General features: G+C 37.9%; 5 protein-coding genes across 5 annotated transcripts in view; 2 read left to right on the top strand and 3 right to left on the bottom strand.

Moving 5' to 3' along the window:
- Positions 1 to 77,496, bottom strand: part of LOC150089126 (DNA repair protein RAD51 homolog 3-like) — a 98,177-nt gene extending 20,681 nt beyond the window's left edge. Inside the window, exons 1-5 of the mRNA XM_090390340.1 lie at positions 77,373 to 77,496; positions 75,031 to 75,277; positions 56,738 to 56,904; positions 42,158 to 42,291; positions 13,089 to 13,223 (exon numbers count right to left, since the gene is read on the bottom strand). Coding sequence (XP_090246466.1) covers positions 13,089 to 13,223; positions 42,158 to 42,291; positions 56,738 to 56,904; positions 75,031 to 75,277; positions 77,373 to 77,496 — 807 coding nt within the window. The remainder of the gene's footprint in view (positions 1 to 13,088; positions 13,224 to 42,157; positions 42,292 to 56,737; positions 56,905 to 75,030; positions 75,278 to 77,372) is intronic.
- A 9,848-nt stretch (positions 77,497 to 87,344) lies between these two features.
- Positions 87,345 to 167,616, top strand: LOC150089125 (dynein regulatory complex subunit 10-like). The gene is made up of 7 exons (XM_090388392.1): positions 87,345 to 87,437; positions 88,684 to 89,242; positions 104,973 to 105,157; positions 131,950 to 132,038; positions 146,263 to 146,407; positions 152,114 to 152,188; positions 167,332 to 167,616. The coding sequence occupies exons 1-7, from the start codon at positions 87,345 to 87,347 to the stop codon at positions 167,614 to 167,616; spliced, it is 1,431 nt and encodes a 476-aa protein (XP_090244518.1).
- A 46,743-nt stretch (positions 167,617 to 214,359) lies between these two features.
- Positions 214,360 to 429,132, bottom strand: vib (phosphatidylinositol transfer protein vib). Its single transcript, XM_090390339.1, has 11 exons — positions 428,800 to 429,132; positions 359,964 to 359,994; positions 324,030 to 324,193; positions 314,655 to 314,746; positions 302,388 to 302,395; positions 288,402 to 288,479; positions 259,436 to 259,516; positions 259,230 to 259,307; positions 234,475 to 234,570; positions 224,670 to 224,792; positions 214,360 to 215,225 (listed from the first exon to the last, which is right to left on the bottom strand). Exons 1-11 carry the CDS (start codon positions 428,814 to 428,816, stop codon positions 215,181 to 215,183), a joined length of 813 nt encoding a protein of 270 aa, XP_090246465.1. The 5' UTR covers positions 428,817 to 429,132; the 3' UTR covers positions 214,360 to 215,180.
- Positions 429,133 to 460,184: 31,052 nt separating this feature from the next.
- On the bottom strand, positions 460,185 to 491,774 carry Snap29 (Synaptosomal-associated protein 29kDa). Its single transcript, XM_090390338.1, has 4 exons — positions 491,386 to 491,774; positions 481,221 to 481,322; positions 471,255 to 471,570; positions 460,185 to 460,394 (listed from the first exon to the last, which is right to left on the bottom strand). Exons 1-4 carry the CDS (start codon positions 491,653 to 491,655, stop codon positions 460,228 to 460,230), a joined length of 855 nt encoding a protein of 284 aa, XP_090246464.1. The 5' UTR covers positions 491,656 to 491,774; the 3' UTR covers positions 460,185 to 460,227.
- A 31,862-nt stretch (positions 491,775 to 523,636) lies between these two features.
- On the top strand, positions 523,637 to 555,939 carry LOC150089122 (uncharacterized). Its single transcript, XM_090390337.1, has 4 exons — positions 523,637 to 523,743; positions 546,617 to 546,751; positions 550,288 to 550,421; positions 555,589 to 555,939. The coding sequence occupies exons 2-4, from the start codon at positions 546,617 to 546,619 to the stop codon at positions 555,623 to 555,625; spliced, it is 306 nt and encodes a 101-aa protein (XP_090246463.1). The 5' UTR covers positions 523,637 to 523,743; the 3' UTR covers positions 555,626 to 555,939.
- The last annotated feature ends 20,777 nt before the right edge of the window (positions 555,940 to 576,716 follow it).

Below are 576,716 nucleotides of genomic sequence, written 5' to 3'. Positions count from 1 at the left end.
CCAATGTCGCGTATGATTTGGTCATCAACATTATAGTGGTTCTTTAGAGATTTAAGGGATACACTGTTTTCAAACTTTTGAATAATTTCAAGTTTTTGTTTAATTGAAATCACAACTCTTATGTTTGCCCATCATTTTCACAATTTCTAAACAAAAAAAAAAAAAAAATCCGACATCCCTGACATACATAACGAAACAAAATTTGTCCCTTTGCGGTGCAATGTAACAGAACAATCAATGCAACGCACTAAAACAAACTAAACATTTGGTCTCTCTCTCTCTCTCTCTCTTTCTTTTTTTTTTTTTTTTTGAGCAGCAGGGGTTGCAAGATAATAGGTTCACTAATCTCCCAATGACGACTTATAATGCCGCTTCTTGTTGTTTATTTACTTACAACTTGCAAAACATCTGTTTATACCTATTCTATTTATTACTTGAATTTTACTGGTTGATTTTTTTTTTTTTTTTAATTTGGAATCTTGAAGTGTCCTGGTTAATCCGATCCCGGTAAATCGAGGGTCTGCTGTATTAACTATCATACTCTAATATCTAGTACATATATTAAGTAACAATATTCTGTAAGCTATGCCCTGATAGTGGGTGTCCAATATGCAAAGTAACATGGTTCAAAATTTTCTGCTAGCAGTTATCATTAGGTAAAGTGAGTGAAACAGGATGCTCTGAAAGAATAATATAGCACTAGTAAACATTTAATATACACTAAAATAGTAAAGCATTAGAGTGGAAGCTGAATTATTATAAGAGGTGAACAGGAGTGAGAATGTCACAAAAAAAAATTTTTAGATAACAGAAACTCAAATTCTTAACTTTTCCATAAGGGTCTGAAATTTATTTATTAATGTTTTTTTTTGGTAGTTGTTGGCGCATAGGCTTCTGTGGCCATAATGCACCTCCCAAAGTTTTTGCAGTACTTTGATCCAAGCCCAAGGCGGAAATCGAACCCGTGACCTTTGGGTTAACAGGCAGGCACTTTACCCACCCGGCTAGCTCGGTCGGATATTAATGTTGTTTAGCATTAGCACTTCAGTTTTTAACATTTTCCAACTGATCAATGGAACCTGAAAGTGACATGACTCATCAGCAAACACTGTCACATTAACATTCTGAAACCAGGGCTATAGTTGTGCAAAATCTCTCACTTCCAAAGTAGTTCAAAAGAACAGAATGAGGGAGGAACAGGCTGTTACAGTATGAATTGTTGAAAAACAGTTCATATTGTCCAGACTGTTTTCCCCTTCTCCTCTTTTTTGGTACAGGCCTTAGTAAATGTTTTAAAAATTCAGATCCTGTTGTATTGTATATCTGGTGCAGTGCCAAAGCAAGGCAGTAATATGTGAATAATTGTCACCACCAACCTGGATACTCTAGCATTTAATTTTTTAAATTGATCCATTTAATGATTAGAAGTGATACTAGCCATCAGCATGGATTTGTTAAAGGGTGATTGTGTTTGACCAATCTGACTGAATACTATGACACAGAAACAAAGGAAATGGATGCAAAAAAATAATTTTTATATTATATACTTAGATTTCAGAAAAACTTTTGATACTATTCCACCTAAAAGACTACTATATAAATTGGAGCAATGTGGCATTAGGGGGCAAGTTACTGCTATGAATAAAGGGATGGATGATTGAGAGAAGTGGGAGAATGGTTATCAATGGGAACAGTCTTCTTGGACTAATGTTATTAGTAAAGCATTCCAAGGATTCAGTGCTGAGCCCATTGTTGCTTTCATTTGATTGGATACTATGTGGTCACAAAGGAACTGGATGCAAAAAATAATTTTGATATCATATATTTGGATCTTAGAAAGGCTTTTGTTACTGTTGCACATGGAAGACTGCTGCACAAATTGGAGCAGTGTGGCATTGGAGGCAAATTGCTGCTATGGATAAAGGGATGGTTGAGTGGGAGAAGACAGAGTGGTAATCAATGGACACTGCTCTTCGCGAACTAATGTTATTAGTGGAGTCCCCCAGCGTTGGGTCCATTGTTATTTTCTGTATTTATTAATGATATTGATGATGGTATATCAGGCTTAACGTCTAAGTTTGCAGACGATACGAAGGTTGGCAGGGTTGTTAATGACACTAATGACAGTACGCTGCTGCAACAGGATCTAGAAATGTTGAACAGATGGGCTGAGAGGTGGCAACTGACGTTTAACATTGATAAATGTAAAGTACTGGATATGGGAAACAGTAACCCCAGAGTAACATATCAATTGTGTGGTAATACACTGACTGAATTGTGAGGAGAATGAAAAGGACCTTCAGATATGAAGTTTTCTGAGCAGTGCAGACAGTCTGCAAGAGTAGCTCATGGAGTCTTGCCAATGATATACAGAAATTTTTCTAGCAGGGATAAGGAAGTGATTATCCCCTTGTATAAGGCAATGGTCAGGCCATACCTTGAGTACTGTATACAGGTCTGGAGGCCTCATTTTAAGAAGGATGTAGAGCTGCTGGAATGAGTACAGAGAAGGGCAACAAGATTAGTGAATGGAACAAAGGGTTGCTCTTATGAAGAAAGGCTTAAGTTTTACAAATTACAGTGTCTGGAGACTCAGCACCTGCGAGGTGATCTGATTGAGGTGTATAAGGCCTTGAATGGTTTGAATATGCTAAATGCCGATGGGATTCTTCCTCTTGCTCAGAATAATTGCCTGAGAGGGAATAAATTCAAATTGAGGAAAGACAGTTGTAGGATAGATGTGCGGAAGTCTGCCTTTAGCCAGTGGGTGGTTGATTGCTGGAACAAACTTCCATCTGTCATTGTAGAAGTTGATGGCTTAAATAGATTCAAGGCAGAACTAGACAAACATTTGGAACAAATGGATGGGTGAAATGAGAAGGTTTTTTTTTTTTTTTTTTTTGCTGATGCTATACAAGCTTGTTTTCTTGCATCATATGCCTTTACTAATGCTAATATCATTTTTAGCTTTGTTACCATGTTATAGTGAAATTATTTCAACAATCAAATCAGAATTGGAATAAAAAAAGCAAAATATTATGAAAAAGTCATTTTTACTTCTTTTTATTGATGAAGATCATGGTAATTAATGATATCAGTTACCACTACCCTCCAGATCTATTTATGTATCACCTAATTTAATTTCATTAATTTCTGGATCTGAATTCCAGACAATTTTAGCTTAGAAAAGCAAAAATTGGATAATGGGGCAGAAATCATCTTCTCCCCTTCCTCTTCCCATTTTAAAATCTATTTTCATGGTGCCATCTATTATGGTTACTAGATTTGTAACATACTTTGGAACAACCTTGAAAAATGTATATATACATATATACTCCTCCAGGTCCACACATGCAAAATGTATATATATATATACACTCAGTGATCCTGAATCGTGACCACATACCTAATACAGTGCTGGGCTACTATTTGCATGGACAACAGCCACTATTTGCCTATTCACTGACTCCACTAAATGTTTGTAGGGATCTGCAGCCATGCTGCCTACAAGGCTTTCCACAGTGCTGGGGAACGTGATGGTTGAGTGTCCATAAGCCTCACTTCCTATTCCAAAACATTCCACAGGTGTTTAATTGGATTGAGTTCAGGCAACTTTGGAGACCAATCAAGATGGGCAATATCTTCACTGTGTTCCTCAACCCATTCGTGCACAATGCGGGTAGGATGACATGGTGCATTATCGTCTTGTAAGAGCCTATTTCTGTCTGGGATAAAATGCAACAAGGCAGGGTGCACGTGGTCTCCTATGAGCTGCCCGTAGACCTCACCAGTGAAATGTTGGTCCATGTGCACCAGTCCAAATTCTTGCCAGTGAAACATATTAAGCAACCACTGCCATCTGCCTGCGACCTATGCAGCATAATCCATTATGAACGGGGTGGTCTCAATTCAGTGATCGCTGAGTGTACATATATACACTGGTGTGCAAAACTTAAGGACCAACACTATTTCTAAAGATTACAACCACAAAATCTTTACTTAAGGTACTCTTTACTGATGGGAGTAGATTCAGTTTCAGCAGCGATTCTGGGCGTCAGCTAAACTAGTGAGAGGTTGGCACATGCTATCACCCCGCAAACATCACTGAAAGGGATTGATATGGCAGTTGAGGTGTTCTCGTCTGGGGAGGTGTTATCTTGGATGGACATACACAACTCCAGATACTGGAAGGCGGTACTGTAACTGGTGCATGCTACTGTACTTAGGTAATCTTTCCCCACGTGTGTCTGTTCCAAGATGCCATTGGAATCGAGTTCATGTTTATGGATGATAACACCACACCCCATCGCACTGCAGCTGTTGATATGCTTTTGGAAAGTGAGGACATTGTTCGTATGGATTGGCCTGCCTGTTCCACCGATCTAAATCCTATCTAACACATATGGGACGCTTTGGGGAGACACCTAGTGGCATGTCCACACCCACCAGTAAATGTTCACCAGCTGAAGATGGCACTGACAGCGGAATGGACGATGTTACTGCAAGGACTTATCAACAACATTGTTCTAAGTATGGACACGCAGTGCAAAGCCTGCATCAACATTAGGGAGGGGTGGCCATATCTCCTACTGAGGACCACCTCTTCCCTTTGTTCCATCTTTGGCAGTGATGCATCTGTATCATGGCAGCCAGTGCTATGTTGCCATTTTTGAATAAAGTCCCTCTGTACCATTTTGTTTCCTTTCATTTCTGTACCTCATGAGGTTCCTTTGGTATGATTTTCCATATCCAGGCCACTCCTATGAGAAACTACAGGTGAAAACCTGACAAGTCTTTAAATTTTGCACACTGGTGTGCAAAATTTAAAGACCCGTCATTAGCATTAGTAGAGGCATTTGATGCAAGAAAGCAAGCTTATGCAGCATCAGCCAAAAAAAAAAAAAAAAAACCCACTTCCACTTCACCCCTCTGTTCGTTCAAAACACCTGTCCAGCTGAGCCTTAAATTTATTTAGGCTATCAACCTCCACCACAAGGGATGGAAGTCTGTTCCACCAACCAACCACCCGCTGGCTAAAGGCAAATTTCCGCACGTCTATCCTACATCTGTCTTTCCTCAATTTGAATTTATGCCCTCTCAGGTGATTTTTCTGAGCTAGAGGAAGAATCCCATCAGCATTGAGCATGCTTAAACCATTCAAGGCTTTATACACCTCTATCAGATCACCTCGCTGGTGCCTAGTCTCCAGACACTGTAATTTGCAAAACTTAAGCCTCTCTTCGTAAGAGCACCCCTTTGTTCCATTCACTAATCTTGTTGCCCTTCTCTGTACTCGTTCCAGCAGCTCTACATTCTTCTTGAAATGAGGCCTCCAGACCTGTATACAGTACTCTAGGTGTGGCCTGACCATTGCCTTATACAATGGAATAATCACCTCCTTATCCCTGCTGGAAAAATTCCTGTATATCATTGACAATACTCCATGAGTTACTCTTGCAGCCCGTCTGCACTGCTCAGAGAACTTCATATCTGCCTGCACAACCACCCCCAAGTCCCTTTCATTCTCTACCATTGTCAGTGTAGTACCACAGAGTTGATACGTTGCTCTGGGGTTGCTGTTTCCCATGTGTAGTACTTTACATTTGTCAATGTTAAACTTCATTTGCCACCTCTCAGCCCATCTGCTCAACCTTTCCAGATCCTGTTGCATGCAGCAGCATAGTGTCAGTAGTGTCCTTGACAACCCTGCCAACCTTTGTATCGTCTGCAAACTTGGACATTAAGCTTGATATACCATCATCAATATCATTTATAAATACAGAAAACAGTAATGGACCCAACACTGAGCCCTGAGGGACTCCACTAATAACATTAGTCCATGATGAGCAGTGTCCATTGATTACCACTCTCTGTCTTCTCCCCCTCAACCACCCCTTTATCCATAGCAGCAATTTGCCTCCAATGTCACACTGCTCCAATTTGTGTAGCAGTCTTCCATGTGCAACAGTATCAAAAGCCTTTCTAAGATCCAAGTATATAATATCAAAGTTATTCTCTGCATCCAGTTCTTTTGTGACTGCATCATAGTATCCAATCAAGTTGGTCAGGCAAGACTTCCCCTTAACAAAACCATGCTGTGTCTGAGCTATAACTGAAGTTTTGTCTAAATGATCCTGCAGTGCTTCTTTAACCAGTGCCTCCATTAATTTTCCTGGAACAGAAGTTAAGCTCACAGGTCTATAATTACTTGTGTCAGCCTTTGATCCCCCTTTGTGAATTGGGGTCACATTTGCACATTTCCAGTCTATGGGTACCTCCCCTGAGTCCAAGGAAGCTCTCATAATTATGGCTAAGGGTTTGCTTACTTCCTTTGCTGCCTCCTTTAATATAACTGGATAGATCCCATCCACTCCGGGTGCCTTTCTTGTGTTTATCTTCAACAGTTTCTCCTCCACTTTACTCCCAGTTATTTCAAGATTCTGTAGCTTACTGCTAGAGTTGAATACACCCCTGGCATTCCCCTCGCTAAATAACTCCTCATGTGTGAATGTCGATGCAAAATATTCATTTAGTTTGTTAGCTACCTGAGCAGGATCATCAACAGTTGACCCATCAATATCAAGTGGACCAATCTGATTCATCCCCTTCCTTCTAGAGTTTACATAAGTAAAGAACTCTTTGCTGTTTTTCTTTGCATCCCTTGCCAAGGATTTCTCGTAATCTGCCTTCGCCTGCCTAACCTCCTTTGTAACTTGGTTGCATATCAACTTGTATCTATCATAGGCTTCTGTGTCATGTGTTAATTTGTAAGTATCCCATGCATTTTTCTTCTCTGCCATATGCCTCATTAGTTCATCTGACATCCATTTTGGCCTAAACCTTGAACAATATTTCTTAGTTGGTATGTAAATCCTAGTAGCTTCCAAGATAAGTTCTTTGAATGCTTCCCATTTTGAATTTGCTGTTGGTAACATCATCAGTTGGTCCCACTGTATAGAATTTAAATACTGTCTCAGTCCATCGAAGTCGCCTTTACGGAAGCAATAACCCTTCCCTTTACCCCTAATGGTAGTTACCTCTTTGAGTAAATCCCACTTCAGCACACTGTGATCACTGCCACCTAGTGGTTCATTTATCTGCAGATTCTTAATGCATGAAGAATCACTGCTGATAATCAAATCAAGAGTATTACTCCCTCTAGTTGCCTCCCGAACATGCTGATGTAGAAAACAATCATCCAATAAATCCACAAAAGCCCTGCTAGTGTGTGAGTAACCAGCCCCCAAATTCCAGTCAATATCTGGGAAATTAAAATCTCCCATTATAAGACTCTCTGATTTACTGGCCCACTCTATTTCCCTGTACAGTTCCTTATTATACTCATCAGAGTCATTAGGCCTATAGCACACTCCTACTCTCAATTTTGATCTCCCAATGCTTATGTCACACCAAACTGACTCAACACTGCACTGTCCAGCGATGTCGACTGGCTTCACTTCCTTGGGTTTTATGTGTTTCTTAACTAATAGCATAACCCCTCCCCCCTTCCTATCCTGTCTATCCTTTCTGTAGACGTTGTACTCCCCAAATTGCAGTTCTGCATCCCTTATATCTGTGTGACACCACGTCTCTGATATCCCAACAATATCTGCCTTTGATGTTTTGAGCAATACCTCAAATTCATCAAATTTATTTACTAAACTCCTAGCATTGGTGTACACGCAAGTATACCTGCACCTGTTTCTATTCTTAGCTACCCTAACACAACCCATGTGTTTACTTGTACCGCAATGGCTCCCAGCAGTCTCTGAAATACCATGCATCTTGTTTTTCAGGCTTCTGCTCATTCTAATAGAAGCAGTGCAAGAATCTCTTTCACCTCTGCCAGTGGCTACTGTCAATCTATTGGTCTTATATATATATATATACATGCATATACTCCTCATGGTCCACACAAGTAAAATGTACATACATACATATATATATATGTATGTTTGTATGTACTGGCTGCCATGATACAGTGATGCATCTGCATCATTGCAGCCAGTGCTATGTTGCCATTTTTGAATAAAGTCCCTCTGTACCATTTTGTTTCCTTCATCATTTCTGTACCTCATGAGGTTCCTTTGGTATGATTTTCCATATCCAGGCCACTCCTATGAGAAACTACAGGTGAAAACCTGACAAGTCTTTAAATTTTGCACACTGGTGTGCAAAATTTAAAGACCAGTCATATATATATATATACATGCATATACTCCTCATGGTCCACACAAGTAAAATGTACATACATACATATATATATATATGTATGTTTTAAGATTAAAAAGACTAGAATAGGAAATGAGTTACCAAATGGGAATTGGAGCTACGGAAAACACAGAAAGATATAGGAAAAATAAAAAGTACTTAATATTGAAAAACTTCTGATTTGAACTTCTTCAACAAGGGTCAACCAAGAAAGACAGCAAGAAGTGGGCCTCTGTTTCATGGCTGATCCGAAAGAGGCAGAAAGCAGAGAGGAAAGTTAAAATCAAAAAGGAAGGTGGAAATCAAGTATAACTTACTGAATCCGAAGTGTATGCAGCCAGAGGAAACTACCCGAATTGTAGGGGTATGAAGCTATACAATTATATTTATAGTTGCTGTATACCACGACGACCCCACACCTTCAGAATGTGTGAAATGTCGAAATTCAGAGACAATAAAATTAATATGACATCCCAAGATAGAAAGAAAAATAACAGACTTACAAAGTAGTGGAAATTAGTTGCTAAACTTTGTGTAGGTGAGAATGTTAGGGCAGTAAAATAGTATCTCGATATTCTGTTTGGTAAACTAATGAAAATACAAGAAAATAAAAATAGGGGAGTAGGAAAGCAAAAAGAATATGGAATAAAGAGGGAAATGGTTGAGCTCAGGCAGTCCAGGGTTGCTTATCCTGTTCCTATAGTAGGACACTGAACATAGTTCTGGGAGTGTACTTCATGTGTTTAAGTCAGTTATGTAGAAGATAGAATTAAATAAAAATAATAAAATTAAAATTATATAAAGTTTATACTCCTTGGTAGTCAATCGGTGGGTACAAGTTTTCTAGACTGTAAGACATCAAAGAGGCTAGGAGTATAATGTACAATATGCACAAGCTTGTGATAATATTATGGATATTAACAAAGTGGTAATCAGTTTCTTATGCTTGATGATAAGGAGTGCTTTATTGAAATGGTAATAAAGATAGGCAGGTGGAAATTGGTTGTCAAGAAGCTTATGATATAGATTTCTGATGTTATGAATTATCAAATTGTTGCTATTGCATATAGTGGCTATCCTGAAGCATTGTGACAGAATGATGTTAACATGTACCCTATTTGAAATATTAGAGTGCCAGTGGGTATAATTAACTACATTAAAGTTGAAAGTATCACTTTTATTATACATATATAAATGGTTGTATGTGAGTCTTTAATGTCAATATCCAAATCTAAGTAGTTAGCAGTATGGTTATTGCTGTTAGTTCTGGAGGATATGTGTGTGCAAAATCTTGTAGGAAATTAGGAGAATTTCCCACAAATAAGTCATCTATATATCTAAGCATACAGAGTTTTGGTGGTAGTGAAGTTTCAGGCCAGTATAAATAGGGATTGGCAATGACAAAACTGGCAGGATTACTCATAGGCATTCCCACGGTTTGTTGGTAGACAGTATTACCATCAAAAATGAAGTTGTTGGAAATAAGGTTGACTAAATTGTTCCAATATCCTGGATGGCAATTAATTATATATTTGTATTTATTGTACAGGTTATTTAAGACAGATTTCAAGTTGCTTTGATAATACTGATAAATAGACTGTGGAAGTCAAAAATTTGTATGTGTGATATCTTGCATTTACTTAAGGCATCTACTAATACAGGTAAATTGTTGGTAATAATCCTACTGTCAGGTAGGATATTAATTATGGGTTTGAGTAAGTTCAGGGCCTTACCTGGTTTATAGGCATAGCTGTTTTTACATGAAGTAATAAATCTGAAGTTTATCGGGTTCCTATGAAACTTGGGTATGAAATATATGTAAGGAAATTTATAATTATTAATATTAAGCTTTAATTTATTATTGAAGGCTATTAACTTTTTACAGGCCTGTGAGTTTCACTTGAATTAATTTCTGTATTTAAGGTATGGAAGTAAAAGAATTTGCATATGAAAGCATAGTTGTTGGAAGCTTTGTCAACTGGAGTAATAATAAACTGGTTATGCACATAATACCAGTCGTGGGTGGAGAACCATATTAGATTGGAGGAATATATTTATTAATTAAATCTGCAAACACTGTGTTTATCCACATTTGGTAAATTTCTATAGGTGTATTGTGTTTATAAGCTAGAATGAAGCAGTAACTGAGAAGGTCCTGATATAATTATTTATTTATTATTATTTTTTTAATATTGTAGTTAGACTGACTTTTGTACATAAACTGAATTTATACCCATATGAAATAATTTTTCTAAGCTCAGGATAAGGTATGACCTCTAAGTTACCATTATGTTCCATAATGGGCATTAACATAGGGCTGTAGATTTTTCTGGTGGCATATACAACCGATGCTAACAGGGTTAAATTTGGTAAATGTTCGTAGCTAAGGATTTGTAATTGTAGGCTATGAGACTGAAGGGTTTTGCATATCTGCACTTGGCTTTGATGTGAATATTTTGGCTGTTGGGAGGTCATTATATGAGTAAACACTTAATATTGTAGATGATGGCAATATGAAATTTTAGTATGATGGTAGATTGCTCCTTATTTATTGTCTTGTTTAGGGATTTTAGCTTAAATTTACAAATATCGTTTAACAGGTGGGATAAGCGTTTTGATTTGAATTCAAATTTATGGATGAACTTATATAGTGCATTTAGTACGCTATGTTTAGTGTTAAACAGTAGGTCATGTATCGGCTGTAACTATGTGTAATTGCTGTCCCATTCTGCTATGGTCTGAGCAAAATTGCCTAATTTGTGATTACAGAGTTTCATCTTGTTCTTAGGTTCCTGTGCTTCTTATTGGACCTGGGTTTGCTAATACCATTGACCATTTGAAACTTATCATAAATGCAGACATCTTCTATACTGTTGTTGATGATTTTGTGGTTGAATTTACTGTTTAGGCTATAAGGATTTTTTTTTTTTTTTTTTATGAAAACCCCAAACACGAGAGATATTAGAACCTATAGTACTTAGTACCGTGCATGGGTTGTACATGTTGGCACTAATGATATTAAGAGTAGGAGACCGGCAGAATTACATAAAAAAGTGCAGGTCACTGTTGAAAAAAAGCCGTGAATTAGGGTTTGAAATTGCCTGCAATTCTGCTCAGACATGATAGGAGGGAGTATATGATGAAAGCCTTGTGGATCAATTCGGCCCTGGAAAGATCGTGCAATGCTCAAGGGGTAGAATTTTTTTCAGCCTGGTCTGTACTTGTTAACAGGAGAGACTGCTTCTACAGGGATGGGATACACTTAAATAGAAAGGGTGCAAGAATATTTACTGATGCTATCGAGGCAGTGTTAGGTGGCTCGGAAAATTGCTAGCATGAGGGGGGTACAAGGACTAATTCCAAGTAAACAATAACTGTTCACTTCCAAAACTGTTGAAATAAAACTCTGTCTATATTTAGGACGGTACTGAAATATTCAGCCATTAACCATGAACAAAAAATGCTCAACAGTTATTTTGGTGAGGGATCCATCAGATCCCATGCAACCAGTGCATGGCTAACTGGCACTGGGTTGTCAGGTGAGGCATAATATCAACAGGCAGTACCAACTCTGTGGTATTACACCAACAGTGGTAGAGAATGAAAAGGACCTGAGGGTAATTGCACAGGTAGATATGAAGTTTTCTGAGCAGTGCAGACGGTCTGCAAGAGTAGCTCATGGTGTCTTGTCAATGGTATACAGGAATTTTTCCAGCAGGGATAAGGAGGCGATTATCCCCTTGTATAAGGCAATGGTCAGGTCACACCTTGAGTACTGTATACAGGTCTGGAGGCCTCATTTTAAGAAGGATGTAGAGCTGTTGGAACGAGTACAGAGAATGGAACGAAGGGTTGCTCTTACGAAGAAAGGCTTAAGTTTTGCAGATTAGTCTGGAGACTAGGCACTTGCAAGGTGATCTGATTGAGTGTATAAAGTCTTGAATGGTTTGAGCATACTCATTGCTGATGGAATTTTTCCTCTTGCTCTAAATAATCGCCTGAGAGGGCATAAATTCAAATTGAGGAAAGACAGTTGTATAGTTGTGCGGAAGTTTGCCTTTAACCAGCGGGTAGTTGATTGGTGGAACAGACTTCCATCTTTTGTCGTGGAAGTTGATAGTCTAAATAAATTTAAGGCTGTGCTGGATAGGTATTTGGAACTTGGATAGGGAGGGGTGAAATGGGAGCATTTTTTTTTTTTTTTGGCTGATGCTGCAAAAGCTTGCTTTCTTGCATCATATGCCTCTACTAATGCTAATAATGGGTGCTAACATACCAATCAACAAAACACCATTCAAAACAGCCATCTGTGCACATTACAAATAGCATTAGCAGAGGCATATGATGCAAGAAAGCAAGTCTATTGCATCAGCCAAAAAAAAAAAAAAAAAAAAAAAAAAAGCATTGTTTCTCCAAATAAGAAGGCATTTAATGTGTGATCCAATGAGAAAATTCCTATCTGTAGCCCAATATGAGAACTCAATGTCATACATAAAAAAAGTTTAAACATATGCCTGTATAAAAATAAGTCACGCAAGCAAATTATGACTCGTATTGGTTTATAACTTTACTAAGCCTAAACAGAAATTTTGATTTCTAGAGATGAAATTTTAGTTTTGTTACAGCTTTCCTATTTAATCGTTCTTACTTATAATTTTAAAGTGAGATTGTATAAAGACATACAAGATAAGGTATTATCAGATATAAAACTTACATCCAACATGGCCATATTTGCAGTTACAGCTACCACTACTATATGTCCGTTTTTACGCCAAGCAAGGGTAAATATTTGTATGGGGCAGAGGAAAGCAGTATTTCACAAAATTGGCCTTATTCATAAATATAGTAACATAAACAAAAATTTATTATGTACTTACTGCCAAATTATATTTGGTTGCAACATGAACAAAAGATCGCCTTAGGTCACTAAGGAGTCTTGTACGGAGACTAAAATTTTCGTCAAAGCCATAACGAAAATGGAATGCAATACTATCCACAATGACAAGACGTACCTGAAAGAGTGAGTCAACTTTTAGAAATAAATTTTAATGTAAAGCACAAGAAAAATTACAATTTTCATGCACTGTAATTTTTTCAATTAAATTTAATGGTGTGTGTGTGTGTGTGTTGTGAGAGAGAGAGAATAATAACAACCTCATATACTTTCTAGACCTTGCTGCAATAGTCAACAGGCCATTTGTCCAGACAAATGCTCTACAGCCGATACAGACATGTGGTCTATAACCAGACTGTATCACATAAAATGAAAAATATTTTCTCTAGCCAGATTGCAGACCTCTTAGATCTATGTCTACAATTTGGCTTTAGGAGGACTATACCTGCTGAATTCATTGGTGAAAAGCCTACCCAAGTAAGCGGTATATGTAACAGCAGCCAAATGGGGGGGGGGGATGAAACATTATTGAAGTGATGTGGCAATGGTGCCAAAATAAAACCACAGTATCCAGGTATTTATTGGAGGTTTTCTTTTTTTCTTTCTTTTTTTTTTTTTTTAATGTAAACCCAAAACACGAGAGGTATTAGAACCTATAGTACTTAGTACCATGCTTGGGTTGGAGGTTGAGAAGACGAAAGATGATATTTGTTGACATTGGACTTGAACTTCTGCAGACTGTAATTTTCAGGAAAAAAGTACGACGGAAGGTTGGTCCAGAAAACGGCAGTTGAATGAATAAATGAAGAAGATGAAAAGTTGGTTCTGTGAGTTTGAAGTTGGACAGAAAATGGATGTTGGCTGGTGGCAGCACGAGTTCGGACTATTTTGAAAGAGAGAGCGGGAATTATAGAAGCCAATTCAGAAGAACAGTGCCCATGGAAGTATCTGTAGAAGAGGCATGCAGCAGAAACAGTACGTCTATGAGACAGCGAGTGGAGAGACTCTGTAAGAGATGAATCATTAATTAATCTAACTGCCCTCTTCTGAACGGAATCAAGAAGCCTGAGAGAGGTTTTGGGGGCATGTGGGAACCATATCCCACAGTAAGGCGGATTTGCAATTTGTACAGAGTGAACAGCTGTTTGAAAGAAAAGAAATGCTGAGAGCGAAAGAAAAAACCAAGTTTTTTAGATGCAGAGGAAGCAATATTTCTAATGTGTGCTTGTGCCAAGAGAGATTAGAAGTCAGGGTAATCCCCAGAAGAGATATATCATTTTGCCTAGAAATCGGAGTGTCACCAAAGATAAGCATAGGAGCAGAAGAATCCTTTTTGCGAGATATAAGATAAGACTGAGTTTTAGAAGGATTGAAATCAACTAAGTTGTCTTTGCCCCACTGGAGAATTACATGAAGATCGGCATGTAAGGAATTAGTAGCAAATTTTCGAGAACTTGAAGCTGATTGAGCAGGACAAAGGTTTCTGAAAATGGAAAGTGGAATGCAATGTGCTATAATCGGCAAAACTAGGATTTCTAGGATAAACTAGGATAGGATTTCCAGTCAATGGAAGAAGGTCATTAATATACAAGAGGAAAAGATTGGGGGAAAGAACTGAACCTTGGGGGACACCAGCATTAGTGGAGAAGTTAGAAGACAGAGAGCCATCTACCATCACCCTCAGTGAGCGATCAGAGAGAAAACTGGATAACCAATTACAAAAAATAGTTGGCAAACCATAAGATGGAAGCTTGTTTAGAAGACCTTTATGCCAAACACGGTCGAAAGCCTTTGAGATGTCAAGAGCAACTACTTGTGTTTCAACAAACTTTTCCATTGAATTAGTCCATAAATGTGCAGAGAAATAGAGAAGGTCAGTAAATTAGAGCATCTTATAATGGGGGATTTTAATTTCCCAGATATTGACTGGAATTTGTGGGTTGGTCACTCACACACTAGAAAGGCTTTTGTGGATTTATTGGATGACCGTTTTCTACATCAGCATGTTTGGCAGGCAACTAGAGGAAGTAATACTCTTGATCTGATTATCAGTAGTGATTCTTTATGCATCAAGAATCTGCACATAAAGGAACCACTAGGTGGCAGTGATCACAGTGTGCTGAAGTAGGATTTACTCAAAGTGGTAACTACCATCAAGGGTAAAGGAAGGGTATTTGCTTTCGTAAAGGTGACTACAGTGGTCTGAGACAGTATTTAAATCCTATACAGAGCCAACTGATGATCTTACCAACAGGAAATTCAAAATGGGAAGCATTTAAAGAATTAATCTTGGAAGCTACTAGGCTTTTCATACCAACAAAGAAATATTGTTCAAGATTTAGGCCTAATGGATGTCAGATGAACTAATTAGACATGTGACAGAGAAGAAAATGCATGGGATACATATAAATTAACATGTGATACAGAAGCCTATGGATAGATATAATAAGCTGGTTTGTAACCAAGTTACAAAGGAGGTTAGGCAGGCGAAGGCAGATTACGAGAAATGTTTGGCAAAGGATGCAAAGAAAAACAGTAAAGAGTTCTTTACTTACGTAAAATCTAGAAGAAAGGGGATGAATCAGATTGGTCCACTTCATATCGATGATTCAACTGTTGATGATCCTGCTCAGTTAGCTAACAAACTAAATGAATATTTTGCATCGACATTTACACGAGGAGTTATTCAGGGAGGGGAATGCCAGAGGTGTATTCAACTCTGGTAGTAAGCTAGAGAATCTTGTAATAAATGAGAGTAAAGTGGAGGAGAATTTGTTGAATATAAACACAAGAAAGGCACCCTGGGGTGGATGGAATCTAACCAGTTATATTAAGGGAGGCGGCAAAGGAAGTAAGCAAAACCCTAGCCATAATCATGAGAGCTTCCCTGGACTCAGGGGAGGTACCCATGGACTGGAGGTGTGCAAATGTGACCCCAATCCACAAAGGAGGATCAAAGGGAGACACAGGTAATCACAGACCTGTTGGTGTAACTTCTGTTCCAGGGAAATTAATGGAGGCACTGGTTAAAGAAGCATTGCAGGATCATCTAGACAAGACTTCAGTTATAGCTCGGACACAGCATGGGTTTGTTAAGGGGATGTCTGGTCTGACTAATTTGATTGAATACTATGATGTAGTCACAAAGGAACTGGATGCAAAGAACAACTTTGATATCATATATTTGGATCTTAGAAAAGCCTTTGATACTGTTGCACATTGAAGACTGCTGCACAAATTGGAGCAGTGTGGCACTGGAGACAAATTGCTGCTATGGATAAAGGGATGATTGAGTGGGAGAAGACAGAGAGTGGTATGGACACTAATCTTCATGGACTAATGGGCACTGCTCTTCATGGCCTAATGTTATTAGTGGAGTTCCTTAGGGTTCAGTGTTGGGTCCATTGTTTTCTGTATTTATAAATGATATTGATGATGGTATATCAGGCTTAATGTCCACGTTTGCAGACGATACGAAGGTTGGTAGGGTTGTTAATGACACTAATGACAGTACACTTCTGCAACAGGATTTAGAAAAGCTGAGCAGATGGGCTGAGAAGTGGCAAATGAAGTGTAACATTGACAAATGTAAAGTACTACATATGGGAAGTAGTAATCCCGGAGTAACGTATCAACTCTGTGGTACCACACTGACAGTGGTAGAGAATGAAAAGGATCTGGGGGTATTGTGCAGGCAGATATGAAGTTTTCAGAGCAGTGCAGACGGTCTGCAAGAGTAGTTCATGGTGTCTTGTCAATGATATACAGGAATTTTTCTAGCAGGGATAAGGAGGTGATTATCTCCTTGTATAAAGCAATGGTCAGGCCACACTTTGAGTACTGTATACAGGTCTGGAGGCCTCATTTTAAGGATGTAGAGTTGTTGGAACGAGTACAGAGAAGGGCAACAAGATTAGTGAATGGAACAAAGGGTTGCTCTTATGATGAAAGTCTTAAGTTTTGCAAATTACAGTGTCTGGAGACTAGACACCTGAGAGGTGATCTGATTGAGTTGTATAAAGCCTTGAATGGTTTGAACATGCTCAATGGTGATGGGATTCTTCCTCTTGTTCAGAATAATCACCTGAGAGGGCATAAATTGAAATTGAGGAAAGACAGTTTTAGGATAGATGTGCGGAAGTTTGCCTTTAGCCAGTGGGTGGTTGATTGCCGGAACAAACTTCCATCAGTTGTTGTAGAAGTTGATAGCTTAAATCGATTCAAGGCAGAACTTGACAAACATTTGGAGCGAATGGATGGCTGAAATAAGGATATTTTTTTTTTTTTTTGGCTAATGCTATATAAGCTTGCTTTCTTGCATCACGTGCCTTTGCTAATGCTAAATGCTAAGGCTAATGGGTAACATAAGCCAGAATATCGTCAGTGGATCGACACTGACGAAAGATTTCTAGGTAGTTTAAGAGGTGGCGGTTAATTGATTTCTCCATTACTTTAGAAAGAGTAATTGCAATGGGATGATAACTGGATGGGAGGGATTTATTACCCTTTTTTAGGAACTGGCTGAATATGAGCAAATTTCCAAGCAGAAGGAAAAACACCTTTAGAATAAGAAAGCAAAAAAAGGTGGCAAAGACCAGGAGTAAGTTCAGGAGCATAGGTTTTGAGAACAAGTGGAGAAATACCATCGGGGACTTGGAGCTTTCTTAGCATCAAGATTCGTCAAAATCCTTCTGTCATCCTTTTGATGGAAGACCATAGGAGTCATTGAATGGAGTGTGTCGGGAATGGTAGGAGGTGTTTTACCAAGATCGGTTAATACACGAGTTGGAGGAAAAATGGGATGCTAGCAAGTCAGCTTTATCCTTGGCTGAAGTGACAACAGAACCATCTGGTTTGGACAGAGGTGGGAGCATAGATGGGCAAAAGTTGCAGCCAATAGCTTAGGCAAGAGACCAGAATGCTTGGCTACCATTAGGGCAAGAAGCAAGTTTTCTCTTCTTAGCCTGTTCAAACCTTAGCTTGGACTGATTAATAACTGCTTTACAATTGTTGCGAGCTTTGGTGTAGGCAGAAAACGAAACTGAAGAATTAGAAACAAGCCAATTACGATATGCAATGTTCTTCTTTTGAACGGCCATAGCACATTTATTGGAAAACCAATGTTTAGATAAAGGACGAGATTTTAATGTGGAGTGTGGGATAAAGGATTCCATTCCTGCAACAATAATTTCACTGACACGATGTGAGCAAACGTTGACATCATAAGTTTTGAAACAATAATCCAACCAAGGAAATGAAGAAACGAAATCTCGCAGGTCATCCCATTTTGCGTTCTTGTAATGCCATACAATACGAGGTTGAGAATAGCTATGAGATAAAAGTTCCATTGGAGAAGAGACAATCACCAAGCTGTGATCTGAGGTGCCTAAAGGACCTCTCATTTCGACCATGTACTTAGAGGAGTTGTTTGTGAGAAAAAGATCAAGCACGTTGTCTGTATGGTTAGGATTGTCCGGTATTCTTGTAGGTAAATGAACAATCTGTACGAAGTCATTAGTAATTGCAAAAGCCTCAGCATCTCGACCAGCTGGGTCAGTGTGACTAGAAAATAAAAGCCAGCTGGAGTTGTGAACATTAAATTCACCAAGGAAAATTACCTCACTGTTAGGAAAGTTGGACTTGTTGTTGTTGTTGTTTGGTTTTTAGGAGCATTAGCAACTAAGGCCATATTGCTCCGGAATATGCGGTGGTCATTCCCTGACCTTTCCGCATCCTCCATATTTGGTGGTGACGGGCTCGAACCCCGGTCTAATCAAGAAGCGTGTGGTACGCACTGCTGCTCCTTCCCACCTGGCTACGGAGACGCCGAAAGTTGGACTGGAGAAAGTCAAGTTGCAAAGAGAGAAAGTCAAACAGCTCCAAGTGATTAGTGGAGATGGGAGAACGGTAGAGACAACAGATGAATTTGACACAATGAGGTAGAGAGATTTTAAGCCAGAGAAGATCGAAAAGAGGAGATTCCAAATTACCAAGTCTCTGACAGGGAATATCGGAAAGGACATATGCACAACTACTACCTTTGAGGTGAAATGAATCGTACAGCCAATAATTTAGGCAACTGAGATGAGCAGTAGTTGAATCAACTGATAACTGAGATTCTGTCAGAAAAAGTACATGGGGTTTGGCAGACTGCAAGTGGAAATGGACATCGTTGAGGTTAGAATTCAGACCACATATATTCGTGAAACGAATTAGGAAGTGTTTTGGAGGTTTAGATCTTTTCGCAGATAAGCTTACTCTATTAGTTTGACAATTCACGGTGTATTCAATAGCAGGAAAAAGTGGGTGGGACATGCTGTATGAAGTTATTTGTTATTTGGTTTTTTTTTAAGAGCATTAGCAACTAAGGCCATATTGCTCCGGGATATGCGGTGGTCATTCCCTGACCTTTCCGCATCCTCCGTATTTAGTGGTGATGGGCTCGAACCCCGGTCTAATCAAGAAGCATGTGCTACGCACTGCTGCTCCTTCCCACCTCCTACGGAGGCGCCCTGTACAAAGTAATGAATTTTTTGGATATGGCGTTCACGTGGTAAGAATATACCCAGGTCCTTGACATAACGTGGCCTCGACAATGCCCCCCGCATACACACTACTCGGACTTCCTCCAGTCACTATCTGGCAGAGTAGAGGTAGCAAGATTATACATTAGCTGATCCAGAAGCCTCCTAGAGAGGTGCCTCCGTAGCCAGGTGGGAAGGAGCAGCAGTGCGTAGCACACGCTTCTTGATTAGACCGGGGTTCGAGCCTGTCACCACCAAATACGGAGGATGCGGAAAGGTCAGGGAATGACCACGGCATTTCTCGGAGCAATATGGCCTTAGTTGCTAATGCTCCTAAAAACCAAATAACAACAACAACAACCTCCTAGAGAGTTACCAATAGGTTCGGTCCAGTGTACTAACTAGTGGCCAGCCTGCGAACACCATTTTAGAGCTGTACTCTCGAAACGTAAGGAAGATTGGATCTTGCCACGATGTTCATCATGACCTCAAAAGTCATGAATCATACTGCATGATGGAAGAGATGGGGAAGGGTTGACCGGAACTTAGCTCTGGAGACTAAACATGGGTTCCACCACTTCAAGCCTCCAATAAGCAAAGTGGTGGTATTGCACCGGCTGATGAGAGTCAGCTACCACATAATACTGCCTGGTAACATAGAGGGGTGGCATTCCTCCATGTGGTGTGGGTGCTGCACCTCAACCCCTGCTTATGTTGGTTCACACCTGGGTGATCATCCATCATGTGCTTGAGCATGGAGGTTATACCCATGATTACTAACAATCCCACCATCGTGAAGGTGCAAGCAGAGGATTTGGCTAACTTCCAGATCCAGACTTCATCCAGACACACATCCAGACTTCAACGAAATTGGGTCCACTTGAACTGAGTGTCACCCGAATATCAGTTCCATCAGCGTAGCAAGTACAGCTCGTCTGGCATATCTGACAGAATGTCTGTGACAATCCCAAGGGTGGAGGGTGGTGCACATGTGATATTAGATATACCAAACACAGTCTTTTCAGCAGTAAAACCTCCAACAGGACTTGTCTGATGGCAATGAAATTTCAGCTTTTAAAGCAAATCCTAACTTATGGTTGTTCAATTGAAACCACAGAATAAAAATATTTTAGATTAGGCAGTATTATTTGTCTAATCTAAAATATGAAAATATAATACAAGAGATATACATTCTAGAATCTAAAATTGTTTGTTAACCACCTATAGTTTAGCAATACAGAGAATAATTTAAAAAGGATAATACCAGATAAGTTAACAAACACAGAACTTATAAAACAGTTATAAGCACCCAAGTTACTTCATATAACATCATCAGTAGAACTGCACTTAGTTGGAATGTCATAAATACATATACAGGGTCAGCATTAGCAACATGATGTAAGGAAACAACAGCAACCCCCGGGGGGGGGAATCCCCAGTAAATCACTGTTAAACCTTAGTAGTTGTTTTTCAGCCTACCTGCTTTAGCTTATCTAGATACCCTAAGTAGTATCATTAAACAACTTTATCATCAGCAAACGTAAAACAAAAGGATTTACTGAAATCTAAGTAAACAATGTTAAAATTATTCTTTGCATGTAGTACTTGGTGACAACTTGATAATAGCTAATCAGATTGGTGAGGCATGAGCTCTCTTTAACAAACTCATGTTGCGACTGCCATATGGCTCCATTACTATCAAGATTGGAGAGGTGCAGAGGTCTCTTCTATTCACGATGGAGATTAAATGGCAAAGTGAGTAATTACAGACTTGTAAGTTTGACATTTGTCCCAGGAAAAAAAATAATAATGAAGTCAACGGTTAAAGAATTAATGCACAACCACCTTGACAGGAATGGAAATTACAACATGAATTTATTGGATGATAGACACATCTACAACCAAGCTGGTTAGCTACTGGGATTCCAGTAACAAAAGAACTGGATGCAAAAAATAATTTTGACATCATATACTTAGATTTCAGCAAAGCTTAAGATAACATTTCATACGAAAGGCTGCTGTTCATACCGGAGGTTGTATTATGGACAAATACTGCTATGGATGAAGGGATGGTTCAGTGGAAAAGATGGAGTATGGTTATCAGTAAGAACTGCTCTTCTTGGACTAATGTTATTAGTGGAATCCCCAGTGTTCATGCTGGGCCTGCTGTTTTAAATATTTATTAGATGAATACACATCAAGTTTATTGTATAAGTTTGCAGGTGATACAGAGGTTGGAAGAATGATTAATGACAGGAATCAACCCAGAAAAATTAGGCATGTGAGCTGGGAAGAGAAACTTGAGGTTTAAACACTGATAAATGCAATAAACACAGCAGAAAAGAAACCTAGTGGTAACTGTATAGTGTAACATGAAGTTCTCTGAACAGTGCAGACAGGTGGCTAGGACAGCTCATGGGGTACTGTAATAACATATAAGTATTTTACCAAGAGGGCCAAAAAAGTCATTATTCTATTGTATAAGACAATGGTCAGGCTACATCTTGAGCACTGCACACAATCTGGAAGCTTAATTTTAAGGAGGATGTACATCTCTTGGAACAGGTGCAAAGAAGAGCCATGAGATTAGTCAAATACATAAAAAAGTAGTGTTAGAATACAAGATTTCAGTTCTGCAAAATGCAGTGCTTGGAAACTAGGCACCTGAGCAGAGGTCAAAACAAGTCAAAAAAGACAATCTCTGTCAAATCGGGAGAGATGGCAGGTATGCATTCCAATCACATGACACACGGGGTAAAGGGAAGGGTTTTTGCTTTCATAAGGGTAACTATAGTGGTCTAAGAGATTTTTTAAGTTCTATAGAGTGGGACCAACTGATGATGTTACCAACAGAAAATTCTGAATTGGAAGCATTCAAGGAAGTAATCTTGGAAGCTACTAGGCTATGACAGATATAAAGTAGTCTGTAATCAAGTCACAAAGAAGGTTAGGCAAACGAAGGCAGATTATGAGAAATCTTTGTCATTGGATGCAAAGAAAAACAGCAAAGAATTCTTTACTTATATAAACTCTAAAAGGAAGGGGATGAATCAGATTGCTCCACTTGATATCAATGGTTTGTCTGCAGATGATCATTCTCAGATAGCTGCCAAACTAAATGAGTGTTTTGCATCTACATTCACACATGAGGAGTCATTCAAGGAGGAGAGAGCCAGATGTTTATCAAACTCTAAAAGGGAGTTAAATGACTTTGTAATAACTGAGAGTAAAGTGGAGGAGAAATTGTAAAGTTAAACATAAGGAAGGCACCTGGGTGGATGGGATCTATCCAGTTATATTAAAGGTGGCAGCAAAGAAATTAAGCAAACACTTAGCCATAATTATGAGAGCACCCTTGAACTCAGGGAAGTCCCCACAGACTGGAGATGTGCAAATGTATCTCCAATTCACAAAGGGGGCATCAAAGGGTGACGTGAGTAATTACAAGCCTGTTAGTTTGACTTCTGTTCCAGGGAAAATAATGGAGTCACTGGTTAAAGAAGCATTGCAGGATTATCTAGACAAGATGGCAGTAATAATTTAGACACAGCATGGGTTCTTAAGGGGAACTCTTGTTTGTTATTTGGTTTTTAGGAGCATTAGCAACTAAGGCCATATTGCTCCGGGGTATGCGGTGGTCGTTCCCTGATCTTTCTGCATCCTTCGTATTTGGTGGTCAGGGAACTCTTGTCTGACCAATCTGGTTGGATACTATGTGGTCACAAAGGAACTGGATGCAAAAAATAATTTTGATATCATATATTTGGATTTCAGGAAAGCTTTTTTTTTTTTTTTTTTGTTAGTTGTTGGTGCATTGGCTTCTGTGGCCATAGTACACCTCCCAAAGTTTTTGCATTTTACTCTGATCCAAGTCCGTGGCGGGATTCGAACCCGCGACCTTTGGGTTGCCAGGCAGGCACTTTACCCATTAAGCTAGCCCAGTCGGCAAGCTTTCGATACTGTTGCACATGGAAGACTACTGTACAAATTGGAGCAGTATGAAATTAAGAGCAAGTTGCTACAATGGATAAAAGGATTGTTCAGTGGGAAAAGAGAGAGAGTGGTAATCAATGGATACTGCTCTTCGTGGACTAATGTTATTAGTGGTGACCCCAGGGCTCGGTGTTGGGCTCGTGGTTTTGTATATTTATCAATGATACTGATGAAGGTATATCAAGCTTAATGGCCAAGTATGCAGATGATACAAAGGTTGGGAGGATTGTTAATAACAGTAATGACAGTATGCTGCTGCAACAGGATCTGGATAAGTTGGGCAGATGGGCTGAGAAGTGGCAACTGAAGTTTAACATTGACAAGTGCAAAGTACTACATATGGGTAGAAGTAACCCCAGAGAAATGTACTAACTGGGTGGTGTTACACTCAGGGTAGTGGAGAATGAGAGAGAGACCTGGGGGGGGTAACTGTGCAGTCAGATATAAAGTTTTATGAGCGGTGCAGACAGGCTGCCAGAGTAGATCAAGGAGTCTTGTCAATGATATAGAGGAATTTTGCGAGCAGGAATAAGGAAGTGATTATCCTCTTGTATAAGGCAATGGTCAAGCCACACCTTGAATACTGTGTACAGGTATGGAAGCCTCATTTTATGAAAGATTTAGAGTTACTAGAACGAGTACAGAGAAGGGCAACAAGACTGCTGAGGGGAACAAAGGAGTGCTCTTACGAAGAAAGGCTTAAGTTCTGCAAATTGCAGCATCTGGAGACTAGGCACCTGCGAGGTGATCAGATTGAGGTGTATAGGGCCTTGAATGGATTGAGCAGGCTGAATGTTGATGGGATTCTTCCTCTTGCTCAGATTACAAACTTGAGGGGGCATAAACTGAAATTGAGAAAAGACAGTTGTCGAATAGATGTGCAGAAATTTTCCTTTAGCCAGCAGGTAGTTGATTGCTGGAACAAACTTCCATCTGTTGTTGTGGAAGTTGATAGCTTAAATAAATTCAAGGCAGAACTAGACAAACATCTGGAATGAATGGATGGGTGAAATGGGAAGGTTTTTTTTTTTTTTTTTGGCTGATGCTGTATAAGCTTGCTTTTTTGCATCATATGCATCTACTAATGCCAATGCTAATATGCTTCATAAAAAACAAAATTAGGGGATATAGGAAGCCAGGGAAGAAAACTGACATTGCAGAGGAAACCATTAACAACATAAGATATATGGAGGCCAAAAATTATCCCGTTTCTGAATAAAGGGTTATGCAACTCTTGTCGAAATGGAAAAACGGATAAGTCCAATTACTGTATCAATATAACAATGACTTGCAAGGCTGTCCCGAACAAAAATCCATAGTGAATAGTTATATTTCTGGTGTCTGATTTTGTATGCCTATGTTGAATACAGCCATGAATACCTTTATTACTGGAGCATCATCACACATGAAGTGTTAGGTGGGTCGGAAAACTGCTAGCTTGGGGGGAGACAAAGACCAATAGATTGACAGTAGCCACTGGCAGAGGTGAAAGAGATTCTTGCACTGCTTCTATTAGAATGAGCAGAAGCCTGAAAAACAAGATGCATGGTATTTCAGAGACTGCTGGGGGCCATTGCGGTACAAGTAAACACATGGGTTGTGTTAGGGTAGCTAAGAATAGAAACAGGTGCAGGTATACTTGCGTGTACACCAATGCTAGGAGTTTAGTAAATAAATTTGATGAATTTGAGGTATTGCTCAAAACATCGAAGGCAGATATTGTTGGGATATCAGAGACGTGGTGTCACACAGATATAAGGGATGCAGAACTGCAATTTGGGGAGTACAACGTCTACAGAAAGGATAGACAGGATAGGAAGGGGGGGAGGGGTTATGCTATTAGTTAAGAAACACATAAAAACCAAGGAAGTGAAGCCAGTCGACATCGCTGGACAGTGCAGTGTGGAGTCAGTTTGGTGTGACATAAACATTGGGAGATCAAAATTGAGAGTAGGAGTGTGCTATAGGCCTAATGACTCTGATGAGTATAATAAGGAACTGTACAGGGAAATAGAGTGGGCCAGTAAATCAGAGTGTCTTATAATGGGAGATTTTAATTTCCCAGATATTGACTGAAATTTGGGGGCTGGTTACTCACACACTAGCAGGGCTTTTGTGGATTTATTGGATGATTGTTTTCTACATCAGCATGTTCGGGAGGCAACTAGAGGGAGTAATACTCTTGATTTGATTATCAGCAGTGATTCTTCATGCATTAAGAATCTGCAGATAAATGAACCACTAGGTGGCAGTGATCACAGTGTGCTGAAGTGGGATTTACTCAAAGAGGTAACTACCATCAAGGGTAAAGGGAAGGGTTATTGCTTCCGTAAAGGCGACTACGATGGACTGAGACAGTATTTAAATTCTATACAGTGGGACCAACTGATGATGTTACAAACAGCAAATTCAAAATGGGAAGCATTCAAAGAACTTATCTTGGAAGCTACTAGGCTTTACATACCAACTAAGAAATATTGTTCAAGGTTTAGGCCAAAATGGATGTCAGATGAACTAATGAGGCATATGGCAGAGAAGAAAAATACATGGGATACATACAAATTAACACATGACACAGAAGCCTATGATAGATACAAGTTGATATGCAACCAAGTTACAAAGGAGGTTAGGCAGGCGAAGGCAGATTACGAGAAATCCTTGGCAAGGGATGCAAAGAAAAACAGCAAAGAGTTCTTTACTTATGTAAACTCTAGAAGGAAGGGGATGAATCAGATTGGTCCACTTGATATTGATGGGTCAACTGTTGATGATCCTGCTCAGGTAGCTAACAAACTAAATGAATATTTTGCATCGACATTCACACATGAGGAGTTATTCAGTGAGGGGAATGCCAGAGGTGTATTCAACTCTAGCAGTAAGCTACAGAATCTTGAAATAACTGGGAGTAAAGTGGAGGAGAAACTGTTGAAGATAAACACAAGAAAGGCACCCGGGGTGGATGGGATCTATCCAGTTATATTAAAGGAGGCAGCAAAGGAAGTAAGCAAACCCTTAGCCATAATTATGAGAGCTTCCTTGGACTCAGGGGAGGTACCCATAGACTGGAAATGTGCAAATGTGACCCCAATTCACAAAGGAGGATCAAAGGCTGACACAAGTAATAATAGACCTGTGAGCTTAACTTCTGTTCCAGGAAAATTAATGGAGGCACTGGTTAAAGAAGCACTGCAGGATCATTTAGACAAGACTTCAGTTATAGCTCAGACACAGCATGGTTTTGTAAAGGGGAAGTCTTGCCTGACCAACTTGATTGGATACTATGATGCAGTCACAAAAGAACTGGATGCAGGGAATAACTTTGATATTATATACTTGGATCTTAGAAAGGCTTTTGATACTGTTGCACATGGAAGACTGCTACACAAATTGGAGCAGTGTGACATTGGAGGTAAATTGCTGCTATGGATAAAGGGGTGGTTGAGGGGGAGAAGACAGAGAGTGGTAATCAATGGACACTGCTCATCGTGGACTGATGTTATTAGTGGAGTCCCTCAGGGCTCAGTGTTGGGTCCATTATTGTTTTCTGTATTTATAAATGATATTGATGATGGTATATCGGGCTTAATGTCCAAGTTTGCAGACGATACAAAGGTTGGCAGGGTTGTCAAGGACACTACTGACACTATGCTGCTGCAACAGGATCTGGAAAGGTTGAGCAGATGGGCTGAGAGGTGGCAAATGAAGTTTAACATTGACAAATGTAAAGTACTACACATGGGAAACAGCAACCCCAGAGCAACGTATCAACTCTGTGGTACTACACTGACAGTGGTAGAGAATGAAAGGGACTTGGGGGTGGTTGTGCAGGCAGATATGAAGTTCTCTGAGCAGTGCAGACGGGCTGCAAGAGTAGCTCATGGAGTATTGTCAATGATATACAGGAATTTTTCTAGCAGGGATAAGGAGGTGATTATTCCATTGTATAAGGCGATGGTCAGGCCACACCTAGAGTACTGTATACAGGTCTGGAGGCCTCATCTCAAGAAGGATGTAGAGCTGCTGGAACGAGTACAGAGAAGGGCAACAAGATTAGTGAATGGAACAAAGGGGTGCTCTTACGAAGAAAGGCTTAAGTTTTGCAAATTACAGTGTCTGGAGACTAGGCACCAGCGAGGTGATCTGATAGAGGTGTATAAAGCCTTGAATGGTTTAAGCATGCTCAATGCTGATGGGATTCTTCCTCTAGCTCAGAAAAATCACCTGAGAGGGCATAAATTCAAATTGAGGAAAGACAGATGTAGGATAGACGTGCGGAAATTTGCCTTTAGCCAGCGGGTGGTTGGTTGGTGGAACAGACTTCCATCCCTTGTGGTGGAGGTTGATAGCCTAAATAAGTTTAAGGCTCAGCTGGACAGGTATTTTGAACGATCAGAGGGGTGAAGTGGAAGTGGGGTTTTTTTTTTTTTTTGGCTGATGCTGCATAAGCTTGCTTTCTTGCATCAAATGCCTCTACTAATGCTAATGATTTCGATTATTATTATTCACCCTTTTGAAGCTGTTTTCGAAACACCTCACGCTTAACAGGTTAAGTTATTATTTTTATGAGACTTAATGAGACTTAAATTTTAAGCTAGATTTAAACAAAACACTGCATATCAAAATTTTGACGCGACACTCAATAACTCATTTGCCATTTCATTTCGATGCGATATTGTCAATTTAAGGAACACTTAAAATTTAAATTACATTGGTGCAACCGGCCATTTTAATCAATTTAAGCATTAAGCTTCATATACCTACTTAAATGAATGCTGCTGTTATTGTTTTCCAAAGAGAATTTTGACTGTCATTCTGCACCACAGAATGTAATTTGTATGTAATGAGTGAGGGAGAGTTAACGCAATGCACAATGTCAAAGAAATCCTCCTTCTGCTTGTCATTTACTAATATTTGACAGCATCTTATCCACCGTTCTGAAAGGCTGCTTTTGATCTATATGGTATCAACATCTTAGCCATTGAGCACCATGGTAAGGATCCAGGAAAGCCTGAGCCACACAAGATAATCTAGGCAAGAACATCAACTCACAATGGGGGAAGGCTAACTTCCTTCCCCCACTCTAAAATATCAATAGCCTTGAGAGTTCATCTTCCAATTATAACCGCCACTAGAAAGGACCCCACCCCTACTATAAAGATCAGCAAACAAGCATGCAACAGCTCCAGAATCAACATGAGAAACAGCCTATCTGTTCTCGTTTGTTTGTTTGTCATTTGGTTTTTATGAGCATTAGCAACTAAGGCCATATTGCTCCAGGGATATGCGTTGGTCATTCCCTGACATTTCCGCACCCTCCGTATTTGGTGGTCACGGGCTCAAACCCCAGTCTAATCAAGAAGTGTGTGTGCTGCGCACTGCTGCTCCTGTCTACCTGGCTATGGAGGTGCCATCTGTTCTTGTACTGGCAGGCCTACAAAGATCAGCACGCTAGAAGCTGGGCAATTACCTCCATTAAAAATACAACCAATCATAGCTATAATTTAGCTAGTTCAAATAAGATCTGCAGATCACGAATATGGCTGCCTTACCGTTCGGACGTGCTGTACGCTGCTCCACAAAATTGTGTTTGGAATATGTGTTTTAAATTAAGCCAGTTATCCAAATTGTGTACTCAAGAGATAATATTCATCAGTGGATCATAGCGGTGAGATTTGTTTCTCTTTTTATTGGGTTATTTAGTACATTTCAACTCGTTTTCAATTCAACGCTGGTAACAATGTGTCAGCTCACCATGGCAGCATTGTTCTAGTGCTGGAGAGGGTGGCAAACTACATATTTCTCTGTCACTGCGGTTGAAGTGTACTCTTGACCGGGGAGGGTGACCCTGTGTGTTTCTAAACAAGGCACTGATCATGTCCCAACAGTTCTGTGACCTAGATAATGATATCACCACTGAAGAGTTAGTCCAAGAAATCTACAGGAAAAATCTCAATGAATTGCAACAGGACGGAATGCCAGAGCAGCACATCACACCGAGGTTCAAGACCAGGGCCAGGACTGGGAGTGCTGTCAACTGGGTCCTGGAGCTGTCCACAGTTGCCTGGAAATCCATAAAGCAACAGAAAAGGGTATATGTAAATTGGGGCAGTCACCACTACAGGGAGTATGTGGCTGTCCCCAAATGCTTCAGATGTCGTTTTGGCCACACAACACACACACCTGCAGGCAAACGCTCTCCACATGTGTCCACTGTGCCAAAGATGGCCACGAATATAAAGACTGTCCAAACTAAGCTGAAGCCCCGGTCTGCATCAACTGCAAGTCCCTGAAGCTGCCACATGACCATTCTATAAGGGATAGCGCCTGCCCAACATACAATAAAGCAAGGAGTACACAACAGCTACGGATAAATTATGGGGAGTAATCCAAAACAATACAATCACTTTGGGATAAAAATTGCACAACATAATGCACAGCGTTCTAAGGCAGTTGCTGCTCAGCTAGTTAAGAAATCTAATGAAAAAAACTTGGACGTGCTCATACACCAGGAGCCGTATACACATAATAAAGGAGTGAGAGGTTATCCCCTAAAGTTCAAGATTATCCAGGTGGAAGGAGACACTCCTTGGGTGGCTGTCGTTGTTTGTAACCCAGACCTCATGGTTACAAAAATAACCGACCTTTGCACAAACCGGGCAGTATGTGCCCACACTGCCTCATCACTGGGAGAATTTTACGTCTCTTCGGTATATGGCAGACCGGGAGAGGACATTCTCCCCATCACAACGTATCTGCAAACCCTACAGCGCCAGCTTCTGAGTGCCAAAATTATTATTGGAATGGATGCAAATTGCAGATCCCCGGCCTGGCATAGTGAGATGCCAGATAGGAGAGGTACACACAATGGACAGCGACTGGAGGAGTGCATAGCAAGCAGTAACTTTACTATCCTGAACCTACCAAATCAACTTCCCACGTTTTCAAGTAAAATGTGGGAAGCAAACATTGATCTTACCCTTGCAAGCCACACAATAGCAGGACACCTCACCCCCTGAGAGCTACAGGACCATTGGACCACATCTGATCATAGGGTTATAACCCTCAGTCTGCACCGAACCCTAATTCCAAGACAGATCGTCAGATTTTTCTCGCCAAGGTATGCCATTCCCAAAGCCGACTGGGATCTCTTCCAACAGATGCTGATGATGGGAGCAGAAAACATCTCAACTGAAGGCCAAAACTTAAATGACCTCCAGCAGCAGGTGACATAGCCATAAAAAAGAAACACCAGGCCCCCCCAGAGCTGTTCCCTGGTGGTTACCAGAACTAACTAACCTCAGAAACAGAGCAAACAGAGCCCGAAAAGCATTCCAACGAGCACGCAGAACCTGGCCACAGGCGGAGGTGGACGAGCTAAGGCAGAGGTATCGCGAGGCAAGAAATAACTACACGGCCAAGATTAAGGAGAAGAAAAAAGAAACATGGGAAACTCTGGTCAGTGCAAATGGCAATGCTGACCCATGGGGAATTGTTTATAGAGTTGTCACTAACAAGCTCCCAAGAGGGGAAGTGGTTACAGACACCGAAACTGCACCAGGAAGTTATACCAGAACCTGGAAATCATCAATTGACAACATATTAGACCACATCTTCCTACCTCAAACTGAATCCCAGACTGAGGAACAGAGAAAACTCTATGAAGAAAACTCCTCTTATTGTACCACGGCAGTTGAGCCCCCCCTTTACAATCATGGAGCTGAGCATAGAAGCAGCAAACATTAAAAACAGGAAAGCCCCTGGTGACGACAGGATTGAACCAGAGATGCTCAAAAAGGCAGTAGAGAAGATAGCAGACATCATTCTAAATCTCTTCAATCGCTGTCTTTCAGAAGGCTATTACCCTAATAAGTGGAAAACAGCAAGAATAAGACTTATACTTAAGAATCCAACCAAACCCCAGGATAAGCCAACATCGTACAGACCCATAGCTTTGCTTTCTACCTTGAGCAAACTTTTTGAGCGGCTTCTATACCATAGATTAGAGACTCACTTCCAGGAAGCGAACATGATGTCGCTGAACCAGTTCGGCTTCAGAAGAGGACGCTCAGCGGCAGATGCTTTGGAAAACATAATTGAGGCAGCAAAAAACTGCGACATGAAGTATTTTCTCCTCATATCAATAGACTTTGCTGGCGCTTTTGATTCTCTCTGGTGGTCCGGAATCCTGGCCAGACTTCGGTGCGCCCAAATTCCAGGCAACCTGTTCTGCTGCCTTAGATCATACTTGGATGACAGAAGGATTACAGTGACTGCTCCCTTTGCCACTCTCTCCAGGCAGGTCCACAGAGGCTGCCCCCAGGGATCAGTTCTGGGGCCCCTTCTGTGGACTCTTGTTCTGGATGAGTTCCTCAATATGGAAATCCCTAATATAAGAACGCAGGCATACGCCGATGATCTTATACTGATGCTGCAGGCTAATAGCAAGACACAACTGGAGACCCATGCAAATCAGGCCATTTATGTTCTGCAAAAATGGGCAAATGGGAACCTACTGAACATCTCACCGGAAAAAACCCATTCAATACTCCTCAAGGGCTCCCTTGATCCCAGGAGGCCTCCCCAGATCAAGATAAATGGAACAACCATTAAACTCCAAACAGAAGTCACGTATCTTGGTGTTATCTTCGATAGACACCTCAACTTCACACCGCATCTTAGTTACCTCAGAGTAAAATTCAGGAAATATTCCGGCCTATTCGCGAAAGTTACACACAGAGACTGGGGTCTGAAGAAGAGGGCGCTCGCCATCCTCTACAAGGCATGCTTCATCCCGGCACTGGCTTATGCAGCGGGAGCTTGGTACGCTAAGGCAAGCACTGCTGTTAACAGAAGGAAATTGGAAGCCATCCATCGAATAATTCTCCTCACAACAACCAGAGCATGCTGCACGGTGAGCACCCACGCTCTCCAGGTCCTTTCGGGATGTCTCTCTCTGGACTTGGAGATTGTCGGCCATGGGCTGCTGCACCAACACGCCAAAGGAAGGGTAATCACACATTTGGGATACACTACGGACCCAACACTGACTAGACCACAGGAAAAATGATGTCTTACAGACCACATGAGAACAGTGTGGCAGAATCGGTTGAATGACTCCACTAAAGGCCGCATAACTAGAAGCTTCACACTAGACATTGGACGTATTTACCCTATTTCCCCGACATGGTACTCTCTTGGACTTCATACCACTTACCTGCTGACAGGGCATGGCTCCTTCAGGAAGAAGCTACATGATTTTGGAATCTCGGACATAGCGCAGTGTAGATGCGGACAAGAAGAAACTTGGGAGCACCTGCTCTATGAATGTAATATATATGAAGACCTCCGTGGCCTGCTGTTTACCAAACTGCGCTCCATCCTTAGAAATCAGGAGGACATAGTGCTGCAGGAAGAAGAAAACTATAAGGCTTTCACGCTTTTCACTCAAAATCTCTTCGCAAGGCAAAGAGCACTTCCACCACCCTGAAACAAACTTCAGACTTTGGACCACCGATGGACAGAAAGAACACAACTGGCCATTGTCAACCAGCTGAGTGACTACAGGACTTGAACACAAGTGGTGGGGACAACCTCCAGCAACTGAAAGACAACTGAGTCCTAACTGGATGTGACCAAACACTGGGATCTAGATGTAGTTTGCCTGTCACGTGCAGGTGACGCATCCTGGCCTCTGCCGAGACTAAGTCCACCACCTGGAGAGTCAAAGTGAACGACTTGGATTGCAGCCTTGCTGCCAACTAGCCAAATGGGGACCCAGATCCGACACCTTTCCGGGACTGCTTTATCTCCTTTTCCCGGTGGTGGGGGAACCCCTGTCTCCTCCTCTCCCTGCAAAACCCACTTTCCCTCTGGTGTAGCATGGGCATGCCCACTGAACATTTGGGGGCCACGTTCTCTATCGGTCCCTTTCTTCTTTTTCTACCCTCCAGCCTTCCTTCTCCCCACCCAAATCTGTCTACCTTCACAGCGCACAGCCCCACATGCCAAAATTGTAACTACACCAAAATTGCTTGCCCGACCCTTTTCGGCTAAAAATAAAACTCATCCAGCATACAATCCATTCTCACTCTTAAGGCAAATCTCTATGACCAAACAAAGCACCAACAGTGATTAAAGCAATGTCTTTTTTTTTATTTTTTTTTTTTATAGCACCTAGCCATTGAAATCTGAGGAAAGTAAGTGGCAGGACCTGCCAGAGTACTGATTCCTTACTGGTAACACCTGGCTAGCCTCCACGTGGCGTGGTATGGGCAACATCGGGTCCCATCAGGGGCCCGATGGCCAATAAGCCAGATGAACAATGGGCACAACAAACTACACTATACACGATCCACACACTTTAAATCTCTGGCTTGACAGGGTATTGTCACTCGATACAGAGAACACCGCGGAGATGGGAGAAATCCCAGGAGCCGCAATACCCTCAACATACCAAATACCAAAATAAGATCTGCAAATTATGTAAATACAACATAACCAATCACAGGACAGATACAAGCCATCACACATTCCACTGTTTTCAACAGTGTAGTGAATGGCTATAATGGGAATATCAGTCCAGAAGCATATGGCAACAGGTATACGTTTTCATAACTTTTTAGTCCCATTTTTAGCAATAAAAAAAAAGGTCTTAAAACACACTGAAATATATGGCCATCTAAATTTCAAAATTGTGAGATGGAAACTGAAAAGAAAAGGGGGGGAGCATATTTCCAAATTATATAATATAAACTAATTAGTGCTGTTAGCAGATTATCATATTAAACCTGTTTATTTATTTTTCTTTTTTTCAAGGTGTATCAACAAATGATGGTGTTGTATTGATGATGGTATATCAGGCTTAATGTCCAAGTTTGCAGACGATACGAAGGTCAGCAGGGTTGTTAATGACACTAATGACAGTATGCTGCTGCAACAGGATATAGAAAAGTTCAGTAGATGAGCTGAGAGGTGGCAACTGAAGTTTAACATTGACAAATGTAAACTACTGCACATGGGAAGCAGTAACCCCAGAGTAACAAATCAACTGTGTGGTACTACACTAACAGTGCTAGAGAGTGAAAAGGACCTGGGGGTAATTGTGCAGGCAGATATGAAGTTTTCTGAGCAGTACAGATTGTCTGCAAGAGTAGCTCATGGTGTCTTGTCAATGATATACAGGAATTTTTCTAACAGGAATAAAGAGGTGATTATCCTCTTGTATAAGGCAATGGTCAGGCCACACCTTGAGTACTGTATACAGGTCTGGAGGCATCATTTTAAGAAGAATGTAGAGCTGTTGGAAAGAGTACATAAAAGGGCAAGATTAGTGAATGGAACAAAGGGTTGCTCTTACGAAGAAAGGCTTAAGTTTTGCAAATTACAGCATCTAGAAACTAGGCACCTGAGAGGTGATCTGATTGAGGTGTATAAAGCCTTGAATGGTTTGAGCATGCTCAATGCTGATGGGATTTTTCCTCTTGCTCATAATAATTGCCTGAGAGGGCATAAATTCAAATTGAGGAAAGGCAGTTGTAGGATATATGTGCGGAAGCTTGCCTTTAGCCAGCGGGTGGTTGATTGCTGGAACAAACTTCCATCTGTCGTTGTAGAAGTTGATAGCTTAAACAGATTCAAGGCAGAACCAGACAAACATTTGGAGTGAGTGGATGGGTGAAATGAGAAGGTGTGTGTATGTATGTGTGTGTGTGTGTGTGTGTGTGTGTTTTTGCTTTCTTGCATCATGTGCCCTTGCTAATGCCAATGCTAAATGCATAAAGTACCTATTGTCTTCACTGTTTCTGTCCACCTCTCTGCATATAACAAATTAATTCCTAGCACATAGAGTTCATTAAATTTGACATTTAGGTTCTTTAGAAAGATTTCAGAGCCATCCCAAATTTCATTAAAACTGGACCAATAGAAATTCAGAATTCCCCCACTCCTAAAAATTCAAGTAATCTTTATACATAAATGTAAACAGACGTTTGGGTATTAATTAACAAGGTAAAGCCATATAGACACCAAATTTTCAGGGTGCATTCTGTTAATCCCTGGGAAGGTTTTAGGATTGATTCTGATTCAACAGCTCCTGCCTCCACCACCCAGCTTCCTCCTGAAAAATTTTAAACTGTGTTAGATGTTCAAGTATTATTCAAGAAGGAAAAGTCAGATTGGCAATAAAGTTTGAGTGTCTTTTATTAGTCCCTACAAAGGTTTGAGGTACAATTCCAATTTATTAGATTAATCCATAGTAGTTAGTAGAAGTGGTTAGCAGATTAATCCATATCCCCTGCCCCAATCAAAACTATTACAATATTCTGAAACTCATGACTGTCAAGTATGTCATGAACATCATGTGGTGAGATCGTAGTCAACATTTGAGTACAGTACAGATGGTTTTAGGCATTTCATTTGATAATCCAAGAAGACTGAAATGCAATGTAATGCATGCATGCATGCATGAAAAAAGCAATTACCTAATTGCTTTTTTCATACATAGTATTGTTAGTTATCTTAATAGTATTCTTGTGCATATGAATAACATGCTCTTCAATATTCATCAAAAATTAAGCATTAATTTCTCATGAATTAAGAAATAATAGCTTATTAGCATTAGTAGAGGCACATGATGCAAGAAAGCAAGCTTATATAGCATCAGCAAAAAAAAAAAAAAAAAAACCTCCTTCCCATTTCACTGATCCATTCATTCCAAATATTTGTCTAGTTCTGCCTTGAATTTATTTAAGCTATCAACTTCCACAACAACAGATGGAAGTTTGTTTCAGCAATCAACTACCTGCTGGCTAAAGGCAAACTTCTACACATCAATTCTACAACTGTCTTTCCTCGGTTTGAATCTATGCCCCCTCAAGTTTGTAATCTGAGCAAGAGGAAGAATCCCATCAGCACCTGCTCAATCCATTCAAGGCCTTATACACCTCAATCAGATCGCCTCACAGGTGCCTAGTCTCCAGAAGTTGCAATTTGCAGAACCTAAGCCTTCTTCATATGGTGAGATTGTAGTAAACATTTGAGTACAGTATACGTGGTTTTGGGCATTTTATTTGATAATCCAACAAGACTGAAATGCAATGTTATAAGTATACTATTAAAATTATTAGAAAAAAGATATATAGAGATTTTATAAGAATATTTATTAGAAGGAACATTAAATAAATAAAATAAATGTAGGAAAAGGGCCTCCTGTTATAAACTGCTATTTTACAAGTGGGATCTAGCCTCAATCTGCACATAGCAACAAGCAAACCTGGTTTGCAACTGATTGTATTGATCTTGTAATGTGGAGGTGCATCATCAGGAGTTGCCTTGGTATTGCACTACTCTAAATAAAAAGAATTGCTCAATGGAAAAGTGTATTAGTATACTGATTTTTTTTATTTATTATTTTTTTTAATTTAAAATGTATGCCATTAGACTGCTGGTTTCAACTCTGCTTGGTGTATTATTGGTAGGTAGGCACTGTGAAGACCTGAACAACCCAGTGATGGGATATATCTACAACACGTGAGATGCCAGCTGGTGCAGCAAGTAAAATAATACTACAAATTATAAAGTATTATTTTTCATGTAGGGCATAGTCTCGTTCTGTACATAGCAATGCACAAACTATGTTTGCTAATGTACGGATACTTTGCCATGATTGCCTTTGTGCTGCATTGCTCCAATGGAAAACCATATCGTTATTTATTTAAAGTCTATACTACTATCCAGACCACCAACTTCAACTCCGTTTGGAATTTCATCGGCTGGATGACAGGCACCAAATTATATCTTGTCACTGAGTTGTTCAGGTCTTCACAGTGGCTACATACCCATTAATGAAACTCCCAGCAGAATCAAAATGAGAAGTCTGAATAGTAACATACACTTTAAATAAATAGCAATATATTTCTCTATTGGAGCAGTTCTTTCATAGCAATCCCAGATCTCCTTACCGCAACTAGAACCACAGACAAAGAACACCAATATGCCGATCCCTGTGCTCGTCAATCCTAGACACCACCCCGCTGAATCGAGTAGTGCCATGTCAGAGACCACCCGTCCGCATCAAAGTACCTAGAGTACCTGCCTGCACCATCTTTTATCAGAATGTGCGTAGTGTTAGGAACAAGCTTGACACTATGGAGCAAATTCTGCTCCCCGGATATTTTAACCTGCTCGCCATCACCGAAACCTGGCTCAATGATGATCAAGAGTTCCTAGAGGCAGCTGCCCCAGCTGATTATGGGGTCGTATTCACATCTCGGATTGCATGCAAGGGTGGAGGCGTCGCAATATTTTACAAGAAATCCGCTTTCAAGCTATTGGATAATAAATCCAGTAACTCCCCCAATTATGAAGCAATCCTCATTACGTTAGGCTACAACTTCGTGATGTTTGACACCTGTGTGGTGTATATACCCCCAATGCCTTCCCAGCAAATCATCCTTGAAGTTTCCAACTGGTTAATCAATCAGCTGCATCCCACAGCTTCTCACTTAGTTTGTGGTGATTTCAATTTACCTCCTCAGCTATCTAATCTGAAAAAGGATCTTCTGGCTCACTTGAGATGTGATGACCTACAACTTATTAATGAAGCTCCAACCAGGGGGAATAACCTCTTAGATCTAGTTCTAGCCTCTATCCCTTGCACCCTTGATTACATTGCAGAAACGTCATTTGACTCTGATCATGTCCCAATACATGTGACTGCATATCTGCCAGCCCCCAAATTAGAAGCCAGAAGGACAACAAAAAAGGTTGACATCATTAGCCCCAACTTACTTGATGCAGATAAGTGCATCAGAGCTGCCTCTCTCATTCCCTGGGTGGCCTTAGAGACTTGTGACCCAGAACTAGCTGTGAACATTCTCACAAACTGGATCAACATGGTTGCCAAATATGCTGCCTCTAAAAAAATCAGCATCAGTCCATATACAAGACTTTGGTGGAATTCTGAACTCAAAATGAGTGTCCAGCTAAAGCAACAGCTCCATCGCACATGGAAACAGTGGTAAAATGTCAATGATCGTATCGTTTATTCAAGGGCACGGGCTCAATTTAATCACCTGAAATCTGAGGCAATCAAATTATACGTTAACCGTGATCTGGCTAAAAGAAAATTTCCATACAAGAAAGTAAACCTTCATTTTCCTTTGCAACTCGATCCTGAATTGTGGCTCGATTTCATCACAAGATTAAACCGTAATCCTATGCCAAACTCAGATCGGGCTCTACTAACAGAGCCCACCCAGCAAGAAGTGTTGAACATCATTCAGATCACAAAACAACAGCTGATCGTAGCCATCAATTCTCTACCTGCCTCGTCAACCACCGGTGATGATGGAGTTCCCCAATTCATGCTCAAATGCCTAAGTCCGTACATTATTCAGCCACTTTTAATTATCTCCAACCAGTTACTCTCGAACCAGATTTTCCCACAGCAGTGGAAAAATCATCAAACCTTTAGCCAAAGTTCAGTCGCCATCGAAACCTAAATACTTCCGACCCATCTCTAACTCCTCCAGCCTGCTGAAGCTCCTGGAAAGAAGGCCTTACTTCCCATCCTCACTAAGCAGATCTTGCCCAGTAATCCAGCCCAAATTCACTACTCGCTTCCAAACAGATCAACGATCACCAATCTGCTAGCGACCATGAATTAGCTGCTATCAATTAGCTTTGATATTATATACTTGGATCTTAGAAAGGCTTTTGATACTGTTGCACATGAAAGACTGCTACACAAATTGGAGCAGTGTGACATTGGAGGCAAATTGCTGCTATGGATAAAGGGGTGGTTGAGGGGGAGAAGACAGAGAGTGGTAATCAATGGACACTGCTCATCGTGGACTAATGTTATTAGTGGAGTCCCTCAGGGCTCAGTGTTGGGTCCATTATTGTTTTCTGTATTTATAAATGATACTGATGATGGTATATCAAGTTTAATGTCCAAGTTTGCAGACGATACAAAGGTAGGCAGGATTGTCAAGGACACTACTGACACTATGCTGCTGCAACAGGATCTGGAAAGGTTGAGCAGATGGGCTGAAAGGTGGCAAATGAAGTTTAACATTGACAAATGTAAAGTACTACACATGGGGAAACAGCAACCCCAGAGCAACGTATCAACTCTGTTGTACTACACTGACAGTGGTAGAGAATGAAAGGGACTCGGGGGTGGTTGTGCATTTTTTTTTTTTTTTTTTTTTTTTAGTTAGTTGTTGGCGCATCGGCTTCTGTGGCCATAATGCACCTCCCAAAGTTTTTGCAGTACTGTGATCCAAGCCCGAGGCGGGATTCGAACCCGCGACCTTTGGGTTGCCAGGCAGGCACTTTACCCACCCGGCTAGCCCGGTCGGCTATTCCCTTGTATAAGGCAATGGTCAGGACACACCTAGAGTACTGTATACAGGTCTGGAGGCCTCATTTCAAGAAGGATGTAGAGCTGCTGGAACGAGTACAGAGAAGGGCAACAAGATTAGTGAATGGAACAAAGGGGTGCTCTTACGAAGAAAGGCTTAAGTTTTGCAAATTACAGTGTCTGGAGACTAGGCACCAGCGAGGTGATCTGATAGAGGTGTATAAAGCCTTGAATGGTTTGAGCTTGCTCAATGCTGATGGGATTCTTCCTCTAGCTCAAAATAATCACCTGAGAGGGCATAAATTCAAATTGAGGAAAGACAGATGTAGGATAGACGTGCGGAAATTTGCCTTTAGCCAGCGGGTGGTTGGTTGGTGGAACAGACTTCCATCCCTTGTCGTGGAGGTTGATAGCCTAAATAGGTTTAAGGCTCAGTTGGACAGGTATTTTGAATGAACAGAGGGGTGAAGTGGAAGTGGGGTTTTTTTTTTTTTTTTTTTGGCTGATGCTGCATAAGCTTGCTTTCTTGCATCAAATGCTTCTACTAATGCTAATGCTAATGCTAATGAATACTATCTTGTCAGCATTCGAGAAAAGGCAAGAACTAGCTGTTACTTACTTAGACATTGAGGTTGCATTTGATGCCGTCCAAGTAAACCAACTACTCACTCTCCTGGAATGCTACTTCCAGATCACAGGGAACCTACTATGCTTTCTCTCCTCTCTTCTACATAACAGAGTTATAAAGCTTCATACAGGAGATTGCACCCTTACTAGATCAGTCACCGCAGGAGTCCCACAAGGAGAGGTCCTTTCGGGCCTTCTGTTTTCATCTATTATCTTCCCACTGGTTGCACATTCTCGATGTCTACTGAGCTATGCAGATGATATCAAGATACTCACTCCCATCATCCCCGGTAAAGATCTAGATCTGGTAAAATCGGAAATTAACAACACTCTCACTGCAGCCACATCTTACCTCTGCCAGTTTGGGCTCAAGATCAATCCTGCTAAGTCCAAATTCACGGTGTATTCATTGAAGCAAACTCCTTCTCTCCAGCTTTCGGTCGGCAACATCCTCATCCCAATTGTGTCCAGCCATCGTGATCTGGGCGTCGTATTCGACTCCAAACTTCGATTCAACGCCCACATAGACATGCTCCTCACATGTGCTTCAAGACTCCGGTGGATAGCAAAACAGCATCTCCTTCATATCACAGATAAAAAGACAGCTGTGAGGTACATAAGAACAGTTACCTTTCCACCTTTACTCTATGCTGCTGAAATTTAGGGCGTCAGCGGCACTGTCAATAAATAAAACAACTGTTTGCTGCAGAATTCTGGCTCCTAAAGTGGGCCAACAGAAAGCACAACCTTCCAGCTCTGATTCGCACCACGCAGCTTGCCGACTCTCTCGAGTTTCCACGGCTTCCCACCTTAGTCGACGACCAATGCTTCCTAGCAACAGTCAAGACGATAACAGGCATAATTGCAACACATTCATTATGAGATACATGTGGCTGGAGGATTCCCCCCTACTGCCCTTAGGGCCAATCCCGAGCTCTATTTGCATTCAGCACAACTCCATCTCTCGGATCGGTTCCTCCCTCAGCAAATGCTCAAGCAAACCCAGGCACTTGACACCGACCTGAACAAATTCGCTGTTGACCGTACTTACCGGAAAAAAATTATGACTAGTAGGACTAATCAGCAATGACTGATGTGTACCTTGCATCTGTTCCTGTCTGACTGAGCTGGTGCTCTTATCTCGATGTTAAGCCAGCTCAATCAGACTTAACTCTCGTAAGGAGTTCTCTCCTTTGTATTAAAATATGTTTTCGTTTGTAAAATTACCTTTTTTTGTAAATAATTGTTTCGATTTTCCCGGAAGTTTAAGGAGGCTGTAAACCCCTGGCTTTATGGCTGTAAAGGGCAATAAAGATTATCTCTCTCTCTCTCTCTCTCTCTCTCTCTCTCTCTCTCTCTCTCTCTCTCTCTCTCTCTCTCGCTTTTTATTTAGATTATTGCAATGCAAAGATAAACCTCTGGTGAAGTGCCTCCACAATATGAGATCAATGTAATAATCAGAAAACCTAGTTTGCTCACTGCTACACACAGAATGAGGCCATTCCCTATTAGTACAAGTGCTCAAATATATACACAACTATATACCTTTGGATGAGTATTCAGGAAATCCTTCAGTATATTGATAATAGCAAGAAGTTGTATATAATCTTGGCAACGTAAGTAATGGATTCTACTCAGCAATTTCTCTACAGAGCATATATCTGAAATATGCTTTATTCCTGAAAATAAAATGTTGCAAAACTAATTAAAAAAAAGATAATTTTTAGACATATAGATTGCACTGCACACATGCCGCTGTGCAAGCCTAAATTTATCTCATTAATTTTATTAATTTATTTAATAAAGCAATATTTTAATATGTTTACCACTTCTTTGTAGTTATGTGCTCTGTTATTTCCAAGAAAATTGTGCATAACACTTTTAAAGACATCCTATGCAGCTTTTTCATTTGCAGTTACCAAAGCAAATATCATTCATGAATCCTATTATTTGAGGTCCTAGGAACATGCTCTCTTTAATTCTGGCATAATTAAGTTTTTCACAACACAAAGTTTTATAAGTAATGGTGGCGACAACATCTTATTCTGGATCCCAATGTTTTGGATTTCACAAGTGTACGCTTAAGGAAGATGTTATGCATAATCTTTTTTTTCTTCTTCCTTAAAAGTATATTTCAGCTAATATTTAAACTACAGAATGGCAATCCCTGTGATGCCCATTTCATTTACAAAGTGAGTAGTAGAATTATGTGTAGCATGAATGCATATGCATCAACATGGGCATAATTTTCAGGATGGCACAAATACTATACGGCATTCTTTGTATTTTATACACTTCAAAAGGCATTCTTTAACTAGCACTGTATGAGCAAAAGGAATAGATAGTAACATATTACCAATGCAAAGCAAGGCTGCCTTCAGACTTAGCTTGGGGCATCAACTAAATCCCCACTCCTCTGTGCTATGTTCAAAACCAAGAGCCTTGAATGGCCATCATTGCAGTAAGTTTGATGTAATAGTAGTAGTGGCATGTGATGCAAGAAAGCAAGCATATGAGCTTATGCAGCATCAGCCAAAAAAAAAAAAACAAAAAAAACTACAAAACAATCTCCTCTATATATTTGTCCAGTTCCTCCTTAAATTTATTTAACCTATCATCTTCCACAATGACAGATGGAAGTTTGTTTCAGCAATTAACCACCCGCTGGCTAAAGGCAAATTTTCCCACATCTATTCTACATCTGTCCTTCCTCGATTTCAATTTATGCCCCCTTAGGTTCATAATCTGAACAAGTGGAAGAATCCCATTGGAATTCAGTGTGCTCAACCCACTCAAGGCATTATACACTTCAATCATATCACCTCGCAGGTGCCTAGTCTCCAGCTGCTGCAATTTGCAGAACTTAAGCCTCTCTTGGTAAGAGGATCCCTTCATTCCCCTCACCAATCTTGTTGCCCTTCTCTGTACACGCTCAAGCAAATCTACATCCTTTCTAAAATGAGGCCTCCAGACCTGTACACAGTACTCAAGGTGTGGCCATTGCCTTATACAGAGGGACAATCACCTCCTTTTCCCTGCTAACAAAATTCCTATATATCATTAACAACGCCCCATGACCTGCCCTGGCAGCCTGTCTGCATTGTTCAGAAAACTTCATATCTAACTGCCCAATTACTCCCAGGTCTTTTTCATTTTCTACCTCCTTAAGCAAATCTACATCCTTCCTAAAATGAGGCCTCCAGACCTGTACGCAGTACTCAAGGCGCAGTACCACACAGTTGGTATGTTTCTTTGGGGTTATTTCTACCCATATGCAGTACTTTGCATTTTTCAATGTTAAACTTCACTTGCCACCTCTCAGCCCATCTGCCCAAATTTTCTAGATCCTGTTGCAGTAACACACTGTCATTAACAACCCTGCCCTTTGTATCATCTGCAAACTTCGATACTAAGCTTGATATACCTTCATCAATATCACTGATAAATATATAAAACAACAGTGCACCCAACACAGAACTCTGTGGGACTCCACTAATAACATTACTCCACGAAGAGCAGCACCCACTGATTACCACCCTCTGTCTTCTCCCACACAACCATCCTTTTATCAATTGTAGCAACTTAACCTTAATACCATTCTGCTCCAATTTGTACAGTAGTCTTCCATGAGCAACAGTGTCAAAAGCTTTCCTGAAATCCAAGTATATGATATCAAAATTATTTTATGCATCCAGTTCCTTTATAAACACATCATTATAACCAATCATGTTTGTCAGACAAGACTTTCCCTTAACAAATCCATGCTGTGTCTGAATTATTGCTGCAGTTCTTGTCTAGATGATCCTGCAATGCATCTTTAACCAGTGACTCCATTATTTTACACGGAACAGAAGTTAAATTAACTGGTCTGTAATTACTCGTGTCACCCTTCTATCCCCCTTTGTGAATTGGGGACACATTTGCAAATCTCCAGTCCGTGGGGACCTCCCCTGAGTCCGAGGATGCTCTCATAATTATGGCTAAGGGTTTGCTTACTTCCTTTGCCACCACCTTTAATATAACTGGATAGATCCCATCCACCCCAGGTGCCTTTCTTATGTTTAACTTCAACAATTTTTCCCCCACTTTATTCTCAGTTATTACAAAATCATTATCACCTCAGAGGGCATAAATTCAAATTGAGGAAGGACAGATGTCGGATAGATGTGCGGAAATTTGCCTTTGGCCAGCGGGTGGATGGTTGGTAGAACCAACTTCCATCACTTGTTGTTGAAGTTGATAGCCTAAACAAATTTAAAGCTCAACTGGACAGGTATTTCGAACGAACGGAGGGGTGAAATGGGAGTGGTTTTTTTTTTTTGCTGATGCTGAATAAGCTTGCTTTCTTGCATCATATGCCTCTACTAATGCTAATGCTAATTAAGCACCCTGTTACAATTTGATAACCTTAATAACTCCATGTGTGTGAACGTAGATGCAAAATACTCATTCAGTTTGTTTGCTATCTGAGCAGGATCATCAGCAGTCGAACCATTGATATCAAGTGGACCAATCAGATTATCCCCTTCCTTTTAAGTTTATATAAGTAAAGAAATCCTTGCTGTTTTCCTTAGCATCCTTTGCCAAAGATTTCTTGTAATCTGCCTTCGCCTGCCTAACCTCCTTTCTGACTTGATTACAGGCTAGCTTATACAGCGTGATTCACTACCAGTGGACAAACTTGGAGGAGGTGCAGGGGGCACAAAGACGAATCGGAACCACACAGCACTGCAGGGCCCGAAATGCATTCATCACGCGGCAGAGAATGCTGAACGGGAGGTCGCGTGAACAGCGATCCCGCTGGAAGTCAGCATTTGCGAACCGTTTCTGTTGAAGAAACCAAGTAGCAAAAGTCCTCTGGAGTGAATAATCTGCAGGCTCCAATGATTGGACGCGTTGCAGATGGTATGAACTCATTTGGTTTGTTGACAGTATCCTCCATACAGTGGATTGGGAAATAACCAATCGTTGGCCTATCGCTCGAGTACTCGTACTGCCTTCTGCAAGACGTAGGAGATTCTCCTCATTGTCTGGCGTCCTCATCGTTCGCTCTCGATTCATGGTACCTCTCATGAAACAACCAGTCTCCCGTAACCTTCTGTGCACACGTGCGAAAATCGTATGATGAGGAGCACGCCTGTGGGGGAAATGTTCCTGGTACAAGCGCAGAGCGGCGCCCCCGTTACAGTCCGCAACTCCATACGCGAGGTGCATGTCGGCCAGTTCAACTTCTGAATACTCGTCCATCCTACGGCCTCGGGAACCAGTTCACAAATGCTGACTTCCAGCGGGATCGCTGTTCACGCGACCTCCCATTCAACGTCCTCCACCGCACGACGAAGGCATCCCGGACCCTGCAATGCCATGCGACTCCAATTCGTCTCCGTGCCCCCCACACCTCCTGCAAGTTCGTCGCACTGGTAGTGAATTACCCTGTATATATCATAGGCTTCTGTGTCGTCTGATAATTTATATGCATCCCATGCATTTTTCTTCTCTGCCACGAGTCCAATAGTTCATTTGACAATCATTTAGGCCTAAACCTTGAATAATATTTCTTAATAGGTATGAAACGTTTAGTAGCTTCCACTATTAATTCCTTGAATGCTTCCCACTTAGAATTTGCTGTTAGTAACATCATCAGTTGGTCCCACTGTACAGAATTTAAAAACTGTCTGAGACCACTATAGTCACCTTTACAGAAGCAAAAACCCCTTCCTTTATCACTGATGGTAATTATATCTTTAAGTAAATCCCACATCAGTACACTGTGATTACTGCCACCTAGTGGTTCCTTTATCTGCAAATTCTTAATACACAAATGATCACTGCTGATAACCAGATCATGATTATTGCCCTCTCTAGTTGCCTCTCAAACATGCTGCTGCAGAAAACAATCATCCAATAAATCCACAACTTACTAGTGTGCGAGTGACCAACCCATAAGTTCCAGTCTGTATCTGGGAAGTTAAAATCCCCCATTATAAGACATTCTGATTTATTAGCCGACTATTTCTCTGTACAATTGTTCATTGTACCCATTTGAGTCATTAGGCCTATAACACACTCCTACTCTTATTTTTGATTTCGCAGTGCTTATGCCACACTAAACTGACTCAACAGTGCACTGTTCATCTATATCAACTGGATGCACTTCTTTTGATTTTATGTTTTTCTTAATTAACAGCATAACACCTCCTCCCTTCCTATCCTGTCTATGCTTTCTGTACACACTGTACTCCCCAAATTCCAGTTCTGCCTTCCTTATTTCTGTGTGACACCACGTCTCTGCCATCCGAATAATATCCGTCTTTGATGTCTTGACCAACACTTCAAATTCATCAAATGTATTTACTATATTTCTAGCATTGGTATACATGTAAGTATACATGTACCTATTCTTATTATTAGTTACCCTAACACATCCCATATACCTACCTGTTTCACGATGACCGCCTTCAGTCCCCGAAACCCCCAACACCCCTCGCTTCATGCTGCTGCTTATTCTAATAGAAGTAGTGCAAGAATCACCTTCACCTCTGCCTGCAGCTACCTTTAACCTTTTAGTCTGTGAATCCCCCCAAGCTAGCAGTTTTCCGACCCACCTAACACTGCCTCGATAGCATCAGCAAATATTCTTGCACTCTTTCTATTTAAATGTATCCCATCCCTGTAGAAGCAGTCTCTCCTGTTAACAAGCACAGACGAGACTGAAAAAAATTTTACCCCTTGAGCCGTGCACATTTCCTCCAGGGCTGAATTGATCAACAAGGCTTTCATCATGTACTCCCTTCTATCGTGTCTGGGCAGAATTGCAGACACTTTCAAATTTAACCCTAATTCACGACTTTTTTGCAACATTGACATGTTCTTGTTAAGTAAATCTGCAGATCTCCTATGCTTAATGTCACTGGTGCCAACGTGTAGAACAATATCACCCTTTGTGCCCTTAAAAGATGATATATGCTTTACATCATCAACCTTTGCCCCTGGTCCTATTCCATCTATCCTTTTTACACAATATATTTAGAGTCACTTATGATAATTAACTCCTGTGGGACCAGCGCATTCTGCCTTGGAGGTTGCCGCTGTGTTGCCTGATGCCCAGGAGTGAGCTCTGGTGTTGAGTTGGGCAGCTGAGAGCTTGTTGGGTCCCTCATATTAATTTCTTTGAGGGCATCTACCTTACACCTCAAGCTCTCATAGATGCCCATCAGAACGCTGAGCCGACGCCTAATTTCTGGACACTTTCTCTGCACCTGGCACACACACAAAGACATCCTCCTTGGCTAGATCATGTTCTGTTCAAGAGAGTTCGCAAACATTTCACAAGTTGCACATTTTTTTAGGCTGTGATGTGTTGGAGAATCGCCCCCCTCAGTTCTCCCCCGAGTCACAGCACTCCTGCCACTTTGTGCCCGTTGCTTTTCTGCTGTAGTCTGGGGCATGGTATTTTAAATTAATAAGATTAATAAATTTAATTAATTAATTGTCAATACTACACCATCTAATAGAATATATGCATCTCTTATTGCAGTAGATTCCAACCTTACAAATGGATTTCTAGGAGCTCTGACAAATGTTTTAACAAACCCAGGCCTATAATGAGATCCTTTAATTATGCACATGTGATTAAAAGTGGTTGGTCTTAAATGTGTACAACGTGGTACATTTCATAATTACGCATAGAACAGGCAAGTATAGAAATCACAACAATGGTGTAGATCAGGATAAATAATACTACTTTGGTGGTTCTTTGGATCTTTATATTTTGGTCAAGCAGAAATAACAGTCTGAAATGTGACCTCTCAGTTCTTGCCAAATTATGGGAATAGCAAAGGCTTCAGCAGAATGAGAACCACTTAACCATTTCATAAGGTTAAGGTCTACACAATCCATACACTCCAATTTATGGACTGCTGGCCGTATTTTGCAATTTATCTTTCTGGTCGCTCACTGTAGGTGATAGTATAGTGGCAAATGATGGAAGAAAGCAAGCTTATAAAGCTTCAGCAAAAAAAAAAAAAAAAAAAAAAACATATCACCCATCATCCCCTCCAATAATTTGTCTAGTTCTTCCTTGATTTATTCAAATTATCCACTTCAATAACAACAGATGGAAGCTTGTTCCAAAAAATCAATTACCTGCTGACCGAAGACAAACTTCTGCACATCTATCTTGCAACCATTCTTCCTCAATTAGAATTTATGTTCCCCACATATGTAGCCTGAGAAGAATGCCAACAGCACTGAGCTTGCTCAATCCAAACAAAGCCTTAAATCTTCAATCAGATCACTTCGCAAGTGCCTAGTCTCCAGATGATGCAATTTGCAGAATTGATGCCATCCTTTTAAGACCACCCTTTTGTTCCCTTCACCAACCTTGCTGCTCTACTCTGCACCCATTCCAACAGAGCTACATCCTTCTCTAAAATGAGGCCTCCAGACCTGTATGCAGTACCCAAGATGCAGTCTAATCACTGTCTTGTACAATGGAATAATCACCTCCTTATTAGTAGATGGCTCTTTGTCTTCTAACTTGAGTCTGGGTACGAGAGTAGCCTGTGCGGACGGAGCTCTTTGACGCTCTTGGAACAGAGAAGTTTTTCCTGATTTATTTTCTGATTTTATTAGCTTAAATTGTCATATTAACGTATTTCTAGAGTAGCTTTATATTTCTACTGTAGAAATACGTCTAGTTATTTCTAGTTACGATACTTAGTTTAAAGTTTAACTTAGACAGAGATTTTGTAGGTATTACTTAGTATCGGTAACGGTATCAAATCCACATGTTACAAATTGAACGAGAGGTCTTTTTTTTTTAACCAAATTTAGTCGATTTATTAACCAATTGTTATATTAAATTATCTTCTATAAGTAGATTATAGACCTAGTCAGGATCCTTAGTTTATTCTAAATTGAGATAGCGAGATTTGGAAGCTAATCAATACTTACGAGTCCGTAGAAGTACCGTTCGTGAATTCCCGCCGTTTTACACGATAGCATAACCTTAGTGTAGTATAGTGCATAATATAATATTGTCAATTAAATTGTACTTTTAACTCTATATATATATATGTTTTTTTTGTTTTTGTTATTTGGTTTTTAGGAGCATTAGCAACTAAGGCCATATTGCTCCGTGAACATGCGGTGGTCATTTCTGACCTTTCCGCATCCTCCGTATTTGGTGGTGACGGGCTCGAACCCCGGTCTAATCAAGAAGCATGTGCTATGCACTGCTGCTCCTTCCCACCTGGCTACGGAGGCGCCTATATATATATATATATATAACGACTTAATCGTAACAAATAATTAATACATAACTATAGTGATACACGTGATACGGAAGTTATATAAAGAGAACTCGTAGAAAACACTAGATACCGAAAAAATAAATATAGCGTTATAACTGTTTTGGGATATAACTTAAGGATTTAATTTTGTTTTGAAATTTTATTGAATTAAATCGGAATCATGACGCAGACCAGAGCAGCAAAGCAAAAGGCTCAAGCTAATGGGAGTGCTGTGGTTCAGGGGAGAACTGAGGGGGGCAGTTGCCCTCTGAATCACAGTCTTTTAAAATGCACTGTTTGCTTGATGTTTGCAGAGCAGTCGGGTACGGGACATGATACTGCCAAGGGGGATGTCTTTGTGTGTGCACGATGTAAGGAGTGCAAGGAAATCAGGCGACAACTCAGCATTGTTATGGGCCTTTATGAGAGCTTGAAGGACAGGGTGGATGCCCTCGAAGGAAATAAATTGAGGGGCCCATCAAGCTCTCAGCCGTCCACATCAACGCCAGAGCTTCCACTTCGTCATCAGGCAACACAGAGGCAGTCCCCTAGGCAGAATGCGCTGGTCCCACAGGAACTAGTAGTTGTTGGTGACTCTATTGTCAGGGAAGCGGGGAACATGCTTTGCAAAAAGGATAGGTGGAATAGGACCAGGGTATGTCTGCCAGGGGCAAAGGTTGATGATGTTGTAGAGCGGATATCATCTCTTAAGGGCACAAAAGGTGATATAGTTGACACGCTGGCACTAATGATATTAAGAGTAGGAGACCGGCGGAATTACTTAGCAAGTACAGGTCACTGTTGAAAAAAAGCCGTGAATTAGGGTTGAATTTGAAAGTGTCGGCAATTCTGCCCAGACACGATAGGAGGGAGTATATGATGAGAGCCTTGTCAATCAATTAGGCCCTGGAGGGATTGTGCAAGGCTCAAGGGGTAGAATTTTTTTCAGCCTGGACTGTACTTGTTAACAGGAGAGATTGCTTCTACAGGGATGAGATACAGTTAAATAGAAAGGGTGCAAGAATTTTTGCTGATGCTGTCGAGGCAGAGTTAGGTGGGTCGGAAAACTGCTAGTTGGGAGGGATACAAGGACTAATAGATTAACAGTAGTCACTGGCAGAGGTGGAAGTGATTCTTTCACTGCTTCTATTGAAATGAGCAGAAGCCTGAAAAACAAGATGCAGGACATTTCAGAGACTGCTGGGAGTCATTGCGGTACAAGTAAACACGTGGGTTGTGTTAGGGTAGCCAAGAATAGAAACAGGTGCATGTATACCTGCGTGTACACCAATGCTAGGAGTTTGGTAAATAAATTTGATGAATTTGAGGTATTGCTCAAAACATCAAAGGCAGATATTGTTGGGATATCAGAGACGTGGTGTCACACAGATATAAGGAATGCGGAACTGGAATTTGGGGAATACAATGTGTATAGAAAGGATAGACAGGACAGGAGGGGAGGAGGGGTTATGCTATTAGTTAAGAAACACATAAAGTCCAGGGAAGTGAAGCCAGTCGACATCGATGGACAGGGCAGTGTCGAGTCAGTTTGGTGTGACATAAGCATAGAGAAATCAAAATTGAGAGTAGGAGTGTGCTATAGGCCTAATGACTCTGATGAGTATAATAAGATATTGTACAGGGAAATAGAGTGGGCCAGTAAATCAGAGAGTCTTATAATGGGGGATTTTAATTTCCCAGATATTGAGTGGAATTTGTGGGTTGGTCACTCGCACACTAGCAAGGCTTTTGTGGATTTATTGGATGACTGTTTTCTACATCAGCATGTTCGTGAGGCAACAAGAGGGAGCAATACTCTTGATCTGATTATCAGCAGTGATTCTTCATGCATTAAGAATCTGCAGATAAATGAACCACTAGGTGGCAGTGATCACAGCGTGTTGAAGTGGGATTTACTCAAGGAGGTAACTACCATCAGAGGTAAAGGGAAGGGTTTTTGTTTTCGTAAAGGCGACTATGATGGTCTGAGACAGTATTTAAATTCTATACAGTGGGACCAACTGATGATGTTACCAACAGCAAACTCAAAATGGGAAGCATTCAAGGAACTAATCTTGGAGGCTACCAGGCTTTACATACCAACTAAGAAATATTGTTCAAGGTTTAGGCCTAAATGTTTGTCAGATGAACTAATGAGACATGTGGCAGAGAAGAAAAATGCATGGGATACATACAAATTAATGGGTGACATGGAAGCCTATGATAGATATAAGTTAGTCTGTAACCAAGTCACAAAGGAGATTAGGCAGGCAAAGGCAGACTACGAAAAATCCTTGGCAAAGGATGCAAAGAAAAACAGAAAAGAGTTCTTTACCTATTTAAACTCAAGAAGGAAAGGGATGAATCAGATTGGTCCACTGGATATTGATGGTTTAACAGTTGAGGATCCTGCTCAGGTGGCTAACAATCTAAACGAGTATTTTGCATCTACATTCACGCATGAGGAGTTATTCAGGAAGGAGAATGATGTAGGTAAAGTAAACATTGGCAGTGAGCTAGATTATTTTCTAATAACTGAGAGGAAAGTGGAGGAGAAATTGCTGAGGATAAACATAAAAAAGGCACCAGGGGTAGATGGGATCTATCCAGTTATATTAAAGGAGGCAGCAAAGGAAGTAAGCAAACCCCTAGCCATAATTATGAGAGCTTCTTTGGACGTAGGGGAGGTACCCATAGACTGGAGATGTGCAAATGTAACCCCAATTCACAAATGAGGATCAAAGGCCGACACAAGTAATTATAGACCTGTTAGTTTAACTTCTGTTCCAGGTAAATTAATGGAGGTTAAAGAAGCACTGCAGGATCATCTAGACAAGAATTCAGTTATAGCTCAGACGCAGCATGGTTTTGTTAAGGGCTGGTCTTCCCTGACCAATTTGATTGGATACTATGATGTAGTCACAAAAGAACTGGATGCAGGGAATAACTTTTATATTATATATTTGGATCTTAGAAAGGCTTTTGATACTGTTGCACATGAAGACTGCGGCACAAATTGGAGCAGTGTGGCATTGGAGGCAAATTGCTGCTATGGATAAGGGGATGGTTGAGTGGCAGAAGACAGAGAGTGGTAATCAATGGACACTGCTCAATGTGGACTAATGTTATTAGTGGAGTTCCTCAGGGTTCAGTGTTGGGTCCGTTGTTGTTTTCGGTGTTTATGAATGATATTGATGATGGGATATCAAGTTTAATGTCCAAGTTTGCAGATGATACAAAGGTTGGCAGGGTTGCTAAGGACACCACTGACGCTATGCTGCTGCAACAGGATCTGGAAAGGTTGAACAGATGGGCTGAGAGGTGGCAAATGAAGTTTAACATTGACAAATGTAAAGTACTACATATGGGAAACAGTAACCCCAGAGCAACGTATCAACTCTGCGGTACTACACTGACAGTGGTGGAGAATGAAAAGGACCTGGGGGTAATTGTGCAGGCAGATATGAAGTTCTCTGAGCAGTGCAGACGAGCTGCAAGAGTAGCTCATGGTGTCTTGTCAATGACATACAGGAATTTTTCCAGCAGGGATAAGGAGGTGATTATTCCCTTGTATAAGGCAATGGTTAGGCCACATCTTGAGTACTGTATACAGGTCTGGAGGCCTCATTTCAAGAAGGATGTAGAGCTGCTGAAACAGGTACAGAGAAGGGCAACAAGATTAGTGAATGGAACAAAGGGTTGCTCTTATGAAGAAAGGCTTAAGTTTTGCAAATTACAGAGTCTGGAGACTTGGCACCGGCGAGGTGATCTGATAGAGGTGTATAAGGCTTTGAATGGTTTGAGCATGCTCAATGCCAATGGGACTCTTCATCTTGCTCAGAATAATCAGCTCAGAGGGCATAAATTCAAATTGAGGAAGGACGGATGTCGGATAGATGTGCGGAAATTTGCCTTTGGCCAGCAGGTGGTTGGTTGGTGGAACAGACTTCCATCACTTGTTGTTGAAGTTGATAGCCTAAACAAATTTAAGGCTCAACTGGACAGGTATTTCGAGCGAACGGAGGGGTGAAATGGGAGTGGTGTGTTTTTTTTGTTTTTTTTTTGGCTGATGCTGAATAAGCTTGCTTTCTTGCATCATATGCCTCTACTAATGCTAATGCTAATGCTGACTTCTCTACTAATGATAAATTAGTAGTGTTTCCCAAAGAACTGAACTTTGGGAAACAGTACTAATGCTAGTGTTTCCCAAAGTTCAGTTCTTTCTCCCACTCTTTTCCTCTTATATATTAATGACTTCCTATGGATAGGATTTCCTGCTGACTGGAAATCGTGTTCATAGTTTTGGCAATTACAGCACACTATATTCCACTTTCCAATTGGAGAAAGCAGGTTTATGGTTATGATCCAGAAAAAAACAGTAGCAGTCCTCCTACTGGAAAAGCTCATCTCCACATCCAAAAAAAGGCAAGGTAGGTCAGATCAAATGTCAAGAGCATGCTCATTGTTTTCTTCAACAATAAGGGAATTGTTCAGCTGGAGTACCTTGTGCCTGGCCAAACTATAAATCACCAGTTTTACATTGGGGTCCTAAGCCATTTGAGGAAGGATGTCGGGTGAAAAGTTCAGACAAATGGCACACTCAGGATTGGCACCTGCATCATGACAATGTTTCAGTCTCACACCCTCCTTATGTAGCCTCCCGGCACTTCTTACTGTTCCCAAAATGAAAATCCAATTAAAAAGATGAAGATTCAAATACATCATGGAGAATTACAGAAAGCATTGGACCACATCACAAAATGGGAATTCCAGAGATGCTTCAAACAGTGGAAGAGGCTCTGGATCAACGTACAAACTCTGGAGGGGAGAATGCCAACATGTGACTAATGTAACTGTAAATTAATTTTATTGCTCCAGCCCAGAAACTTTTAGCTTGTGCCTCACATATAAATTATTTAGATCTTAATATTTCACAATAAAAGACATTATAGACTTGTATTATAAATTATCAAAATGAAAAGGCAAAATATATTTAATTTTACTAGCCCAAAATATGTAATAAAGTCTCACACTCTTGTCAGTGACTGGGGAATTCAACGGAATATACACTCTTGCCTAAAAGTTTGGAATCACAGTATATGATAAGTTTTTATTATTTTTTTGAAATTAGCTATGACAATATGTTTAATATAAAAATACAATGCGCTACAAAGTATTTTAAGATTTTTTTATTAAGCATTGAAAAATCCACAGCAAAAATATTGAAATGATTAATATTAGCAACTATACTGATTTTTCATCAAAATATCCTCCACAAGATTTTATCACTACATTACACAGAGATGGCATTCTGGCAATTATTTTTATAATAGTGTCTTGACTAACATTATTTCAAGTGATCTGCATGCTTTCCCATAATTATTGTGAAGATGGGCAGACTTCATAGACTTGACAGTCTCAATGATCCCATCAAAGCTTTATTGGGTTTGAGGCAGCTGGGATAGCCATACCATAATTTGCAATGTTTAGTTGCTAGAAAGTCTCTGCACAGCTTAAAGCCATGCTTGGGGTTATTGTCTTGTTGTAACATAAAATTTCTTCCACAAAGTTGAAGTCCAGAGGATTGTATCACATTCAAGAATGTTTTTATAGCCTTCTTTCCTTAAAATTCCTTCTTTTCTTAAAATTTCCTTAATTTCTGATGACAATGTTACCCACTCCAGAAAACAGAAGCAACCCTAGATTATGATGGAATCACCACTGGCCTTGCCTGTAGGCACTAAACAATGTGGCACCGTTTTTCATTCAGCTGGTTGTCTCACAAACTATGCTTGGATCCAAAAATTTCAAATTTGGATTCATTTGTCCACAATACATTTTTCCACCCTTCAATTGTCCAGTGTTGGTAGCTCTCATCCCAAGCCAACTGTTTCTTTTGAATTTCCAGTTTTAGTAAGGGTTTTCAGATTACTTTATGACCATGAAGTCCTGCTTGTTTAAGACAAAGTTTTACAGTGGATGTACACAGGAGTTTCTCTGTTCCTATTGAACTCTCAGCTCAGCTTTCGGGTGCAGTAAGTCATCAATTCCATTTAGAAATCAGTGCTATGGTCTTATCTTGTGCATCTGTTGTAATGCATGGTCATCCCGAGTGGTTTGTCTTTTAAACTGCCAGTCTCCTTGAATGGTAGTTTGTACTTCTTAAATGAAACACCTAGTTTTTTGCCAATACTGTACTTCTCATGTAATAATTTTATTTATACAGAGTTATAATAGCACTTCTTTTTCAACACTTAGTTCCTTATGTCTTGCCATGTTTATCTCAAAACACAAAACTTACACCAAACACTCTTTCTGAATGATGGGTGCTTGATTTTATAAGTTACAGCTAATACTCCTCAATTTATATTATTGCACTCTAGAATCATCTATAACATTCTAACATATTCAGGAATCTTCTACAGTGTTCTACCACATTCAGGAGTCTTCTACATCTTTCTGGAATATTCTAGAAATTTCTTGAATATTTTTTGATTTTTGATTTTTATATATAACAGAAAAAAAAAAGTTAATAAAAATTGATAAACAAGATAGTCCTATGTTAATAAAAACTTTGAAAATTAAGAAAAATGAAACCTGATTCGAAACTTTTGGTGGTGGGTGTAGATACTCTAACACAATGAGAGTTGACAACAGTTATGGAGACTTCCTCTGATGAACTTATTACCAACTTCTCCTGCTTTCTAATGTATTTAATCTAAGAACTCACTGAGTTTAAAATCTCATCTAGTCACACTGAAATATAATTGAAAGCTGTAGTTCCAAAAGAACTCAAAGTGATTACAGTTTATGGAAAAAGTGACCAATGTACCATTTTCAGAGAGGTCTGGAGTCTTATGGCAGAAACGTTCCACTGTAGCTGTGGCAATTTCAATTAGTCTCTCTACCAGGAAACCACCTTCAGTGTCAATAAAGACAGCTTCTCCTTCTACTCCACCAAGCAAGCGAGGAAGTTGAACATCTATACATAACTGGAGGCTATGATCACAACAAAAACAAATTCTTTTAAATTTTTAGTAGAAAAGTTTTTAAATGAATTTTTTTTTTTTTTTTTTTTAAAGAATGAAAACTAAATTATTTATATCAAAGATTCTCAACCTTTTTTTGAGTATCACATACATACCAACTTTTGGATACTGTAAGCTGGAAAACATTTAACCTGATGGTGGTGGTGGTGGCAGGTCTCCTGATGCCTCTCAAAAATAATGCTCTTACATCATCCCTTAATGAATAAAAATCTGAAATTTTTTTCTAGTGTCCTAAATACAGACCAACTTTTCAGTCCAATATTTATGCAATGATTTTTTGACAGTTTCTGAACTGTTAAAAATTGCAAGGGTCTGTTGGTTGACATGTCAAGGTGTTTATAACTATTTGGCTTTATGCTTTAAGAGTGGCACTGGACCAGACAGTCACTGACAATGTGTTTGTCTGTTAGTTCAAGATGACTTGCTTTCACTCTTCCCACCAGTTCTATAAATATTTGCAGCCTTTCATGAGTTGTTTTAGAAAGATTTATTCTTTTCACATAACAAAAATGAGAAATTGAAACAGTATCCACTCAAGATGCCTGCTCTTCTGCAAGTACCTAGATATGTACAAATTTTTGAATTATATATTTATTTATAGGTCAATGTTATTTGCCTTCTTAATAGTTTTATAAATGTCTACAGTTGTACAAGAGTGCAGCGGTATATGTTTTTGAAATATTTATTGTTTTGGCATGTGAAAGATGATAACACACAATGTGGTATTCGTTTCAGTAGTCGACTACTTGAAGCTAAGAATACATGTAATTTTCAAATTTTGAAATAAATCTGAAAATGAAGTAATTCATAGTATCAAATGAATATACAGGCAGTCCTTGCTTTGCACGGTAGTGCGAGACAGTAAAAATGACCATGCAAACTGAAACCATGCAAATGCAAAGTGATCTTAATAATCAATGGGAAAAATTACGATTGTTCTGTGACCTTTAAAAATTTTTTGTCAAAACATTAAAAACTCTCTTACTGTCGGTTATAAATGTATAGGGAAATGAAAAAAATAGTAAAATTAATATTTATTTAGTACACTGTAATTTAAAACATCAGCAACACTGAAAATTAAAGTGTTTTATTTCTTTGTAAACTTATCAAGAGTAGTTTGAACAGTGCATGCCTTCTTCTCACCATATAACTTACGATACAGAGCAAGCATCTTTTCTATGCCTTGGTGAATTGTCATACTCCTTTCTAAGTTTGGATCAGCTTCCAATATTTTATCCTTTGCACTTTCAATGTCGTGAAATTTCTCCGAGAGTTCCTTTAATGTGAAGTTTTTTTGCCGGCATCACTTCCTCTGGGACATCTTCATCCTTTTCGCCACAACCACTTTCCTCATTTATGTTGATAAGTTGGCCTTCACTAAGCTCCTCTGGCTGCATATATCCTAGAGTCTCTCGAACGGCAGCAGTGTTTGGTGGCAAAAAGCAAATTTTCACATTTTCATTCAAGTACTTAAAGAATCGGGGTGACCTGGAGGATTATCCAACAGTAGTAGTAGTGCTTTAAAAGTTAAATTATTTTGCCTACAGTATCCCTCTACTGCTGAACAAAAATACGATTGAAACCAATCTTGAAACAACATTATTGTAACCCATGACCCTTCATTTGCACACCAAATGACTGGTAACTTTTTTTATTACTGACAGCGGCATTACTGGGGAGCTCCATATCAATCAGGTCTGGAGGCCTCACTTTAGGAAGGATGTAGAGTTGCTAGAACGAGTACAGAGAAGGGCAACAAGATTAGTGTGAGGAACAAAGGGGTGTGCTTATGAAGAAAGGCTTAAGTTCTGCAAATTGTAGTGCCTGGAGAGTAGGCACCTGCGAGGCAATCTGATTGGGGTGTATAAGGCCTTGAATGGTTTGAGCAGGCTCAATGCTGATGGGATACTTCCACTTGCTCAGATTAAGAACCTGAAGGGGCATAGATTCAAACTGAAGAAAGACAGTTGTAGAATAGATGTGTGGAAGTTTGCCTTTATCAAGCGGGTAGTTGATTGCTGGAACAGACTTCCATCTGTTGTTGTGGAAGTTGATAGCTTAAATAAATGTAAGGCTAAACTAGACAAACATTTCGAGTGACCAGATGGGTGAAATAGAAGGCTTATTTTTTGACTGATGTTGTATAAGCTTGCTTTCTTGCATCATATGCCTCAACTAATGCTAATAAAAAGAAAAAGTTAAATTGTGGTATGCACTTTTTTATTTTTGAGGAAGAGAGCCAGAATATGCTTTCGTTAACAATTCACAAATTTGGTGTCTGCACTACAGTGATGGCACCATGATTCACCACTCTTACAATTCAATTCAGCAGATGCTCATGTACTTCTTGTGATAATATCATATATGGGCAACTCCCGTATAACACAGTACTTCTACAACACGGTTTCGCTCTAACACGACTGATAAATTGCGGCAATCCTCGCACAACACGGTACTTCTACAACGAGGTTTCACTCTAACATGGTTTGAGAATTGCTGGAAATCTCACATAACACGGTATTTTTGAGCTTTTGTGCTGGGAAAACCCTGCTATTATGTTAGATGTAATTTCCAACATTTCCATTCTTTTTTGTGAATCCTTGTTGTTGACTCGCTAGTTGTTATCGCCTTCGTGATATTTTTCTAAAGCACATTTCTGGAGGTCAGTACCATAAAACGATAAAAACAATTTTCAGTTTCTGGTTTATTGGTCTTTTCCGTTAGTATAATCAATTATAAAAACAGGTAGTAAACTTGATCTCCTTGTATTTGCTATAGTACTGATAGCTGGAATTCTGTGGGTTTTCACACTATAATGGTGAAATATGTTTCCCCTTCCATGAAATATTCAATCATATAAAAAACATAAATAAATTTTCAGAAACTCTACTCCGTATCTCACTTGTGCATATTGTGTTTGCTGCAACTTGTGCAGGGCTGTGTTCTTTGTTATTAATTGCTAATCATTTTTACTGTTTTAAATTTTACAAAAAAAAAAAAAGTCTATTACAGTACGTATTAATTAAGCTATGTATGTAAGCGTAAATTTATTTTTATTTTGCTAACTGGAAAATATTCTTTTTTTCACTTATCATTTTAAGCGGGGGTCCACTGAATTTTGTTGAGAGATCCCTGTGCTATTTAACTTGTGCTTGTTTGAGACCATAAAAAAATAATTGTTATTTCGAAAAGTGCAGATTGTGACTTTTAAAGAGAGCAGAAGGTACATGAAATCTAGATGCTGCAAAAGAGATGGTGCTTAGCAGCAATGAAGAGGAAGAAAATTAAATGAATGTACATTATCTGACATATAAGTATCACAGTTTGTATGGTAAGATGTTTGTTCAGTTATTACTATTTAAGTTACTACTACTATAAAAATAAAGTTAAAATATTAAGTTATTACTACTATAAAAATTAAGTTATTACTACTATAAAAATTAAGTTTCCGATAGTTATAAAAAAAAAAAGGGGGCATTTTTGTTAGCTTTTGGAACGTAACCCCCCCCTTTTTGTGGTTCTTAGTCCTGTATAATACGGTTTCGCATTACACGAGATTTTGTAGGAACCAAACTACCGTGTTATATGAGGGTTACCAGTGTTTCACGCACAAATCCACGTGAAATGGGTACCGTTCCTCACTCGAAAAATCTACTCTTCAGATGGTTAACATATGGTGATAAATGTCCATTGTTTGTTCATGCTCTGTAAAAAATTGCATTCTGCTGTTGTTATTTATTTGGTTTTTTAGGAGCATTAGCAACTAAGGCCATATTTCTCCGGGGATATGCAGTGGTCATTTCCTGACCTTTCCGCATCCTCTGTATTTGGTGGTCACAGGCTCGAACCCCGGTCTGATCAAGAAGCGTGTGCTACTCACTGCTGTTCCTGCCCACCTGGCTACGGAGGCGCTTTTGCATTTTGCACTCTGGACACATTTTCATGTAAATCACAGCCCCCAAACTCCTATTCCTGACTCCTGCTGTATACCTGACATCTATACCAGTCCTACAGTGTTATCTGTTCTGCAGGTGCAGTCATTTCTTCCATGCATATCCCATCTATTTATTGCAAAAACACTGGTTCATCTGAACAACCCTTACAGGACTAACAGAAGAAACACAACTTTCTTTTACCATCAATATTTATTTTTGTAACAGTGAATATGAATTTTTTACACATAGAGGACACGGTGAATTACTTATCTATATTCAAGACTATTAAAACATTGATGCACAATATTGCTTTTGCTTTCTCCTCAAAAGCAATTTTAGTCACTTTGAAGACTATTTTCTGGATAAACCTTTAAACATATAACTTTTTGCAACTTATTTTTTCTTCAACATATACTGTCATACTATATTACGACCATGGAGATTTTGGCTACATGCAATAATCTCAAAAAAAAATATGCAAATTGAAGAGTTCACATTGTGTTCTGCAAAGTGCTATAAAGCACTATTAATCCAATTAGTGGCCAAAATAAGTTCAATGGCAATGGAGAAACAGACAGAATCATATGGACTTCCAAACAGATATGACTATCAGTGCATTTAACAGGTGCTAATAGTAGCAATGAGTTTTCAAAGAATAATGTCATCAAGTCTAACAAATGGAAAAATCCTGGAAACATCCATGAACAATGAACATCTGAACTGTGGCCAGAAAGGTAAGGTGATGGAGCAAAGTGCTGAATGTCGAGTAGATTATCAAGTTTTACTAGCATTGAAAAATTATGCAAAGAAGCAAGCTTGGAAAAAAAAAAAATACACAAAAAAGTAACATAATAAATACTTCCCACACCACCTGTCCATTGCCTCAAATAATTTCTCCATTTCTTCCCTAAATTTGTTCAAACTACCCACAATGCAATGTTGGAAGTTTGTTCCAACAAATAACTAAACTCTGGCTGAATACACAATTTACCATATATCTATCCTACAATCAGCCTTCCTAACTTAAATTTATGCTCTGTGATGTGTGTTGTCTAGGCAAGAGTAAAGATGCAAATGAATTTAGCTTATTCAAATCCATCAAAGTCTTAAACACCTCGACAGATCTCCTCATAGGTGCCTAGTTTCCAGGTGCTACTACAGTGGCAGACAAAAAAAAAACTGCATCACCTTAAAAAAAGCAACATTTGTAGCACATAAGATATTGTTTGATTACAGTCATTTTGTTTGTCACAAAGCAAAAGTTGCATCAGACAACGTTTCTATTGTATCAGACAATTCTTCTATTGCATCAGACAGTAATTGCATCAGCCATTTCTATAAATACGGCGTTGGAATGGTATACATGCTCATTACCATCTTGTTTTGCGGAGGTGTAAGCATGGCTCCGTATGTTCAGTTGACACCAAGAAAAAAAGTGTAGCTGTTGCTCTGTCGCAGGAAGGACTTTTTATGCGCACAATCGCTGACAAAATAGTCTGCCACCAGTTAACAGTATCCCAGGTGCTGAAATTAAAGTGTGAAACCAGTGATGTGAAGAGAAGTCCTGGATCAGGCCGTAAGAGAGTAACTACACCTTCACAAGATCAATATTTGAAACAGGTATGCCTTCATAATCACTATGCTAGTGCTCCTGACCTAAAACTGGACTTTGAGATGGCCTCTGGTGTTGAAACAAGTGCACAAACTATCCAAAGATGGCTTTCGGAATGTGGTCTGCATGCCTATCGGTGCAAGAAGAAGCCTTTATTGACCCAACAAATGAGAAAGAAGCAACTTGCTTGGGCTAAAATGCATGTTTCATGGACAAAAGAGCAATGGGACACCGTCATCTTTTCTGACGAATCAAAATTCAACCTGCATAGCTCCGACAGAAAGCGATATATCAGAAGATGAAAATCTGAGGCATACCATCCTGACTGCATAACACCAATTGTAAAGTTCTCCGCCAGTCAGATGGTCTGGGGATGCATAACAAGCAAAGGGGTGGGGCGAATTATTAACAGAATGGTGAATGCAGAAACCTACACTGCTATTGTCGAGGAGTGCCTGAAACCCATTATTAGGGATCACCACACAGACGTCCAAAACTGCATTTTTCAACTGGACTCAGCACCTTGCCACACAGCTATTTTGATTTAATGATGAGTTTGTCTTGTCTTGCAAGGCTTAAAACATATTTACACCAATGTTTTCCCTCGTTTTTTTCCCTTAAAGTGCAGTCATACCTCAGAAATGACTGGCATTACAGTGTGGACTGGCGGTCAACAGTCCACATTTGAACCCTATTGAAAATTGCTGGTATATGATGTCGTCAGAAGGAGCCAACAAGTAAGATTCACTAGTGTGGTACCACAAATTGGACAACCGTATATCCAGAAGTTGATTAACTCTATACCAGATCGTTGCAAGGCTGTAATTGCAGCTCGAGGAGGAACAACAAAATATTGAGGACTTATTTTGCTGGTTTACAGTACATAATACTATTACATTAACTTGTCATTTCAGTCTGTACACGTAAATGTAATAAAATGTACGTGTGGTTGTCATGATTGCCATTTGCATGATTTTTCATATTTTCATTAATTATGCATTTTACCCTTTGGGAAGATATTTACGGCATATCATTAAGTATATCAGGTGGAGTCTTTTTATTTGATTTCATTCACAGAGATATATATCCCATCTAACAAATGCGTTTCAAACATTTCTGCAACCCACAATGCAGCACAACACATTATTTGCAAAATTCACAAGTGATGTAGCTTTTTTGTCTGCCACTGTATGTGCTGAAATGAAGTCTTTCCTGGTAATAGTACCCTTTTGTTCCCCTTCACTAATTGCTCATTCTTTTCTCTCCATCCATTCTAACAGATTTGCATCCTTCCTAAAACGAGGCTTCCAGATGGGTAGGCAGTACTCAAGATGTGGCCTAACCACTGCCTTATATAATGGGATAATCACCTCCTTGTTCCTGCTGGCAAATGATGGAAAAATTAACATCTGAATTTAATGCAGGAACATCACAAAGCATCAGCAGCTGCATCGTGCAAAAATACCAGAATACAAACCCCATGTAGAATGCATTAAAAGAGCTTCATGGAAATCATTGATTTCTGATAAAAACCAAAAAATATGGCTGCATTGATGCAATGAACACAAAGGATGGGTGCACGAGGAATTGAGGCAAGTTGTGTGATCTGACAAGTGTCCCCCAAATTTCACTTTTCAGCACTGATGGAAGTCACATGAAACATTAAAACAACCATAGAGTGAACTGGTACTAGAGGCTGCTGGAAGAGGACATGTAATGGCGTAAGACATGTTTCCATGATATGCAACTGATTGCATGATTCCAATGGAGGGCACCAGAGTATATTGTTGTTGTTGTTATTTGGTTTTTAGGAGCATTAGCAACTAAGGCCATATTGCTCCAGGGATATGCAGTGGTCATTCCCTGACCTTTCTGCATCCTCCGTATTTGGTGGTCATGGGCTTGAACCCCGGTCTAATCAAGAAGCGTGTGCTACACACTGCTGCTCCTGGCCCACCTGGCTATGGAGGCGCCACGAGAGTATATATCTGAAGAGGATTATGGATCAGATTAAATACTGCATGTTTACTCCTGCATACAGTGGTATTTTCAAGATGACAATTCAACCATCCACCATGACAAATATGCGAAAGAGTGAGTTGAGGAACACAATGAAGACTTCAAGCATCTGCTCTTATCAGCACAATCCTCAGATTTCAAACCCATTAGGCATCTGTGAGATGAACAAGAAAGGTTATGTTTTCCAGTACAATCATCTGCAAACAACAATCAAGAACTGAGGACTGTTCTGTTACATAAATGGTCCAATATATCTTGTGTCATTTTTCAATACCTTGTTGACATCAAGCCACATCATGTCAGAGCAGCAATTTGGTTCAACAGCAACCTGATATGTTATTAGCTCATGGTCCTAATAAAATAGTTAGGCAGTATAATTCCCATGAATTCTGATTTATAAGGAAATCAGCCTAAAACAATGATAATTAACCAGTGGTAAACAATATACCCTGGGTATATTGTTTACCACTGAAATATTAACTTTTTCAGTGAGACTTTTATTTTACAATGCAGTCTGTCAGTATGTCCAACTAAATTTAAAACCTTACCAATTGCATCTACAGTATTAAAATCTTATGGATTGCTGGATCTCTTCCCCTGAAACAAAACAAATCATAACACATATGGGAAGAGAGCAGCAATGATTTGCAAGGAATAGTTACAATCAAATCAGGTTCTCACAAAGCACTACACTCTTGAATTACAAAATAAACTCAAGTATTTATCTAAATTATATTTTAGGTGTTCCCAAGTGACTGAAAAGGGGTTCCAAAGACAACACAAGTCTGAAGCGTGAAGTTTCAATTTTTTTTTTTTTATGTGAACCCCAAACACGAGAGGTATTAGAACCTATAGTACTTAGTACCGTGCTTGGGTTGGAGGTTGAGAAGACGAAAGAAGATATTTGTTGACATTGGACTTGAACTTCTGTAGATTGTAATTTTCAGGAAATACGTATGAAGGAAGGTTGTTCCAGAAAACGGCAGTTGAATGAATAAATGAGGAAGATGAAAAGTTGGTTCTGTGGGTTTGAAGTTGGACAGTAAATGGATGTTGGCTGGTGGCAGCACGTGTTCGGACTGTTTTGAAAGAGAGAGCGGGAATTATAGAAGCCAATTCAGAAGAACAGTGCCCATGGAAATATCTGTAGAAGAGGCATGCAGCAGAAACAGTACGTCTATGAGAAAGCGAGTGGAGAGACTCTGTTAGAGATGAATCATTAATTAACCTAACTGCCCTCTTCTGAATGGAATCAAGAAGCCTGAGAGAGGTTTTGGGGGCACCACCCCAAATGTGGGAACAATATTCCATGGCAGGGCGGATTTGCGATTTATACAGAGTGAGCAGCTGTTTGGAAGAAAAGTAACGCCGAGAGCGAAAGAGAAAACCAAGTTTTTTAGATGCAGAGGAAGCAATATTTGTAATGTGCTTGTGCCAAGAGAGATTAGAAGTCAGGGTAATCCCCAAAAGAGATACAGTGGTACCTTGGTTTGCGAGCATAATTCGTTCCGGAAACGTGCTCGTAATCCAAAGCACTCGTATATCAAAGCGAATTTCCCCATAAGAAATAATGGAAACCCAGATGATTTGTTCCAAAACTCAAAAATATTCATATACTGTAAAAATGATTAATACAAAATACATACCTTTTTATATTTTTAATATTTAAATTTAATATACATAAAGCAATCGAATTTATTAATTATTGGGTAGGACGACTTTCACTGTCTCTAACGGAATCACTGCTATCTGTTGATTTTTTCTTTTTGTGCGACTTTAACAAGGAATCTTTCCAATGACACTTGCTTTTGCCTCCTTTTGAGGATTTCACGGAAATCACATTCATCGCTCGCCCTATTACAAAACGAGGAGGCACGCTTGATACACATAAACAAAGCTGCGCGCGTGTAGCAACTGAATAAACAACACCATAAAGGCAGAGATACACTATTAACACCTCACATTTTACTAAAGCACATTTCTAGGGGTTACTACCATAAAACAATAAAAACAATTTCCAGTTGCGTTCCTGCTAGTGGAATCTGTTATAAACTGGTAGTAAACTCGATCTAATTGCATTTGCAGTTATACCGATAGCTGGAATTGTTGGTTTTTACGTTATTATGGTGAAATGTGTTTCCCCTTCACTGATATAAAAAACCATAAATACATTTTCAAAATCTTCTCTTCATTCCTATCGGGTTGCGTTCGGTTGGGGTGATTCTGCGTTCGACTGCCATTTCTTGTAAACACAAAGGCTAATTGTGCATAAGCGAATTCGGTTCGTGTTATATAAGATAACGTTCCCCTATTTATAAATCGTGTATGATCGAATTCGTGTAGTTTAAACACGTGTTATACGAGGACTGACTGTACTCGTATTGCAAGACCTCGCTCGTTTATCAAGTTAAAATTTATTAAAAATTTTTGCTCGTCTTGCAAAACACTCGCATACCAAGTTACTCGTAATCCAAGGTACCACTGTATATCCTTTTGCCTAGAAATTGGAGTGTCACTAAAGATAAGCATAGGAGCAGAAGAATCCTTTTTGCGAGATATAAGACAAGACTGAGTTTTAGAAGGGTTGAAATCAACTAAGTTGTCTTTGCCCCACTGGAGAATTACCTGAAGATCGGCATTTAAGGAATTGGTAGCAGATTTTCGAGAAGTTGAAGCTGATTGAGCAGGGCAAGGTTTCTCAAAATGGAAAGTTGAATGCAATGTGCTATCATCGGCAAAACTATGGATAGGATTTCCAGTCAATGGAAGAAGGTCATTGATATACAAGAGGAAAAGAGTGGGGGAAAGAACTGAACCTTGGGGGACACCGGCATTAGTGGAGAAGTTAGAAGACAGAGAGCCATCTACCATCACCCTCAGTGAGCGATCAGAGAGAAAACTGGATAACCAATTACTAAAAACAGTTGGCAAACCATAAGATGGAAGCTTGTTTAGAAGACCTTTATGCCAAACACGATCGAAAGCCTTTGAGATGTCAAGAGCAACTGCTTGTGTTTCACCGAACCTTTCCATTGAAGTAGTCCATAAATGGGTAACATAAGCCAGAATATCACCAGTGGATCGACACCGACGGAATCCATACTGGCGATCGTTGATCAGACGGAAGGTTTCTAGGTAGTTTAAGAGTTGGCGGTTAATTGATTTCTCCATTACTTTAGAAAGAGTAGAAGTAATTGCAATGGGACGATAATTGGATGGGAGGGATTTGTCACCCTTTTTAGGAACTGGCTGGATATGAGCAAATTTCCAAGCAGAAGGAAAAACACCTTTGGAATAAGAAAGTGAAAAAAGGCGGCAAAGAATAGGAGTAAGTTCAGGAGCACAGATTTTGAGAACAAGTGGAGAAATACCATCAGGACCTGGAGCTTTCTTAGCATCAAGATTCATCAAAATCCTTCTGATATCCTTTTGACGGAAGACCACAGGAGGCATTGAATGGACCGTGTTGGGAATGGTGGGAGGTGTTTTACCAAGTTCATTAATACATGAGCTGGTAGAAAAATGGGATGCTAGCAGGTCAGCTTTATCCTTGGCTGAAGTGACAACAGAACCATCTGGTTTGGACAGAGGTGGAAGCAGAGATGGGCAAAAGTTGCGGCCAATAGCTTTGGCAAGAGGCCAGAATGCTCGGCTACCATTAGGGCAAGAAGCAAGTTTTCTACTCTTAGCCTGTTCAAACTCTAGTTTGGACTGATTAATAACTGCTTTACAATTGTTGCGAGCTTTGGTGTAGGCAGAAAATGAAACTGAAGAATTAGAAACAAGCCAATTACGATATGCAACATTCTTCTCTTGAACAGCCTTAGCACATTTATTGGAAAACCAAGGTTTAGATAAAGGACGAGATTTTAAAGTGGAGTGTGGGATAAAGGATTCCATTCCTGCAAGAATAATTTCACTGACACGATCTGAGCAAACGTTGACATCAGGAGTTTTGAAACAGTAATCCGACCAAGGAAAAGAAGAAAAGAAGTCTCGCAGGTCATCCCATTTTGCATTCTTGTAATGCCAAACAATACGAGGTTGGGAATAGCCATGAGATAAAGGTTCCATTGGAGAAGAGACAATCACCAAGTTGTGATCTGAAGTGCCTAAAGGACCTCTCACTTCGACCGTGTACTTAGAAGGGTTGTTTGTGAGAAAAAGATCAAGCGTATTGGCTGCATGATTCGGATTGTCCGGTATTCTTGTAGGTAAATGAACAATCTGTGCTAGGTCATTAGTAATTGCAAAAGCCTCAGCATCTCGACCTGCTGGGTCGGTGTGACTAGAAAACGGAAGCCAGCTGGAGTTGTGAACATTAAAATCACCAAGGAAAATTACCTCACTGTTAGGAAAGTTGGACTGGAGAAAGTCAAGTTGCAACGAGAGGAAGTCAAAGAGCTTCAAGTGATTAGTGGAGTTGGGAGAACGGTAGAGACAACAGATGAATTTGACACAATGAGGTAGAGAGATTTTAAGCCAGAGAAGATCAAAGAGAGGAGATTCCAAATTGCCAAGTCTCTGACAGGGAATATCAGAACGGACATATGCACAAGTACCACCTTTGAGGCGAAAGGAATCATACAGCGAATAATTTGGGCATCTGAGATGAACAGTAGTTGAATCAACCGATAACTGAGATTCTGTCAGAAAAAGTACATGGGGTTTGGCAGACTGCAAGTGGAAATGGACATCGTTGAGATTAGAATTGAGACCACGTATATTTGTGAAATGAATTAGGAAATCCTTGGGAGGTTTAGATCTTTTCGCAGATAAGCTTGTTCTATTAGTTTGACAATTCATGGTGTATTCAATAGTAAGAAAAAGTGGGTGGGACATGCTGTATGAAGTAATGAAATTTTTGGATATGGCGTACATGTGGGAAGAATATACCCAGATCCTTGACATAACGTGGCCTCGACAATGCTCACCACATACACACTACTCGGACTCCCTCCAGTCACTATCTGGCAGAGTAGAGGTAGCAAGATTATACACTAGCTGATCCGGAAGCCTCCTAGAAAGTTACCAATAGGTTCGGTCCGGTGTACTAACTAGCGGCCGGCCTGCGAAAACCGTTTTAGAGCTGTACCCTCGAAATGTAAGGAATATTGGATCTCGCCACAACGTTCATCATAACCTCAAAAGTCATCAATCATACTGCATGATGGAAGAGATAGGGAAGGGTTGACCGGAACTTAGCTCTAGAGACTAAACATGGGTTCCACCACTTCAAGCCTCCAATAAGCAAAGTGGTGGTATTTCACCGGTTGATGAGAGTCATCTACCACCTAGTACTGCCTGGTAACATAGAGGGGCGGCATTCCTCCATGTGGTGTGGGCGCCACACCTCGACCCCTGCTTACGTTGGTTCACACCTGGGTGGTCACCCACCATGTGCTTGTGCATGGAGGTTATACCCAGGATTACTAACAGTCCCACCATCGTGAAGGTGCAAGCAGAGGATTTGGTTGTCACAGACCGTCCGGACTTCGCCGAAATTGGGTCCACTTGACTTGAGTGTCACCCGAATATCAGTTCCATCAGCGTTTTAGACTCCCAGGTAGCAAGTACAGCTTGTCTGGCATATCTGAGAGAATGTCTGTGACAACCTCAAGGACCATTGGCATGAGCAAAAGTAGTTGCAAAATTAAATTTGATTAAAGAAAACTTAAGCTATTCTTTAACAAATATATATATATAAATAAATAAACTATGCTGATCAAAGGACAGATTCTGAAAATTTACAAGTTTTTACTACGAATAAGGTGACTACCATCTTAAAATCAAACATACCTAAAGCAAATATGTCTGACATATAATAAATGAACCTTAAATAATACATTGACAATATACACAAATCATTAGAATAGTTTGATTTGGTTTTCTTATTTCTTTAGTTTTAAATGGCATCCACTTTAAATTAGATTTCCAAGTATTTTAGGGTGGCCACAAGCAAAAATTTTAATCCTTTTAGTTTTTCCAACATTGAGAGAAAATACACTGCTTTATGATTTAATATGGAAAGCTCTTACTTTTTATAAAGTAAGAGCTTTCCAGATTTTTCTTTAATAACTTTTATCCAAGAGGATAAAATTTAGGAAAGAAATTTTCCTCCATAACCACATTAAATAATTTTCAAAAAGCTATAATTAAACAACTCTAATTCTGTGAAATTCTAAGAATTTAGAGCACTTGTTTGAGATAAATAAGTCAACATTGGAAGCAGTACTTGTTCCTTCAGAGTGAAAACAAATCATTATCATTAAGATAATCTTCAGTAAACCTTTACCAGAAAAACTGAATCAGTACTTTTAACTTAAATCCATATTCTAATTTCCCACTTCTCCTCTATCCAAATATTGCTGTCAAGAAAACAAATGACCTCACACATCTGTGCACAACAGCAGTAAGAAAACAAAACTTGGTTATGTTAATATAATATTCAGCGTGGAGCAAAACTAATGAAACTTATAAAGTTATTCACTTCTTTACCATCATAAACATGAATTAGTTGGCACACTTTGGCCATAGATGCTGATGCGCCAAATAAATCCCCAGTCAACGCACCAACCAACCATGAATTAGTTAATAATAATGCATGAGTATATATAAAGAAAATATAGAGGAGATTAGCTAAATTATTCCTTTTTTTTTAACAATAATACACATGCTTTATAAATGCATTTGTTTTTAAAAGAAAATTAACATTAGTTGTAATTAACATCTGCATACTTCAGAGACTATATTTCTTCCTTCCTTTTTAACAAGTTTGAAGCTGTCTTTATGACAATGACATAAATAGCCTTTTACATAAGTAAAAATAAATATGTGCAAGTGTCCTTGAAAATGTTTTGAAGGGTCCATGAATAAATACTTATAAATCACTTATAAATTTTATTCATTAGTTTACTACTATAGCATAAAGGATAAGTGAAATCCTTCTGCCACAGAATAATTAATGTTTTGAAGGACACGAAAGAAAAAATACATCATGATACATAAAGAAAAATAAATCATTGCTGTTTCCTAATATACAACTGATTTCATTTCAACTTGAATTTATAAGAGACACACAGAACATTTTTTGCAGTGCAATTTTTAACTTGGCAAAAATTTATTTAAAAAAGGCTAAAAATTGATAAGTGTTTTCATATCTTGTTTAATACATTATTTTTGTTTCCCTAATCTCTATTTTGTAAAATAAATACACTATAATAGTTCAATTTTATAAAACTTCTGAGGTTACATATAGTTACAGCAAATGTTTTAGAAAACAATTTGACTCCTGTGTCATTAGCAAATAGAAAATTATTATAAAATTTCAAGAGGCACTTACTTGTTGCTGCTGAGGTTAACATAAAGAAAGAAGGAAATTATGATTAAGAATCATGGGTCTCTGAAGCCCTACAACAAAGAAAGCAGGTCTATATCATTAACTAATTGAACAGCTTGACAAGAGAAGGCCTAAGGATCATAGTGGTATTAGTAGTGGCAAATGATGCAAAGAATCAAGCACATACACTATCAACAAAAAAAAAATTCATCTACATCCCTCTAGCAATTTTTCTATTAATATTTCCTTAAATTTATTCTAACTACTTACTTTGACAACACCAGATAGAAGTTTGTTCCGACAATCAATATTATTCTACAGCTGAAAGCACTTTTTGCACAAATAAATAAAATAAAATAAAAAAGTGTGTGTGTGTACCCACATGCATGAAAGCCTTATGAGAGTGAAAACATCTTTGACAAAAATCAGAACTGTTTCAAAATCAGACTGAAGTTATGAATGATGTCACGTTTTATATTCACACCTGCTACTTACTCTACTGAATTGCCTGAGTTAGCGTCATTTAGGAAGTAGTGGGATGAGGTTATGCTCATGCCCACTACTTCTTAAATGACGGAATGACTACTTCCTAAATGATGTAAATGTTCGTTCAACTTAAATTGTTTATCGGTTTTACTTTAGTCTGAAATAACAATGTAACATTTTATGCTCATGCCCACTACTTACTCTACCGAATCAATGTTAGTGACTGCATTAGCATCATTTAGGAAGTGACGCAATTTGCATGATTTCTGTTTCACATTTTCGCCAACGGGCCAAACACTGCCTGTCAGACAGAAATTTAGATGTTTTCACATCAAAAATCAACGTTAGTGACTGCATTAGCAGAATTTGGGAAGTGAAGTAATTTGCATCATTTCCACGTCGCATTTTTGTGACCAACTGGTTTTACTTCAGTCCTAAATTTAGTAGATACCACTAAACGTTTTCACATCAAAAATACTCTTCACTGTACAAGAAAAATTGAACAAAAATTGAATTGAAGTAATGTTTACAAGCCCATCATGGCCAGACACAGGCTGTAAGGTTGATTAATAATAAATAAAACATACAAATAGAGTAACAGTCAAGAATTATACAATATGAAAGTGTAAACAATTTTTGAAGAGTTTTTTTATCCTGTAACCATCCTTTGTTTCAATTTAAATTTATGTCCCCTTTTGTGTGTTGTCTTAGAAAGGGTAAGAATTCATCAGCATTTAGCTTACTCCATCCATTTAAAACTTTAGATCACTTCAATCATGTCTCCTCACAAGTGCCTAGTTTCCAGGCACTTGATTTACAGAGCACAAGTCTTTCTTGGTGACAGTATTCTTTTCTACTCATGGTTAATCTGGTTGCTCTTCTCTGCACCCTTATAACAACTTTAACATCCTTCCTAAAATGAGGCTTTCAAACTTGTTTGCAGCACACCAGATTAAGACTAAACACTGATAACAAGATAATCACCACCTTGTCACTGCTAGAAAAATTCCTGCATGACACTGACAAAAAGCCACGTGTTGTCTTGGGAGCCTGCCTGCACAACTCAGAGTGTATCATGTCTATTATTAGGTCTTTTTTTGCACTCCACTACGTTGAGTCTGGTACCATCAACTGGCAATACCAAGCATTTATAAATGTAAAACCTTAAAGGGCAGTCAGTCCATCTGCCTAATTTTTTTGTCTTCTTCAGTAGTATGCCTATTATTAACCACCCTCCCATCCCTCATATCATCTACAAAGTCAGAAAATAAGCATTATGTCTTCATCAGTATTGTTAATAAATATTGAAAATAATAAAGGGCCTGCACTGAATCCTGAGAGATTCCGCTAATTACTGTTATAATGTCATGAAGAACAGTGGCCATAAAAAATTAACTCTGTTTCCTGGTGCTCAACAAACCCTTTATCCATGGCAGCAATCTTCTAAAGCAACAATGCTCCAGTTTGTACAGTAGCCTTTTATGCAAAAAGGTGTCAAAAGCTTTACTGAAATCAAAGTATATTATGTCAAAATTATCTTTTACATCCTATTTAATTGTTACAGAATTATAATAGCTAATTATATTGGTCAGACACGATCTCATTTTTGCATTAGTAGTGGCAAATGATGCAAGAAAGCAAGCTTATACAGCATTATCAAAAAAAAAAAAAAAGCCTAAGATGCAGAAAAGAAACATTTTTCTAGATCCAGAAAATTTAAGCTGACAACAGTCTTGATTTGCCAAAGAGTGCTAACAGCGATGTAGTGCTTGACTAAAAGAAGGAAGTTAAATGGCTCATAGTCAGCACTGAAGCTCAACTTGTGTGAAAGATCTTCTAGGGTATTGTTACCTGTTATTAAAATAGTCAAGTTGGTTGGCTCCTCTTTTTAGGGAAGAGTTTTGTAGGCACAGGCCAGCTGCATTCAGGTTATCTGAGAGGGGGCACTGTACACTTTCGTGCTGTTGACTGAGGTTTAAGTCTCTGCACACATCAGTAGGGATGCATTACATTGACAGTTATTGATTATTCTATTTGTAACTTTCTAAACTCTATCCTGTCTGCAGGTGGTGTCAGTAGGTAAACAGCACACATCTGAAGAATTACCAACACATCAGTTTTGGTAACCAAAACTCTATCCTTCAAAAGTCTATGCTCTGACAAAATTGTCAGTGAGTGGTTTTCTAATTGTTTCAAGTTTGATATATTCTTAAAGCTGGATATGAACTGAATTACAATATTTATGGAATATTAAAGGGTACACAATTCTAACTGAGAAAATTGACCTAGTTAAAGTGTGTACTAGAATTATGTTTTTGGCTAATGACAAAAAGTTACTCAAAACCTTTTAGTTCATGATATCACTATGTGTTTCTAAATCATTTTGTTATCACTAGCAGGTTCAGGTTCTTTGGTAACAGCCTTTCTTAAAAAAAATCCTCAAGGCAGCAAAGCAACATTTTTCTGGATCCAGAAAATTTGATAGTAATATTTTTCATTACCTCGAACAATCACCTAAAATTGTATCAGTTTAAAACAAATATTAGCGCCAGCATTTCTATTAAGGAACTTGTATCACACTGCTCTATACCTTTTTAATATGATCAAAAAGGTAGCTAATTTATCTCAATAATAAATATATAAAAAGGTGGCATAATGGGGGTGGAAGAACTAATTTTCACTCACCACATCTGTGTTTTTCCAATTCCAGGAACTCCACATAGCTCTGTTACTCTTGTTAACGGTATTCCTCCTCCTAAAACTTCATCCAAATTTTGACAGAAGGTAACAATGGAAGGAATTAGTTGCTCTTTCTGAAGCATTTCAAATGCATTGACTGCAAGTGACAATATATTAAAATCATTTTTTTCTGTGCTGTGTGGAAATATTAACTCCAAAAGTTCTGTTGCTTCTTCCAAAGTTATGTCAGTATCTGAAATAAGCATCATTGCAAATGGTCATTATATATTTTAATTAACTATACAAGGAAAAAAAAAATCAAATATACAATAACAAAAAAAAAAAAAAATCACAAGTACCTGCTTATGGATTTTTGGGAAGAAGGAAAAGTAACTTCTGTTTAAATCATGCTAAAGTTTAACACACCAGTTGTGACATAGAATTCTAAACATGAGTAGTATTGGATGGGAAATTATCCTGAGAGAGGGAGAGAGGTAGAAGGGAATCACCAATCATAAAGGCATTAATTTTTTTCTTCTTCTTTAATTTCATAATCTAAATGGTGTGAAATGCTGATTTTCATTTAATTTTGTCAGCAGCTGTTACAATTGAGTGAAGTCTTCTGTTGGGAACTAGACAACGTAACTACTTCTATGAATTTCCTCATCATTTAGCACAATCTATTTTGGGGAGGTCTTGATCTTAAGCTTTTTAAAAGGCAATATCCCCAAAGTACAAACAAGGTATCAATTCTGGTAAAAAAAAATTATTAACAAAATAAAATCTTTCACTTGCAGTATTACATTGGCTTTTTCTTGTTATTGTGGTCATTATGTTCTATTCACAGAATTGAGAGATTGTGAGTAAACAATATCAGACTCCAAGCACGTGACTACTTTGGTGTAGGTTGTTGTATTAACAGTGCTTAGTTTACAACTGAATGCATTTTCCACTTGTGTAATAAATATATATTTTATTCCAGCTACTCTTATCACAATTTATATATGTATGTTTAAATTAAATGATTTATGCAAAAGAAAGTTTTTTATGAAACCTCAAACATGAAGGGTATTAGAACCTACAGTACTTGGTACTGTGCATGGGTTGCAGGTTAAGAAGTCAGAAGAAACTTCTTGACATTACAACTGAATTTCTGTAGATTATAATTTTCAGGAAATACACATGAAGGAAGGTTTTTCCGGAGAGCAGAAGTAGAAAGGAAAACAAGGAAAAGTTGGTTCTGCGAGTTTGGAGTTGGACAATAAATGGATGCTAACTAACTACTGCACATGTACAGACTAGTATGGAAGAATGACAGATGCCAATTCAAAAGAAGTGACCATGAAAGTATTTATAGAAAAGATGTGTCAGAAACTGAATGTCTATGAGACAGAGTGGGGAGACATCACAAGATATGGGTTATCAATTGGCCTCACTGGCAGCTTTAAATAGAGTCTAGAATATCGATAGAGGTTTTGGGGGCACTACTCCAGATATTATTATTAGCCATATGGTGCAAGGAAGCCTGAGGCTTATGCTGCACCAGCCAAAAAAAAATTCCTGAGTTACCCTGTGTGTGTGTGTGTGTGTGTGTGAGAGAGAGAGAGTGAGTGTGTCAGAAGTAGAAGGGAATCACCAATAAAGAGAAGAATGATGATATCCAGCTCAGGACCCAAGGTGTGCCAAGCCCAAACTCACCAGATGTGAGCCCCTGGGGTTAATGTAAAAAAAAAAAAAAAAAAGGAAGATTTGAGATTTATACAGATAAGTAGTTGTTCAGAATTAAAATAATGCTGAAAGTGAAAAGACGAACAGGCTCTACAAAAAAAAAAAAAAAAAAAAATTTCATTTTCAAGGGTTCTCTCTATTTTCCCTACTTAATCAAATACTCATAATACGTAATTGAAATTCCCTGCTCTGGAATTACCAACCTGTTTTTATTATTGATAATATTGAAAACTTATTAATTTTCGAATTCTCCGAAATGACGTATGTAATTTCGGAGAATTCGAGAATTAATAAGTTCAAGGAACCCCGTCAATGTATGTTTTTAACTTGTATTGTTTTCCTGGGCTCACTGAGTAATCTGACAGTACACGTGTGCTCTCGGATTAAACTCGCTTTTCACGAAATTACAATTTGGAGACATTTTCTGGAATGTTAACTCCACAAATGGCAGAATTATACTGTATACATTTTGCATGACTCAAATGAGGGTATCACAAAAATTTATGCTTTTAGTTGATGGTAAACACATTACATTAAAAATCTACAAATTTTTCACTATGTATTATATAATCAGGCAACAAGTTTGACTAATTAATAAATAAAATCTTAAATTTTTATACCTTGCTTAAGTTCCAAAGGTGTAAAATGTGTTAGGTCATCAACTAACAGTATTTTTGCATTATATAACTTAAATCGTACATGAGGTGGAATTCTAAAAGTAAGCAAACTACGATACTCATCCATGTTTATTATTCCCGCCACACAAATTTTCTAACTGTCACCTGTTGGAAATATGCTTCTTTTTTTTTTTTAATATAATTTTATTTCCTTTACTATTTTTTAAAAGTACCTTTAAAAAATAGTACACGTATCTTTTTATAATTTTTATAGTACATTTGATGATTATATTTTAATCATCAAATTGCAATAAGTTTTCGCACAAAAATATTATTTTTCATGAAATAAATGTGACCATGGTGACAACAGTAAAGCAATTGCTGCTATTATTGTTGTCGATTGAAAGTTTGTTCTTCTCTTCAACTATAAGCTTTTAAACTTTAAATTTATAACTAAAACTTACAAACTTTAAATCCGTGCAGTGTTTTCTAACCACACAATGAAATATAAAGGTAAGCCGCATTTTATTAAGCCAAAAATAAGTAGTTTGTGTGTGTGCTCCGCGGTAGCATAGTGGTTATAATCAGTGATAATCCTCGTCGTGTGGAAAAAGTATGCGTTTGAGCAAGAACGGTATCGGTAACTCATAACCTGAAAAACTGGTTTGTGTATCAGATTGCAACAAATTCAAATAGGGGCTCGAGCAGCGAAAGGTATATCAATTTTCTTTGAAAAGAAAATTAATTTTCATTAGGGAAAAACTTTAATTTGCCCCGTGGTTCAAGTCAAGAAAGGTGAAAACCAATTAGGGACAACAAAAGGTTGCATACCGGAGTTGGATTTTTATTACCATATGGTGCAAGGAAGCCTAAGGCTTATGCTGCACCAGCCAAAAAATAAAAATAAAAAAAATTCTGTATTACCGAGAGAGAAGTAGAAGGGAATCACCAAGATTTCTAGATGAAAAAATCGCAGCTGACATAAAAAAAATAATAATAAAATAAAAGGGAACTACAGTTAGGGAAGAAAAAAAACACATAATAGACAATGCCTTAATAATTCTTTAACCTTAATAAAACTTTAACATCTATCAATTCTTTAACTAAACTTAAAAAAAAAAAAAAAAAAAAACTTCTTCCTTCTGCGTTTTCTTTTCATTTTTCTCTTTTTTTCATCTATTTATTTTTCCTTTATTTGTCTAATTTTAATTTTTCTGCCGCTCATGGGGCTACAAGAGTGTGGGGCTTGATTGGGTCCATTCATATGGTGCACAACAATGCCCCCTGCCTAAGGCAGGTCTTGGGTGGGGTGCATTGTTGTGCACTACAAACCAGCTGCCTTTCTTTTGAAATTGCAGCCTCACCTAGGAAACATGCTTTAATAGGCTTTGAAGCACTTGTACATAGCACACAGCATTGACACTCTCCCCTTCAGATATAAATTCCTTGTGATCACACCCTTTGTCAAAAACATGGTCAGCATCATCTTGATCCTGGACTTTTGTAAATGAAAACTTTTTGGGCTTTGGTGACAGAGGCGGATTTAACGGCGGGCGCACCGGGCGCGTGCCCTGGGCCCCGACTTCTGAAGGGCCCACGCAAAACCCCAACAAATTAGTTGAACATATTAGTTCAAAACTTTGTGATATTATTATGCTATTATTAATTATATATATATTATATTCAAATTTTATTGGAAATAAAACATTAATAGTACATAATATTTTTTATTTATTTAAAAAAATGGTTAAATGTATTTTTATTTTCCCTGTCTCTCTCTCTTTTTTTTTTTTTTTATAAGGGACCCAATATTTTCTTCTGCGCCCGGGGCCTCAACCGACCTTAATCCGCTCCTGTTTGGTGACGATTTTGAAGTCCACTGCATGCTCTGATTCTTCATCTCTGGGTTGTACTGAAACATCTAACACTAATCTCCAATGGCAATACAGTTGAGGAAATTAAGACTGTCCTGATAAGTCTGGGTGAAGTCTTTGTATAATGGCACTCTGTTACTTCTGTTTATCTCTGAGGCTGTGTAGCACAAATTTTGTGCAGACCTTGATGAATCATCTCCTTATTCATATCCAGCTCATCACCCATCATTCTGAGAGTCAAACAATGATCCCTTGCCACAATTTCCTGAATTTATACAATCCTGTACTTATTTTGAGAGATTGATGGACACCCACTTCTTGGGTCATTGTGAACATCCTCACGTCAGTCTTTGAACTGTTTATGCTATTGAAACACACCGGTACCAGAATAAACAGTTTTTAACATTTTAGGTTTCTGTTGCAGATTTTTACAGTTTAAAGCAAAATTCGATATTGTGACATTGAATGTTAATTCTGCTAATGAAACTGGTTGTTACTTGCAACCTCTCAGCCTACTGGCAATCTTGAGAAACCACCATCTCAAATACTCACATAAGTGTGCACATGAATAAATGGGTGGCCAACTGCAAGTGGACTGAGTAGAGAGCAAAATAGCTAAGAGCAGTACCTTTAATTTTAGAATGAAAGAATAGTTATGCGTTACAAGGTTTACTTTTGTATGAAATTCTCTATATATGTTCTTGTTTATGCTTCGGCATGACCACCAGTCAGAGGAGTTTACGATAAATCATGAATTCAATCGTATTTAACAGTCACAGGCTTGAACCACAGTTTCCACTCAAAAGCACATGCTATAGCACACTCTCGCTCCTGACCACTTGGCTCTGTGTTTATGGAATTGAGATATGTATTATAACAGTTCAAGAATTGCTGGATTGAACTTTTGATGAAAAGTCAACTGACTGAAGTTTAAAACATACAGATCTTATAAAGGATTCTAATAATGGAAATTAATAAAGCTTCACTCATCATGGTGGTAAGAAGGACTGGAAGATTACCTGTGCATAATTGGAAACAAGGTAGAAGGAATCTTTTATTCTTTTAACCTATTTTTTGTTTTATGCTGCTATGTAAAGATTATTTAAAGAATGGAACAGAGAATTTATTGGTTGCATTAGCCATCATATACTCGATGTGTTAATTAGAATATCAAGAACTCTAACATATACTCGCTGTCTCTATGATAAACCCCATGGGCTCACATCTAGTGAGTCATCATGGGCTCTCACCCAGGGTCCTGAGCTGGATATCATCATTCTCTCTTTTGGTGATTCTCTCTCACACACACACAGGGTAGCTCGGAAATTTTTTTTTTTTGGCTGGTGCAGCATAAGCCTCAGGCTTCCTTGCACCATATGGCTAATAATAATAAAAGAAATGGGTTGTTACACTGTCTGTGTCATTATCTGAAGCCCACAGCTATCTAAAGTTTTTTAGTTGTTCTAGCTATCAGAGTAAGAACACGTTAGAATAGAATCACAGTTTTAGAAGTTATATTTGTTTGACTGTTATATTTGACAAACTTGTACTCTTTATTTATGCCTTTATTTATTTGTTTAGATTTCACTTGAGAGCAAAGAGTCAATATACAGTCTTCTTAGGAGACTGGACCTGTGTTTAATATTGGCGAAACCATAGACTTGCTTGGGAAGGGACATTACAAAAAAAAAATACCTTTTCTTAATTGCTAAGTTAAAAGGGGTGCAGTGGTATTTGTTCCTAAGTAATTTCTGATTGTAAGTCTCTTCTTACTAGTGACTTAAGTTTAGTGAAAACAGATAAGTGGGGAGAGATGACAATTTCATTAATGTCATCCAAAATTTTTAAACTTGTGTGAAATACAGTAAACTTTATATAATTCAGTACTTTACAATCCAGAGTTTTGTTTTTTTTTTTAATCTAGCACATTTTACAGAAAAATGAACATTTTAAAAGAAATGTCATCTTTTTGCCTGTTCAGAATCAGAATCCATTGCGTTCTTAATATTTCTGAATTTTAAATTAGATAGGAAGGGAGGAGATGTTATGCTGTTAATTAAGAAAAACATTAAATCAAAAGAAGTGCATCTAGTTGATATAGATGGAACAGTGCACCGTTGAGTCAGTTTGGTGTGACATAAGCACTGCAAAAGCAAAAATAAGAGTAGGAGTGTGTTATAGGCCAAATGACTCGAATGGGTACAATGAACAATTGTACAGAGAAATAGAGTGGGCTAGTAAATCATAATGTCTTATAATGGGGAATTTTAACTTCCCAGATATTGACTGGAATTTGTGGGTTGGTCACTCACACTACTAAGACTTTTGTGGATTTATTGGATGATTGTTTTCTGCAGCAGCATGTTCGAGAGGCAACCAGAGAGGGTAATACTCTTGATCTGGTTATCAGCAGTGATCATTCGTGTATTAAGAATTTGCAGATAAAGGAACCACTAGGTGGCAGTGATCACAGTGTACTGATGTGGGATTTACTTAAAGATATAATTACCATCAGGGGGTAAAGTAAAGGGTTTTTCCTTCTGTAAAGGTGAGTACAGTGGTCTCAGACAGTTTTTAAATTCTGTACAGTGGGATCAACTGACAATGTTACCAGCAGTAAATTCTAAGTGGGAAGCATTCAAGGAATTAATAGTGGAAGCTACTAAACGTTTCATACCTATTAAGAAATATTGTTCAATGTTTAGGCCTAAATGGTTATCAAATGAACTAATGAGACTCGTGACAGAGAATAAAAATGCGTGGGATGCATATAAATTAGCAAGCAACTCAGAAGCCTATGGCAGATATAAGCTAGTCTGTAATCAAGTCACAAAGGAGGTTAGGCAGGCGAAGGCAGATTACGAGAAATCTTTGGCAAAAGATGCTAAGAAAAACAGCAAGGATTTCTTTACTTATATAAACTCTAAAAGGAAGAGGATGAATCTGATTGGTCCACTTGATATCGATGGTTCGACTGTTGATGATCCTGCTCAGATAGCAAACAAACTGAATGAGTATTTTGCATCTACATTCACACATGAGGAATTATTAAGGTTTGAAAATGGCAGAAGGTTATCAAATTGTAGCAGGATACTTAATGATTTTGTAATAACTGAGAGCAAAGCGGAGGAGAAATTGTTGAAGTTAAACATAAGAAAGGCACCTGGGGTGGATGGGATCTATCCAGTTATATTAAAGGAGGTGGCAAAGCAACTAAGCAAACCATCAGCCATAATTATGAGAGCATCCTTGGACTCAGGGGAGGTCCCCACAGACTAGAGATGTGCAAATGTATCCCCAATTCACAAAGGGGGGGGATCGAAGGGTGACACAAGTAATTACAGACCAGTTAGTTTAACTTCTGTTCCGGGTAAGATAATGGAGTCACTGGTTAAAGATGCATTGCAGAATCATCTAGACAAGACTGCAGCAATAATTCAGACATAGCATGGGTTTGTTAAGGGAAAGTCTTGTCTGACAAATTTGATAGGATATAATGATGTGGTTACCAAGGAACTGGATGCAAAAAATAATTTTGATATCATATATTTGGATTTCAGGAAAGCTTTTGACACTGTTGCGCATGGAAGACTATTGTACAAATTGGAGCAGAATGGTATTAAGAGTAAGTTGCTACAATGGATAAAAGGATGGTTGAGTGGGAGAAGACAGGGTGGTAATTAATGGGTGCTGCTCTTCGTGGACTAATGTTATTAGTGGAGTCCCACAGGGTTTAGTGTTGGGTTCTCTGTTGTTTTATATATTTATCAATGATATTGATGAAGGTATATCAGGCTTAGTGTCGAAGTTTGCAGATGATACAAAGGTTGGCAGGGTTGTTAATGACAGTAATGGCAGTGTGCTATTGCAACAGGATCTAGATAATTTGGGCAGATTAGCTAAGAAGTGGCAACTGAAGTTTAACCTTGACAAATGCAAAGTACTGCATATGGGTAGAAGTAACCCCAGAGAAACGTACCAACTGTGTGGTACTACACTTAAGTTGGCAGAAAATGAAAAAGACCTGGGAGTAATTGTGCAGTCAGATATGAAGTTTTCTGAGCAATGCAGACAGGCTGCCAGGGCAGGTCATGGGGTTTTGTCAATGATATATAGGAATTTTGCTAGCAGGGAAAAGGAGGTGATTGTCCCTCTGTATAAGGCAATGGTCATGAGCACTGCGTACAGGTCTGGAGGCCTCATTTTAGGAAGGATGTAGATTTGCTTGAGCGTATACAGAGAAGGGCAACAAGATTGGTGAGGGGAATGAAGGGATCCTCTTACCAGGAGAGACTTAAGTTCTGCAAATTGCAGTGGCTGGAGACTAGGCACCTGCACGGTGATCTGATTGAGGTGTATAAGTCCTTGAATGGTTTGAGCACGATGAATTCTAATGGGATCCTTCCCCTTGTTCAGATTACGAACCTGAGGGGGCATAAATTGAAATTAAGAAAAGACAGATGTAGAATAGATGTGCGGAAATTTGCCTTTAGCCAGTGGGTGGTTAATTGCTGGAAGAAACTTCCGTCTGTCGTTGTGGAAGTTGATAGGTTAAATAAATTTAAGGAGGAGCTGGACAGGCATTTGGATGGAATGGTGTGATTTTTTTTTTTTTTTTTTTTTTTTGGCTGATGCTGCATAAGCTCATACACTTGCTTTCTTACATCACATGCCACTACTACTACTACTACTACTACCATCATATGATTTAAACTATAGATATTGCAATGAACTTAATTCTCACAGCAGAACTTGCCTTTATAAACTTGCCTTTGTAATGAGCCGCCCTGATATTGCACTATTTTGAAACAGTTGGCTGTTCCAAAATGGTAATCGATCATATCTTTAAATGGCTAGACTGCTGTGAAAGCCCATTTATCTACTAATTGCCCCCATCATTAGTAGTAAGTGGTGTCAATATGTAAAGAAGTTTTTCAATGTGAGCTGCTGTGTGGTATATGAAATTAGAGTTTTCAGAGTTGTAATATAGTTAAAGCTACCTTGTTTCATTTAGAGACCATCTGCTATCTGATGATGGACCAGCTAGTTCTGGAACAGGATGTCATAGCAGTGGCCAATTAATCATTTTGGTGAGGCTATCTGTTTGAAATAGTACAATAACAGGACAACTCATTACAAAGGCAAGTTTGTTCTGCTGTGAGAACTAAGACCATTGCATTAACAATGAAGCTTAAATCCTACTTTTTGCAAAAACAGATCAAAGGATAAGGTAGGCCTGCAAACATCTTATGATTTCTCTGAGGCCACATAGTTTAAGCTATATTTAAATAATATAGCTTAAATTCATTGAATAAGAGAAAACACAAAAGTTCTAAATGAACTTTTGTGTTTTCTCTTATTCAATGAATTTCATAACTTAGCATGACCTGCCCTTATAAATTACATGTGGTTGATCATACAGGTGCTTGTGTAAGCTGGCAAACAGTTTCATGTCACAGCTGAGAGGTTGAAAAATGCCCTCTGGGTATGGCTGGGAAAATGTGTTTTGTTAAATATATGGTTAACAGCAACTTACTGATGTGCACAAACAATAGATTTTTTTCACAAAGTGAATGTTTTTTTGCTTCCATAACTAGTCATATAGCTCACCAAGTACATGACTTAAGTGGAGAGAAAAAGAATAGGCTGCTCAATGTCACTCATTTTGCTTTCCACTCCGCATTAATAGTATGGAAGAAAAGTTCAAGTAAGTTATCTTGACCACCTTTTGCTGACTTTTCCTATACTAGAAGCTAGTTATAATTGCAGAAAAAAATGAAGCTTAGTGATTGTTTTTTAGTATGTGCAAGAGATTTATTGAATTTCTCGACAATACATTATTAAAAGCAAAATGTCATGTAAACTGATAAAGATTGCCTCATAATAATTATTTCTTAAGAAGAATACTTTTTTTTTCTTATTGCAAAGGTATTTTTCTCATGGAGCATATCCATGATATTCTGACATTTGTTGTGGCATTTGACATTCTGCCATTGTGTGTATTGTCAATTGTTCACATTTAACAAATTGAACTGTTGTTTACATTTTAACCAATAGTACTATATTTTATTCAGTATAAACATTTACAGATGTAAATATGTTCAGTTGTTGGTGTTAATATTCATTGAAATGCCTCTCCAAAACTGTTTCATGCCAGGTATACCTCTCTAAAATCCAGATAATTTTAAAATCTGGCACTTGTCAATCCATGTGGATGATAGATTTTTTTAAAAAGTTTATTATTATTATTATTATTATAGCTATATGGTGCAAGGAAGCCTGAGCCTTATGCTGCACCAGCCAAAAAATAAAAATTCCCGAGTTACCTTGAGAGAGAGAGAGAAGTAGAAAGGAATCACCAAGAAAGAGAAGAATGATAATATCCAGCTCAGGACCCTGGGTGTGCCAAGCCTATACTCACCAGATGTGAGCCCCCTGGGGTTAATCGTACATACAAGGAAATGTACCACTTGTACCAGTTCTATTGCTAAAAGTGGTAACTTTAGCAAAGAAGCAAAACTGGATAAGTCACTTTTTGGCAATGGGGTGTGAATGATAGATTTTTTTTTGACAGATGCAGAAAAAGTCCATTTCCTTACATCATTTAGCTATTCTAATACTAATACTAACTTTACTCATAAAACATTTAATATACAGGGTGGATATAGAGTTCTTGTGCAACTTTAAACTTTAACTTTGGATGTACCATTGATATATTCATCCCAGGGGCTCACATCTGGTGAGTTTGGGCTTGGCACACCCAGGATCCTGAGCTGGATATCATCATCCTTCTCTTTCTTGGTGATTCCCTTCTACTTCTCTCTCTCCCTCTCTCAGGGTAACTCGGGAATTTTTTTTTTTTTTTTTGGCTGGTGCAGCATAAGTCTCAGGCTTCCTTGCACCATATAGCTAATAATAATAATAATAATAATAATAATAATAATAATAATAATAAGCACATTGTAAATGGCATATAAAAGCTGAAATTTTAAAGTTTTAGAACAATACAGTTTGATTTTTTAACCTTCAACACAACCACCATCATTTGTGACACATTTTTCAAACTGATTTTCCAACTCATTGAAGACATTCCTATATAATGTATGACTTCCGGAGGGTGCACCAGACTGATTTTTGGGAAGTCTCTTTCATGTTGCCAGACTTCTTGAGGTTTCTCTCTTCTCCAAATGTGGCAATTGTGGTGGTTGACTTTGCCACTAACATGGAAAGTAGAAAACAACTCTTCAAGAAAGTCATGGGAATTGTCCATTTTTGATTTCACCTGTTGACAGAAATCCAATCTCACTTAGTGATCCTGACTTTAAGCGTGACCTCCCAGATCGTGGTTTGTCATTCACTGACCCAGTTTCTCTAAACTTTTTCATCCAACTGTTAATTGCGTTCCTATGTGATGCATCTCTCCTGTAATGAGCAGTGAATCTTCTTCTCACAGCTGTTATGGACTTCAATTCTGTGAGCCATAACACACAGTTGACCTTTTCTTCTACTGTGGGCATTTTCAATCAGTTGAAGGATCTGAAAAGAAATAAAAATTAACTAACCCAAAATTAACAACAGTAATACATAAAAAAACTTTAAGAATTCACCTTTTATATGCCATTTACAGTGTGCTTCTATCATTTGTATATCCAAAGCTATTAAAGTTTAAAGTTGCAAAGGACTTTATAACCACTCTGCATTTATATTATATATATATATATAAAATTTAGTGGAGTGCCCAATTGTTATACCTTTCTTGAGGCTGTCACTTATGCCCCAATACAAAACTATAGAATAGTAACTATGTTATTTAATTCAGAGATTAGACAGGACAGGAATCTGTGATTTAGCCATAAATACATTAAAGGAAATGCAAACTGGCATGAAAGAGTGAATTGATTTTGACCCCTAAAATTGGTGATAATGTTAAGAGAAACTATAGGAATAAATGATTAAATTCTCAAATGAATACAATAAGTTTTATTTCTCAATTGAATACAAAAAAATAAGTTTTATTTGAGATATCATTGAAGAATGTTTATATTCTTGAAAATTAATATTGGGTGTTGACATCTACATTCTTGAATACAAGTGCTGATACATGCATTCAGTTGAAGAGGTGTTGAATGTCATCTTGCAGTACATCATTCCATGCCTGTTCCGCTTGAACTCATTTGAGGAACTTAAAGTGAAGGTTTGAGGCCAAGTGCCTTCCAATTTTGTCCCAGACTTGTTCTGGAGCGCGGTCATATTGTTTTTCAAAATGTCACTGATGGCTCCCCCCACCATCATTAGTAGTTTGCAATGTCTCTCCCCTTATACAGTCTGCTCCCCCCCCTTCAAGCATCTTCTGATCCTCATTCAACCTCCATCACCCCCATTGAAGCCAAAACAGCTCTCATCACTAAATACTACTGAATACCATTCCAGCCTCCAATCAACCATTGCACAATACCGCTGAAGGTATTCACAACAATCATTAGGAGTGAGAGGGAAAACAGTTCTGTGGAATTTGAGATCACAGCCCCTCCTCCACCAAATGTTTGTGAACAATGCACAGGGTTACATGAAGTACAACCAGGCTCCTAATATGGGGAGAAATGGTTGGCATGTTCACCAGAGACAGTTGTTGGATATGTTGTTATTTGGTTTTTAGGAGCATTAGCAACTAAGGCCATATTGCTCTGGAGATATGCGGTGGTCATCCTCTGTATTTGGTGGTCATGGGCTCGAACCCCGGTCTAATCAAGAAGCATGTGCTATGCACTGCTGCCCCTGCCCACTTGGCTACGGAGATGCCTGTTGGATATGGTGGTCTTGCATGTTGTTGGTGTTTCTGGAAGGTCCCAAGCCTTCCTTCCTTCTCATTCTGTCCAATGTTGATGAAATGTAAGCCTGTAAAAGTTTACTCAAGCACTCTCCAAATCATTCAGCAATATTGGCAGAAGACATACCAATCTCTCATAGGCCAACTGTCTATCCTCTCTTGAAGTCCTTCAGTTGGCCACATGGAGCAAGTTGTTTTCTTCTCTGCATTATTCTTAACAATACAATAAATTTTAATCAAAATCTTGGGAAAATTTTATAATATTTTTAATGTAAAAAACAGTAATTTCCACTCTAGAATTTGTTGACAATGTTATTTCTCTTAATACTGAATAAATTTCATTGAAAATTTGATAATTTATTCTGATAATCCCTCTTAATATTATTACCAACTTTGGTCAAAATTGGATCACTCTTTTATGGTATTCCAGTTCCTATTTCCTTTAGTGTAGTAACACCATTTTTATGAAAAAATGAAAATCAAACAACATATTTTTAATGTTTAATATCTAAAGGTTCAAGTCTATGGTAAAGTTTAATTTAACTTTATATGTTTTTATATTTAAAATTTATGTTTAAAACAATTAACAGTTAATATCTTTTAAAATTTTTAGATATCGAGTAGTGAACAAGAGAAAAATCAGAATGAAAAGAATATTTGCAAAGGCAAATTTTACGTAGCTGAAATGAATTCATATAAAACTTCAGATGAAATAGAGGTGGAGGCCACTTCTTATACGAAAAGTAGCCAGAATAACAAAAGTGATGATTTGGAAAATTTATTTCAATTAAATGGGGAAATAAAAAGCCAAATGAAAGTTTCTCAGAAGCTAAAAAATAGATTAAGTGTAGAAGCTGAAAGGGTATTTCGAGCCTTGGAAGATGCAGTTAGAAAAGTCCATATTATCTCTACTATTTTTTATCTTTATAAATATCTTGATAAAATTGGAACAGAACTACCAGATTCTGTAAGAGAAGCAGTTGATGATTATTCCAAATTTTCTCAAGTGACAGAAGACATTGGCCATGAGGAGATCTGTGATGTTATTATTCTTCCATCAAGCAGATGGGGAGGAAACCAGATAGACTGTAAAAGTTTACTCAAGCACTGGGCCAATATAAAGTGGAATTTTTCATTTGGTGACATTTTGGATGATGGAAATGATTTGAAGGGTAATTTATACATTTAGCTGTTATTTGTGCATGAAATAGCTGATTTATATTACATTCATAACATATCATATTATGATCTCTAATTAAAGGAAAAGAGTGAACATTTACATTACTATAATCTTAGCCCTGTGTTAGTCATGTGGGGTTGATTCAACTCTGACAGTGTTTTAGCAACTTTTGCTTTATATACTTTATCCACAAAGCTGAAACTCCTGTTACTTGTGGAAAATGTTTTCTTTGAATTCTCCACAAAAAATTCCAGAAATGTCTAAGAAAATTCCAGAAATAATAAATAAATAAATTATCTGTTTATACTCCGGAATGACCAAACGGTCAGAGGAGTTCACAAGATAGACAGAATACAAGAAACAGCACCGTATTCAGCATTCAAGTCACGGGCTTGAACCCCGGTCACTCAAGGCACGTGTACTTTTGCACCTGTGCGCCTGACCGCTAGGCTACGGTGGCCTTATTAGGAAAATTCATGACTGACTTCTTCATTCTCCCCATATTGGTTACAGAACAAGGTGCACAATGTTGATTGACATATGTCATGAAGAGATAATGATATTAATTTCATTTTACTGCCATCCATTTCCCTCCAATTGGTAATAATACTCTCTGGCTTTGTGACATTGATGTATCATCTGAAATTAAACTGTTTACTTTTGCACAATGAGCACTCCTCTTACTTGACAAGCTCTCTTCTAATCAAAGTGTACATTGAAGCATGCAGTTTTTAAATTTGAATTCTCTTGCCAACAGGTCTAAAGGGAGTTTAATTTTCAAAAATTAACTGAAAATATGTGTTTTTAATATAGAACATGAATATTTCACAGTTATATTCATAAAATATTGAAAATACAGGTGGTATTTTCAAATTTTCTCATTCACAGAGGAATTTCAAATTTTCCTGTGACTGTTGATGGGTTAAAACTCCATTCTCTCCATATTGGTTACAGAACAAGGCACACAAATGTTTCTAATTGTGATCTTTACTTACTTAATTCACTCAAATAATAAACATAAACAAAGTTATCACAAATGGCTTTTGTGATTGAAAAAAGGGGCCAGAACGCCAAAAATGTTTGAGTGCCTTACTCTGTACCCTATTTTCATTTAATCATAATAGTGTTTTTTTTATATTTTCATCTTTATATTTCCATATATTTTCATCTTTTAAGGAAATGATTATAAGGTTAATTATCAGTGCTTGGTCATCAGAAGCAGTTTCACATAGTGGCTATACTATTTCCTATTTAGAAAATCTTAGGACCACCCTTGTTCATCATGTAGTATTATCACTCAAAAATAATACATAATTTAGTTTGCTTAGTTGTGCATATTTAATAACACTTTCACACTTAATCCTACAGTTATCCAGTATATATAATCTAAAATCTTGGAGTTGCTCAGTGAAATTTGATGAATCCTCAGAGGTCATCTTGTCCTTTAGTGTGGTGGAAGGGAATGATTAATCTTTTTGTAAGTACATACATTGATTAACGTTTTTCACGTGTGGCACTCCAGTGAATATACATTGGGCTGTGTTTTGAAGGTCATTTCAAACTGCATGTCTATTAATGTATAAATTAACTTGAAATTTTACCACTGTGTGTTGCTGTCTGTTATCTATGTTTCCAACTAGTTGTAGACAGTTTATAATAGATGGCTGCATGAAAAATCTTTGAAATTTGGAAGAACTGATATTGGTTAATATGAATTCTTTGATTTGAAGAACTGAGATGAACCAATCATTCATCCCTTTTCTCAGAATGGCATCATGTCTCAGTTAACCGTATATTATCAACATTAGTTAACCTGACCAAAAAGCTCAAATTTGTTTGTATTGCTTACAGTACTCATGATATTATATATATATTATCTATATAATATTGTTGTAGATACACCACAGTTTACCCATAAATTAAACTATGTTTGTAGTATAAAGGCATTCTTTTTTAATTGTATCTCATATTGTGGCTACCTTCACAATGAGATACCAGGTATTGCACTACTTTGAATAAGTAACGTTTCTCCAATAATAACAGTAGAGAAGACTACTGTTATTTATTCTCAGTGGATACCACTACCCAGACGGCACCGTTTCAAAGCTGTTGGCCTATCATCGATGGGTGGGCAGGTAGCCTGATAATGCAAACATGCCATCACAGTTGTGAAGTGGTTCCACAATATGAGAGATGCCAAATGATGTATAGAATGATACAGTATTTGAAGATTAAATGTGCAAGGCATAATATGATATGGGTTTAAATTAACTATATAATATCGGTGTAGATACACCAGTTTACCCATAAATTAAACTATGAAGGCATCGTTTTTTAATTGTATCTCATTACACTATGTACTTAGTTTAATTTATGGGTAAACTATGGTGTATCATTCTGTACACCATTTGACATCACTCATATTGTGGAACCACTTCACAACTGTGATAGGCCAACGTGACAACTGTGAAAGTTAGCTTCACAACCACTTCACAACTGTGAAAGGCCAACGTGACAACTGTGAAAGTTAGCTTCACAACCACTTCACAACTGTGAAAGGCCAACGGCTTTGAAACGGTGCCGTCTGGGTGGTGGTATCCACTGAGAATAAATAACAGTAGTCTTCTCTAATAGCGAAGCGTTACTTATTATTATTATTATTAGCCATACGGTGCAAGGAAGCCTGAGGCTTATGCTGCACCAGCCAAAAATTTCCCTATTACCCTGAGAGAGAGAGAGAGAGAGCGAGAAAGGAATCATGAAGAAAGAGAAGAATGATGATATCCAGCTCAGGACCTTGGGTGTGCCAAGCCCATACTCACCAGAGGTGAGCCCCTGGGAATTATTCCAAGTATAGCCACTCCCTGACTTATGTATTGGTTGCGTTCCACAGAACTCTATACATAAGCCAGAATTTCCCTAAATGCTTATGCAGGACTCGCAAATTGATTGAAGCAAAAAAGAAATGTTCGATGAACATGTAAATAGATTTATTTATTCAATTTTTTTATCTCATTCACAGGAAAAATTACAAAAGTGTACAGAATGACAAAAATTTCCAAATTACAAAAAGAGAGAGGAGACAGGCATAACGTCAAGTTTTACCTTTCAAGCATTGTTGCCAGAATTAACTCTCCAGCTGATAAGTACACAACTGCGGAAGTTGAGGATTGTGGAGATTTAGAAGGGATTTTTTCTAACACAGCACAAAATTTCTCTGCAACTGCAGAATTGGCACTTGTGACTTCACTGCATACTTTAATGTTTTGGAAACCAGTGCGATGCTTGAACCTATAAAACCACCCATTGCTTGCCACGAACTTGGCTTAGGGTTCGCCATACTTATCACTAATATCTTCATAAATACTTTTTGCTTTTGCTTGAATGGCCATTGGACTCAGGAGCACTTGCTTCTGAATCTGATTTTCCATCCATATTATTAATAGTTTTCCATCTTCAATGTAGCACCTGAATGCTGTTTAGTGATCACTGTTAATCTTAAATGCATTGATCCTTTAACATGTTCTTTTATACGTGCACTGTCCCTTAAAATAGTATTCACTGTTGAAGCAGTGAGATCTAATTCCGTGCAATAGATGACAAACTTTGTCCTGCTTCGCACTTCTTAATTAGTCATTTTCATTTCTAAATCAATTTTTCTTTGTTTCCTAGCACTGCCAGCACTTGCACTTTCCGTTAGTACCTTTCCCTTCACCATTGTAATAAATAAATAGGAATGAAGAGAAGATTCTGAAAATTATTTATGTTTTTATATATGATTGAAGATTTCAATGACGGTGAACTCATTTCACCATAATACCGTAACGTAAAAACCCACAGAATTCCAGTTATCGGTATTATTGCAAATGCAATAAGATCAAGTTTACTACCCATTTATAACAGATTGTGCTAACAGAAGAGCCCAATAAACCGGAAAATGCAAATTGCTTTTGTTTTATAGTAGTGACCTCTAGAAATGTGTTTTAGAAAAATATCACAAAGGCGTTCAAAATTGATTCTTATAACAAAACATATGATAACGATGAAAGTATAGTGCAATTTCCATTATAAAAATGACCTTTTAGAGAGATAAATAATTTAGCTTAGTTATATATCAAAAATTTCAACTTCTGAGGTCTTGGAACAAAATACCAAATGTTAATGTTTCGCGATGTTTTCACGATACCTCCATTTATTCCTACGGGATGCAAAATACGTTTCCATGATTTTTTTAAGTTTGCACGGGCTGGCAAAAACTTATGTAAAGTCGAATTTACGTAAGTCGAGTATTACCTAAGCTGGGGAGAGGCTATATTGCAATACCTGGTATCTCATTGTGAAGGTAGTCACAGTATGAGATACAGTTAAAAATGATGCCTTCATACTACCTACGTAGTTTAATTTATGGGTAAACTATGGTGTATCTACACCGATATTATATAGTTAATTTAAACCCTTATCATATTATGCCTTGTGCATTTAATATTCAAATACCGTATATATATATATATATATATATATTATGTACATAATTACCATACAGCAGGTTAAATTTTATATTTTTATTAAATTATAGTTTCAGTCTTTTTTTTGTGTGTGTGTATATATGGTATTTCTTGTTTCTTTTTTTTGTGTATATGGTATATCAAGCACTTGTGCGCAATGCTTTTGAAGGGAGTTCAAATGTAACCTTAGTTCATGCCGCTAACTTTTCTGGTAATGTCTGTACTCCCTCCTCTCTGGTTAGTGGTTTCCTCGAATCCTTAACCTCTTACCTGACATAAAAAAGATCCGTGCACTTTCTCTATTAAAATAAATTTCAAATTTTTTAACCCAGAATCAGGCATGCAAAAATTCAAAATTTCTCAGTGCATGCAAAATTTAAAAATCAGCAAGAGATAATTCAAAAGTGTAAATTTTTTTGATCCTGTCTATATTTGCAATCTTTTCTGAACACAAATGGGAAAAATCCATGTTCTGTGTATTTTTAATTAATTTTTGAAAATTGAAACTCCCTTTAGACTTGTTGGCAAGTGAATGTAAATTTAAAAACTGCACACTTCAATGTATGCATGATTAGACGATAGCTTGTCAGTAACAGGAGTGTTTGCTGCATGAAAGAGCACATGCATCAATGTCATGAAGTCGGAGAGCATTTCCGATTGGAGAAAAGCACGTGGTAGTAAAGAGAGTGTGCGATCAATAACTCAACGTGAAATATGTCATTCAGCACATGCATATAATTAGGTTTAACTTAATCATGAATTTTTCCTAACTGCAATAATTCACAGACATTTATGGAATTTTCTGTGAAGAATTCAAAGAAAACATTTTCATTTACAGGTATTAGGTGTTTCAGCTGTGCGTACAGGATTTTTTTTTTTTTTTTTTGTTAGTTGTTGGCACATCGGCTTCTGTGGCCATAATGCACCTCCAAAAGTTTTTGCATTTTACTCTGATCCAAGCCCGAGGCGGGATTTGGACCCACGACCTTTGGGTTGCCAGCCAGCCACTTTATCCACCTGGTTAGCCTGGTCGGCACGTACAGGGTAAATGAAGCACAAATTGCTGAAATATTGTTGAGGCTGTGAGATTCTGAGTTAAAAAAAATTTATTGTGCAAACTAGGGTAGGCAAAGCTGTGAAAAATTTTGTGCCATTAGCCAAGTAGATTCTATCAGTTGTTCTGGGTGATTCAAAATTTGTGCAACCCAAAATGAAAGAGCTAATTTTTCTTATTGTGATAACCGTATAATTGTTACAGAATTTCATTACTGACAACATCATACACCTTTACACATAGAACAGTAGTTGTTAGTTCATAATAGTCATCAGCCATTTTCAGTCCACTGCAGGATGAAGGCCTCTCCACCAACTTTCCAGTTCCTTCTGTTTTGTTCACTGGCCATCCATTTACTACTCACAAACATGAATTTCATCTGTCCATCTCTGTTGTCTTCCAGGTTTTCTTCTAGCTCCTCTTGGGTACCATTCTATTATTTTCTTAGTCCATCTGTCATCATGTCTTCGAGCTGTGTCCTGCCCAAAACCATTTTAGTTCTTCAGTTTTGATAAGAATGTCTTTACTTGAGTTTGCTGCCTAATCCATGTGTTTCTCTTCTTATCTAACAGTCTGATTCCCAATATAATTCGTTCCATTCTTCACTGTGTAGTTCTCAGCTTCTCTTCCATTCTTTTGGTTGGTGCCCAAGTTTCACTTCCATAAGTCATGGTGGGGAGTATACATTGGTTCATTATTTTACGTTTCAGACAAATTGGGATATTGCTCCTCAGTATGTGACTATATTTCCTGAATGCTATCCATCCAAAATTTATTCTTCTCTTGACTTCCAGCCATTTATGATTATTACAGCTATTGACTTGTCCCAGATAAGTATATGACTCCACTTTTCAATTACTGCTCCTTCAATCATTATGTCCCTTTCTGTGGCATGCTTGTTCATCATTACTTTTGTTTTAGCCATATTCATCTTTAGTCCAAAATCCTTACTAACTGTGCATAACTGATTAAGATTTTCCTCTAATTCTTTGGGATCGTGGCTTATGACCACAATGTCACTGCAAATCGTAAATGGTTTAGGTACTCTCCATTCACATTGACTCCTTTCTGCGACCAGTCTAATCTTCTGAAAGCTTCCTCAAGGGCAGCAGTAAACAGCTTAGGAGATATTGTGTCTCCTTGTCGAACTCCTTTCTCAATTTTAAATTTACTACTGTCGTCCAGTCTAATAAAGGAGGTAGCATTCTCATATATTTTATTCAAAATCATAATATATGGGGTATCTATGCCTTGTCTTTCCAGTGCTCGAAACATTGCCTTATGCTGTATGGAGTCAAATGCCTTTTCATAATCTACAAGTGCCAGGCATAATGGTGTTTTATATTTATTTGCTTTCTCCATTAGCTGTGACATTACGTGAAGATGATCCATAGTTGAGAATCCTGTCCTAAAGCCAGCTTGCTCTTTCGGTTGATTCTCATCAAGTATTCTTTCTAATCTGTTAGTAATGACTCTTGTGAACAACTTGCAGATGTAGGATAACAAGTTAATTGGTCTATAATTTCCAATTTCTGATTTATCTCCTTTCTTTTGTAGCAAAACTATGATTGCATTATTCCACTCCTTAGGTGTCACACCTTTTCTAATGCATTTTGTGAAGAGTCTTGCCAGTTTTTGTCATGTCTCTTCCTCCCAATTTTAACAACTCTACAGTAACTTCATCTTCCCCTGGGGCTTTCTGATTCTTCATTTTCTTCAACACATGTTCTACCTCATCAGGAAGGATATCAGGTATGTTGTATGTGTTAGTAATTTGCGATCCATCTTTCTCACCGCTGGCATCATTCCCTCGCTCCTTGTATAACTCTTTATAGTAGTCTTCTGCTATTTGAATTATGCCTTCTCTGCTATTTAAAAGTATACCATCACTATTCTTCAGTTTCAGTATCATTTGTCTTCCTGTATTACTGCTCATGGCTGCTGATTTAAATCCTTTTTTTTTCCCTTAATGCTCGTTCTACTTTTCTTGTGTTAAATTTTCTTATGTCCTCTCTGAGTCTCTTTCTAATAGCTTTGCATAACTCAGTATACTCAATTTTCTTCTTGTCAGTGTTTTTCTTGCTCTTCATTTGTTGTCTTCGGTTCATCATGACAAGTGTTTCTTGACTAATTTTTTCTTCTTTGGATTTCTTTTTACCTATAGGTTTCTTGGGCTTTATCACTTTCAGAAAGTTGTAATATTCCTCGTTGATATTTTGGTCCTGAGCAGTCTATAGAAGCTCAAACCTGTTCTTTAGTTCCAGTACATACTGCTTTTTCTCCTCCTCTGTTATATCAAAGACCTTTGTATTATTTACTCGAGTCAGTTTTTTACCTTTCTTATCTTACATCTATATCAAGTGTGCATCTTACCATTCTGTGATCACTTCCAACATTTACCTTATTCAGCACGGTAACATCATTCACAATATATCTTCTGTTAGTGAGGATGAAGTCGATTTCATTAGTTGTTAATCCATTTGGACTCTTCCATGTCCACTTTCTGTTCACCTTTTCTTGAAAAAAGTGTTCATTACTGACATTCCTCGAGATTCTGCAAATTCCACAAATCTTTCACCTCTTTCATTTCTTTCACCAATTCCAAAATTTTCTATGGTTCCCCTTTCTGCATTGTTTTGTCTCTTTCCAACCTTAGCATTGAAGTCCCCCATAATGATAGTGTAGTGAGTTTTCTGTTCATCTAGAAGACTTTCAATTTCAGTGTACATTTCTTCAACCTCTTCATCATCGTGGCTCGACGTTGGTGCATAAGTCATTATAAGCTTTAGCTTATACCTCTTAGAAATCCTGAGTAGTAGTCTTGACACCCTTGGTGATGTACCTTTGAATTCCAAAATGTTGTTTTTTATATCTTTATGGACCAGAAAGCCAACTCCACCTTCACTCCTTTCACTGTTTCCATTGGTGTACAGCAGATTTCCACTTGATAAACTTATAAGTGATTCATTTCTTCTTCTTGTTTCAGCCAAACCGGTGATATTCCAATTCACATTTTCTAATTCCTTTTCCAGCTCTAATATCCTGTCTTCACCGATGAGCGATCTTACGTTGTAACAGGCCAAGTTTCTTAAACTTTTTTAGTCACAGAACACTTTTCATCTCACAACATATTCACAGAACACTTAAATGCAAGTTTAGTGGGAGCCAAAGAACTGTTGCTAATATTTTATTACATATGATGCACTGTGCCCCAGGAGCATCTTTATTTCCAACACAAGACCTTGAATGGGTTGAGCACGCTGAATTCTGATGGGATTCTTCCACTTATTCAGATTATGAACCTAAGGGAGCATAAATTCAAATTGAGGAAAGACAGATGTAGAATAGATGTGCGGAAATTTGCCTATAGTCAGTGGGTGGTTAAATCCTGGAATAAACTTCCATCTGTCGATCTGTTGTTGTGGAAATTGATAGGTTAAATAAATTTAAGGAGTAACTGGACAAACATTTAGAGGGAATTGTTTTGTAAATTTTTTTTTTTTTTTTGGCTGATGCTACATAAGCTTATACACTTGCTTTCTTGCATCACATGCTACTACTACATGTAAAGCCGAAATTCAAATAACTGTCATCATACTTTCGTTTTGGTCTTTTATTAGTTGGTTTCTGTTTTTTCACTTCGAATTTTTTGGGAACAAGAGGCTGCAATTGTTCATCCCCACTTTGAAGTTGACAATATTGTGTTCATTTTCATCGACTACATTTACAATTACTAAAAGTACTTTGCTTCTTGTTTTAAAGTTCCTTTTTTAAACCACAAATCCATGGTCACATATTTTAATAATAATATTTCGAAATACTAATAATTATCAAAAAAAAATTTATACAAGGAAGTGAGTTTAGTTATGATATCGGTTCGCTTCCTCTTCTCCTTCAACCCGTGTACTCCAGGCTAAATTTCATATGAATGGCATACTAGATCACCACATTGCTACTTTTTTGTAGATGTCACATTACCTCTACGCATACTTCTCTATGAAAAGCCTGGGAAAATAGTATTCCGTGGTCTATTTGATTATTAGTCTATTCCGGTATATTAATAACTGAAAAAAAATTATGTCAAATATTATAATGATACAAAAGTGGTGTATACTACAAATATGCAAAATTTCTTTATTTTATTTTTTTAAATTATTAATTATGATTTTTCGCGGAACACTTGTTCACATCTCATGGAACACTAGTGTCCTGCAGAACACAGTTTGAGAAACGCTGCATTAGGATGTGTCCCTCAAGTGCAGTAATTAAGGTGTGTTTTGTGCTCATAGATAGATATGATAAGCACCATGGTTCCATTGATGTTGGCTCGAAACATAAATTATCCGAGACAGGGTAAGCACAGGATGTGAAGTAACTGTTTATAATAATGGTGGGTGCTTACCCTGTTGAAACCATGATGGGTGGTTTGTGAGATGAATGACATGCCGTCATGCAGATGTTTGTGGGCTGACCTGATGAAAAACATTGCTCTTTGGAAACGGTCATGGGCTTTTCAATGATTAGTCTGATGGTGAAAAGTTCTGGCTCCTGTTTACACACCTATGGGTTACCTGGTGAATGAATGGCTGTGATCCTGCTTTGGTTGGTGTACAACAGATGTACTAGGATACTGTTTTGTGGCACTTTAGATAGAAGATCGGAAGTTGTTTGTGACTGGGGAATATCTCGTACAGTGATATGCAACTTCCATGAACTGAAGAACAACTATGAAATTGATCTCAATGTTGCGGTAGGAGCAGCACTTAGGGACCAGACTTCAGTTTGAATTTGCGATTCATCACCAAGACTGCCTCTTGTGATGGCACCAGTTAAAAAGTGAATCTTTGCTTTGCTTCTTGAAGATGTTGGTTCAGACTAGTCTACTACTGAGCTGCATATTCCTTAGTAGTTAATGAAAGGATGCTATAACCCCTGTTCATTCCATTACTGCATAGACTTGTATATGGATTGTGTTCCATTTCCTGAGCAGTGCTATTCTTGATTACAGATTCACCATTGCTATGTGATGGGTACATTAGCTGCATATGTTGTTGTGGGAACAAAGTTCTTGGCTTATCCTGATTGTAATTTTGTAGTGAATGCCAAGTTGACTTTCTGTGGTGAGGCGAAGCAGTTAAATATATCCTTGTGAGAAAGACTTATCCTCTAATCAAAACCAGCAGACTCATGATCAGTTCTAGTGTGACATAGCTGTTTCATTGATATATGAACTAATGAACTGACATATCCTCAAAATTGGGGGTATTATAGTGATGCTGTGTATTATGTTATTAGTATGGCAGATGATTGATGCTGTTTTGGTATTATCCATATGCTGGCAGATGATCCCTGGCCATTTCCATGTGCTTGGTTTCAAACCTATGGGTTGCGTACATACCTAACCAATGGGTTAGGTGTGTAACCATGTGCCTGGTTACACACCTTAATTACCTACACAGTGGTGAGCTATAGTGGGCTCGCGAGAGCCCATTGTTATTTTTTTGAAAATTTGCGAGCCCATTGTTGAGACGATCATTTATTTTACAAAACTAATCCTGAATCCAATTATTGAGTATTCAGAGCCGAAACTACGATGGGGCGAGCGGGGCCCCATTCCCAGCATTTTAATGGCGCAATCGATCGGTTATGTATTTTAAAATTGCTTCATTTTGATTTAATTACAGTTGGACCTCTGTTTAATGAACTTCTTTATAGTGAATTTTTTTGAATTTCCCCTTGGTAATTACATTTAAAATAGTTTCTGTTGAACGAAGAAAATTTCCATGTAACAAACGGATTAAGAGAGACAACTGTGTATGCATCGTTCTCACCTCTGGCCTTTAGACAATTTAGGTAATTGGAAAGTGCGAATTAAGGGTGAAAGGGATTACCGTTTCACAATGTTAGTGGTGTCTGTAAAGCCTATGTAGTCACATACTGAGAAGTCGCTCTAGTCACTATGCACCCCTTTACTCCAACAAATGGGCATATGTTTTTCGGAGAAGTGAGTGATCCATTCCTTCCAGTAAATTTTTTCCTGTCTATATTTACATGGTCACAGTAGCTGAATATCCATGTGATTCTGACATTTTGCACTGTATTCAAAGAACTAGTGAGAGTAGTAGTATTGAAGCAACTAAGATATTATATAAACTTTACTAAGATGAAATGTTGGCAGATTTTGAAACTTTGTCAAGCCTTTTACTATGTAGAAAATGTTCTAAAATATAATGCATACAGGCAGTGATTAAAAAAAAAAAAAAAGTACAACCAATCTCCAAAAAATAGCGCAAATTAAGGATGATTGCTAAACAAAACTATAAAGATCGGTTGTGTGTTTGGGCCACGATGAGTAGCTTGTACCTTGCGGATGGCAATTGTGGGTTGGAGGAATTATCCCGCTTTGTGCAAACATTTTGAATCAGAAGTTAAATATTCCGGATTATTAAATCGACTTTTAAATTTGGAATTTCTTAACCATTTAGCGCTAATGATCGCCATCCTGCAGGAGCTCTCTTACCTTTCAGAAGCATTACAGAATCACAATGTTTTAAAAGCATACAAATCAATTATTTGAACTATCAATGCTATTGCTAATTTGAAAAATTCTGAAGGAAATTATGAAGCTAAAATTGAGAGCATGTTGAAGTGGAAAGAATTTGAAGGAATCAAAATTGAAAGTAAAAAAATTAAATTACCTCGTGACAAGTTATTAAATGCATTGTTTTATCCTTAAAGGATAAGTTATTAATGCAACAGGGTGATTTTAAATTAAATAAAGAAAATAATGATACCATTGAAAGAAAATTTAAACATATGCTACCTGAAATCGTGGAATATGAAAGAATATGTCTTGGTGGCAAGACGGTGAAAACCGAATAAGAAATTTAAGTTTTCTGATAAAATATGAAATAAAAATGAATGATTTTAGAGATTTTGTCGAAGACAGTTTATCTTTAAAATCGAGTGGAATTACCTTTTCAATTAAGAAAGCCAGAAAATATCTTTGAAACCATTGCGATTAGCAGCTGAAGCTGAGTGAGCTTTCAGCGTAATGAATAATATTGTGACAATTAAACATGTTGCAGATTATGATGACCATACATCTAAACGGTTATGTTGTTATTTGGTTTTTTTAGGAGCATTAGCAACTAAGGCCATATTGCTCCGGGGATATGCGGTGGTCATTTCCTGACCTTTCCGCATCCTCTGTATTTGGTGGTCACGGGCTCGAACCCCAGTCTAATCAAGAAGCGTATGCTACGCACTGCTGCTCCTGCCCACCTGGCTATGGATGCGCCCCATCTAAATGGAAAACCATTGCTTCAATTTGATCCAGATCGTTACGTCAAATCATCAAAAACAAATATTAATAAAGAAGTAAATTCTATATGGCAATTTTTAGAATAAATTTTTCTTGAATATTTGTGAAATAATTTTTTTTTCATGTAATCTGTGATTTTTTGTGTACTTTTTCTAGAAAGTTTGTTTTTTTATGTAATATTTGTTTTTATATTGTAGAATGTTTTGTGATAGTTTTTATGTTATTTGTGATATGGGAAATATTTCATGTTATTTTTTATTTGCAATATTAAAATTTTATCATGAAAAAAATTTATCCATAATATATTTCCCTAGTTGTTAAAAAAAAGACGAATAAAAAAGTTGTGCATGTGCTTAGCACACATAGATGGTTTATACGAAACATCCTTTGCATTTCTTTTAGGAATTTTGATTTGTATATATCGATTACGAAATAAAAGAGCTTTTTTATTGTAAATATTTTATTGATCATTCACAGATTTTCATAATTTCTGGAAGACAAGATATAATGAATTTGTGATAACTAAAGTAAGAGATGTATACTTGTGAGTGCAACGTATCAAAATATCTCTGTAAAATAGCACTGATTGATGTACCGATCAGTTGCTTCAACTTGTAGTTGAAGCAACATATGCAGCTGTTAGGGGAACCTAACAATGGAATGTAATGACAAAAGAAATTGTTGACAAATATTTGTATTGTTGCAATCATACTTACTGCAGTAGTAACTTCAGGAAGCATGATTGTGATATCATACTATTCAAAAATTCTAAAAAGTTAGAACTCCAGACACTGTCATATCCAGTTATCATCATAAGGCAAGGCATGACGACCAGGTTTTTTAATTTTTTTTTTTTTAGATAGACCTAGGAACGTTTTACACATTCACTTATATGCATGGTTAAGGGGGTAATAAGCCGCATCTGTCCATCCCCTAAATCTGCCCCTGACTCGAGATATCATACCGGTCACGAAAAATGCATCACACACTCTAATCACACTACTAGTAGTGCGAGCTTGGGTAGTGCCTCTAGCGGAAGCCACGGATGACGTCACTTCTGTGACCGATCAAATTTACTCGGTAGAAAGTCGGAAAAACTGCGAGCCCATTGTTAAAATATTCACAGCTCACCACTCTGCCTGTACAGTATTGTGATAAATGGTGGGGTTGCCAGAAAAGCTGGCTGGGACTGCCTTCTTTAATAAATAAGTTTTTCATGCCAGCATAGATTCTCTATAGTGTGAGTTAGTTGGAAGCAAAGGTATAATGAGAGTGGGAATAAGCTACAGACCAGATGATTAAGAAGAATGTGATGAGAGAGTCTCTACATGTAGATGGAATGGGCGAGCAAGGGTGAACATCTTATTATGGGTGATTGTAATTTGTCCCTGATTGATTGGAATAAGTGGGAGGGAAACTCACCATGGGGAACAAAATTTTTAAACTAGATGATTATTATTTGTACCAGCATGTTAGAGAAAATACTAAGGGTAAGAATAATCTAGATCTTATCATTACTCATGAATCAGGTGACATCAAAAGGCTTATAGTAGAGGAACCATTGACAGATAGTGATCATGCATTCATTAGTTGGAAGATGAAGAAAGATGTTGTAGGTAAAGGAATGGATTTTAATTTCAAAAAAAAGGGGACTATAACAACAGTTTAAGATGCTACATAGTGTTTATTAATTGGGCAGATTTCAGAGGGAAGGCAAATATTTTTGAATTATGAAATACCTTTAAAGCAATAATCATAGAAGCCACGAAAGCATATATACCATTAAGAAAATATAGTACAAGGAGTATGCCGAGATGGATGAATACAGAGCTGGCTAGAGTAAAAAAAAGATAGCATGGGAAAGTTATGGAGCCACAACAGTTTCAAGTTGAACTGTAATTGTACCACAGATAAGGTTAGAGGCCAAGACTGAGTATGAGAAAGCACTGGCTAATAGAGCAAAGAATAGGAACGGAGTTTTTCATATATGTGTGAATACAAAGAAGAAGAAAACAAATCAGATTGGATCCTTGTGTACTGGGTGTGGGAAAGTCTTAGATAACCCAGTAATGTTGCTGATGAATTGAATAAGTACATTGCATTGATCTTTATTGATTAAAGACCCTTTGTGGTGGGGAGAGGCTGTGCGAGTGAAGGTGGAAAGCATGAAATTATCAATATTAAAGTTTAAGATTATTTATTAGAAAAACTTTTGAGGCTAAAAGCAAGTAAAACTCCTGGAATTGATGGCATATTTTTGTAATTTTGAGGGAGGTGGCTAGAGAGTGCATTGACCCATTGAGGTTAATTATGAGGACATCATTAGACTTGGGAAAGCTTCCTTTGGATTGGAGAAGTGCCAACGTATTGCCAGTACATAAAGGAGGTTTCAGGAGGAAAAATGGAAATGGCTTGACAAATAAAGTTTTCATCATCAAAATCCATCCAATCGGAGTTGAGTTATTACATGTGGAGAGATAAACAAAGAAATATAATTGCTGGATTTCTATTGGTACAATTTTAATGAAATTTGGGATGGCTCAATAAATCTTTCTAAAAGAGCCAAATAAAAAAAAATATGAAAATTCATCCACTAGGAGCCAAGTTATTACATGTATGGATGGGCAGGTGGGTGGGCGGACATGGTGAAGACAATAGGCATATATGGTAATGCGCCTGAAAACCATACATGAAAACTTGACAACAAAACAAATGTTATAGATAAGATACTGATACCTGTTATGTAGATAAGATCCTTTCTAAGCTCATCCATTTATATTTAGCAAAAGATTTTCAATATATTCATTGCCTTAACTGAAATTTTCTGTTTTTATAACAGTAGTGGTCACAGAACTTCGTCATTTTCTGTATCAGATATTGAACAGATTAGTTCAAACACCGATACAAATTACAGAAGAAGAAAGGAAATTGATGAAACTAACAGCAGAAATTGCCAAGAATACTACATCTGTTGTTGATCTACAGGATACACTCCGATCACTCATGAAGGAAAGAAATGAACAGGTAAGTGATACAGCATACATGGCCTTTGTATGTAAAGGCTATGTAAGTCAGAACTTGTAATTTGGCCTCACTTAAGTTACTAGTTCCAAATTCCTTGAACCAGGACCAATTCCAGGAATTTTCCTGTTTCATGCAGAATTTGGGAGGCTACCCATTTTCAAGAAGAGAAAATCTTCTGTACAATTCTACTTCAAAATATACATCAGTGGTGGCAACTTTTAAATCCCACACATCTCACACTTACAAATGCATACTTCAACTTTTAATTTTTCATCTTATGGTTCTCCATGACAGTATAGTGGTTTTTGCACACTCCTGGCTACAGAGGTACCCCAAGGGGCACCTCCGTAGCCAGGTGGGCAAGAGCAGTAGTGCATAGCACACACTTCTTGATTAGACTGGGGTTCGAGCCTGTGACCATCAAATACAGAGGATGCGGAAAGGTCAGGGAATGACCACCGCATATCCCCGGTGCAATATGGCCTTAGTTGCTAATGCTCCTAAAAACCAAAATAACAAACAAACAAACAAACAAACCCCAAGGTGTTTTTCATTTTCCACCACCCTGAGTGTAGTACCACACAGTTCATAAGTTACTGCTACCTAATGTTTATCTGTTATGTATGTACATTGTACATACATACATACTTAAAATGTTTGCTTTATATAAAGTTACAGTTTAGCATTAGCATTAGTAAAGGCATATTATGATGCAAGAATGCAAGCTTATATAGCATCAGCCAGAAAATTGCAAGCTTATATAGCATCAGCCAGAAAATTGCAAGCTTATATAGCATCAGCCATAAAATTGCAAGCTTATATAGCATCAGCCAAAAAATTGCAAGCTTATATAGCATCAGCCATTTCACCCATCCATTCGCTTCAAATGTTTGTCTGGTTCTACCTTGAACTTATTTAGGTTGTTGACCTCCACTACAACAGATGGCAGTTTGTTCCAGCAATCAACCACCCTCTGGCTAAAGGCAAATTTCTGTACATCTATTCTACAATTATCTTTCCTCAATTTGAATTTATGTCCCCTCAGGTGAGTGATCTGAGCATGAGAAAGAATCCCATCAAGGCCTAATACACCTCAGTTACATCACCTTGCAATTGACTAGTCTCCATAAGCTGCAATTTGTAGAACTTAAGCCTTTCTTGGTAACAGCAACCCTTTGTTCCACTCACCAATCTCATTTCCCTTCTCTGCACTCGTTCCAGCAGCTCTACATCCTTCCTAAAATGAGGCCTCCAGACCTGTATGCAGTACCCAAGATATGGCCTGACCATTGCCTTATATAAGGAGATAATAAAAAAATAAAAAGTTCTTGTTTATACTCTGGCACGACCACCAGGTCAGTGGAGTTTACAATAACTCAATCAATACCAATGTAAATCGTATTTAGCAGTCATAGGCTTGAACCCAGGTCCACTGAAAGAGCGTGTGCTACTACACTCGTGCTCTTGACCACTTGGCCATGCCAGGCCTAATCACCTCCATATCAATGATAGAAAAATTCCTATATATCATTGACAAGACACCATGAGTTACTCTTGCAGCCTGTCTGCACGGCTCAGAAAACTTCATATCTGACTGGACATTTACCCTAAGGTCCTTTTCATTCTCCACTACTCTGAGTGTAGTACCACCCAGTTGATACATTACTCTGGGGTTACTGCTACCCATATGCAGTACTTTACACTTGTCAATGTTAAACTTTAGTTGCCACCTCTCAACCCATCTGCTCAACTTTTCCAGATCTTGTTGCAGTAGTGTACTAAGTTACTAACGAGTACTATCCATCGTTACTGTCATTAACAACACTGCCAATATTTGTATCATCTGAAAACTTAGACATTAACCCTTATATATCTTCATCAATATCATTGATAAATACAGAAAACAACAATGGGCCCAACACCAGAACCTGGGGGACTCCACTAATAAACATTAAAAACATTAGTCCAGGAAGAGCATTGTCCATTGATTGCCACTCTCTGTCTTCTCCCATCCAACCATCCTTTTATCCATTGTAGCAACTTGCCCTTAATGCCATACTGCTCCAATTTGTACAGTAATCTTCCATGTGCAACAGTATCAAAAGTTTTCCTAAAATTGAAGTATATGATATCAAAGTTATTTTTTGCACCCAGTTCCTTTGTGACCATATCATAGTATCCAATCAAATTTGTCAGACAAGACTTCCTCTTAACACTCCCATGCTGTGTCTGAATTATAACTGCAGTCTTGACTAGATGATCCTGCATTACTTCCATAATCAGTGACTCCATTATTTTCCTTGGAACAGAAGTTAAACTAACAGGTCTGTAATTACTAGTGTCACTCTTTGATCCCCCTTTGTGAATTGGGGGACACATTTGCTCATCTCCAATCCACGTGGAAGGTCCACGTGGTTTGCTCATCTCCAATCCACGTGGACCTTCCCTGAGTCCACGGAAGTTTCCATAATTATGGCTAAGAGTTTGCTTACTTCCTTTGCTGCTTTTTTATTATAATTGGATAGATTCCATCCGCCCCAGGTGCTTTTCTTATGTTCAGTTTCAACAACAATTTCTCCTCCACTTGCTCTCAGTTATTACAAAATCATTTAGCTCCCTGCTAGAATTTGATAAGCTCCTGGCCTCCACTTCCTACAGACTTCCTCATGTGTAAATGTAGATGCAAAATACTCCAGTTTGTCAGCTACCTCAGCAGGTTCATCAACAATCAAACCGTCGATGTCAAGTGGACCAATCCGATTCATCCCATTCCTTCTAGAGTTTACATAAGTAATAAAGTTTTTACTGTTTTTCTTTGCATCGTTTGCCAAAGATTCCTTGTAATCTGCCTTTCCTTACGTAACATCCTTTGTGACTTGATTACAGACTATATTATATCTACCATAGGCATCTGTGTCCCCTGATAACTTATATGCATCCCATGCATTTTTTTTCTCCAGCACAAGTCTCATTAGGCGCCTCCGTAGCCAGGTGGGAAGGAGCAGCAGTGTGTAGCACACGCTTCTTGATTAGACCGGGGTTCGAGCCCGTCACCACCAAATATGGAGAATGCGGAAAGGTCATGGAATGACCACCGTATATCCCGGAGCAATATGGCCTTAGTTGCTAATGCTCCTAAAAACCAAATAACAAACAAGTCTCATTAGTTAATCTGACATCCATTTAGCCCTAAACCCAGGATCCTGAGCTGGATATCATCATCCTTCTCTTTCTTGGTGATTCCCTTCTACTTCTCTCTCTGTCTCTCTCTCTCTCTCTCTCTCTAAGGGTAACTCGAGGAATTTTTTTTTTTTGGCTGGTGCAGCATAAGCCTCAGGCTTCTTTGCACCATATAGCTAATAATAATAATAATAATAATAATAATAAACATTGAACAGTATTTCTTAGTTGGTATGAAAAGCCTAGTAGTTTCCAAGATTAATTCCTTGAATGCTTCCCATTTAAAATTGGCCATTGGTAACATCATCAGTTCGTCCCACTGTATTGAGGTGCCTCCGTAGCCAGGTGGGAAGGAGCAGCAGTGCGTAGCACACGCTTCTTGATTAGACTGGGGTTCGAGCCTGTCACCACCAAATACAGAGGATGCGTAAAGGTCAGGGAATGACCACCACATATCCCGGAGCAATATGGCCTTAGTTGCTAATGCTCCTAAAAAAAAAAAAAAAAAAAAAAAAAACCACTGTATAGAATTTAAAAAATCTTTGAAACCACTGTAGTCACCTTTACAAAGGAAACAAAAACCTTCCCTTTACCCCTGATGGTAGTTACATCTTTAAGTAAATCCCACATCAGTACACTGTGATCACTGCCACCTAGTAGTTCCTTTATCTGCAGATTCTTAATTAATGCATGAAGCTTCACTGCTGATAATCAGATCAAGAATATTACTCCCCTGGTTGCCTCTCGAACATGCTGCTGTAGAAAACAATCATTGAATAAATCAACAAAAGTCTTGCTAGTGATTTTGGATAGCATACCCTTATTTGGTGGCTATTTACCACACCCATGTTCTCCTCTTTTGTTAATTTCTTCAGTGGAAAATATTGCATATGAAAAGTATCTTTCTGAACTTTTATTTTTAATCAACTGGAGGTGCGGCACTGCAGCACTTCCAGCTATTTAAATCTAGATATACAGTGAACGGAGTTATATGAAATTTTGTGAAGAATAATGCATTGCAATGAATATTTTTATTAACAGGACCCGCATATAGTATGTGCATATATTAGTAGGTGGTAGATGACTTTCATCAACCGGTGAAATACCACCACTTTGCTTATTGGAGGCTTGAAGTGGTGAAACCCATGTTTAGTCTCTAGAGCAAAGTTTCCGGCATCCCCCTCCCCCCATACTTCTCCTTCAACCCATGCACGGTACTAAGTACTATAGGTTTTGATACCTTTCGTGTTGGGGGTTTCATAAAAAAAAAATGTGCATCCTCTATTTCCAGTAATCATTTCAATAATAAATGAATAAAAACATGAAATTGTTTCCAACTTTGAAGTTTAATTAACCGTAGGCCTCACTGTGCCCCAGGCAGAGACACATTTTGCATTCCAGTGAATATCTGGTAGTTGGTTGCCATTGGCAACCAGCATATTGGCTACTTGCCAATGTACATTTTTTATAAGTGAAACGAAAGTCACTGTAAAGCACGAAGTGCAGATTTCATCGTTGCCCATGATGGGTGTGTAGCCACAATGTCGGTGTCTTTTTGTTATTTGCCCGAATTCCCATTAAGTAACTAAATAATATCAGTGTTAAGTCAGTACTCAACATTAAATAGTGTAATTATGTGATTACAGCTTTTTTTTAATTTTTTTTTTTTTTTATGTGAACCCCAAACACGAGAGGTATTAGAAACTATAGTACTTAGTACCATGCTTGGGTTGGAGGTTGAGAAGACGAAAGAAGATATTTGTTGACATTGGACTTGAACTTCTGTAGATTGTAATTTTCAGGAAATACGTATGAAGGAAGGTTGTTTCAGAAAACGGCAGTTGAATGAATAAATGAGGAAGATGAAAAGTTGGTTCTGTGGGTTTGAAGTTGGACAGTAAATGGATGTTGGCTTGTGGAGGCACATGTTCGGACTGTTTTGAAAGAGAGAGCGGGAATTATAGAAGCCAATTCAGAAGAACATTGCCCATGGAAGTATCTGTAGAAGAGGCATGCAGCAGAAACAGTACGTCTATGAGAAATCGAGTGGAGAGACTCTGTTAGAGATGAATCATTAATTAACCTAACTGCCCTCTTCTGAATGGAATCAAGAAGCCTGAGAGAGGTTTTGGGGGCACCACCCCAGATGTGGGAACAATATTCCATGGCAGAGCAGATTTGCGATTTATACAGAGTGAGCAGCTGTTTGGAAGAAAAGTAACGCTGAGAGCGAAAGAGAAAACCAAGTTTTTTAGATGCAGAGGAAGCAATATTTGTAATGTGCTTGTGCCAAGAGAGATTAGAAGTCAGGGTAATCCCCAAAAGAGATATATCATTTTGCCTAGAAATCGGAGTGTCACTAAAGATAAGCATAGGAGCAGAAGAATCCTTTTTGCAAGATATAAGACAAGATTGAGTTTTAGAAGGGTTGAAATCAACTAAGTTGTCTTTGCCCCACTGGAGAATTACCTGAAGATCGGCATTTAAGGAATTGGCAGCAGATTTTCGAGAACTTGAAGCTGATTGAGCTGGACAAGGTTTCTCAAAATGGAAAGTTGAATGCAATGTGCTATCATCGGCAAAACTATGGATAGGATTTCCAGTCAATGGAAGAAGGTCATCAATATACAAGAGGAAAAGAGTGGGGGAAAGAACTGAACCTTGGTGGACACCGGCATTAGTGGAGAAGTTAGAAGACAGAGAGCCATCACCCCTCAGTGAGCGATCAGAGAGAAAACTGGATAAGCAATTACTAAAAACAGTTGGCAAACCATAAGATGGAACCTTGTTTAGAAGACCATTATGCCAAACAAGATCAAAAGCCTTTGAGTTGTCAAGAGCAACTATTTGTGTTTCACCGAACCTTTCCATTGAATTAGTCCATAAATGGGTAACATAAGCCAGAATATCACCAGTGGATCGACACTGACGGAATCCATACTGGCGATCGTTGATCATACAGAAGGTTTCTAGGTAGTTTAAGAGTTGGCGGTTAATTGATTTCTCCATTACTTTAGAAAGAGTAGAAGTAATTGCAATGGGACGATAATTGGATGGGAGGGATTTGTCACCCTTTTTCGGAACTGGCTGGATATCAGCAAATTTCCAAGCAGAAAGAAAAACGCCTTTGGAATAAGAAAGTGAAAAAAGGCTGCAAAGAATAGGAGTAAGTTCAGGAGCACAGGTTTTGAGAACAAGTGGAGAAATACCATCAGGACCTGGAGCTTTCTTAGCATCAAGATTCACCAAAATCCTTCTGATATCCTTTTGACGGAAGACCACAGGAGGCATTGAATGGAGCGTATTGGGAATGGTGGGAAGTGTTTTCCCAAGATCATTAATACCTGAGCTGGAAGAAAAATGGGATGCTAGCAGGTCAGCTTTATCCTTGGCTGAAGTGACAACAGAACCATCTGGTTTGGACAGAGGTGGGAGCAGAGATGGGCAAAAGTTGCGGCCAATAGCTTTGGCAAGAGACCAGAATGCTCGGCTACCATTAGGGCAAGAAGCAAGTTTTCTACTCTTAGCCTGTTCAAACTCTAGTTTGGACTGATTAATAACTGCTTTACAATTGTTGCGAGCTTTGTGTAGGCAGAAAATGACACTGAAGAATTAGAAACAAGCTAATTATGATATGCAACATTCTTCTCTTGAACAGCCTTAGCACATTTATTGGAAAACCAAGGTTTAGATAAAGGACGAGATTTTAAAGTGGAGTGTGGGATAAAGGATTCCATTCCTGCAACAATAATTTCACTGACACGATCTGAGCAAATGTTGACATCAGAAGTTTTGAAACAGTAATCCGACCAAGGAAAAGAAGTCTCGCAGGTCATCCCATTTTGCATTCTTGTAATGCCAAACAACACGAGGTTGGGAATAGCTATGAGATAAAGGTTCCATTGGAGAAGAGACAATCACCAATTTGTGATCTGAAGTGCCGAAAGGAGCTTTCACTTCGGCCGTGTACTTAGAAGGGTTGTTTGTGAGAAAAAGATCAAGCATATTGGCTGTATGATTAGGATTGTCCGGTATTCTTGTAGGTAAATGAACAATCTGTGCTAGGTCATTAGTAATTTCAAAAGCCTCAGAATCTCGACCTGCTGGGTCGGTGTGACTAGAAAATGGAAGCCAGCTGGAGTTGTGAGCATTAAAATCACCAAGGAAAATTACCTCACTGTTAGGAAAGTTGGACTGGAGAAAGTCAAGTTGCAAAGAGAGGAAGTCAAAGAACTCCAAGTGATTAGTGGAGTTGGGAGAACGGTAGAGACAACAGATGAATTTGACACAATGAGGTAGAGAGATTTTAAGCCAGAGAAGATCAAAGAGAGGAGATTCGAAATTGCCAAGTCTCTGACAGGGAATATCAGAACGGACATATGCACAAGTAGTACCTTTGAGGCAAAAGGAATCATACAGCGAATAATTTGGGCATCTGAGATGAGCAGTAGTTGAATCAACCGATAACTGAAATTTGGCAGACTGCAAGTGGAAATGGACATCGTTGAGATTAGAATTGAGACCACGTATATTTGTGAAATGAATTAGGAAGTGCTTGGGAGGTTTAGATCTTTTCGCAGATAAGCTTGCTTTATTAGTTTGACAATTCATGGTGTATTCAATGGTAAGAAAAAGTAGGTGGGACATGCTGTGTGAAGTAATGAAATTTTTGGATATGGCGTACACGTGGTAAGAATATACCCAGATCCTTGACATAACGTGGCCTCGACAATGCTCCCCGCATACACACCACTCGGACTCCCTCCAGCCACTATCTGGCAGAGTAGAGGTAGCAAGATTATACACTAGCTGATCTGGAAGCCTCCTAGAGAGTTACCAATAGGTTTGGTCCAGTGTACTAACTAGCGGCTGGCCTGCGAACACCGTTTTAGAGCTGTATCTCCCCACGACGTTCATCCTAACCTCAAAAGTCCTCAATCATACTGCATGATGGAAGAGATAGGGAAGGGTTGACCGGAATTAGCTCTAGAGACTAAACATGGGTTCCACCACTTCAAGCCTCCAATAAGCAAAGTGGTGGTATTTCACCGGTTGATGAGAGTCATCTACCACCTAGTACTGCCTGGTAACATAGAAGGTCGGCATTCCTTCGTGTGGTGTGGGCGCCACACCTCGACCCCTGCTTACGTTGGTTCACACCTGGGTGGTCACCCACCATGTACTTGTGCATGGAGGTTATACCCAGGATTGCAAGCAGAGGATTTGGCTGTCACAGACCGTCCGGACTTCGCCGAAATTGGGTCCACTTGACTTGAGTGTCACCCGAATATCAGTTCCATCAGCGTTTTAGACTCCCAGGTAGCAAGTACAGCTTGTCTGGTATATCTGAGAGAATGTCTGTGACAACCTCAAGGACCAAATTGCAAATTGAGCTTGAACTTGTTAAGTTGAAGTTATATTATGAGGTGATGTGTAAGTAAAACATTATTTCTACAACACATGATTTTGTGAAATTTGATTTGATCATAGCCTCCATTCGTCCCCATTAAGTAAATCGCGTGACAGTGAATAAACTTCAGCAACTTAGTTTTTCACAATTCTCACTCCAAGAAAAAAAAAATTCGATTAAAAAAGAAGGCTGCCCCACACCAAAGATTCAAATTTCTCAGGCGGGGAATAAGTAATAATAAGAAATATATTTCTCAGTTTTAAAACTGAATTTTACCAAAGGAAAAGTTGGCTTTGTCGTTGTGAAGTTAAAAATGCATTGTTTTGTTTTCCTTGTTTACTGTTCGGAGGTGACTTAACGTGGACAAAAAGTAGCTTTACAAACATAAACAGAATAAAAGAAAAAACTCTAAAACACGAGAGTTCGAAGAAACATATTAATAATGTGATTTCACTATTGCTTTTAGGAAGCGTAAATATTAAAGAACAGCTTAGTGAGGCCTACAGACTTCCAATCTGCAAACATAGAAAAGTTACCAAGAATTGTGAGGTATTATCTAAAATAATACACTGCATTAAATTTTGTGGACAGTTTGGAATTCCTTTACATGGACATGGCTAAAAAGACGATTCTAAAAATCCAGGAGTATTCAGAGGATTAATAAATTTCACCTGTACATTAGATTCCAATTTAAAGAACCATTTAGAAAGTAATTCAGCATTTAAAGGCATTTCAAAAACTATTCAGAATGATATTCTTGACTGTTTGCTGCAAATATACCGGGATGAAATAAAAAGAGAAATTAAAGAGGCTTCATTCGTCGCTGTCATGGCTGATGACACAAAAGATGTTTCAGAACATATACAAATGGTAATTGTTCTGAGATATGAACTGAATGGAGGCATTTTTGAGCATTTTTAGGATTTTTTCACTTCGGAAAACCAAACGGTAGACGGAATATCGAAGTGCATTCTCGATCAGTTAGACATAATCCTTGAAGGAAAAACTCAAAAACTGGTTGTTCAGACATTTGATGGCGCAAATGTGATGAAAGGCAGGAAAGGGGGAGTTCAGGCAAAAATAAAAGAAGTGTACAAAAACACATTTTATTCACTGCTATGCACACCATCTGAATCTGATGATGAGAAATGCAGCAAGTAGTACCCGATTTTCAAGAATATTCTTTTCGAACCTCATGGCGATACCAACATTTTTCTCAAGATCACCACAGTGTCTCTCTCTTCTCAGAAAGCATATGGACAGCCGTGTTGCCCGACCTTCCCCTAAAAGATGGAACTTCAGTATACACACCGTGAACAGCGTTCATGGAACTGGATGAAAATTTTGAAACCTTAAAAAGTGCATGGAGGAACTAAAAGCGACAGCAAACGCAGATAAGATGATTTCAAAAGCAACTGGAATTTTGCACATCTTGAATAATGAAAAATTCGAGTTCTGGTTAGAACTTTTCCATTAGATAATGCCTCAGGTGGAAGTTATTTATAATCAAATGCAATCTTGAGAAATTGAGGCAGTTAAAATACATGAATATGTAGGAATCTTTAAGAATGTCATTCTAAAAATCAGGAATTCAATATACTGTGAAAATCCTTCAAAAACACTCATGATTGAAGCGAAGAAAGTATGCAACTATATAAGTGTTGACATAGGTCAGAGATATTCTTTTACAAAGCAATTAATTGCTGCTAAATTGTTTAACAAGGAGAACTTTGTTATTTTTCGTTTGAAAATGCCAATGGAAGAGGCATATCTCATGATTGAAAGAGAAAACTTCTTACAGAATTACAAGTTTTCTATAACATGATCTACACAATTATTGCAAATTAATTAATTAAAGTTTTCAGACATGATCTACACAATTATTGCAAATTAACTGACTTGCTGAAATTTATCTCAGAAAATAATCTAGCTGAAGTTTTTGGTGAACTTACAAAACTCATAAAAGTTCTTTTGACCATTCCGATAACTACTTCAGAGCCCGAATGCTGCCATTCGACATTAAAAAGAATAAAAACAATTTTAAGGAGCACTATGAATCAGGAAAGGCTAAATGCTTTCAATAGAGAAAAGCTTGGTCAACAGTGCACCAAACTTGAATGAAAAAGTTATTAATCTATTTTCAACAAATAAAAACTGAAGAATAGATTTTGTTTTTAAATAAAAGTTCAAGTCCGTTAATGGTAAATGTCTAGTTAATGTTTTGTAGTATTTTTAACTTGCTTATTATTACTGTATAATATCGGTGTTTAGATACACCATAGATAACTCTTAAGAAACTACAAAGTAGTTGTGGTAGACATCATTTGCTTTTTCTCATATTGTGCTCTGCCTTCACGACGAGTTGCCATGATATTGCACTACTTCGAATAAGTAACGCTTCACTAATAGAGAAGACTGTTGTTACTTATTCTCAGTTGAGTACCACCACCCAGACAGCGCTGTTTCATGGCTATTGGCCAATCATCAGTGAGTGGGCAGGTACCCTGGTATTGCAGACATGACGACCCAGTTGTGAAGTTAATCACACAATATGAGAGATGCCAAGAGGTGTCGATGTCAATATTTAAAATAAATAAATGCTCAAGGCATAATACTTTAAGAGTTTGGTATCTATATAATATCGGTGTTTAGATACACCATAGATAACTCTTAAGAAACTACAAAGTAGTCGTGGTAGGCATCATTTGCTTTTTCTCATATTGTGCTCTGCCTTCACAACGAGTTGCCATGATATTGCACTACTTCGAATAAGTAACGCTTCACTAATAGAGAAGACTGTTGTTACTTATTCTCAGTTGAGTACCACCACCCAGACAGCGCTGTTTCATGGTTATTGGCCAATCATCAGTGAGTGGGCAGGTACCCTGGTATTGCAAACATGACGACCCAGTTGTGAAGTTAATCACACAATATGAGAGATGCCAAGAGGTGTCGATGTCAATATTTAAAATAAATAAATGCTCAAGGCATAGTACTTTAAGAGTTTGGTATCTATATAATATCGGTGTTTAGATACACCATAGATAACTCTTAAGAAACTACAAAGTAGTTGTGGTAGGCATCATTTGCTTTTTCTCATATTGTGCTCTGCCTTCACGACAGCGCTGTTTCATAGCCATGAAACAGCGCTGTCTGGGTGGTGGTACTCAACTGAGAATAAGTAACAACAGTCTTCTCTATTAGTGAAGCGTTACTTATTCGAAGTAGTGCAATATCATGGCAACTCGTCGTGAAGGCAGAGCACAATATGAGAAAAAGCAAATGATGCCTACCACGACTACTTTGTAGTTTCTTAAGAGTTATCTATGGTGTATCTAAACACCGATATTATATAGATACCAAACTCTTAAAGTATTATGCCTTGAGCATTTATTTATTTTAAATATTGACATCGACACCTCTTGGCATCTCTCATATTGTGTGATTAACTTCACAACTGGGTCGTCATGTCTGCAATACCAGGGTACCTGCCCACTCACTGATGATTGGCCAATAGCCATGAAACAGCGCTGTCTGGGTGGTGGTACTCAACTGAGAATAAGTAACAACAGTCTTCTCTATTAGTGAAGCGTTACTTATTCAAAGTAGTGCAATATCATGGCAACTCGTCGTGAAGGCAGAGCACAATATGAGAAAAAGCAAATGATGCCTACCACAACTACTTTGTAGTTTCTTAAGCGTTATCTATGGTGTATCTAAACACCGATATTATATAGATACCAAACTCTTAAAGTATTATGCCTTGAGCATTTATTTATTTTAAATATTATTACTGTATATGTCTACATGTCTTATAACCAAGGAAATTTAATGTAACTTTAAGGTTCAGCGCCTCCAAACATCAGAGTCACAAGCTGCCACTGGTCATTTCTCAATTAATCAAGAAATGTAAATTAAAAATGTGTAATTAAGAGCTAATTTCCCATAAGAAAGGAGTGGTAGAGTTGCATTTAAGGGCCAATCTAAGGCAGGATTGAAACACCGAAATGACAGACAATTATAGATATTTATTTATGGAAAACAAATGTCAAGTATCAAAAATTATTTTTATATAGTAAGTGTTTTTAAATATACACCTAATTCTGTTTTTACACGAACCTTTTTTACACGAATTTGATTTAACACGAATTCAAAATAAATATTTCATTCTCTTTTTACACGAGTCATTTTGATTTAACACGATTTCTATGAATTTTTTTTTGCCTAAATTGTAAGAATTTTTTTTTTTATTTGTGGCATATTAGTATCATTTCGATATTACACGCACCAATACATTGGATAACAGCTAGTGCATGCGTTTTGAAACGCGTGCTTTTGCTTACCAATGTGTACGTCTAGGTATCTATGAATCATCAACGTTTTTATTGAATTTGGTGCACATCTACGGTATTCATGCATTGTATCTTCAGCAGACATGTAGTAGTAAGCTCTATTTCAAAGTGAAAGAATCTTTAGTGAAATTTGTGCACATATAAATTTATTAATTTTGCCAATAGTCAATAAATTGTAAGTTTACAAATTTTTCATACCTTTTTTTATTAATTATAACTGAGATATTTTTCGGTAGCCCTTATATAATGTCGAATAATTCGTCTATTACCAAAATGAAAAGGAAAGCGATTTCTTTGGAACTTAAAATTCAAATTTTAGATCGTCTTGCAACTGGACAAGTGGCTACGTCTCTAGGAAAGCATTTTGGTGTACATGAAGCTACCGTAAGAACTATTAAGAAAAATGAAGCTGCAATTAGGAAGTCGGTATGTTCTGGAACAAAAGTAAGTGTTAATTCATCATCATATACAAGAGATACATATTGTCAAGGAAAAAATGGAAAAGGCTCTGGTAATATGGATAGAAGATCAGTCACAAAAAAGAGTACCAGTAGATGGAAATGCCATCAAGCAAACATCACTAAGAATTTACAGACAGATTAAAGAAAAGGAGCCAAGCATTTCATCTCAGTTAAACGGAAAGTATGAATTTTCTGCGAGTACAGGTTGGATGACAGGGTTTCTTAAAAGGAATGCTCTTCATAATATAAAAATTAAAGGTGAAACTGCATCTGCAGATGAATCGGCTGCTAAAGTATTCCCGCAGGAACTTGCAAACATTATTGAAAATGGAGGATACACTCCTGATCAAGTGTGGAATGCAGATGAAACTGGTTTCTTCTGGAAACGAATGCAACAGAACGTATGTAGCCAAATCGCAGAAAACTGCCGGTGGTTTTAAGGTAGCTAAGGATCGCGTGACATTATTTTCCTCCAACGCTTCAGGAGATCGTATGTTGAAACCACTGCTGGTAAATCTAGCCCTAAACCCACGTTCAATGAAAGGTGTAGATATCAATAAACTGCCTGTTCACTGGATGGCAAACAAGAAGGCCTGGGTGACCACTACTATTTTTACAGAATGGTTCAACAAATGTTTCGTCCCAGAAGTCAGACGTTATATGAATTTGAAAGGTCTCGAATTTAAAGTTCTTCTGATTCTTGACAGTGCACCCGGCCATCCTGTCTTGGAACACCCAAACGTACAAATTTTATTTCTGCCACCTAATACTACATCTTTGATACAACCGCTAGACCAAGGTATAATTGCGACAATTAAAACATACTACGTAAAACGAACATTCCAACACGTTTTGGACAAACTGAATGATGAAACACTAACAATCATTGATGTGTGGAAGAAATTCTCAATTATGGATTGTATCAATCAAGTTGGATTAGCGTTAACTGAATTAAAACCAGCAACTTTAAATGCGTGTTGGAAAGCGGTTTGGCGACAATGTGCAAAAAGCAAAGATCCCATCATCCCTAATACGACCGAATTTCCCAACATCATTACAATGGCACACAAAATTGGTGGAGAAGGATTCGATGATCTATCGTTTGAAGATATTAATGAATTGTTAAGCGAAGATGAATATTAGAGGTTGTCCTTGGGACTCCTTATCCCACAGAACGTAGTGATAATGAAGAAAATGATCCTGTTCTAAATGCAGATTTAATAAAAGATGGTCTGGAACTGGCCAGAAAATTAGGTAATCATTTTGTCAAAAATGACCCTAATGAGGAACGCGCTGGGAAGTTTCAACGTGAACTGAAGTTGTTGATAGCCTCTTACAGAGAATTATATAATGGCCTAACCAAAACACGAACACAACGATTAATAACTGAATTCGTTCGTAAAACCGGTGAAACATCAGCACCAGAGGAGACTCGTGCTGATTTTGCTCAAGAGATCACAGAAAGAATTTCATTAATAGAGGAAGAAGACGATGTCTACAACGTTTCTAGTGATGGCAGTGATATTCCAGTCGTACGCAAACATATGCGCCGTTTATTATCAGAAAGTGAAAATGAATAAAATCTTATGTGTAAAACAGATTTTTTTTGTTCATGAAGAATTTTTTTTCATTTCATATGCATACAAATTTATTTTAATACATTTTAATTACATATTATTACATGTGTATTTTGTTTAAATAAAATAATAAGCTTAAAACAAATATTTTTATGTGTTTTTTTTTAATTATTTTTACTGATTTTTTTAGATCCGGAACCAATCTTCTTTTCTTCCATAAATACAATGTCTTTTTTTACACGAATTTTTTTTACACGTATTTTTCAGGAACGTATCTATCGTGTAAAAACAGAATTAGGTGTATATTGATAGCATGGAGAAAAATTATAGTGCAACATTGCATAGGTAATTTAGCCACTTTTTTTTTTTTTTTTTTTATTTAATACTGGATTTTATGGTTGTTTTTATTTCATACTATTTTTTTTTTTTTTTTTTGTTTGTTTTCCTCAGTACAGCAATTTTATATTTTATTATTGCAATAGAGAATATAAAGTTACAATTTAATATTAAAAAAAAAAAAAATCCAACTTTTGATGGAAATTAGTAAACTGACCTAATCTAACCTCAGGCCTAATCTCTCATAAATCTGAGCATATATTGTGGAGCAAAATGTGGGATTGAGATTTGTTGATCGAGTAGACTGGTTAAATTATTGAATATACTAGAAAGGACAGGAGTGAATTGAGAGGAGAAGAATGATTAGTAGATTATACTGGAGACAAGTTATAGTTAGGACAGGACAAGGTGACACCGAAAGTAGAGATAGGAAGAGATGTAAGACAGGAGTGTTGTCTGTACCCAGCTTTGTTTAATATATATGTAGAAGAAATAGTTAATGAAGCAGTTGATAAAGGAAATGTGGATGAGGGGCAAAGTATAGGGTAAAGATGGGCGGTTGTGATAAGTTTGTGTTGTGAATGAATTCTGAGAAGACAAAGGTTACAAGAGTGTGATGAGAAAAGTATGAATTAAATATTAGTATAATGAGTGTGTATAGGTATTTGGGAAACCTAATGGAGAAAGAAGCAAATAAATAAGAAGAGTAATAGGTAAAAAGGCATTTGAGAAGAGAAGAGTAAAATAATGTGGGAGATTAATAATTGGTTTCAAGAAAAGAATGATACAATGTTTTTTATGGAGTGTGGTACTTTATGGAAAGGAGGCATGCACATTGAGAATGGAAGACATCAGTACATTGGAAAGTTTTGAGATGAGTTAGTACAGAGGAGGATAGAAAAGATAAGGTGGGTCCATAAAGTGAGAAATGAAGAAGTTCTAAGAAAAATGGGTGAGAAGTGATATTTGACTGAAATAATCAGAGGGTGGAAGAGAAATTGGATTGGACATGTGTTTTGTAGGGTAAAGGATTGATGAAGGATGTGATAGAGGCAAACGATGAGGTGAAGAAGTGCAGTGGGAGATTGAGGAAAACTATGATAAATGAATTGAGAGAAGATAGTATGGTGAGATGAAAAGGAGGGCTAAGGACAGGGAAATATGGAGAAGTGGTTTTGTGGTATTTGTTTGGACTTGCTCTTGGCAGAACACTGATGACAGTGATCACTAACAGAACCTAATGAACTGTTCTAGCAGCTTGAGTGCAGTGCTCAGAAAAATTCATGTCAGACTGTGCAGTTATTTTAAAATGTGTTTTTCTTCATCAGTTGCCTTAAGTTTGGTGCTACTCAATTGTGGTTTTTTTTTTTTTTTTGTTTATCCATGTTAAACCTCAATTTCCATTTTCAGCACATTTCTTAGTTTGTGGAGATCCTCTTGAAGTGATATCCTGTTTAATGTTATTGCCCACCAAACTAGACATAAAACTTGAAATATTTACATCAATATCATTAATAAATATTGAAAACAGTGAGAAAACGTAGACACAAAACTTGAAATATCTTTATTGATATCATTAACAAATATTGAAAACAGTGAGAAAACTTAGACATAAAACTTGAAATATCTACATCAATATAATTAATAAATATTAAAAACTGAGGAGCCCACCAACAAAACCTCTGGTTTGTTGTTGGGCCAGTAATGTTAATTAAGGTACCAGAGGGTAACCTAATTAACATTAGTCCACAGAGTAGTGGTCATTTATAACTACTCCCTATTTCCCACCACTTGACCATCCATAGTAGTAACTTATCCCTGATGCTACATTGCATCTGATTAATAGCTAATCTTATTTGCTAGCCATTGATCTTAAAAAATTCATTCCATGGTTGCCTTATAGCTCCATGCCTATTTGAGATGATCTGCATTACTATTTTATTGATTCCATTTTTACTATAGTATAGAAATTTTGACTTAAAATTATTCAAGCATACCCTTTCAACAAGATATGAGATTTCAACATATGCAAGACTTGAACTTGCATGTGTCTCAATCGAAGAAGTTCTCTTGGATTCATGTCCAGAAATTGATGGATAAAATAGTACATTTATGAATGTAAGGATATTACTGCAAATAAGAAAATGGTGCCGACCGGGCTAGCCAAATTGGTAAAGTGCCTGCCTGGCAACCCAAAGGTCGTGGGTTCGAATCCCGCTTCGTGCTTGGATCAGAGTAAAATGCAAAAATTTTGGGAGGTGCATTATGGCCACAGAAGCCGATGCGCCAACTACTAACAAAAAAAAAAATAAAGAAAATGGCTTTTTTTTTTTTTTTTGTGATTATCAGACATACAAGGCATATATTTTTTGCAAATTTTTTCCTTAATTTTTTTTTTTTTTTTCAAAATTATGATTCAATATTTAACATTAATCATGCACTAACATTTGTCTAAAATGATGATAAAAATGTTATTTTTTAGGCCTATCAGCAAACTTAGGCATATATTTTTTCCAACATTTAGATTTTGATTTTATTTTTGACAATAATTAAGTTCTAATATTTGGCTAGAAAGTCAAAGAAAGGCTAGAAAGCTGTAATCAAAAACCTAGCATTGCTGATAATATAATATCCCAGAGTTCAATCAATATGCTAACAGAATCAAGCAGTTGTTAATTTTACAGCATTGTTTTACTACCCATAACCATTACGGTATAGCACTTTTCTTTTTGAACTCTTATATGCATACCATTTGATGTTTATATGCATCAGAAGCAGTGAAAGTGTTAACTAATCTGGTTTACTATTTTAACTGTTGAGCTAGATGTATTAAATTTAAACATTGTTTATTTGGATTTCAGCAAAACACTTGACTCAGTCCCTCGTGAGATGTTACTGTACAAGCTGGAACATGTTGGGATCACACGTAAGCTTCTAAGATGGACCACAGAGAGCAGGAGGCAGAGAGTTATGATTATTGGTTACTCTTCAAATTGATCTAGTGTTAGAAGTTGGGGGTTTACAAGGATTAATTTTAGGACCACAGTTGTTTCTCATTTTCAAATTCATCAAATTTATTTACTATACTCCTAGCATTGGTGTACATGCAAGTTTACATACACCTATTCTTACTGTTAGTTACCCTAACACAACCCATGTATTTACTTGTTCAATGATGACTCCCAGCAGCCCTTGAAATCCCCAGTACCTCGCTTTACAGGCTGCTGCTCATTCTAATAGAAGCAGTGCAAGAATCACTTTCACCTCTGCCCATGGCTACCGTTAATTTATTATTCTGTGAATCCCTCCAGGCTAGCAGTTTTCCAACCCACCTAACACTGTCTTGATAGCATCAGCAAATATTCTTGCACCCTTTCTATTTAAGTGTGTCCCATCCCTGTAGAAACAATTAAATGTGGTATTGTTGAAATTTGCTATTTTGGAACAAAAAAAATTTGTTCTCACCAAGCACATGCACAAAAAATTATTTGCTATCATGTTCAAACAGTTAAAATAAAAAAAATTAATGCTACCTATGGACCATTTCTAGTATAACAAATCGTATACGAGGGGCATTCAAAAAATAACTTACGCCTGCCACCATCTCTTGATATAATTGTGCAACAAATATGGTGCCTGCGTGGAATGGAACTCATATTGTGCGCCCCCTGGTAGGTGAGTTTCGTTGACTTAGCAGTAACAGTTGTGTAGGAGCAAGCGTTCATAATGGCACGTCAGCTAGAATGTTACTCCAAGTTCGAGGTACGCGGAACAGTACAATTTTTGTGGGCAAAACATCTGAATTGTTCTGAGATTCATTGTGAAAACGCGGCGGTGTTTGGAGAAAATGCAATTTCGCATCCAGCCATAGTGAAGTGGTGCCAGCAGTTTGAACATAGTCGCACAGAATTGACAGATGCTGATCGAAAAGGAAGGCCAACGTCAACGACTGCAGGTTGATGAAATGATTCACAATAATCGAAGACTGACAGTCGCAGAAATGGCAAAGGAGTTGGATATTTTGATAGGCAGTGTTCATTCCATCGTCCGTGAACATCTTGACTATAGCAAATTGTGTGCACAATGGGTTCTTCGTTCACTGACAGATGAAGCAAGGTCAAGGTTTTTGTCTTCCCTAGCCTTCCCTCAATGCTATTCTGTGGAAGGCCATAACTTCTTATGGTGCATCATCACTGGCGATGAAACTTGGGTGCACTATTTTACCCTAGAAATGAAGAGAGCTTCTATGGAATGGAAACACACAACATCGCTTGTACAGAAGAAATTCAAAGTTGCACCATCAACAGGAAAGGTAATGGCCACTTTTTCAATGAAGGAGTTCTTTACACGGAATTTATGGCAAAAGGCACAACAATTAATGCTGCCTCATACTGCCAAACATTACGGTCTTTGCGAACAGCCATGAAAAACAAGAGGCCTGGAAAGTTAAGCAAAGGTGTTGTTCTCATTCAGGACAACAGCACGCCAGGCAGTTTCCACTCTTTGGTCATTCAGCCACCATCGAACTGCTGTTTGCACTTGCTCCAAAGTTTTGGATGGGAGATATGGCGATATCCGGCGTACAGTCCCAATATTTCACCTTGTGACTGTCACATCTTCGGCAAGCTGAAAGAACATCTAGGGGACAATGATTTGCAAACGATGAGCAGGTGCAAACAGCAGTTCGATGGTGGCTGAATGACCAAAGAGTGGATTTCTATCATCGGGGAATTGAATGCTCAGTCACGCATTCCAAGAAGTGTTTACACCAACTCGGTGACTATGTGGAAAAGTAGTGCAAGGTATGTGCTTTCTATTGAATAATGTTACTTACCTCAATAAATGTCTCTTGGGCTACAATGGTCAAGTGTAACTTATTTTTTGAATTACCCTCGTATATATGCAAGGTGTAACATCACGCCCACCCTGTATTACTAAGAAGTAAACTCAAAGATAAAATTCAGCCACATGATAGTTAAAGCTTATCGTTCTTCATAACTACATTTCTCTCTCTTAATTGTTTTATCAAAGTATATGCTTAATTGTTATTTAAATTTATTTAATCTGGTATCAAGGACTCCCTGATTTGTAAATATAATAATAATGATAAGGGGCGCGATGGCCCAGTAGTTATGGCACTAGACTACCAGCCTGATGGACCTGTGTTCGAGTCCTGCTTCGGCAGAAGCAAACACGTGTCCATCACACTGGGAGAACAGTATAATAATAATAGTAACAAAATTAAAATAATAATAAAAACATCATGAAAGTTGCTTTAGCAGACCTACCTTTGAAGGTAGGTCCACTGAGGTTGAAGTTATGGCTAAGGCAGATAGTGGTGCTATCCGGTCAGTGGCGGATTACCCATTAAGGCAATGAGGTACATGCCTAGGGGCCCCAGGCTTTGGGGGGGCAGGCTTTGGGGTGCCCCAAGCCAAGACATTTTCCTATAGTGTTCTAAAATAGATTAATGTTTTCAGTAAACATCATAAAAATCTTGATTAATTTAAGCAAAAATTTAAGCAAAAAATTCAAAAGTACAAAATTTCATTTATTTGCCACCTAACTTTTTATTTTTTATTCTTTTTTTATTATTATTATTTTTTGGGGGGCCCCCAAACATAATTTGCCTAGGGGCCCCAACTATCCTTAATCTGCCACTGCATTCGGTGTCACCCCCGAGGACTAACACTAACACATAAGCTGAAGCTAAACAAGTCCACCTCCATAGATGGATGATGTCGAAGAGAAATAATAATCATACTGCATTGAGTGTGGTGCAGATTAAAGTAACTTGCATTCAGTCCTTAGGCAGAGGGGTTGGTTCGAAAAGTTGGAGAGAGTCTCCTGAGGAAGACAGCGGAGCAGAAATAATAATCATACTGCATTGAGTGTGGTGCAGATTAAAGTAACTTGCATTCAGTCCTTAGGCAGAGGGGTTGGTTCGAAAAGTTGGAGAGAGTCTCCTGAGGAAGACAGCGGAGCAAGTGGTGCTGTCCCCTGTATAGCTAACACAAGAGAAGGGCAAGCCCAACCACCTACACTTGTGACCACCCAGAAAGGAAGAAAACACCAATGCAGTGGAGCATCGAAATGAATATGTACATCATGCAAGCATACTACAAAATGACCAAATTAGAGACCAATATGACAATGTACAGGTCGAGACTGCATACCAATTGTTTGGAACAATTCCCAGATATTCAGGTTAGCGAACCAGAGAAGGACCATCATCACGAAGAACCTGATAGCTCCTGCAATCTTGGAAAATATCAAGTACGATGTGAGCAATCAACTACAAAGAACAAAGAATATGGATAACATGGAACCAATAGAGGAAGAGCAATAAGAAATACAACCCAGAGCAGCTGAAGTGGAAAGAGATGAGGTCGTGATATCCAGAATATAAGACGAGTGGAAGAAGGTCCGAACAGAATTCAAAGGAATGAACCCCACAAAGACCCACATGATACCAAAGCAGAGACCCAGTAGAATCCTGTGGAGAGTCAGAGCCACATTACCTTTGCAACAGCGGTGCAACACTTTAGGCCATCCACACAGGTGTATACTGTGCTGCAATAGCAATAACAATAGCAAATGGAAGAGTAATGAGAGACTAGCAGGAGAAAAATTGAAAGAAAGAAGGAACTGCCAGTTTGAGAAAGAAGACTTCAGCAGAAGATAGAAGAATTAAGAGTCAAGATAGGCCAATTCACTCAGTACCAACGAGATAATAGGAGTAAGGAATTGATTGGAAAAGTGAAGAGCATTTTCAAGAGAGACAGTGTTCACAGCAAATGCAAGACTAAAAATGAGAGAATAGGAGAAAACTTGGACACACTGAAGCAGAACCTCCTTGGACTCAGCAAGAGGCTACACAATACAAAGAGAACTCCCAGAGAAAAATAAACAACCGAATCTTCAATGAAGACCAAAGAGCCCTCTACAGGAGACTCGGAGTAGATGGGAAAGACAGAAACAGACCACCCGAGCAGGAGACAATCAAGGAGTTCTGAGACAATATGGGGAAGTGATGAGAGAGAGTGGGAGATTTGGGAGGATGAAGTAAAACAGTCAATCAGGAACTCCCACAACTGGAAAACCCCAGGAATAGGTAATGTCCACAACTACTGGTACAAGCAGCTCACCTGCACACACACAAGCACCTAGCAGTTCACCTGAATGATAAGGCACCCGGAGACAATCTCAACGTTTCTCACTCAAAGAATCACATATCTGATACAAGAAACAAGAAATGTGACTTGTTATTTGTTTTTTAGGAGCATTAGCAACTAAGGCCATATTGCTCCGGGGATATGCGGTGGTCATTCCCTGACCTTTCTGCAGCCTCCGTATTTGGTGGGCACGGGCTCGAACCCCGGTCTAATCAAGAAGCGTGTGCTACGCGCTGCTGCTCCTGCCCACCTGGCTACGGAGGCGCCAGAAATGTGACAAATATAGGCCAATCACCTGCCTCCCAATGATCTACAAGATCCTGACCAGCTGCATAATGATGCAGCGATGAGCAAAGGATGCAAGGTGCAATTAACCATAGATGCTGCGGTTATAGATCAAGCCTACAAAAGCGTCGCAACCTGTACACAGCCGGCCTACATCGATTACTGCAAGGACTGCATCGATTACTACATTTGACTCCTTACCTTATAGCTGGCTAATAGAGATGCTGAAAATCTACAAAGTTAACTGACAGTGGCAAAATTCCTAGAAGCAACCATGGCGAAATGGAGTACTACTACTACCATTAAGGTTGAGAACATCACAACCAGACTGATCCCATCAGTAGAGGAATCTTTCAGGGAGATGCCCTGAGCCCACTCTGGTTCTGTCTAGCACTCAACCTGCTGTCCACCATGCTCAACAGCAGCAAGTATGGATATAACCTCAAAGAAGGAAGGAAAAATCTGTATACCCTCACCCATTTGATGTACCTAAATGACATCAAGCTCTATGCAGCAACCGAGAAGCGACTCCAGCAACTACTTTGGATCACCGAAGAATTAAGCAATAATATCAGGATGGAATTTGGTCTAGACAAATGCAAGACCCAAGATTGCATCAGGGGAAATTAGCTGGCTGAAACTACCAGCTGCAGACTGGTAAAGAGATTGAAGCCACGACAGAGGGAGAGACCTACAAATACCTGGGGATGGTCTAGGCTCAGCATTTAGAGCACAAGGAAATCAAGGCCTGCCTGACCGAAAAATACCATCAGAGGGTCAGAAGCCTGCTCAAAGCAAAGCAGAATGGAGGGAACACCGTTAAAGCCATAAACACCTATGCAGTCCCAGTGCTAACATACTCCTTCAGGACCATAGATTGGGCTAACACCAAGCTGGAGAATATCATGAGAAAGATGAGGACAATGATGACCAAGAGCCGCCAACATCACCCAAAGTCAGCCCTGGAGAGACTGAGAATAGCTGAAAAAGAGGGAAGAAAGGGGCCTGATGGATCACATCGAGTAATGGAAAACAGCGATAGCTAACCTGAAGGATTACTTCCAGAAAAATACAGCTGCACTCTACCAGGCCATAAGGAAGACAGACAAGCAGCATACCACACTCAACCTAAGCGAGCAGCCCCTTCTGCCCAGATGGCACAAATGAAGCTAGAAAGATGGGCAAAGAAGACACTCCATGGTAGACACTACAATGATCTCCATCAAGATCACATAGATAAAATAGCTTCCAATGCCTGGCTCAACAAGCGGGCTGCTTTTCGTCGAGACTGAAGGATTCATGCGTGCCATCCTAGACCCAGGTAATCAACATCAGAAACTATAGAAAATACATCACCAAGGAGCCTGATGATGCCACCTGGCCTCCAACAATCCAACACATTACTGCAGGATGCAAGGTGATCACCCAGACTGAGTACACTCTTAAACAGGATAATACATCTGAAGCCAGCAAGAAAATACCACTTCATCAAAGAAACCATATTACAAGTATGATCCCCAGGCAGTACTAGAGACCCCAACCCACAAACTGTACTGGGGCCGCACCATAATCCAGACAAGACAATCCCTCACAAAAGACCAGACATAACCCTTTTGACAAGAAGGAAAAGGCTACTTATCTGATTGACATAGCGGTGCCCAACACTGAAAATCTCCAGAAAACCCACGAGAAAAATATCAGGAAGTACACGAACCTAAGACAGGAGATCAAAGAGATGTTGCATATGCAGCAAGTAACAACCATCCCAATCACCACGTCAACCACCGGTATGGTGCCACAGACCCTACATAACAGCCTAGCAGCAGTAGATCTCCCAGAGAACACCTACAAGGAACTCCAGAAAGTCATAATCCTGAACACCTGTATAATAGTCAGAGTTTTTTGACCAACAGTAACACCAGACATAACAACTACCCTGTGTACTTGGTAGCAGTACCTGTCATAGAGTGGAACCCCCCCCCCCCAATCAGAGAGAAATAATATAAGAGCAACAACAATAATAATAATAACTAGGGGTTTTGCCCCCTGCTCACTGTGCTCTCTTCTTTTGATAAAACAAAATAAAATACTTACAGAAGCTTTTGACTCTGTGTGTGTCTCTTCCTCAGCTATGAATACATAAATACGTTACTATATCTATATAATATCAGTGTAGATATGCCATAGACAACTCTTAAAGAAGAACTACGATTGCAGTGTGAAACGTATCATTTCGTCTGCATCTCATATTGTGCTCATCCTTCACGAGTTACCATATATTGCACTATCTCAAATAAGTAACGCTTCACTAATAGAGAAGACTATTGTCACTTATTCTCAGTGGGCACCACCCAGACGGCACCATTTCAAAGCTAGTTGGCTCTTCATTGGTGGGTGCCTTTCACGCTACGATCGTAGTTTTTTCTTTAAAAGTTGTCTATGGTGTATCTACACCGATATTATATAGATATAGAATCTTAAACTCTTAAAATATTATGCCTTGTTGCATTTAGTTTATTTAAATAAATACGTTATATATGGAAATCAAGAATGGTTCTGCGTGGTCATGTTAGATAAACATAGCGCATGACCATGCTTAAACAGAAGTTTGTTTTACCACAGTAGAACAAGCTTCTGTTACATATTTTTGTATTTGTTATGTATTACCACGTAACCCACATCTCTCTTCTCCCATTGGCTGAATAAATATCATTAGGAGTAAAATTATTTTAATATATAGAAAGATAATAATAATAATTATTATTGTTACTCTTATATTATTTCCTGATTGGGGGTTCCACCTCATGACAGGTATTGCTACCATGTACACAGGGTGGCTGTTGTTATGTCTGGTGTTACTGTTGGTCGAGGAACTCTCTGACTAATCTACAGGTGTTCAGGATTGCGACTTTCTGGAGTTCCTTGTAGGTGTTCGCTGGGAGACCTATTGCTGCTAGGCTGTTATGTAGAGTCTTTAGCACCATACCTGTGGAAATATTTATAATAATAATAATAATTATTATTATTATTATTTCTCTGAAACAAATGCATCATATCATAGTAATATGCCAGGGATTCCTCAGAAAAAAATTACAATTAGTCACTTATAGATGTAAAAGTTAAATTCAATTTTAAATTATAATCTTTATCTATAAAGTACTCCAGTCCCATTTATAAACTATAATGTGTCTTGAAAAACTGTGCGCTATGCAAATAACTATTTTCCTTGTGTGCGTAATAAAAATGGGGCAGAGAAAGGGTGACAGACCTAATGTCTGAAACCTGAAAAGCTTTGCTTATTAGGTGAGAATCTGAGTAGAGAAAAACAAAAGATGATCATTATGCAAAAAACTGGAAACATTATTTGAACAGTTGTAATAAATTAAACTTTGAGCATTATGTACTTTAAAAATCTTTATTTATAGATATATAAAAAATTCTGTTTTCACTTCATGCATGTGTTTGCAGTGTCTTCTTCATGGACAACCTAAATTTCCATATGGAATTTCCCTGATTCCTTCCAAATCAGTCAAAATGTATCATGCAATTATCCTTCATTCACAGTTCACACTCAATGAATCAACTTCTTCTTCATCATTCATTTTCGCTACATCTATTAACAGGACAGATTTAGTGAGAATATGAATTAAATTTACAGAAACTGACGTCTACAAGTTGCTTCTTGTTTCTCAGCTTATCCAGAGTACTAGAGTACCATAGATTTTAATATCATGTTTCATGTTGTCATAAAAAAAAAAAAAATCCTTATTTTCTATGGGTGCTTAGTTAAAATACTAATAAATGTAAAGTTTTATTAAATGTTTATAACAAGTTCTTTCATACTGGAAAGCAAACTCCCTACATCCCCATTGATAAATGAGGTAGTTGTTTTCTCCTCGTAAAACAACTTGCAAGTATAGTACAATGAATAGTTTGGTGGTGCAATGTCTAGATGATCTTGTGTAATTAATCCTTTACACGTTATAATTTTAAATAACTAACTGACTTTGTATTAGGTAAATAGCAGACAGAAAGTTATCCAGGAGTTAAAAGATGATATTACAAGAATAGAATGGTTGGCAGCTGATACAATTGAATCTACTGTGTAAGTAAAAGTTATATTATTATAGTTAAAAAACCAGTGAGATATTCTTTGTCACCTCTTTTCTATCTGAATGATATCTTCACTTTCATTGTTATCTTAAATATTTTTATCAGATTATTATTATAAAACAAAACACAAACTTTCATTTTCAAGCACAGTTGTAAAAGAGTTAAAAAAGAGCAAAAGGAAAGATAACAGAAAAAATATGAGGGGGGGTCAAAAATTTGTATTCACCCAGTAGTTATGATAGAAAGATGAAGATTTTTTTTTTGTTTTGTTTGATCTCTTGAAATCTCTATAGCAACCACACAAATTTTGGTTTTGATCTGACAGTTCATTTTTTTCTTTGCAGCAGCGAAGTAAAGTGAAATACAGATCAGTGATTCAGTTTCCTCTTTCTGCAAGGGAAAACTCCCAAAACGATCCGTGAAGAAACTGTCGCTGTTTATGGAGGAGACTGTCCAGGTTACAGTGTTGTTGCACGTTGGTATAAACAATTCAAATGTGGAAGAACCTCAGTGCATGATGAAGAAATCCCAGGAAACCCAGACTGCTGTAACAGAAGAGAGTGTTGCAAAAATTGAGGCATTCATCCTGGAAGGTCTCTGTATCAGCATCAAACTACTAGCTGCAGAGTTCCAAATTAGTGTAGGGATCTGTGGAGACCATCATCCATCAACAGTTGCATATGAGTAAAATGTCTGCTAAATGGGTTCCCAAACTTCTGACCCCTTATCAGAAGAAGGAGAAGAAAAAGTCACAATGTGATCATGAAATGTTGGCAATGTGTCAGGAAAAGCAAGATGAGTTTTTTTTATCATGGCCAGTCACCATGGATGAAACTTGGATCCATCACTATGATCATGAAACTAAACAAATGTCAAAACAATGCAAGCATGCAGAATCACCACCCCCAAAAAGGCAAAAGTGCAGTCAAGTGCTAGCAAGGTGATGCTGTCAGTTTTTTGGGATCAACATGGTGTAATACAGTCAGTCCTCGTATAGCATGATAGTTGTGTTCCTAGAAACCTTCGTGCAATGCAAAATCGTGCAATATAAACAACAGACCCTATGGGAAAAATAGGGTTAGGTGCCGACCACCCAAGATTGAACACACATTTGTAACCAAAACATTACCAAACACAATAAATAATCGTAATAAAATAGTTACATATTTTATTACAACTATTACGTAATAAAATGTTGCTAATGCCTTTGCTTCTATCGTAAGCAAACTTGTTTTTTGTTTGATTTTCTATCCAAACAGATGACAGCCGTTCCATCTCTTCCAATTCTTTGTGTCTTAATCTAATGAATTTTAATTACACTTTGAGTTGTTCCTGCTATGAAAGTTGTTTTTATTTTCTCTGCATTCTTTGTAATTCTCGGCGTTTTAGCATTAGCATTAGTAGAGGCATTTGATGCAAGAAAGCAAGCTTATGCAGCATCAGCCAAAAAAAAAAAAAAAAAAAACCCACTTCCACTTCACCCCTCTGTTCGTTCAAAACATGCTACAGGCCTCATTTAGGCCTGTAGCACGTGCAATATCACATGGTCTTCCATTTCGCTCAAAGTGTTTCACAATTTCATATTTTTTCTCTATCGACAGAAGTGGACTGGCCATAAGCCTTACTGGGGAAACCCCGGAGGCCAGTGTGATTTTGGCCATAAACCATAGTATGAGGCCACTATAAATTTTCCCGGGTAAGAATTTTTGACCCAGTCCCATTGCTTTTCTTTTTCTCTCTGAATCTGTAGTGTCATCACAAGGACGCTTCCTTTTCACACCTTTTAAGTATTTTACTAATTTTTAGAGAATAAAGCACAATTACAAAACGAGGAGGCAAGCTTGATACACATAAACAAAGCTGTGCGCGTGTAGCAACTGAATAAACAACACCGTAAAGGCAGAGATACACTATTAACACCTCACATTTTACTAAAGCACATTTCTAGGGGTTACTACCATAAAACAATAAAAACAATTTCCAGTTGCGTTTCTGCTAGTGGAATCTGTTATAAACTGGTAGTAAACTCGATCTAATTGCATTTGCGATTATACCAATAGCTGGAATTGTGTTGGTTTTTACGTTATTATGGTGAAATGTGTTTCCCCTTCACTGATGTAAAACACAAATACATTTTCAGAATCTTCTCTTCATTCCTATCATGCTGCGTTCGGTTGGGGTGATTCTGCGTTCGACTGCCATTTCTTGTAAACACAAAGGCGAATCGTGCATAAGCAAATTCGGTTCGTGTTAGATAAGATATCGTTCCCCTATTTATAAATCGTGTATGATCGAATTCATGTAGTGTGAACACGTGTTATACGAGGACTGACTGTACTAACAGATTACCTTCAACAGGGCTGTACTGTGATGGCAAAATATTATTCCAACCTCCTCATAAAGCTACATCATGCTATAAAAAAAAAATGGGGAAAGCTGTCAAAAGGTGTGCACCTGCTCCGCAATAATGTTCTTGCACATTCTTCACATGCTGCATGAGGTATGCCCATGAATGTGGGTTTGAAATATTGCTGCATCCTGCTTATTCCCCCCGACCTTGCTCCCTCAGAATTTTTTCTCTTTCCTGCTGTGAAGTCCTTTCTTTGTGGAAAAACTTTGCTGCTGCTGCTGATGAGGAGGAGGTGATTTTTGCTCTCAAGTCATGGTTTGAAGGACAGTCAGAGGACTTCTACAAACTGGTGGCAAAAATGTGTCATTTTGTCTGGTGACTATGTTGAAAAAGTGTAATATGTGGTGCTTGTTTTACCCTTCTATCACAACTACTTCTGGGCAATACCATTTTTTGAACCACCCAACCTCGTACACAAAAATCAGCAAAATTTAGAGTAACATTTAACCTTCCATTGGCCTTATAAATAAAAAATTACTCCAGCAATTGCCTTGGGATATACACTTGACTGCAGTTTTTACACCTTTCTAGCTTTTTTTTTTTTTTTTTTTCAAAAGCTAGGCATAGTGTAAAACGATGCACTTTTCAATTCCATCCATTATTTTAACAGTGTAAAGGGATACAATTGTGAAAAATCTATAGTTATTTTGAAATTGCCACAATGCAATAGTGTGAAATGCAGTAGAATATCAAACAATTTAATTAATAGGTAAGAGAACAGCAAAGGCTCAATACGTTCTACGTTATAAGTAAATTGGTTTAGAAATGGAAGAATTACCCCTGTGATGTCTTGTAGAACACTTCGGTGCTTGAATAACTATACAAATCGATTACATGTATTCCACTCCCTCGTAGATAAGATCAGTGATCCAATGTACCATGGAATCAGAGACCCATGGACCCCAAAATACGTCGAATCACCACCCCAATCCTTGAGCAAGAGAATACAATACATCCGTATTTTAAAAACAATTTAAATGCTTTGAGACCAAATAAATACATAGTGGCTCCATACTGTTAATACTTTAAAAACTAATATTAAACAAAAAACAATAAGAATCCTCTAAAATTAAGAGACTAAAGAATTTTGTTACTTTCCTGAAGTGGACGGGGCTTTTCAACCAGAGTCATGATCACAGGAAAGTGAAACCGTGCGTATTGCGAGGGAATTTTATAGCATGGAGATTAGTTGCAATCCTGGTGGATGTGCATGAAGGACCATGAATCTGAGATGGGGTAGAGGCGACATACATTGACTGAATTTTTATGTAATTTAAGTTCAAGTGTCTCAGAAATTAATAGTTTGGTGTAATCATGTTGGATACTGAGAATTTTTGCTTCGTTGAATAGAAAGGTGTGGCCTTCATTGATCGCATGGAATGTGAGTTCTGAAGCTGAGGAGCGGGATGAGAGGACAGATGTTGAATATTGTCTCCATCTCGTATTGAGTGTATGAGTGGATCCCTGGTATGAGGAGTTGCAATCCTTGCAATCCTTGCAAGATACACTGTAGACTAAGTAATTTAATTGGAATATGGAAGAGGATTGGACTTGGGATTGGTCCCATCGTTTCATACAAACATTCTACATTCTCAGCGTTAGCTTCCCACATATATAATATAGTCAGACCATTCAGAAAAACCATAAAATTTGGAATAAAAAACTACGAATCGCTATTTAACATCCTAAAAGATAGAACAATTAAAGATAATGAGAACCTATTTTCCCTAGATGTCACCACTTTATACACCAACGTGAACATTGCATACACCCTGGACATTGTCTGGGACATGCTAAACAAATATCTCCCCCCCCCCCCAGTTACTGCTATATTCGAGCTGATAAAACTTTTAATTGAAACCAGTTATATCAAACAGTCTTCAAACAGTTTTTGGCCTACCCATGGGGTTAAATCGAAGTGGTGTACTTGCAGAAATATACCTTACCAATATCGAAACAATACATTTAACTCCCTTTCTTCCACAGATCACCTATTATGGTAGATATCTGGACGATATACTTTGCATCACAGATGCGGAGACCATACAGGACATCCTACAAAACTTAAATAATATCCATGCAAGATTAAGCTACACTCTAGAATCTGAAAATACTGAAACAAAATCATTACATTTTTTAAATTTCACCCTCACACGGGTTGTGAACAAAATTCAATTCAGCATATACAGAAAGGCCACCAACACTGGAATGCTTCTTCATTACAACAGCTGCCACCCCTTCACCTATAAAAGATCCATCATCTTTAATCAGTTTGTTAATGCCTACAAGATGGAAACTCAATTTTAATTCTCATGCTACTCAGAGAGATGCCAACTCATGATAATTACTGTTGTAATAACTAGCATATTAGAGAGCTAACAAGAGAAAGCAATATTCTTCATATTAGTAATGATTAATAATGTATTAAGAATCTTCGAGTAAAGGAACCTTAAGGTTGCACTGATCATAGTGTATTGATTTTGGATTTGTTCAGAGAAATACTGTCAAGAGAAAAGGGAAGGAGTTTTGTTTCTGCAAAGGTGATTATAATGGCCTCAAACATCTTTTAAAGCCTTTTTGCTGGGATCAAATTGTTATTAAAAAATGTAAATGCCAAATGGCAAGTGTTCAGAGAGGTAATCATAAAAGCCATTAGATATTTTTTACCAACTAAGGGATAGGATGAAAACTTAGACCAAAATGGATGTCAGGTGAACTGATGAGCTTAGTGGTCAGAGAAGAAATATGCATGAGGTGATTATAAATTATCATATCATGGTGAGTAAGTACAAACTAGTGTGTACTCAAATTATTCAGAGGTTAGATAGGCTAAGGCAGTATATGAAAAGTCTTTTTTGGCTAAGAGTGTAAAATGGAAAAGAATTCTTTGCTTTATGCAAACACTAGAGGGGATAGGGATGAACCACATCAGTTCATTGTATATGGCATAACTATTGATGATCTTGTTCAGGTTGCTGACAAACTGAATAAATATTTTGTGTGTAAATAAATATACCTAACTTTAACTGGGAGCCAAATGATTTGGTGATAACCTGATAGAGAAATTGTTGAAACTGAAAGTAAATAAGTCATGTGGTGCTGTCTCACCTTGTGCAAGGCAATAGACAGAAAACAGAACCCATTCAAGGTGTTCCTGCTTGCAACCATCCGTTGCCAATGATGCCTAAAGTTTACATCTGAATGGCATCATTGGACCATTGACAACTGGAAAAAATATGCCTTTTCTGATGAGTCACATTTCCTGTTCTGCCATAGAGACAGTAGATGGAGGATATGGTGACAAACTGTGGAGAGGAATCACTCTGATGCCGTGGTTCAACAGAAACTGGCAGGTGGTGGCAGTGTTTTGGTATGGGGAATGTTTTTCTGGAATCTCTTGAAGCCCTCATATTCCTAGACCACACTTTGAATGGTAACTTTTTTTTCCAGATGGCACAGGTGTGTTCCAGCATGATAATGTGCCCTGTGCTGTTATCATTCAAGAGTGGTTCCAGGAACAATGAAAATGACGTCCATGTGTTACCTTGGATGGTGAATTTGCTGGATATGAATCCCATAGAACATCTCTGGGATTATGTAGATTGACAGATCCAACATTTGGATCCCCCCACCATGGACCATTGCAGATCTATAGGAAGCAATCCTAGCAATATAGTAAAGCATACACAAGTATACCTTCTGCAATATTCAGAGGCTTTATAGAATCCAAGTCAATTGAATTGAAAAAAGAATTGTTGAGCCATTCCAAATTTCTTTAACATCAGAAAAATATGAATCCAGAAATTATTTCTTTTTTTCATATATATCAGTATCATATTAGCCATCCACATGACATTAGATATTGTGTTTGTTGCCATGCACTGATTGAAGGAATGAATGTGCAGTATGGCAGATGCACAGAAACAAAATGTTTTCAGTTCACCCATAAAAGTTGTTGCTTTCTAAAAACATAACGCATGAATTATTATTACCTGTTTGTTTATTAATATGTTCAGTGCCACCTATATTTGAAAGAATCGTGTGCTATAGGTGCTTGCAACAATTAGCTGGTTGAAGTGGAGGCTTGCAGTTGTAGCTGCAATACTTGGGAATGCTCTGAGCACCAACGTTTGTCAGCTAGGAGGATGGTTGCCTCAGTGATGGGGTTGATGTGACATCCTCTATTCTGGTTAAAGGAACCGCTACAACACGAGATGTGAAGAGATTCCAACCAGACATGGTGATAGTAGTGGTGGGATCAGTCAATAATCTCGACATCACGCCGTGGACAGATGTTTTGCTGGCTAGACCAGAAGTGCTCAGCAATTGCTGAGTGATCCACGTCTGGCGAACGTTTGTTTGTTTGTTATTTGATTTTCAGGAGCATTAGCAACTAAGGCCATATTGCTCCGTGATATGCGGTGGTCATTCCCTTGACCTTTCCGCATCCTCCGTATTTGGTGGTGACGGGCTCGAACCCCGGTCTAATCAAGAAGCGTGTGCTACGCACTGCTGCTCCTTCCCACCTGGCTACGGAGGCGCCGTCTGACGAACGTATGACTTTCTCGTGCTCAGAGACCCGATTACTGAGTCTTCTGCCAGTTTCCCCAACATAGCAGCGAATGCTATCACGGCAGGAAATATGGTACAATGATCTACTCTGCAGTAGGGAAGGGGAACTGGTGTCTTAACCCTCGAAACGAGGGACGACTGCAACTTTCTTCCTGGAAGTTGTAAACACTTTATCCCATGAACCTGTAAGACCCTAGAAATTTGTTGTAACAGGTTCGGGTAGTACAGGATAAATGCAGTCGAGGTGGGGGCATCACTGCGTGGGGCCCTGCGGTTGGCAATGTGGTCACGGGACTGTGGGTTGCATCTATCCAGGGCACTGGTAGGGTATCTGCACTTTGCCAGATCTGCCTTAACCTTAGTAATCTCAGTGTGCTTCTCATCCTCAGAACTGGAGTGGGTCCAGGCACAGGTTAGTAGGGCTTAGCAGTGCCAAGAAGATGGCTGCGTGCATGGGCTGACTGGTAGTTGGTGAATTGGCCAGCACACTTCGGCTTGCGGAAGACTGAAGTCTTTAAACATCAACTCTCATGCCAGACAAGGGTATACAAGAAAGAAAAGGCATTGCCCGACTCCAGTTCAGTGGTAAATTGAATGAAGGGCGACAGAGAGTTGAGGTGACGTAAGAGCCGGTCTCCCAACTCCTGAAGAATGACCATGAACACATTGTTCACATAGCAGCACCAAAAGGCTATGGGATCTGGCAAACCCACAACTCTCCAGCTCCTCCATTGTAATGTTTTCCGTGACTGAACTAACCGATGAACCCATGGCTTTACTGTGTATTTGCCGGTAAATAGACTCACCAGATATAGCGGCACCACCACCACCACCAGTCAAGCACAATATAAGTGCAGTGCAAATGTCGTCAGCAGTTACAGAAGATCTGCTGCGCAGGATCTGGTTATTGTCTAGAAGCTCCTTTACACATGTGATGGCTAGTTGGACTGGGTTTGAAGTGAAGAGAGACGCCACATCAAATGAGGCCATCACCTGATCGTCTGACTGTTAACTCAGTCCAAGAATTCCCCACTGTTTGAAATGGTATGGGCAGTCTTGCTCACCAGGGGCGAGGAGTAGACCGGAAATGAACTTGGATAGTTCATATGTCGGGGAACCACAACAGGAGATGATAGTTCGCAAAGGTAGAACTATGGAATTTGGCACCTGGAACCATGTAGGTGCCAATGTACGGACTCGGTGATCTTTCCCGATTGAAACCAGCTGTAGATAAGGCCGTTCACTTTGGACTCCCATCGCTCGAATTCTGATGGGGGGGGAGCACGGCTTCCTAGATGGTGGTGTCTTGTAGAGGTGATAGGGCTTTCGGGCCCTACTAATCTGGTGGGCAAGACTGCCTATCCCATTTCAAATAGTGGGGAATTCTTGGACTGAGTTAACAGTCTATCCATTTCAAATGATCAGGTGATGGCCTTGTTTGATGTGGTATCTCTTTTCACTTCAATCCCAGTCCAACTAGCCATCACATGTGCAAAGAAGCTTCTAGACAATGACCAGACCCTGAGCAGTAGAGATCTTTACTGCTGACGACATTTGCACCACCCTTAGATTGTGCCTGATCGGTGGTGCCATTATGTTTGGTGAGTCCATTTACCGCCAAATACATGGTAGAGCCATGAGTTCATCGGTTAGTTCAGTCAGCAAACATTACAGTGGAGGAGCTGAAGAGTCGCATGTTTGTGAGTTTGCCAGATCCCATAGCCTTTTGGTACCACTACGTTGATGATGTGTTCGTGGTCATTCCTCGGGAGTCGGGAGACTGGCTCTTAGTCCACTTCAACTCTCTGTCACCCTTCATTCAATTCACCATTGAACCGCAGTCGGACAATGCCCTTCCTTTCTTGGATACCCTTGTCTGGCATGAGAGTTCGCATTTAAAGACTTCAGTCTTCCACAAGCCGATGTGTGCTGGCCAATTCACCAACTACTGGTCAGCACATGCATACAGCCACAGCGTGAGCCCTACTAACCCATGCCTGGACAGTTCTGAGGATAAGAGGCACACTGAGATTATTAAGATTAAGGCAGATCTGGCAAAGTGCGGATACCCTACCAGTGCCCTGGATAGATGCAACCTACAGGCCTGTGACCATGTTGCTAACCACAGGGCCCCATGCAGTGATGACCCCACCACATTTATCCTGTACTACCCGAACCTGTTACAACAAATTTTAGGGTCTTACAGGTTAATGGGATAAAGTGTTTACAACTTCCATGAAGAAAGTGTGGTCCCTTGTTTCGAGGGTTAAGACATCAGTTCCCCCCCCACCACAGAGTGGATTAGCGTACTTTATTTCCTGCCGTGATTGCACTCGCTGCTACGTTGGGGAAACTGGCAGAAGACTCAGTAATTGGGTCTCTGAGCATGAGAAAGCCATACGTTCGGCAGACGTGGATCACTCAGCGATTGCTGAGCACTTCTGGTCTAGTCAGCACACATCGATCCATGCTGCGACATTGAGATCATTGACCGATCCCACCACTACCGTCACCGTGTCTAGTTGGAATCGCTCCACATTGCAGCGGTTCCTTTAACTGGAACAGAGGATGTCGCAACAACCTCATCACTGAGGCAACCATCCTCCTAGCCGACAAACATTGGTGCTCAGAGCATTCCCAAGTATTACAACTACAACCACAAGCCTCCACTTCAACCAGTAATTGTTGCAAGCACCTGTAGCATGCAATTTTCACCACACATGACCACTATGGCACACACATGATATTCTGTATTTTTACAATAACGGTCACAGTCACAACTGAAGAAGGACGTGTCCCGTCCAAAAGCTTTCGTGTTTATTACTTTTGCTTTTTGTTCCTAACCTAGTTTATTAAATTAATTTTAACTAAACTTGTTTGTTTAATCTGTTTTTTCCCAGTGGCATAACATTGTCACTTTTCTGTGTACTATACAAATAAAATATCTTATTATTAAAAAGAAAAGTTTTTAACCTAACTGAGCATTTTTAGTGATTGCTGCACTCCATTTTTAGAAAATGGATTGCAGCACTTTATTTTGCAAGTTTTTAAATAAAAAAAATAAAAAAATTTCCCTCAACTGCATCATATTTTTAAAAAATTGCAACACAGTAGCAAATAGTATTTGTTTTTATTTATCACAAAGAAATAAAAATAGATCAGTGAGAACCATTTATATTTTGGGCTAAAAAATGTAATTCTGTGAAACCACAATTTTCAGCACCATTTGTGGTGCTTCTACTCCTCTTTTGTGGATTATTATTATAGTTGAGGAGATTTTTGGTATCAACTATGAATGTGGAATGTAAAGTGTGACAGCAACAGCATATAATAATTTGTATAACTCCCAACAGATGTGGTAATATTATTGACTGTCCAGTGTGTGTGTGTGTGTGTGTGTGTGTGTGTGTGTGTGTGTGTGTGTGTGTGTGTGCGTGTGCGTGTGCGTGTGCGTGCGTGCGTGCGTGCGTGCGTGCGTGCGTGCGTGCGTGCGTGCGTGCGTGCGTGCGTGCGTGCGTGCGTGCGTGCGTGCGTGCGTGCGTGTGCAGAAAACTTCTAAAATGACTGTTTTACTATACATTGTAACAAAACACGAGTGGGTTTTGTGACTATAGCTACTTGGACAGTGTGGATGAGTTTCATGTATTAGGGGAAACTCCATGATTGTCACAATTGTGTTGAATCAAGGCTTAGGAATCCAAATTCCATTGCATAATAGAAGGTGAATGGTATTAATTTCAGATGAGAAGATGCAGCAGACACTCCTATTCAGGCTTGGTTGTGTCCTGCCACGTAGCTTGAGAGTTAATGGAATGTATTAGATAAATTGCAACCTGCATTGTGCCAGAACAACATGAACCATTGGAACAAAGTATAATTTACCTTCAGGACACCATCATTATTCCCCAGATCTGTCCCTATGTGATCACTTTTGTTCAGCTGCATGAAGGAGCCAGTAAGGTGACCAAAGTGAATCTGCAGGTGTCACTAGCATGTCTGTCAGAGGATTATTATGCTGTTTGAGCAAGATAATTACAGCACTCTGATTGTCTATCTCATCACTAAGAGAAGTGCATCAATCTTGAGTAATTACATTGAGTACAGATGGATGCAAGTTGTGATGCCATATAGTTTCTCTTGAATTATTTGTCTCTAGTATGTATAGAAAGCTTCTGAAATTACCTCATATATTAAATTTTTTTTTCTATGATAATTTTATATAGTAGTTATTATGTTATTGTTATTTGGTTTTTTTTAGGAGCATTAGCAACTAAGGCCATATGCTCCGGGGATATGCGGTCATTCCCTGACCTTTCCGCATCCTCCCTATTTGGTGGGCACGGGCTCGAACCGGTCTAATCAAGAAGTGTGTGCTACGCACTGCTGCTCCTGCCCACCTGGCTACAGAGGCGCCTATAGTAGTTATAATTAGGTTAATATTGTCTATTGGTTATAACATTTTGCCAATCAAAATTATTTTAAATGGGATTTATTTGTATCCTATAACTTTTATTTAGCATTACCATTCTTTATACTTCAAAATGCAGCCTTCTGAGACAAACTGCCTGGAGACATACTATATTCTTTGCAAATGAATGAAAGTGATGATGTAGTGCAGTAAAAATTTACCTTCACTGGTAGCGGATGGATAGTGTCACTTCTCATTGTTATAAAGAGTGGGAAAGGCCCAGGTTGAATCTTGTTATTAGCTAAAGTTGGGAAATACTTCCTTTCAGGATGGGATGAACTTTAATGGTTAATTAAAGCAATAGCCAACATAATCAGTCTCAAGTGAGAGTTATGTGGGATTTGTATTTTCCTCCAGAAACTCAGGCTTTTCAAGAAAGAAAAATTAAGCAGCAGAGCCGGAACTAGAATGGGGCACCAGCCCCAGGTGCAGCATTTTAAGGGTGCATTAGACCAGTTATATTTTAAAATTGCATCATTTTTGATTTAATTACAGTCAGACCTGTGTTTAACAAACTTCTTTATAGCGAATTTTTTGAATTCCTTTTGGTAATTACATTTAAAAGTTTCTGTAGAATGAAGAAAATTTCCATATAATGTACAGATTACGAGAGACTTAACTTTATATGCTTTGTTTCACCTCTGGCCTTTATGCAATTTAAGCAATTAGAAAGCACGCGTTCCATAATGTGAGTGGAACATAAAGCGTATGCAGCCACCTATCCCACATACTGAGAAGTCGTGCTAGTCAACTGTTTTCTATAGCCAGTAAAAAGATTAAGGCGTATTCCCGACACAGATAATAGCTTCTGGTCAACTTGTGTTCTTTGCTTAAAATAAAAATTTTATTAAAAGAAACACTGCATTATCTTTGCATGTGCTACTTATGATTCCAGAAGATTTTGTGAGAATTTTACAAATTTCAAAAATAGCAGAGAAACTCCAATTACAAATTTCTATAAAGTATGGCCCGTTTTGTGATGTCACACCTCTGAGCTTTTTGGTTTGTCCTCCAGTACTAAACACTGGAGGACAAACAAAATTTTTCACATATCAGTTCACATTTCAAATATTTGTTGAAATATTTTTCAAATATTTCAACAAATATTTGAAAAATCATGTTTTATCAATTTTGCAGGATATAAAATCTGTAATATAAAATCTTTACAACTTCTCCAATTCATTCATGAGTATTTTTTGTCTAAGAGAATCTTATCTAAATATCACTATGAATTTTTCTTACCCTGCCTGTAACAATAGCATCTCGTGAAAAATCCTTTAAAGTGAGAAAAATTCAATTAAAATAATACACCTTCATTGTATATTTTTAGTTTATGTTATAATGTTAAAAGTACTATATTTTGCAATATTTTGTTTCTATGATTTTATTTAGATATATAAACAAACTATCTGGTTTTCTAATTTCTTTGTAGTTTATATAGAATTAAATTCTCTGTATATATAAACAAATATTTGTAAGTTTTTTTCTTTGATATTTTTGTTTTGTTATATTCATTGTATTATTTAAATTATTTTATTAATAAATATATGCAAATCGTGGACCGTTGCAATGGTAATTTTTATAAATTCATAAATTTTTCAGAGGCTTAGCAAGGGGGGTGCAGAGGGAGAAATTTTCCCTGGGCACTGAGCTTTAGGGGTGCAAACTGAAGGAATTATCTATCACAATCAAGGGTGCCAGGAAGACATGTTGCCCCCCGGGTGTTAACGACCCTAGCTATGCCACTGAAAGATTGACTACCTGCATATAATGGGGGCATACTTATGACATTTTTGTCCCAGGCGGAGGATTGCCTAGTTCTGGCTGTGTTAAGCAGGAATATGTGCAATTTATAGGCACTGTATACATTATAGCATTAGCATTAGCATTAGTAGAGGCATACGATGCAAGAAAGCAAGCATCAGCCAAAAAAAAAAAAATGCAGGTAATGCAGCATCAGCCAAAAAAAAAAAAAACCCTCCCATTTCACCCCTCCATTCGTTCCAAATGACACTCTCAGCCTTAAATTTATTTAGGCTATTAGCTTCCACAACAAAAGATGGAAGCCTGTTCCACCAATTAACTACCTGCTGGCTAAAGGCAAATTTCTGCACATCTATTCTACAACTATCTTTCTTCAATTTGAAACTGTGCCCCCTCAGGTTCTTAGTCTGAGCAAGAGGAAGAATCCCATCAGCATTCAGCTTGCTCAACCCATTCAAGGCCTTATACACCTCAAGCAGATCACCTCACAGGTGCCTACTCTCCAGGCACTGCATTTGCAGAACTTAAGCCTTTCTTGGTAAGAGCACCCCTTTGTTCTCCCTCACCAATCTTGTTGCCCTTCTTTGTACTTGTTCTAGCAACTCTACATCCTTCCTAAAATGAGGCTTCCAGACCTGTACACAGTACTCTAGGTGTGGCCTGACCATTGCCTTGTAATATACTGACACCTCAGAACCTTAGTTGTTACATTACATATTCACAACAATCCAACCAAGCTTTAAAATTGTATTCTATTTAATTATAGAGATGTATTCTTCTACATGGAAAATATGGTGGTGCAATGACACTCTGAAAATGGAAAATTGTTTGCAATAGGGTTGAACACCACTGGCTAGGATGATATTTATAAATTTTCTCAAATTTATAAATATCATTTATATTTATTTATAAATAAATATAAATTTAATTATATTTATGAAAAAATTTATAAATATAATTAAAAAAAATTAAAGAAGCGTAAAGCTGTGTTTTTTAATTCAGTGATGCTACCACAAGAGAAAGAGATGAAAACATGAAGATCTGTGATATTCATGTGGTCCAGCTGCAGGCAGAAATTGATATGATGCAGCAGCAGTTAAAGCAACTACAGGAAGAACATTGCGCACGTGAATTATCATTTAGAGAGGTAATGGTAAAACTTCTTTTTTACTATAACTAATGCTTTTCTGAGAAAAGTGTAAAACTACATTAACAAATTATATTTACATATTACCTTTTTATTATCTCTCTTCGTTTAATTTATTTTAATTAGATAACCATAGAATGGAAGGTGCACTTTCTTTTCTTAGAAAAATTTTTAAAGCCCATAACTTAGTTTTTAAATTTATAAACCCCATAAGTTATTAGAATCTCATAACCACTATGTATGTGGTAAAACTTTCCACCAACTAAGCGGATTACTATGAGGTGAGTGCTGAAAAATTAAACTAAGCTATACCTACGATCTAGTCATTACATCACAGCACATAAGGACTCCTTAAAATATCAAGAGCCTGTTTAATATGGATAAATGAGTTCAGTGTGTGTGTGTGTGTGTGCACGTGCCATTTATAAATATACAGCAGGATCATCCAACTGTAAGCACCAAAAGTTTTTTTGTCCTTTTTTTTTTTTAACAAAATGTAAAAAATTTGGATAACCATAAAGGTGATATTGTGGATATAAATTAGAAAGCTTATCACCAAGAATAAAATTTACAAATTACAATTTAATTTAATTAAATTAATTAAGAAATAAACACTAAAATGTAATTTTTTAAAGAAATACCTACTAAATTACATAAATCAATCATGCAAAAATGCTAGACTCAGTTTATCTTGGAAATACTGCTTAAAATGAAAACCAACGTCTCTGGAAATCTATGACATTATTAACATGTAAATAAATCTCTCTTTTATCTCTCTTCATTTAATTTATTTTAATTAGACAACCATAGAATGGAAAGGTGCACTTTCCTTTCTTAGAAAAATTTTTAAAGCCCATAACTTAGTTTTTAAATTTATAAATCCTGTAAGTTATTAGAATCTCATAACCACTATGTTGGTGGTAAAACTTTCCACCAACTAAGCGGATTACTATGAGGTGAGTGCTGAAAAATTAAGCTAAGCTATACCTACGATCTAGCCATATTAAATAGGTTAAAACACTCATTCATCTACTGCCATGACATAATACTCAAAACAACTTGTAAAACCAGTGTAAGTCAACCAAAAGTGATAATGTGTTTTATTCTATTACATGATCTCGTAATTGAAAACTATTTAAATTCCAATTAATATCAGATACTCATTTCCTCGATAATACCTTGTAGGGCTGGATGTAGTCCCAGGGTACTAGGCATGTTACACACAATGCATGATCAAGCTTCTACACTAACAAAAAAATAAATTGCAGTGTCCATTGTTAACTGTTGCACTGGATTATGAAAACACTTATTCAAGAATAGTTGTGGTAATAGTATTAGTAGTGGGAAGTGATACAAGCTTATACAGCATCAGCCAAAAAAAAAAAAAAATCCCACATCACCTTTCCATCCCCTCTAATAGTTTGTCTTGTTCTTCCTTGAATTTATTCAAACTACCCACTTCTACAGCAACAAATGGAATTATATTCCAATAATCAACAACCTACTGGCTGAAGACAAAGTCCCACACATATATCCTTCCTCAATTTGAATTTATGCCCCCCCCTCGTGTGTAGTCTGAGAAAGAGAAGGAAGCCATCAGCATTCAGCTTGCTCAATCCATTCAAAGCCTTAAACACCTCAATCAAATAATCTCACAAGGCCTAGTTGCCTGACATTGCAATTTGCAGAGCTGAAGCCTTTCTTAAGATCACCTTATGTTTTTTGAAGAAATTTTTTGTTTTCCTCACCAATCTCTTTGCCCTTCTCTCTATCCGTTTCAACATATCCACACCCTTCCTAAAATGAGGCCTCCAGACCTGTATGCAGTACTCGAGATGTGGCTAAACCATTGCCTTATACAATGGGATAATCACATCATTATCCCTGCTTTAAAATTTCCTGTATATAATTAACAAAACCCCATGAGCTGGCCTGGCAGCCTATCTGCACCATTCAGAGAACGTCATATCTGACTGCACAGTTGCCCTCAGGTCATTTTTATTTTCCATTAACCTGAGTGTATTACCATATAGTATGTTAATCTGGAATTACTGCTACCTATACACAGTACCTTGCATTTGTCAATGTTAAACTTCATTTATCAGTCCATTGGCCTAATTTTTCTAGATCTTGTTGCAGTAGCATACTGTCATTATTGTCATTAACCACCTTGCCAACCTTTGTATCATCTGCAAACTTAGACATTAAGCCTGATACACACCTTCTTCAATATCATTAAAAATATAGAAAACAACAATAGGCCAAGCACTAAACCCTGGAAAACATCACTAATAACAGTAGTCCACTGAGAACAGTGTCCAATAATAACCACTCAACCATTCCTTTATCCATAGCAATAACTTGCCCTTAATGCCACACTGTTCCAGTTTGTATAGCAGTCTTCCATGTGCAACAGTATCAAAAGCTTTCCTGAAATACAGCAGGCCCCCATTATAATGCGGTTTGCTTTACACTGATTCGCTATAATGCAGTTCTTATATTATAACCCGTATCTGACTATAACGCTGTCACAGATTACTATAACGCTCTTTTACAGATTGCATTTTTGGCATATTTAACGAAATCGTTTCATTTGATGGAGTCGATAGCTTGAAAATGAATAGCAAAACAGCATTAAAACGTTTCCCATGCCGACTTGAGAAATTTTCCCATGCTCAGTGAAATTTTCTCACACGCTAATTTAATTGCAGTACAGTGACTTGTTATGTAGTTCTGAGATCAACATTTTAAAAAATGATCAAGTATATTGCTTATAATATTTGCATTGTAACATTGTATCGTAATTAATGCAACCAATGCAGTTACATTTTCGAAGAGTTAATAATGGCGATAAGAATGAAAAAGCAACAACGTCTGGATGCAGTACGAAGACTATAAATGTAAGAAAAAGACTGAATTTGAAAATGAAATGTTTTGAAGCGAATCGATTCTAGTCAACGACAAGTGGATGTGTGCCATAATTTAGGACTTGCAAGTTTAACTGTAAGAACAATTATAAAAAAATAAAGAATTAATTTTAGCAGCGGGAAAGATAGCTGTTCCACTGCCACTGCAAGCAACTAGGGCTAGGCCGGCTATTAGGATTGAAATGGAAAGACTAACTAATTTTATTGAAGATAATATCCAGTGCAGAATTCAGTTAAGTTAAATATTATTAAAAAAAAGAGAGAGAAAGAGATTAGTCAATATGATGACCTGAAGAAAACTCACCTAAAAAAAAAAAAAAAAAATGTGTAACCATTTAAAACTGGTAAGGGCTGGTTGAATAGATTTAAAATCTAGGGAGAAGCCGCAAGTGCAGATCAAGGAGCTGAAACTTTCAAAAAAGAACTTGTTAAAATTATTGAAGAGGGGTATTACGTGTTATACTTCTCAACAAGTTTATAACAAGTTTATAACTTTTTTTAGGCATTCATATTGAAAGAAGAAAAAAACATACCAGGTTTCAAAGTGGCGAAGGATCGGGTAACTTTATTGTTGGGTGGTAACGCTGCGGGGGATTTAAAATTAATACCCCTTTTAGTTTATTTGGAAGAGGGCCAAAGTTCAACCCAAAATTGACACATTTTTCATTTTCATCAATTAAATTAAATCAATTAAATTCATGATTTTAATTGGAATTTTAAGTTTAATTTTGATATGTAAGTAGTTACCACATAATTATATATGTATGTAATGCAGAATATTTTATATGTACAAATATTTGAATATTAAATATTTTGACCGACATTTGTGCATCTTTTCACTACCGTTTATTATTGATTAGGAAATATCCTACGGCACCGACCGCAACTTACAAATACATATGTTACCTTATGGAAAAGCGGTGCTCGCTTAGCTCAGATTTACTTAGCGCTCTGTTTTTTCAGAACGAATTATCAGTGTTAAGCGGGGGGTCACCTGTATACATATATGATATGAAAATTGTTTTTTAATGCAGTTCCTTTGTTACTGTATCATGGTATCCAGTCACATTGAGTAGACAAGATTGCCCCTTAACAAATCCGTGCTGTGGCTGCTGCGTACAGTGCTATCCTGTCTCTATGGTTCTGCATTACTTCTTTAACCAGTGACCCATTATTTTCCCTGGAATAGAGGTTAAGCTAACAGATCTGTAATTACTCATGTCACCTTTTGATTCCTCCTTTGTGAATTGAGGATACATTTTCACAATTCCAGTCTTGAGGGACTGCCCCTGAATCCAAAAATGCTCTCATAATTATGGATAAGGGTTTACTTACCTAATATGTAATAGTGTGAAAAATGCCATGGTTTTATCTCAGTTTTGCCATAAACTCCTTAATAATATCCAAAGATCTTACAATTTTTAATCTATCGTGTTGAAAACTGGTGCCAGATTTGAGTTGATAAAGAAAAATCCTTTGGCTATAGCAGGATGTATTATATTGACTTCAAGGGTTTACTTGGAAGAAGAGAGTTGATCTGCAAAGCAGAATAGTGCATTAAATTGTTGCTTTTCACTTCATAAGATAATAGTCTAACAAAGTAGGTAAATTATTTTTTTTTATTGCTGGTGCTCTATAAGTTTGTTTCCTTACATCATTTTGTCACTATTAATACTGATATTATTAAAAAGAGATGGCTGAACAGTTGGCAATAACAGGCTATCCTTGTCGTCTGATTAATTTGTGGGCTGTAGGCTTTCCTTTGACAGTGGATGAATATTTGGTGGATATTTAATGCTATCTAGAAAGAATTGCTAAACATAAAGGGTTCAGTTTGGTTTGACAACATTCACATTTCCAAAAACAATTGCCTGACATTATATTTGCCAGACTATGCCTACCAGACAGATACCATTTTATATTATCCACCATCAATATTTCCACAATTGTACATTTGCTCCTTTCCACTGATTATATCTTCCCACTTGCTTATTTTCACTAATTAACTTGGTTTTTTGTGCTTAAAAATATCTACGTCTTTCATCAGTATCAGATGCTATCTGATACGATGAAAAATGAAAAAAAAAAAAAAAAAAAGCCTCCAAACGGGAAGAAGGATCCTGTGTGTGTGTGTCAGGAGGATAATATCCATTAGCCTCCTGAAATGTTAAAATCAAATGGGAAAAACTGGAAGGTCAGATTGGTGTTGGAGGCCAAAGAGCGATTTTAAGCAGACAAATATGATCAATCCAATTCCTAAAACTGGGAAGAAATACAGGAGGAGAGAAGTATGAAGTTACTTTCAAGGAATTATTTTTTTTTTTCTGCTTAAGCAAAAATAAGACATGCTTCAGCTCATAATCCCACTGAATTGTGGAACAGAGAGAGGAGTCACACTAATCTGGATTTGGCATTAATATCTATACAGCATAGCTATTTGGAGGGTAACTTTTCAACAAGGTCAAGAGGATGTTCTTGAAGAAAATACCAGAGAAAGAAAGTAGACTTAGGATAATCAAAAATTCAGATAGCTAAAAGGGAGAAAGTTGTGATCAACCAGCTTAGAAATAAAATCAAAATAGAGAAGGATTGTGAATTTTTGGAATGAGCAAGACAATAGCAGTACAGATCTTTTATTCCCACCCAAAATGATTATAACCAGTATCCCCGAACAGGTAGGTACACAATTACACGAGACGAATTGAGAATGTACACTTCTAATTTTTTTATGTGTTTTATAGATTTGAATTACCTCAACAATTGCATTTTTACTCTAAAGCAGCAAAGACAGGAAGTTAAGGATGAAGTTCTAGAGTTGATTTCTAAATATGACAGAGAAATGGGGACAAGACAAGTAAGTATTCACAGATATTTTGACTTTAATATTTAATTATAAATATTAAAAGCAACCAACTGAGCAACTAGCTGTTGTTCTTAATATCTTTGCTGTTATAACTAAGCTCAATCTGCAAAGGCCAAAAATCAATTTTTGTTACTGAAGTGACTATAGTGTCTCTAAGACAGAAATTAAATGTATAAAAGCATAGATTTCTTAAAACACCTCTGTTCTTATTTACCATTTTTGCAAACAGTATATAATATTAAAAATTTTGGCCTTCAGTAACCTGTTATTTATACAGATTTAAGAGTAAGTAACAGACAGAGCTACAAGGCTCAATAAGTTCTACGTTGTATGTAAATTAGTAATAAAATGAGGGAAAAATACCTCTATGTTGTCTGCAGAATGCTTCCAAGCACCACTCTCCAAATTTAAAATGAATATAAAACTAATTTAAATGAATAAAAATTTGACAAATTTTTCTTACATCCAAAGAAACATTAATGATCCGACCCATCCGGAATCAAGGTAATGGAACTCCAGCCAACCCCAAACTACTAACAAATAACTAGGAGCGAAAGAAGACAGTTTGTAAATTTATAAAACTGAGTGAAATGATTACAAAAATGATATAAACAATTTTAAATTAAAATTTCTTTACTTCCTATAATTTAAAATTTACTTGTGTTTCTTAAGCTGACAGGGCTTTTTGACACTAGTCATGATCACAGTATAGAAATGCGAAATGTGTGCAAACCAGAAATTATAGCATAGGGATTAGTTGTTCTCATTGTGCATGCATATAAAAGATCACAAATTTGAGATAGGATAGGGGCAACGGACATTAATTTAGTTTTGGTGTAGTTTGATTTAAAGAGTCTCAGCAATTAGTAACTTCGTATAATTGTGTTGAACGCTAAGTCCTTTAGCTTCGTTGAATAAAAACTTACTAATGACCCATTTTATATAGTCGTCGTTATTTGGTTTTTAGGAACATTAGCAACTAAGGCCATATTGCTCTGGAGATTGCGGTGATCATTCCCTGATCTTTCCACATCCTCCGTATTTGGTCACAGGCTTGAACCCTGGTCTAATCAAGAAGCGTGTGCTATGCACTGCTGCTCCTGCCCACCTGGCTACAGAGGCGCCATTTTATATAGTCTTTACCCTTCTCTTTTGTAACAATGTATACAGAATGCATATTGTGCGACCTTCATTAACAGCATGAAATGCTAATTCCAAAGCAGAAGAACAGGCAGCCCAAACAGATGCCGAGTGTTGCTTAACCCTCAAATCGAGCGTATAATGTGTGGAAACTTGATAAGATGAATTGCAATCTTTGCAAGAAATGTTGTAAGCCAAATTGTTTATTTGGAACTTAAAGGTGGATTGAAGTGAGCAATTATTTAGCTCTGTAAGAAGTTTTCTCATGGGTCTGGCTACAATTTTGAATTCTGTATCTTTAAAAGTCTGTTTAAATTGTTTGTACCATTGTACAAACCAAATCTTTGAAACTTTATAAATTAATAATTTTTCTATAGCAGCAGTTATTTTAATATTGACAGCAGTTAGATGGGCTTCCACACCTAGAGCCAGGTTTAGCATTAGCATTAGCATTACTAGAGGCATTTGATGCAAGAAAGCAAGCTTATGCAGCACCAGCCAAAAAAAAAAAATTAAATAAAAAAATAAAGTAAAATAAATAAATAAAAAATAACCACTTCCACTTCACCCATCTGTTCGTTCGAAATACCTGTCCAGCTGAGCCTTAAACTTATTTAGGCTATCAACTTCCACGACAAGAGATGGAAGTCTGTTCCACCTACCAACCACCCGCTGGCTAAAGGCAAATTTCCGCACATCTGTCCTACATCTGTCTTTCCTCAATTTGAATTTATGCCCTCTCAGGTGATTATTCTGAGCAAGAGGAAGAATCCCATCAGCATTGAGCATGCTCAAACCATTCAAGGCTTTGTACACCTCTATCAGATCACCTCGCTGGTGCCTAGTCTCCAGACACTGTAATTCGCAAAACTTAAGCCTTTCTTCGTAAGAGCACCCCTTTGTTCCATTCACTGATCTTGTCACCCTTCTCTGTACTCGTTCCAGCAGCTCTACATCCTTCTTGAAATGAGGCCTCCAGGCCTGTATACAGTACTCTTGGTGTGGCCTGACCATCGCCTTATACAATGGAATAATCACCTCCTTATCCCTGCTGGAAAAATTCCTGTATATCATTGACAATACTCCATGAGCTACTCTTGCAGCCCGTCTGCACTGCTCAGAGAACTTCATATCTGCCTGCACAACCATCCCCAGGTCCCTTTCATTCTCCACCACTGTCAGTGTAGTACCACGGAGTTGATACGTTGCTCTGGGGTTGCTGTTTCCCATATGTAGCACTTTACATTTGTCAATGTTAAACTTCATTTGCCACCTCTCAGCCCATCCGCTCAACCTATCCAGATCCTGTTGCAGCAGCATAGTGTCAGTAGTGTCCTTGACAACCCTGCCAACCTTCGTATCGTCTGCAAACTTGGACATTAAGCTTGATATACCATCATCAATATCATTTATAAATACAGAAAACAATAAAGGACCCAATACTGAACCCTGAGGGACTCCACTAATAACATTGTCCACGATGAGCAGTGTCCATTAATTACCACTCTCTGTCTTCTCCCCCTCAACCACCCCTTTATCCATAGCAGCAATTTGCCTCCAATGCCACACTGCTCCAATTTGTGCAGCAGTCTTCCATGTGCAACAGTATCAAAAGCCTTTCTAAGATCCAAGTATATAATATCAAAGTTATTCCCTGCATCCAGTTCTTTTGTGACTGCATCATCAAATTGGTCAGGCAAGACTTCCCCTTAACAAAACCATGCTGTGTCCGAGCTATAACTGAAGTCTTGTCTAGATGATCCTGCAGTGCTTCTTTAACCAGTGCCACCATTAATTTTCCGGGAACAGAAGTTAAACTCACAGGTCTATAATTACTTGTGCCAGCCTTTGATCCCCCTTTGTGAATTGGGGTCACATTTGCATATCTCCAGTCCATGGGTACCTCCCCTGAGTCCAAGGAAGCTCTCATAATTATGGCTAAGGGTTTGCTTACTTCCTTTGCTGCCTCCTTTAATATAACTGGATAGATCCCATCCACCCCAGGTGCCTTTCTTGTGTTTATCTTCAACAATTTCTCCTCCACTTTACTCTCAGTTATTACAAGATTCTCTAGATTACTGCTAGAGTTGAATACACCTCTGGCATTTCCCTCGCTGAATAACTCCTCATGTGTGAATGTCGATGCAAAATATTCATTTAGTTTGTTAGCTACCTGAGCAGGGTCATCAACAGTTGACCCATCGATATCAAGTGGACCAATCTGATTCATCCCCTTCCTTCTAGAGTTTACATAAGTAAAGAACTCTTTGCTGTTTTTCTTCGCATCCCTTGCCAAGGATCTCTCGTAATCTGGCTAACCTCCTTTGTAACTTGGTTACAGATCAACTTGTATCTATCATAGGCTTCTGTGTCACATGTTAATTTGTATGTATCCCATGCATTTTTCTTCTCTGCCATATGCCTCATTAGTTCATCTGACATCCATTTAGGCCTAACAGTTGACATCAACAGCCTAACAGCCTAACATCAACAGTTGACCCATCGATATCAAGTGGACCAATCTGATTCATCCCCTTCCTTCTAGAGTTTACATAAGTAAAGAACTCTTTGCTGTTGAACCTTGAACAATATTTCTTAGTTGGTATGTAAAGCCTAGTAGCTTCCAAGATAAGTTCTTTGAATGCTTCCCATTTTGAATTTGCTGTTGGTAACATCATCAGTTGATCCCACTGTATAGAATTTAAATACTGTCTCAGTCCATCGTAGTCGCATTTACGAAAGCAATACCCCTTCCCTTTACCCCTAATGGTAGTTACCTCTTTAACTCCCACTTCAGAACACTGTGATCACTGCCACTTAGTGGTTCATTTATCTGCAGATTCTTAATGCATGAAGAATCACTACTGATAATCAAATCAAGAGTATTACTCCCTCTAGTTGCCTCCCGAACATGCTGATGTAGAAAACAATCATCCAATAAATCCACAAAAGCCTTGCTAGTGTGTGAGTGACCAGCCCCCAAATTCCAGTCAATATCTGGGAAATTAAAATCGCCCATTATAAGACTTTCTGATTTACTGGCCCACTCTATTTCTCTGTACAATTTCTTATTATAATCATCAGAGTCATTAGGCCTATAGCACACTCCTACTCTCAATTTTGATCTCCCAATGCTTATGTCACACCAAACTGACTCGACACTGCACTGTCCAGCGATGTCGATTGGCTTCACTTCCTTGGATTTTATGTGTTTCTTAACTAATAGCATAACCCCTCCTCCCTTCCTATCCTGTCTATCCTTTCTGTAGATGTTGTACTCCCCAAATTCCAGTTCTGCATTACTTATATCTGTGTGACACCACGTCTCTGATATCCCAACAATATCTGCCTTTGATGTTTTGAGCAATACCTCAAATTCATCAAATTTATTTACTAAACTCCTAGCATTGGTGTACACGCAAGTATACATGCACCTGTTCTTTTTCTTAGCTACCCTAACACAACCCATGTGTTTACTTGTACCCCAATGACCCCCAGCAGTCTCTGAAATATCCTGCATCTTATTTTCCAGGCTGCTGCTCATTCCAATAGAAGCAGTGCAAGAATCACTTTCACCTCTGCCAGTGGCTACTGTTAATCTATTAGTCCTTGTATCCCCCCAATCTAGCAGTTTTCTGATCCACCTAACACTGCCTCGATAGCATCAGCAAACATTCTTGCACCCTTTCTATTTAAGTGTATCCCATCCGTGTAGAAGCAGTCTCTCCTGTTAACAAGTACAGACCAGGCTGAAACAAATTCTACCCCTTGAGCCTTGCACAATCTTTCCAGGGCTGAATTGATCGACAGGGCTCTCATCATATACTCCCTCCTATCGTGTCTGGGCAGAATTGCAGACACTTTCAAATTCAATCCTAATTCACGGCTTTTTTTTATCAGTGACCTGTACTTGTTAAGTAATTCCGCCGGTCTCCTACTCTTAATATCATTAGTGCCAACATGTACAACTATAATCACCTTTTGTGCCCTTCAAAATTTAGGTGCAGATGATGCAAGAAATCACTGGTGGTGACAAATTTTGGATTGATGGCCAACTTTGGATGAGATTTTGAAGGAATGAACATTAGAGAATTGAAGCAAAATCAAAAAATGTATGATTTAAAAATGCCTTGTTCCTTTGACAGGAAACGTACTAATGACCCATTTTGTATAGTCCTTACCCTTCTCTTTTGTAAATAACAATGTTTACAGAATGCATATTGTGTTAATCATATGTATTTAGTATGTTGACCATCCTTTGCATTTATTTAGATTGTCACTGTTATGATGACACTAGCACGTTACTGACTTCAAAATCAAGAGGGGTTGCAATATAATAACAGCCTTTTTGCAAAAGTGATAATTGTTATTCTGCAAAAAAGTATAAACTAATGAGAAGAAAGTACACAGTTACATGGGCATACACAGGCAATCCTTAAATCCATTTAGGTCTAAAACTTGAACACCATCTCTAAAAGATGAGTAGCTTCTGTGATTTCTTCCCTGAATGCTTCCTATTTTGTAGTGGTAACGTCATCAGTTGGTTCCACTGAAGGGAATTTTAAAATTATCTACAACCACTATAATCTCCTTTATGAAAGCAAAATCCCCTCCCTTTTCAACAATGCACGGAAATCTTAGAGTGAAATTGCACATAACAGTGTAGTAGTTACAAGCAACCTTACAAGGTTAACAATGTTCATAGCAGCCACAAATACAGATTGATTTTACCTGTTTGTTTGACTGGTATGGTTTTGGAATGATAACTTTATAATATTTTGCATTTGACTATAAATTTCAAACTTTCTAATTTTGTAGCTGCAGATGACTTGGTCCCAACAAAGTTGTCATCCTCTCTTCCCTTTTAAAGACTTTTAACACTCCCATTGTATAGTAGCATGCAGGTTAAATCAGTTAAGACCTATAGTTACAGTGTTTCTAAACAGAGTTGGTATTAAACTGAATGGAGCACCAGTGGTCTCCAACTGATATCCCCAACATATTGTCACTTTAGGTGAGTGCCCTTAATGCTTGCCCTGCCTATACTGAATAACAAAAATTTTATTCAAGAAAAACCAAATATTGTAAAAAGCCCAGCTAAATGCATAAATGATTATTTTTTAAGTTTTAAAAATTATGATGATTTATATTTTTCATGCCATACTGATTTGTAATTTACTTCCATTCATTTTATCAGACCTGCAGTTATAAGTAGGAAACAATTTTTATTTCCTTTCCATAGTCAGAAGTGGGGGGGGGGGAATTGCACCCTGTCTGAGATCAACTAACTATAACTCCGTTAGTGAATGGAAGAATTTTCTTTCACACAATGACAGAACTTGAATTTAGGCCTCTCCAAAAGGAGCATTAATTGATGAAACCAATTATATTTGTCAAGGTGGATAATATACTTTTTTTTTTTTAAATAACTTTCAATTGTAATAATAATACTAACTTTTGTATTAAAACTAGTGGCCTGACATAGCCAAATGGTCAGAAGCCTGATTAGACTGGGGTTCGAGCCCGTAACCACCAAATACGGAGGATGCAGAAGGTCAGGGAATGACCACCGCTTATTCCCAGCCGGGATAAAGGGTGAGGGTTGGCATCAGGAAGGGCATCCAGCCGTAAAAATTTCATGCCAAAACAGTAAAAATGCTGCCCTCATATATATAATGGGAAAAAGGCGAGGACAAAAAAAAAATTTAAATATTAACTGTGGTAAATAATTTAATATTTTTTTTATAAAACATACCATATTTTATAATGTGAAAAAATTGTTTTAGCAGAATGTATATACAATACTTTACAATTTACAATCACATCTAAACCTAGAAAAAGTCCTGAGCTTCACAATGTGGACTAGATGATTTCTCTCATGGGTAAGGAAAGGTCACAAATGAATGCCCTATTACCCATTAATTTTCATTTCCACTGAATAGTAAACATTATTGTTCATTAACTATCTCTTGTTAGTTCAAAAAAAAAAAAAAAAGTACATTATCTTCCTTTGACAAATAATTGGTTTCAATATCTGAAAAAAGGCCTAAATACCCAAGATTCATGCTAAAACTATAATACTGCATCACTGGGAAACCAGGAAATAAAATAAAATATAAACGATTGGGTTAAAATAGTTTAATGACTAATTAGAACAAAAATAAAAATAAATATACACACAAGAGCTTTCAGACAGATGTCATCCTTCCTCAGTTGTGATAGTTAACCATTATTGTAAAAATACAGAACATCATGTATTTGCCATGGTGGTCATGTGTGGTGAGAATTGCGTGCTACAGGTGCTTGCAACAATTAGCTGGTTGAAGTGGAAGCTTGTGGTTGTAATTCATGGGAATGCTCTGAGCGCCAACGTTTGTCCACTAAGAGGATCGTTGCCTCAGTTATGGGGTTGATATGACAACCTCCATTCCTGTTGAAGGAACTGCTACAACACGAGATGTGGAGCGATTCCAATAAGACACGGCGACAGTAGGGCGGATCGGTCAATGATCTGGACGTCGTGGTGTGGATTGATGTTGTGCTGGGTTGACCAGAAGTGCTCAGCAATCACTGAGTGATCCACATCTGCCAAACGGATGCCTTTCTCATTCTCAGAGACTCGATTACTGAGCCTTCTGCCGGTTTCCCCAATGTAGCAGCCAGTGCAATCACGGCAGGAAGTACCATACGCCAATCCACTTTGTTGTAGGGGGAACTGGTGTTTTAACCCTTGAGAGAAGTGTTCGCAACTTTCTCCCTAGAAGTTGTAAACACTGTATCCCATGAACCAGTAGGCCCCTACAAATTTGTTGCGACAGGTTCAGGTAGTATGGGATAAATGCGGTCGTGGTGGAGCCATCACTGCATGGAGCTCTGCGGTTGACGTCACAAACTCTCACGTTGCCATGGTAGTTGGTAAACTGGCCAGCACACATCGGCTTGTGAAAGACTGAAGTCTTTAAAAGCGAACCCTCGTGTTGGACAAGAGTGTCTAAGAAATGAAGGGCATTGCCCGACTCGTCCAGCTCCTCCATTGTGTTGTCCATGACTGAACTAACCGTGGAAGTTAAGTCACAACAAACATCACAATGGAGCTGGAAGGTCATGCATTTATGGGTTTGTCAGATCCCATAGCCTTTTGGTGCTGGTATGTGGATGATGTGTTCATGGTCATTCTTCGGGAGTCAGGAGACTGGCTCCTACACCACCTCAACTCTCTGTCACCTTTCATTCAATTCACCATCGAACTGGAGTCGGGCAGTGCCCTTCCTTTCTTAGACACTTTTGTCCAACGTGAGAGTTTGCGATTAAAGACTTCAGTCTTTCACAAGCCGATGTGTGCTGGCCAGTTTACCAACTACCGGTCAGCACGTGCGCCCAACCATCTTCTTGGCATGGCGCAAGCCATGCCAAGAAGATGGTTGGGTCCATGCCTGGATACACTCCAGTTCTGGGAATGATAGGCACACTGAGGTTACTAAGGTTAAGGCAGATCTGGCAAAGTGCAGATACCCTACCAGTGCCCTGGATAGGTGTGACCTGCAGGCCCATGACTGTGTTGCCAACTGCATTGCTCCACACAGGGATGACCTCACCACAACTGCATTTGTCCCATACAACCCAAACCTGTTGCACAAATTTCTAGGGTCCTACTGGTTCATGGGATAAAGTATTTACAACTTCAAGGGAGAAAGTTGCGAACCCTCGTCTCGAGGGTAAAAACACCAGTCCCCCCCCCACACACAACAAAGTAGATTGGTGTACCATATTTCCTGCCATGATTGCACTGACTGCTACATTGGGGAAACTGTCAGAAGACTCAGTAATCGAGTCTCTAAGCACGAGAAAGCCATCCATTTGGCAGACGTGGATCACTCAGCTATTGCTGATCACTTCAGGTCAACCCAGCATGACATCGACCCATGCCGCAACGTCCAGATCATTGACCGATCCTGCAACTATCATCAGCATGTCTTATGGGAATCACTCCACATCTCGTGTCTTATGGGAATCACTCCATATACTCCCTCCTATCGTGTCTGGGCAGAATTGCAGACACTTTCAAATTCAACCCTAATTCACCGCTTTTTTTCAACAGTGACCTGTACTTGTTAAGTAATTCCGCCGGTCTCCTACTCTTAATATCATTAGTGCCAACGTGTACAACTATATCACCTTTTGTGCCCTTAAAAGATGATATCCGCTCTACAACATTATCAACCTTTGCCCCTGGCAGACATACCCTGGTCCTGTTCCAACAGGACCAGGGTATGTCTGCCAGGTAATGATCGACATCCTGCAGGAGCACTCTAACTTTTCAGAAGCTTTACAAAATCACAATGTTAAAGTATATAAATTAATTATTAGAACTATCAATGCTATTGCTAATTTGAAAAATTCTGAAGGAAATTATGAAGCTATAATTGAGAGCATGTTGAAGTGGAAAGAATTTGAAGGAATCAAAATCGAAAGTAAAAAAATTACGTCTTGACAAGTTATTACATTCATTGTTTTATCCTTAAAGGATAAGTTATTAATGCAACAGGGTGATTTTAAATTAAATAAAGAAAATAGCGATACCATTGAAAGAAATTTTAAACATATGCTACCCGAAATCGTGAATATGAAAGAACTTTCGTCTCGGTGGCAAGACGGTGAAAACCGAATATGAAATTTAAGTTTTCTGATAAAATATGAAATAAAAATTAATAATTTTAGAGATTTTGTCAAAGACAGTTTATCTTTAAAATCGAGTGAAATTCCCTTTTCAATTAAGAAAGCCAGAAAATATCTTTGAAACCATTGCAATTAGCAGTACTGAAGCTGAGTTCAGCTTTCAGCGTAATGAATAATATTGTGACATTTGAACACATTGCAGATTATGATGACCATACATCTAAAGGAAAACCATTGCTTCAATTTTATCCGGATCGTTAAGTCTGTAATCGTTGCTCAGCTATTGATCAAAGCAGAAGATCGACAAATATTAATGAAGTTAATTATTAACAAATATTAATAAATTTTATATGGCAATTTTTATAATAAATTTTTCTTTAATATTTGTAAAATAATTTTTTTTCATGTAATCTGTGATTTTTTTGTGTACTTTTTTTAGAAATTTTTTTTGTTTTTTATGTAATATTTGTTTTTATATTGTGGAATGTTTTGTGATAGTTTTTTATGTAATATTTGTTTTTATATTGTGGAATGTTTTGTGATAGTTTTTATGTTATTTGTGATATGGTAAATATTTCATGTTATTTTTTATTTGCAATATTAAAATTTTATCATGAAAAAAAATGTATCCATTATATTTCCCTAATTGTTTAAAAAAAGACGAATAAAAAAGTTGCGTGTGTGTGCTGAGCACACGTGGTAGATAGTTTATGCGAAACATCTTTCGTTTTGGGTATTTTGATTTGTATATATCGATCACAAAATAAAAGAGCTTTTTTATTGTAAATATTTTATTAATCATTCACAGATTTTCATAATTTCTGGAAGACACGATACAATGGATTTATGATAATTAAAGTAAGAGATGTATACTTGCTGTTGTTGTTATTTGTTTTTTAGGAGCATTATCAACTATGGCCATATTGCTCCGGGGATATGCGGTGGTTGTTCCCTGACCTTTCCGCATCCTCCGTATTTGGTGGCTCACAGGCTCGAACCCTGGTCTAATCAAGAAGCATGTGCTATGCACTGCTGCTCCTGCCCACCTAGCTACGGAGGCACCCCATGTATACTTGCATGTGCAACATATCTAAATATCTAAACAGCACCAATTGGTGTACCGATCTTGTAGTTGAAGCGGCGACATATGCAGCTGTTAGAGGAATCTAACAATGGAATGTAACGAAAATGCGAGACAAAAAAGAAATTGTTGACAAATATGTGTATTGTTGCAATCATACTTACTGCAGTAGTAACTTTAGGAAGCATGATTGTGATGTCATACTATTCAAAAATTCTAAAAAGTTAGAACTTTGACACTGTCGTATCCAGTTATCATCATAAGGTGAGGCATAATGACCAGGTTTTTAAGTTTTTTTTTTTTTAAGATAGACCTAGTAACGTTTTACACATTCACTTATATGCATGGTTAAGGGGGTAATAAGCCACATCTGTCCATCCCTCTAAATCTTCCCCTGACTCCAGATATCATAATGGTCACACGCTCTAATCACACTACTAGTAGTGTGAGCGTGTGAAGCGCTTCTAGTGGAAGTCGCGGATGATGTCACTTCCGTGAACGATCAAATTTACTCGGTAGAAAGTTGGAAAAACTGTGAGCTCATTGTTAAAATATTCACAACTCACCACTGCCCATAACTGAGGCAACCATCCTCTAAGCTAACAAACATTGGTGCTCGGAGCATTCCCGAGTATTACAACTACAACCACTAGCCTCCACTTGAACCAGGTAATTGTTGCAAGCATCTGTAGCACGCGATTCTCACCATGCATGACCACCGTGGCACGCACATGATGTTCTGTATTTAACAATAAGGGTTAACTATCACAACTGAGGAAGGATGACATCAGTCTGAAAGCATTTGTGTGTATATTTATTTTTATTCTAATGAGTCATGAAATGATTTTAACCCAACCATTTATATTTTATTTTATTTCCTGGTTTCCCAGTGATGCAGTATTATCCTTTTAATTGGTTTCAGTTCCATCAAAAGGCACACAATCCTGATATGAATGAATTGCATGCATTAGGAAAATAGGAATGTTAATTTTTGAAAGAAAGAAAGAATCTAATGTTTTATTCAATGCAAAATTTTAAGTTGATTAAAAATGCTTCAGTTAATAAGCCATAGCTTATTAACTGGGTTAAATTCATGAATAAGCCTTTCTGAAATATTATTCCTGAAGAATTATTTTCTTTATAGTTGATTAACACCTTTAGATAAAAAAAATGAAATTTTTGGTTTCAATTTTTCAGAAAAAAAAGTTGTAGAAAATTATATTAATTATTTATTGTTATTATTATTTTTGCATGGTGATTGGGAGGGGAAGAAGACCCTAAGTGATGCTTCAAAAGCACAAATTTGATGACCCTAGGTCATCAAATTTGTGCTTTTGGCATCAAATTTCTTTCAAAATAAGGGAGGAGGGGGTGAAGAAATTTATTATTTTATTTCAACCATATCCACACTAATTCTTTGCTACCTCAAATATTTTCCATTTTTATCAAATCCAAGTCTTGCCATCCTACCTAAACAGAATGAGACAGTTAGAGATAGTCTTGTAACTGTACAACACATGACCTTGGACAACACATGATAGTCTTGATTTGAATTCCTTCTTGACAGAAGGAGGAGCCCTATGGACATATGGCCAAGTTAATTGGTCTCCAGAAAAATCTCCATGGTTTAACTCCCACAAACTCATGATTTTCATCCCACAAAACAGGCAACCTGACTGTAGAATACATTGCAATTTACAGACACCATATACCCTCGTGACTAGTTGCATTGGAAGGGGGAAAGTGTGAAACAAATAGTCTCATAAATGCCAGAGAAAATAAAACATCTTTAAATGTATAATTAATAAAAATTTATTTTATATTTCAGTAAAATCATGAAAGATTTGAAGTCCATTACTAACTGTAAGTCTTCTATAGGCTACCTATACAATTAGGCCTGATGAAAGTCTGAAATATGGAATCCAGAAATGTCACCAATTATTTAGTAATTTATTGTGTGGGAATTTAACTTAATGTTTAACTTAATCAAATTCACTTATAACAAAAAATTCATTTGGTTTAATTAGTGTTATCAACGAAGGAGTTTATTTATGCATGGGTAATGCATACACATTTCTACTACCAAGGTAATGTTAATGCATCATTTTAATCATATCTCATATTGTGAATACCTTCACAATGAGTTGCCATGGTATTGTACTACCTCGAATAAGTAACGCTTCACCTATGGAGAAGAGTATTGTTACGTATTCTCGGTGGATACCACCACCAAGATGACACTGTTTGAAAAATGGTATGGGATAAAACACTTTGTTATCCACATATTGTTCCTATTAGACTTAGGAAAGCAAAAAGGTAAGAAAGCGATAGTAGGAGAGGAAGAAGAAGAATTGCCGTTGAAAGAGGAAAGGGACAGTTACTCCTCACACTCATGCACTGAATTAAACCACTCATAAATCCCCTGAATAGGCAATGCTTCCTCATTAGGGAAGATTGTTGTTACCTATTCAAGGTAATGAGGGGGCCCCATCAAGACCCCCCAGTGGCACTGTTTTGAAGCTTATTGGCTTCTCATTGGTGGATGGGCAGGTAACCCATTGTTGCAATAGTGACAACCCAGTAATGAAGTATAACTCCACAATATGAGAGATGTGTGATGGTGTGTATAATTTAATCTAAAAGATATTTCTTGGCTAAAAGCCTAAAAGTATGAAGGAGATTGTTTATGCATGGGGAATGCACACACACATAATTTCTACTAAAAAGTAGTTGTTGAGCATTTTAGCAAATTCTTTGCTAAAATCCAAATAAACTGTTGAAATTATTCCCTAAATCCAGCTCATTAAAAACTGTGTCTAAATAGCATACTAAATTACTTAAACTTGATTTACTCCTAACAAAGCCATGTTGTATCCTTCAGAATTCCATATCTATCTAAATATCTATGGATTGCACTCTTAATTACTCCTCTAAGATTTTTCCTACCACTGAAGTCAGACTAACTGGTCTGTAGTTACCAACTTTACTCTTAGAACCACTTTTATGTATTGGCGATACATTGGCACTTCTCCAATCCAAAGATGCCCTCATAATTAAACGCAATGGTTCGATACACCTTGTGCTCTCCCTCAAAATTACAGGGTATGTGCCATCAACTCCGGGAGCCTTATTCACCTTTATGTCCAAAACTTTTTCTAATAAACAATCATCTGTAATTATGACATCACTAATTTCATATGGCTCAGCCTTACTTGCACACCTTCTTCTCAGCATAAAGGGCGTTTTGTCAGTAAAGACAGATGCAAAGTACCTGTTCAATTCATCTGTAACATCAACTAGCTTGTCTAAGACTTTCCCACACCCAGTGCACAGGGGTCCAGTCTGATTTGCATTTGTCTTCCTTCATGAAGACAAATGAAATTATTCACATACGTGAAGAATTTCTTGTCCCCATTCTTTACTCTCTTAGCCAATGCTTTCTCATATGCAGTCTTGGCCTCCCTGACCTTATTTGTGCTACTATTACAAATCAACTTGTACCTGTTGTAGGCTTTGGTACTTTTTCATCACTCTGTAACTGTCCCATGCTATTTGGGACAGTCACAGAGTGATTTTTCTGCTCTATTTGACCAGCCAGCTCTGCAGTGATCCATTTCGGAATTTCCTCCTGCAGTATTTTCTTAAAGGTATGTATGCATTCATGGTTTCTGTGATTTTTGTTTAAAAGTATTCCATAATTCAGTTGTATTCGCCATCCCTCGGCAATCCACCCAGTTCACATATGCCATAACGTGCCTTAAACTGTCAAAGTCCTCTTTTTTATAATAAACCCGTGACTTTACCTACTGCAACATCTTTCCTCATCTTCCAACTGACAATTGCAAGATCACTTTCTGACAATGATTCTTGTTCTTTAAGCCCTGTGATGTCATTCAAATCATTAATAATGATGAGGTCAAGATTATTCTCAACCCTAGTACTTTCTCTAACATGCCGGTACAAATAATAATCATCTAGTTTATTTAAAAAAAGTTTTTTCTCATTTTGCGTTTCCCTTTTCCCTTCCACTTATTCCAATTAGTCTAGGTCAGATATCTAGGAAAGGAAGTATCCTCCATGTCCATTATCATAAAATATTTACTTTTTAGTTACTTTCACGTTGACAGTAAATATTCCACCATTTGTTTATATCTTAAGTTTACATTCAAAAGTAGTATGCAAGCAGTAGTATGCTTACATACTACTTTTGAACAGCATATATTTTTGGTGATTTCAGGATCTTTTTGATACGCTTGAAGAAGAATTTGAAAGTGAAAAAATAGATGCTCAGAATTTAGAAGATAAGGTTGATGGTCTTAAAGATACATATGATATAATTATGGAAGAAAAGCGAATAGCTCAGGAAGAGCAGGAAAGGCTTCAGGCAGAGTTAGACAGACAAATACAAGCAGCTACCATTATTCAAGCACATATTAGAGGATATATTACACGAAAACTATTAAAGGAAGGAAGTAAAAAAGGAAAAGGCAAGAAAGGGAAGAAAGGAAAAAAGAAAAAGTAATCTTTGGTGCTAAGATTAGAATTTTTGCCCATGTAAATTGAGCACAAATTCTAATCATAGTGCTAAAGATTACTTTTTTTCTTTTAAAATGTTCCAAAACAAATGTCCTTTTTTTAATATATATATATATATATATAAAATTACTATATTTTGTAAAGCAGTATAACATCTGTTGTAAAATAATATATAATATATATTGAAATAAATATTGTATGAATATTTATTTCAATCAGTTTATATTTGCAATAATAAAAAATATTTATTTCCTTAAATTTTATGATAATTTTTTAGACATTTCCTGTGGTACTACATAGTGACAATTCAGCTGAGATCTAAATTTAGAATATTTTAGGCAGACTTTTTTTTTTCACAACTCTGCATATATTGCCTGTTAGCTACTACTTTTTCTGTAGGGCATGGCTAGAAACTTTTAGGAATAGCTATGGCAAGGTGCTGCTGTTGCAGCCAATGACAAAGCTGCTGGTGCATTATTGCTATTTTTGTTTTTTTAGTGCATTACCAGCTAAGACCGTTTGCACTGTTTGCATTATGTCTATACAAGTCTGTGTTCATAGGCCAATTTGCATGTTGTATGCTGAAAAACCTGGAATAACTCACATGGAAAATATGAATAACTTCCCCTTTGCTGGAGATTGTTTAACTGTAGTCCTAATTGAGGAAGCCTTCAAAAATTCCTCCAGTCTAAAGTCCAGCCTCTTCAAACAAGAGACAGATGTTAAAATCACTATACTGTCTATGGCATGCTTCATTTATTGTTATAATAGTGATGAGTTGTTGTGCATTTATTGTGTGTTTCCCAATAAATTGAATTAAAGTAATGGTTTTTTCCTTCAGAAATGTTAAAAATGTATAGAAAAATTTTTCAAACAACCCTTAAACCTGAAATTTCTGATTAAATTGAGGAAAACTCATGTCGAAAGTTATGAATTGTTACAAGATGTTCACAGGGTGTTTGCAACGTTGAAGGGACATGTCTTAAAGTGACCCAAAGAGTTTTTTGAAGGAAGAGAAAAAAATCCATAGAAACATCTGTTACAAACAACTACTTGTAAGAAAAGAAAGTGTCCATGACAGTTCTTGATCCACTCATTATGGTGAAAATGCTTGAAAATATTCAAAAAGTGGAGTAATTTGTTTGTACTGATTCAGGAATGACTAGTAAAATGATTAGAGATGGATAAAGAAAGTGCTCCTTTTGGACAAAGTCCAAGCAGAACAAACTTTCTGAATAGCATCATCATAAGGGTTGAAACATGGATATTTCAGCATGATGCAAGGACAAAGATGCAATGCAAGATAATGGATTCTCCAGAACAAAAAAAAAAAAAAAAAAACATCAAGCAAGGATGAACAAACTGAAATTCAAGACCATGCTCATCATTTTCTTTGATAAAAAATATTTTGTCCACTCATAATTCATTTCCTGAGGATAAAATATTATTCAAGTCCTTAAGGAAAAAGATATGAATATGGAAAATGCATTAATTGTAGTTAAACAGGCAAGTGTCAATCATGATATCTGGTGTGTGTGTGTGTGTCAGATTATTGGTGAGGTAATTTCAAAACAGAAAAATGAATCTTTCAGATGGAATACCCCCCACCCCATAACTTTGCTGCATATGAGTTCTTTCCATTCCTAAATATCAAAATTTCACAGTTTCACTGAAAGGTACACATTTTGGGCCATTTAGAAGAAGAGCGTTATGATTAATAATAAATGAGTTCCAGAAATGCTTCCAGTCATCATGGCAGAAGTGAATGGCTTTATGTATTATGAACTTTAAAAAGAACAAAAGAAAATAATTAAGTTTAATTTTTACTTAACATTTTTTTTTTTTTTTTTTTTGTGTTAGTTATTGGCGCATCAGCTTCTATGGCCATATTGCACCTCCCAAAGTTTTTGCATTTTTACTATGATCCAAGCCCGAGGCGGGAATCGAACCCACGACCTTTGGGTTGCCAGGCAGGCACTTTACGTGTGTGTGTGTGTGTGCACGCACACACTAGCACTGCCCTCACTTGAATGGATATTGAAGTTGTGGTACCAATTGAACAATATGGCCCTCATTTTATGAAACTTATTTGAAATATATCTCTACTGACTTATCATTATCATTATTCTAATCTCTTAGTGAAATACAGCTAATTGGCTCAGATGTGTAAGAGGTCTGGTGTTTGATTGTACACTGGCCACATTTAAGTATGTTTATATTCCATAATTTTTGCATTTAACAAATATTTGGTATGTTACTTTTTTTTTTTATAAGATATTTGTATAAAATACCAAAAACATTAAAAAGACTATTAACCATGCTAAGGATGTTAGTAATGAAAAAGTTATGCAAGGAAGTAAAGTGTAAGAATATGGGTGTGAAACACCTGAAATCCAGCAACCTTGGGACTTGGATTTTGTCAGTTTTTTGATAATAAATCTAACTGAGCATATGTTAAAATTCAAGCACAGATAAAAGGGAGAACACATCAACAGCATAGCCATCTACATTTTGATATATATATATATATATATATATTTTTTTTTTTTTTTTCTATATGATTAACTTATTTTTATTAAATACATTATTTTATTCTTTTATCCCTTAGGTTGATCGAAATTTGGAAATGAGAAACTTGGCACCACGAAGTTACCAAAGTGATTTTGTAGATCACTTTGGCAATATTGCATTTAAAATAAAATAAAAAGGAGAAAATAAACAAAAATACACGGGATATTTTTTTACAAGATGATTTTTTACACGTTTTAGAACAAAAGTAAAGGCTTTTAGTCCCCCCATTTCACAATTGATACTAAACACTTTTACACTGTTTTAGTGGGTGGGAAAAGTTTTCTGCAACTATTAAAACACCTTCAATTGCCTTGGAAAAAAAAAAACCTTCAGAAAAGAAATGTTATGATATGTTTCATTTAGAATGTGAAATCTAGATAATTATCTTTGGCCTATAAGGTGTCAGTTCACCTGGAAAACTTGAGAGAGAAGATAAGCCAGTTTTCAGAGTTTCACAGTTTTCTGAGTGATAGATAGGTATATCTATATTGTATATTGTTGGCAATTTGTACTTTTGAACATCAGTGGAAACTGCAAATGAAATTCTCCATAGCTGTGTTTGGATACCCTTAATACAGCACATGCATGTCTGTTTTACTTACTAAAATATTAAACAGCTATATGACGTATAATTAGTGTAATGAACATGGCCATCAAAAACACATGGAAAAAACTTGTCATGAGCCATCAGGCAAATTTTGTTCTGTGGATTTTTGATTTACAAGGCACATATTTGTGGCAAATTTTACCCTAGTGTTTTTAGTGTTAATGAAGGTGCAATTTTTCAACAAAAAAAAAAAAAAAAAAAAATTTGGTAAATTGTGAATTTGGCAGCCAGGCAGACTTCTATCATGAGTAAGGTCATGATAGAAGTATAGCATGTATACTTAACAGCAGTTGAAAGTGTTGGTCAACAAAAAAATAAATGCATAAGATATCAAGCTACTAGTTGATGTTTCTAAAGCATTAAGTTAAATATTGTATAATTTTATGTTAATATATTCAAAACTGGACAACTAATTCATCAGGGCTATTTAAAAACAAGTTTTATGTCAAATTGAAGCAGCCCAGTTTTACAGGTAAAAAAAAAAAAAAAAAACACCCTTTTTTTTTTTTTTTTTTTTTTTATATATATTGAGTATTGAGTATTTGTACTTTCCAGATAGTCAGCCATGGCTATCTGGAGTAGCAATTTTCCTGTGTGACAGGATGAAACCACCCAAGTTTCTGGGAGGGATCCTTACGAGCAATCTGACTGTTATTGGCACCTCCATAGCCAGATGGGAAGGAGCAGCAGTGCATAGCACACACTTCTTGATTAGACCGGGGTTCGAGCCCATTACCACCAAATACGGAGGATGTGGAAAGGTCAGGGAATGACCACCGCGTATTCCCAGAGCAATATGGCCTTAGTTGCTAATGCTCCTAAAGCCAAATAACAACAACAACTGACTGTTATTGAAAATCACAATATTTCCAGTTTCAGAGAGAATATCCAGAGAAAAGCTTGCCAAGAGCTACCCCACAAATTTTGTTCTGTGAGTTTTTTTTATTTACAGGTCAATGTAAGCAATAGTCCAGAGATAATACACTCTCTCATTTCAAAAGCAGTAAAGATTTAATTAATATTAAGGCGCCTCCGTAGCCAGGTGGGAAGGAGCAGCAGTGCGTAGCACACGCTTCTTGATTAGACCAGGGTTCAAGCCCGTCACCACCAAATACGGAGGATGCGGAAAGGTCAGGGAATGACCACCGCATATCCCCGGAGCAATATGGCCTTAGTTGCTAATGCTCCTAAAAACCAAATAACAAACAATTAATATTAATAAAAATTAATATCAATAAAGATTACTTTTCAAAGCAGATAAATTCACAGAATGTCATTAAAAGTCCGAGTTATTCCATTTGTAAGTGGTTTTCCCACCACTCATTTGGAGAGGTTATAGTTTGATGCTCATCTATGACGAGGAATTTCTAAAATCCTCTTAAATTGGGGCTGTAGCTAGCCAATCTCGGGTGTAATGTTTTTCCCTGTGAGTTATTTGGGTTTTTCAGTCTAAATTGCTGATGTGCTTAACCCCCCCCCCCCATTTCTTTTAAATCTCTACTGGAATTAAATATAACAATGGATATACAGGTGTGTCATGCAAAGATTTGCCACTTGAATATGGTTGCCAAATCACTTTCAAATGTACTTGTTTGAGGTAGAAGTAATCTCATGTAACTGAAGTGGTTGTGTGTGTGTGTTTGTCTTCGTAAACATTTCATTCCAGACTAGATCATGGTTTGTACCTCTGGCAATCTACTTCTACTGATCTCTCCCTGTTCATTCAAAGACACGTACAGAGGTCTGTATAGTCAGAATTTCCTGGAAATTATGGCTTCACAAAAATTATTTTTGTACACTTTAGAGGTAAAGCAGTTAGGCTGTTGGGTTTGTGACATGACTGTGTGATGAAAGCATTTGCCAGTGAATTTATTTAACTGTTCCCTACACTACCACAAGTTAAGGTTTAGTTGCTTCAAGAGCCACCTGATTCTTTTAGACAAAGCCCCCCCCTCTTCGAAAGTTTTTAGAGAGCGATTATGTCTCTTTCACCTACTCATAATCCTATTCTGTGCATATCTACTATTGTCCTTTATTGTTATCTTTCTTGGGTTACCATTATGCTATCCATCACAACAGTGAAGCACACGTATTAGTATTAGCCATGTGGTATTTCCTTATGCCTCAGGTAATCACAGATAGTGCCCATAAGTTTCTGTATCAATTCACCAATGGCTGGGTTGCTGCCTCTACAATAACATTAACTCACACACATGAGAACAAAAGTTTTCTTTTCAATTTATCAGGTTTTTTCACTATTTGTGCCTGGTTACCCACTAATGAGAAACAGCTTAGCCACTAATGGATAATAGCACACATCTCAAATAAATAACTATGTACTTCTCTTTGAGAAGCAGTCCACTTTATTTGATGTGTGAGTGCACGACTGAGACAACTTATGGTTAATTGCTTTGCAACAAAAGATTGATGCATTTTGTAGCATACTTGATTAAGTCATAGTCATAGCTATGTACAACTGACACTTACCACTCAATGTAGTAAATAATACTTAACAAAATTAAATTAGAGCCCACAATAAATTTCCAAAAAAATCATGTAAATAGGGATTTTGTCTGCGAGAACCCCATTTCATCAGAACAAAAAAAAAAGTGGATACAGCATTTTAATAACCTCTAAACCTTGCCTTGAGAGCTAGGTTGCTATTTTAATCTCAATCACAAAGTAAAACTTTTGAAAAAAAAATTTAAAACTTTCTTAGCAAACTAAGAAAAAAAGTTTTTGAAATAAACCAGTAACCAATCCCCTCTCCAAGATAGCATCCTCTTGATGAAATCTTAAAGCTGAACAGTGAAACTAGGTAATGTATTAGAACAGTTATGAGTAAAATTAAATAAGCGTGTAATAATTTTTATTTATTAATATTTATTTTATAATATTTTATTTATTATACAGTAAACCCTTGATTTTATGGAAAATGGAGGAAAAGGTGTCCATTATTTCCAAATGTCAGAAGAACTTTGCATATATACACCGATGAGCCAAAACAATATGACCAGCGAGTCGTTATGCAAATTAAAGCAGCTGCAGGTGAACAACAGCATGTGCACGGGTCGAGACATGGTTTAAAAAACACCTGATACTGAGCTCCGTTAATCAGTGTTACTCTTGTTCTTCAGATGGGAAAGACAGCGGACTTAAGCGAGTTTGACAAAGGCCAAATTGTAATGGCCAGACGACTGGGTTAGAGCATATCCAAAAAGCCGTGGTTAGTACCCACCAAAAGTGGTCCGAGAAAGGAAAACCCACGATCCGCCGGCAAGGTGTTGGATGACCACGGCTCATTGATTCTTGAGGTGAGTGAAGGCTCTCCCAGACGGTACGTGGCAACAGAAGGGCAACTGTGGTGCAACTCGCCGGTAATTGGAATGCTGGTGACAGGAGTAATGTGTCACAACACACAGTACATCGAACCTTGCTGAAAATGGAGCTGCAGGCCGCTCTGAGTGCCCATGCTAACCATGGTTCACCAGGACAGCACCTACAATGGGCACACAAGCATTGAAACTGGACCTTGAGTGGTTGGAAGAAGGTTGTCTGGTCCGACAAATCACATTTCCTGTTGCACCATGTGGATGGCCGGGTACGTGTGCGTCGTTTGCCTGGGGAAGTGATGGCCCCTGGATGCACTGTGGGACAAAAACAAGCCGGTGGCACGGTGTGCTGCTTTGGGCAATGTTCTGCTGGGATACTCTGGGTCCAGTCATCCATGTGCCGGGCACTCTGATGTCTACCACCTACCCAAACATCATTGCTGACCACCTACCCAAACATCATTGAAGACTTTGCCTTTCATGGCAAAGTCTTCCCCTCTGTTGGTACCGTTTTTCAGCAGGATAATGCGCCATGCCACACCATCCGGATTGTTCAAGACTGGTTCGTGGAATAGGAGGAAGACTGCCAGGTATTGCCTGGCTTCCAAATTCCCCAGACATCAATCCCATCGAGCATCTGTGGTTTGTGTTGGAACAACAACTCCAATCTGCGGCATCTCAACCACGGACCTTACAGGAGTTAAAAGGATCTGCTGGTTACGTGTTGTTACCAGATACCACAAGACACATTTAAAAATTTGGTAGCATCCATGCCTCGCTGGATACGAGCTGTTTTGGCTGCACATGGAGGACCAACATCACATTTGATAGGTGGTCATAATGTTTTGGCTCATTGGTGTATGTGTATTAGAAGACTGAAATAAAGTTAACAATACAGAAACATGCTTTTATTTAACTTTTACTTTATTGTGTGTAGTTAGAAGAAGATAATTTCCCACGACTATAGCAGTGCCTGTAAAAACTTTATGCAGAGTCAGAGCTAAGAAGCAAAGTGAAAATAATGGTGAATCTTCAGAGTCAGACTCCTTAAACTTAGCCTTACTTTTTTACATCTGACACAGTTTGCTTTATCATGTCATATTTCTCACTGATGTGGAAAATTCAAACTGTTAATTTTTTCCACAACAGTCAGATGATTAAAGAGAAATGATAATTATGAAAGTGACGAGGATGAAGATTAAAGAGAAGGAGAAAGCTCATGCTTTCTCTCTTTTTTATCAGTTTTCTTAAGGGTAATAATAATAGTGTGAGGTAATAACAGGACAAAGATGAGCACTAGACAGAGTTTCCAGTTTTCCTCTATCTCATGAGCACACTCAGAATACACTCTGGTGCCAGTCAAATTTTTTTGCCCACTAATCTAAAGTCCGTAAAATTGAGAATTTATTGTATTACTTTTTTCCACAAAAACCAGGGAATGCAAATAGAGGGAAACATCTAAGGAATAGCAGAAGATTGGACCTCATGAGTAACATGTTTTAGATCATTAGATTAAATTATTGTCTAAAGTGCCACAAGGAGAGAGTTTGGCATAGTTAAAGACAGAATCCGACTTCTGCCTGTTGTTTTTTTTTTTTTTTTCCTAAACTAATTTTCCTTTTTTGATTTACAGATTATTCCCATAATTTTCTGTGCAATGTTAATAATGATCTGTATTCTTTTCTATGCAATAGACACTGTTGTTACAACAAGCCTGAATGAGCTTTACATCTGGTTATCAAAACATTTTTATGGCATTTTAGTATAATTTAGAAGTCTAATTGTGAACTTCTGTTTAAATGAGTTCATTTGTATCCACGATTTGAGAGTTCTTAGATTTGTAGGGAGATATTAATCTGTATATATTAGCATTGGTGCTTTGGTTGGTCAAGGAAGCCAAGCTTGCTTGACCAGCCAAAGGAAAGGGTAGAACTATGTTTATCCTTCCAGTGAGTATCAATCCAGCTGGCCCTTGAATTTCCCCAAGCTGTCAGCATCAACTACCCAGAGAGACACCTTATTCCAGTAATTGTTAACTTCCTAATGGAAAACTTGTTACAATCCAGTCTCCAGCTCTTACTGTTTAGCTTGAATTAGGCTCTTCATTTTCTAGTTTTTAGGCATTCTAAAAACTAGTGCCTAAAAACTTTCTCTCTCTCTTTTGTTTTAGCCTATTTTCTAGTATCATTAACTACTATGAAAATTTCATCTTCATGTGGCTTTCCCCCTCTGAGTTATCAAAAGCTGAAGCCAACTCACACAAGGAGAGACTTTTGAGCATGTTGGCGGCAACACTTGATAACTTTTTCTTTTCTCAATCTCACTGGATGTGCTGCCTTGCCTCTGGACCTTTTTCAAGCAGAATTTTTTTTTTTAGGTGTGCTCTCCCACCAGGAGACGCCGTACTCTATTAGTGCAGACTCACATCACAATACAGCAGGATTATAATCTCTGTCTCTATAAGCAGTTGTTTGATAAATCCTCAACAAGATACCATAAGTCCTTTTTTGCTGCCTCTCTGCACTGCATGCAGAACTTCATATCTGCTTATAGTGTAACTTTCAAATCCCTCTGTTGCTTTTATTCATTCCCTCCAAGTAGTGAGACATGATGTAGGTTAACCCTAGATTGGTAGCATGAGTAATCTTACTCACATGGTTCTTAGAAACTATCCTCATCTCTTTCCATTACGTCATCCCCCCCCACTCCCAATTTATTCCTTCAGTGGTTAGTCAGTCATGAAATGTGACAGGTGGCAGGCGTTCATTAATTTGTTAATATAAAGCAAAAAGATAGGGAGTAAATTTTACATATCATTATCTGGGCATCACATTAGAGGGTACATAATTTTTTAGTATTGCTACCAAGGTATGTAAAATCTCATTCATAACTAAATGACTATTCCTTGTTCATACTATTTTTTTTTTCATAAAATCCTACTGGGAAGATATTTTAGAGAACTTCTCCAATGGACCAGGAAAGGTGCACTAACCTGCAGGATATTCTTTGGATCCTAGCTGAACTTGAGTCTGATTTTGAGGATGAAGATGTCATAGAAGCAGCTTCATCAGTATCATCAGATGATACTGATCTGCTGATCCAGATTATATATGCCTTTATTTGATGAAGACAACGTAAATCATAGTCTTGTTGAGCAAACAAGAGCTATTGAATGTGAACCTCTGAAAGAGAACAGAAAAAAAGCAAATGTATCTTCAGCCTCTAACAGGCCTTTACCTACTCCTGTGCCTTCGACGTCATCATATCACCTACAACATTGCATTCTACGAATTTGGTGCTAAAGGTGAATGAAAAACATTTAGTCGGGAAAAACTGATTCATCTGAGATACAAAACTGGAATCCAGAAACAGTATTCATATTCAACCTGGAACAACTGCTATTGCAAGAACAGCATGAGAGCCAATAGAAGAAAAAAATAGTGTAAAATTGATCATTTAAGTTTTAAATGAATTTAATTTTGTTATTTACAAAGGTTCTTTACATTACTCACCAGTTTTAAATTAAAATCTCTAAATAAAACTTAAGATTTTCTTAGGATTTTACCATGGGAGTAAAAATTACTCCACGCTACCAGTAACACAACACAAAATAACGCTACCAGTCTTGGGATAATCAAACTCTAGAAACACTATAATTATGATCTTCAGGAGTTTAGATACAATTATGATTAAAAATATAATGATAAATTTATGCAGTTTAAATATAATATGTATTTAATTGTGCAAATGGCATGGAACCATTTTTAAACACTTGCTTATCCATGACCTACATAGAAATACTAGCCATGGAAGCTGACTTTACTAAAATTATAAGAAATTTTAAAAAATAAAAAATGTTAGTATTCTGTTAATTGGGTGCATTTCTTATATACACTCAAAATATATCTAATATTTTCAGCATCTCTATGACACTCTTAAAAATGAGTATGTGAGAGAAGATATCCATGGCAATCATCTAGAGGAAAAAGTTAACAATCTTAAAGGTATCTATGATGTAATAATGGAAAACAAAAGGAAAGCTCAAGAAGAAAGAGAGAGGATGCAGGCAGATATGGACAGAAAAATTCAAGCTTGTATTGTCATCCAAGCTTATTGGAGAGGTTTTGTTGCCAGAAGAGTAGTAATGGGAACAGCAAAGGGTAAAGGAAAAAAGAACAAACAGAAAAATAGGAAAAAAAGAAAATAATAATTTAACTTACACAGAAGAATATATCACATACAATTACTAATATAGAAAATGCATCCCCCTCACCAAATCAGAAGTATTTTAATTAATTTTAGTTTTAGGATGAAAGTTTGAGATTAGAATTAGTATTATTAGTTGCAAATGATACAAAAAAGCAACTTATAGAGCATCAGTCATAAAAAAATTCTCATTTCACCTTTCCATCCCCTCCAATAGTTTGTCTAGTTCTTCCTTGAATTTATTCAAACTATCCACTTCATAACCACAGATGAAAGTTTGTTCCAGCAATCAACCACCCATTGGCTGAAGGTAAACTTCCGCACATCTATTCTGTAAATCATCCTTTTCAATTTTAATTTGTGCCCCCTCATGCGTGTGGTCTGAGCAAGAGGAAGAATCCCATCAGCATTCAGAGCCTTAAACACCTCAGTCAGATCACCTTGCAGGTGCCTAGCCTCCAGACTGCAATTTGCAGAACTGAAAACTTTCTTAGTAAGAGCACACCTTTGTTGTCCTCACCAATCATATTGTCCTTCTCTGTTCCCATTTCAGCAGCTCTATGTCCTATCTAAAGTGAGGATTCTGGACCTGTATGCAGTACTCAAGTTGTGGTCTTACACAATGGAATAATCACCTCTTTATACCTGCTAGCAAACTTCCTTATGTATCATTGACAAAACCCCCATGAGCTGTCCTGGCAGCCTGTCTGCACTGTCCGGGAGAACCTTATATCTGACTACAATTACCCCAGATCTCTTTCATTTTCTACTTGGATGGTGGAAAATGAAAGTAGTACCACAGATGTTATGTTAATCTAGGGCTCACAATAATAGTTAAAATCTTAATACCTGTATTTCAGTATTTTTAATTTATGAAACTGGGATACCGGTATTCCAAAAAAAACATTTTTCGCTATAAATTTTGATGACAATTAGGTGCAATAAAGTAAGGAAAAAACAAGTAATTACTCGAATTCACGTTTTAAATCAAACTTTTATTACAATAATAAATATTCTAGCAAAAATTATTAAACATACAGTTATTCTAAAAACAAAAAAATAAGCATCAATAGTGTTATCGTTTAAACTGGATATAATTTTGATACTTATTTAATTAGTGGCAGAAAACGTCCTTTTAGATTCTGTGCTGATTGGTGCTTTGTACTGAGATAGTCATAGATGAGTTGCAGTTTAAACCCCCCCCCTCCCTTATTCTCTCATCTTCAAAAAATCTTATTTCCTTTTTATCAAAAATAAAAAATATTTCCCTTTTGGCTTTTTATGGCACTATATCCATATTAACGAAAGAAAGGGACTGATGATGAAAGGGCTTGGTGATGAAACCAAATCTAAGTTGTGGGGGGTTATTTATTTATTAATTTTATTTCCCTGTACCTTAGTATCGTTGTCAGTGGCCATTGTTTTGATTTTCGTACAGCAGTTCCCCTCAATTACTAAGCCCCACAAGCTACCTGACTGCGTTAAAAAATGAGAATTTCCAGGAGCTGAGGGATATTCCTCCCCCCACGAGAATATATATTATATGTGAGCTATCAGTTTCTCAAGAACAATGACACAAATATAAAACAAAAGTCATTTATCATACAAATCTACTTACAATACATAACTGGCATTCATTTACATCTAATCTATTCATTTTTCTCATTTAATCTGTTAATACATGCTATCATTTCCATAAAATTTCTCTCAATTAACAATCTCAACTCTCTCTCTCTCTCTCTCTCTCTCTCTCTCTCCAGCTTCAAACACTAAACTAACCCCCAGGGGCTCAGGTGAGTATGGGCTTGGCACACCCAGGGTCCTGAGCTGGATATCATCATTCTTCTCTTTCTTGGTGATTCCCTTCTACTTCTCTCTGTCAGGGTAATCCAATTTTTTTTTTTTTTTTTTGGCTAGTGCAGCATAAGCCTCAGGCTTCCTTGCACCATATGGCTAATAATAATAATAATAATTCAATCTTAATCACTTCCTCATATTTCTCTTAATCAGCAATATCAATTGTCTTCACAACAGCAATCCATAAGTCGCTAACTTAATACTAACAATTCCATGTAATTTTTCTTAATTTAGCAATATCAATTTTCTTTACACTTCAACCAATAAGCCAACTCAATACTGAATATTTCCTTATTTCTTGTGTTTCTTCAACTTCAACCTTACTCTAAAGTAATCTCCCGCTTTATCTAAGTACCATTTCCAAAACAACACAGTTCAGAGGACTTACCTTTCTTCTCCCAGAACTGGACCCGAACTAAATCCAGAACTACCACTGGAAGTCTGCAACTCCTCCGAACAACAACAACTACCACAAACCCCTCTTTTGGCATGAGCACCATATTTATTTCCTTATTTATTTATTGAATTGATTGCAAGTTACAATCGCCCCTTGTACTACTTTTTTATATGCAAGCAAGCTTATGTGCAAACCACAGAGGGGTTTGCACACATTTACATATCTCCCCCATATAATTTAAACCTGACCCAATCACGGTGTTATTGTTTAAACTCACTCTTCTTCCTTTTGTGGGAAAAACAGAATATTTTTCCCATACAACGAAAGCTTTCATCTTTTACCTCAAGATCACCTGTTCACAATACCTTTGAACTGCTCCATACCGACACCCTTTCCCAAAATGCACTAAGTGTCGCATCCTCAAGTAGCGGTGTAATAGAGGCATTAAACTATTGTTCAGAAGCTTTTAATTTTAACCCTTCCACACCATTGTTTACCATATTCCTTAATTGCCCTACCAGGCCTACTGCCACTAATGGAAATATTGCTGTAATGATGTTTTCGTTATTCCTTAAGTGCTTTACTTCCACACACACTATACTTACTAAGAGAAATATATTTGTAAGATTTTATGTTTTACAGTTTCATGACATTTTCAGGTTTCTGTTGCATTTGTACTGTGTATAACAATCCCTCATTTGCAAATTCAGCAGTATTAATGATTTATTGTTGTCGATTTTATAACCTTTATGTGAATAAATCATGGATAATTTTTTTTTTAAATTAGTACAGAAAAACCAGTATTTTTGTATCAGTACCAGGATTTTAATACTGGAAAAAAATTACCGGGATCCCGGTCATTTTTTTCGGGATCCCGGAATTTTGGTATTATAAGCCCTACTGCTACCCATATGCAGAATCTTACATTTGTCAATGTTAAACTTCAATTGCCATTTCTCAGACCAACTGCCTAATTTTTCTAGATCTTTTTACAGATATATACCTTTTCAGAATGGTTACACTTGTGTACCATTTAAATGGTACATGATACTTAAAATGAAAGTACTTCAACTCTATAAAGCATAGAAATTATCTATTACTAATAAATATTTATTCCTAATAGGGTCTAAAAGTCAAACATTTTGTAGATGTTTTCTCCTCTGCTTCCACGACAATTGTATTCCTCCAGTTTGGTCTTTTTTTGTTTTTTTATGATGATGCAAGAATTAAAATTGTCTGCCAGACTATATCAGGCATAATTAAATGAAGCAAAAGTACTCAAATTTTATGTTAATTTAAAATTTATAAGTTAATATTTATATGATAAGATATTTTTTACTCGAACCAGATGCCACTGAAAATTAAATTTCCTAACCAAGTATGATACAGTATACCAGCTTGCTGCTGTGATGTTATTTCCAGTGATTCTATGGGGTTTCTTTAAGTGGAAGGGTATTAATTATACTTGGTGTAGGAAACTTTCTTACAATATTTTGCACCAATAAACTGCAGATTTGCATATATATGTTTCATGAAGTGTCTTTTAATTTAATATTATAGTATAATACTCACATAATGCCTTTCTTCCCATGTTTAAACAATTTATTTGAATTTATGTTATATACAAACATAAGGAACAAAATCCAGAATCCTAACTATGGTCGTCCCTGAGGTTTGGTCACAAACATGCTTCCAGGTATAACAGTCTGTGGCTTGCTACTGTAAGTCTAAAATGCTGATCAAGTTGATGTTCAGGCCCCATTTGGAGTCAGATGGACCAAAATTCGGTGAAGCCTGGTTCTGCAACAACCACATCCTCTGTTTGCACCTTTATCAAAGGTGCAAGCAGAGGATCCGCAGGTTCTTTTAATTTTACACTATCCTGAATGTAGTACCACACAGTTGGTACATTAATCTGAGATTACTGTTTCCATTTGCTACTTTGCATTTGTCAAAGTTAAACTGCAATTTCTTAGCCCATCTGCCTAATTTTTCTAGATTTGTTGCAGTAGCACACCCTGATTACTCTCATAATTATGGCTAAGAATTTTCTTACCTCCTTTGTTGCCTCCCCTAATATAATTGGATAGATCTCACCCACCCTAAGTGCATTTTTTATTTAGCTTCAACAATTTCTCTTCCATTTTCCTCTCAGTTATCACAAAATCACTTAGCTCCCTGTTAGAGTTTGATAAACTTCTGACATCCCCTTCCCTAAAGGGTTCCTCTTGTGTGAATGTAGATAAAAAAAAGCCTATTCAGTTTGTCAGCAACCTGAGCATTATCTCTGAGATGACTTTACTAGATAACTGTCATCATCTCCTAAAGAACTACATTTCTTTTTGGAGGCTTGACATAGTAAAACTCATATTTAGTCTCAGAGCTAAAGCTCTGGCAACCCTCATCTCTTCCATCGTGTAGCATGATTGATGTCTCTTGCTTATGTCAGGCATCACAGCAAGATTCGTTATTCCTTACATTTTGATGGTGCTCTAAAATGATATTCTATTCACAAGCCTGATGCTAGTCCACCAGGCTAGACTTAATGGTAATGCTGTAGGAGGCATCCGAACCAACTAGTATATAATCTATTCTGCCAGATAGTGACTGGAGGGAGTCAGAGTAGTGTGTACTTTGGGGAGGGGGGGCATTGTCAAGGGTCCATTATGTCAAGGAACTAAGTATATTCTCGCTGTGTGTACACCAAAGCCAAAAATTTCATTAATCCATACATGTTATCCCCAACCAATTTTAATTTATCTACTGAAATTATCATTGATTAGTCACACTGATAAAATGAACTTACCTGTAGAAAGATCCAAATTTCCTAAAAACTTCATTCATTTCACAAATATACATGGTCTCAATTCCAATCTCAGTGGTGCCTATATTCAACTCCAATCTGCCGAGCCCCCAATTATTTTTACTAACACTCTCAATTACCTGTTCTCTAACGTCTTTGATTTATTTTACTTCAAAGTTAGTAATTCTGAATTTGACCACTCTGATATTCCTTGTTCCAAATTAGAGACTTAGTAATTTGGAACACCTCTTCTTTGATCTCGTTTGGCTTAAAATCTTTCTGCCCCATTTGTCATTTATCTTGCCTCTATCATTTTCCCAACTCCATTGATCAATCTGAATTTTTTGACTTCCTTTCTTTGAGACTCAATTTTCTCATCTAATTTTCTTAATAACAAAGCGATTTTAATGTTCACCACTCAAGTTGCTTGCACCTTCACGATGTTGGGACTGTTAGTAATCCTGGGTATAACCCCCATGTGAAAGCACACTGTGGGTGACCACCCAGGTGTGAATCAACAAAAGCAGGGGTCGAGGTGTAGCACCCACACCACACGGAGGAAAGCTGCCCCTCTGTGTTACCAGGCAATAAATACTAGGCGGTAGATGACTCTTATTAACCAGTGCAATACCATCACTTTGCTTATTGGAGGCTTGAAGTGGTGGTTGTTGTTGTTGTTTGAGAGCAATTGGCACAAGAGCAGCTTAGGCTATAATGCACCTAGTTTGAAGTGATGGAATCCATGTTTAGTCTCCAGAGCTAAGTTCCGGTCAACCCTTCCCTATCTCTTCCATCATGCACTATGATTGATGTCTTTTGAGGTTATGATGAACACCATAGCGAGATCCAAACTTCCTTACATTTCAATGGTACAGCTCTAAAACAGTGTTCGCAGGTCGGCTACTAGTTAGTACACCGGGCCAAACCTATTGGTAACTCTCTAGGACAGGGGTCGGCAACCTGCGGCTCTTTGAGCATGTAACTGTGGCTCTTTAACTTTTAGCCTACATGAAGCAAAGTTTGAAATGGAGTTAGAGGACTTAAAAATCAAGGACATCTGGAGTGCAAGACTAAAATGCCTTAAAACTGACATTGAGGATTTGGAGAGGCAAAAGGCTGCCCTTGCAATTATACATAAATGGATACCGATAGATGAGTTGAAAAAGCAAGACCAAATTGTGTTCGATGTGTGGTGTATCTTACCAGACATGTATATAAATTTGAAAATTGCATTTGGACTTATCATAGTTTTTGGTTCAACGAATTTCTGCAGGCAAATATTTTCGAACAGGAACTTTATTAAAAAAAAAATCAAGAAACCGTCTGAACAATACAAGTCTCTCAGCATGCTTAAAGATGAAAATTACAGCATACTTCTCTGATGTTGAGAGACTCGCTCAAGAGGTTCAGCAGCAAAGTCACATTAATTAGAAATATTATTAATAAATAATATTTCAAAATATATTTTTTTTTTATTAAACACCTTTCCACTCTATTCAATTTCTTTAAAAAATCTCCCCCCCCCCCACTCCCAGTTTGAGCTGAAGTACAGCTCTATGGATTCTCTCTCTTTTTTAATAAGATCAAAAATGGCTCTTCACTCAAAAAAGGTTGCTGACTCCTGCTCTAGGAGGCTTCTGGATCGGCTAGTGTATAATCATGCTACCTCTACTCTGCCAGATAATGACTGGAGGGAGTTCGAGTAGTGTGTATGCGGGGGGGGGGGGATTGTTGAGAATATACCCAGATCCTTGACGTTATGTCAAGAATCTGGGTATATTCTGACCATGTGTATGCCATGTCCAAAAATTTCATTACTTCCTATAGCATGTCCCCCCCCCACACTTTTTCTTACTACTGAATATACCATGAATTGTCAAACTAATAGAGCAAACTTATCTGCAAAAAGATCTAAAGCTTGCAAACATTTCCTAGTTCATTTTACAAATATACATGGTCTCAGTCCTAATCTCAATGATGTCCATTTCCAACTATAGTCTGCCAAACCCCATGTACTTTTCCTGACAGAATCTCAGTTATCAGTTGATTCAACCACTTGTCATCTCAGCTGCCCAAATTATTTGCTGTATGATTCCTTTCACCTCAAAGGTGGTACTTGTGCATATGTCCTTTTCGATATTCTCTGTCAGAGACTTGGTAACTTGGAATCTCCTCTTTTTGATCTTCTCTGGCTTAAAATCTCACCTCATTCTGTCAAATTCATCTGTTGTCTCTACCATTCTCCCAACTTCACTAATCACTTGGAACTCTTTGACTTCCTCTCTTTGCAACTTGACTTTCTCCAGTCAAACTTTCCTGACGGTGAGGTAATTTTCCTTGGTGATTTTAATGTTCCCAACTCAGGAGGCTTTCGTTTTCTAGTCACACCGACCCAACTGGTCGGTGTGACTAATGACCTCGCACAGACTGTTCATTTACCTACCAGAATACAGGACAATCCTAACCATACAGCCAACACGCTTGATCTTTTTTTCACAAACAACCCTTCTAAGTACACAATCGAAGTGAATGGTCCTTTAGGCACTTCAAATCACAACCTTGTGATTGTCTCTTCTTGAATGAAGCCTTTATGTGTAGTATATTTTTTATTATTATTTAATATTTGCAACATATGTATATGTTACAAACAAATCTGTATATTTATACATAAATATAAATATACAGATTATGCATATTTATGAATGTTATAATAAGAGAATATGAGAAAACAAAATATTTATTATTTAACATCTAAATACTAATAGTTCACAAAAACCACATTACTGACAATAATCAGTTTCATAATATGAAAATCACCAATTAAAATTTGCAAAAAAAAAAAAAAAAAAAAAAATTATACAAATTATAATCAAACATGCAAGTACTGTATTGTAATAATCTTATTCTTTGCTTTTTTCTTTGCATGTGTATCAATCACTTCATTTATTAATTTTTCCGATAACTCATTCGGCCCTCTAAACTTATCTTCATGCAATCTTTCAATATTACAGTACAGATGCATATCAGTGGCGGCTCATGACTCTGATATATGGAGGTGCTGCTTCTTAAAGTTACATTAAATTGCTTGGTTATAAGACATGTAGACATAGATGGTAATAATAATAATAAGCAGGTTAAAAATACTACAAAACATTAACTGGACAAGTACCATTAAGTACTTGGGTAATCTCGAAATTGTATTTAAAAATAAAATCCATTCTTTGCTTTTCATTTTTTGAAAATAGATTAATAACTTTTTTCATTCAAGTTTGGTGCACTGTTCAAATTGGCACTGCTCGCTCTGCAGTTCCTTTGACTCGTTTTATCAGCTCTAAAATTGCGTATTGGGAACCTGCCAGCTAAGCATTGACTCAACCACTGGGCCTAAATGTGAACTGCATAGCGCACAGTTCCACCTACAGTTAAACTTCAAAGTTGAAAACGATCTCGTCTTTTTATTTGTTTATTATTGAAATAATTATTGGAAATAGAGGATGAGTATACTATATGCGGGACCTGTTAATAAAAATATTCATTGCATTGCATTGTTCTTCATAAAATTTCATCTGCAGTTCCTACCAACGAGCCACCCCTGATGCATATATAATAAAAATGTATTGTTTATAGGCTGCGACCAAACCATCTTGTTTGCGGTATATAAAGGAAGAATTAGCCACAAGTAGACCCTTGTTGTGAAAAAAAAAACAAAGGGAATGTGAAAACCATAAAGCAAAACTGCTGACGATTGAGTTAATGGCAGCAGACTCCCCTGAAAGCTGCGGGACTCTATAATTACAATTACAATAGCATCTGTCAGGAACCAATTCAGGCGAACCTATTCACGGCCTGCAATCTTGTTTGCAATATACAAACAAAGAATTAGTCACAAGTAGACCGTTTGTGTGAAACACTATCAAGAGATGGTTCGTGTGAAAATAAAAGAAACCTGAAAACCATAAAACGAAAATGCGGACACTTAAAATAGTGGCTTTTAGGTTCAATTTGTGCAGCCAGAAATATTGCCCATTTAATTATTTTGAAAATTTCATGTCTTGAAGTTTAGTGATTTATTTTCTCCGTGTACCACCTAGCAAGTACCACATTAGTTGATTTGATTTTTCATGTTATGTTTATTTGACATAAATTTATTGAATTCGTGATTTATAAAATAAAAATTACTATTTTTTCACCGGGGAGAATTTTATTCCACTGGGGGTGAAACTCACCCCCCCCTCAGATTCAACACTATCTCTTTTCCTCGGTCGGGTTACCGTTTCAAAACTTCTGATGTTAACATTTGCTCTGATCATGTCAGTGAAATTATTCTTGTAGGAATGGAATCCTTTATTCCACACTCCACTTTAAAATCTCATCCTTTATCTAAACTTTGGTTTTCCAATAAATGTGCTAAGGCTGTTCAAGAGAAGAATGCTGAATATCGCGATTGGCTTGTTTCTAATTCTTCAGTTTCATTTTCTGCCTACACCAAAGCTCGCAACAATTGTAAAGCAGTTATTAATCAGTCCAAAATATATTTTGAACAGGCTAAGAGTAGAAAACTTGCTTCTTGCCCTAATGGTAACCAAGAATTCTGGTCTGTTGCCAAAGCTATTGGCCACAACTTTTGCCCATCTCTGTCAAAACCAGATGGTTCTGTCGTCTCTTCAACCAAGGATAAAGATGACCTGCTAGCATCCCATTTTTCTTCCAACTCATGTATTAGATCTTGGTAAAACACCTCCCACAATTCCAAACATGCTCAATTCAATGCATCCTGTGGTCTTCCGTCAAAAGAATGTCAGGATTTTGACAAATCTTGATGCTAAGAAAGCTCCAGGTCCTGATGGTATTTCTCCACTTTTTCTCAAAACCTGTGCTCCTGAACTTACTCCTGTTCTTTACCACCTTTTTTCACTTTCTTATTCCAAAGGTGTTTTTCCTTCTACTTGGAAATTTGCTCATATCTAGCCAGTTCCTAAAGAGGATGACAAATCCCTTCCATCCAATTATCGTCCCATTGCAATTACTTCTACACTTTCTAAAGTAATGGAGAATCAATTAACCGCCAACTCTACCCGGAAACTTTCTGTCTGATCAACGATCGCCAGTATGGATTCCATCAGTTTTAAACTACTGGTGAAATTCTGGCTTATGTTACCCATTTATGGACAAATTCAATGGAAAAGTTTGATGAAACACAAGCAGTTGCTCTTGACATCTCAAAGGCTTTTGATCATGTTTGGCATAAAGGTCTTTTAAACAAACTTCCATCTTATGGTTTGCCAACTGTTTTTTATAATTGGTTATCCAGTTTTCTCTCTGATCGCTCACTGTTGTTATTTGGTTTTTAGGAGCATTAGCAACTAAGGCCATATTGCTCCGGGGATATGCGATGGTCATTTCCTGACCTTTCTGCATCCTCCGTATTTGGTGGTCACGGGCTCGAACCCCAGTCTAATCAAGAAGCATGTGCTACGCACTGCCACTCCTGCCCACCTGGGATCGCTCACTGAGGGTGATGGTAGATGGCTCTGTCTTCTAACTTCTCCACTAATGCTGGTGTCCCCCAAGGTTTAGTTCTTTGCCCCCATTCTTTTCCTTCTGTATATTAATGACCTTCCATTGACCGAAAATCCTATCCATAATTTTGGTGATGATAGCACATTGCATTCCAGTTTGAGAAACCTCACCCTGCTCAATCAGCTTCAACTTCTCAAATATTCGTTACCAATTCCTTAAATGTCGATCTCCAGGTAATTCCCAGTGGAGCAAAACAACTTATTTGATTTCAATCCTTCTAAAACTCAGTCCTGTCTTAAATCTCACAAAAAGGCTTCTTCAGCTCCTATTCTTATCTTTGGTGACACTCCAATTTCTAGGCAAGATAATATATCTCTTTTGGGGATTACCCTGACTTCTAATCTCTCTTGGTACAAACACATTACAAATATTGCTTCCTCTACATCTAAAAAACTTGGTTTTCTTCTTCGCTCTCGCTGTTACTTTTCTTTCAAATAGCTGTTCACTCTGTACAAATCGCAGATCCGCCCTACCATGGAATATTGTTCTTACATCTGGGGCAGCGCCCCAAAAACCTCTCTCAGGTTTCTTTATTTTATTCAGAAGAGTGCAGTTAGGTTAATTAATGACTCATCTCTAACAGAGTCTCTCCATTCTCTGTCTCATAGACATACTGTTTCTGCTGCATGCCTTTTCTACAGATACTTCCATGGGCACTGTTCTTCTGAATTGGCTTCTATAATTCCTGCTCTCTCTTTCAAAACAGTCTGAATGCGTGCTGCCACCAGCCTACGTCCATTTACTGTCCAAATTCAAACTCACAGAACCAACTTTTCATCTTCCTCGTTTATTCATTCAACTGCTGTTTTCTGGAACAACCTTCCTTCATACGTATTTCCTGAAAATTACAGTCTACAGAAGTTAATGTCAACAAATATCTTCTTTCATCATCTTCTCAACCTCCAACCCATGCATGGTACTAAGTACTATAGGTTCTAATACCTCTTGTGTTTGGGGTTTTCATAATAAAAAAAAAAGTTTATTTGTTTTTCAGTTAGAAAGAACCAGCTGGTCGAGATACAAAGGCTTTGGAACTGCTAATGATCTCACACAGTATGTTCATTTATTAATAAGAATACCAGACAATCCTAGTCATACACCCAACATCCTTGATCTCTTTCTCATTAAACACCTTTCAAAGTATGTGGTCAATGTTAGTAGGCTTTAGGTAGGGCTCATAATACTAGTCAAAACCTTAATATCGGCATTTTTAATTAATGAAACTGGTATTCCAAAAATAAACATTTTTCTAAATAAATTTTGATGACAATTACATGCAATAAATTAAGGAAAAAACAAATAAATACTTGAAATCATGTTTTAAATCAAACTTTTATTACAATAATAAATATTCTGACAAAAAATTATTAAAAATACAAAAACAAATTCTAAAAACAAAAAAATAGATACATATCGATAATGCATATTTTAGTCATGCTTAAGTATATCCACATTATCTGTCTAAATAAAGTGAGCTCTTAAGAAACATAAGCAATCAATAGTGTTATCATTTAAACTGGATCTAATTTTGGTACATATTTGATTAGCAGCAGAAAATACCCATTTGAATTCTATGCTGGATGATGCTGTTGTAGATGAGTTGGAGGTTTACCCCCCCCTTATTCCCTCATCTTAAAAAATCTTATATCCTTTTTAACCATTTTCTAGGCTTTAAGCTTTTTTAGCAGGACCAGTTAAAAGTCTTTCATTAATTGCCAACTCAAGTTTATATTTTAATGACTGGATCTCATTAGAATCAGGAAATTTCTTTTCGGAAAGAATTTGCAGAACACTGATATTCTCTTCCATGTTGGTCATCTAATGCTAAATTCTGTTAATCATTTTCTGAAGGAAATTCTTATTTTGTCTTATGAAGTGAAGTATAATTTTAACTATAGCATCTTTACCGAGTCTTGGAAATAATTTTCTATCATCTTGTCTTCTGCTTTGCAAATACTGAGAACTGAGAAATTTGTATGCCTCTGTGAAATACAGAGTTTCAATGCAATGTGCAGTTCTCTAGCTATTTCAGAATTTTGATTGCCAAGGGTTTGCATCATAAATTTTATGGCAGCATCTGCAGTGAAAAGATTTGCTTCTTTGCGGCATAGCACAGCTACTGCTAACTTTATAGGCATTAATGTAGATATAGCTGCAAATAATAAATTAAATTCATCCTCAGAGAAATGAATACTTGAATCTAAATCAATTAAAGCTTTCTGCACACAATATCTCAACTCAAAAAATCTTTCAAGCATGGACAGTAAACTGTTCCTAGTCTTTGAATCTAATTGCAAGACAAATTCTTTGCCAAATTCTGCTGCAATATACTTTTATAATACAATAATAAAACAAAAATCTCTGAAATTATTCATTAACATGCAATATTTACTTTTTCTTTTGTGTGCAACAAAGGGTATAGTAAACCAGACCTGAGTTTCATGACATTTTTCAGGTTTCTGTTACATTAGTATTGTTATACACAATACAAATGTAATGATTATTTTTTAAATTAGTACCAAAAAACCTGTATTTTTTTATCGATACCGGTATTTGAATACCAGAAAAAAATGGATCCTGTTATTGCAACCCCTACCCTCTAGGCACTTCATACATACCACATCTTCATCATCTCTTCTTCGGTGGTGCCTTTCTCTCTCTCCCATGGTCATTCTCAATTCGGTTTTACACAAATGTGAAATGGGATGATCTGTGATTTCTACTCCTCTTTTCCTTGGTTCATTTATGGTTTTAAATATTCTTATCCTGGTGTTTGCTTAGTTTATGTCAGTGAAATTATTCCTGTAGGGCAATGAAACCCTTTATCTTGCATTTCACCCTAAAATCTCATCCCCTATCTAAACTTTGGTTTTCCACCAACTGCTCAGGCTGTTAAAGATAAGAATGTAACATATTGCAACTGGCTTGCAATACAAAGTTTTCAGCAATTGTAGAACAATTATTAATCAGTCCAAACTTGATTTTGAACAGGCTACAAATAGAAAATTTGCTTCTTGTCCAAATGGTAGTCAAGCATTCTGATTTCTTGTCAAAGCTTTGGCCACAACTTTTGGCTATCAATACTTCCACCTCTGTTAAAATCTTATGGTTTTGTTGCATCCTCAGGTAAAGACAATACTTACTAAGTTAGCTTTGTTTTTTCTTTCCAGTGCTGTCTAATAATTGTTAATGGTTTCTAACAGTTTACAACTGTTAGAAACCATTAACAATGTCTTTTTTTTTTGAAAGGTTCATTTAGCATTAGCAGAGGCATATGATGCAAGAAAGCAAGCTTATGCAGCATCAGCCAAAAAAAAAAAAAAAAAAAAAAATGCTCCCATTTCACCCCTCCATTCGTTCCAAATACCTGTCCAGCTCAGCCTTAAATTTATTTAGGCTATCAACTCCCACAACAAAGGATGGAAGTCTGTTCCACCAACCAACTACCCACTGGCTAAAGGCAAACTTCCGCACATCTATCCTACATCTGTCTTTCCTTAATTTGAATTTATGCCCTCTCAGGTGATTCTGAGCAAGAGGAAGAATCCCATCAGCATTGAGCATGCTCAAACCATTCAAGGCTTTATACACCTCAATCAGATCACCTCGCAGGTGCCTAGTCTCCAGACACCGTAATTTGCAAAATTTAAGCCTTTCTTCGTAAGAGCAACCCTTTGTTCCATTCACTAATCTTGTTGCCCTTCTCTGTACTCGTTCCAACAGCTCTACTCTACATCCTTCTTAAATTTGAAATAATTATTTTTCAATAATAAACATGGAAAGCAATAATTACTGGAGACAGAGAGTTAACATGTGTAATATTCAAATATGTGCTTCACAGCATGCCAGATTTGAAATAAATTTTTAAAAAATTTGAAAATTAAGTGAATAATAGGCCTTTAATATATGAATTAAAAAAAAAAAACTATGCATATAATAAGCACTATATACACATTCACACGTTTAATAGTTCATCATCTTTCAGCTTTCTATTTTATGCATACCCAAGCAGAATTCAAAAAACCCATTAACTTCTTCCAGAAATTAAAAAGAAAGTTTACACCTGTCAGGTATAGAGGCACCACATTTGTAATAATTAGACACTACACTGCAGGATTAACCATTTCTTCTTTATATATACTGAGTAGTTCAATTAAAAGGCACTAGGGTTTACCTTGCTTATTTTTAGGTGTAGGCTATTTGCTGCCTGGTTTTATTTTGTCAGACTTGGGCTAAAATTATTGAATTTAATGTTAAAATTGGACTAAGTATTTCTGAATTAAAATTTTTCTCAATATGAAAAAAAAAAAAAAAAAATCTTTTTTTCTCAATGGTAGAGTTATGTGCTCTTAAAATATCATCCAATATACTTTTTAAACAAACATTTTATTTTAAGAGAGAGAAAAAAAAAGTGTGAAGAAAAGCAACACAAATTGCTATCATATCAGAGAAGCTCTTTTGCTCTTACACAGCTAGATGCATGTGAAAAACAAACCACACACACGCACACAACCATTGTTTAGACTGGAAGATTTAAAGGTGATATCCAATTTTAATAAATTTAAAAATTCCAGCCCAAATATGTGAAAGAAAAATTCTCAGATATCAAGTAGCCAAAATCTGAAAATAAGCAAAATAGGCTCGAGTGTCTTTTAATTGAAACATCCTTGTTACTTGTTGTCCTGAATATAATCTGCTAATCATTCTTCTGTCCTTCCAATTCACACCTATAAATCTATAATTTAATGCAATATCCCTGATTAAAAACCTTCTCCAAACCTGTAAAACATACATTCCAGATGTCTTTATATCAACATTTTCATCTCATCTCTCCTCCCATCCGATTAAACATCTGTAGGATGAAGTGGAAACAAGCTGTCCACAGCAGGGATATAGCACCATCTTGTGTGAGGAAACTGCCAGGTATGATCGTCTGCAATTCCCCCCCTTCTAATTCATAATACCAAAATATATTATTAATATACAGTGATACCTCTCATAGCACTGATAATTGGTACCGAAACTGTTCCATGTTATGTGAAACCGTGCTGATTGAGGTATAATTATAATGGGTTTTAATTGAATTTCCCAGATATTGACTGGAATTTGGGGGCTGGTCACTCACACAGTAGCAAGGCTTTTGTGGATTTATTGGATGATTGTTTTCTACATCAGCATGTTCGGGAGGCAACTAGAGGGAGTAATACTCTTGATTTGATTATCAGTAGTGATTCTTCATGCATTAAGAATCTGCAGATAAATGAACCACTTGGTGGCAGTGATCACAGTGTGCTGAAGTGGGAGTTACTCAAAGAGGTAACTACCATTAGGGGTAAAGGGAAGGGGTATTGCTTTCGTAAAGGCGACTACAATGGACTGAGACAGTATTTAAATTCTATACAGTGGGATCAACTGATGATATTGCCAACAGCAAATTCAAAATGGGAAGCATTCAAAGAACTTATCGTGGAAGCTACTAGGCTTTACATACCAACTAAGAAATATTGTTCAAGGTTTAGGCCTAAATGGTTGTCAGATGAACTAATGAGGCATATGGCAGAGAAGAAAAATGCATGGGATACATACAAATTAACACGTGACACGGATGCCTATGATAGATACAAGTTGATCTGTAACCAAGTTACAAAGGAGGTTAGGCAGGCGAAGGCAGATTACGAGAGATCCTTGGCAAGGGATGCGAAGAAAAACAGCAAAGAGTTCTTTACTTATGTAAACTCTAGAAGGAAGGGGATGAATCAGATTGGTCCACTTGAGATCGATGGGTCAACTGTTGATGACCCTGCTCGGGTAGCTAACAAACTAAATGAATATTTTGCATCGACATTCACACATGAGGAGTTATTCAGCGAGGGGAATGCCAGAGGTGTATTCAACTCTAGCAGTAAGCTAGAGAATCTTGTAATAACTGAGAGCAAAGTGGAGGAGAAATTGTTGAAGATAAACACAAGAAAGGCACCTGGGGTGGATGGGATCTATCCAGTTATATTAAAGGAGGCAGCAAAGGAGGTAAGCAAACCCTTAGCCATAATTATGAGAGCTTCCTTGGACTCAGGGGAGGTACCCATTGACTGGAGATGTGCAAATGTGACCCCAATTCACAAAGGGGGATCAAAGGCTGACACAAGTAATTATAGACCTGTGAGTTTAACTTCTGTTCCCGGAAAATTAATGGAGGCACTGGTGAAAGAAGCACTGCAGGATCATCTAGACAAGACTTCAGTTATAGCTAGGACACAGCATGGTTTTGTTAAGGGGAAGTCTTGCCTGACCAATTTGATTGGATACTATGATGCAGTCACAAAAGAACTGGATGCAGGGAATAACTTTGATATTATATACTTGGATCTTAGAAAGGCTTTTGATACTGTTGCACATGGAAGACTGCTGCACAAATTGGAGCAGTGTGGCATTGGAGGCAAGTTGCTGCTATGGATAAAGGGGTGGTTGAGGGGGAGAAGACAGAGAGTGGTAATCAATGGACACTGCTCATCGTGGACTAATGTTATTAGTGGAGTCCCTCAGGGTTCAGTATTGGGGCCTTTATTGTTTTCTGTATTTATAAATGATATTGATGATGGTATATCAGGCTTAATGTCCAAGTTTGCAGACGATACGAAGGTTGGCAGGGTTGTCAAGGACACTACTGACACTATGCTGCTGCAACAGGATTTGGAAAGGTTGAGCAGATGGGCTTCGAGGTGGCAAATGAAGTTTAACATTGACAAATGTAAAGTACTACATATGGGAAACAGCAACCCCAGAGCAACGTATCAACTCTGTGGTACTACACTGACAGTGGTAGAGAATGAAAGGGACCTGGGGGTGGTGGTGCAGGCAGATATGAAGTTCTCTGAGCAGTGCAGACGAGCTGCAAGAGTAGCTCATGGTGTATTGTCAATGATATATAGGAATTTTTCTAGCAGGGATAAGGAGGTGATTATTCCCTTGTATAAGGCAATGGTCAGGCCACACCTAGAGTACTGTATACAGGCCTGGAGGCCTCATTTCAGGAAGGATGTAGAGCTGCTGGAACGAGTACAGAGAAGGGCAACTAGATTGGTGAATGGGACAAAGGGGTTCTCTTACGAAGAAAGGCTTAAGTTTTGCAAATTACAGTGTCTGGAAACTAGGCACCAGCGGGGTGATCTGATAGAGGTGTACAAAGCCTTGAATGGTTTGAGCATGCTCAATGCTGATGGGATTCTTCCTCTAGCTCAGAAAAATCACCTGAGAGGGCATAAATTCAAATTGAGGAAAGACAGATGTAGGATAGATGTGCGGAAATTTGCCTTTAGCCAGCGGGTGGTTGGTGGGTGGAACAGACTTCCATCCCTTGTCGTGGAAGTTGATAGCCTAAATAAGTTTAAGGCTCAGCTGGACAGGTATTTCGAACGAACAGAGGGGTGAAGTGGAAGTGGTTATTTTTATTTATTTATGTTACTTTTTTTTTTTTTTTTTTTTTTTTTTGGCTGATGCTGCATAAGCTTGCTTTCTTGCATCAAATGCCTCTACTAATGCTAATGCTAATGCTAATGCTAATGAATGTGTACCAGAGAAACAGTCTATAAACAAATTATAATAAATCTATAAACAATTTGCAGTTGATAGGCAATTAAAAGGATTTTAAATTAAAAATATTGCAAAAATTTTATTAAAGGTAACATCATTAGAAATGAGAAAAAAGCTTTGTTTATTTAGGTATTTCAACAATAATAGTGAAGTTGTCTCTTCTTTTTCTCGATGTACAAGTTTTTGAAGCATCAAAACCCACCTTGTAAAATTTGCCATATCTTGATGCTACATTCAACATCCGGATCTTCATTCATAATCGCCTTGCAGGCCATGTCAACTCTCCCCGAAAAACTTTCTCCAATTCTTCTGTTGAAAAATTTTTTGGCACGACTTCAGTGTTATCCACTTCAGAATTGTTTTCCTCTTCTTCATATGCAGTTTGCTTGTCAATTTCAAGGAGTTGCATCATCTAAGTCATTTGCATGCGAGTCAATGCAGTCACATACATTGGCAGTGTCAAAAAGTTTAAAATCCCAAGTCTCTTCCGATCTTCACAATGTCTTTTGGAATTGTCTGAATTCGTAATTCAAAACCAGTGAAATAATTTGCCAAATGGGGCAAAACATGCTGCCAAACAGAATGCATGTTTCTAGCCAAGATGCAAATATATTTTGGATCATATTTAAAGGGATAAAAAATAAATTGTGAAATGAAAAGCTATCGTGTTGTCTTGTCAGGATGAATTAAGAATACTGAACACTGTTTCACTTTGCCAGTGACTGCCTAAGGGAAGCTATTGGCACATGCATTGTGAGACAATAGAGTTGGCACTGCAGCATATATGTATGCGTTCCTAGGCTACAACAGTGTAGTATATATGTAGGGTACTTGTCTAGGCCTATTGAATGAGTTTTAATATGTACAGTAAATTTTTGACTTAAACTTAATTGAAAACCATGTTATAGTGAAACCCGTGCTAGGCGAGGTATTGCTGTATATAGTAAATATCTATATTCCTGTATGTTATAATCACATGTTTGCAATGAAACTGCACCCCACATCTTAAGGCTGATTTTGTAACAAACTGAATGAAGAAAGCAATAAGACTAGCCTTCAAATAAAAAATGTTGTGACATGTTGAATACAGAGCATTAAGTTTTCATGCTACATTATAGAGTTCTATCATATGAGGATATGGTGGTCATGAGAAAGAAGAGCCACAAACTTTCCTACAGTAAACATAGTACTTGGGATATACTGGTGATGGTGTGAGGGGGTTGGGTCATGTATATTTGAGTGTGCACTAGCTACGTTTTTGTTTATTATAATATACATCATTCATTACTGAAACTGACTCCACCTATAAAGAATGGTCAGATTTACCTTAAAATTTGAATGCTGGCTGACTCTTGCGATATCAAAATTGTGCCAGATGTCTGAAGGCATTCCAGTCAGCCTAATCAAACTTCCGCTGAGATATCCTTGATGGTTGACATCTTTTTTCAGTCAGAAGAGATATCACAAGGAAGTGATCACTCCCATAGGGATTTCCTTGAATCTCCCATGTAAACAAAGGGAGAAAAGCAGAGCAGATAGAGAGAAAAAACATATGAGTAGGCATACGGAGAAAGGTGTCCATTCCCACATTTAGGAGAGGGAAAGAGAGACAGAGACTTGTTATTTTCAAGCATGTCCTCTATTTTATGCACCCCTCATATTAGTATTTGAACTATGCCACAGGGTTATGTCCATTAAGGTATCTCTCTCCTAATAAGAGAATAGGAGCAGACAACTCTGCACTAAATTCATCAAGGTGTGTCTGGGCAATGTTGATCCCAGTGGCAAATATATTGAACAACTTGGTAGAAGGAATAATGTGATTAGGGAGAGAATTCAGGTTGAAAAACTCCAGGACAGGATTGAAAGGTCCCGTTTGAAGTGGTTCAGACATGTAAAGAGGATAAACGAGAGGCATTTGTGAAGAATAATGTTTGATTTACAATTAAGGGACAAAAGGCCAAGAATGAGATGGCAAGACACGATAAAGACCGATATCATTAAGAAACTGGAGTGAAATCAATGTCGGAGAGAAGTACACGGACAGGGCACGGTGGCAAGGCTTCATACGTCGACCTGTGGAATAGCAGAACGATGATGAAGCACCGGTTATAGTGACAATCTGCTATAAACAGGTAGTTACTACAGCTTTAACAGAAGAAGAAATTACCCAGTCTGTAACTGATAATTTCGCCAGGGAGGACAAAAATAAATATGAACCCAAACAAATTTCAGTTACAGAATGGCAAACTCTTAAAGCTGTAGCCATCCTGAGGAGCATTGGAAGGAACTGGTGCATAAACTGTTATGCAATATTGAAAAATCTGTAGACTTTGTAGTGACAATTTAAAGCAATCTAAAATAAGTGACTATTTAAAGCAATCTAAAATAAGTGACTATTTAAAGCAATCTAAAATAAGTGACTATTTAAAATTATAATCATATTACAGTGTTTAATTAATATGTATATTAATTAATCTTTGTACATAAGTATGAATTTATTTTTATTTTGCTAACCTGTAGATAATATGCTTCTGATTTTCATGCATCGTTTAATTGGTAATAAAGTGTAAATTTGTGCTTTATCTCTTTATTTTTATAGCTTGTGGATAATATTCATTGATTTCCGCTTTTTCGAATCAAAATTCAATTTGCAGACGTGATCACTATAATCGGTGCTTACTATATTTGTTTTTGCCACTGCACATTGAATATGCATTATAAACTGTTCTTTCTCTGACTGAACTGTCACAAATGAAAAATGCAATACAATGTTCAAATTAAAAGTTTACTTTAATATGCAACTTGGATATAAATCACTATGTAAATACAAATATACATAAGATTAAAATCATAAAATCTAGTAAGTTTTCAACAATTGTATGTTGCTTTTATGTTCATAAAGACAACACACAGTACACTATATGCAGCAAGCTATTAAACCTGGTGGAGAGCTGATTTGGCAATAGGTGTGCACAACTGGCAAGGAGAAACTACCAAAATGACTGCCACGGTGTACCTGTTCTCCCTTTACTTCTCTACCTCCCCCCCCTTCTTTCTAAACCTCGGGAAATCTCAAGCAGTTAAATTTTCCAATTAGGGTCTGCCATCTGTACAATGTTTTCAAATCGTTTCATTAAATGTCAGCCTAAATCTTGGTTCACATTCTGAAGAATTAATTTGTTTTGTAGCGAAATAATTGAAGTGAACCTTGAAAATAACTTCATTTATAACAGCTCTGACTAGAATGTTGCATATCTTTTTGAATAACCGTTATATTGAAAGCTCATTGCACATGTGAAAGATCTGCCTGCACGATCAATTCAGAAGCTTTGTGGCTTCTGAACTGATCCTGCAGGCAGATCTATTATGAAACTGAGGAATCTCATCAGGGATTCTCTTTTCTTACCAGAGGAAATAAAATAATGAACAAAATTCATTACCTTTAGTTCCAATAAACAAGCCAACCATTTCAAACAAGCTCTGCTAAAACAATAATGTGCTTACTAAGTCAGCATGCAGCTTTATTTGTGAAGTCTATATTTTTTCTTTAAATAAAACAGCATTTTATTTCATTTCCTAACTACAGCTCCGTGAATACAACAAAACATTTGCTTCACTGAAACTAAATTGCCATGCATTAATGTCCTGATGCAAGCTTCTTAAAACATATTAACCACCATGTGCGACACTTACTGATAACAGCCTTTTTTATTTTCTCATGTAACTATCATGTGTGTGATAAACATGTACTAGCAGTTTTTGGTTGTGCACAAAAAGATAATTACCTGAAACTGTATCACTTTTTTTTTTTTTTTTTTCTTTGGCTAAGGGCCAAAACAGACAAAGGAACTCTCCTTGGGCTACAAGAAGAGTTCCTTACTCATTAATTATGCATGTTTTGAAACAGAATTTAATTTTCAATGTTTATATATACAGTTTAATTTTTTTTTTTTTTTTTTTTAATTTAATATACAAGTCCAACAACTGTTTCTTAACAATATCAACCTTTTTATTTGGTTATGATATTAACTGCAGAGTATAATACATAGGAATTCCAATATTGCTAAAAAATAGATATCTTCAAAAGTCAATGTGAAACTGTACTCTGTGACATGCAACAGTTTAAACCCAGGAGACATATAACACTAAGGGCTGCCCACTGCATTACCTGTATTCACAAGTATAACTTGTTTTTAAGATAGGTTTGTGTTTTACAACACAGACAGACAAATAATTCATTAATTCTTTCAGCAAACAATATGAATATGAGTTAACATGGCATTGACAATTAAATAAATGAGAGTAACACAATTGAGTAGGGTATTTATTCCATTCTGAGGTCCTGCTGATATGGAAAGACATCATCATCATCAGCCATTTTCAATCCACTGCAGGATGAAGGCCTCTCCAGCAACTTTCCAGTTGCTTCTGTTTTGAGCACTGGACATCCATTTACTACCCACAAACTCATGAATTTCATCTATCCATCTCCGCCTTTGTCTTCCAGGTTTTCTTCTAGCTCCTCTTGGATACCATTCTGTTATTTTCTTAGTCCATCTGTCATCATGTCTTCGAGCTATGTGTCCTGCCCAAGACCATTTTAGTTCTTTAGTTTTGATAAGAATGTCCTTTACTTGAGTTTGTTGCCTAATCCATGTGTTTCTCTTCTTATCTAACAGTCTTATTCCCAATATGATTCGTTCCATTCTTCGCTGTGTGGTTCTCAGCTTCTCTTCCATTCTTTTGGTGAGTGCCCAAGTTTCACTTCCATAAGTCATGGTGGGGAGTATACATTGGTCCATTATTTTACTTTCAGACAAACTGGGATATTGCTCTTCAGTATGTGACTATATTTCCTGAATGCTATCCATCCAAAATTTATTCTTCTCTTGACTTCCAGCCATTTATCATTATTACAGCTAATAACTTGTCCCAGATAAGTATATGACTCCACCTTTTCAATTACTGCTCCTTCAATCATTATGTCTCTTTCTGTGGCATACTTGTTCATCATTACTTTTGTTTTAGCCATATTCATCTTTAGTCCAAAATCCTTACTAGCTGTGCATAACTGATTAAGATTTTCCTCTAATTCTTTGGGATCATGGCTTATGACCACAATGTCATCTGCAAATCGCAAATGGTTTAGGTACTCTCCGTTCACATTGACTCCTTTCTGCGACCAGTCTAATCTTCTGAAAGCTTCCTCAAGGGCAGCAGTAAACAGCTTAGGAGATATTGTGTCTCCTTGTCGAACTCCTTTCTCAATTTTAAATTTCCTACTGTCTTTGTCTAGTCTAATAAAGGAGGTAGCACTATCGTATATTTTATTCAAAATCATAATATATGGGGTATCAATGCCTTGTCTTTCCAGTGCCCGAAACATTGCCTTATGCTGTATGGAGTCAAATGCCTTTTCATAATCCACAAATGCCAGGCATAATGGTGTTTTATATTCATTTGCTTTCTCCATTAGCTGTGATATTACATGAAGGTGATCCATAGTTGAGAATCCTGTCCTAAAGCCAGCTTGCTCTTTCGGTTGATTCTCATCCAGTATTTTTTCTAATCTGTTAGTAATGACCCTTGTGAACAACTTGTAGATGTGGGATAACAAGCTAATTGGTCTATAATTTCCAATTTCTGATTTATCTCCTTTCTTATGCAGCAAAACTATGATTGCATTATTCCACTGCTTAGGCGTCACACCTTTTCTAATGCACTTTGTGAAGAGCCTTGCCAGTTTTTGTGTTATGTCTCTTCCTCCCAATTTTAACAACTCTACAGTAACTTCATCTTCCCCCGGGGCTTTCTGATTCTTCGTTTTCTTCAATGCATGTTCTACCTCATCAGGAAGAAAATTGGGTATGTCGTATGTGTTGCTACTTTGCAATCCATCTTCCCCACTGCTGGCATCATTCCCCTGCTCCTTGTATAATTCTCTATAGTAGTCTTCTGCTATTTGAATTATGCCTTCTCTGCTGTTTATAAGTACACCATCGCTATTCTTCAGTTTCAGTATCATTTGTCTTTCTGTATTACTGCTCATGGCTGCTGATTTAAATCCTTTGTTTTCCCTTAATGCTTGTTCTACTTTTCTTGTGTTAAATCTTCTTATGTCCTCTCTGAGTCTCTTTCTAATGGCTTTGCATAACTCAGTATACTCAATTTTCTCCCTGTCAGTGTTTTTCTTGCTTTTCATTTGTCGTCTTCGGTTCATCATGACAAGTGTTTCTTGACTAATTTTTTCTTCTTTGGATTTTTTTTTCCCTATAGGTTTCTTGGGCTTTATCACTTTCAAAAAGTTGTAATATTCCTCGTCGATATCTTGGTCCTCAGCAGTCTGCAGAAGCTCATACTTGTTCTTAAGTTCCAGTACATACTGCTTTTTCTCCTCTTCTGTTATCTCAAAGACCTTTGTATTATTTACTCGAGTCAGTTTTTTCCTTTCCTTTCCTACATCTATATCAAGTGTACATCTTACCATTCTGTGATCACTTCCAACATTTACCTTATTCAGGACGGTGACATCATTCACAATATATCTTCTATTAGTGAGGATGAAGTCGATTTCATTAGTAGTTAATCCATTTGGACTCTTCCATGTCCACTTTCTGTTCACCCTTTTCTTGAAAAAAGTGTTCATTACTGACAGTCCTTGAGATTCTGCAAATTCCACAAGTCTTTCACCTCTTTCATTTCTTTCACCAATTCCAAAATTTCCTATAGTTCCCCTTTCTGTGCTGTTTTGTCTTTTTCCAACCTTAGCATTGAAGTCTCCCATAATAATAGTGTAGTGGGTTTTCTGCTCATCTAGAAGACTCTCAGTTTCAGTGTACATTTCTTCAACCTCTTCATCATCATGGCTCGATGTTGGTGCATAAATCATTATAATCTTTAGCTTGTATCTCTTAGAAATCTTTGGTATTAGTCTTGACACTCTTGGTGATGTACTTTTGAATTCCAAAATGTTGTTTTTAAAATCTTTATGGACCAGAAACCCAATTCCACCTTCACTCCTTTCACTGTTTCCATTGGTGTACAGCAGATTTCCACTTGATAAACTTATAAGTGATTCATTTCTTCTTCTTGTTTCAGCCAAACCGATGATATTCCAATTCACAATTTTCCAGCTCTAATATCCTGTCTTCACCGATGAGTGTTCTTACGTTATAACAGGCCAAGTTCAGTTTCCGTGCATGGCAGCCTGGCCGTACCCAGAGATTCTTAGCACCCTCTGCTTCCACTCTAATCCTCTCGCTGCCGTAAGAGGGAGAGTGAAAGCTGCTGGGGACTGAGGGCCATTTGTTTCGTCGTGCTTTCATATTGCTGGAGGGGTTGGTCTTTTCCTCTTCATGCTGACCAGGCATCTTGAAGAGAACCACTCTACACGTTCGTTGCCACCTAAGTGACGTAACAGGGCTTACCATCGAGAAGGTGTGCATGAGTGGATTTTAGGGAGGCAGGCCAACCGGACTTCTCCTAAATCTTCTGTAATAGAGAGATATTGGATCCATCAGTGTTTTAGGCTGAGTGTCTGATAACACACAGGATACCTGTTCCCCTCTAAGCCCCTTTTATGATTTTAATCTCTCTATGTTTTATGTTTAGATTTTTACAGCAATTTATGTTTTAGTTGAGTATTAAAATAATACTTTTGAGCTAAACTAATTAAAGAACACTTTAAAATATAAATTTTAATTTCAACATCATATTTTTTGTAAGTGATGGTTCTAACATAAAAAAAAAAAGTTTACAGTGTATACTCTTCTCTTAGAAAATCTCTCCTTAGAGTTCTCCAACAGATCAGATAGGGTAATCATCTTCAAACATGCTTAAAAAAAAAAAAGCCAGCCTGATATTTGCCATTTGTAAGATCTACAAACTAGGAAGATAATACAGCAACCCTCCTTTTAATAAACTCTGGAAATAAAAACACCATTGAATCTGACTTCTTTGTGCATGATACCTGGTGACAGAATTACTTCAGTCTGCTGGTATTTTCCATCCATTAAAATATTTTCAGAATAAAGCAAATTCAACTCACAACTAATGAGAACGTGGACCTTGCTCCACAACTGGTATGTGCAATAAAATATAATATTAAATAAATAAATAAATTTTCTGTTTATACTCCGGCACGACAACCAAGTCAGTAGAGTTTACAATAAATTGTCAATACAAATATTTATCTTATTTAGTAGTCATGGGCTTGAACCCCGGTCCACTCAAGGAACGCATGCTATGCACTCTCGCTCCTGATTACATTCATAGTACACCACATTTTTCATAAAAAGCTAGCAAATGCAACAAGTATGTATATTTCTTTAGTTACTTTAAACAACAGGATTCATCATTTTCCTCACTGTTCCAACCTAAGGTCAGGTGAGTAAAAGACTTCCATCTTTTATTTTTTTTTTTATCTTCCCAGATCTTGTCTTCTATCATTCTCTCCCACTCAGTTCCCACATCTTCTCTAATCTGATCTCTCCCTCTCAGGCTCTTCTTTTCCATTTTAATCTCAAACATTCTTCTTGGTAATCTGTCCACGTTCATTCTCTTCATGGCCCAAACCATTGCAAATGTGATGTAATCATCCTCTGCCTCAGACTTTCTACTCCCAAATTCATTCTTATGTCAATATTTCTTATTTTATCTCTTCTAGTTTTAGCTAGCATAGTCCTTAGCACCTTCTTTTGGTTATTAATGCATTGGCCAAGATTTTTGCAGCTGCAGCGAACGCTAAGTTTTTATATACAGTAATACCCCGACTTACGCTACCCTGACTTACGCGGTTCTTGATTTTTTCGTTTGGCAACGCTGCCGCCCACTATCTTCAAGGTCGTTTTTCATATGTTATCGATACACGGTGCGACGGCGGAGTATGAGAGCGAAAGATGAACAAAATTCAACTTTGCTGCTTTTATGTTTTTTATATCACTGAAGGGAAAAAACACATTTCACCATAATAACGTAAAAACCAACACAATTCCAGCTATCGGTATAATCGCAAATGCAATTAGATCGAGTTTACTACCAGTTTATAACAGATTTCACTAGCAGAAACGCAACTGGATTTTTATTGTTTTATGGTAGTAACCCCTAGAAATGTGAGGTGTTAATAGTGTATCTCTGCCTTTATGGTGTTGTTTATTCAGTTGCTACATGCGCGCAGCTTTGTTTATGCATATCAAGCGTGCCTCCTCGTTTTGTAATTGTGCTTTATTTCCTAAAAATGAGTAAAATACTTAATTAAAAGGTGTGAAAAGGAAGCGTCCTGGTGAAGACACTGCAGATTCAGAGAGAAAAAGAAAAGCAATTATCGATAAACAGAGGCGGACTGGATCAAAAATTCTTACCCGGGAAAATTTATAGTGGCCTCATACTATGGTTTATGGCCAAAATCACACTGGCCCACCGGGGTTTCCCCGGTAAGGCTTATGGCCAGTTCGCCTCTGTCGATAGAGAAAAAATATAAAATTGTGAAACGCTTTGAGTGAAATGAAAGACCATGTGATATTGCACGTGCTACAGGCCTAAATGAAGCAACGGCGAAAAGCACATGACAATTGCAAACTTGACAGGTTGAAAATTGAAAAGGGCTCAATTGTAAAGGGCTTAAAAATTTTAGAAAACAGACTCCAACGAAGAATGCGTTATAGCTACAAAGCAAGGAATAAAAAAATTATTAGCTTGCTACGAAGAAATCCTGCGTGAAAAAAAGGCGCTGTGTCGTCAGACGAATTTGTTAGATTTTATGAAGCCATCGACATCGAAATAACTTTTTAACGTAAGTCATTTGTTTTTTTAATACATATTTCGTATTAATATGTATAAAGAACTGCAATTTTATTAATATTTTTCTTCTAAACTAGTGTTTTTGTTAGTCCTTGGTCCCAATTAAGCAAAATTTATATGTATTTATATGCAAAGTTGTACCCCGACTTACGCGAATTCGACTTACGCGATTTTCGTCGGACCCACCTATCGCGTAACTTCGGGGTATTACTGTATATTTAGTCATTTTATTGACTTAATTGTTATACTAAATTTTCTACAAGTAGCTTTATAGTCCTAGTCAAGCTCCTTGGTTTATTCGAATTTAGATAGCGATTTTGAAAGTTAATACTTAGTGTCCGTAGATCTTACAACCATTGTTATACGATATGGAATAGCGTAATGTAAATCCCGAACTTCATAGCGTAAGTTTTAATGTAAAACTAAATAGCGAAATATGTAGCACTGTATTAGAAATCTGTTAGATCAGTATAGCATTATCATTAATCAGTAAAATTTATTATACTTATTAAATTTGTCCTAGAACAGGACATGATCTAGCCAAGGAGGATGTCTTTGTGTGTGTGTGTGTGTGTTAGGTGCAGAGACTGTGAAGAAATTAAGCACCAACTCAGCATTCTGAGGGGCGTCTATGATAATTTGAGGTGTAGGGTATATGCCCTCGAATAAATTAACACGAGGGGCCCATCAAGCTCTCAGCTGCCCAACTCAACACCAGAGCTCACTCCTGTGCATCAGGTAACACAAAGGCAGAATGTGCTGGTCCCACAGGAACTAGTTGTTGTCGGTGACTCCATTGTCAGGGAAACAGGAAATATATTGTGCAAAAAAGGATAGGTGCAACAGGACCGGTATGTCTGCCAGGAGCAAAAGTTGACGTCGTACAGCAGATATCTTTTAAGGGCACAAAAGTTGATATTGTTGTACATGTTGGCTTGTTTGTTTATTATTTGGTTTTTAGGAGCATTAGCAACTAAGGCCATATTGCTCCGGGATATGCAGTGGTCATTCCCTGACCTTTCCACATCCTCCGTACACGTTGGCACTAACGGCCCTAAGAGTAAGAGATCTACAGATTTACTTAACAAGTACAGGTCAATACTGAAAAAGTCACGAGTTAGGGTTAAATTTGAAAGCGTCTGCAATTCTGTCCAGATATGATAGGAGGGAGTATATGATCAGAGCCTTGTCAATCAATTCGGCCCTGGAGAGATTGTGCAAGGCTCATGGGGTAGAATTTATTTCAGCATGGGCTGTGCTTACTAACAGGAGAGAATGCTTCTACAGGGATGGAATACACTTAAATAGAAAGGGTGTAAAGATATTTGGTGATGCTATAGAGGCAGTGTTAGGTGGGTCGGAAAACTGCTAGCTTGGGGGGGGGGATTCACAGATTAAAAGTAGCCGAAGGCAGAGGCAAAAGTGATTCTTGCACTGCTTCTGTTGTAATGAGCAGCAGCCTAGAGAGCAAGTTGCTGGCAATTTCAAGAGCTGCTGGGAATCATCATGCAAGAAAATACATGGGATGTGTTAAGGTAACTAAGAGTAAGAATAGGTGCATGTATTCTTGCATGTACACCAATGCTAGGAGTTTAGTAAATAAATTTGATGAATTTGAAGTGCTGGTCAAGACATCAAAAGCAGATATTGTTGGAATATCAGGGACATGGTGCCACACGGATATAAGCAGTGCAATTGGCTGATTTTTTTGGCTGATGCTGCATAAGCCTGCTTTCTTGCATCATATGCCTCTACTAATGCTAATTGGAATTTGGGGAGTACAATATGTACAGAAGGGATAGACAGGGGAGGAAGAGTTATGCTGTTAGTTAAGAAACACAAAATCTAAGGAGGGGCATCCAGTTGACATGGGACAATGCATTAGATTTTGTGTTTCTTAACTAACAGCATATGAGGGGGACCATCTATTTGGTGTTACATAAACACGGGGAAAGGAAAAATGAGAGTAGGAGTGTGTTATAGGCCTAATGACTCTGATGACTACAACGAACAATTGTACAGAGAAATAGTGGGCCAGTAAATCAGAATGTCTTGTAACATGTGGGATTTTAACTTTCCAGATATTGATTGGAACTTGTGCTTTGGTCACTCGCACACTAGCAAGACTCTTGTGGTTTATTGGAGGATTGTTTTCTACAGCAACACGTTCAAGGGGCAACCAGAGGGAGTAATACTCTTGATCTGATTATCAGCAGCAATTATTTATGCATTAAGAATTTGCAGATAAAGGAACCAATAGGTGGCAGTGATCACAGTGTACTGATGAGGGATTTACTTAAAGATGTAACCTTCATGGGTAAAGGGAAGGGTTTTTGCTTTCGTAAAGGTGACTACAGTGGTCTCGGACAGTTTTTAAATTCTATACAATGGCATCAACTAATGATGTTACCAACGGTGAATTCTAAATGGGAAGCCTTCAGGTACTTAATCTTGGAGGCTACTAGGCTTTTCATTCCAACTAAGAAATACTGTTCAAGGTTCAGGTCTAAATGGATGTCAGATGAATTAATGAGGTTTGTGGCAGAGAATAAAAAAGCAGGGGATGCATATAAATTATCAGATGACAGAAGCCTATGGCAGATATAAGCTAATCTGTAATCAAGTCACAAAGGAGATTAGGCATGCAAAGGCAGATTATGAGAAAACTTTGGCAAAGGATGCAAAGAAAAACAGCAGAGAGTTCTTTACTTCTGTAAACTCTAAAAGGAAGGGAATTAATCACGATTAGTCCACTTAACATAGATGGTTTGACTACTGATGAAGCAGCTGATAAACTGAATGAGTATTTTGCATCTACATTCACGTATGTAGTTATTCAAGGAGGGAAATGCCAGAAGTTGTTTGTTATTTAGTTTTTAGGAGCATTAGAAAGTAAGGCCATATTGCTCCGGGGATATGTGGTGGTCATTCCCTGACCTTTCCGCATCCTCCATATTTGGTGGTTACGGGCTCGAACCCCGGTCTAATCAAGAAGCATGTGCTATGCACTGCTGCTTCTGCCCATGCCAGAAGTTTATCAAACTCTAAACAGGGAGGGAGCTAAGTGATTTTGTAATAACTGAGAGCAAAGTGGAGGAGAAACTGTTGAAGTTAAACCTAAAAAAGGCACCTGGGGCAGATGGAATCTATCCAGTTATATTGAAGGAGGCAGTGACGGAAGTTAGCAAAGTCTTAGTCATAATTATGAGAGCATCCTTAGATTCAGTGGAGGTCCCCATGGACTGGAGATGTGCAAGTGTATCGCAATTCACAAAGGGGATTCCAAACAGTGACACAAATAATTATAGGCCTGTTAGTTTAACTACTGTTCCAGGGGAAAATAAGTCACTGGTTAAAGACGTGATCCCCAGACAAGACTACAGTAATAGTTCAGACACAGACTTTGTCTGACCAATTTGTTGGATACTACGATGTGGTCACAAAGGAACTGGATGCAAAAAATAATTTTGATATCATATACTTGGATTTTAGGAAAGCTTTTGATACTGTTGCACACAGGAAGCTGTATAAATTGGAGCAGTATTGCATTAAGGGCAAGTTGCTGCAATGGATGAAGTGTCCATTTATTACCATGCAGAGAGTGGTAATAAATGGACACTGCTTTACGGGATTAATGTTATTAGTGGAGTCCCCGAGGGTTCAGTGCTGAGCCCATTGTTGTTTTGTTTATTTATCAATGATATTGATGAAGGTATATCAGGCTTAATGTCCAAGTTTGCTGATGATAAAAAGGTTGGCAGGATATAATGATAGTAAAAACACTTTGCTACTGCAACAGGATCTAGAAAAGTTAGGCAGATGGTCTGAGAAGTGGCAACTGAAGTTTAACATTGACAAATGCAAAGTACTGCATATGTGTAGCAGTAACCCAGAGAAACATACCAACTGTATGGTGTTACACTCAGGGAGGTGGAGAATGAAAAAGACCTGGGGGTAATTGTGCAGTCAGATATGAAGTTCTCTGAGCAGGGTAGACATGGTGCCAGAGCAGGTCATGGAGTTTTGTCAATGATATATAGGAATTTTGATAGTAGAGACAAGGCAATTATCCCTTTGTATAAGGCAATGGCCAGGCTACACCATGAGTACTGTATACAGGTCTGGAGGCCTCATTTTAAGAAGGATGTAGAGTTGCTAGAACAGTACAAGGAAGGGTAACAAGATTGGTGAGAGGAACAAATGGGTGCATTACAAAGAAAGGCTTAATTTCTGCAAGTTGTAGCATCTGGAGACCAGGCACCTGCAAAGTGATCTGATTGAGGCGTATAAGGCCTTGAATGGTTTGATCAGGCTCAATGCTGACCGGATACTTCCACTTGCTCAGACTAAGAACCTGAGAGGGCATAGATTCAAATTGAGGAAAGACAGTTGTAGAATATATGTGCAGAAGTTTGCCTTTAGCCAGCAGGTAGTTGATTGCTGAAACAGACTTGCATCTGTTGTTGTGGAAGTTAATAGCTTAAATAAATTTAAGGCTGAACTAGACAAACATTTGGAGTGACTGGATGGGTGAAATGGGAAGGTTTTTTTGGCTGATGCCGTATAAGCTTGCTTTCTTGCATTATATACCAATTTCCATTTCTTGGATTCTGCTAGAATCCTTTTTATGCATCCTCCATGTCTCAGCAGCATAAGTCAAAATAGGAACAAATATGCTCTATTTATCAGCTTTTTATACTTCACTGGAACTTCCCTAGCCCATAAAGGCTATTAACATTACAGAAGACAAGATCATCTGCAAATACCACTGTTCCACCATCCACCACTGTAAGGAGACATTGTCCATGACAATAATAGAAAGTAGTGGTGACAATACACTACCCTGCCAGAATCCATTGGACAATGAAAATCAATCTGAATCCCTGAATTTTGTCGTCACACAACTTTTACTTTATATACATATTTTTAATCATCACTACCTCCTCCCTATCTGTTACTATATTCTCCAAACTTGCCCACACTTTTCCTCTTTGCACACTATCATATGCCTTTTAAAGGTCTAAGAATACCTGAAAAAGGCTCTCAGCAAACTCCCAGTGTCTTTTTAGCAATTCTCGTAAGGTAAATATCAAGTCAATCATTGACCTTCCTCTTCTAAATCCATACTATTATTCTTTCATTCTCTCTTCTATTTTATTCCTCAATCTTGTCTCAAGTATTCGCTCAAAGATTTTAGCACAGTGGCATAGTAGGGCGATTCCCCTATAGCTGTTTCATTCTCTCTTCTGGACCCTTTCTTAAAAATAGGTATGATTCCCCTTCTTCAATCAGCTGGTATTCTTTTCTCTTTCCAAACCAGGCAGATAATACTGTATGGCCATTTTAGTATAATATTACCTGCAGCCCTAATAACTTCCACTCATCTTTTCATTGCTTGGTTGAGCAGATGGGCTGAGAGGTGGCAAATGAAGTTTAACATTGATAAATGTAAAGGACTACACATGGGAAACAGCAACCCCAGAGCAACGTATCAACTCTGTGGTACTACACTGACAGTGGTAGAGAATGAAAGGGACTTGGGGGTGGTTGTGCAGGCAGATATGAAGTTCTCTGAGCAGTGCAGACGGGCTGCAAGAGTAGCTCATGGAGTATTGTCAATGATATACAGGAATTTTTCCAGCAGGGATAAGGAGGTGATTATTCCATTGTATAAGGCGATGGTCAGGCCACACCTAGAGTACTGTATACAGGTCTGGAGACCTCATTTCAAGAAGGATGTAGAGCTGCTGGAACGAGTACAGAGAAGGGCAACAAGATTAGTGAATGGAACAAAGGGGTGCTCTTACGAAGAAAGGCTTAAGTTTTGCAAATTACAGTGTCTGGAGACTAGGCACCAGCGAGGTGATCTGATAGAGGTGTATAAAGCCTTGAATGGTTTAAGCATGCTCAATGCTGATGGGATTCTTCCTCTAGCTCAGAAAAATCACCTGAGAGGGCATAAATTCAAATTGAGGAAAGACAGATGTAGGATAGACGTGCGGAAATTTGCCTTTAGCCAGCGGGTGGTTGGTTGGTGGAACAGACTTCCATCCCTTGTGGTGGAGGTTGATAGCCTAAATAAGTTTAAGGCTCAGCTGGACAGGTATTTTGAATGAACAGAGGGGTGAAGTGGAAGTGGGGGTTTTTTTTTTTTTTTTTTTGGCTGATGCTGCATAAGCTTGCTTTCTTGCATCAAATGCCTCTACTAATGCTAATGCTTCTTTTACTTCATCAAGATCACCTTTGGGCTCTCCTTTCCCACTGTGGATTCTGCTCTTCCTACACCATCTTCCTTCCCATTGGCCTTAGCTTTAAGCAGGGTTGCAAAACAGTCCTGCCACTGTTTCCTGATTTCCTTCTCATCCGTGACTAATTTTCCACTTGGATCGACTAGGAACCCAGGTTCTTTGTTGTTCATTTTCTTATTCCTCAACACTCCATATATCATCTTTCCATTTATATTAATATCCTCCTCTAATTTGTGTGTAAACCCCATCCAACTTTTGTCCTTTTCTTCTTTTACAATTCTCTTTGCTTCTTTTTTCTTCTCATTGTATATCTCTTTGTCCTCTTCCAATTTTGATTTCATAAATTTCCTAAACACAATTTTTCAGTTTCACTGCCCTTTTAACTTTGTTATTCCCCAAGTGTGTGTGTGTGTGTGTCTTTTCTTTCCGATTCCTCCAGTTCTCCCACACACACACAAATTTTTCCAATTCCTCGTTGGCACCTTCTGTCATTTTACTTGGTACTATCTCTTTAACCCTTCTCTTCAAACTTCTCTCTTGATTCTGCAGTTTTCAAATCCAAAACAACATGAATCTCCCACCCCATATATTCTGCCAAAGCATGGTCTAACTGTATTTCTCAAACTATCACTCTTGCAGTGGAAGTGTGAAGTTACATGGTAATTAGTGCAAATATGATTTTTCGCTCAAAAACTGAAGAACCCAAATGAGCCCCCCCCCTTTTGTTTTACAAAAATGTCAGGGCATAGATTAAAGAGTAAGAATGCAAATAAATATAAATGTACAATATGTAGTTTAACTAAAAATTTCTATAATAAAGCTTTTATTCTATCATGATAAAGGTCAGCGATTTTGTTTTGACGTAAATTATTAAACTTATTTGATGACACTTTCTAGAAACACCATATCCTGTGTGAATTGATTTGAAGACAGTTTTGTATATTATAATCTTCCAAATTGAATTGTTTTTTACTGTGTATGTGTGTTCTCATTTAATATAAATACTTCATCTGTAGATAAAATTCAATACTAGATGTAATGAAAATATTTTTATTGTAATGTAAGAACTAGTGACCAGAAACTAATTCATTTTTAATCAAGGAACAAAAATAACAGCAAATATGTAATCAAATAAAAAAAAAACTATTTTAAATTATACTAATTTATTGCCTAGTTAAGTGTAATTTATTCAAAATATTTGACATATGTAGTTCTTATCAACCCGTTTTTTTTTTATTTATTATTCTTTTTTTTTTTTTCAATTTATGACTAGTCATTCTGACATGTATTCAACAGGATATACTCACTTTACTTACAATGATTAAGTAATAATGAAGACAACATGCTTTAAAATCTAAACAACTTGCTTATTTTCATTTTCTATACATGAACTGTACTCTTTGGTAAACCTAATAACTTGCCAATAAAACATTATCTCTGTATGTGCTTTAAATGATTCTTCTAATTGTTAACAGTACAGTAAAGACATACCAAAATATTTATTACAGTTCAAAGTAAAATTGCAATCTATGAAGAGTTGCATTTGTAGAAAACTAATATCAAGTACACAATTTCGTTTAAATTAAGAGAACAGCATTCCGAATAATTATTAAAGGAGGAAAGAAATTCTCAAAACTGAAAAATTTTCAGTCACCTGGGCAATTTTTTTTTGTACAATTAACAGAACTTAATACACAAATATCCACAATTATCGTCTAGTAAATCAAGCAGATAACATCAGCTAAGGTATATTTTTATTTGCTAACTACAGAACATAGAAAAATTAGTTAACTAGCTCCATGATCATCATATTTCATGATAACAATGCGACTTCTATTACAATCATACACAACTTATCACTGGCATGGAATGCATGTCTCAGCATTTACTGCCACTTTGGACCAATGTGAAATTGGCTGCAACAATTAGTGTAAATAATAAAATAATTTCAAAAGAATTTCGTTCCCATAGAGAACACACAATTAAAACATGGGAAAAAAAATATAACAACCATGCTGCACCTCATTTTTGCTCATTAATACAGATTATATAGCTTATGTTAACACAACTATTAAAAAAAAATGAGAGAGAGAAAAAATAATGTCCAACAGTTTTACATGGTAGGTTCACCCATTTATCACAGAAGTGAAACTACCTTCATATATATTTATAGTTATAATTCTGAGCCCCAGGTTGTTGGCCAGCAGTTGCACTCTGGGTTGAAAAAGGAATGTGTTCCATCATGCACAACTAAACTACGCAAACAACAGGATAAATGTAAAATGGCCAAACCAAGGTGGATCAACTACCATGAGAACTGGTTACTAACAAGTCCAGCCTTGATTCACCCACAACAATCATAAGACATGCAATCAGGCAACAGCTGGTGCTTACACAGCTATGAAAGTAAGCTACCATGTTGAAGCACAGAGCTACCAGTTTCTGTCACATACATGCATTTCTTACATTGGGTTTACTTAATTTACCATTAATTTACTGATTGTGAGGAGTATGACAGGAGCACAAGATATGACTGAAGTAGTGTCCTAGAGGTATGGTCATTCATCTCCACGAGTTCCCCGAACAGTGCCTTGATGACGTTGCTGTAAGAGGAACAAAAAAAAGGGGGGACTCATTTCTTATACACATACATATATATAAAAATAAAAAACCCTAAGCAAGTGCCTACCCAAACAGCTAAGTGATCACTCAATTCTTTAAGGCCCCATTTTTAAAAGCTTCAGTATGGTCATTTATATTCATCACTTTTTTCTTGATCAATAATACTACAAGTGAAATAAAACAATTATTCCATTAGAGAAGTAATTAAAATAAAAAGTAACCTAAGTGGTGTTGCACAGCAGTTTTCATACCACATTCTTGAAACATAATCCAATTAATGATACTTTTTTTTTTTTTTTTTTTTTTTTATATTCAATAATACATTATGATTAAAGAGGTCTGTGCACTCTGGATTCATTATTAATTTGAATTACTGTGGCACAGAGCGAAAGAGACAGAACAAGTTATAAGTTTAATAAGTATGTATTTCCTTTATTAAACTTATAATTTGTTCTGTCTCCGTTTCGCTCTGTACCACAGTAATTTGATATTAATAATACATTAATAAGGCCCATCTTGTTTTTTGACAGGGAGTACACAAAAGGCTGTCAAATTTCGCTGAAGACTAGAAGGAGAGTGAATGACCATAACCAGGCTGTTTCTTCAAGTGGATTTATAACTTTCAAAAATATTGCCTGAAAAAAAAAAAAAATGACAACTAATGCAAACATATGGGATAGAGAATATTAAAGGACATTCGGGTTGAAAAAGACCTGTGGGGTTACAATACAATTAAGCACAAAGTCTGCCATGCAGTGTTAACAGTCAGCCAGGAAGAAGGTTCGCAGTATCTATCAATGATGAGGCTGCCAGATACATACTGTTAAAAAAGGAGGATTGAGTCAAAAATAATGAGGGTCACACACATTTTAAAAATTCTTTAACATAGATCACAACATTTATAATTGTAATTGGTAAATGTAAATTGTAAATGCAGGAGTAACACAAAAATTTACAATTAACACAAGAGTTAATTGTAAATTTTTTTTTTGTTTACAGTTACTTGAATTTTAACTATCCCCCACCATTTAAAACATTATGAACACTGCAAATAGAAACAGAAAATGAAAATGTTTTATTCAACCCATTACAGTTTATTTAATGTCACTATTTTTAAACATGAAATACTATTTCCCCTTATCCAAAGAAATAAAATAGTTCAGATATAACTTAATTCACTTTCAGTCCTCCAACTTCATGTTTCTCATCAATAAATACAGCAGTTTTGGATTTCAGCACTGCACTGCATTGCACTCCTCTCTCTCAAACTAATTGATTTTTAAGAATAATTTTCAAAAGTTAATGGGCGACGATATTTTGGCCTCCCATTCAGCCTAATGACTATACCCACAAAAAAGAAATGTCATGTGGAAAGACAATTATACAGAGCAAGCTCTGAGTTCCCACACTCACCATCCTATTAGGAACAAGTTCTCAATGGTTGGAATACCTTGTATAGAAATTTCAGAGTGAAGGGACTTTTCTACCATTATATCTGCTTTTCAATCATATTGTAAGGCCCACTATAACTTTCAGTGTAATATATGGAAGGGAGCCATCAATCTGGTAGGAGGCATTAATCAGCTTAGAAGGTGTAGACTGCAAAGATCAGAAACTGTCAACCTTGTTGGGGGAAGCCCTGAAGGGGATGAGTAAAATGAATGGCAAAGGTATATTCTCACTGGTAAGAAAGACAAGTTGTGGAGTGACAAAAAAATCTTAGCAACAGTTTGCTAAGTTTTCTTGATTATGTGCTGCCAGCCAATTTTATATTCCATAAATTAGACTGGCAGTTGTTTTGGTGATCTTTATGCTATGTTTCTTTCCGTCTGTGGCTTCTTTACCATACGTTATTTTAGCGGCATCTTGGCTAGCTTTCTTCCATTTAATGGTTTAACTGTATATTTTTACTCTTTGTTCTTGGGCTTTTATACAATTGGTGTTCAGATGGCAGGCAGATTTTGCATTTGTAATAGAAATGTGTAAACTCTACAGGCTTAAGTGGCGTCTTTGTTACATTTGAGTTAAGATTTTGTTGTTACATTACTGGCTTTTAAGTTCTGCCAACTTCTAAGGTGTTATACTGAGATCAGGGATTGGTTTTTTGCAACATTATATTCTACTGATATTTTATTTTAGCTTACTGCTCATATTCTGCCACTTTCGTTTGATTTTTTATTAATGCAACTAGCAAGCATATAACTTATTATTTTACGCTGACCTTGTGCATCACTATGTTTCTAGAGTAACAGGTTATGGTACAGATCGCAGTTCTTAGATTTATGTTCTTACCAGGTTATCCCTCCATTCTTTCTAGAAACATTTTTGTAATTTAGATTTCTTCTGGTTTCATGTGTTAGACTGATTAAGGCAACAGAATTCATAACTTTTTTGCTTGCTAGTATCTGTGCCTGTTTACTGTAATACCAGGACCCAATCTTCTGGATCAGTCAGCTATATGATCCTGTTTAGTCTTGCCATTACTGTTCTTTAACATACTTTCTACTGTTTGATTCTTATTTTATGCTTTTCAATCTTAGAGCAATTTGAGGGAAGGCAAGGTGCTATTGCTGTCCCCTCTTTTTTGCCTAATTTAGCATCTGCTGCCTCCCGCCTTCTACCTCAGCTGTATCTGATTCACAGAAAGCCATTATAATCTATTGTTTTCAAGGCCATCCTTGAATATGTTTGTTCACGATACTGGCCTTGTGTTTATGAAAAAGACCTGTGGGGGTCTTTTTCATAAACACAAGTTTAGTGGCCTAATTTTTAAATATGAAATTAATTGATGCATCTGTGCAAATAACCAACTGACATTGTAAATCAGGATATTATAAACAATGCATTAGCATCTGAATATCTGAACTCAAACCAAAGATTTTTTACTTGGGGAAAAATTAAATTTACTTGGAGTGGGGTCCAATACCGATAAATATGCTCCACTTCACTTTCACTCTCCAGTTTCAGAAGCCCCCCCCCCCCCCCCACACACATGTCCATTAGGAATCAGTTTCACTGTATAATCGCTGGTAAAGCAACAACTGCATTTACAATTTCTGGTTAAACTTCTAGTTATTCAGTCAGTTGCAAACAATGAAAATATTTCAGAAGTGATCATATATTATTTTCTTTCCAATAATATCTTCTTGCTGCAGTGACAAACAGGACAGTTAACAGTGAAATACAAGCTGAAAGCTTGTATTTCATTATAATTTGAATTTTTCCACAGGAAGCAAGTTCTTTCTTTCGACATTGATCCTACTGAAATAGGAAACTTGCTTCCTGTTTCAAAAGGATTAATTTCAGCTTCATTGATTTTAGATTCATACTTTATAATTTTTAGGTTTTTTTTTTTTTTGGCCACACTGTTGTTTCCTCATACTAAATTTCTAGCATTTGAAAAAATCTTTTCACAGGAGTTACCTAATAAGGTAAATATCATAGAATTTAGTGAAAATGCTTCTGGAACTGCTCCAAGTGCAGGAAACATTGCTTGTAAACACTTCGATACATGAATTTAAATAAAAGTTCCTGCAGTGTTTTGTACTTAACCTTTTGCAACAAGTCAAATAAGTTGAAGGTCACTATTTGATCCTCTATTGTATGTTTCTGTATCATAATACTGATTCACACCAAAGAGGTTTTAAGGAAGAAGCCCTCTTAACCAACCAATAACACAGCTTAACCAATATTCTCCCTTCCCTCTTTAAAAGATACTTTCTGCAATGTGCCTGTTGGCACTGGTCCAGTATGCTTGTAGTTAGTGTAGTACACCATACCCATCTGTTGAGTCATATGCTTCCTGAGAGGTCAGTTCTGTGTTTGTAAAATTATCTGTTATTGTAATTTAATTAAATTTAATTAAATATTTCATAAATGAATGCAGTATGGGTGGAAAAGAAAGTTGTTTCTATGAATACTAAGTTGGATGCTCCAGAAAGACTCAAAAAAAGTGAGTCTTCAAAAAAAATGCTGCTGAATAGGTGCAAACAGGACAACTATAAAAGTTTACACAAAAAAAAAAAAAAAAAAATTTGCATTCAGTTTATTTTGCCAGAAACTCAGAATTATTCAAAAAATATATATTTTTTTATTTATTCATGAATGTGTACCTGCCTGTGTAAAGAAACATTTGAAGAAAATAAATTTTCCTAAAAAGGCTATTTTTTCTGGATAATGCCCCTTCACATCCCAGTTGTGAGGAATTCAGAGAAGGGGACATGTTTTTATTACAAAATGTAATATCCTTGATCCAGCCTATAGATCAAGGGGTTCTAGAATTTCTAAAAAGATGATATAGATGAAAATTTTTTGATATAGATGAAAATCTTTTGAGTTCAATTTTGGAAAAAATAGAAGATACAAATATAGGTCTCATACAATTTTTAAAAGTTATTGATGTCAGTGATGTATTTACAATATAATAATAGCATAGAACAAAATTCCAAGTTCATCGTATTTTGGAGAAAACTTTAGCCCAAGGTTGACAATGCCATCAAAAGTCCTGAACTCAGATTTCAGGCAAATTGAAGGGTCTGAAGATTTACAGCAAGAAAACACACAATGGATTCAACAATGTTTTCCAACAAAGTGTCACTGATTTTTTTTTTTTTTTTTTTTTATGAAAATATAGAATGCAGAAGTCAAAGCACATCATGACAGATTGAATCAAATCCAGGGCCAAAATTTTTCATGCATCCACCAAAAACATTTTAGATGCAGCTTTACATTATGTAACAACAAGCTAATTCACAATCAATGTCATTTTTATAATAATAATAATAATAATAATAAAAAAAAAAGTGGAGGAACTATGCTGAAAAATTTCACATTTAATCTAAAGAGATGAAATATTATTCATTTCATGTAAATGAATGAATGTAAATAAGAATTTTCAGTTTTTAAATTTTAAGTGAAAATAAAATTTTAAATTATATGTATCTTTTTTTTTTTTTTTATGATTCCCTACTTTAACTGACCAACTACCAGTCCTGATCATAGATGAAAAGGCTTCTACCATACTAGCTATTTCACAAAAATATTACCATTAACCATATTTAGCTGTAATATGAAATCACACCACAGTAAACTGAACTGTGTGTACTACTGTACTTCTGCTTTAACTGCTCCACTACAGTCAGGTCTCATTCAAAAATCCTAAAGCAATTTTTTGGACCAGTGAATAGTCTGTCCAGCTACACCCATTTAAAAAGAAAAAAAAAATCCCATCAACTGTCGAACACAAACAATTAACTTAAAACGGGAGTGAGGAAAAGAGAGAGAAATTCATTTAGAAAACTGGTTTCAACAGCTTTTTTTTTTTTTTTTTTGTTCAAGCGTTCAGCAGATTTTAAGACAGCAAAACACTTTTCACCCCTTTACATCATTATCATTAAAGGAAGTACAGCTAAGAGTTACTATATGCTAATTACTACAATACAAATGGCATTATTTCTTAGAGCAACTGAAGCTCACAATTAGTAAAATATCAAGTACAAGTTGAAAATTTGATTTTAAGCCATGGCTTAAAAAAAAAAAAAAAAAAATGTTTAACCACTTTAACTTAAAATATGGACCAAGGATTATCTATACAGTTCATAAGTAAGCACAACAGTAGCCTGATGGTATCCAGATGATACAACAAAATACAGTAATATCCATGTAGCCTCTACATTACAAATGCCTTTGATCATATACTGGCAACCAAAGTACATACAGGTGCATTTATTTTTATACATACTACATTCAATGAATGAGGATTTTAATCACTTAATCTGGAAAGTAAAATTCAATTCTAACAGTTTGTATATTTATTAGTACCCACAACTATGTAATCTTAAATTTTTAATTTTTGCTGATTTACATAATCTGTTGGAAACTGTATCTGTACCTGTTCTGTCCAACTTTTTCCAAAGTCTAGTTCTGACATTTTTACAGGATGGCTGAAAAGTCATCATATAGCTCATTTATGTTTTAATATATTTCCATATAGAGATTAAGAAGTACTTACACAAACATCTCACATGCTCAGTGTCAACAGTACAAAAACCATGCTAAACCTGAACATTAGGTCGTGCCATACCAGCTCATACTCAATAATAGAGAGGATTTGTAGTCACAGAGACACCTGTTTTCCTACTAGAAACTTCTCCTGCTGCCATGTCTAGCATAAAGATTGTTTTTGAAGTAAATTTGTAGCATATATTGTGTTCCAGGCAAAAGGAAACCCATATTTTGAATAATCAACTGTATGTGACGTGGGAAGGTATGACTGCAAGCCACATTATATTTCTTCAACAAGCCTACCAATGCAGCAACATACAGTAATGTCCTTGTTTATACTCCGACACGACTACTAAGTTAGAGGAGTTTACAAATAACTTAGAATTCAATCGTATTTAGTAATCACACAGGCTTGAACTGTGATCCATTCTTGCTTCTGACCACTTAGCTACATCAGGCATAAAATATATATTGCAAATGTGATCTATATCACGATGTGTAGTGCAGCATAATGGCATGTTGGTACCCATGATACAGTATGGCATGTTATTATTTAAATAAGAGGAGCCTGCCCTCCCTCGCTCTTCTTTTTTTCTTTTTTTAATGAAAACCTCAAGCATGAGACGTGACGTTGGTTGAAAGTTGAGAAGATGATACTTGTTGACATTATTATAATTTTTGGGAAATATGGAGGGAGGTTGTTCCAGAAAATTAAAGTTGAAGGAAAAAATGAGGAAGAAGAAAAGTCGGGTCAGTGAGTTTGAAATTGGACAGTAAAAGGATGCTGACTGGTTGTGTCATTTATTCGGGCCAATTTGAAAGAGAGAGTGGGAAATATAGAAGCCAATTCAGACAAACAGTGCCCATGGAAGTATCTACAGAAAAGGCATACAGCAGACTTGAAAGACTTTGTTAGTGATAGGTCATTAATTAACCTAATGACCTCCTTTGAATGGAATATAGAAGCCTGAGAGACGTTTTGGGGCACTGCCCCAGATGTGGAAACAATATTCCATGGTAGGGTGGATTTGCAATTTGTTCAGAGTGAGCAGCTGTTTGGAAGAAAAGTAATGCAGAGAGTGAAAAAGAAAATCCAGTTTTTTTAGATACAGAGGAAGCAACATTTGTGATGTTGCTTATGTCAAGAGAGAGAACGTAAAAGTCATGATAATTTCTAATAGAGAAATGTGATCTCATCTGGAAATTTGAAGGTCATTCACAACATAAGAATAGGGGCAGAAGAAACCTTTTATGAGATATAAGACAGGACTGACTTATAGAATGACAGAAATCAACTCAGTTATCTTTTCCCCACTGGAGAATCACCTGGAGATTGGCATTTAAGGAAATGGTAGTGGATATTTGAGAATTTGGAAATGCTTGTTTCCAATTTCTCACACTGAAAGGTGGAATCAGCAAAATAGTGGATAGCATTTTCGGTCAATGGAAGAAGGTCATTAATATACATGAGAAAAAGAGTGGGTGAAAGAACTGAACTTTGGGGAAGACCTCCATTAGTGGAGAAGTTAGAAGGCAGAGAGCCCTCTACCATCATCCACAGTGAGCAGTCAGAGAAAACTGAATACCTAATTACAAAAAACAGTTGGCAAACCACAAGATGGAAACTCATTTAGGAGACCTTTATGCCAAACACAATCAAAAGGCTTTGAAATGTCAAGAGCAATTGTTTGAGTTTCACCAAACTTTTCTATTGAATTTGTACATAGATGGGTAACATAAGCCAGTATATCACCAGTGGATCATCAGCGATGGAATCCATACTAGCTATCACTGATTAGATGAAAAGTTGAGATAGTTTAAGAGTGGGCTGTTCATAGATTTCTCCATTACTTTAGAAATTAATGGAGAAATATATTATCACTTCATTTACTTCTACTCTTTCTAAAGGGTAGAAAGAAATGCAGTGATTTTTCTACTTCTACTCTTTAGAAAGAGTAGAAGTAAATGAATTGGGATGATAATCGAATGGAAGAGATTTATCACCTTTTTTAGGAACTGGCTGGATATGAACAAATTTCCAAGCAGAATAGAAAACACCGGTGAAATAAGAAAGTGAAAAACGCTATATAAAACAGGGGTAAGCTCAGGAGCACAGGTTTTGAGAACAAGTAGAGAAATACCATCAGGACTTAGTGCTTCCTTGGCATAACAACTGATCAAAATTCTTCTGACATCCTTGACAGATGACCGCAGGAGGCATTGAATGGGGTGTAGTGGGGATGGTAGGAGGTGGTTTACCAAGATCATCCATACTCAAGTTAAAAGAAAAGTAGGATTCTAGCAGATCAGCTTTATCTTTAGCTGAGGTGGCAATAGAACCATCTGGTTTTGACAGAGGTGGGAAAGAGAATGGCAAAAGCTGCAGCCAATAGCTTTGGCATGAGACCAGAATGCTCAACTACCATTTAGACACAAAACAAGTTTACTACCTTTAAGCTTGTTCAAAATCTAGTTTGGACTGATTAATAACTGCTTTAAAATAGTTGCTTTCTCTCATGTAGGCAAAAAATGAATCTGGAGATTTGGATGCAAGCCAATTGCGATATGCAGCATTCTTATCTTGAATAGCCTTAGCACATTTATTGGAAAACAAGGTTTAGCTAAAGGACGAGATTTTAAGGGGGAGTGCAGAATAAAGGATATCATCCCTACAAGAATAATTTCACTGACACAATCTGAGCAAATGATATCAGAAGATTTGTTGATCTGTGAGATTTCTTTTCTGACTAAGGAAAAGAAATCTCACAGATCATCCCGTTTTGCATCCTTGTAATGCCAAATGACATGAGGTTGAGAATGGCCACGAGAGAGAGAGAAAGGCTCCACTGCAGAAGAGACCATTACCAAGTTGTGATCTGAAGTGCCTAGAGGACCACTCACCTCGACCATGTGCTTAAACAGGTGTTTGTGAGAAAAAGTTCAAGGGTCTTGGTATTCTTGTAGGTAAAAATCGCTTATCATCCCATGATTTACTGCACCTCAATAAGTATTCACTGAGAATAAAAGTTGCTGGATAAGATATATAAAACACCAACATTTAGCTATAATAAGCTTATTTTTTTTCTCAGCAATTCTTAATTAAAGAAAAAAAAAACTGCAATCAATATCACCTTTTACGTAACATTATCTAGACAAAATCAGACCATATTATGAAGCAACCACAGATAATAGGAAAATGTCACAAAGAGACCAGATGATGCATCCAATTCTGATTAGACAATACAGTACTGACACACACGTGTTGTATTCATAGGTAAGGCAAGTGTGGTAACTTTACAGCCTGTATAAGAACCCAAAAACTATTAGTAGTAACAACACTTTTAACAAAGTTTAAATATAAATAAAATGTTACTGGAATAACATTTTGTTACAATAGTAAATACTTTCATATGTATACTAACCTCATCTAGTTCCCTTTTTGTTTTATCTTCTATTTCCCTGATGTCTTTCATTGTCATACCATGCCACCGATCAAGCCAACAAAACACTTGTCGATGAAAGTTCAAAAATATACGCCGCTCTGTCTGTGAAATAGTATTTAAGTTTTAATTACTTGTTAAAATAAAGAGCCTTATTGAATATCTTTTAGAAAAAAAATTTTCAAGCAGGAAGAATGTCTATTAATTTACAATTTTTTAAAACTATATTATGACTCATACAAATCTTGCCTTACTCTTCAATTGCAATATCAAAATTAAAAAACTTAAAAGTAATTATTTTTTATGACTGTTAAACAACATGCTTATCTAGTCTTGAAGTAAATAATGTGACAGTCTATTTTGAGCAACAAAATAAAGACAAATTAAAAATTTTATTTACAAGGTGCGATCAAAAAGTTCAGGGGCTATTACATCTTGAAACTGCAGCGCCGTATCATTTCCAATTAGGATGAAGGGAGGGGCTGCTGATTTCTGAAGCATACAGCAAAAGTGATGTCTTCCTGCAGAGGTGTAACAGAGGTTTGTGGGTTTAAACATAAAGGCTGAACTAGTGCAATTCTTAAAGACCTAGTGAAATTCTCAGCAAATGGCATCTGACACTTTCGTTGCTAACAAACCTTTTTGACCTGGGATTGAAAACCACAGGATTGAGTGAATCTGTAATGAAAAGGCCGAGATATTTTTGGGCTTTCTTCTCACTAGGACTGAATTAATCAGTCTCTGGTGAAGGTTGCTTGACAAAAATATCCAGTTTTTCTTCTGTCAAATTGGAAGAAAAAGTTCTAAAAGTTGGATGGTTCCCCTCCAAGTGGATTAAAAATCTGAAACCACATATTTGCACGTGAAAGCAGTGAACATATTAATCACTATAAAGTACTATTTCTCATGGAATTGCATACTGGAGATCCATAGTTTAAACACAACCTGATCAGAGCTCCATAAAGATGAAGCAATGAGGTTATGTCAATCACAACATGGGAGGGACAGATATCAGGGTACATTTAGTTTCCCATCTAGTATCATGTCTAGAAACCAAACAGTGTGGACAACAGGAGTCTGTACATTAGGGATCTGGAAATCAGGATGGAGTAAACATAGTTTTCAGAAATGAATGATGGTTAATTTCTGTTCAGCTAGCGGTAGCCATTGTGTAAGGTACAGGATTCTATTCTGTCTATATTCAGTTTGGAGCTGTCCTTTGATATCACTCATGCTCTCTGACTGACATGAAATGGTTAGGTTGTCTGCATGCATATAAACTTAAATGGTTTTTGGAAGGTTTTGTCATGCTGAACCCTGTGAAATATCTTCCCCCCCCCCCCCCACTGAATCTGAGATGTCAATAGCACGTTGGTATGAAGTGTTAAGAAGTTCTGTATTATATGAGGAAGATGGGCCCCCTTGTCAGTCTTAATCAATGCATGTCCTTAACGATAACCATTATGCCAAACTTTCTGAGTATCTATGTTGGCCATAAGTAAATGCTGTCTCATGACAAAGACACTGAAGATGTTGGATTCTATTTTGGGAAATAGATCTAGTATAGACCTATTTGATATGAGAATATCAAATAGGTATATTAATAGGTTATCATAACAATTCAAATCAATAGAAATGACATTGTGACAGAAAAAACCCTCAAAATCAAAAAGGGCATGGAAAAGTGTTAAGTAATGCAAGTCACATTTCAGAATACATGAAAAAAAAATAAATAAATAATATACAGGGTGTCTCAAAAATATACGGCATAACTTCAGGAATGAGTTCCTCATATGTAGACAATAAAAATATTTTATATCAACATAGTTCCGGAAATGCTTGGTTTCCGAGTTTTGAAGGTCTGTCTATGATACTTAACTGTTCACATCACCTTATAGTAATTGTTCAAAATGTCCACCTTCTGCCTGAATACAGGCCTCACATCAACGTCTCATGGACTCGCGAAGATGATGCTAAATTCCTGGCATGTTTCATATTGTCTCACAACCTGCCACAATTTGATTGCAGAGAGTTTCCACATCAGCTACCGGAGTCGAATACACCAATGACTTTAAATGGCCCCCACTAGAAGAAATATACTGGGTTTAAATCAGTTGAGCATGGGTCAGGCAGTTGTTCCACCTCTACCTATCCACCGACCAGACCAGGCAGAAGGAAACCTTCGATTCAGGTAATTGCAGGCTAGGTGGCTGAAATGTGCACGAGGGTCATCGTGCATGAAGTGTGCTTGTTGATGAATGATCAGTGGCATGTCGTCCAAGAAATCAGGCATGTTGTTTTCCAGAAAGTTTCTGTACACCTGTCCTGTGAGTTTGTTTGGAAGTACATGGAGCCCAAATAACTTATCACCAAAAACAACCACCCAGATGTTGGGGCTGAACCAACAAAATAACTTATCACCAAAAACAACTGCCCAGATGTTGGTGATGTGATGGAAGAATTGTATGTGGGTTTTCCTCAGCCCATACATGCTGATTGTGAATGTTTTGGATTCCGTCTCGTGTGAACTGTGCTTCATCTGTGAATATCACTAAGGCAGGAAAGTGAGTTGTACCACACTGCGGCAAGAACCACTGGCAGAACATTACTCGCGCAGAGTAATCTGCTGGTGACAAGGCCTGTACCCGTTGCAAGATGGTAAGGATACAGTTGGTGTTCTCGCAACACTCTCCAAGTAGTCCAACGTTGAACAGCCAGTTTCATTGCTATTCTGCGTGTGCTGATTCCAGGAGTGGCATGTACAACATCCAAAATCTCCACCTCTACTTCAGGAGTCATAGATCTTGGTCATCCTCTGTCGGCAGCACGAGGTGTAAAGGTCCCATGTTCACAAAGGCGGCGATGGATACCTTCAAACGTTTTCCTGTCTGGACATCTTTGTTCTGGGAATCTTTCATGGTACAAACTACAAGCCTCCAGAGCATTGCAGTTTGTACCATGAAAGATACAAACTACAAGCCTCCAGAGCACTGCCATCTGCCAAACCGTACATAAAGTGCATATCTGCTTGCTCCCTATTTGAGTACATGGTCAGAATGGAAAACCACCAGATTCTGTCAGTACCTTGATGTCATTTATGACATTCCTTGCGATACGAGTGAAAAGGATTTCTTGGTGGATCTTTATGAAAGAAATTTGTCAAATCATAATCTTTCCTTCACTGATTTCTCCAAAGAAACTAGAGTTCGCCTCAAAATCACGGCAAAAAATAAGGGCAATTTGCATTGAGTGTTGGAGGTTTCTCCCACAATTAGGTTGTTTTTTTATTGGTATGAATAATCGTGTGTACATCGGTTGGATGGGCACGCTATTAAAGACTTTTATATAACCCTACGGTGCTTTAAATGTCTGCAGGATGGACACTCAACCCGGACCTGTAGACAGACTGAACATACTTGTGGTCTCTGTGGTCTTTCTGGCCATCAGGCCTCTTCATGCCCAAACCCTAATTCTCCTGCTCCTTGCCCAAATTGCAGGGCCAGAAAGAAGGAACACAATCATTCTTTTAGAGATCAGAAATGCCCTGTCTTTTTGTCTGCTGTTGATGCTGTCAGGCTGAGGACTAATTATGCTCTTAACTGATATATTGTTTAACTGTAAACATGACATTTTAATGTCTTGAATGTTCTAGTTTCTTAAATAATGTTTTTCTTTGCTTTGGCCTTGCAGTGTATTTATTAAATTGTTATTATATGTATATGGCCTTTTCGGTCCCATTTTAAGTTTTTGATTTTTAAAGTTTTACTTTATTAATTGTATTAGACAAGAGCTCTAATTTAGCTTTAATCCTTGTAAACAATTATAGAGACTTGGTTATAGCCACGAGGGACCTGGTTAAAGCCATTTGATTGTTTACACTTGTTTCCAGGTAAGGTCCCTGGAGATTTTATGACAACCGTTTTGTTTGTTGATTTTAAATTTACCTTTCCTTAGCTGTATAAGACAAAAGTTTCTACTTTGCCTTAACCCTTGTAAATAATCATAGAGACTTGGTTATAGCCATATGGGACTTGGTTGAAGCCAAATGAATTATTTACTTCAGTTTCTTGGGAATGTTCCTGGTAATTATATGATTACTCTACTGTTTAACCAATATAACCCATCTTTTGTTGGGTTATATTTAGTATTTTAGAGATTATTAATGTAATTTTATGTGTAACATTCCCAGATATGTATTTATGTTTTTAATTTACTTTGCAGTAATCTATTTAATTCTATTCTAGTGTTCAGGTTTTCCTACATTTTCATTAAACGGTAAATTGAAAATGTAGTTGTTTACAAATCATTTTGTAAGGATATACAGATTTTGTATACAGATTTTAGTCTCTCTGAATTTTCCTCGTCTACTGAGTTTTAATTTCTTTTTCTCTCATGATTTTTCTTAACCTAATTCAACTAGTACCTTGTGCTCTTTGTTTAATTTTCGTTTTCTTTTGATTCTGATGTATTTTCTGAGCAATTCTGCTGGGAAATATTTCTTCTCCTGGTTGAATTGCTTTTTGTGCCTCAGCCTTTTGGTTTAATTATTTTGCCGTAATTTTATTATAAATTTTCCCTTAATACATTTAAATCATTACTCGTGAATTTTCTTATGGGTCTCAAATGTGGGTCTATGCATTTTTAACAACATTTTTGTCCTTTCATGTCATGGCTTTGCTGTGATTCCATTTTTTGTTTTAATATGTATATACTTTATGGTCTTGCTTGGCTTTTCTCGTTTAAGTTACTTCCTCTGTTAGGAAGATTCCCTCTTGACCAAAATTTATTGGATTATGTCACTTTAAACTTGATTTTTCTTTAAATCTCTCTTTAAATAATTTTCTCCCTTTGTTTTCTTCATCTCTCTTTTGGGCGGCGAATAGGCTCGCCTCCCAATTAAAATGTATTATGTCTTGATTATTTGCTCTCTCTTTTGGACTCTCTTGTACAAGTCCTATCTCTCTGTCTTTCCCTTACTTAATTTTTCTTTAACTTTCCTGTAATAATTTTTCCTTGAGGTTCTTAGAACCTCATTTAGCATTACGCTAGACTCCCTGGAGTGCCTCCTCGTGGCTAAGGACGGGAATCAGGATACAAGATATATTTGTTCTTGCCTCCTGGCTGCAAAGTCTCCAGGTGCCGGCAAACAACACACAACAAAACACACATTTACACTTGCATACACATTTTTACACACATTCGCCGGCTTTAAAACCTACAGAGAAATCAGCGGTATATAGGGGGAACCCCCGGAGGCCACAATCAATACATGAATACCTTGAAGTACCTTGTGATGAAGGAAATCACCTGCGGGAGATAAGACATTCCAGTTAATAACTCGGGAACCAAGCATTTCCGGAACTATGTTGATATAAAATATTTTTATTGTCTACATAAGAGGAACTCATTCCTGAAGTTATGCCATATATTTTTGAGACACCCTGTATATACAGTCAAATCTACCTCCTATATTTTTGAGACACCCTGTATATACAGTCAAACTTGGTTATAACGAGCATTAAGGGACTAACAAATTTTCCTCGTTATAACCATTACTCACTACATACCAGTGATGAGTTAAATCTACCTCCTATTCTTTTTTAATTCTCAATAACTTGATAAAAAGATAGATTCAAAAAACAAAAGAAATATTAGAGAGAAAAAAAATAATAAGTACAGTAAGACCCTCATATCCGCGGGGGATACGTTCCAAGACATACCATGGATAGCTGAAACCGCGGATATAAGCAAACACCTGCTGACCCCATATATAACGTGATTTTTTTGTACATACATACGTATAATAAAGTTTAATTGAAAAATTAAACACACAGTAAGACATTACTAACATTAGAATACGGTATTTAAGGATGGTATTTAAGGATGTGTCATTGAACCTGGTATTTAAGGATGTGTCATTTAAGTCTCACTATTACTGAGGAAGGAGGAAGACACCTCCGAAAGCTCTAGTGTTTTTTATCGTCTTTTTATCGCTTTTATATTTATATTTTAATGCATTTTAACTTATTTACTTATTTTACTTTTGTTATAGTTTAGTTTTTTGTAAATGATTAAAAGTTTTTTGTAAATATTATTTTACAGTCTTTTCTATCATTTCATTTTATTTTATTTCATTATTCAACCAGTCATAAACGGTTGGTGTGTGTGTTTAAAATTGGTATTAGAATACGGTAATAATAAAGTACAGCAACCAGGATTGGATTAACTGGAACATTCAAGACTCCAAATTATTTAAAAAAAAAAAAAAAATCATAAAATTCAAGTAATATAACTATAACTAGAATAGGTATAAACAGATATTTTGCAAGTCATAAATAAGCGACAAGAACTGGTGTTATAAGTCATCATTGGGAGATTAGTGTACCTTCAACCTCGACATCCCGAGGTTGAAGTTCCTGATCGTTGAAAAGAGGCTGGTCTTCACAGCCAAACTCATCTCAGGCCAAATATCATCTCCAAATATTTGGAATGCTTGCTCTTGGAGGATTCCACAGCCAAGCTTAAGGTCGGTACCAGCACTTGTGGCTCACCACAACAGGCTTGTACTCACTGAAAGATTTCTGCCCAAGCAGATGCTCGCTGCCCTCAACCGTGTGGACGCCGACATCGACACCATAATAAGTAAAAAGAAGGACAGACACAACTTTATCAAAGCTCTTGAAACCTGAATCACTGCCAAGTTGTATTTGTTTTTCTTTATTTGTGTTCAGCTCCTTGTTTTTATGATGTATTTGTATTTCTTTTTGCATTTGTAATCTGTATTTTGTAGCCTTTTGTATGTGTTCGCTATATTTTGTAGCCTTTTGTATGTGTTCGCTATATTTTGTAGCCATTTGAATTTGTACTTATGTTATCTATATGTGAACCCCTGGCGCTCGTCGCCGTGATGGGATATTGTGCTGTAATTCTACTTCACAATAAAGATTTATTTATTTATTTATTATCTTGCAACCCCCACTGTCTTCACACCTACCGCTCAAAAAAAAAAAAAAAAAAAGAGAGAGAGAGAGAGACCAAATGTTTAGTTTGATTTAGTGCGTTGCGTCGATTGTTGTATTCCGTTGCACCGCAAAAGGACAAATTTTGTTTTGTTATTTATGTCAGGAATATCTGAATTTTTTTTTCTTTTTTTCTTTTATATATACTAACTTTTTTTTTTTTTTTTTCTTGTTTAGAAATCACGAAAATGACACAAGAATTTACTTTCAAATTAACAAAAACTTGAAATTAATCAAAATTTTGAAAACAGTGCATACGTTAAATCTCTAAAGAACCATTGTAATGTTGGTGACCAATCCATATGCGACATTGTAAAAATTAAAGGGAAGCATCGTACTGGACACGTGAGTAGTACGTGTTAAGATTTTTCGTTTTTTTCTGTGGTTAACTGCAGTAACTGAATCAGTGGATACGGAGGCACAACGGTATATACCTACATATTAGTATTAATATGCTTGTATAAACTACAATACACTTAATACTAAACACAATTTGTCTGTAATTTTAAAACCATACACTTAATACTAAACACAATTTATTTCTCCATAAATATTGTCAGCACTGATTTTGGTTCACTTTCACTTGTCATCATATCGTCATCACAATCATCATCTTTGTTAAGCACAGCATCTACAATGTCACTTTCTCTCTGTAGGAAGACCACTAGTTAACAAGTTGTCATTGACTCATACAAATTCATCGATGTTATATGTATTAAAACCTACAAAGTTGTTAGGTAGCAACCATTTGGATAATGGCAAGTTGTTTTCTTCATTCCCATCATCTTCATCTATGATTGACATTTCATTTGAATTTAATTTCGATTTCTTGAAGCAATTCGATACGATATGGTTGTCAAAGTAACGTTGTTCCACACATCACTCAATAAATTTATAGCATCCAATATCGATATAGACTCGTTAGGTTTCTGTTCTCTTTGACTGATCAGATGTAGAACTAGAAATCTTTTATAAAATCCTTTCAAACTCTTGATTATACTTATATTCATTGGTTGTAAAATTGATGTCGCATTGAGAGGCAGAAACACTAGCTTAATGTTGGACAAATTTTGAATCTGGGGATGTGCAGGACAGTTATCAACTAACAATAAAATATTTTTCTTCTTTTTGAACAGCTCCTTATTCCAATCATTTATGTATTGCTGAAAAATATATCCGAAGTCATCCAAGATTTCTTGTTTGCAGTGTAATCCACAGGAAGTTTCCTTATGATTTTGAAACCAAGGTTTTAATGATTTTCCGATAGCAAACAGTTTGTTTTATCACTTCCTGTCATATTTGCACATACAATCACCACATCAAGCAAGTCTTTGATATTTTTCTACTAACACATTTTTCCCCTTTGAATTTAAATTTATTGTCGAGGTGTCAAATTATAAAAAGTTCTGTTTTGTTGGCATTATAGATGTCTTTAGTCATTGAAATCTTTCCTGATTTCTGCCCAAACACAGTCAATCCATTCATTTGCCATTATTGGATCTGCAGAACAAGACTCTCCACAAATTTTTGCATAAACGATGTTATGTCGGCTTTTAAATCGATCCAGCCAACCATTATTACATGCAAAATCATCATGTCCAAATTGGTTAGCAAATTTTTCCACTTGAGCTTGTTGTTTGTTTGTTATTTGGCTTTTAGGAGCATTAGCAACTAAGGCCATATTGCTCCAGGGATATGCGGTGGTCATTCCCTGACTTTTCCGCATCCTCCGTATTTGGTGGTCACAAAAGGCTCAAACCCCAGTCTAATCAAGAAGTGTGTGCTACGCACTGCTGCTCCAGCCCACCTGGCTATGGAGGCACATTCCGCTTGAGCCTTCAACATCGGACCATCTATTGAAAATCCAGCGCTTCTTTGTGTAACGAACTATTGAAGCAATGCTTCATCGACATCTGTAACCTCACACTTTCTAAATTTTTTTTCCTTCGGTTATGTTCTTTTCCAGTGCCGATATGTAAACATGTTTATTCTTCCACAATGTCGATACTGTTGAAGAGGACAAAGAAAACCTTTTACACACTTCACCATTTTTTGTACCACGTCCTAACTCACAAATAATTTCGACTTTTTTGCGAATCAAGAGACACTTTCTTTTGTTAGCAGACATGTTTCCGAAGGAAGGGTTCATTTCTAACTGATTTTAATTTAAAATGACTGTAAAGTGATCTGCATTACAAAGTTCTTAGAAGTCCTGTTTCCAAAATTCTTAAAAGTCCCCAAATAAATTTATGATTCAGTGAATACAAGACAATCTGTAAATAGGGTAATGCAACAAGCGGAATGCCAGTGCACTACTGTATAGTCCCTATCCCCGAAAGAACAAGGTCATAAGCCGGCTGATAATCCAATGCGGGTGGTCATAAAAGATAAGTCACCCTTTTCATTTTTGTCTATTCCAAGAATTGGGTTTTTTTGACTACTGGAGTTAAGAATGTTTGCATAGTTACCAAAATGTTTACACTATATCTGTTTACACTGTATACATGTGTCATAACAGTGAGCATAAATTATGGGAATATGCATAAATTAAAACCATTGTAGCTTTTTGCTTGTTACAGCCATGATCTCATTATTTCTGTGCTCATTATAACCAAGTTCGACTGTATGTATAATAAATATATAAAAACATTCCTGATAATTTAATAATACTGCATAATAAATCTTTACAACCTAACTTAGTGCATGTTATTGCTGTGTATTTTCACAGTGATAACACCCACACTGAAAAGAAACACAAAGTTTATTACCTTTTGTATGAAGGATTCAACTCTGTTTTGTAAACCAAACCACTTGAATTCCACAGTCACTAACTTATATGCACACATAACTGGATTTACTTCTTTCTATATAAAGAAAGAAAAAAGAAAAAAAAAAGCATTACCAGTGAATAATTTCTTTAACATTCCAGATCACAAAAAAATGAGCACCACTACCTACATTCTAATCAGTAAAATACCTATATTATTTTAACCTCAAGCAATGAACTTCACAAAAGCATAATTAAAACAATCTGGCTCTGGGCAGTATCACTGGTTCCATGAACTTTTCAAAATGATATCAAGTTTTGAAAATAAATAACAATTATATACAGAAAACCGCACATTCTTCGGTACATAAATTTTTATATACATAATTTGGCGAAGGTAAGGAAAGCCAACACGAGAACCACAGGGAAACTTCAGTAAACTTATACCAGGCAAACTGCTTTCCCACTACTGCAGTTTCTTCCTGCATTCTCGGTAAACAGATGTTGCGTGTTATCGGTAGTGGCAGTAGAATAATGATGTACTGATTAGTTATTTCTCATTATTAAAAGCAGATTACTGAAGTTCATGAATGTAATGCCTTTGCGGCTGAATTTACTTACGGGCACATCCCCCCAGACTGCCTCAGTTTTTGGATGTTTATTTCCCCTTCCTGCTGTTTTAAAATAGGAAAGACTTCTACAGATAGTGCATGTTATCGATAGTGGCAGTAAAAGTCGTTTCCCTGTCGGGGTAAAACAGCGTGAAGGGGGGATAAACACCCTAAGTCTGTAGGGTGTACCCATAAGTAAATTTCAGCCCACTCAAACTCCAATAATCTGCTTATAATAATGAGAAAAAACTAATCAATACATCATTATCGACTTCTACTGCCACTACTGATAACACGCATCATATGTTTACCAAGAATGCAGGTAGAAACTATGGTAGCGGGAAACGAGTTTGCCTCGTATAAGTTTACTGAAGTTTCCTGTCGTTCTCGTGTTGGATTTCTTTACCTTAGCCCATAATTCTTTTAGCAAATAAAAGTGTTAAAATTCAAACTAGTAGTAATCTTAATGATGAATACTTTTGGGCAAGTCTCACTATCTCCCTTCCCCCATAAAAATGAAATGCGATAAATGTCCATTTCCACATTAAGACTGCAGCATCTATTCACTTTTCAAGCATGATTGTATCATTCCACCATAATAATAACCTAATCTCCTCTTGCCATTTGATGTACAGTCCTTTATTCTTTTCACTAATCTCATGTTTTGCATTCAGTTTGTGTTCATTTCAATTTAGTCATTTCACTATTCTACTGTTGCTGTTAATTTATTTCTATGTTCAAATATTTAGATTTCATTACCTGTTCTCTATTTTTAATTCTAATTCAACTTTTATAGAAACCTTAGATACAGTAAAATTTTTACTATATTTATTAATGTGTGTGTGATAATAAAATAACACTATTATACCATGTGAAAATTTTTAACAAATAAGTTTTATTAAACTTATAATATAAGCTCAATACGACACTTATTTGTAACAAATCAGTATAGTATATTATTGAGCTTGTACAGTGCATTCCGGTTATTTGGGCCACCGGTTAATCGGGGCAGCCGTTTATTTGGGGCAAATCTTAAAAAACAGAAACCAATTGAGAAAATAGCCAGGGTTTACTTCGCTTAATTGGGACAAAATGCCGTTTAATCGGGGCAGGAGACCTCAGTACTGGAGATTACCCTGCGATTGTCTCCGACCGTACCAAGTAGTTCGGTCGGATTTCTGGAGGTCACACCCATAAAACAATAAAAACAATTAGCAGCCACCTGTTTATTGGGCTTTTCTGTTAGTGCAATCTATCATAAACGGATAGTAAACTCGATCTTATTGAATTTGCGATAATACCGACAGCTGGAATTCTGTGGGTTATTATGGTGAAATGTGTTTACACTTCCATGGAATCTTCAATCATATAAAAAAAATAATTTTCAGAATCTTCTCTTCATTTCTATTTTTAAAGCTTTGTAACTCGTTACTCCGTTCTCACTTGCAGCGCATATCATGTTACTTGCAATTTGTGTGTGCCGTGTTTTTTGTTATTGATTGCTTATCTTTTTACTGTTTTAAATTTTAACCACCACCCACAAATGTCAGTGAACAGAAATGTCAACTAGTTTAGTTAGTATGTACATATTACAGTGCATATTAATTATTCCGATTTTCACGTATATTCTTCCGAATTTCACGTATCATTTAATTTTTTAATTGGTAAGGTAATAAAGAGTAAATTTGTGCTTAATATCCTATTTTCGCTAATTAGAATCGCTGTTTAATAGAATTAAAATTCAATTCACAAACGTGATCACAATGACCGGCGCTTACTACATATCGTATAGTGAACGGTACTTTACTATGGCGAGTTCGTCGTAACGTGATTTGATTGTACGGTGAACTAATTGTAAAGGGGGGGGGGTACGTTGTATTTTTAACTATTTACGTGAAACTTCGGATAATTGGGGCAGCCGCTTAATCGGGCCAAAATGCACTAGTCCCGATGTGTCCCAAATAACCGGAATCGACTGTATTATATGAGTTTAAAAGATGATCTGCTCTACAATATCATCAACTTTTGCCCCTGGCAGACATACTCTGGTTCTGTTCCACATATCCTTTTTGCATAATATATTCCTGTTTCCCTGACAATAGAGTCACTAACAACAACTAGTTCCTGTGGGACCAGCGGATTCTGCCTTGGGGACTGCCGCTGTGTTGAATGATGTTCAAGTGGGCAGCTGAGAGCTTGATGGGCCCTCAATTTAAATCTTTCGAGGGCATCTACCCTATTCTTTAAGCTCTCGTATAGGCCCATAACAATGCTGAGTTGCCGCCTGATTTCCTCACACTCCTTACATTGGGCACACACACACACAAAGACATTCCCCTTGACAATATCATGTCTTGTTAGCTCCACAAACATTAAACAAGCAGTACATTCAGAGGTAACTCCCCCCCCCCTAATTCTTCCCTGAGCCACAGCACTCCTACTACCTTGAGCGTTTTGCTTTGCTGCTCCGAGGCATGATTTCGATTCAATTTCAATACAATTAAAAATATCGCACTAAAATATTACGCTAAACGTATCTCAATACAGTAATAACACTATATATGTATATTTCAGTATCGAGTTTTACCTCCTACTGAGTTAACATTAAATGAATTTCGTATCTCCTATCAAGTTTAAGTTATATGCATTAAGTTATAACGTGACATTTGTAAAATCTAAGTGTTATGTATTAAGTTAAAATGTTACATTTTTAAATTCTATGTAGTTATAACAGATAATAAATTTAACTATCTATTGCTACCTACATGGTTCGAACTCTCACACTAGCTATTTGCGATATTATATCTATGCTAAATCACTGATTCTAAAAGTTCTACGAATATTACTGTTGTATGTTACGGCTACTGCTAATACTGATTACACTGCTACCAGTTATATAGAAACTTCTAGTATCTGCTATATCGATAAGAAAACAACGGCGGCAGAATTCGAAAGCTACTATCAATACAATGACGGCAGAAGTCGACTGTGGTTTTTTATGCAATTACAAGGCCGAGTAATGAATAAACACACCAAATTAATCAGAAAACCACAAAAAAATATATTATACTACTAAATTTAAATCAAAATTTGTATAAAAATAATAATTTCAAATCAATAAATAAGAATCCACTTAGCAGCTTTGAACATATGTGGCTCCCACTAGCCTCGTCAACAGACTCCGAAAATATGATGTAAAATTTCAATGTGCTGCAGTAGCACACCTAAACCAAGTACTTGAGCAAGGACAGCACTGCATTCTTCCAGCTGTGCCCAGCTGAGTATGCAGATGCATTTAACTTGAGGACTGACAAGAAAGGAGAAGGAATCACTATTTGTTCAAGCACCAACTTTACACGTCATTAAAATCATCAAGAGCAATTTGCCTTGCTACAAAAGCACATCATCACTGCAAAAACAGGCACAACTACCATTGTATATATTTTATATATATATAGTGTGTGTGTGTGTGTGTGTGCGTGCGTGCATGATAGTGTCCGCTGTCAAATAATGACCTAAAATTTTGTTCCAGGTAGTTTATGAGTAAGAAAGCAGCTTATATCATAAGAAAGCAGACAAGCAAGATGTCATACAGAATAAATTACACTTTAAAGTTTGGGCCCATTGTAATTACCTAAACTAACTAGCAATAACAAAATTTCTTTAACTCACATTTACAGAAAATGTCAAAGACCCTACAAAAAAAAAACCATTACATAACAAGGTTCTCTGAACATAGCAGCCTCAATCACCTAAGCTCATCATGTTGCACAATAATATCCTCTGTTCATATATTATATAAAGGCAACAGTTACTAGGATATATGAACTCTCTGTCACCCACTAGCACTGCTGGGATGATGGCATACTATAATTTATGCCAAGCCCATATGTCCTCCAACATTATAAAAAAAAAAATAACAATAATAATAATAAAACTCCTTTTTCCCAATGAGTGGCATCCTGCTGAATAAGTTCTTACCAGTTCTCACCTCCAATCTGTTTAGATAAGAAATCTCTCCACCCAACTCTGCTACCATATCCCAAAGTGCTCCAACTATTACCAACCTGCTCTTCATCATACAAAGTATTTTGTCAGATTATGAAGGAAGAGAGGAACTTGAAATCACCATGATACAGAAATGGCCCTTGATAAAGTTCATACGCCTATACTCCACTTATTAGATTTGCACTATAACATCAGTGGCAACATTCTTAGATTTATAAGATCTCTCCCTTTGAAACCATATAATCCAGCTCCAAAATTTTGAAGGAAGTGCAAGCTAGAAGTAACATATCCCATGGCAGAGTTTTATCAGGCAGAGTTTGTTGATTACCGTCATTATTGCACCTCTGGTGAAAAACAGCCAACATACCTTAAGCTACACTGATGATTTTATAATTCTCACCCAATCACTCATAATGCAAATCTTGCCCAGGTAAATGATATTAGCTATCAACTTATTGCAGATTTTCAGCTAATTGGTATTCCCTTGAACTTTATTACAGCCATTCTTTCAGAAACGTAAATATCCAACTGTATTTTCTTTTGAATTTTTGTGAATCGAAATTCCAGCACAATTTTTACCATGTTTATCTTTGTGATTGTTTTAAAAATATTCCCTTTTTTTCTTTGTTTCTGAAAATCTGTATTTTATATTTCTTCAATCCTTCTGCTATGTTTTCTTTAGCATTAATGAAGCTGACATTCCAACATTGTATTTTTATCTCTTTTTTTTAATTTATTTATTTATTTTTTACTTTTCCATTTTCCTGTCCATATCAAATTGTCCATACAGCTGTTCTTCTGAATACATCTGTGAGTACTTTCAATTTTACATCTTTGAAGTGGGATACTCAATCTTCATCTTTGATAGTGATAACATAAATGAAGAAAAAGTCACCAACAACAGTTATTTACCCAGTGTTTGTGTATGCAGTAACATTTTCAAGATACATAATTATGCATCTCCATTTACAGTGTGACAATCAATGCAGCACTGAAGGAGAAATGGGACAAAATATACCTTGAACACTGTTTTGTTCCTAAGTTGTGAGGAAATCTCTCTAGGCTACTTTCAGTTCAATGAACACAATATGAACGGATATGTATCTTGCAGTGAAATTGCTCTAAATATTTCATAGTTTATCTGCATGTCCAGCAACCTCTAAATTTTTGAAAACAGAATATATCATACTTTGTCACGAGAAAGCAGATTTTTTTTTTTAAATCTAAACCTTGAAATTAAGTCTCACTGAAAAACATACATTTTTATATTAAGAAAAATGGACCGTCTACAAAGTACAGTATGCTTTCAAAAATTGGTACCCTCACCCACACTATTTTTCTTACTTAGATTGACCATTACACATCACCAGCTCATGATCACTGCTTCAGACTTTGTTCTCCTCAGAACTGTTGGTAAAAGCTTAGTTTGTTTATAAAAGAGAACCTGCTGTCTACACTTGGTTAACAACACTATTTCCAAAGTTTCATCACAAAGATCAACTGAGGGTTTACTTTTTGTGATCCCACTTGATATTCAATCAATATATTCAATATTCAATTAGGTGGGATCACAAGTTATCTGAAGCCATGCCAAACATGGCTTCAGATAAACTTGCTGTATTTCAAATTTTCTCCTGCACTTGTCAGTTCTCCAACCAAAAGACAGTACATCAATTCTTCCTTCTTTCATAATCACTTTTAGTAAGTTCACATATTGACAAATTAATACTCAAAACATCTGTTGCTTCATGTTTCTTTATCTTGGATGTTACTGAGAGGTGCTGGAAACTTGTACACAAAAAATTTGAATGTGAAAATATTTACCAACTGCTGATCTAACACTTTTACATATAACAAGGAGTAACTGAATGTTTCACTGAAGAACTATATTCAGCTTCTCAAATATAGGCATAACACTTAAAAGAAGAAGAAAATGTTTTGAGCCAGAAGAAAGGAACACATACTTTATACACGTGAGGATAACTGTCTACAGTTATCAGCTTGCTTGGACTGTCTAAGTTTTTCTTGCATCAGAAATTTGTTTCGGAAGTTCTTTTCCACAAGGAGTTCATTAACTTGTCTTTTTAGACATGTTTACAAACACGCACATAATATACAGGACGTCCATAAATTGACCACATTACAAATTATTATATAACAGGAACCAAGGAGATATTGCTGAACAGTTTTTTTTTCAGTGGAAAGGACACTCAAAAAGTTGATGAGTTTCCACATTGGCACCATTTGTAGCACATAGGATGTCCAAACAGTTTACAATTTCTTGCGAAGTGTTTTCTAGTATTTGAGGCATCACGGAAAAAACTGCATCAGTGATTCACTCCCAAAGTTCATCCAGATTTGCAACAGGTGTACAATACATCCAATCCTTCACATAACCCCCCCCCCCAAAAAAAGTCCAGTGAAGTTATATCCAATGAGCGAGGGGACTAGAGAATTGGTCCTTCTCATCAAAACCATCGGCCTGGAAAATACTCATTGAGGAAGGGTGCCATCTTGCTGAAACAATGTTCAGTTGATGTTCTGCCATCCATGGAATCACAAAATGCTCCAACATGTCCAAGTAGCTGTTATTGTTTATGTTTCAGCAAAGAAAAATGGACCAATCATCTGGTTACAGGAAAGGGTGTACCACAAATTTGGGGATTCCACTCATGCTCACCAAAGACATGAGAGGTTTCACTACACCAGATCTTGCAGTTGTGGCAGTTTACCTTACCAGACAGGTGGACTCGTCACTAAAGAAAACTTTGTTCAGAAGGTCATTGTCATCTTCAATTTGATTGAACATATCTACAGAAAACATTCTCCAACATAGCAGATCATCCCATTTCAATGCTTGCACAAGCTGAATTTTGTATGCATAAAGTTTCAGGTGGTGGCAAATCTGTGAATGGTATCTCGGGACATTTCTAGTTCTCTGCTAGCATGACAGATAGATTTCCTTTGGCTGCATGTAAAACTTTCACTGACCCACACCCTTCTTATGAAGAACGCTGCCATTGCCCGGTCGCTCTGCTGAGAGGATTGGTAAAAGTACATAATTTTTTTTATTTGTTTTTTTTATTTGTTTTTTTTTTTTTTTTTTAGGAGCATTAGCAACTAAGGCCATATTGCTCCGGGATATGCGGTGGTCATTCCCTGACCTTTCCGCATCCTCCGTATTTGGTGGTGACGGGCTCAAACCCCGGTCTAATCAAGAAGCGTGTACTACGCACTGCTGCTCCTTCCCACCTGGCTACTGAGGCGCCTGTAAAGGTACATAAAAGACTCCTGACAGTGCAAATAATGAATCATGTACGGGGTAACTATGTTTTATCTGACGACCAATACAGTTTCACTGCAGGCAGAGGAACAGATGATGCTTTACAGCAGCTAGTCAATTGTGCAGTAGTACACAGCTAAATATAATTTGGGCATTTTCATCGATTTTTCCAGGGCATTTGACACAATCGGTTGGAACAGTGTGTTGTTATGCAATAAGCAAAATGAAAAAACAATTACAATCTATTATAAAGGACTATTTCACAAACAGAATACTAACTTTCAAGTCTTCCTGTGACAATTACAAGAAATGTAGTAAAAGGTTACCCTCAGGGATGTAGTAAATGTAGTAAAATTACTACAAGAAATGTAGTAAAAGGTTACCCTCTTTTCTATGCAGTTTGCAATGGTGCAAACTACATACAGTGACAGTGTCCACAGCAAAAAGTAACACTGTTACTGAAAGGATGTCTGTCAGTGACTGGGAACCAGGTGGTTTTTTTAGGTGGAGCTCATCTCCAGTCTGTGAAAACAATAAAATACTTAGGAATCATAATTAATAGGCAGTTACACTTATTTTCCTATATTACATAGCAGATAAGATCCAGAAATTTGTTGGAATGATTGCATGAATAACGAGGAAGGACTGAGGAATAAAAGGAAGAACACTGAATTTGTTCTATGATTGCATCTTTTTGCCAATTGTTAGTTATGGTGTACATGTATGGTTATACTGCAGGTTGCAAAAGCAAATGTCAGGAAGCTGTTTGCAATAAACCGTGCAATGTTATTGAAGCTAAGTGCAGCCTGCAGAATTGTTTCAAACATGCACTGCAGGTTGTGACTGAATAGCTGCCTCTAGACCTACATTTGGTTTAAGTGAATATGTTTTCACTTAAGGCATAAGAGTACCATCCAGGCATTTATCAATTGAAACTGATTGTGCTGGGGTGCATACAAAGAAGAGAAGAACCATATTTGGACTCTCTTGGTTGGTCAATAGCAGGAGAGATGGAAGATAGTACTAAGGGTTGCATTACAAATAAATTCCTTCTGCATGTAAATATTAATGGTAAATCTTGGCCTAGATGGTTTAGTCCAATTTATATGCTACCTTCTTGACAGGATAAAGATTATTTTTTGCAAAGTTACACAAGGTAGGTATTGTGGACCATTCTGTTTGCATCTGTGGGAAAGATGAAACTTGGGAACATATATTATAACTGTTATGAGTACCCCAATCTTAGGGAGGAATTAATAGCAGGGTCACCAATTCTACATGGGTTTAATACTGGAGGCGAACAACTTCTGGTAGGAACAAAGACAGATTTCAAATCCTTCCAAGAGTTTTCTGTCTGGGGATTTCGAAGACTTAATCTTGTTACAATCACAAGAGCAAGGAAATTAATTGTTGCACCGTGTAATGAGGTCTTTCTTGTGAATGACTGGAAAGCAACCAGGATGACTGATCATTAGAACGAATTTCAACAGGGCAGGCAGGATGTGCAGTACCCTTCTAATTATAGGTGAGAGTTTACCATGTGGGAGCAATGATGCCCAAATCATTTCAGAGAGAAAGATAACTTGGAGGGTTCTTGTGCAGATGAACTTTGGACATTGTTGCCTACTTTGAATGGATGTATTTCATTCTCTGCATGATACTATGAATTGTATCTGTAATAATGTATTATAAACATATGATAAGGTTGTCCAAATTTGGAAGGGACCACCTGGTAAAAAAAAAGAAAAAGAAAAGAAAGTGCACACACACTGGCTTTTAATCTGTGGTCTTGCAGGCTGTGCATCAGAACAGATTAATATTTATTAGCAGAGTAGACGTAGGATATGGGTACTGTTCTGATTACTGGTGGGAGTCTGCTCTGCTCTACCTTCCTCAACTCCCAATGTCTGCTACTCACCTAGTTGCATCTCCTCTGTTGAGTTGTGCTGCCAAGAGTTTCAGCTTGGACTATATTCTGATTTAGTGATCACATATACTAGGACTGCTGATGAGGGGTGAACTTCATTTGGTTTATCTGGATTTGCTACTAACAGTGTTTGCAGTCTGAAGTGTGCTTCATGTGTAGAGCACATCTTTGGTAAACCTATCACTTCTTTTGAACTTCAATGAATTAAGTCTGCTAACGTGGCTTCTTCTTTCTGGTGACATCTTTGCTAAGTCTGATTTTCATCAATCAACATCCATTTTTTATTTTTTTATTTTTTGTTTATTTTTTTTTTTTTTAAGGAGCATTAGCAACTAAGGCCATACTGATCCAGGGATATGCGGTGGTCATTCCCTGACCTTTCCGCATCTTCCGTATTTGGTGGTTCCATTTTTTATAATTGATGGTATTTTAGTGAGCTTCCTATCTAATGGGATTGTAGTGCCGAATGTCTTTTACTGGCCTAGACCTATGTTTTAAATATGTGTATTTATGTATATTGTACAAGTGGATTCATGTATCCATGTCTCTAAGTATGGTAGTGTATGATACGGTGGGGATGCCGGTTTTTAGCAGGGTATAATAAATAAATATTTATTTATTTATTTATTATACTAAATAAATATAATAGTATAATAAATAAATTTTTAAAAAATTCCCCTAAACTGTTCTACCCATCACTTAATGAACTTGCCTGAAGGTATCCCACCACCATATTTCTGGCAGTACAGCCTTTGCACTGTAACTACACATTTAAACTTGGCAAAACACAATACACATATTTTTTGTTGTACCATTGCCATTTTAATGGTTACTGTGAGGGGCAATTGTTATCAACACTAGCAACATCTACATGATGCTATATAAAACTCTGAGTGGTTCTTTTAATGACAAACATTATTCATATATCAGCTCTAGTTTACACTGAATAATCGTTTGTAATGCAGGCAATAATTTACAGATATCCTGTATGTATAATACATAATGGGTGCTTATACAAACTGCTGGCGCATGTTTAGCAGGTAGATCAGAGACTAAAACTGCTGATTTGTTTAATGTATTCAGAGCAACTGTATTGAAAGTGGTATCTGCATTTGCCAAGTAAGGAAACACAAAATTTGATAAGAAATTGTGGCAGAAAATCAGAGCTGACTGAAAGAGACAGCCAGACACAGATAAGGCCTGTAACCCAAAAAACATAAAACTACTGCATCAAAAATAAGTGCAGAACTTAATGTGAGTCTCAGCAATCCAATTTCTAACAAAACAGTTTGGCAAGAATGTCATAACTCTGAAATTTATAGCAGCACTGCTATTGCCAAGCTACTTATTGTCAGAAAAAGGATTGGAAACATGCCATATTTTCAGGAAATATCATCATTCACACTTCTTCCAATATTAGGAAGAGTTTAAGTTTGGTGACTGCCAAAGGAAGTGCATCATTCTGACTTGTCTTATGCCAACTGTCAAACAGCAAGGAGGAGGGATCAATGATGGTTTGGGCAACAATATCTTCATATTCTTTAGGTCCTCTCATCATCTGGAATGGGCAAATTACTGCCATTTGATTACTTTGATATTCTGAGCGACCAGGTTCATTCCATGGTGCAAACATTGTTTCCCACAAATGATGCCATACTTCAAGATGGCAATGCTCTAATACACACAGCCAGTTATGTGCAATCTTTGAGGAGGAGCATGTAACTGAGATTAGGTATCTCCCATAGCCTTCACAATCACCATACTTAAATGCTATCAAGCCACTGTGGGCATACTGAGAAGCAGATTTCCTCCACTTGCATCACTCAAGGTGCTTGAAATGTTCCTCCATAAAGAATGCACCAGTATTTCTCTTAAGATGGTTCAAAATTTATTTGAATCTATTCCACGTAGAATGCAAGCTGTTTAAAAAGCAAAGGGAGGCCCAATACCATATCTATGCATATCTAACAATTATTACAGGTGTTTCCACTAGTTTGTCTGCCCCCGATATGTAATATATATACAGGGTGTCTCAAAAATTTTGGTACAAACGTTTAGGGGAGGTAGGTAACGTCTAAAGGAATGTGAATCGCATAGGAACCCATAACTGGAAACGTCACTGTAAGTCGGTACACGGCGCTGTTCATCAGTTCGCGAGAGGGAAAATTTCTGGTTTACTCATTCAAGGAGTAGTCGCCACACGAAGAGCATGCATCGATACACGAACTGTGAGCTGGCAGACATGCACCTAGTGTATGGATTAGCAGAGGGCCCACACGGTGTGCACCCCCAAGCGGCACAACATCGCTTCGCAATAAATGTGTGGGCAGGTATGGTCAGTGACTGCTTAGTCGGCCCATACCTGTTACACCATCCTGCATGAACTCTGCTAAATACCGAATCTTTCTTGAACAAGTTCTACCAGGGTTACTTGACGATGTTCCAGCAAATGTGAGACACAACATTTGGTTTCAACATGACAGTGCGCCTGCCCATTATGGAAGGTGTATCGTGATCATTTGAACAGGCGTTTTAGGCGTCGATGGACTGGTCGTGGTGGACCCATTGCCTGGCCCCCACCCTCACCTGATTTATCGAGCCTTGATTTCTTTCTGTGGGGGGGGCCCTCAAATCTATCGTGTATGAATCGCCTGTGGAGACGGAAATGGATCTCGTGGCGAGACTCGTCTGCGCTGCTGCTACTCAAAGAAACTCCAGGTGTGTTTGACCGTGTCTGCCAATCCATGCTGCGTCAGTGTCACATATACATCACGTCTCACGGTGGAACCTTCGAGTATCTGTCGTAACATCATGAAATGCATCTATCTTATACTCCATTGTTAATATTATGTCAAATAAATGTTTGCCACTAATTACTGTCTTGTGTCATTTCTGCTTCTCGTGCCTCTGCTACTACTTTCCCGTGACGTTTCCGGTCATGGGTTCCTATGCAATTCACATTCCTTTAGATGTTACCTACCTCCCCTAAACGTTTGTACCAATATTTTTGAGACACCCTGTATATATATGCTCAAGTGTGTGTGTGTGTGTGTGTGTGTGTGTGTGTGTGTGTGTGTGTGTGTGTGTGTGTGTGTGTGTGTGTGTGTAATATATAACAGGTGCATATGATACATATACACTCAGTGATCACTGAACTGTCGCCACCTGATCCGTAACAGACTATATCACACAGCTTGCAGTACAAAAAGCCAAATATCTTCGTAAGAACGAGCAATGGCAATCTGCATCTGGTCCTGCAAGCCAAAGTGATAAAGTAGCAGTCATGGGATGTGGTAACAATATCATTGAGTTTCAAAAGAGCAATTGTGGGAGCTTGTGCATCGGGTGCTTCCATATCAGAAATAGCACATCTTGTTGGTTGCTCACAACCCAGTGTGGTTAAGTGTACAAAGAATGCTGTTGAATGGTCAAACCTCCCACTAACAGAATTGTAAAGGATTACACAGGGTGGATGTTCGTGGTGAGTGAAAGGTGCAGCGCACTGTCCAACAGTTGACATTGCAATACAATATGGGGAATGCAAGAATAATATCCCAAATAACGTGCCATCTGCTGTGCATTTCCACCGATCCATAGCAGACAACCCAAGAGATAACCTCTCATCATCAGTGATCATCGTCAATGGTAAATGGTAAAAGTGGTATCAACAACATGCTGGTTGGGCATTGGAGGATTGGAAATGAGTGTGCTGGTCGAATGAATCCAAATACCTGGTGCAACACACAGAAAGATGCCGTCATGTATGGTGTAAGCAACATGAGTCCATAAACCCATTGTGCATGGTGCCCACTATCCAGGGAGTTGCTGGGGGTTGCCAGTTGCCTGCTGATGTTTACCAGCAGCTCTTAAGAGAGCATGTGCACCCTGCCATGTTTCATTTTTTTGGACAGAAAGGAGATCTTCCAAGATGATGATGCGCAATATCATCGTGCCCACACTATGCGCAAGTGGTTTGAGGAACACAGTGAAGAACTGGTGAGCCATATATTATTGATGCCATAAAATTACATTTAAAGGCAGTTTTGCAGCAATGGAAATGCGTCCCCATCAGTTCCTCTCCTTCATGCCATTGGCTTGAAAAAAAACATGAAATATGTTTAAGATCCTTAGTGCAATAAAATACCATGACTTTTCTAGGAATGCCTGTGGTGATCTTAAGATTACTGAACTGCACACTAGTCTATAGGGAGGCTACATAAACTACTGTTGTTTTCTATGCAAGTGGGATAGTCATGCAACAGAAAAACCATTATATTGTACAGCAGTAAGAAAAGAGGGAGAAATTTTTACCTGGGAGAAGAAATATAAAATATGTTCCACTGGTTGAACCAAAAAAATGTTCTTCTTCCACCTCTGTATGTAAATATTCGATTAATGAAGAATTTTGTTAAGGCTCAGGATAAAGAAGGAAGTGGATTCTGACACCTAAAGGAAGTGATTCCCAATTTAACAGATGCAAAACTGAAAGAAGGAATTTTCATTGGGCCTCAAATAAAGGAATTCCTCAAAGATGATGTATTTTAACCAAAACTCAAACTACTAGTTCAGTATCCTGTAGTTTATTTAAAGCAGCTGTGTGTGGATTTTTTGGAAGAAGGAATTTCTAGTATCAAGTTTACTGCAATGTTATAAAGGTATGGGTTTCTGAATGTCTTTGAAAATTAATTTTCTTCATTCCTATTTCAGTTTTTGACTCAAAATTTGGGATATGTAAGTGGTGAACAAGGGACACGCTTTCATCAAGACATATCCACAATGGAAAAGTGGTACCAAGGTTGCTGGAATCCTGCCATGATGAGAATATTACTGCTAGTTTTTAAGATAGAAAGCAAAATGGACTATAAGAAAAGTTGTTTGAGTGAAAACATTTCTAAGGAAATAGAATGCATGTAATATACTATACGATACATGCATTCTATAGACGTGATAGAGACACGATTTTGGTATTCTTGTAATCAACAGATCAATTTTCTTTAGAATCTGCAACTTTTGCTCCAGAGGTATAAAAAAAAAAATATTTTGTTGCCCACTCTTATTAGAGGGGATGGACAGGCAATGTGGAAAAATTTTTTTTGGTTGATACTGTATAAGCTTGCTTCCTTGCTTTACTTGTCACTATTGGATACTAATTATGAAGAACATGGCCTGGTTCTGGTCATTTATCAAACTTCCTAACTTTAAATTATCAGCTCTTCGACATCTCCCTTGTCAGTGTTATTAAGGAAATTCAGAAACAGGAAAGACTCCAGCACTGATCCCTGAGAGACTCCACTTGCTACAGTGGTGTGGTACATGCTATAAAATGTCTATTTATTTATGCCCTCTGTCTGCTACCATTTTAGCCAGTATCCTGAAGGAGCTTATCAGTAACCACAATTTACTGAAAGGTATATAATAGCTTTTCATGCGGAACTGTATCAAAAACTATACTATTCAAGGAAAATAATGTTCAAGCTTTTTCTTGCATCCAACTATTATAATCAAAGGGCTCTGTTGAGGATGGGCATGGTTAATCTAGACTGGAAATAGAAATAGAAATAGGCAGAGTAATAAAACAAGAGTGGTATTTCTTCTAAACACTGTTCAATACCCACTGAGTGAAAGTACACCACTATCATCAAAGGGGATGATTGCTATATCAAAGACAATGTAACCCATCCATATTAAGCTAGATAAAGCAGGTAGTAAGAAACTGAGTTGGGGAGGGAGGAATGGATGGTGTTTGTTTGTTTGTTATTTGGTTTTTAGGGGCATTAGCAACTAAGGCCATATTGCTCCGGGATATGCGGTGGTCATTTCCTGACCTTTCCGCATCCTCCATATTTGGTGGTGACGGCTCGAACCCCGGTCTAATCATGAAGTGTGTGTTATGCACTGCTGCTCCTTCCCACCTGGCTACGGAGATGGTGTGTGTGTGTGTGTGTGTGTGTGTGTGTGTGTGTGTGTGTGTGTGTGTGTGTGTGTGTGTGTGTTATAAGGAACCATATCAGGCAATAATCCAGTGGGCTGCTTCAAAATGAACCCATAGACCTCTATGGGATCCTTTTGTTAATGTGTTCATATTATGGGAATACAGGCAAGAAGAATTACTTAAAGAATATCTGAACAGTGTCAACAGACTATTAAGTTTAAGCTTGAAAGTGAGGTTAATGAGAGCTTACCACTTGCCTTTCTTAGATATCCTAGTCACTGTGTTCAAGCATGGAGACTTCATCTAAAAAAAGACATCAAGCTTCTTGAAATGGTTCAAAGATGGTAACTCGCCTGGTGAAATCAGCAAAAGGTCATCCATATGAGGAAAGACTTCCAATATGTGGGTTGCACAGCTTGGAAACTAGGCACCTTCGAGGAGACTTGATTGAGGTGTTCAAGGCAAAATTTTCATGGTTATAAATGATTCTAGAACTAGGGGCCATAAATTCAAGTTACATGGGAAGATGTTTAGACTGGATTGAAGAAAATTTTATTTTAGCCAGCAAGTTATAAATTTGGAATAAGTTACCAAGATGGGTGGTAGAGGCTGACAGTTTTGGGAAATTCAAAGGTTGTCTATTTCCTTTTCTTTTATTATTTATTTTATTTAAATTTTTTATTATTATAATTTTACTTTTTTTTCTTCTTTCTTTCTTTTTTCTTTGGCTGGTGCAGCATAAGCTTCCATTACCAATTTAAATCAAAAGGGACTATGAAGCTCAACAAGTCCTACTATAATAATCTTAAACTGTAAGAGGAAACCTCATACCTTTTAGTAGGACTGTTAATCTCTCAACACTCAATCACGAATGATTATAATATGAACCCACCCCACGTGCATAGTCATAAATAAATCAAATTAAAATAGCTATTAATTAAAATCATCGTGTCTTCAATTCTCATATCATGAAAAGTGAATCGGAAAAAATTACAGAAAGACAGCGGCCACCAACCAATATCACAAATATAATTTCTTTATTATGAAGTTATAAAACAATTTAAAGTTTAAATTGTATGTGAATTAATGGATATTTATTTGTTTCGTGGTTTTTAGGTTTTTGCAACAATTGTTTTTCAATTCTCATGGTGCCATGTGATGTTGGTTGGTTTTTTGGGAGTTGGTGGCTGCTGTCTTTCCGTAATTCTTTCCGATTCAGTTGGCATGATATGAGAATTGAAGACATGATGATTTTAATTAATAGCTATTTTAATTTGATTTATTTATGATTATGCGAGTGGGGTAGGTTCATATTATAATCATTCGCGATTGAGTGTTGAGAGATTAACAGTCCTACTGAAAGGTATGAAGTTTCCTCTTATAATTTAAGATAAGCTTCCATGTACCTTATGGCCATTACTAATACTAAGATATTACCCATCTTGATTGGCCTCCAAATTTGCCTGACCTCAATCCAACTGAACACCTTTGGGATATTTTGGAATAGGAAGTGAGGTATATGGACACATAACCATCATCCATTCCAACACTGTGGAAAGCCACGCTGTCTTCCAAGACTTCAAACATCAGCATTATGGAGGCATAATAGCACATAAGCTGCTAAGGCTATAATGTGCCTATTCTCTTATTATATTAAAACATGAATTGTGCAAATGGTGGTCCAACATGTTAAAAGGCATGTAGTCATAATTCAATGATCACTGAATATATAAACATAAACATCTATTGTCTTCACAATCCAATTGACCTGTCTGTTACAACTTGAATCTCTGTGGACAGATTTTCACGAAATTTTATATTTAGCTTTTGTAAAAATATTTGTTGAGCCATCCCAAATTTCCATTAAAATTTGGCAATTATTGTATGTATGTGTTTTTACAGTTTGTATGGAAAAAAGAATTCATATAATAAACATGGTTTTAATGCAGTACTGTTAGTTTTAGATAATCATTGCATGTTTCGTGTGAACTATTATGCAAGACTTGGGAACATGATGCTGCTTGTATTAAAATGAATGGATAAGATTTGAGAAAGCAAAACTATAGAGCTTTATAAGTGTTCCATAAAGTTATAATCTTAGTAATAAATTGATAACAAGATAACTATATTCACTTCTATTTAATCACAGAAAAACAAACAAAAAAAAAAAAAAAAAAAAAGCAAAGAGAAAGAGTCAAATGCACCTGAAACATAACACACTGCATACATTACCTAACTTTAGCATTAGCATTAGTAGAGGCATTTGATGCAAGAAAGCAAGCTTATGCAGCATCAGCCAAAAAAAAAAAAAAAAAAAACCACTTCCACTTCACCCCTCTGTTCGTTCAAAATACCTGTCCAGCTGAGCCTTAAACTTATTTAGGCTATCAACCTCCACCACAAGGGATGGCAGTCTGTTCCACCAACCAACCACCCGCTGGCTAAAGGCAAATTTCCGCACGTCTATCCTACATCTGTCTTTCCTCAATTTGAATTTATGCCCTCTCAGGTGATTTTTCTGAGCTAGAGGAAGAATCCCATCAGCATTGAGCATGCTTAAACCATTCAAGGCTTTATACACCTCTATCAGATCACCTCGCTGGTGCCTAGTCTCCAGACACTGTAATTTGCAAAACTTAAGCCTTTCTTCGTAAGAGCACCCCTTTGTTCCATTCACTAATCTTGTTGCCCTTCTCTGTACTCGTTCCAGCAGCTCTACATCCTTCTTGAAATGAGGCCTCCAGACCTGTATACAGTACTCTAGGTGTGGCCTGACTTGTTTCAAAACTATCTTGGATTATGAACTGGTTTTGGATGCGAGTCAGTGCCACTCACTACTGATTCCTTGTATTTTTCCAAACTAGTAACTGAAAATTTCTCATACACCTTTCATTAGCACTTCTAACCACTTCTTAAAACAGACTTGACACAGGTGGTTATTACTTTTTTTACCTGACAAGTTAAACATTTACCCAGAAACATTCGATGTTCACACGTTTATAAAACTTTTTCACTTCAGCAAGCATGCATTAATTAAAACTGTTTCAATCTGTCTTTTCTTTTTGCAATTTTTCTACACATCAGCAAGTGTCAGAAAAATATTCATTCATTTTCAAAGGAAGTCATATGGCTCCTTCTCAGCATACAAATTAATTAGATGACAAGGTCTGCATATTATCACCTGCTCCAGTTTTAAGGTTTACTAGGGCATTATCAACATTATTAACTTTAAAAGAGCATTATCAACACTTAATGCTGAACAGTTTTCTAGAGGAAAACCACATCCTTTTTGGATTGGTCAGAAAAAGATACCCAATATTGTATCCTGTAGAATTACCATCCATACAATGTTGGCATTTAAAGAAAACTGCTTTTAATTTTTTTTTTTTTTTTTTTTTTTTAAGTAAAGGTATTTTGTTACTTAAGGTCGACACAATAGGATATTGCTTGGAATCACTTAAGTTACTTCATTCTGTAGTAATCAAAAATGTTACATCTTTCAAAGCGATTACTATCACTTGTCTCCCTCTGTCCAATTTCACTAACAACACTTACTATTTTTGATCTTCCATATCAATAGATTTTCCCTATTTCACTGTCAGGAAATTTCCTGAACATTATGCCTGCAACTATGACAAGCACAACTTAGACGTTAGAACAGACAACTTATGAACAATGCAAATAAGCATTCAGCACAAATGACACTATCATGTTCAATTTGAAAGGCTACTTTATTTTTGCATTGTTTTCTAGGCACTGCCCATTGTTCTAACAATGCCTATTTGTTTTCAAATGTAATTACATCATGTCCCCTGTCATGTTTTCTGACTTAATGCTGAAATTGAAAAATGACATCTACATACAGTACACAAAGCAAATGTGTTAGCTTTTCCAGGCATCTTACTAAAGGACATCATTAAATTAAATTTAGCTTTGAACCACACACAAAGTTTAAATATTTAAATTTTTTAATACTTAGCATTTCATTTTGCACATTATGCATATTTTGTGAAATGCAGACTAGTACATTTGATAGCCAGTATTTGTTCATCAAAAATGAAAAAATTCATTTTTGATGAACAAATAAGATGGGAAAAAATAAGTTAGGATGGCAATCAAGAGAACTGATTACAGAAACTGAATCTCAATCGTATCGTAAATCTGGAGTTGGCAGCTATGTTACCACTCATCTTTCAAGAGCTCATGGGCTGAGTCATCACTATCAGTTCCTACAGAGTCTTAAGTGGATAGGTCAGCCATTACTTACATCATTTTATAATATCTGAAAGTAACATACTTACATAATACAAAATTAGCATCTACATTTATCATAAATTAATTTTTTTTAGTGGGGTCAAATCAACATGACTTTCCAAACACTCTGCAAAGCTTTCCTGGTATAAGCTTTAATTTTTTAAAATAATTCTTAAAAAAATTACCCGTCTACTTCTTTTATAAAATAAATGAACAAACAAAAAATAGTGAAATTATTAGTAACCAATCACAGTGAAATTCACATGTGCACCTTCTACTAGAATAATGACAGTGCCGTTATACAGAAATAATAGGCAGTTACATGTCAACTTTTGTGTAAATGGCAGTTTGGGAAGGGGGGGTGCTGAATTATGGGTCAAAGCAAATTCAGAATCCTTCCTGCATTGTTAATGATGTTTCTCTGAGGTGCTCCTTCAAAATAATGATCTCAATGTTCAGTAGTGGACTGGGTCTAAAAATATGGGTCTATTTAAGTGTATCCCATCCCTGCTTCCACAGGGATAGGATACACTTAAATAGCAAGAGTGCAAGAATATTTGCTGATGCTATCGAGGCAGTGTTAGGTGGTTTGGAAAACTGCTAGGTTGGGGGGAATACAAGTACTAATAGATTAACAGTAGCCACTAGAGATGAAAGTGATTCTTGCACTGCTTCTATTGGAATGAGCAGCAGCCTGGAAAACAAGATGCAGGATATATCAGAGATTGCTGGGAGTCACTGCGGTACAAGTAAACACATGGATGTGTTAGCTAAGAATAGGGACAAGTGCACGTATACTTGCGCGTACACCAATGCTAGGAGTTTGGTAAATAAATTTGATGAATTTGAGGTATTGCTCAAAGCATCAAAGGCAGATATTGTTGAGATATCAGAGACGTGGTGTCACACAGATATAAGGAATGCAGAACTGGAATTTGGGGAGTACAATGTGTACAGAAAGGACAGACAAGGTAGGAAGGGAGGAGTGGTTATGCTATTAGTTAAGAAACACATAAAATCCAAGGAAGTGAAGCCAGTCAACATCGCTGGACAGTGCAGTGTCGAGTCAGTTTGGTGTGACAAGCATTGGGAGATCAAAATTGAAAGTAGGAGTGTGCTATAGGCCTAATGACTCTGATGAGTATAATAAGAAACTGTACAGGGAAATAGTGGGCCAATAAATCAGGGAGTCTTATAATGGGGGATTTTAATTTCCAAGATATTGGCGGGAATTTGGGGGCTGGTCACTCACACACTAGTAAGGCTTTTATGGATTTATTGGATGATTGTTTTCTACATCAGCATGTTCAGGAGGCAACTACAGAGAGTAATACTCTTGATCTGATTATCAGTAGTGATTATTCATGCATTAAGAATCTGCAGATAAAGGAACCACTAGGTGGCAGTGATCACAGTGTGCTGAAGTGGGATTTACTCAAAGAGGTAACTACCATCAGGGGTAAAGGGAAGGGTTTTTGCTTTCGTAAAGGTGACTATAATAGTCTGAGACAGTATTTAAATTCTATACAGTGGGACCAACTGATGATGTTACCAACAGCAAATTCAAAATGGGAAGCATTCAAAGAACTTACCTTGGAAAGTACTAGGCTTTACATACCAACTAAGAAATATTGTTCAAGGTTTAGGCCTAAATGGATGTTAGATAAACTAATGAGACATATGGCAGAGAAGAAAAATGCATGGGATACATATAAATTAATGGATGACATGGAAGCCTATGATAGATATAAGCTGGTCTGTAACCAAGTCACAAAGAAAATTAGGCAGGCAAAGGCAGATTATGAGAAATCCTTGGCAAAGGATGTAAAGAAAAACAGAAAAGAGTTCTTTACCTATGTAAACTCTAGAAGGAAAGGGATTAATCAGATTGTTCCACTGGATATTGATGGTTCAACAGTCGAGGATCCTGCTCAGGTGGCTAACAAACTAAATGAGTATTTTGCATCTACATTCACACATGAGGAGTTATTCAGGAAGGGGAATGCCAGAGGTGAAGTAAACTATGGCAGCGAGCTAGATGATTTTGTAAAAAACTGAGAGGAAAGTGGAGGAGAAATTTTTGAGGATAAACAAAAAAGGCACCCGGGGTGGATAGGATCTATCCAGTTTTATTAAAGGAGGCAGCAAAGGAAGTAAGCAAACCCTTAGCCATAATTATGAGAGCTTCTTTGGACTCAGGGGAGGTACCCATGGACTGGAGATGTGCAAATGTGACCCCAATTCACAAAGGAGGATCAAAGGCTGACACAAGTAATTATAGACCTGTTAGCTTAACTTCTGTTCCAGGAAAATTAATGGAGGCACTGGTTAAAGAAGCACTGCAGGATCATCTAGACAAGACTACAGTTATAGCTCCGATACAGCATGGTTTTGTTAAAGGAAAGTCTTGCCTGACCAATTCGATTGGATACTATGATGCAGTCACAAAAAAAAACTGGATGCAGGGAAAAACTTTGATATTATATATTTGGATCTTAGAAATCTTTTGATACTGTTGCACATGGAAGATTGCTGCACAAATTGGAGCAGTGTGGCATTGGAGGCAAATTGCTGCTATGGATAAAGGGATGGTTGAGGGGGAGAAGATAGAGAGTGGTAATCAATGGACACCGCTCAGCGTGGACTAATGTTATTAGTGGAGTCCCTCAGGGTTCAGTGTTGGGTCCATTGTTGTTTTCTGTATTTATAAATGATATTGATGATGGTATATCAAGCTTAATGTCCAAGTTTGCAGACAATACAAAGGTTGTCCATGGTTGTTAAGGACACTACTGATGCTATGCTGCTGCAACAGGATCTGGAAAGGTTGAGCAGTGGGCTGAGAGGTGGCAAATAAAGTTTAACATTGACAAATGTAAAGTACTACATATGGGAAACCCCAGAGTAACGTATCAACTCTGTGGTACTACACTGACAGTGATAGAGAACGAAAAGGATCTGGGGTAATTGTGCAGGCAGATATGAAGTTCTCTGAGCAGTGTAGGGGCTGCAAGAGTAGCTCATGGTGTCTTGTCAATGATATATAGGAATTTTTCTAGCAGGGATAAGGAGGTGATTATTCCCTTGTATAAGGCAATGGTCAGGCCACACCTAGAATACTGTGTACAGGTCTGGAGGCCTCATTTCAAGAAGGATGTAGAGCTGCTGGAACGAGTACAGAGAAGGGCAACAAGATTAGTGAATGGAACAAAGGGGTGCTCTTACGAAGAAAGGCTTAAGTTTTGCAAATTACAGTGTCTGGCGACTAGGCACCGGCGAGGTGATCTGATAGATGTATATAAAGTCTCGAATGGTTTGAGCATGCTCAATGCCGATGAGATTCTTCCTCTTGCTCAGAATAATCACCTGAGAGGGCATAAATTCAAATTGAGGGGAAAGACAGATGTAGGATAATAGATGTGCGGAAATTTGCCTTTAGCCAGCAGCTAGTTGGTTGGTTGGTGGAACAGACTTCCATCCCTTGTTGTGGAAGTTGATAGCCTAAAGAAATTTAAGGCTCTCCTGGACAGGTATTTCGAACGAACGGAGGAGTGAAATGGGAGTGTGTTTTTTTTTTTTTTTTTTGGCTGATGCTGCATAAGCTTGCTTTCTTGCATCATATGACTCTTCTATTGGTTGCCAGGATACAAAGGGGGCCCACCCATTACTATAAGGCTATCATTTAGTTTTTATAAAAAATAAATAAAATTTTCAAAAAATACATAATTGGAAAAAGGTACAATTAAAGTAGAGTTATTTATATTCTTAAATATAACGTCTCCTCGAAAAATGATTTTATTAAAATAGTAATATAATGTAAATTTTAGTTGCATACAGTAATAATATTGGAACTTCTATTATATTTTCAAGCTACTAAAAGTCATTAACATTTTTAACATATTATCTAATGTTATTGCAAGGAGGCCCGCTTGCCATTGGGCAAGCTGACACCCTGACCAGTCTGCCACTGTTAACTACTGGTTGAAGATTAAAAACTGAAGCCTTTCTACTTTCTAAAATAGAGTCCTTTTACTTGAATGGTTTTTGAAATGATTTGTTGTGGTTTTTGCTGATTAATTGCATGACAAAACCTGTGAGGTGCCAAGCTACTGTTTGTGCAACTACTTTTCCTCAGTGGTGGTGTGGGACCTGACAGGTGCTGATGTTATGAAGTATCATCAGCTGCTAAATGGGAACCAGAGCAGCATCAAGCCTTAAAAGATTTGGGTTCAAAATGCCATCATTAAAACTACTGGCAGAGTGGTAATAGCACTTTATGTTTAGTTTGGTAACATTAGACTGAATCCATCTACTGATGGTTTTTAGGGTTGGCTGTGGTCCTGGGGTAACATATGCAGATGCATATTAACATATTCTGAGATCGAGCTTGTATGCTACCACAAAAAAGTGAACAGCCCATTGTTAGCTGCTGCACTGTTATGTTGACTGCAATAAAACAGTTACAATGAAGTTGTGAAGTCTTCTGACCTCAGCCATCCAGAGTATGAATGGACATGTATTTATCTAAAAACAACTCTGTAGTCAACCACATGTTGTCAAGTAGTGAGTATTTATTTACTCATGACTTATATACGATTCATTCAATTCATTATGGATTTTTGTACACAGCTTTTCACCAGTTGGATTACATATCTTAAAGCACAATTGGCACTCACTGCAGAAAAAGACAGTTTCCATTCAAGTTTAATGTTTTAAGAAATAAATTTAATAATTCATTTACCTGCCAGTATCCTTGCAAAGGTCCTCTGCCAGTTTTCTGTGATTTAAATTTAGATGGATCTTCAGTTTCTTTATAATCCTAAATGTGCAAAACAAAAAGTCTGATTATCTGACTTCATCATCATTACTCTAGAATCCAGATGTTCAACGATTAATTCAAAAAAAAAAAAAAAAAAAAAAAAGTAAGTGAATTAACTAATTACGAACCCTACTCTCTACAGGATCATTTCCTATATCAATAAATACTATTTCACGTTGTTTCAGTTTCTCAAGTGGTAGTTCATGTACCTATAGTGGGGAGGGGAAAAAAAGTTTATATTTCTGAAACTTTTGAGTCACTGTTAATGTAACAGAAAACAATTTATGTATTTATAGATATATAATTTATAGAAATACAATTTTAAAAGTAGTTTTTTTATAAATATTAACCATTTTCTGATGAGAGCTACAGAGTAGCCTTTCCTGAATATTTGATGACTTGACCTTTAAGAACCAATTTAAATGTACTTCTAAAACTACTATTGCTTTGACATGTAAAAAAAAAAAAAAAAAAAAACCTTCCACTATAAGAATGAATTGATGCAGTTTAAATTTTGATATTTCTGATCAGTCATAATGACAATTAATTTCAAGGTTAGGCAACTTTCCAATGATTAGTGTTACCATTAGGCAATATAATGCAAGAAAGTGGAATATACAGCACCAGTAAATAAAATAACTTATACCCATTTCATTTATCCCTTTTAATAATTTATCCCATCCCTCTTTAATTTTGTTCAAACTCCACACTTCTAAAACACTATGGAGAAGTATATTACAGGAAGCAAATGAAGTTTAAATCTCTGGCTAAATGCAAATGTCCACACATCCTATCTGTAACTATTCTCTTTTTCCCATATAAATTTATTTCATTTTTTGTGTGGTATCACATTAGCATTCAATTTCTTTAACCCTTTTACACCATTAAACACTTCAATTAGATCACCATACAGATTTAGTTTCCAAACCAATGCAATTTATGGAACCTGCAGCCTTACTTAATAAGAATATCCTTTTGTGTCCCCCTGCCGATCTTGTCATTTCAGATGTGGCCTAAAAACATTGCCTTATACAATGGAATAATCATCCCTTTATCCCTGATGTCAAAGTTATAGTACTGTCAAAAAACTCTACTGCCCTAGCAGAATATCTGTACTCTCGTGGAATTTCATATCAGTGTACAAATATCCAAGACTATTATTTTCAATCTCAAATATATCTTCGGTCTGTTGCTAGCTAAATGGTATATTATGCTGGAATTACTGCTACACAAATGCAAGAAGTTGCATTTGGCAATGCTAAACTATTATTGCCCCCTGCCCCAGTCTTCCAAACAGCTTAGATAATTAGCCAGATTAATTAATTAGTACCATTAACCACTCTGAAAACCTTTGTTTTGGAATGAATGAACTCACCTTTACTGATTTAACATGAAAAGGATATCTTCCAAGTGACTGCTTTAATCAATATAAAAATATTGAATGTCCAAATCTAATGCATATTAGTACTATATGAATTTGTATGTTAAATTAATTGACTACTAACTCAATTTATCAGTTAAAAGTATGTCAATTTTTCTTCAAATAAGAAAAATTTCCAATTTATATTTGGAAGTTTAATAACTGTTTGTATAGCTGAAAATACTTATTTTATCGATCACTTAGTGCATAATCCAGCATTCACTGTGGCTCCTTAGATAATGATAGAGGTGTTTTTGATTATTGCCACAACTATTAGCAGAGGCATATGATGCAAGAAAGCAAGCTTATACAGCATCAGCAAAAAAAAAAAAAAAAGTTTGTCCATTTCTTCCTTAGATTTATTAAAGGAAGAAATGGACTTCTTCAGCTATCAACTTCCACGACAGATGGATGTTTGTTCCAGCAATCAACCACCCACAGGCTAAAGGCAAATTTCCATGCAGCTATTCTACAACTGTCTTTCCTTAATTTGAATTTATGCCTCCCTCAGGTGCGTAATCTCAGCAAGAGGAAGAATCCCATCAGCATTGAGCTTGCTCAAACCATTCAAGGTCTTACACACTTCAATCAGATCACCTTTCAGGTGCCTAGTTTCCAGACATTGCAATTTTCAGAACTTAACTCTTTGCTCCCCCTCACCAATCTCGTTTCCCTTCTCTGTACTCTTTTCAGCAGCCAAACATCCTTCGTAAAATGAGAACTCCAGACGTATGCAGTACTCAAGGTGTGTCCTGACCATTGCTTTATACAAAGGGATAATCACCTTATCCCTGTTAGAAAAATTCCTGTATATCAGGGGTGGGGAACTTCTTACCCATGGGCAAAATTTTGCCCCCAGTAAAGTTTGAAACTGCCCACTGACCCATTTCATTTATCGAAACAAGTCCTCTAAAATGCTATATGAAAAAAACGGCATAACAGTCATTTAATATAAGTTGTTTTAAGCACTCCATAAACAAAATTTTTTTAGCCATAACGCTTGTCTTGTGATATTAATCACGAGTCAGAATATGTACAGATTGATGACGTAATAGTGACACCATTATTGCAACCAATTAGAATTTAGCATTTGTTTTTTCCCCCCAAAACCACACTTGCGCATATTGGCTTCATCTTATTAGGTCTTGTTATTGGTGATGGATAGCCAGTGTTGATTTAAGTTTTGTCTTAGTTAGTTGTCGGCTGCATCATTACACATCACTGCAAATTAAGTGCAATAATTTCATTTTCTTATTTCTATTTAAGTCAATATTATAAACTGCATAAAAGTAAACCCCTTTCTGCAATGACTAGTAATAATAAAAAAAAGAAGGGCTGCAGGTGAAAGTTCTTGGATCGATGAAAAATGGACAAATAATTATTTTTTCATGGAAGTAAATGGAAAGTGTGAGTATGTGTGTCATTTGTAAAGAATTGGTTGCAGTTTATAAAAAGTACAATCTTGAACACCACTATTTGACCGAGCATAATGAATACGAAAAATTGAGACTGCATTTGGACAAAGTAATATTTTTAAAAGAACTTTTATGCAAACAGCAATTATTTTCAAAAGACATTATTCATGAAAATACATCTGCAACACAAGTTATGAAGTGTGTGAGCTAATTGCAAAGAAACTGAAATTACACATTGAAGGTGAGTTTGTTAAAAAAGTCAGATTGTTTGAAAATATTAGTTTATCACAGAGGACAGTTTCTGATAGTATAGAAGACATGGCTAATGCCAAGTATCCTTGAAACAAGCAGCATCAAAATGTTTTTTTTTTTTTTTTTTTTAATTTCATGGATGTAGATGAGACAACAGCTATATCAAATACGGCACATTTGACTATATTTTTATGTGGGATAATGCCAAACTTTACATTATGAAAAGATTTACTTGCTTTAAAATCAATGCAAAGGACTAGATCTCCTTTCGAGTTCTTTACCTTGATTTCTCTTTTCTTTAAAATCAATGCAGGTGTAGATCTCTTTTCCAAAATCAAATCAACAATAAGTGATTTCAATTTACCCTAAGAAAAACTGAGTGGTGTAGTTACGGACAGTGCACCATCTATGGTAGGATCTCAAAAAGGACTTGTTGCTTTAATTAAGAAAGAATTGGAAAGCCATCAACTGGAATCTAATATGTTAAGTGTGTCACTGTCTTATTCACTAACAAAATTTGTGCACTCATTCTCTAAGAATAACCAATGTGATGAAAGTGGTAACAAGATATATTTACTTCATAAAAAAAGGGATTGAACAACAGGGAATTTAAAGAAATGTTAAAGGACTCTGAAATGGAATATGGTGATTTACTGTACAATTGTGAGGTCCACTTGCTAAGCAAAGTGGCACATGCTCAAGCACTTCTAAGAGGTGAAAGATGAAGTGAAACTCTTCAATAGAAACCAGAACTGAAACCAGAATCGATAGTGGAGTACGCTGCAGAGTGTTCCAATCTTTTGAATCAATTTCAAAAGAGGTTTCAAGATTTACAAAATCATGAACTCAAACTAAGAATGTGCGAAACTCCTTTTGATGTGATGCCATATGAAACTCCTGATTCCTTGCAACTAGAGTTAATTGAATAATACTTTAAAATCCGAATTTAATTGTGTATCTATTTTGGAATTTTATAAATCCTATGTAGATACTGAAAAATATCCACTTTTGAGCAATCATGAATTGAAAACTGCATCACTGTTTTCTACCACTTACTAATGTGAACAGTTTTTCTCAACATTAAATTTAGCGAAGAACCACGTGTATGCTAGACTTACGGATGACAATCAAGCAAACCAACTAAAAATTGCTGAATCATCAATGCCATCAAACATCTGAGCTTTCCAAAGCAAAGCAAAGCAGGGCCAACATTCTCATTAAGGTGCAAGGTAAGAAGTTTCATTAAAATTAAAACATAAGTGTCTTTGGTGTTTCAGTATTTAATGCATTATAACTGGGTGGTTAATTAACGCATTGTAAAATTTTAAATAATATTGCTTAGTGTGATCGTGTCCATACATATTTGTAAAATTTAAGATTCATTATTTTTCTCAGCAAAGATGTGCTCCCATGGGTTCTTATGCACTCGCAATTCGCTCCTGGTACTAAGAAGGTTCTCCATCTCAGCTGTATATTATTGACAAGACCCCATGAGCTGCTCTGGCAGCCAGTCTGGACTGATCTGTAAACTTTGTATCTAACTGCATAATTACCCCCCACACCAGGTGTTTTTCATTCTCCATTACCCTGAGTGTAGTACTGCACAGTTGATAAGTTACTCTGGGTTTACTGCTACCCATACACAGCACTTTGCATTTATCAACGTTAAACTTCAGTTTCCACCTCTCAGCCCAATTGCCCAACTTTTCTAGATCTTGTTGCAGTAGCATACTGTAATTAACAATTCTGCCAACTTCATATCATCTGCAAATTTGGACATTAAGCCTGATATACTTCAATATCATTGATAAATATAGAAACCAATGATAGGCCAAACACAGAATGCTGGGGTACTCCACTAATAAAATTAGTCCACAAAGAGCAGTGTCCATTGATTACCACTCTCTGCCTTCTCTCACTCAATCATCTCTTTATCCACTGCGGCAACTTGTCCATAACACCAATTCGCAGTATACTGCTCCAATTTGCACAATAGTCTTCCATATGCAACAGTATCAAAAGTTTTCATGAAATCCCAGTATTTGATAAAACTTTTTGCAACTAGTTCTATGTTATCACATCATAGTATCCAATCAAACTGGTCGAACAAAACTTCCCCTTAACAAACCCATGCTGTGTCTGAATTTTAACTGCAGTCTTGTCTAGATGATCCTGCAGTGCTTCTATAACCAGTGACTCCATTATTTTCCCTGGAACATAAGTTAAACTAACAGATTAATCATGTCACCCTTTGATCCCACTCCCCTTTTGTGAATTGGGAATACATTTGCACATCTCCAGTCCATGGGACCTGCTTTAAACCAGGGAATGCTCTCATAATTATGGCTGAAGGTTTGCTTACTTCTTTAGCTGTCTCCCTTAATATAACTGGATAAATCCCATCCACCCGGGTGACTTTTATGTTTAACTTCAACAATTTCACCTCCACTTTCCTTTCAGTTATTAGAAAATCATTTAGCTCCTTGTTAGAGTACTTTTGGCATTCGCTTCCCTAGAGTTCCGCATGCATGGATGTAGATGCAGAATACTTGTTCAGTTTGTCAGCTACGTGAGCAGAATGCTCACGTAGCTGACAAACGCTCACGTATGTGAGCAGAAAGCTACGTGAACAACAGCCGAACCATCGACATCAAGCAGACCAATCTGATTCATTCTCTTCCTTCTAGAGTTTACATAAGTAAGTCTGCTGTTTTACTTTGCATCCTTTGCCAAAGATTTGTTGTAATCTGCCTGCCTTTGCTTGCCTAACCTTTCTGACTTGGTTACAGACTAGCTTATATCTACCATAGGGTTCTGTGTCACCTGACAATTTATATGCATCCCATGCATTTTTCTTCTCTGCCAAGGGTCTCATCTGACATCCATTTAGGCCTAAATCTTGAACAGTATTTCTTAGTTGGTATGAAAAGGCTAGTAGCCAAGATTAACATTTTGATGGCTTCCCATTCAGAATTTGCTGCTGGTAATATTATCAGTTGGCCCTACTGTATAGAATTTAAAAACTGTCCCAGACCACCGTAGTCAGCTTTATGATAACAAAATCCTTCCCTTTATGCCTGATGGTAGTTACATCTTTGAGTAAATCCCCCAAATCTGTACACTGATCACTGCCACCTGGCGATTCCTTTATCTGCAGATTCTTAATGCATGAATAATCACTGCTCGTAATCAGATCAACAGTATTACTCCTTCTAGTTGTCTCTCTCAAACATAGTTGGGGTGAGGATAAATGGGCCTGTTGTACTGGAATCCGTAAGATAACAAATAATTAGATGTATAACCAGTAAAATAAAATACAAATAGATACTTGTAGCTTTTGAGGCTGAACGTGCCTCTTTGTCAACAGAAATGGAAACAAGAGATAAAATTATTCTAACAGACACAGTTGTGCGAGCAGTGAGGCATGCGAGGGCACGAGGTAGGCCAATCAATCATTAAACTGGTGTTCATTGTTGCTGCATGGACGTGCATAGTTTTTTTTTTTTTTTTTTTCTCCAGCACTCATCTAGACTTAAAACGGTTGCCTCTAAGATGGGGTGTGGTCTCATGCCTTTGCAGCGGTTCATGGCTCTCAAATTACACAATATATTGAGTTTCTCTAACCAGAGGCGGTGGCAAAAGCGTCAGGAGTGGTCAATTACTTCGTAGTCACGCTTGGGATTGAGGTCGTGGTGGGTGGACCAGAAGTGTTCTGGACTGGTCGGTCTTGAAGACGTCTCGAGTTCTCCTATATAGCAGCTATCACAGTATTTGCAGGCTATGCGGTATATTACACTGCTGCGTAAGAAAGGGGTGACCAGAGTTTTTACATTGGAAACTAGAGAACGCAAGTTTCTACCAGGCAGCTGTATGCATTGGATTTTTGAGATCCAGCCCGACACGCCTGGATAGTGAGGAATGTAGGCAGTGGGTACATTATCCTGAGTTGATGGCGGTCTCGGGTGGACTGTGAGCTCCTGTGCTTGTAATAAACACTTGTCTAATATGTGGGTTGGTTAGCCACAATTATTCAACTCTGTCCTCACTCTAGAAATCTCGTGTGCCTAGCTTCATCTGTGCTGGAATGGCTCAAAGCCCTGGAGAATAGGGTGCGGGTGGTGCAGTTGAGATGAATAGGAGCATAGCCGGATCTGTAGTTTGTGAACTGACTGCACCACATTGGTTTACAGTATACTGAGGTTTCCAAATGTGGGCACACACGTTTTACTAGGACATCCAGGAATGGGAGAGATCCATCTACTTCTAACTCTAGAGTGAACTGGATTAACACAGACAGGGAATTGAGATATACTAGCAATGTTGTTTCAGAGCCACGTAGGATGACAGTGAAGACGTCATCGACGTATCTGCACCATGTTGTAATAGGTAATGGTGGGTCCAGGAATATCTGTTCTCCCAATTCTTCCATGGTGATGTTTCCCACAACGGAACTAACAGGGGCACCCATGGCAAGTGTCATGCCTTTGGGGATTCCTTATACCTGCTGGTATATGGAATCTTCAAAGGTAAAGATGCTGCCTGACAAGCACAGGTTGAGGGCGATCCAGATGTCATCAGTGGACAGTGATGTTCTGTTAGGAAGGTTTCAGTCACTCTCAGGGAGCCTCTTGGTGCAGCTTATGGCCTGTTAGACAGGGATTGATGTAAATAGTGACACTACATCAAATGACGCCATAACAACGTTGTCAGAAATTGAGAGCTCTTTAATAAGGTGAATGAAGTCGCCGCTGTTAGCGACAGCGTGAGTAGTATTTCCTACAAGAGGTGTGAGGAGTCGTGCAATATATTTGGATAGTTCATATGTAGGTGTATTACAGCAGAACACTATGGGCCGGAGAGGAACACCTGGCTTACGGATTTTTGGTAACCCATAAAACTGTGGTAGTTGGCAGCCTGTGGCATAAAAGTATCTATTTGTGATTATAGATATTTTATTTTACTGGTTATACGCCTAATTATTTGTTATAGATGGGGTGACTATTGATGATCATGCTCAGGTAGCTGATAAACTGAATGAATATTTTGCATCTACATTCACATGAGGATTTAATTAATGAGGGGAGTGCCAGAAGTTTATCAAACTCTAAAAGGCAGCTAAGTAAGTGATTTTGTAATAACTGAGAGCAAAGTGGAGGAGAAATTGTTGAAAATAAACATAAAAAAAGGCATCTGGGGTGGATGGGATCTATCCAGTTATATTAAAGGAGGCAGCAAAGGAAGTAAGCAAACCCTTAGCCATAATTATGAGAGCTTCCTTGGACTCGGAGGAGGTCCCTGTGGTGTGCAAATGTATCATCAATTCACAAAGGGGGTTCAAAAGGTGACACATGTAGACACATGTATGACACATAGAACTGTTAGTTTAATTTAAGTGTTCCGGAGAAAACAATGGAATCACTGGTTAAAGAAGCATTGCAGGATCATCTAGACAAGACTGCAGTAATAGTTAAGACAGCATGGATTTGTTAAAGGAGGTTTTGTCTGACCAATTTGATTGGATACTATGATGTGGTCACAAAGGAACTGAATGCCAAAAATAATTTTGATATCATATACTTGGATTTCAGGAAAGCTTTTGATACTGTTGCACATGGAAGACAGCTGTACAAATTGGAGAGGTATGGCATTAAGGGTAAGTTGCTACAATGGATAAAGGGATGGTTGAGCAGGAGACAACAGAGAGTGATAATCAATGGACACTGCTCTTCTTGGACAAATGTTATTAGTGGAGTTACCCAGAGTTCAAGAACTCCACTAATAATGGGCCCAAAACTGAGTTGGGCCCATTGTTGTGTATATTTATCAATGATATTAATGAAGGTATATCAGGTTTAATGTCCAAGTTTGCAGATGATACAAAGGTTGGCTGGGTTGTTAACGACAGTAAACACAGTATGCTACTCCAACTGGATCTAGATAAGTTGGGCAAATGGGCTGAAAAGTGGCAACTGAAGTTTAACATTGACAAATGCAAAGTACTGCATATGGGTAGCAATAAACAAAAAGAAATGTACCAACTGTGTGGTACTACACTCAGGGAAGTGTTAAGTGGAAAACACCTAGGGGTAATTGTGCAGTCAAATATGAAGTTCGCTGAGCAGTGCAGGGGGCTGCCAGGGCAGGTTATGGAGTCTTGTCAATGATATATAGGAATTTTGCTAGCGGTAACTGGGGGGGGGGGTGATTATCCCATTATTCAAGGAAATGGTCAGGCCACACCTAGAGTACTGTGAACAGGTCAGGAGGCCTCATTTTAGGAAGGATGTAGAGTTGCTAGAACGAGTACAAAGAAGGGCAACGAGATTGGTGAGGGGAACAAAGGGGTGCTCTTGCCAAGAAAGTCTTAAGTTCTGCAAATTGTAGTGCCCGGAGAGTATGCACCTGCAAGGTGATCTGATTGAGTTGTATAAGGCCTTGAATGGGTTGAGCACTGAATGCTGATGGGATTCTTCCTCTTGCTCAGACCAAAAACCTGAGGGGGCACACTTTTAAATTGAGGAAAGACAGTTGTAGAATAGATGTGCGGAAATTTGCCTTTAGCCAGCGGGTAGTTGATTGGTGGAACAGACTTCCATCTTTTGTTGTGGAAGTTGATAGCCTAAATAAATTTAAGGCTAAGCTGGACAGGCATTTGGAACGAATGGAGGGGTGAAATGGGAGGTTTTTTTTTTTTCTGGCTGATGCTGCATAAGCTTGCTTTCTTGCATTGTATGCCTCTACTAATGCTAACATACTGTTGTAGAAATCAATCGTCCAATAAATCCACAAAAGCGTTGCTATGCATGAGTGACCAACCCACAAGTTCCAGTCAACATCTGGAAAGCAAGCTTATGCATCTTAAAATCCCCTATTATAAGAAATTCTGATTTACTGGCCCATTCTATTTTTATGTATAGTTGTCCATTATACTCATCACAGTCATTAGGCCTATAACACACTCCTACAGTCAACTTTGCTTTCCCCATGATTATGTCACACCAAACTGGCTTAACATTGCACTGTCCACCCATGTCAACTGGATGCACTAACTACCAGCATTACTCCTTCTCCCTTCCTATCCTGTCTATCCTTCCTGTATACATTAGTAGTAGCAGTGGCATGTGATGCAAGAAAGTAAGCATATGAGCTTATGGAGCATCAGCAAAAAAAAAAAATTACAAAACAATCACCTCTAAATGTTTGTCCAGTTCCTCCTTAAATTTATTTAACCTATCAAGTTCCACAACGAAAGATAGAAGTTTGTTCCGGCAATTAACCACCCGCTGGCTAAAGACAAATTTCCGCAATTTCAATTTATGCCCCCTTAGGTTTGTAATCTTAACAAGTGGAAGAATCCCATCAGAATTCAACACGCTCAACCCATTCAAACCCTTAAACACCTCAATCAGATCATCTCACAGGAGCCTAGTCTCCAGCCACTGCAATTTGCAGAACTTAAGCCTCTCTTGGTAAGAGGGTCTCTTCATTCCCCTCACCAATCTTGTTGCCCTTCTCTATACACGCTCAAGCAAATGTACATCCTTCCTAAAATGAGGCCTCCAGACCTGTACGCAGACTCAAGGCATGGCCTGACCATTGCCTTATACAGAGGGACAATCATCTCCTTTTCCCTGATAGCAAAATTCCTGTATATCATTGACAAAACCCCATGACCTGCTTCTGCAGCTTGTCTGCATTGTTCAGAAAACTTCATATCTGACTGCACAATTACTCCCAGGTCTTTTTCATTTTCTACCACCTTAAGTGCAGTACCACACAGTTGGTACATTCCTCGGGGGTTACTTCTACCCATATGCAGTACTTTGCATTTGTCAATTTTAAACTTCAGTTGCCACTTCTCAGCCCATCTTCCCAAATTTTCTAGATCCTGTTGCAGTAGCACACTGCCATTACTGTCATTAACAACCCTGCTAACCTTTATATCATCTGCAAACTTCAACATTAAGCCTGATATATCTTCATCAATATCGTTGATAAATATACAAAACAGTGGACCCAACACCGAACCCTGTGGGACTCCACTAATAACATTAGTCCATGAAGAGCAGCACCTATTGATTACCACCCTCTGTCTTATCCCACTCAACCATCCTTTTATTCATTGTAGCAACTTGCTCTTAATACCATTCTGCTCTAATTTGTACAGTAGTCTTCCATGGCAAGCAGTGTCAAAAGCTTTCCTGAAATCCAAGTATATGATATCAAAATTATTTCTTGCATCGAGTTCCTTTGTAACCACATCATTATATCCTATCAAATTTGTCAGACAAGACTTTCCCTTAACAAACCCATGCTGTGTCTGAATTATTGCTGCAGTCTTGTCTAGATGATTTGCATCTTTAACCAGTGCCTTCATTATTTTACCTGGAACAGAAGTTAAAACTAACTGGTCTGTAATTACTCATGTTACCCTATGATCCCCTTTGTGAATTGTGGATACATTTACACGCCTTCAGTCCGTGGGGACCTCTCCTGAGTCCAAGGATGCTATCATAATTATGGCTAAGGTTTTGCTTATTTCCTTTGCCGCCTCCTTTAATATAACTGGATAGATCCCATCCACCCCAAGTGTCTTTCTTATGTTTAACTTCAATAATTTCTCCTCCACTTTGCTCTCAGTTATTACAAAATCATTAAGCACCCTGCTACAATTTGATAACCTTCTGGAATTCTCGATCCTTAATAACTCCTCATGTGTGAATGTAGATGCAAAATACTCATTCAGTTTGTTTGCTATCTGAGCAGGATCATCAACAGTCGAACCATCGATATCAAGTGAACCAATCAGATTCATCTCCTTCCTTTTAGAGTTTATATAAGTAAAGAAATCCTTGCTGTTTTTCTTAGCATCCTTGGCCAAAGATTTCTCGTAATCTGCCTAACTTTCTTTGTGACTTGATTACAGACTAGCTTTGTACTCCCTATCCATTTGTAACACAAGATGTGATATAATTCATACAAAATTCTAATTTGCCTAAACTAAATAAAAGGTACAGATTACAACTACTTGATTAAATTGTTAGTATGGTAAACCTGTCTTTGCAATAAGTTGTAGTGAATATGATTTATGAAGATTAAAGAGGTAAAGCAATTTACTTTATTAGCTGTCAATTTGTGAGTCAAAAAAACTGGGAATCAACTACAGTGGATCCCTGCTTTACGATTGGTTCACTGTAGAACAAAATCACTTTACGATGGACCCTCCATAATAAAATACTGTTCATTATACAATATGGTAAGCACCGGTCATTGTGATCACATTTACAAATGGAATTTTAATTCTATTAAACGGCAATTCGATTAAGCAAAAATAGGGGGAATATTATCCATAGGCTATAAAAGTAAAGATCACAAACTTCACTTTATTACATTACCAATTAAAAAAATTAAATGGTATGTGAAAATCAAAAGAATATTTTCCACAGGTTATAAAATAAAATAAATTTACACTTTACATAGCTTAATTAATACTGTAATATGTACATACACTTAGTGAATAGAAATCATTGGATATCTACCTAATAACAGGTAGGTATTGAGTCCCCTAGTTCATGAAAGCGTTCCACAGGTATTCCATCCATGCTTGCTGGCACCACTCTCCATAATTCCATCACATTCCTGGGTGAAGGATTCAAAGCTCAAAAGGACCTTTCCACAGCATCTCAAAGATGTTCCACAGGGTTTACACATGCAGTGAAGGACGAGGCCATTCCATGGGGGTAAAATCTGCAGAATGCTCTTCAAACCATGTTCTAGTCACCATGGCTCTGCGGGGAGGCACATTGTCCTGCTGGAAGATTCCATTGCCCTATGGGTGAACGATGACCACAAAGGGATACAGATGGTCTGCAAGGATGGACATGTAACCGGGACGCATCGCTCTTACTTTTTTTACTGTTTTAAATTTGTAAAATTTAAAACAGTAAAAAAAAATAAATAATCAATAACAAAGAACATGGCACACACAAATTGCAACTAACATGACACGTGCAAGTGAGATACGGAGTAACAAGTTTACGAAGTTTAAAAAGTAGGAATAAAGAGAATATTCATGTTTTTTGTAGGATTAAAGAGGAAGGGGAAACACATTTCACCATAATAACGTAAAATTCCATAGACGTAAGATTCCACATAATTTCAGATATCAGTATTATCGCAAATACAATAAGACTGAGTTTACTACCAATTTATAACAGATTGCACTAACAGAAATTGCAAATTGTTTTTATCGTTTTATGGTTGTGACCACCAGAAATGTGCTTTAGAAAAATATCACAAAGGCATTCAAAACTGATTATAACCGAACATATGACAACAATGAAAGTATAGTGCATTTTAGTGATTTGAATTAGTTTTTTTCAAATTAAAGCGGCTGATTCCACTAACCAGTGATCATGTTAACTTGTGCCTATTTATTTCACTTTACGATGGGATGGGCATACAACTGTCTCCAACCGGTCCACGTGATCCTTCCTCTCAGCCAATAGCAACATTTGTAAACGTGTTGGCCGTATGATTTTGTTTTTTTTGAATCCTTTAAATTGGAAGTGATTTTTTGTGCTTTAATCAATATATTAGTTTTAATCAATTTTTTTAATCAATATGTACAATTTCCATTACAAAAATCACCTTTTAGAGAGAGAAATAGCTTAGTTATATAGCGAAATTTTCAACTTCCAAGGTCTTGGAATGAATTGCCAAAAAACAATGTATTATTGGGTTCATGTTATGATATTTTGACAATATGGCGGTGTTTCTGGAATGGATTAATACTGTAAAGCGGGGGTCCACTGTACTTGCAAGCAGGAAGATTCACAGGAGATTTTTGGGCCAAAACAGGTTTTTTGCAAAATGCTGGGGTACTTACCAAAAAACTGGTAATTTTTTGGAAAAACAAGTTTTACTAAAGTTCAGAAATATTAAATTTCACTGGCAAAATACACATTTTATATTATTAAAATACAGCCATAGGAATGTTTACCAGTACAGTATGCTTTTAAATATTTGCTAACATTTTTCTATCTGTGGATTTCTGATTGAATATTCTAATTAGATAAAACTGATTTTGATTGCTTCAAGAACAATACTGTTGAAGAAGCATAAATTATCCCAGGCATGACTTGGGATTATTTGTTACACCTGAAGCTTCCTTTGTACTTGTAACTTCCCCAACAAAGGACCACTGTACATCAATTTTTTCATCTTTCATAATAGCATCTTGTAGGTTCTCACACTGAAACTAACAGAACTGATTATGCAAAACATCTATTGCTGCATATATGTCTTTATCTTCAATGCCAAGAAGTACTGGAAACTTTTCCACCAAAAACTTTAAATTTGAAAATGATGCAGCACCTGAATTGATGAAATTTAGGCTACATCAGCATAAGAATGTTTTTCAGTGGAAACTTGTGCACAATGTATTTACACGTAGGAATAAAGTACCTCTTCGTGGAGCAAAAGAACAGAATCTTCTCCACTTTTTTACTTTCCATGACTTGGCAGCAGATATGCTTATGACTAAGTCAGAATCATTCATCTAGTTTACTCTGCAATGGTAATTAATTTGCAAAATAGGAATGGAAGATTTGAAAGCTGCTGTTAAAATAAATTTTCACATTACATTCAACATATCTAAGAGTATGTCACAGATTGAAGAGCTATGTTTGGAATTTCAAACATTGGCATAATATTTAAAACAAACATGCAAATTGATTTATTCACGCCAGAAGAGATAAACAAGAGCAGGATTTCTGCATGAATGAGAATAACATGCCTAGAATTATAACTTTGCTTGGCCTGTTTAGGATTGCTTTCGCCAAAGCAGATAGAAGTTTGTTCCAGCAATCAACCACCCGTTGGCTAAAGGCAAACTTCAGCACATCCATCCTACAACCGTCCTTCCTCAATTTGAATTTATGCCTTCTCGGGCGATTATTCTGAGCAAGAGGAAGAATCTCGTCAGCATTGAGCATGCTCAAACCATTCAAGGCCTCGCACCTCAATCAGATCACATCGCAAGTGCCTAGTCTCCAGACACTGTAATTTGCAAAACTTAAACCTTTCTTCGTCCCTTTGTTCCATTCACTAATCTTGTTGCCCTTCTCTGTACTTGTTCCAGCAACAACTCTACATCCTTATTAAAATGAGGCCTTCAGACCTGTATACAGTACTCAAGGTGAAGCCTGATCATTGCTTTATACAAGGGGATAATCACCTCCTTATCCCTGCTAGAAAAATTCTCCTGTATATCATTGATTAGACACCATGAACTATTAGCATTAGCATAAGTAGAGGCATTTGATGCAAGAAAGCAAGCTTATGCAGCATCAGCCAAAAAAAAGAAAAACAAAAAAAAAAAAGAAAAAAGAAACCACTTCCACTTCACCCCTCTTGTTCGTTCAAAATACCTGTCCAGCTGAGCCTTAAACTTATTTAGGCTATCAACTTCCACGACAAGGGATGGAAGTCTGTTCCACCAACCAACCACGCGCTGGCTAAATGCAAATTTCCGCACGTCTATCCTACATCTGTCTTTCCTCAATTTGAATTTATGCCCTGAACTGAAGTTTAACATTGACAAATATAAAGTACTGCATGTGGGAAGCAGTAACCCCAGTGTACCTGTGTAGTACTACACTTACGATATACTACACTTGTGTGGTACTACACTTACTATCCTTGCAGACCATCTGCACTGCTGAGAAAACTACATATCTGAGTGCACAATTACACCCAGGTCGTTTTCATTCTCTACCATCGTAAGTGTAGTACCACACAGTTGATACGTTACACTGGGGTTACTGCTTCCCACATGCAGTACTTTATATTTGTCAATGTTAAACTTCAGTTGCCACCTATCAGCCCATCTGCTCAACTTTTAAAGATCCTGTTGCAGCAGCATTCCGTCATTGGTGTCATTAACAACTCTACCAACCTTCGTATCGTATGCAAACTTAGACATTAAGCCTGATATACCATCATCAATATCAATCATTAATAAATACAGAAAATAACAATGGACTGAACGCTGAATTAGTGGAATGATGTTATTCCACTAATAACACTAATCCACAAAGAGCAGTGTCCATTGATTACCACTCTGTCTTCTCCCAATCAACAATCTCTTTATCTATAGCAGTAATTTGCCTCCAATGCCACACTGCTCCAATTTGTGCAGCAGTCTTCCATGTGCAACAGTTTCAAAAACCTTTATAAGATTTAAATATATGATATTGAAATTATTCTTTGCATCCAGTTCCTTTGTGACCATATCATAGTATACAAACAAATTGGTCAGGCAAGACTTTTCCTTAACAAAACCATGCTGTGTCCAAGCTATAACTGAAGTCTTGTCTAGATGATCCTGCACTGCTTCTTTTACCAGTGCCTCCATTAATTTCCCTGGAACAGAAGTTAAACTAACAGGTCTGTAATTACTTGTGTCGCCCTTTGATCCTCCTTTGTGAATTGGGGTCATATGTGCACATCTCTAGTTCATATGTACCTCCCCTGAGTCCAAGGAAGCTCTCATAATTATGGGTAAGGGTTTGCTTACTTCCTTTGCTGCCTCCTTTAATATAACTGGATAGATTCCATCCACAGGTGCTTTTCTTATGTTTATCTTCAACAATTTCTCCTCCACTTTCTTCTCAGTTATTACAAAATCATCTAGCTCACTGTCAGAGTTTAATACACCTCTGGCATTCCCCTCCCTGAATAACTCCTCATGTGTGAATGTAAATGCAAAATACTCATTTAGTTTATTAGCAACCTGAGCAGGATCATAGGCTTTTGTGTCACCTGTTGATTTATATATGTATATCCCATGCATTTTTTTTTTCTCTGCCACGTCTCATTAGTTCATCTGACATCCATTTAGGCCTAAACCTCGAACAATATTTCTTAGTTGGTATGAAAAGTCTAGTAGCTTCCAAGATTAATTCTTTGAATGCTTCCCATTTTGAATTTATCGTTGGTAACATCATCAGTTGGTCCCACCGTATAGAATTTAAAAAATGTCTGAGACCGCCATAGTTACCCTTTACGAAAGCAAAACCCTTCCCTTTACCCCCTGATGGTAGTTACCTCTTTGAGTAAATCCCGCATCAGTACACTGTGATCACTGCCACATAGTGATTCCTTTATCTGCAGATTCTTAATGCATGATGAATCACTGCTGATAATCAGATCAAGAGTATTATTCCCCCTAGTTGCCTCTCGAACGTGCTGCTGTAGAAAACAGTCATCCAATAAATCCACAAAAGCCTTGCTAGTGTGTGTGAGTGGCCAATCCACACACTAGCAAGGGAATTGGGAATGAGTAGCCTTGTACAGGCAAAGTTTTTACTGCTCCTTTTCTGAAAATAGAGAAGTTTTTTCTGTTTTATTAGCTTAAATTGGTATATTAACTTATTTTCTAAATAGCTTTATATTCCTAGTTACGATACTTAGTTTAAATTTTAACTTAGATAGAGATTTTGTAGGTTATTACCTAGTATCGGTAAGGGTATCCAATCCACGTGTTTACAAGTTTTGCAGCTCTAATTGTTATATTAAATTATTTTCTATAAGCTTATAGACCTAGTCAAGATCCTTGGTTTATTCTGAACTGAGACAGCGAGATTTTGGAAGTTTTTTTTTTTTTTTTTTTTATGAGAACCCCAAACACGAAAGGTATCAAAACCTATAGTACTTAGTACCGTGCATGGGCTGAAGGAGAAGTATGGGGGGGGGGGATGCCGGAAACTTTGCTCTAGAGACTAAACATGGGTTTCACCACTTCAAGTCTCCAATAAGCAAAGTGGTGGTATTTCACTGGTTGATGAAAGTCATTTAACACTTGAGTGTCCGCAGATTTACCGTTCGTAACTTGCCACCAATGTTATATCCCGAACTAGATAGCATTAGCTTAGTATAGTATAGTATATAATATTATCAATTACTCAGTAAAATTTATTAATCTTGTTAAACTTCATTGTCAATTAAATTGTACTTTTTAACTAAATACATATAACAACTTAGATTTTACAAACATAACCATAATTAATTAATACATAAATTGATATGGAAGTTATATAAACAGAACTCGGAGATAATACCCGATACCGAAAAAATATATATAGATATATTGTGTTATAACTGTGTTGGGATACAAGTTTAGGGTTATAATTTTGTACTGAAATTGAAATTTTATTGAAATTAAATCGAAATCATGATTCAGCCCAGAGCAGCAAAGCAAAAGGCTCAAGCTAATGAGAGTGCTGTGGCTCAGGGAAGAATTAAGGGGGGGGGGGGCAGTTGCTCTCTGAAGCACAGCCTTTTAAAATGCACTGCTTGCTTGATGTTTGTGGAGCAATCAGGTACGGGACATGATATTGCCAAAGGGGGGGGATGTCTTTGTGTGTGTGCGCAACATAAGGAGTGTGAGGAAATCAGGCAACAACTCAGCATTATTATGGGCCTATATGAGAGCTTGAAGGACAGGATGGATGCCCTCGAAGGATCTAAATTGAGGGGCCCATCAAGTTCTCAGCTGCCCACATCAATGCCAGAGTTTGCACTTGATCATCACGCAACACAGCGGCAACACCCAAGGTAGAATGTGCTGGTCCCCGGGAACTAGTAGTTGTTGGTGACTCTATTGTCTGGGAAACGGGGAACATGGTATGTAAAAAGGATAGGTAGAACAGGACCAGGGTATGTCTACCGGAGGCAAAGGTTAATAATGTTGTAGAGCAGATATAATCTTTTAAGGGCACAAAAGGTGATATTGTTGTACACGTTGGCACTAATGATATTAAGAGTAGGAGACCGGAGGAATTACTTAACAGGTACAGGTCACTGTTGAAAAAAAGCTGTGAATAAGGATTGAATTTGAAAGTGTCTGCAATTCTGTCCAGACACGATAGGAGGAAGTATATGATGAGAGCCTAGTCGATCAATTCGGTCCTGGAAAGATTGTACAAGGCTCAAGGGGTAGAATTTTTTTCAGCCTGGTCTGTACTTGTTAACAGGAGAGACTGCATCTACAGGGATGGGATACACTTAAATAGAAAGGGTGCAAGAATATTTGCTGATAGTGTTAGGTGGGTCAGAAAACTGCTAGGTTAGGGGTGACATAAGGTGTAATAGATTAACAGTAGCCACTGGCAGAGGTGAAAGTGATTCTTGCACTGCTTCTATTGGAATGAGCAGCAGCCTGGAAAACAACATACAGCTTATTTCAGAGACCGCAGGGAGTCATTGTGGTACAAGTAAACACATGGGTTGTGCTAGGGTAGCTAAGAATAGGAACAGGTGCATGTATACTTGCATGTACACCAATGCTAGGAGTTTGGTAAATAAATTTGATTAATTTGAGGTATTGCTCAAAAATTAAAGGCAGATATTGTTGGGATATCAGAGATGTGGTGCCACACATATGTAAGGAAGGCAGAACTGGAATTTGGGGAGTACAATGTGTACATAAAGGATAGACAGGATAGGAAGGGAGGAGGGGGGGGTTATGCTTTTAGTTAAGAAACACATAAAATCCAAGGAAGTGAAGCCAGTCAACATTGCTGGACAGTGCAGTGTCGAGTCAGTTTGGTGTGACATAAGCATTGGAAGATCAAAATTGAGAGTAGTAGTGTGCAATAGGCCTCTGATAATAAGAAACTGTACAGGGAAATAGAGTAGGCCAGTAAATCAGAGAGTCTTATAATGGGGGATTTTAACTTCCCAGATATTGATTGGAATTTGTGGGTTGGTCACTCACACACTAGCAAGGCTTTTTTGGATTTATTGGATGATTGTTTTCTACATCAGCATGTTCGGGAGGCAACTAGAGGGAGTAATACTCTTGATCTGATTATCAGCAGTGATTATTCATGCATTAAAAATCTACAGATAAAGGAACCACTAGGTGGCAGTGATCAGTGTGATGAAGTGGGATTTACTCAAAGAGGTAACTAACATTCGGAATAAAGGGAAGGGTTTTTTCTTTTGCAAAAGTGACTATGGTGGTCTGAGACAGTATTTAAATTCTATACGGTGGGACCAACTGATGATGTTACCAACAGCAAATTCAAAATGGGACGCATTCAAAGAATTTATCTTGGAAGCTACTTGACTTTACATACCAACTAAGAAATATTGTTCAAGGTTTAGGCCTAAATGGATGTTAGATAAACTAATGAGACATATGGGAGAGAAGAAAAATGCATGGGATACATATAAATTAATGGGTGACATGGAAGCCTATGATAGATAAAAGCTGGTCTGTAACCAAGTCACAAAGAAAATTAGGCAAGCAAAGGCAGATTATGAGAAATCCTTGGCAAAGGATGTAAAGAAAAACAGAAAAGAGTTCTTTACCTATGTAAACTCTAGAAGGAAGGGATGAATCAGATTGGTCCACTGGATATTGATGGTTCAACTGTTGATGATCCTGCTCAGGTGGCTAACAAACTAAATGAGTATTTTGCATCTACATATACACGAGGAGTTATTCAGGAAGTCGAATGCCAGAGGCGAAGTAAACTCTGGCAATGAGCTAGATGATTTCATAATAACTGAAAGTAAAGGGGAGGAGAAATTGTTGAAAATAAACATAAAAAAGCCAACCGGGGTGGACGGGATCTATCCAGTTATATTAAAGGAGGCAGCAAAGGAAGTAAGCAAATCCTTAGCCATAATTATTAGAGCTTCTTTGGACTCAGGGGAGGTACCCATGGACTGGAGATGTGCAAATGTGATCCCAATCCACAAAGGAGGATCAAAGGCTGACACAAGTAATTATAGACCTATTAGTTTAACTTCTGTTCCAGGAAAATTAATGGAGGCACTGGTTAAAGAAGCACTGCAAGATCATCTAGACAAGACTTCAGTTATAGCTCGGACACAGCATGGTTTTGTTAAGGGAGAGTCTTGCCTGACCAATTTGATTGGATACTATGATGTGGTCACAAAGGAACTGGTTTTTTTTTTTTTTTTTTTGATTTGGTAGTTGTTGACGCATCGGCTTCTGTGGCCATATTGCACCTCCCAAGGTTTTTGCAGTACTTTGATCCAAGCCCGAGGCGGGAATCGAACCCGCGACCTTTGGGTTGCCGGGCAGGTACTTTACTCACTCGGCTAGCCCGGTCGGCCAAAGGAACTAGATGCAGGGAATAACTTTGATATCATATATTTGGATCTCAGAAAGGCTTTGGATACTGTTGCACATTGAAGACTGCTAAACAAATTGGAGCAGTGTGGCATTGGAGGCAAATTGCTGCTATGGATAAAGGGATGGTTTTTTTTTTTTTTTTTTTTTTTTTTTTATGTGAACCCCAAACACGAGAGGTATTAGAACCTATAGTACTTAGTACCGTGCTTGGGTAGTACCGTGCATGGGTTGAAGGAGAAGTATGGGGGGAGAGGGTTGACGGAAACTTTGCTCTAGAGACTAAACATGGGTTTCACCACTTCAAGCCTCCAATAAGCAAAGTGGTGGTATTTCACCGGTTGATGAAAGTCATCTACCACCTAAACTGCCAGGTGCAAAGGTTGATGATGTTCTAGAGCGGATATCATCTTTTAAGGGCACAAAAATTGATATAGTTGTACACGTTGGCACTAATGATATCAAGAGTAAGAGACCGGCAGAATTACTTAACAAGTACAGGTCACTGTTGAAAAAAGGCGTGAATTAGGGTTGAATTTGAAAGTGTCTGCAATTCTGCCCAGACACGATAGGAGGGAGTATATGATGAGAGCCTTGTCGATCAATTCGGCCCTGGAGGGATTGTGCAAGGCTCAAGGGGTAGAATTTTTTTTTCAGCCTGGACTGTACTTGTTAACAGGAGAGATTGCTTCTACAGGGATGGGATACACTTAAATAAAAAGGGTGCAAGAATATTTGCTGATGCTATCGAGGCAGTGTTAGGTAGGTCGGAAAACTGCTAGCTTGCTTGGGGGGATACAAGGACTAATAGATTAAAAGTAGCCACTGGCAGAGGTGAAAGTGATTTTTGCACTGCTTCTATTGGAATGAGCAGAAGCCTGAAAAACAAGATGCAGGATATTTCAGAGACTGCTGGGAGTCATTGCAGTACAAGTAAACACATGGGTTGTGTTAGGGTAGCTAAGAATATAAACAGGTGCATGTATACTTGCATGTACACCAACGCTAGGAGTTTGGTAAATAAATTTGATGAATTTGAGGTATTGCTCAAATCATCAAAGGCAGATATTGTTGAAATATATGAGACGTGGTGTTACACAGATATAAGGAATGCAGAACTGGAATTTGGGGAGTACAACGTCTACTGAAAGGATAGACAGGATAGGAAATGCTATTAGTAGTAGTAGTAGCAGTGGCATGTGATGCAAGAAAGCAAGTGTATGAGCTTATGCAGCATCAGCCAAAAAAAAAAAAAATCACACCATTCCCTCCAAATGCCTCCTCTCCAGTTCCTCCTTAAATTTATTCAACCTATCAACTTCCACAACAACGGACGGAAGTTTGTTCAGGCAATTAACCACACACTGGCTAAAGGCAAATTTCCCCACATCTATTCTACATCTGTCTTTTCTTAATTTGAATTTATGCCCCCTTAGGTTCATATTCTGAACAAGTGGAAGGATCCCATCAGAATTCAGCGTGCTCAACCCATTCAAGGCCTTATATACCTCAATCAGATCACCGCGCAGGTGCCTAGTCTCCAGCCACTACAATTTGCAAAACTTAAGCCTCCCTTGGTAAGAGGATCCCTTCATTCCCCTCACCAATCTTGTTGCCCTTCTCTGTACACGCTCAAGTAAATCTACATCCTTCCTAAAATGAGGCCTCCAGACCTGTAGTACTCAAGGCGTGGCCTGACCATTTCCTTATACAGAGGGATAATCACCTCCTTTTCCCTGCTAGCAAAATTCCTATATATCATTGACAAAACCCCATGACCTGCCCTGGCAGCCTGTCTGCATTGCTCAGAAAACTTCATATCTGACTGCACAATTACTCCCAGGTCTTTTTCATTTTCTACCACCTTAAGTGTAGTACCACACAGTTGGTACGTTTCTCTGGGGTTACTTCTTCCCATATGCAGTACTTTGCATTTGTCAAGGTTAAACTTGAGTTGCCACTTCTTAGCCCATCTGCCCACATTATCCAGATCCTGTTGCAGTAGCACACTGCCATTACTGTCATTAACAACCCTGCCAACCTTTGTAACATCTGCAAACTTCGACATTAAGCCTGATATACCTTCATCAATATCATTGATAAATATAAAAAAACAACAGTGGACCTAACACCGAACCCTATGGGACTCCACTAATAACATTAGTCCGCGAAGAGCAGCACCCATTGATTACCACCCTCTGTCTTCTCCCACTTAACCATCCTTTTATCCATTCTAGCAACTTACCCTTAATACCATTCTGCTCCAATTTGTACAAGTCTTCCATGAGCAACAGTGTCAAAACCTTTCCTGAAATCCAAATATATGATATCAAAATTATTTTTTGCATCCAGTTCCTTTGTAACCACATCATAATATCCTATCAAATTTGTCAGACAAGACTTTCCCTTAACAAACCCATGCTGTGTCTGAATTATTGCTGCAGTCTTGTCTAGATGATCCTGCAATCCATCTTTAACCAGTGACACAATTATTTTACCTGGAACAGAAGTTAAACTAACTGGTCTGTAATTACTCGTGTCACCCTTCGATCGCTTTTTTGTGAATTGGGGATACATTTGCACATCTCCAGTCCGTGGGGACCTCCCCTGAATCCAAGGATGCTCTCATAATTATGGCTAAGGGTTTGCTTAGTTGCTTTGCCGCCTCCTTTAATATAACTGGATAGATCCCATCCACCCAGGTGCTTTTCTTATGTTTAACTTCAACGATTTCTCCTCCACTTTGCTCTCAGTTATTACAAAATCATTAAGTATCCTGCTACAATTTGATAACCTTCTGCCATTTTCAAACCTTAATAATTCCTCATGTGTGAATGTAGATGGAAAATACTCATTCAGTTTGTTTGCTATATGAGCAGGATCATCAACAGTCGAACCATCGATGTCAAGTGGACCAATCAGATTCATCCCCTTCCTTTTAGAGTTTATGTAAGTAAAGAAATCCTTGCTGTTTTTCTTAGCATCTTTTGCCAAGGATTTCTCGTAATCTGCCTTCGCCTACCTAACCTCCTTTGTGACCTGATTACAGACTAGCTTATATCTGCCATAGGCTTCTGAGTCGCTTGATAATTTGTAAGCATCCCATGCATTTTTCTTCTCTGTTTCGAGTCTCATTAGTTCATTAGATAACCATTTAGGCCTAAACCTTGAACAATATTTCTTAATAGGTATGAAACTTTTAGTAGCATCCACGATTAATTCCTTGAATGCTTCCCTCTTAGAATTTACTGTTGGTAACATCATCAGTTGATCCCACTGTACACAATTTAAAAACTCTCGGAGACCACTGTACTCACCTTTACGGAAGCAAAAACCCTTTCCTTTACCCCTGATGGTAATTAAATCTTTAAGTAAATCCCACGTCAGTACACTGTGATCACTGCCACCTAGTGGTTCCTTTATCTGCAAATTCTTAATACACGAATGATCACTGCTGATAACCAGATCAAGAGTAACCGAGTGAAGAAGGGAGTGTGGAAACAGAAAGCAGTCAGACAGTTCAGTGTAGTTAAAAAAAAAAAAAAAAAAAAAATCTGATGTAACAAAATTAAATAGGTTGTTGTTGATATGGAGGTTTGATGGCGCATAAGCTACTTTGGCTATAATGTGCCTATTCATTTATTATAAAAAGAGATGAAAAAGTTTCATAAATTCAGAATTGATTGAAAGGTCCAGTTTGCTTTAAGAAGTTGAAAAATTCAGAAATATCTGCATCATCTCCAATGAGATTCTCTAAAGTTATTGGTCTACGAAGATTAACCAGTGATAGCAGGGTTGAAGTTCTGTCTTGTTCATAGTAAGGGCAGTCAATGAGAATGTGTTTAATACTCAGATTTATATTACAAAGTGGACACTGTGGTGGGTCATTCACTGTGAGTAAATAAACGTGGGTCAGATAAGTATGTCCTATTCTTACCCTTGAAAGGACTACCTCTTCTCGTCTTGATGTGCGGACACTGGAGCGCCAAATTTTTGGATCATGTTTAAATTGAAAGAGTTTATTATTAATTGGAGAGTGCCATATTGCTGTCCATTTTGACAGGCATGCAGCCTGAATGGTTAATGCATAGTCTGATGGCGGAACAGGGATATCAGTTAAGTCGAAGCTAGTTGGATTTTTTGCAGCTTTATCAGCCAGTTCATTGCCCAAAATGCCAGAATGAGCTGGAATCCAGCAGAAGGTGACCAGTTGATTGCGTTCTTCAATTTGTAGTAATATGCTTTTTATTTCGTCTAGAACAGGGTGTACTTTATCTAAGGGGTTACATAAAAGCCAAGATTGAGCTGAGGGAATCAGTGTAAATAACAGATTTTAAAGCACAGTCAGAAGAGAGATTCTGTAAAGCTGGTTTGATTGCCTATAATTCAGCTGAGAAAATACTGAATTCAGATGGCAAGGATGCTGAAATAATGGTATTTGGAAACACTGCAGCCACTCCAACGTTTGAATTAGATTTAGAGCCGTCTGTATAAATTGGAGAAAAGTCAAAGTATCTTTGAGTGTGAGCTTCGTGAAGTTGTTTGATATTTGATGTTTGTAAAATGTCCTTTCCCCATTGAGAGAGGTAAGTGTCACAGGTCGGTATAGGAGGTGGAACCCATGGTGGTTGGGTACAAGTTGTTACCTGTTGTACGGAAAGGATGGAAACATTCCAAATTTGCATCAGTTCAAGAAGGTGAAGACCAGCTGGCTTTACTATGCTTGGTTTATTTCTGAAGGGGTTTTCTAATGGTGGATTGAACGGGTATGACTGAGTCGGATGCATGGCACAGCTTTATCTTGACAGCATACTTCAATAACAGTGTTTTCCTACGTAAAGTTAGTGGGGGTTCGTGGGCATCAATGTAGAGACTATGTTCTGGTGATGTTCTGAAAGCACCGAGTGAAAGTCTCAAAGCACTGTGTTGAATTGGATCAAGCCAGTGCAATGCACTCAATCTGCTGAATCATAGATGGGAGCTCCATAATCAAGACGGGATCTGATTAATGCCCGATATAGCCGAAGCAGAGATGTACGATCTGCGCCCCATGTTTGGGAGGATAAAGCTATGAGTATATTTAACTTTTTTAGACAGGAAGTACGTACATTTTTAATGCGGTCTATAAAATTTAACTTATTATCAAGTGTTAATCCTAGAAATCTGATGCTATTAGTGACCGGGATGGAGACATTATAAATTTGAAGTTCAGGATCCGGATGAAGTTTGCGCTGTCTACAAAAATGGATGGCAACTGTTTTCTGCTGCGAGTGTCGATAGCCATTGAAGCTGGCCCACTGTTGTATTTTATTAAGTGATATCTGGAGCTGCCATTCAATAGACCTCATGTTTTGGGAATGGCAGGAGATGGAAAGATCATCTGCATAAAGGTAGGTCCCAACTGTATTTGGAAGCTGATTGGTGCTCAGTACTGATTCCTGTGGTACTCCTTCTTCCTGTATAAACGTTTTGGAGGGGGCATGTTGGTACTGAACTTGAAACGATCTAGTACGTAGGAAGTTCTGAACAAATAGAGGAAGGTTGCCTTGCAGACCAAGAGAATAAAGATCACCAAGTATGCCATGCCGCCAGGTAGTGTCAAAAGCCTTCTCGATATCTACTGAAACCATTACAAGATGTTCACATTTAACAAAGGCATTTCGAATGGCGAATTCAGCCTTGACCATAAGATCTAAGCATGACCTATTTTTACGAAAGCCATATTGGCTATGGCTCATTAGATGTTGTGACTCAATGATCCATACAAGTCTTCTGTGGACAATTTTTTCAAGGATTTTGCTCAGGCAGCTTGAGAGAGAGAGATCGGTCTATAGCTATAGGGGTTAGTTGGATCTTCCCCAGGTTTTAGGAATGCCAAAACAGTAGAGTGATGCCAAGAAGCTGAAAAAACATTTTCTAAAAATATACGATTGTAAAAAACCAGAAGCAGGCTGAAAGCTTTGTCATCAAGATGTTGAAGCATGACATAATAAATCCCATCTGGCCCGGCAGCACCATTGTGGGCTGTTCTAATGGCATGCAGAAATTCAGAGTATTGCAGAGATTTGTTATATGGAAGAGTACGTGCAGTTTGAAATTTTATGGCATTGCCCAAAGCATTAGCAATATCTAAGGAACTGGATAGATCTTGCCCTTTCCAGGAGAGGATTGGAAAAGGTATAGTAGGAAACTTACCAGATAACTGTCTAATTTTTTTCCATATAGTTTTCGGATCAGTGTTTTTGTTAAAGTTCGATGCAAAACGGGTCCAGGATTCTTTCTTGGCTTGCCTTTGTACAAATCGTGCTTTTGCTCTTAGCTTCTTATAATTAATGAGATTGGTTGTGGTTGGACATCGCCGAAATAAATTCCAGGTTTTGATTTTTGCTTTCTTTGTTAAGGGGGAGAAGACAGAGAGTGGTAATCAATGGACACTGCTGATCGTGGACTAATGTTATTAGTGGAGTCCCTCAGGGGGTTCAGTGCTGGGTCCATTGTTGTTTTCTGTATTGATGATGGTATATCAAGCTTAATGTCCAAGTTTGCAGATGACAAAAAGGTTGGTAGGGTTGTTAAGGACACTACTGACATTATGCTGCTGCAACAGCATCTAGAAAAGTTGAGGAGATGGGCTGAGAGATGAAAAATGAAATTTAACATTGACAAATGTAAAGTACTACATATGGGAAACGGTAACCCCAGAGTAACGTATCAACTCTGTGGTACTACACTGACAGTGGTAGAGAAGGAAAAGGATCTGGGGGTAATTGTGCAGGCACATATGAAGTTTTCTGAGCAGTGCAGACAGTCTGCAAGAGTAGCTCATGGTGTCTTTTCAATGATATACAGTAATTTTTCTAGCAGGGATAAGGTGGTGATTATCACGTTGTATAAGGCAATGGTCAAGCCACACCTTGAGTACTGTACACAGGTCTGGAGGCCTCATTTTAAGAAGGATGTAGAGCTGTTGGAACAAGTACAGAAAAGGCAACAAGATTAGTGAATGGAACGAAGGGTTGCTCTTACGAAGAAAGGCTTAAATTTTGCAAATTACAGTGTCTGGAGACTAGGCACCTGCGAGGTGATCTGATTCAGGTGTATAAAGCCTTGAATAGTTTGAGCATGCTCAATGCTGGTGGGATCCTTCCTCTTGCTCAGAATAATAGCCTGAGAGGGCATAAATTCAAATTGAGGAAAGACATATGTGCAGAAATTTGCGTTTAGTCAGCAGGTAGTTGTTGGTGGAACAGACTTCCATCCTTTGTTGTGGAAGTTGATAGCCTAAATAAATTTAAGGCTGAGCTGGACAGGTATTTGGAACAAATGGAGGGATGAAATGGGAGAGTTTTTTTTTTTGGCTAATGCTGCATGAGCTTGCTTTCTTGCATCATATGCCTGTACTAATGCTAATACCATGACATTACACTATGTTACACCTACAGCACTACACTTATTGGTCTTTATCTGTAAAATAATAGTACATTATGTACGGCAGTGTTGACACAGTCTGGTTTGGGCCACACTCCACAATAAATTTGAAAAAATAATAATATAATAAAAATCTGTCTGGTGGCAGCAGATCTCCATAATAATAAGTTAACTTCTGTTTACCTGGCATTTCAGTTTAAGAACCAAATTTTGTTTTCTATCTATTACAGTATTATATCTTCAAAGTTTCACATGACATTCTAATATCTGTTTATACATTCACAGTTACAAATTGAATAATAATCCCTGAACAATTAGCAATTGTGTAATATATTCATGAAAACACAAGACAATTTGAAACTAAAATATTTACATAGAGAAGAAAATGTAATTTATTTATTATTGCATACATTTTCCTGGTCTCCTCTATCTGGACAGTGCATTGTTTCTATAGAAATAATGAAGTTATTTTTCATGTAATCTGGATTCTGGAAAGAAAAATATAAAACATATTATTAAATTTAAATTGTACTTAAAAACAAAATTAAAATTAAAGACCAATAAAACTTGACTTACTCTATCAATTGTTATATCATTAAATTTGTTCTCATTGTATAAATATTGTATTTAATTTTTATCTCTTTAATAATTAAAATTGATAATTTTGTAATATCTTTTGGGTATTCCTCATACTGATAGTTTACAAAATTTCATTAACATTCAAATATATGTTAATCGCCATTACTTGTCCCAAATGGAAGCATTTATATGTTTTCTATGTTTGTGACAGAGTAGCATGGTATGCAAAATGCAGCTCTATTGTCATTGATTATTAAGACTAAAATAAGCATATTATTTTTTTTCCAAATATTCAGATATAATTAATTCTTTCATATGTGTACATGCACATAGACTTTTATAATAGGGACTCTGTAAAGTATGCACATTATTTTTACATGTTAATCAGTTTCATATTATCAGTTTCAAGAAATATTGAAGTAGGTGCTCATCTGTGTTTTCAAATAATTATTGGCCATCTATAATAGATAATAGTCAAAAAACAGCTTTGAAAATTGGAAGAAACACTGGCGAAAGTAGCTACAAAGGCTAAAACTGAATTAAAAAAAAAAAAAAAAAAAAATTTTTTTTTTTTTCCCCATTCTGATTTGATTTTTGACAGTTTTGTGCCATTACCGTGCAGCCAAGTCAAAATAAGAAATTAATAATTAAAAGCATTTATATAAAGTGTTCATTTTTACAAAACTTCAAATTCCACAAATCCCACATACAAGAGAGTTAGGCATCAGCATATTCATTTCTAACAGCACTGCTGCAAAAACATCTCTTGTAATTTCAATGTCATACTATAAACATATCAAAGTATTTTTGTAGTCTGCAGCCTCCAGGGTTTCCCCTATTGCCGCGATTTTTCCTGTAAGTTTTTAAGCCGGCCTGTGTGTGTATGGGGAGGTTTTTGTCTGAGTGTGTGTTTTGTTGTGTGTGTATGCCGGCACCTGGAGACTTTGCAGCCAGGAGGCAGGAACTCAAATATCCTGCATCCTGACTCCCGTCCCTAGCCACGTGGAGGCGCCCCAGGGAGTCTAGCTTTCACTAAAGGAGGTTCTAGCACCTCTTTGGAGTAAAAAAAAAAAAAAAAAACCAACATTGTGCCTCGGTCTCTTGCAGGGCTCAATCCTGTCCAAGAGTGAGGAGCGCGAGAGGAAAAACAAACAAAAAAAAAAAAAAACATTGTGCCTCGGTCTCTTGCAGGGCTCAATCCTGTCCAAGAGTGAGGAGCGCGAGGAGGAGAAAAAAAATAAAATAAAAAATAAAAAATAAAATAAAAAATAAAAAAAATAAATAAATAAAAAAAATAAAAATAAAAATAAAATAAAATAAATTTATAGCCAATGGCTTCAACCCAGTCCTTTAGGGCTATAACCAAGTTCAATGTTGTATTCTTACTTCTTGTGTTATTTCTCTGTCTCTTGCAGGGCTCAATCCTGACCAAGAGTGGGTTAGCAGTAACTAAGCACACAACAAAAAAAAAAAAAAAAAAAAAACATAAAATAACAATTCTTATTAAACAGGGTAAGGGTACTGTACTGTACTGTGCATATTTCTCTGCCTCTTGCAGGGCTCAATCCTGACCTGGAGAGAAATGGACAAGAAGCTTTAAAAAAAAAAAAAAAAAAAAAAAAATTTTGCCAATGGCTTCAACCCAGTCCTTTAGGGCTATAACCAAGTTCATGTTGTATTTTTACTTCTTGTGTTATTTCTCTGTCTCTTGCAGGGCTCAATCCTGACCAAGAGTGGATTAGCAGCAACTAAGCACACACACACACAAAAAAAAAAAAAAAAAAAAGTGTTCAGTTGTTATACACGTAGGTCCTGAACAGTAGGGTGCATTGTTATATGTTTTCCTAAGTACATGCTGCTCACATTGGGCAGTGGAGAGACTCTCTCTTTACAGCCTCGTGTGTGAAGAGTGATTGGCATTTCCTGCCATTCCCTCTCCATTCACCAGCATAGTATCTATTTCTATGTGCACTAGTAACCGTATCAATCAGAATTTAGGTAGAACTTTAACCAGGTCTTTTATGTCAATAAAGCAACCAAGGTTGCTTGTGTGAATGGCTGCAACCTAGTCTCTTAAGGCTTTAACCAAGTCTTTGTGCCTTTGCATACAAACATGGTTGTTTGTTGACAGTAGTCCGTTCTTTTAATCACGTCCTTGGGTTCCTTGTAGGGTTTTTCTTCTTTTAAATAGCTTCTCAGCGAATGTGGAGAGGAGGTGTAACGAAGCTTTAGAGGCTATGAGCTTTGGAAAGTCAGCTGCATTGTTTACGTTTGCACCTAGGAGTAAGGGTTGCTGGAGGTCTGTGTAGAGATGACAATTGAGGATCAGATGTTCCACCGTCTCCTCCGAGCCACAAAGGCAGAGTGGAGTGGGGGCCAGTCCAAGGTTGTGAAGTCTGGTGTTAATACTACCATGTCCTGTTAAAAGAAATGTTGTGGTCAGACTGTATTTCTTCCACTGTAGATTTTTACTGTGGTTATATACCTCGGGAATGAACTTGTATGTTTCTCGTCCGAAGTGAGAGGTATGCCAGGTATTTTGCCAGTCTGAGGTAAACTGGTTGTATAGACGGGTTTTATCCTCCTTGGGCGAGAGCTCCGGGTTGAAGGTATAGTTCCCGATGGAGGCCTGTCGGCCAATCTTGCGATTAAAGGCCAGGTAGAAGAAGATAGCGTCGTAATACACAGGGAGCCTTCCGCTGATAACCTGTAGAGCTTCTGTGGAGATGGTCCTGCAGGCTCGACAGGTGGCAAGTAGGAAGATTCTTTGCGTCTGTAGCAGATACTTTTTGATTTGGGAGTGTAGAACTCGATGCCCCCAAGCACTGGCACCGTAACAAACAATGGGGATATAAAGGCAGGAATAGTAGAGAGCAAGGGTGGAGGAGTTTATTCCCCACAAAGAGCGTGAAATGTTTAACAGCCAGCCAGCAATTGTTCTGATCTTTTTCACGAGGAACTTGATATGTGGGAGAAAGGACAGCTTGTTGTCAATCCAAATGCCTAGATATTTGTAAGTTGTAACAGAAGTGATGCTCTGGTCCATAAGTTTGATTGTGGGAGGCCTGTTGATATCTAATTTTCCTTTTAGGAGTATTTGCTTGGTCTTGGTTGTAGATATAATGAGTTTATGGTTATGGCTCCAGGATGAAAGGTCCTGGAGTATAGAGTTGGCTTTGTTCTCAAGCTCAGAACGTGAGTTGCCAGGGAGTATCAGGGCAAGATCGTCTGCGTAGGCTATTGGTGTGATATCTCCATGAGGGAGATTTAGCCAGCCGTCCAGGACCGCGTTCCAACAGACAGGACCGAGTACTGATCCTTGAGGGCAGCCTCTGGTGACCTGTCTCTTAACCGAGCAAAAGCCCGATGTGACAACAAGGTACCTATCCTCAAAGTAGCTAGTTAGTAATTTGTAGAGTGGACAAGAGACCCCAGCCTCCCTGAACCTCGCAAGGGCGCTCTGCCACCATAAGGTGTCGAACGCCCCCTTGAAGTCCACGAAGATGCCGAGGACATATTTTGTCCGAGAGCTATTGACCGTGGACAGGAGCAGATTAAGTGCATCAGAGGTACTCTTGCCCTGAGTGAATCCAAACTGAGATGAAGAATTTAGGTTTTTGCCATTATAATATATTTTAAGGCGTGCAGCGAGAAGTTTTTCCAAAATTTTTCCGAGAAAGGGGAGAAGGGCAATTGGCCTATATGATGATGCAAGGTTAAAAGGCTTTTCTGGAGATTTGAGGAGTATTTTTAGATTCGCCGTTTTCCATGAAGTGGGAAAAATTCCCTTAGAGAGACAGGAGTTGAATAGGTTCAGTAGTAGAGGGGGGCACGTTTTCCATACTCTTTTGAGGATGGGGACTTCCAGAAGATCAAGTCCAGGGCTTTTACCATCCTTTAAGGTGCGGATTGCATTTTCTATTTCCATGTGGTTAATGGGGTCCTCCGTCGTGGCGCTGGAGTAGTTGAGATGTTGGAACCTGAGATTGGTCTGTTCCGTGCTTTCAGGGACTGTTACGTCCTGATATATGATTTCATCTAGTATAGCCTCAATGGAGGAACCCCAGGAGAGAGTCTCAGTGGTGTTTGAGGTCAAAATTGATGTATTGGGAGTGGATGGGTGGAGTTTTCCCGCAAGTAGTTTGTAGGGAATGCCCCATGGATCATTAGCAAGGGAGCGCTGTATGAACCTCTCCCAGGCAAGTTTTTTCTCCTTCTGTATTAGATTGAAGTATTCATTCCTTGTTTCCTTATAATGTAAGTACAGTCTTGAGACCTCCGTGGGTTGGAGGGAGTCCCTTTTGGCTCTTTGAAAGTTTTTCCTATTGTATTTGAGTTCTTTTCTTAGGTTTGTAAGGCTGGGAGTCCACCAGGGGACTGCGCGGGCGTGTCTCTTCTTGATTGGGAAGCAGGCTTTTGATGCCTCAGTGATTATTCCTGTTATTTTGTTTACCATTTCAGGCAAGTCAAGTAGAGGAAGGCTGGAAATGACTTTGTTATTTGCGAGTTGGAGAAGTGTTTTATCGAAGAGGTCCCAGTTGGCGTTTTTTGTTTTGAATCTTGGGAGGTCAAAGTTGTGATGCCTGGAGGGGGTCGTGGGCAGTGTGGATAGCATGAATGTGATTGGGTTGTGGTCACTAGGGGACCAGGAGGGGTGAACCTTCCAGTTAGAGAGATTCAGCGAAAAGGATCTATTGGAGAGCGTGATGTCGATGTATGACTGCCCAGTTGAGCTGACAAAGGTAGGAGGATGCCCCCTTGTGTTGTGGACTGTCAGGTTATTTTTAATAATGCACTCCTCTAGAAGATCTCCCTTCGGGTTGGATGTGGGGCTGTTCCACAGTGTGGAGGCTGCGTTTGCATCCGTCATGATTAAGATTGGGAGGTTATGGAGTCGGAAGAGTAGTTGTTCTATGTAATTTAGGTAGGGTTCAATTGGCTGAGAATTCTGACTGCATCTCATATATATGGAGGCCATATATACTTGGCCAAAAGAGCCCTCCAGGCAGGCACATGCGGAGAAATCTGTACATAGTTCGTTCAGTTTGGTGACTGTAATCAGTGGGTCCATGACAACCAGGGCCGCCCAGACCCTGGTCACTGCGTTGCCGCCGATATCAGTGGTAGAGGGATATGATGAGACAATTTTGGCGCCGAATGGGAGGCCTTTTAGGGTGCCCCTGACCGAGTGGGGCTCTTGTAGTACCAGGATAGTGATTTTTTGTTCAGATATGGTTCTAGAGAGATCATTCATGACGTTGCGTGCTCTCTGGCAGTTTAGTTGCAGTACATTAATACAGTCATTAGGATTTGTCTTGATTATTTGTGTATTATTCATAATTTGTCCTTAACTTAGTTTGCTCCTGGGCACGTTGGAATTCAGGGCAACCAGGGTCTTTATATGAGTGTTGGGTATCCTTTTTCCGTATTCTGCAGTTAGGGCAGGATGGGGGGGAGTCCTTCTTAGGGCAATCAGTAACAAGGTGGCCCTGGGAACCGCAGTGCCCACAGGTATTTACAGAGGATTTGCAGGTCTTGGAACTGTGTCCATAGCCTAGGCATCTGAAGCATCTGGAAACTACTGTAAAATCTTTGACACCATGGGCTGACCAGCCCAGAAATACCTTGTTTGCCTCTATGATGTGTTTCCTTATAAGCCCTGAGACCTCCAGCACCCAGTGTAGGCAGCCTTTTGTGCGTGCCTTCATTTTAAAGCGGAGTTTTGTTTGGGTGAGGAAGGTGTCGTAGTCTATATCAAGGTTTGACAGATTCTTGTGGTAGAGATCCAGGAGGAATTCCTCCTCGCTGGTATCCATTTGTATGTCATATATCACTAGGTTGGGATTTAGCTTCTTAGGGGTTTCGAGCTTCAGTTTCAGGTCCGAGAATTTTTTGCTTTTCTTTAGGGAATCTAGGTCCGATGCCGTGGCAGCTTCGATTATGAGACCCTTGTCCCTGGCTCTTCTCACCGACTTAATTTTGATGTTTCTGAAGTCATCTTTCAGTTTGTTTATGACTTCTTTTCTTATTTCCTCACTATTTTTCAGGTCTGAGTTTTCTTTTGGCCTGATGATCACAACGTGCTGGGTTTCTGCTGGTGCATTCGTTGGTTTGGCAGGTGTAGCCACTGTAGCGTATGTTCTTTGCTGTGGTGGTTGGGGTGGTGTCACTGAGGGAGTAGGTTTTTCACTGAGTCGGTCGCTGAGGTCCAGGACCTTGTGTTCCAGGGTGTCGAAGATATCTTCTATGGCAGAGGCACTTGCGTAAGAAAGTGAGGATGAGTTCAGTTTGAGTATTTCTCTTAGTTTGGTTCTAAGCTCATAGATCCAGTTAAATTTAGAGCAGACAGTGCGTGTGGGGCTAGAGAAGGAGTCATCAGATTCCTCGACCAGGATTCTGTCTTTGGGATCACCCCTGAAAGGAGAGTTCTCCTTAAGATCCGTGTTTGGTGCTCGGAGCTCTTTATCCAATTTTTGATATGGCTCTAAGATATCCTTGTACAGGGTGAGGTTACAAGGCATAGTTATGTGGGATGAGGATTTCGATTCCAATTCCTCCATGGGATAGATTTAGTTTAGGAGTGGGAGTAATTTATAAGAAGAGTAGTTTTGGGTAAAAGAATTATACCGCTAGGGGGCGTGACTGGCAGCCTTCAAAAGAGCCTCTCTGTTTATGTGTGTATTTTTAGTTTGGTCCCTCTAGATCAATTGGGTGCAAAGTTATGTTGTTTGTGGTTTACACTAATTTTACCAGGTTCTTCCTGGATGAAACTCAATCGGTGTAAAGCCCAAAATGGCCCGGACAGCACTACTACTGTGTTGGATGGACTAGGCCAGTTGATCCTGTGGTAGGGAACTTATGGCACATATTAAGGTTCTTTGTACCATCATTTGTTCTTTGGGGATGAAAATTTCACTTTGCACTATTTTTGTGGCACCTCAGTGTACATGTATGTTATCTACTGCGTAAGCGGTAAATGTTAGGTGTTTATTCTTGGGATTGCATTGACAGTTGCTGAGTTCCTAATAGTATTGTTCATTCATACTTAAATATAGGCCAATTGTCAGGTCCCGATGCTGTGATAGGGGCAGGTTCTGTTGCGAAGGTTCGTCGTTAGGCAAGATGGCGACCTTCAATGGGGGCAGCCATGTTGTGTAGCTGTTGTCTTGGCAACTGGGCGGGGAGTCTTGGGGTGACGGAGTTAACCCCAGCCCGTGACGTCACCGTGGCTATCTTAGTGGTTCCCGCCAGTTCCTTTGTTAGGGCAGCCGGGAAGAAGGCAGTATGGCCACCGTTGTTGATTCTATTTTTCTACGTGAGTAGGCATAGCCAAAATTTTCATCTTTTAAGGCCGGCTATTGATACTACAATTAAATAAAGGTGTCCCCATCATCACTATCAGCCTCCCAGTGTTCCAAAATTTAAAGGCACTTAGTCGCCACCAGCTTGTGGGAGTAAGGCCGCCTCAAAATTATAAACTGCCAGTCAAAATTCTGTTGTTGGCTGATTTCCGGTTTCCATGTTAAGTATAGGCCAAGCAAATTTTTTCGAACGGAATTTTTTAAATGTTCGCAGAAGCGCGAATTTTTGTCTGGCAGTTACAAATTAGGTCTCATTTAACTCACCGCTTGATGCGCTATCCGAATCTTGTATCCCTTTGGTTTCACTAACTGTTTTAACACTGATTTTTATTCACTATCCAGGAGCACTACTATCCAGGAGCACTACTATAAACATATATGCAATATATCATAAAAAGTACCCAAACACCTCTAGGATTTTGGTAAAACCATTTGGATGGCAGGAATGAGTTTAACCATTCCAGCCATCCACATGTCACGAATAGGCATAAAACAGCTGCATTCATGCTAAGAAGTTAGCAGATAGATGAAATATGAGATGGAGCTTAGCAATTTTCAACAAAATACCATATCAGAAATCAGTCTGTTTGCAGCATTTAAGAAATACTGCAATAACCCTGATCAGTGGTAGCTGATGTAATTACAAAATGAAAACATCATGGCGCTATTACAGAAATTGAAAGAAAGGGACCAGAGGGCACTCATAGTGATACATAGATCCCATCAGTTTTCATTCAGTAGTGTCAACTAAGTTTTCAGGGAAGCCACAGGAACTGAGAGTACAAGATGATACATAGGGTTTTTTTTTTTTATCAATTCTTATTGAAGAGATTTCACTACCCACTGTAAATAGTTCTCGGAATACTGAAAAGCTGTGTTATGGAGTTATACATTATCATATATAATTCTGTAGAAAAATTACAAAAATTTATCTACAGAACTATATAACACTATATTTTAAAATGTAAATGCACATCATACACTCGCCTTACTTAAAATATTCGGTAAAAAGCTTGCTTTATCAAGCAAAAAAGCTGTATATCTCTGTTGAAAACATTATTAGAGCTATCATCTTTTAAATTTCAGATATAAATTTCTGCACTGTTCTTTACAAACCTCATTGCTAGCATTTGAATTTCTCCTGAAAAATGTTTCAAAAAATGAAGTCTTATTTGGAAATTTACTCTATTCACTACTTTTCTTAAATCCTTCATGGCTGACATCTTCAATAAATTGCATGTGGTGTTAATTTTTGTTTCAACATCGTATCGTTAAATGCAAGTGGAAGTCGTGTAGTGAAGCTTGGATATGTGACAAAAAGAAGGTTGCATGAAGGACATGAACTGAGAAAATAGTTGTAATTAGAAGGTAAAAAAAAACAATTATAAGAGGGCTCATGTTTTTAATCGACTTTTATTTGTGTTTAGTGAAAAAAGAATAGGTTTTTACATGACTTAGGGATGTATTCAAGCAAAACCCGGTTGTTGGCCAAACGTGGATTTACTTTTTGTTTCTTGTTCTCAAAAAAAAATTGCTGTTTTCATGTTAGCATTAGCATTAGTAGAGGCATTTGATGCAAGAAAGCAAGCTTATGCAGCATCAGCCAAAAAAAAAAAAACAAAAACAAAAACCCACTTCCACTTTACCCCTCTGTTCGTTCAAAATACCTGTCCAGCTGAGCCTTAAACTTATTTAGGCTATCAACCTCCACTACAAGGGATGGAAGTCTGTTCCACCAAACCAACCACCCGCTGGCTAAAGGCAAATTTCCGCACGTCTATCCTACATCTGTCTTTCCTCAATTTGAATTTATGCCCTCTCAGGTGATTTTTCTGAGCTAGAGGAAGAATCCCATCAGCATTGAGCATGCTCAAACCATTCAAGGCTTTATACACCTCTATCAGATCACCTCACTGGTGCCTAGTCTCCAGACACTGTAATTTGCAAAACTTAAGCCTTTCTTCGTAAGAGCACCCCTTTGTTCCATTCACTAATCTTGTTGCCCTTCTCTGTACTCATTCCAGCAGCTCTACATCCTTCTTGAAATGAGGCCTCCAGACCTGTATACAGTACTCTAGGTGTGGCCTGACCATTGCCTTATACAAGGGAATAATCACCACCTTATCCCTGCTGGAAAAATTCCTGTATATCACTGACAATACTCCATGAGCTACTCTTGCAGCCCGTCTGCACTGCTCAGAGAACTTCATATCTGCCTGCACAACCACCCCCAAGTCCCTTTCATTCTCTACCACTGTCAGTGTAGTACCACAGAGTTGATACGTTGCTCTGGGGTTGCTGTTTCCCATGTGTAGTACTTTACATTTGTCAATGTTAAACTTCATTTGCCACCTCTCAGCCCATCTGCTCAACCTTTCCAGATCCTGTTGCAGCAGCATAGTGTCAGTAGTGTCCTTGACAACCCTGCCAACCTTTGTATCGTCTGCAAACTTGGACATTAAGCTTGATATACCATCATCAATATCATTTATAAATACAGAAAACAATAATGGACCCAACATTGAGCCCTGAGGGAATCCACTAATAACATTAGTCCATGATGAGCAGTGTCCATTGATTATCACTCTCTGTCTTTTCCCCTCAGCCACCCCTTTATCCATAGCAGCAATTTGCCTCCAATGTCACACTGCTCCAATTTGTGTAGCAGTCTTCCATGTGCAACAGTATCAAAAGCCTTTCTAAGATCCAAGTATATAATATCAAAGCTATTCCCTGCATCCAGTTCTTTTGTGACTGCATCATAGTATCCAATCAAATTGGTCAGGCAAGACTTCCCCTTAACAAAACCATGCTGTGTCCGAGCTATAATTGAAATCTTGTCTAAATTATCCTGCAGTGCTTCTTTAACCAGTGCCTCCATTAATTTTCCTGGAACAGAAGTTAAGCTCACAGGTCTATAATTACTTGTGTCAGCCTTTGATCCTCCTTTGTGAATTGGGGTCACATTTGCACATTTCCAGTCTATGGGTACCTCCCCTGAGTCCAAGGAAGCTCTCATAATTATGGCTAAGGGTTTGCTTACTTCCTTTGCTGCCTCCTTTAATATAACTGGATAGATCCCATCCACCCCGGGTGCCTTTCTTGTGTTTATCTTCAACAGTTTCTCCTCCACTTTACTCCCAGTTATTTCAAGATTCTGTAGCTTACTGCTAGAGTTGAATACACCTCTGGCATTCCCCTCGCTGAATAACTCCTCATGTGTGAATGTGGATGCAAAATATTCATTTAGTTTGTTAGCTACCTGAGCAGGATCATAACAGTTGACCCATCAATATCAAGTGGACCAATCTGATTCATCCCCTTCCTTCTAGAGTTTACCTAAGTAACGAACTCTTTGGTGTTTTTCTTTGCATCCCTTGCCAGGGATTTCTCGTAATCTGCCTTCGCCTGCCTATCCTCCTTTGTAACTTGGTTGCATATCAACTTGTATCTATCATAGGCTTCTGTGTCATGTGTTAATTTGTAAGTATCCCATGCATTTTTCTTCTCTGCCATATGGCTCATTAGTTCATCTGACATCCATTTTGGCCTAAACCTTGAACAATATTTCTTAGTTGGTATGTAAAGCTTAGTAGCTTCCAAGATAAGTTCTTTGAATGCTTCCCATTTTGAATTTTCTGTTGGTAACATCATCAGTTGGTCCCACTGTATAGAATTTAAATACAGTCTCAGTCCATCGTAGTCGCCTTTACGGAAGCAATAACCCTTCCCTTTACACCTAATGGTAGTTACCTCTTTGAGTAAATCCCACTTCGGCACACTGTGATCACTGCCACGTAGTGATTCATTTATCTGCAGATTCTTAATGCATGAAGAATCACTGCTGATAATCAAATCAAGAGTATTACTCCCTCTAGTTGCCTCCCGAACATGCTGATGTAGAAAACAATCATCATATAAATCCACAAAAGCTCTGCTAGTGTGTGAGTGACCAGCCCCCAAATTCCAGTCAATATCTGGGAAATTAAAATCTCCCATTATAAGACTCTCTGATTTACTGGCCCACTCTATTTCCCTGTACAGTTTCTTATTATACTCATCAGAGTCATTAGGCCTATAGCACACTCCTACTCTCAATTTTGATCTCCCAATGCTTATGTCACACCAAACTGACTCAACACTGCACTGTCCGGCGATGTCGACTGGCTTCACTTCCTTGGTTTTTATGTGTTTCTTAACTAATAGCATAACCCCTCCCCCCTTCCTATCCTGTCTATCCTTTCTGTAGACGTTGTACTCCCCAAATTGCAGTTCTGTATCCCTTATATCTGTGTGACACCACGTCTCTGATATCCCAACAATATCTGCCTTTGATGTTTTGAGCAATACCTCAAATTCATCAAATTTATTTACTAAACTCCTAGCATTGGTGTACACGCAAGTATACCTGCACCTGTTTCTATTCTTAGCTACCCTAACACAACCCATGTGTTTACTTGTACCGCAATGGCTCCCAGCAGTCTCTGAAATATCCTGCATCTTGTTTTTCAGGCTTCTGCTCATTCTAATAGAAGCAGTGCAAGAATCTCTTTCAACTCTGCCAGTGGCTACTGTCAATCTATTGGTCTTTGTCTCCCCCCCCCAAGCTAGTAGTTTTCCGACCCACCTAACACTGCCTCGATAGCATCAGCAAATATTCTTGCACCCTTTCTATTTAAAATCTTTTTTTCTCACAGCTAAGAAAGATCTATGTTAATCTTTCTTAGCTGTGAGATATTGTTATGTTATGTGACATTTTGTCTTGCCCGAATAACATGCATTTCTGTTACTTGCAGTTCCCAAAAAATTGCCGTTTTGCAGTTTCTTTTTCAGCTCTGACATACTGTTATGTCACATGACATCCATCATGTGCAGTCGAGAAGAGAGCGAACACAGTGAGTGGGCGAAGTTACAAACTGTACGTCACTGCTTTCTCCTCTTCTTCTTGACACCATTTTGTAATGGGGAATGCTCTCTGGAGTTTTACCAAATTCAGGACAACATTTTATCAGAAAGGTCACAGCCATCGTTTTCCACATAAATGAATCATTTTTCCAATTTTTATAAACGAGCATATGTGGGTTAATCCTCTACCCTAGAAAATATATTCCTTGGTTTATTTTTCCTGATTTTTATTTATTTATTTTCACAGCTGTCACTTTTTTCCCCCTTTTTTTGTGATATGGAAGTAATGCTGCCATTTACAATTTAAGATGGGGGATTCTAAAGGAACAGAAAAGAAGGAAATTTACATAGGGTAACTAACTTTATGATAATGCTTCTATACACAAGTTCCCTTAGGTAGTTGTTGTTGCTCTGAGAGATTGTGGATTCTAAGAATCAAACACCCTTCTGAGGGGGAAATTTTATTTATTTATTTTTATTTTTTTATTATTATAAGGCATAGCATAAAATGCTTTTACATAATTAGCAAAAACATTTAGTGGTAATGGGTGGATTAGTAGTGGGGTGGGAGATACTAATTCTGGTATCTACAGGATCTGCCTCTAGGAGGCACATGACACATTTCCAAAACAATGTGCTGGTCTAAGTACTTCCATTTGGTACCAATATTACCTTTCCAGTGACTTTCTGAAGTATCAATACTATTTTAAAATAAACAGTCCCCCAAAAGAGAAATATTTTGCAATTTATTTAAAAGGTATCATCATCTTTACAGTTGTAGTAATGCTGTATCATTAGAGCAGGTACAGTAGACAGTATCAATGGTAAAACAGTTGATAAGATGGAGAACTTTAAGAGAGATGCCACCTGCTACTCAAATTTTTGCAGTTACAAATTTGCAAATTCAAAAATTAAAGTTAAGCAAACAGAGGCAGACACTTCTCCTTTGGGGATTTGTGCCATTTTATTTGAAATTGTGCAATATCAAGACAACTGGTTTTACACTCAGTGAATAAGAAGCTACAAGTAAAATAAGGGGATGGAACGGTTCCATATGCTCTGAGTATTTTTATCATTTTCACTTAGCCTGCTGTTTACTCGCCTTTAATTTCTGTGACTGCAAATTTCAAGTAACAAATGGCAACTCTCATAAAGATGCTTTACCTTCAGTGTTTTGCTAGTTCATGATTTTTTTTTTTATGTCCATACACTTTAAGTAGATGGCAGTGGCATCAAAACAGCTGTCAGGGTGATGGCAACTTTTAAATAACTATTTAAACATAAACCCAGAAAAAACAATAAAGTTGGCTTTGAGTGGAAGAATTAGGACCATGTTAAAAATACTATTTTGCAGGCTATAACAGTAACAAGGATGGAAGTGTTCATCTCATTCAACTTATTTCAATTTTTTTCACTTGACCTTGGTTGTAAAAATATACGGTTAAAATATTAAAATTTAATACTGATAAAACTGCATTAAGAAAATATATATTACAAAGTAGTAAGTTAAATATTAATAATACAACCATTAATACAGAACTATTCTCTTACCGTAATTACTGTTGAAATCCCATATCATCATCATCAGCAGCAGCAGCAGCAAAATGAGTAAAAGTAAAATAAGTTAGATAGAGAAAACAAAGCATTTAAATCTTTAAAAAAGATATTTTAAATCAACAGAAAAACAATTTTAGCTTAATCATCATCTAAACTTAAGTGATTCATTAGATTTGGTAATAAGAAAATGAAATAAGAACCTTATTCTGTCTCATAGAGAGAAAATACATAATTCATTAAATATAAATTTAATGAAAAAGACCATTTTTTAATACAAAGTTTCTTGTTTAGTCAACATCAACTTAGCAAATTACCTTCACAATTACTGACCTATCTTACTCAAGCCTTGTATTTCTACTAGCAAAAATGAAGGGTTTTTTTTGTTTTGCTGTTGCAGTGCATTATCCTTTTTTCTTATATCAGTCACTGTAACAAGAATTTTAGAAGCAGGTTTTATCTTCAAAAATTATGAAGGAAAATAAACAACTTCTTACAAAACAAGGTATAGTCTGTGGGTGCTATGACTTTGGTTAACATATAGATGTCATTTGTGGCACCATTTTGACATTTTAGACTGATAAAACTTGTTTTTGGATAACGTTTGCTTCTCCCCAAACACTACAGATGCCCACCATCTGTTAGAGGCTTATGGATAAATGGCCTTAAAAGCTTCCCAAGGATCAAAACACATACAGTAGAACTTGGTTATAACGAGCATCAATGGACCGACATTATAACCATTACTCACTATATCAGTGTTGAGTTAAATCTACCTCCTGTTTATTTTTTTAAATTCTCAATAATTTGATAAAAAGATAGATTAAAAAAACAAAAGAAATATTAGAGAGAAAAAAATAATATTTCTGTATAGTACCTACATATTATCGGTTTAGCTGAAACAAAAAAAAGAAATTAATCACTTATAAGTTTATCAAGTGGATATCTGTTGTACACCAATTAGATAGTATGAATTAGAGCTGTAATACTCAATACGTTCTATGTTGATATTAATATTTGTAAAATAATAAGAGGAATTTACCTCAACGTAGAACACTTCCGTATGATACTCTCCAGAAATTAAAACGAAAAAAATTGATTGAAAACTTACATTAGAGTAAAAAATAAATAATTAAAATCCAATTTAACACAATTCACATCAATTTAACACAATTCAAAATCAATTTAACGCAATTAAAAATTAAAAAGAATCTAACGAAAATATTCAAAACGATTTTCCTTCCTACAATGCTTTTCGACCGTATGTCGTAATCACAGGAATGAAAATTACCGAATAGGGTTGAACCTGAAACTTAAATAGTGATTATTTGTCTTTGCGCATGCAGGTCCACGCATCAGAGATCAAATATGGCTGCCAAACATTAACAGAATTCTCGTGTAATTTAATTTCTACGGTTTCTGCAATTAATAGTCGCATATAATTACATTGAACATTAAGTATTTTGGCCTCATTAAATAAAAAAGTACGTTTTTCATTAATGGCACGAAAGGCTAATTCTGACGCTGCTGAACAAGAAGCACGAACTGAGGCTTCATGTTGATTTACACGAATATTCAGAGAAAATCGTGTCAAACCTTGGTAAGACGAGTCGCAATCACTGCAAGAAATGTTGTATACCAGATCATTAATTTGTGTTGCGAACGCGGAAAGAACCGAGCGATTGTTCAGTATAGTGTGTAATTTCCGTATTGGCCTGGCCACAGTTTTAAATTCGGTATCTTTAAAGACTCTATAAGCTGTTTGTGCCACTGTTCAACATATGGGACAGAAATAAAGTATTTTTTGATATTACTATTGTTGGTTGGTGTAGTATTTTGTATCCTATACCCTAATTCGGTTTATTATGGCAAGGGGATAACCCCTGTTTCAGAACTTGTTAGTTAATATTTGTATTTCTGAGCCCAAAGCAGATTCCGTTGTTGAATATTTATAGGCATTTAGAAATTGATTAAAGATAATCGATCTTTTGTAGGTGAACTGGTGATAGCTATTATAATGTAGAAGCATACCAGTGTTTGTAGGTTTTCGATAGATGATAAATTGGATTTTATTCGAGTCCCGAGTAAGCGTGAAATTTAGAAAGTTTTAATGACTTTGTATCCGTATCCTCCATTTCCAATGTAAATTTGAGTCTAGAATGAATATTATTAAACGAATGTAAAATGTCTTGGATAGTACTACTATCAGTAATAACTAGAACATCATCTAAATACCTCCCATAGTATGTGATACGGGATCGAAAAGGTGTCAAATGTATATGCTCAATCGTTGAGAGATAGATTTCTGACATTAAGCCGCTCAGGCTCAAACCCATTGGCAATCCAAAAATTTGTTTGTACACCTTGTCTCAAAAGGTGATATAGTTGGCCTCAACTAACAGTTTAATTAAGTAAAAAATTTCCTTAATAGGTAGCTTCGTATAATTAATTGGTGTCGAGTTTTTATTTAACATATCCAAAATAATATCTAATGTGTATTCAACGTTTACATTCGTATATAACGAGGTAACATCTAGTGAGAATAAATTGTCATTGTCGCCAAGTCTACAGTCTTTAAAATTATTAAATAATGTATCGTAGTTCTTAATCCCAAATTGTATTACCTGTCTAAAGGGTTTTATAATGCTATATACATGTGTGGCTAAGGATGAAAATGCCGAGTTCCTGTAAGAAACAATAGGTCAAATAGGAAATCCAGTCTTGTGTAATTTTACCTGACCGAAAAGTGCAGGAATATTGTATGTTCTGGTCTTCAATTTCTTTAACTGGGCCATAGTAATGTAGTCGTGTTTTCGATACGGGGTTAACGTTTTATTGTATTGATTGACCAAATTGGTAAACAGTGCCGGGTCTACTTCAAGATAAGTGGAGGTATCTGAAACAACTGAATCTAACTTATTAATATAATCAGGTTTATCTAGTATTCCAACTGTATCTCCTTTATCTGCCCTCTGTATAATAATGTCCTTATTTCCCTGAAGTTCTCGTAAAGCTGAACTGTCATGTGTATTCAATTTAGGAAGTCCCGTTTCTTTTATGTTATTCACTACTTGGTTAACTTGTTGAATAAATAAATCTTTTTCTGGAATATTACAAAGTCCAAATTCAATATCAATTACGCATTGTTTTTTAGGTAGTTTTCGAGGTAGTAAATTATAATTTAGTCCTTTAGATAAAAGTGAAATCTGGTCCTGCAATAGTGTACACGATGAAAGATTTGTAATCTGTTGATATGTCGGTTCGTTGAATACTGGGTGAGGGGATGTTCGTGAACTAGCTGATGTATTCTGTGGTAGTATGTTGTGTGTCTGTGGGGGGGGGGTGTCACCCAACTTGTATGTATTTGTTCGCAAGCCCGCGACAATGTGTTAGAATTCGCATGAACGTGTCTTGACCTTTCCGATATACACCAAAATTGAGTCTTCTAGATGAACAGAAAACTCGCCACACTATCATTGTGGGGGACTTCGATGCTAAGGTTGGAAGGGGACAAAACAGCACAGAAAGGGGAATTATAGGAAATTTTGGAATTGGTGAAAGACATGGAATTTGCAGAATCTCAAGGAATGTCAGTAATGAACACTTTTTTCAAGAAAAGGATGAACAGAAAGTGGACATGGAAGAGCACAAATGGATTAACAACTAATGATATCAACTTCATCCTCACTAACAGAAGGTATATCGGGAATGATTTTACCATCCTGAACAAGGTAAATGTTGGAAGTGATCACAGAATGGTAAGATGCACACTTGATATAGATGTAAGAAAAGAAAGGGAAAAACTGACTGAAGTAAATAACATGAAAGTCTTTGAGATAACAGAAGAGGAGAAAACGCAGTATATACTGGAACTTAAGAAGAAATTTGAGCTTCTGCAGATTGTTCCGGACCAAGATATCGACAAGGAGTACTACAACTTTCTGAAAGTGATAAAACCCAAGAAACCTATAGGTAAAAAGAAATCCAAAGAAGAAAAAATTAGTCAAGAAACATTTGTCATGATAAACCGAAGACAAAAAATGAAGAGCAAGTAAAACACTGATAAGGTGAAAATTGAGTATACTGAGTTATACAAAGCCATTAGAAAGAGACTCGGAAAAGACATAAGATTTAGTACAAGAAAAGTGGAACAAGCATTAAGGGAAAACAAAGGACTTATATCAGCAACTATGAGCAGTAATACAGAAAGACAAATGATACTGAAACTGAAGAATAGTGATGGTGTATTTATAAATAGCAGAAGGCATAATTCAAATAGCAGAAGACTACTATAGAGAATTATACAAGGAGCGAGGAAATGATGCCAGCAGTGTGGAAGATGGATCACAAATTAGTAGCACATACAACATACCCTGTATCCTTCCTGATGAGGTAGAACATGCGTTGAAGAAAATGAAGAATCAGAGTCCTCAGGGAAGATGAAGTTACTGTAGAGTTGTTAAAATTGGGAGGAAGAGACATGACACAGAAACTGGCAAGACTCTTCACAAAATGCATTAGAAAAGGTGTGACACCTAAGGAGTGGAATAATGCAATCATAGTTTTCCTGCTGAGAAAGGAGATAAATCAAAAATTGGAAATTATAGACCAATTAGCTTGTCATCCCACATCTACAAGTTGTTCACAAGGGTCATTACGAACAGATTAAAAGGAATACTTGATGAGAATCAACCAAAAGAGCAAGCTGACTTTAGGACAGGATTCTCAACTATGGCACGTTCACGGGTGATCCATAGTTTCCACGGATTCACAACTATGGATCCTCAACTTTGGATCATATCACAGCTAATAGAGAAAGTAAATGAATATAAAACATCATTATGCCTGGCATTTGTGGATTATGAAAAGGCATTTGACTCCAAACAGCATAAGGCAATGTTTCGGGAACTGGAAAGACAAAGCACAGATACCCTATATATTATGATTTTGAAGAAAATCATACGCTATCTCCTTTATTAGACTAGACAAAGACAGTAGCAAATTTAAAATCGAGAAAGGAGTTCGACAAGAAGACACAATATCTCCAAAATTATTTATTGCTGCCCTTGAGGAAGCTTTCAAAAGATTAGCCTGGTCGCAGAAAGGAGTCAATGTGAATGGAGAGTACCTAAACCATTTATGATTTGCAGATGACATTGTGATCATAAACCATGATCCCAAAGAATTGGAGAAAACTCTTAATCAGTTATGCAGAATTAGTAAGGATTTCAGACTAAAGATGAATATGGCTAAAACAAAAGTAATGATGAACAAGTATGCCACAGAAAGGGATATAATCATTGAAGAAGCAGTAATTGAAAAGGTGGATTCATCTGGGACCTGGATATCACACTATTAACTCCCTCTTTTGTCAACAGGCTAAGTCACTGGCAAGTACACGACACTGCCACCACCAATGATCATCGGCTAATAACATATAACAGTGAAAACAGTACCTCCACTCGTTTGATGTACATTCACGATACTATCAGATTCTCCACTAGAACTGCCAAATGGGATATCTTTGAGAACATTATCCGAGAGCTCTTCAACATTCAGCTGAGCGCTTTCGAACCATGAATAGCTACCAGAAAACTAATTTCCTGCAAGACTTACTTCATAAAGCATCACGTGGCTCGATGAAAAAAATGTACCCAAAATCCAAAATCAGTTCCTTGGTGGTCAGAAGAATTAGCAGATCTCCGCTCCTCTCTCCGGCGTGCAAGGAAAGAGTTACAAAGAAAAAGAACACATCCACTGTAAACAGTAGCACAGTACAAGGAAAGATACAATGCAATCCGGAGAGAATACACGAACAAAATTTATCATTACCATTAGTAGAGGCATTTGATGCAAGAAAGCAAGCTTATGCAGCATCAGCCAAAAAAAAAAAAAAAAAAACCCACTTCCACTTCACCCCTCTGTTCGTTCAAAATACCTGTCCAGCTGAGCCTTAAACTTATTTAGGCTATCAACCTCCACTACAAGGGATGGAAGTCTGTTCCACCAACCAACCATCATGCCAAACAAAGTTCTTGGCATGCCCTGGTGGAGACAGAAGGCAATAAAAACCTGTGGGGTTTGGTTCACAAGATCATAAGGAACAAAGTTGGGTCCACAAATATCATAAATTCTATCCGTTCTGAGGGCTCCTCGGAGACGCTTTCCTGGGAAGAGACAATGAACAAGATTCTAGATGGGATAATCTACCAAGACAATCCTGATAATGACACTGAAGTACACAGAAACGTCATCACTGAGAATCAGGGCTACTTGCCCTCAGCCATAGAAGAACCCTTCACAGAAGAGGAAGTTGCATTAGCCATAAATAAAAACAAAAATGGAAAAGCTCCCGGACTGGACCTCATCGAGGAGGAGTCCATGAAGCACCTTTGGTCTGTTGCACCCGATGTTCTAGTACAACTGTTCAGCACGTGTCTTAATGAAGGCTCCTTTCCTACACGTTGCAAACACACCACCCTCAGGCTTTTACCCAAGGATCCAAATCATCCCACTGGTGCAGCCAAAGTATACCGTCCAATTGCTCTATTGCCAATATCAGGAAAAGTATTTGAGAGGTTACTTCTCATCCGTCTTCAGTCTGTCTATGAAACCAAAGGACTCACCTCTACACTCCAGTTTGGCTTCAAGCAGGGGTGCTCAACTATTGATGCACTATTGAAAACCACTCAACTAGCAGATAATTCCGATGCACGTTACGTACTGGCGATTTTTATAGATTTTAAGGGAGCTTTTGACACCATCTGGTGGCCAGGGATCTTGTGGGAAGCCAGAATATCTGGCTGCTCCCTCAACATCTTCATATGTCTTACAGATTACTTCTATAACAGAAAAGTTACAATGAAAACAAAATTTCACTAGTATCACCCGCAAACTCACCAGAGGCTGCCGGCAAGGCTCTGTTCTGAGGCCAGCTGTTTGGAATATGATTCTGGAATGGCTCCTGAAGGACATCCCCCACACCACACAGCTCTCATATGCAGATGACCTGGTTATCGTTGTTGAGGGCCCTACTCATGCAGCTATTAAGACCAGAGCCAACTCATCTTGAATGCCCTGTTGGTTTGGGCCGAAGAGAATAAGCTGGAAATCTCTACAGATAAAAGCAGAACTCTGCTTCTCAAAGGCCATCTTGACATCAACAGCCCACCAACCATTTGTTATAAAGGATATGCACTCAAGAATCAACGTTCATTCAAATATTTAAGCGTCATCCTAGATGATCACAAAACTTTTATGCCACATCTAAAGTCCATGAAAGAGAAGGCCAAAAATTATATCAATATGCTTGCTCGCTTCATCTGCAAAGACTGTGGTCTTAAGAGACCTGCACTCCACTTTCTTTATTCGGCTGTTTTTGTACCGTTCGTAACATACGGCGCTGCTGCATGGATCCATCGATTGTCCATCATCAGCACTAGGAATGTTATTCTGCAGATACAATGGTTGATGTTATTAAAAATGACTCGGGCTTGTAGAACGACCCCAACAGCAGCACTACAAGTATTAACAGGTAGTATCTCCCTTGACCTCCAAGTGGCCTTCACAGTGCTTTCACATGCCATCAGAAAGAACAAAGAAACTGAATTCCTGGGAATAAAAACTATTGTCGATGCAGATCCGAAACAAGAACTCCGACGTACTTAGCACGAACTTGTTTCCCTCTGGCAAATCCATTGGGATGATTACACCAAAGGCAGTACTACCAAGCTATTTCTACCTAGTGTCTCCTACCTCTAAAAACAAAGACTTGGCTGCTTCTTCCCTAATTTACATGCTACCTTTCTTCTGACAGGACATGGGTCATTCAAAAAGCGACTTCAGGACTTTGGGCTTGTTAGCATTAGCATTAGTAGAGGCATATGATGCAAGAAAGCAAGCCTGTGCAGCATCAGCCAAAAAAACACATGCTTCTATTTCACCCCTCCATTCGTTCCGAGTACCTATCCAGCTCAGCCTTAAATTTATTTAGGCTATCAACTTCCACAACAAAGAATGGAAGTCTGTTCCACCAACCAACCACATGCTGGCTAATGGCAAACTTTTGCACATCTATCCTAGATCTGTCTTTCCGCAATTTGAATTTATGCCCTCTCAAATGATTATTCTGAGCAAGAGGAAGAATTCCATCAGCATTGAGCATGCTCAAACCATTCAAAGCTTTATACACCTCAATCAGATCACCTCGCAGGTGCCTAGTCTCCAGACACTGTAATTTGCAAAATTTCAGCCTTTCTTCGTAAGAGCAACCCTTTGTTCCATTCACTAATCTTGTTGCCCTCCTCTGTACTCGTTCCAACAGCTCTACATCATTCTTAAAATGAGGCCTCCAGACCTGTATACATTACTCAAGGTGTGGCCTGACCATTGCCTTATACAAGGGAATAATCACCTTATCCCTGCTAGAAACATTCCTGTATATCATTGACAAGACACCATGAGCTACTCTTGCAGACCGTCTGCACTGCTCAGAGAACTTCATATCTGCCTGTACAATTACCCCCAGGTCCTTTTCATTCTCTGCCACTGCCAGTGTAGTACCACAGAGTTGATACGTTGCTCTGGGGTTGCTGCTTCCCATAGGTAGTACTTTACATTTGTCAATGTTAAACTTCATTTGCCACATCTCAGCCCATCTGCTCAACTTTTCTAGATCCTGTTGCAGCAGCGTACTGTCATTAGTGTCCTGAACAACCCTGCCAACCTTCATATCGTCTGCAAACTTGGACATTAAACTTGATATACCATCATCAATATCATTTATAAATACAGAAAACAACAATGGACCCAATACTGAACCCTGAGGGACTCCACTAATAACATTAGTCCACGATGAGCAGTGTCCATTGATTACCACTCTCTGTCTTCTCCCCCTCAACCACCCCTTTATCCATAGCAGCAATTTGCCTCCAATGCCACACTGCTCCAATATGTGCAGCAGTCTTCCATGTGCAACAGTATCAAAAGCCTTTCTAAGATCCAAATATATGATATCAAAGTTATTCCCTGCATCCAGTTCCTTTGTGACAACATCATAGTATCCAAATCAAATTGGTCACGAAAGACTTTCCCTTAACAAAACCATGCTGTGTCTGAGCTATAACTGAAGTCTCATCTAGATGATCCTGCAGTGCTTCTTTAACCAGTGCCTCCATTAATTTTCCTGGAACAGAAGTTAAACACAATATTTCTAAAACAATATTTCTTAGTTGGTATGTAAAGCCTAGTAGCTTCCAAGATAAATTTTTTGAATGCTTCTCATTTTGAATTTGCTGTTGGTAACATCATCAGGTGGTCCCACTGTATAGAATTTATATACTGTCTCAACCACTGTAGTCACCTTTACAAAAGCAAAAACCCTTCCCTTTACTCCTGATGGTAGTTACCTCTTTGAGTTACTTGTGTTGCCCTTTGATCCTCCTTTGTGAATTGGGATCACATTTGCACATCTCCAGTCTATGGGTACCTCCCCTGAGTCCAAAGAAGCTCTCATAATAAGTAAGGGTTTGCTTACCTCCTTTGCTGCCTCCTTTAATATAAATGGATAGATCCCGTACACCCCGGGTGCCTTTTTTACGTTTATCTTCAACAATTTCTCCTCCACTTTCCTCTCAGTTATTACAAAATCATCCAGCTCACTGCCAGAGTTTAACTCACCTCTAGATTCCCACTGAATGGATAAATAAAGACTATAAATAGTATTACAGTTTATGTATGCAGTAATAATTTGGTAAATAAAACAGTGGAATAAATGTAGACCATAATTATTATAGTACAATTTATTTGTAAGAAAAAACATTACATAAAACTTTAAACATATACAAACTAAGTTAAATAACTGTACATACACATGCAGTAAAGGTACATTACATCTGGCCTGAGGAACTTGGAGAAGAGGATGCCATCGTTGTGGAGTCAGACAACTGAGGATGGGCCAGGAACAGGGTTTACAAGCGAAACAGAAACACTATGAGAGACTACCTTTTTAAAGACTTCTTCCAGTGTCATCTATCTCATTAACATTGGTTTCTGTCTAAGTAAGTCTCTTCAATTGAAGAAACTGCTATAATCTCTTGCTCACTGATAAATGCACGTTATTCAAGGTCCATAATTAACTGATCACACATTTGCACCATATCATCTATGGGGATTTTTTTCACCTGTGTCCACAATGTCATCATCATTACTATTCTCACACTTATCTTGATTTAACATAATTTCAGCAATTTTCCCATCACTCAATAAATGCACAATAGGCGCATTATTGTCAATGTTCAGCACTTCTTTGATGTCAACTTCCTGCAACTTATTTACACTTCCAGACATATCCATAGTGCACTACTGCATATATGTGTGTGTTAAGATACAATATGAATCAGGTGACATTACAAGGTTCTGCCTCAGGTACCACAAACACTAGTGCCAGCCCAGCTTCCAGATGATAAACATTTGGTGTAAGTAAGAAGGTTTGATATAATCTTCTTTTCCTTAGTGACACTAAATCCTAAAAAGTCTTCATCTGCAGGTTCATCTTCATCAAACATCACTGTAGACCAACGTCTGGGCCAACATTTGTTAATGTTGATCTTTCAAGAAGACCTTGGATTCCTATGCCTCTGTTGACTGCATAAAGCATACATTAAAAAAAAAAAAAAAAAAAAAAAAAAAGCCTTTATTGGCTCTTCATGGAACAAAATTCCTTGGTCACAAGATTGCATTAAAGATGCCACATTGGTGGGAAAGTAAATGCGGAAAACATTAGTTTTCACAAGAAGTTCAGCAAAGGGATGTGCAGAGCAGTTCCAGGAGCAAAATTTTACAATTTTCTTCCAGTCCAGCTTGCCTGCAATGAGCTCATTACTGGTGGTGCAAGTGGTTATTGAACTAGTCAGAAAATTATTTCTCTGGTTACCCATGCTTTCATGTTGGCATAATAATGCACAGATAAATTGCACACACCTTTCAAATGTGTGTGCAATTGCTTTTTCCAATCACTGGCAACTTTAAGTTGTGTTTGCCTGCAGCACTGATACACAAGAACAGTCAACCTATCCTTAGCATCCTTATCACCTGTTAGTGTTTTCTCATCAGCTGTTGTTAATGTCTTTCTAGAAATTTAGTGCAAGTACAGAGATGTTTCATCAGCATTGTAAATTTGTTCAGGACCAAGGTTTTCATCAGATATTATTTTGGAAAATTCATCAATGTAATTTTCAGCTGCTTCATGATCAGCGGAGCCTTTTTTTTTCACGCACATTTTTTCAGAAATTTTAAACTATGATGCTTCTTATTCTGCAACCAACCTTCTGAATATTCACACTCACCTTCAATGTTCTTCATGGTATATTCTAGCTTGTTTCATGACCAGCAGCCCAGTCATTATGGTGTGATATTGAATCCACTTTTTCAGAACACTGTAAAGATCTTCATTTTTTGCTGTATGCAATGTTTTCTTATTTTTCACTAGTTTATTGTTATCACTCTGTGCAAAACCACAACTTGTCTTTCTGTGTCTTTAAGTCATATACAGTGGTAATTCCCACACCATATTCTTCAGTAAGTGCTGCACAGCTGTACCACAATCAAGCTTCTGCAATAACTTCACTTTCTGTGCTATCAATAATGAGAAATACTTCCTTTTTCTTTTTTTCACTGTTACTCATAGGAATATCTGCAGCTCTTTTGACATTTTCACAGTGAAATTAAACTCAAAATCACAAAAAAAAAAAAAAAAAAAACAGAATAACAGATGCACATGCCTGGTAGCAATACTGACACAACTGACAATGCTACCCTTAAATCAACTTTTCTAATGTATTATGTGTGTGTGATAGCATGGCAGTATAAACACATGGACATGAAACAAACATTTTCAGATTTTATTCATTTGAGTCTTTGATAAGACACCATTAACATGTATATTTTTTAATTACGTATATTAGTGTTATTCAAGAATTTAAATATTGCTGTTTATATTAAAAATAATCTTTATTATTATTATTTATCGTTTTATTTAAAATTATAAAAATTTTGAAAAACTAAGTGAATTTCATTTATTATCAGAAATCCACTGTGGAACTTATGAGATGTAAATATGATCACAGATTTTTACTCATTTCTTCAGGTGTGTGTATGAATACACACAAACCTGAAGGAATGAGTATAAACAATCTGTACATATTGAAACACTTATTCAGTGAGCTTAAGTTTTATCTTGCAATAATCAGACAAAATTTGATTCACCTGTTTTACAGTACGGATATGCATTCCAGGCTTCTTCATGTATTTCAAGAGATCCTTTTGGTGCAAGTAAACGAATGAAAGCTGGTACTTTGCTAAAAGGAAAATACAAAGCCTATTTGTTATTTATATTACAATAACCTTAATTTAATAAAAACAGAGTTTAACTAGATATTGCCCTCACACTTGATAATTTTTATTTCTCTGAATCTTAAAATTTAATACAGGCAAGTCAGTGATGATATCTATCAAAATGCCATTCTTAATGCATGGCATCAAGAATGGCATTTTGTGAAGTCTATATTATATTATACTATTCCTATAAGAATGGAAGGTTTACACTTCCAAAGTGGGCAGGGGCAGCAGTGCGTAGCACACACTTCTTGATTAGACCGGGGTTCAAGCCTGTGACCACCAAATACGGAGGATGCGGAAAGGTCAGAGAATGACCACTGCATTATCCCTGCAGCAATACAGCCTTAGTTGCTAATGCTCCTAAAAACCAAATAACAAACAACAAACAAACTTCCAAAGTGGCTAAATGGTCAGAACACAGACCTTGAAAGTTAAGGTTTTTAAATTGTGGTTTTTAGCTTGTCGATTTATTAGATGACTGAACCACTAGGTGGCAGTGATCACAGACTATTGATTTGGGATTTACTTGAAGATGTAACCACCATTAAGGGTAAAGCAAGAGATTGTGCTTTCATAAAGGTGACTACAGTGGTCTCAGACAGTTTTTAAATTCTATACAGTGGGACCAACTGATGATGTTACAAACAGCAAATTCTAAATGGGAAACATTCACGGAATTAATTACAAAAGCTACTAGGCTTCTCATACTGACTGTAAATGGATGTCAGATGAACTGATGAAACTTGTGGCAGAGAAGAAAAGTGCATGGGATGCATATAAATTATTGGGTGAAAGAGAAGCCTATCGCAGACAAATTAGTCTGTATTACAGTCACAAAGGAGGTCAGGCAAGTGAAGGCAGATTACAAGAAATCTGGCAAAGGATGCAAAGAAAAACAGCAAAACTTCTTTGATTCAGCCCCCCCCTCTCCTTCTAGAGATTATTCCTATATAAACTCTAGAAGGAGGGGGATGAATCAAATTGGTCCATCTGATATTGATGGTTCGACTGTTGCTGATCCTGCCCAGTTTGATGGCAAACTGGATGAGTATTTTGCATCTACATTACATGTGAAAAATTCTTTAGGGAAGGGGAAGCTAGAAGTTTATCAAACTCTAACAGGAAGCTAAATGATTTCATAACTGAAAAGAAAGTGGAAGAGCATTTGTTGAAATTAAACATAAGAAAGTCACCTGGGGTGGATGGGATCTATCCAGTTATATTAAGCAAGGCAACAAACGAAGTAACCAAGCCCTTAGCCATAATTACGAGGGCATCCTTGAATTCAGTGAGGTCACTGCAGACTCACTGGAGATGTGCAATTGTATCCTGAATTCGCAAAGGGGAATCAAAGGGTATCAAAAATAATTACAGACCTGTTAGTTTAACTTATGTTCCAGGGAAAATAATGTAGTCATTGCAATGAAGTAATGCAGGATCATCTAGACAAGGCCACAATTATACTTCTTCAGACACAGCATGAGTTTGTTAAGGGAAAATCTTGTTTGACCAATCTGATTGGATACTATGATGTGGTCACAAAGGAACTGGATGCAAGAAATAATTTTGATATCATATACTTGGATTTCAGGAAAGCTTTTGATACTGTTGCACATAAAAGACTGCTGTACAAATTGGAGCAGTGTGACATTAAGGGAAAGTTGCTGCTATGGATAAAGGAATTGTTGAGTGGAAGAAGACAGAACATTAATCAATGGACATTGCTCTTCATGGACTAATATTATTAGTGGATGCCCCCAGGGTTTGGTGAAGGGCCCATTGTTGTTTTTCTATATTTTTCAATGATACTGATGAAGGCATATCAGGCCTAATTTCCAAGTTTGCAGATGATAATGACAGTAAAAACAGTATTCTACTGCATACTGTTTTACTGTCTATCTAAAAAAGTTAGGCAGATGGACTGAGAAATGGCAATTGAATGCAAAGTACTGCATATGGGTAGCAGTAACCCCAGAGTAATGTACCAACTGTGTGATACTACACTCAGGGTAGTGGAAAATGAAAAAGACATGGGAGGTAATTGTGCAGTTAGTCAGATATGAAACTCTCTGAGCAATGCAGGTAGGCTGCCTGGGAAACTCATGGGGATTTGTCAGTGATATACAGCAATTTTGCTAACAGGTGATCATCCCATTTTATAAGGCAATGATCAGGCCACATCTTGAGTACTGCATACAAATCTGGAGGCCTCATTTTAGGAAGGATGTATAGCTGCTAGAACAAGTACAGAGACGAGTAATGAGATTGGTGAGTAGAACAAAGGGGGGATGCTCTTAACAAGAAAGGTTTAAGTTCTGCAAATTGCTGTCTGGAGACTAGGCACCTGAAAGGTGATCTGATTGAGGTGTTTAAGGCTTTGAATGGATTGAGTAAGCTAATGCTGAAGGGATTCTTCTTCTTGCTCAGACCACACACACACCCAAGGGGGTACAAATTCAAATTAAGGAAGGATGATTGCAGAATAGATGTGCAGAAGTTTGGCTTTAGCCAACAGGTGGTTGGTTGTTGGAACAAACTGCCATCTGTTGTTGTGGAAATTGATAGGTTAAATTAATTGAAGGAAGAACTAGACAAACTATTGGATGGAATGAATAGGTGAAATGGGAGGTTTTTTTTTTTTTTGGCTGATACTGTATAAGCTTGCTTTCTTGCATCATTTGCCACAGCTAATGCTAACTTTCAAGAAAAGCACTGAAAGAAGGCATATTTTCAATGACACTTGTTACCTATCAAACAGGCTACTCCATACAGTAAAAATTGCATTTTTACTGTATGGAGTAGTAACATTTCTACCAGGCGAAAGCACAGATGTATACCTGTAACATCTGAAAACCTACATGCATAAAATGCTGAAAGTTGTAAACTTGTGAAATAATGTTAGTTGTAATCAAAGGTTTCTGCAAGATGGGTCTCAGTTTCTGATATGAGCTCAAGAACACAGTTGGTGCAAGACTTAAGAACTGTTTTCATATTATGAAGAAGTTTTGAAAAAAATTTTTCAAATCAGCTTCATAATATGAAAATATATTATGAACAAAAGATAGATCTACAAATATTAGCAGTGTTCTCCCCAGGACCTATCGAATTCGATAAGTCCCGGCTAAAATTTAAGCAATTCTCACGGTACTGTATGGCACTGCTTACTGACCTCAATCAACATTAATTTTAGCATACTATGAGATCGAGGTCAATGCGACAGGAGCATATAATGTTAAATTATGCAATTAATTTTTGCTCTGGATCACTTAAGTCACATTTATAAATAACAGAAAATTTTATAATATTGTGAAGTATTACACTTCCCCACCCGGCTACTTCATAATGCTACCCAGCTGGCAAACTTTTCTGAGGAGAACACTGATTAGCATGAGTAAAGCAGCAATCCAAACAGTAGAACATTTAAGTTCACCATCCCCAAAGACAGCAAAAACAATTCCATCAGTTGGAAAGGAGATAACTGTAATATCTCAGAATTCCAAACGAATTATGGGCGACTGCATCCCCAACAGGTCAATTTGTAACAGGTGTATACTGTACTAACCTATTACATCAACAGGTCAATTTGTAACAGGTGTATACTGTGCAAACCTATTAAAAGGAAAATGCTGACAAAAGGTGTCTTGTTTAACCAAGATAATGCTTCTCATAGTGAAGGGACAAATTACTGCATCACCCACTTTAGGACAAAATTCAAAAAAATGAAGAGGTTATGTCAGCTACTGGAATCATAACTTTTTTTCAGGCCTTGATGAATCATTCTACAAGCCTGAGTTAACTGCACTGCAGCATCACCAGAACGTGTGTACATCTACAATTAGACTATATCTAAAGCTATACAACCATTTGCATGAGTCTGCTGCTTCATGTTGAGGTTAAGAACTTTCCAATATCCCCTCCTATCAAGTGAGTATTTCATTCTACTTCTATTTGAAATTTATCAACACATTAGGTTTAACACTGAAGGCCTCCATAGCTGAGTGGTCAGGAGTGGGAGTGCAGTAGCACAAAAATAAAATAATTTTAATTTTTAAATAGTAAGATGGGAGTGCTGGGAAAAATTAAATTCTAAAATGATGTAATTCATTTTACTGTTCAGCCAACTTATCTGTGTCCCTCAGAATATGTCCCAGTCAGGCAATTTCAATATGCACATCACAAATGGGTGAGTACATTTTGGTGTAAATATTATAAGCTGAATTTCAGTTTATATTTTCCCTCTCTACTCCAAGGCAGCATACAAAATGAACTTCAAGAAACAAAAATGATGTTATTAATCTTGAGATAATGCAGAATAACAATAACAATAAACTTGTTCTCATTCTACTACATAATAGATCAGTGGTCTCAAACTGAAGGCCCGCGGGCCTCATCCGGCCCCCGAAGCAATTTTACACGGCCCGCAAATACATTTCAATTATGTATTTGTTGTAAATACAGTACTTATAATTTTAGAGACATAGAGATATGGACTAATGTGCGCAACTGCTATTGAAGGAAAAAGAGATAGAATGAATAGGTTGGGGCTTTGTCTTTGTCACTGTATGCTTGTATGCCAGGCCACGTGACTGGGGTAAGGTGGGAGAACTTCCCACGTCGGTACAATCAGTAAATTTAGTTCGCCAGCTGACGGTGGCACTTCAGTATTGTGGTGTTTCCGATTTTTTCTATTGAGTTGGTACTTCTGATATATATTTTCCTTGAGTCAGTCACTAGTTGGTTAGCTGGATGCACAGCTGCACAGTTCATATTGCTATATAGATGGAGACAAACTAACGTACGGCCCGTCAGCTGCTTTCAGATCGTGCATTCGGCCCGCATGCAATTTCAGTTTGAGACCACTGCAATAGATCACCCAAGCTTAAAAATGGTGCTGTTCCAAAAATGTGACCTCGATAGATACAGATAAGTCGGAGAGTAACCGCGCTAGACCATAACTTGGTCTATCGAAAGTGAACTGACTGATTATTTTGACACAATTTAAAATTGTAATAAGTGGAACTGAAGACCATACATCTCAAATTACATTCCACATTTCATTTAAGATTAGTTTTGAGTAGAATATTCAAAATTTCACTCCCTTCCCATGTTTTCCTAAGTAAGAGAGCACTAGTTTTATCAGTTAAGAATTTCTAAAGATTATAACTAATGACCTTAAAATCCACTACTGACTAGGGGAAAATATAGCATCATAGGGATTGAAAACTGCAATTATTCTATTCCGTTATCTCTATTCTTGTTATGCTAGCAATGTCAATGACAAATGGTTTTCAGAGAATGGATACAAAATTTTACTTACAGAATTGCAGGAGTGTAATGGGATCAAGATCTGTTTTTAGATTAGCACTGGTCAACTGTAATTATACACTGAACAACAAATTTTGGGTCATATCTTGTTACGGACATGAAAGTAAGTTTATTTTATAGATTTTGGGTGCTAAACACTGAAATAGTGCTTAAAATGGCAGATTGGCTCTTGTTTACAAAAAAAGTAGCTTTTTTATATTTATACAAGGTATTTTTTTTATTTATATGGCAGTAAGATGTAGCTACAAACATACATGTATCAAACATTGCCTTTTGATTGCATTCAGCTTCAGGAACATCCCTTTTCACCATCCAACAATAATCTGCTAAAATGGTGGCACTGCATTTGCTTTTGTATCTTTGTTCCATTGCTGACAGCACCACAGTTTGGCAGGAAGAAATGCATCTTCAATGGCATGTTGCACCCTAGTTTTTTGTAAGTAGTAATGAGATCCTTCCACAAACTGCCTGCAGTTGCCAACTTTAACATTTCCTAGAAAACCAGTCAAAACATTTTGAAAGGCTTTCCACGCTGGTTTCTTGCTATCACTAAGGACACGTTTAAACTGTTCGTCTTTGAAAAGTTCCTTATTTGTAGACCAATGAAAACACCTGCCTTAATCTTCTCTGTACTAAGTCTTGGGAATTTCTCTTGCAAATATGTGAATGCAGGACCATTCACTTCCAAAGCCTTCATGAAATTTTTCATGAGCCTCAGTTTGATGTGGTGTGGTGAAGCAAAACTCTATTTGGATCTACCAGAGGTTCAAATACTACATTCTTCATTCCAGATGTTAATGATTTTCGTTGAGCCAACTCCTCTTCTCGTAGTGCATATCAAGATCCCACTCACAGAAAAAGCAACAATACTTAGTGTAACCCTTTTGTAGTCTTAATAAAATGGCAATTACCTTTAAATCACCACATATTTGTGTACAGTGTTGAGTTTTGATGAACAGGTAGTGCAGCAGTGTGTAAAGTCCAGTACTTGTCCTGGTCGCCTACTTTACATCCAAAGTACAAGTAAGCCTTTTTTATGGGTCGAGTTAAGGGATGCTTTCTTGAAGTTAACATGACTTCTCCACATACGTAACAGAAGTCATCCAGACTATTCACACAATTACGGGACATATTAATCTTACACAACACAAATACCATGCAAAAAGTAGGAATCTCACAGAGAACAACCGTTAACCAAGAACAGATCACCCAGTACCTAGCTGTATTTGAGGATTACCGCAAGAGTTTAAGACAATTTGAGGGGAACAACAACTTATCACTTGATGCGAGCATGGTGGTACTGAAACTGCAGTGTTTCCATGTATTTTGCCGAGAGCTGTAGCTGATAATGTAGAGTAACTCGCTCATACGAAACCAACTGTAATTCGAAAACAAGAGCCAATAGACAAATTTTAATGTGATTTTTGTGTTCAGCAGCATGAAATTAGTCAAGATTGGGTATATTCATTTTTGTAACATTTTACGTGTTGACCAGTGTATCTCATTCTGCATTGATGCAAGTTAGTCTACAACATTATCTGTATTCTCTACAAGATAATGTTGTAACTACCTAATTTTATTAATCTGACTAAAAGAGACAGGAAGTGGAGTGGCATCAGTCTTTCATAAAGATGTATTAGGTGGCCACAATTAAAGGCTCTATTTAGAGCCATTTGGGGCATGATCTAATGGAGGAAATGCAGCCAAATCAAATATTAAACAAATTAACAATTTACACTGGTATTATGGGCTTTATTCAATGCAATCCAATTGGAAGAGAAGCAGAATGGCACATCTTCAATTATATGGGATTCAATTGTATAATTTTATAACTAAGGCTTAAAGTAAAGTACTTAACTTATTAAAATTTTTAGCAAAAGTTTATTTCCCAGTACTCACCTCTTAAATCCGTATTATCGTTTAAATTCCATAGGAAATAAAAGTGAAAAAATTATTATCTTTTTCACTTTCATTTTCTATGGAATTTAAATGATGATATGGATTTAAGAGGCGAGTACTGGGAAATAAACTTTTGCTAAAAATTTTAATAATAGGATTCAATTCTATTTTGTCTAAAGAAATGCTCTGTGTTGATTCTGGATGTGAAGACAGAACCTGCATACAGAAATAGACAATCACTAGCACTGTAAAGTGGTTAGTGATAAGATTCAAAAATTGAATCTTATCACTAACCACTGTCGCAAAATGTATAAAAAAAAAAATGAGCATGCTTTGAACAAGGCATTTCCTAAAAGCTAATTTCTGAAGCAAGTAAAAAACATGATAAAATTGAATCTTATCACGAACCACTGTCACAAAATGTATAAAAAAAAATTAAAAAAATGAGCATGCTTTGAACAAGGCATTTCCTAAAAGCCAATTTCTGAAGGAAGTAAAAAACATAGTACCCAACTTCAAGAAAGTAGAAATATGGCTTTAAAAAGAATTCATTTGGTAGCAAACACTTAATCCAAAATACAGTTAACAATGCTTTCTCAAAAAGAACAAGGGCAAGAAACTCAGTTCAGGTACAATTTACTAACAGAGATGTATAGTGAAGAATCTTCCGCTGAAGCTGGTTAGAATGCAAGTTGTTACTATGAGTAAAGTAATGGCTGAGTGATAATCAATGGACACTGCTCTTCATGAACTAATGCTATTAGTGGAGTTCCCCCAGGGTTTGGTGTTCAGCCCATTGTTCATTTCTAAATTTATCAATGATATTGATGAAGGAATATCAGGGTTCATGTCAGAGTTTGCAGATGATACGAATGTTGGCAGGGAAATTAACAAGTCATCACAGTGAGCTACTACAACAAGGTCTAAGAAAATTGGGTCGATGGGCTTCGAAACAGCAGTTGAAGTATAACATGGACAAATGCAGTACCTTTCATTAGTAGTAGTAAACCCAGAGTAACTTATCAACTATGCAGTGCTACACTCAGGGTAGTAGAAAATGAAAAAGACTTGGGGGGTAATTGTGCAATCAGACAAATTCTCTGAGCAGGACAGCTCATGGGCTTTTGTCAATGATACACAGAAACTTTGCTGGTAGGGATAAGGAGGTAATTATCCCTTTTTACAAGGCCATGGTTAGGCCGCATCTACAGTATTAATAGTACACAGGTCGGGAGGTCTCCCTTTAGGAAGGATGTAGATCTGCCAGACTGGGAGCAGAGAAGGGCAAAGAGATTGGTGATTGGAACAAAAGGGTGCTCTTACTTAGGAAGGCTCCAGTTCTTCAAATTGCAGCATCTGGAGACTAGGCACTTGTAGGATGATTAAGGTGTTTAAGGCCTTGAATGGATTGTGTAGGTTGAATGTGAATGGCATTCTTTCTCTTCCTGAGACTACACACGTAAGGAGGCATAATTTTAAGTTAAGGAAAGATGGTTACAGGGTGGATGTGCAGAAGTTTGCCTTCAGCCAGGGAGTGGTTGATTGTTCAAACAGGCTTCCACCTGTTTTGGTGGAAGTGAATGGTTTGAATAAATTCTTGGAGGATAAGGATGGGTAAAGTGGGTGTTCTTTTTTTTTTTTTTTTTTTTTTTTTGGCTGATGGTATATAAGCTTGCTTTCTTGCATCATATGCCACTACTACTACCAGTAGGATTGAAATTTCTGTTTATACGCTTTGGATGACCACAGTGTTAGAGAAGTTCACAAGATAGAGGGAATACCAGAAACGGCACTTTATTTAGTAATCACATGGGCTTGAACCATGGTCAATAAAAGCACATGTAATTTTCACACTTGAATCTTTGGCTTCATCATTCCACAAGATATAACTAATTGAGTAAATGTTATTCTTTCTAATTTAAATGCAAAATTAGATAAGTTTTTCATGTTGTATGCATATAGCTCAAAACAATATTTTAAACAGATATAAAAAAATATATATATTGTATATTCACTTACCTAGCTAGATGATAAATCTTATATGTATATTGGCCGCTAGTGAACTTGCCTCCCAATAAAGGTACATTGTCAAATGGTTCATTTTTGAGCACTTCAATACCCTCACCACCACCAGTTTCATTTTTACTAGCCTCTGCCACAGAGTACAATTGACCAACTTGATACTAAAAATATAACACACATTTATTTTAAATTTAACAGTAAAGACAAATAAACTTTTAAATCGTTTCATCATACCAAAACATTTTAGCTCTGAATCTGCAAAAACAACTGACATAGAAATGCTTTGAAACTAACTTCAGAGAAATCCCTAACTAGAGCAATGATATCTCTAAAATGGATTGTTATCAAAAAAAAATACTTGGGCAACGGTAAATTGGAAGCTTCAAAAGAAATAACATTATGAATGTCTTAAAAGAAATAGCATACATATGCTCTTTAATATCTACAGGCGAATCCCCGCTTAAAGCTGATCATTCGTTCCGGAAAAACAGAGCGCTAAGTGAATCCGCGCTAAGCGAGCGCCGCTTTCCCATAAGGTAACATATGTATTTATGAGCTGCGGTCGGTGCCATAGGATATTTCCTAATCAATAATAAACAGTAATGAAAAGATGCACAAATGTCGGTCAAAATATTTAATATTCAAATATTTGCACATATAAAATATTCTGCATTACATACGTATAATTATGTGGTAACTACTTGCGTATCAAAAGTAAACTTAAATTCCAATTAAAATAATGAATTTAATTGATTTAATTTAATGGATGAATTTAATCATGAAAAATGTGTGGATTTTGAGTTGAACTTTGGCCCTCTTCCAAATAAACTAAAAGGGGTATTAATTTTAAATGGCCCGCAGCGTTACCACCCAACAATAAAGTCAACTGATCCTTCACCGCTTTGAAACTTGGCATGTTTTTTCTTCTTTCAATGTGAAACTTCTTTTAGGCATTCGTTTCCACAAAAGTCCTGCTTCATCTATGTTAAAAACTTGTTGAGAAGTATAACACATAATACCCCTCTTCAATAATTTTAACAAGTTCTTTTTTGAAAGTTTCGGCTCCTTGATCTGCACTAGGCTTCTCCCTGGATTTTAAATCTATTCTACCAGCCCTTACCAGTTTTAAATGGTTCCACTTTTTTTTTTTTTTTTTTTAATGAAAACCCCAAACATGAAAGGTATCAAAACCTATAGTACTTAGTACCGTGCATGGGTTGAAGGAGAAGTATGGGGGGAGGGGGATACCGGAAACTTTGCTCTAGAGACTAAACATGGGTTTCACCACTTCAAGCCTCCAATAAGCAAAGTGGTGGTATTTCACCGGTTGATGAAAGTCATCTACCACCTTAAACTTACTGAATTTTGCATTGGAATATTATCTTCAATAAAATTAAAGTCTTTCCATTTCAATCCTAATAGCCGGCCTAGTCCTAGTTGCTTGCAGTGGAACAGCTATCTTTCCCGCTGCTAAAATTAATTCTTTATTTTTTTATAATTGTTCTTACAGTTAAAGTTGCAAGTCCTAAATTATGGCACACATCCGCTTGTCGTTGACCGGAATCGATTCGCTTCGAAACGTCTAATTTAATTTTCAAATTCAATCTTTTTCTTACATTTATAGTCTGTACTGCGCCCAGACGTTGTTGCTTTTTCATTCCTATCGGTCATTATTAGCTCTTCGAAAATGTAACTGCGTTGGTTGAATTAATTATGATACAATGTTCAAGTAAACTTTCCGTTACGCACGATGTCTAATACTGTACTGAGTGATGACTAGACTTCGGATAAATGCATATAACACAAATATTACAAGCAATATATTTGATCATTTTTTTAAAATGTTGATCTCGGAACTACGTAACAAGTCACTGTACTGCAATTAAATTAGCGTGCAAGAAAATTTCACTGAGTGTGGGAAAATTTCTCAAGTCAGCGTGGGAAACATTTTAATGCTGTTTTGCTATTCATTTTTAAGCTATCGACTCCATCAAATGAAACAATTCCGTTAAATATGTCAAAAATGTAATCTGTAAAAGAGCGTTATAGTGATCTGTGACAGCGTTGTAGTCAGATATGGGTTACAATATAAGAACAGCGTTATAGCGAATCAGCGTAAAGCGAACCGCGTTATAATGGGGGCCTGCTGTAGTTACTATTTTATACACAGTAGAGTCCCGATTACACTACCTAACAAATTTTTTTTTCGTCATACCTCTGGAACGAAAGTTGGTTATTCTAAACAAAATTAATGTCCTGATTATGAAAACATCACATCAAAAGATATATATTTTTTAAATTCCTTGTTTTTATACACTATCAGCATACGTGGTTGTAATTATTACACACAATATATGTTACTTAGACATGTTTCCCACTCAATGATTTCCTTTTATAGTCCAGATTGCTTTCCTGTTTAAGGAACCAACAGTAATCTCCCATCATGGCAGAGTCCCATGACCTTGGTATCGTTTTTCCATTGCAGATACATCCTGGTGGAAGTGCTCTCAATGTTCATCACTGACATCTGCTAAGTTTTCAGGAAAGAAATCCAGATGGGAATGAAGGAAATGTATTTTCAATGGCATTCGGCACCCCATGTTCTTGTAACATTTCAGCAAGTTAACCAGTTGCTCATAGTTCTCTTCTTTTCTCTTTCCAAGGAATCCATGTACCACAGCCTTAAAAGATCTCCATGCAACCAGTTCAATATCATTCAGGTTTCTTTGAAATTCTTCATCTTTTAAGAGCTTTCTTATTTGAGGACCTATGAAAATTCCTTCCTTCAGTTTTGCATGAGATAAATTTGGAAACATTTTCAGTAAATATGCAAATCCTCTGCTTTCTTTATCCAGTGCCTTAATGAAATTCTTAATCAGTCCAAGCTTGATGTGTAAAGGGAGAAGAAAAACCTTTTGTGATCAACCAATAGAACATACTTTACACTGCTTTTGCCGGGAATATATTCATCTCTCTCTCTCTCTCTCTCTCTCTCTCTCTCTCTCTCTTGTCCCAGTGTTGTACGACGTAGTGTTTGGCTGTTGCACGACTATCCCACAAACACAGGAAACAACAGTATTTAGTGAAACCACCTTGCAACCCAACAAGCAGTCCATTACTTTGAATCACCACAAATATTCCAACCCTAGTCATTGTAACGTGTAGCAGCAAGAATCTGACACATACTATCGTAAGTTTCTTTCAGGCCAACAGCATGAACAAGAGGAATTGATGGTAAAATATTTCCATTATGAAGCAATACTGCTTTCAAACTTAGCTTTGACGCATTAACGGACAAACACCATTCAGAGGTATTGTGATCAATGTTCAGTTTGTGCATAAGACCAACGACATCTTTGCAGACACCGTTTTCCATTGCAAAATATCTTGAAAACTCCTCATTCGCTTATGGTATATTGTAATGTTTGTACCTCTGACGAGTAAGTTCCACTATTGTAGTCTGGATCCGAGTAATTCAGCCTTCACTTTGGGTAAGCCCAAGTCTCTAAGTCGCTTATTCTTCTTGTTCAATGTAGTGTGGGGCCTTTTCTTTTTCTGGCTTGTAGTCCAAATCATGTGAAGTACATGGTTCTGTGACATCTGGTAAAATGATTTCTTCTGTACTTTCATCACTACTTCCAATACCCCAAGATTTTGGTGGCACAGGTACTGGCAGTTCTTTACCACATGGCACTGGCCTAATTGCTGATGGGATATTTGGATATTTGATTCAGTGCTTGCTCTTTTTGGAAATACCTTTTATTTTGTCATGCAGAAATAGCAGTTGTCAAAATGATTCTTGGGCTCATGCCACACCATAGGGACGGCAAAAGGTAATGCTCTCAGCTTGCCATATAACCACAGCCTTAAGTTCATTGTACAAGTAATACAACAGATATGTGGAGCCCAATTTTTTTCTTAGTCACCGATCTTGCAGCCGAAGTACAATGAATATGCAACTTTTGTGACATCATATATTTTCTTCCACTGAGTTTTTGGGGTAAAGTGTCCACAAACAGCAGAAGTTGTCTGGGTGATTGACACAACTTCTGTGCTTTGTCTTCTCCATTTTAACAATGCATTAACCTAAAAACAGTAAAAGCAATTGGTAAATTTGAACAGAAGGTGAATTCTAGTAGCGTAGTTTATCATACACTATACATTGAACAGTTGAATGGTGTACTAAAATTAACAAAACTACTGACTTGTCTGGAAAAGTGCATCAAAATCAAAATATACTATATTGCAAGAACAGTAATGATGTACTTAAGTTTTAGCCCAATAAACAAAACCAACCAAAAGTTAATAAGTTTAAAAATTGTATTTCAAACAGTAATGATATTTTTAGCATTAGCATTTTAGCATTAGTAGAGGCATTTGATGCAAGAAAGCAAGCTTATGCAGCATCAGCCAAAAAAAAAATAAATAAATAAATAAATAAAAAATAACCACTTCCACTTCACCCCTCTGTTCGTTCGAAATACCTGTCCAGCTGGGCCTTAAACTTATTTAGGCTATCAACTTCCACGGCAAGGGATGGAAGTCTATTCCACCAACCAACCACCCGCTGGCTAAAGGCAAATTTCCTCACGTCTATCCTACATCTGTCTTTCCTCAATTTGAATTTTTGTACAGAATCCAGTTAGCATTACCATTAGTAGAGGCATATGATGCAAGAAAGCAAGCTTATGCAGCATCAGCCAAAAAAAAAAAAAAACACACACTCCCATTTCACCCCGTTCGTTCGAAATACCTGTCCAGCAGAGCCTTAAACTTATTTAGGCTATCAACTTCCACGACAAGGGATGGAAGTCTGTTCCACCAACCAACTACCCACTGGCAAATTTCTGCACATCTATTATCCTACATCTGTCTTTCCTCAATTTGAATTTATGCCCTCTCAGGTGATTATTCTGAGCAAGAGGAAGAATCCCATCAGCATTGAGCATGCTCAAACCATTCAAGGCTTTATACACCTCTATCAGATCACCTCGGTGGTGCCTAGTCTCCAGACACTGTAATTTGCAAAACTTAAGCCTTTCTTCGTAAGAGTACCCCTTTGTTCCATTCACTAATCGTTGCCCTTCTCTGTACTCGTTCCAGTAGCTCTACATCCTTTTTTGAAATGAGGCCTCCAGACCTGTATACAGTACTCAAGGTGTGGCTTGACCATTGCCTTATACAAGGGAATAATCACCTCCTTATCTATGCTAAAAAAATTCCTGTATATCATTGACAAGACACTATGAGCTACTCTTGCAGCCCTTCTGCACTGCTCAGAGAACTTCATATTTGCCTGCACAACCACCCCCAGGTCCCTTTCATTCTCTACCACTGCCAGTGTAGTATTAGCATTAGCATTAGTAGAGGCATTTGATGCAAGAAAGCAAGCTTATGCAGCATCAGCCAAAAAAAAAAACCCACTTCCACTTCACCCCTCTGTTCGTTCAAAATCCTGTCCAGCTGAGCCTTAAACTTATTTACACACAGAGTTGATACATTGCTCTGGGGTTGCTGTTTCCCATATGTAGTACTTTACATTTGTCAATGTTAAACTTCATTTGCCACCTCTCAGCCCATCTGCTTAACTTTTCTAGATCCTGTTGCAGCAGTAGTGTACTATCATTACTGTCATTAACAACCCTGCCAACCTTCGTGTAGTCTACAAACTTAAACATTAACCTTGATATACCTTCATTAATATCATTGATAAATACAGAAAACAACAATGGGCCCAACACTGAACCCTGGGGAACTCCACTAATAACATACATTAGTCCATGAAGAGCAGTATCCGTTGATTCCCACTCTCTGTCTTCTCCCACTCAACCATCCTTTTATCCATTGTAGCAACTTGCCCTTAATGCCATACTGCTCCAATTTGTACAGTAGTTTTCCAAAAATCTAAGTATATGATATCAAAATTATTTTTTGTATCCAGTTCCTTTGTGACCACATCATAGTATCCAATGAAATTTGTCAGACAAGATTTCCCCTTAACAAACCCAATGTGTGTCTGAACTATAACTGCAGTCTTGTCAGGAAGATACTGCATTGCTTCTTTAACCAGAGACTGCATTATTTTCCATGGAACAGAAGTTAAACTAAGTATGTAATTACTCGTATCAACCTTTGATCCCCTTTGTGAATTGGTGACACATTTGCACATCTCCAGTTGATATGGACCTCCCGTGAGTCCAAGCAAGCTTTCATAATTATGGCTAAGGATTTGCTTGCTTACTTTTTTTTTGCTGCCTTCTTTAACATAACTGGATAGATTCCATCCACCCCAGGTGCCTTTCTCAGGTTCAATTTCACCAATTTCTCCTCCACTACCATGAGTGTAGTGGAGAAGAAATTGTTGCTCTCGGTTATTACAAAATCATTTAGCTTCCTGCCAAAGTTTGATAAGCTTCTGGCCTCCACTTCCCTACAGACTTCCTAATGTGTGAATCTACATGAATGCAAAATACTCATTCAGTTTGTCAGCTACCGCAGCAGGTTCATCAACAATCACTGTCAATGTCAAGTAGACCAATCTGATTCATTCCCTTCCTTCTAGAGTTAACATAAGTAAAGAAGTCTTTGCTGTTTTTCTTTGCATCCTTTGCTAAAGATTTCTGATAATCTGCCTTCACTTGCCTAACCTCCTTTGTGACTTGATTACAGACTAGCTTATATCTAACATAGTCTTAAGTGTCACCTGATAATTTATATGCAGCCCATGCATTTTTCTTCTCTGCCATGAGTCTCAATAATTCATCTGACATCCATTTTGACCTAAACCTTGAACAGTATTTCTTGGTTGATATGAAAAGCATAGTAGCTTGCATGATTACTTCCTCGAATGCTTCCCATTTAGAATTTGCTGTTGGTAACATCAACATTTGGTTCCACAGTATATAATTTAATAACTATGTGAGACCACCATAGTCACCTTTATGAATGCAAACACCCTTCACTTTACTCCTGATGGTAGTTCTCTTTAAGTAAATCTCACATAAGCACATTGTAATCACTGCCACCTAGTGGTTACGTTATCTGCAGATTCTTAATGCATGAAGAATCACTGCTGATAATCAGATCACATCACACTGACTCAACATTACACTGTCCACCCATGTCATCTGGATGCACTTCCTTAGATTTTATATTTCTTAACTAACAACACAACTCCTCCTTTCCTGCCCTGTCTATCCTTTCTGTACACATTGTACTCCCCGAATTCCAATTCTCCATTCCTTATATCCGTGTGACACCACATCTCTGGTATGTCAACAATAGCTGCAATTGATGTCTTAACCAGCATTTCAAATTGATCAAATTTATTTACTAAACTCCTAGCATTGGTGTACATGCACCTGTTCTTACTCTTAGTTATCCTAACACAGCCCATGCATTAACTTGTTCCATGATAACTCCCAGTAGTCCTGGAAATCCCCAGCATATTTACAGGCTTTTTTTTTTTTTTTTTTTTTTTTTTTTATGAAAACCCCAAACACGAAAGGTATCAAAACCTATAGTACTTAGTACCGTGCATGGGTTGAAGGAGAAGTATGGGGGGGGGGGGAACTTTGCTCTAGAGACTAAACATGGGTTTCACCACTTCAAGCCTCCAATAAGCAAAGTAGCGGTATTTCACCGGTTGATGAAAGTCATCTACCACTGCTGCTCATTTCAATAGAAGCAGCGCAAGAATCAGTTTCATCTCTGCCTACGGCTAATCTATTAGTCTGTGAATCCCCCCCCAAGCTAGCAGTTTTCCGACCAACCTAACACTGCCTCGATAGCATCAGCAAACATTCTTGCACCCTTTCTATTTAAGTGTATCCCATCCCTGTAGAAGCAGTCTCTCCTGTTAACAAGTACAGACCAGGCTGAAAAAAATTCTACCTCTTGAGCCTTGCACAATCTTTCCAGGGCCGAATTGATCGACAGGGCTCTCATCATATACTCCCTCCTATTGTGTCTGGGCAGAATTTTGGTCAATACAGATTAACACTGTGCAACCCAACAGAAGCAGGCCAGTGTAATGTTCATTAGTCTGGTGTGACAAATACTGAACACACAAAGATGACAGTAAGAGTCTGTTATGGGCCAAATGACTATGAGGAGTATAACAAACAACTATATGCAGTAGGTCAGCAAATCATTCATGGGGATTTTAACTTTCAAGATATTGACTGGAACTCGTGTTGACAACTGCTCATTAACAGAACATTTTTCGATTTGCTAGATGACTATTTTCTATGCAATGTTAGAAAGGCAACAAGAGAAAAAAAAATATTAAAATCTGGTTATCAGCAGTGATTCATCATATATTAAGAACCTTTATATAAAGGGCCCTTTAGGTGGAAGTGATCATAGTATACTGATGAGGGAGGGGGTTTTCAAATCAATAACTGCTTTCAAGGGCAAAGAAAAGGGATTTTGTTTCCACAAAGGTGATAATAATGGGCTCACATTTTTTTTTAAACTCTTTCAAGTGGACCCTACTAATATTGTTAAAAAGTACAAATGCCAAATGGGAAGTATTCGGATAGGTAATCATAGAAGCTGCTAAGTTTTACACCAACTAAGAAATACTTTCAAGATTTAGATAAAAATGGAGGTCAGATGAACTAATGAGTTTAGTTGCAAAGAAAATTACATGAGGAAATTACAAATTGTCAGGGCATACAGAGTCCTATAGTATATATAAACAAATCTGTAATAAAGTTAGAGTCAGGGAATCAAGCAAACTAAGACAGATTATGAAAGTCTTTGATAAAGAACGCAAAGAAAAGCAGCAAGAAATTCTTTGTATGTTAACACTGCAAGGAAAGGGCTGAGAATTGCATTGACCTACTAAATAAGAATTGACCTACTAAATGTGTAAACTATTGATGATCTGAATAGATTGCTCAAAAACTGAATAAAAGTTTTGTATCTACATTCAATTTAAGTTCTGAAAGATAGTTAACAGAAGTCTAATATGGATTGGGAGATAAATATTTTTTATAGTAATAAAAATGGTTGAGTGGGAAAAGAGAGTGGTAATCAATGGACACTGATCTTTGTGGACTAATGTTATTAGTGGAGTTCCCCAATAACATTAGTGCACACTGTTGTTTTCTATATTTATCAATGATATTGATGAAGGTATATCAGGCTTAATATCCAACTTTGCATATGATACAAAGGTTGGCAGGGTTGTTAATGACAGCAACAGGATCTAGAAAAGTTGGGCTGATGGGTTGAGAGGTGGAAACTGAAGTTTAACATTGACAAATGCAAAGTACTGCATACAGGTAGCAGTAACCTACCAACTGTGTGGTACTTCACTCAGGGTAGTGGGGAATGAAAAGGACTTGGGAGGGTAATTGCATAGTCAGATATGAAGTTTTCAGGGCAGTGCAGACAGGCTGCCAGAGCAGCTCATGGAGTCTTGTCAATGATATACATGAATTTTGCTATAAGGAGGTGATTATCCTCTTGTTGTATAAGGCAATGGTCAGCCACACTGTGAGTACTGTATACAGGTCTGAGGCCTCATTTTAGGAAGGATGTAGAGCTACTGGAATGAATACAGAGAAGGGCATCAGACTGGTGAGGGAACAAAGGGTTGCTCTTACCAAAAAGACTACAAATTGCAATCTAGAGACTAGGCACCTGTGAGGTGATCTGATTGAGGTGTATAAGGCCTTGAATGGTTTGAGCAAGCTTAATGCTGATGGGATTCAAGTTGAGGAAAGACAGCTGTAGAATAGATGTGCAGAAATTTGTCTTTAGCCAGTGGGCGGGTGGTTGATTGCTGGAACAAACTTCCATTGGTCATTGTGGAAGTTGATAGCTTAAATAAATTCAGGGAAGAACTGTACAAACTTTTGGAGTGAATGGATGGGTGAAATGGGTTTTTTTTTTTTTTTTGGTTGATGCTGTATAAGCTTGCTTTCTTGCATTATATGCCTCTACTAATGCTAAAAGGAAGGTGGAATAGACTGCTATAGCTAAACACAAACAATGCACTGGAATCTACCAGTTATACAAGCGTGACTCGAAAACTTTTTACAATTGATGCTAAATAAATCAGCATAGCCCCCTAATAGAGATATGTATAGAAATCTCAGTGTCGTCAAAGATGAGTACAGGAGCAGAAGAATCCTTTTGCAGGATATAAGACAGAACTGAGTTGTAGAAGGATTGAAATCAACTAATTTATCTTTGCCCTTTGTTTAAGTTATTTGTTTTCTACTACTCTTAGCCCCACTGGAGATTATGTAGAGATCAGCATTTAAAGAACTGGTAGTGCATATTCAAGAAGTTGAAGCTGTTTTTGCAGGGCAAGGTTTGTCAAACTGGAAGATGCAATGAAATGTGCTATCATCAGAAAAACTGTGGATAGGATTTCCGGTCAATGGAAGAAGAAGAAGATCATTAATATACAAGAGAAAAACAGTGGGTGAAAGAACTGAACCTTAGGGAATGCCAGCATTACTGGAGAAGTTAGAAAACAGAGAGCCAGCTATCATCACTCACAGCAAGAGGTTTGAGAGAAAACTGGATACACAATTTCAAAAAAACATTTGACAAACCATAAGATGGAAGTTTATTTAGAAGACCTTTATACCAAACACAGTCAAAAGTCTTTGAAATGTCAAAAGCAACTGCTTGGGTTTCACAAAACTTTTCCACTGAATTTGTCGACAGATGGGTTTTGAGAACAATGGGAGAAATAAACTTTCTTGATATCAAGGCACTGTTTTCAAAATTCTTCTGACATTTTTCTAAAGTAATGGAGAAATTCATTAACTACCAGCTCCTAAACTATCTATCAATTATGTCCAGAACGGATTCCATCAGTGTGAATCCACTGGTGATATAAAGAGTAGAAGTGCAAAGGGACAAAAATTGGATAGGAGGGAATTGTCATCATTTTTATGAACAGGCTAGACATGAGCTAATTTCTAAGCTTCTGACATCCTTCTGATGGAAGACCACAGGCTTTAAATGAAGTGTACTGGGAATGGTAGCAGGTTAGCTTTAGCTGAGGTGGCAATAGAACCATCTGGTTTTAAACGAAGTGGGAGTAGAGATGGGCAAAAGTTATGGCAAGAGACCAGAATGCTCAACTCGGAAAAGAAGCAATTTTTCTACTCTTAGCCTTTTCAAAATCAATTTTGGATTTATTAACAACTACTTTATAATTTTTGCGAGCTTCAGTGTAGGCAGAAAATGAACCTACAGATTTGGATGCAAGCCAATTGTGATATGCAATATTCTTATCTTGAACAGCCTCAGCATATTTATGGGAAATCCAGGGTTTAGATAAAGGACAAGATTTTAAGGTGAAGTGTGGAATAAAGGATTTAATCCCCACAAGAATAATTTCATTGACACGATCTGAGCAAATGTTGACCAGAAAATTTAAAATAGTAATTCAAACAAGGAAAAGGATAGAAATCTGTAGTGCATTCCATTTTTTGCATTCTTGTAATGCTAAACATGAGGTTGAGAATGGTCATAAGAGAAAGACTCCATTGGAGAAGAGACCATCAGCAAGTTGTGATCTGAGGTGTCTAGAAGACCACTCATCTCAATGTGTACTTGGAAAGGGTGTCCGTAAGAAAAAAAATAAGCAAGTTAGCTGCATAGTTAGGATTGTCTGTTATTCTGGTAGGTAAATGAACAATCTGTGCAAGGTTATTAACAATTGCAAAAGCCTCAGCATCTCGACCAGTTGGACCCATGTAACTAGATAACAGAAGCCAGCTGAAGTTGAGAACATTAAAATCCTAAAGGAAAATTATCTTACTGTTAAGAAAGCTGGACTGGAGAAAGTCAAGTTTCAAAGAAAGGAAGAAAGAGTTCCAAGTGATTAGTAGAGTTGGAAGAACGACAGAGATAACAGATAAATTTGACGGAATGAGGTAGAGAGATTTTAAGCCAGAGAAGATCAAAAAGAGGAGATTTCAAATTATTGTCTCTAACAGGGAATATCAGAGCAGACATATGAATAAGTACTACCTTTGAAGTGAAAGGAATTGTGCGGGCAAATAAGTAGAACGACTCAGATAAGAAGTGGTTGAATCAGCTGATAATTAGGATTTTGTCAGAAAAAGTAAGTGGGGCTTGGCAGACTAAGTGGAAATGGACATCACTGAGATTGGAACTGAAATCATGTACATTTGTGAAATGAACAAGGAAATGTCTGTGAGGGTTAGATCTTTTACAAAATCAAAATAAAACAAAATATTGTTAATGCACAATTTCTATCAGTAAAACCCAACGTATTATAAAAATCCATTCAAAATTAGCAACTGTGTTCTACATAAAAAAAAGTTATATGCATACAAATGTGTTGAGTGAATATGTAATATCCAATATGCGATCTGTCAATAACAGGAAAAAAATAACATTAAACTGATATATAAAGTGTTGTATGATTCAAACGTGCAAAATTTAAATTGGAAAAAAAAAAAATAAAAAATAATAAAAAAAATAAATAAAATAAAAAATAATAATAAAAAAAAAAAAAAAAAAAATATATATATATATATATATATACAGGGTGTTTCAAAAATGATGGTCAATAATTTAAAGGTGAAAAGTACAAACTAAAATAAGCAAAAAAGTCCGGGTGAACATCGGGCCGCAAATGAACCATTTTCGAGATAATGCACATTTTCTGTTAAGATCCGCCACTGACTATGGGAGCACTCTGGGAGGGTAGTCTGTATTGCTGAGACCTTGTACACGCTGAATATGGTAGGGGTACAGTAACTGATTATGTAAAATTCGCCACACACACACACACTGCTATTACTCAGTACACGCTCTTGCACAGCAACCATCCTTGTTGAAATTCCTGGATTTTGTTCTATTCTTTCTAACACCCTTTTCTCAACATCAGGTGTTATGCTTCTGGGCTTACACGCTCGTACTCCATGTGTGAAGTTCCCATGTTCTCTAAGGCTCTGATGTACCCTGATGAGCGTGCACCTGTTGGGCTGCCTTCGGCAGGGAAATGCTTCTTGGTACAAATATGCAGCCTCGAGTGCACTGCTGTTGGCTTTACCATACATGAAGTGCATGTTTGCACACTCTTCGTTGCTATAACCTCTTTCCATGTTGACTATCCTTTGTACTAGTACACCTGCTACGTCTCAGAGCATTGAGAGAGGGGAAAGGGAGAGAATGAGCATAATCTAACCTAAACAAACAAGTCGGTGTTGGATCCCAACTAGAAATGTACAATATCTCGAAAACAATTCACTTAAGGACCCACGTTTACTAGACCTTTTTTGCATATTGTAGTCTGTACAGTTCACTTTTAAATTATTGACCATCACTTTTGAAACACCCTGTATAATTATGATTTTTTCACAGAACAGTTTGGGAAGCTGTTATATTTATATAATTTTTTTTTTTAAGCAGAATAAATAAGTTTCTGCATATTTCTCTGTACATACACTCCCACCCAAAAGTTAGTAATCATGTTTCATTTTTCTTAATTTCCATTATTAAAATAGGAACTTGCTGACTAAATTTTATTAAAATATTTTCCATTATGTATAAAAATCAAAAAACTGAAATAAAATTTAAGAAATCTGTAGAACATTTGAGAATATTCTAGAAAGTGGGAGTATTGTTTCAATATTATAGAAGGTTGTAGATTATTCTAGACCATTTTGCTGTAATATGAATTGAGGAGTAAGAGCTGTAACTTATGAAATCAAACACCCATCATTCAGAAAGAGTGTTTCATATAAGTGTTGCATGTCTCGTGATAAACATGACAAGAAATAAGGAACTGAGCGTTAAAAAAAGAAGTGCTATTATAACTTTGTATAAATACTGTTATTCCATGAGAAGTATTAGCAAAAAACTAGGTGTCTCATTTAAAGGAGTACAAAAATTATATGATGATGCAAGGAGATTGGCAATTTAAGGACAAACCACAATCAGACCACTAGACATAACAATGGGAGTACAAGATAAGACCATAACACTGATTTCCAAATGCATTTGAAGACAACTGCACCTGAAATCCAAGCTGCTTTCAATAGTAACAGAGAAACTCCCATATCTGCATCCACTATAAAACTCTGCCCTTAAACAAGGACATCATGATTGTGTAGCAGTCTGAAAACCTTTATTAAAACCAGAAAATCAAAAGAAAGGTTGGCTACAGTTGTCCAATGTTGATGGCTAAGAGCCATCAACATTGGACAACTGAAGAGTGCAAAAATGTACCGTGGATGGACAAATACAAATTTGAAATTTTTGGATCCAAATGTAGACTTTATATGAGATGATCAACTGAAGAAAAAAATGGTGTCACATTGTTTCGAGCCTAAACTCAAACATGGTAATGGTTCCATCATGATCTGGGGTTGCTTCTGTTTTCTGGAATGGATGACATCAGAACTGAAGGAACTTTAAGAAAAGAAGGCTATAAAAACATTCTTGAACATGTCCTCTGGATTTCCACTTTGTGGAAGAAATTTTATATTACACAAAGACAATGACCTGCAGCAAAGCTCTAAGCTGTTCAGTGACTTTCTAGCAACTAAACAATAAGAGGGGGGGGGGTTGAAAATTATGGTGTAGACACCTCAATCACCTACCTTAAACCCCAACAGTTTTTTATTGTACCATCTAGACCGTCAAGTCTGCCCATCTCCACAAAATTTATGGGAGACCTTGCAGATTACTTGGAATAATGTTAGTCAAGACACTATTATAAAATTAATTGCCAGAATGCCATGTCTGTGTAAAGCATTGTAAAATCTTGTGGAGAATATTTTGATGAAAAATCAGTATAGTTGTTAATATGAATCATTTCAATTTTTTTTGCTGTAACCTGTTTAATGCTTAATAAAAAAAAGCTTAAAACACTTTGTAGTGTGTTTTTTTATATTTAACTTTACATTGTCATAGCTAATTTCAAAAAATTTAATGAAAACTTCTGTCATTCACTTTGATTCAAAAAAACTTTTTTGGTGGGAGTGTATATGGAAAGGCATAGGAGTTTCAGATTTGTATATTATATACATGCAGTTCATTTTTTTTTTTTTTTTTTTTATTGAGTGGAATATGAAAGTGGAATTTTGCATATTTCCACTCCTATATGTAACATACATACAGAAATAAGTGTGTTGAAATTTAATTTTTAAATTTTGTGCCCTTATCAATTTTATAAACTGCAAAATGGAAAAAACTAATACTTTCATACTTTTTTTTTTTTTTTTTTTTTTACTTATGAGGTTTTTTTCTTATTGCGAGCAGAAGTAATAAAAGTTTAATTAAGTTTCATTTAAAAGGTAGATGTGCTAAAAAAAATCAAGATTTTTAAATTTAAAAAAATTAATTAAAAATACAAGTTACAAATAATAATTAATGCAATTCATTCACAAAGGTCCAGATTGGTATAATGCAATGCAGAATTTTAAAAAACCAAAAAGTTTTTCTAGAAATAAAAAGATTTGGGAACTTGTCTGGTCCTGTGTACCTTTTTTTTGTCACTACTGGGGTGCACCTGCTGCTTGGTTAGAAAAGCAGTAAAGATCAGCAAATCTTAAGCCATAATCATCAGAATCCTTGGATATAGGGGAAGTCCCTATAGACTCGAAATTTACAAATAAATCCCTAATTCACAAGGGGGATCAAAGGATGAAGCAATTAAAAACCGGCGCCACCGTAGCCAGGTGGGCAGGAGCAGCAGTGCATAGCACACGCTTCTTGATTAGACCGGGGTTCGAGCCCATGCCCACCAAATACAGAGGATGCGGAAAGGTCAGAGAATGACCACCACATATCCCCAGAGCAATATGGCCTTAGTTGCTAATGCTCCTAAAAAAAAAAATTAAAAACCTGAAAGTTTGACTTTGTTTGAGGGAAAATAATGTAAGATCTTGCAGACAGCAATGCAGTTATACAACAATTACCAGATGGATTTTTAAGCAGCAATTTTGTCTCACAAATTTCATATTATGGCACTAAAAGATATTATGATATTATTGGATATTATGGCACTAAAAGGAACTGGATCCAAAAATATAAAAATTCTGATGTCGTACACTTAGATTTCAGAAAAGCCCTTGATACTGTTCCACATGAAAGATGCTGTAAAAATTGGAGCAGTGTGGCATTAGGGCAAGTTATTGCTATGGACAAAGAGATGACTGAGTGTGAGAAGACAGAATGGTTATCAATGGGTAGTGCACTTCTTGGACTTATTAGTGGAGTTTCCCCGGGGTTCAGCGCTGAGCCCATTGGTGTTTTCAATATTTAATAATGATATTGATGAAAGTATATCAACATTAATTTTTAACGTTTGCAGATGATATAAAAATTGGCAGGGTAGTTAATGACAGAAATCAAGGTATGCTACTGTAATCTTGAAAAATTAAGCAGATGAGCTGGGAAGTAGCAACTAAAGTTAACATTAGCAACTGTAAGGTACTGCATATGTGTAGTAGTAATCCCAGAATAACATACCAACTTGTGTGGTATCACAGCTCACAGTAGTAGAAAACAATAAAGGCCCAGGGAGTCTGCAATTCTTCAATTTGCAGAATTCTTCAATTACACAAAATGCTACACCTTGAGACTAAAGCTGTTGGTTGGTTGTTTTGTGGCACACTGGCAACAAGGCCATAATGCACCAAGTCAATGAGACTAGGCACCTGTGGGGAGATCTGGTTGAGATGCTGTAATCTTTAAATGGATTGAGTATCCTTATGCAGTGAAAAATTGTGCTTACCAGAATGCTTACAAATTAACACCAAACCAAACAGCTTAAATAACTTAGCATAATTTTTCACTACATAAAGACTACCATCACCATTTGTAAAATGATTTGGTTTGCACTCAATATGAGACCTCAAGTTAAATCAGCGACGCACTGATTTGTTTAATGTTTGAAACACAAACCTTCCAGGTTAGCCTTGTGACTTTCCAATGAGATGGGGCACAATGGTAACAGTCTGTTTTATTTCTATTCACACTTATTAGTCACATTATTGTAGTTGGTTTTTGTCTCTACTTATAGTGACTTATCACACAATTTGGTTGTGGAACCATCAATGAAGTACTACTAAATTCAAATTGCCATTTTTATAATTTTATATTATCTGATACTTTTATTAATTGGTATTCTTTATGAATATGCTAAGAGCACATTCCTTCTGCAATACCCTTTATCTGGATTCATTCACTCCCCTCCCTTCTTCATATGTTGTTGTAGTTATACATGGGTTTATTTTCTAATCATCACTTGTTTTATTTGGCATATGACTTGCAAATTCTTATTTTATATTCTAATTATGTTTCTGCAACATGTGGTAGGTAGTGCTTTGCAGCCACAGGTTTGTTTTACCGATTTTCCTTTTTTTTTTTTATTCCATTTTCTTTCTTGTATTATTTTCTTTATTAATTATTTAGTTAAAGTATTTACTTATGTTTTACTGATTTTTCCTCCTTTTTTGTTCCATTTTCTTCCCTGTATTATTTTCTTTACTAATTATTTAGTTAAAGTATTTACTTATGTAGGTGGGGAATTATTATTAAGGTTTTTGTTTAAGTTTTTTATTTAAAACTTTACGTTTATAATTTACATTTAGTATGTATAGTGTACTGACTGGTGCCTCCGCAGGCAGGTGGGCAGGAGCAGAAGTGCGTAGCACACGCTTCCTGATTAGACCTGAGTTCGAGCCTGTTACCACCAAATATGGAGGATGCAGAAAGTCAGGGAATGACCACCGCATATCCCCAGCCCGGATAAAGGGTGAGGGTCAGGAAGCGTCAGGAAGGGCACCCGGCCATAAAAAATTTCATGCCAAAACAGTAAAAACGCTGACCTCATATATACAGGGTGTCTCAAAAATACACAGAATAACTTCAGAAATGAGTTCCCCATATATAGACAATAAAAATACTTTATATCAACATAGTTCCGGAAATTCTTGGTTCCCGAGTTATTAACCAGCATGTATTACCTCCCGCAGGTGATTTCCTTCATCATAAGATACTGACAGAATCTGATGGTTTTCCATTCCGACCATGTACTCAAATAGGGAGCAAGCAAGATATGCACTTTTATGTACGGTTTGGCGGACGGCAATGCTCTGGAGGCTCGTAGTTTGTACCACAAATGGTTCCCAGAACAAAGATGTCCAGACAGGAAAACGTTTGAAGGTATCCATCGCCACCTTTGTGAACATGGGACCTTTACACCTCATGCTGCCAACAGAGGACAACCAAGATCTACGATTCCTGAAGTAAGAGGAGGAGATTTTGGATGTTGTGCATGCAACTCCTGGAATCAGCACACACACAGAATAGCAATGCAACTGGCTGTTCAACGTTTGACTGTTTGGAGAGTGTTGCGAGAACCCCAACTGTATCCTTACCATCTGCACTGCAACGGGTACAGGCCTTGTCACCAGCAGATTACCCTGCACAAGTAATGTTCTGCCAGTGGTTCTTGCAGCAGTGTGGTACAACTCCTCACTTTCCTGCCTTAGTGATATTCACAGATGAAGCACAGTTCACGTGAGACGGTATCCAAAACTTTCACAATTAGCATGTATGGGCTGAGGAAAACCCCACATGCAATTCTTCCATCACATCACCAACAACAGTTCAGCCTCAACATCTGGGCGGGTGTTTTTGGTGATAAGTTATTTGGGCCCCATGTACTTCCAAACAAACTCACAAAGCAGGCGTACAGAAACTTTCTGGAAAACAACATGCCTGATTTCTTGGACGACACGCCACTGATCATTCATCAATAAGCACACTTCATGCATGATGGCACTCCCTCACATTTCAGCCACCTAGCCCGTAATTACCTGGATCGAAGGTTTCCTGGTCAGTGAAGGATAGGTAGAGGTGGACCAACTGCCTGGCCTCCAGGCTCATCTGTTTAAAACAGATGAGCCTGGAGGGCTCATCATTCAACTCCGATAGCTTATCTAGAAACTCTCTGCAATCGAATTGTGGCAGGTTGTGAGACAATACGAAACATGCCTGGAATTTGGCATCGTCTTCGCGAGTCCATGGGACGTCGATGTCCACCATCTGCCTGTATTCAGGGAGAGGGTGGACATTTTGAACAATTACTATAAGGTGATGTGAACAGTTAAGTGTCATAGACAGACCTTCAAAACTCGGAAACCAAGCATTTCTGGAACTATGCTAATATAAAATATTTTTATTGTCTATATATGAGGAACTCATTCCTGAAGTTATGCCGTGTATTTTTGAGACACCCTGTATAATGGGAAAAAGGGAAGGACAAAAAAAAAACAAAAGTGTACTGACTAGAAAAATATTCAAAATGCTTTCCCAATTAATTACTCAAATCTACTTTATGCAGCCATGTTATAAATTTCTAAATATTAAGACGGGAAACTTAACCTATGTGACCAATTTAAGTTAATGTTTTTAACACTACTGCCACTATCATGATATTTCAGTAACTGCAAGTAGTATAATTTACCACAATAAAAAATATATATATATCCATATGTATATATGTTTATATATACTTTATATTTTATTTAAAGCTTATAGCATTATAAGCTTTAAAATTGGTGTCACACAATTCTAGTGACCACATGCAAAATGAAAATGATAGTTAGAAGGGAGGTTAAACATTTTGATTTTTTTAACATAATTCTCAACAATAGCATCAATCAAAATAAAACACAAAACTATTTGTATTGAAACATCTTATTTCATATCAAAGAAACTAATATTTCAGAATAGGAAAATACATGATTCATACATTTTTACAAGCAGTGGCCACACTGCATTAACTTACACCACTAACTTATATAATTAGCAAATTCCATTTTCATTTACAAAATGATGCATTCCATTTTGCTCTTCACAAAATGAATCAGACTGGTGCAAACAACTTTTATTATCACAATCCAATGGAGGCATGATCAGTTACAGGCATCATTACTTGAACTCTCTTCCCTTTAAGTTCTTTGCAACTTTACCTCATAGGGTTTCTTTGCTATCAATTTCCCAAGAACATTTAGCCTTAGTTGGAGTTAAAACACTCACTTAAGCTTCACTCCCAAGCAACCTGGCTCCAAGAAGATACACCCAGCAAAATATTGCATAATAAACATAAATAAAACTAAGTCATTTGGTGCTATTCTTTTGATAAAATTAATTACTAAAATGTGCTCATCTGTTTTGATAAATAGTAAACCAAGTTTTGATAAATAATAAACCTGAGTAGAAGTCGACACCAATGATGTCAAGACTACTACTCGGGGGTGCCTCCGTAGCCATGTGGGCAGGAGTGGCAGTGCATAACACACGCTTCTTGATTATACCGGGGTTCGAGCCCGTGACCACCAAATACGGAGGATGCGGAAAGGTCAGGGAATGACCACCGCATATCCCCGGAGCAATATGGCCACAGTTGCTAATGCTCCTAAAAAAAAAAAAACTACTCGGGATTTCTAAGAGATACAAGATAAAGGCTATAATGATTTATGCACCAACACAGAGCCATGATGATGAAGCGGTTGAAGAAATGTACACAGAAATTGAATCTTCTAGATGAGCAGAAAACCCACTACACTATCATTATGGGGAACTTCAATGCTAAGGTTGGAAAGAGACAAAACAGTGCAGAAAGAGGAACTATAGGAAATTTTGGAATTGGTGAAAGAAATGAAAGAGGTGAAAGACTTGTGCAATTTGCAGAATCTCGAGGATTGTCAGTAATGAAGACTTTTTTTCAACAAAAGGGTGAACAGAAAGTGGACATGGAAGAGCCCAAATGGATTAACAACTAATTAAATCGACTTCATCTTCACTAACAGAAGATATATTGTGAATGATGTTACTGTCCTGAACAAGGTAAATGTTGAAAGTGATCACAGAATAGTAAGTGCACACTTGATATAGATGTAAGAAAAGAAAGGAAAAAACTGACTTGAGTAAATAACATGATGGTCTTTGAGAAAACAGAAGAGGAGGAAAAGCAGTATGTACTGGAACTTAAGAACAAGTTTGAGCTTCTGCAGACTGCTCAGAACCAAGATATCAACGAGGAATATTACAACTTTCTGAAAGTGATAAAGCCCAAGAAACCTATAAGTAAAAAGAAATCCAAAGAAGAAAAAATTAATCGAGAAACACTTGTCATGATTAACCAAAGAAGACAAATGACAAGCAAGATAAACACTGACAAGGAGAAAATTGAGTATACAAATTAGTAACACACAACTGAGTTATGCAAAGCAATTAGAAAAAGACTCAAAGAGGACATAAGATTTAACACAAGAAAAATAAAACAAGAATTAAGGGAAAACAAAAGCCATGAGCAGTAATACAGAAACTGAAGAATACCGATGGTGTACTTATAAATAGCAGAGAAGGCATAATTCAAATAGCAGAAGACTACTATAGAGAATTATACAACGAGCGAGGGAATGATGCTAGCAGTGGGGAAGCTGGATCGCAAATTAGTAACACACAACTTGATATCCTTCCTGATAAGGTAGAACATGCGATGAAGAAAATGAAGAATCATAAAACCCCGGGGAAAGATGAAGTTACTGTAGAATTGTTAAAATTGGGAGGAAGAGACATGACAAAAACCGGCAAGGCTCTTCACAAAATGGATCAGAAAAGGTGTGATGCTGAAGAACTGGAATAATACAATCAGTTAAATCAGGAAGGAGATAAATTGGAAATTATAGACCAATTAGCTTGTTATTCCACATTTACAATTTGTTCACAAGGGTCATTACTAACAGATTAGAAAGAATACTTGATGAGAATCAACCGAAAGAGCAAGCTGGCTTTAGGACAGGATTCTCAACTATGGATCACCTTCACGTAATATCACAGCTAATGGAGAAAGCAAATGAATACAAAACACCATTATGTCTCGCATTTGTGGATTATAAAAAGACATTTGATTCCATATAGCATAATGCAATGTTTCAGGCTCTGGAAAAACAAGACATAGATACCCCATATATTATGATTTTGAAGAAAATATATGAGAACGCTACCTCCTTTATTACACTAGACAAAGACAGTAGCAAATTTAAAATTGAGAAAGGAGTTTGACAAGGAGACAATATCTCCGAAGTTGTTTACAGCTGCCCTTGACGCTTTCAGAAGATTAGACTGGTCGCAGAAAGGAGTCAATGCGAACGGAGAGTACATAAACCATTTATAATTTGTAGATGACATTGTGGTCATAAGCCACGATCCCAAAGAATTACAGGAAAATCTTAGTCAGTTATGCAGAGTTAGTAAGGATTTTGGACTAAAGATGAATATGGCTAAAACAAAAGTAATGATGAACAAGCATGCCACAGAAAGGGATATAATGATTGAAGGAGCAGTAATTGAAAAGGTGGAGTCATATACTTATCTGGGACAAGTCATTGGCTGTAATAATGATAAATGGCTGGAAGTCAAGAGAAGAATAAATTTTGGATGGATAGCATTCAAGAAATATAGTCACATACTGAGGGGCAATATCCCAATTTGTCTGAAACGTAAAATAATGAACCAATGTATACTCACCACCATGATTTATGGAAGTGAAACATGAGCACTCACCAAAAGAATGTAAGAAGCTGAGAACAACACAGCGAAGAATGGAACGAATTATATTGGGAATCAGACTGTTAGATAAGAAGAGAAACACATGGATTAGACAGCAAACTCAAGTAAAGGATATTCTTATCAAAACTAAACTAAAGAACTAAAGTATTCTTGAAGTGGCGGCATCCAAGAACGAGTACCGCACTCTCTACCGCACCCTCAGATGTCTGAGTGGAAAGACCAAATTGACTAGTGACAACATCAAGAATGCTGATGGGACCTTCGTGCGATCACCGTCCGAACGCCTTCAACGGTGGAGTGAATTCTTCAAAGCATTGTATAATCATGACCCACCTCAGGGACCGCCAGAAGCCGCACTATCGATCGATCCCCCTGAAGTCTCCATGGTCGATGTTGAGCCTACAGTAGAAGAAGTGAAAGCAGCCATACAATCCCTAAAGAATGGCAGGGCACCAGGAGTGGACCAAGTCACCACAGAAGCGATCAAAGCCGGAGGAGATGTACTGCTTCGCCGACTATACTCACTCCTCAAAACCATCTGGTGCACTGAACAAATTCCGCTAACATGGAGGAAAGCCATTATCGTACCGATCCACAAGAAAGGTGATAACCGGGATTGCAAGAACTACCGTGACATCAGCCTCCTTTACATCATCGGAAAGGTCATTATGAAGATCATCCAGTCAAGGCTGCAAAAACATCGCGAGCAAACCAGTCGAGAAGAATAGGCGGGATTTAGACCCAGGCGAGGATGCTGTGATCAAATCTTTGCCATCCGTCAGCTGATGGAGGAGAGGATCCGGTGTGGACAGCGAACCGTCATTCTTTTCATTGACTTGAAGTCTGCTTTCGACTGTGTCCATCGGCCTGCCTTATGGAAACTAGGCTAGAGGGATTGTTGGTTGGATTAATCGCTTTAGGCTAGAGGGATTGTTGGTTGGATTAATCGCTTTAGGCTAGAGGGATTGTTGGTTGGATTAATCGCTTTAGGCTAGAGGGATTGTTGGTTGGATTAATCGTTAAAATGTGCTCCTGTTCTTAAGATTATTCAAAGTTTTTTAAGCCTCCCCCTGCTATTAAATTATGTGCTTCTTAAAGACGAAGAGTTGGTGAGTTGTTCTGTTAAATTTTGGGTGTCGGAATCGTGGGGTTGTGCTGATATCATCGAGTGAAGTATTCTCTTTCATTATTTGAATACTATACATAGGAATACATAGAGTTAACACTGGAATATATACCGTTCTGAAATTTCCCATAGACTTAGCATTAGCCCATAGACTTTTCATGGGAGAAAATGGCTACCTGAGAAATTTTGTTTAAAAATATCCATGGAGATGGAAAACAATAACTAGTGCCATCTCAGTAAATACATAGTACTGAATAATATTAAATATAATATAATTCAAAATATACATATTTTGAAGTTGTGTGATTATTTTCGGGATATTTTGTAGAAGAGAAATCTATCCAGCTATAAGATTATTTATTTATGGCTTTTGTTTCTTCACTGAAACATACACTCTTAAACATGGATACGGATTTAGAAAAAACTTTAACTAGACATTCTGAAGCAGAGAATTCGTCTTCCGGATCGGAGTTAGTGGATTCGGGGAGGAGAAAGAAATCTTCAGACAATGTAAAAATGTCTAGAGGTAAAAAAACACCTAAAACGCCCAGAGTGCTTGCTCCTCGGTTGGACAAAGATAAAGACAAGGATAAGGATAAAAATCCTCAGGTGTGGGTGGAAGAGTCTACCCCATCAATAGAAACGGATGTTAATCTAATTACTACTACGATTAATACGGATAATCAAAATAGTTCTAGTGAAAATGATGTGGTTCGGGATTCGTCATTTACCGAGGGTTTGGACCTTGGTGGGTCCATAGAGGCTTCTGCTGTGTATTCAGCGGTAGCCAAAATCCGAAAGGCTTTGGGTGAGGTAATGTCAGCTGATTCAAGCAAAGTAACAAAGTTGGCCTCAAATCGCATCCATAGTTTGTGGGCAGATTTGGAGGCAGTCACAACAGCTTTATTGATTGACAATGAGCGATTAAAAGCTAAATCAGTTGAACTAGAAATTCGAGCAAATCATTTTAATCAGCTAATGGAGAAACGGGCAGCTCCTCATAGATTTTTTGCTGATGCTGTTAGGCAGAATTTGGTTTGTGAGAATTTAAATGGTGATACTATTGTTAGAGAGGCTACTGAGAGGCGCGCAATGGGTGTTGCTGCTGCAGATAAGGTTGTGCATGTGTCCTCGGTTAGTCCTCGTGGTATTTCGGACCCTAAAAATATTGTTATACTTAGACCAACAGAGAATTCTGCTTTGGCTTCAAGCCAAGACGTCAGGAATGCGGTGGCAGATGCAATTAAGAAGGATTATAAGAATATGAAAATTAAAAATATTCGTCTCCTGAGGAATAAAGGGGTTTTATTAGAAACCACAAACTCAGAAGATGCAACTAGGATAGGGAACGTTTCAGCTTTAAAGGAGGTTGGTATATCGATCGAGAGGCCTAAAATGTCAGATCCAACAGTGCTTGTATACGGGGTGCCCAAGGAGTTTACAAAGGATGAAATCCTGGAGGATTTATATTATAAAAATTTTAAAGATTATGAATTTACTCAGGATGAGGTAAAAGATGAAGTAACATTCAGATTTAATTCTGGATCTGGAACTAATGCAACTAATTGGGTCATTGGTTTCAGCCCTCGATTATATAAATGCTTGTTTCATAATGAAAGAATTTTCCTTGGATTCGGTTCACATAGGTTTCGGAAATTCACGGTGGTGAACAAGTGTTTTAGATGTCTGGGTTTTGGACATGGTGCACAGTCATGTTCACACAAGACTGTTTCTTGTGGTCACTGTGCTAATGGGGGTCATGTTTTCGCTGAGTGCCCTCACAAGGAGGATCCTCCACAATGTATTAATTGTAAGAAAAGAAACAGAGATTGTAATCACTCCGTAAGGGACATTAAGTGTCCTGAGTACATGAGAGCAGTGGAATTAGCAAACATGCGCATCAATCATGGATAATAACTCCTCTGATTTTACCTCTGGAGCATTGCAAGGACATAGAGATTTAAAAATTTTGCAAATAAATGGTCAGCGCTGTCGGGCAGTTGCTGATGAAATAAGGGTGATTGCCTTGGAGCATTGTATAGATATTGTTTGTATACAGGAGCCATTTTATTCCTCACAAGTGGGAGGGGCAGCTCATAAGATTATGGGTTTTCCTTCTTCTACTAGAATAGTAGCAGCTGTGGATGTTCCTCCAAAATCCGCTATTGTAATTTTTAATCAAGACCTTGTTGTAACGTCAATCACGGGTTTGTGCTCGGCGTGTATGACAAGCATTATTGTGTCTTCACAAGTTTCTTCTTTCTGCCTAGTGTCACTGTATTGTCCTCCATTGGAAAATATTCAGATAGCGCTTCATAATTTGGAAAATATTTGTTTAAGATATGCATCCCATAATCTCATTGTGACTGCTGATTTTAATGCAAAATCACATTTTTGGCACAGTGGATATACTGATGTGAGAGGGAACCAATTTGAAGACCTCTTATTATCTCATAATCTTGTTGTTCAAAACCTTCCAAATAAGCCGTTCACCTTTTCAACTGTAAATGGAGAGTCTAATATTGACGTAACTGTGACATCTCTTCGTATGTGCGATTCTATTTTGAATTGGGAAGTCAATTCTGGTTTAGTAAATAGTGATCACCATGCAATTTCATTTGATCTCTGTTTCGGAGTAAGGGAAAAGAGCTTCGCTACGAGTGATCTGTCTAGATTTTCTATGGACCGTGTTAACTGGAACAATTTTAAAAATTATTTGACTACAGTTTTCGATAGTGATAATTGTGCGATACCTGGAGAGAGTTTAAATGGTATGACAGCTTATGAATATGTAAACTATGTACAGTATCATATTTTCCAGGCTTGTGTGCACTCTACGAGGAGAAAAAGGACTAAAAAGTTGTCTGTGCCGTGGTGGACTCCTGCTTTGTCTTCTCTGAGGTCTCAGGTATGCCAGGCTAGGAAAGTATACCAAAGAAATAGACATCTCTCTAGTGTTGATGTGGAATCATTTAAAAATGCCTATAAAGAGAGAATAAAGGCCTTTCATAAGGCTATTGCTGAGAGCAAGAGAACTTGTTGGCAAAATTTGGTTAATGAAGTTGGTAACAGAGATCCCTGGGGTCTCGTGTATAAAATCTCTCGTAATAAGTTGCTTTGTGGAGAAATATACAACACTGTATTGAACAATAATGATTAGACATTGGATTGGTTTTCTACTGTGGAAACGATTGTTAGAAGACTATTTCCTCAGGATCTTCCTCAAGATGATTCACCTGAACAAACGGAGATACGCCGGATGAACTCTGAGTTTACAGGAGCAGGTGACGCTGAAGCTGAACTCTTCAGTTTGGTGGAGTTGGGTGCAGCAGTAGCTAAATTGAACGTTAAGAAATGTCCAGGTTTGGACTTAATTGAAAATCAAGTAATCATTAAGTTTTATGATTACTTTCCTCAAATTATGTTAAATTTGTTTAATAAATGTTTCACTGAAGGTACTTTTCCAAGACCGTGGAAGATGGCACTGCTAAAGATATTGCATAAGCCTGGTAAGCCCAGGACTGATCCGAGAGCATACAGACCAATTTCTCTCTTGGCGAACATGGGTAAGGTTTATGAAAGGTTACTTGCTCCCAGAATTTCTGCGATGTTAGAGGATAAGCATCTGTGTTCTGCTGATCAGCATGGATTTAAGAAGGGGCACTCTACAGAGGACGCCATAACATCTCTTTTAAAGTACATTAAGGATTCTTCTGAGAAATATGTTCTTATGGTCTTTATAGACTTCGAAGGAGCATTTGATTCGGTATGGTGGGAAAGTGCCCTTCGATCTCTAGTGCTTGCAGAGTGTAATAGTTACATATTTAACACTATAAGGTCATACTTTCAGGACAGATTTATTACTGTGCGTGCACGTCATCTGTCATATAGTGCCAGTGTCTCGAGAGGCTGTCCTCAAGGTTCGGTTTTGGGACCTCTCTTTTGGAATGCAGTTTTAGATCAGTGGCTTGTTAAGGAGAGTACAGAGGTTGCTAAGATAGCTTATGCTGATGACCTTGTGATTGGAGTTTCTGGGCGCTCCAGACTTATATTGGAAAGAAAAATACAGTCAGTTTTAGATGATTTAATGGAGTGGGCCAATTTGAACAAATTGAAGATCTCTGCAAGTAAGACCTGTTTTATGGTTTTTAAGAAACAATTTGATTACGGTAGGCCTCCAAGAGTTCTTTTAGGTGGTGTTCAAATTCCTTATGTTGCTAAAACTAAGTATTTGGGATTAATCATAGATGACAAACTTTCCTTTTTCCCACATGTTTCACACCTAAATGTAAAAGTAAGACACTTTACAGGCTCCATTGCTAGGATTTCTTGTAAGGAGTGGGGATTGAATAAGAGAGTGTTGTCATTGTATTATAAGACTATTTTTCTCCAGATAGTGGCATATGCAGCTGTTGTTTGGTTTTCTGTGGTAACTAAAACTAGGATTCGATCGAAACTTTTATCGCTTCAGCGCTCTATGTTATTAACTTTATTGAAAGTACCTAGAACAGCATCTACAAACGCCCTACAGGTAATTGCTGGTACCATGCCATTGGATTTATTTATTGTCTACAGAGGGTTTTTGTACAAATTGAAAAAGGGTACATCAGTAACGTTTTTGGATATTACAATTGATTTGGAGAATAATATTAAAGAAGAAAAACAACGAATATGGAACAAACTAATGGATTTATGGCAGACCAGATGGGAAAGTGGTGATGTTGGAGCTGTGACGAGGAAATATATTCCCCAGGTGAACTATGCATTGGCAAAAACCGTGGCATCTTGGTTTACGCCTTCTATGTACACTTCTTATTTGTTAACAGGACACGGCTCACTTAGGGCCAAATTATATGAGAGAGGGTTGGAGACAGATCCTTTCTGTACATGTGGCGAGCAGGAGACTTGGATGCATGTAATTTTTTTATGTCGGGAGTATGAAGACCAAAGGCGGATTTTGATGGCGCATATTCCTGACTTATCATTTGATACAGTGCATTTGCTTATTGCAAATCGTGACTGTTTTAATTTATTTCAGGAGTTTTCAGCTGCTGTTTTTGCAAGAAGAACTGTTCTCAGAGCCTTTCTTCAGAGGCAAACCTAGTGTCTTAATTGTCTTCATGGAGTTTCACTATTGGTTTCTGCATCTGGCTGGCGGCTGGGGTGCTGGACCTGATTCATGGTGTTGGGTCTGGTGCTCTGGTTGGTTGTCTTTTGTGCTGCAATCATGAATACTCCATTCTGGATTCTGCCGTGCTGGATCAGATTCATTGCGTCGGGTCTGGTGGTCTAAAGCGTCTATTATCCATGGCGTACAGTTGGAGATTGCTGGATAGTACCGTTATTGGTTTTGGAGGTTCCAGTGCATGTGAAACAGCAGCTGAGGAAATATTCAGTTGAACTGTGATTTTTGAAGTTTATAGTTGTGCCATCCAGACTATTGAATATTATTGTTGTTTTATTATATATATATATATATATATATATATATATATTTTTTTTTTTTTATTATTATTTTTTTTTTCCCTGATGGCTCCCTGGTATGGGCAACCCGGGGCGCGGGATTGCTGGCACTCACTGGTATTGCACTACCTCCAGTGGGTGCGGGATTTCAAGTGCGAATAGCGCTACAGTAAAATCAGACTCAAGTAATTTAACATACTTTTTAAGGACTGCTTTGTAAAGACTATATATTCCCAAGTTCTCAAGGTAGATTTGGGCTTATGCCTGGGAGCTACCCTGAATAAGAACACACTTGCACACACACACGAGAGTTTAATGTTTGTCAGAGCATATAATTATATGTAAATATATCTTGTATATAAATCATGTATATACTTTTATGTACATAATGTTGAGACTATATTGTGTGTAATTAATAAATGAATGAAAAAAAAAAATGAAATGCCTTATGGAAACTACTAGAGGTCGAACATGTACCTCGAAAAGTCGTCACACTCCTCCAAACTGCATACAACGGTTTAACCAGCCAGGTGCGCATCCAGAACGATTTACCTGAGGAATTTACCATACAAACTAGAGTCCGCCAAGGGGATGTAGCCTCCCCGTTGCTTTTCAACATCGTGGTCGACGCCATTATGAGGCAAGCATTCAGAAACAGACGGGGCATACAATATGACAAGGATCACTATGTGACTGACTTGATGTTTGCCGATGATAGTGCTATCTTTGCTGGTAACAACTCTGAAGCCACGGACATCCTCTACGAACATTGCCCGGCCATACGGTTGTAAGATCAATGCTGATAAGACAAAGGCCCTGACAACAGATGGGTCGCAAGCCACCATCTATCTCGAAGGCGTCCAGATCGATCAAGTGCAGGACTTTAAATACCTTGGGTCGCTGGTCCAGGAGAAGAAAGTTGCATCCACCATGGAAATCCACAGCAGAATTGGACAGGCGGCCACTGCATTTGCCTCGCTCAAATGGTGTCTATGGAAGAGGACCAACATTTCCTCAAAGACTAAAATCCGACTCTTCCGGACTTTGATCCTGCCCATTCTCCTTTACGGATCAGAAACATGGATTTGTCTCAAGCTAGATTTAAACAAACTTGAGGTATTCCAAATGCGATGCCTGCGGCAGATTTTGGACATATCACTTCGTGACTGATTCACTAATGATACCATCCGCACCAGATGTCAACAGCAACCAACCATTGCCGACCAAATCCAGAAGCGAAGGCTTAGATGGTTTGGCCACGTATGTAGAATGGGCACGAACAGAATACCATCCACACTCCTTTGGAGACAACGACCCACCCAATGGAACATCCAATGGACCACGCCTATGAAAACGTGGGCCAAGCAAGTGGAAAATGACTTGAGCCGACATCTTGACCTTAACCAGGCCAGGACTGACGACATGGATCGTAAAGTATGGAAGAACATCACAGAGCAAGTCCGAAATGCTGTGGCACCTACAGCAGCATACTGGTTGCGTGGCCAACCGCCTTCCCCAGCTGCCAGCTAAGGACCAAGAAGAAGAAGAAGAAGAAAGAACTAAAATAGTCTTGGGCAGGACACACAGCTCGAAGACATGATGACAGATGGACTAAGAAAATAACAGAATGGTACCCAAGAGGAGCTAAAAGAAAACCTGGAAGACAACGATGGAGATGGACAGATGAAATTCATGAGTTTGTGGGTAGTAAATGGATGGCCATTGCACAAAACAGAAGGAACTGGAAAATTGCTGGAGAGGCCTTCATCCTGCAGTGGACTGAAAATGGCTGATGATTATGATGAAACCAAATAATGACTATTCACATTTAAAATTAAAAAAAAAAAAAATTAACAATTAGTTTTTCTTAAATCAGCAGTGTTTCATATTTGCGCTCAATATGATAAACTTTTGAATACAGAAAGTTTAGTGTAATAAATACTACAAAGATTGTTTTTGTGTATCAAAATGTTTTAATCGGGACAGCCGTTTATTTGGGGCAAATCTTAAAAAACAGAAACCAGTCAACAAAATAGCAAGGGTTTACTTCGCTTAATTGGGCAGCATGCCGTTTAATCGGGGCAGGAGACAGCAGCACTGGAGATTACCCTATGATTGTCTCCAACAGTACCACGTGGTTCCGTCAAAGTTCTGGAGGTCACAACCATAAAACAATAAAAACAATTAGCAGTCACCTGTTTATTGGACTTTTCTGTTAGTGAAATCTATCACAAACGGACAGTAAACTCGATCTTACTGAATTTGCAATAATATCACTTCAACCAAGGATAAAGCTGACCTGCTAGCATTCCATTTTTCTTCCAGCTCTTGTATCAATGATCTTGGTAAAACATATCCCACCATTGCCAACACACTCCATTTAATGCCTCCTGTGGTCTTCCATCAAAAGGATGTCATAAGGATTTTGACGAATCTTGATGCTAAGAAAGCTCCAGGTCCTGATGGAATCTCTCCACTTGTTCTCAAAACCTGTTCCAAAGGTGTTTTTCCTTCTTCTTGGAAATTTGCTGATATCCAGCCAGTTCCTAAAAAGGGTGACAAATCCCTCGCATCCAATTATCGTCCCATTGCAACTACTTCTACTCTTTCTAAAGTAATGGAGAAATCAATTAACCGTCAACTCTTAAACTACCTAGAAACTTTCCGTCTGATCAATGATTGGCAGTATGGATTCCGTCATTGTTGATCCACTGGTGATATTCTGGCTTATATTACCCATTTATGGACAAATTCAATGGAAAAGTTCGGGGAAACACAAGCAGTTGCTCTTGACATGTCAAAGGCTTTCAATCGTGTTTGGCACAAAGGTCTCCTAAACAAGCTTCCATCTTATGATTTGCCAACTGTTTTTTGTAATTGGTTATCCAGTTTTTTCTCTGATCGCTCACTGAGGATGATGGTAGATGGCTCTCTGTCTTCTAACTTTTCCACTAATGCTGGTGTCCCCCAAGGTTCAGTTCTTTCCACCACTCTTTTCCTCCTGTATATTAATGACCTTCTTCCATTGACTGGAAATCCTATCCATAGTTTTGCCGATTATAGCACATTGCATTCCACTTTGCATTTTGAGAAACCTTTCCCTGCTCAATCAACTTCAACTTCTCGAATATCCGCTACCAATTCCTTAAATGCCGATCTCCAGGTAATTCTCCAGTGGGGAAAAGACAACTTAGTTGATTTCAATCCTTCTAAAACTCAGTCTTGTTTTATATCTCGCAAAAAGGATTCTTCTGCTCCTATGCTTATCTTTGGTGGCACTCCAATTTCTAGGCAGAATGATATATCTCTTTTGGGGATTACCCTGACTTCTAATCTCTCTTGGCACAAGCATATTAAAAATATTGCTTCCTCTGCATCTAAAAAACTTGGTTTTCTCTTTTGCTTTCGGCGTCACTTTTCTTCCAAACAGCTGTTCACTGTTTGCAAATCTGCCCCTACCATGGAATATTCTTCCCACATCTGGAGCTGTGTCCCCAAAACCTCTCTCAGGATTCTAGATTCTGAATGGAATCTTCAGGAATGGAATTCCTGAAGATTCCATTCAGAAGAGGGCAGTTAGGTTAATTAATGACTCCTCTCTAACAGAGTCTCTCCACTCACCATCTCATAGACGTACTGTTTCTGTTGTATGCCTTTTCTACAGATACTTCCATGGGCACTGTTCTTCTGAATTGGCTTCTATAATTCCTGCTCTCTCTTTCAAAACAGTCAACATCCATTTACTGTCCAACTTCAAACTCACAGAACCAACTTTTCATCTTTCTCGTTTATTCATTTAACTGCCGTTGTCTGGAACAACCTTCCTTCATATGTCTTTCCTGAAAATTAATCTACAGAAGTTCAAGTCTAATGTCAACAAATATCTTTTTTCGTCTTCTCAATCTCCAATCTAAGCACGGTACTATGTACCGTACTATATGTTGTAATACTTCTCGTGTTTGGGGTTTTCATGAAAAAAAAAAAAGAGCTACCATTAAGCAGGCAAAAAATGAAAATTTGGATGAGGCCTTATACATTTGGTTTAATCAAGAATGAGAGCTAGGGGTTCTTCTTTCAAGTCCAACCTTTCAATCAAGGGCTCTTAGCCTTAACAAAAAGTTAGGGGGTGACCCATCTTTTCCTGCAAGTTTGGGGTGGTTATCAAGGTGGGAGGAGCCTCACAGAATCTGACATAGCTTGGAATTACAGGTGAAAGTCTTTCTGGTAATTGTGTTGCGAGCAAAGAACTTAAAGTACAGTTTCTACAGTTTATTAGTGAAGTAAGTTTAGTTCCATCCCAAATTTTTAATGCTGACGAGACTGGTTTATTTTTCAAAACGTTACCCAAAAACACTTGCCTCAAAACTCGACTCTTCAGCTAAAGGACATAAATCGAGTATAGAAAGAGTGACATTGCTTCTGTGCAGTAATGCGTCTGTGAATTTAAAGTTACCACTTAGGAAAATCTGCTAAGCCCCACACTCTTAAAAATGTGAACTTAAATGCCCTCCCAGCTAAGTACGTCACAAAAATAAGCTTGGATGAGCTCGGATCATTTTAAAGATTGGTTTTCATTTCATTTGTTCTCTTAGTTAAAAAATATTTAAGGGATCAAGAACTGGAAGAAAAAGCGGTTTTATTCATTGATAACGCTCCAACCAACCCAGCAAAAAAAAAAAAAAACTGAGATCTGGCAACATTTTTGCCATCCAATGCCACCCTATTACAGCCTATGGATCAAGGAGTTATAGAGGCTGTGAAGCGATATTTCTTCGGATCCTGATGATAACAAGGATGATAATGATTTTGTTCAGTTATTTCAACGTTTAGGGGGTTGTTCAGGCATAACAAATGAAGACATTGCCCCACGGATAATGTGTGATAATGATCTAGGACAATCAGATCCTCATTGAGGTAGACATCGTGCAAGCATGCTCATCATCATCACTGCAAACTAATGAAGACAACAACTCTGATGATGAAGTGTGCGAGTAAACTGGTACAAGTCACAATAAAGCAATCAAAATGCCGGAGAAGCTGATTTGTTTCGAGACACAAGATGACACATCAGCTGGTGAACTTCTAACCTTGAAGCATGTGTGAGGTCGTGCAGCTCGAGAGCGAGTTTCAAAATTAAAGCAAAAACACATTGAGGATTATTTCAAGTAAACTTCTTGAAAATAGCTGTTTTGCGTTGTAATATTTTTGTGTAATATGTTCTACATTAAAATATTGTTTAATTAATTTAATATAAAAACCAATTTAGTTAAAATTTTGTTAACTAGTAACTTTAAATAAAAACTGGTATGTTAAAGATAGCTTCCAGTTAATCTGGACTGTCACTAATTTGGACCAAGTGCAATCCCATCAAGTCTGGATTGATGGGGTCTACTGTACTTGGATTTAGGAGAGCTTTTGATAATGCACATGGAAGACTACTGTACAAATTTGAGCAGTATGGCATTAAATGCAACTTGCTACAAAGGATAAAAGGATGGTTGAGTGGAAGAATACAGAGTGGTAATCAATGGACACTGCTCTTCGTGGACTAATGTTATTAGTGGAGTTCCCCAGGGTCTGGTGTTGGGTCCATTATTGTTATCTGTATTTATCAATAATATTGATGAAGGTATATCAGGCTTAATGTCGAAGTTTGCAGATGATACAAAGGTAGACAGGGTTGTTAACGACAGTATGCCACTGCAACAGGATCTAGAAAAGTTGGACAGATGTGCTGAGAAGTGGCAACTGAAGTTTAACACTGATAAATGCAAAGTCCTGCATATAAGTAGCAGTAACCACAGAGAAATGTACCAACTGTGTGGTGTTACACTCAGGGTAATGGAAAAAAAGAGAACTGGGGGTAATTGTGCAGTCAGATATGAAGTTTTCTAAGCAATGCAGATAGGCTGCCAGAGCAGGTCATGGGGTCTTGTGAATGATATACAATACAGGAATTTTGCTAGGAAGGATAAGGAGGCAATTATCCCCTTGTATAAGGCAATGGTCAGGCCGCACCTTGAGTACTGCGTACAGGTCTGGAATTCTCATTTTAGGAATGATGTAGAGTTGCTAGAATGAGTATAGAGAAGAGTAAGACTGGTGAGAGGAACAAAGAGGTTCACTTAAGAAGAAAGGCTTAAGGCTTAAAATTGCAGCATCTGTAGACTAAACACCTGCAAGGTGATCTGACTGAAGTGTATAAGGCCTTCAATGGATTGGGCAGGCTCAATGCTGATGGGATTCTCCCTCTTTCTCAGATTACAAACTTGAGGGAGTATAAACTGAAATTGAGGAAAGATAGTTGTCAAATAGAAGTGCAGAAATTTGCCTTTAGCCAGCAGGTAGTTGATTGCTGGAACAAACTTGCATCTGTTGTTGTGGAAGTTGATAGCTTAAATAAATTCAAGGAAGAAGTGGACAAACTTTTGGAGCAAATGGATGGGTGAAATGGGAGGTTTTTTTTTTTTTTTTTTGGCTGATGCTGAATAAGCTTGCTTTCTTGGATCATATGCTTCTTCTAATGCAAAAGTTTCATATGGTATAGTCACTATACTGCTATGAGAACCAAGTTGGACAGGCAGAGAGAAGAAATACCAAACACAGAAATTAGAATTTAGTACCAATTTAACAACTAAAATGAATAATGAAAAGTTATAAATTCATGAAAAGTATATTGCTGAATTTAAAAATGTGTACTACTAAAATAAAAATGAGATAAAAATTATGTATTTCAAACTTACCTCCTCCACAGTAATTGGAAGAATAACACGACTAGAAAGAGAAAGGGGGGAAAAAAAAACCACTGTGAAATTCAAAACCTACTGAATTTATATATTCTAAAAAATTTTATTGCAATTCTAAAATACTGTTTTGTCTTCATATGGAAATAGGTTGTTCAGACAAATTTTAATGAACTGCATCCAAACTTTAAATAAATATACAAAATGTTTCAAATGTGCAAAAAAATTCTTGGTATACTCTTGAGTCCAAGAGCCATATAAACATGTATCCAAGTCTGAATGGTTACAGGGCCATGGCAGTTTGATGAATGAACACTATTAGCCATGTCTGCTTATTTTTTGGTATCTTCCCCCCATGACGTTCAAACCTTCACAATTTTTTTTTTTCTTATTGTAACTCAAACAGCCATGGCTTCATAGTCATTCAGAATGACTTTTTTTTACTTTAAAATACATCCCAGAATTTCTCATACATACTTTTGTAACTACACACACAGGCCATTTTACAGGAAAAAATACTGAATATCATTCCAAAACCTTATTTAAAAAAATATTTAATACCAGTACAATAAAACACACTAGTGAAATTATGTTAAAATAATAAAACTATTATTTAAAAGTATTATTATACAAGGGGTCCATAAAGTCCTGTTCCTATTTCAAGACATGGAGCAAAGCAGTCTTGTATGCAAGTCATTATGAAATTGCAAAAGCTTTTTACAAAGTATTATAAAAGTAAAGTTTTTTTTTTTTCTTTTTACATAAAAATGGTGATGCCACAAGAAGGTCAAATGTGTCATGGTTTGCAGAGTCAAAATCTGTAATTGCATTACAATTAAATTATCACTGTCAATACAGAAAGTGATCCTCCCTCCAAACCAAGAATTGGAGGCTAGTTCAGAATTTGGGCCACAGGATGTGTGACTAACTTGCCTTGAAGTTGACATCCATGCATGTCTCAAAAAACGATTGAATATGTCCAAACAGCATTCCAATGCAGTTCTCAAAAGATGATGCTATGCTCCATGTGAATTTTATTTTATTTATTTTTTTTTTTTATGAAAATTACAAACAAGGGGTATTAGAACCTAGAATAATTAGTACTATGCATGGGTTGAAGATTGACATAAAAGAATACACTTGTCGACATTAGACTCGAACTTCTCTAGATTGTAATTTTCAGGAAATACATACCAAGGAAGGTTGTTCCAGAAAATGGAAGTTGAATCAATAACTGAGGAGAAGAAAAGTTGGTTCTGAAATGTTGGATGGGTGAAATGGATTTTTTTTTTGGCTGATGCTGCATAAGCTTGCTTTCTTGCATCAAATTCCTCTACTAATGTTAATGTGGCTAAGGTAAAGAAAGCCAACACGAGAAACACAACAAACTTCTGGAAACTTACCGGACAAACTGGTTTGCTGCTATCGCAGTTTCTCCCTACATTATCGGTAAACAGACAGTGTGTGTTATCATTAGTGGCAGTAGAAGTCGAGAACAATATATTGATTGACACACACAGGTGTGACAGACAATGTAATGATTAGTTTTTTCTCATTATTAAAAGCAGATTATTGAAGTTCATTAGAGTTTTTGCTATTAAAAAACCATATTATTGATTTCTTTGTATATTTTTAAGATTAGGTTTCCTAACCTAACCTTAAAGGATAGGTTAGGAAAAAAGCAAAAGGTTTCCTTACCTAACATTAAAGGTTAGGTTAGGAAATAATAGGAAAAGAAAGAAAGATTCTTTATATTAATATTAGTAATGGCCACATGATGCAAGGAAGCCTATGGCTTATGCTGCACCAGCCAAAAAAAATAAAAAATAAAATAAAATAAATCTTCTTCAAGAGGAGTGTTTCCATTTACAATGGGTTTCCTCAGCCTACAAGTTATTTCTTGTTAGGAATTTTTTCCCGCCATAAAGTGCGGTTCAAGGTGTCTTGGTCAGTTAAGCCTCGGGCTGTCATGCACTCCCGTACTCCATCCATCCATGTCCTCCTCCTAGGTCTTCCTCTTCTACACTTTTCTTTGATGGTGTCAATAATAGTCTTTTTCACTTCCATTTTTTCCCTTATGTCTTCATTCCATTTTCTGTCTCTTCTAGAAGTTCTGCTGAGCATCTCCAAAAACCATTTCTGTGGAAAGCAATTTGTTTTCCACTCGCCTATTCAATGTCCAGGTTTCCGCTCCATACAATAGAAGACTTGGTACAATCGTTTGAAATATAAGTTTCTTTGTTTTATTTAGGATATTTTTGCTCCACAGAACAGAGTTTAACATGCCGATAGCTTTCCTGCCGTCTGTAATTCTCTTATTGATCTCTGCTTGGGATGATCCATCACTTTGTAAGATTGATCCCAAATATTTGAATTTATCGACTTGTTTCATTTTAAAACCTGCAATATTTAGAATGTGTTATGGCCCTGAAGACAACATTTCAGGGTTGCTAAAATTGATTTTTAGACCCGTATTGTTTATATTCCTCAAACAATTGACGACATGCATACTTTGCATCTTCTAAGTCTTGTGCTATCACCACCTGATCATCTGCAAAAAGTAAATTGTGAATATAGGTGTTCTTATTAATCGGCAATCCCATTTTATTAAATTTTTTTGACCAGGATCTTAGGCAGATGTCGATATAAATTTTGAGAAGTGTTGGTGAGATGCAACAACCTTGTAATATGGATATCAGATGAACTAATGAGACATATGGCAGAGAAGAAAAATGCATGGGATACATACAAATTAATGGGTGACATGGAAGCCTATGCTGGATATAAGCTGGTTTGTAACCAAGTCACAAAGGAGATTAGGCAGGCAAAGGAATATTATGAGAAATCCTTGGCAAAGGATGCAAAGAAAAACAGAAAAGAGTTCTTTACTTATGTAAACTCAAGAAGGAAAGGGATGAATCAGATTGGGCCACTGGATATTGATGGTTCAACAGTTGAGGATCGTGCTCAGGTGGCTAACAAACGAAACGAGTATTTTGCATCTACATTCACACATGAGGAGTTATTCAAGAAGGGGAATGCCGTAGGTGAAGTAAACACTGGCAGTGAACTAAATGATTTTGTAATAACTGAGAGGAAAGTGGAGGAGAAATTGTTGAAGATAAACATAAAAAAGGCACCCGGGGTGGATGGGATCTATCCAGTTATATTAAAGGAGGCAGCAAAGGAAGTAAGCAAACCCTTAGCCATAATTATGAGAGCTTCCTTGGACTTAGGGGAGGTACCCATAGACTGGAGATGTGCAAATGTAACCCCAATTCACAAAGGAGGATCAAAGGCTGACACAAGTAATTATAGACCTGTTAGTTTAACTTCTGTTCCCGGAAAATTAACGGAGGCACTGGTTAAAGCAGCACTGCAGGATCATCTAGACAAGACTTCAGTTATAGCTTGGACACAGCATGGTTTTGTTAAGGGGAAGTCTTGCCTGACAAATTTGATTGGATACTATGATGCAGTCACAAAAGAACTGGATGCAGGGAATAACTTTGATATTATATACTTGGATCTTAGAAAGGCTTTTGATACTGTTGCACATGTAAGACTGCTGCACAAATTGGAGCAGTGTGGCATTGGTGGCAAATTGCTGCTATGGATAAAGGGATGGTTGAATGGCAGAAGACAGAGAGTGGTGATCAATGGACACTGCTCATCGTGGACAAATGTTATTAGTGGAGTTCCTCAGGGTTCAGTGTTAGGTCCATTGTTGTTTTCTGTATTTATGAATGATATTGGTGATGGTATATCAAGCTTAATGTCCAAGTTTGCAGACGATACAAAGGTTGGCAGGGTTGTTAAGGACAATACTGATGCTATGCTGCTGCAACAGGATCTGGAAAGGTTGAGCAGATGGGCTGAGAGGTGGCAAATGAAGTTTAACATTGACAAATGTAAGGTACTACATATGGGAAACAGTAACCCCAGAGCACGTATCAACTCTGTGGTACTACACTGACAGTGGTAGAGAATGAAAAAGAGCTGGGGGGTAATTGTGCAGGCAGATATGAAGTTTTCTGAGCAGTGCAGACGAGCTGCAAGAGTAGCTCATGGTGTCTTGTCAATGATATATAGGAATTTTTCAAGCAGGGATAGGGAGGTGATTATTCCCTTGTATAAGACAATGGTCAGGCCACACCTTGAGTACTGTATACAGGTCTGGAGGCCTCATTTCAAGAAGGATGTAGAGCTGCTGGAACGAGTACAGAGAAGGGCAACAAGATTAGTGAATGGAACAAAGGGTTGCTCTTACGAAGAAAGGCTTAAGTTTTGTAAATTACAGTCTGGAGACTAGGCACCGGCAAGGTGATCTGATAGAGGTGTATAAGGCCTTGAATGGTTTGAGCATGCTCAATGTCGATGGGATACTTCCTCTTGCTCAGAATAATCACCTGAGAGGGCATAAATTCAAATTGAGGAAAGACAGGTGTAGAATAGATGTGCGGAAATTTTCCTTTAGCCAGCGGGTAGTTGGTTGGTGGAACAGACTTCCATCACTTGTTGTGGAAGTTGATAGCCTAAACAAATTTAAGGCTGAGCTGGACAGGTATTTCGAACGAACGGAGGAGTGAAATGGGAGTGGTGTTTATTTTTTTATTTTTATTTTTTATTTTTTTTTTTTGGGTGATGCTGAATAAGCTTGCTTTCTTGCATCATATGCCTCTACTAATGCTAATGAGCCTTTTGAAGTGTGGAATTCAGGTGACAAAACTGATCCCACTTTAATTCTGCATCTATTATTCCTGTAAATTGCCTTAATAATGTTAATAAGTTGTCTATCAATATTTGCCTCTTTCAGTGCTTCCCATAAGTTTTCTTGGAACACTGTCATATGCCTTTTCAAGGTCAATGAAGATCATAAAGATTTTTTTTTCCTTTTGATTGGTATTTTTCAATGATCTGTCATACTGTTGAGATATGATCTATACATGACCTCCCAGCTGAAAAACCACTTTGTTCTTCTGATACCTCGATTTGGGCTTCTAAATGGTTCCTGATCCATTTTCCAAGGATCTTTAACAGCGGGTTCAGGACGCATATTCCTCTGTAATTTGAACAGCTTTTCCGATCGCCCTTCTTATAAATTGATGTAATATATCCTGTTATCGTTTCTTTCGGTATTTCTTCTCCTCTCAGTATACTATTTAACAGTTTTTGTTTCAGAACAGCCACTCCTCTTCCTCCATATTTCAGAAGTTCCATGTAAACTCCTCCAGATGATTTGCCATTTCTTCCTTCCTTAAGCAGGAGTTCCACTTCCCTAACAGAAACTTTTAAGCCCGAGTCTTCTACACCAAAAACCTCCATTGCCTTGAACTCTTCCCGGTCTTCTTTTAAAAGTCCTTCATAGTACTCCATTCAGTCTTTCAAAGGTATTAATTGCAAACCAGCATTGTGTTTATTCTGTTTTCTCAAGTCTTTAAGGACCTTCCACGATTCCGCTGATTGCTTGAAGCCCAATTTGCTATTAATAGTTGCACATTTCCTTTCCCATTCTTCATTTTTTGCTTCTACTACCAACCGATTGGCTATTTTCTTTTTTTCAACATAAATGTTCCTATATGCATCATTCCTATCACACAGCCATTTCTGATATGCAAGTTTCTTTTCCTCTACAGCAGCTCTTACTTTCTCTGTAATCCAAGTCTTTTTTGGTCCTTGGCTCTTCTTTTTGCCTAGGATTTCATGGGCTATTTTTTTAACAGTATTTTTTAAATATTCGTAGAATAAAATAAATAACAATATAAATAACGTAGAATAAAATAAATAACAATGTAAATAACGTAGAATAAAATAAATAACAATATAAATAACATAGAATAAAATAAATAATGATATAAATAACATACCATGTAAATAACGTAGAATAAAATAAATAATATAAATAACATAGAATAAAATAAATAACAATATAAATAACGTATAGTGAAATACTGTAGAATAAAATAAATAACGATATAAATAACATACAATATAAATAACGTAGAATAAAATAAATAACAATAAAAAATTTTAAAAAAAAATACATATATATATATATATATATACACACACACACACGTATCATAACATCAATGAATCACTTAACTTGATGCTATGATGTTATCATCTGTCACACCAATGTGTCAATCAATATATCGTTCTCTACTTCTACTGCCAATACCGGTAACAAGCACTGTCTGTTTACTGAGAAGGCACGGAGACACTGTGATAGCAGAAAACCAGTTAGTCCGGTAAGTTTCTAGTAGTTTGCCAGTTCTTGTGTTGGCTTTCTTTACCTTCACTGTTAATGCTAACTCTTTCACGTGTGAGTGTAGTCAGCAACTGAATTGGATCAATAATTATGCCACTCATATCCATTACACCAATGTAGTTCATCCCTTTCCACAACTTTTCTTTGCATTATTAGCCAAAACTTTTCACAACCTGTGCCTAAGCCTCCCTAATCACACTTATCCACTTGATTGAGAAGTAGTTTATACTTACTGTAGGCTTATGTCCCCTTATAATTTATAATCACTCGTATTTTTATTCTCTACTTTTAGTCTCATCAGTTCATCTGACATCCATTTAGGTCTAAATGTTTCAACAATATCTCTTAGTATAAAAAGATAGTGACTTCTACAATTACTTCCCTGAAAATTTCCCATTTACAGTTGGTAATAACATCAGCTGGTCCTGCTGAAAAGAATTTAAAAATTGTCCATTACAATCACCTTTTCTAGAACAAAATCCCTTTATTGCATTATAAAAGCAAAATAACAAGGTTTTATTGTATAAGTATTTGCTACACTCACTTTTAAGAAAATATTTTGCAAATCAGTCGGGCTGGCAACGTGTGAATACAAGTTATCGTGAAGCAGGATGATTCCTTCTATCAGTTGTTCTCGATCATTTGCATTTGTTTCTGAGGCAAAATTTCAGAATGCTCTTCTGAGTTAATGTTGCCACCAACTTTTTAAAACCTAACGCACAGCAAGGAAAACAGCTACTATAATTTATTTCTACAGAAATATCTGACACTTTCTCTATTGAAGACAAGACCCTTTTAGTGCACACTGAAAATGGATTTCTTGTGGTTCTTACTTTTCTGCAGTTATAAACTGAATCACTGCATGCTGAGATCCAGTTAGGTTAGACTATCTATTTGAAATGTCACAGAAGAAATTACACAACCCTAATGAAGAGCAGACAAAACCAAAATAAGAATTCAAATTACCAAGGTTTTATTGTACAAGTTTTTAATATGTTTATATGTTATTAAAAACAGGAGGGCATTCATTTCCCCACTGAGAACTACAGGTTAGGTTATGTTAGGTTAGTGTTCAGTTAAAGCACACAGAATGTGTTTTAACTGAACAACCCTCATTTTTATTCAATGTACAATTTATGTTTTCAGAGAGCTAACTGTAAATAAGCTGCTGAATGGAAGATTCAAAAAAAATCTTCCTCTTTACTATATGCTACAAGATATAAGGTGACTATAATGAGAAAAATGTTAATGCATATTTTTGGTTCTAAAGCATTTTTGAGGATTTTTTTTTTTTTTTTTTTTTTTAAATTAAAATCCTTATAGACATCAACATGCCCTAAACATTCAATCCACTGAGCTATTCACAGAAGACTCGAAAAGCACAGAATTTAAGATGAATAAGAAAAGATAAGATAAAGACAAATAATTATAAATATTCAAATAGTCACAGAAATAAATTTAAATATTCAAATATGAATGCAACAATCAAATTAATGCTGATGCAGATTATTCAAAACAGAATTTTTAAATTATTTACTGTGATCACATGCCAGTAAAAGAAAAAAAAAAAAAATCAAAACCCCACACAAATTACATTGATTTTCAGATTTTTACACAACATTAGCGATCTCAAAAAACATGGAATGATTCAAATCTCACGAAACATTGAAAAGATCTTCACGAGGTTTTCAAAATGGCAACCTTTCTGATGTTGATGGAAACAATCTGCTTGAAATTTACTCAAAATTAAAAATTGATTAAAACTTATTGCATTTAATGAACATACAGGAATGGTTTGCACTTTCATTATAGAAAATGAGTAGTAAAAAGAAACTAGATATTACAATTATGCCTAAATAAGGTGAAACAGGTTTCTTGGTAATGTTTATTTGTACTTAAGATCTGTAATCACACAAATACTTTTAAATTGTAAATATACAATGTCATGAAAAAATGTTTAATTCTAATATACTGCTCTTTTTAAACAAAAGGACCTGCAAAAGTTGCAGCCGGTCCTAGGAAGTTATCCTGTTATATAAAGCAATGGTATCAGGCCACATATGCACACATTTGAGACTACATACTGCATAGAGGTGTAGAGGTCAGTTGGTATTACAAAAGGATACCCTCAACAATAAAGACTCAAGTTCTGTAAATTGCAGCATCTGGAAACGAGACATTTGAGAAGAGACATGACTGAAGTATTTAAAGTTTTAAATGGATGGAATAAATAAAATGCTGATGGAATCCTTACTCTTTCTCAGATGATACATACAAGGGGTATAAATTTAAATTGGAAAAGGATGGTTACAGAACGGATCTGCATAACCTTTTCTTTCAACCAGAGTAGAGTCCCTATCGGATCAAGTCTTCAGAAATTTTGCAGTTTGCAGGTCAGGTGCAGTTCCAATTTTTCAGTGTAAATAATTTAATACAATAATACCAAAAATTAATATATTTTTAACTTACAAAGTAACTGTTTTAAGTAACATTATTTACTAAATTATGAAGTATGTACCATGTTGTTGTTTTTTTATTCTTTTTGGTTTAATTACATACAACACTACTCACTACTGATATCTTCATAAACTGCATAAATTTGAAAATGTATGATTAGCTTTATAGATTTAAATTTATTTTTTTAACCCTCACTTCCATTTCATTTTGCCAGATATGAAAAGATGAAAGCACAAGATTCATAGACGTCCTTTTCCAAATTCTGAATTATCTCTGATTATGATGGTTGTTTAAGGTTTTGCAACTTACGCCATCAGCAGCATAGGCCATATATATGCTATATAAAGTATGTCTGAAAATTGACAAAATATCCAAGTTTCCAGAAGGGGGAAAACCATGCTACCCTTGCCTGAGACTAACTCAGCCATGTTGTGAAAAAGACCCACAGAAATTCCTCTCGTTATTTACAGTATTCAAACTCAGGTCTTTTCCGCCTGGTGCAGGTAGGATGGTGATTACATCAACTGTGCTACACACAAGAGTCAGAATATAATGTTACTGTTATTATGTTGTTATATTATATTGCTTCTGATTAAGAACTTTGCACTCACTGCTTCAGAATTAGAAATCGAATCAACAACAAAAATCTTTCAGCACAAAATTGAAAGAACATCATCATTAAAAGTTTCCCAAAAATTGCAGATATAAAGAATACTAACTTAGGATTGCATTCATCATGGTAAATTCAAAATTACTGTATAATTTAAGTAGCTTATCGTCATACATACAAAATTGTCTACATTTTCATTTTTTACTGTCTGGATTTAATTCTTGCCATTCTTCTTCCAATGGTGCCAGTGCAGTAAGCGAAAGAGTTTTCTGCATCTGGATTTCTCATCCAAGGAAGAAGCGTACAGCTGAACCCAGAAACTGCTGATGTCCTGTTTCTGCACAGCAACTTACTAAAAATTTGCAAATTATATTATGAATATGTTTCAATCTTCTTTTTTTATTTATTTATATATGTTTTGTTATTTTCATGTATACAATGCAATAAAATTTATACAATACAATAAAATATTAGTATTATTGATTGGTTTATTTTAATTTAAAGCTAACTATGCATTATTACTGATGTGGAAAATTTAATAGAAATTTTCTTAATGTGTCTTTTTTTTGAGATTTGTGAGTTGATTGCAAGTACAAGCAATGCGGGTCAGGTTTGAGTGTGGTTCTGGTTACTGCAGGTGCGGATCTAATGCAGTGGAACCGCACAAAACTCGTGTGAGGTATGAATATGTTATATTCTTTTTTTTAATTTATATATTGTTATTTTTATGTATCATATATGTTGACAAAATAAAAGAACAAATATTTGATTTCACCTAGATGGGAAATTTAATATCAAATGAAGGAAAAAACATCCACAATAAACTACAAAAATATAATAAAATGAATGGAACGATTAAAGGCCACCTTGGAAAACAAATGACAACTGAAACAAAATTACGACTGCACAACATCACTTCAAAGTCAGCCCTCTTTTACAACTGTGAGACTTCAGTAATAATTAAGAAAGATGCAAAAAAAACTAGAAGCAGCACAAATGAGATTTTTAAGACCATTATTAGGCTTTACAAGACTAGATCATCATATAAATTCAGATATTCATGAGAAATTAAAAGTAGATAACAAAATAACATAGTAAATGATATAAAATGGTATCAGAAAAAATGGATCAGCCACACAGAAAGAATGAACCCAAACCAGATCCCAAAATTAGCCTTTTAACTACAAACCTACAGGCAAGAGAGATGTGGGTCGACCAATACAATGATGGCGAGATCAAGAACACCTCCAAGAGCTACACCGCAACAGGTCTTAAAAGACCTAAGCCGGATCCAGTTCATCATGACGATAATGTATTATTAATAATACAATAAAATATTAATAGTATTGACTGATGTGAGTATTGATTGATTGATCTAATTTAAAGAAAGAATCCAATGTTATTTGCACAGTTTTTGTCCTATATGCAATTTTAACAGAACCAACATTATCAAATGCAATAGTTGTTTCTTTATCAACCTTACTACAGGCCAACACATTCTCTATTATGTTCAATGGATTTTGGGAATCTTTTTTAGATGGCAGAGTGTGCGCTTCTTCACTTTCGCCGGTAACAAAAACATCATTTTGTTTGGTGCTCAGCAGCTCTTCTGGTGTTGGTGGTGGAGTGATAGCAACTTCATTATTCACTTTCACAAACTCTTCAAATTCATCAACAAAATCCATATGCTCCTTCAAATACCTCAATGTTGCTATCACATTCATCTGCTGGACCATGTTTTTCAACGATATTCTCTCCAAAGCCACTCTTTCTGAAGCAGTTGATTATTATGCTTTATGCAATACTGTCACAAGCAATAACAAGATTATGGATAGTATCCAAGACATTCCAATTTGGGTGAAAATTGTTCCCTCCTATGTTGCAGATCAAATACCTTATCAGGCAAGCTCTGTGCTCCCTTGAGGTTATAAATAATGTGGCTGCATTAAACTGGTGGTATTGGGGGGGTAAAAACAACAGCCGTGTATTTGTCAACTTAGGTGTATCGGCAGAATGTGGCTGTACAACAATCTAGAATCATCAAAATGTTCCTTTTTTGTGAAGCCATTCTTCTGTCCACTTTTGATAACCAAGACTGAAAAATTCTGACCGTAAGCCAAGCACTTCTATTGGCCTCATAATCACAGGGAAGTTGGTTAACTGCTTTAAAACGTTTTGGCTTGGAAAACTTACCAATCAAAGTAGACAAGTTTTGTACTGCTATCTGAATTGCAACATAACAGAACAGTGTCTTTGTTTACTAAATTTTCCGCCATGACAAGACTCTCCTTGAACAGCAAATGTTTTGTTTGGCAGAAAATTATAAAATAAACATGTCTCATCAAGATGAAAAATATCCTTTCCCTCATATTTTTCAAGAATGGACCATACAGAACAACTGGTCTGTAACCTTTTCTTTGGCAACTAATCCAGACTCACCGCAAATATTTCACAAAACCAAGTTATTCCTGCCTTTAAATCTTTGGAGCCAACCACTGCTGCATTTGAAGTCGCTAATTCCATGTTGCTGAGCTAGATAATTTGCCCTTTTCTTGCAAAATCGGACCTGATATTGGCAAATTAGAAGCATGCATTTGTTGGTACCACTCAAAATTTTGTTTCAAGCTCTTTGTGTTTTGCACCACGAATTCGTTTCCTGTTTTTCATCGCTGCTCCAGTGTCATGCACTTCTTCAAGTCTCTCTCAGGGTAACTCAATTTTTTTTGGCTAGTGCAGCATAAGCCTCAGGCTTCCTTGCATCATATGGCTAATAATAATAAATAATAATGTCTTCTTCGGTTTTAGAGTAATGTAGATTAAAAAAAAAAAAAAAAAAGGTTGTAGATAAATGGATGTTGTATTCGTTTGCAATGTCATTTCGCTTCTTTCTATCCTATCAGCCTATTGTATAATTTTTAGTTTAATTTCCAGGCTTAATTCCATCCATTTACGTTTTGTCATCATAACACAACCAGATAAGATTTAATATAAACAAATTTTAAATTAATTTAAAGACAAGTTCCAAAAAAAAAGACATCAGCTGAGATAAAATGGCACAAAAAATAGATTGCTACTGTATACAAAAGGGGAACAATTGTAATTGACATTATTCCCATGGAAAGCGAGGGAGTGCACGTAAACAACTTAGAAAAACTTTTCATTCTTTTGTTAATTTAACAATTCATCCTTCAGAAAGATGTTTTTCAGGGTGCACTTGATGTTGCAGCTACCATAAACTGCTTTTGTTTACACAAAACTAATTTCTAACAAGTCAGTGCCATCCTTCAGGAAGTAGGGAACCGTGTGGCCAGAGGCAATAATTGGACAGATCGGCCAAGATTTGTAATAAACATATAAAATGACAATATTTATTTTTTACGGGGTGAAAAAGAACTTTGTAAAAGTTCTTTTTCACTTTTTCAACTTTGTAAACATATTAACCGAATTTTGTAATAAACAAATATACAGGGTATCTCAAAAATACACGGCTATGTTGATATAAAATAAAAATATTTTATATCAACATAGTTCCGGAAATGCTTGGTTCCCGAGTTATTCATCAGAATGTCTTATCTCGCGCAGGTGATTTCCTTCATCACAAGGTACTGACAGAATCTGATGGTTTTCCATTCCGACCATGTACTCAAATAGGGAGCAAGCAGATATGCACTTTTATGTACGGTTTGGCGGACAGCAATGCTCTGGAGGCTCGTAGTTTGTACCACAAAAGGTTCCCAGAACGAAGATGTCCAGACAGGAAAACGTTTGAAGGTATCCATCGCCACCTTTGTGAACATGGGACCTTTACACCTCATGCTGCCGACAGAGGACAACCAAGATCTATGACTCCTAAAGTAAGAGGAGGAGATTTTGGATGTTGTGCATGCAACTCCTGGAATCAGCACACACAGAATAGCAATGCAACTGGCTGTTCAACGTTTGACTGTTTGGAGAGTGTTGCGAGAACCCCAACTGTATCCTTACCATCTGCACTGCAACGGGTACAGACCTTGTCACCAGCAGATTACCTTGCACAAGTAATGTTCTTGCAGCAGTGTGGTACACTCCTCACTTTCCTGCCTTAGTGATATTCACAGATGAAGCACAGTTCACGTGAGACGGTATCCAAAACTTTCACAATTAGCATGTATGGGCTGAGGAAAACCCCACATGCATTCTTCCATCACATCACCAACAACAGTTCAGCCTCAACATCTGGGTGGGTGTTTTTGGTGATAAGTTATTTGGGCCCCATGTACTTCCAAACAAACTCACAAGGCAGGCGTACAGAAACTTTCTGGAAAACAACATGCCTGATTTCTTGGACGACACGCCACTGATCATTCGTCAATAAGCACACTTCATGCACGATGGCACTCCCTCACATTTCAGCCACCTAGCCCGCAATTACCTGAATCGAAGGTTTCCTGGTCGGTGAAGGATAGGTAGAGGTGGACCAACTGCCTGGTCTCCACGCTTATCTGTTTTAAACCCACTAGATTTCTTCTTGTGGGGTCATTTAAAGTCATTGGTGTATTCGACTACAGTAGAATTTGTAGAAACTCTTCGTAATCGAATTGTGGCAGGTTGTGAGACAATAAAAAACATACCAGGAATTTGGCATAGTCTTCGCGAGTCTATGAGACGTTGATGTGAGGCCTGTATTCAGGCAGAAGGTGGACATTTTGAACAATTATTATAAGGTGATGTGAACAGTTAAGTGTCATAGACAGACCTTCAAAACTCGGAAACCAAGCATTTCAGGAACTATGTTGATATAAAATATATTTATTGTCTACATATGAGTACCTCATTAGCATTAGTAGAGGCATTTCATGCAAAGCAAGCAAGCAAGCTTATGCAACCACAAAAAAAAAAAAAAAAAAACCCACTTCCACTTCACCCCTCTGTTCGTTCGAAATACCTGTCCAGCTGAGCCTTAAACTTATTTAGGTTATCAACTTCCACGACAAGGGATGGAAGTCTGTTCCACCAACCAACCACCCGCTGGCTAAAGACAATTTCCGCACGTCTATCCTACATCTGTCTTTCCTCAATTTGAATTTATGCCCTCTCAGGTGATTATTCTGAGCAAGAGAAAGAATCCCATCAGCACTGAGCATGCTCAAACCATTCAAGGCTTTATACACCTCTATCAGATCACCTAGCTGATGCCTAGTCTCCAGACACCGTAATTTGCAAAACTTAAGCCTTTCTTCGTAAGAGCACCCCTTTGTTCCATTCACTAATCTTGTTGCCCTTCTCTGTACTCGTTCCAGCAGCTCTACATCCTTCTTGAAATAATGCCTCCAGACCTGTATACAGTACACTAGGTGTGGCCTGACCATTGCCTTATACAAGGGAATAATCACCTCCTTATCCCTGCTAGAAAAATTCCTATATATCATTGACAATACACCATGAGCTACTCTTGCGGACAATCTGCACTGCTCAGAGAACTTCATATCTGCCTGCACAACCACCCCCAGGTCCCCTTCATTCTCTACCACTGTCAGCGTAGTACCATAGAGTTGATACGTTGCTCTGGGGTTGCTGTTTCCCATATGTAGTACTTTACATTTGTCAATTTTAAACTTCATTTTCCACCTCTCAGCACATCTGCTCAACCTTTCCAGATCCTGTTGCAGCAGCATAGTGTAAGTAATGTCCTTGACAACCCTGCCAACCTTCATATCGTCTGCAAACTTGGACATTAAGCTTGATATACCATCATCAATATCATTTATAAATACAGAAAACAATAATGGGCCCAACACTGAACCCTGAGGGACTCCACTAATAACATTAGTGGAGTCCCCCACTCTCTGTCTTCTCCCCCTCAACCACCCCTTTATCCATAGCAGCAATTTGCCTCCAATGCCACACTGTTCCAATTTGTGCAGGAATCTTCCACGTGCAACAGTATCAAATGCCTTTCTAAGATCCAAGTATATAATATCAAAGTTATTCCCTGCATCCAGTTCTTTTGTGACTGCATCATAGTATCCAATCAAATTGGTCAGGCAAGACTTCCCCTTAACAAAACCATGCTGTGTCCTAGCTATAACTGAAGTCTTGTCTAGATGATCCTGCAGTGCTTCATTAACCAGTGCCACCATTAATTTTCCGGGAACAGAAGTTAAACTCACAGGTCTATAATTACTTGTGTCAGCCTTTGATCCCCCTTTGTGAATTGGGGTCACATTTGCACATCTCCAGTCCATGGGTACCTCCCCTGAGTCCAAGGAAGCTCTCGTAATTATGGCTAAGGGTTTGCTTACTTCCTTTGCTGCCTCCTTTAATAGAACTGGATAGATCCCATCCACCCCAGGTGCCTTTCTTGTGTTTATCTTCAACAATTTCTCCTCCACTTTACTCTCAGTTATTACAAGATTATCTAGCTTACTGCCAGAGTTGAATTCACCTCTGGTATTCCCCTCACTGAATAACTCCTCATGTGTGAATGTCGATGCAAAATATTCATTTAGTTTGTTAGCTACCTGAGCAGGATCATCAACAGTTGACCCATCGATATCAAGTGGACCAATCTAATTCATCCCCTTCCTTCTAGAGTTTACATAAGTAAAGAACTCTTTGCTGTTTTTCTTTGCATCCCTTGCCAAAGATTTCTTGTAATCTACCTTCGCCTGCCTAACCTGCTTTGTAACTTGGTTACAGATCAACTTGTATCTATCATAGACTTCTGTGTCACGTGTTAATTGTATGTATCCCATGCATTTATCTTCTCTGCCATATGTCTCATTAGTTCATCTGACATCCATTTAGGCCTAAACCTTGAACAATATTTCTTAGTTGGTATGTAAAGCCTAGTAGCTTCCAAGATAAGTTCTTTGAATGCTTCCCATTTTGAATTTGCTGTTGGTAACATCATCAGTTGGTCCCACTGTATAGAATTTAAATACTGTCTCAGTCCATCGTAGTCGCCTTTACGAAAACAATAACCCTTCCCTTTTTCAAACATCTAGCCTACAATTCTCCTCTCGCACCCTGGTGTATGTTAAAAGACTAAGAATAAAAATTCCTTCAGCATTTAGTTTACTCAAACCTTTCACGATTTTTTTTACTTAAACCTTTAAAACCTCAATTAGAGCCCTTTAGATACCTGGTTCCAAACACTGTGGCTTACAAAGCTACAAGTCTCACTTGATAAAAATACCCCTCTGTGCCCTTAACCAATCACATCACTCCTTTCTAATAAGGTCTACGTCTTTCTTAAAAACCCATAGCAGCTGTCTACACTGTTCAGAAAACTTCATATCAGCTTTTATAGTTACTCCCAAGTCCTTTTCTTATCTATGTCTTCAGTTTGTTGGTACCCAGATCATACATTACTCTAGGATTACTGCTACCGAATGCAAGATCTTGCATTTTCACTATTAATGCCTCAGCTTCCATTTCTCAGCCCATCCAAATAATTTCTGTCTTGTTGAATAACTTACCTTGATTACTGTCATTAATTTTCCTGCTCACCTTTGAATGATAAGCAAACCATAGACATTAAACTTAAAATATCTACATCAATATCATTAATGAATATCAGAAACAATAAGGGGCCAAGAACCAAACCCTATGGGATGCCACTAATAATTAGCCCATGAAGAGCAGTAGCAATTCATAACTACTGTCTCCTAACACTTAATCATCCCTTTATCCATAGTCATCATCATCATCGTCAGCCATTTGCAATCCACTGCAGGATGAAGGCCTCTCCAGCAACTTTCCAGTTCCTTCTGTTTTGTGCAATGGCCACCATTTACTACCCACAAACTCATGAATTATCTATCCATCTCTGCAGTTGTCTTCCAGGTTTTCTTCTAGCTCCTCTTGGGTACCATTCTGTTATTTTCTTAGTCCATCTGTCATCATGACTTCGAGCTATGTGTCCTGCCCAAAACCATTTTAGTTCTTTAGTTTTGATAAGAATGTCCTTTACTTGAGTTTGCTGCCTAATCCATGTTTTTCTCTTCTTATCTAACAGTATGATTCCCAATATAATTTGTTCCATTCTTTGCTGTTTCATTCTCAGCTTCTCTTCCATTCTTTTGGTGAGTGTCCAAGTTTCACTTCCATAAGTCATGGCTTGGAGTATACATTGGTTCATTATTTTACGTTTCAGACAAATTGTGATATTGCTCCTCAGTACGTGACTATATTTCCTGAATTCTATCCATCCAAAATTTATTCTTCTCTTCACTTCCAGCCATTTATCATTATTACAGCTAATAACTTGTCCCAGATAAGTATATGACTCCACCTTTTCAATTACTGCTCCTTCAATCATTATGTCCCTTTCTGTGGCATGCTTGTTCATCATTACTTTTGTTTTAGCCATATTCATCTTTAGTCCAAAATCCTTACTAACTATGCATAACTGATTAAGATTTTCCTCTTAATTCTTTGGGATCATGGCTTATGACCACAATTTCATCTGCAAATTGTAAATGGTTTATGTACTCTCCATTCACATTGACTCCTTTCTGCGACCAGTCTAATCTTCTGAAAGCTTCCTCAAGGGCAGCAGTAAACAGCCTCGAAGATATTGTCTCCTTGTCGAACTCCTTTCTCAATTTTAAATTTCCTACTGTCTTTGTCTAGTCTAATAAAATAAAGCATCTGCACATTTTCAATACACAAGACAGCTGAAATCCATGAATACTCTCATTATAACAGCCAAATGTTCCTAATATCTTTTGCAGCTTCCTTCAGTATAATTAAATAGATTTTGTCAACTCCCACCTTATCACTTTTAATTGTAATAACTTTATTTCTAATTATTTCTTAGTTTTCATAAAATCAGTATTTCTCTCAATTCGCATGTGCCAAACCACTGATATGTTAACTTTAAGTTCCTCACATGTGAATGTGTGGTTGAAAAATATTTATTTAGCTTAGCAGCAAATAATTCAGAAATACACGTATTGATACTTTTACCACATATATCAGGTGGACCATCATGGTTGGTTCCTTTCTTTTTGACCCCCTTGAGTAACTTTATTACCAACTAATTTATATATAAGAGATGTCACAAGGGAAAGAAATATTCTACCAGAGAGGATTCATTAGGTAATAAATGTCTACTGTAGGATTCGGCTCTGCTGATAATTTATATCAGCCACTAGGTTATCAGTTCTTTTGTTCTCCATTTTAATTTACACCATGAACAATACTTTTCTGTTGTACAAAAAGGAACTTCCTTAAACATTTCCCCTTTGCATTCATTTAAAGTACCATTTAGTCCCACTGAAAAGAGAAATGATGTCGAAGACCGCTATAATCTCCCTTTATGAAAACAAAAATCCTTCCCATGACACAGCAGTTATTTCTTTAAACAGACTCCAATAAATTGCATGATGACTGCTCACCAATGTTTCCTTTATTTGGAGATTTATTACCTAATGGATCCTCACTGGTTGAGAATTTCTTTCCCTTGTGGCATTTCTTAACATGATCATGTAGGAATTAATCATTCAGCAATTAAAAAATGCCAGGCTACTGGGTGAGTCACTAATCCACAAATTCCAGCAATCTCTGTAAATTCTCCCAAAAGACATTTTGATTTGGCTAACCATTCTATTGTCTGATCACATCCATACTCCTACTCGTATCTTTGTTTTCCCAATGCCTATGTAGTACTACACAGCTATACACCGGATATGCTTTTCTTGAATCTGTTTGGCAATTTAAAATATTACCCCTCCTCCCCTCCAGTCAAGCCTGTTGTCCTCTATATGTGAATTTTCCATAAAACAATTCTGCATTCAGGATATCAGAATGATACTATGTTTCTAACATTCTTAACTGCATTTGTTGACCAACAACTCAAACTGATGTATAAGTTAGTGCTACTGCATCATTTTAATACGCAGAAACCTACTAAAGTAGTACATAATTGGCATCATTTAAGTATATCTCATATCTGAATACCTTCACAACAAGATGTACTTCACAACTGGGTTGTCATCATTGCAACACCAGGGTACCTGCCCACCCACCGAGGAGAAGCCAATAATCTTCGAAACAGTGCCATCTGGGTGACGGTATCTGCTGGGAATAAGTAACAACAGTCTTCTCCATTGGTGAAGCATTACTTATTCGAGGTAGTGCAATATCATGGAAACTCGTGAAGGTATTCACAATATGAGATATACTTAAATAATGCCAATTATGTACTACTTTAGTAGGTTGCTGCGTATTAAAATGATGCAATAGCACTAACTTGTACGTCAGCAAACTTGCTCACAACATGAAGGTTTAGCCTTAAAAGGTTTTCAGTCTGATAACCAACAGCTCAAATTAATCATGTTTATTAACTGCATTCCTAGGATTAGCATGCCAGGCCTGCTCATAAACATGGGGAATGCATGATCAACAAGCAGGCGGCAAATACTGTAAAAACTGAAAACCAGCGGTGTTACCTCACTTGCCCTAAACCACAAGGACTAGGAATCAGTTATTACAACGCTAACCATCTGAATTGCAAAACCTATGATCCTCACGTTTGACATTCTGAAACTGAATAGTGCTGGAGGAACCACTCCTGTAATTAGCATTTATTCTGTGGTGTTCAGAGAGCGGAATAAACAATGACTAGGCAGAGTAAAGGTCTATTTCAGTCACCCTAAAGCATGAAGTTTCATTAAATTTATGGTTCTGAGGTTAATTTGCCATTTTCACAACAACATTCTACCCTTGTCCATTACTTTGTTTCTATACAGTCAACAAGACCCGGACTTTTTCGCTGGCCATGAATAATACATTTTATAACCTTTTTATGTGTATCTGTTCTGTTTTCTTTTGTGGTGGGAAAATTTGTTGAAAATTAACTTGGAGTAACTTAGGAAACAAGAGTGAGAAACAAAACAAAAGAATTTTAGAAATCACAGATTTTCATTTCCTTTATTGGCAAATGAAAGAAGTTCTGCAGCTGTTATCGAGCATTATGTACTACTATTCTACATTTTCAAGTTTCTCAGAGCAAGAAAAACAGTGTCAACCAACACAATTGCATTTTTTTCTAACTTGTGATAAAAAGGCTAAAGATTTAAGTATATTTATTATTCCAGTTTTCATTAGTTTATTTTACATGATTCATAATTCACAAATTATGAATGATTCATGACATCGGTGATCATCAAATGCTGTCCAGTTAGTGATACTAGTATATGTTACCCATTGCTGTAAATTTAGTTTATTGTCATGATTTTTTTTTTTACTATTCTTTTCATTTTGTTACAATTTGACAGAATTACTGTATTTGTAATTTTATTACTCTGATGTCAGTAATTTTTTATTTTAAATAATAATAATAATAAAATAAGTAGACAGTTATTGGTAGAATTGCCATCCTCCCGGTATTTTATTTCTTTGTTCAGAAAAAGTAAAAACGAAAATATGTCCGGTATTTTTCAGAAATAACAGATAAGTTTTTTTTTTTTTTTTTTTCAGGGCCCTTAACCTGTGTTTACATTGAAGGACGAATCTGCTGTAGTTACGCCACTGCCTTACAACAAAAAATTTCCAATTTTTAATATTATCTGTTGGCTTTTGACGAAAACACTGATTTTGCAGATACAGCTCAACTATATATTTTTATCAGAGGAATAGATAGAAATTTTAATGTAACAGAAGAACTATTATCATTTACTCAACTTAAAACAACAACAGGCAAAGACATATTTAATAAGATAAAAGAAGTAATGCTAGAATTCAAACTTAAATACAATAACCAAATCGGAATATCCACTGAAGGTGCGAGATCTATGGTAGGGAAGAACAAGGGTGCTTGTTCTTCCCTACCATAGATCATATTTGAAAAAGGATATTGGTGAAAGTTTATATGCTGAAAAATTAATTTTTCATTGCATAATTCACCAAGAGAGTATGTTCCAAGATAATGAATATTGAAATGCGATAAACGTAAAATGGATGAACGAAATTAAATCTAAATCCTCACTTGGTCATCGTAAATTTATAGAATTACTGCAAGACATCGAATCTGAGTGTTACGTGTATACTTTGTGTGGAATTTGTATCAAATGATCGTGGCACCAAGTCGCAGACAATGTACTCATATATCTGTACAAGAGAAGGAGTCAATCGGGACCAGAATAAGAGACACCTAGACACGGCATATGAGAAGACAGAATATTATCATTTAGAAAAGCGTTTCTATCGCTAATCTTTCTTTAATTTAATAGTAGTAAAATTTTATGATTAGCTCAAATAATAAAAGTAACTATTTTTAACTCATTCAAAGAGAATCAGTTAAAATTACTCAAATATCTCAGAGAAAAATTCACTAAATATTAATTTTTAAAATCATTAAAAAGTTATTGAATTCATTACCCAAGTAAGATGTTTCTGAGGAAAAAATTAAGTGGAGCCGAATATAAAAAAAAAAATAGAAGAATAGAAAAACAAGAAGAAACAAAAAAAAAAGCAAGGAAGTATGTTAAAGTATTGCAAAAGTACTACAACTATTGCACATGCAGAAAACGGTGATGAATCAGAGCAAATTTCTGATGATGATAAACTAATGGGACAACCTATAGTGGAGCAAGACAATTATGCTTCTACTGGAGGTGAAAAATCGGAAGAAATGAATGAAAACATTCCCATCAAGGATTCTAGTCGTTGGCCAAAAATTTTATCAAGAACATGGATAGACATGTTAGCATTAGTAGAAGCATTTGATCCAAGAAAGCAAGCTTATGCAGCATCAGCCAAAAAAAAAAAAAAAAAAACCACTTCCACTTCACCCCTCTGTTCGTTCGAAATACTTGTCCAGCTGAGCCTTAAACTTATTTAGGCTATCAACTTCCACGACAACGGATGGAAGTCTGTTCCACCAACCAACCACCTGCTGGCTAAAGGCAAATTTCCACACGTCTATCCTACATCTGTCTTTCCTCAATTTGAATTTATGCCCTCTCAGGTGATTATTCTGGGCAAGAGAAAGAATCCCATCAGCATTGAGCATGCTCAAACCTCTATCAGATCACCTTGCTGGTGCCTAATCTCCAGACACTGTAATTTGCAAAACTTAAGCCTTTCTTCATAAGAGCACCCCTTTGTTCCATTCACTAATCTTGTTGCCCTTCTCTGTACTCGTTCCAGCAGCTCTATATCCTTCTTGAAATGAGGCCTCCAGACCTGTGTACAGTACTCGGGGTGTGGCCTGACCATTGCCTTATACAAGGGAATAATCACCTCCTTATCCCTGCTAGAAAAATTCCTATATATCATTGACAATACACCATGAGCTACTCTTGCAGCCCATCTGCACTGTTCAGAGAACTTCATATCTGCCGGCGCAATCACCCCCAGGTCACTTTCATTCTCTACCACTGTCAGTGTAGTACCACAGAGTTGATAGGTTGCTGGGGTTCCCAAATGTAGTACTTTACATTTGTCAATGTTAAACTTCATTTGCCACCTCTCAGCCCATTTGCTCAACCTTTCCAGATCCTGTTGCAGCAGCATAGTGTCAGTAATGTCCTTGACAACCATGCCAACCTTCATATTGTCTGCAAACTTGGACATTAAGCTTGATATACCATCATCAATATCATTTATAAATACAGAAAACAATAATGGACCCAACACTGAATCCTGACGGACTCCACTAATAACATTAGTCCAAGATGAGCAGTGTCCATTGATTACCACTCTCTGTCTTTTCCCCTTCAACCACCCCTTTATCCATAGCAGCAATTTGCCTCCAATGCCACACTGCTCCAATTTGTGCAGGAATCTTCCATGTGCAACAGTATCAAATGCCTTTCTAAGATCCAAGTATATAATATCAAAGTTATTCCCTGCATCCAGTTCTTTTGTGACTGCATCATAGTATCCAATCAAATTGGTCAGGCAAGACTTCCCCTTAACAAAACCATGCTGTGTCTGAGCTATAACTGAAGTCTTGTCTAGATGATCCTGCAGTGCTTCTTTAACCAGTGCCTCCATTAATTTTCCTGGAACAGAAGTTAAACTCACAGGTCTATAATTACTTGTGTCAGCCTTTGATCCTCCTTTGTGAATTGGGGTCACATTTGCACATCTCCAGTCTGTGGGTACCTCCCCTGAGTCAAAGGAAGCTCTCATAATTATGGTTAAAGGTTTGCTTGCTTTCTTCCCACCTGGCTACGGAGGTGCCTAGCTTCCAATGTAAGTTCTTTGAATGCTTCCCATTTTGAATTTGCTGTTGGTAACATCATCAGTTGGTCCCACTGTATAGAATTTAAATACTGTCTCAGTCCATCGTAGTCACCTTCACGAAAGCAATAACCCTTCCCTTTACCCCTAATGGTAGTTACCTCTTTGAGTTAATATAACTGGATAGATCCCATCCACCCCAGGTGCCTTTCCTGTGTTTATCTTCAACAATTTCTCCACCACTTTACTCTCAGTTATTACAAGATTCTCTAGCTTACTGCCAGAGTAGAATACACCTCTGGCATTCCCCTCGCTGAATAACTCTTCATGTGTGAATGTCGATACAAAATATTCATTTAGTTTGTTAGCTACCTGAGCAGAATCATCAACAGTTGACCCATGGATATCAAGTGGACCAATCTGATTCATCCCCCTTCCTTCTAGAGTTTACATAAGTTAAGAACTCTTTGCTGTTTTTCTTTGCATCCCTTGCCAAAGATTTCTCGTAATCTGCCTTCGCCTGCCTAACCTCCTTTGTAACTTGATTACAGATCAACTTGTATCTATCAGAGGCTTCTTTGTCATGTGTTAATTTGTATTTATCCCATGCATTTTTCTTCTCTGCCATATGTCTCATTAGTTCATCTGACATCCATTTAAAACTAAACTTTGAACAATATTTCTTAGTTGGTATGTAAAGACTAGTAGTTTCCAAGTTGTTGTTGTTATTTGGTTTTTAGGAGCATTAGCAACTAAAGCCATATTGCTCCGAGGATATGTAGTGGTCAGTCCCTGACCTTTCCACATCCTCCATATTTGGTGGTGACGGGCTCGAACCCCAGTCTAATCAAGAAGCGTGTGCTACGCACTGCTGCTCCTTCCCACCTGGCTACGAAGGTGGAGAGCTTCCAAGATAAGTTCTTTGAATGCTTCCCATTTTGAATTTGCTGTTGGTAACATCATCAGTTGGTCCCACTGTACAGAATTTAAGTACTGTCTCAGTCCATCGTAGTCGCCTTTACGAAAGCAATAACCCTTCCCTTTTCCCCTAATGGTAGTTACCTCTTTGAGTAAATCCCACTTCAGCACACTGTGATCACTGCCACCTAGCATTCCTTTATCTGCAGATTCTTAATGCATGAAGAATCACTACTGATAATCAAATCAAGAGTATTACTCCCTCTAGTTGCCTCCCGAACATGCTGATGTAGAAAACAATCATCCAATAAATCCACAAAAGCCTTGCTAGTGTGTGAGTGACCAGCCCTGAAATTCCAGTCAATATCTGGGAAATTAAAATCCCCCATTATAAGACTCTCTGATTTACTGGCCCACTCTATTTCTCTGTACAGTTTCTTATTATACTCATCAGAGTCATTAGGCCTATAGCACACTCGTACTCTCAATTTTGATCTCCCAATGCTTATGTCACACAAAACTGACTCGACACTGCACTGTCCAGCGATGTCGACTGGCTTCACTTCCTTGGATTTTATGTGTTTCTTAACTAATAGCATAACCCCTCCTCCATTCCTATCCTGTCTATCCTTTCTGTAGACGTTGTACTCTCCAAATTCCAGTTCTGCATTCCTTATATCTGTGTGACACCACGTCTCTGATATCCCAACAATATCTGCCTTTGATGTTTTGAGCAATACCTCAAATTCATCAAATTTATTTACTAAACTCCTAGCATTGGTGTACACGCAAGTATACATGCACCTGTTTCTATTCTTAGCTACCCTAATACAACCCATGTGTTTACTTGTACCGCAATGACTCCCAGCAGTCTTTGAAATATCCTGCATCTTGTTTTTCAGGCTTCTGCTCATTCATAGAAGCAGTGCAAGAATCACTTTCACCTCTGCCAGTGGCTACTGTTAATCTATTAGTCTTTGTCTTCCCCCCAAGCTAGCAGATTTCCGACCCACTTAACACTACCTCGATAGCATCAGGAAATATTCTTGCAACCTTTCTATTTAAGTGTATCCCATCCCTGTAGACGCAGTCTCTCCTGTTAACAAGTACAGTCCAGGCTGAAAAAAATCCTGCCGCTTGAGCCTTGCACAATCTTTCCAGGGCCAAATTGATCGACAAGGCTCTCATCATATACTCCCTCCTATCGTGTGTGGGCAGAATTGCATACACTTTCAAATTCAACCCTAATTCACGGCTTTTTGGTGGAAATTGGACCTAAATAAGTGAATGTTTCTTTTCCTTTGAAAAAGGACGATTTTAAAGTGTATATTATATAAGGACATTAGCAAACAACGAAAGGTAAATCATAAATATTTCTAATTACAATAAATACTTTACAATAAAGTCCATGTTAACAAAACAAAGAATTGTAGATAAAAAAAAAAAGTCGTTCGTATGAACTAGAGAAAAATCGGTGAATTGAAATTTTGAAATGAAGTTTTGCTGTTGTTCAATATTTAGGTGGCCAGTCTCTAGCATTTTGCGGTTCCTCAAGTGAATTGTACATTCCCAATAATGGTAATTTTTTGAAAGCAATTGAAATGTTAGCTAAATTTAATCTATACATAATGGATCACCTTTCTTCCAAATATTAGCTGTATGCCACCTTACGCGGGAATGTAAATTTCAGAATGAAATTATATCTTTAATTGCTGATAAAATAAAGAAAGAAATATTAGGTATAGTCAAAAATAGCAAGTATTTCTCAATTACTCTAGATTGCACTCCTGACAGTAGCCATGTAGAACAATTAACATTTATCATATATTTTGTTGTATATTAAGGCAATGACGTAGAAATAAGGGAATATTTTCTGGGATTTCATCATATTAATGACAACAGGTAAGGGTTATGTACATTAGTATTAAATGATTTATTTCCAAAATATAACTTAAAACTAAATAACATGAGGGGTCAGAGTTATGACAACAGTTTTCAATATGAGTGGAAAATATATTGGCCTTCAAAAACTAAAAAGATGCAAATAGTTGTGCAATGTTTGTACCATGTAATTCTCATATACTTCAAATTTAGTAATCAATGATGCAACAAAAGTCACTTTCAAAACTGTTCAATTTTTCGATATTGTGCAAGGGTTATACACTTTCTTTTCTTCCTCCTCATACAGATGGGAAAAATTAACGGAAAATATTCCAAAATAAAATTTTGTCAAATATTGTTTTAATCAAAATTTATTTTCAGACGATTTATGAAAATGCCCATTAAGCACAAAAATGTATTATGTAATACCTTCATCTGATGATTTCTTATGATTCTAAGTCATAAATATGGAATGAAATCTGTAAAAATTACAACAAATATTTAAGGAATTTTCTTTAAAATGATGCATGTCCCATTGTAATTAATTCATAAATAGTAATTTAATTCTGCAAAAGAAAATTATGCTGCAAGCTGAAAAATCGAATTTTATGTTTATTATTTTGGAAGCACAATTTTCTTCTGGGGTTGAAAATGAGGATAATTTTCCTAGTGAGTAGAAACAAAGTTTACCATATTTTTCTAAGTCAATCGATTTTTAAAATAGAACAGGGGGGGACAAACAAGTGGAAGGACACTAAGAATTATGCATGGTTGGTTTGGTTATTAGGAGCATTAGCAACTAAGGCCATATTGCTCCGGATTATGCATGGGATAGGATTATTATGTAGTTTTGTATATGATTATTATGTAGTTTTGTATATGATTATTATGTAGTTTTGTATATCAATTTCAGTAAACCTGAAAAAAAATTAAATTTATTATTTTTATAGTAATTTAAATTTGTGTCATTGTGTTCATATTACTAGTAAAAACTAAGTTTTTTGGAAATGTTTTTCCCTTTTAAAAATGTGACACACAGAGGAGCCAAATACTTGCTGCACATAGACGGCCAAGGAGTCAGGGACAGCCCTGTAGCATGATGCTATGAACTTTTTTTTTTATTCCTTATGACTAACAACCCCTCCATCAATTTTCTCATAGCAGACCTCTCTCTGGGAATTTTACTTAACATTCAAGTAATATATGGCTGTAATCAGTAAATTAAATCTTTCCACCACTGGAATGGCTCTTTCTCTTCTGAGACCCCCACACAAGAACTCTTGAGAAATGTGCAAGCATTGCTCTAACTTGTATCATTGAGATAAGTGTGCATATGCATGATACTGGCAAAAATGCTTGCACCACCTTTGTTCAAATATATTGCATCCCAACAAAACAAGTTCCTTTTAACTACAAGTGCTAGCCATGCTGATAAAAATTCTCCCCCAAAAGCTTTGTTAAGTTCCTAAAATCTTGAATTAATCCTCAAGGCTTTCAGCACATTGTCCCTCCTATCATGCCTGTGATAAATTTCAGACACATTATGTATTAGTAGTGGCAAAAGATGCAGGAAGGAAAGCTCATACAGCGTCTGCAAAGAAAAAAAAAAAAAACAACTTCCAATATCACATTCCATCACCTTTAATAGACTGTCTAGTTCTTCCATGGATTTATTCTATCCACTTCTACGACACCACATGGAAGTTTATTCCAATAATTAACTACTCACTGGCTGAAGACAAATTTCCACACATCTATCCTGCACCATCTTCCTCAATTTGAATTTATGTCCCCTCATGCATAGTCTGAGCAAGAGGAAAGATTCCATCAGCACTGAGCATACTCAATCCATTCAAAGCCTTAGACACCTCAATCAGATCTCCTTGCAGGAATCTAATCACCAGGTGCTGCAATGCCCAGAACTTATTAGAAAACACTTCAGTTCCCTTCATTAATCTTGTTGGTCTTCTCTGTACCTGTAGATCCACAGGTACAGAGAAGACCACATCCACATCATTTCAACAGATCCACATCCTTCTGCAAATGAAGCTTCCAACCCTATATTCAGTCTCAATATGTTGCCTAACCATCGCCTTATACTTCTTTATCTCTACTGGCAAAATTCCTGCATATCATTGACATAACTCCATGGACTGTCCTGGCACCAGTCTACACTGCTCAGAGAACTTCATATCTGACTGCACAATTATCCTCAAATCTTTTTCATTCTTCGTTACCTTGAGTGTATAAGCACACAGTTGATATCTTAACCTGGGATTACTGCTACCTATATGAAGTACATCAAATCTGTTAGTGCTAAACATCAATTGCCACTTCTCAGCCATCTGCCTAATTTGTCTAGATGTTGCAGTAGCACACCCTAATTACTGTCATTAACCACCATGCCATCCTTGGTATCATTTGCAAAATATGCTTTCCTCAATATTATTAATAAATAGTGAAAACAATAACAGCCTAGCACTAAACCCTTGGGGGATTCCAATAATGTTGCACTGCTCTTCTGGGACAGAAGAGCAGTGCAACAGCAGTATCAAAAGCTTTTCTAAAACCTAAGTACAGTCTGTCCCCGACATACACAAGAGATAAGTTCCAGGGCTTCTTACAGAAGTTAATTTTTACGTAACTCAGGAATGACTAATATATCCCTGATATGCCAAAATTACAAAAACCACATAATAAACCTCAGAAGAATGAAGAAAAATAGTTATATACCATAACAATTAAAAGCTTTATCTGGGGACAGCGGTGAAGTAGCCGGAATGGCACATAAGAAAAGAAAACATAAAACGAAGTAAAAAAAACGCATGTTATTGTACTGTAAAAACTGATGTATTTTGTATGCCATGTAGGCTTTATAAGGACTACTAAGGAAATCAAAACCAAAATTTACATATTTAAGAAAATTGGTCTAAACCACACAATGAATCAGTCTATACACTTCAGGTGATGAACTGAAGGTAACTTAAAACGAACCTGAAGCATTAATAAGACATTAATCACAGGTGTTGTAGTGTGAGCAGAGGTCAGGGAGGTAGCGTAATATGAACTCTTCGATCTTCATTTGTTTCGTATATTTTTTTCTCTTCATAAATTTCATAAGTTGATAAGCAATCTTGAACTTATCTTTCTATTTTCAAGACACATTTGGTATTTTTATCCATTCCATCAAACAGAGACCTTCCTCAATTTTAAGAAACACCTGCCATTTCCTTTAATTTGAACTGCTTCTTGGGTTGCTCCAATTCCTCAAAGGATCTTCCCTTGCTCTTGCATTTACTGCCTCATAAAACGTTTTCTGTATGTAATAAACTTTGAATTTCAGGATAACTCCCTGATTTGTTGGTTGAATCATAACCATTGTATTTGGAGGGAAGTATACCACTTTGACGTTGTTGTGCAGATCATCCTAACCATATTTAGGATGATCGGAAGTGTTGCCAAGGAGCATTAATATCTTAAAAGGCACTGACATTTGTAAGCAATATTTTTCAACTTCAGGGACAAACACATTTAGAAACCATTCTTCAAACAAGGTTATTGTCACCCAGGCCTTTGAGTTATCCCTGAAGTGTACAGGAAGCGATTTCTTGTCAATGACTTTAAAAGCCTGCGGGTTTTCCGAGTGATAAACCACTTATGGTTTAAGTTTATAACCAGCTACGTTACCCCCCCTGCTATGAGCATTACCCTGTCTTTGGCAGCTTTAAACCCAGACATTGACTTTTCTTCAATAGAAAAGTAAGTCCTACTAGGTATTTTTTTCCCAAGAAAGGCTAGTCTCGTCCACATTAAATATTTGTTGCAACAAATAACCACCACTTCTTATAATCTCATCCAATTGTTCCTTGAAATTTTTGGCAGCCTCACCACTTATGGCAAACACTGATATCTGCTTCTCTTACAGAAGCTATTAAAACCAACCATGACTTGCAACAAAGGTGGTTTCAGTATCATTGCTCTCTTGAGATCTTCAAAAATGGCACAAGTCTTTGCTTTGATGAGGTGGAGGCTTAAGGGGATGTGTTTTTGGATCTGGTATTCCATTCACACAATAAATAACTTTTCCATCTCGCTTATTAGTTCTAGCCTTAGTTATTATAATTGACTTCATTGGTGCTGATCCCTTCACTGCTTCACATATTCTGTCTTTGTCCTTTATTAATGCGTTCACTGTTGACACTGACAAATCTAAATTCCACACGATACTTGTTGGACCATTTTCATACATTCTTATTATTTTAATTTTCTGATCCAAATCAATCGTTTTCCTTATCTTGGTAGATTTACTAGTACCGCTGTCACTTATTCTCTTAGGTGGCACCATGATAACAGTCAAAATGAAATTTTCTGTAAAGGACTTAACAGGGTTAAGTTACAAGAGATGCTGTCGAATACAACATGCAAATGAAGCATGCACTACATGATGATAGTTCCACAGGAAATCGTTAAAAATGGTAGGGCAACATGAATTTCAACTTCACCACAATAACCCGACGTGTAACAAATATTACATACAAAAGCTTCCACTCCGCTCTCAAACAGAACTGACTCTACAATCCAGAAAGAAAGGAAAAAAAGGATGTAGAGACAAAAGGCTAGAGTGTAATTCTCTGAAGTGCTTCGACATAGTTAACCTGTCTCAAACACATGTTGTTGAATATTTCTTCAGAATTTTTAAAGCAAAAAATGAAATGTTACCTCTAGTTATTTACGTAGATTCTAGTTATGCCACAGGTTTATTTACTTAGATTCTAGTTATTGGGAATGAAAATAAAAACTTATACTTCATTCGACTTCACTCTTAAAAATTATACAGAAAGTATTTACAAAAAAATTTACTTAAGTCCAAAGTTACGTAACTCAGGCTTGTGTAAGTCGGGGAACAGTATATGATGTCAAAATTATTTTTTGTTTACAGTTCCTTTGTCACTGTGTGTCATAATATTCATACAGAATGGTCAGAGAAGAAAATCATTAACAAATCCACACTGTAGCTGCAATATAAATACAATCATGTCTATATGGTCCTGCATTACTTCTTTAACCAGTGACAATTATTCCCTGGAACCGAGGTCAAGCTAACAGGTCTGTTATTACTCATGTCATCCTTTGATTCCCCTTTGTGAACTGGGGATATATTCACAACTCCAGTCCATAGGGGGCCTCCCTGAATCCAAGGAGCCTCCATAATTATAGCTAAAAGTTATCGTACCTCTTGTACTGCCTCCTTTAATAGATAGATCCCATCTACCCTGTATTTCACATTTGCATTTTTCCCATTTAGTTTCAATTTCTCCCCCACTTTCCTCTCAGTTAAATTACAAAATCATTGAGCTCCCTACCAGAATTTGACTATTTTCTGGCATCTCCATTCATAAAAAATTCCTCATGTAAATTTTGATGCAAATTACCTATTCTGTGATGACATCACCATTTTGTCAACAACTGGAGCAGGTTCATCAATAGCCAAACCATTCACATCTAGTGGACCAATAAGATTCATCCCCTTCCTTCTACGGTTTACATAAGTAAAGAAATCTTTGCATTCTGTGAACTAATTCATGGCATATTTTTTTTCAGCATGGTCCTATATTTATTCAACAAATCAGTTTGTGCAATTAATGATGTTAGTTCACTGATGAATAATAATGCTCTCTCTCTCTCTCTCTCTCTCTTACCCCTTAAAAACTGCTTTATAACATCATTGATTTTAACTCATCATTATAGTCCACCTATTCTTATTAGAAAAATGTTTCTCTGACAATCGAGTTACCAAAAACTGTCTTTTTGAACTAGTGCAGTCTGTACTTGATACATTTCCCAAGGCCTGAATTGGGAATGAAAGACCTGGCAGGTCAATAGGTACTTGAATCCATGATGAGTCCCAAGTTTATCTCTAGCACATCCACTTGGATTTTTTCAATGATTTCATTTCATCTAGCAATGCATCAAGCTATAGTTTTAAGTCGGCGCACTCCTTACATCTGGACCACACAGATAAAACCAGCTGAGCTAAGAATGATCACTAAATTGAACTTGGATTATATGCCATGAAGCTGTAGAAGCAATCATGGTAGATATGAAACTCATGATAGACAGAAACTGTCCACAGCCATTCCTGCATGTGCTATGATATCCTTGGACAAAATATTCAAAGTGGATCTTATAGCAACCATTAAGATCATTAAGATAAGAAGTTAATGTACAAAATATTATAGAACGAACTCTACAAAGACTTCAGCAGTTAAATTAAAAACTATTAAAACAGAAGTTAGGCAGATCACAAAAATTAAGCTGCTTTTGTAACTTAAGAATATAAACTTATAAAATACAAAAAGAAAATATCTTACAAGAATTAACTCTATGAAGGTAAGAAATTAAATTTACAAAAAATTACGGAAAATAACTTTGCAAAATTTTGGAAATTAAATTGAAATTTATGTCTTAACGCAAAAATGCCCCAAAAAGTTTTAGTTAAGACATAATTAGCTCATATGTAGCTTAAATAGCATAGCATGGCATGTTCAAACAACAAAAAAGTGTCTACTCTCTATGAATGCAAACTGAAGTAGCTACCTGTTGGAACAAACTTCCATCCAGTGTTGTGAAAAAGTGGGAATTTTTTAAAAATTTAGGGAAGAATTACATATATTTTTAGAAGGGATGGGCATGAGGTGGATAGTGTTTCCCTCACTTCTTTTGGCTGATGATGTATAACATTGCTTTCTTGCATCATTTGGCCACTAATAAACTAATATCTTCCACTATAATTTATAACACAAATTTGCACACTAATTAAGAGTTACCAAAAAACTTCCCCACTTAAGTACACGTGTATTTACAGTTGCTGAAGGGAACTGGAAAATATACTGCACCCTTCAGATGACAAAGCAATAATGAATTAGCAGTTTCACTGAACTCTTAAGGGCTTCCTATATGACATTAGCAAAGAACCTTGCACCTCCTCTGCTCTATCTTCACTAAACAAATTTCTTCTAACAGGTAAGACAAGCCATGTTAAGAAAAACTGGTCAAACTTGAACAACAAAACAAAGACCCATTCATACTCGTGGCCGGGAACAGTGTGAATATCCACACTGGTGAGTATATGCAGCACCAAACTATTAGTGATGCTAGGATTCTAGAACAAAGAGCAGCAAAATATAAGTCGACCCGCTCAGTTTAAAATCTTTTAGCTGCCAATAAAAATCAGAAATAGAATTTATGTATAGTAGTATTTCCTTTTAACTCCTAATATTAATTTATAATGGAGAAGTGAGGATCTTACATCGGTCGGAGACAGCCCATTGTTAACTGCTGAACTGGCTAATTTGCCAGACCAACAAAGCTGTAGATCCTTCTGGCTGTACCAGCTTTATAGAATATAAATGCAAATTTATTTAATTAAAAGTTAACTCTCAAGCGTTTAGGGCATAAGCCTCAAGCTATGAAGGAGTCTAGACTATGTATAAATATAGTGCAAATGCATCAAGAATACATAGCTGTATCTGAATAAATCAGATTATTAATAAAACGGCGTTTTAAGTTATATCTCATATTGTGAATATGAGTGGGTGGTGGTATCCATCTGAGAATAAGTAACATTAGTCTTCTCCTTAGGTGAAGCGTTACTTATTCGAAGTAGTGCAATATCATGGCAACTCGTTGTGAAGGTATTCACAATATGAGATATAACTTAAAACGATGCCGTTTTATTAATAATCTGATTTATTCAGATACAGCTATGTATTCTTGATGCATTTGCACTATATTTATACATAGTTTAAAAGTTAACTAAATAAAATTTCCTTCTAAACAATCTTAACACTAACATACCAATGTCTTTATCATCAACCTCCATCATCATACAAATCACTATGATAAGGGCTCACATCTGGTGAGCATGGGCTTGGCACACCTAGGGTATCATCTGGATATCATCAATCTTCTCTTTCTTGATGATTCCCTTCTACTTCTGACTACCTCTCTCTCTCTCTCTCTCTCTCTCTCGCTCAGGGTAACTCAGAAATTTTTTTTGGCTGGTGTAGCATAAGCCTCCGGCTTCCTTGCACTATATGGCTAGTAATAATAATATTAGTCCCAGAATATCAGCATTTTATTTGCTGTTTTCCTGTTAGATAATTTGTCCTAACCAAAATAGTATTAGTAGCAACAAAACAATGCAAGCTAATTTCTGTCTGTTTGTGAGTGCTGTCCAAGAAAGCAAAGATGGCATCACCATTTAGTTCAATCATGCCATTTAAAACCCCAAAACACTTCAAACAGATCTCCTCACAGGCAACATTTCCAAATAATGCAATTTTACATAATTAAAGTCTTTCCTAGTAAGAGTACTCTTTTTCTATCCTAGCTAATCTTCATTTCCCTTCTCTGCACTTATGACAACACAACATCCTTCTACATATTTCTTAAACTGAGGCCTCCAAAACAGCATTAGCATTAGTAGAGGCATATGATGCAAGAAAGCAAGCTTATGCAGCATCAGCCAAAAAAAAAAAAAAAAAAAAAAACACTTCCACTTCACCCCTCCGTTCATTCGACCTGTCCAGCTGAGCCTTAAATTTATTTAGGCTATCAACTTCCACAACAAGGGATGGAAGTCTGTTCCACCAACCAACTACCTGCTGGCTAAAGGCAAATTTCCAAACATCTATCCTACATCTGTCTTTCCTCAATTTGAATTTATGCCCTCTCAGGTGATTATTCTGAGCAAGTGGCAGAATCCCATCAGCATTGAGCATGCTCAAACCATTCCAGGCTTTATAGACCTCTATCAGATCACCTCACCAGTGCCTAGTCTCCACACACTGTAATTTGCAAAACTTAAGTCTTTCTTCGTAAGAGCAACCCTTTGTTCCATTCACTAATCTTGTTGCCCTTCTCTGTACTCGTTCCAACAACTCTACATCCTTCTTGAAATGAGGCCTCCAGACCTGTATACAGTACTCAAGGCATGGCCTGACCATTGCCTTATACAAGGGAATAATCACCTCCTTATCCCTACTAGAAAAATTCCTGTATATCCATACTGTAGTTTTTAGTGTTTTGCACCAACCTTGCATAGAAATAAAAATAAAAACACCAAGGAAACTGAACTTTTGATAACTGTGTTTATAATAAATTACAATAACCTGTATTTACAATAAATTTAACTTTACAATAAACTATACATATGAATTATTAAAATCTGCTACATTACAATCAATAAAATGCATTAAAATATACTAGATTAAAAGCGATAAAAATCGTAGCTTTCAAAGGCTCCAGCCTTCTTCTTCAGCGGTGTTTTCTTGTTCTGCAGTACATCTTTAAATATCAGTAGGTTAATGGTACTCCTCACGTGTTTTCATTCACACGTGTTCCGTTCTCTTGCGTTGTGGAACCGGAAGTGGCTCGAGCGGAAGTCATACGGAACCGTTCATCCCTTCTGAGGATAGTGGTCTCAAAGATGGGATGAATCCGCGTACCTCTATCTCTATTAATGTTAATTGTAGAACAAATCCGCAAACTCTCGAGCCACTTACGGTCCCAGAACTTATGCGCCCGATCGGTGATGATAGCATCGTCCGGGGAGATCTGAGGTACGCGGATTCATCCCATCTTTGAGACCACTATCCTCAGAAGGGATGAACGGTTCCGTATGACTTCCGCTTGAGCCACTTCCGGTTCCACAACGCAAGAGAACGGAACACGTGTGAATGAAAACACGTGAGGAGTACCATTAACCTACTGATATTTAAAGATGTACTGCAGAACAAGAAAACACCGCTGAAGAAGAAGGCTGGAGCCTTTGAAAGCTACGATTTTTATCGCTTTTAATCTAGTATATTTTAATGCATTTTATTGATTGTAATGTAGCAGATTTTAATAATTCATATGTATAGTTTATTGTAAAGTTAAATTTATTGTAAATACAGGTTATTGTAATTTATTATAAACACAGTTATCAAAAGTTCAGTTTCCTTGGTGTTTTTATTTTTATTTCTATGCAAGGTTGGTGCAAAACACTAAAAACTACAGTATGAATATACCCAACCTCAGAGGCCTGTTTGAAGAATTCCTGTATATCATTGATAAGACACCATGAGCTACTCTTGCAGCCCATCTGCACTGCTCAGAGAACTTCATATCTGCCTGCACAATTACCCCCCAGGTCCTTTTCATTCTCTACCACTGTCAGTGTAGTACCACAGTGTTGATACGTTGCTCTGTGGTTGCTGTTTCCCATATGTAGTACTTTACATTTGTCAATGTTAAACTTCATTTGCCACCTCTCAGCCCATCTGTTCAACCTTTCCAGATCCTGTTGCAGCAGCATAGCGTCAGTAGTGTCCTTAACAACCCTGCCAACCTTTGTATCGCCTGCAAACTTGGACATTAAGCTTGATATACCATCATCAATATCATTTATAAATACAGAAAACAATAATGGACCCAACACTGAACCCTGAGGGACTCCACTAATAGCATTAGTCCACGATGAGCAGTGTCCACTGATTACCACTCTGTCTTCTCCTCCTCAACCACTCCTTTATCCATAGCAGCAATTTGCCTCCAATGCCACACTGCTTCAATTTGTGCAGCAGTATCAAAAGCCTTTCTAAGATACAAGTATATAATATCAAAGTTATTCCCTGCATCCAGTTCTTTTGTGACTGCACCATAGTATCCAATCAAATTGGTCAGGCAAGACTTCCCCTTAACAAAACCATGCTGTGTCCAAGCTATAACTGCAGTCTTGTCTAGATGATCCTGCAGTGCTTCTTTAACCAGTGCCTCCATTAATTTTCCTGGAACAGAAATTAAACTCACAGGTCTATAATTACTTGTGTCAGCCTTTGATCCTCCTTTGTGAATTGGGGTCACATTTGCACATCTCCAGTCTATGGGTACCTTCCCTGAGTCCAAGGAAGCGCTCATAATTATGGCTACGGGTTTGCTTACTTCCTTTGCTGCCTCCTTTAATATAACTGGATAGATCCCATCCACCCCAGGTGCCTTTCTTGTGTTTATCTTCAACAATTTTTCCTCCACTTTACTCTCAGTTATCACAAGATTATCTAACTTACTGCCAGAGTTGAATACACCTCTGGCATTCCCCTCGCTGAATAACTCCTTATGTGTGAATGTCGATGCAAAATATTCATTTAGTTTGTTAGCTACCTGAGCAGGATCATCAACAGTTGAACCATCGATATCAAGTGGACAAATCTGATTCATCCCCTTCCTTCTAGAGTTTACATAAGTAACGAACTCTTTGCTGTTTTTCTTTGCATCCCTTGCCAAAGATTTCTCGTAATCTGCCTTCGCCTGCCTAACCTCCTTTGTAAATTGGTTACAGATGAACTTATATCTATCATGGGCTTCTGTGTCACGTGTTAATTTATATGTATCCCATGCATTTTTCTTCTCTGCCATACGTCTCATTAGTTCATCTGACATCCATTTAGGCCTAAACCTTGAACAATATTTCTTAGTTGGTATGTAAAGCCTAGTAGCTTCCAAGATAAGTTCTTTGAATGCTTCCCATTTTGAATTTGCTGTTAGTAACATCATCAGTTGGTCCCACTGTATAGAATTTATAGTGGACGGACCCAACACTGAACCCTGAGGAACTCCACTAATAACATTAGTCCACGTTGAGCAGTGTCCATTGATTACCACTCTCTTTCTTCTGCCACTCAACCATCCCCTTATCCATAGCAGCAATTTGCCTCCAATTCCACACTGCTCCAATTTGTGCAGCAGTCTTCCATGTGCAACAGTATCAAAAGCCTTTCTAAGATCCAAATATATAATATCAAAGTTATTCCCTGCATCTAGTTCTATGATGTAGTCACAAAAGAACTGGATGCAGGGAATAACTTTGATATTATATATTTGGATCTTAGAAAGGCTTTTGATACTGTTGCACATGGAAGACTGCTGCACAAATTGGAGCAGTGTGGCATTGGAGGCAAATTGCTGCTATGGATAAGGGGATGGTTGAGTGGCAGAACACAGAGAGTGGTAATCAATGGACACTGCTCAACGTGGACTAATGTTATTATTGGAGTTCCTCAGGGTTCAGTGTTGGGTCCGTTGTTGTTTTCGGTGTTTATGAATGATATTGATGATGGGATATCAAGTTTAATGTCCAAGTTTGCAGATGATACAAAGGTTGGCAGGGTTGTTAAGGACACTACTGACGCTATGCTGCTGCAACAGGATCTGGAAAGGTTGAACAGATGGGCTGAGAGGTGGCAAATGAAGTTTAACATTGACAAATGTAAAGTACTACATATGGGAAACAGTAATCCCAGAGCAACGTATCAACTCTGCGGTACTACACTGACAGTGGTAGAGAATGAAAAGGACCTGGGGGTAATTGTGCAGGCAGATATAAAGTTCTCTGAGCAGTGCAGACGAGCTGCAAGAGTAGCTCATGGTGTCTTATCAATGATATACAGGAATTTTTCTAGCAGGGATAAGGAGGTGATTATTCCCTTGTATAAGGCAATGGTTAGGCCACATCTTGAGTACTGTATACAGGTCTGGAGGCCTCATTTCAAGAAGGATGTAGAGTTGTTGGAACAAGTACAGAGAAGGGCAACAAGATTAGTGAATGGAACAAAGGGTTGCTCTTATGAAGAAAGGCTTAAGTTTTGCAAATTACAGAGTCTGGAGACTAGGCACCGGCGAGGTGATCTGATAGAGGTGTATAAAGCCTTGAATGGTTTGAGCATGCTCAATGCCAATGGGATTCTTCATCTTGCTCAGAATAATCACCTCAGAGGGCATAAATTCAAATTGAGGAAGGACGGATGTCGGATAGATGTGCGGAAATTTGCCTTTGGCCAGCGGGTGGTTGGTTGGTGGAACCGACTTCCATCACTTGTTGTTGAAGTTGATAGCCTAAACAAATTTAAAGCTCAACTGGACAGGTATTTCGAACGAACGGAGGGGTGAAATGGGAGTGGTGTGTGTTTTTTTTTTTTTTTTTTTTGGCTGATGCTGAATAAGCTTGCTTTCTTGCATCAAATGCCTCTACTAATGCTAATGCTAATTTAAATACTGTCTCAGACCATTGTCGTCGCCTTTACGAAAGCAATAACCCTTCCCTTTACCCCTGATGGTAGTTACCTCTTTGAGTAAATCCCACTTCAGCACACTGTGATCACTGCCACCTAGTTGGTTCCTCTATCTGCAGATTCTTAATGCATGAAGAATCACTACTGATAATCAAATCAAGAGTATTTCTCCCTCTAGTTTCCTCCTGAACATGCTGATGTAGAAAACAATCATCCAATAAATCTACAAAAGCCTTGCTAGTGTGTGTAGTCAAGGTGTCACACAACTATAGTCTTATACAATTAGTTTTAAGTCCCATTTCCTCTAATGCTTATTTCACATTAATACTCCACCTTCTACTGGTCTCTGACTAGGTCTATTAAAATTCGCTATTGGCTTGAATGTCTATTTAGTTATCTCCCTTTTCCCATCCTTTCTATAGGTTTCTCCATAACCCCCTTTCATATTACCTTTGACTGGATATTTGTTACCAAGATGCTTTTTTCTTATTTCTTTATTTGAATGTAGCCTTGACATTACTTCCACCTGCCAATTTCTTTATTTTTCTTAACCCAGAGGCATGAGTGCAGGGTCTTCAAAATCACTCACAATTTCAGCAAATATAATGCAGAATTAGATGTACTATGGGAGGAGGATGGGCAGGTAGACATTTTTTTTTTTAGCTTGCTTTCTTGCATCATTTGCCACTACTAATACTAAATCCATCAACAGCCAAATCTTGAACTACCCTGAAACCTTCCAACTGATCAATCATCACCAATATGAATGCCATCAATACTGATCTACTGGGTTTATATTACTCGTCTTTAGGCAAATTCAATGGATGTTGATGTTAGGTTTTCAGGAGCATTAGCAACTAAGGCCATATTGCTCCGGGAATATGCAGTGGTCATTTCCTTTAACCTTTCTGCATCCTCCATATTTGGTGGTGACGGGCTCGAACCCCAGTCTATATCAAGAAGCATGTGCTACGCACTGCTGCTGCTCCTTCTCACCTGGCTAAGGAGGCGCCTACAAATTCAATGGAAAAGTTTGGTGAAACTTAAGCAGTTGCTCTTGATATTTCTAAGGCTTCTTTTGTTCATGTTTGGCATACATGTCTTCTAAACAAACTCCCACATTATGGATTACCTACTACTTTTTGCAATTGGGTAACTTCTCCACTCATGTTGGTGTTTCCCCAAGGTTCAGTTCTTTCTCCCACTTTTTAACTCTTGTATATTGATGACCTTCTTCCACTTACCAGAAATCCTATCCATAGTTTTGCTGGTGATGGCATACTACATTCCACCTTCCAATATGCAAAACTTTGTCCTGCACAAACAGTTTGAACTTCTCAAATATCCTCCACCAAGTCCTTAAATGCTGACCTCCAGGTAATTTTTTGTGAGCAAATCTCTCAAACTCACTCCCATCTTATTTCTTGCAAAAAAAGTCTACTACTCCTTTGCTCATCTTCAATGACACTCAAATTTCTAGACAAGAACATATCTCTACTAGGAATTACTCTAACTTCTAATCTTTCTTGATATAAACAAATCACAAAGCCTCCTCTGCTGCCAGAAAAATGGGGTTTCTTTTTTGCTCTCAGGGTTACTTTTCTTCTAAACAACTACTCGCTCTGTACAAACCTCAAATCCGGACTGCCATGGAATATTGTTTCCACCTCTGGTGTGGAATCTCCCAACTTCTCTCAAGCTTCTAAACCCTATCCAAAAGAGGACAATCCAGTTAATGAATTAATGATTTTTTTTTTACAAAATTTTTCCACTGTCTCACAGACATTCAGTTTCTGCTGTATGCCTTTCTATAGATACTTCCATTGGCAGTGTTCTGAATTGACATATGTAATTCCCCCCACTCACTTCCAAACCAGTCCAAGAGTGCTGCAACCAATCAGCATCAATTTGCTGCCCAACTACCAACTCAACTTTTCCTCTTCCTCGTTTATCCCTTCTATTTCTGTTTTGTGGAACAACCTTCCTTTCCACATAGTTCACAAAAATCATAATCTAGAGAAATTTAAGTCTAATATCAATAAGTAACTTCTCAACCTCTTCTTCCAATCACATAGTTCCCTGAGGAGCTGTTGTGGCCAACAACAAAATCCTCCAACTGCATCGATCATATGCTATACGAGCGGCATCACAAAATGTCATGCCCAAAAAGTTCACTGATCCTATCCTTCCACCTAGTCACAGGTCTTCCTTTAACAGCAGTTTTTGGAGTTGGTTTTGTTATGGTCTCTGTGGTTGTAGGTTGACGCAAATGCCATTGCCTCAACCTACAACCCATAAAATTGTACTAAGTGCTATAGGTTATAATACCATTTAGTAATAGTATTTGCCATATAGTGCAAGGAAGCCACAGGCATTTGCTGAGCTAGGGAAAAAAAAACACCAAGTAGATAAGAAAATACAAATCATATGCTTCCCTGCTCACATAGATAACTGACCTTTGAATTTATCCAAACTGTCAGCCTCAACTACTAGTGAGAACAACTTGTTCCAGCAATCAATGACTTGCTGACTAAAAGAAAACTTCCCAATCTAATCTAAACCTCAACACCTGTAATATGAATTCATGGCCCCTAGTTTTGGAATTCTTTATAACAGTGGAAATTCCACTTTAATTCATTTTACTAATCTCCTCAGAGCCTTATAAACCTCAATCAGGTTGCCTCTGAGGGTGCCTGGTTGCCAAGCTCTGTAGCCCACATAATTAGAGTTTTTCTTCATACGGTCATCCTTTTGCCAATCTCACCATTCAAGCTGTCTATCTTTGAACCCTTTCAAGAAGCTTGGTGTCTTTTTTCAGATGAGGTCTCCATACTTGAACACAGTATTCAAAATGTGGTCTTACATTTGCCTTATACAGTAGGATTATGACTTCCTTATATCTACATTATCTTGTAGATAATGTAGATATAGGGAAAATCCTCAATAGGATACCATTGGCTTTCCTGGCTGCCTATTTACACTGTTCAGAAAACTTCACATCTGCCCATATCATAACTCCCAGATCCCTTTCTTCCTCCATTGTTTTTAATTCAACCCAAGTGTATAATTTATTTTGAGGTTACTATTCCCCAGGTGAAAGACCTTGCATTTAGCATTAAAACACAGCTGCCACTTCTCTGACCATCTTTGAAGTCTGATCAAATAATCCTGAAAGAGCACTGCTTGGCACGGATTATTAACGACTCTATCAATCTTTACATCGTCTACAAATTTTAACATCACATCTTCTATCCATTCATCGATGTTGTTTATGAAAATGATCATGAAAATGAACAAAATAGTGATCCAAGAACAAATCTTTGGGAAACTCTCCCCACTCCTGACATTATACCAATCTGAAGAATATCCATTAATCACAACTCTCTGCCTTTTGCCCTTCAGCCACCCCACAATCCGTCTTAGAATCTTGCCAGTGATCACAACCTGTTCCAGCCTATACAGAAGCTCATGGGATACAGAGTCAAATAGTATTATTAGAGGCATATGATGCAAGAAAGCAAGCTTATATAGCTTCAGGCAAAAAAAAAAAATAACTCCCATTTCACCCATCCATTCATTCCAAATGTTTGTCTAGTTCTGCCATGAACTTATTTAAGTTGTTGAACTCCACTACAACAGATGGAAGTTTGTCCAACTATCAACCACCTGCTGGCTAAAGGCCAATTTCCACACATCTTATTCTATAATTGTCTTTCCTCAATTTGAATTTATGTCCCCTCAAGGTGAGTAATCTGAGCAAGAGGAAGAATCCCATTAGCATTGAGCTTGCCCAAACCATTCAAGGTCTTATACACCTCAATTAGATTACTTCACAGGTGCCTAGTCTCCAGAAGCTGCAATTTGCTGAACTTAAGCCTTTCTTGGTAATACCAGCCCTTGTTCCACTCACCAATTTCATTGCCCTTCTCTGTACTCGTTCCAGCAGCTTACATCTTTCCTAAAATAAGGCCTCTAGACCCATATGCAGTACTCAAGGTGTGGCCTGACCATTTCCTTATACATTGCTAAAACCCAAATAAACTATGTTGAAATTGTTCCCTAAATCCAGCTCATGAGTAAAATAGCCTACTAAGTTAGTTAAGCATGATTTTCTCTTAACAAAGGCATGTTTGTGACATTCAGAACACCATATCTATCTAAACGTCCACGGATTACACTCTTAATCACTGCCTCTAAGATTTTTACTACCACCGACTAACTGGTCTGTAGTTACCAACTTTGCTGTTATAACTGATGTATTGGTTATTATTATTTCGTATGGCAAAAATGAGGATACATTTGTAACAAACAATGTCAAAAAAATAAATAAATAAATTACAATAAGCCTAAAAACAATATTTACAGAAAAAAATTATAAGTAACATTTGATGAATTAAAATGTAATGTCCAGTTTATTCAGCCACTTAATAGCATCATCAGTAACACTATGTAGATCTTGGATGGAGCCTTCAAATCTCCTCTTTGGGCACTCCGAGATGACATGCTGGATGGTCTGGGGCACGTTGTCACAGTCGCAGAATGGGTTTTCAGTTTTTCCCCACTTATGCAGCCAAAACTTGCATCTTCCGTGATTTGTTCGGATTCTGTTCAGGGATGTCCATTCCTTTCTTGGTAAGTTGAAACCTGGAACAGCTCTGCATGGATCACTGACTAAGCCCAGGTGGTCAGGATTTGAAGTAGTCCAGTCTTCGCGCCAGGTCTGGTCAGCATTAAAATGTGACTTGATAAGTTTCTCACCTAGCTCCCATGAGGGGTTCCTAGACTTCAATCTCTCCAACTTCTGGGGTTTGCAATCCTGATATATGGGCAATTGAGGATTTCTTTGACATTTCTGCCATTCTTTCAGCAAGGCTATTTTTCTCTTCTTATATGAGGGGGATAAGATGTTAGATAATACTGGTAGCCATTTTAAAGGTGTCGATTTAATGGTGCCTGATATTGTCCTCATTGTGTCATTCAGTTGGGTATCAACTTTTACAGAGTGTGCACTATTAAGCCATACAGGGCAACAATATTCTGCAACTGAGTAGACTAGGGCAAGGGCTGATGTTCGTAGCACCGTTGTGTTTGCTCCCCAGCCTGTTCCACTGAGTTTATGCAAGATGTTATTCCTAGTTTTTATCTTTGCTGCAATATTACAAAGGTGTTGTGTTTATACGTCAGTGTTCGGTCCGTTATAATTCCCAGATATTTTGGGCAAGGGTTGTGTTTCAGTCGTTGACCTTTCTATTCCACTTGTGGCATATAGTTAGCCCTATGATTATCCAGATGAAAACAGCTAACTTCGGTTTTATTTAAATTAGGTTTAAGTCGCCATGTGTGAAAATATTTATTCAGGTTATGAAGATCCTTTGTAAGTACAATTTCGGCTGCATTGAAGTCAGTAGACTGGGCAGTCAGGGCTATGTCATCTGCATACATGAATTTCCTAGAAGCAGTTGCTGGAAGATCTGCAGTACAGATATTAAATAATAATGGGGCTAGAACTGATCCTTGTGGTAAACCATCATTTAATATATAGGGCTTGCTCACTCTGCCGTTTAAGTGTACTTCAAACGCTCTGTTGCATAACATATTGTTAAGTAGGATCGCGAGGGGCTTACAAGGAATAATCTTCAAAAATTTCAGAATCATTCCTTGTCGCCATACTGTGTCATAAGCTGATGTCAAGTCCACAAAGACTGCAATGGTCTTCTTCTTATCTTGGAATCCGTTCTCGATATGGCTGGTAAGTGCCAGTACCTGATCGCAGCAGCTTCGGCCTGGTCGGAATCCGGCTTGTTCAATTGGTATGTGTTGGAAGGTTGTGGTTGAAATTCTATTGTAAACCATTCTTTCAATTAATTTATAACATATATTTAAAAGTGCAATTGGGCGATAATCTTCAGGGCAAGATCCACTTTTCCCAGGCTTTAGGATGGCAACTATTTTAGTTCTCTTAAACAAAGACGGGAACCTACCATTCTACAAGATGTCATTAAAAAATTTAACTAGCCAATTCAGAGCTCTTGGACCACAATGTTTCAGGAACTCTGGATATATTCCGTCCACTCCGGCTGCTTTGCCTGGTTTTATTTCCTTCAGAGCTGTTGAAATCTCTGCAATTGTGAATTCTCCTGAGAATTGGGAGGTTGGTTCAGCCAAGGATAGTCTAGTTCTTAATTCCTTCTTAAGTTTTTTGACTTCATCTTTGTTAGTATCGGTTGGTCTCTTGGAAATGTTGACAATTCTCTTGGCTACTTTTCCTGGGGATACTTCTGAGCTCTTATTAATATATTTGGGAGTACTACTTCCGAGTTTCCTCAGAAGTGTCCATGCTTTTCTGCTTGAGTGTTGGAAATTCATACCTGCTGTCATTATGTTCCATTTTTCTTTCCTAGCAGATTCTAAGCATTGCAATAGTTCATCAGCAATTTCTGTTCTATTGCTAAGTTGGTATTCTTCATATAGCTCATCACATCTTCTGTTCCAGCCAGGAATGTATTCTTTCCTATATCCTCTGGGAATGTTTCTTTGCTATGGAACATATTAAACCAACAATCGCTTATAATTGTCGGTTTTTGATGGGATCCATTGAATATTGTGATCCACCTCATTAGTGAAGGCTTCCCAGTGAGCTTTTCCAAAGTTCCAGCGAGGTACAGGCTTTGATCTTACTATTGGAACTTCGGTACAAATTTTTACAAGAATTGGTCTATGCTGACTACGAGGAAAATTATTCAAAACTTTCTTGCTACACTGCAAAGGTCTTCCGCACTCATCTCTTGAGACAAAACAGAGGTCTGGGTTGGTATCTTTGTTCCATCTGCCTGAGTGAAAGGAACCTTTCTCTTTTGCATCATACATTAAGAAAACATCCTCGACTTCAGACCAGACCATCACACTAAGGCCATCTGCGTTAGTGTCAGCATAGCCCCAAAGAGTACTCCTACTGTTGAAATCTCCCATAATAATTGATGGATGATGCACATTCTGGATAGCTTCTTTACACCAAGGTTGAGATGGTGGTTTATAGATATTTATTATTTCCAGGCCCATCACCCCAACCCTGGTAGTGAAAATGTCATTAGAGCTTATGTCCAAAATTTCTATTTGGTCAATTTTATTTCGGATACGTGTAGTGGTGCCATAGCTTTTATGGAAAGTAGCCGCGACAAGGCTGTATCCTGGTAATTTACATCTAGAGTAAAGTTGGTTTTGATCTTCACAATGTGTTTCTTGTAGCAGCACAACATCTACATGGTAGTCGTTAAGCACTTTTAAAAGGTAATCACTTTTTGATCGGCTTATACCCTCGATATTAAGTTGAAGAATATTCAGAGGGTGTCCTATGTTCTTTGTTGTTGTTTGGTTCTGAAAGGAGCCATTTAGATTAGGATAATGTTCCATGTTCTAAGTATTAATATAATGTAGCCTCTAATTGCTGGAATATCCAAAAGCAGAGCTCGAGGTCCAGCAGCCAACACAGTTGCTCACTTAGCACCACCCGGGAGACACGTGTAGGGCAATTTAAGGTTATTCCTACGGACGTGTAGCAACGTTTGTCTCCCGATGTATTGGTGATATGTTGGCACTTCTCCAATCCAAAGGACTCTTTCCTGTCCAAAGATGCCCTCATAATTAAACACAATGGTTCAGTACACTCCCTTGCACTCTCCCTCAAAACTACAGGCCAATCAACTCGGAAAGCCTTACTTGCCTTTATGCTCAAAAGCTTTTCTAATTAACAAACATCTGTAATTACAACATCACTAATTTCATATGGCTCAGCCTCTTCTCAGCACAAAGGATCTTTTGTCAGTAAAGACCGATGCAAAGTAGTTATCATCCTTATGCAATGTTAGCCATATTATGTCAACATTAGTTGTCCTAACCAGGAGTTCAAATTCAGTCATTTTATTGACAACACTCCTAACCTTACTGTAGACACAGTTAAGACTAAGTAATCTTCTATAGTTTACTATCCTGACACACCCTTTTGTTTGAAACATTGCTACCCTCAGAACATCTTATCAACATTGGCTGTTGTAGCAACAAACAAGAATTCTTGAGGTGAGCAAGCATTACTTCGACCCATATCATCAGATAACTGCAGATCTAAATTACCCTTCTTTCTCCCCCAAAAAAGTTTCCCTGAACCCTTAAGGCATTCTTGACAATACTGGAAAAAATCCTTGCATCACTTTTGTTCAAATGAATACCATCTCTACAAAATAGAATCATTATGGGCTACGCTGATAAAAATTTCTCCCAGAATCCTGTAGATTCCCTCAAGTCTTAAGTTAATCCACAACACTTTCAGCATATAATCGCTCTTATCACGTCTAAGCAGAATTGTAGACAAATACACATTCTGACTTAACTCGTGGCATTTTTTCAGCATAGTCCTATATTTATCCAACAGATAGAGCTTGTACATTTAAAATCATTAGCCCTCACATGAAAATAATACTGTTTACCTCCCCAATGTTCTCTTTACCTCCATTTGTGTTTAAGGTTATCATAAAAAAAATATATAAATAATCATCTTCACTGCATAACTCCCAAATAATGGACAGGTTATTAAAAATATATCTAAGTTACCGTAGAGGTGGTTTTATTTAAAAAAATGAAAACATTTTCAATACAAAAATCAATTTTTTGCAGTTATGTTCAAGTAGATTGATAAATAAAACTGATATCAAAAAATGAACAACTAAATTATTTCTTGCCAATTTTTAAGGTTTTATTTTGAAATAACTTAATCTGGGCATAGGTGTGTGATCCTCAAAAACAGTAGTGCAACTGCTTAAGTTGAACCTTCAGTCACTTGGGCCCTCAATTAACAAAGACACCAGAACTTCTATGAGACATCCTTTTTTTTTTTTTTTTTAAGTATTAAAAGTTAATTTTTACTTTTTTTTTACTGAATTGAAGACTGATCGATTATGATTTGCTAATCAATTAAAAATATTGAATGAAAATAAAAAAGAGAAACCAATAATAATAATAATGTTTTCATCATATTTCTTAAAATTTACAATGACACTTTCCTCTCAAACTGAAAGGCAAATGCCTGTGTGGCATCTGATGCCACAGCTATTGGCAGCTGTTGTCCAAATAAATGAAAAGATGAAACACAAACAGCTGTGTGGAGCTGCTGGTACTTCCACACATCATTCAGTGTGTTTGTCTGATCTTACTTTTTTGTTTTTTTTTTTTTATTTTATTATTTCTATAAAACCATATTTATTTACAAAATACAAAACAAAGATAAATATATCACAAAAAAAATATTTTGACTTAGAATTTATTAATTTATTCAGTGTCATAATTATAGCAATTATTACAAATAAAACAGGCATGTTCAAACAAATGAATTTGTTACAAATTTCATGCTTGTATTCTGTTATCCTGTATTTCATTCAAATATGACTGTTGCATTCAGATTTATTCTTCATTCAAATTTGACTACTGTAGTTGAAATACAAATGTTAATGCTACACATTACACACAATTCTTTCAAAATATGCTAAGCCACGAGTTCTCTCCCACCAAGAATGATGCATCACCCCCACAGTCAACAGAAGCATAATAAACTTTAAAATTATTTTATAATTAAAACTACCTTGGTAGTAGAAATGTGTGTGCATTACCCATGCATAAATCCTTCATAATAAACTATTAAGAAAAAATACAAGAAACAGTTTAAAGTGGGAAAAAAAACCACTTATATTTTTAATTCTCTGTTTCGTTATTAACAAAAAAAAAATAAAAAGTTCCTGATTACAGAACAGCAAAATTGAAAAAACCAACGCACTCTAGACCACTCTTGCTGGTATTTTATATACACCATGCAAGAAGCAGAGTAGACTAAAAAAATAAATAAATAAGCAGGTAAAAATAAATGTCTGATCATTTTTTATTTTTTCCATAAACTGTAACTTTGACTTTAAATTACATTTAATATATATATATATGTATAGAATATTATTAGAAAAAGTAAATCAATCCAATAATAAGAATACCATCAGGGACTTAAGAAAATGCAAAAAAAAAAAATAAATAAATAAAAAAAATAATAATAATAAAAAAAAAAAATTTAAAAAAAAAAAATAATAAATAAATATTATTATCGCTTTTTACCGACAATCTAGATGACGATGACTTCAACTGGGGCCAACCACCCATAATGAAGGCAAAAAACGACAAGAAGTTCTCTGTTTCTGTGATGATCAATATATGCTAAGTAATTTAAATCTAAACCAAATATAAACCAGTATAGGCCGAATATAAATCGAATATAAATAAATCGAATGAAGATAATTAATTAAGAAAAAATTTTTTTGCCTTCATTCTGGGTGGTTGGCCCCAGTTGAAGTCATCTAGATTGTCGGTAAAAAGCGATAATAATATTTATTTATTTATTTATTATTTTTTTTTTTTTTTTTTGCGTTTTCTTAAGTCCCTGATGGTATTCTTATTATTGGATTGATTTACTTTTTCTAATAATATTCTATAGACGTTATGGGTGTATTGCATGATTGCTTGCAACTGCATTAACCCATAAATATTAGTTATTGTCTTTTAACTTTCTTAACTTTCTTTCCTTTTATCACTAATATAACTATTAATATATATATGTATATATATATATATATATATATATATATAAGTATTAGTAGTGACATATGATGCAAAAAAGCAAGCTTATAAAGCATCAGGCAAAAGGGAAAGAAATAAAAGCTTCCCACATCAACTGTCCATTCTCTCTAATAATTTATCTAGTTCTTCCATGAATTTATTCAAACTACCCACTTCCATAACAACAGAAAGAATTTTATTCTGACAATCAACCACCTGCTGGCTGAAGGCAACCTGCACACATCAATCCTGCAACCATCCTCCCTCAATTTGAATTTATACCCTGTCATGTAGGGTGAGCAAGAGGATTTCATTAGCATTGAGCCTGCTGAATCCACTCAGTCTCACACACATACCTTGCATGTGCCTAGTCTCTAGACATTGCAATTTGCAGAACTGAAGCCTGTCTTGGTAAGGACACTCTTTTGTTCTCTTCAATAATCTCATTGCCCTTCTCTGTATCCATTCTGGCAGATCTACATCCTTCCATTGACTTTGGAATAAATCACCTCCTTTATCCATGCTAGCAAAGTTCCTGTATATTGCTGACAAAACTGCATGAGCTGTCCTGGCAGCCTGTCTGCACCATTCAGAGAACTTCATATCTGAGTGTACAATTACCACCCTCCCAGGTCTTTTTTCATTTTTCCATTATCCTGTGTAGTACCACAGAATCAGTATGCTAATTTGGGATTACTGCTACCAATATGCAGTACTTTGGTAGCAGTAAGTACTACCAAATAATCATTTGGTAGTATATCATTGAATCTGATATGCCTTCACCAGTATCATTAATAAATATAGAAAACAACAATGGGCCCAGCACTGAACCCTGTAGACTCTTCACTAATAATTAATCCACACGTCCACACTTCACTAATCCACAAAGAGCAGTGTCCATTAATAACAAAAGTCTTCTCCCACTGAGCAATCTCTTTATCCATAGCAGTAACTTGCCCTTGTTGTATATAAGACTACTGTAATTTATGCAATCTTTTATGTGCAACAATATCAAAAGTTTTCCTGAAATCCAAGTATATGATATCAAAATTATTTTTTGCATCTAGTTCCTCTGTTACTGCATCATAGCATCCAGACTGGTCAGACAAGATTGACCCTTAACTAATCCATACTGTGACTGCAATATAATTGCAGTCCTGTCTAGATTGTACTGCATTACTTCTTTAACCACTGACTGCATTATTTTGCCTAGAACAGAAGTAAAGTTAAGAGCAAAAATAATGCAGTCACTGGTTAATGCTACAATATCGCTCAACTAGTGTCTATTAAATACAAAAAAAAAAAAAAAAACCATTTTCTCATAATTTCTCATAATATAATGATAAGCAAAACAGAAAGTACCGTATAATTTCCGAATTTAAAAAAAGTAACATCTCTTCCACCATCATGCTGGTAGTAAAAGGCTAAAGATTGTTCCTAGACAAGTTCTGAGTTTTGTCAAAACAAAAAAGCCTAATAGGGTAACCATCAGCCAAATTGTGAGTTCCCACAGGAAGCTATATGATGGCCTTGCACTCTATCTTGAAAGGTTTACATTTACTTTATGCATAGCCGAGTGGTCAGGAGCGAGAGTGCAATAGCACGTGCTCTTTGAGTACACCGGGGTTCAAGCCCGTGACTAGTAAATATGATTGTTTGTACTGATGATTTATTGTAAACTCCACTGACCGGGTGGTCGTGCCAGAGTATAAACAAGAACAAAATTAATAATCTGTTCTAATTTTTTAGTATTTAAGTCTACACCCTTTGTTTATTAATCCACACTGTTTCTTGCCTCTCCCCACTTTTGTAACTTCTGTTTTGATGTTTCTATGCAACTAATTTTCACACCAATTTTTTTCTAAAATTGATTCTTGAAGAGCTCTCATATTACTTTTAGTGGCACGGTATCATACTCATATAATGATGATCCAATTCTTACATCTCTCACACTGAACTCTGTCAGTAACTTGCATTATTTTATTAAGTGGACCATGAAAATTAGAACTGGTAATAAAGTGCAGACCTGTTTCAGTCCAAGTTTAACCTTAAGCCATTTTTAGTGCTCCTTTTGATACACATGGTAAATTTTCTATTTTCATAGAAACTTTTTATTTCCCAGGTTATCTTTGATGCCATATTTTTCTACAATTTGAAAGAGCAGATTTCTAGGCACTTGTAATATGCTTTTTTTTTATCCATAAATAAATATTAAATACATGATCAAATAGCTTTTCCATAATTTGTCTTAGTTCAAATATTTAATTCTGGCACTCCCTGTTTTGGCTTAAAACCTGGTTATTCTTCCCCATCATGGGGAAGAATAACCAGGTTAGGCCAAACATTCAACTTCTTTCTTCTCTAAGATAGAGAATTTTACTCTTAATTAGTTAAAATCTATGCAGTATCTCCTTTCTAATAATCCAAAAAAAAAAAAACTTTTTGGATTTGACCTGAAATACTGAAAACTGTAGAGAAAATGTCATGGTGGTTACATGCAATATTCAGAGAGGTTATTTTCCAAACACAAGTTTCAAAAGATTGCAGTTGGAGATAATTATATATAAAAAAAAAAATATATATATATATATATATAAAATATATATTTATAATTAATATACATTTTCTCTACTGTTTTCAGTATTTCAGGTCAAATTTCATCCACACCCTTCCATATAATTTTTTTTTTTTTTTTTTTTTTGCTGACAATCCAATATTTTCAACAATCTTTTCTACCTCAATAATAAAGGGTATCAAAAATTCCCTCCCCGTTTCAATCTTTCTCCCCTTCTGTAACCATTCACAGATAAGTATGGTGTCAGAGATGCCACTTAAATTTTTATTTTTTTAAATGTGTAAATGAAATCAAATCCTCCCAAATACCTTACCCAAAACCAATATTCCTTAACTGGTTATATACTATTTTCTCTTTTCATTTTAATACACTACAAATTACATTTTAATTTTAATTTTTTGTTTGCCAGTTAACAGATGCCAAGTGAGCAAGGGCATCTTTCTTCTAGGCAATTCCCATGTGGGATCTGTGAGACACCATTGATAAGTATCTAATCTTGTCACAGAGCTTTGGTTTTGTCACAGAGCAAATGGCTGACAAATGTTCACGTTGCTTCTTTCTTTAAAATATTTTAAACACATTATTAATATTGGTGTCTCTCATTCATTTTCATTTGATATTTTTTAAATGAGTTTAGAAAATCAATTAATGGATCACCATTTTCAATTCAGTAAAAAAGCTGAAAATTTATTTTTATAATTAAAACAAAAAGGGGTGTCTCCAGTGCTATGCAAGCATCTGTTAAATCGAGAGTTTGGGTGATGTCTTCGGCTCTTTTGTTTAGAAATTCTTTAAAGATTTTACTCACACTTCTAAAATGGGGCTGTCCAATTTAGAATCATTAGCATTAGCATTAGCATTAGTAGAGGCATTTGATGCAAGAAAGCAAGCTTATGCAGCATCAGCCAAAAAAAAAAAAAAAAAAAAAGTAACATAAATAAATAAAAATAACCACTTCCACTTCACCCCTCTGTTCGTTCGAAATACCTGTCCAGCTGAGCCTTAAACTTATTTAGGCTATCAACTTCCACGACAAGAGATGGAAGTCTGTTCCACCCACCAACCACCCGCTGGCTAAAGGCAAATTTCCGCACATCTATCCTACATCTGTCTTTCCTCAATTTGAATTTATGCCCTCTCAGGTGATTTTTCTGAGCTAGAGGAAGAATCCCATCAGCATTGAGCATGCTCAAACCATTCAAGGCTTTGTACACCTCTATCAGATCACCCCGCTGGTGCCTAGTTTCCAGACACTGTAATTTGCAAAACTTAAGCCTTTCTTCGTAAGAGAACCCCTTTGTCCCATTCACCAATCTAGTTGCCCTTCTCTGTACTCGTTCCAGCAGCTCTACATCCTTCCTGAAATGAGGCCTCCAGGCCTGTATACAGTACTCTAGGTGTGGCCTGACCATTGCCTTATACAAGGGAATAATCACCTCCTTATCCCTGCTAGAAAAATTCCTATATATCATTGACAATACACCATGAGCTACTCTTGCAGCTCGTCTGCACTGCTCAGAGAACTTCATATCTGCCTGCACCACCACCCCCAGGTCCCTTTCATTCTCTACCACTGTCAGTGTAGTACCACAGAGTTGATACGTTGCTCTGGGGTTGCTGTTTCCCATATGTAGTACTTTACATTTGTCAATGTTAAACTTCATTTGCCACCTCGAAGCCCATCTGCTCAACCTTTCCAAATCCTGTTGCAGCAGCATAGTGTCAGTAGTGTCCTTGACAACCCTGCCAACCTTCGTATCGTCTGCAAACTTCGACATTAAGCCTGATATACCATCATCAATATCATTTATAAATACAGAAAACAATAAAGGCCCCAATACTGAACCCTGAGGGACTCCACTAATAACATTAGTCCACGATGAGCAGTGTCCATTGATTACCACTCTCTGTCTTCTGCCCCTCAACCACCCCTTTATCCATAGCAGCAACTTGCCTCCAATGCCACACTGCTCCAATTTGTGCAGCAGTCTTCCATGTGCAACAGTATCAAAAGCCTTTCTAAGATCCAAGTATATAATATCAAAGTTATTCCCTGCATCCAGTTCTTTTGTGACTGCATCATAGTATCCAATCAAATTGGTCAGGCAAGACTTCCCCTTAACAAAACCATGCTGTGTCCTAGCTATAACTGAAGTCTTGTCTAGATGATCCTGCAGTGCTTCTTTCACCAGTGCCTCCATTAATTTTCCGGGAACAGAAGTTAAACTCACAGGTCTATAATTACTTGTGTCAGCCTTTGATCCCCCTTTGTGAATTGGGGTCACATTTGCACATCTCCAGTCAATGGGTACCTCCCCTGAGTCCAAGGAAACTCTCATAATTATGGCTAAGGGTTTGCTTACCTCCTTTGCTGCCTCCTTTAATATAACTGGATAGATCCCATCCACCCCAGGTGCCTTTCTTGTGTTTATCTTCAACAATTTCTCCTCCACTTTGCTCTCAGTTATTACAAGATTCTCTAGCTTACTGCTAGAGTTGAATACACCTCTGGCATTCCCCTCGCTGAATAACTCCTCATGTGTGAATGTCGATGCAAAATATTCATTTAGTTTGTTAGCTACCCGAGCAGGGTCATCAACAGTTGACCCATCGATCTCAAGTGGACCAATCCGATCTCAAGTGGATCATTGAGCGGTTACACTACGCATTTGGTACCTACTTGCAGGAGAGCATTATAAAAAATATTTTTCCATTACAAATGTGACCCCAATTCACAAAGGAGGATCAAAGGCTGACACAAGTAATTATAGACCTGTTAGCTTAACTTCTGTTCCAGGAAAATTAATGGAGGCACTGGTTAAAGAAGAACTGCAGGATCATTTAGACAAGACTTCAGTTATAGCTCAGACACAGCATGGTTTTGTTAAGTGGAAGTCTTGCCTGACCAATTTGATTGGATACTATGATGCAGTCACAAAAGAACTGGATGCAGGGAATAGCTTTGATATTATATACTTGGATCTTAGAAAGGCTTTTGATACTGTTGCACATGGAAGACTGCTACACAAATTGGTGCAGTGTGACATTGGAGGCAAATTGCTGCTATGGATAAAGGGGTGGTTGAGGGGGAGAAGACAAAGAGTGGTAATCAATGGACACTGCTCATCGTGGACTAATGTTATTAGTGGAGTCCCTCAGGGCTCAGTGTTGGGTCCATTATTGTTTTCTGTATTTATAAATGATATTGATGATGGTATATCAAACTTAATGTCCAAGTTTGCAGACGATACAAAGGTTGGCAGGGTTGTCAAGGACACTACTGACACTATGCTGCTGCAACAGGATTTGGAAAGGTTGAGCAGATGGGCTGAGAGGTGGCAAATGAAGTTTAACATTGACAAATGTAAAGTACTACATATGGGAAACAGCAACCCCAGAGCAACGTATCAACTCTGTGGTACTACACTGACAGTGGTAGAGAATGAAAGGGACTTGGGGGTGGTTGTGCAGGCAGATATGTAGTTCTCTGAGCAGTGCAGATGGGCTGCAAGAGTAGCTCATGGAGTATTGTCAATGATATACAGGAATTTTTCCAGCAGGGATAAGGAGGTGATTATTCCCTTGTATAAGGCAATGGTCAGGCCACACCTAGAGTACTGTATACAGGTCTGGAGGCCTCATTTCAAGAAGGATGTAGAGCTGCTGGAACGAGTACAGAAAAGGGCAACAAGATTAGTCAATGGAACAAAGGGGTGCTCTTATGAAGAAAGGCTTAAGTTTTGGAAATTACAGTGTCTGGAGACTAGGCACCAGCGAAGTGATCTGATAGAGGTGTATAAAGCCTTGAATGGTTTGAGCATGCTCAATGCTGATGGGATTCTTCTCTAGCTCAGAATAATCACCTGAGAGAGCATAAATTCAAATTGAGGAAAGACATGTAGGATAGATGTGCGGAAATTTGCCTTTAGCCAGCGGGTGGTTGGTTGGTGGAACAGACTTCCATCCCTTGTCGTGGAGCTTGATAGCCTAAATAAGTATAAGGCTCAGCTGGACAGGTATTTTGAACGAACAGAGGGGCGAAGTGGAAGTGGTTTTTTTTTTTTTTTTTTGGCTGATGCTGCATAAGCTTGCTTTCTTGCATCAAATGCCTCTACTAATGCTAATGCTATACTTGTGTGTGTACACCAATGCTAGGAGTTTGGTAAATAAATTTGATGAATTTGGGGTATTGCTCATGGCATCAAAGGTGGATAGTGTTGGGATATCAGAGACGTGGTGTCACATAGATATAAGGAATGCAGAACTGGAATTTGGGGAGTATAACATCTACAGAAAGGATAGGAAGGAAGGAGGGGTTATACTATTAGTTAAGAAACACATAAAATCCAAGGAAGTGAAGCCAGTTGACATTGCTGGACAGTGCAGTGTCGAGTCAGTTTGGTTTGACATAAGCATTGGGAGATCAAAATTGAGAGTAGGAGTGGGCCTAATGACTCTGATGAGTATAATAAAAAACTGTACAGGGAAATAGAGTGGGCCAGTAAATCAGAGAGTCTTATAATGGGGGATTTTAATTTCCCAGATATTGACTAGAATTTGTGGGTTGGTTACTCACACACTAGCAAGGATTTTGTGAATTTATTGGATGATTGTTATCTACATCAGAGTGTTCAGGAGGCAACTAGAGGGAGTAATACTCTTGATTCGATTATCAGTAGTGATTCTTCATGCATTAAGAATCTGCAGATAGAGGAACCACTAGATGGCAGTGATCACAGTGTGCTGAAGTGGGATTTTCTCAAAGAGGTAACTACCATAAGGGGTAAAGGAAAGGGATATTGCTTTCGTAAAGACGACTACGATGGACTGAGACAGTATTTAAATTCTATACAGTGAGACCAACTGATGATGTTACCAACAGCAAATTCAAAATGGGAAGCATTCAAAGAACTTATCTTGGAAGCTACTAGGCTTTACATACCAACTAAGAAATATTGTTCAAGGTTTAGGCCTAAATGGATATCAGATGAACTAATGAGACATATGGCAGAGAAGAAAAATGCATGGGATACATATAAATTAACACGTGGCACAGAAGCCTACGATAGATATAAGTTGATCTGTAACCAAGTTACAAAGGAGGTTAGGCAGGCGAAGGCAGATTACGAGAAATCTTTGGCAAGGGATGCAAAGAAAAACAGCAAAGAGTTCTTTACTTATGAAAACTCTAGAAGGAAGGGGATGAATCAGATTTGTCCACTTGATATCGATGGTTCAACTGTTGATGATCCTACTTAGGTAGCTAACAAACTAATTCAGGTGATTATCAGAATAATCACCTGAAGAGAGGGTATAAATTCAAATTGAGGAAAGACAGTTGTAGGATAGATGTGTGGAAGTTTGCCTTTAGCCAGTGGGTGGTTGGTTGGTGGAAGAGACTTCTACCTTTGTTGTGGAAGTTGATAGCCTAATTAAATTTAAGGCTGAGCTGGACAGGTATTTGGAAGGGAGGGGTGAAATGGGAGCGTTTTTTTTTTTTTTTTTTTTTTGGCTGATGCTGCATAAGCTTGCTTTCTTGCATCATATGCCTCTACTAATGCTAATGCTAATTACCAGTATATTCATTTGTCTTGCAATGATTAGTTCAAACATTTATTCAATGAACATTTGTTCAAAATGGCAAGGGTTTTTTTTTTTTTTTTTATTGACAATGGAATCACAGGTTGGAAAAATTACTTCTAGAAGGACTCAAATGTCTAATATTAATTTATTTCTGGTTTTGATTTCATCTTGATCTTACCCATCATTGTTTCAGTCTGGAATGTGTTATTTCGATAATTTTCTGGTGGATGACACAATTTGGATTACAAGTTTTAGTCCATGTTGTTTGGTTGACTGTTGTTTTATTGTTGTTAGTGGACTTTACTTTTTGCACAGATGATCATGCAAGTGGAATTTTTAATTCAATTTTTTTTGTCTTCTTGCTATTTTTCAGTATTATTTTTCTGATAGCACTAAAGCCTGGCATACCAGGTTTAGTGCAGCAACCACTAGTGGGTCACTGATATGACACAATTTCTGAATACACCAGCACTTTAATTCCACATGCAGCCAACTTTATTGTCCACAATATTAAAAAACAAAACAGTAAGCCTATATAATTACATCAGCATACAATACTATCGATTTCATTTGCAGATTTACTGTCAACTTTTATTTACGAACTGATTTGCATACTATGCACTTGATTGCAGAAATTCAATCAAGTGCAGAAAAACAGAAGCAAATCTGGCTCTCAAATTCTTTAAAATGAAGCTTTTATTGCAAAAACCTATTATAACTATTTTATTTTTATGTTTGTATTCTTAAAATTTTATTTTAAAACTTTCAAAAATATTTTTTTTTCCGTATATAATTAAGAGCTGTTGTGATTTTTAATCCTCATTTAACATTAATTTACAAAGAAATAAAATAATAATTAAATTACAATATACAGTAGAACCCAGATAAGAAGTTTTCCAAGGGACTGAAGGCTTAGAACTTCTTACGAGGGAACACTTCTTAGAAGGGAAAATGACCTAGGGGTATGAAATAGTAACTACACAAATAAAAATGAAAAGATGCACATACATAAGTTAAAGATCATTTTTAAGTACTATTTCAAAATTCATAAACATTTTTAAACTGAGGATTTCTAATTGCTTAAAATTCTGTTCATTAAACTCATTACCAAGTTGGAAGAATGAGTCCTTTGGAGTTTCAGCATACCTTAAAAGGTCACAATTGCAATAAGACAGAGCAACACTGCAGTAAGTAATTCAGAACTGTTCACAACCATTGGACCTTAACGGCAAATGCTTCATGTGGCTGACACTATCCAATTATGGATATCGATGAAAACAATTGCAATATGTCACCTCCATTATATTAAAATATTTATACTAAAAAGGTTTTAGCACAAAGCCTCATACAACGGAAAATTCTCTAATAGAACAAGTTAGTGCCAAGCATCATTTTAGTTCATAGTAAATCACCGACAGAAGTGGGTGAAATGGCATCGTTTCTGTTATATCTCATATTGCGAATGCCTTCACAACAAGTTGCCCTGATATTGAACTACCTTGAATAAGGTAGTTCAATATTGCTTCGGCAGTGGATTCTCGAATAGGCAACACTTCACCATTGGATTCTCGGTGGTGACCACCACCCAGGGGTGGTGGATCTGCCACGAATAAGTACCATTAAGTCTTCTTCACTGGCAAAGCATTGCTTATTCGAGGTAGTGCAACATCAAGGCAACTCGTTGTGAAGGCATTCGATTCACAATATGAGATGTAACAAAAACGATGCCATTTCACCAACTTCAGTGATTTACTAAACTAAAAGCTTGGCACTAACTTGTTCAATTACCAAAATGTTTATACTGTTTTATATTTTTTTAATATAAAAATAAAGTATTTCTTTATTTTAAAAATGTATTAAGTGGGAAAACATCATTATAATAATACACTGTGTATTCTTTATCACGAACTGTTTATGTGGGAAAACTTTTTACTCAAGAAACTTATTATGTGGGAAAATAATACATTACAATATACAGTCAGTCCTCGTGTAGCACGATAGTTGTGTTCCTAGAAACCTTCGTGAAACGCAAAATCGTGCAATATAAACAATCGGCCCTATGAGAAAAATAGGGTTAGGTGCCGACCACCCAAGATTGAACACACATTTGTAACCAAAACATTACCAAACACAATAAATAATCGTAATAAAATACGTAAGTATTTTATTACGACTATTACATAATAAAATATTGCTAATGCGTTTGCTTCTATCGTAAGCAAACAGATAACAGCCGTTCCATCTCTTCCAATTCTTCGTGTCTTAATCTAATGGATTTTAATTACACTTTGAGTTGTTCCTGCTATGAAAGTTGTTTTTATTTTCTCTGCATTCTTTGTAATTCTCGGCATTGCCTCAGTTAGGTCTGTAGCACCTGGAATATCACATGGTCTTTCATTTCGCTCAAAGCATTTCACAATTTCATATTTTTTCTCTATCGACAGAGGCGGACTGGCCATAAGCCTTACCAGGGAAACCCCGATGGGCCAGAGGCCGGTGTGATTTTGGCCATAAACCATAGTATGAGGCCACTATAAATTTTCCTGGGTAACAATTTTTGTTTATCGATTACCGCCTTTGTTTATCGATACTGCTTTTCTTTTTCTCTCTGAATCTGCAGTGTCTTCACCAGGATGCTTCCTTTTCACACCTTTTTACTCATTTTTAGGGAATAAAGCACAATTACAAAATGAGGAGGCACACTTTATACACATAAACAAAGCTGCGTGCATGTAGAAACTGAATAAACAACACCGTAAAGGCAGAAATACACTATTAACACCTCACATTTTACTAAAGCACATTTCTAGGGATTACTACCATAAAACAACAAAAACAATTTCCAGTTGCGTTTCTGCTAGTGGAATCTGTTATAAACTGGTAGTAAACTCGATCTAATTGATCGACTACTTATATAATACGAAGTTGGTTCGTGTTATATAAGATATCGTTCCCCTATTTATAAATCGTGTATGATTGAATTCGTGTAGTGTAAATACGTGTTATACGAGGACTGACTCTACAGGGTGTCTCAAAAATATTGGTACAAACGTTTAGGGGAGGTAGGTAACATGTAAAGGAATGTGAATCGCATAGGAACCCATAACCAGAAACGTCACGGGAAAGTAGTAGCAGAGGCACAAGAAGCAGAAATGACACAAGACAGTAATTAGTGGCAAACATTTATTTGACATAATATTAATAATGGAGTACGAGATGGATGCATTTCATGATGTTACAACAGATGCTCTAAGGTTCCACCATGAGACGCAATGCATGCGTGACACTGACGCAGCATGGATTGGCGGACACGGTCGAACACCCCTGGAGTTTGACAGTAGCAGCAGTGCAGACGAGTCGCGCCATGAGATCCATTTCTGTCTCCACAGGCGATTCATACACGACAGATTTGAAGGCCCACAGAAAGAAATCAAGACCCGATAAATCAGGTGAGCATGGGGCCAGGCAATGGGTCCACCACGGCCACTCCATCGACACCCAAAATGCATGTTCAAATGGTCACGAACACACCTACCATAATGGGCAGGTGCCCCGTTATGTTGAAACCAAATGTTGCGTCTCACATTTGCTGGAACATCGTCAAGTAACCCTGGCAGAACTTGTTCAAGAAAGATCCGATATTTAGCAGAGTTCATGCGGGATGGTAACAGGTATGGGCCGACTAAGCAGTCACCGACCATACCTGCCCACACATTTATTGTGAAGCGATGTTGTGTCACATGGGGCGCACACCATATGGGCCCTCTGCTAATCCATACACTAGGTGCATGTCTGCCAGCTCACAGTTCGTATATCAATGCATGCTCTTTGCGCAGCGACTACTGCTTGAATGAGTAAACCAGAAATTTTCCCTATCCCGAACTGATGAACAGCGCTGTGTACCAACTTACGGTGACGTTTCCGGTTATGGGTTCCTATGCAATTCACATTCCTTTAGATGTTACCTACCTCCCCTAAACATTTGAACCAATATTTTTGAGACACCCTGTATAGAGTTGAAATTGGGAATTAAGAAACTAAACCTAGTACAGGGGAAAACTTCTTATGCGGAAATTTCTTATTCGAGTTCTAATGTATTATCTCTTCTTATATGTACTATACTGCCAATATATTAAGAAGTGCCCAATTTTAAATTATTTACTGCCTTTACTCTGAACATTTCCATTGTACCATGGAGGACTCGGGAATCCCAGTTAGTGTGACTTCGGGATGCATCAGTGAACTTAACCAGTGGGTAAGTTTGCTGTATTTAATATCTCCATATTAAAAAATTATAATATGGAGATATTTGTGAAAAACTGTGATAGGTCAATCTCATGATCTCATTTATTTTTAAAGTAGATTATATTGGGGGAAAGACTGCTATCCCTTTGTTTAAAATAGTGATAGTTGTTTTGTGGTTATATATGTTCTCAAAAAAAAAAAAAAAAAAAACACCCATATAATAACATACAGTATTATCACATTTGCCTCTAAATAGACTGGAAATTTTTCCTCTACCATTCTACCACCTGAAGAACTGGAGCCCAAACATTGCACATTTAAACTCAAGACTGGATTAAACTTGAAGAGATGACAATTAATTTATACGAAGTGCTGTACAGTAATCTCTTTAAAATCCAGCATACTAAGGGATTGAGAATGTTAGATTTTAAAACTTTGCAGATTTTAGAGAAGTATACTTAGTAATCAGACAGTTTTGAGAAGCATGTTTCATTGAATCTATAACAATAACAAGTGAACTTATTTACATCTGTATATGTTTATAATGACTAAAAAGTAATGCTAGTGGTTAAAAATATAAATAACAGTTCAATTTGTTAAATGCAAACAAATAACAATAAACAAAATCATATAAATGTCACACACTAATGTCAATTTTAAATTTCACCCAAAGTACAGTATCAGAGAGAATATCAATGAATGTGCTTCAGAGAAAAAAGTACTTTTGCTTTGGAGGATTAAAAAAAAAGAAGCTACCTATTCTTCTTAGGGGGTAATCATAAGGACTTGCAATCATTATATTTATTTAAATTGGTTTTAATAACATACTATAAAGAAATTTTTCAATCAAGTTCTTGAAGTTACCGTATTTCCCCATGTATAGGACGTACCCTTTTTCGAAAAAATTGGGGGTCTAAAAACTGGGTGCGTCTTATACAGTGGTTGTAGCTTTTTTTACTTGCATTTCCCGCCTTTTTGCGCTCATTGTTTCGCACTTGTTACCTGTATATTAAGTTACTTTTTGCCACATTCTGCCCAGAAATGGCTCAGAAAAGATTTTCGTACAGTGCTCAATTCAAGTTAAAAGTGATCCAGTGTGTAAAAGTGAATGGAAATCGTGCTGCTGAACGTAAGTTTGGTCCTCCACCAACTGAGAAAACAATCCGAGACTGGCTACGGGAAGAAGAAACCCTACTGAAAACGCCACGGCAGAAGAAGGCCATGAGAGGCAAGTCAGCAAAATGGCCTGATTTAGAGAGGGAATTGAAGATATGGATTGAAGAGCAGCAAAGGGCAATTGGAATTCCTGTGTCCACAAAGATGGTTCAGCATGAGGCAAGAAGAATTGCTGATGAAAAAAGTTACTGATTTCAAAGGAGGACACAATTGGCGCTTCAGGTTCATGAAACAGAATGGACTAAGCATGCGTACACACACCAGACTTGCCCAAAAGATGCCTGAAAGATATGAGCAGAAGGTCCTTGAATTTCATTTTTTTGTCATTCAATGTTGGAAGACACATCAGTTTGAGTTGGGACAGATTGCAAATATGGACGAAGTCCCCCTTCAATTTGATGTCCCAAGTAACAGAACTGTTGATAAGAAGGGGGTGAAAACTGTAACTGTGAAGACAAGTGGACAGTTGTTCTAGCTTGTGCCAACGGAACCAAGCTGCCTCCTATGCTGATTTTTAAACGCAAAACAATGCCAAAAGAAGACATTCCTCGAGGAGTGATTGTCCACGTTCATGACAAGGGTTGGATGGATCAGGATGGGATGAAGATCTGGTTTGAGAAAGTTTGGGCAGGAGACCAGGTGGGCTTTTAAGCAAACCTGCCCTATTGGTGCTTGATCAGTTCAGGGTACACATAACAAAAAACACAAAGAAGACTGCTGCAGAGCAAAAAACAAAACTTGCCGTCATACCTGGAGGCTTGACATCCCAGCTCCAACCACTTGATGTCAGCATTAACAAACCCTTCAAAGCTGCCATGAGAGACGAATGGAACCAATGGATGAAGTCTTCTGGGGACAATTTGACACCAGCAGGAAGAGCGAAGAAACCAACTATAGGAGAAGTTTGTACCTGGGTGAAAAGATCCTGGGATAATATCAAGATTGAGATCGTTGTCAAGTCATTTAAGAAGTGTGGCATTTCAAATGCCATAGATGGAACTGAGGACGATGCAATATATGAAGACAGTGATTTGTCATCAGACACAGATGAGGACAAGCTAATGGATGGGAGTTTTGACAGCGATGAGGAGTTGTATGAATTTTATGACGAATAAAAATTGAGTTCAATAACTTTATGTAATACATTTTTTTTTTTCAAATTTCGGGCCCCAAAATTAAGGTTTCCATGATTATAACTTGTTATTCAGGTAACAAGCTTTACGACTATAATGGTGAAATTAAATCTGTCTGTGCATATCAGTAAATCATTGTTTACGAAAACATTAACCACGTTATAAAATAAAAATAAACCATACATTTCACCAGCCTATGTCCACACTTGGCATTTTCTAACTTTCACTTCACTCAACTGTTCTAAGTGAGGTCAAACTGGTCACTGACTCATATATGCACTGTATAATTATCCACATATATTAATTTGTAATTTGTAATAGTTTGTGAAAGTTACAAATGTTACAAATACTGTTTAAAGAAGTTAAAAATACTGTTCACAGTTCAGGCATAAATGAATGTCAGATGAATTAATGAGGCTCGTGGCAGAGAAAAAAAATGCATGGGATGCATATAAATTATCAGGCGACAGAGAAACCTATGGCAGATATAAGCTAGAATAATCAAGTCACAAAGAAGGTTAGGCAGGCATTAGCATTAGTAGAGGCATATGATGCAAGAAAGCAAGCTTATGCAGCATCAGCCAAAAAAAAAAAAAAAAAAAAAAAAACCTTCCACTTCACCCCTCCATTCATTCAAAATACCTGTCCAGCTGAGCCTTAAATTTATTTAGGCTATCAACTTCCACAACAAGGGATGGAAGTCTGTTCCACCAACCAACTACCAGCTGGCTAAAGGCAGATTACGAGAAATCTTTGGCAAAGGATGCAAAGAAATACAGCAAAGAGTTCTTTACTTATATAAACTCTAGAAGGAAGGGGATGAATCAGATTGGTCCACTTAGCATAGATGGTTCGACTATTGATGATCCTGCTCAAGTAGCTGATAAACCGAATGAGTATTTTGCACCTACATTTTGGAGTGACCAGATGGATGAAATGGGTTTTTTTTTTTTTTTTTTTTCCTTTGGCTGATGCTGTATGATGCAAGCTGTATAAGCTTGCTTTCTTGCATCATATGCCTCAACTAATTCTAATGTTATTGAATAAGCAACACCACAAAAAAGGGAGAAATATCATCTTTTTTTGCACAGTTGTTGCTGTTTTCGGAGCATCAGCAACTTAGGCCATATTGTACTGTACATAATATGCCAGTAAATTTTGGGTGTTCTGTGGTTGATTTGCTCTTTGCTGGATAAAAAAAAAAAAAAAAATTTCAAGGAGGTGGAAATTGTGAAACCATGCTATCCCCTGCTAAGACCAACTAACTGAGCCATGTAAGGCCCACATAAAAATTCCTCACATCACTGAATGGATTCAAACTGTGGTCTTTTCTGCCTGCAGTGGGCGTCAGCAGAGGGGGGCAAACGGGGCACTTGCCCTTCCCTTGGATCGAGTAAAAAATTCCACAAATTATAATCGTAAAAGTTATTGAGATATGTAACCTTACACCCGCGACCATGGGACGCTTTGTCTGCCTTAAAATTTTATTACGGTTGGCCGGTTTCGGCCCTCAGCGGGGTAACCATAGAACACGTGTTTCATCTATAGCAGCAATAAAACACGTGTTCCTGTTTTTCATTCATCGACTGATATTCCCCAAATGTTACCAGAAGTTTTGGAACATTGCGACTATTTCCCTTCTATTAATTCAGCAATAACTATTGGTATGACATTACCTGTTATGACCTGTACCATTGAAAGAAGTTTCAGCACCTTGAGCCGTGTTAAAACATGGTTAAGGTGTCCACTGTCTCAGAAACTCGCTTATCAAGTTTATGTATGATTAGTATGCCCAGGAAGAAACTAGAAGACGAAGCGGTAAAGAAGAAATTTATTGAAAATGTAATCAATAGGTTTGCAAGCGATAGACAAAGAATTCAATTCTTATACGATACGTGATTATTGAAATTATTATTATCTATCTATATACAGTATATATATATATATATATATTAATTCTTGTTTCCTTTATATTTTAAATTTATATACATTATATATGTGTTTTTGTATTGATGCAATACTGTATTCTATAATCTACTTGTTTAATTAAGTAATTAAATAAAAATTTATTGATGTAATTATTTGTCTCGAAGCTTTGCCCCCCACTGAAAAATTTTCTGTTGACACCCATGGTGGAGAGGATGGTGATTATACTAACTGTGCCACCCACACATGGATTTTTACATACAAATGTGATCACTGATACGAGTGTCAATATCTCCCGACTGTAAATGATTATTTTGTAAAATGTTCTGGATTTTAAAGAATTCTGAATATAAAGTATCAGATTTCATAGGTTTCTATACGTACACATTAGATTTAATCAGTAAATTATGATATATCTCAAAATTTAGATTCATATGCAAGTGTTTTACAAACACAGTCTAAGCAGAAAATTACTGCTATCATCACTTGCTACAAGAACAAGGTAACCTGCATACCAGATAGTTCCTCCCTACCAACCAAACCAGTGTTAATCTGCTGAAATACATTATTTGCAGCAGCAGCAAAATACCATACAACAGTGTGTCAAGTATTCAAATAAATTAACTGAAGATAACTGGCTGCTAAATCAGGAACCATTTGGGAAGATAACTATTTCACTAAAGATGTAAAATTTGTAGCAAGCATTGCTAATATATTGTCTTCAACAACTATTTGCTTTGAAACTTGGAAATTTACCAGTTGGGGATTCACCAGTCTTGCAATAAAACCATTTCCAACATGAATCGAGTTAAATGTAATACCCTAAGAGAAACACTTCCAATGATAGCTGAAATGGATTTTTGCAGGAAATATTTAAGAACTTCTCAGAAAAATTACAGCATATATATCTGATGAAAGAACTACCGCAGAAATCAGAAATGGACCTTTTTTATAAAGTAGGGTGTACACTGAATAAAGTTTGTGAGATTATTTGGCCCTCTTCAGCTATGTAGTCATGTACAATGAGTCACGTATAATTGTGTACATGACTACATTAAAGTTTCCACTGATAATCTGTAAGAAATTTTTCTTCAAATAATAAAAGGAATGCTTTTTTTTTTTTTTTTTTTTTTTTTTATAATAAGCTATTTGTGGGTAGCTGTGTGCCTGTATATTTTCCAGTGTGCCACACATCCCTTTGGTTTGGAATCTCTGGTATATGGGATTCTGAGTTAAACCAACATTGAAGAATTATTTCCTCCAACCTTCTGCTCTTCCTCTAAAATAATTGTGGATTGTTAAACTCTGTAGATGCTTAAGATGTACCAAAGTACAAATTCGCTGCAGAAACAGAGCTGACCACAAGGGTCAGTGCAGGCCTTTGTAATGGCTTACCATAGTAAATAAAATTGACTATACCCACAGGATGTATTACGTAAAAAAAAAAAAAAAAAGCTGGTATAAAACTAAAATGTTATACACGGCATACTCTTTATTTTTTAAAAAATGACAGGGTACATAATTAATCCATAAAATGGCAATATATTAAGTAGAGAATCATCAATAGCCTTCACCACGAAAAATGTCATTTTTAGCCAAAGTATTTTTACCCAGAAGTTTTAGAGAAGTTTCTATCCAGAATACCGGTCTAAAGTTCAGTTCTTTCTGTACTACTAGTTCATAACTTATTGGACAAAAATGGCTTACTAAAACAGTTACTATTTATGTATCGTCTCCAAAGTGAAAATGGGTTTCCATCCAAAAACTAGAAAGGCAGTGTAATGAATAGGTTGATAAGCATATTGTCCTTGCCAGTTTACCTACTAACTGCATCTGCAAAGAATATAAAATCTTTCTTTCTAGTGCCGTAACTGAAACAACAAATTTTAATCGAAATAACAAACTGATATCATATGAGATCAGAAACCGAATGTTTTAAAATATATTTTTCCATTTAGCGTTCAAGAGTGAGAATTGTCACTACTCAGTCATATCCAATTTTTCAAGATAAGCAAATAGAGCGTAAAATTAAACTCAGGCATGTCAAAGCAGCTGATACAGATGTTTTCAATAACAACATTATAATCGCACCTAATTATAATCGCAGTGAATAAAACAAAATCTACTTACTACTCTTTTATAATCATTCTGTATTGAAAACTTGCCGGTACTCCCTACTTCACATGGGGAGGAGAAAAGTGACGTCAGAGTCCACAATACCCCGGATTAGGAGTGGAAAGTCCACCAAAAGAACATTAAAAAGTAACAGCAGAAGTAATTATGACACCAAATTTTTTTTGCCTAAAACTGATAATAAATAAAAACGCAATAAATAAAATGATAAAAGTCCATCGCTTCAGTATTAAAGACAACCACCCTGTCCTATCTGCAACATCTGTCTATTTCTCTGTTTATCTATCTATCTACCTCCAGTGTTGATTACCTCATTGACCATGTCAAAAATAAACGAATTTGTCCTTTTTAGCGAATGTACTGTTAGGCTGAAATTCTCTAATCATATAAATTGGTGCATTTTCAAATAGCGGTAATACAATTTTGTATGTTGTTCAAATTAAGATTGAACGTCAGACAATTTTAAAATATTTAATCTCAAATGAATGAAATATGCAGTTATATTCTTTTGTCCTTATGTACTAGTGAAGAGTAAATGAGGGACACGGCTTTTCAGAACTACGCGGATGCTATATTTACATTCAGGACGAATTTACATATAAGCTAAACAGGCTGCAGCTTAGGGCCTCACATTACAAGCGGTTTCGCTCCATCTTAAAATATTCTGTTTTAAATTGTCACAGGTGACCTGTAAGAGAGAAGGGCCTCATATTATTATTATTAGGTGCAAGGAAGCCTTGCACCATACGGCATTAGCCATATTTATTATTATTATTATTATCCTTAAGGTGAAAGGAAGCTTGAGCTTACACTAAAGCATAAAGACACATACAATTAGAATAGTGTACAATTAATAGGAAAAGCAAAATTAAATTACACATGTAGTTGACATAAAGTGCAATTGCAATTCAAGAAAAATATAAAATACCGCAGTTATCTGATGAGTGGAAGGTGAGTGTTCCCCTAGATATCTAGACTGTAAAGCAAGGATTAAGGGAGAGAAAGGATGTAACATTGTGGTTATATTTAGTTTAGTGTAGATTCGTTAGTGTGAGTTTAGCCGCTTGTGACAGGAGAGCTCTGTTTTGGGCTATTAGAACCGGATCTAAATTCAAACGGTTGACAAAGAACAGAGTGTTAAATGGGAAGTGCCTTTCGATTAAGCGGAGTCGGTTTAGTTAAAAAACAAACTATGCTTTTAGGGACCGTGTAACTGATCACATCAACCCATTTATTTATTTGTCTCTAAATTGCGTAGGTTCTCTGGTCGATTTGCCCGTTTGCCGGAAAAAAAACCTGGGGGGGGGAACCTTGCTATCTACGATAGAAACCGACGAACTCAGCCACGGAGTGAAAAAGCCCACTAAAGTTCCTCGAGTCATGGACGGGATTCGAACCCGGGCCTTTTTTTTACCCTGTGTAGGGAGGACGGTGACGATACCACTGTGCTACAGCGCAAACAGACGGTTTAGTAAAGGGACTACTGTCCAGCCCTTGTGTTCGATGCACCACTGAAAACGGTGTCTCCGATGGGCCGGTGTTAAAGGGACACAGCGTACTGATCGTCGGGCAAAGAGTGCACCTTTGTGGAGTCGCCTGGCCACAGTAAACCGCGATATCTTGCGTCCTGTGCTCCTGTACAGCTGATTTGCAATGGATCCCGCTGTCTGGTGTCGGTCCTTCTTGGCCTGTAGGAATATATAGAGGTCATCACTTGGGCGTCGTTTTTCGTGAAGGACGACCACTGGTCTGGTCCTCCACGAACCAGTACAAACAGTACAACCGGTTCGAACAGCTGTAATCTGTCGTTCTGAAGGCCGACCACGCACATCAGACGATGCTATGGGCGATATCGAACTCTACAGCCACACTCCTCGCACCTTCCTCGAGCTTCCCAAATATTCGATCCCGGGCAATTCAAGGTCATCCACATGTTGTCTACTGGCCATTCGTTGTCTGTAGCACTGTATGAAACCATTCAAACGTCTGTAACATTCAGTAATTTGCTCATAACCGCTCAACTGCTGCTTTTATCTGTTTATGTGAGCCCTCTCGACACGGTTCTAATTTTTGCATGTGCACCAGCTTTCTACTGAACGGCCACACTTATGCAAATCGCCACAGGCTGTTTCGTTTGATTTTGTGGTTGTAATCTTTAGAAATAGTGTTGGTCCTTACGTTTTGCACACCAATGTACTTTGGGTCAGGGGCCACTGATGGCTTCCCACAACTGCGCTGAATGTTCTCTGCGATGGAATGCAGAGCAACTGCAAAAGCCAGAAAAACGAATCACAAGACGCATGTGTAGCACACAAGTTATAACCCCTGCCCTCCCCACATGTGTGGAAATGATCCGGGTGGATGATGGCATTGACAGGTACGTTCCCTTCAATGACGCGAGGAACTTTTATGGGATTTTTTTAATCTGTGGCTGAGTTAGTAGATCTCAAGCGCGAATAGCAAGGTCCCTCCAGGGGAAACTTGGGTTTTTCCTCCAACAAAATAGGCAAATCGGCCAGAGAACATGCTCAATCCATGGGGAATTTTTGAAAGCGTTCTTGGACAACCCTAACATAATCTCCTTTTCAAAATTTTTCCTTTCGTCGTGCATCTAAAGTCTAATGATTTTCAATTCAGAAACACAATGCCCAACTCCCAAACAAAACCTGACTTCCAGGAGGTCACAGTGAATGTTACATTTCGCCATATAAAACAGATCAGCCCGAATTACTAAAAGATCCGTTGACTTTCGATAGTTTGTAGTGCATCCATCGGGACGGATCCCCTACCAGTTATCATAGAAAAATCTTTTCTGATAAATAAACACTTAGCACGTAGATTAGATTCATGGAAATATTTGTAGCTCTGACCTTGCGAAGGATATTCCCTACTACATAGCACCGAACACATCCTTAAAATCGAAAAACAAGACAAGAACGTATCGTCAATCATACAAGTTAACATGCCACTGCAACTGACATGCCACATCGTTCACTTGCCTTTCTTAAATTCATATTCCCTTACAGACCTTAATCCCAAGGCATTATATTTGTTTGTCATTCTTTCAACAATCGCTCTTGTTCATGACGTTTTTGAAAACAATAAATGTCTTAACGGAGATATTAACAACCCACGCACGCCAAGCTACAGAGGCATATGTGATAACGGAGATAAACAGACATTCATTAAAATTAGCATTAGTATTAGTAAAGGCCCATAATGCAAGAAAGCAAGCTTATATAGCATCAGCCAAAAAAAAAAAAAAAAAAAAACACAAATCTTTTAATTTCATACATCAACAAGATCCAAATTTTTTTCTAATTCTAGATTCTAGAATTTGCCTTGAATCTATTTAAGCTATCAACTTCTAACCCGACAGATGGCACTTTGTTCCAGCAATCAACTAAACACTGGCTAAAGGCAAACTTCTGCACATCACCCTACAAATGACTTTCTTCAATTTCAATTTATGCCCTCTCGGACAATTATTCTGAGCAAAGGAAGGTTCCCATCAGCACTGAATATGCTCAAACCATTCAAGGCTTTATACACTTCAATAAGATCACCTCGCAGGTGCCTAGTCTCCAGACACTGTAATTTGCAAAATTTGTCTTTCTTTGTAAGAGCAACACTTTGTTTCATTCACTAATCTTGTTGCCCTCTCTGCACTCGTCCAGAAGTTCTCCATCCTTCATAGAATGAGATCTCAACACCTATATACAGTATTCGAGGTGTGGCCCGACCAAGGCCTTATACAAGGGGATAATCACCTCCTTATCCCAGTTGAAAAATTAGTGTATGTTATTGATAAGACACCATTAGCTACGCTTGCAGACCGTCTGCACTACTCAGAAAACTTGATATCTGCCTGCACAATTACTGCCAGGTCCTTTTCAATCTCTACCACCCTGAGTGTAGTACCACAGAGTTGATACATTACTCTGTGGTTACTGCTTCCCATATGCAGCTCTTTACATTTCTCAATGTTAAACTTCAGTTGTCACCTCTCAACCCATCTGTTCAACTTTTCTAGATTCTGTTGCAGCAGCGTACTGTAATTACTGTCATTAGCAACACAACCAACCTTCGTATCATCTGAAAACTTGGACATTAAGCTTGACATATCATCATCAATATCATTAATAAATACAGAAAACAACAATGGACCCAACAACGAACCTTGAGGGACTCCATAATATCATTAGTCCACGAAGAACAGTGTCCATTGATTACCTGTCTTCTCCCACTCAACCATCCCTTTATCCCTAGCAGCAATTTGCCTCCAATGCCACACAGCTCCAATTTATATAGCAGTCTTCCATGTGCAACAGTATCAAAAGCCTTTCTTAGATCCAAATATATGATATCGAAATTATTCTTTCCATACAGTTCCTTTGTGACCACATCATAGTATACAAAGAAACTGGTCAGACAAGACAAGTTTCTTTGTATACTATGTTAACAAACCCATGCTGTGTCAGAGTTATAACTGAAGTGTTGTCTAGATGATCCTGCAGTGCTTCCTTTACCAGTGCCTCCATTAATTTCTCTGGAACAGAAGTTAAACTTTACAGGTCTGTAATTACTTGTGTCGCCCTTTATTATTATTATTATTATTATTATTATTATTATTATTATTATTATTATTATTATTATTATTAGCCATATGGTACAAGGAAGCCTGAGGCTTATGCTGTACAAGCATAAAAAAAAAAAAATTTCGAGTTACCCTGAGAGAGAGAGAGAAGTAGAAAGGATTCACCAAGAAAGAGAAGAATGATGATATCCAGCTCAGGACCCTGGGTCTGCCAAGCCTATACTCACCAGATGTGAGCCCCTTTGATCCTCCTTTGTGAATTGGGGTCACATTTGCACATCTCTAGTCCATGAGTACCTCCCGTGAGTCCAAGGAAACTCTCATAATTATGGCTAAGGGTTTGATTACTTCCTTTGCTACCTCCTTTAATACAACTGGATCAATCCCATCCACCACAGGTGCCTTTGTTATGTTTATCTAAAACAATTTCTCCTCCACTTTGCTCTCAGTTATTACAAAATCATCCAGCTCATGCCAGAGTTTAATTCACCTTTGGTGTTCCCCTTCCTGAATAACCCCTCATGTGTGAATATTGATGCAAAATACTCATTTAGTTCGTTAGCTACCTGAGCAGGATCATCAACAGGTAACCAGTGGACCAATTTGATTCATCCCTTTCCTTATAGAGTATATAAGTAAAGAACTATTTGCTGTTTTTCTTTACATCCTTTGCCAAAGATTTCTCAATTTGTCTTCGCCTGCCTAACCTCCTTCGTCACAGACCAGCTTATATTATCATAGGCTTCCGTGTCACCCATTAATTTATATGTATCCATGCATTTTTCTTCTCTGACACATGTCTCATTAGTTCATCTGACATCCATTTAGACCTCAATCTTGAACAATATTTATTAGTTGGTATGAAAAGCCTAGCAGCTTCCAAGATTAATTCTTTGGATGCTTCCCATTTTGAATTTGCTCTTGGTGACATCATAAGTTGGTCCCACCGTATAGAATTTAAATACTGTCTCAGACCTCCGTATTCGGCTTTACGAAAGCAAAAAACATTCCCTTTACCCTTGCTGATAGTTACCTCTGAGTAAATCCCACTTCAGCACACTGTGATCATTGCCACCTAGTGGTTCCTTTATGTGCAGATTCTTGATGCATGAAGAATCCCTGCTGATTATCAGATCAAGTGTATTACTCCCTCTACTTGCCTGCCGAACATTCTGTTATAGAAAACATAGTGTTTTTTGACAAGCGGCACCGGTGCTTTCGCACAACTCCGCATTTGAATCTCTTGCCAAGTAAGACAATACTGTCAAGGCTAGATGGCATATGTTAGTGTATGTTCATGTTTGCTTAGTGCGGGTTATGTTGTTCATCTGGCCGCTTAGCCTAGGGGCTGTGGAACACCACATACTGCTAGTTACCGTCACTGGCACTGGGAGCCGGAGCAGGTAAGTGGGAAGAGAACTCTAGCTGGCTGACCCCTGGGGTTAACCTGAGCATCGAAGGCCGATATTGTTGGGATATCAGAGACGTGGTGTCACACAGATATAAGGGATGCGGAACTACAATTTGGGGAGTACAACGTCTACAGAAAGGATAAACAGGATAGGAAGGGGGGAGGTGTTATGCTATTAGTTAAGAAACACATAAAAACCAAGGAAGTGAAGCCAGTCGACATCGCTGGACAGTGCAGTGTGGAGTCAGTTTGGTGTGACATAAACATTGGAAGATCAAAATTGAGAGTAGGAGTGTGCTAAAGGCCTAATGACTCTGATGAGTATAATAAGGAACTGTACAGGGAACTAGAGTGGGCCAGTAAATCAGAGTGTCTTATAATGGGAGATTTTAATTTCCCAGATATTGACTGGAATTTGGAGGCTGGATACTCACACACTAGCAGGGCTTTTGTGGATTCATTGGATGATTGTTTTCTACATCAGCATGTTCGGGAGGCAACTAGAGGGAGTAATACTCTTGATTTGATTATCAGCAGTGATTCTTCATGCATTAAGAATCTGCAGATAAATGAACCACTAGGTGGCAGTGATCACAGTGTGCTGAAGTGGGATTTACTCAAAGAGGTAACTACCATTAAGGGTAAAGGGAAGGGTTATTGCTTCCGTAAAGGCGACTACGATGGACTGAGACAGTATTTAAATTCTATACAGTGGGACCAACTGATGATGTTACCAACAGCAAATTCAAAATGGGAAGCATTCAAAGAACTTATCTTGGAAGTTACTAGGCTTTACATACCAACTAAGAAATATTGTTCAAGGTTTAGGCCAAAATGGATGTCAGATGAACTAATGAGGCATATGGCAGAGAAGAAAAATGCATGGGATACATACAAATTAACACATGACACAGAAGCCTATGATAGATACAAGTTGATATGCAACCAAGTTACAAAGGAGGTTAGGCAGGCGTAGGCAGATTACGAGAAATCCTTGGCAAGGGATGCAAAGAAAAACAGCAAAGAGTTCTTTACTTATGTAAACTGTAGAAGGAAGAGGATGATTCAGATTGGTCCACTTGATATTGATGGGTCAACTGTTGATGATCCTGCTCAGGTAGCTAACAAACTAAATGAATATTTTGCATCGACATTCACACATGAGGAGTTATTCAGCGAGGGGAATGCCAGAGGTGTATTCAACTCTAGCAGTAAGCTACAGAATCTTGAAATAACTGGGAGTAAAGTGGAGGAGAAACTGTTGAAGATAAACACAAGAAAGGCACCCGGGGTGGATGGGATCTATCCAGTTATATTAAAGGAGGCAGCAAAGGAAGTAAGCAAACCCTTAGCCATAATTATGAGAGCTTCCTTGGACTCAGGGGAGGTACTCATAGACTGGAAATGTGCAAATGTGACCCCAATTCACAAAGGAGGATCAAAGGCTGACACAAGTAATTATAGACCTGTGAGCTTAACTTCTGTTCCAGGAAAATTAATGGAGGCACTGGTTAAAGAAGTACTGCAGGATCATTTAGACAAGACTTCAGTTATAGCTCAGACACAGCATGGTTTTGTTAAGGGGAAGTCTTGCCTGACCAACTTGATTGGATACTATGATGCAGTCACAAAAGAACTGGATGCAGGGAATAACTTTGATATTATATACTTGGATCTTAGAAAGGCTTTTGATACTGTTGCACATGGAAGACTGCTACACAAATTGGAGCAGTTTGACATTGGAGGCAAATTGCTGCTATGGATAAAGGGGTGGTTGAGGGGGAGAAGACAGAGAGTGGTAATCAATGGACACTGCTCATCGTGGACTGATGTTATTAGTGGAGTCCCTCAGGGCTCAGTGTTGGGTCCATTATTGTTTTCTGTATTTATAAATGATATTGATGATGGTATATCGGGATTAATGTCCAAGTTTGCAGACGATACAAAGGTTGGCAGGGTTGTCAAGGACACTACTGACACTATGCTGCTGCAACAGGATCTGGAAAGGTTGAGCAGATGGGCTGAGAGGTGGCAAATGAAGTTTAACATTGACAAATGTAAAGTACTACACATGGGAAACAGCAACCCCAGAGCAACGTATCAACTGTGTGGTACAACACTGACAGTGGTAGAGAATGAAAGGGACTTGGGGGTGGTTGTGCAGGCAGATATGAAGTTCTCTGAGCAGTGCAGACGGGCAGCAAGAGTAGCTCATGGAGTATTGTCAATGATATACAGGAATTTTTCCAGCAGGGATAAGGAGGTGATTATTCCATTGTATAAGGCGATGGTCAGGCCACACCTAGAGTACTGTATACAGCTCTGGAGGCCTCATTTCAAGAAGGATGTAGAGCTGCTGGAACGAGTACAGAGAAGGGCAACAAGATTAGTGAATGGAACAAAGGGGTGCTCTTACAAAGAAAGGCTTAAGTGTTGCAAATTAGTGTCTGGAGACTAGGCACCAGCGAGGTGATCTGATAGAGGTGTATAAAGCCTTGAATGGTTTAAGCATGCTCAATGCTGATGGGATTCTTCCTCTAGCTCAGAATAATCACCTGAGAGGGCATAAATTCAAATTGAGGAAAGACAGATGTAGGATAGACGTGCGGAAATTTGCCTTTAGCCAGCGGGTGGTTGGTTGGTGGAACAGACTTCCATCCCTTGTGGTGGAGGTTGACAGCCTAAATAAGTTTAAGGCTCAGCTGGACAAGTATTTCGAACGAACAGAGGGGTGAAGTGGAAGTGGTTTTTTTTTTTTTTTTTTTTGGCTGATGCTGCATAGGCTTGCTTTCTTGCATCAAATGCCTCTACTAATGCTAATGCTAATGCTAATGGCATATGTTAGTGTATGTTCATGTTTGCTTAGTGCGGGTTATGTTGTTCATCTGGCCGCTTAGCCTAGGGGCTGTTGAACACCACATACTGCTAGTTACCGTCACTGGCACTGGGAGCCGGAGCAGGTAAGTGGGAAGAGAACTCTAGCTGGCTGACCCTGGTGTTAACCTGAGCATCCCAGGGAGGGCCAAAAAAAAAATTTTTCTTTTTTGAAATAGAAGGATTAAGAGATTGAGGAGAAGAAAGAAGGTATGCAGAAGAAAGAGGGCGAGGTAGGGTGGGGCGCCAAAGAGGGGAGCCCACCCTACCTCAGGAAGAAGAGAAAAGATTGTGAGGGCAAGTGATCCACAAAATCAGGTTGCCTAAGCATGACCCTGCATTTGAAAGATCATGCCAGTCCCACTCCCGGAGGAGTATTTATGAGTTCCAACACAAGTAGGAAAATCAGATATTGTCCTACACCTCGAAAAGAAGAGGTGCCAGCAAACAATCATCCAATAAACACCAAAGTCTTGCCAGTGTGCGAATGACCAACCGACAAATTTCGGTCAATATCTGGGAAATTAAAATTCGCCATTATAGGACTCTCTGATTTACTGACCCACTCTCTTTACCTGTACAGTTGTTTATTGCACACATCAGTTATTAGGCCTACAACACACTCCTACTCTCATTTTTGCTTTCCCAGTACTTATGTCACACCAAACTGACTCGACAGTGCACTGTCCAGCCATGTCGACTGGCTGTATTTCTTTGGATTTTATGTTTTTTAACTAATAGCATATTCCCCTCCTCCCTTTCTACTCTGTCTATCTATCCTGTATACCCCCAATTCCATTTCTGTTTCTTTATAACTGTGTGAGACCACTTCTCTAATATCCTAACAATATATATTTGGTGTTTTGACCAACAGCTCAAATTCATCAAATTTATTAACCAAATTCCTAGCATTGGTGTACATGCAAGTATACATGCACCTGTTTCCATTGTTAGCTACCCTAACACAGCCCATGTGTTTTTTTGCACCATAATGACTCCCAGCAGTCTCTGAAATCCCCTGTATCTTGTTTTCCAGGCTGCTGCTCATTCCAACAGAAGCAGTGCAAGAATCCCTTTCACCTCTGCCAGCAGATAATAAATTTTATCATCTGCAGAATATAATGAATTTATTCATATAATAAATTAAAAAACCTTTTTCCCTATCCACACACGACTCTCGTGAACTGAGCATCCAAGGTTTTAATTTAGTTTTTCCAAAATATCACACGCTCAAGAGTTCTAGGCAAAACCCAAGGTACCTCACCAGTCTCCTGCTCTAATAAAACATCTCTTAATCTCCATCCGATCACACGGAGGTACATTGCGTATAGTGTTTCTTGTCTACACCAGGGATTTCCTCTACAACTCACCAAGTAGGGATTGTGCAAGGCTCAAGGGGTAGAATTTTTTTCAGCCTGGACTGTACTTGTTAACAGGAGAGATTGCTTCTACAGGGATGGGATACACTTAAATAGAAAGGGTGAAAGAATTTTTGCTGATGCTGTCGAGGCAGAGTTAGGTGGGTCGGAAACCTGCTAGTTGGGGGGGATACAAGGACTAATAGATTAACAGTAGCCACAGGTAGAGGTGGAAGTGATTCTTGCACTGCTTCTATTGAAATGAGCAGAAGCCTGAAAAACAAGATGCAGGATATTTCAGAGACTGCTGGGAGTCATTGCGGTATAAGTAAACACATGGGTTGTGTTAGGGTAGCCAAGAATAGAAACAGGTGCACGTATACCTGCGTGTACACCAATGCTAGGAGTTTGGTAAATAAATTTTATGAATTTGAGGTATTGCTCAAAACATCAAAGGCAGATATTGTTGGGATATCAGAGACGTGGTGTCACACAGATGTAAGGAATGCGGAACTGGAATTTGGGGAATACAATGTGTATAGAAAGGATAGACAGGACAGGAGGGGAGGAGGGGTTATGCTATTAGTTAAGAAACACATAAAGTCCAAGGAAGTGAAGCCAGTCGACATCGATGGACAGGGCAGTGTCGAGTCAGATTGGTGTGACATAAGCATAGGGAAATCAAAATTGAGAGTAGGAGTGTGCTATAGGCCTAATGACTCTGATGAGTATAATAAGATACTGTACAGGGAAATAGAATGGGCCAGTAAATCAGAGAGTCTTATAATGGGGGATTTTAATTTCCCAGATATTGACTGGAATTTGTGGTTTGGTCACTCGCACACTAGCAAGGCTTTTGTGGATTTATTGGATGATTGTTTTCTACATCAGCATGTTCGTGAGGCAACAAGAGGGAGCAATACTCTTGATCTGATTATCAGTAGTGATTCTTCATGCATTAAGAATCTGCAGATAAATGAACCACTAGGTGGCAGTGATCACAGTGTGTTGAAGTGGGATTTACTCAAGGAGGTAACTACCATCAGAGGTAAAGGGAAGGGTTTTTGTTTTCGTAAAGGCGACTATGATGGTCTGAGACAGTATTTAAATTCTATACAGTGGGACCAACTGATGATGTTACCAACAGCAAACTCAAAATGGGAAGCATTCAAGGAACTAATCTTGGAGGCTACCAGGCTTTACATACCAACTAAGAAATATTGTTCAAGGTTTAGGCCTAAATGGTTGTCAGATGAACTAATGAGACATGTGGCAGAGAAGAAAAATGCATGGGATACATACAAATTAATGGGTGACATGGAAGCCTATGATAGATATAAGTTGGTCTGTAACCAAGTCACAAAGGAGATTAGGCAAGCAAAGGCAGACTACGAAAAATCCTTGGCAAAGGATGCAAAGAAAAACAGAAAAGAGTTCTTTACCTATTTAAACTCAAGAAGGAAAGGGATGAATCAGATTGGTCCACTGGATATTGATGGTTCAACAGTTGAGGATCCTGATCAGGTGGCTAACAATCTAAACGAGTATTTTGCATCTACATTCACGCATGAGGAGTTATTCAGGAAGGAGAATGATGTAGGTAAAGTAAACATTGGCAGTGAGCTGGATGATTTTTTAAAAACTCAGAGGAAAGTGGAGGAGAGATTGTTGAGGATAAACATAAAAAAGGCACCTGGGGTGGATGGGATCTATCCAGTTATATTAAAGGAGGCAGCAAAGGAAGTAAGCAAACCCCTAGCCATAATTATGAGAGCTTCTTTGGACTCAGGGGAGGTACCCATAGACTGGAGATGTGCAAATGTAACCCCAATTCACAAGGGAGGATCAAAGGCTGACACAAGTGATTATAGACCTGTTAGTTTAACTTCTGTTCCAGGTAAATTAATGGAGGCACTGGTTAAAGAAGCACTGCAGGATCATCTATAGAAGAATTCAGTTATAGCTCAGACGCAGCATGGTTTTGTTAAGGGCAGGTCTTGCCTGACCAATTTGATTGGATACTATGATGTAGTCACAAAAGAACTAGATGCAGGGAATAACTTTGATATTATATATTTGGATCTTAGAAAGGCTTTTGATACTGTTGCACATGGAGGACTGCTGCACAAATTGGAGCAGTGTGGCATTGGAGGCAAATTGCTGCTATGCATAAGGGGATGGTTGAGTGGCAGAAGACAGAGAGTGGTAATCAATGGACACTGCTCAACGTGGACTAATGTTATTAGTGGAGTTCCTCAGGGTTCAGTGTTGGGTCCGTTGTTGTTTTCGGTGTTTATGAATGATATTGATGATGGGATATCAAGTTTAATGTCCAAGTTTGCAGATGATACAAATGTTGGCAGGGTTGTTAAGGACACCACTGACGCTATGCTGCTGCAACAGGATCTGGAAAGGTTGAACAGATGGGCTGAGAGGTGGCAAATGAAGTTTAACATTGACAAATATAAAGTATTACATATGGGAAACAGCAACCCCAGAGCAACGTATCAACTCTGCGGTACTACACTGACAGTGGTGGAGAATGAAAAGGACCTGGGGGTAATTGTGCAGGCAGATATGAAGTTCTCTGAGCAGTGCAGACGAGCTGCAAGAGTAGCTCATGGTGTCTTGTCAATGACATACAGGAATTTTTCTAGCAGGGATAAGGAGGTGATTATTCCCTTGTATAAGGCAATGGTTAGGCCACATCTTGAGTACTGTATACAGGTCTGGAGGTCTCATTTCAAGAAGGATGTAGAGCTGCTGGAACGGGTACAGAGAAGGGCAACAAGATTAGTGAATGGAACAAAGGGTTGCTCTTACGAAGAAAGGCTTAAGTTTTGCAAATTACAGAGTCTGGAGACTAGGCACCGGCGAGGTGATCTGATAGAGGTGTATAAGGCTTTGAAAAATTCAAATTGAGGAAGGACGGATGTCGGATAGATGTGCGGAAATTTGCCTTTGGCCAGCGGGTGGTTGGTTGGTGGAACCGACTTCTATCACTTGTTGAAGTTGATAGCCTAAGCAAATTTAAGGCTCAACTGGACAGTTATTTCGAGCGAACGGATGGGGTGAAATGGGAGTGGTGTGTTTTTTTTTTTTTTTTTTTTGGCTGGTGCTGAATAAGCTTGCTTTCTTGCATCATATGCCTCTACTAATGCTAAGTATGTTTTGTGATGCAATACAAACTCTGTTGACGCCAGGGATAGTGTAGGTTTTAGTGCAAGTTTGCATTGTGTAGTGTTCAATTATGCTGGTCTGTTCTTCCTCCGGCATTTAGCCACCACCTCAGTGAGGCATCTGGATAGAGTATGAGAATGTTCTCTGACGGGGCCTAACCCTGGGATGGGCTTGAGCTTGCCAGGGAGAAATCCCAGTTAAAAAAAAAGGTTGACTTGGAAGATGTGAAAAAGGGGTGACAATGAATGGGGGGAAAGACGCATGAAAATTAGGGCTGACAATAGAAAGTTAAGGGATATTATATTAGGGTCACGGAAATTAACTATCAACTTCTCATGTTTGTGTCTATAAATTGCGTGTTCTCTGGTCGATTTGCCTGCTGTATACGAAAAACCCGTTTTTCTGGGGGGGGGGGGATCTTACTATCTACGCCTGAGATAGTCCGTGTCTGACTAACTCAGCCACGGAGTGAAAAAGGGCCTCGCGTCATCGATGGTATTCGAACCCGGGCCTTTTCCACCGGATGTGGGGAGGGTGACGATACCACTGTGCTACCCGCGCAGACAGATTAAAAGCACATGGCCAGAGTGCCCTATGTATTGGGGGGAGGAGATCGCACTGAGGAGTGGTTCTTTGTATATTGCCATACCAGCTGTAGCCGATGTCAGCATATCCCACCCCATGCAATAATAAGAGTCATGAGGTCAGTAGAGTAGAGGATTTCCATGTAGGTTGCTCCACTGCAGTCTGATTGAGAGGGAGAATGTAAGAACACCACACACTAATCATTCCGGCTTCGCAACTATAGATGACTATCGTACTAACACACGAGTGCACATTTAGGGGGCAGCTGTTGAAGCACATATCACAACTATCACACTCAAGTGAACTCACCATATTTCACTTGATGCTCATGAACTGGACGCAGCTGTCACCTTAATGGACAAATACTTGACAATTGCACTTTGTTTTAATCTCAAATCACAATACTGTACATTCACCACGCAGTTTGCACAGGTGACCATTGCTTTCATTCACGTTTGTACAGCTCAACCTGGAAAAATTTAACAATTTTTTTCAATATACTTTTTTAGGGTACAACAGTTGCATATATTGGACGTTCTCATTCACACGCAGTTATCCCTTTCATAAAAGTACCTGAATAGCACACACACACACACACATTATAATTTTTCTAACCAGGTTAAGTGGACTTATTTCCCACCCAGCAAGCTACGCAAATTAAAAAGTAGCACCAAACTGTTGTGCATACGCACACATACTAACATACAGACAAACATACAACACACACACACCCACATATATACTCCTGCATGCATACATACATAATTAAGAGCATACATATATGTGTACCTACAAACATATATACATACACATGCGTATCTGCCTGAAACTCACATACATACGCATGTATATATGCGCAGTGCATGCAGAGTACATATATATACACACATACATACGAACCCACACATACATACAATTCACATGCATACGTAGAATAAACAAGGGTGCATATACACTTACATATACAATTGAAGGGTAAGTACAAACATACATACAGTTATACCTATCTACTTAGTGTTTGGGAGTTACTGCTATGCGTTTGATATGCTTGAGAGTACCAAACTCTTGTGGGGTACAAATGTTTGGTACTCTTGTGAAGAAAACAGTACTCTGTAAATGCCAGAAGTGTGTGGATTTATGTAGATTTATGTCTTCTGTTGTTTTTTGGCTTCTTGACAGCAGGATCCCCATGTTGTTCGTACACACCACTAGGAGGTGAGCCAGGCAGTACAGATTGATTCTCTGGCTGGTTGCCTGAGCTTACAGGAGAGAGGCAAAGTGTTAAAAAAAAAAAAGTAAAAAATAAAAATACACGTATTGTATAGCAAAAAAGGAAAGAGAAAAAAAGAAAAAAAAAGTTTGGGAGCAGAGTCAAGTGGGAAGGGAAAGGTAGAAATATTGACGTAGAGGAAGGCATCTCCAAGGAAGGTGGAGCTTACTCCGTAAAGGACCAGGAATCAGAGTACGTGGCGATCTGTACTGAGTTCAGTACAGATCGCCACGAGGCCAAGGCAATCTTAGAGTAGGACAGCCAGAAAGTATTTCTTATCTGTTGCAGTAGCAGCTGTAAGGTTGTGGAGATCATCGTCGGTGAAGCACCCAGACTTGAAACCATATTGCTTTGGTGAAGGAAGGTTGTCATTTGAGTAGTGATATTGAATTCTGTTGTACAGCGGGAGTTCAAGCTTACTCGGGATTGGGCTATCGGCCTGTAAGAGTCCGGCATTTCCGGCGGCTTGGTGGGATTCTTTTAAGATTAACTTGACATTAGCTGTTTTCATCTTTGGAGTATCTTTCAGTTTGGAGGCAGCAGTTGTAAAGGTTTAATATGAGCTCTGGTGTGTTCTCCACAGCCTTCTTTACAATTTTAGGCTCTAGGCTCAACCCTGAACATTTATTTTGGATCATTGCAGAGGCTGCATGCAGCTCCTCAGCAGTAAAGGGTGGCTCCATCTGATCTGTGCAGTAGGTTTCATTATCTTGGCAAGCTTTGCTCGGGCATATCTGGTGATACATCCAAGATGTTATGAACAGACTGCACCCAAAAGGTGGCTGTTCTTTGTGGGGTTTCCTTGGTGTTGACCCTCCCCTCTATGGAGCTTGTTTGTGGTGATTTTATTCACCAATCCCCATGGGTCAGTACTGGAAACAAGCAGCTCCCAATTGCCTTTTCAAGTTCTGATTTTGCCAGTGTAGGTAGGCATTTCGTGCCACCTTGTATCTGGAGGTCTCCATCTCAGTGGCGGGCCAAGAATTTCGAGCCCGCTGGAAGGCCTTTCTCCTTGTGTTGACCTCTCCACATAGCCTTTGCAGTTCTGGTAACCAGTGCACGGGTCCCAGCGTAGGGAACTCCCTTTTTATTGCAGCATTGCTTGTTTTGGTAATCATTGTAGTTATTCGTCATTGTGTCAGGATCATGCAGTTGGTACAGTTCTGGAGGGCCTCACTTGAGGAGGTAGTCAGATGCTCCTTGAAGAGTTTCCAGTTTGCTTTTATTACATAGCGATGAAGTTGTCTGGGGGTAGAAAGTCTGTTTAGTAATCTTGTGAGCTGGTAAGTTTTCACTTGATCAGAAGTATTCCACAAATCCTGGATCCTCCAGCCAGTAAGGTAGCCTGCTATCTTTCTGGTATATGTGCATCTACTTATAGAAAAGTGTTAATTCTGTAGGAACTCCCTTAGTAAAGTTCCTTGAGTACATTACTGTGACATATTTATTCACCTCTCATACATATTCTGTGCAAAAATTTAGAGCAATGTACCTGTTGTTTTATGTTGAATGTTTTTTTTATTTTTGCCTTTGTAATCTTAATCCCCTCCCTGCTCCCACCAAATACATGGCCATATGTGATTGTGTTTTTATTTTATAATGAGAGTCCTAGCCTTGTGCCATTCAGGGTATATAAGAGTGGAAGTATCTTATGTACGTTTAACTTATAATTCACAGATATTTATAAAAAATTTCCTATAGAACTGGCAATGATAATTCACATTTTGTTCGTAGCGAACTACAAAATAGTATAATGGATGGCATTGATTTAATTGCATCTCATATTGTGACTACCTTCACGAGTTACCATGATATTGCACTACCTTGAATAAGTAATGCTTCACTAATAGAGAATACTATTGTTACTTATTCTCGGCAGATACCACCACTCAGAAGGCACCGTTTTAAGGCTTATTGGCCTATCATCGGTTTGTCTGGAGATTTTTTAGGTGCATCAGCATCTATGGCTGTAGTGCACCAACTATCATCGGTGGACGGGTAGGTATGCTCCGGTTACCTGCTGTAACTTGTGAAAGTAGTCACAATATGAGATACAATTAAATCGATGCCATCCATTATACTACTTTGTAGTTTGTGAATTATCGCTGCCAGTTCTATAGTGAATTGCCAATTGTAGTTTTCGTAATAAAATCACTTCGATCTATACTGGAAGAACCATTGTTTGACTTAAGGCTGCATACCATGAAGCACGCTTTAAATGTTGTATCATACCTCACAGAATGACCTCACATTCAAACTATGACAGACCAACATCAGATGTCTGCCATATTCCTATTGTTGCAGATCTGGCACAATGCCAAGTACGCCACTACACAAATACACAAAAATATTTTGCCATTTATGGTAATATTTTTATTTCCTTTTATTATGAAACACTCAGATATAATACAATTCTAATACAAATACATACATTAAGGAGAAAACCAAATAACTTGTGTGTATTTAAAATTTTAACCCATCAAATGCACACAGCAGATGGTGTTAGAGTGATGACTTGTTCAGAACAGTGGCAAATCAATATACAGTTGGGAAATATATCTCCAATCTGTACATTGATTTCATTAATATTAGGCTTGTGAGATACTACAATATTATTTAATTAATGTACACATATAGCTAGACTGCTTAGCAAGGCAACAGTATGTGCTACACCCATTGACTCCAAGAGTTATTCTATTTAATTATTAAAAACTATTTACAAAATAATATTACATACATTTCAGATGTTCTATGCACGGTAACACAAAGCTTTCAATATAACGTATGATTAATTTTTGAAATATCACATTAAATTTATGAACTTGCAAAAATGCAAAACTAAAATAATTACTTATATACAATTTACTAACAAGTTCAAATTTCTTATGGTCTATGAAAAATTTGCTGACATTTTGGATGCAGAGCACGATCAGTGGTGACCCATGGGTTAAGGTAACAATTTCAGTTTAACTGTGAGCAAAAAGGTTTGCTATAAATGCATCAATCTTATAGCAGAGGAACTTCTAAGGGATGCTTTGGTATTGCACTATGCACTTTAAACAGAAAGTACTGCTCTAAATGGAGAAATTGCTATTTGTTTATAATACATACCATTCCCTCCCCATTTTAAATATAAATTACATAGAATTATGCTCTATAGCAAATTACAGTGGATATGAATGTGTGATGGATAGCACTGCACAGTTTAGTATCAGCCTTCTACTTCAATATTAAGTAGTTAAAGTACAGAATATGAATTACATATGCTATAAAAGGAAAAAAAACTGTTGGAAGAATGATGCTGGCTTCTTCATTTAGTTCATTCTTTTGTATAGGTGCAGAACTACTGGAAATATAAAAATTACAACCTGGGGAATTTATGGAATTTTCAGTATATGTGAATTTGTACAAATTCCGAAAATAATGAATTCTGAAAATAATGCTGTCAAAAAACAAACACTAAAATTTTGTTTATAATTTCTTCAGTGGTGACCCATGGGTTAAGGTAACAATTTCAGTTTAACTGTGAGTAAAAAGGTTTGCTATAAATGAATCAATCTCATAGCAGAGGAACTTCTAAAAGATAATATTAATTATCTAAGAGATAATTCTAATATTAACCTGTTAATATTAGAATTTTTTTTCCTTATAATGATAAACAGCTCATTTAATATACTGAATACCTTTGCTAAAGCTGTCGATCACTTGCAGTGATCAATAACTTCACTAATACGGCAAACAAGCAAAAATAAAATATTTTATCATGTAAAATAGTAAGCAATTAGTACCAATCTTTGTGGATAATGTTCGCAAAGGATTTTTTTTTTTTTTTTTTTTTGCATATCTGTTTGTACATTTATATCTGACAAAATGTTTAATTATTCTGATAATGGATATTTCAATTTACCTAAACAAACTGAATTACATTTGGCTAATGATTTTCTTGTCAAATCTTTAATATCCCTACTCATTTGTTCATTGCCTCCATAATTTTTCCAATCACTGACATTAGTAGCATAGAAAATTACAGATGATCAAGATTGAAATACAGCATTATTCAGATATAAAATTCTGAAGGAAACAATTTTCCATCGATAAAACAGCATGGTTTTATTAAAGGGAAAAATCATGTTTAACCAACTTGGTTAACTATTTTAACATTGATTAATTTCAACATAGTTTATTGGATTTTAGCAAGGCATCTGATTCAGTCCCACACAGGAGGTTACTATATAAGCTGGAACATGTTGGGATCACAGGAAAGATCCTTAGATGGGTCACAGAGTGGTTGCAGGGCAGGAGGCTGTAATTAATGGCTATCCTTTAGATTGGGTTAATAAGTAGCACATCAAGCACTGCTTCTTAAAGATGACTAAGAGTGGCTTAAATATTTTTGAAAAATGGTAGATATGTTTTAATGCAGCAAACAGCAGTCTTAGACTTGGGGAACAAACCCTCAAACTATACACTTGGTAGGATTGAATTAAAAGCTACAGAAGAATAAAGGATTTGTGGGTTACAAAATGGAAAGGCATGAAGTTCTCCAAACAGTGCATATAGGCAGTATAAGGCCCATGGTGTACTATTGATTATTTGTTGAATGTTTGCCTGTAGAGATAAGAAATTCAATCCCATTGCATAAGGCAATTGTAGGACTACATTTATAATACTGTCTAAATGTGGATAATACATATAAATTTAGGGTCTCTTAAAGGGTCCAAAGACAAGCAATACACCTGGTGAGACTGGAAAAAGACTGCCCATAAGGGGAATGATTTCAAACATGTGAGCTGTAGAGCTTGATACACCTAATGGGAGTCTTGGGAGCCTACTGGGATCTATACAGCTCTAAGAAAAGAAAGTAAAACAAATGAAGGTGAAATTTTCACTGTTGTAAATAATTCTGACATCAGGGTCATAAATTTAAATTAAGGAGTGGGGGGAAAGAAGTTAGAACTAGGTTGTACGAAATTTTCTATTAGCCAGCAAGTTGCTGATTACTAGAATAAGTTCCATCTATTAGCAGTCGAGGTTGACAGCTTGGGAAAATTCAAAGGTCAGTTGGAGGGGAAAATCACACTGGGGTAGGTTTTTTTTTTTTTTGCTGGTGCAGCAAAGGTGTGGGTTTCCTTGTACCACGTGACTAATACTAATAACTGTTAGTAGGACCACAAATATTTGAAAATTAAGACCACAACTGTAAATTTATCATTAAAAATGGTGATGAACAATGTAAAAATTACTCTATTCATGTTATGTTTAAATCCTTTTCAATTATTAATTCTTATGTATTTATAAAAAAATTAACACACAAATTAGAATCATTAAATGTATAGATAACTAAGATAAATACTATAATAACTAAGATAATTACTTGTAAATAAATGTGTACAAATCTTTATTTTTGAAAGTGGCAGCAAGAGATGTTTAACTATAACAGCAATGATTATAATTATAATCATTATAATATATATTATAGTATAAATGCAATAAAGCATTTATACCTATATAACCAAATCTTATTCTGAAAACTTTGGTTTGAAAACATGTAAGTCATTGACTAATACTGTTTTCAAGATAAATGCAGTGGGTTCCTTCAGTGGCCAACTAATGACAACATAGTGAGATCACTAAACTAATGGTGATCTCACTTTTTTAAATTTGTTTATTTTTTTCTTTTACCTTCCAAACTACAATGTATTGTTATTACTACCATTATACTTTTATTTTATTTAGCCAAGTATTGCTATATGTTATATTAGTTATAACATAACATACAGCAATACTGTATATTATATTATATTAGTTATGTCATTTAAGTTTTCTTAAGATATGTTCGAGTGACAATAGTGACAGTCAAAGTCAAATACCTAATAAGAGAAATGGAGGAAAATAGAATTCCTGAATCACTATCAAACTCTACTATGATTGACAAAACCAAATTACCACAAATTGTTGGACAGAGATGTTTAGTAAGCATTGCACTGAAGCAAACTCAAGATCCTGAAACAAGCACTTCATTAAACATAAATGTTCAGCTCAATAATCAGAGGATTTGCAGTACACCAGAAAAAACAATTTAAGAGCAATCACACTAGGTTCTTACCATTAAATTGCACCCTCTCACCAGATCAATAAACTGATGTGAGATTTATTTTTCTATTAACTAAAGAGTACAAAATGTTCTTTATGTGGCAATGCTGGGGGGGGGGTCTCAATGCATCACAGGTTTTGGATATCTAATCTAGATCCATTATGGCTTGTCAGGTTAGTAAGAAATGGCAATGGAAAAAGAAATAATTGAGATAACAAAATAATTACAAATTTCATTAGCAACTATAGTTTCATGTAAAGAAAATTCTGTTAATTTACAAACATGCAGTTTCTCTTAAAATACAAATCTTATTTAAAGTGCTACTTATAATTATGGTGGCTAACACTACATAAACTAACTAGCTTAAATTTTTCCATTTCAGCATACTAAGTTTATAAGAGCAAGGTACAAATGTTAATTCTCCCTTTTAATAGATGCAATAAGTCCAAACATTAAGCTGCTGATGTGTGAACTTGTTTTCATTAAAATCCACTACTATTTTTCAAGGTCACACAGAGAAAAAATAAGGGGATTTCTCTTAACTCTTTCATCATGAAGAGAATACCTTGGAAAGTTTATTTTTCATTGTGAATAACTCTAGCAATAAATAGTCTATTATCCTTCTGTTCAAACCCACAAGTGTTCAATTCCCAAAGAATCAAATTAACTGCTTCTACTTACAATTTTAATCTTCCTCAACAGAAAACTCACTGTTTATCAATGTTAAGACTTTGAACAGTTAAACAAAACAATATACCAGTGAAATTACAAGTGCAGGAAATGTGAATACACCAGCAGGGAATAATGTGAATTAAATGCATGTGCATATAAGTGCTAAAATAAGTTATAATTCACTGGATTATATGCAACCTATACTGGATAATCAAAATAGTTTACCAATTCATCTAAAAACTAATTAATTAATTATATAGCATTCTTTGCCTGAATTAACTACACTAAAATAAAAGCATGCACTAAAATGGCACACTTTATAAAATGGAAGTAGCAATACACAAATAGTGCATTAATTGATGGGTTGTTGTTATGTGGTTTTTAGGAGCATTAGCAACTAAGGCCATGTTGCTCCGAGGATATGCGGTGGTCAATCCCTGATCTTTCCACATCCTCCGTATTTGGTGGTCACAGGCTCGAACCAGGGTCTAATCAAGAAGTGTGTGCTACGCACTGCTGCTCCTGCCCACCTCACCTGACTACAGAGGCACCTTAATTGAAGTGAGAACTGAACACAACACTGTCTTCAAGGCAAGAGAGTTTGTTAATGAGATGGTGATTCTTATTAGAAAGTTTTAAATATTATTCTTAACATCTACAGTATACACCTCAAAATAAAATAAGCAAAGCTTCATGGATGGTCTTATGTTAATTATTCAGGCAGACATGTCTCTGATAAAAAAAAAAAAAATAAAAAAAAAAAAAAAACTGGAAGTGGTTGTTTTTGTCATTTTAAATGTTTTGAAATTTTAATGACACTTGTGTAAAAACTTCGAAATTTCAATAACCCTGACAACAAAAATGTTCAGGATGTTTATCTTCAAGTCTTACTTGAATTGCTACTGGTAAAAAAACACAAACCTAGAAGAGGGAAAATTAATCAAAATCAAGAAGTCACTCTGTTCGATATTATGTTATCGAACTTTTTGGTATTCACAACTTCCAAAATCAAAAATCAGACTTTCACTTATAATATGAGAGTACTGGAAGGAAAGGCCACAATGAAGTCTGTTCCTTGTTGAGGATGTGTGGAGGAAAATATACCAACAAACAAAGCTGTATATTTTTTTATAACAGCTGCATTGGCCAGATTATTACAGTGGTGCAATTTTTACATACATCCCATTATTTCCCTATTTGGGACATTTGTTTTTACCCCATGATAGGGATTTTGGGATTTATTAAAAAAAAATTGCACTGCATTGAAAGTTCACATGTCTGAGAAGTATAATAATCTTGCTTTTGAGGCAAGTTCACATAAACAATGCATTCTTCTAAGTCCTTAAATATTGTCAAAACAATATTAAACAATACTTAAGAACTAAGATTCCTCAGGTTCCTAATATTTCATCAATGGAATGGTCACCAACACTTTCAGATTACATTATTAACTGGAAGATAAACCACTACATCACACTACATTCCTGAAGGGTACACAGAATTTTACAAAAGCACAAACTATAAAAGTACTGAACACGATAATCCATTTTCATGAAGCGTACTGATACCTAAAAGTACACTGAATCTATAACATGTAAATTTGATGATGTGGCTTTCTTCCATTAATGCATTTGGGTTTTTATTTATAATAATATATGTTAGTTTTTGTTCCAATTTATTATTTCAATAAATTCCTACCTAAAACTGCTATTTTGAAAACTAGTCATACACTGATGAGCCAAAACATTACGACCAGCAAGTCATTATGCAAATTGAAGCAACTGCAGGTGAACTACAGTGCATGCATGGGTTGGGACACTGTATAAAAAACACCTGATACTGAGCTCCGTTAATCAGTGTTACTCTTGTTCTTCAGATGGGAAAGGCAGCGGACTTAAGCGAGTTTGACAAAGGCCAAATTGCAATGGCCAGACGAATGGGTCAGAGCATATCCAAAATGGCATGGCTGGTAGGGTACTCACGGTCAGCTGTGGTTAGTACCTACCAAAAGTTGCCCGAGGAAAGGAAACCCACAAACCGCCGGAGAGGTGTTGGAAGACTATGGCTCATCGATGCTCGAGGTGAGCGAAGGCTCTCTCATATGGTACGTGGCAACAGAAGGGAGACTGTGACGCAACTCACCGGTAATTGGAATGCTGGTGATGGGAGTAATGTGTCACAACACACAGCACATTGAACCCTGATGAAAATGGGGCTGTGTAACCTCAAACCACTCCAAGTGATGCTAATCACGGTTCACCGGTGACAGCACCTACAATGGGCACCCCACCAGCCATGCCATCGAAACTGGACATTGAGTGATTGGAAGAAGGTCATCTGGTCCAATGAATCACGTTTCCTGTTGCACTATGTGGACGGCTGGGTACATGCATGTCATTTACCTGGGGAAGTCATGGCGCCTGGATGCACCATGGGATGTGAAAAAGCTGGTGGCAGCAGTGTCATGCTTTGGGCAATGTTCAGATGGGATACCCTGGGTCCAGTCATCCATGTGCCAGGCACTCTGATGTCTACCACCTACCTAAACATCATTGCTGACCAGGTACGCCCTTTCATGGCAACGGCCTTCCTCTCTGGCAGTGCAGTCTTTCAGCAGGATAATGCACCATGCCATACCGTCCGGACTGACGATTGGATTAACCCTTCCACATCTCTTCCATCATGCAGTATGACTGATGACTTTTGAGGTTATGATGGACATCATGGCGAGATCCAATCTTCCTTACAATTTGAGGGTACAGCTCTAAATTGGTGTTCGCAGGCTGGCCACTAGTTAGTACACCGGACGGAACCTATTGGTAACTCTTTAGGAGGCTTCCTGATCAGCCAGTGCATAATCTTGCTACCTCTACTCTGCCAGATAGTGACTGGAGGAAATCCGAGTAGTGTGTATGCCGGGGGGAAGGGGTCTTTGAGGCCACGTTATTTCAAGGATCTGGGTATATTCTTACCATTTGTACGCCATATCCAAAAATTTCATTAATTCATACAGCATGTCCCTCCACTTTTTCTTACTATTGAATACACCATGAATTGTCAAACTAATAGAGCAAGCTTATCTGCGAAAAGATCTAAACCTCCCAAACACTTCCTAGTTCTTTTCACAAATATACGTAGTTTCTAATCTCAACGATGTTCATTTCCACTTGAAGTCTGCTAAACCCCCATGTACTTTTTCTGACAGAATCTCAGTTATTGGTTGATTCAACTACTGCTCATCTCAGTTGTCCAAATTATTTGCTGTATGATTCCTTTTGTCTCACAAGTATGGTGGTACTTGTGCATATGTCTGTACCGATATTCCGTCAGAGACTTAGTAATTTGGAATCTCTTCTTTTCGATCTTCTCTCATTTAAAATCTCTCTACCTCATTTTGTCAAATTCATCTGTTTTCTCTACCTTTCTTCCAACTCCACTAATCACTTGCAGTTCTTTGACTTCCTCTCTTTGCAACTTCACTTTCGCCAGTCCAACTTTCCTAACAGTGAGATAATTTTCCTTGGTGATTTTAATGTTCACAACTCCAGCTGGCTTCCGTTTTTTTAGTCACACCAACCCAGCTGGTCGAGATGCTGAGGCTTTTGCAATTACTAATGGCCTTGCACAGATTGTTCATTTACCTACAAGAATACCAGACAATCCTAACCGTACAGCCAACACACTTGTTCTTTTTCTCACAAAACTCTTCTAAGTACACGGTCGAAGTGAGTGGTCCTTTAGTCACCTCAGATCACAACTTGGTGATTGTCTCTTCTCCAATGGAACCTTTATCTCATGGCTATTCCCAACCTCGTGTTGTTTGGCGTTACAAGAATGCAAAATGGGATGACCTGGAAGATTTCTTTTCTTCTTCTCCTTGGTCAGATTAGTTTCAAAACTTCTGATGTCAACGTTTGCTCAGATCGTATCAGTGAAATTATTCTTGTAGGAATGGAATCCTTTATCCCACATTCTACTTTAAAATCTCATCCTTTATCTAAACCTTGGTTTTCCAATAAATGTGCTAAGGCTGTTCAAGAGAAGAATGTTGCATATCGCAATTGGCTTGTTTCCAATTCTTCAGTTTCATTTTTTTTCTACACCAAAGCTCACAACAATTGTAACACAGTTATTAATCAGTCCAAACTACATTTTGAACAGGCTAAGAGTAGAAAACTTGCTTCTTGCCCTAATGGTAGCTGAGCATTCTGGTCTCTTGCCAAAGCTATTGGCTGCAACTTTTGTCCATCTCTGCTCCCACCTCTATCAAAACCAGATGGTTCTGTCATCACTTCAGCCAAGGATAAAGCTGATCTGCTAGCATCCCATTTTTCTTCCAACTCAGGTATTAACGATCTTGGTAAAACACCTCCCACCATTCCCAACATGCTCCATTCAATGACTCCTCTGGTCTTCCGTAAAAAGGATGTCAGAAGGATTTTAACGAATCTTGATGGTAAGAAAGCACCAGGTCCTGATAGTATTTCTCCACTTGTTCTCAAAACCTGTGCTCCTGAACTTACTGCTGTTTTTTGTCGCTTTTTTTCATTTTCTTATTCCAAAAGGTGTTTTTCCTTCTGCTTGGAAATTTGCTCATATCCAGCCAGTTCCTAAAAAGCATGACAAATCCCCCCCCCATCCAATTACTGCCCCATTGCAATTACTTCTACTCTTTCTAAATAATGGAGAAATCAATTAACGGTCAACTCTTAAACTACCTTAGGAAACCATCCATCTGATCAACAATCGCCAGTATGGATTCTATCAGTGTCGATCCACTGGTGATATTCTGATTTATGTTACCCATTTATGGACAAATTCATTGGAAAAGTTCGGTGAAACACAAGCAGTTGCTCTTGACACCTCAAAGGATTTCGATTGTGTTTGGCATAAAGGTCTTCTAACCAGATACCACAAGACACATTTAGAAATCTTGCAGCGTCCATGCCTCGTCAGGTACAACCTGTGGAGGACCAACATCATCTAATATGATGTTTTGGCTCATCAGTGTACCATTTTTAAAAACATTTTTTAAAAATTACTATAACATGGAAGTGTAATAAAAGAAATACTTCACTAAATGGCTATAAATTGAAAGAAGATTCATTTCTAAACATTAGCAAAGTTTTAAGCTAATTAGGCAAAGTAAAAAAAAATTTTTTTTTCTCTAGTTGAATAATTCAGTTTTCATGATGTGCCCTTTTTCAAATAAATCACTTTAATTTTAACTAAATTTATACAGTCTGTATAACAGATGTTCTAATTTATAAATCAGACTCTTTGGCTACAAAAGGGCTACAAAAATAACACGGTCAACATCAGTTAGATAGAAAATGATATTTAAAACACTTGGTTCCTAATTTGTAGATCAATGTGAATAATTTATGGAATATATAAAAGTAAAAAGTATCTATATGATAGTCTCACACACTGGAATTAACAGGTACAAAATGCTGAATGGTCACCTTCACAATTTAATCATATGCACAAAGTACTCATCATCACTACACTGTAAATGTTGAAACTAAATACAAATCTCAATGTTACTTAAAAATTGAAATAAATGTAAACAAGGGTCTTTGTATTTAGATTATATTACAGATAGTAATATATATTCAGGGTAAATAATCAATACTGCATGTATGATCACAGAATTTAAAAAAATAAATAAAAATAAAGAAAACTGATTTTCTTTATTTTTGTCTTAGACTGAATTATGGATAATATACAGCTCTAATAACAAAGGAACAAGGGCAAGCAATCAGGGCTATTCATCTCCAAGAACAGTACCCTCATTTTCTACCCAGCATTGTTTAAATATCCTTAAAACTTCTTTCTAGCAAGAGAAGTTCATCAGTCATAATTGGTGCTATAAACAGGTATTATTTCAAATATATTTAGGGGATATAAATTTAGTAGAAAAAATATATAAAGGAAAGTACAATATTTTGAGGAAAACTGTAAGGAGAGGACATCAACAAAAAGGGTTAAATTGCAAGAGATACACCAACAAAAAAAAAATTAATAATAAGGTGAATACCACTGATCTATAACACCATGTCAATCAATCACTTTAATGTATGATCTTATGGTCTGTTATGCACGTGTATCATCTGTTTTTCTCCAAATTACTGAAATAATGTTTCTCTCTACCAGTGAAGCAGAGAAAACATTGTCCTTTACTTAATTTCTTCTATTGGACGTCTGCTCAGCAGCCAGTCACATCAGCCAACAGGCTAATTAGGACTATACCTATCAAACTCTCTGATATATAGATTGACATGGTAATTAGCAGCAGAGCAGGTTGCCAATAGTTTTTGTGGACTCTTTATTAATTTATACTAAATATTTCAGAACAAACTTTTTTCCTTTTTTGTCAAATATTTTAGTATAAATTTTTTTTTTTTTTTTTTTTTTTTTTGTTAATCACTGAGGAAGGTAGGAGGGTCATACTGAAACTTATTTACTTCCCCAAATGACAGTAGTTTACTTTCATTTTGAAAAGTAAAGTACTGCTATATTCAGTTACATCTAAAATAAGTTCAATCAATGCAGAAGTGTCCTTTTTACCAAAGGTTTAAATGTTTTACCAGTGATGTTTTTAGACAAAACTGATAACAAGGAAGAACTTTCCCACTAATTACACAAAATTAAAAGTTACAAATTCTAAATTTAAAATATTTAGCCCATGAAATTCAATATTTTCATGCACAACATAACAAAAAAAAAAAAAAAAACAGATGATACACCTAAACCTCAAAATAAAATTTATGAAACTCAATTGCAATTCTGAAAAAAAAAAATAAATAATAAATAAATAAATAAAACGTAAGCTTCTTAAGGTTCAGATTCAAAAAATCTGTCTGTGCAATCATTTAGGTTACAAAATATATAAATAAGAAACTATTGCAACAATAAAAATTATATACTGTAAATAGGATGCAGTATCTTTGGATACTGCATAAAAAAACTTTGTTATATATTAAAAAAAAAAAAAAAAAAGTCATCAATAGGCAGGTAGTTGGTAATGCTAAATGGATAAAAAATTGAAAATTACTGGAAATTTTTATTGAACATGTTTCAAATACAGTAATCTTCAGATTTACAAACACCATGCATTCGTGAAAAGTAGTTTGAAAAGCAAAAGTTCACAAATAGGAGTAATTTTTCTCCATAGATATAGCATAAAATGAAAGGACGTGTTCCAAAAATTAAATATTTTCTCCAAAAAATGAATGACAACTGGGATAACCTTAATTCATGAAAGATATATGTCCTAACAAAATAAATTTAATTTTATTTTAACACAAGATAATAAAATAATAATATCGGCATTACAATGCAGTCTGCTCATACTATAGTACAAGCAGACCGCATTTGAGAAGAAGTTACATTTATGAGTTGAGTATAGCTTTTTCTTAGAAAAAGTTCACTACCATAGTACTGCAGTTTAACAATAACAGCTTTGGGGATGTGCATAAAGAATGGCAATTACTGTATAATTTAAATAGAAAAAAAAAATTAATCAGTGAAGTAACACTTTTCTAGCTCATGCTTATAACTGGTTAAGCCCCCAGCCTCCTTCTATAAGTCAAATTGCAGGGTGACTAATGGAAACTCTGTATCTTATACAGCTGCATTAAAATTATCCAAAGCTGCTGAATATATAAATAAATAATTATTTATATATTCAGCATATTTATCCAGAAATATAAAATGAATTTGGAATGAGTAGCATAGTTTCCTGGAGCAATAATTAAACTATTCTATATACATATCACTTTTATCTACAGGAGATACTACTGATCTGTGTAGTATCTGTGCAATAATGCATTTTGCCAAAAATATCCTTTAAATAGTGTGCTATTATGCTATATATGTTAATTGTTAAATAAATTTAAAATGTAGCTATCTCAGAGATCGAGAAATAATTTCAGAGAGGATAGTTGAGCAGTTTTAGAAGGGCACATTTTAATAAATAATAAGCACAAACAACTGAACTAAATATCGGTAAACAATCATTGCATGGATAATACAATGGTGATTATTCCCACATCAGAATAAGCTTGCTTTTGTAACAAATCACTCTAGTATTGCACTACTTTCAACAAACAGCTTTAGCTATATTACAACTTTAAAAACATTTTGTATATCACATGGCAACTCAAACTTGACTTCTTAACAACTGTTTTGTCTACATGTTGTCATTAGATCCCTGCTATCTAATGAGAGAACAGGCTGTTGTAGCAGTCTCATTTTTCAAATGGCCAATTAAGAGAGGTTATAAGTTTGAAACAGTGCAATATCAGGGCAACTTATTGCAAAGGCAGGTTTGTTCTGCTAGGAGAATTAAGACCACTGCATTATCTATACAGTTTAAATTGAGCAACCCACAAAAATAGATTAAAGGACAAGATAGCTCTGCAAGCATCTTATAAAGAAAGAAATTTTTTTTTGCAAGGATTCTTAAAGACAAATGCATTCATTGATGTAAGTGCCATCATTAAATGCATTATTTATTAAATATAATTTAATCTAATGCATCAATAAATGCATTAGATTAAATGCATTCATTGATGTAAGTGCCAGATTGCTTTCTTAATATTTCTGGATTGTTCAACTTGATTTTTTTTTTTTTTTTGTAAATTAAATTTTTGGATTTCAGAGAATTATGGATTATAAAGTGCCAGTTTTTACTGCATTTCATTTTTGCTCATTTTATTTTCAAGTTTGTAAGGTTGAAATATTAAAGTGGGAGTTCACTGTATATAGGAAATATAGGTAAAAACAGGATAATAAAAGAACTGTGTATTTTGTAGGGGGTAGGAGGGAGAAATACTCATGACATGTACACTGCTGACAGTAAATTTTTTTTTTTTCAGTGAGAGAAATTTTATATTCCATTGTTTCATCACCCCATTAAAAGCTAAAAGTTCCCAAAAGTTGGAATGTGAAAAACTCATGTATCTACTTATCCTAAAAAAAAAAGCTACAGCAATTACAAATATGGCCTAATAATTAAGCATGTGACTAACCAAGTTATATGTCAGAGCATTATCAGCACCAAGCATTACTATTTTTACCAAAAAATAAAGATGTCTGATGTGGAGTGCGCTAAAAGAACATCAGTTATACCATCTGTATAACAGATGTCCTTTTAGAAATACTTATTTCTAAAATAGCAAATCTTAACAAATATTTACAAAAAAAAAAAAGGGTATTTAAGTAAAAAAACATACTGCAAAATACAAATATATGACTCATACTTATATGAAGCCTTTACTTACACAACTTATATTCTTTTACATTTTAAAATATCATTCTGCATCTAAATGCCTTCAGAGGAAGAGTAAATTAGTATTCTGTACATGTTTTTGGCATATTTCATTTCTTCAAAATACGATTAATCTGTCTATTTTGATGTTCCATCGTTTCGTCAACCTTTTCCACTTTAATAGTTATACGATCAAGTGATTCATTTTGCTCATCAATTTCATCATGAAGTCCTATTGCTAGATGCTTCAATCGGCCCAAACCTTTACTCATTTCATCTGTTGAACAAAACAATCTAATATGAATAAATGCAATCCCAAATATAATTTAAAAGTATATTTTTCAATTATTTACACTAGCTGCACTGAAAATAAATTTTAAATTAAAATGAATAAGAAAAAAAGTAACTTTTTTTCCCCAATTTTCTTGGTGCTAGCAAAGATGAACTGATCAAATTCTACTCTAAATGCTTTGCTTCTATTTTTTGGCACTGGTCAAGCCAAAGTTTATGAATATTTTACATTTTTTATTAGTAGCAACAGATTGGTGTAATCTGTGTAGGACTGTATGTTATTACACCGCAAGTTGGCATTAAATTAAAAAAAAAAACAACTTAAATTTGGAATGTAATTTTTTCTGGTAGATGCATTATTTATTTTTCTGCTTATCATTACCTCATGTTGAGAATATGAGGTGTGATCAAAAAGGTTTGGAGATTGAGCTAATATTTAGAAAATGAAGCTTACCAGGGATTCACAAATGGATATAATTTGAAGTAGTCTACTTAACACTTTATAAACAGATTCCAATGCTTCTGTAACTTTTGGAAATAATCCTAATAGGCTTCTTTTGGAATAATTTCCAAAAGAAGCTTATAATAAAAAAAAATCACAGGGAGTTAAATGCAGTGAGTATGGCAGATCACATTGATAAAGTGCTTCCCAAGAGATTCTTGAATGAAAGTGCCAAAGTCTGGGTAGGGGGAATGTCGCAATGGAAGTGTCAATTCCTCGATGCCCACTTTGACTTTCTGCAATCGTCATGCAATCAGAGTAACCACTTTATAATATTTCTGGTTTACTGTCTGACCATGCAAGAAAAATTCATAATGAACAATGCCTGAGAGTTAAAAATAAGGCAAGCATGATCTTCACATTTCATCAAGATTGCCTTCCTTTTTTTGGCCCTTGGAGAAAATGGAGTCCTCTTTTGAAAGAATCAGATCTCTGCTCTCAAATCACATGATTCATCACCAATAATGATGGAGGAAACACAAGGGTGTGGGTCAGTAGTATCACACTTATGTAGATTCCAGCATCTCTTTAATCATCAGTGAGCACATTCCTGGCACAAACTTGGCTGAAATGCATAGCATTCTCAAATGTCCCATGAGAAATACCTATTTCAGTAACAACAAAAAAATCACCAACAGTCAAACATTAACTGTTGGAAAGGGCTTCCTTCCCGGCTAGGGGAATCTTTCTTTCAAATGTACAAGCCTTCAGGCTTCAAAATTTTACCTCTTCAAGCTCTCTCACTTGTTAGATTTTCCAACTAGTGTTTTCCTCTTTCCTGTTTCTTCTTTTTCCTGAGAGAGTGTTTTGCTCTCATTTCTTCTTCTACTTTCTTTTCTTCTACTTTATCCTCCCTATTCATTATTTACTATAACCGGGATTCCACTTGTTGGAATCCCACTAAGTGTAATTTAGATAGTTCCTGGAGCGCCTCCACGTGGCTAGGGACGGGAGTCGAGATGCAGGTAGCTTGCTCCCTGCCTCCCGGCTGCTAAGACTCCAGGGCCGGCAAACAACAACCATCACAACACACATATATACTCACACACACACACACACACACACACACTTACACACACTTGCCGGCTATAAATAACCTACAGATGCTACAGCGGTATATAGGGGTAACCCTGGAGGCCGCAATCAATACAAGAATACCTTGTCCCTTGTTGGAAACGTTGTTAAAAATCAAACACTGATCACCCCTAATCAGGTCACTAATGAGTAACTGAATCACTAGTTCTTGAGGATGAGGAATGGGAAGAGTGAGAGTCATCTTTGACAGACAAGAATCTCTTTTAAAACTTTGTGAACTATTAAAATGTCTTTGAACAACACACACAATACTCTTTGAAAACTGTTTTTAACATTTTCCAGGTTTCTGTTGCACTTTTCCCTAATTTGAAATAGAATTTGATGCAAGTTCACTGCTCAGTAAAATCACTCATTCTAAAACATGACAAAACACCTTTTATTCAACGTGCACTAATTCAGACTGACTGAAGTTAAATGGAATATTCATGCATTACTGTCTATACAAGTCATTGAACATGTTGCAACAAGTTTAACTGACTATGATGGTGCAAAGTGAGTCCCAAAACTTTTTGATCGTACTTCACAAATAAGGTAGCACAAGGTGGTGGTGGCACTATGACCACTACAGAAAGTTATCAACAGTGAGAGCAAGTGTGATAATGAAAATGACATTTTCCTTATAAAAGCAGAAGTTAATGTCTAGCCGAAGTTTTCTTTTGGCATTCCAATCTTCAATTCCATTCATGAAACTACATGTGTCATTAACTTTTCGCTGCCATAGAGGTACAACGAAGGTTGTAAAATGCAGTCATGGTGATGTAAAACAAATACAGAAAATCCATTTCTGTATTTCTGTTTACAGAATCCATGATGAAATAGCTAATATACAGGCTTATACATTTAAAATGATATTTTGGAATTAAGGAATTAATCCCTATGTTTATGAACTCAGTATATATCTTTAATACAAAATTCAAGGGTCTTAAAGTTTCGGGTCTTGCAATTATGAAGTCCACTAAAAATGACCATTTTCAATGGATGTTTATTAACTTAAGCTTTTCCTACCAATAATTTTGATTGATTATTTTGTTTAGATTTTTCTTTATTTATAAGAGAAAATAAAAGAAACAATATAACTGAGATGAAAATATGCAATTAATAACAAACTAGTAAAAGCAGAATCACAGTATTAATATTAATCAAAACATAAAACCATTTCATGTCAATGAAAATGACATTTTCCTTAAAATAAGGCAAGCACGATCTTCACATTTCATCAAAATTGCCTTCCTTTTTTGGCTATTGGAGAAGATGGAGTTCTCTATTGAAAGAACCAGGCCTCTTCTCCCAGATCACATGATTCATCACCAATAATGATGGAGGAAACACAAGGGTGTGGGTCAATAGCATCACACTGATGAAGATTCCGGCATCTCTTTAATCATCAGCAAATATACTTCTCGTGACAAAACATGTCAATAATTTAACTTAAAGAAAGAATTCAAACTTAAAGAAAACAATTTAACTATCATCAAAGTTTCTTGTGACGACCGACTAACTGGTTAAAATAAATTTTATTAAAATGATATATACATAAGATAAAACAGAAATAAAATAAGATAAAAGCGTTAAAATACAACAAGGTAAGAGAGCTAAAATATATATAATAAAAGTGTTAAAATACATGGATAGTAGCTTTCGAAGCGGAGTGCCTCTTCATCAGCTAGTGTGTGAATGGTGTACTTCAGTATATATTAATGGTTACAATAGCACAAGTCAGCTGGGCATGATCATGTATCACAAGTCTGGTGTCGGTAAAGCAAAATTACGTACACGTGATGATCGCCAGCACTTATCGCACTGCAATACAGTACATTCTATAATAGGGTGTAAGTGTACTCCCCCTCATCCAATTCATAGTACTATTATTGGTGGCTATGTGTAGTGCTTCAAGCACTGAGCACTGGCGGTAATCACATGAACAGTCGACGATTTCAATATCCCGTTGGGGATCAAGATTATGCTGCTCAACCCAATAATGTTTGGCATCTGCAGAGCGTTCAAAATTAGCAGTTCGCATGCTCAGAAACCCAATCTTTTAATCTTCTACCAGACTCACCTACATAACACCCCCCACAATCTGGACACGTAATACAGTATACAGAACCAATCCGTGGGAAAGGAGGAATCGGTTTTTTCACCTTAGAAATAATAGATTTTAATTTCCTCCCCAGAAATTGCACACATCGTATATGATGGTGACGCAAAATCCTAACAAGACGTTCCAATATGCCCAGATAATAGGGGATGTAGGCAGTAGAGATAAATTGATTGACACGAAGCGGGTTAGATTTCGTAACAAATTCGTGAGCCTCAAGCTCACATCTATCTAGAACATGAGGTGGATAGCCGCATTTGAAATCTCCGCCCAAATTTTAGAAATCTCCAACTGCCTATCACCAGTTGAACTAGAGCGTGTCCAAGCACAGGAGAATAAGGTGCGAGTAGTGCTACGTAAATGACCAGGGGAGTGCGTAGAGCCATAATTGGTAAATTGGCCTGCACACATTGGCTTACCGAAAACGGAAGTTACTAAACGTGAATCCATGTGCTGGACTACACATCCAAAAAAGAAGGGTATTATTTACCTCTAGTTCAATCATAAACTGAATGACGGGCGACAGGGAATTGAGATTTGCAGCAGCCCAGATTCTGATCCCCGGGGTACAATTGCAAAAATATCGTCAACATAACAACACCAGAGAGTGACAGGAATAGGTAAGTTCAAGAAAATATGACTCTCAAGTTCCTCCATGGCAATATTGGCCACGATAGGACTAACAGGGGCACCCATAGCTGTGCCCTGTATTTGGCGGAACAGAGAGTCATTGAACATGATCATGTCCCCTGTTAAACACAGATTGAGAGCAGTACAAATATCATCTGTAGAGAGCAAGGTTCTCCCAATGTGGTATCCCTGCTCAAAAGACGTCTTGCGCAGGCAATAGCCTGTTGTACAGGAACAGAAGTGAACAGAGAAACCACATCAAAGGAGACCATAACGTCACTCTCAGAAATAATAAAATCTTTAATAATACGCAGAAAATGCGTACTACTAGAAACAGTTTTCCCAACAAGGGATGCTAATAACTTGGCAACATGTTTAGAAAGTTCATATGTAGGTGTATGACAACAAGAAACAATGGGCCGTAAAGGAACATCAGGTTTATGGATCTTTGGAAGTCCATAAAACTGGTGACAGGTGACAGGCAGTTGGAGATTCTAAAATTAGAGTGGAGATTTCAAATTGGGGCTATCCACCTCATGTTCTAGATGGATGTGAGCTTTAGGCTCACGAATTTGTTACAAAATCTAACCCGCCTCACGTCAATCAATTTATCTCTACCACCTACATCCCCTATTATCCAGGCGTATCAGAACATCTTGTCAGGATTTTGCGTCACCATCATATACGATGTGTGCAATTGCGGGGAGGAAATTACAATCTGTTATTTCTAAGTAAGGTGAAAACACCAGTTCCTCCTTTCTTACGGAGTGGTTCTGTATACCGTATTACGTGTCCGGATTGTGGGGAGCGTTATGTAGGTGAGTCTGGTAGAAAATTAAAAGATCAGGTTTCTGAGCATGAGGTGGCTCTGCAAACCGCTAATTTTGAACGCTCCATAGTCGCCGAGCATTACTGGGTTGAGCAGCACAATCTTGATCCCCAATGGGATATTGAAATTGTCGACAGTTCGTGTGATTACCACCAGCGATCATGGCTTGAAGCACTACACATAGTCACCAATAATAGTACTATGAATCGGACGAGGGGAGTACACTTACACCCTATACTGTATTGCAGTGCGATGAGCACTGGCGATCATCACGTGTACGTAATTCTGCTTTACCGACACCAGACTCGTGATACATGATCATGCCCAGCTGACTTGAAACCATTCACACACTAGCTGATGAAGAGGCACTCCGCTTCAAAAGCTGCTATCTATGTATTTTAATGCTTGTTATATATATTTTAACTCTCTTATCTTGTTGTATTTTAACACTTTTATCTTATTTTATTTCTGTTTTATCTTATGTATATATCATTTTCATTTTAATAAAATTTATTTTAACCAGTTAGTCGGTCGTCACAAGAAACTTTGATGATATAATGCAACCCGACACGCAAGGCCTGTTTTCTAATAATTTAACTTAAAGAAAGAATTCAGATTCATTTGCAAAGCAAACACATTTTAACTTTCAACGCTGGTAACAAAGCCTTTCTTTTGCTTGGTAGTCAGCAGCTCTTCTGGTGTTGATGTTGCTGCATCAACAACATTTTCGTTCACCTTAAAATTCCTTTTATACCATCAAAGTCCATTCCCATCACATCATATCCATTTGCTGGACCACATTTTTCAATGATCTTCTCACCAAGGCTACAGAGGCAAAACTGTTCCAAGAAGTAACGTCACAAGTAGCACCTAAGACATTTCACTTTGGATGCAATTCTTCCCTCATTCTACGATGAAACTCAAGTACCTTATCAGAAGGACTTTATATGATTTTTTGAGGTTATATATAATGCTTCAATCCAATTTCTGCTTAAAACTGTTTGTTGGTATCAAAAGGTAAAGAATGAGACACTAAACATGAAGATGTTTCACAGTCTTTACAATGCTCTACAATCATTTAGATATACAGTCAGTGTCTCAGTCTTTATAATGATCTACAATCATCAAAATGTTCCTTTTTTTCTGATGCTATTCTTCTATCTCCTCTTTGCAAGCCAAAAAACATCTGTTAGTCTCATTATTGTATGTAAATTGGTTAACTACTTTAAAAAACCTTGGCTTGGAAAATTTTCCAATCACAAGTGGGTTCAGTTTTGTAATGCTATCTGCCTACAGCATAATAGAATAGTAATGCTTTCTTTACTTAATTCTCCCACCATTGCAAGAATCTCTTTGAACACAATTTTTTTTAAAAATAAATTAAACTTTACTTAGGAAACTTTGTATTAACTATGAAAACAATTTATTTCTCATAGAACAAAAATGGACTCTGTGATACATACAGGGTGTCTCAAAAATATTGGTACAAACGTTTAGGGGAGGTAAGTAACATCTAAAGGAATGTGAATCACATAGGAACCCACATAACCGGAAACGTCATGGGAAAGTAGTAGCAGAGGCACAAGAAGCAGAAATGACACAAGACAGTAATTAGTGGCAAACATTTATTTGACATAATATTAACAATGGAGTACGAGATGGATGCATTTTATGATGTTACAACAGATGCTTGAAGGATCCACCATGAGGCGTAATGCATGCGTGACACCGACGCAGCATGGATTGGTAAACATGGTCGGACACACCTGGAGTTTCTTTGACAGTAGCAGCAGTGCAGATGAGTCTTGCCACGAGATCCATTTCTGTCTCCACAGGCGATTCATATATGATAGATTTGAGGGCCCCACAGAAAGAAATCAAGGCTCAATAAATCAGGTGAGCATGGGGACCAGGCAACAGGTCCACCACAGCCAATCCATCGACGCCCAAAACGCCTGTTCAAATGGTCACGAACACACCTTCCATAATGGGCAGGCGCCCCATTATGTTGAAACCAAATGGTGAGTCTCACATTTGCTGGAACCTCGTCAAGTAACCCTGGTAGAACTTGTTCAAGAAAGATCCCATATTTAGCGGAGTTCATGTGGGATGGTAACAGGTATGGGCCAACTAAGCAATCACCGACCATACCTGCCCTCACATTTATTGTGAAGCAATGCTGTGCCGCATGGGGGGCCGCACACCGTGTGGGCCCTCTGCTTATCCATACACTAGGTGCATGTCTGCCAGCTCACAGTTCGTATATCGATGCATGCTCTTCATGCGGCGACTATTGCTTGAATGAGTAAACCCAAAATTTTCCCTCTCGCAAACTGATGAACAGTGCCGTGTACAGATTTACGGTAACGTTTCCGGTTATGGGTTCCTATGTGATTCACATTCCTTTAGATGTTACCTACCTCCCCTAAATGTTTGTACCAATATTTTTGAGACGCCCTGTATATATATAAACCAAATTTTGTAACAATAAAACGAATATGTTATTTAAAAAACCTAGTTTCTATTATTGAGGTTTTGCTCATTAATAACAAAATGCAAATTTTAATTTTCAAATTACAGTGAAACTTCCCTTTAACGGACAGCCATGGGGAACAAAAATCTGTCCATTAGAGAGAAGTGTCCGCTAACAAGAAGTCTGAGGGAGAGAAAAAAAAAAAAAAATCGTTAAACGTTTAATGTAAAATTAAATTAAATTATATACAGATTTTGCACAATATTTTTGTAAATAATATACATACAATTGTGCTATGCATATTATGACTTTATCTTAAGAAAAATACATACAGTAATCACCTATTTTCTTCTGCACCTTCTTCCGGCTGATAATTTTGTTTTCAACATTTGTTTGGAGTGAAGAAACCATCGAAAGTCCTTCAGTATCTTCTTCAGCGGCGAAAAACATTTTTAAACGATTGATTTGTATGAGCGCTTCTTCTATTTTCATCGGTGGTTTGTCATTAATATGTTCTTCGACAGAATGACCTCCTTCCATTTCTTCATCCTCACGAGGAACTTCTTGAAAAATATCGATGATAATGTCATTGATATCTAGAGCACCATCTTCTGTAGTGAGGTTCGAGTCTATATCTTTGTAGCCAAGATCACTTGAAGCTGAAGTATAGTACATTATCAATAAATGTTGAAGTTCTTGTTCTTCTTGGTGCTCCACATTGCTGTTCACAACTTCAATTTTTGCGTTTGAGAAGCCAGACTTTACAAAACAGTTCACAACAGTTTGTTTTCTAATTGCGTTTACTGAAGAGGAAATCCACTGAATCGCATCCAGGATGCTGATTTTCTTTGCAAGGTCACTCGCACATGTTCAATCGTTCATGTTTGCAATGAGATGTCTTAAAACACGTTTTCTGTAGTGAAGTTTAAAATTTTTTATTATCCCTTGATCCAAGGGCTGACACTCTGCTGATGTGTTTGGTGGCAGAAAAACAATTTGAATGTTGGACAATTCAATGTGCAGGTGAGATGCAGCATTATCCATGAAAAGAATAATTTTTCTGTTTTGACGAATCATGTTTTGGTTAAAGTGACATTCATTCGCTCATGATATCTCGTGTCATCCACACTTTTTTATTAGACTTCCAGTCAACATTCAAAAGATTCAACTTTATGCCCTTTAAATAACGAGGATTTTGTGGTTTTCCTATAACAAGAGGTTGTTCAAAGTCTCTCAGCATATTTGTACACAATAGTACACTCAAGCGTTCCTTAGAAATTTTTCCACCCTGGCACTTTTCGTTTTTTAGACTCATTGTTTTTTCAGGAAGAGCTTTAAAAAACAACCCTGTTTCGTCACAGTTGTAAATATCCTTAGCTTCAAAATCACGACATAAATCTTCCAATTTGACGGTCCACTCTGTTACAACCCCAGTATCAACAGATCCACCTTCACCACTTACGGTTTTCCAAGAAATTTTATGCCGAGTTTTGAACTTGTCTAGCCATCCCACAGAAGCTCCCATAGATTTCGCAACCTCCAAAGCCTTTTCCCTAATAATAGGCTCATTAATGGGAATTTTTTCAGCACGTGCGCCGACAAAACCACTCATACGTAACATTGTCAATTTGAAGTTCAACAGTTTTCGGGAATGATTTTTGAACCTGATCATTTCCGTGTTGCCAAAATTGTTTGAGCAGTTCATTTTTTTTCTTTAGGATGTCGCTTACCTGCGTCTTCCCGATTTTGAATTTTGCAGCGAGATTGCGAACACTATTTTTTTGTCGATCATACGCATTAATGAGTTCGACTTTATCTTTTAAAGTTAAATGTTTACGAGAAGACATTGTGCACTTCACACGACACTGAACAAAACTGAAACTGAAAAGACCGACCAAATTCCCCCTCCCTGCACAAACCGAATTCATCAGAAGTTTTACACGTGCCTTAAAATTCTTGAAAAAGGGTTTAGAACCACGACCTAAGCCTTGATAAAATTCGCAGAATCGGAAATAGAAAATAAACACATGATTGAGGCAATACGTGGAAGAAAAGTTCCTAGAAAAACGGCCGTGAGCTCTCCCGCAGTCCGTTATGGGGAGATCAAATTAAGTGCTAATCTAAACGAAACAGTGCAGATTGCCTGTCCGCGTCCGTTACAGAGAATGTCCACTAGACAGAAGCTGCAAACATGTTAAAACCAATGGAGGCGAGTTGGGGAATTTGAAAATGTCCATTGTAGAGAGATGTCCATTAAAGAGGTGTCCGTTAGGAGAAGTTTCACTGTATATACAGATGTGTGAGTGGGTTATTATTCTATTAGTAGTAGGATTAAGCTCTGAAAACCATTCCTGGATTTATTTACTGATCCTTATTAGTTTTAATATCAGATGGAGCAAAATGCATTTTACCCAAAGAAGACTGATTACTGATAACAAAATGCAAATTTTAATTTTCAAATTATATACAGATGTGTGAGTGGGTTATTATTCTATTAGTAGTAGGACTAAGCTCTGAAAACCATTCCTGGATTTATTTACTGATTCTTATTAGTTTTAATATCAGATGGAGCAAAATGCATTTTACCCAAAGAAGACTGATTACTGATAACAAAATGCAAATTTTAATTTTCAAATTATATACAGATGTGTGAGTGGGTTATTATTCTATTAGTAGTAGGACTAAGCTCTGAAAACCATTCCTGGATTTATTTACTGATTCTTATTAGTTTTAATATCAGATGGAGCAAAATGCATTTGCAAAATGCATTTTACCCAAAAAAGACTGATTACTGATTTCCCCTCCTGGATTTATTTACTGATTCTTATTAGTTTTAATATCAGATGGAGCAAAATGCATTTTACCCAAAGAAGACTGATTATTGATAACAAAATGCAAATTTTAATTTTCAAATTATATACAGATGTGTGAGTGGGTTATTATTCTATTAGTAGTAGGACTAAGCTCTGAAAACCATTCCTGGTTTTATTTATTGATTCTTATTAGTTTTAATATCAGATGGAGCAAAATGCATTTTACCCAAAGAAGACTGATTACTCAGTCCACTCAAAGAGTGTGTGATATTGCACTTGTGACCTTGGCTACGCCAAGCGTTAAACTTGTGATTCAAAATTAATGCCGACAATAAGTATATCAAGCAAACACATTTTTTTTTATTTTATTTATTATTATTTTTTTTTCATTCAAAAAAGGACTCACCAAGATTTTTTTCCAATTGCTCATCAACACTTTTAGGCTGACTAGTAAAACCACCACCACCTTTATATTGATCTTGGAGTCCACTACTACTCTGAAGATGGCTAGGCTCCTTCCAATCATCAGCATCAAGACCACGTGTTCTAAGTGCTGGATGAATATCCATACTGGACACTGGACTCTCCTCCTTTACAAGCTGCAATTTGTTCTGCAGTGCACTTGGACAAGTCTTTGATACAGCATCAGATGGTAACAGTTTGGGGAGGGATTCTGCATTACCACTACGACTGAAATAATTCTTGATGCTACCAAATATACTCTAGTATATAAATATAAAAAAAAAAAAGTTTACTAGAACATTTATTTCTGTAAGGATAAGTTTCCCATCTTTCCTCATAGCAAAGATTTAGAGTACATTTCTATCAACAATACATACCACACACACATGCCAAAAATATACAAACCTTTGTATTAAGACAGTCGCAGACAGAAGATATACAAATAAATGCAGTTGTTAATCTGAAGACGGAATGTGGAAAACAGGTGATCTATCAGGCTTTGAAAAAAAGTCTTATCACGGGTGCATGTTTAGTGGAGTGACAATTCAAGAAATAAAAGACAAATGGTTTCTCAAAAGGATCCATTGCAAAGGTTTTAATGAATGGAAAGCAAGTGGTTCTTCTTCCACATCTCAAAGGCATAAATGTGGCAGGAAAACATACTTAAAGAGCAAAGCCATCATACTCTAAGGAAAAATATGCAGAAAAATTGGACATCCATTGTGTAAAAAATAACATCTGAATTCAACCAAGCCCAGAAATTCCCTATTTCAAACTGTACCATGTGCAAGGAATTGAAGAAATTTTGGTATTGGCAGTCACCCGCCTATTTAGAAGCCATTTGTTTCAGAATAAAACAGAAAATTCTATTTGCAGTGGTGCTGAGAATGTTGTGATTGGACAGTGGAAAAAAGTCACGTGGTCAGCCAAATTATGATACACTTTGTTTGCACTTGGTAGGCAGAGAGTGCGGCAAGGACCTCACAAAGCAATGGACCCTGCTTGCCTTGTTAAGACAACCCAAGCAACTGGAGGTGCTATCATGGTATGGGGAATGTTTTGTTGGCACAGACTGAGTCTATTGATACCAGTGGAAAGTTGAATGTCATCTGGTGAGACCCTGAATTTTGTATCAGATCTACTGCACCCTGCAATGTCACACTTTTATCTTGAAAATGATGGCTACTTTATGGATGACAGTGCAACAGCACATCTTGCAGAATGGTTTGGAGAACATGACATGGATTTCCACCACCATCCTTGGCCCCACATTCACCTAATCTCAATCCTATTGAGATAGGATAAGCTGGAGAGAGCCATTTGGCAAAGAAGCACTCTTTCTTCAACTTTGTCCAAGCTATGCAACATTTTGCTAGCAGAATGGTTACAATTAGACCAAAACACACTAAAACATCTTTTAGAATCCATGCCACACTGCACACTTGCTGTTTTTCAAAACGAAGTGGTCCAATTTGATACTGAATGAAGGTTCATGTTTTTTTTTTGCCGCGTGTGGGTGTGTTGAATAGAATAAAAAAAAAATAGAAACAAGGCAAAAAAAATGGAAAAAAGAGGAGGTAGTCTAGTGCAGTCAAAGGCAGCAAATGCTAAACCTATGAAGCAAGGATAATAAAATGAAAAAAAAAAAAAAAAAAAAAGGGAAAAAGTGGGGGAGAGATAGATAGTAATAGAAGGTAAATACAATCCATTCCAGTTATTTGAGACACGTCGAGACTAGTATATTTTGGCCCGATTAAGCGGCTGCCCCAATTATCCGAAATTTCACGTAAATAGTTAAAAATACAATGTACCCCCTCTTTACAATTGGTTCACTGTACAATCAAATCACGTTACGACGAACTCAACATAGTAAAGTACCGTTCACTGTACGAAGTGCAGTTTGCACCAGTCATTGTGATCACGTTTGTGAATACAGTTTTTACGTTTGTCATATACTCTGGTATAGCAATTATCAATTTTATGTATATCTATATCTAGATATGTTGCAGCTGAAGTGCTATCTTTATTATACTTTCCAGTTGTAACTCCTGAGGCGCAATCTTTCTGAAAGTGGGGTTTATTTATTACAATAAGATTGTCAATGTAACAATATAATATTATGCTTTTATTTATATTTCTTTCATAATAGTGTAGGTAAAGATTTGCTACTATGCAATAACTGCATACCCCCCATAGCTATTCTTATATGCCTGCTTATATATGTTACTACCGTTAAAGATGTAGCAGTTAAATACACATATATTTATGATACAGTCCCAATAGTACTTGGTCACAAGGTAATATATTATAAAATTCATTATAATAGTAGTTAAAGACATATTTCAAGTTATGAGATATACTTGTAAATAGGTTTTTAAAGTCAAATGTGCTTATATTTTTGATGCTTTGAGTGTTATCATTTAAATGATCTATTACTGGTGTGTTGTTCATAATACTTTTTGATTCTCCTGTGTTACTATAGATGATATTGAGCAGAGATTCCAGTTTTTTGTGTGGTAACTTTGCATAACTATTTCTGCACGATGTAATGAATCTAAATCCTATGGGTGCTTTGTGGAATTTTGGTATCTAGTGTATATAAGGAAATTTAGTATTTGGGTTATTTAATTTTAATTTTTTGCACTTGGCCATTATTTTCTTCATGATAATACTGCTTTTAGAATTCTCAATATTATATGTGGTACTATTGTTAAGTTCACTCAGTAAAGTGGAGGTGTAGAATTTTTTGCATATAATACTATAATTATTGGCTGCTTTATCAATGGTGGTAATTATAAATTTAGATTATAAGTCTAGTAGCTGTCGCTTGATTAATCTTAAATCGAATACCCTGGCTGGTTTAATCCTTTTGTACATATGGCATATTTTTTAAAGCTTCATAAGTAAGTGAAATCCACATTTGGAAGGCCTCCAATGGTGTATTATACTTGTAAGCCATTTTTAAACTAAACTGTATCAAGTCATTTCTCGATTGCTTTTTAATTAGATTTAAACTATTTTTTGTACATGGTCCATAGGCTAACATTTTTCTTAATTCCATATGTGGAACTATTGCTAAATTACCTGATATAATATGCTTATGGTGTTCATCTAAAAATGCTTGATATTTGGAGAGATAACATAAGCATTCTGCTTCTTGATCACTTTTAACTAGATTATTAGCCACTTGCTTGTAATTGCAGATGGTTAATCCTATTGGCTTAGTGTAACTAAAACGTATACTGATACTAGGGCTTGCAATAGGCAGAGCAAAGTTAAATTGTTTGATAATTTGTTCAGTATAAATATTGTCCATAACTATGTTTATAAATCTGAAGTTAAGATATTCTTTGGTATTTAATGTTATATTACCCAATTTGAATTTAAACATATCTACTAATAAATTATTTAAATACTGATTATTATAGCTATAAGTGCTACTTAATTTTAAAAAGGCTCTTAGTATACTGTTCTTTAGACCAAAAACAATGTCGTGTATATGCTTAATATTTATAACTGAAATATCCCATGGTTTTAAAAGTTTTGCAAATTTACCTATTTTGCTGGCTGTACGTGTTTTTGTGTCCATTTTATTGACGGTATTCCTGACACATGTATCTTAACGTTGGTCTTTTTACCATTTGGAAAATTTTATAAACACATTGGTCTTGCTTGTTGTTGGTAAAACATTGTCCATTGAATATGCTGTATATAATTGAATATATTGAGACCATATGGATAGAGTGATTTATATTTTAGAATGTTGAGGTTTTTAAAACCCAATCTTTTAACAGTATTATTTTCTATAGCTAAAATAGTAATAGTTATATTTTTGAAACTGTGAACTTGAAAATGCTGCAATTCTATATCTTTTTTATTGTTGAAAGTGTTTATATGTGATCTATGCACGTTTATTCTTATGTGTAGCTGTCCACTAGTTTGTCCTATATATTTAGATTCACATTCATTACATTTAATTAGGTAAACTACCCCAAAAGTGTGGAAAAAAATGGATAATCTACATTTGATGTTTTATGCAAAGGGTGCATGACAGGACATGTTTGACAAACCTGTTTACCACATGAATTAAATTTTTAGAAAATTGTGATTTATATGTTGCTTTTGCTAAGTTGCTAGAAGCAATGGTCTACTTACAGAATTTCAATTACCTTTAATATCTGTAGTGTGACCTGCCTCAGAATTATTTGTATATGAGTGTCTCGTTATTAGTCTTTCTGAGAACTTAAAGCATTAAATGCTGTATGGCTAATAGTGTTGATTATCAGACCACCCAGAGCCTCGGTGGAATCCGCGGTACAAGTTATCCTACACGACCGACGTAGTATCTTATTATTATTTGTAGTATAATAGCTTATAATGTTATTATTAGCCAATTAATATAACCTAATAGAGTAAAACAGAACGAAGGCCAACTATAGGCTATTATTACTTTCTACTATTAGCCATAATAGACTAAATTTAGCGTCAGGCTGATATAATGGTGGTAACCAAAATTTAGCAATATAACAAAGAATTTATGGATTACGAACATTGAATTATATATATAGGCATTATATATAGGGATAAGAACAAAGAAATAAGAAATATATAGGTATCTCCTGGTAGACAAGTCATAACAGGCCGATCCTATGTGTTTTTAACTTGCAAGCATTAATGATAGTCTCATCAACGTCGCCTCTTACCTCAAACAGTATGGACTCTTGATCAACCCCAAAAAACAAAACTAATGGTGTTCTCTCTCAGACCAACCCCTACAATAATAGCCCCAACACTCAATGGAACTGTAATATCTGCCACTCCTACACATGTGGATTTGGGAATAGTACTTGACCCAAAACTCTGGTTTCATGCTCATGTAGACAAGCTCACTTCCAGAGCAGCCTCTCTCTCTCTCTCTCTCTAGCTAAACAACAACTAATTTATGTTAAGGGGGCCACGTGTAATTAAGAAATTCATTAGAACAGTAATCTATTCTCCACCCTTCAGCAATGCTGAAGTGTGGGCATCAGCAGCTACTACAACAGAGAAACCAATCCTCGCTGCAGAATTCTGGCTACTTAAATGAGCTAACTGGAAAGCTTGTCTCCCACCACAGGACAGAACTACAGCCTTAGCTACCTCACTGGGGATGCAGCGACTGCCTGATATCATTGAAATACAACGACTGATAGCTACAGTTAAAATGATCACAGGTCAGATCTCACGATATTGAGATCTGACCCGTGATCTCAATACCGTCCATTTGGAATTCGTGTTACTGGCAAATACCCAAGCCAGAACTTCGGTCAACCCCGATGCTCTGCTCGAGGAATCGGAGGCTTCATATCTCAGACCACTTCCTCCCAAACCAAATGCTACTGGAAGTACAGCACCTCAACGTTGACTTGCAGAGGTTTTGCAGCAATAAAACTTACAGGAAAGAAGTGTTAGCAGCTTGCTCCAATCCCAGAATCGAATAAGAACAAGTTCGTGCACCCTCCACACCATCTGCCAAGCTCTCCTGTGCCACGACAAAATTCGTTTGACAGAGAAGTGCCATTCATGTATATTATATATTTTTATTATAAATAAAATTGAAAATAAGATATTTTTATTGTATATTGTAAATATAACCGTACGATGTCACTTGTAAATATAGTTAATACTGTGTAATGTGAGGAAGTGTAATGACATGTTTACATGTTACATTTTTAATTTTACAATGTGCATTATCCATTATATATCCTGATGTGAGCATTATCTATTATCTATGTGCATTATCTATTCTGATGTGAGCCGTTGGCCGTGACGGGACAATTGCAACTTCACTTAAATCTATATATGTACATTGTATTCATTTAGTTGCAATAAAGATTCTCTCTCTCTAATATAATATAACATCCATATGATTAGTCAACTTTTAACCACTTTAAGGCCACCTTGGAAAAATAATAAACCAGACCCTGCCAAGATGGCCTTAAGGTGTTTAAAAGTTGATTAATCTACGGATGTTATATAATAATATAAAGTTGACTATCACTAATAATACATCTAATTCTTTAAATTTATTCAAACTATCCGCTTTCGCAACACTAGATATAAATTTGTTAAAACAATCTTTCCTTCCCAGTTGTTTCAGTCAATATCTAGAAAGTAAAGTTCTCCCACTATAAGACATTCCAATCTACTGCCCACTCTAATTGTCATTTGGTAGTAAGGTTAAGATCATGATCAAGTAATAACAGTTAAAAATTTGGAATTCTTTAAAGCATTATTCAATAAAAAGAACTATGGAAATTAAAAATGAATGAGATTTTTTGTAATTTTTGATAAATTAATTTGTTTATTGGAAGGTATAAGTGTGTGTGTGTGTGCACGCGCGTCACTTAGGCATGTTATCAAATCTAAATTCAATAGACTTGTTCTCAGTAGTCAACGTGTAGAAACATCTTTGAATTTTGTTTTTAAGACAACTGTAATGGACGAGAAAAAAGGAAAGATAAGCAAGGTTAGGATTATAATCATGCTTAAAGGTAGATTATAGCTATATTATTTGTTTTGCTATTTGGAAGTTTCTAAAAAGAAAAATGCTATAGAAAATGGCAAGTAGCAAAAAATACAGTTGTAATCTATGTTTAAGCATTATTATATCCCAACCTCAATTTATCTTTATTTCTTTTCTTTACATCATAGTTGTCTTGAAAATTAAATAAAAGACAATTCAAAACCTTGACTAACTGAAAATTGGCAAACTAATTTTAGATTTGGCAACATGCCCAAATAATATGTACATTTGCATATTCCAATAAACTAAAATTACATGCGTTAAAAAAAACCTTTTATTTCATTAATTTCCCATTTAGGACAATGTCATTTGCACACTGTAGCTGCGTGGTCAGAAGCGGGAGTACAGTAGCACACGCTCCTTGAGTAGACTGGATTCAAGCCCCTGACTGCTAAATATGGCTGATCTGCCAACCCGCACTGGACCAGCGGGCAGATTATGGTCCATTTTCCCCAACATGAATTGTTGAGGAGGCTTCCATCCTGCAGTGGGTTGATAATGGCTGCAGTTTACTCATTTGCACACCATTTAACAATACAGTACAGCTAGGCATCCATTCAAATGTTATAGTAGTTAAGTATTTATGCTTATGATATCTTCTCTTTCCAAAAGATTTTTTTTTTTTTTTTTTAATTATTTAATACCAATATAGCAAAAGATGATAACATGTCATGCCTTCCACGCAATCCAGCCAAATGACAAAAATACTATTGCATTAACAATGCAACATAGCTGGCACTGCCACATAATGGATTCAACCCTCACATCTCCAATCACAACATTCCGTTCCAGACCTTGGTTATCCTGAAATCTCTCAGGGTTACCTATCATATCTCTGTTCTGAATTATGACAGTCAGTGCTGCTGTTATAAATTAGCAAAGCCCCCCCCAGACCAAAAGTCACAAATAAGGTATCAAACAGTATGATCAGAATTAAAAGATGTATCCACAAAATGTTTCATGCAGCAGATATATTAAAACTGAAAGAATATGCTACTACTAAGAGTGTTTCTCACAAACATCAAATTTGAAATAACCCCTACATCAGTCTAGAATTAGTCACATCACACTAAGCATCAAGCAATTATCACACTCACTGTATAATAAATAATAAAAAAAGAATAGAAACATATCCTTGTAAACAAATAAATGCTTTAATTCAAAAACACATGGATACATACAAAATTGCATGCAAATTTTAAACCCAATCTGTTTGGGTACATTCAAGCTATAAATAAAAAATAACTAACATGCAAAACAACAACTGAAAATCATACCAAGAAGTAAGCATTTCTCAAACTATATTAGAAAATTTATATTCTCTCAACTGATATTCAGAAAATATCCATAATCTGACTATGTTTTCTTTTATTATTTATCTTATGAGCTACAATTAATTATGCTGTGAAGAATTCTTTCTTCTGTGCTGTATTTGCTCTTAAGACTGCAGAACTGACAATGCAGCTAAGGCAGTCTTTTTTCTTTTAAGAATCTTGTAAATTAATTTTTATGGCTTGTGCATACATTATTATCGCTAATAAATGACATTGTTTTGTTAATAATCGATTCATTTTCTGTTTAAGTAAATGATTAATTTCAGAAATTAATATTAAGCACAATAAAAGTTGTGCTTAGATACTGCTGTGTCTGGAAAGTACAACAATAAAAGAGACATACTGGATAGAATAAATGATTAGGGATACAGAAAGTTCACGAAAGGGAAGAGACAAGTAATCTCTTGAATTAATTTTAAAGTGCTTATTATTTGAATATTTATTTGCTGTTGAATTAGATCTTTTTTGAAGTTTATACTTGGATATATGATAATTAATCCAGCAGTAGTATGCCCAACATTTATAACATGAGTGATATCCCATGCCCTGACAAGCCCAAATTTTTACTTTAATATTTGAAAAAAGTACTTGGTTTTTTGAATTGTGCTTTTAGTGTATTAATGGTTAATCTTTAACCAGTAGATTGCAATGCTTATTAATTTCACTTTAAAATATTTTTAATAATAATTGAAAATTGTGTTTTTTGCCACTAAAAGTACTCATTAGTTTGAATGAAATAAAGTTTATTAATTATAAATAAGATATTTACAGAAAAATGTTAATAACATGAAATGAAAGATGTAATCTGCCAAATTTCAGTTTGTGGAAGGCATTAAATGCACAAACTTCGGAATTATTCATTTGGCATATTTCAATGAAAAATAATAATAAATTTCTGTTAATTTTGACTGTATATACGACTAATATTATAACTTGAAACAGTAATGCGAAATCATTTATATTCAAGGTTCTTACAATATTCATTAGATAAATTCTGTATGACAAACAAAAAAACAGATCACAAAAGATCACTTTGTGTGCCTATTTTTTTTTTTTTTAATCGCAGTCACTTTTTTTATTTTTCTTATGAATAGCCTTCTTCACATATTATCACCTGTGTTGATTACAGCTTCATTAATTTAGTCACACTGTTTATACTACAAGCTTTCATATGCTTCTCTTTTTCACTTTACTTAGGCCAAGAGTTGTTTTTTGTAACATTTCTTGACCTTTTTTTTTTTTGGAGAAAACACGTGTTATTAGCATGAACCAAACAAAACCAGCACTGCTGTCTTTTGTCCATGGGAATCACTTAGAAAAAGCAGAGGCTATACAAAGAAATTACAGGATGAGATGTGGTTCTTTTTCTTTAAACAATGGTTTGGTTGGTCACTTTTAGAAACTCATTGTTATCATAGACTAACCAGTGAAGTTCTGCTGCACACAGATTTTCACTGAATCTTGAAGTCTCTTCTGCCACACTGGACTACAACAGGTTTTCAATAACAGTGATATTGAAATATTCTATTTTGAATAGCAAATGTTGAAGCAGACATCTCCATGGATGAGCGGTCAGTCTGAAATCAAAGCAGCAACGGGTCATCCAACTATTGTTTGGTAATCCAACTAGAAAGCCTAGATTATTATCTCTAATTATTTTCTATCTCAGCCTGAACAGGAACTGAAGGTCTTAATGACAATTGAGAGGAAGAGGAAACTGCCATTCAAGATTTTTTTTTTTTTTGGAAATAAAAGGTGTAAAACACAATGTTTTAAAATTTTTAATTTTTTATTAAAACTTAAAACATACATACAATAAATACTGCAATCCATTAAGAAAAGATGAAATATTGGCATCGTTTAAGCAAAATTCAAAAAACCCAAAACATTTTCCAAAAATTAAAAGGAAAGTTCGGCACCTGTCAGGTGACACACCAACTAGTGATAAATTACTATGTATATCCATCATTACTATTTAAAAAATATAATAATCAATTTATCATTAGATTACCTTCATAGAGTTTATATGCTTCTGACTAATCCTCATAGAACTGTTAATTTCATCAATTTTCTGTTCTACATTTTTCAACTGCTCTCCTTGATGAACCAATTCCTACAGGATTATAAACAGTTAAAAATAAAGTCATATCTGAAGAAATTTATAATCAACTATTCGGTGACAAAATAATTTTATAAATACACTTTGTATTTTCAATTAAAATTAGTTTCAATTATTTAGAATTGTGGTACAATGTGTTTAAAAAATCCTAGTACATATTTACTCCTTTAGATCATAATATTCCATTGTAAAAATAAAAAAAATAAAAATGGTACTCAAATTTAGATTACTTTTTTTTTTTTTTTTTTTTTTGCTTCACTATCAACTAGTTAATGACAGAAAATGCTTATGACATCAAAAAATATAAAAATTTCTTGAAATTCTGAAATAATGGGAATTTAGCATTATTCAGAAATAAACCGATAAAGTTTTTCCATAACAAGAACAAAATAATGATTTCCACCCAGAAATCTATGATTTTTGTCATTAAGAACTGAGAAAACTAAAATTAGATGCATCAGTAAAAAACTCCATTCCTCATAACAAAAAAAAAAAATAAAATTCACTATTGCCTAGGAGCTTGTAAAACCAGTCAAAGTTAAAAACATATGTTCAGAGAGAAGGCAGAACGAGCTATTGACAAAATTCCTTTATCAAATTACACTGCATAACAATGCATAAAACCAATGGCATACAACGGAGAGGAGAATTTACTGTTGAGTGTGCATTTTAACAAATATTTCTCTTCACGGCAAGACAAATCTACCAATGCAAAGATTATGAATCACCTCTTGGCCTATGTACAGTACATGGAGATGTGATCAATGACTTTTTTGTTCTGCTATCGCCAAAAAATCCCCGACAGAGAAAAGATTTTTCTGATTAAGCATATACTTTTCAAGCTGTGATGTCTGGAAAAGTGCATTGGGATCAAAACTGACAGGCTGCTCAATGGCAGAAATTTCTGGTCCCATAGGGATAGCAGTTGTCAGGGAAGTGGGAATTATATTATTTTTATTAGCCATATGGTGCAAGGAAGCCTGAGGCTATATGCTGCACCAAGAAAAAAAAAAATTTTCTGAATTACCCAGAGAGAGAAGTAGAAGGGAATCACCAAGAAAGAGAAGAATGATGATATCCAGCTCAGAACCCTGGGTGCACCAAGCCCATAATCACCAGATGCAAGCCCTCGGGATTTATATATTGTAAAAAAAAATAGGTGGAATAAGACAGGATTTCTCAGATCAACGTACAAAAGGCAACAAGCTTAAACTGAAAACAGAGATGCAGGATAGATGTCTAAAAATTTTCTTTCAGCCAGAGGGGAGATCATTGAAACAAACTTCTATCTGGTGGTGTGAAAGTGGATAGTTTGAATAAATTTAAGAAAAAAATTAAACAGGGATGGATAGATGAGGTTAGTGATGTTTTTTTTTTTTTTTCTGATGATATATAAGTTCTGTTCCTTGCATCATTTTGCACTAATACTCAATAATAACAATAACCAATAATAGTAATTCCAGATAATCAAACTTGACTTTAGATTCAAAAACCTTTGAGCCTAAAGTCAAGTACAGGCTGTGGGGCAGATTGCACATATCCAGTTATTTTAAAATAAGTGGTGAGGGATTGCATTAAACCTTAAATGTTGAGAGCCTTATCAATTAATTTGGCCCTGGAGAGATTGTGCAAGGCTCATGGGATAGAATTTTTCTCAGTGTGGTTTGTGCTTGTAAACAGGAGAGACTTGTTTTTAAAGCAATGGGATACACTTTAATGATGTTACTGAAGCAGTGTTAGGTGGATCATAAAACTTATACTTGGGGGTTGGGCATATTAACTAGAGCCACAGGCAGAGGAGAAAGTGATTCTCGCATTGCTTCAAATGTAACATACCGCAGCCTGGAAAGCAAGTTGGTCGGCAATTTCAAGCCCTATGGTGGGTCATCAGGGAACAAGAAAATAAATGGGCTATGTTAGGGTAACTAAGAGCAAGAACAGGCGCTTTTATATATATATATATATATATATGCACACACTAATGCCTGAAGCACAATAAATAAATTTGAGGTACTGATTAAGTCATCAAATGCAAACATTGTAGGGATATCAGACACAAGGTGTCACTCAGACATAAGGAATTATTATTATTATTAGCCATATGGTGCCAGGAAGCCTAAGGCTTATGCTGCACCGGCCAAAAAAAATTTCCGAGTTACCCTGAGAGAGAAAGATATATAGAAAGGAATTGCCAAGAAAGAGAAGAATGGTGATATCCAGCTCAGGACCCTGGGTGTGCCACGCCCATACTCATCAGATGTGAGCATCTGGATGGAGAGTACAATGTATACAGAAAGGACAGGAAGGGGGAAGGAGAAGATTTAATATGCTCTTAGTTAAAAAGCATTAAATCTAAGACAGTGTATCTTAGATTTGTGCCAGTCGACATGTGCCATAAGCACTGGAATAATGAAAATAAGTGTATTATAGGCCTAATTACTGTGATGAGTATAACAAACAACTGTACAGAGAAACAGTGGGTAAGTCAGCAAATCAGAATGTCTTATTATGGGGAATTTTAACTTTCCAGACACTGACTGGAACCTGTGGTCACTCACACAGTAGCAGAACTTTTGATTCACTGGATGAATGTTTTTATATCAGCATGTTAGAGAGGAAACATGAAAAACCAATATTCTTGATCCCATTATCAGCAGTGACTCTTCATACATTAAGTATCGGTGATCACAGTGTATCGATATAACTACTGATATCAATACAATGTTAATCAATCACTGCCAAGAGCAAAGGGAAGGGATTTAGCTTTTGTAAAGGTAACTACAATGGTCTCAGACAAATTTTAAATACTTTTCAGTGGGGCTAACTGATGTTACCAACTGCAAATTCTACATAGGAGGCCATTAAGGGAATTAATCATGCAAGCTGCTAAGCTTTTTATATCAACAAAGAGATACTGCTCAAGGTTTAGGCATAAATGTATGTCAGATGACATACAACTGATGAGACTACTGCAGAGAAGAAAAATGTATGGGACAATTATAAATTATCAGTTGATTGATTTCTATTTTACTGGCACAAAAGCAAGTGAGGCTATAATGCACCATGACATGCCATAAAAAGCACAAAAGGATAAAAGAAGATAGGTTTTTTGCAACCTCTCAGCAAAGTTCCCACATCAAAAAGCATATACAAATATAAAGCAGTAAAAAGCAATATACAGACTAAAAATAAATGCTCAATATTATATATATTTATAAAAATTATAACAATAAAAACACTGACCCCATATAATAATGGGAAAAAGGCGAGGACAAAAAAAAAAATAAAATTAAATTAAAATTAATAACTTGTAAATATTTAAAAACATCTGACACTGGTCATTGTCTGATAAAATCTGACTGTGCATAAGGCCCAACCAGATGGATAAAAGTGGTAACAATATGTTTCAAGCATGGGTAAAATTAGCACAGTCAATTAAAACATGTTTTATAGTTGAAATAGTATCACAATACCTGCACATTACAGGGTCATCACACACTAGCAGGAAAGAGCAAATAAGATGACTATGTCCTATGCAGAGCTGGGCAAGAACATCACTGCTACAATTCCTGCACAGACTAGACTGCCATGGTTCAATTACAGGCCCTATCTGACAATTTATTTGTTGTCTATCTATTCCATGAATTCTGCTTTTGTGAGTACATCTTGTTGTGTATTATTAGCTTGTAGTCTGCATAGGGGACTAGTACACAATGATTATTAATAAGACTTGCTGATTTGGCAGTGGTATCAGCCAAATATTTTTCCTAATCCTGATGTGGCTACGAATACAGCCGAAATGGATATCACATTTGCAGAGAGAGAGATTTGTTTGTTTGTTTGTTTGTGTTTTATTGGCGCATCAGCAGCTGAGGCTATAATGCGCCAAGAAGAACAGAGAGAGAGAGAGAGAGAGAGAGAGAGAGAGAGAGAGAGAGAGAGAATCTTCTACTGAACTTGAGACAGGACTGGATATGAGTTATACCTCACCGATGATAAAGCCTGTAAGATGCTCAGTGAATCAGAATATATATATAGTGAACCATTGGTACTGGCAAGTACTGGTGTGATCCAAGGCTAGCTCTACAGCATGAAGCTCTGCAGCAAAAATACTACATTCAGGGAGAATTTGCTAGATTATAGTATTGTTTGGAAAGAGTAGCAGATCCTACATGATTCCAACTTCGTGCTCAGTGTTCTCCCCAGGACCTATCAAATGGGTGCACCGCCCAGTGAATTTAACTGATCGCCCGGCTAAAATTTAAGCAATTCTCGTGGTACTGTATGGTACTGCTCACTGATCTCGATCAATATTAATTCGAACATACTATGCAATCGAGGTCAATGTGACAGGAGCATATAATGATAAATTATGCAATTAATTTTTGTTCTGGATCGCTTAAGTCATGTTTATAAATAACAGAAAATTTTATAACATTGCAAAGTATTACACTTCCCTATCCAATGCCACCCGGCTGGCAAAATTTTCTGGGGAGAACGCCGATGCTGTCTGTGTAAACTGGCAAGAAGTCAATGTTCATCTTGGTGTGCTGACTAGCGCTGCAGGTATTAGACTTTACTCGGTTCTTAAAGGAAAAGTTGCATGCTGGAATGCAGGCATGCCATTGTGAAAGAAGTTTACGTTGATTGCACAACTTTGTCTACAATGATATTAAGCTCTCTGAGTAACTCTTAAACATGAATACCGAATGGACACTTGGTAGTGTGACGAGCATTGTACAAATTTTCCCATTATGACTTAAAAACGGATGTCAATGTAGGATGGTCTGGAAGGAATTTCAGTTTTATAGCATACTTTAGTGACAACTGCTTACGTCAAAGCAATAATAATGGTTCATTTGCTTCAATGTATAGGCTGTGGACAGAAGATGTTTGAAACGCTCACGCAGCAATACAGATAGACTGATGATGGATAAGGTCAGCCATTGAAGTACAGTCAACACCCATATAACACGGTACTTCTACAACATGATCGATAAACTGCGGCAATCCTCACAAAACATAGTACTTCTACAACAAGGTTTTGCTCTAACATGGTTTGAGAATTGCTGAAAATCTCGCATAACACAGTATTTTTGAGCTTTTGTGCTGGGAAAACCCTGCTATTATGCTAGATGTAATTTTTAACATTTCCATTCCTTTTTGTGAATCCCTGCCGTTGACTCATTAGTTGTTATCACCGTCGTGATATTTTTCTAAAGCACATTTCTGGAGGTCACTACCATAAAACAATAAAAACAATTTGCAGTTTCCGGTTTATTGGTCTTTTCTGTTAGTGTAAAAAAAAAAAGGTAAAGTGCAGCCATTATCAACCCACTGCAGGATGGAAGCCTCCTCAACAATTCATGCAGGGAAATGGTCTAATCACACTGGTCCAGTGCGGGTTGGTAGATCGACCGTATTCAGCAGTCAGGGACTTGAACCCCGGTCTACTCAAAGAGCGTGTGCTAGTGCACTCCCGCTCCTGACCACTCTGCTATGGAGGCCATATTGCTCGGGGGATATGCGGTGGTCATTTCCTGACCTTTCTGCATCCTCCGTATTTGGTGGTCACAGGCTCGAACCCTGGTCTAATCAAGAAGCGTGTGCTACGCTGTGCCACTCCTGCCAACCTGGCTACGGAGGTGCCACCCCCTTCCATGAAATATCCAATCATAAAAAACAAATAAATTTTCAGAAACTCATTACTCTGTATCATATTTGTTGCAACTTGTGCATGCTGTGTTTTTTTTTTTTTTTTTTACGTGAACCCCAAACACGAGAGGTATTAGAACCTATAGTACTTAGTACCGTGCTTGAGTTTGAGGTTAAGAAGACGAAAGAAGATATTTGTTGACATTGAACTTGAACTTCTGTAGATTGTAATTTTCAGGAAATACGTATGAAGGAAGGTTGTTCCAGAAAACGGCAGTTGAATGAATAAATGAGGAAGATGAAAAGTTGGTTCTGTGGGTTGGAAGTTGGACAGTAAATGGATGTTGGCTGGTGGCGGCACGTGTTCGGACTGTTTTGAAAGAGAGAGCGGGAATTATAGAAGCCAATTCAGAAGAACAGTGCCCATGGAAGTATCTGTAGAAGAGGCATGCAGCAGAAACAGTGCGTCTATGAGAAAGCAAGTGGAGAGACTCTGTTAGAGATGAATCATTAATTAACCTAACTGCCCTCTTCTGAATGGAATCAAGAAGCCTCAGAGAGGTTTTGGGGGCACCACCCCAGATGTGGGAACAATATTCCATGGCAGGGCGGATTTGCGATTTATACAGAGTGAGCAGCTGTTTGGAAGAAAAGTAATGCTGAGAGCGAAAGAGAAAACCAAGTTTTTTAGATGCAGAGAAAGCAATATTTGTAATGTGCTTGTGCCAAGAGACATTAGAAGTCAGCGTAATCCCCAAAAGAGATATCATTTTTCCTAGAAATCGGAGTGTCACTAAAGATAAGCATAGGAAAAGAAGAATCTTTTTGTGAAATATAAGACAAGACTGAGTTTTAGAAGGGTTGAAATCAACTAAGTTGTCTTTGCCCCACTGGAGAATTACCTGAAGATCGGCATTTAAGGAATTGGCAGCAGATTTTCGAGAACTTGAAGCTGATTGAGCAGGACAAGGTTTCTCAAAATGGAAAGTTGAATGCAATGTGCTATCATCGGCAAAACTATGGATAGGATTTCCAGTCAATGGAAGAAGGTCATTGATATACAAGAGGAAAAGAGTGGGGGAAAGAACTGAACCTTGGGGGACACCGGCATTAGTGGAGAAGATAGAAGACAGAAAGCCATCTACCATCACCCTCAGTGAGCGATCAGAGAGAAAACTGGATAACCAATTACTAAAAACAGTTGGCAAACCATAAGATGGAAGCTTGTTTAGAAGACCTTTATGCCAAACACGATCAAAAGCCTTGGAGATGTCAAGAGCAACTACGTGTGTTTCACCGAACCTTTCCATTGAATTAGTCCATAAATGGGTAACATAAGCCAGAATATCTCCAGTGGATCGACACTGACAGAATCCATACTGGTGATCATTGATCGGACGGAAGGTTTCTAGGTAGTTTAAGAGTTGGCGGTTAATTGATTTCTCCATTACTTTAGAAAGAGTAGAAGTAATTGCAATGGGACGATAATTGGATGGGAGGGATTTGTCACCCTTTTTAGGAACTGGCTGGATATGAGGAAATTTCCAAGCAGAAGGAAAAACATCTTTGGAATAAGAAAGTGAAAAAAGGTGGCAAAGAATAGGAGTAAGTTCAGGAGCACAGGTTTTGAGAACAAGTGGAGAAATACCATCAGGACCTGGAGCTTTCTTAGCATCAAGATTCATCAAAATCCTTCTGATATCCTTTTGACAGAAGACCACAGGAGGCATTGAATGGAGCGTGTTGGGAATGGTGGGAGGTGTTTTACCAAGATCATTAATACATGAGCTGGAAGAAAAATGGGATGCTAGCAGGTCAGCTTTATCCTTGGCTGAAGTGCAACAGAACCATCTGGTTTGGACAGAGGTGGGAGCAAAGATGGGCAAAAGTTGCGGCCAATAGCTTTGGCAAGAGACCAGAATGCACAGCTACCATTAGGGCAAGAAGCAAGTTTTCTACTCTTAGCCTGTTCAAACTCTAGTTTGGACTGATTAATAACTGCTTTACAACTGTTGCGAGCTTTGGTGTAGGCAGAAAATGAAACTGAAGAATGAAACAAGCCAATTACGATATGCAACATTCTTCTCTTGGACAGCCTTAGCACATTTATTGGAAAACCAAGGTTTAGATAAAGGACGAAATTTTAAAGTGGAGTGTAGGATAAGGGATTCCATTCCTGCAAGAATAATTTCACTGACACGATCTGAGCAAACGTTGACATCAGAAGTTTTGAAACAGTAATCCGACCAAGGAAAAGAAATCTCGCAGGTCATCCCATTTTGCATTCTTGTAATGCCAAACAATGCCAAACTCTACCTGCCGGAGAGTAGATCATTTGATTCTAAATACTAGACAAGACAAGTATTGACCATTATCTCCCAAGTTTTGCACAAGCAGCTAGTCAGAGTAATAGGACAATAATCACAGCAATTTTAGATTCCTTTCCTGAAAAGAAAAGAACAGTTTCCTTGCATCAGGCATCTGGAAACTGCTCTTCAATAGATTCTCTTATAGAGAAGGAGCATATGAGCCACAGATTTTAATGAAATGTGCTTAATCATTTCATAATGTATGCCATCTGGTTTTTGCCATTTGCCTTAGAGAACGCTAAAACATTTGCTCTTGCAGAGTGAACAGCCTATTGCAGGGATAAAGGCCATTTGAGGACAAATTGAATAGGTATTCTGCATCTACATTTACACATTAAAAATTCTTTAGGGAAGGGATTCCAGAAGTTTATAAAACTCTGAGAGAGAGCTAAAAGATTTTTAGCATTAGTACAGGCATATGATGCAAGAAAGCAAGCTTATACAGCATCAGCCAAAAAAAAAACCCTTCCCATTTCACCCATTCATTCGCACTAAAAGTTTGTCCAGTTCTTCCTTGAATTTATTTAAGCTATCAACTTCCAGCAAACAACTACCCGCTGGCTAAAGGCAAATTTCCACACATCTATTCTACAACTGTCTTTCCTTAATTTGAATTTATATCCCCTCAGGTGACTAACATGGGCAAGAGGAAGAATCCATCAGCATTGAGCCTGCTAAAACCATTCAAGGCCTTATACACATGAATCAGATCATCTCACAGGTACCTAGTCTCCAGATGCTGCAATTTGCAGAACTTAAGCCTTTCTTCATGAGCACCCCTTTGTTCCCCTCACCAGTTTTGTTGCCCTTCTCTGTACTCGTTCTAGCAACTCTACATCCTTCCTAAAATGAGGCTTCCGGACCTGTACACAGTACTCAAGGTGTGGCTTGACTATTGCCTTATACAAGAGGATAATGGCCTCCTTATCCCTGCTTGCAAAATTCCTGTATATCATTGACACGCCCCCACAACCTACTCTGGCAGCCTGCCTGCACTGCTCAAAAAACTTCATGTCTGACTGCACAATTACTCCCCAGGTCTTTTTCATTCTCTACCACCCTGAGTGTAGTATCTCACAGTTGGTACTGTTTCTCTGGGGTTACTTCTACCCATATGCACTACTTTGCATTTGTTAATGTTAAACTTCAGTTGGCACTTTCTAGATCGTGTTGCAGTAGAATACTGTCATTAACGAGCCTGCCAACATTTGTATCATCTGCAAACTTGAACATTAAGTCTGATATACCTTCATCAATAAAATTTTGTAATAAATGAGAGGAAAGTAGAAGAGAAATTGTTGAAGCTAAACACAGAAAAGAGGGTTATTAACCCTCAGCCATAATTATGAGAGCATCCTTGGATTCAGGGGAGGTCCCTGTGGACTGGAGATGTGCAAATGTATTCCCAATTTCAAAAGGTGACATGAGACAATTTGCAATTGTCCTGTTCTAGGAAAAATAACACGGTCACTGGTTAAAAAAGTAATGCAAAACCATAAGACAGGAGTGCAGTGATACTTCATCACAACATGGGTTTGTTAAGGGGCAATCTTGTCTGACCAATTTGATTGGATACTATGATTCAGTAAAAAAGGAACTGATGGAAAAAATACTTTTGATATAGTATACTTGGATTTCAGGAAAGATTTTGACATTAATAATTACAGACCTGTTAATTTGCTGTACAAATTAGAGCATTATGGACAACTTACTGCCATGGATAAAAGTCAAGTAGAAGAAGATGGAGTGGTTATCAATGAACAATATTTTTCTTGGACTATTAGAGTGGATGGATAGGTGATGTAAAAAAAATTTTTTTTTTTTTGTAAACGCTTGCTTTCTTGCATCATTTGTCACTACTAATACTAAGGCATATTTAACTCCCACTAGCATCAGTGTACATGCAATTACAAAAGTTATAAAACTGAGGGTGGGGTCTACCTGTATGTCCCCCTTACTTTCAACCATGAACCAAAAGTGATATTATGCATATATCAAATTATGCAAATAATTTGATTATAATGAATATTTACTTCAGCTGTTGAAATCCCAACTTGCTCTGATTCATGCAAAAGTCCAAGAGAAGTACGTGTACTCTGAAGTGTTCTTTCTTCTATACGTTGTCGTTCTTGTAGTAATTGAGCTTGCCTACTCTCCCATTCATCATTAATTTGATTACTGGTGGCGTTACTTAACATATATCCACTACTTCCTTGTTTGGGATGACTTAAAAAAGTAAAGTCATCTACTTCTTCCTCTTCTAACAAAGTCGGATCATTTGCTGAACCTCTAGGGTATGCCATTTTTGGTAAAATCACTATAATTAAATTAAATTCCGCGATAACAACAAATACAGCTGGATAAGACAGATTTTAACATAGCTCGACAACCATTTTACAGATATTAAAGCAAGCAATCTTCAAAAAAAGGAATGCGAACAAAAGTTACCAATTCCGTTAACACAGAAAATTAAAAAAAAAGTTAATACTTAGTTCACAAAAGTTAATACTTAGTTAAACACCGTTCATCAATAAAAATTAACACCACTAAAAAAAGTGACAATTCGAACACTACTTAACTTCCTCACGATCACAGAGTAGCGTAGAAAGATATACTCTGAGCTCACGATAGCAACAGCTGCAAAAGTATGATAATGCGCATCGCAGATACGCATCGACAGTACAGCAGTTGCCAACTCGTTTCAGATATTATCCCTATTTCAAACAAAATGTCCGACACGCATCCAAAGATATTAAAAATTTATAGAATACTGTACTGCATTAATTTCACATGTAATTACAACATATGAGACTCCTTCGTGGCAGTGAACTAAAATGTTTGTACAATTTTGAACGAAAATCTATTAAGATAACCAGCAAATTTTTTTTTTTTTTTTTTTTGGCTGATGCTGCATAAGCTTGCTTTCTTGCATCAAATGCCTCTACTAATGCTAATTAAAATAATTTTACGAATGAATATCGTAAAAAACATTAACATTAGCAAAGAACATTAACATATATAATATCGGCAGACGACAAGCATCCATATCTTAATATCAGTGCTGTGCACTGTTCTAAACTGGGTATTCGCAGTATTAGTAGGGTTAGAGCATCGGCAGCTAAGGCCATATTACTCCATGTATACTGTCCGTAAATTGAGTGTGTTGATTTTCTGTTTTTCTGGACGAAAAACGCGAGTTTCCGGGAGGAAAAAAACATACTACCATTGCTTGAGACCGACTGACTCAACCACGTTGTGAAAAATGCCCATAAAAGTTATTCACGTCACCGAAGGAAATCAAACCCAGGGCTTTTACACCCGGTGTGGCGAGGACGGCGATCCTACCGCCTGTGCTACTCACGAGGGTGGGTATTGGTTCACTAATTCAAAAAAGGGCCGAACTTATAAACAGGTGCTTGAGGCTCGGGCCTCACCATAGAGGGGGGGGGAGGGGGCTCGCATGGCCTCTGTAATCTAATTTTTAAAGCGCATCGACAGTATCTCTGTATTGCAACGTTTGTGCTTAAACAGATCAGTAAAAATAATTGAGGTTTTTTTCTGATTATATTTATACATGCAAGTTTTTACTTTTTGGACTCTGGACCTCGGGTATCCTTAAAGGGGGGCTTCGTAAGTGCTTAGCGCCCCGGTCCCCGAGAAGTGTAAGTACAGTCCTGAATTCAAAACACAGATTATTAAAAAAATTTCGATATCAATTCAATCGGCTAATGAGGGGGAACCTTGAGGTTCGCCACAACAACACATGAATGAGTGAATATCAATTTAATATAATTGGTACTGTTAAAGCCTATGTGGGTGTATAACCCACATAGACTTTAAGAGTATCAATAACCTTCGATGGAGAGGGGAGAAATACAAATTTTAACATATGGAGAGAACCAGCAGCTGGGTAATAATGGTCGAGATGCAGGTTTGTGCAACCACTATTAAGTTTTTTAATCAAATGAAGTAGATACAGTTTTTATTTTTTTATTTTATTTTATTTTTAATTGTAGCCAGTTTTTCTTAATCTAATAAATTTGGAATATTATACATTCCCTGTATCAGAACACTATGCTCAAGAGAGATAATACAGCTTATTAAAAGCAGTTTGAAAAAAAAAAATAATAATAATGAGGGCTCCCAGAGCATGATCAAATCCAAAATTAATAGATGTTCAGAACATTAAAAGACATGAAGTTCGACAAGCACAGGAAATAAGAAGCGCACATGGTATCATATCTATGATTTATTCTTCCATTTTGTAATAAATGGCAGAATAAATTCCCGTCGCTGGAGCCATTGTGTACTTGTTTCTTGCAGAGCTAGAGGAGAGTGATTATTGTGATTCAGAAGGTATCAGAGTTGCGTTCCTTTCTTCTCTTTGTGTAGAGGCTGGTAGACAGTGTCGCTGCTCATACTTCCAAGCGGTCCGGGACGGGCAGGTAGGGGAGAACCCCTTACCTCCCTAAATTGAACTAGTGAGAAAGAAAGTCAAAAGTAATAGTTGTTGCAACAAACAATGAGAAACATCTTATCAGTGAGGATATAAAGGAAGATTTGTTAAAAGTTGTTACACCTACTTTGTCGAACTTGAAAGTAAAAAGGTATACGAACTATTAGAAACAAGAAAGTCATAATGGGGGTGCATCGCGATTCAGAGGTTGAATCAATTAAGAAATATCCCAAGTTAAAACAGTTAGGAATGAAGGTTGAAAGCCTAGGAAGTCGAGGCCGAAGATACTGGGGTATGATGCGAATCAAGGTGTTACAAAGGAAGAATTTAATGAAAAACTGTGGTTAAAGAACTTAAAGACTTATGGTTGCCCGAGGCATGACGTTGACATATGTTTCAATATAGTTGCAATAAATAAATCTAAGGCTAACAGTCTGTATAATTGAATAATCGAAGTTCCGCCTCATATACGTGAGATTATTTTGAAATCTAATACAATTTATTTTGGTTGGTCTTCTTACCGTGTAAGGGACGGCATCACTCGCACGCAGTGCTACAAATTCATGGCCTTTAGGTATATTGTAAAATATTACAGGGGTATTATTTTACAATGACCACAATGATACACATTGTGACGCGTAAATTGCACAAAAAAGTTTGCCCTCTGAGCATACTGCAGTAGATAAAAAATGTCCAGTGTATTTACGAGCTCAAGATCTAAAAAAACGGAGAACAGATTATGGACAGTCATAATCAAGTTTCTAAACTAAAGATCATACAGTTGAATGCACAGAGAGTGAAGGTAGTTCCACCTCAGGTAGTGAAAATTGCTGAAGAAAAGTCTTTAGATGTGATATTATTACAGGAATCATATTCTTTTCAAGGAAAAGTTAGAGGGTATCCAGGTTTATACCGGGTCCTTCAATGTATTGAGGAGCCTTACACGGCAATAATAAAAAGAAATTCAAAATTAGTTGTTACAATAATAAATGAATCGTCTTTTTAATATGGAACATGTTGTGAGGTAATCTGTCAGATGGGATCGATGTACCTGGTTACCCTCTATTGCAAATTTAAAGATTATATGGAACCTTACATTGAGTATTTGGAAAAGGTGGTAAGAGTTCTTGGTTCACATTTGATTATTGTTGCTATGGATTCAAATTCAGGTTGAACTCTCTAGGGCGGAGAGGAATCTGATGATAGAGGAGTACTTGTTGAAAATTTTCTCTCTGCTTCGGCGTGGGGGGGTTACAAATGATCCTACTCAGTTGGCAACGTATTCTTCTCTTCATAGAGAATCCTTTATTGATATAACTATTGGACCATATTCGACTATGAGAGGAATTTTAAATTGGAAAGTATGATGCCTCGACATGGCATGTGGACCACAAGTGCATCACCTTTGAGTATGCAGTTGTGGGGCAGTGGTTGGAAACGACTAGATTTAGCATGTCTAAAATTAATTGGGATAGTTTTGATCTGTTTATAAATCAAAATATAAATTCTGTAAATGATATCTGTGCAGAAAGTTATGCTAATAGTTTTACTTTGTTATTGTATAATGCCTGTAAAAACTCTACAGTTAAGAAGAAAATTAATGTGAAAACAGTTCCCTGGTGGACTAGTGGTTTGACCGAAATGAAGAATAATGTAAGAAGGTTGAGGAAGAGGTTTCAAAGACTTAGAAGAAATCGTTTAAACCATGGGTTCTCAACCTGTAAATACCTATCGCCCACTTTTGTATCCTTGTTGATGGTAAAATTTCCTTGCTGCACACAGGTGCCGCAGTAACTCAATTTAGCACAAGTGCAAAGTAATTTTTAGAGGGGGGGGGGGTTGTAAAAAATATGTACTTAAATTTATCTTTTTATTTATGCTTTATGTATGTTTATACATAGATAATTTAAATTTAATGAATTTCTGCATCTCCATCGGTACAGAGCCTGCTAGTGCGAAAGCGGCTTAAATTGAAGTTGTTAGCAATGTATGGAGGTTTGTTTGTTTGTTTTGATTTTATTGGCGCATTAGCTACTAAGGCTATAATGCGCCTCAATGTATGGAGGAAGAACAAAATTTGTAACAACGGACAAAAACCCCCACCGCTCACCATGAAAGCTTGAATCGCCCACTAGTGGGCGGTAGGGACCAGATTGACGACTACTGGTTTAAACCAAGAAGATATCAAAGAAAGGTATTTGCAAGCAAGAAGAATGTATAATCGGGAGTTTAGGGCTCAAAAAGATTTAGCATGGCAAAATTTTGTGGAATTTCAGGGAGAGGTAGATCCTTGGAGGTCCATATATAGATTAATAAAAGATGAGAATACATCCTTTGATGTAATGTTCTCTATGAGGGAAGGGGACGGGTCGGGAAATACTTAATAACCTGTCAACAATCTGTGTTGAGTGTGTTTCACATGTGGTGGGTATGGGCTAAGCGCACCCAGGGTCCTGAGCTGGATATCGTCATTCTTCTCTCTCTCTCTCTCTCTCTCTCTCTCTCTCTCTCTCTCTCTCTCTCTCTCTCTCTCTCTCTCTCAGACTAACTAAGAATTTTTTTTTTTTCACTCGTGCAGCATAAGCCTCAGGCTTCCTTACACCATATGGCTAATAATAATATATTCCCGGCTGATAGACCGCAGTTCCACACACAGGAGCAAAGGGACATTGTTGAATTAAATCAAAATTATAACCCTGGAAATCTGGAGGAGTCTTTTACCTTGAACGAGTTCGATAATATAATTAATTTGGTGAAGAATGTAGGGCTCCAGGTGTGGACTGCTTGGAAGTACAAATGATATAGCGTTTATATGCTGGATATCCTCAGTTGCTGCTTGGCCTCTACAATGCTTGTTTAATGCAAGGAATATTTCCTGTAATATGGAAAAGAGCTGTTCTGAGAGTAATCCTTAAAGGACCGGAGAAGCCCAGGAACAGACCGACGTCATACTGGCCTATTGCTTTATTGCCGATTTTAGCGAAAATTTATGAAAGACTGATAATAATGAGATTTATGGTAAGATATGACCAAATGGGTCGGTCATCAGATTTTCAATATGGGTATAAAAAAGGTCGATCTACAGAAGATCTGTAAATTAATTGAACTTATTGAGGCGTATGATGGTCGACATGTTCTTGGTCTGTTTGTGGACTTTAAAGGTGCGTTTGATGTCCTATGGTGGGAAAGTATCCTCTGTTGGGCTCATGCTGCCTGTCATCCCACAACCTTTATAAGATCTGGAGGAGTTACTTCTCAGAGTGTAGTGTTATTGTGAGGTCAAGTTTGGTAGAAGTGACATATGAGGCAGAGTGTGGTTGTCCTTAGAGGTCCATTCTGGGGTCTTACATGTGGTCGATTGTCCTTGACGAGTTTTTGGAGGGTGATATGGGAGATAGTGATGTGATTGCCTACGCGGAAGACAGTATTTTTAATGTACGGACACTCAAGAACCTAGAGGATAATGCAGAAGAAATATTGGGGAAATTGTTAAGATGGCCTGCTGTACATAAATTTCAGTTCTCCTTTGAGAAAACAGTCACAATGATGTTGAAGGGGTGGTTGAGCTCTACGAGGCCACCTGTTGTGAGATACGGAGGTGTTTCTCTGAGGAATGTTAAAAGTGTTAAGAGAGACGCGGATTTCTTGAGCATGCAAAATTTTTGAAACAAAAAATAAAGACTCTATGCCAAGCTTCAGCGGGTTGTAAGAGTGTGATGGAGGTCGAAAGGTAAATCCTTCAGATTGCTCTATGAATGTGTATTAGTACCGATCGTGACTTATGGGGCAAGGTCTTGGTATGAGAGGGCTACAAATAGTTTAGTTAAGAAACATTTATTAGCAGCCTAGAGATTTACTCTTCTAAGCTTGACTCTGGTTTATAGAACAGTTTCTACTGATGCAATCCAAGTGTTATTTGGACAGCTGCCAGCAGTTTTTTGGTAGTTTATGCTGGATTAAGATATTGGTGTAGGAGAGGCATCTCCCTAGAGATTTTGGATATTAGGTCGTGCCCAGGAGGCTAGGGTGGCTCCGGGTCGCTGCAGTTTTTTTTTTGACAGAGGTTGATAGGATCTATGATGAGGTTATAGATGAGGTGAGATACCTCTTCTGCCAGAGTACTTTAACTGAGAATGGTAGGCAGACTTATGTCTTTCTGCCCTCTATCAACTTAGTTGATGGAAAGGTAAGGCCTTGGCTGCAGTTTGGCTTGTGGGCTTGCTTTTTGCTGACTGGACATGGTCGGATGTCCAGGCTTAGTGAGTTCAACCTGTTCCAGTCCGGTTTATGTCCTAGCGGGGCAATGGACAGAGGTTTTCACATCATGCCCCAATGTGCTTGTTACTTATATTTGAGAACGGAGTTAGAGGTGGCGACACTGGATCTCCAGGAGAACACTATTCAGGAGTTATTCAAAAATAAAAGTTAGTTTCTCCTATTTGTGGAGTTTGTCGATAAACTGTTTAGGAGGCGTAGGAACCTTATGGCTTCCATGCTAGATAGTAGCGGCAGCCTCCAGAGTGCAAGGGATCGAAACTGGAGCCATTGGATAGCGAGTTTTCGTTATTCATTAGTGACAGGCTAAGTGCCTTATAATTCATTCATGTTAATTGTTGTGTTAATTTGAATTAATAACACTGTTCTTTTGGTTCTGTCCGAGATAAAATTTATCAAAAAGATTAAGACATAAAACAATAGATCTGACGCAAAAGGTACATATGGGTCATGGCCCAGGAGGTATTGAAAAATTTAATAAAGTTTAATTAACATGAACATTCCTTGAATGGGTTTTGCATGCTGTATTCTGATAGGATCCTTCCAATTGTTCCGATTACGAACCTAAGGGGGCATAAATTCAAATTAAGAAAAGACAGATGTAGAATAGATGTGCGGAAATTTGCCTTTAGCCAGCGGGTGGTTAATTGCTGGAGCAAACTTCCATCTATCGTTGTGGAAGTTGATAGGTTAAATAAATTTAAGGAGGAACTGGACCAGCATTTGGAGGGAATGGTGTGATTTTTTTTTTTTTTTTTTTTCGCTGATGCTGCATAAGCTCATACACTTACTTTCTTGCATCACATGCCACTACGACTACTATTCCCACAATGCGGACATGTACGCATATACGCCCTGTGTTCTGTGGTCGTTTTTCTGATTTCCAGATGAAAAACTAAAAAATCCAACTATCCTCTTCTTAGACCGACTAGCTCAGTCATGTTGTGAAAAGGCCTTTAAATGCCTTCCGTCATTGACAGGACTCAAATTGAAGTCTTTACCACCCGTTGTGGAGGAAGCAGGACAGCGATTCTACAAAGTGTACCAGTCATGAGGAATTCAAGTGAGCGTGGAATGGTTTTTCGTCCAGCTTACCGTAAATCGACCACAGAACAAATGCAATTTACAGACATAGTATATATTATACGCCACAATATGACATAAGTAGCTGATCGCCTGAAACCATACAACAAAACATATACGAGATCAAACGTTCGAATTGTGTAGAGTGTTATATAGGGAAGTCAGCTCGAAAAGTATAAAGATCTTACGGAAAAGTATACAAAAGTAATAGAGTCCGGTGACTATGGGAAATTTGCTGTAGCTGAGCACTTCTGGTTGGAAAGTCATCAATTATTTCTCCAGACGACGCAATTATTGTAGATCGTTTGCATAGTCATTGGCATTGGCAACAGAAATGACTCCACAGCTTATGAATTTGTTCTTAACCACCTCTGTCAAACTCAAGTACCAATCTACCTAAGTAGTAGTAGTAGTAGTAGTAGTGGCACATGATGCAAGAAAGCAAGTGTAGGAGCTTATGCAGCATCAGCCAAAAAAAAAAAAAAAAAAAAATCACACCATTCCCTCCAAATGCCTGTCCAGTTCCTCCTTAAATTTATTTAACCTATCAACTTCTACAACGACAGATGGAAGTTTGTTCCAGCAATTAACCACCCGCTGGCTAAAGGCAAATTTCCGCACATCTATTCTACATCTGTCCTTCCTTAATTTGAACTTATGTCCCCGTAGGTTGGTAATCTGAACAAGTGGAAGGATCCCATCAGAATTCAGCGTGCTCAACCCATTCAAGGCCTTATAGACCTCAATCAGATCACCGCGCAGGTGCCTAGTCTCCAGCCACTGCAATTTGCAGAACTTAAGCCTCTCTTGGTAAGAGAATCCCTTCATTCCCCTCACCAATCGTGTTGCTCTTCTCTGTACACGCTCAAGCAACTCTACATCCTTCCTAAAATGAGGCCTCCAGACCTGTACGCAGTACTCAAGGCGTGGCCTGACCATTGCCTTATACAGAGGGACAATCACCTCCTTTTCCCTGCTAGCAAAATTCCTATATATATCATTGACAAAACCCCATGACCCACCCTAGCCGCCTGTCTGCACTGCTCAGAAAACTTCATATCTGACTGCACAATTACTCCCAGGTCTTTTTCATTTTCTACCACCTTAAGTGTAGTACCACACAGTTGGTACGTTTCTCTGGGGTTACTTCTACCCATATGCAGTACTTTGCATTTGTCAAGGTTGAACTTCAGTTGCCACTTCTTAGCCCATCTGCCCAAATTATCTAGATCCTGTTGCAGTAGCACACTGCCATTACTGTCATTAACAACCCTGCCAACCTTTGTGTCATCTGCAAACTTCGACATTAAGCCTGACACACACAGACTACAGTCACTTCAAGTGACTGTAGTCTGTGTGTCCCCATCACCATCTCAAGACCTTATCCTTGAAGTAGCAAACTGGATCCTGCACCAGCTGCAACCGGCCACTGTAAGCATCGTATGCGGGGACTTCAATCTACCCCCTCAACTTAATAACCTTAAGCAACTGTTCCTCTCTCTCTCAGCTTCTTGCTGCAGTTTTCTGCCTTGTCAGCGAACTCTCAACTCGTGGGCCTAACCAGCTTGATTTAATACTATCCTCCATACCATGCATCCTTGATAAAACCCTAGAGACTGTGCTCAACTCTGACCATGACGTACTTTTAATGCTATTTCAATTACCAATTAATCGCCATCTTCCAAATCGGCAGAACAAAACCATGTCACGTGTCAGCCCTACATTCCTGAACATACCGAGATCCATCGAGGCAGCACCGTTAATCCCTTGGTCGACCCTAGAGTCATGTGATGTCCAGTTAGCCATCACCCTCCTTACCAATTGGACAATATCTGTAACAAGGTATGAAGACACAAGAAAGATCACAATTTCCCCTTACTCTAAAGCATGGTGGTCCCACGACCTAAAGAAGCGATTCGACCTTAAGCAAATCTACATAAATTTTTGGAAGCAGTCTCACAACGTTACTGACAGAATTGCCTACTCTAAAGCTCGAGCTGAGTTTAACCGCCAGAAATCCACAGCGATCAAATCGTACCTTGACAGGACCATACGCATAGCGAAAGTTCCATATAAGGACACCCCTTCAGGTTTTCCCCCTCAACTTGATCCCCAAAGCTCGCATGACTACATCACCAGGTTTACCACCACTGTCAACCCAGAAGACCTGCCCTCGCTACCTCGCTACCAGTTTCGACCTATTGACAACCATAATGATATCGAGACAAGAATTAACTCACTGCCAGCAACTTCTACTACTGGACCTGACGGGATTTCGCAATTTATGCTTAAGAGCCTGAGTCCTTACATCCTGCAACCTCTGTTACATATCTTTAACTCAGTGCTCCTAAAGCACTGTTTCCCACACCAATGGAATGAATACCTAGTCAAACCAAGGCCAAAAATTCGAGTTCCATTACTTGTGAAACACTATAGATCGATCTCAAATTCATCCTGTCTATTGAAACTGCTTGAAAAAATACTGCTCCTGATCCTCACTAAGCAAATCCTGCCAACCAATCCTCCACAAATCCACTATGCACTCTAAAGCACACAGATCAACTGTGACCAACCTTCTAGCAACAACTAACAGAATCCTCACAGCCTTTGAGAACAGAGACGAGCTGGCAACCACCTACATAGACATTGAATCTGCATTTGATTGTCTGTTTGTTTGTTATTTGGTTTTTAGGAGCATTAGCAACTAAGGCCATATTGCTGCAGGAATATGCAGTGGTCATTCCCTGACCTTTCCGCATCCTCCGTATTTGGTGGTGACGGGCTCAAACCCTGGTCTAATGAAGAAGCGTGTGCCACGCACTGCTGCTCCTTCCCACCTGGCTATGGAGGCGTGCCTGCATTTGATGCCGTGCACATACCGTCTCTCCTAAAACTACTAGAAAAGCACTATTAGACAGGAGGCAACATCTCAGTTTTCCTCACATCTCTGCTGAATAACCGAATAGTCAAATTATCTAGAGATAACTCACGATACCGCAAAGTAATCTCGGAGTCCCACAAGGGGCAGTGTTATCTGGTCTCCTCTTCACCGCCCTTATTGCTCCACTAGTAATCCGAAAGTTAAATATCTTGTTATATGCTGACGATCTAGAGGTACTCACGCCAATAAAGGCAAGCCAAAACCCTCATCAAGACTCAGAAGAGCTAACCTCCACTCGCTCCTCAATATGTATTTACCTCAAACAATTTGGTCTTTTTTTTTTTTTTTTTTTTTTCATGTGAACCCCAAACACGAGAGGTATTAGAACCTATAGTGCTTAGTACCGTGCTTGGGTTGGAGGTTGAGAAGAAGAAAGAAGATATTTGTTGTGATTGGACTTGAACTTCTGTAGACTGTAATTTTCAGGAAATACGTATAAAGGAAGGTTGTTCCAGAAAAAGGCAGTTGAATGAATAAACAAGGAAGATGAAAAGTTGGTTCTATGAGTTTGAAGTTGGACAGTAAATGGATGTTGGCTGGTGGCCGCACGTGTTCGGACTGTTTTGAAAGAGAGAGCGGGAATTATAGAAGCCAATTCAGAAGAACAGTGTCCATGGAAGTGTCTGCATATCAATCCCGAGAAGTCAGAAATCATGGTCTTCTCGTTAAAGAAACAGCCAACAAAAATCTATTTAACCCTCAATAGAGCCTCCCTCGCTCTTGTCCAACATCACATTGACCTAGGAATAAGTATCGATTCGAAGCTTCTTTTCCGCCGGCATGCAGACGTACTCCTCACAAAAGCTGCCAGACTGAGATGGATATGTGAGCAACATCTGCACCATGTAACAGACAAATCCACCATGCTGAGATACATCTCAACAATAGTGTATCCGCCACTTCTCTATGCTTCAGAGATTTGGGCATCTGCATCTCCTTCTACCATCAAACCAGTTTTCTCATCGGAACACTGGCTTGTCAAGTGGGCATGCCACAAACTTAGCCTGCCTCCACAGCTTCGGACTACCGATAGGGCCAACACTTAACATCCCAAGGCTCTAGTCGCTCATTAATGAAAGAAGGCTCTTCACAACAGTCAAACGTATGACCAATCTGATCTCCTCCCCCTCCTTCTGGGAAAACTGTGCATGGAGGATCCTACCGGCACATCTACGAGCTCCCCAGTTATGTTCTCTGCAAAGACGCCTTCATCTGTCGAACCGGTTTCTTCCTCAGGAGATGCTATTTCGAGTCCAGGACATAGATGTTGACTTCAATAAGTTCTGTCGTAGACGATATAGGAAAGGAATATTCAGTGGGGTGGTCAAGGCTACTACTATTATAATTTGAGTCTTGAGCAATGTATATTCTTAACCCAAAGAACTATGTACATATTTATGCACTTCAATGTATATCTTCATAGTATGTATTTTGAAGCAAATGATTATACATTCTTAATGTTCTATACATGTAGCATACTAAAGTCTTTTCTCCATTTTCCTGTACTTTTTTTGCACTTATTTATCATTACTACTATTTATTTATGTATTTTGTGGTTTGAGACAATAATGTCTCTGTAGTACAATGTTAACCCATGGCCAACTGTGCCGTGACGGGCTGTTGCAACTAATATTATGTAAATTATCATTCTAAGCATTGCAATAAAGATTCTTCTTCTTAGAAACACAATACTACAAATAGAGATAGGGAAGTCTCCGATTCATCACCTCTTCGAAATCGTGATCTTTAGACGGGATGAAAGTTTCCCCTGGAACCATTCCAGGCCATTTCCGGTCTCCATGCATGAATATTTGGAAAATAATTACAATTCTCTTCCCGTAACAGGTATCCAGCGGTGTTGAATCCAGAGTGCTTGCACTGGTGGGGAGAATGTATTATACGTGTATATTTTGTTATTATCATTTAATATTTACAAAATATTTGAAAATATGTACGTTACAAACAAATCTGTGTATTCATGAACGTTATAATAAGAGAATATGAGAAAACAAAGGGAAATATTTATTAATTAACATCTAAATACTAATAGTCAGTTCACATTACTGTCAATGATCAGGGTTTAATAATACGAAACATCGAATAAAATTCGTAAAAAAATCATAAAAATTATAATCAAACATGCAAATATTATAATAATCTTATTCTTCTTTGCTTTTTCTTTGCAAATGCATCCATCACTTCATTTATTAATTATTCCGATAACTCATTCGGGCCTTCTAAGCTTCTTCTTCTTCATGCAATCTTTCAATATTACAGTACAGGTACATTATAATAAAAAAGATTATAAAATTTATTGTTTATAGGTTGCTACTAGACCGCCTTGTCTGTGGTATACAAAGGAAGAATTAGCCACAAGTAAACTCCTGCTGTGAAAAATCAAATAAAGGGAATGTGAAAACCATAAAACGAAACTACCGATGATTGAAATAGTGGCTGCAATAGACTCTCCTCTCTACCCAGACATCGTTTAGCCCCTCCCTTGAAAGCCGCGGGATACTTTATAATTACAATAGCATCCATCACTGGGGAACCAATTCAGGCGAACCTATTCACAGCCTGCAGTCCAGTCGTTGTCTTGTTTGCGATATTCAAACAAAGAATTAGTCGCAAGTAGACCGTTTGTGTGGAACACTATCAAGAGATGGTTTGTGTGAAAATAAAGGGAACCTGAAAACCATAAGACGACAATGCCGACACTTGAAATAGTGGCTTTTAGTTACAATTTGTGCAGTCAGAAATATTGTCCATTTAATTATTTTGAAAATTTCGAGTCTTTTGAATTTTAGTGATTTATTTTCGCCGTGTACCACCTAACGAATACCACCACACATAGTTAATGTGTTTTTTTGTGGTGTGTTTATTTGACATAAATTTATTGAATTCGTGTTTTATAATTGCAACATTGTGTAAACTGTAATATGGCCCCTAAAGAGCGCAGTAAGAAGAAAATTTCAATTAAAATTAAACAAAAGATGTGGCGAAAATTTCAACATCCGAGGTCTTTGACCTAATATTAAAATAAAAATTACTATTTTTTGCCGGGGGGAAATTTTATTCCAGCGGTCAACCCTCTGGATTCAACTCTGGTAGAGCCGTGATCCTTCTGGTGTCATTTAGGGATGTACTGTAGCAGTAATGTACCACCATTGACAAAAGAGGCAGTCACCTTTGAAAGCTTTGTGTTTGTTTTTATCTCTTTTTAACACTGGTAATTTATTTACTTTAAATCCTATATTTAGAGACTTGTGTTCATGTTTTTTTTTTTTTTTTTATAAATAGTTGAATATTGAAAATGTTATTTCAGCCATTGCTTTGGAGGTTAGCTTGTATTTTGGCGCCATATGTTTCGTTTTGGAGGGTACTATGCTCTGTAGGACGCCGTGTTTATTTGTTTGCCTTTGGTGGCTGGAATCGATAGATTTTCGTTAAGTACATAAAAATTAATGAACACTTATGAACATTGTCGGTTACTGACAATGTTCAAATGAAGACACAAGAAAGATCACAATTTCCCCTTACTCTAAAGCATGGTGGTCCCACGACCTAAAGAAGCGATTCGACCTTAAGCAAATCTACATAAATTTTTGGAAGCAGTCTCACAACGTTACTGACAGAATTGCCTACTCTAAAGCTCGAGCTGAGTTTAACCGCCAGAAATCCACAGCGATCAAATCGTACCTTGACAGGACCATACGCATAGCGAAAGTTCCATATAAGGACACCCCTTCAGGTTTTCCCCCTCAACTTGATCCCCAAAGCTCGCATGACTACATCACCAGGTTTACCACCACTGTCAACCCAGAAGACCTGCCCTCGCTACCTCGCTACCAGTTTCGACCTATTGACAACCATAATGATATCGAGACAAGAATTAACTCACTGCCAGCAACTTCTACTACTGGACCTGACGGGATTTCGCAATTTATGCTTAAGAGCCTGAGTCCTTACATCCTGCAACCTCTGTTACATATCTTTAACTCAGTGCTCCTAAAGCACTGTTTCCCACACCAATGGAATGAATACCTAGTCAAACCAAGGCCAAAAATTCGAGTTCCATTACTTGTGAAACACTATAGATCGATCTCAAATTCATCCTGTCTATTGAAACTGCTTGAAAAAATACTGCTCCTGATCCTCACTAAGCAAATCCTGCCAACCAATCCTCCACAAATCCACTATGCACTCTAAAGCACACAGATCAACTGTGACCAACCTTCTAGCAACAACTAACAGAATCCTCACAGCCTTTGAGAACAGAGACGAGCTGGCAACCACCTACATAGACATTGAATCTGCATTTGATTGTCTGTTTGTTTGTTATTTGGTTTTTAGGAGCATTAGCAACTAAGGCCATATTGCTGCAGGAATATGCAGTGGTCATTCCCTGACCTTTCCGCATCCTCCGTATTTGGTGGTGACGGGCTCAAACCCTGGTCTAATGAAGAAGCGTGTGCCACGCACTGCTGCTCCTTCCCACCTGGCTATGGAGGCGTGCCTGCATTTGATGCCGTGCACATACCGTCTCTCCTAAAACTACTAGAAAAGCACTATTAGACAGGAGGCAACATCTCAGTTTTCCTCACATCTCTGCTGAATAACCGAATAGTCAAATTATCTAGAGATAACTCACGATACCGCAAAGTAATCTCGGAGTCCCACAAGGGGCAGTGTTATCTGGTCTCCTCTTCACCGCCCTTATTGCTCCACTAGTAATCCGAAAGTTAAATATCTTGTTATATGCTGACGATCTAGAGGTACTCACGCCAATAAAGGCAAGCCAAAACCCTCATCAAGACTCAGAAGAGCTAACCTCCACTCGCTCCTCAATATGTATTTACCTCAAACAATTTGGTCTTTTTTTTTTTTTTTTTTTTTTCATGTGAACCCCAAACACGAGAGGTATTAGAACCTATAGTGCTTAGTACCGTGCTTGGGTTGGAGGTTGAGAAGAAGAAAGAAGATATTTGTTGTGATTGGACTTGAACTTCTGTAGACTGTAATTTTCAGGAAATACGTATAAAGGAAGGTTGTTCCAGAAAAAGGCAGTTGAATGAATAAACAAGGAAGATGAAAAGTTGGTTCTATGAGTTTGAAGTTGGACAGTAAATGGATGTTGGCTGGTGGCCGCACGTGTTCGGACTGTTTTGAAAGAGAGAGCGGGAATTATAGAAGCCAATTCAGAAGAACAGTGTCCATGGAAGTGTCTGCATATCAATCCCGAGAAGTCAGAAATCATGGTCTTCTCGTTAAAGAAACAGCCAACAAAAATCTATTTAACCCTCAATAGAGCCTCCCTCGCTCTTGTCCAACATCACATTGACCTAGGAATAAGTATCGATTCGAAGCTTCTTTTCCGCCGGCATGCAGACGTACTCCTCACAAAAGCTGCCAGACTGAGATGGATATGTGAGCAACATCTGCACCATGTAACAGACAAATCCACCATGCTGAGATACATCTCAACAATAGTGTATCCGCCACTTCTCTATGCTTCAGAGATTTGGGCATCTGCATCTCCTTCTACCATCAAACCAGTTTTCTCATCGGAACACTGGCTTGTCAAGTGGGCATGCCACAAACTTAGCCTGCCTCCACAGCTTCGGACTACCGATAGGGCCAACACTTAACATCCCAAGGCTCTAGTCGCTCATTAATGAAAGAAGGCTCTTCACAACAGTCAAACGTATGACCAATCTGATCTCCTCCCCCTCCTTCTGGGAAAACTGTGCATGGAGGATCCTACCGGCACATCTACGAGCTCCCCAGTTATGTTCTCTGCAAAGACGCCTTCATCTGTCGAACCGGTTTCTTCCTCAGGAGATGCTATTTCGAGTCCAGGACATAGATGTTGACTTCAATAAGTTCTGTCGTAGACGATATAGGAAAGGAATATTCAGTGGGGTGGTCAAGGCTACTACTATTATAATTTGAGTCTTGAGCAATGTATATTCTTAACCCAAAGAACTATGTACATATTTATGCACTTCAATGTATATCTTCATAGTATGTATTTTGAAGCAAATGATTATACATTCTTAATGTTCTATACATGTAGCATACTAAAGTCTTTTCTCCATTTTCCTGTACTTTTTTTGCACTTATTTATCATTACTACTATTTATTTATGTATTTTGTGGTTTGAGACAATAATGTCTCTGTAGTACAATGTTAACCCATGGCCAACTGTGCCGTGACGGGCTGTTGCAACTAATATTATGTAAATTATCATTCTAAGCATTGCAATAAAGATTCTTCTTCTTAGAAACACAATACTACAAATAGAGATAGGGAAGTCTCCGATTCATCACCTCTTCGAAATCGTGATCTTTAGACGGGATGAAAGTTTCCCCTGGAACCATTCCAGGCCATTTCCGGTCTCCATGCATGAATATTTGGAAAATAATTACAATTCTCTTCCCGTAACAGGTATCCAGCGGTGTTGAATCCAGAGTGCTTGCACTGGTGGGGAGAATGTATTATACGTGTATATTTTGTTATTATCATTTAATATTTACAAAATATTTGAAAATATGTACGTTACAAACAAATCTGTGTATTCATGAACGTTATAATAAGAGAATATGAGAAAACAAAGGGAAATATTTATTAATTAACATCTAAATACTAATAGTCAGTTCACATTACTGTCAATGATCAGGGTTTAATAATACGAAACATCGAATAAAATTCGTAAAAAAATCATAAAAATTATAATCAAACATGCAAATATTATAATAATCTTATTCTTCTTTGCTTTTTCTTTGCAAATGCATCCATCACTTCATTTATTAATTATTCCGATAACTCATTCGGGCCTTCTAAGCTTCTTCTTCTTCATGCAATCTTTCAATATTACAGTACAGGTACATTATAATAAAAAAGATTATAAAATTTATTGTTTATAGGTTGCTACTAGACCGCCTTGTCTGTGGTATACAAAGGAAGAATTAGCCACAAGTAAACTCCTGCTGTGAAAAATCAAATAAAGGGAATGTGAAAACCATAAAACGAAACTACCGATGATTGAAATAGTGGCTGCAATAGACTCTCCTCTCTACCCAGACATCGTTTAGCCCCTCCCTTGAAAGCCGCGGGATACTTTATAATTACAATAGCATCCATCACTGGGGAACCAATTCAGGCGAACCTATTCACAGCCTGCAGTCCAGTCGTTGTCTTGTTTGCGATATTCAAACAAAGAATTAGTCGCAAGTAGACCGTTTGTGTGGAACACTATCAAGAGATGGTTTGTGTGAAAATAAAGGGAACCTGAAAACCATAAGACGACAATGCCGACACTTGAAATAGTGGCTTTTAGTTACAATTTGTGCAGTCAGAAATATTGTCCATTTAATTATTTTGAAAATTTCGAGTCTTTTGAATTTTAGTGATTTATTTTCGCCGTGTACCACCTAACGAATACCACCACACATAGTTAATGTGTTTTTTTGTGGTGTGTTTATTTGACATAAATTTATTGAATTCGTGTTTTATAATTGCAACATTGTGTAAACTGTAATATGGCCCCTAAAGAGCGCAGTAAGAAGAAAATTTCAATTAAAATTAAACAAAAGATGTGGCGAAAATTTCAACATCCGAGGTCTTTGACCTAATATTAAAATAAAAATTACTATTTTTTGCCGGGGGGAAATTTTATTCCAGCGGTCAACCCTCTGGATTCAACTCTGGTAGAGCCGTGATCCTTCTGGTGTCATTTAGGGATGTACTGTAGCAGTAATGTACCACCATTGACAAAAGAGGCAGTCACCTTTGAAAGCTTTGTGTTTGTTTTTATCTCTTTTTAACACTGGTAATTTATTTACTTTAAATCCTATATTTAGAGACTTGTGTTCATGTTTTTTTTTTTTTTTTTTATAAATAGTTGAATATTGAAAATGTTATTTCAGCCATTGCTTTGGAGGTTAGCTTGTATTTTGGCGCCAAATGTTTCGTTTTGGAGGGTACTATGCTCTGTAGGACGCCGTGTTTATTTGTTTGCCTTTGGTGGCTGGAATCGATAGATTTTCGTTAAGTACATAAAAATTAATGAACACTTATGAACATTGTCGGTTACTTGGACACTCACTGTGGTTATGGTGGACTTGTGAACTCGAAATGGCTCAACTCCATAGAGCGGTACACCTTCCAAAGTGGCGACGAGAAGCGGAGAAAAGCAGTGATTAACAAGTTGTGACTCCGCCCACTCACTGCATTTCCCCTCTTCGTTTCAGGCGGATGTCACGTGACAAACGTTATTGAAGCCGTAAATGCAAAATTCCTCGTATCTTTCCTAACCACATTTGCTCCTTTCGTCCTGTGTTTCTCTAACTTGTTTCATCCTGCAGGTAAAGTGTTTCGCTATTTTGCTGTCTTTTTTTTATTTCTTTTTGTGTTTCTTTCGTGTCTTCTCTGTATTTTTTTAACCTTTGTTCAATCCCAATGGAGCAAGTGAGTGCGAAAACCGAACGATGGCTTTCCTGAAGGGAGTTCGACAAATATACAAGTTCGCGTGCCAGGACTGATGAGGTGAGTTTTCTTTGTATTTCCGTATTCTTTTCCTAGCATTGTTAGTTATTAGATTCTTTTAAAAAAAAATTCTATTGGCGTATTGTGCATATACAAAGAGCAATTTTATTGTTAATTGCACGTGATATGATCTCCTTAACTGTGCTAACAAAAACGGGGGTTCGGGGGCGGTAGACGCCATGATTTAAAAAAAAAACCATTTATTTTGACATTCTGTGCATGTGGTGTTAATATTTGTTTCTCTTTTTTAACATTGTATTTATGCATGCGCAGTCGTGCAGTGAAGTGCGTATATAATATGTGACGAAGAGAAGGTTGCGTGAAGACGCGAACTGAGAAAAATAGTTGTAATTAGAAGGGAAAAAGAAAAATTATAAGAGCGGTAATGTTTTTAATCGACTTTCATTTGTGTTTACTGGAAAAAAAAAAAAAGGTTTTTATGCCACTTCGGGAGGGATTCAAGCAAAAACCGGTCGTTGGCTACTACACGTGTGGTACTTGTTTCTTGTTCTCGAAAAAATTGCTGTTTTCATGTTAATTTTTCTTCATTTTAGCTCTGAGATATTATGTCATGTGACATTTTGTCCTCCCCGAATAACGTGCATTTCTATTACTTGCTACCCCCAAAAATTTGGTGTTTAATTTTAAACTCGGACATACTGTTAAGTCGCATGACATCCGCCACGAGCAGTCGAGAAGAGGGGGAAAACGCAGCGGAGTTGCAAACCGTATGTCACAGCTTTCCTCCCTCTTCTTCTCGACGCCATTTTGTAAGGGATACCCTTGACAATCCCTTAAAGACGTCAGAGGTGGGATTAACTGCAGGGTTGCAATCCTGACATGCTGATGATGTCAACTGGTTTTAAAAAAAATAAATAAATAAAGTAATACAGTAATAATAATGCAATCGATTTATCGGCCATGTGATAAAACTCTTGATTTAAAAGGGTGTAGCGTAATCATTAAGGTTCACTACAGCCACCCCCGTGGGTGTAGTTGGTAGAATGTAGAAAGTTGGTAGAGAGCACAGTTTGTAGAATGGCCGTCCTCTCCACACCGGGTGGAAAAGGCCTGAGTTCGAGTTCTGTCGACGACGTGGGGAATTTTTATGGCCTTTTTCACAACGTGGCTGTGAACTCGAAGGTTATTCGGTCTCTAGCTAGGACAGCATGGTTTTATCTCGCGGAAACTTGTGTTTTTCGTCCAGCAAATAGAAAATCGACTACAGAACATGCACGTTACAGAGTATTATGGCCTCAGTCGCTGATGCCCCTAAAACTCTACAACAAATTAAATTCACGTGCTCGTCTTCAGTTCCCTTTAGGAAATTAACACGAGCGGCGTTCTTAATTTGAATTGTGAATCTGCGTATGCATCAAGGGTCAGGTATAAATCCAGGGAGCCGATATATGACATGAAATGGCTGCACGGTGCGGCGCTTGATACATTTAACTCAAATTTTGATAGAATTCAGTGTCACGCGAATTAGGAATATGTACAAAGTTTCAGCCTTCTATCTCTAATAGAAGTGACTGAAAAAGCGATCGGCAGATTTGATGACAGAGGCAGTTACTTAATATAAGGTATACAGGGTGATTCACTACCAGTGCGACAAACTTGCAGGAGGTGTAGGGGGCACAAAGACGAATCGGAATCACATAGCATTGCAGGGTCCGAAATGCCTTCGTCATGCGGTAGAGGACGTTGAACGAGAGGTCGCGTGAACAGCGATCCCGCTGGAAGTCAGCATTTGCGAACCGTTTCTGTTGAAGAAACCAAGCAGCAAAAGTCCTCCGGAGTGGATAATCCGCATACTCCAAATGCTTTAAATGTTGCAGGTTCGGCCAACTTCCCACACCTGTGTTCAAACAACAACAACATGCGGCCACTGCCCCGACAAAGGGCACAACTTTAATAGCTGCCCAAACAAGTCCAAAGAACCCGTCTGTGCGATCTCTTATGGAATGATTGCTATTCATTTTCGCTGCCTTGCAGCGAAAATGAATAGCAATCATTCCATAAGAGATCCTAAGTGCCCCTCGTATACAAAAGCCAAGAGTATGTACCAGAGTAGGACCGATTATGGGAACTAGGCCAAAACAATTCAATACCACGGAAATCAAAATCTTTCAGCACAACGCACAGCGGGCCAGAGCAGTGGCTGACCAGCTCAGAGTGAAGGCCGACGAGGAAAATGCCGATATAATTATTGTCCAAGAGCCATATTCCAACGCAAAAAAAGGTAAAGGGGTACCTTTTGACTTACAAGACCATTCAGTGTGATGAAGACACTCCCTGGGCGGCGGTGTTCATCAGGAATCCTAATATAACAGCCACCAAAGTGACACAGTTATGTACGACCTGGGCAGCTTGCGCCCACGTAATCACACCCATAGGTTCCTTCTGTGTGGTCTCCTTATATTGTAGACCAGGGGTAGAAATCACTTTTGCCATAAACTACCTTCAACACCTCTTGGATGTCCTTCCAAACCAGAAAATCATCGTCGGAGCAGATGTCAATTGCCGCTCGCCTGCCTGGCATAGTGCAACCGAAGATAGAAGAGGAACAAATAATGGCCAGCTCTTGGAAAACTTCCTTGCGGGGTCACCACCTAGCCATACTCAACCAGGCGCACCAACTCCCCACCTTTTGCAATACACTGTGGGAGGCAACGATTGATATCTCACTTGCATCCACCAACACGGCCGCCCACGTCTTTGACTGGAGGGTAGAAAATTCCTGGACAACCTCCGATCACCGTGTCATCACGCTGAAAATCTCTAGGACACTAACCAGAACTCCGATCCCAAGACAACTGGACAACCGGTATGTAATAAACAAGGCAGACTGGAATCTGTTTGCTGAGAAGCTCCTCACAGCAGTAAATGCTGGACAGCAGGACCTGGTGCTGGAAGAGGATCCGGATCTCCTTCAACGAAAGATTACCGAACTCATCACCAAAGTCAGCAAGATAGCAATTAAGAAGAAAATTCCATCCCCAGGGGCAGTGCCTTGGTGGAATCGGGATCTGCAGTCACTGCGGAAGGAGGTCATCATGCGCAGGAAAGAATTTCAAAGAGCCCGGCGCTCTTGGCCAGAAGCTGAAGTCATGAGACAGCGCTACAAGGCTGCCAGAAACCTGTATACGGACTCGATCAGAAGACGCAAACGAAACTCCTGGGAGCAACTCGTCTTCAACATGGGAAACACAGACCCCTGTGGGGTGGTATCCTTACGACTACCAGAACACCGCAGGGACTGCTTACAACATCGTGGGAGCAGTCGATTGAAAACATCCTCAACTCCATCTTCAAGGAGCAGGTTTACCCGCAGTCACAAGCACAACGCAGCATTTGTAAAGAAAACGATGACTACGCCACTGACAACCAGGAACAGCCGTTCACTGAGGAAGAGCTTCAGAGCGCTGCTGCGCAGATGAAAACTAGGAAATGCCCGGGCAAGGATATGCTTGAACCGGAAATCATTACGCATGTTGTGGATTTAACACCAGGACTCATTCTTCGACTCTATAACTGTTGTCTGAAACAGGGGTACTTCCCCAAGGACTGGAAAATTGCCAATACTAAATTAATCCTAAAAAATCCTAACAGAAACCCAACTCTTCCGACCTCCTATCGGCCCATTGCTTTGCTGTCGGTCTTGAGCAAGCTCTATGAAAGACTTTTATACAAGCTGATTCGACAGTACTACTCCACAGCAAACCTCGAGGCAGCAAACCAATATGGCTTCAGGTCGGGACTGTCAATAATCGAAGCCATCAGGAACCTTATAAATACTGCCAATGCATGCCAAAGTAAATACTTTCTGGTGATCGCTGTGGATTTTGCTAGGGTATTCGACTCTCTTTGGTGGCCAAGCGTCCTTGGCAGACTCCGCAAAGCGCATTCGCCCATAAACCTTTACAATACTATCAAAGCATACCTGTCCCAAAGAAGAATTGAAGTCGTAGCGCTCTTCCAAAGAATAACAAGAAATATCCATAGAGGATGCCCGCAGGGGTCCGTTCTTGGGCCCCTACTTTGGAATATAGTCTTCGACGACTTCCTTGACACCAACTTGGGGGAAGTAAAGTGTCAAGCCTTCGCAGATGACCTTGCACTGATGGTGGCGGCAGACTCCAGGGCCCAACTGGAGATACAGGCAAACCATGCCCTAGAGATCCTACAACAACGGGCAGAAGAAAACTTCCTACAAATTGAACCGACAAAAACAACGTCGATCCTTCTCAAAGGATCATTAAATATCAGAAGACCTCCGCAAATTAAAATAAAAGGAAAAACGATAAAGCTTACCACCCAAATGATATATCTAGGTGTCATCCTTGACAACAATCTCTCCTTCCAACCTCATCTCAAGCACCTAAGAATAAAAATTAGAAACTACTTTGCACTGGTTGCCCATGTTACAAGGCGTGACTGGGGCCTGAAAAAGCGAACACTCTCTCTCTCTCTACTATAAGGCTACATTTATACCAGCAATCTCATATGCTGCTCCAATCTGGTTCCACAAGACAGCCATGGCCGTAAATAAAAGAATTCTTGATTCAATCCAGAGATCAATCCTTCCAACAATAACCCGTGCATGCAGGACTGTCAGTACGCATGCGCTCCAGGTGTTGGTTTGGGTTCTCCCACTGGACCTGGAGATTGTCAGGTGTGGCCTGTCATACTACCTATCTAAAGGGATGCCCATCACATTCATGGGGTACACCATCGAATCTACAAATGACAGAAAGACAGAAAAGACCCGATTATTGGGGCATCTAAAACAAGAATGGCAAACCCGCTGGACAGACAGCACCAAAGGAGAAGTGACAAGGAAATTTCTTACGGACATACACAAAGTGTACCCTAAATCACCGCCTTGGCTCCACCCAGGACTGCACTCCACTTACCTCTTGACGGGTCACGGACCTTTCAATGAAAAACTTGCAGCCTTTCGGCTTGTGGAGGACCCACATTGTCCATGTGGGAAACGCGAGAGCTGGCAACATTTGATGCACCAATGTCCACTGTACGACAACCTACGTGGAATCCTAATCACCAGACCAACTTACTTACCTCAGGACCGGGAACACTATCTCCTGGACAGCTTCGATGAATATAGTGCGCTCGCCAAATTTGCACAAGACTTATTTGCAAGAAGGAGAACACAAATTGCAATCAATAATGCACACCGTTAGCCCAGGGCTCCCTGCACATGAGCATCCAAACTGAACCAGACTATGGCCGTTTTGGTGGGACCTCACTCTCTCTCCTAGGATTGAACATCCATAGCAAATGATAGACGATCCGACACCATATATGCGGACTCCTACTAGACAATGATCTCTCTCTGGATGGGACTCTTTCTCCCATGTGCGACACAACGACTGGACCACTTGACTACAGCAACTCTGCTGCAGCACGTCGCCTGGCGTTCTGAACTGGGCACCTTTGCCCAGTTCACTTTTAAAACCCCATCCCTAGGCAGGGAAGGGGAAGAGATGGGCCTCTGTCTCATCCCCTCCCCTGTCTCCCCCTTTCCTCCCTGGTGGGGCTTGCTCCACTGACACTCCTGGGATCGCCTTCTCTTTCGTTCCCATACTTCTACCTGTTCTCCCCAATCTTCAGTCTTCCCCCACTCTACCTTTACCGACCGTGAATGTCCCACTGCAAGCTGCTAAACTTCAATGTGAAAAATTAAACCTAACCTTCATTTAAAACCTATCTCGGCCTTATCTAAACCTCTAATGTCTACCCCATTTTTTTTTTTTTTTTTTTTTTACATAGGCCCTAGCCACTGAAATCTTAGGAAATTAGGTAGCAGGGCCTGCCAGAGTAAATAATTGTAATACTGGTGTACCTGGTCTGCCTCCACGGGGCCAAGTGTGGGCAACGTTGGGGATTTCAGTAGGGGTCCAGCGGCTAAATGGCCAGATGAACAACGGTACACGACAGTACACATGTACAAAATCCATACACTTTTAAATCTCTGGCCTCAACAGTGTTCTGTTTCACATGACAATGTATACTACGCGGAGATGGGGGAAATCCCCTGGTGCCGTTTGACACGAATACACTTTACACTTTACTCCAATGATTGGACGCGTTGCAGATGGTATGAACTCATTTGGTTTGTTGACAGTATCCTCCATAGAGTGGATTGAGAAATACCCAATCGTTGGCCTATCGCTCGAGTACTCGTACTCGGATTGCTTCTGCAAGACATAGGACATTCTCCTCATTGTCTGGCGTCCTCGTCGTTCACTCTCGATTCATGGTACCTCTCGTGAAACAACCAGTCTCACGTAACCTTCTGTGCACACGTGCGAAAATCGTATGATGAGGAGCACGCCTGTGCGGGAAACGTTCCTGGTACAAGCGCAGAGCGGCGCGCCCGTTACAGTCCGCAGCTCCATACGCGAGGTGCATGTCGGCCAGTTCAACGTTTGAATACTCGTCCATCCTACTGCCTCGGGAACCGGTTCGCAAATGCTGACTTCCAGCGGGATCGCTGTTCACGCGACCTCCCGTTCAACGTCCTGTACCGCATGACGAAGGCATTTCGGACCTGCAATGCTATGTGATTCCGATTCGTCTTTGTGCCCCAAACACCTCCTGCAAGTTTGTCGCACATGTAGTAAATCACCCTATATACTGTGGCGGACAAAAAAACTGCATCACCTTAAAAAAAAAAAAGTAACATTTGTAGCGAAACGTATAAGATATTGTTTGATTCCAATCATTTTGTTTGTCGCAAAGCAAAGGTATTGCATCAGCCGTTTCTATAAATACAGCGTTGTAAGGGTATAGACGCTCATTAGTATCCTGTTTTGCGGAGGTGTAAGCATGGCTCCATATGTGTTGACACCAAGAAAAAAAAGTGTAGCTTTGCTCTGTCCCAGGAAGGGCTTTCTAAGCGCGCTATCGCTCATAAAATAGGCTACCACCAGTCAACAGTATCCCGGGTGCTGAAATTAAAGTGTGATGTGAAGAGAAGACCTGGATCAGGCCGTTTGTCTGGATCGTTCAACTACTTTATGTAGTTGAACGATCATGTATTTTATTTTATTTTATGTTTAGGTACGAACCTCATGGGCAAGTGGCCCAAATCTAGGAGGGGTACCTTTTATCTTCCCACCTGTATCATGGCACGATGCAGGTGTACTCATTTACGACTGAGTGAGTCGGAGCGATAGCGTAAAAGAAAATGCTCAACATTTCTCCCTTCCATCTATCTTGTTCGCCAAGCAAGTTATGGAAAGCGCTTTATTGATAGTTACCCACTAGAAACAGATTCGCTGAATATTGCATCAAATTTCAATCGTAGAAAGTTTTTTGCTTCTTTATTCCTATTAAATTTGCCATCAAATGTTCTCCAAAAAGCAGCTTCACCAAAAATACAATAGATTTAACTGGGGAAAAAAAATTGCAAGTAAATAAATAAAAAATTTCTTTCGTGAAAATTTTGAAACTTGCCTCGTTTAGACTCTTCATTCAGTGCTTGCGGGAGTGACGCATAGTATTGTGCATTTGTTATCTTCAATATTTTTATTTAAAATTGTCGGTGATATAAATTCCTACTAATTAATATTTATTACTCTTAATATGTCTAAGATGAAATCAAATGTATGCAATTATTTTGCTCGAAAAAGCAAAGATGAAGCACAATATTCGAAATGTCAGAGGGTAATGAAGTCGTCTGGAGGATCTACATCATCTTTGATGTTGCATTTAAAGAAAATGCATCAGATTGACATTAAACAAGATAACAGTGAACCTCCCGTAAAAATGGTAAGAGCATTAGAAAACTTTATCGTTAAAAAATCTATGGAAGAAGAGATTTCAAAATTAGCTGCTTTAGATGGATTTTCTTTTAATTCATTTGCCAAGAGTGAGTTTATACAATCAAGCCTTCGCCTTCAGAGAAATAACTACGATAAATTACCACCAGCCTCAGTGAATGGAATTAAAAATATGGCTCTGAATTATTATAAAACTAAGAAAGAAGAACTCATTCAGCATTTCAAAAATTCATTGGTTTTGGGTGCACGGTATTCATTGACGCTAGACGAATATACATCTATACAAAATAAAAGGTATATGAATATAAATGTGCATTCAAAAGACAATCATTGGTCGTTAGGTCTTGTTGAGATTAATGGTTCACTTGATAGCAGAAGAACCGAGCAAATTGTGAATGGACTCTTGAAGGAATTTGGTTTGAACTTGGATGATTATATTGTTGCCTGCACCACCGATGGAGCAGCAATGATGATTAAGTTTGGCAAGCAAATTACGCCTAATCATTAACAGTGTATATAACAGTGTGTATACATCTGTCAGTTATAGATGTACTTTATGAAAAAACAATCAGTTATGGTGCCACAGTTCTGAGTCTCCCAAAAACAATGAAGAAAATTAAAATAATGAAGAACGTAGTGATGATGAAGAAGTTGAAGAAAGACAGCAAGGCATGCTTTTTCAAACCGACTTTACCGATGAGCTAATTTATTTCTTCAATACAATGGCCAATATTGCACAAACTATTAACAAAGTCAGAAAAATTTGCAAGCTTTTTCGAAAATCGCCTACCAAAAATGACGTATTACAAAATTTTGTAAAAGCAAAATTTAATGGGAAAGAATATAAACTTATATTAGATTGCAAGACTAGATGGGATAGCACATTCTATATGGTTGAGAGATTTTGAAATTGAAAAATTGCATTCCAAATGCTCTATGTGCAGTACTGTCAACTGAAGACGTGTCTGACGATGACTGGAAAACACTTGAATTGCTATGTGAAACTCTGCGACCAGTTGAAATGATTCTGAAGACTATAACCTCAGAAGATACAGACTTACTTAAAACAGAGTCTTCAATAGAATTTCTGCTTTCTAAGCTTGATACAGCAGAAAATCCATTTGCTTTAAAGTTTCACCAAAGCCTTTTGCAGCGTTACAATGCAAGACGAAATTGTCAAGCTGTGGCTTTGCTGAGCTATCTACACAACCCCAAAAAGTTTAGGAAAGAAGATTCAGATTCAAGAACTTCTGATTTTCCAAGTAAGCAAGTTTTGAAAAAGCATGCTGAAGCGATTTATCAGAGATTATTTGCAAAACATTCCGAAGGAGTCTTAGCGTTGAATGAAGAAACTGAAAATAAACGAACTGTTCTTTTAGAAGAAAACAAAGACTCGTCTAGTTCCGATGTTGGAGATACACTCACGCGAGAGTATGATAGTGTAATAAAGAGATTAACTGAAGAGCCTTCAAAATATCCGAGTGAATTGGAAATCAGCAAAGAATTTAAAATTTCGGAGGCAACTAACAGTAGAAGTGAAAAGCTGGAGAAAGTTTATAGAGCACTGCTGACCATTAAACCAAGTGTCCAATCAGAGAGAGTGTTTTCGATCACTGGTCTCTTTAACACAAAAATAAGGTCAAGTCTATCAGGAAAAATGCTTAATATACTGTATTTTTTAAAGGATCATTTTCAGAAAAAATCTGAGCAATAAATAGTAAAGTAATTTCCCCCAAGCTGTTTTTTTTTTCACATTATTTTTATTTATTTATTATTATAAGGCTTATTATTTTTTTGTTTACTATACGAGAAGATAGTTTTTATTCAAAGGATTTGAATACAATTTGTAATTTTGTATAATCTCAAGCTGGTTACTTTTTTGGAGCATTTTAATTTTTTTATTATAAGAGGTGATAGATTTTGTTTAAAAGGTTTGATTACGATTTGTACAATCTACCGAAGATAAAATAAATACCTGTGTTATAAGCTTTTAATTATTTTCCCTAAGTCTGAGAAAATCGGTTTTAAGAGTAAACTTCGGTTCAACTCGGTTTTGAAATTTCTCGGTTTTATGCAAGCCCTAGTATATACGGTGATATCGCCTAATTTGTGCAGCCAAAATCCTACAACAATCAGAGACAATCCATTTTGGGATGTATCTCAAACTTCAGTTGTATTGAAAATTCGAGGGCAAGATGGTCAGAGGGAATAATCGCGTTGACATTAACTCACTCTTATTATGTCATTGCTGTCTCTCGTAATAAGACTGCAAGTGTGTTCGGTGTTACACTGGACAGTGTTTCCACGATTGGAGAGGCGCCTCTGTAACCAGGTGGACATGAGTGTCAGTGCGTAGCACACGCTTCTTGATTAGACCGGGGTTCGAGCCCGTGACCATCAAATACGGAGGATGCGAAAAGGTTAGGGAATGACCACCGCATATCCCCGGAGCAATATAGCCTTAGTTGCTAATGCTCCTAAAAACCAAATAAACAATTGGAGAGGTGAAAAGGAAAAATTATTCCACCTCCACTAGTATTTCTATATACTTGGCTGCCAAAAACTCTTTTCTCATTTTGTGATTGCATTAAGTTTAAATTAGCAAAGTGTCGAGTCAGACTTTATGAATTTTGATGGTATATTGAGACCTCCGAATTGGACCAGCTAGATAATTGTTAGGAGTTTCCTGCCACTTCTTGTGTTTGTTCGCCCTTATTCATAAAATGCTTTTTTTTTTCTTCCTTCTTTCTGTTTCAAGCCACAAGATGCGGAAGAAGCTAGATATATAATAATAGAGTTTTAGGAGCATCAGCATCTAAGGCCATATTGCTCCGTGTAATATGAGTGTGTTCTGTCTGTAATATGAGTGTGTTCTGGTCGATTTTCTGGACGAAAAAGTCCGAACTCAAGAAGAAAAGGGTTCACTTATTAGTAAGGTTCCCTTTCATGCCGTATCATAAAAGTTTTGTTATTCTGTTTTGTGCGTCAATCTTAAATTGCTGCCGAGATGTACGTAGTTTTGCCCAAAATACGTATTTATTTGCGAAGTAAATAACTGTATCAATTTTTATTTTAACTTTATGGCAGTTAACGTGTCGATAACTTTTCATGAGCATGATTGGCGCAGTTTATGCTTTCTTCTTCAGAAAGCAAGTCTACGCAGAATTTAGATTAACTTTTGTCAGATAAATTGATGATCACTTCGTCGGTGTGAGTGGGGCTACAAATTTGGGTAAACGTCTGCTCTACATTTCTGCAAGCTCTTCTTATTTTTTTGGGAATATATTACGTGCACGAGATTGTGTACGTTTACAAAAAAACGTAAAGAATTACCTCCCTTTTAGCCTGTTCTGGCGGTGGATAAGTGACCTGATATGCAGTCAATATTGAATTCAGGTAGTCTGGAGCCCAAGATGAAGGATCTAGAAAAGGAGCTTAAAAGAAAGCAAATTTCTTTTGTTGGTACGTGTAGTAATAAGGAGACCAAAAATATTTAATTTATTTATAAATTTCCCACACGATATGCGTTTCGTGTGAACCACCAAATCAGGTTGAATTTAACTGCCCAATAATATACACTGTACTGACACTTTATTAGGTACACCTACCTAGTAGCGTGTTGAGCCTCCTTTAGCCTTCAAAAAAGCCTGAATTGAACAAGATGCTGAAAAGGTTCTGCAGGAATGGAGCACCATGGAGACATGAGTGTCACGCAGTTCCTTGAGATTCGACAGAAGTAGGTCTGCAGCGAACAGCCCTTTCCAACTCATCTCAAAGATGTTCAGTAGAATTGAGATTCGGGGACTGCGCAGCCCACTGCAGTAAAGAAAAGTCATTGTCATGTTCCTGGAACCATTCCATAGTGATTCGGGCTTTGTGCACCGGCGCATTATCCTGCTGGAAGTAACCGTCTGACCGACGATAAACTGTCAACATGAACGGATGCACTTGGTCAGCAACGATGTGGCATTCAGACGTGAGTCTATGGACTCAGTGTGCCAAGAAAACATTTCCCCACACCATAACACTGCCCCCACCACCTTGCACAGTAGTCGTCAGACACGAGGAGTCCATGGATTCAAGTTGTTTTCACCAAATTCTGAGCCTTCCATCAACATGATGCACCAGGAACTTCGACTCGTCAGACCAAGCAACTGTTTTCCAATCACCAGCATTGTGTCCAGTGCTGGTTTTGCTGTGCCCACAGGAGGCGTGCTCTCTTGTTCTTCATTGATAACAAAAGTACGCGATGTGGCCGTCGGCTGTTGTAGCCCATTCGCGACAAAGTGCGACTAGTGGTCCGTTGCGATATTTTGTTCTGCGCACCAAGGTTGTATTCTGACGTGATGTACAAAATTGTGGCTCATCTGTTTGCTTGCACAGTTCTAGCCATCTTCCTCTGACCTCTCTCATCAACAAGCAATTTTGTTCCACAGGAGTGCCGTTGAGAGGATGTTTTCTGTTCTTTGCACCACTCTCGCTACACCCTTGAAACTGTGGTGCGTGTAAAGTTCAGGAGAACTGCCATTTCAGAGATGCTTTGTCCAGCCCGTCTTGCACTTCCTACCACGCCACGTTCGAAGTCCGTTAGATCATACCTTTTTCATAATTTTTGATACGATTTGTACGCTTAACTGATACTACAAAGATTGTTCTGCTGCATTTATATCCACATCTGTGGTCATGTGACTTGCAAAGTTGTGGGACAAACCTTTAGTGTGCACAGCAGGGATGTACCTAATAAAGTGGCAACACAGTGTACGTCGATTTGTCGAATTGAGTAAAGTCTTCTTACCCTGTTAATTTTATTTCCCTTTTGGAGTTGCCCTTATGCTGGGCATTCATGTCCAACACAAGGTTGGACATCCATCAAATCGTAGCGTGAGTGGATAAGAAACAGAAAGGCACTCCCACACGGCGATCAATTGAAACACCAAACTGATGGCATTTCGGGATTCCCCGACACATTAATTATTCTTCGAAACGTCGGGATACCCTTGGAATTGGTGTTCGCGGTTCCTCTGTCAGACTATCCATAACACCGACTCTCGCTACCTACCAGTTCACTCGTGTGTGTGTGTCGTACAGCCGTTAATTGTACGTTCTGCGCGTGAGCGTTTCACCCGCCCACCCTCCTCCGGGCGTTATATACTTTGCCACAAAAGCCATCTGTCTTTCTTCAGTTTGCTACGAGGTCCGAAGGCACGTGCTGTGTTCTCGGAGAGTTTCCCGACGTAAACTAATACTGCCGCTTTAGTTTTTCCACCGCCACACATTTTCGGTAAGTGATGGAAGTCTATATTTGTTTTAAAACATCGATTTTTATCAGTTTAAGAGAACTGGAGGATTGGTGTATTGTAGAAATATTCCTCTTTCAGATTCAAACGAATTCCTTCAAACTGAACACGATGCAAAGGAATGTTTTCTCCTTATTCGTAGCACACGAGATCATAATTTCGGATTCGCATCTCGTAGATGCGAATCAAATTTTAGTCCTCTCCCCTCACCCAAGCTTAGATTCCTCAAATTATATCTAAGGTTCGATGCTATGGCGAAATTACCATACCGCTGTGTTCGCCATCGCAATGGGCACAGAGATATGGAGAGGGGAGTGGGGCATTGTTTAGCTAAACCAGCATTATATGCTGGTTTAGCATAAAAAATCTAATATTGAACGCATTAGTTTTTCTATGAATATATGATATGACCTTTTTGTCTATGAATACTAATGTCTTGATAGATTAATACAATTTGTTTTTAGTGATTGGCACATACATATATATACAGTAGCTGTTAAAAAAAATCGGGCAGGGACTGTTCGGCAATCAAGCGCGGGTGGGTGGAGAGAGACAATTTCTAGTTTTACCTTTGGTACGATTTAAATAATACTAGTTAGTGGCTCGTGCATTTAAATTAAGGAATTAATCCAGCGAGACGACATCGTTATGTTTTGCGCAACTGGCGTTCTTTCCTCTTTTTTTTTTAATAGACTGCAATCGTATGTTTGCAGGAAGTTTCATTTTAGCCAGCGAGTTAGAAACTACTGGAATAAGTTACCTACATGGGTGTTTGAGGCTGACAGTTTGAGAAAATTCAAGTCAGCTGGATAATTACCTACTGAAGGAGAGAAACGTATAGGTTGTCTATTTCCTTTTCTCTTATTAATTATTATTTTTTTATTTTCTTCTTATTATTATTTTATTTATTTTTATTTTGTTTTATTATTTTTTTATTTTTATTTTGTTTTATTATTTTTTTTATTTTTATTTTGTTTTATTATTTTTATTTTTTGGCTCGTGCAGCATTAAGCCATAGGCGCTCTTGCACCATGTGGCCATTGCTAATACTAATGTATATACATGTAAGCAGTAGCACACTGCTGTATATAGCAGTGTGCAAAAATATGGGGGCACTTTTCCATTCGCTTTTCGCTTTAAAAAAATGGACAGTTCGAGCGATTATTATCCATTGAAATATCTCCCAAATAGTTCGTAGTTTATTTATGTCTCATATCGGCAATGAAAGAATTCCTCAAGTTCCGAAAACATTTTATCACTAGCAAAAGTTGTAGAACTGTATAGAGTTGTGCATCTAGGTTTCTCCGTAAAAACAATCTTTTCTTCTAATCCATCCTGGAACTGAATGCGCCAGTGATTTGCGCAACTCACGATTGATACTTTGACCAAATTTTATCTATCATGTTGAGGTTGGTGACATGCCACACACACACATTTTATGACTTTTAAACCAATTAATAACTTTTTATAGATGCGACTTTGTGACATGACGAACTTGCTTGTTGAAGCAGCCGCTCTCTGGTTTTTCTTAGAAAGCAATGGAGGATGTGCTTTCTTAGAGAGCACACTTGGTAGAATCCTCGTCCTCCTCCCCACTCCTGGTGGAAAAGACCCGAGTTCGACTCCCGTCGATGACGTGAGGAATTTTTAGGCGCCTTTTGCCCAACGTGGCTGAGTTACTCGGTCTCAGGCGAGGGTAGCATGGTTTTCGTCCAGCAAACAGGCAATCTACCTCAGAACACACGCAATTTACAAACTGTATACACGGAGCAAATATGACCTTAGTCGCTGATGCTCCTAAAACCCTACAACAACAATAATGGAGGATGACAGAACTATGTTAATGTGAATATAGCCGGCGCCATATAATTGGAAATACTTTAGAAAATGTGTCGATGCATCCAATATGGTGAAGAAGACTTGGTTAACTAAACTCTTCCAAAATTAGTCCTATCTTTTCGCAAAAAAAGTGTACTGCTCCTGTGCCCATCTTTGATGACACCCAGATTGCTAGACGTTGTCACAACTTTAGTGGGGATTTCAGTGACTTCTAATCTCGCTTGGGACATTAGAGTTTGCAAATTGGGTATGGTGCCTGCCCAAAAATCTGTCGCTCAATCTTATAAACAACATTCAAAAGAGGGCACTCAGGTTAATTAACGACCTGTCCCTTACAAAGTGTGTCCACTCTCTGTCTCAGACTTTCTTCTGCAAATTTTTAGATACTGCCACAGGCACTGTTCTTCAGATTGCCATCTGTAATTACCCCCACAAATCAGTCCGAATACGTGCCGGAACCAGTCAACATCCATTCGCTGTCCAACTGAAAATGGGATATCAGCTTTTTCCTCATTTATCCCTTTTTTTCTAGAACAACCTTTCTGAAAACTACAGTCTACAATAATTCATGTCTAATGTCAACAGTTATTATCTTCTGTCTTCTCAGCCTGTTTACAATAGATACTAATTCCTTTTCGCTGAAGAAATACCTAGGGGAAGGGAGGGGGGTCTGTCCGGCCTTGTACACAGTAATATATTCCGTTAAAATGGTTGACGCAAGGTTGTATCGAAGAAGATGAGGATCGATCTTTATAAAACTAGGCATCTTATTCTGATTAACTCGACTGATATTTTGAATAAAGTTAAGGAGTTTTAATTCCGATTCCCTCAGCATGAATTGTTGAGGAGGCTTCCATCCTGCAGTGGGTTGATAATGGCTGCAGTTCGAGTCCGGTTCAGAAGCTTTCATCCTCGATTCCACTTGCGTGGTGGTGCTTCCTTGGATAATCCTGTTGCTTATTTATTAGCGGATGCTGCCATCAGCCTGCTACGATTAATACTGTAAGTCCATTCACGAAGTTCAGCGATGTTAATACAGGCGAGTTTCTTTGTGTGAAGTTTTCTGGAAGGTAATTCCTAATCATTCACCAGTACGATCAAAGTTTTTTTTTTTTTTTTTTTTTCTCTTTCAGAACTTCGTTGATTTGTATTTACTGAACCAAATCAGGGCAGTAACGTCTTAAAAAAAAATAATAATAATACCAGTGAAAATATTCTTTCTTCCCGGCTTTCATCAAGCTATGTTTAGAAAGAAAAACATTTTACAGAGAACTTAAGACTGAAGAACGTATCACGGACCACCTCACTCTTATTCTTTGGGAAGTTTTTTTTTTTTTAACAAAAACCCCAAACACGAGAGGTATTAGAACCTATAATACTTAGTACCGTGCGTGGGCTTGGGTTGGAGGTTGAGAAGACGAAAGAAGATATTTGTTGACATTGGACTTGAACTTCTGTAGACTGTAATTTTCAGGAAATACGTATGAAGGAAGGTTGTTCCAGAAAACGGCAGTTGAATGAATAAATGAGGAAGATGAAAAGTTGGTTCTGTGAGTTTGAAGTTGGACAGTAAATGGATGTTGGCTGGTGGCGGCACGTGTTCGGATTCTTTTGAAAGAGAGTGGGAATTATAGAAGCCAATTCAGAATAACATGTGGAGAGGGTCGTTCTGCATTGGAAGTGGCTGCTAACCAAGTTGTAACTGATGTTTGCAATAGGCCGTACCGAACAATTTTTATAAAACGAAGATGCTTGTATTTAACCTGAACTACTCCCTACGCCCCCCCTCCCATAGCCAAGGTTAATGGCTCCTACATTCCCCCAATCCCAGGAACCATGTACTTGGATATCACTCTGGATGAAAGGCTCAACTTCTCTTCGCACACCAATCACTTCAGTGACAAATTTCAGAGATTCAATGATCAGAATTTCCAGACAAGCTCCGTCACAAGACCTTACACACTTATAATGTTGTTTTTCTACCTATGGCCTCATGTGGAACTTGTTTATGGTTCCAGGCGGCAAAGAATATCAAATTCCAATGTAAATTAATTCGGAAGACCATCTTGCTAGTACCAGAACATGCTGGACATCGCTGCACTGCAGGTCCTGAACAGCCTTATGGCCGCTACACACCTTCAGATAAACCTGTCAGGTATGCCTGCGCAGGCACGCCTGTACAGGTCTACTGGATGCCCGTAGTGCATCCACACTCTCCGGTAACCCTGTCACCATTCGTTCAGTCGGCTGACCATGGCATCGACAGACGACGTTTTAGCAATAGTTGGCTTATTATTTGCAACGAAGTGTTTTAAACGTAAAATAAAACATATGGTGCAAAGAATAGTTGAAAAAAAAATAAGTTTATTGACGTGTGAACTTGTTAAGTGAATTGCAGTTGGCCCATAAGGTTGGCATAATTATTTGCGGATGAATGAAGAAACTGATTTAGAGCTTCTTTCATTAGTTACTCCAGTAATTAAAAAAAAAATATATATATATATATACTGTTATGAGGACGGAAATTTCACCGCACGAACTGACACCCCCAGTATTGGCAGACGATTTCATCAATTTCCCCCTAGATCAATTTAAAATTCTCCTATTTTAGTGAAATTCTCAGAAAAATCCCCCAGATTTATTAAATTTTAATAAAACAATATAATAATGAATTTTATTATTGTTGTTATTATAAATTATACTTATTGACACTCTAATGTTAAAATTTACATCTAATCCAGGCAAATTTTTTATTAATCGGCGACAAAATTAATAGTGAATCTTTTTTTTTTTTTTTTTTTCATAGAATTGATGTAATTATATGATAATCAAATAGGGAAATCTCCCAATCTGGCAGTGCGCCTGCCACGTCGCTACACGCGCTCCGGTTCAGGCAAATCGAATGATTTTTCATATTAACCCCAGGGGCTCACATCTGGAAAGTATGGGCTTGGCACACACTCAGGGTCCTGAGCTGGATATCATCATTCTTCTCTTTCTTGGTGACTCCTTTCTACTTCTCTCTCTCTCTCTCTCTCTCTCTCTCTCTCTCTCTCTCTCTCTGCTTGTGCAGCATGTCTCAGGCTTCCTTGCACCATATGGCTAATAATAATAATATTTACTCCGGTCGCCTGTGCAGATCAAAATAACTGTGCAGTTTTATCATCTACGCGCTCTGGTAGAGGCGTGTAGATGATAAAACACAGGCGTGCCTGACAGGTTTACCTGAAGGTGTAGCGGCCATTATGCTCCTACGCCTGCACGTAGTATACTAAGGTGCCGTATTCCCACAGAACACTAGTATTACTTCGACAAGATTAATATGGTGGAACATGTTTCAAAATCCACTTTAATACTGGTTCTAATGCTAATAATTGTTCAATACAGATTCTTAGTAACGTGTAACTAAACGTTTTCTTCCAGAAATCCTTTAGTTATCTAGAGTCGAATTTAAAAAAAAAAAACAAAACTCAATCCAGTTCTTACCCAGTTTATACACACTATGCAAAATGATATATCTCTTTTGGGGATTACCCTGACATCTAATCTCTCTTGGCACAAGCACATTACAAATGTTGCTTCCTCTGCATCTAAAAAAATTGGTTTTCTCTTTCGCTGTAGGCGTTACTTTTCTTCCAAACAGCTGTTCACTCTGTACAAATCGCAAATCTGCCCTACCATTGAATATCGTTCCCACATCTGGGGTGGTACCCCCAAAACCTCTCTCAGGCTTCTTGATTCCATTTAGAAGAGGGCAGTTAAGTTAATTAATGACTCCTCTCTAATAAGTCTCTCTACTCGCTGTCTCATAGACGTACTGTTTCTGCTGCATGCCTTTTCTACAGATACTTCCATGGGCACTGTTCTTCTGAATTGGCTTCTATAATTCCCGCAATCTTTCAAAACAGTCCGAACGTGCAGCCAACATCCATTTATGGTCCAACTCACAGAACCAACTTTTCATCTTCCTCGTTTATTCATTCAACTGGAACAGCCTTCCTTACGTATTTCCTGAAAATTATAGTCTACAGAAGTTCAAGTCCAATGTCAACATATACCTTCTTTCGTCTTCTCAATCTCCAACCGAAGCACGGTACAAAGTACTATAGGTTCTAATACCTCTCGTGTTTGGGATTTTTATTAAAAAAAAAAATTGCGTGTGTTCTCTGATCGGTTTTGCTGGACGAAAAAAAATCTTAGTTTCTGGGGGTACTACGCCTGAAATGGACTAACTCAGCCACAGAGTGAAAAAAGCCTATTAAAGTTCGTAATTCGAACCCGGGCCTTTTTCACCCGGTGTGGGGAGGACGGTGGCGATATCAATGTGTTACCCGCCTAGACAAACTGCTTCCACAAAAATCAAATCAAATTATTATATTAGGGTTTCCCGTAATTGACTACATAATGCTCGACCGACTAACTTAGCTAACATACTCTATGCTCGACCGACTAACTTAGCCACGCAGTGAAAAAAGCCCATTAAAGTTCCTCGCGTTATTGACAGGATTGGAACCCGCGCTTTTCCATCCTGTGTGGGGAGGACGTTGACGATACCACTGTGCTACCGCGCAGACTGTCCTTTCACAGTGCCGAGACACTGTGCCACCTCCTTTTTATCCTCCTGGGCGCCTCCGTAGCCAGGTGGGAAGGAGCAGCAGTGCGTAGCACACGCTTCTTGATTAAACCGGGGTTCGAGCCCGTTTTCCACCAAATACGGAGGATGCGGAAAGGTCAGGGAATGACCACCGCATATCCCGGAGCAATATGGCCTTAGTTGCTAATGCTCCTAAAAACTAAATAACAAACAAACAAACTTATCCTCCTGCATCGCCGATCGTTGTACAAATCTTGCAGCCCTATCGACACCACAATACCACATTGTTGTTCTTGCCTGATCTACCCCTTAATGCCCTTTGGTATGTTTATCGCTTTCTTGTGCGATGCAGGATTTCCGATACCTCTCGCAACTGCACTCGTCTTATTCGGTTTTAGCCCCGCCGTCTGATAAAGCGCCGCTCCAGGGGCAGGCTTCGGGTTGCACTCGTCTCTAATGATGGCCATCAGTATTCGTGTAGTGAGCCATCCCAGAACGGTACGTGAATTATAATTCTCCGTTGTAATTGGCGTATTTATGGACAAATCTCTGACAGTCGCAAGATCGAATGTGGCCGTCTTCGCTCGTTTCCTCGGGGAAATCAAGTTGGACAGAATTAATTACGACCCTCGCACAAACCTGGACTTCTTTATGGAAGGAAGACAAAACACAATCTTAAACGATCAGGCGCGAGATTAAACGTACATTAATTTCTGACATTAGCAAACACGTCTTTGCTGCAAGTGTTCCTCAAATGGCTTTTCTCTTTGCGAGTACCGACTTATTTCAACAACGCATTGCAGGCGATGCTAACCAGTTTCATTGTGAGAGTAAACAGGGCCATTGTTATGGCAGGGGTTTAGGAGCATCAGCGAGTAATAAATAAACAAGATCTTTATTGTACAGTTCACCGGTACACGCAGGTACCACGACCATACAATACCCTTCACGGCACCATGCCAGGGGTTAACAAACGGCAGAGATAATAAAGAAATTGTAAAGATTAATTATAAGCAAATTATATAATAAAAAAAAAAAGTACTCATAGCAGATAACATTGACTTGAAAGGAAAACTAATACAAAATAACAAAAATAACAAATTGTGATAACAAAAGCTTTTCCTCAAGTCCAGTTTTCTGAGAGTCTCTTGCCCCGCCATAACGATCTGAGATCAGTTGGTAGTTCTGGAGACCACGTGCAGATATAGGATGATCCGTCTATACTTTTTATCATCTATGATTTTAAATAAGTCAGCATCCAGGGATTGAACCAGGTGGAGCTTCTGATAAGGGAGGAACCGATCTTTCAAATGTAGTCTCGAAGGAAGAGCAAGAAGCTTGGGAGTGGAGCGGAGACCTGGTTGGGGAATCCGCCAGCACACGGTGTCCCAAACGTTGGGTGCTGAGACTCTCCCGGCAATCATTTTTACGGTGAAGATGAGTCTTCTCTCGTGCATTAATGCTGAAAACCTGGTTAAATTCAGCGCGTTGGCCATCGGTGTTGTGCGCTGCTGTGGTGGGAGATGACACTTCCAGGTTGCCCACTTCAGGAGCCAGTATTCAGCGGCTTTTAATGGTTTAATTGTGGTGTCTGCAGCTGAGCCCCACAACTCTACTCCATACAGTACACTTCCAAAAATCATCATCCTGATATACATTTTTATCAGGTTTCTGTTGTGAATGTGTAGCAAGTGCTGCTTGGCAACCCACCGTTTCTTGTTGAATTTAGCACAAAGTTCTTCTATATGGTGATGGAATCGTAATTTTCTGTCGAAGATTACACCCAGATCTCTGCTTTTCAACGCAGGGGATCGGGACTCCGTCAATCGCACGCTGAATTATGGTTGGTATGGGTTTAAGAGAGAATACCATGATGGCAGATTTCTCAGGGTTCACTTGCAGGTCAAAATTCTTGAGGTACTGCTGTACATCTGATAAGGTCTTGTTGATGGTTACTGTGGCGTTTTTGGCTTCATCGGTCAAATTTATTTTTGTGAAGATCTTTAAATCATCTGCATATGATATCATATCACATTTTGGAATTCAAAAGTACATCACCAAGGGTGTCAAGACTAATACTTAAGATTTCTAAGAGGTACAAGCTAAAGATTATAATGATTTATGCACCAACATCGAGCCATGATGATGAAGAGGTTGAAGAAATGTACACTGAAATTGAGAGTCTTGTAGATGAGCAGAAAACCCACTACACTATTATCATGGGGGACTTCAATGCTAAGGTTGGAAAAAGGCAAAACAGCGCAGAAAGAGGAACTATAGGAAATTTTGGAATTGGTGAAAGAAATAAAAGAGGTGAAAGACTTGTGGTATTTGCAGAATCTCAAGGAATGTCAGTAATGAACACTTTTTTCAAGAAAAGGATGAACAGGAAGTGGACATGGAAGAGTCCAAATGGATTAACAACTAATGAAATCGACTTCATCCTCACTAACAGAAGATATATTGTTAAGGATGTTACCGTCCTGAATAAGGTAAATGTTGGAAGTGATCATAGAATGGTAAGATGTACACTTGATATAGATGTAGGAAAGGAAAGGAAAAAACTGACTCGAGTAAATAATACAAAGGTCTTTGAAATAACAGAGGAGGAGAAAAAGCAGTATGTACTGGAACTTAAGAACAAGTTTGAGCTTATGCAGACTGCTCAGGACCAAGATATCGACGAGGAATATTACAACTTTCTGAAAGTGATAAAGCCCAAGAAACCTATAGGGAAACAGAAATCCAAAGAAGAAAAAATTAGTCAAGAAACACTTGTCATGATGAACCAAAGACGACAAATGAAGAGCAAGAAAAACACTGACAGGGAGAAAATTGAGTATACTGAGTTATGCAAAGCCATTAGAAAGAGACTCAGAGAGGACATAAGAAGATTTAACACAAGAAAAATAGAACAAGCATTAAGGGAAAACAAAGGATTTAAATCAGCAGCCATGAGCAGTAATACAGAAAGACAAATGATACTGAAACTGAAGAATAGCGATGGTGTACTTATAAACAGCAGAGAAGGCATAATTCAAATAGCAGAAGACTACTATAGAGAATTATACAAGGAGCAAGGGAATGATAACAGCAGTGGGGAAGATGGATTGCAAAGTAGCAACACATACGACATACCCGATATTCTTCCTGATGAGGTAGAACATGCATTGAAGAAAATGAAGAATCAGAAAGCCCCGGGGGAAGATGAAGTTACTGTAGAGTTGTTAAAATTGGGAGGAAGAGACATAACACAAAAACTGGCAAGGCTCTTCACAAAGTGCATTAGAAAAGGTGTGATGCCTAAGCAGTGGAATAATGCAATCATAGTTTTGCTGCATAAGAAAGGAGATAAATCAGAAATTGGAAATTATAGACCAATTAGCTTGTTATCCCATATCTACAAGTTGTTCATAAGGGTCATTACTAACAGATTAGAAAGAATACTTGATGAGAATCAACCGAAAGAGCAAGCTGGCTTTAGGACAGGATTCTCAACTATGGATCACCTTCACGTAATATCACAGCTAATGGAGAAAGCAAATGAATATAAAACACCATTATGCCTGGCATTTGTGGATTATGAAAAGGCATTTGACTCCATACAGCATAAGGCAATGTTTCGGGCACTGGAAAGACAAGGCATAGATACTCCATATATTATGATTTTGAAGAAAATATATGAGAGTGCTACATCCTTTATTAGACTAGACAAAGACAGTAGCAAATTTAAAATCGAGAAAGGAGTTCGACAAGGAGACACAATATCTCCGAAGCTGTTTACTGCTGCCCTTGAGGAAGCTTTCAGAAGATTAGACTGGTCACAGAAAGGAGTCAATGTGAACGGAGAGTACCTAAACCATTTACGATTTGCAGATGACATTGTGGTCATCTGCAAATCGTAAATCCACAATCCCAAAGAATTAGAGGAAAATCTTAATCAGTTATGCACAGTTAGTAAGGATTTTGGACTAAAGATGAATATGGCTAAAACAAAAGTAATGATGAACAAGTATGCCACGGAAAGGGAAATAATGATTGAAGGAGCAGTAATTGAAAAGGTGGAGTCATATACTTATCTGGGACAAGTTATTAGCTGTAATAATGATAAATGGCTGGAAGTCAAGAGAAGAATAAATTTTGGATGGATAGCATTCAGGAAATATAGTCACATACTGAAGAGCAATATCCCAGTTTGTCTGAAACGTAAAATAATGAATCAATGTATACTCCCCACCATGACTTATGGAAGTGAAACTTGGGCACTCACCAAAAGAATGGAAGAGAAGCTGAGAACTACACAGCGAAGAATGGAACGAATTATATTGGGAATCAGACTGTTAGATGAGAAGAGAAACACATGGATTAGGCAGCAAACTCAAGTAAAGGACATTCTTATCAAAACTAAAGAACTAAAATGGTCTTGGGCAGGACACATAGCTCGAAGACATGATGACAGATGGACTAAGAAAATAACAGAATGGTACCCAAGAGGAGCTAGAAGAAAACCTGGAAGACAAAGGCGGAGATGGATAGATGAAATTCATGAGTTTTTGAGTAGTAAATGGATGGCCAGTGCTCAAAACAGAAGGAACTGGAAAGTTGCTGGAGAGGCCTTCATCCTGCAGTGGATTGAAAATGGCTGATGATGATGATGATGATATCATATCTGTTCTATTGTGTATTAGTGGGTAGATGATAGCAGTGAAAAGAATTCCAGAGAGGACTCCTCCTTGTGGAACGCCTGCATCTATTTGTCTAGTATACCTTTGTTTTCCTATGTACATTTGGATGATTCTATTCTGAAGAAGGGATGTCAGAAACTTCAATACTGGGCCTGTGATGTGATATTAATTTCGAAGGAGTTTCAGCAAGGCTGGGATGTGAACACTATCGAACGCAGCTTGTAAATCAAGATATGTGATTGCCATTTCTTCTTTCTCCTCAAATGATCCAAGGATTGCATTAGTAGTCATAATCAGGTTACTAACTGTTGATCTGTTTTGCAACGAATAATGAATTTGCTGGGGCCTGTGCGGGAGAATGTGCGTGGTAAGTGTTTTCAGTACTGTTTTTTCAAGTAATTTCAATAGACACGAGGAACGAGAGATGGGTCTAAAGTGCCTGGCTTCAGTTGGCTGGAAACTTTTGGGAGTGGCCTAACAGAATATAAATTTCATATTGGAGGGAAAAATTCTCCTTTTAATATGCTATTGAAAATTATTAGGAGGGGATCACTTAGAAATGGGCTCAAACATTTAATGATAAATTGTGGTACTTTGTCGATTCCCGCTGTACCAGTTGCAGGCAACTTATTAATCGCAGATAAAAGGTCTTGTCTTGTTAATTGAATGGTTTCAAGTGCATCTCTGGGCACATCATCATCATCAGACATGGGAATATCACTGGGCTCATGTTGGTTTTGCTGAACTCGTGCAATAAAGTCCATCCACCTTTCAGGATCAAACTGTGGAGGGAGTTCACAGTATTTCTGTCGGTATGATGGACAGCCCTTATGAAGTGTGGTTTCAATGTGATGTTTTATGGCTTGAGACTTGAGGCGGTTGAAGCTTGCTCGTCCTTTGGAGTACGCAATTCGGTCTGGAGCTAGTCCTGTCATTTTCCACTGTTTGTACAGTTCCTGTTTAAGCTTAAAACTGTTGCTCAGCTCAGGAGTCCACCATCCTCTCGTACGTTCAGAGATCCTTATTTTCTTTGAGGCTGCATAATTATAAATTGTGATGAGCCAGCGAGTTAAAAGGTCTAAGGCAAGTTGATTATCACATTGCTCAAGTGCATTCCAAGGAATTGCAGTGGCTGCTTCTAGACATTTAGTAATGTTGAGTAATTTTTGGCTCGTTATTATCTTGGTGTGGACCTGAGTCGAGACGTTGTAATTTGGAGTCGGAAAATATAAGTTAATTAAAATTGGCATGTGATCAGATTGAAAAGCTATTTCTGTTGTAGAATCAAGTTCACAATTGCTTGATGATAGCACAAGATCAAGATGGTGATCACCTCTGGTCGGGAGATTATTAATCAGATGGATTCCTAATGGGTGAAGGTTATTTAGCAATCTGGACTGAAGATGAACAAGTTGAGGGGAAAAGTTAAAGTCTCCACAGATAACATGCCTTTCTGAGTGACGGAGCCCATGAATGAGCCAATTAGTTAACTCGTCGACGGTTTCAGCATCGGGTCCTGGAGGGGTGTATATAACTGCAAAATCAATGCGAGCAGATTTAAATTCGCATGACACAATTAGCCCTTCGAACTTAGTGGACTGACTTTTATAATTCTTAGTAATTGCTCCGTGTATACATACTGTTCGTAAGTGTTCTGTGGTCGACTTTGTTTGCTGAACCATCCGAAAATCCCGAGTTTCAGAAGGGCTAAATGATGCAACTTTTTTTGAAAGTGCGAAGAAAAAGTTACTTGCACCTTCGCTTCGCCATAAACTGGCGATCCAATTCTTTGAACGTTACCAAACTCTATGCCTCGACCACTGTGAGAAGCAGTTAGTGGAGTGAACTGCTTTAAGAATGAATGTTCAAGGGAAGCGCTGGAGTCGGGTCGGTGAGTGTGTCAGTCTAGTGATTTTGTGCTCTTACATTTCCTTTAATTTCAAGTGCAATTATGCAACCAAGTGTAGATTATTTCGGATATCCTGAAAGCTAAAGATGTCATCTATACAAAAGTTCCAACTATCGGCCCCGAATTTTTGAGGTAAACTTACTTTTGATAATTGTAGATAGACATAATTATATGCTTTAGCAGTAGTGACCGGATGCACGTGTATCATAGCACTTAGAGCGAATGCCACCCTGCTGCACGTACTCGCAATTAGGCTAATCCCTGCCTCGAGCAACAAGGCTCCAACCCTCTGCCTTTTGTTTCTCAGGAAATAGAAAGTAGCTAATAGTGCACCGTGTTTGTTGTTTACTTGTTTGAACTTAAGAAGGGCAAGCTATACAATAAGGTAATTTATCTCCAGAGCTTACAAATTTACCCTACTTGATCATTTATTTTCAATGTATGTAAATATATTTTTCTAAAACATTGAAGTCAGCCTCCAAAAAATCGCCAACTTAGTTCAGCCCCTATTTGACCACTTACTTGTGGTTTTTTGGCAATTACAACGAGCTCTGCTTCAACTTACTACGAGTAGAAAATCGTTTATCCGTATTCCTCTCGTTAATCCAGATACCCACTAAAACAACATGAGCGACACTGAAGTTGAACTGATAGTTAAGGGACAGACGGATTACCCAATCCGCTCAAGGAATGAAGCCCCGGCAACTGGGGAAGGTATGAATAAACCTACAAAGACCAAGGCCAAGAAGAAAGAGAAGGGTAGAAGAAGGTCTGCTGCAGACGTCCCAACAACGAAGGAAGTCTCTGAAGAGGCTGCCAATGAATCATTCAGCGAATCTGACCATGAAGAACAAAAGAGTCAGGAACCTGAGCATGAAGGAAAAAAGAGTCAGGAACCCCCTATTACCCAGGTTCCCCCGTTGACTGGGACTCCAGTGGAACAGATTATTGCCATTAGAGGAACCCTAGAAAAATACATGGCTAAGCAATCAAGTAGAATTACTGCTGCCATTAGAACTGACGTGATAGAGATATTCAGTAAAATGGAGACAGTGGTCCAAAAATTGCACGTCGACCACGAGAGGCTGAAAGCAAAAATCGAAGTTCTCACACAGGAGGGGGAAAAACAAATGCAACAACGCTCCCGCTCCTTTTCAACGGCGTTGAGGAATGGAGCTCAATATGTGCCTAACCAACCAGGAAAAGTACAAAACCGAAATGCGGTAAGAAAGCCTGAATCACATGTTATTTTGGTTAAACCAGAGGAAGACGCACATTTAGATACCAGTGAAGCGGTCAAGGAAGCACTGACAAAAAACTTCAAGGAGCAGATGAAAACTGTAAAAATAAAGAGTATTAGAAAGACCAGGCATCCAGGAGTCTTAATAGAAACAGACACCAGGGAGGAGGCACAAACCATCCTGAATAATGCCGACATGACAAATTTCGGGCTTAGGGCAGAAGCCCCAAAGAAAAAAGGGCCTTCAATTGTGATCTTTGATGTGGACAAGAGCTTAACACCAGAGGAGCTCAAAGCCGAGATCTTTAATAAAAATCTAAGTATATACCTGCAAGATGAGGCTAGCGTGGATGATATTATTCCGAAATACAAAACGAAAGACCAAGTCACCTACAAACGTAAACTGGGTAATCGAACTATCAACCGGAGCACGGCAAATTCTGGGAGCTCAAAACAGAATATTCATTGGATGGGGCAGCCATAGATTCAAAGAATATATTCCTGTCCGCAGATGTTACAGGTGTCTCCGCTTTGGCCATACCTCACATACTTGCAATCAGCGTGAATCCACATGTGGCCACTGTGCCCAAAAGGGACACGACTATAAGGATTGTCCTGTCAGAGATCAGCCGCCAAGCTGCGCAAATTGCAAGGCTGCAAAGGCTCCACACCAACATTCCATCCGAGATACCAACTGCCCTGTCTATCTAAAAGTAAAGAGTCTTTACCAAATGCGAATAAATTATGGATAGAATTCCTTCTCCCAATTACCAACTAGAGATAAGAATTGTACAATTAAACGCACAGAGAGCAAGGGTTGTTGCAGACCAGCTGAAGATAAAGGCTGAGGAAAAACAAATAGATCTAATCCTGCTCCAGGAGCCCTATGTTCGCTCTGGGGTGGTTATGGGCTACCCCTCATCATATAAAATTATCCACTGTACAAATGACCAACCATGGGCTGCGATTGTCATCAGAAACCCTGATATCACAGCAACCAAGATCACCCCACTATGCACTTCCATCAGTGCCTGTGCCCAAATCATGACATCTCTTGGATCACTGTTCATCCTCTCTCTCTACAGCCATCCAGGTGAAGACATCACTGCTGCGATCTCTCTGATTGAAATGGCACTCCAGCTCCTCCCGGGTGGGCATCTACTGATAGGCATGGACTCAAACTGTCGCTCGCCACTCTGGCACAGTCAGGCACCAGATAGGAATGCCCTAGGAAATGGCTCAAGACTGGAGGACCTTATCCTCACATCAGGCTTACAAATCTTAAACCGCCCAGGACATCTACCCACTTACAGTGGCCCACTCTGGGAGAGCGAAATTGATATCACAATGGCTACGCCTGACTTAGCCAACAAACTTTCCGGCTGGACGGTCCAGGAGTCCTGGACCACTTCAGACCACAGAGCGATCACATTCTCCCTTGTTCGCTCGGTGGAACGCGTCGCATCGATTCCAAAGGACATTGTGCGTTATAATACCAAAAAAGCGGATTGGCAACGCTTCCTTGTGGAACTGTCCAGAAGGCTACCGGATGATGTTCCTCTACCGGCTTCACTCTCGCCAGATCACTGTGTACGCAATATTACTACCATCATCAAAAGTGCCTGTGATCTGTCCATTCCGCGTAGGAGGCCATACCGCTATGCTGTCCCCTGGTGGAATACAGACCTTCGGGACTTAAGAAAGAGGGCACAACAAGCCAGGAAAACTTACCAACGTGCACGTGCTCATCTTCCCCCACATGAGGTTGAAGCTGCCCGGGAGGCATATCGGGTAGTTAGAAACATGTACACCAAGGAAATTCGTAAGTGTTAGAAGGAATCATGGCACACCCTGGTCTCTACTATTGGCAATGAAGACCCATGGGGCATCGTGTTCCGCATCGTCACCAATAGGCTGCCTAGAGGTGAGGTTCTTAGTACAACTCTCAAACCGGATGGCTCTTCAACCTTTACCTGGGCCGACCGGGCTAGCCGAGTGGGTAAAGTACCTGCCCGGCAACCCAAAGGTCGCGGGTTCGATTCCCGCCTCGGGCTTGGATCAAAGTACTGCAAAAACCGTGGGAGGTGCAATATGGCCACAGATGCCAATGCGCCAACAACTACCAAATCAACCAAACCTTTACCTGGTCTGACTCAATAAACAATATTCTTGATTCCATTTACCCTACTGAATTTACAGCGATGTCACTGGAGCAGCAGCAGTTCATCGACAGTAATCAAGCTTATCAGCCAGAGGCTACGGAACCGCCCTTCACTATGTTAGAGATGAATATGGCTCTGGCTAAAATGAAAGATGGCAAAATGCCAGGTGCTGACTTACTCGAAGTCGACGTAGTCAAGAAATTCGCTGAAGTCTATCCCACCACACTCTTGAGCCTCCTCAACAGGTGCCTTGCTGAAGGAACTTTCCCTGTACCCTGGAAGACTGCTACTCTCAAGCTGATCCTGAAAAATCCAGATAAACCGCCCCAACTTCCTGCTTCCTACTGACCAATTGCTCTGCTCTCCGTTTTGGCCAAGCTTCTAGAACGACTTCTGCTGTATCGCCTTTCCATCTGCTATACCGATAAGCAACTCACCTCACCATGTCAGTTTGGATTCAAGACAGGCTCCAGCACTGAAGACGCTATACACAACTTGATTACCCAGGCCACACATACAACTTCAAAGTATACTCTAGCCATCATGGTGGACTTTGCTGGTGCCTTCGATCGACTGTGGTGGCCCAGTGTCCTTCGGAGGCTTCGGCAGGCAAACACGTCCAAAAACCTATACAATAGTCTAAAATCCTATCTCAGCAATAGAAAATTACAAGTTGTAAACAAATACCAGACTATGACAAGATGCGTTCACCGGGGTTGCCCCCAGGGCTCTGTCCTTGGGCCATTTCTCTGGTCCATTGTTCTGGACGAGTTCCTGGGGTTTGACCTGGGTGGAGCCAGACCCTTAGCCTTCGCTGATGATCTTGTTCTGGTGGTGCAAGGTGACACAAGAGCGGCACTGGAAGCAAAAGCAAATACAGCTCTGGAAACGCTCCAAAACTGGGCAGCACTCCACAACCTCTCAATTTCTGGTGATAAAACAAAATCGATTCTCCTCAAAGGAAAGCTACAAATACGCAGGCCTCCAACAATGAAGTTAAATAACATCCCTATACGTCTCTACACAGAAGTCAAATACCTGGGAATCTACATTGACACCGGTCTTACCTTTCACTCTCATCTGAAGTACTTATCCACAAAAATCCGAAAGTATACGGCTATGATAAGAAGAGTCAGCAGAGCGGACTGGGGTTTGAAGCATAAAGCTTTGTCACTCATCTATAAAGCGGCGTTTCTCCCAATTGTGTGTTATGGAGCCTCAGTTTGGTGTACAAAGGCTATCCTGGAAAAGAACAAGCGTAAACTTGACTCAATACAAAGATTCATGATGTTATCTATCTGCAGGGCATGTCGCACTGTCAGCACCCCTGCCCTACAGGCTATTACTGGATGCTTGCCACTCTATCTTGAGGTGATTAAAAGGGGACTTTACCATCGATTAAAGAAGGGAATTCCGACACAGTTGTTAAATCTTCAACTGCAACTTACCAATGACCTGAAACAAGAAAGAAAACGTATCTTCACACACCTTCAAGGAATTTGGCAGCATTCATGGGAAACCACGCCCAAAGGAGAAATTACCAGAAGATTCCTCCCATCCATTGACATGACTTTCCCGAAGTCTCCTTCCTGGTTTTCACCTGGTCTGCAAGTTACATTCCTGATCACAGGACATGGGCCCTTTCAACAAAAATTGACAGCAATGGGAATTGAAAGCAATCCATTCTGCCACTGTGGCGAAGAGGAGTCATGGGGGCATCTCATGTATGAGTGCCCTGCTTACGATGATTGTAGGCTCAAATTTTTAACTGAAATCCAGGAGAACCCTCGTAATCATGAAACATACCTGCTTCAGAATGAAACGACATACAAAGCCTTAACGAGTTACGCACAAGCTGTCTTTACCATCAGACGGGCAAAGTTTGCTGAACTTAGAGCTGCTCAGAACAACGACCTTCAAGTGCAAACACAAACTGGGGTCGGATAGCATTTTCCCAAACTGATAAAAGAGTAAGACTGAAGATTAAAATACTATGCTGGCATCATCATGGTTGGCACTCCTTGAAAAGCTGACTCCCAGAGAGTGCTTGGCCTTTGGCACTCGCAGTGGCGCCTGCCCCTGTGACTTTTGATCCCTTTACCCGTCCCCTATTTCTCCTTACTCGGGTGGACTGCCTTCTCTATCTGTCCACTTTAGCTTGTTCCTCACATTCAGATCCCTCTTCCTCTTGTTCCCCAGACCTTCTCTTCTCTTCTTCTCTTTTCTTTTTTCTTTTTTTTTTTTTTTTTTTTTTTTAACTTGGTCTTCGTCCAGGACGCTCAGGCGACCCTGGCGGAGACTAGCCAGAGAATAATGGGCAGCCTGGCTACCTCCTAGCGGTGTGTGCGGGCAACGTGAGGTCCCACCAGGGGCCCTGCGGCCAAATGCCAGGACACCCAACAGAACCTAACGCAATATGTCATATACAACAGACAACACTTTTCTGGCATTTACAGTAGTTCTGTATTTCTTCACAGCGTACATATGGCGCAGATGTGAGAAATCACAGGTGGCGCCTGACCCTAACACTATGCACACTATGTTCAAGGGAAGCGGCATGAACAGAAGCCTTCTATTACCCACTAAAATTTTATATTTGTGATCATTTTCTACATTAGTCCACCCTAACAAATGTCCATTGGTGATGACTGCATCTGTCTTTTAGCCAGTTGTAGCATTAGTGATGGTGTTGTGGTGGTTTCGCAAGAATTGTCCGCAATATTTTTTCATTAGTCCCAAATTGGAAGAAACGTGGAAATGACGTCTGCAAGACACGTGGTTCATGACAAATTTGCAGCAGCAACTGTTCGTAGTGTTAACTGTATAATATATAGCGCAGAGTAGTAATATCTTACTACTCTGATGTATAATAGCAAATGCTCAGTGCATCTGCCTTACTATTGCAGTATCGAGTGTATACTCGTGTTATCCTGGTATCGGCGGAAAAGTGACGTGTCCGGTGTAACCGCCGAAGCTCTTCGTGGTATTCCCATTGCCAAAACTCCTTCCGCGTAGAAATCCATCTCTCCTGGTAGACCTGTGTTCACCCCCAAGAACGACAACCCATCTCTCCGTCTCCAACTTGGAAATCTATGAAGCGATCACTGGGAAGGACACTGTTTGCTGCGCTACAACGTCGTCCTCATTTGGTATTTCCTCGTTCACGGAAGAACTCAACTTGAACTTCGGCTAAACGTAAATGCTGTCCAGTTCGCCGCTAGACTTAAAAGGAAAATCTTTAATACGTTCCGATTACTTAAACGCCCGTGCAACGCATTCAACTCCCAAGTTGCTTCCCCCCCCCACAAGACAAAACTAGTGTTCTCACTGTAGCGATATGACCTGGTCTCCCCTATCCGCGTTAGAAGACTTTAGTCAAAAAAAGTAAAGTATCTGATTTTGCACCCATTCAGTCCCATAGGGCACATGGAACGCATTTTACATTTCCATCGTTTTGCTCTGTCAGAAAATCATTTCTCCACAAGTTAACCCTTGTATTTTCCGTCTATAATATATGTATTTTATATATGTATCTGACCTCTTGCTACACAGTTCCATCGTATGGTACAGAAAGCGCTTCATTCTGAATCTAATCAAAGTGGGATGAGCTGGATGTCTTTTTTTTTTTTTTTTTTTTTTCGTACATCATGGCCGAAGACTAGTCGGTCTCAAGCGAGGGTGTCGCACTATCTTTGAGCACCACTTTCCAAGGAGGAGACCATCCCAACTATTAATTGAAAAATTGTTTCTGGGGGAACACCTGCCAGTTGACTGGCAGGCGTTCAAGGCCTTACGCCCTTGAGAGCCGAAATCCATCCCTGTTCAGACTTTTTAAAATATCCATCGCCAGTAGATGGTGTTACGTGTGTGTGTGTGTGTTAAGCGTCAAAGCAACTATGGCTGTTGAGACGCCTCTAGTTGTCTGCATTCTTCAGTACAGTTTGCTAAACGAAAACCCGGTTCCCGAAAGAAAAAAAATAAAAAAAAAATCCAACCCTCACTTGACACCTATTAGTAATGGCCGCATGGTGCAAGAAAGCCTATGGCTTATGCTGCACCAGCAAAAAAAAAAAAAAAAAACGAATAAAACAATAATTTAAATAATAATAAAAGGAAAGGAAATTAAACCTGTCATCCTATGCGCTTCCCTCACCCGAAGGTACTATCCAGATGACCTTTGAATTTCCCCAAACTGTCAGCCTCTACCACCCATGAAGGCAACTTATTCCAGTAATTTATAACTCGCTGGCTAAAATAAAACTTCCTGCAGTCCAATCTAAACATTTCAATGTTACACTTTTGTCCCGAAGATGATGCCACTATTATTATTATTAGCTATATGGTGCAAGGAAGCCCGAGGCTTATGCTGAGAGAGAGAGCTTATGCTAAAATTTCGAGAGAGAGCCAAAAAAAAAAAAAAAAAGAAAAGAAAAATGATGATATTCAGCTCAGGACCCTGGGTGTGCCAAGCCCCTGGGGAAAATTATGGCTGGCAATGCAACAGCGCATCATTCAGCATCGTGCAAGAGTGCTGCAGAAGAACATGACACTGATTTTGCACCATCTTTCTTGTCCTCACGTACAGCTGATCTCAATCCTATTGAGAATGTGTGAGATATGGTGGAGAGAGCTATTCGGCAACGAAGTCCTCTTCCTTCAACTTTATCGCATCTGCTCGATATTTTGTTAGAAGAATGGCTAAAATTGCTGAAATATCTTTTAGAATCCATGCCGTGCCGCACACTTGCTGTTGTTCGAAGGAAAGGCGGCCCGAATTAATACTGAATAAAGGTTCGTATTTTTTTTTTTTTTTTTTTGGCCAGTGTGTGTATTCCGTTATTAGACCTGTTCGACTCTCTTATAAACCAACTCGCAGCCCCAATAATTTTGAAAGTCGTTGCCCCATTAGAAACTTTCTACGCACGCTGATGTAGGAAGGCGCTCCAATCGTTGCGCGTTACACACAAAAAAGGTGATGTCCAAATGAGCCGTTTTGTTTCTTCCGAAACGGTGAATAACAAGCTAGTTTCTTCCGCGAATCCATGTCACGAATTCAGCTGTTAATCTCATGAATGATGCCTCATTCTGCTATGCTGAACTCAAAGGAGTGTCAACTTCGGCTTAATATACTGCGCATCATTCGATCCTCCGATCCCCTTGGCTGGTTGTTAGTGGTAATTGCCATCTTGTTAGCGACTCCCAAGATTAAGCACTTTCCAACTAGAACAACCATCGTATTCTATTTTTAGACACGATGTTCTCGTTAGCTCCCAAAACATTTCTCTCTTCCTAATAATTTCTAGAAGAAACATTTCGATATTTTATGTGCATCGCTATATTTAGGTACTAACTCCATTAAAGGTACCGATTTTATTTACCAAATGAAGAGTAGAAATTTCGATCTTGTTTACTTCGGAACGTACACAGATTGATTTAATTCGCGAAATGGCTGTGCCACCGTATAGCCACTGAAAGGTCGGTGGATCGTAGAAGGGTACATATCCAAGAATAGAGTGACACAATTACAAATTTGGTAGTGACAAAGTGGCCTTAAGTTGCGTGCTGTTAGCGTGAAGCGTTTTGATTGGACCCTTTCGTAATGAGTGTACAAGAGTGAAATAACCCTGCTGATGAATGGAAAAGATAACGCGCTTGGCATCGATCTTTAGCCACGAAGGATCCCACTCAGTGAGCAAAGACTGTGCAGGTGAGGTGGTGCGAGTGCATGTATGGCCAGTGTTGTTGGAGTAGGGTCAGCCACTAAGGCCATTTTGTTCCATGCATATTGTCTGTAAATTGCGCGTGTCCTGAGGTCGATTTGCCGGATGAACAACTCGGCTTTCCGAGAGGAAAAATCATGGTACCCTCGCCTGAGTTCGACATATAGAGCGAATGACGACACGTGACTTCCTTGAAAAATAACTTTTTAAATTATGAATTTTAAATTATTATTATTAATAGCTATTGGTGCAAGGAAGCCTGAGGCTTATGCTGTACCAGGAAAAAAAAAAAGTTCCCGAGTTACCCTGAGACAGATAGACAAAGTCAAAAGTAGAAAGGAATCATCAAGAAAGAGAAGAATGATGATATCCAGCTCAGGACCCTGGGTGTGCCATTTTTCTACAGATGATCTCGAAGCTATTGTCGCGTTTGTATATGAAAACGTTTGAAATCGAAAAGGAAAACGATCCAAACAGGAGCTTCGTAAAATATTGTTTGTAAACACGCACCACAGACGGATCAGAGCAAAAAACACCAGTTGCCACTTTCGTTCGCTCGAACTTACCCAAATTCATGCGCAAAGATGGCGCTCTCGAGTGAGATCCGAAATTGTTTAATTGAAGCGACTTTAATTAGCATCAGTTAGTTAATAGATGCGAGGATACCCGCCATTTTTCCACCCATTAATGAATAAATTTGTTTTTCAGATGTCCAGGAGAAGCTTGTGGCTCGTGGCCACCCTCTGTTGGCTCTTCGTAGTGGTGTGCTCCGCCTACAACGACGACAAACCAATTTACAAGTGGAGTCCAGTCTTCTTCAGGAACCTCAAGAAGGATGCTTCGGTGAGTTAATCCCGAAAGCACCATTCCTCCTCACTTTCCATTCGAACTTTACCGCTTCTTCGGTTGCAGTTTATTGCATTTTCCATCGCGTTTTATTTAAACGGCTAGCGTTATACCGAGACGACTCGTGCTGAAGGTATTCCAGTATTACAGATCGTAGATGCCAAACGAATAATATACAGATGCTTCGCGGGACCTCGGCACGCTGTTGATGTCGACTTCGGCGAAATTTGTGTCACAAACGTAAGAAGGGCCGGAGAAATTCTGCACGCATTCCGTTACGAACTGGCGGTGTCAACCTGGGCGGCTCCGATTTGTCAGTTGGAACATCAATTTGCATTTGCGTGTCGATTAAATTCCACAAATCACCAAGAAGAAGGGAGCGCTCGTTAATCTTAGATGCGAACCGACTCTATTAGCGTTTCTCCACTTTGCTAATGAACGTCTGATGGATATTCCGCGTTCGTAGCAAAACAAAAAGAAAGCGAAACACCGCTTGGTGAAGCGGCCTTTCTTTCTTTCCTGACCGAGCTCACTCGACCCCGACTTTTGCGCAGCTGCCCCTTACGAAAAGTTTTCTTTGATACGAACAAATTCAAAATCTTCGTATCACTCGCCGTGTCGTCAATAGTTCGACGGAGATGGCGGCTCACTTTGAAACTAAAGTTATTCGCAAAATCCTTTGCGGCTTTCGTCGGACACGTTTCGTAATTAATCCTCCCGAAAGACCGCTTATTAGCCAACGCGGCGTTCGCTGCGGAAATGGAAGAAGGTCATTTTTGCCGCTTCTTTTGCGCGCTGCTCGGAATGTTGCGCCACCTTGCAATTGTTAGAGCGGCGAGGAATGAACCGCGAGAGGCCGATTATCGAGTTTAAAGGGGCAAATTAGTGTATCGGAAAAGGGGTGGGAGTCGCTTTTAACGAGTCCGCTGAAAGCGTCTGCGCAGGCACGGCTGCGTTTTCACGATCGCTCGACGACCCGAAGAGGCAGTTTCCAGGGCAACAAACAAATTACTGTCCGAGCGGTTAATTGCAGATCCAACTGCGACGAACAGACCGCAAGAACTCGACACCACAATTTCGAAATGTCGGATGGACGTAGCACGAAGTCGACTAATTGCGGGGAGTTTTAATTACCGAAGAACGGAAAGCGGGATCCTCGACCGCCTTCGCTTCTTTTTTTTTTTTCTTTTCCTCCGCAACTGTTTAAAATTATCCCCACACGCAGCAACCCCACACGTTGCGACAGCAGCTCGTGCGAAAATGTGCCCGCAACGGGAAATTAAACGCACACCTCTGACCGAAAAAGCATCCAATCGCGATTCGTTTTTAATCTGGAGAGAGAGAGAGAGAGAGAGAGAGAGAGAGAGAGAGAGAGAGAGAGAGAGAGAGAGACTGACTTTTAGATGAAATACAATATTGATAAATACGTACAGTTGCAACTGTCCTGTCACAGCGAAAGGCCACGGACTCACATCACAATTAAATAATTATGTACACAACGAATAAAAAGTAAATTAAAAAAAGTAACATGTTATTATGATCCTTTGCATAATGCAGCATTAACTGTATTTACACGCTGCATCACGTAAGCTCATATTCACATCAATGGCCTTTTCTGTCGAGATGCACTCTTCTTTAAAGACGCGTGAGTATGGTGAGACTTTGCCCCCAAACGCAGCAAACTAGTTTTGTCGTAACACAGGAGAGCTTGGCAGATGGTGTGAAGAGGAGCACGAGCTTGTTCTTATCAGCTTCTGTGATTCGAGCGAGCTGCTAAGACCTTTTTCCGGTAGGTTTAATTGGAGCAGAACTTATTCAAGTTGGAATCGAGGTGCTGTACTTCCGTTAGCATTTGATCTGGGAGGAAGCGATCTGAAATATGAAGTCTTTGATGCTTCGCGCAGAGCATTTGAGTCGACCGAAGTTCTGGCTCGGATATTCTCCAGTAACATGAATTCCAAATTGCACGGTGTTGAGATTTGGTCTGTGACCATCTTAACTGTGGCTACCAGTCGCTGCACTTCAATAATAAACTTTGAAAGATTAAATCGCACGTAGACCTTGGCCTAAAATGGGATGAGGGACTAACATTCTTCGAACACTGATTACATCAAAGCAAAAATAGGCAGCACTCTGGGCTGCCAAACAGGAGATAATCGACATTAGAAACCCTGATCTTGTTAAAAAGTATATCTTGAAATGTATATTTCCCATCTCACTGTATGCTTTACAAATTTGATCATCTGCCCACACCATGAAACCCGAAAGCTTTCCTCAGTATTGAATACTGGCTCTTGAGATGGCTGAACAGGATCTTGAACCACCCATCTATAGAGCTATCGTACTTTCCAATCTCAGTATTCCTCCCTGGAAACAGACAATTAACACAAACATTTTCACATTAACCCAACTGCTAACAGGAAGATTAGACGCTCCCAGCATTGACGGCTTGTTTCACTCTTATCGAGAAGCCCCCAGGAATGCTGAAACGAGACATCCTCTTCAAAGCAACTTAAAAAACCTGGACAGCGTAAGTCGCCTTTTTCCAGCAAATACGATATAACTCTTCAATCAACTAAGAATTAAACCAGAAAAGCTCTGTAACGACAACGCCTGCAGGTTTCGGGTCTTTGCCGACTCCTGTCGACCCTTCGAATACCTTTTAGTGGGACAACAATCCCACTTAAAGGTATTCGAAGAAGCAATCCGTTCTGAAATAGTTGATTAGCTTCGGCAGCACATCTGTAACGTAAGTAGAATGATGAAGTGAGTGCGTCCTTCTTTGTTAGAATTCAGCCAGTCAGCCTACTGTAGATAGTTCTTTGAAAATCTTTCATGTTCACAGCCATATCCAGATCAAACTTGTTCAGGAATGCCAATGTTCTTTTGAAGGAGTTCCTGGGTGGAAAATGCGATCCGGCAGGTAGGTTGAACCAGTGAAGATATGGTACAACAGTTTGAGATGGAGAAAAGTTTCCAAAGATTGAAGTAGGAACAGATTCTATTTGCTATATGACGGTTGACCTCTTCATGTACGCGGAGTAAAAGTACAGAACAGAAATTCATGTTTCGACCAGAAAAGTTATAGAAACACTTCAAACCTGTCCCGTGATTAATGAACGTTTGAACAAATGAACTGACCACCAACAGACCAACTTGTTAAACTTAATATTTCCTTATATAAAGGTGGTTCCATACCTCGAGCGTAATATTGTAAATTTAAATTGTTGCATTTTAAGCGATTAGTAGCAACCAGTGTGGTAATTTTACCATCCGTAATAAAATAGAACCCCCATTAGCCAACCGCTGTTTCGATCCCTCCAATAATTTCTTTGCTTTAATTGTACATCCCAAAGAATTCGAGTAGTTCACAAAGACGGATCGTTTAAATATTCTTCAAATACTCGTTTACGATTTGCCTTTATGATAATCTCGTGGCGCAGTTCAAAGGGTGGCGGGCGTGCAGTTGACCGAAAATTCCTCGTTAATTTGAGCTCGAATTCGTAATGAATGTTTTTCTTTTTTTCTTTCAGAAACGTTTCATCTGTGCTTCCGAACATTCCGCATGCGGTTTCCGAAGGTCGTACTACGGGCTCCACGTTCGCTTGCCGTGCTGCGATGGATTGGTATGCGAAAATATTGGCGATAACCACGTCTGCATGAGATCGTAAGTAAACAATTTCAATTATTTTAGCGCTGCGCTTTCGCTTGGTATTTGGCGAAGAATGAATTCCGTCGCTTGTGAGTACCAAACGACATTGAAGCCAGTGGCGTTTGGTACTCGCTGCTTTTCACGCAAGCAAACATAATTATAATCAACCCAACAGAATTATAACTAATTATAATTACATTAATAACGTATTTCAATGCTCGATTGAAACATTGATTTTTTTTTTTTTTTTTCCAAAACAAGCGATACAATTTTAAGAAAACTTTTTTTTCTATGTTCCAGCGGCAGTTGAACGCTTTCAAATTGCCGCTAAAATAGGGATCCAGCAGAATACCACTGTCTGTTGTTTGTCTTGTAGCTGGACCAGTTTGTATCTGATTTATTTCGGCAGGGAACAGTAATTGTGTTTCATTCTGCATTGAGTTGATAAAGCTTAAAAAATCGGTATAGACGATATGCTGTGCACTGGTTTGAGAATGTAGGTGATTAAGAGCTAGGTAGATGGCAAAAAGTTCTGCAGAGAAATTGCTGAAATCTGTTGGTAGAGAAGCAGAAACAGTGAAAGCAATAACTCTCCACAGCACCTACTGTCTTGTCTAATTTCGAATCATCAATGTATCTGATTATATTCAGTATTACTTTGGGTGTGGATAGCAAGGGGGGAAGAGGGAATATGTACCCCCTAAACCATGCATATAAGTGTTCCTAGGTCAATCTAAAAAAAAAACACTCAAAAACCTGGTCGTCATGCTCCCCCTTACGATGATATCTTGATACGATAGTGGACCGGATACCATGAAGTTGCCTTATATTTAAGGTTGCCAGAGAATGGTTACCCCACTGACTGAAATAACTATCACATTTAACCATACTTGTAGCTCACGGAGGGTTAGGGAGGAGCACATCGTGATAGATTTTTTTTCAATCTGTAGATTCCAGTCTGAAGTGATCTCATGGAGTCTAATGCCTGCAAGTTTATTGAGATGCGGCTTATTTTATATTGAGCAGTCCATTTAAGCTGGACGAGATATGGCCAAATAGGATGAGTTGGCAGGGTGCAAACTTTGGATGCGTAGTTTACTAATAGAATTTTCCTTCTGAGATCTAATGGTGGTTCGTGAGCTTCTATATACTGTATAAGCTGGGGAAGTTCGAAAGGCTCCTAACGCAATTCTGAGAGCGTTATGCTGGATAGGCTCAAGCCATGCTAGTGCACTCTAGAGCATAGTTTGAAAAACTATGCTCTAGAGTGCACTATAAAATTTGAATCAGAATAAGCTGTGCATAAAGGTGAAAAGTAAATTTGGCCTTTTTTGAGTGACCTTGGACTGTAAATGTGCCTGTGACCTCGAACCAAAACACCTCATTTTTCAAGGATTTCATAACGTTAAAATAGACTTATTGGTGTATTTATTGCTAATTTTCATATAAATATTGGTCACATATTCTTTGGTGTCCGTGAAAATACTTTTTAAGTGCCAAAGATATAAGAATAGTTTTTAGACAAATTAATAATTAGTTATCACTCTTATAATGGATAAGTGCTGAATACCAATAATAAATCTGATACGAGTAAAAATCTTCCTAGGCCTAATACCAATTCATCGGCGTTATCGTCGTGTGCAAGCAGTTCAACGCAAAGTGAAGTGACGCAAAAAGAACCGAAACAAGAAGGAAAAGAAAGTATAATGAAAGTTTTTTATTGAATATGGTTTTAAATGGACAGGTATGAAATTGAACTTAGTGGGTTGTGTGTTGAATGTGGAACAGTGTTGAGTAACAGTACGACATCTAGAAACCCAACTTTCCCAATTAAAAAATTGAACTTCCGAGTATTTCAAAAGAGTGTTTACAATTAAATGAAGGAAAGTTACATTTCGTTCGTTTGTCCATTAAAACAACAAAGGTGCTCTTATTGCTTCATATTGTGTTAGTTACCGTATTGCAAGAGCAGGTGAAGCTCATACAATTGCAAAAGATTTGGTAGAGCGCATGATTTATGAGAAATTTCTTTAAAACATTAACCTTGTGCACCTTTCTGGACAACTGTTTCTCGAAGAATCAAGAATATGTTAGCAAATTGCTTAACGTAGTTAATAAGGTGAGTAAAAGCGAGTCCAACTTTTTCGCTTCAGATGGATGAATCAACCGATGTCTCAGGTTTATGAGGTTGCCTTTGTTTCTTTGCTATATTCACGAAGCTAGTTTTGAAGAAGACATGCTAATTTGCAAACCGTTGCCTACTCGAACAACAGGCGAAGAAATATTTAAACTGATCGATTTATTTATGGAAGAACATGAGATTCAATGGCAGCTTTGCTCAAGTATTTTCACTGATGTGGCTGCAGCTATGACTGGAAAAATTTCAGGCTCATTTCTTTTCGCATAAAAAAGAAAAACCCTTAAATCGAGAGTATCCAATGCTGTCTTGCAATGAAACGAATGCCAGAAGATTTAAAAGAGGTAATGGGTGATGTCATAAAAGTAATTAATTTTATAAAATCAAGAAAATGCAATGCGAGGATCTTCAGTTTACTCTGTGAGAATATGGGAAGTTTGCATAAAAATTTGCTGTTTCATGCTGAAGTCCGATGGCTTTCTGGGAGAAAAGTGCTTGCTCAATTTTACGAATTGCGTGAGGAGATGGGCATTCTTTTTTTCTGAATGCCATTTTGAACTTGTATACAAATTAAGGGACGAATGCTGGATATAAGAAATGTGAACGAAGCAACAACTCTCGAAAGAAGTTTTGCGCGTAACAAGTTCCAGAAACACTAGTCGAGTGATGTAGTGCTATAATAAGCAGCAACTTAGTTCCAGCTTAGCCATTAGCCGGCGATATTACCTGCGGACCGAATGTTTTTCTTTCCCAACACGTTCGTGGTACACCAGTCGGCGTAATGAATTTATGGGTACCGACGTTACATCCGAGAGCATCAACGTTGTATCACGAGCGACTGCAGTAATCTCCCACTGTGAAATGGAACGCAACCACAGGTGGTACGAGCTTCCCGTGTCCCGGCGTTAGTATTAAGTGCGGTCGTATTGCGTGGGTAACTCAGACGACAACTACCCCCGCAGGACCGCTTGTGTTTCCGATGGAACTCATTGTTTGTTTCTCTGCGACCGACTTATCCGAGTTACGTGAGCAAGAAGGAACTGAGCACGTGATCGATAGTTTACTCGCGAGAGGGTAGAGACTCATTAAGCGGCATCACGACGCACATTACTGCGGACTTTAAGGCTTCTTCGGTAAACATCTGCAAGAGGGTGGCGAAGTGCCACCTGTAGACTCCACTTCGTATGGTATTTTTTTCGCTCTCCTGCATTGCGTGTGTTTGCACGAGGTCGCTGGCATACATTTTAAATCAATAAAATATACTTTGACCTTTTCCTACTTGAGTTGTTAATTTCCAACTGAATTTTAAGTTGATCTGTTTTTCCTTGCGTAACTTTATTACTTGAATTTTAAGATTTTTTAAAAAATATTTCGTTATTTTAATGTTATTTCACGAGGCTAGTTTTGGGGAACATTAACAGCAGTCACGTGTACAGATTTGTCATTTTTAAGACAATGTACTACCGAGTCTAAGGTACTATTTGGAGTCAGTATGGAAGTTCTTTGGTACAGACTCCTATTTTATCTCAACACGATAATGCTCCATTCCAGATTTGCCGATGCCATCCGAGAATGGTTCTTGGACACGAATGTGTAAAATGTTGGAATGGCTATGCAGATTTGACCGTATTGCACACTTACCGGATGAGCTGGAACCTCGTAAAGAGCAGGCCAACTTGTCTCACATTGTCAGTTCACCTGGCCACTGTTCTGGAGAAATGGACTGCGTGTCGTTCTTTGGTGGAAAATATGCTCAGGAGGGAATGCGTTATGGCGATCAAGAATCGACGCTCTATTAAAGCGAGTGGCAATGGCGTCAATGTGATACCGATGTGTGTCCTAATAATCCTTGTATTAGAAAATTACCATCAGCCCTTGGATATTCTGATTGCAGAGAGAATAATACCAGCCAGCTCGCATTATTGGCCTTGCGCTTTCATGGACGTTGTTGTCAAGGTTGACAATAATTAATTTAAAAATTCTAAATTGACCAAACTAACAGTGCTAAGGAAAAATACTATGGCTGTTGTAGCTGCGTATGAGGATAAGTGTTTCTCTTGAAGAAATACTTTTGTTCCAACAAGTCGTAACGTTTTCTGGGAACCACACAACGCAAGGAAGCGTCGCAAGTCGCCCCTCATCCCGGACGTGGACTAGAATAACATTTCTGTCATATGGTCCTTCTGGAAAGGATACAAAGACAGACGGGCTTAGTGAGAGCTACAAAAGGGCACCCGTGTGAGGAAAGATTTCGAATATGCGGGCTACAAAGTTTGGAAACCATGCTCCACAGAAGACACTTGATAGAGATGTATAAGCCTGTGAGAGAGGATAATAAAATGAACGAAGATGGAATCATTCATTGTTATAAATGATCCTAGACCCTGGGGTCATGCATTTAAATAACAGACCTGCCTGCTTGGTTAGTGTGAGGATTACAACTTGCGGAATTCAAAGGTCAGCCGAAGAGTCGTCCACATGAGAAAATTTAGGATTTTTTTTTTTATTATTTTTTTATTTTATCAATTTATTTTCGCTAGTTCATCAAAAATTGTCTTCCTTGCACTAACATCAACGCCTCGTCGTCTTTGCAGTATTTTAGGAGCATCACCGGCTAAGGTGATGCCCCTAAAATCCTGCAACGAATATTGGTCAATTTATCTGTTTGCTCAACGAAAAACCATGCTACTCTCGCCTGAGACCGACTAACTTGGCCGCATGTGAAAAAGGCTCAATTCCTACCGTCATCGAGGATACTCGAACTCAGTCTTTCCACTTTGTGTGGAGAGGATAGGGATGCTACCAACTGTGCTACCCACGAGGGCCAACACCTCCTGTATCGAAACACGGCAGCCACACGTGAGCGCAAAATGTGAATCACCCGGGCGCAAATGAACGCGAGCAGCGAATGCTTAACTGGAAAAATAATTGCAGTTAGTAGGATAAAAATTTATTAATTTATGGTTTCGTGCTACGTGTAATTTTTTTTTTCAGCAACAACCCCTTTCAGTAAAATGATCAACTCTAAATTTCTTTTTCTTTCAGGAACTGGCAACAGAACGAGCTTAATGTGATCTATTAGCGAGAAGACTGCTTCGTCGTCTCTTCGCGAAGAACTAGTTCTGCCCCGTCTACTGATGTTACGTCAACATTTTTAATATTTCGCTCTTATGGATCGGCGATACGAAGCACCACTGCGAAATCACTTCAGGCGTAAAGAAAGTGGTTGTTTTATTGGATGCTTTTAACGTGAGATCGGCGAATCTCGCGATAGCTGGTCGTATTTGTCCTCTTCTGCAGCGTCGGATTTACGAGATGGGTGTCTCCGGGCCATAAACGCTTTCAATGTAAAATCCTTTCTGTATGTGCAATAATAAAATAAAACAAAAATGCCAATGTTTCTTTTTCATTTGCGCATAAATAAAAATATATATATATTACTGGTTTTCAATGCCACCATTACTGCATTATCCACATAAGGAGAAAGAACACAAAAAAGAAAGTAAAGCTTATTTTGTGTTTCTGATTTAAGGAGATACTTAACCCCACTCCCGTAAAGGTAAAAATAAAATAAATTGAAAGGAACCGTTTCAGTTTATTTTACTTTTACCTTGACCTTTACATAAGAATTACTATGAGCTTTTAAAGAGATTATTTCTGCGATTATGAAAAGGAAGAGGGCGCAAAGCACTCTGGGTTCTTTGCGCCCTCTGGGATTGCTGAAATCAGCATTGTTCATCTGCATTCCTTTCTGCTGTGTTAAATTATTCTTACACTTTCGGCTGTACCAACAGACCTTAAAAAAAAAAAAAAAAAAAACAAGAATTTTCAAAGGTCAAAAATAATTTCTGAAATTCGAATTACAGTGGTGTAGAACTCCGAATAGAATTAAAAATCAATGATACAGGAGGAAGTAAAACTACAGTATTTCGAATTGTAATATACGTTTGCTGAAATATTTAAATAAATTATAATTTGAATTATACTATTTCATATTTTACCTCCTTTTGGGACAAATAAAAATTATCTTATCACAGTAAGTACGACAGAGAAAAATGATACAGCAGGGGTTCACACACAAACCACCCCGGCTTTATCATTATATTATCAGAATAAGCTTGCGATAATTAGCAAATCTCATTGATATTTTATCATATGATTTTTTTTTTTTTTTTAAATTGGCTAAAGCCTGATCAGTTGATTAATCAACCTTTATCTACGGTTGTGTGTTCTTCATTTTTCGTGAAGCAAAAATTGGTAATAATATTTAAAGCCAATTTTATTTATCAGTGTGATCTTTGTATGATTGTAGTTTACTTTGTTCCTCCAGCAGGTTGTGACAGGGTCATTTTTTAACTTTATTTCTCAGGTTGATGAAGTATTTAAATAAATATTCTGTTTATACCCCGGGGCGACCAAACGGTCAGAGGAGTTTACAAGATAAACAGAATACAAGAAACAGCACCGTATTTAGCAGTCACGGGCTTGAACCCCGGTCACTCAAGGCACGTGTACTTATGCACCCGCGCGAATGACCACTCTGCTACGGCGGCCGATATGTCGATTCGGCTGATCTCATATTTGTATGGCATTTAATTGTACGAGATTTCCATACTCCCCCCCCCCCACCAAAAAGCAAAGCCAGGTTGTTTGCGAATATTACCATAGATAATGTTACAACTAGTGGCAATTGTACGCTGTATCACATGTTGATTTTGGTCACATTTGGTACCCGTCCATAAAAATATCGCTCGGGGTCTTTAGTCAAAGGTAATGGAAGATGTCTTGATCCTAGCTTTATTTCAGCTCTGCACTTGGAACATAATGCTTCCTTTAGAGTTAAATTTTATTTCTACAATGGCAATATCGAAACTACTTCATGTTACTTCTAATTCTAAGCTTTGGTGTTCTATCAAGTTTTTTTTTTTTTTTTTTTAAGCAAGAGTTTAAAACTTCAATTGAGAAATTTCCATCACATAAATATATTGGAGATCTAGGTAGGCTTTTCGGATAGCTAAAAGTTGTTAATACCAGTGTCTTCATGGAATACCAAGTTTCAGAAAGGAGTCTCTTGTGCAAACGAATTGGATTTCTCATATTGTCCGCTTCATCCCTTCTGAGGAAGTGAGTCGTTTTCGAGACTTTTCCAATGATTATATTACTCGAACACTCTCTTTGTAGTCATATAAATACTTTGACGTCTCTAATTCTCTCCAAAGTGATTCGGCCCTACCGTACAATGCTACATTCACTGTCTGCAGAGAGTAAGTCATTGTATTGAGCCGTTATTTTGTTGAAACCTGACATTATCCGTGTGGACTGGTTTCCGTCGGAATGGTCTGTTTACAAAATTGTTCCAGTTCAGAAGGAAAAATGTTGATGTACCTAACTTTTGACCTACTTCCGTTTCCTCTACACTTCAAAGTTTTAGAAATATTAATACCTTATCTCGGAAATCATATTTCTGATACCAGACTGGAATCTGTTCATAATCGCCCTTTGATACGGACTGTATTCCATATCAAAGGTCGGTTCTGATATGACAGTTATTCCTTAAAGCCGCTTACTGACTGATATTGATAATGCTTGGCAAATTAAGATAATTTTCACGGTAATCTTCACTTTTTGACACCAGTTCCGCGTTTTATTTGCGCAAAGTTAAGAATCTATTATATGTGCTGCATAATTATTGGATTTCTGGTTCCTGCTATGCATTGTTCAATTGATTATAGCCGAAAAATTTTCAAAGCAACAGCAGTTCTTATATTCGAGGTGTAAAGTGACATTTTCCTGAAAGTGTATCTCGTTCAAGTTTAGAATATGATACGTTATCCTATGGATCATTGGGCGGAGCAGTGATTGACAGCCCCTTAGCCCCTCCCACCCGTTGCTTACCTCGCAGTGATCGGAAGCTCTGACCTCTTCAGTATACGGTACCAGTTTCAGTTAGTGTTTCCACCCCCATTACCGCTGTTTTAAAATCGGAAAACGAGTTTCCGACTTTAAAATAGCAGCAAGGGGAGGGGAAAACAAACATCCTCCTCCTTGCTGCTGGATTAAAATCCGGTCATTAGCCTATCAAAGTAACGTTTGGCAGTAGCTAAGCTTGTGTGTTACTACTTCATGCCACGCCTCCCAAACGATTTCTCGGAAGGTATATCATATTCTAAAGATTAATCGTGGGTCTTAATCAACGGCTATATTTTCCTTAATCTTGATGCCTTTATTTTCTTCCAAAAATGGAGAATTTACTACATATGCAGGTAACATACCAAGTTATATTGTCTAGTCAAAACAAAATCACTCCCGTGTTTTAGCAATCGGCCGCTCCACTCCACTTACAATTCGTAGCATGCGGCTCATACGAAGTACTACATGGACAAGGGACATGATCTGACGGACATCGAAAAAGGATAATTATTGGGTACTCTGTCGAAAGGTGTACGTGTATCTTTGTATTTTGGTAGTTTTCCTAGACGAACGTCCAGCTTGCGTAGTAAGTATATATGTTGTTTGTGTTTTATCAAGCCACTTTGCTACTTCCAGGGAGCAGCCAGCACCTGCAAGAGTGCTACCTGGTGTTCGTCCTTAGCCAACGAGTAGGCGGATGTATTTCTATTGTATGCCCAATTGTGTTCGCAAAAAAAAAACTGCTGAAGAATGGCAGTATTATGGGAACTGTGAATCTTGTGGGCTGTTCACTGAGTGCTATAATTAAGGTGGACAGAGCAGCATTGCCGGGCGAATGCCCACGCTCCAGGGGACGACCAGCGATGTTCCCAAGACTGCGATCCGACGATCCATCCTTCGTATGGGCCACCGGAGCAGGCACTAGATCAAGGTACCCATGCTTACGGCCACCCATTACCAACGACCCCTAAAGTTTGCATCCGAATGGCGCCATTGAAGAATACAAAAAAGAAATCTTTTCCGAAGAATCACATTTCCTGCTATGCCTTGTGGACGAGACGGAGGGCTCAGAGAAAAACTGCGGAGAGAAATCACTCCGATGTGTTCCAACAAAAACAGGCAGGTGGCGGGTAGTGTTTTGGTATCGAGGAATGTTTTTCTGGGAATCTCTTAGGGTACCCACATTCCTCTGAATTCTCAACGACATCTATCCATTGTGGCTGCTCAGGTACGCCATTCATGGTGACTGACTTCTTTGGCAGGCGCCTCCGTAGCCAGGTGGGAAGGAGCAGCAGTGCGTAGCATACGCTTCTTGATTAGACCGGGGTTCGAGCCCGTCACCACCAAATACGGAGGATGCGGAAAGGTCAGGGAATGACCACCGCATATCCCGGAGCAATATGGCCCTAGTTGCTAATGCTCCTAAAAACCAAATAACAACAACTTCTTTGGCGTTAAATTCCCCATACGTTAATTTCAGATTTCCCAGTAGTCAAGGGTCATTACTTATTTCCGTTAATCGATTATTTTTTCATCTTGTCTGTTCTGTTATTTTCCTTGGAAGTATATACGACGTCAGTTTCTTTATAACAGCATTGAACTAAAATCAGAAAAGCCATTAGCAGAGAAGGCGACTCATTAAAATTGATCTGGCGAAGGTTACAAAGTTCCAGATACTGAGGACACATATAACGTTTTTAAATCAGTTGGAATTCGTGCGTTTTTATTTTGGATGCATTCTACCAATAGCAATCGCAACTTGGTTTCAGGAGTTGAATTCTGGGCACCGAAGTGGCTTAATCCTAAAGCCGGATAATCCTAATATGCCCGATGTAACGGAACTGGCCATCAGGATCCTAGAGCAAAAGGCGTCTTTTGAAATGGATTCCAGAAAGAAGATTAAGGGCCACAAAGCCGTTGTGTATTTGGATTTCAAGAATTGTCAAAATGTGAAACCTTTTTTAATAAAAAAGTAAATTAATTAACTTGTTATCCACTAATATAGATTTATGGAAGTTGCATGCAGAAGAATTGAGAGAGGGAGTCATAAAAGTTCGACTTGATATTTTTTGTAAACCTTTTAGTTAGTTCAATGTGAAGGAGTACATTTTGCTTTATTTTTTGTATTAAAGAATTAAATTAAATAACTTTAATTTAATTCTAGTAACAATAGCCCTTAATTTTTCTAGGCAATGTACAGATGATTTTCACAAGAAAAAAAAAATGCATTTTTGCCATATAAATGGAGCTATCGCCTTCAGCATAATATAACAGGGAAAAAAAAAAAAAAAAAACTGAGAAGTATTTTGAGTTCCATATTTTACAAAAAAAATTGAATATATCGAAAACAACGAATGAAGTTCTGTGGGCTAAAATCTGAAACTTGGTACTTGATTTATCTACGCATAAATTTCACACACACAGAATACGTGGACCATGCTGAATACGGTGCTGTTTCTTGTATTCTATCTATCTTGTAAACTCCTCTGACTGTTTGGTCATCCCGGAGTATAAACAGAAATTTTATTTAAATTTATAATACTCGAGCTTGGAAGCTCCCTGATCGCATTTTTTTATTTATTTATTTTTTATTGCAGTATTTATCATTAATTATGAAGTCAAGACGATGGTTATTTGCTACCTGAAAAAAGGGACCAGCTGCGAAGAACAGGTTTACAGATAAGAAGATAGCGGAGATGGAGATGAGTAACCAAGCTACTTGTCGCAGAAATATCTCATCTTGGTCGTGGACACTGTGAAAGTGATGTGCGCGACGAATGAGAAACTACAGGAGAATGAGAATTTTGTAATTATTCGGCACCCGCCTTTTTTTTTTTTTTTTATTCATTTTCTTTAAGCCGATGGTAAATGCAACGATACACTACTTCCTTTGTTTCCAGACAAACGTAAAAACGAGAGAGATAAGACTTAAGTTTTCCGCTATCAGAACATAAATCAATAGCTATACGGAGCTTCAGATCATCCGAAAAGAGTTGTCTTGACATTTGCTGCTCGAAACAGAGAAGACAAATCGTTTAGATATAAAAGGAGAGGCTTACAAGATGATCTTGGCAAACGCGCGTGACCCATTAAAAAGAAGACTCTCCGTCACTGACGACTGATGGACTGCGATCACCGAGTTGATTCAGTAAAAGAAGACAGTACGGTAATGATAAATAATATTGTAAAACAGCAAGTGAGGCAACAGAAAAAGTTTCCTCAAACAACGAATTTAATCTCACAGACTTCTAGAAATGCTCTTGTTTATACTCCGGCACGACCAGTAGAGTTTACAATAAATTATCAATACAAACGTTAATCGTATTTAGCAGTCACGGACTTGAACTCCTGTCAACTCAAAGAGCGCATGCTACTACACTCTAGCCCCTGACCACTCGGCTACTTCAGGTCTGGGTTAATGGCTTACAACTGGCCTTCGTACACTGTCCCATATTAATTTACGATCACTCGAGTTTGGCTGCACAGCTTTTCCTAAAAAAAAATGGATAATAATGCCGACCCTAGTGTCTAGGAGGCGCAGGGCTGCAGAAAATGGAGATTATGTAGCAAAATATTATGTAAACAAGATTATGTAAAACGCTAATTTTTTGCTTTTTTAAAATAAATCTGTGCTGGGTCAAAAAAAAAAAAAAAAAAGTTAGGACAGACTTACCATTGTAACAGAGTTATCATTGTAAATCAGGTGACCTTGCTGCTTATCCTGTTCTTTGGATATCTTTGTTTCCAGACACTTTCGCATCAGAGGAGTTCTATAAGAACTGTTATTATCACAGGAAATCAGAGTTAATAGTATCCGTGAAATAGCACTTAGAGTTCACGAATTTTTTGCTTGGGTGTCTTGACGGTTGAAGAGTCTCCAATAAAAACAACCATAACTATTTTTTGTACAAAACTTGAGAACGGTTTCAGTGTTCATTCTGCCGGGCTTCCCCTCACAAACAGGACATTCTTGGGTAACACAGTTGGTATAATCACAATCCTACCCACACCAGGTGGAAAAGACCTGAGCTAGAATCCCGTCAATGACGCGAGGAATTTTTATGGGTCTCTTTCACAAAATGTCTGAGTTAGTCGGTCTCATTCGAGGGGGCATAGTTTTTTCTTCTGGAAAAAACTCGAGATTTTTGGCCAGCAAACAGCAAATCGATCACAGAACAGACGCATTTACAGACATATTACTATACTGCGCAATGTGGCCTAAGCTGCTGATGCGCCTAAAACCCTGCAACAACATTAACCCGCACAAACAAAAGGTGGGAATCATTTTGCTGTCCCTGACAGCTGTTTATTGTGGAGGACGACGCTTTCACTTGTAGGCTGTACTGGATATTCTCGCAAAACAGATTCATCTCGTAATGCTGACGAACAGAGATGACGGTAAACTGTTCCGAGATGACATTGCTACTTTTCAACGGGCGTGAATTGCGCTGGAAGAGTATGAGAATTCCAGTGATAAGCAGCATTTGCCATGGCTGTTTTACGGTCTTAAACCATAAAACGTCACATATTTGCTAATGTTAATCCTCTTCTGAGCACAATAGCATACAGAAAACAGCAAGCCTGTCATATTTTGAAGCCATTGCGATTTGAGAGGGTATTTCCTTTCAACTTAAGAGAGTTTGACTGTTATAGTTGCTGCCTCCTTTTGGTTCTGCTGCTCGGCTTATTGCATTTCTCTATGACTAAATCCTAATAGCAGAGATTGGTGCACACTTGTTATTTTTAACTCAATCCTGAAAACCCATGGCTACAGGATCATCGATTCGTAGAATACAGTATCTCTAAATTGACCTAAAAAAAAAATGGGCACTCCTGACAGAACAAGCCACAGCTCTAAATCCGTCACCACGAGTTTGCAGTTTATCCTCAGTGGGTTCGATTTCATAGAAGTCCATGACGTCTGGACACCCGCTGCCAATAGGGCCTATTTCTCAGCGATGACAGAGAAAAAAATGGCCTAGGAAAGCCAAGGCAAATAATCCTGCTCAGATTTCTGAATGAGAGTTAGGCTACTAGTTGTTCTTGCACGTGACGCTTGTGATGATCAAACCAGTCCTTCATGCACTGTGGTTTCTATCAAAATCAGAAGAACTTTTTGACAACCCACGAGTTCTCTGAAGGCAATGTTACGCTGTTCAACTCCAAAGCAGGCAGTGCCATCTGAAAAGCTGGTGACGGTTGAAATGATTGGTAAGGTAATTTTTGCCACTTTCATATGAAGGCAATATCGAAGCAGCAGTGAAGGGAATCCTAAAAAGTAACTTCATGAACATGGATGTTCGAGTCAACAATGAGTGCTTGAGCACATTGGCATATGCAGACGACCCAAGTTCCGAGGGATGAAGACCTTCAGGACTTAGAACTGGCATGTGTGTCAAACGGACTGCACTCATGGAACACAAGAACATGGACTTCTCCTTGCCCTAACCTAATGCACTGGGTAGAAACAGGCCAAGCTTTTGATATTGAGGCTTGAGTTACGTTGCATTGCTGGATTGCAAAATGGAGTCCCGGCAGACCTCTCGTAATAATATGGCAGTTGTTACATTGCATTGTGGCTGAGGAAACTATTAAGTGATTGTAGAAGAGCAATAAGAGCCTGCAATGCAAACCGAATGGATCAAAAACTGTCATATTAGGGCAACCCGAAAATAACCTCATCTATTCATGGGCATTACGTCCACAAATTGTATTTTCTGGTCGGTTTGGAAACAAAACCAAAGTTTCCGAGTGGAAAAACTTTGCTATCCTCTCCTGAGACCGACTAACTCATAGACAGAGTGAGAGAAGCCCATAAAAATTCCTTGCGTCACTGACTGGATTCGAATCCGTGACTTTTCCACCTAGCGGTGGGGGAAAGTGATTATAACCATTTCAATGTTCGCCAGGACTCACTGTACTTGTAGTACCTGAAACAAAATTTTATGTATGTGTGAATGTGTCAGAATATAAATAAAGAGAAACATAGAAGTTCAGAGCATCAAGTTGAGCCTGAAACAGTTTATTTTAAGAAGGGCCAAGATCTGCTTCGGTAGAGATTGAATGGTATACTTCAGCAGTAAAGATTAAAATCAGCTGTAAGGTCGTCTTACAGCTTACTAGGTTTACTTGTGAACTAGTAAGACTAGATATAATGTTCTACCAATACATGAGTACAACAGCATTCAACTATTTGTGGTTATGCTAACCCACATGGCACTTACATTGAATACGATTCAATAAATGTGTAAAATTTAAGTATTTCAAGTTACTAATTGGAATCAGATAGGTTAACATAAGCAGTTTTCTAAATTATAAAAAAAAAAAAAAAAAAAAATCTTCCATCACGATGAAAAGCCAACACAATGTTACGGTAAAAACCCATCAAAATTGGCTCAGTGAAAAGGCATTTGTGACCAAAATAGTGTCACAAGCAAAATCGAATCAGTTTGTCAACCCCAAGAGAAAACACACGAAGTAAATAACAAAATAATCAAACTAGAAGGTCGTCATGTTACCAGCAATAAGCATTATGTTGTAGCATAGACAATACAGTTAGCGCTAGGTTTTTGCAAAGAAACAAAAACCACAAATAACAGGACTACCCAAAGTATACGAAAATTGCACAGCAAACTCACCACATATTCATAAAACAGAAGACAATAGTTATTAACTTGGGAATGGTCAAAATACTCTAGAAAAAAAGTGCATTTCCAAGAGTATTCCAGCTAGTCACTGTTCACGTTCTAGTCCACTCTAATATTTATATACAGTAAAAAAAAAAAAAAAAATTATATTTTTAAATTACTCTATGTGCGGCCATATTGTGCCGCATATACAGTAATATGGCTGTAAATTGCGTGTGTTCCGTGCTGGATTCGCTGTTTGCTGGACTAAAAACTCGACTAAAAGAAAAGGAAAAAAAAGCAGTTCCCATTAAAGTTCAAATTTTCGGAAACGGTACAGTATTGAAAGCCAGAGAAAAAATTATTGAAAAGAAGGCAGTGGCAGGATGAAAAGAAAGAAGTGGATAAATTTCTTATTAAAAAAGTATAAAATTACTTCATAAAACTGCTTTATATACTTTTAATGAAAATGATTTGAAATAGGCTTCCCTCTTAATCATGCAAGAATTACGTATATAACAGCGACCAGACATATTTTAAGCGGTTAAGGACAAAGTAAAAAAAAAAAAAATAATAATAATAAATCTTCTGACGTCACGTGTTTGGAGAAAACTAATAATCTGTTGATTATTAATTAAACTGGCTTCTTTAACTAAGAATACGGGTCAAAAACACTCTCTGTTCAGTAATGATTTCCTGTCAAAGAGTGTTTGCTTTAAGTGATAAAGTGGCGACACTGTTTTTAAACGTATTCCCGTGTTCGATTGGTTTATAATTAACAGAAGAATGTAATCCTCCAGGATTACTATGTTTTCTTTTCAGTAGCTGGAAGCTCCAAATTGCAATTTTTATTTTTAAAATAATGAAGAAACTAGTTTGAAAAACGTCCTTGAAAAATTACGTAATCATTGAAGTTCACAGGACTCCTTATTGAGAGATTTCCTTTTTTCTAATTTACAGGTATTAAACTGACACTAATAACAAAAGTACTTTAAAGGGGTCAAATTCTGCAACTAATGTTTTAGGAGGAAACGCAATTGTAGGCTTGGGCCAAATTTAGTTTTTCTTTCTGAATGCATACACAGCCCTATTGGGGAGCCCAGTTGGTAGAATCACCGTTCTCCCCACACCGGGTAGAACAGACCCGAGTTCGAGGTCTGTTCTACCCTCACATCACCATCGATGACGTGAGCAATTTTGGGGTTTTTACACAACGTGGCTGAGTTAGTCGGTCTCAGGCGAGGGTAACATGGTTTTTCCTACTGGAAACTCGGGTTTTTCGTACAGCAGAACAGAAAATTGACCACAGACCACGCACAATTTACAGGCAGTACACACGGAGCAATATGGTCTTAGTCGCTGATGCTCCTAAAACTCTACTCCCTACTCTTAATTCAATGCATAAACAACGTATACCACAGATCTGTTTTGACACACAAATTACTGTTTTTCAAACTGCGGTCCACCGGGTAGTCCATAGGTGATTTTAGTGGGGAGAGAACATTGAAACAACTTTTACCAGAACACTGAGGGGGGAAAAAATGGCTATAGCTTTTGTTGTCTTTGTTGTATGTTGTTTTTGTGTCCTTTGTTGTACGTAGGATTGGAACGCTTCGCCCACACGATGACTTTACACGTTGCACCTATGCTACGTAATTTCTTCACGACACTGAAGATATCAGCGAAGACCTTTTGCGTAGGTTCAAGTAGCATGATCAAGTAGTGTATATCGACGAAAAAGTCGCTAACTTGAATAGTCTGAACCTGTCACATCAGGGTCCAAATGTCACTTGATTTTATTCACTCAGTGAAGTGAAGAAAGAATTCAATGACGTATTATTGGGCAATTTAAAAAACACATTCAAAAACTTGCAAACAGAACACGAAGGAACGAATATAACAAATTCCTAATCCATCCGCAGTGGAAACATTCAACCATCAGCGACTTGGACCACATTTCACCATAAACAGACTTCCATCCTTTGTTGTGGAAGTTGATAGCCTAAATAAATTTAAGGCTGAGCTGGACAGGTATTTGGAACGAACGGAGGGATGAAATGGGAGCGGTTTGTTTGATTGATGCTGCATAAGCTTGCTTTCTTGCCTCATATGCCTCTATTAATGCTAATGCTATATATATGTATATAGATAGCATGTGCTCTGAAGTCGATTTACCTGTTTGCTGGACGAAATACCAGAGTTTCTAGGAGGAAAAACCATGCAGCCCTTCACCTGAGGTCGATTAACTTAGGCACGTTGTCAAAAATGTCCATAAAAATAACAGCGCATCATTGACGGGATTCGAATCGGGAACTTTTTCTGTCACATGCTAACCCTAAATATAAACGGAAGTGATTACTTCCGTTTATTTTTCGGCAGGAAGGCAGCAAAAGAGGTAAATAAACCCTTAACCATAATTATGAGAGGATCCTTGGTTTCAGGGAGGTCGATATGGACTGGAGATGTGTGAATGAACTCCAGTTCACAAAGGACGATCACATTGTGACATGAGTAATTACAGACCTGTTAGCTTAACTACTTCCAGTGAAAATAACGAAATCTCTGGTTAAAGAAGTAATGCAGGACAATCCGGACATTGATACTGCAGTCACAGTATGGATTTGTTAAGGGGCGATCTTGTCTGACCAATCTGCTTGAATACTATGATGCAGTAACAAAGGAACTGGAGGCAAAAATAATTTTTATATCATTTACTTGTATTTCAAGAAAGCTTTTGATACTCTTGCACAAAAAAGACCGTTGTACAAATTGAAGCAATGTAGCATTAAGGGCAAGTTACTGCTCTGATTAAAGGATTGGAAGAAGACAGAGAGTGATTATTAACGGACACTGCTCTTCATGGACTAATGTTATTAGTGAAGTCCCCCAGGGTTCAGTGTTCTTTCTATATTTAATAATAATATTGATCCAGGTGTATTAGGTTTAACTTCTAAGTTCAGAGATGATACAAACGTTGGCATGATCATTAATGACAGTAATTAGAATGAGCTTGAAAAGAGATATGAAATAAATTAGAAAACATTACTCAGATGGGCTTTGAAATGACAGTTGAAATTTAACATGGCAAGTGCAAGGCGCTGCATAATGGTAGCAGTAATTAGCCTGACATAGCCGAGTGGTCAGGAGCGATAGTGTAGCAGCACCTGCTCTTTGAGTGAACTGGGGTTCAAGCACGTGACTGCTAAATACGATTAATATTTGTATTGATCATTTATTGTAAACCCCACTGACCTGGTAGGCATGCCGCAATATGAACAAGAATATTATTATTATTATTATTAATTGATAAGTTAATCCCAGATTAACATTGCAAATGTGTGCTGCTATACTCAGGATAGTGGAAAATGAAAAACGCCTGAGGAGAGGGGTAATTGTGTAGTCAGATATGAAGTTCACTGAGTAATGTAGACAGGCTATCAGGATTGCTCATGAGGCTTTGTCAATGATATATAGCAGCTTTTCTAGCAGGGATAAGGAGGTGATTGTTCCATTGTACAAGGCAATTAGGCCACATCTTGAGTACTGAATACAGGCCTGGAGACCCCATTTTAGGACGTATGCAGAGTTGCTGGAACGGGGAGAAGGGTAACGAGATTGGTGAGGGGAACGAAATAGTGTTCTTACCAAGAAACGCACAAGTTCTGCAGATTGCAGCGTTTGGAGACTAGGCACCTGCGGGGGGATCTGATTGAAGTTTTTAAGGCTCTGAATGAATTGAACAAGCTCAGTGCTGATGGGATTCTTCCTCTTGCTCAGACTGCACAAATTGAAATTGTGGAATGATAGTTGCAGAATAGGTGTAGGTGTGGGGAGATTTGCCTTCAGCCAGCGGGTGGTTGATTGTTGGAACAAACTTGCATCTATTGTTGTGATAGTGTGTAGTTTCGGTAAATTCAAGGAAGAAGTAGAAAAAATTATGGGAGCGGATGGACAGATGATGTGACAGGATTTTTTTGGCTGTTGCTTTATAAGCTTGCTTTCTTGCAGCATATGCTACTAGTACCCGGTGGTTATAAAATATGTTTCCCTATTCAGGAGACCCTAGTGTCAAAACGGCTAGAGTTAGCGCTGTGAAAATCGGTGGGTATGTCGTTTAGGGTGTGGGGAAGCGATTTGTAGAAGCAAAATAGTTAAAATTTCCGCTATCAGGGTAAAAGCGGCGCTGCACATATATAAAAGTTGTCATTTACTTCAAGACTTGCTGCTTACGCAAATGACATCCTGTTAGATAAAAGCAGAAAGACCAATGCCACTGTCAATAACCATTATGGCTCTTACAAAAAAGGAACGTGCTCTTTTAGTAAAACTGTTCTACCAGAATAATAGTAACGCTAATGCAGCACTACGTGATATCGGAAACTTAAAGGTTTGCGTAAAGTACCTTTGACGTCAGTGGGGCTTCGACTAACTAATAAAGAAATTTGAAGAAACCGGGGGGGGGGGTTAGGTGTAATTCCAGGCAGGGAACGACCACGTATCGGAACAGAGATAGTGGATGAAATGGTGGTTGCAATGGACAGAATGCGAAACAGTACCAGTCAGTAGTGCCGGCCAGAGGAGTGTCAAGAGACTTGAACCTTCCTTGGTCTACCTGTACGTAAAGTGCTTCGAATAATTTTACGCTGGTTCCCGTAATTATTTTTTATATAACGTGTGAGCCTTAAAGGAACTGAGACCAATCGAGTTGATATTTTCTATTTTCTCACTATTTCATAGGCTATATAGTATTTATTAGTTGTATTGCAATAAGTAAAGCTGAATGATTCAAGGAAGTGAATTTTTTTTTTTTGCATCAATTTGGTTAATCATATCCCCGACTGAAGAGACCTTTTAGAATCACTCCAGTGTCAGATGAATTCAAATGCACACATCTCTGAACAAGTGTTTAGTGACAGATATGCTGTACGCTCACAGAAACCATCAGGATGTACAGTGCCTGATGAAAAGAGTCAAAAACACTTGATATGTACTTTTTCGGATGTCCATGCTGCATTTTTACACGTTAAACAGCAAGCAGCTACCTGTGAATGTATATTTGAATCGAAATATCACCAGGCAAAATGGAGAACCCATTGTTAAGTAATGATGGAATAATTACCACCCTACTTTTCGCATGGTTGCCTTCGAGGATAAGAAAAAAAAACAAATTTGAAGTTTGTCTATATGTTCTAGCCTGCTGCTGCTATACACTAAAGGGACAGATTTCATGGGATACCTGGTTCCTGGGCAACGCGAAAATGTCATCCCTCTCGCTAGGGACGAACCCATTGCTTGGCAGATATTCACGTAGACGGTAATTCGATGTCAGTATGGATAAACGCCGTGAGTTAATCGACTTTGAAAGAGGCATGATTGTGGGTGCCCGTCGCACGGGTTTATCGCGGAGATAATACAGAAATTGCATTATCCCCGTTCGACAGTAACAAGAGTGTATCGGGAACACGCCATTTCTGGAATAACATCTCATCGTGGACAGCTCTATCCGAGAAGGGTGGTGGATGAACGAGGCCGTCGATGTGTCAGGCATTGTTTCAGCCCACCGGAGGGCGACAGTGGCACAAATCACCGGCAACTGTCGCCCTCCGGTGGGCTGAAACAATGGCGACAGTGGTACAAATCACCGGCAATTTCAACGAGGGAGGAGTCAGAAACGTGTCCACCAAGACCATCAGGCGATCATTAGCCACAATAGGTTATGACAGCTGCTGATCCACCAGAGATCCACTGCTAACACCACGACACAGGACTCTACGCTTCAACTGGGCGAAAGAACATCGACTCTGGACCTTGGATGATTGGAGATGGGTCTCCTGATCCGATGATTCCCGTTTTCAGTGATTTCGACGGGAAGATGCGTATCGTGGCGGTTTCCTCCACGATACGCATCCTCTTGTCTTTTTTTTTTTTCGTCCAGCAAAACAGGCAAATCGACTAGTGAATTCACGCAATTAACAGACACAAATATATATGTAAGAAATTACCGGGTGATCATAATATAATAGGTTTTTAAAAAAAAAATTTTTATTAACTTCTCCAGTGCATTTGGGCCTCGGCCTCGGCATAGGATGAAACTGTTAATATGTTAACTTCTCCACGTATGGGTGGGTGTTAAAGAACAAAAGAGTCCCATTTTATCGTGGCCTGGTGGGGCTTATAATCTGAAGTTTCTCCTCCGCGCCTTTTCGATCAGATGAAGTTTTGCTTTCAAGTATGGAAGGAGCACTCCCTCCTGAATTCTCCTCGACAATGTCGGATCCAGGAGGAGCGATCCAGTGATCACTCCTGCTCCTCAAAGGCAGAGGTAAATCGGAACAAACGTTCCATTGTGTATTTTGTCATACTGCTCGACAAAATTAACAGAACACATAGAAAAGGTAGTGTAATTCGTGCAACTTTCCATGAAGCGGGACAAAATTTGGTATGCTGGTGTACCATAGAATAACGATGAAATTAGTATACAGCCAGAAACTTCAGATAAATATAAGGGACATTTATAGGGGTTGTATAAGAATTGCCAAAATATGGTCACATGGCATCAGTATGGCGTATTCCCTCCAACGGCTAAACAGGCTTTACACTGGCGAACTACTGTATACTCGATATAAGGCTGTCTATAAGATCCTGTGGCAACAAATCCCATTCTGCTACGCGCACAGACTTTAGCTCACCAAGTGATCGAGGAGTTGGCTGTCGGCGTGCAATGCGACGCCCAAGGGAGTCCCACACATGTTCAATTGGAGTTAAGTCTGGTGATCCTGCTGGCCACGGCGGTCTTTGGATATCTTCAGTTTCATAACGGAGATGAACTTTCGTTCAGGTGCCGTCCTACATAAGATACTATACTATACTATCTTCAGTTTCATGCGGCACATTCTCATGTGCCGTCCTACATAAGATACTATACTATACTATATTCAGTTTCAAGATATTCCTCCATCACTTGAGCTGTATATACAGTGGCGATGTCATCCATGAAAAGAAAATCTGGGCCAATCGACCCCTAAAAAGTTGCACACAGGGTTCGAGGATTTATTTTCAGTACCTGTGTGGGCGTTCACTGCACCCCTCTACTTGTTTCAAAAACATGTAGAGGGGCGCGGCCGTTGATCATTATTCTGTCACACACGAACAACGCGTTCACCGTAAGTGTCCCCCTTCCTCTGATATTGGAGGGACCAGTAGCTACCCTTTTTCGGCCCCGGAGGAAAAGAACATCTTCGGGTCGCTACTTAATTAATGAAAATTGCAAAAACAGGAGACAGCCAAAGATGCAAGGCAACTTCCCCGGGCCCGGAGGCAATTGCCTTGCCTGCCTACATGGTAGGTATGCCACTGGGAGGGATGGTACTGCATTCCTCATTGTCTCAGATGTTATTATTGTTATTGTGTTTTTTAGAAGCATCGGAGAATAAGGCCATGTCGCTCCGTGTATATTGTTTGTAAATTGCGTGTATTCTGAGGTCGATTTTCAGTTTACTGGACGAAAAACCAGAGATAAAAAACCGTGCTACCTTCGCCTGAACCGACTAACTCAGCCACGTTATGAAAAAGACCCATAAAACTCCTCCCGTCATCGACGGGATTCGAACTCTGGTCTTTTCCACCCGGTGTGGGGAGGACAGCGATCCCACTAACTGTACTACCACGAAGGCTGCCTCCAGATGAAATAATGTCTAGAATCTGTTTTTAGGCTAAAGCGGGACTTATCAGAGAACAGAATTGTACCCCATTTTTCAGGGCTTCCAGTCACATGTTCATGACACCAGTTTCTACGAGCTCTGCAGTGGTTTAGAGTCATTGCGATATCGATCATTGGTTTCCTTGCGCAGAGTCCACTTGAATTGAATCCTCTTAACACAGTCTGGTTGGAAATGTTTTCACCTGCGGAGCCCAAAGGTGTAAAGTGTAAAGTGTGTTTAGGGTCAAGCGGCACCAGGGGTTCCCCCTATCTCTGCGTAGTTTGCATTGTGGGTGAACCAGTTGACTGGAAAAGCCAGAGATTCAAAAGCGTATGGACTTTGTATATGTGTGATGCCTTGTACCGTTCGCGGGTTCGAATCCCGCCTCGGGCTTGGATCAGAGTAAAATCCAAAAAACGTTGGGAGGTGCATTATGGCCGCAGAAACCGATGTGCCAACAAGTAACAAAAAAAAAAAAAAAAAAAAACAGGGGCGATTCGTTGGTAGGCACAGCGGAACTGCAGCACCCCCAGCTTTTCGCAAGACTAAGAGCTGCCAACCTGCCATCAAACCTATATGGATGCATTCAGAGCTACCTGAACAATAGGAAGGTCCTAGTGCAGGCTCCCTACTGCAAGGTTGAACGTCAGGTACACAGGGGCTGCCCTCAGGGCTGTGTACTGGGCCCCCTCCTTTGGAACTACGTGCTGGATGAGTTCCTCTCCCTGGAACTGGGGGGTGTGCAAGCGCTCGCATACACAGATGACCTCTCCCTAATCCTCTCTGCTGATTCAAGAGCACAACTGGAAACGCTTGCCAACTCAGCACTTTCTACACTAAGAGAGTGGACCGAAACTCATCACCTTAATATCTCTGCCACCAAAACCCAATCTATCCTACTAAAGGGATATCTAACTCCTACCAGACCACCGCAGATAAAAATCTACAACAGAACGATCAAGTTGGCCACAGAACTCAAGTACCTAGGAGTGATCCTGGACCGAAATTTATCATTTACACCCCACTTAAAATACATCCAGAAGAAAATGAAAAACTATGCTGCCATGCTTGCCAGGATTACCTGCCGCGACTGGGGGCTGAAAAGAAGAACCCTTGCAATACTTTACAAAGCAGCCATCATCCCTGCGATTGCATATGCATCTGGCGTCTGGCACCATAAGGCCTCTACGGCGGTAAATCGTCGGCTACTCAACATCATTCACCGACCGATTTTATTAACCCTCACCAGAGCGTGCCGCACTGTATCTACTCATGCGCTGCAAGTACTCACTGAGACCCTCCCTCTTGATCTTGAAGTGATTCGCCTAGGCATGTTACAGCAGCTTAGACGCGGAAATCCAACTACCTTCCAGGATCACACCACAGACCCAACTGCAAATCGGACAGTGGAGAAGAAAAGACTCCAGATCTATTTGCGATCGATATGGCAGCAGCGCTGGACGACCTTCACAAAAGGGGAAGTCACGCGGAGGTTCCTCCCCGATCTACAACAAATATACCCACAGTATCCGGTATGGCTTTGCCCTGGATTGTACAGCACGTATCTCCTAACAGGACATGGAGCGATCCGCCACAAATTACACCTTCTAGGACTCGAAAACAACCCAATGTGTGCATGTGGCTCTGTGGAGACCTGGGGACACTAGATGTATGACTGCGAATTTTATGAAGATCTTCGTGTTGAATTAATCATCCAAGTGCGCCTTAATCCGAAAAACCGGGAACACTACTTACTGGAAGATGAAGCCTCATATATAGCGTTCACCAAGTTTGCCCAGAACCTGTATGCTAGACGCTTGACCATTCCTCTGCCTGCAAACTTCGAATAGATGTGTCAAACAAAGCTTCTCAGAGACCCCCAACCAGATGTCAGGTTTGACTGCTTGATCCTTCATGCAAGACAAAACTGGAACTCTTATGAGAAGTGAGAAAACTCCACTTCCCAGAACATTGACTACCGGACGGGACAACAGTCCCATGAATGACTCCCAACTGTGACATTTTGCACAACCTGTTCAGCCAAACCAACATTGGATCGCCTCTGCTGGGCCTCAAGTTTTTCTGGATGGTGCGGACCTGACCCTGCGGTCTGGTTTGCTCCCACCCATGCACACAGGCCACATTGGCAACCTGAGCCAGCTCTCTTGTCTGGCTCACTGTCTCACCTCTTCCTGGCAGGTGGGGAGGGGACAGTAAACTGTCCCCTCCCCACCCTGCCACCCTATTTCTTCCCTCTGGTGGGGCATGGGCATGCCCCACTGTAAACTGGAGTTGCCTTCCTTTTCGGCTCTATATTTCTGTCTATTTGCCCCCCAGTCTTCAGCCTTCATCCCGCTCTATCTGATAGCAACGTGAACACGCCCCACACAATCTAAAATCACCAATCTAAATTAATTTTGCCCAACATTTTGGACTTCTAGCGCTCCCCGCGACGCGTACGCGATTTTTTTTTATTTTTATTTTTTAAGGTCCTAGCCACTGAAATATTAGGAAATTAGGTGGCAGGACCTGCCAGAGTGAACTATATACTAGTGAGTACCTGGTCTGCCTCCACGGGGCTAAAGTGGGACAACGTCGGGCCTCAGTAGGGGTCTGGCGGCTAAATGACCAGATGAACAACGGTACAAGGCATCAAATATATACAAAGTCCATACACTTTTAAATCTCTGGCTTTTCCAGTCAACTGGTTCACCCACAATGTAAACTACGCGGAGATGGGGGAAACCCCTGGTGCCGCTTGACCCTAAGCACACTTTACACTTTACACTTTACCCCCAGCTTTTTAAATTTAAATATACAGTCAACGGAGTTTTATGAAATTTTGTGAAGAACAAAGCAACACAATGAATATTTTTATTAACAGGCCCTGCATATAGTTAACTTGCATATATTTTAACTTGCTTATTATTATCACTATCTATGTCTACATGTCTTATAACCAAGGCAATGTAATGTAACTTTAAGAAGCACACCTCAATACATCAGAGTCTCTAGCCGCCACTGATGCGGAGCAATCTCAAGAGATGGTTAAATGACAGGATATTCTGTCTTGCTGTTAGAGCCAGATAGCCTTCTGTTTTGGATGACGTAGCCCTTGGGTGGCCTTGGCCAGCTCTTATTGTAATTGTCCCGGTCTCCTGAAACTGCTTCCATAGACAACACTGCGTGACACTTTAAGCCAATGCCACTTCCGCCTGCGACTGTCCGGCTTCAAGTCGCCCAACGGTCACCCCCCCCCCCCCGATCTCAAAGAATCATCTAAACGACGATGACTTGCCATCCTGAGTACTGGAGATGTAGCTGTTCCACTGAGCAAGCTAAGAGACGGGAACGAATTGATGTTGTCGCAACCTGTGTTTTTATAGGCATGAATAATTTGCACAATGTGCAGTTCTGTGAGGTTGTAGATCGAGTTTTATCGGTTACTCGGAATTTGCATGCCAGGGTGACTATTATATCAAATATTCGTTCGTTGACACTGTTCACAATAAAATATTCATGAAAAACATTTTGTTCTGTTAATTTTGTCGAGCATTGTATTAAGTTGCATGATAACTATTCGGTTGTATGCAGTGGCGTAGCTACCATGTAGGCAGGCAAGGCAATTGGCTGTCTCCTGTTTTTGCAATTTTCATTAATTAAGTAGGGGCCCCAACATGTTCTTTGCCTCCCGGCCCGAAAATGGGTAGCTACGCTACTGGTTGTATGTACATTACATAAAAACTGGTTAAACACTTGAGATAATAGGGGCTCACATCTGGTGAGTATGGGCTTGGCGCACCCAGGGTCTTGAGTTGGATATCATCACCATTCTTTTCGTCTCCTCTCTCTCTCTCTCTCTCTCTCTCTCTCTGGGTAACCCGGAAAATTTTTTTTTTTTTTTTTTGGCTGGTGCATCAAAAGCCTCAGGCTTCCT

The sequence above is a fragment of the Mastigoproctus giganteus genome, chromosome 2 (assembly GCF_048544385.1).
Source record: "Mastigoproctus giganteus isolate SK-2022 chromosome 2, ASM4854438v1, whole genome shotgun sequence".
Classification (NCBI taxonomy): Eukaryota; Metazoa; Arthropoda; class Arachnida; order Uropygi; family Thelyphonidae; genus Mastigoproctus; species Mastigoproctus giganteus.
The sequence above is the reverse complement of the archived record's forward strand: the minus strand, read 5'-3'. Positions and strand labels throughout refer to the sequence as shown.

Excerpts from the sequence above, each read along its gene's own strand:
- LOC150089125 (XM_090388392.1), top strand. The coding sequence starts at position 87,345 with ATGCATTCAGTTGAAGAGGTGTTGAATGTCATCTTGCAGTACATCATT. Across the intron at positions 87,438-88,683 it reads TTGAGGAACTTAAAGTGAAG|ATATCGAGTAGTGAACAAGA; the intron begins GTTTGAGGCCAA and ends TAAAATTTTTAG. Across the intron at positions 152,189-167,331 it reads GAGAAATGGGGACAAGACAA|GATCTTTTTGATACGCTTGA; the intron begins GTAAGTATTCAC and ends TGGTGATTTCAG.
- vib (XM_090390339.1), bottom strand. Across the intron at positions 314,747-324,029 it reads AAGATTTATCATCTAGCTAG|CAAAGTACCAGCTTTCATTC; the intron begins GTAAGTGAATAT and ends TTTTCCTTTTAG. Across the intron at positions 215,226-224,669 it reads CAAAAAGGGAACTAGATGAG|CAACGTCATCAAGGCACTGT; the intron begins GTTAGTATACAT and ends TTCCTCTTACAG.
- Snap29 (XM_090390338.1), bottom strand. The coding sequence starts at position 491,655 with ATGGCATACCCTAGAGGTTCAGCAAATGATCCGACTTTGTTAGAAGAG. Across the intron at positions 481,323-491,385 it reads TTGGGATTTCAACAGCTGAA|GAATTGGTTCATCAAGGAGA; the intron begins GTAAATATTCAT and ends ATAATCCTGTAG. Across the intron at positions 460,395-471,254 it reads GCAATTGGAAAAAAATCTTG|ATGAAATGAGTAAAGGTTTG; the intron begins GTGAGTCCTTTT and ends TTTGTTCAACAG.
- LOC150089122 (XM_090390337.1), top strand. The coding sequence starts at position 546,617 with ATGTCCAGGAGAAGCTTGTGGCTCGTGGCCACCCTCTGTTGGCTCTTC. Across the intron at positions 546,752-550,287 it reads ACCTCAAGAAGGATGCTTCG|AAACGTTTCATCTGTGCTTC; the intron begins GTGAGTTAATCC and ends TTTTTCTTTCAG. Across the intron at positions 550,422-555,588 it reads AACCACGTCTGCATGAGATC|GAACTGGCAACAGAACGAGC; the intron begins GTAAGTAAACAA and ends TTTTTCTTTCAG.